Below are 576716 nucleotides of genomic sequence, written 5' to 3' on the forward strand. Positions count from 1 at the left end.
CCACAGGCAGGAAGAGTTTGGTAGTTAGGAACTAAAAAGGACCAGTGTGACTGGAGGTATAGGCAAAGGAGAAGAGTCATGAGTAATAAAGTTGAAGAGACAACAAGGAAAAATCCCCTGGGGCTTGTGCGCCACAGTGAGAAGCATGGACTGACTTGAGGTGTGACGGGAAGCTGCTGAAAGGCTATGAGCAAGGAGCCCCATGAGCTGATCATGTACAAGTACACACAGTGCACATTGTGACTGAAGCCTAGCTGACAAGGAGCTCTGAAGGCCTCCCTGCACCCACAACCAGACCAAAACATGAGGACACATCAGAGATCTCACAGAAGAAAGAGAAGGTCTCCACAAATGATGCCTCCCCCCAGATATATACATATGAGTGTGAGCTTAGTCTGGAATGTCTGAAAATTCAGGTCACAGAGGTGGGAGGCCAGGGCTTAAGAGGTAAGGATTCAGAGTGGGAGGGCTTCGGTGGGTGGTAAGGAGCTAGCCTAGACTGTTAGGAATTCAGAATATGAAAGTTTAACTGATTTCTGTTAAGATTATTGAGGGGATTTTGATATTTAGGAAATAAATTTAGGTGGGAAAGCTGAGATCAAGATTCTTGCTCTGAGCCAAACCTTCTAGGTATGCTTAAATGGTCCTGTTTCCAGGCAGCCCCTGTCCACTGTCTAAGAAAAGCAAAAGCAAACCATCTCTGCAGTAAGTTTCCCACGTTGGGCCTAGAGAACTTCTACAAACTAAGATCAAGCAATGAGCTACATTTTTAAAAAGCCTTAAGTACAGGAAAAGCCACTCTGAGTGAGAATCAGTATTGAAACAAGAATTATTAGATTTAGATACCCAGAACCCTAAAGATATGAGAATGTATTTTTTAAGTTACATTTTTATGTTATGTTAAAGAAATAAAAGATACAACTACAAAGATGAGCATTCAATAAGAAACTATTAGGAAAGAAGAAACAACTTTAGGGGGAAAAAACAAATAGAACCATTTAAAAATTTTTTAATTACATAAAGGGGCACCTGGGTGGCTCATTCAGTTAAGCATCTGACTCTTGATTTCAGCTCAGGTCATGATCTCAAAGTCGTGGGATCAAGCCCTGCATCAGGTTCCATGCTCAGTGCAGCATCTGCTTGTACCTATCCCTCTACTCCTCCCTGAGCTCTCTCTCTCTAAAATAAATAAATAAATAAAACCTTAAAAAAAAAGAAAAGAAAAGAAACTATTAGGAAAGGAGAACCAACTTTAGGGGGAAAAACAAATGGAACCATTTAAAATTTTTAAAAAATACATAAAGGGGTGCCTGGGTGGCTCAGTTGGTTGGGCGTCTGCCTTCAGCTTGGGTCATGGTCCCAGGGTCCTGGGATTGAGCCCCGCATTGGGCTTCCTGCTCAGCAGGGAGCCTGCTTCTCCCTCTCCCTCTGCTGCTCCCCCTGCTTGTGCTTGCTCTCTCTCTCTCTCTCTCCCTTCCTGTCAAATAAATAAATAAAATCTTTTTTAAAAATACAAAAATCAAAATCTCAAAAGACTGGCAAAAACAGCAATTTAGATGCAATTTGGGAGAGAATTAGTGAAGTGGAAGGTATCTAGAGAAATGTCAGAATATAGTGAAGATAAATGAAGAGGAAGGAAATATAAAAGAGGGCCCCAGAGGAATTGAAAATAGAATGAGAAAGGCTAACGTGTGTACAACTGGAATCCCAGAAGGAGAGAATGGAGGAGAGGCAATATTTAACATGATGATGGCTCCACAAACTTGATAGAGCTAATGACAAGTACTGATCCAAAAATTCAGGAAGTAAAACATCCCAGATATGATCAAGAAAAGGAAATCCACACCGAGCATAGTAGTAAAACTGCGTAACACAAAAGACAAAGACAACATCTTGAAAGCAGCCTGACAATGACAGATTACTTACAAGGAAGTGGTCATTAGAAAGCTGACCTCTCCATGGCAACAACAGAAATGAGAAACAGTGCAGTTACAACTTAAAGAGGTTGAGAGGAAACAGCTGACAATTAAAAGTATATACCCAGGGGCACCTGGGTGGCTCAGTCAATTATGTGTCTGACTCTTGATTTTGGCTCAGGTCATGATCTCAGGATTGTGAGATCTAGCCCTGTGTAAGGCTCCATGCTCTCTCTCCCTCTCCCTCTTCCCCTCACCGCCTTCCCACCCATGCTCTTTCTCTCTTAAAAAAAAAAAAAAAGTATACACCCAGCAAAATTATCTTTAAAGAAAGAGAGTAAAAGAATAACATTTAGAGGGGCACCTGGGTGGCTCAGTCAGTTAAGCATCTGCCTTTGGCTCAGGTCATGATCCCAGGGTCCTGGGATTGAGCCCCGCATGGGGCTCCCTGCTCAGTGGGGAGTCTGCTTCTCCCTCTCCCTCTGCCTGCTTCTCCCTCTGCTTGTGTGCTCTCTCTGTGTCAAATAAATAAATAAAATCTTTAAAAAAAAAAGAATAACATTTAACAGAGAAACAAAAACTGGGAGAGTTTACTACTAAGAAACTAAAGGACATTCTTCAGAAAAAGAAAAAAGAAAGGAAGGAAGACTTAAGATGCAAAAAAGAATGGACAGCAAAGAAAACAATAAACATAGACAAATTAAAACAAATACTAAGTAAAAGAATAATCATGTCTAATTTGTGGGGTTAAAAAGGTTATAACTAAAAGCATGAACAATAATAATATATAAGTTGATGGGCAAAGGTTAGAAATAAAGGGTTATGAAATCCTTAGAATATTTGGAAACTGGGGTCAAGATGCTGTTTAATTTGTTTTAATGATGCAAGACTGGCAAAACTGGCAGAGGGGAGACATAGGAAGAGGTGGTTGCAGAGGCCCGGGAGGGAAATAAGGGTTTCCTGGACTAAGATGTGACAGTGAAGATGAAAAGAAACAGTTTCAAGATTTATTTTTAAGAGAAAAGGAATGGGAGGACCCAAGGATAACTTGTAGGTTTTGCAATGAGTCACTGGGTAGATGGTGGTGCTGAGCAAGATGGAGAACCTGGGGTCAGTAGGGTGGGTGAGGGAGAGGAAGTCAAGTGTCCCCCTCAGACATGGTTAAAGAAGTCTGTGAGGGGCGCCTGGGTGGCTCAGTTCGTTGGGCGGCTGCCTTCGGCTCAGGTCATGATCCTGGAGGCCCTGGATCGAGTCCCGCATCGGCCTCCCTGCTCGGCAGGGAGTCTGCTTCTCCCTCTGACCCTAACCCCTCTCATGTGCTCTCTCTCATTCTCTCAAATAAATAAATAAAATCTTTAAAAAAAAAAAAAAAAAAAAAAAAAGAAGTCTGTGAGATGATCAAGAAAGTAGGTAATGGGCAATTTTGTAGTTTTAAGTAGAATTCTGAGCTGGGGAGGTCAATTTGGTCATCATTAGCATAGAGATATCTTTTTATTTTTTTATTTTTTTGAGAAAGAGAGTGAAAGAGCATGTGAGCAGGGGAGAGGGAGAGAGAGAGAATCTTTTTTTTTTTTTTAAGATTTTATTTATTTATTTGACAGACAGAGACACAGCGAGAGAGGGAACACAAGCAGGGGGAGTGGGAGAGGGAGAAGCAGGCTTCCTGTGGAGCAGGGAGCCCGATGCGGGGCTCGATCCCAGGACCCTGGGATCATGACCTGAGCCGAAGGTAGCCGCTTAACGACTGAGCCACCCAGGTGTCCCGAGAGAGAGAATCTTAAGCATGTTCCACGCTCAGCGTGGAGCCCGACATGGGGCTCAATCTCACAACCATGAGATCACTACCTGAGCCAAAATCAAGAGTCGGACACAACCAACTGAGCCTCCCAGGTGCCCCAAGATGTCTTTTTAAATTTATGGAACCAGATAAAATTATTTAGGGAAAGAATTTAAAGAAAGTTGGAAAACGACCTAAGGCAAGTCCTAAGGTTCACTGGCCTCTAGAGGTCAAGTAGAGCAGAAAGAGCCAGCAAATAGGCAGGTGAGGAACAAGTAAGGGAAGAGGAAAAGGGGAGAGAGTGGTATCAGCAGATCCAAAAGGGGAGAGTGTTTCAAGAATGATTTCACTGTGTTGGGAGGTCAAGTACGATGGGGACAGAATCAAGTACAACCCTGACAAGAGTTAATTTAGAGAAATGGTGAGTGGTAGAATTGAAGGGGAGGGGAGGAAGCAGGGAAATATCTGAGACCTGTTCATAAAGGCTGGGTATGAAATGAAGCAGAGAATTGTAATAGTACCTAGATAGCAAAGTGAGGTCCATAGAAGATTTGTTAGATTGGGAGCTGTCAGAGTGTCCCCGTATAGTCTAGGGACGATTCAACAGAGAGACAGTGGTTGATGGTGCAATGCTGGAGAGAAACCAATCAGACAGGTGTGATCCTTGAGCGAACTGAGAGGAGATCCAGAGAACAGTGGAAAGATTGGCTCTAAATGGGAAATAGATGCATGTTCTATTGCTAACTCAGGGGGAGAAAATGTGTTTATATTTTGAGATTTAACGGCGGGAAGATGAAGGAGTTTAAATCTGATGGCGCCTATTTTCTCAGTATGGCATGAGGCTCCATGATCACCTGGGGGTGAGGAGAAAGAAGCTACAAGTAGTTGGGGGGGAAAGGTTCCTTTTCCTCTATATCACAGCCCTCCACTTATCTTCTTTGTGGTAGTTATAACAATCTCCAAGAATTTTGTTTATTTTGCCATTTACTCCCTTATTATCTGCCTCCTCTACTAAAATGGAAGCTCCCAGAAGGGCAGGAACCAGAACTGCCTTGTCCAGTCAGACCCAATGCCTAGTAGAGTGCCCGGCACACAGTACATCCTGGAAAAATACTAGCTGAGAGCTGAGTGAATAAACATATTTGTGTATCCATGCTCAGTGACTGTTGGAGAATAAAACACTGCTACATGGGGGTTGTTGTTCTGCTGAGTCCTTAACCAGAGCTGCTCTGTGACCAGGCAGAACAGCTGGGATCCTGCCCGGGCTGCCAAGAAGCAGACAGTGACAATGGATAGTGACATGGACAGTGACAAGGACAGTGACACGAGCAACCCAAGCAGGACAACTGCTTTGACTGAAACCAAATTACCTTCCCTGGGAGGCAGAAAGGGGATTTATACCCCTGTCTCCACCTGGCCCTGCACGGCAGCCTCTGCCTGCCCTGGGTGGGGAAGGAAGAGAAGCCACTAATTACATCAGGGCCCTTTAATCCAGTCACAATCTAATCAGGCTTGGGGCTGTCAGCAACAATGCAGCTTTCAAAGGACACTTTGATCTCCTGAGCTGTCCCTGCCAGAGCTGCCCGAATCAATCTCTCTGGAGCCAGAAGCTACCAGACTCATGTACCCATTAGACCAGGGACTGGTAAGAAAGAAGGCCAGCATTCCAGACACACCAGACCAGATGGGAACAGTCCCCAGATGATGAAATTGGGCATAGGCCCCTTAGGGAAGCACCTGATGAGAGGAGCAAGCAGCTCTCTTCTGCCTCCAGGAAATTACTATTTTGCTTGATTTCTAATTATTAACACTGATGGCCATGTACACTAGAAATGACAAAATATTTCCCAATAAAAAGGCAGAATCAACTCTAAGGAGAGTGTCTTCCTTTCTTTAAAGTTAAGCGGGACAAGTACAGTAACTCACCTCCCCAGGGTTCAATCTACCTTCTCTCTAATCTATCCTTCAAAAAATAAACTTGTCTACCTAACAAATCTCGTTTAAGCATCCAATCTGTGGACCATTGAGGGACAAGATGAATAAGACCTGGAAACCAACATGGAGCAGACCATTCAGTGTAATATGGGCAACAATGGGCATGTGAACTTTGGGCACCCAGGCAGTTCAGAGGGTCATGCCACTCTCCTGTCCAAAAGCTTACCAGCATATCCCATGTCCTCCCTAACTGTAGCAATCAAGATTCTCTTCACCAATATCCCTGTTCTCCTCTTTCCACGTCCACAGTGGCACTGTCCTTCCCTGCCCTCCCCATGACCATATGACTTCCTTGGATCAATAAAATGTGAGTGGAAGTGACATGTTACTTTTGAGTGGAAGCCTTTAAACACTGATGTGTAAATTTCCATGTCCCTTCCCTCTTACAAATGACAAGATTGTAAATGGTGGGAGCTCCATCATTATCATGAGCCAGAGTGAGAAGGACAGGGAGCAGATTCCCTGCTGACTTGAGATGGATTTGTAGCATGAGTTAAAATGAAGCTCTGTTGATTCAAAGTCTTGATGATTTTAATCTTTTTGTCCCTACAGCAGAGTGCAGTCCATCCAAATTCCTTAGGTTGGCATCGAAGGCCTCCCCGTGTATCAGCACTTACCGGTACAGGCTTTTCTTTCACAATACTTACATGAATCCTACACTCCAGCCAAACTGGTCTATTTACCATGCTCCAAACATATCCAGCAGCATCTGACAAGCAGGCCATTTCTCATGCTCATCCCCTTGCCTGAAATGCCATCTTCCCATCTCAATCCTACCAGCTTATAAAATCCACATAGCAACTCTCTCTTCAAGAGGCCCTCCTGGATGACCGGAGTTAGAAATGAGTCCTCCTGTGGATTCCAATAACCCCTTCAGTGTCCCACTCATGGGTATTTATCTTATGGAGTTTTCTAAAATGTTTGGTTATTTGTTGACTGTGTTCCTGCTAGACTATGAACTCCTTGAGAACAGGGCTTTGGGTCTCATTGATCTTTGGGACCCACACTCCATGTAACCCGCACTTTGAGTGCCTTCCACATCATTTGTACAGGCTGAAACACTCCCTAAACCAGTGTTCGTGTGTCTATATAGAAAACATGGTGAGCTCTCTCAGTCACATTATAAATCTAAGCAGCTACTAAATTCAACCCTACAGTCTTTATCTCAAATTTCTACCTTTTGGCCCACTGTCTTAACCTTCACTTTTGCCTCCATCCTCAATACTAGTTGTTGCTTTCTTTCAAAGAGACCATTTTTCATCAAGACAGTAAGCTGTTATCATTTAATGAGTTATGACTTCTTGATGGGTTGAGGTGCGGGCACAGAGCAGTGAGAAAGCCTCCCTCACTGGCTGAGTAACTCCGTCTGCACCCAGCCTCACAGACTCCGCCTTGGCAACACCACAGATTGCCGCATACCGTGGACCTCCAGGTTTCTCCAGAATTGCTGAAACTGTAAGTGATAAATATTGTAATTCTCACCTTGCAGGGTTCTTGTGAGGATCAGAGACGAGTCTGGGCAATGCCTAGTACACAACAGGTACTCAAGTGACAAGTGACAACCATTGTTGTTACAAGGTAGCCTCCATCAGGCCACATGTGGACACATGGTGCCCTAACCTAGTGGCCATGGTGGGATCTAAGGGATGATCAGTAAGACCTCTGCCTTCTCACCAAGCCCCTCCAGCCCTGGTGCTCACTCGCACTCTCTCTCACTCTCTCTCTCTCTCTCTCTCTCTCTCACACACACACACACACATGCTAGTCACCCCCACTCCCTGTATAGTGTCTGAAATTCCAACACTAGAAATTCTATCTTTTATGTTTGGAAATATTTTATCTGTCCAAGAAAGGCCCAAAGGAAATGAAAATAAGTTTATGTGACAAGGTAAGCCTTCATCGCCTAATATCTAATAGAAGATTTGTAGCCAGAAGCAAACCTAGGAAATGGGGCATAGGATTAGGCCCACTATCCCATTGTTGGGATAATGGGGAGAGAGACCCAAAAATATGGAAAGAGAATCATTAGCCTTTAGACCTCAAAGAGGACAGTTGACCTTAGAAGTCCTTTAGGTCAACCTCTCATCATGTATATGAGGATGCTGAGTACCATGGATGTGAAGGAACTTGTCCACAGTCCCAGATCCATTAACAAGAATGTGAATTCCCCGTTCAAGATCTCCTGACCTCATTTACTGCTCTTCCTATACCATGCATCTCCTGGAGACTGAGATTGAAGGCCCCAAAGGCCATTTTGCTGGGGCCCACCTTGCACCACCAACCCTATCTCTTTCTCCCCCTGCCCTGGGTGTCCTCATCCTACAAAAGTTCACACGCCCACAGCAATCTCCTTTCCTATATTATCATCGTTGACAGAAAATTCCAGTAACGCAAAAAGGAAAGAAAGTTGGTAGGGAGTGGGGAAGAATGAAAAAGGGGCATCCTGCATGTACAAAGCCCTGGCAGACCCCAAGGAAATATACAGCAGCTCTCACTTTCTGATTTGAGCTATTAGCAAGAATTCCAGAAATTCAGCTGCTAACAGCAGCAGCGGAAGTCTTGTCTGCTCAGCCTCCCACATCTGCTCCCAGGCTCCAGAAGGGGGAGAGGAGCCCAGCCCGGGAGGCCTCCAAGCAGATGGTAGCTCTGCACCCTGCGGATGACTTCACTGGGGTAATTACGACTGATGAGGGTGTTGGGAAGCCTCCTTGCTGAGGATAATTAGTCAGGATAAATAAACTGAGCCCTGCTCAGAAGTCTGGGAGAGCATAAAATATTAATAGTAGTAGCTGCTGGTCATGGAGCACCTACTAAGCACAGGCATTTTACAAATCTTTTTTTGGTTAATCCTCCCTACAACCCCACGAGGTGTAGGCTTTGTGACTCCCATTTTACATGGGAAAAAAAATGAAAGCCCAGAAAACACTAAAGCAACATGCCCAAGATCACACGAGCAGTAGGTAGCAGCTTAAAGATTCAAACCTTAGTCTGACCAAAGGGGGAACATAAGGGTTTTCTGGGGTGCCACACACATATCATGTTGTCATGGTGGTCTAACAATGTGGGTCTCCTTAACCAACACAAATCTAGTCTCTGTTCTGTGACAGACACTAAAATGGCCCTGAGCATCCAAAGACAAATAAGACACCATCCCTCTCCCAGGAGCTCACAGTCTAGAGGAAAAAATAAAAACAAAGACATCAAGAGTAATAGAGTAATTGTACCACCAGGTGGGAGATTCCTTCACACAGGTGGGTAGTCACCTGGATGACTTTTTTTTAGTTTGCTTCTTTTCCAATGTCCTCAAGATCCTAAAGCACCATAAGGGTGATGGATAAATAATAAAATGTTTCTGAGATAAAGGAAGAAAGTCATAATAAATGCAGGAAAGAAAAAAGAGAAAAGGGAATTCTATATCTATGTGTGAGCACAGGAATCCCCAAACTAAGCTTAGAGGATATAAGAGGGCACTAGTCACAGCCACTCAGGCCCTGGGAGAATTGACTACAATAACCAGGGGGTCCTGCCACAGCTCAAAAACATTTATGGCATATAAAACATAACTCAGGTCAGACATCTACCTCCCTTATTTGACAAGAGACCCTACGGCTTAACTCATGTCTTCCTACCATTAGTCTCAAAAAGTCCTCAGGTCTCCTCATTGCAATAATCTTTCCCCCTGAAAAGCAAGAATGGAAGTAGAGCAATTTCATACTCTTGTCAGCTCCTAGAAAGATCTGCAAAGGTTGGATGGTCATCTTCCAGGATGGGACAGGAGGCTTCCTGCACTGAACAAGTCCAAGGATTAAATAATCTATAAGGTCCTGTTACACTCTGAGAGTCCTGTACTATGTAAGGTGATCCCAGTCAAAGAAAAAGATGACAAGAAAACAAATCAAGATTTTGCAGTTATTGGAAGATGACAAAGGACCAAAAAAGAAAAGGTCAAGAATGTAAAAAGCCAATTGCACCTGTGAATCTATTTACTGAGCACTCATCATTTACCAGTCAGCAGTTCTTAGGAGCAGTGACCAGTACAGACCAGAAATATTCACCGTCAAGTCACATGCATTTTAGTGGGAGGAGATAGACAATCAGCACATAAACAAACAAAAAAATGCAATAAAGTAATTTCAGGCACCACTAAATCCTAAGAAGAAAATAAAACAGAATGATATAGAGGCATTGAGAAGCAGCCTAACCAGAAAGCTCAGGAATCCATTCTCTAAGAAGGTGACATTTGAGTTGGGATATGACCGATGAGAAAGAGGTAGCTCAAAAAAGACTTGGGGAGAGAATATGGTCCAGGACAGAGGAAAAGTTTAAAACCAATGCTGCTTGGGCGCCTGGGTGGCTCAATCGGTTAAGCATCTGCCTTCGGCTCAGGTCATGATCTCAGGGTTCCTGGATTGAGCCCCACATCAGGCTCCCTGCTCAGTGGGGAGTCTGCTTCTCCCTCTCACTCTGCCTCTCCCCATGCTTGTGCTCTCTCTCTCTCTCTCTCTCTCCCTCCCTCTTAAAAAAAAAACAAAAACAAAACAAAACAAAAAAAAACGCTGCTGAACTAGGGAACAAGGGGGAACACGGAGAGTTAGGGGGGAGTTAAACAATAAATAGTCTTACAGGTCAAGACAAAGAGTTTTATTTTATTCCCATTACAATGGAATGCTAGAAGTGTTTAAGCAGGAGAGTGACATGATGTGACTTATGCTATAGAAAGATAATTCTGGCTGTTTTGTGCAGTTTGGATCTCAAGAGTAGAGGCAGGAGGACAAATTAAAATATTACAAAGGGGATTTAGTACATTAAAAATAATCCTCAATAATAAAGCAAAGTTTATCCCATAAACATAAGGATAGTCAAACATTAAGACACCTATGAATATATCATATCACCAGTTATATATGACAAAAGGTATGAAAAGGGCATTTGATAAAACTTGAATGCATTCAAAATAAACATTTTAAGATGTGAGACTAGATGTGTTGTTTCTCAATAGGATAAAAAGATCCTATTTCCAACTAACATAACTGTTGTGTATAAAATACCAGAAGCCCTAAACAAAGATGCCCACCATTTTCATTACAGTTTATTATTTTGTTCATAAAGTTCTAGACAATTCAATAAGACATCAAAGAAAAATAAAAAGCATCCATTTGAAAAGAAGAAATTCATCATTATTGATAGAGAGTGTATTTATTCTCCTGCTGAGAATCTAACCCTTGACAGAAGCCCGTGTTCCAGGTGCTTCTGATATGCGACCTCTCTGACTCCCACAACATGTTAGGGGTGACATCTTTCTTCATGTAGGTAAAGATAAGTAGTCTTCCTCACTATTAAGCAGGGAAACTGAGATCTGAACATAAGTCTGTGATTAAGAGGTCTGTGATCACAAGGTCTGTGATTACGAGGTCTGTGTTCCTACACCATGTTGCCAAGACATAAAAAGATAAAACCAGAAGCTGTCAGCACTCTCTCTGTCCTGTGGCCCCAGAGCTATGGAAATTTCAGTTCACCCGCAGGATCAAGGTAGGAGCTAGAGACCCCCAGCATATCAGAAACTCTCGTGCCAGAAGAAGACGATATAGCTGGCAGTTGCTTCCTTCCCTGCCTCCCATGGGCCATTCCAACTGGGAAGAGGCCCCAGAACTTCAGCTGTTCAGTATAAATAATGCTGAGGAACTTCATTTAAGTGTGAGTCTTGGCCCTTCCAGGAAATATTTAAATTTTAAAGGAAGAACATTTTTTTACCCCGATGAATCTATAATCGGTTGAGTTGTGTGAACAATATTGTAATGGGGGGGCGGGAGGGGAGGAGGTAGGTCTCTGGGGTCTTTGTAGTTTCTATTGCCTCCTCCATGTGGCTGCCAAAGTCACTTCCCTTCTACACTAGAAGAGGGTATAACCTTGGCCCCCATCTTTGGAAGTGTGCCAACCCTGCCCAGAAGTCACACGTTGCTGCATAAGGTGACTTGAAGAAAGAGCCCAGGCCCTTGAGCTATGACTGCACAACCTGATTGGTCTCTTCAGACCCTGCGGAGGCTCGACCCAACACCCAGGGATGCTAAGAGTTGTCCTAAACCAAGGAACTCTGCTGCCCAAAGCTCCAAGTTCCTGCCAGGACCACAGAACTTTCTCTTTCCATTTCTGATGGCATCAGAGTAAAGTATATCTCTTGCCATTTTCAAATGAAAACCTCAATTTAAGGAAGTGAGGCCTATTGAATGGACTGACAGCTCTACATTTTCCTCATTTCTCATGAAATGCCAGTGTCAGGGGCAACAGGCATTCCACCAGCTGCCTCCTATCTGCCTGAATCCAAAGTTGGCAGCCCAAACAGGCCTCTTCCCAGTGCCAGTCACTTTGAAGCTTTTCAATTTCTTTTGGATGTTTTCTTTCCTCCCACCCTGAACAACACAATACCCACCTGCAGGCAGCTGCTTGGCCCTTCTTCCATTTCAGCCCTCCAGCATGTAGCAGGTGTGAAACTTGGATATGGTAAAAAGGAGATGGGAGGGACAGATAGGACATGGGGAGGGAGAGGAGGAGTATCTGGAGAAGGGCCAAGAGGGCACCAACAGAAGGCTCTGAATCCACAGGGTGGTGGCACGTAGCACCAGCTGTGTCTTAGAAGCACAGGTTGTAGAAGTTTCTCTGTCATAGCCTAAAGCACCTGCTGCTGTACCATGAGGGCCAAGCTGTTGCCACTTGCCTCGATTCATATTCCAACCAAGCCGCTGAGCACTGAGGAATGTGGTAGTTTACCCTCCTGGAACCTAAGGAAATCTGCCCTCAAGGAGGGCTCCCATTTCCTCCTAAACAAATCTTGCTGGGCACCCTGGAAGGAAGGCCCACAGCGCCTGAGCAGCTCCTTCCCACCCCATCCAGTACCTCGGACAGCTCCCTGCCGCCATGCAGCCCATCCCTTTCAGATTTCCATCAAAGCTAGGCAGTTTCCTTCTCTTGGAGTCCAGTCACATAAACAATAAAGACAGACAGACTTTAAAAAATAAATTTGGGGCCACCTAATCCACAGGCAGGGTTGGTTATTCTGCAGAAAAAGTCTCTTTAAACATGGCTCCCACATCCCCCTCAAGTTGCCCCGTTTATCATTTATGACAAGATATTTATTAGCAGCAGAGCAGTAAACGGTGAGTGAACATCTGAAAACAGGGCTATAAAATCCTGTAAATCATAACTCTGTGCAGGCAGCCAGCAGCACTGGGACAACCCCTCTCTCCCTGGCTCTGGGAACCATGGCAGACCTCCATTGTACTGGAGTCATTTACCCTGCTCAGGTGCTGCGTGATATGATGTGGATGGCTTTTTCCTAGGTGGATTCACTTTGTCTCCTCCTCACTTTGTTTGCAGAGACCCTACTCTGAGTCAGATGCTGCACTCAGGGTCAGGACCTGAAAATGGCCCCAGCTTTCCAGGAGCTAATAAACCATAAGCAAGAGGCAGAGAGCCAATACCATAGTTGTATCCTTTGCTCTCAGAGGGACCCAGTCCCTGCTTCTTTCTGTCTCCCATCAACCAGCATGCCCCCTTCATCAGCACGGGCAATTGGGCCCACCACTGCAGCTGCTTCTGGTCTCCCATGTTGCTCCAGGCTTGGTACGGCAGTGTCGCTCATGTCTCACATGCCATGTCCCATGCCTCATGCACCCCAACCCGCACGCTGCTGCACCCACTCAGTCTCACTGAGCTGCTATGCATACACACTGGCTGGCCCACAGGCTTCTGCTATAGGCAGGCAGGGAGGGAAGGTGGGCCGCTGGCTCACACCATAACCACCTATGTCATGGGCTCTGGCTTCCCCAGCAGCTGCCCACAGGGGCAGGTAACACAGCCTGAGAATACAAAGGAATTAAGGCCTCATGGGGGAACTTTGGCTGATCAGAGCAGGAAGATAAGAAGGAGACAGTGGATCAATTCTTCTCCTTTCCTCCTCCCAACAGACTACTCTCAGACTCAGTATTTCTTTATGATTATTATTATTATTATTATTACTACAAGATTTTATTTATTTATTTATTATTTATTTAAGAGAGGCAAGGGGAGGGGTAGGGGGAGGGAGGAGGACAAGCAGACTCCTCGCTGAGCACAGAGCCTGACGTGGGGCTCAATCCCAGGACCCTGAGATCATGACCTGAGCCAAAATCAGAGTCAGATGCTCAACTGACTGAGCCACTCAGGCACCTCAGAGTTGCCTCCAGGGGCCTCCCATTTGATGGATCAATAGTAATCCTTCTTGGTTAAACTGCAGCCAGTTTGTGATGTAATGTATGGGGATTAACATAACAATAAAAAATTAAAAAAAAAAACTGCAGCCAGTTTGTTAACACTCCTCCCCATATTTGCTTTCCCTTCCTACTTGCATTATTTCACTTTCCCCTCACTCTAACTTCCCTGGGGTTGCATTCCTGCGCCCCTGTGAGCATTAGCTCATAAGTTTTGCCTCAGGCTCTGTTTCCTAGGGAACTCAGGCCAAGATCCTTTTCAATCATAAATGACCAAAAATAACTTCCTGACAACCTCCTAGCTGCCCTGTTCAGCCTGTCTCCACAAAGCCTGCTTCAGACTTTGCCTCAGAGCCAGCTCCCTGCTACAGGGCGGAGAGGAAACCAGGAACTTTTTAAATGGAGTCACAATGGAAGGTGAAGAAAGTTTACTCTCTAATAAATAGAGTAAAAGCCTTTATCAGCCTGGTAGGCCAGGCTCCTCTGTCCCAACCCAGGAAAGCTAGCTTATGACTTATACACTCTCTTAAGTTCTCAGAGAGGATGATTGTGTGTGGCGGGGGAGAAGGCAGAGAAGCTATAAGGTTCCATTCAATTTAGAGCACCATGAGAAGCCACTTCCCAGCTGGCCTCTGATGGAGCAGTGCTTGCATTAGTGGGTGCTTATGACATGCTTGGCCCTTTACTGAAGATACAACAGTAAGATTGTTCCGGATTTTTAGGAGCTTCTATTTCAGTAGAGTGCATCAGACTTCAAAATTAGCTATCCTTTGCATATACCCCCTAAACCTTATCAAAACTGATTCAGGGGGCGCCTGGATGGCTCAGTCGTTAAGCATCTGCCTTCGGCTCAGGTCCTGATCCCAGGGTCCTGGGATCGAGCCCCGCATCGGGCTTCCTGCTCTGTGGGAAGCCTGCTTCTCCCTCTTCCACTCCCCCTGCTTGTGTTCCCTCTCTCGCTGTCTCTCTCTGTCAAATAAATAAATAAAATCTTAAAAAAAAAAAAAAAAACTGATTCAGACCCATAGTCTCATCAAGCTCCTCTTGTGATAAATGGCATGCTCTTGCAATACAACGGTCCAAGATACAAGGTGAAGAGTTAGTCCACAAAATGGCCCATTGACTGAGGTAAGGTGAAGGCCAATTTGCAATATGAACCTATTTTTAAAACCTGTATTCTGTGCTTACTAGATACCAGCCCTCTAGAGGCTAAAAAAATACCATGATAAATAAGACCGAGATCCTGACTTCAAAAAGTTTAAGTCTGGGTGGCTCAGTTGGTTAAGCATCTGCCTTCAGCTCAGGTCATGATTCCAGGGTCCTGGGATCGAGCCCTACAACGGGCTCCCTGCTCTTTAAAAAAAAAAAAAAAAAAAAAAAGTTTAAGTCTGTTCCAGGACACCAACACATTCAGTTTTAGTATGATATGTTATCATAATGGAAATGCAGGTTAGGAGTAAAAAGGAGGCTATCTGGTCTAGTCAGGAATGCTGAACTAAGTCTTGAGGGATATATAAGAGGCAGTCTGATAAGAGGTGATACAGGACAAAGGAATGGTATATGAAAAGGCTTGGAAGAATTAAACCATTCCAGAATCTCCTACCAAACATTGCTCCCAATGTTCCCCGTTCAGGAGCCCCTTGCTGCCGCTGCCAGTGCTCTTACTACCCTACCACCAGTCACACCCTACAATGACATCATCTGCCAAATCTCTTAGGGACACCACTTACCTCTGGCCATTTCTCCCAAAGCTCTCATGAGTATTTACTCTACTTGTACATGGAACAGTGGAAGGACGGGTCAGGCAGGTACATAGGCGGCCTCCCACATTCCCATCTGAAACACTGGCTCTTCTGGGCAGTGACTGCCCGGCTTGGGGGGGGGCAGGGAAAAGGCAAGATATTGGAGCATGTGAAGTATAGAAAGAAAAATCTGAGGGGGCTTACTAGGAAGGCCATGAGGGACTTTCTGGGAAGACAGAAAGTTCCATATTGTGATAAGGATGGGGGCTACAGGGGCATATAGATCTGTCACAATTGAACTGATAAAATTTATGCATTTTAATGTATAAAAATGTTATAACTGTAAAAGGATAATAAAATGGAGTGTAAGTTGATGAGTAGGTAGAAGGATGGATGAAACAAGGGTGGCAAAATGTTGATGATTTTGGACACTGGATGCTGGGCACATATACCATTTTGTTTACTGCGTATATGTCAAGACTGTATCTTCTGTCATGTGTGGCCACTGACGTCTGTTCTGTTGGCTTAGTGCTTACTCAGCGAGTGATTTGACAGAGATGTCCTTAAACACGTGGAGGCAAAAAAGTAAAGTAAAGTAAAAAAAAAAAAATTGTCTGCAGGGCATCTGAGTGGCTCAGTCAGTTAAATGTCCAGCTCTTGATTTCACCTCAGGTCATGATCTCAGAGTCGTTGAGACTGAGCCCCACATTGGGATCCGTGCTCAGTGCGGAGTCGGCTTGAGATTCTCTCCCGCTCCCTCTGCTCCTACCACCCCCCACTCATGTGTGTGTATGCACGCTCACCTTCTCTCTCAAATAAATAAATAAATAAATAAATAAATAAATAAATAAATATTTTTTTAAAAAATTACCCTGATTTTTGCATTTTGGCTGTGTGCTACTCCTTCTGTACTTAGCCAGGCGTTTACAACTCTACCTTAGCCTTCTCTTCCTAGAGGATGGAATCTAAAGTTTACCCAGAGGTGGAAGCTTAGGTCTTCTCAGGTCTTTTCTGAGCATGTGTCCATCCCTGGGCACGTGTGTGGCCTTCTAGGTGCCCTGGTAGATGGGAGCTTTTCAAAACCCTTATTCTGTATCTCCTTCCCAGCCTTTTCCTTTCTGGGATTTCCTGTCTGTCCCTGCCTGTCCTCACTGTCCTCTCTTGCAGCAGGTGGCTGTAGCTAGTATATTTGCCTTTCAGTGCCTTAAAAAAACCCCATCCAGGGAAGCTGCTTCAGCCCTGAGAAAGCTTGAAAGAAGGAGAAGCAAAAGCAAGCCATTCAGCCTGTCTTCAGGAAGCTATCTGTCAAAACACACACCACACCCCTTTGAAAATAAGGTCCACAGGGGCGCCCGGATGGCACAGTCGGTTGAGTGTCCAACTCTTACTTTCAGCTCAGGTCATGATCTCAGAATCGTGAGATTGAGCCCTGTGTTGGGCTCTGCACTCAGCAGGGATCCTGCTTGAGATTCTCTCTCCCTCTCCCTCTGCCCCTCCTGCTCATGCACTCTCTCTCTCTCTAAAATAAATAAATCTTTAAAGAAAGAAAAGAAGGTCTGCATTGCTCCCTCTAGTACAGCAGCCCAGTTGAGGAGTGGGGGTTGAGAAGTGGTTAACTTAACACAACGCAGTGCTCTCTTCCTGAAATTCAGCAGCTTCTTTCTTCATTAAGCACTCCCCTAGTCATTGTAAGTTTTTTATTAGGGTTCCATAGTTCTTCAAAAATTGATCCTGACAGTTTTTGCCTGCTTAACTATTGCTTTAGTCAAGAAACAATGTTTGAGTTCCCCATTCTGTCATTTTTTATGATGTCACTCCTGTTTATTCTGTAGGTGTTTCCATTTTTCTATAATAAAAAGTTTTTTGTAAAACCTTCAGGTAACTGATGAATTACAACCACTTCCCCTCATCCAAGCTATCAAAACTCACTAGTTTAAATGAATTCTGGCTTTCTCTTTTTTGGTTTGAGCAACTTTAACTCACTGTCCCACTGTGATTGTTTGGGGTTAATGAACCCTAGAACCACCAGTCATCAGTGCCCCCCACCAAGTCTCCAGGCACCTCATGTTATTCCCTGGGCGGCCCAGGACACCCTAGCTCTGCCGGCTCACCTACAGCTCCAGAGGATGGGAAGTGACCAGGCATTACACAGAGCACACAGACCAGGGCTGACATCTGGGGCCAGTTTTCTTCCCTCCCAATGCTGAGCACCCCAGATTCAGACTTTCTTCTCTTGTGAGAAGCAGCACACAAGAGGAAAATGAGAGAATTGTCCTATGGTAGCACATCTGCAATCCCAAGGACTATTCCTTGCTAAACAGGGTTTAGTTTTGTTGTCATTTTGTTTTGGTTTTCATCGGTGTGAATGTTACTCACTCCCACTTCCCAGAATCCCCACCAGACCCTTGGCAGATAGGCACTGAAGGGATCGGGCATTTCTCCTCTCGAACACCCTCAGAAGAAATCTTTTCTAACAGCCACAAACACTGCTAAGCAGCTGAGTACTTTTGAATGCTTTCTCTGATTTTCTTTCTTTCTTTTTCATTTAACCATTATAGGGGCTGTTTCCGGCCACCTAGAGGGAACTCAGGAACAAACAGCTCTCCATGTGCTTGTTTTTCCTAAGCCAGATGCACACAGCACCTGGCAGCTGAGTGAATTGGGGGAAACAGCTTCTCGTCACACCTCTCTGCACTCCGCAGCCCAGGGAATCATGAGGGATTTCAGAAATGGTGGCAAGGAGCTTGGCTTGGCCACCTCTTCCTTTTCACGGAACTATGAGGAATGTGAAACGCTGCCATCCTTCTCCTTTTGTACAGCTTCTTGGTTTCGTCTCAGAACAAGATGGGAGCATATTCCTTCTCACTTGTTAATTAACGTGTAACTCTATATATCATGCGACTCCATGCCCAAAAGAAACTTCAATGCCGCCCCATTGCCAGCAAATTCAACCCAGCATCTCTTCAGGTCTCAAACAAGCTGAACCTGACCTATTTTTCTAATTGCATTTCACGTTGTGTAGGGCGTTGTGATCCAGACAAAATCAAACATCGTTCATTTTCTGAACTTGCCCTTCATTATTCCTCCTGAGCAGTTTTGCTCGTGTCAGCCCTCTGCCTCAGGTACCCTCAGGGGCTCACTGTGCCTACTGCGCATCTGGCCATCCTTCTGGAGGCGGCGCTAACACCGACCAAGCCAGAGCTCACCTCTGCCCGACCTCCAGAGCACTCTGGGGTGGGCGTGGGGGCTGCTCGCTTACTCACTTCCACATCCCGTTTCACAGAGCAGTTACTGAGCCGTCTGTCTGATCTCCCACTGTGTTAGAAGTTTCTCCCAGTTAGGGAAGGCGGTAGAGCCCCTTTCGTTAGTGACATCACCTCGTATGGACTAGGCCCTCAAAACTGTTCTCGCAAATGAATAAATGTTCAGTGAAAGGAAAACGAACGAGCAAGTCCCCCGTCTCTCTTGGGCATCCAGCAGCCCCCCGAAGTAAAGCGACACCAACATCTGCCTCCTTGCAGTATTCTATTTAGTGCCTGCGAAGCTGCTGACTTTACTTCCCCATCAAAGCCCTGACCAGCCAGTGTAGTGCTCATGGAGTTGACTGATCAATGCCTAAGGGACTAGAAAAACTCCTTTCCGGATGCACTGCCTCCTCTCTTGCTAATTATCTTCAGTGTCTCCTGAACAAATTGCTCCCTAATCAGTAACTTCATCCTCTGCAGGGAGGGAGCCTGGGTCTAACTTAAGATGTCTGAAAACCAGCTCTGTCCTCTCCCACCTCCACCAGGGACGGGGTGAGGGGGGCAGGCAACAGCCCCGAGCATGGGGCCTCAGCACGATGTGGGCTGGGCACACAGAAAGGAAACCTTCAAGAGCCCACAGGGGGCCTTGAGACTATCTGGCCCAATGCTCTCCTTGTAGGCACCAGGAAAATGAAGGTGGAGGCTAGGGGTGGAAGGGCCCTTGTCCAAGGTCATGTGGCTCCCTAAGGGTGGAAATGGGACCAACCAGCACCCTGGAGTCCTGACTCCTGGGACTGCTCTTGCCAGTCACTATGCCAGCATTCTCCCAAATCCACGTGGCACACAAATCACCCAGCATTTTTGTTAAGAAGGAGGAATCATCAAAACTTTGTTACCACGGAGTTATGGATGATAGAGATTGCAGGCTGAAAAGTGACTGAGGTTTCATGCTTAGGGGACTGGAAAAGAAGAGGGCTTTAAACACAGAACAGGAAACCACAGGCTGACGCCGAATTGCGGAGGGGAGCAGATTGGAGCTCAGGGTTGGGCACATTGAGTTGCCAACCAAGCCCCAAGCTGGACACTGCAGGCAACCCAGAAGGGCAGCAAAATGTTTTATGATCTAACTGTTAAAAACTAGACGAGGGTTTGCCATGCCAGCGGCTTGATGTGGGGCATTCCTGACGTTAGGAGGAGAAGAGACGCGTGTGCTTACTGAATGATTAGCAAAGGCTGCTTGGAGGAGGAAGCAATGCTTGAGCGAGACCTTGAAGGAAGACCACGTTTCAGGAGGTTTCAGGGGTGTGGCAAGAGTGAGGGGCTGCAGCATCGGGCATCTGAGATAAGCCATCACCAACCAGCAGTCAGGGAGACTTGAGAAAAATGTTAGAGTGCTTCTCTTCCAGTTGTCCCATGCCTCCCCTCCTCATGGTACTGCTGACACACCCCTGCACACCGGCTCTCCCCACCACATCACCCAGTGCCTGGTCTCAATAGTGCCCCACTTCCACCCGTCTGGCCCTACACAACGCCCGTATTTCCAACCTTCTTAGTCCTTCTCCCACATAAACCAGACCCACTCCACTTCTGATCACCGCCTGGCCTTTCCAAATGGCTGGCTGATAAAACTAATACCAATGTGTCAATGGTAGAGAGGAACTCAATATTCCAATAATAACTAGTTAACAGTTACTGAGGGCTTCCTATGTGCCAGGACCTGTGCCAAACAAAGGACATACAGGATCTAATTTAGAACTCACAACTTAGAACTGACTGAATGGCGGGCGCCTGGGTGGCTCAGTTGGTTAAGCGACTGCCTTCGGCTCAGGTCATGATCCTGGAGTCCCGGGATCGAGTCGCGCATCGGGCTCCCTGCTCAGCAGGGAGTCTGCTTCTCCCTCTGACCCTCCTCCCTCTCATGCTCTCTGTCTCTCATTCTCTCTCTCGCAAATAAATAAAATCTTAAGAAAAGAAAAAAATTTAAAAAAAAGAACTGACTGAATGGCTCAGTCAGTTAAGTGTCCAACTCTTGATTTCAGCTCAGGCCATGACCTCAGGGTCATGAGATCAAGCCCTGTGTCAGGCTCCACGCTGGGTGTGGAGCCTGCTTGGGATTCTCTCTCTCTCCCTCTGCCCCACCACCTCTCTCTCTAAAAAAAAAAAAAAAAAGGAAGAAGAAAAGAAAGAACTCACAATTTAGTACTTATAATAGATATTATTATTATTGCTGTTAAACAGAAGAATAAATCAGGAGTTATAGCCCAAAGAATGCCCCAATCAAAGATGCCCACATCCACATCCCAATCCCCAGCACATATGAATCTGCCACCTTGCCTGGCAGAAAGGACTTTGCATATGTGATTAGGTATCTTGGGATGGGGGGATTATCCTGGATTTGTTGAGGGGGCCCAGGGTAATCACAAGTGTCCTTACAAGAATGAGGTAGAAACATCCAAGTCAGGGAGGAGATGTGATGGTAGAAACAGGGGCTGGAATAGTGTACCTTGAAGGTGGAGGAAGGGGCCATGAGCCAAAGAATGCAGGCAGCCCTAGACACTGAAAAGGCAAGGGATTTGCTTCTCTTCGAACCACCAGAAGGATCGAAGCCCCACTGACACCCTGATTTGGCCCCATCAGCCCCATTTCAGACTTCTGCCCTCCAGACTCTAATGATAATAAATTTGCATAATTTTAAGCTACTAGGTGTGTACAAATTTGTTACAGCAGCAACAGAAAACCAATACACTGAGTTTAAACAACATTCGCAACTTGAACAGAAATCTTTACTATCTTAACTCAGTGGCATTTCTTCCAACAGAGGAAATTTTTGTCAAATCTGTCAGGCCAGTAGGGGAGATGTGTGTGTCTGGTGCCTGTCTTGTGGGTGTGAGCAGGAGAGTGTTGTAAGGAGGGGCTGTCGGAGTACGTGGATATTCATCGGAATGGCAACAGTCTGTTCTGCTGGAGAGAATTTCCCAGGGCGGTTAACACGGCACCCAGGATGCGCCTAAGGAGACCAGGCCAGAATGTGCCACGCAGAGACCTCGCCCTTCACGGGGCTTTCCGGTCCTCTCACTGCCTTTCTATGGGAATCCGCCGCGGCCGCCTTTGTTCTCCAGGAGCCTGCTGTCAACCTGCCTAATTAGGATGGTGCAGTGATCGGAACGGGAACCGTAGAAGGAAAATCGCAAGCGGCTGGCTGCTCATTACAGAAGGGCTGTGCCTATCACTCCCCATTAATGAATGAAAGGTGGGACTTTGTGTCAAGTCGCAGCTCCACCGGTGCCTGGCTGCCTTCACTGGCCACGGGAGGCTCTGGGCAGAAGGTGCTGGAACACTGCAAAAGCACTTTATTATACGAGATTCGCTTTGCATCCAACAAGGCAAAGTAAAGTTGCTCTGCTGGTGGGTAGCTGGGGCGGGGGGTGGGCAGAGCATTTTGCTTTTTGGAAAATATAAACAGTTATTGGGAAAAAGAAGTAAAATCTACCCTCTGACATGATTAGAGGTAAGTGACTCCTTACCTCTATGGTTTCCCCCAAACCCATATCCCAGTCTAATCATGAGAAAAACATCAGACAAATCCCAACTGAGGGACAGTCTACAAAAGATCAAATCAGATCTCAAAATCACTGTACGTACCGGCCGCTATGGACCCTGCCATGAAGAAGCCTGGCTCACAGCTAGAGGTCCCTCTGTGCCCAGGGCCTCCAAAAACTGTGGCCTCAGGATCCAGGTGGGCAGTTCTCCTAACTTCAGAAATAACCAAAGAAAATGAGCACCTAGACATGACCTTGGAGACATGACCTTGAGGAAGTCATTCCCTTTAGAGTGCCGTCTCCCCATCTGTAAAATAAGGCAGTCAGTTTAGGTCATTGTGTCAATCTCTAACTGCAGATGAGTCACCTGAGGACCTTGTTCAGGGCAGATTCTGATTCAGGATATTTGGGGTGGGGCCGGCATCTTTGTTTCTACCAAGTTCCTAGACGAGGCCAATGCTACTGGGCCACTGGCCACGTTTTGAGAAGGATGGGTCTAGGTCCATAGTTCTCAAAGGGACAATTTTGCCTCAGAGGAGACATTGGGCAATGTGTGAAGACACTTTTGGTGTCTTCACCATAAAAGGGTGGAAGGGGTCAACTCCATCTTGAAGAATATTCCTGATCTATCTGGCCTCATGCTTAGGTAGATCCACTTTTGAAAGAAACTAAGGACAGTCCTTTACCTCAGGTTACAAACCAAGTATTGGAAGGCCAGTCTACCCCCAATTTTACTGCTCCCTCCAGTTTTGTTCCCCACAAGTGGACCATTAAATGTCAGAAACATGTGCAGGGATTCAGCTAATCGACAGAGTTGGCGGTCCACTTAGGATAACATCTGGGTGGGTCACACTGTGACCTTGGTGTACAATCTGTGACTGAGAATGATACGAATACTTCGTAGGGCCACGGTGGGGACTTGCATCTGAGGTGACACGTTATGGACCCCCTATGGTGTTTCAGCACCATTGTCCACCTTGATGCCACAGCCATGAACAAATCAGACAAAAATTCCTGCCCAGTGTAGGCCCTCAAGATTTTTTGTTGAATTTACCCAAGGAAAATGAATGGGGGCACGAGGAGATCCATCAAACATGGCCTCCAATCCACTCACAAAGTAAAGTTCCAATAGGCAAGGCAGCTAAAGCAGAGAAAATGGAGCCCAGCGAGGCCTTCTCTGGGATGATTTAGCTTTAGCTCCATATGGTACAGGGCTGTGGCTCTCTGAGCTTTAAATATTCAGGGTTCCGTTAGGACTATTTCATTACCCCAAGCAGTACATTGTAAGAGACAAGTGTGACCAAGGCAGGAGGTGAGGCTGGCTGGGGTGGGAAGGCTGGTCCTGCTGGGACCTGTCGAGAGCTCCTAGAGGGCAGGGCCAAGTCTGGTTCATCTGTGCAATCACATGGAGTGGGCCCCGCTTTGTGCCAGGCACTGCTGGGTTCTGGGGACACAGGGCACTCTGGGAATGGGTGCTGAGTGGCTGGCTCTGCAGCAGACTCCCAGAGCTGCCCCAGGGCCTCTGAGAGCCAGAGTCCTTTCTGGATGAAGTCTTCTAGAAGATGGCTGTGAGCTTCTGGCCGGTCAACATAGCAGATTGCTCCCCAGCCTCTGCAGGCCCAACACCATGGGTTCAGTTCATGGGGCCAACAGCCCTAAGCCAACCCCGGCCCTTGTCTGCCTCTGGTCATCCATCACCACTCCTCTTCCAGAGCTTCACCTGGCCCCACCACACTGCTTCTCTGTAACTCTTTCTCCCAAGGTAAGACTTCTCCCATGGTCTAGGCCTTTCTAGCCACATCTTTCAATGCTTACTCAGCCTGTGTCTTTCTCTCTGTCCCCTCCCTGCTGTCAATAGCTAACTAGGTGGGATCAGCTATCCCCGGGGCTGGGGTCAGTGGATGCAGGTTACCAGTGCGGCCCCTCCTTGCAATATTGACTCAGTAAACATAGAGAACTCATCTATAGATCTTCTGGAGACCATTTCTGAACCCAAGGAAACAACAAATGTGAAAATTTGCTGCACCATGTAAGAAATGTAGGGGGAATAAAGGCAGGATATTGGGGGAGGGGCCTGGAGATGCAGGATATGGGAGGGCTGGAGATGCAGGATATAGGGGGAGGCCTGAAGATGTAGGATATGGGGGAGGGGAGGCCTGGAGATGCAGGATATGGGGGGCTGGAGATGCAGGATATAGGGGGAGGCCTGAAGATGTAGGATATGGGGGAGGGGAGGCCTGGAGATGCAAGGCTGCCCCAACTCCACCACCGAACTCACTTCCGCTCTGAGACCCTGAAGCTGTATTCTGTGGGGTGGAGCTGAAGCACCCAGAGGAAGAGAAGCAGGGAGGCAGGTGTTCTCTGCCAGGAACCGCAGCCCGCATCCAGGGAGAGCTCACAGGGTCCAAACGAGCCCCGCCTAGGACAGCTGGCCCTCTGGAGCGGCCCCCACCCCAGCCCCCGCCCAGCCCCGGCAGCCTGCCGGAGCCCCACTGACCAGCTGAAGCCGGTTTTGGCCTCACAGCTGGCCGTGGCTGGAAATGCCAGCCCTCCTGGGTCACCGGGCATCCTAATGGCCATCCTCACATTGCCACACTGGGGAAAGGGGGACATATTTGCGAGAGAAGCAGGGCCTCCCCTACACCCAGCAAAGTGTTTGACTCCCCAAGTGCTCTTTTTCTGTTTCTTCCGCAAGACTTCCCACTAAGGCCGCCTCTCATTTCTTTCCCGGTGGCGGTGGGAAGGGCTGGCTGGCTTCAGGGCCCCCTGCCTGTCCCTTTTCAGCCAGGCAGCTTAGCCTCAGCTGGGGCTCCGGCTAATGGGCTCCCCTGGCTCCTTCCCCAGCCCAGGCTGAAAGGCTGGGAGCCGTCCCTAGTGCCCCTTTCTGTTGCCTCCCTCCCCCTAACTCTGGCCACCTCCTCCCCAAACTGGATTTCTGTGTCTCAGACCCAGTGCCTTTGACTACTGGGCCCCAGCCAGCAGCAGAGCAGACCTGCTGCGCCTGTCCTCCGCCGTGCCCTCCCCCGACGCATGGGATGACCACATGTCACCCACACGTGCCCGTGGCAAAATGGAAAGGGCCTAGGGCTCAGAGCTAGCTGGCTCAGGTGTGACTCCCAGCTCTGCCACTTGTTAAGTGTGTGGCCTGACTCAGGCCACGCCATCCCTAAGCCTCCGTGTCCTCACCTGAGAAAGGGGGAGGAAAGTAATACCTCCCTATCCCACGGAGTTGCTGGGAAGGCCAAGCAAGATCACGCACTGGGGGGCAAGTAAATAATGCCCCTCCTGAGCTCAGAACTAATGAGAAAAAAAGACAAAGATGAAATAGTTTTGTTTTTAAGTCCGATTTATTGCAAGAGCTGAGTTGGAGAATATGGACTGAATTTATGGCCAAGAGTGGGGGCCCTACTATATCCCTCCTCTGTCCCTCCTGAATGAGGCATGAAGGTGGAAGGAATCTGTGAGTGGCAGGGGGACGTGCGGCTTCTGTCTCCGAGCATCCCCGACCAGCCCTGGGACAGGCGTGACTGGCATGAGTTACTGACGGGGGGGACGAAGGCCCAAAGATCTGGTAGCTTACCGAAGCTCACACAGCGAGCAAGTTGCAGAGCCGGGGTCCACAGCCCATGCTTCCTGCGCTGGCCTCGGAGAAACCAGGGCCCAACCCACAGGAGACTTTACTGGCCCTGGAAGCAGAGGCGCAGACAGCAACCCCCACCGAGGGGTAATGCTTCACTTTTCGGGACGATTTCACACACGGTCTCCCTGCCTTCATTCACCCGCTCAGGAAACATGTACTGAGCATGGCTGTGTGCCAGACAATCGTCCCGCCTCAGAGGATGCAGCAGGAAACCCTACAAGTCCTTGAGCGCCAAACTTACATGCGAGTAAAGAGACAGACCCAACGAAATTATCCACACAGAAGGAAAGGTAGGCAGATGGAGCGAGACCTGCGCATAGAGACAATCTCAGTTTAAAGATGAGACCAGGGCTGGAGACAGGCTGAGCGGTCAAGGATGGCTACTCTGAGCATCACCTCCAGCAGAGACCCAAATGAAGTCAGACAATGTGACTCTCAGGGAAGAACATTCCAGGCAGAGGGAACAGCCAATGCAAAGTTCCCAAGAAAGGAGCAACGCAGGGATCCAGTACGAGCAAGTAAGACCTGGCCGGAAACCGGCAAGAAGGTGGGCGGCAGGAGGTGAGGTCTTAGAGCTGGGGCCTGGTGCGAGGGGCACGGGGGTGAGCCGAGGGATATTCAGCCTTGTTGATCACAGGATGCATTTGAGGTTTTATTCTTAAGTGTGTCAAGAGCTGAAGGATTATGGAACAAGTGAGTGGCTTGATTGGACTTATACTCTTTTTTTAAAAATATTTTTTTTATTTATTTACTTGAGAGAGAGCAGGAGCAGGGGCAGGGCAGAGGGAGAGGGAGAAGCAGACTCCCCGCTGAGCAGGGAGCCCAATGTGGGGCTCACATGGGGCTCACGTCAGGCTGATCCCAGGACCCGGAGATCATGACCTGAGCCGAAGGCAGACGCTTAACCCACTGAGCCACCCCAGGCGCCCCTTGACTTACATTCTTAAAATATGGTGACAGCTGTTATGGAGGGACAGGCTGTAAAGGGCAAGAATGGGAGCAGGGAGCCCAGTCCAGGGACGAAGCCACGGGAGTGTTGCATCTGCCAGACCAGGGCGGCCTGTGCCAAGAGGGTAAGCAAGCGGGCATGTTGAGTAGTGAAGGGTTTGGGATAGTTAACAGGATTGTAATCCTAACAACCTGCCTGTGAAGACAGGGGGGTGGGTTTCATCCCCCTAAACAAAAGAGGAAACCCAGAGCTGCAGAGCAGGAAGCGGAAGATGAGTGTGCAGTGTGTGGGGTGACCGGTCCTGAGAGCTGAGCCTGCTCTGGAAGCGGCTCCCTCAGCCCTGGCCGGGGACCTCTGCTTTGGAGACCCTGGAATCACACTGACTGTCCCGCTGGAGGCCCAGCACCAGCCACAGAACCGCCCTGGGCTTCCCTTTCAAGATGGCAGGCCAGATGCACCATCTAACACTTGCTGTGTATTTTTCAGATGACATTTCCCCAGTAGTGAAAACACAGCATGCCACTTTAATGCAAGATGGTGGAACAAAGGCACAACTCTGGGGAGGCGCTTCTGGGGAGGCGCTTCCGGGGAGCCAGGCCTTATGTCCCACTGAGGAGCTGATGACGCTTCATTTCAATACATGTTCTTGAGAGCACCTGCTTGCCAGGTGCTTGCTGAGGGGCCAAGTAGTACATTACAGGGTGCTGGGTTCTCAGTCTGGTGGTGGGAGAGGGGTTGCAGGGCCCCAGGGGAACGAGCAAGGATGAATCTAGGGTAGAGGGAAAGGGACCAGGAAAAGGTCCTCGGTATGTGCCCTGAACAAGATTTGGTGCCAGTGGGTAGGAAGGGGACAATCGGGCAGGACCACATGTGAACAGAGGCACGAGATGTGAACATGCACATGCAGAGCAGCCCTGAGAAGCCTGAGCAACTGCGGCCACGACAGAAACAACTCGTATTTGCTGAGCGATGCGCCAGGCAGGCCCTAAGAACTTGAAGGCATTTGCTCTCGGAGTCCTCACAACACCCGGATGCAGGATGAGCAAACTGAGGCTCAGAGAGTTTAAGTGACTTGACCCAGACCCTACAGCTAGTAAGAGGAGAAATGGAGATTTTTTTTTTAATAAATGTTTTTACTTACATACAACACACACAGAAGAGATGACAGACCTCTTCTCACAAAGAGGACACATGTAGTAACCACAACCCAGGTGTCTGGATCTCCCTCCTATCCCCCCAACCCTCTCCTCCTCCCCTCCCCAAAGCTGAGCCCTTTAATCTATCCTGACTTCTGACCCCATAGATTTGTTTCTGGAGTTGAGATTTGCACCCAGGTCTGTGGGAACCCAGAGAACAGGATTTTTCGTGGGCATGATAATAGTGCACAGACTTCCCAGTCTGGTCAGGTCTCACACCGTTGCCAGCATTGTTTTCCCAACCACATCTCCATCTGGGCGGTGCTCCTTGCAGGCTCCCTGGTGGCTAGTGGCAGACCGGTGACCCCTCTAAAGAGAGTTCTGGAAACCGATGTGTGAGCCACCTGCGTCCTCTCCAGAAAAGCCCCTTCCTGTGCTCATGGACATGGCTATGCGCAGACTGCAGGTCAGTGAGGTTTCCCCCACTTTCCATCTTCAGGAACACATGATCTAATGACAAGTATGTCCTTTTGGAGAGAGTAAATCAATAGCCCTGAGCGGTGTCCTTGAATAGATCTAACCATCTTCTCAAAGCTAAGGGTTTTAACCTGTGAGATGTAAAGAAAACTCTACAGTCATGGCAAAATAAAATACAAAGATTCCAGTTTCTCAACTGGATGATAAGACTCATCCCCTACTCCCTCACCTCACACACCCCCCAACCCCAGGTCTGTGTTCTGGTACAAAGTCAAAAAAAAAGGCACGAACTTTGCTGAGAACATGATCAGCCTGGGTTCTTCTGAAGTCCTGAGCAACGCAAGCCCTAAGCCATCTGCTGCTTCCTTCACCCCCAGGCACATCTCAGCCAAACCCTCAACACACAGTGCCCTGGGCCTGGCCTTTGCTGACCCCTCTCCTCTCGGCAAACCTTATTTTTCCTGTGTCCTTCCACTCAGGACAAGATCAACCCCTCACTTTCTCAGGCAGCATCCATCGAGGTCCTGCTCCCCTCACCTGACTGAGTACTGTGTGTTGGAAACGGTCTGAGGAGTAACACCCCCTCCCCTACAGACTGCTGGGAGTCCAAGGAGCGGCACCCAAAGGGGCCCGGCGCTCAGCCACGACGGAGCTGGAGAAGTCTGCGACGAGGGCCCGTACATCGCAGATACGAATGCTCCGGTCCCAGATGGGGATGCTACATGGGGACTCGAGGGAATGATCACCTGCTGGGAAGGTGAACAGGGGCCTCCAGGGGGGACTAGCGTAGTGCGGGCAGGGCCCCTGGAAGGACATCCAGGTGGGCGAGGGTGGGCTTTGAGACAGCATGACACAGAGGCGGCGGTAGGGAGTGAGGTGTAGAGTTTAAGCTTTGCAATCAGAAAAGCACAGGTCAAATCCCAGCTTCTCCATGCATTGCTGACTTGATATAATTTACTTAACCTTTCCTAAACCTCAGTCCCTTTCACAGGAAATGAGGTAATATAATCCACTTCGCAGAAGTCAAGTGAGATTTGAAACTAACGAATTTCAGTGACATACATACAGTAGGAGCCGGCTGGATAAACGGCTGATGAATGAAAGGACGGGGAGAATGCTCAGTCACGCCCCCTGGTGGAGTCTTGAAGCCTAACACACTGGAGAATGAAAGGAGCATTCAGGAGATGGCGTAACTTACAGGGTGGGTTGTGGGCAACACACACTCACACATGCACACTCACACACACGCACATACACGCTCATACACACATATGCACACACAATACACATTCACACCTACACACTCACACTCTCACACACGCTCTCACACTCTCGCTCTCACACACACACCCACACACACAAAAGCTACCCCTCTGCCAGATCCTCCCTGATGCTACAGAGACAACCGTGTGTAACCGCTTCTCCCGGTGCTCACACACACAAAATGCAGCCAAGAGGGAAGTCTCCGCATCTGAGTGTGTCCAGAAGCCACGTTACAGAATGTCTGTTAGCAAACTGGAGGATGCTGTTGCTGACTGAGTGATCCTTGCAAGAACAAATAAATCTCTCACATAAAGCTGATCAGAACCGTCTCAGAGGAAATGCTCTTCTAATGCAGGTGCCCACTCCCGCCCCAGCAGCCCCCGACACACACTCACACCAAATGTCTGCATGGAAACCTCATTCTAAGTGAAGTTTTAAAAACACTGGTTGTGAGGGGCGCCTGGGTGGCTCAGTTGGTTAAGCGACTGCCTTCGGCTCAGGTCATGATCCCGGAGTCCTGGGATCGAGTCCCACATCGGGCTCCCAGCTCGGCAGGGAGCCTGCTTCTCCCTCTGACCCTATCCCCTCTCATGCTGTTTCTCTCTCTCTCTCTCAAATAAATAAATAAATAAAATCTTTAAAAAAATAAAATAAAATAAAAATAAAAACACTGGTTGTGATCAAATCGACAGGTTGTTTTTAAAAGACACTCTGGTGGCAGAAGGACTAGCGGTCTCACTGGAATGTTCTCCACTGTGGCAGGTAAGCATGGTGACCTCCGCAGGCTGCCCTCTTCTCCCTTCCGCCCAGGGACCCAAAACCTCCATCGGCTGGAGAAGGAGTCTCCCTCCCTCACGAGCGAGCAGGGACGGGAAAGTCCCCACTAGCCAGCTGGCCCTTGTCACATTGGTCCTGAAAGGCGACTGTGACTTTCCTTGTTGGGGGCTTGTTTCAGGGACCCTTACAGCCCGACTGCCCCCATCTCCTCTTCCTCAGGGGAGGGAAAGGCAGGCCCCTCCCCGGGGGGCCTGACACAGGAGCTCCTGCTGGGGGAGACACACGGCCCCCTGAATGCCAGGCCAGATCCCTCCTGGGGAGCATCAGTGCCTGATGCCAATCCCAGCATGTCAGGGACACAGCTCTTCTCTCCGCTCGGAGGTTGGTCGGAACCAGCCTGGCATGCGTCAGCTGGTTATGGGTCTCCTCTTTTGGAAGACTTTACGTTCTAATCAGCTCAGTAAATGCCCACAATGGTCCCAACCGGCCCTGAAGAAATTTTAGGGAAATGTATATGGACAATTATCTTAATGCCTCATAAATGTATGACACTAATGAATGTTCAAAGCATGAACCTTTATTACTTAAAGATGACACAACCCTGTGAAGCAGCAAGGACCAATCCTGTCATCCAAAAATAAGGAAATTGGGGCTTAGGAAGTAGTTAATCCAGGGTCACACAACTAGTCACTTGCAAAACCAGGCCTAGGAGGCCTCTAGCCGGAAAAGTAATGGGAATGCTAAGACTTGCTTGCACGGAACAACCACATAGGGGTTGGATGAGACAGAGGTGGTGAACAGGTCCTGGAGGTTTCCTTCTTACTGACCAGCGTGGGTTCCGCTGGGAAGGTGTCAATGGTTTCTCCTATCTCCAGGAACCAGAATCATCCCTCTTTGTGGATGCTCCATTCTGCTCCATACAAGTGCTGTGTCTACACGTGAGTGGCTGCTGGCCATGTGTGAGGTCCCTGAGGGCAGGGAGGGCTTGGCGCACTGCCTGGCACACAGTAAATGGTCAGTATTTGTGAACTGACTGTCCTCCATCCGATCTGAAGGTGAAAGCAGGATTTGACTTACTGTGGCTCACTGCTGCCATCTCGTGGCCAGTTCTAAGAAACAGCGCACAGATGGAGCCGTTTCCCCCACCCCACCCCCACCCCCAATCTGCCAGCAGGGCCACCCCCAGGCTACAGTCCACCCTTCTGATCAGGAACGACTCACGCACAGATTTCCACGACCCACTTTAAAAATATATGTGTAACTCGGGGGCCTGGGTGGCTCAGTTGGTTAGGCGTCTGCTTTCTGCTCAGGTCGTGATCCTGGGGTCCTGGGATCGAGTCCCAGTGTCCAGCTCCCTGCTCAGTGGGGAGTCTGCTGCTCCTTCTGCCCCCCCCCCCGATCGTGCTCGCTCTCTCTCGCAAAAATAAATAAATAAAATCTTTTAAAAAAATAAAAATAAAAATATATGTGTATCTCATGCTAGCACAGTATCTGGCTCCAAAAGAAAAGTCAAATAAGGAAATCAGCCAACTGGTAGGCATTGATTATGTGGACAAGTACATGTTAGAGCTCATTAAAATACAGGAAAAGCACACTTCCAGTTCCTGATTTTAAAGAGCCTACAGTTTAATCTGGAGTCATAACACTCCACAGCGCCGACATCCCAGCACACTTCACGTACTTAGAGCAGCGGAAGTTTGAAAATTCCAGGTGACATTTGACCCAGTAGACAAAGCAAAGATTTTCTGGAGCAAAAAATTTGAGAAAACGAATGGCATACTTTTATATATATATATTTTTTCACTATGATGATTCAGATAAGCAGAAAACCCTCTTGCTACAAAATAGTTAGAAATTCTAGATAAAATATTAAAAAGCCCTGCTTAATGCAGTGGGGAGCAAACAAGAAAATGAAGACATTTTACAGGAGCCAAGAATAGGAATTGAAACATAAGGATAAGACACTGTAGAAAATCAATGAGCAGACTTGTAACATGATGAAGTAGTTTTTCTGAAAGCTAAAAATAAAGTCAATGAAATTAAAAACTCGACGGTTACATTTTAGATGGCAGACTAAACATGGCTGAAGAAATAATAAGGAAACTGGAAATAGATCTGAGAAACTTTGCAAAAATGTAGCCTTGAGAAGCTAAAAACGTGAAAAATAAAAAGAGTAACGAGACTCAGAGGCGAGAATAAAGGGTCCTACATCTATGTAACCACATAGCTAGAGGGAGAGAACAGAGAAAGGTGAGTAGACAACAGGAGAAAAGGAAACAGCTATGATTTTCTAGACTAGAGGAAACACAGAGATCTTGCTACTAGAAAGCACAAGTAGGATAATTAAAAATAAATCCATACCTGAACACTTCATGACAAATTGCAGAACATCAAAGACAAAGAGAAGTCTTAAAAAAAAAAAAAAAAAAAAAAGACAGGAGGAAGTAGAAAATATGTTCAAAATGTTGAGAGAAAATACACAGCTAAATTTTCACTCAAAAGTGAAGGTAAGGGCCACCTGGCTGGCTCGGCCAGTAGAATATGCAATTCTTGATATTGGGGTTGTAAGTTCGAGCCCCGCACTGGGTGTAGAGATTATCTAAAAATAAAATCTTTAAAAATTTTTTTTTTTAAGTGAAGGTGAAATAAAGACATTTTCCAACAAAGCATAGACCACTAACACCCTCTGTGGGGGGATCACTTACAGGATGTACTTTAGGAAGAAAATCTAATCCAGAACAAAGAATAATGCAAAATGACATTGGAAGTAAAGGCATTTTAGCAAAATTCTGGGTAAATATAAACAAGCACTGACAGCAATAACGATTTTTGAAAAACAGTAATGATAACTAACTTACGGGATACAAAAGAACAAGGTGGAACTAAAACACTTAGCAACACGAACGTGTAGGACTGACAGTGTGATCAGAGTTAAGGTTTTCTAAAGCTCCTATGTTGTTTGGGAGGAGGTTAGGGATTCTGTCAAGTATGCTAATGCTTGCACATTAATTTTAAAAGATAATCACAAAAGAAAAATATAATGTGTAATTTCCAAACCTGTAGAGATGATACAAGTGAATATAGAAATCTCAAGAACTTCTGGTTAAACACAATAGATTTAACCACTGTTCTCTCTCTGCTTCTTCCTGAAAACACTCTAAAGATAATACTGACACAAGTAAGTGAGTTCCGCAAGATGAAAGACCAGTATGCAAAAATCTTGTGTATTTCTATATGCTAGCAACAACATTGGAATTTGGAATTTTAAAAAAATACTATTTACAATAGCATCAAAAAATACAAAATACGTAAAAACAAATTTGATAAAAGATGTACAATACCTGTAAACTGAAAACTACAAAACATTGCTGAGACAAATCAAAGAAGATGGAAAAAAATGGAGAGACAGACTTTGTTCAGGGGTCAAAAGACACAACATTGTTAAGATAGCAATTGTCCCCAAATTAACCTATGGATTCAACACCATCCCAATTAGAGCCTCAGCAGGACATTTTGTAGAAACTGACAAACTGATTCTAAAATGTATACAGAAATGCAAAGGACCTATAATAGCCAAAACTATTTTGAAAAAGAAGAACAAAGTTAGAGGGCAAACACTACCTGCTTTCAAGACTTATTATGAAGCTGCAGTAATCAAGACAGTGTGGACACCAAAATAGACAAAAAGATCAGTGGAACAGAGTCCAGAAACAGACCCACAAATATAAACAGCTGATTTTTTAGAAAGGTGCAAAAGCAATTCAAAGATGAGAGTCTTCACAACGATGGTGCTGGAATAAATGGATACTGCACACAAAATAATGAACTTCCATCCACAGCTCACACCATCAACCAAAATTAACAGAAAATGGATCATAGACCTCTTTGACCAGAGGTAAAGAAATGAACTGTCTTCGTGCCTGTGGCCGGGTCACAGATGCTGCCCCAAAGCCACAGTCTCTGAGTGGCTGCTGCAGGCTTGGACTCCACGAACTCACTTCACCGTTTTCTTCCGTTCTACTCTCCTTTCTGGCTGTGTGTGTACAGACATCTTATTTTCCTCGCCAGCACTTGGCCTGAGTCAAAGCTGATCATTTCTAAATACCGCTTTGGCCTCGTTACACTTCACACTGAAGATAAATAACACACTTTATGTTTACATTATAGTTTTTACTGTTTCTAATTCAGGTTCTATATATACTCTTCCATCATGTACTAAACCATTAAGTGGAGCAGGGCAGAGATGACACTCTCATTTCCCAGATGGAGAGCCTGGCAGGACGAGTGATAGGACCTGCCAACATCACAGGCAAGTTCAGACCAGAGCGAGGCTGCCCGACTCCGTGCCCATCCTGCACCGCCTGCCCCGTGCCAGGGCTGGGGCCTGGCCTGCTTAAGACATGTACTGAAAGGGGACACTTTTGTCCACTTTAGTCACCAGCTGACTCAGAAGATTTGGATCTCACCCAGGGGTTCTTAGTCTGAGGATTAAGGACAGAATGACAGAAGGGCAAAATTCAGGCGGTCTATGAATTTAAAACTTACCTCTTTATTTTCACCAGCCTCTGAAATGTTTGCATTTCCTTACGTTATGAATGTAGGCAACAAACCACAGGAATATTAGCTGTACTTATACGTGTTTATCAGCAGTAGAAATCAGTCATTTTCATAACATATTATATAGTTGTTACAGAATTTCAAAATATCATTTAGGTTCATTAATTCTACATAATCACGGTAGTTCTTAGACCTGACACAGGATCTTGTTATTTGATGGGTTAATAAAGAAGCACATGTATTACCATTATCATAGCATTTGTTTCTATATTTCAGTAACTGTGTTTCAATATAATTCATTTCCTGGGGCTCCTGGGTGGCTCAGTCGGGTGAGCGTCTGCCTTCGGCTCAGGTCATGATCCCAGGGTCCTGGAATGGAGCCCGCATCAGGCTCCTTGCTCAGTGGGTAGTCTGCTTCTCCCTCTCCCTCTGCCTGCCCCCTTGCTTGTGCTCTCTCTCTCTCAAATAAATACAATCTTAAAAATTAAATAAAGAAAAAAATTTTATATATATATGTTTTGGGGTGTTATTTCATGTATCCTGAGAGGGGGTCCTTAGAAGGCACACTGCTAGAGGGGCCTAGGGACAAAAAGAAATTAAAAACCCTAATTGAGGGCGCCTGGGTGGCTCAGTTGGTTAAGCGACTGCCTTCGGCTCAGGTCATGATCCTGGAGTCCCTGGATCGAGTCCCACATCGGGCTCCCTGCTCAGCAGGGAGTCTGCTTCTCCCTCTGACCCTCCCCCCTCTCATGTACTCGCTCTCTCTCATTCTCTCTCTCTCAAATAAATAAATAAAATCTTAAAAAAAAAAAAAACCCTAATTGAGAAAAGAGAGGTGCTTTCATCAGCCCGGGTACATCCTGAGGGAGGGGGACACCGTCCTGAAGGGCGTGCCAGGCACAACACAGGCTGTCCCACTGAAGATGCCTGGTGCCCCCTCAGCTTGTCCACCCAACAGACTCTTCAGCTACAGGACCAGAGGACACGATATCCGACCCCTTCATTTTGATGCCAGGACTGTCCAAGATACTCACTATTTTGAGGTCTTAAAGAGCACACCATTAAGTTTTCGGATCCATCTTAAATTACTAGGTAATACCTACACAGATACCTTTCCTTACTCCATCCCTCCCACATCACAGAGGCATCAGAGTTGAGGAGACGCCCAGAAAGGGGCGAGTCTCAGCCTGGGAGGCTCAGAGCCCTGGGGCATGTCTCCACAGCAAAAGAGCCTATTTTAGTTTTGTTAAACCCTCCTCTGTCAATAGATGAGGCTACCCTCGGGGCAGGGCTTTAGCAACAGCTGCGAGAATTCTAGTTTAGGGATTTTCCCCATGCCAGCCAGCTTCTCCCAGATTCCCTGAGCTCCAGAGAAGAAATGGCCTTCCCAGAACTCAGTCTCATCCATGCAGCCCAATTGCCAAGAGCACAAAAACAGCCACCGCTCACTGGGCACTTACACCACGCAAGGTCCTGCCTCTCTGCCTACACACTCTCATTCCATACTCTGGGCCAAGCAGGGGGCTTTGCCCCTCGGTTACAGCCTGCCCAACACCACCCAGCTATTATGCAAAAGAGCACACACCTTAAGCTAGGTCAGCTGACTCCAGAGTTATTTACCCCAACTGGCTGTCTCTCCTTGTAGCAGAAGATGGACGACACCGAACTCATTAAACACAGGTGGAACCCCTTTCACAAAATTCAGTTGACACCAACTCACTAAACTTAATCTTTTTAAGTAGAAGGCGTTCAATTCTCTCTCCTCATTCTACGGCCTTCTGTTGACCAAGTGAGTATGACTTAGGTCCTTCTTCCTGCCAAAAAGAATCAGTCCAAGAGCGGAGATCCATCCCAACTTTTACCAACAATGCCTGCCCCTGAGAAGCCCAGGAGGAGGGAATTCTTTTTTTTCTAAAGCCCTAATCAAGTCCACTGCAGACCTAGTGCCCAGGTGGTAGGATCTTGACCCAGTCACTTTGCCTCTGGGCCCTGGTTTCCTCATCTGTAAAAGGAAGGCCTTGGATTCCTGGATCCCAAGAAAACTCAGAATTCCCAAGGGAGCGGCTGCGTGATTCTCGAGACGCCCTCTTGCCAACTTTAACCACATTTCTGTTTTCTCTATTGAGACTTCCGATAAAATGTCGCGAAGGGCACTATGACTATAACCTGCTTGAAGATGACTCCTTGCCCACCCCCGAGGACATCCTGAGGAACTCTCCTCGGGAAGCCATAGTTTAGCATCTCCTGGGGTAGGGGTCGGGGTGGGGGTCTTGCAACCTGAGAGGGCAGTGCTGACCTTGAATGGGCTTAAGAGCAGACTCAAACCTTTCCGGTCCCCACACAGGCAGAGAGGGGCCTTACATCACAGATATTTCTGGGAGAAAGGGGCCCCCCAGTGCAATGAACACCATGGATCCGAACAGTCTGTATGATGAGATACACAAGGCCCCTCCTTTCCAGCCCTGCCTATGCATCTGATTCACCTGCACAATTTGTTATAAAAGATCTTCTCCCCAGATCTACAGAATCAGAATTCCCAGGAATGGATCACAGTGATCTTTTCAACAACCCCCCACTGACTGTGATGACCAGCTCGCAGAACCACTTCCCATAGTTTACAGCAATAGAGATACCAAGAGGGTCATTTCCGATCGGCCCTAATGAAGGCTCTCATAAAGACCCTCCAAGGAAGAACAAAAGAGAAATCACATCGGCAGTCAGAAGTCTGGGGACACTGACAACTCTCTTAAAACCACAGAAGCCAAGCAAAGGACGTTAGCCCAGCCACGCCAGGCCACCCTCCTGTTGCGATCCAAATCCCACCACTAGATGGCAGACACGCACCAGACAGCCTTACCTGCCAGGGTGCTTCCTTCCCAGCAGCTCGGGGTTAAATCCGTCCCCTCCGCGGCGAAACCGGAGCAGGACCGCATTCCTTACATACCTTGCAGAAGGGCTGAAGCACAGTGAAGGTGGACAGAAGACTGGAAAAGTCCGAAGGGAGTATTGCCATGAAAGTCGGGAATTTCACGAACTGAAAAGAAAGTACACGGCACTGATAAAGAGGCATCTTGAAACATCCACAGGTGTTACTACCTTACGTGAGAGAATCCTGGACTTTTCAGCATAAAACCCACGGAGACACGTGAGATTTGAAGGCAGAGGCCACGCTGGTTTTCCCTGGCCGCGGGCGGTCTGCATTCAACAAAGACTGCACTGAACCCCAGGCCATTGTCATTCTGCAACACATCAGAGGACGCGCTGATCTAGCCCAAACACCCTCAGTATCAGGCGAATGAATGCTGAGCAGGAACTGGACGGTAGGACAGTGAGTTTGTGTCAGGCAGTTTCATGTTCTCCGGCCCCTCACCTCCACTCATTTCACTGCGAATGGATCGATGTCTGGGTTTAGTCCTAACTCAAGGGGACTCATTTGGCTGTTTTTTTAGGTTCGCAGTGGATTGAAAAAATATCTTGAGTATATATAGAGGCATAGCCCAAGATTTAGCAAGTGAATTAACTTCATTCTAGGTTAACTTCATTCTAAGCAAGTGATCTGTTGAAACTCAGCTTCAAAAACAGAAATCTTAAAAAACAAAACAGCAACAACAAAATGGGGGCGCCTGGGTGGCTCAGTCGGTTAAGCATCCGACTCTTGATTTCAGCAAAGGTCATGATCTCAGGGTTGTGAGATCGAGCCCCACGTAGGGCTCCACACTCAGTGGGGACTCTGCTTGAGATTCTCTCTCCCTCCCCCTCTGCGCTTTCCCACCACGCCTGCGCACTATTTAAAAAAAAAAAAAAGCAAAAAATTCTAAACATCTTCCACCACCAGATGATGATAGAAATGTGAACTTTCCCACCTGCCAGGTCCCCTTCTCCACCCCTCCCCCTTCCGTAGAACCTTCGAACAGGCTTATTTTCATATTTTCATCTGAACCGAGGGAGGGTTAGACTAAATCAGCACTAGTCAAGCGGGCGTCTCCAAGCTGTGGAGCGGAAGATTGGATGGGAGGATGTTGTGACAGAGGGTGGGGAGACAAAGCAAAGCAAAGCAAATTTTGCTGAGGGCCTCACTGGCCTGCCCCACTGTCCCTCCACTTACAAGGGAGCAGAACTGAAATCTGAGGACCGAGCTGAGTCCCAAGCAAAGCACCCAGCTCCAGAGGTGGTCCGCCAAGAACTGAGGAGGTGGAGAGCAAGGCAAAGGGGAAACACAGCGAAACCGGCTTGCACAACCACTACCTGTGACACCAGGCAAGGCACTTGCTCCGTGACTGATCACGTCTTCACTGGCCTGGAGAGGACAGTCCTGCCTGACGATAATACCAGCTCTTGTGGAGGCACCTAGGTGTTATTTAAAAACATAGCAGCCTTCTGAGGGTGGATCCCCTTAAATGAAAGTTCCCTTGGATCTGCTACATTCCTTGATGGGTTTGCATGTATCCGTGAAACAAGTGCCTGGAAACAGCAGAGTGGCTCTGCACTGTTAACCTTAAAAATAAAACCGCCAGTTATTTTACCAGCAAAAGATGGATTTATTCGGGAACAGCAAAGACTTACAAGCTGGTATAAGCCAACTATGGGAACAAAGGAGAGGTGTCAGCTTTTATAGAGGAAAGCGGAAGTCGGGAACGCTGTTACAAACAAGTCCATTGGAAGAAACTGGGGGGGGTGGGAAGTATCATGGCCTCTCATTGGCTGAGCTATGCGGGTCTCTCATTGGCTGAGCTGTGCGGGTCTCCCATTGGCTGAGCTATGCGGGTCTCTCATTGGCTGAGCTGTGCGGGTCTCCCATTGGCTGGGCTGTTGCTGGCGGGAGAGGAGGTAACCCTTTTTTCCTCCATTCGGGATAATCCAGTAGTGTCCCTGTGCGAGGTCCTCTCTTCCTGCTGGATTTGCAGTTGACAAGGAGTGGTTCGTGGGTAGGGTGCCAGAACACCCGGCCGGACCTCCTGACTCCATTTGAGCAAGGTTTCCCTTTATTAATTTTCACTGCACGGTAATGAGGGTGATTGGAAGGCAGTGGTGAAGGGATGGAAGCCAAGAAGGCGCAGGGTTGGTGGGGGACTGGCGGCTAAGAAGAGCACAAAAGCCAATTATTTTACAGTCTTTGGTGGTGGGTGACCTAGGTCTTTTATTTTTTTTTTTTTAAGATTTTTTTTTTTTATTTGAGAGAGACAATGAGAGAGAGAGAGAGCACAAGAGGGGGGAGCGGGAGAGGGAGAAGCAGACTCCCCGCTGAGCAGGGAGCCCGATGCGGGACTCGATCCCGGGACTCCAGGATCATGACCTGAGCCGAAGGCAGTCGCTTAACCAACTGAGCCACCCAGGCGCCTAGGTCTTTTTAAAACAGGGAGATGTATGGGGTGCCTGGATGGCTCAGTCAGTAGAGCGTCTGACTCTCGGTTTTGGCTCAAGTCATGATCTTGGGTCCTGGGATCGAGCCCAGAGTCAGGCTCTGTGCTCAGTGGGGAGTCTGCTGGAGATTCTCTCTCCCTATGCCCCTCCTCTGGCTCACAGACGCGCTCGCTCTCTCAAATAAAATCTTAAAAAAAAAAACAAAAAACAGGGAGATGTATGAATATCTACATTGATTGATATGTACCAATAGATATATTCAGAGTAATCACACACACACACACGAGTTCTCTTGAAGTTGTTCACCTTGTTATAAACTTCCTCCACCCACCCCCATAAAGTTTTCTTCCTTTAGACGGTTGCTTGGGGTTTCAATGTGCGAGATGGGGAAGGGGAGGTGAATGGCCCAGGGCTAGCAGTGAGGGAGGAGCTAGGCGACTTGGAGCCAGAACATCCCAGGGATCAGAAGCCTCCCAGAAACCTTGGCCCTGGCTTTGGGGGACAGAGGAGAAATGCGCAAGTGCACGTCTCACCAGCATTCCAGGACAGCTGAGGTCTGGGGGTCCAGCCCCACACCGCGAGGCTTAGCGACAGCAAGCTGTGTGCACTCAGCCTCCTGGTCACATCCACTGAGTCGCTGAGCCCTCACGCCTGCTGGCCTCAGTCACGCTCCTCCTGCCCAAACACCACAAAGGAGACAAATTGGCTCTTTTTTTGTCCAGTCTTTATTTACAGCAAAGTACATAGTATGTGGTCATTTTTGTAACTACTAACAATAAAGGCAGGGTGGTAGAAAGGAGGAAGAGCAAGCATCTGAAACAAAGAAAAAAGCCTACATCTTTATTTAGCTACTCACCCTGTTCCTGAGGCAGTCACCACCTCTAAGAGCAGCAAGGAAGCTGATCTGAACACCAGCCACCTGGCCTAAGGAGGGCAGCACAGGGCCCAGAGACAAAAGATCAAAGGGAACTCTGAGCTCCAGACTGACCCCAGGGCTTTTCCCAACCTGTCTTTGCCTCGTTGTACCTGACACCCAAGGCTGTTTCCCCCCCTCCACCCTGAGACAGGGTAAAAGGCAGTTAGGGAAGCCCAGTGGGTCCTCCCCAGAAGCAGAGCCCTGCAATCCAGGACCTGCCCTAGCCTAACCAACCAACCGCGGGTCCTTGGTGCTGGAATCATTGACAGGCAGGTGCGAGACTCCAGAGCAGAAGAAAATACCGCCCTGCCAGAGACTACTACTTCCCTCCGCTGGCCTTAGGTGCTAGCCCAGGTCAAGGCTGCCAGATCAAGGGCGCTGAACAAGGACAGTGAAGGAGGTGATACACAAACCGACGGCTCCAGGCCCTCCTGCTTCCCAACCGCTTTGAAGAGCACGCGAGCCTTCAGCCTGACCTAGTGGTCTCATGAGAGACTGGCAGTCTGCCCTGGGCACGGAGACAAGTGTCCAGTGCCAAGCCAAGGACAGGCAGGACGCCGGCATCCACATGACCACTGGGCAGCCAAGACCAGAACAGGTTCTTGGAGGAATGATGGGCTCTGAAGGATGAACTGGAGTCCTTCCCCTACCACCCTCCCCTGGCCTGTTCTTCAGGGATCCCCTTGTCTAACCACTGCCTCTTCGAGGCCCTACCCTATCTACTCCGAAGTTCCAAACACTTGTGAGCTCCTCCTACAGAATCCAATCTCTCTGCCCCTACTGGCCTCAGGTGCCCAAGAAAAAAACCTGGGTCAGCACAAGTTCCATTAGCATGTAGGAGTGTGAGGTCTTCCCATGACACAAAGCTTGGATGCTTGTTCCTTAAACACTTGGTCTATGGGTAATACCTGGTGGGGGGGCAGGGGGAAGCAAGCACCATTGGGCAGCTCTGAAGACCCAGACTCCCGTGCACACATGATCCACATTACCCCACCCTGCTTGTTGGTACCTACCCCCTGGACCGCAGAGAGGACCCAGAAGACTCGGGTCATGGTTTCTGGCCTAATGATCCTACTGCTGACTCTCCAGTGGAATCAGAGATCTAATGACTCTCAAAATACCAAGTCCAGATTTGTCATATAGAAAGCTCAAGTTCAGATAGTTGGCTAAATGCTGAGGGGGCCACGCAGGGGCGGAGCTTCTCATCCCTTCCTTGCCCCACAGTGTGTCACAGAACCAAGGGAGTTGTCAGCGTTGCCCAGTGAGCTCAGTCCAGTGCCCCAAGCCAAGCCACCAAGAATTGGTGACGGTGTTTACCAGGAGGCAAGGCAGCCCTAGAGCCGTTTCCCAGCTAGGACTGGGCTACTCAGACACTGGAGGCTTGGTTCCAACACCACAGGTAGATAAGGAAGCAGCTAAGGACGTCAAGGCTCAGAGACGAGAAGACTCCATTTTCCAAGGCAGTGGGACAGACAGCCAAGGCACTAAATGGTTTGGCACCTGGGAGCTTCAAGTAAAGTTGAATGTGCTACCCACCGAAAGGCCAAGGCTCCCCGAGACAGGGGTGGGCTGCCCCTGAGCACAGAGAGGCCCCATCAAGGCCAGAGGCCTTGAGTCCTCAGGATCCTAACCCAGGCCTGCCACCCACCCTTCATCTCAGAACCGTGCAAGGCGTGACAGAAAGAGAATATTGATTCTGAAGCACTCCAGAACGTATTCATCCCGGTGAGTACCGGCCTCAGACGTAGGCACCTCAGGAGCCTTCCCTAACCCTAGCGAGCCCCCTCCAGGGCCTGCAGCTGTCTCTGCAATGTCTCAGGGGTGGCAAAGCTCTGCCGGGGAGGAGGTCTGACTTCTTGAAACGGCCAGAGTGAGAGTCACATTGAGTCGAGAGAGGGGGAATCAAAACTGGATGGCGGTGAGTCTGAGGGACAATTCGGTGTGACTAGAGAGACAGGGTGTGTGTCAGATGTACCCGAATGGCTCCAGCAGGCTAGGAAAGCCGGGGTGGGGGGTGGGGGACAGAAGTTCCCCCAAAACGTGTCAGGCGGTGGAAGGGCTGCGGGCATGGCCTGCCAAGCACTGAGACCATCAACAGAGAAATGGAAGGCTCTGGCTCGTCTGCCAGAGTGGAGGCTTTAGGACCCGAGCATCATCCCTCCTGGGTCTCACTTGGTCCCCCCACTTCCTCCACCCCTCCACCAAGAATCTTCAGGGATCTGTACTTCTCTCAAAGAGGGAGCCCTCAGGAGAGGTGGGAGTCTCTCCCCCGTAACCATGGCCATCCGCTTGGCTGGCATGCTGCTAGCGAGCATTCCTGCTGAAAGGTGTGTGCTGTCCTCACCCCGTCGCCAGGCCCTGCGTCTCAGTGAGCAGAAACTACCACTCACTCCCCATGCCACGCTGCAAAGGGCTGTCAGCTGTCCTTCTGCCAGCAGAAGTCTTCAACCAAAGCCCAGACTCCAGAGGCCACCGTGCACGCTACCCTCTGGGAAAAGGCCCAAGGAGTCTGATCGCAGACTTCCCTGGGAGGCACGGGGAGCCAGCGTTTCCTCAGACCCCACACCAGGTACCGTTCTACTCTCTCCTTCCCCATCTTACCAGAAGAGAGCCTGTCAAATCCCTGTCAGGGAAGGAGAGAGGGGCAGCTTTGGCTTTTGGAGAGACTGAGACTGAGAAACAGGTGGGTCAGGAAGGAGTGGCTGAGCTACCCGGGCAGCCAGAGGTGGGGCATTGGGCAAGAAGAAAACACAGAAGACTTGTTCTCCTCAGTGGGCGTCTTCCCTGAGTTTGATTTTTGAGCTGAGGTCTTGCCTAATTTCAACTCAAAAAAAAAAAAGAAAGAAAAAGAAAAGAAAGAAAGAAAAGAGTATCTCTTGTCGACACATTGTTAAGCTCCAGCTCCAAGAATGTGGCATCTGGCAGGGCAGGGGCAATCCAAGGCTCCCAACTCCATCGTCCTCGAGCCACACAGGCCCGAGAATCATGAGCCGGGAGCCTCCCTTCTCCTGCCCCCCCAACCCCCCACCGCCCCGGAACACAGCGGCCGTGGCCCCTCGGTGAGACTCCAGCTCTCGAGTCCCGAACACTCAAGTACAGGCCCTCCTGCACAATACTTAACAGCAAACAGCTTTACAGTATTTGTACATTTACACAAAAATAGATCCTTTTATATATATATATATGTATTTATAACTGGTTACACGTTGGATTCATAATTAGGCATCACCAGTAGTAGTTGGCACAGTTTGTCATTTAAGCTCAGGGTCAAATTCGGTTTCATTTCGCCGCTCCAAAGCACAAAAAACAAAAAAAAAACAAAAAAAGGAAAAACAAAGGCATGTCATCTCCATGGTGTGTTCTTAAATACAGCAATGTCCTAGGAAAGCACATGTACGGATGAACAGTGCCTCCTGATCCCTCCTCCTGTCTCCTGAAGATAGGGGCCAGGCCTGAAGGAGACAGGGGTCAATGGGGCCGGCTGCTGGACTCGGACGACTGCCTCTTGCGTGAAGGGATGTAGCCGTTGAGATAGCCATTGGTCTGCCGTTTGGAGAGCCCTCCGTTCAGGATGTCCTGAATGTGCTGCACAATGAGGTTGATGGCCACTGTGGGGCAAAGAGTGGCCGCGTCAGGGACAGTGCGGGGAGGAGACAAGCCTTCTACCAGGGAACCCACCAGCTCCCCGTCCCAGGTAGCCTGATCCCCGCAGAAGGCTCTTTCCTCTAAAGGAAATGTAATATGGGACTCTGTTCCTAGCATTAGAAATAAATGATACATCTCAAGCAAGTGATTGATGTTAACATCACCAGACATGGAATAAACATCAAGTGCTCCCTGAGATGCTGCGAAGAACATGCAACACATCTCTCCTATGGTATTCTCCCCAGCTTGTATAAACTGAATCCAATCATGAGGAAACAAAGATGAATCCAAATTGAGGGCCATTTTACAAAACAACGGGCCTATACTCAAATCTGTCAAAGGAGACTATCAATCTTCACCTCCCTGAATGGCATGGCTGTTCCATGGCTATGAATGAAAATGCCCTTCTCTTTAAGAAATACACAGTGAGGGGTGCCTGGGGGGCTCAGTCGGTTAAGCATCCGACTCTTGGTTTCGGCTCAGGTCATGATCCCGGGCTCATGAGGTCGAGCCCCTCGTCGGCCTCCACACTCAGTGGGGAGTCTGTCTGAAATTTTCTCTCTTCTTCTCCCTCTGCCCTTCCCCCTTTCTCTCTCTCTCTAAAATAAATTAATTAAATCTTAAAAAAAAAAAGAAAGAAAAGAAAGAAATACACAGTGAAATATTCATCGCTATGATGGGCTCTCAAATGGCTCAGCAAAAAAAAAAAAAAATTAACTGTTTAAATGCAGGAAAGTTAAAATTAATTAAAAAAGAGAATGGGTGGCTCAGTCATTAAGCGTCTGCCTTTGGCTCAGGTCACGGTCCCAGGGTCCTGGGATCAAGCCCCGCATCAGGCTCCCTGCTCAGCGGGAAGCCTGCTTCTCCCTCTCCCACTCCCCCTGCTTGTGTTCCCTCTCTCGCTGTGTCTCTCTGTCAAATACATAAATAAAATCTTTAAAAAAAAAAAAAATAAATAAAAAAGAGAATGAGAAGATAGGGACTTCTCACAGATCATGCCCCAGCCTGCCTCAGTCCAGAGGTACCCCTACTTCTCAGACAAGCCAAAACCAATAAATAAATAAATGCAAACAACTCCCTTTTGGAAAGGCTACCTTGATGGCAGGTCATTCTAAATTAAGAAGAAAATGTGCTTTTGCTAAAAGGTGGTCTTGGATGCAAGGCCCCAAAGTGTCATTGCTGGGAGGGACAGCAGAGGAGAGTCTCCAGCCCTCTGCTTTCTGCTAGAGAAGCACGAATTCCTGTTTTGTCACCAGGCCCATACACACGTATGCACAGGGGCCTATTCCCAAGGCCAAACGTGTAGGCAAAAATTCCTTTCTGGATCCCAATAGAAGACCAGTGGTTCAGCCACATCCATGGAGCCTTGCTTGGTCACCACATCCTGTCCCAAAGTACGACTGACATAGGGTAGAAGTTATGCCCCAGGGGATAACCCCCCACCCCCCGACCCGACCAGGACTCACCTAGATTATCTGCACCTCTAGGAATGATCACATCAGCGTATTTCTTTGTCTGTGGAGAAAGATATTCACAATGCATTAAAGAGGAGTTCCAGAGAAACTGGCCCAAGCCCCTCTTGAGGGGCCATGAGGGAAGGGTCAGCCTCTCTACCACTGACCCCAGAGGGTGGCAGCTTGAGGCTACGAACATAGTATTTTTTATCCCCTTTATCTCAATTACAATATATCCGCTCTCTTGATTTCTCATTATTAATGGTTTAATACTGTTTAAGCTTATGACCTGTACAGAGAACGTGGTCTTTGAAACCAAACTTGTAACTGCCTCCTCCCTATCAAGAAAGATACGAATTAGAAAAACCCAAATCAAAAAGGGAAGTCGTTCCCCTTGGACTTCTACACAGTCTGAAAGGTGACACCATTGATCCTAACGCAAGGGTAATAAACCCAAGAAAAATAATCCCCCCCATGACCATTTTCATTGGCTCTGTTATCACACTTAAACAAAAACAAAGTAAAGCCACAACTAGATACATTCCCTTTTTTGTTTTCTTATTTTACTGGGATTTTGTGGACCACTTTACAAACAACTGTGTTCTGGTGTATGACCCAAGTTTAGGATAAGACCACAAAAATGCCTTCAGCGCGTGGGCATCTTCTGTTATAGAACCGTTCAAATGCAAAACCGTGTCAGGCCCAAACCCAACCTGAACTAGGCAGACAATTTATCAGATCCAAGCACCTGGCTTTCCCTGAGCAAAGAGTGGCTGGACAGTGGGAACAAGCAGAAACCACCCAGAAAACGTGCAGAATTTTAAGCTCCGTTACAACTAAGTGAAACAGCAGAAAATTGGCAGTTAACTCTAATTTATGTCCAATAAGTTTACCTTGCTCTATTATTAAGGTAAAAAGAGCAGGAGAAGTCCTCAGATAGATAGATGGACAGAATTTCCTGGCTTCTCCACTCCCTCTGCCCTCTGCCCAGAAACCTAATCCTGTGACCCAATCCTCTCCAGGGGAATGACTAGGGCATCAGCGTCACTCAGGCTGACTCAGAAAGTCCACCTGTCCCCAATCTGAAACAAAAGTATAGTCTGGTTTGACGCAAAACCTTCTAACAGACTTGAAGGAACAGATAGTTTGAGATCATACTTTTCCAGGAGAAAGACAAGTTCATTACTACGAGAAACAGAGAAATTCCCACACTCAGCCTCACTCTACTCTCGATGCCCTCAGATTCCAGTCTCCCAAAAGAGATTACCCAAGATCAGGCTAAGCCCCAGTGTCTCCCCACTCTCACAGCTTAATTATAAATCATTAGGGAGTTAGACCATTGGTGAGGCCAACCTGGTGCAGACACACGACACAGGGGCAGGCGTCTCAAACAACATCGTCTCCTACGTCTTCCTCTACCACCCCCCCCCACCCCCACCACCACTCTGCATCTCTTATCCCTGGTGGCCCTGCCTCAACACTCACCTGTCTGTCCCCAAGAAACCGAGTGTGTTTCCTGTGCCAAGGGCTGATTCACTAAACGCTGAAAATTCCCTATATCCCCAACCTTCCTTCTCTGAAAGCCACCTCCCCAGAGAGTTCCCAGCTGCCATAGGAGGACTGATGAGCCTGAGCCAGGGCAGAAGTATGGAAGCTTATTCCAGCATGGCAGGATACTTCCCATAGGGGAACGTATCCAGGGGCCAAAGACAAGCTCAAAGGGGCGGGGAGGCTCAATGCAGTGGCAGAAGAGATTCCGAAGGAAATACCCTATTGCTGAGCCCTCCCTGCACCAGTACTGCAACCATCACAGACCTTCTGAAGATCCAAATGGCCAAGTCTATGGCACACCCTCACACCCTGAGCCCACCAAGCAAGGAGTGCAGAACTTGCTAGAGTCAGACAGCAGGACCCTGAAGGACCATTCTGATGAAGATGGTGGCCTACAGCTCCCAGAGAACACAAAGCCTCAAAGGTTGCCCTTTCTTGGGACTGGAGGGAAGATAGAGGATCATTCAGAGAGGAATGAAATTCAGGCTGGGGGCTCCATCAACTTACATACCTTTATGTGTACGATTCAGTTTTAAATTCTAAATTCAACAAAAAACAAACCAAGAACACAACTCACTGGCAAGCAGAATTCCTCAAAGGCAGGCTTGACGAACGTAATGTACTGAGATAAAATCTGCTCAAGGTCCCTCCCTCTTTCGCTGATGTCCCTTAATACTATAAGAAAAGGAAAAACAAGAATCAAGAAAATGGTGCATGAGCCAACACATGTCCACCCTTCGTGAGGCAGACCAGGCTCACATGGACTCCACAATTACTCTGGATGATTCACAAGCCGGATTCCTGAGAGACTTGACCAAGAGCAGGTCAGCAGCAGCTTCAAGAAAAACAAGTTACATTTTTATTGCTATAGTCAAATTTGGCTATGACATAAGGATCTCTGAAGCAAAAGGCTGTCCAGCCTCAGCCAACAGTCTTCTGGTTTCAAGCAGCATTTGACCCAAATAAATCTGCAGTGTGAACAACATAAAAAGCAGGACAGTCCTGCGGAGCTCGTAACAGGGAGTAGACGGGGCCCAGAGAGGTGGTGGGGCTCCCTGGCAAAGGAGCCCCTTGCTCACCTGGATGCTGTCCCCTTGCACTTACTTACCTGTGTGCAGTCCACTGACCTATTGCTGATGTGCCACCTTATCATGCCTGGCTCCCCCCACATTCCAGCCCCTACAGGGGTGGAGGGCAGGCAGAGGGTCCAGCTGTGGTCAGCCATTCCTGCTAACCTCAAGCACGGAGGCTTGCCAAACAGAAAACCACTTAGTGAAAGACGGCCATACCATGGTTTTGGAAATGGTGGGCTGGAGGTGTAAAGCCACTCAGATTGATCCACACTCACCATCTTCTACCTTCTTGTCTGGGACAGTGTCATTTAGGGACTTTCATCCAACACCTTTATTATTTTAACAGAGTCTTTTGTCAAAAAAACAAACAAACAAACAAACAGAAAAAGGGTCCTACCATCTAAGGGATTGGAATCCTGGCTCTGCCACTCGGCACTAACGTCCCTGAGCCTCAGTTTCCCCCCGAACTCGGTAGTGAGAGTTTGGAAGGAGATTCGCTCCGTCCAAACAGCGCCTCCCAACAGGTGTTGTAAATCTTAGTACCACGGCTGCTCAGTCTTCCAGCCCCACCTTGAAAGGGTACCCTGTCCATCAACGATCATTCGTGAAGGCCCCTTGGCTCCTCTCGACCACTGCTCAGGTTACAGACTGAGCGAGGGATGCACCTCACCGCAAACGAACTAGGGGACACTTGTGAGTGAATTTCTGGACAGCCACGTCTCTAGATAATTCTGTGCATCCGCACGCACGCACGCAGGGGCCACGGGTAGGATTCGGGCTGGTGTGCACTCTGTGAGGATCAGATGACTAGAAGACCACATTCCAGAGCGTGAGGTGCCGCTGCTAGACCTCCTGACTCCTCCGCCAGCCCCTCCATTTACAAGGAGCCTTCTCCGCATGAACCCTGGCCTTTAATGCGCTGTCAGGACTTGCCTCACAGCCCCTCCCGGCCCCAGGGCTGGCGGACGTGCCTTCCCCAGCTGGGAAACGGTGTTCTCGGGCATTCGGGCGCCGGGGGCCAGGGAGACGGGGCCAAGGAGGCCGCCGACGAGCCGCCACGTGGCTCACCCCCACAGGCCTCGGGAGCCCTGGCACGCCGGCTAGTGGGCTCCCCTGGGCCAAAACACACAGCCAGTGTGGCCTCCAATTTCTTCACGTCCCCAGATAAAGTACAAAGAAAAAAGGAAGCCAGGGCAAAGGGTATCAGAGCTGGGGGAAAAAACAAACACACGCCCGCACTCAGGCAGCTTTACTTAAAAGCCCTGCAAAAGCCTGATGTGCTTGTTTCACAAGACATGCTTTTCACGCTCTACCGCTGCCCTGGGGCCCAGCCTGCGGCCCCCTTGTCGCCTGTAGCCCCGACAGCTCCCCCCGCCAGGCCACGGCATGAGGAAGGTGCCGGGGGAAGAGTGTGGGGAGCAGGAGAGTCACACTGAGGCTGCTCCAGGGCCCAGAGCTACCCCTTGGCCCGCCATCAGGAGCAATGCAGGCAAAAGTGACCCGGGTTGGAATCCCGACCCCACTCTTACCTCTGTGACCTTAGGTTACTCGACCTCTGTGACTCTCATTTTCCTTAACTGTAAAATAGAGACATGATACACAGAGACTTTCTCATCAAGCCGTTACTCCTCGGAATACAAGAGGATGGACATGAAACTCTTCAACACTGTGGCTGGCGCATAGTATGCGTTCAATAAACCTGAGTCTCTGCCACGGATTATGATGGTAACAGAATCTGGGAAGCTTCAGGAGAGGGATGGCTCCCTGACAGAGCAGACCCCTGGAAGGGCAGCATCTGTGAGCTCAGGCGAGCACAGGGGAGCAGAGCACACCCAGCCGAGAGCGGGGTCCCGCAGAACAACAGGGAGTGGGGGGTGCAGTACGGGAGGGACAGCAGGGCACAGACACGTGGGAAGACACAGTGGGGAGGGCGAAACAGGGAAGACAGGGAGGAGCCATCCTACAGTTTCTACCCTGGAAAAGGAAACAGGAAACGGGTGAGAATGTTGCCCAGACACTGGGAACGTGCAAAATCAAAAGGCATCGCCCACCTCTGCTCCCCGAGAGCCTTCCACTGAGTTATCACCTCAAACAGCCCGAGACCCCTCCTCAAGCCAAGGACAACACAAGGCCAGCCCATTCACTGCACCGAAGTGCCCTGCTCCTCAGGCGAAGTTAGGAACCAGGGCCAAGCCAAGGACTGAGTCACAACAAGGTCTTGGCACAAACCGGAAACTCCAGGGACTCAAAACCGGCTCCCCGATCATCACTCTGACCCAGCACATTTGCTTGGAAAGGAAAGGCCCTTTCAGAAGAGGGGGGAAAGGGCAGGAAACTACCCGTCTGCCTACCTTCCCTGCTTGGCTCTCATGGCCGCCCTTCCAAAGCCACCAGGGCTCCTCTAGTCATCCAAAGCCAAGAACGAAATTTAGAAGGACCCAGAATAAATACAATTCCTCAATGGTTCAGCTGATTCACTTTAAAAATTAGTCGAGGAAATGTGTTACTCTAGTAACAGAACAGACTATCTCAAGGTCCACTGCAGCCCTGAAGCTATGGGAACTGGACACAGAGAATTACAGCAGGATAGAGAGTAGGTGTCAGCCCTCCTTGGTCCCCTGTCTCAGTTCTTCCCCGTCCCTGAATTCAATGGTGGGTTAAGAGTAAATAACACACACAGAGGGAAGTGAAAGCTGGGAGAAACCAAAACCCCCAAAGTATGAGGGGTTCCCGTGATGGAGGTAAGTGTTTCCAAGGCCGCATGGCTCAAAGGCAAATCCCCCGTCCCACAGGATGGCAACTCTGACCGCGAGGGTCACAAGCCCAGGAAGTGTGACAGTGGAACGGTAAAACCATGGCACTAACTCAAGTCTCCAGGACTGTTCTGAGGCCCAGCAGCTGCTCCTGACTAACCCACCCTCCCATCCCACAAAGCACATGCCAGGCATGTTTTCTGTCCTACGTGGACAGAGAAATGAACTTGTAGAAGCTGCATGTGGAAACGTCCCACAAGTCCACCAGAGAGTGACTCGCCAGCAGGTGACAGGAGAAGACAGAGGTCTGAGAGGGAAAGCGGCCGGAGAAACCCCACAGAAAGCCACCATCACCTCCTATCTCCCCCCGCCCCCGTTTCGCACAATGATCCAAGTATAAGAGAGCAAGGGAGAATTTTCCATGTCATCGGTGCCATGATGATCTGTTTGAATCAGAGGCCAAGATCGTCTGATTTCCAAGGACTCTGAATTCTGTACTTCTCAAACTTGGTTCTATTTTCCTGGGCCACGGCTCGCATGCGCTCCTCCCTCAAGCATAACTGCACCCCCCGGGGCTTCAGTACCATGTGCTGACCGAACAATGGGATCAGGCCAGTGTCCCAGCTCCTGAGGATGCGATGACGACTCAGGGGCTCTGACCAGTCCTGATGAAAACTCAGGCAGAACATCTACCATCTCAGGCAAAGCAGACTCCTGATCTAACACACCAGCTAATGCACCGCCAGGCATTTAACCTGCGTTACAGCTCACCCTCACAACCCAGGGGTTCTGATCAATATGTAATCAACCAACTCGAGTATTCCTATTTATGAGGTACAAAGAGGTAACAACATAACCTGCCCAAGGTCACACATCTACTAAATGGTGAAATCAGGATTTAAGTCCAGTTCATCTGACTCCAATTTCTCCCCAGGTGCATCATGCTGCCTCCCTGATTTAACAGACTAATGGGGACATCGAGTAGATCAACCACGGCAGGACCTGGGTCTGGGGACTAAGGTGATAAGCCAGGCCCTGGGGCAGATGCATGAGGGACTATCAGCCTCCGGCCTTGATTATCTATTAAAAAAGACCATGCAACTCTTTCCTGGCCAAAGTCATGACCCTAAGAATAGTCCTGTTTCTTTCATCTTACCCATAAAGAAACCCAAGCCTGGGAGGTCATACGAGTCCCAAGAGCCACCAAAGTCACAAAGCTAGCTGGAGGCTGTGGGACTAGAATATGGGCCTCCCACCCTCCTTTCTTCCATCGAGGAGTTCTACCCCCCCACACCCCACCTGGGAGTAGAGTGTAACAACAATTCACTTAATAGCATGCAGACACTACTCCTTGGGAGGACAAAACCCAGGGACTCATTTCTCTATATTCCGCTGGTTCCATTTATAGTTCTTGCAAAGAGAGGACGTTTAAGTGGATAAACCACAAATCTGTTTCATGAACCGAGAAGAGAAAACGTCCAGAATTTGAGGTCAGAAGGCTCTGGACTGGAACTTATAAAATTCCAATCTGCCCACGATTTGCTCTGTGACTAGGAGTCACTCCCGGGGTCTCGTTCCTCTTCCACGCAACGGGGACTTGAAGCCTTGCTCACTTTCCTCACCTTCTGTTGCTCTTTTCCTCACCCCCATCCCCACGGCCTCCACAGGGGCGGGCGGGGGGGGGGGCTGTCATTTTCTGACTCTGCTGGTACCTTTCTCATCCCTGCCACCTCCTACAGCAGCCCTACCTGCAGTCTTCACTTCTACTCCCTCCATCAGAGTCATCTCCCAACAGAGAGCCGAGGCCCTTTTGCTTGCCCTGCTCAAAACCCCTTGGTAGCTCACCTTCGTGGACCAGGGACCAAATGGGAAGCCACGTCCCCGTAATCTGCCTCAAGCAATTTCCAGCATCTCTTCGGACAGCCCTCTAGGAACTCCAGCCACCTGCTTCCCGGAACAAGTCCCGTGTGTCTATATCTGCACCGTGTAATTTCATGGGTTGTCTATGTCGTCACCCTACCCCATCCCCCGTGAAGCCTCCCGATCCCCGCGGCGGGGAGCAAGGTTCCGCTCCATCCCTGCAGGGCTGAATTCATGGGCTCTGCTCCCCACGAAGGGCAGCTGTCCCTCAGGACACCGGGCACGGGGACCCGCACAGGCACACCGTCAGGAAGGCTACAGAGGGAATGACCGAGCGACTCTGCTCCGCAGCTGGCTGAACAGAGTCACCAAACCTCCATAGAGCTTTCTGGAAAATAAAGGCTAGAGAAGTGGGCTGGTGGGATTAGCTGCCCAGAGCTGCGGTCACTAGGATTCCTGCCCCCAGACATCCTAGTTAGTTCCTGTCTTGATTACGATGCCTGTGGGAAAACCATAAAGAACTGGGCATTTAATCAAACTTTTCTCCAGCTAAATCACAATGTAAACTTCTGATTTCATCTCGTGACCTCACAGGCCTTTCATTACCCAACACAGTGACTAACCCCTTCTCAGATGTCACCAAGTGTTTGAGAAGCAGGACATCCTGGGGCTGAACTGACTCAGCTGGACTGGGCCACCAACAGGGCCACTGGAGGCTTTTAGAACGCACCTCTGCGGGAGAGCCGGGTGTCCGCATCTGTGTCCACGAAAAGCTTCATCTGGAAAAGGTCTCGCACCTCCTGGGAGTAGAAGGCCAGGATCCCTTCAAAGAGCACCACATCCGCGGGGTAGACAGTAACCGTCTCCTCCTTCCTGCAAAGCACAGAGCAGATGATGGGCCGAACCAGGCAGGGTGAGCAAAGGGAGGAGGACAGCAGTGTCTGTCTGGGAGTCTGGGGTCCCCTCCCTGTAGACCTACAGCAGGACTGGAAGGGGGAGCTAACGCAGCCTTGCAGGGCCCTCAGACCACCACTGAAGACCGACCAAAGGGCCATCACGACCGGGGCAAAGGTCTCTGACCAGCTCTTCTGAGCTCTCACCATAAAAAGAGAAGGCAGTCATCCCTCTCCTTGGGATAAGAAAAAAACAAACATGCTGTTGAACACACAATGGAGACAGACAGAAGCAGATGTGATTTCTTCTTCTCTCTGGGGGCGTCTCCAGGAATGCTCTCAGGCCCGGCATTTATGGAAGCTAACACTGAACTTTCACAAACAGAAACTCACAGTCTTCTCCCAACAGCCCCACGCCCTCCCCTTGTCCGGAGGCAACTGAAGGAGGCAGGAAGGGATGGGAGAGGAGGAGGCAGAAAAAGGAAGTTGCGGAGAAGGAGAGAGAGGAGAGGAAGCATCTACAGGGAAGGAAAGCGTCCCGAGCTCTGTCTGGTCTGGCTCGGGCATGAGCAGCACTGTGGCTGTGGGTCCGGGCCTGGAGGCCCTCCTCCTCCTCCTCAGTGAGGCAGGGGTGCGCGCTACCTCCCCATCTGCCCCACAGGGTCGCCATCTGCTTCTGTCCTAACCATCCTCTACTGCCTCTTGCTCAAGTCACTGAAAGCAAGGTAACAGTTTCCACTGCAAGGTTTACTACTCAGGCAGACACTGAGGAATAAAACCAAATAAAACATTTAAGACAATGGGTTTATCTGTGCAAACACAGGGAAGTCAGCAGCTGCCCATGCAAGAGGATGCACTGAACTTCCCTCCCATAAACACTCTTTGATTCCTTATTAGCTCAGACCCTCGGGTTCCTGTCTAAGTTCTAAGGTGGCAGCAACTACCAAAGTGGCAGAACCTGAGGCATAAAAGACAACAGAAGAGGACCGGGTGAGTACGAGGAGGAGACTCTCTAGGCCAATGATGGAACTCTGGATGCACACAGAACCATCTGGGGAGCTTCAGAACAAATATGTATGCCTGGGGGCATCTGGGTGGCTCAGTTGGTTCGGACTTGGTTTTGGCTCAGGTCATATCTCAGGGTCGTGAGACTGAGCCTCTGTGCTGAGCATGGAGCCTGCTTAAGATTCTCCCTCTCCCTCTGCACCTCCTCCCCACCGCACATGGGCGCGCATGCTCTCTCTCTCAAATAAATAAAATCTTAAAAAAAAAAAAATGTATGCCTGGGGCGCCTCGGTCAGTTAAGCATCTGCCTTTGGCCCAGGTCATGATCTCAGGGTCCTGGGATTGAGTCCCGCATCGGGCTCCCTGCTCAGCGGGGAGCCTGCTTCTCCCTCTCCCTCTGCTGCTCCCCCTGCTTGTGTGCTGTCAAATAAATAAATAAAATCTTTAAAAGAAAAAAAAATGTATAGTTGGGCCCTACCCCTCAGGGCTCTGATTTCATTTGCCTGGGGTAGAGTCAGAGCCCTGGTATTTTATAAAACTGCCCCAGGTGTTTCTAACATGCGGCCAGGGGTGAGGAGCACCAGTCTGGAGGAATGTCAGCTACCAGAAAACAGGGTGTTCACTGTGGTTTAGGATAAAGAACCCAACTGGACAGAGCTGAGAAGGGAAATGGGCTAGAAAAAAGGAGCAGTGAGTAAAACTATGAGCCGCTGTAGGCAACTGCCCTACAGGAAGGAGGGTGGAAAAGTCTCTGCTGGGAAACAGAGAATGTTTCCATTTGTGTGGGGTAAGGGAAACTCCCAGGGCTCCGTCTGGGAAACACTCTACCGGAGAGCACCGTGTCTGTGCTAGGTGTACGTGTGCTCACACCACGATCAGGACGCCTAGCTGGTAAGCATGAACAAGGAACAGGTGGTTTTCCAACTCAACAAACATGCTCTTCAATCCTGGGAAAGCAAGGAGAACGCTGTCCGTGCTGTTGTAGGTGCCCCAAGAAGCTGGGATCGACCCCTTCCCAAGTGCGCATGTACATCTAGCGAGGAGAACCCTTCAAAACAGCCCAGAGCTAAAAACAACATCAACTGAGCAACTACCAGCCCAGAACACGAGAGGAGCCACACTTGGTGCAATATTCCGCGGAGAAGTTCAGAGTCTGGCTGGGAAGTCCACATAAGATACCGAGATGATTAGAGCATTTGAGATAACCTGAATCCAAGCTTCTCGTTTGGCTTATCAGGAGGGGCAAGGCCAGAGAAGGGTATTTAACAGCAAACAAGAGTCTTCTCTGTCTTAGTCCAACATCTGTTTGTACGTCACCGTGAAAGGCCCGTGGATGGGTTGGCAGCAGTAAACTCTAACAGCTGGGTCCCTAACGAGTGGCCCTTGAGAGTTGAGGGACTGCTGTGGCCAAAAGTGGTCAGGCAGAGTTTCACAAGAGATGGGCTGTGGGCCACTAAAGAATAAGGCTATAAAATATATGGTTTGGGAAGGAATTTGGGGGGGGGGGGTGAATCACATCTGGATGGGGAATTCTGCTGGGGTCTCGTGGTCAATCCACGAACCTGACGGAGCTCATGCCGCACACGCTACCCCTTCCCCACCTCCTCCCTCTGGTCAGGTCCTGCCTCCTGCCAGCCACCCCGATTTCCGCCGCCTGACCTCAGGCCCTCAGGAGTCTCTCGCCTGGGCTACGACTCCAAGGGCTTCATAAATAGCATCGTGGATCCTCTCTTCCTGCCACCAGAATGATCTGCTCCCACGTAACAGCCGTCTGTGACTCCCTGCTGCCAGCATGTTCGCGCTCTGGCCCTGGCGTCCCCAGCCTCTCCTCTCTGGGGCCTGCCTGCCTCCTAGCCACTCTTCCCGCACACTCACCCCCATCCCGCCACTCCTAACCAGCTGCGATTCCCCACCAAGCTTGTCCCTGAAATGCTTCCCTACCCGTTACCTTGAAAATCCCCTCCCCCAACGACTTCTTAGGCTTTCCAACATACAGCTTAAAGATCACCTCCTCTATACAACCTGCTCTAAATACTCCAGCCCTTCCTCCCTCCTTCACACTCCTCCATAGGCCCTTACATTAGTTGTCGGCTGCATTTTAATTCTGAGGTAGTGCCCGGCCCTGGACCTGAGAGCTGGTGGGCTCCCTTGTGTCTCTTGTGGACAAGACATCATCACCACTCCCTGCTAAGGCTAGAAACTACAATTCCCAGAATCCTTTTCCCTCTGGGGTCCCAGGGTGCTTTGCCAATGGGAAATGAAGATGAAACAAAACGCATCTAATTTTTAGGAGACCTTAATAGCCACACAAGGCAACTTTGCAGCCACTCCGCAAGTCCCCCCCTCCCTTGGAGGCTAGGGCTCAGATGTGGCAGCTTCTTGGACTCGCCATGGACCCTGGACCCTTAGACTACAGCCTCCCGGATCTTAGCTCTCCCAGCACCCCCAGGCCCCAACACGCTTTTTTTTTTTTTTAAAGATTTTATTTATTTATTCATGAGAGACAGACAGAGAGAGAGAGAGGCAGAGGGAGAAGCAGGCTCCCAAGGAGCAGGGAGCCCGATGCGGGACTCGATCCCAGGACCCTGGGATCATGACCTGAGCCGAAGGCAGACACTTAACCATCTGAGCCACCCAGGCGCCCCACCCCCAACACTCTTAAAAGCTCCAATTCCTGTACGAAACCCCTTTATTCCCGCACGGTCTGTGGTGTTCTGAGGCTGGAGGTGCATCTTATTCTTTGAGTTTTTGGCACAGTAGGACACGCTTCAGAAGATACTGGTGAGGGAGGAAGGCGAGGCGCTCAGCAGCCTGGCTTTCCAGCACAATGTGTTCACTCTCTTCCTCCTCCAACCAATCTCTGCCACACCCTCAAGTTCTGGGAAAGGCACAGAACATGTGAGGAATCCCGCATCAAAGGCTGGCTGAGATGTGTACTCAAGGAACACACATGGAGATTAAGATGGGCTTTTAATTATAGAGGCATTTGGTAGTAAAAGATGCATGAAATCTAATTTCCCATTTAAAAAAAAAAAAATTCCACTCGAGAGAATGAAAGAAAGGGAGGGAAGAATGAAAGCAGCTGGGAGAAACTTTTGAAACAGCGCAGGGCTGAAAACAACACTTACTGAGCAATTACTAGCCTAGAATAAGCAGCAGCTATGCGTGCTTTAAATGCCATTCAGAAGTTTAGAGTCTGCCTGGGAAGTCCCCAAGGAGACAGAGCAAGCAGAGTCCTGGGAGGCTCGAGGGAGCTTTGGGAGCCTGGCCAGCAGGCGTGAAGTCCTCTAGGAGCCTCGGGCAACCACTCAGAGGGAACGAAGATGAGCCCCTCCTCTAGACCTAATCAGGAGCACGAACACAGATCAGCAGAAAGGACACGACCGAGAATCTCTCCTGGGAATTGAGCGGCTGCTCTCTGTGACCTCAGCGCCCTCACAGCTCTCTGCCCGGTCCAACCAGGAGAGAAGAAAGAACAGTTTTCTTTGTTGTTCTTCCTGTATCCTCTGCCCAGCCCCTTTACATCTTATTCCAGGAACAACTGCTCAGGGCTGTGAATCAGGACAAGTGTAGAGTCCCTCACCCGAGCCCCAATTCATGAACTTGTCCTTTCAGAGTTAGCAAAACGTGATGAGCAGACTGTTCCAGGAAGCGCCAGGTAAACTCCCCAACCCGTGCACACCCGCAGCGCACGCTGCTGCCGCTCACACAGACGGCCGTGGGCACGGGGGAGGGGAGGACACAGCCTGCAGCCTGGGAAACCGGACTGCTCTGGGAGCTGCGAGGAGCAACGCCCAGCCCCCAAGAGCTCACTTACCGGGAATGGGAGACAAAGTCATACACGGGAATCTGCACCGTCTTCCCTTCGGTGATTTCTTTGAGTGTTTTGAAGATGAGTTCATTGTCAAAGGCATCTGAAGGAAATCAGACTGTTAAAATGCTGCTGAATTTTAAAATGATTTCTCCTATAATCATCCACATCTATTTCCTGGACATATACCCCACCCTAGAGGAGCCCCCACCGAAAAAACCCAGATCTCTACCCAAAGCAGAAGGTAAACTCCCTGAATCTCAAAATAGAACGTATGAATGCGTTCCAAGAAACTCACTTCTTTTTTCTACCTTTGTATCCACGCTTGGCCTCAGCCACCTCTCTCCCCCCAAGTTCAGCTGCTGTCTTGGGAGCTGGAATACGTTAACCCGGAAAGCATACACGCGACTCGGGGAGCCGTAAGGGGCACCAAGTTTTGATTCCAACAGTTGTTAAGAACCAAAACCAAGGGCGCCTGGGTGGCTCAGTCGGTTAAGCGTCTGCCTTCAGCTCAGGTCATGAGATCCCGGAGTCCTGGGATTGAGCCCCACATGGGGCTCCCTGCTCAGCGGGGAGCCTGCTTCTCCCTCTGCCTGCCGCTCCCCTGGCTTGTGCTCTCTCTCTCTCTCTGACAAATAAATAAAATCTTTAAAAAAAAGAACCAAAACCAGCTAAAGAGCAATGTGCTGATCTGGGACTGTTAAGGTAAACGTCACGCAGGCAGACATCCTGGACCCTCCACGGTCCTTTCCGCCAGCCAGTGAGTTTCACACCCTGCCTTGTGCACACATGTGTGGGATGGGGGGCAGGGGGCACGGGCTGCTTCAGATCAGAAGAGGCAGAAGAACCAGCTCTGTGCTGTCCTGTGTCTGGCCAATCTCAAGCAACAGGCTTACAAGGAGTCGCCCTCGTTCAGATGCAGATTCCATCCATATTTACTGAGCCATGCAACTGTGCAATGTGTTTCAAAATTCTTTCTTGAGGCCCCACCATAACCCCGCAAGGTATTTATTCATCCCCCATTTTATCGATAGAAACAGATTCCGAGAGGTCAAACAATTTTCTCAGTGAACACACACACACACCCTCAACTCCTGACTCACCCGGGTGATCAAAATTGAACTGGCCCTTCAGGGCTTTGGCCTTCTGCTCCGACGTAAGGACACGGTAGAAGCTGTCCTGGCTCAGGATGACCACCTGCTTCTGGCGACAGTCCACCTCATTCTGTCCCAGGAGCTGCACAATCTTAGCACAGACAGAAGACTGTAGGAGAGAGGAGAACACCGAGGATTAAAGGGGTGTGCAGAGTCGCTCCCGGATGCACACGCCCTGTGCCAGGGGCTTCTGGAAGGAAGAATCCGGAGGCTACCATCTCGCATGACGGATTAGAAGGCTGAAGGAAAAAGTCCGCTGAGCGGGGAGTGTCCCAGAGTCTCTTTCTCCCTTCCTGAACACAGCTTACTACTCGCAGGTATCTGCGGGGGCCACGGGGGGGGCGGGGGGGAGGACAGTAACTTCTACCTCCTCTTCCGTAAAGTCTCTCCTAAAGCTACTCATACAAAGGAACACGAATTTATTTATCCCTGCTTCTGCCCCGGTATAGATACAAAACAGCAGAAAGTGGAAAAGAAGACACACTGATGATGTTGCTGATGGCTCAAAGGGCCAGGGCCTCTGGGTCACGAAGTGACAGAGCACACATGTGGAATCAAAAACCCAGGCCAGAGAACTCGGCCAGTTAGCAAGAAGGCCAAGGTCATGGCTTTTGTCCTACTTCCATGGCTTACTTTTGCTCTAGTGCCTCGCCATGGACTTGTTCACACTCACACTCACGGTAAGCCTCGTGGCCACTTCATGAATATGCACCACCACTTATGAGCTGGAGTGACATGGGACACAAAACACGACCAACCCCTAAACCAACATGGGGTATCCCTGCTGCGAAGGGGACAGCTGGTTCCAGATGAACTCAAACCTACACGCTTTGTGTCGTGTTGTCAGCAATACACATATCTACCTGTGATGCTGTGAAAATCGGAAATACCGTATTTAGTCCTCCTTGCATTTCTGGCACAGAGTTCTTAAAGCCCTTGAATTTCCTAAGTGAGGGGAGCAGTGCACCGGTCTTTGCTATGTTGAGGAGGAGGCTTCTGAAAAGCACTTAAGGATAGGGGCTGGTTGCCAGGGGGACCAGCCTGGTGAGGAGTAGGTTAGAACTTTCCATCCTACCATCCTGACCTCCAGGGAGGGGAGGCAGAGGGGAGGAGGGGGGAGGCTGAGTCAGGGGCCAACAACAACGATATGACCAGAAATGCGTATGTCATGAAGCGTCCACACAAACCCAAGCGGATGAGGTTTGGTGAGCCTTCTGGTTGGTGGACGCGTGGAAATGTGGGGACAGTGGCCCGCTCGGAGAGCATGGTAACTCCATTCTTCACACCTGGCCCTACAGGGCATCTCTTCCACCTGGCCAGTCCTGCCTTATATCCTTTTATAATCGACCATTAACCTTGTAAGTAAAACGTCTTGAGTTCTGTGAGCTGCTCTAGCAAATCAATCAAACCCAAGGAAGGGGCAGCTGGAACCTTCAATCTCTGGCCAGTCAGCCAGGAGCACAGGTGACAACAGGTGCTTTTGAGGACACCTGACGGCAGGGCAGAGGGGGTGGGGGGCGCTCTCGCGGGACTGAGCCCTACCTGTGCAGCCTGAGCCTATCTCCAGGTAGTGTCAGAATTATTGGGGTGAATTCTCAGACACCCTGCTCGTGTCCGAGAAATGCTTGTTGATGTGTGGCAGCCCCCCCCCCCACACACACACACACACTGGAACTGCAATTGGGTACAGAACCTAAAATCTACCTCAGTGCACTCAAAAGAGTGAGAAAGTGAAGGACAGTAGTTACCAAATTAACTCGTTCCTTTTTTTCACTGTATACAGATTAATTTAAAAATAAGAATGCCTACATTATGAAAACCCTACAAGCCATAGCCAAGCCTCCTTATGGAGCTGGCTGACCTAATTACAAGAGATGAAAAGAGTGGCATAGTTAGAGATTTCTTGGGCTCAGTCTTGGGAGCTTGCTTCACTATCGAACTTAACTTTACCAACTGGTTTTAATAAGGAAAAACCAGGACGCTTTATAAAGTTCCATTTCTCATAAGCTCCGTATTTGATTTGTCCAAGCGTAAGGAAAACTGGACATTCCTGTTGCCCTAGTCAATCCACATCAAACTATTTTGCACAGTATTTCCTGTTGCACAAATTGTGACACACAACCAAATAAGGATCTTTGGAGGAACAATATTTTGACTCAATTGCTAATTATTTTGAAAATTATTGGGACACCTGGGTGGCTCAGTTGGTTAAGCGTCTGCCTCCAGCTCAGGTCATGATCACAGGGTCCTAGGATCGAGCCCCACGTCGGGCTCCCTGCTCAGCGGGGAGCCTACTTCTCCCTCTGCTTGTGCTTGTGTTCTCTCTGTCAAATAAATAAATAAAATCTTAAAAAAAAAAGAAAACTATTTTACTTTTCTGACATTTTCACATATTAACAGAGAAGAATTTAAAACAGGATTTTTGGAACAGCACCTATTCCGGGAAAAGATCACAGAAAATCATAGAAAATCATAGAAAGGTAAAACTTGCACATGACTTAAGCTAGTTTCAAAAATGAAAATACCACAACAGAATCAAATCCTCTAAACAATTATAAATAATACATTTTTAAACAGGTGCAAACTCATCATTTCCTTTTCCTAACTTACATCTGTTCCTTACATCCTAAGGCTATGCAGGGTAAAGTCTACACCTGTAGCTTTTATTAGAAGACAGAACAAAAATGAAGAGGGCTTCATGGAGCCAAATGTATTTAATCTACTTGATTATTCAAATCGTGGTATTTTTTACTTCTAGTTGAAACCCATTAAATGTTCTTTAGAAAAAATATGAGTAGCAATCTCGCTACTACCAAAAAACGTGTATATAAAGAAGTTACATTACCTAACTTTGCAGGTAAACAATCATTTCCCTTCACTCAGGTACAACCTAGGACAAATGGATATAATGGCCAATAAAACCGGGTTAATGAGCGCATTTAGAAAGCCAGTGCTCATCACCATTTCTTATCACAGATAAAGTCTTTGGGCTGTTTTGCTGGCCCACAGCTGTATGTCTCGGTTCCATGTTTTCACGGGCCTGTTCGGTGATCCTACTTTCTACAAACACACCACCATCACCTAGAACAAATTTTATTAAAGTCAGGCCCTAGGCTAAGTGCTCCACGACAACCACCCTTATAAGTCACAAGTGCTGTCCTTCCCAGATGTGGAAACCGGGTGAAATGACTTGCCTACAATCCTGCTTCCTTTCGTCCTCAACCTATAGGGTAGTCAGAAGTCCCAAGGCAGAAGTCCTTTATCATAAAGCTAAACACCACTGCGTGAACAAGCAAAGAAACGCCTGTCTCCAGGTTAGTCTAGACTTTTCTTCCTCCTGGAACTTGTCAAAAATGGCCTCTAAAAAATCTAGACAGCTGTGGTATTGGGGGCAACGGGTACACAGGAGTTCGTTATACTATTCCTCTACTTGAGGAGAGGTTTGAATTTTCACAAGATCGGGAGGAAGGAGCCCTACAGAGACTCCCCAGTGCCATGACCGAATGGTCTTTGCCTTATTTAATGTCCTCTTCTTAGGTCTCTTTCATTTTAATTTCCCTTTACCCTAATCCCGCCCTCTTCAAAAGGATGAACTGGAACTCCAAGGTGTCTCCTTCACTCAAGAAAAGAAATAAGGCAGGGCGCCTGGGTGGCTCAGTTGGTTAAGCGACTGCCTTCGACTCAGGTCATGATCCTGGAGTCCCTGGATCGAGTCCCGCATCCGGCTCCCTGCTCGGCAGGGAGTCTGCTTCTCCCTCTGACCCTCGCCCCCCTCATGTGCTTTCTCTCTCATTCTCTCTCTGCCAAATAAATAAATAAAATCTTAAAAAAAAAAGAAAAGAAATAAGGCATTAATGACTAGGGTTGGAGAAGACAGACAGTCGTGAGCTTACAGAAAACGCCAAGAGTGGGCAAGGGTGGTGCAATCGGTGTGGTGGGCTAAGATTTAAAATAATTATGTCACAGGAAGACAAAAGCTGTAGGATTCCTGTTAAAGAAGGTATCTAGAATAGTCAAATTCTCAGAAACATAGTAGAATAGAGGTTGCCGGGGGCTGGGGGAGGGGAGGAAGCGGGGAGGTGTTCAATGGATATAGTTTCACTTTTACATGATGAAAAAATTTAGGAGATTGGTTGCCCAACGATGTGACTGTACTTAATACTACAGAACTGTACTCCTAACTATGGCTAAGGTGGTGAATGTTACCAAACGTGTGGATTACCACAATTAAAAGCAAGCATTATTATGATAACAAGAGCAAAATGGGCAGTTTCTTCCTAGATGGTACTCGGCTCGGTATTTTAAAATGATCTCACTTATTTATGACAACCCTCTGTGATAGAAAGGATTATCATACCCACTCCACTGACGGCAAGACTGAGATGAAGACAGGTTAAATGACTTGCACAGGGCACGGGTGGTAGGGCCAGGACTTAACACAAGTGGTCCAAACCCCAGAGCTCACCCCCTCACTGGCTGCACCCCACAGGCAAACAGCTATTGCCCACTGGAGCTAGGGCTGAGCTTAGTTTTACGTGGCATCTCCACTTTCAGTGCAACGTATCCAGAGTATATTCTGCTCCTGACACTTCTAGCACATCTTTCTAGAGGTGGGGAGGTGGAAAATAAGCCAGCTAGGACTGTGGGTTGCTGTCTGAATATGAAGTCCAGGTCAACATGAGGTTAACTTTAGAAAAGGGGGAGTATATATATGTATGTGTATGTATATACACACGCATGCACAGACACACATATATGTATGCAATAATCAGTGAAGGGGATTTACAATTTCTTCACTTGTATGGCATTTGAAGACACCATCTCCTTTAATTCCATTACAACAAGATGTTACTATTTTATCTCTTTTTTTATCTAATGAGGAGCCTGAAGCTTAGAGTCCATCAGTTAAATGCCTAGTTCAAGGTCCCAGAGCTGAATCTCAAAACCATAGCTCTTCTAACTTCAAATGTCCAATTCTTTTCACTATTCCAGAACCAAAGCCCCGATATTCTCCATAAACAGACTCTACTTCCAGAGATCAACGACGGGGGAAAGGAGACACGGAGGCAAGTGGTTAGGAATATAACAGCTCTGTCCCACGGCATCATGAGACTCAACATAATGGTAAATGTCAGAGAATTTCAGAGAACTAAAGGCAGGCCAAGGGATTTGTGTTATCAAAAAGAAGCTGAAAGTACACACACACACACACACACACACAAACACACACACACACACACTGTTCAAGATATCTGGAACCTAAATTTGGAGTCTGTTCAAAAGAATCTAGCTGTTAGAAGTTGGTAACCGGGAGCCCAAAGGCTCTGTAGTTCTGAGAACATTCCAGCACTCGACTCGATGATCGGGCCAGTCCCTCAGATGTGCTGAACAATGTGCTAGCCTCGTTTCTCAGAGACACACTTCCTATTCGGGAAGCCCCAGGAGCAAGCAGTCAACAGACACTTCAGCTGGCCCTTCCAAGAGGGCAGCTGAGGGGCTGCAGGTTCCTGTCCTGCCATAGGAAGTATGATTTCTCTAAAGTGATTCTCATGTAGGAGGTGGCTCGGATGGCCCGGACACCATCTAACTGTGCTAGTGCTGGTGTGTGTCCGTTCCACACACACATATCTAATCCTTCAGGTCCTCTGTCCAGTTCCAATATTGCTGACAGAGTAAAACAAACAGGGCAACAGAGCTCTGGGTGGCTTCTTTGTTAAGAGCCCTCCACCCTCAACACTTAGCTGCTGAGAAGCTCGAGGGAGGCCAGCAGAGAGCCCAGGAGGCCTTCAGGCTGGGTGTGTCCCTAGAGCAATGGGCTAGTATTTCTTAAGAGCTGCCTTATAGAAGAACACAGACGAAGGGCCATGCTGACCAACATTTAGGAATCCCATCCAGGTGCCTATCCCACTCTCGGTAAGCTGCTTCAGGATCTGGCAGAGGGCTGCTGAGACAGAGAAAAGCCTAGCAACCACCCAACCCAGGGCCGAAAAGAGCCAGCCAGCTCCAGGTCAAGTGCGTTGACTCACCATGTCCTCCCCAGCCTTAGGAATGGGTTGTGGACGTCCCTCAACACCTGCCCTGAACTTGCCACCACCATTAGCTAACAGGGCAAGAAGGCCAGATGCTCAGCCTCTTCAAGCAGGGGGCACCCCATCTAGCTCCTTCCCTCTGGGACTGTTTGCAAGTTACCCCAATTACTCTAGACAGCAGCTTTCGCTGTCACTAAGATTAAGCAAGAAACACACCACTAACTGATATGGCATCCAGCACGGCCCCCAGACATTACATCACTCCTTTGGGGGCAGAGGTTGCCTGACCCCCGAGCTCTGAAGCTCTAATTTACAGGCACGAGAAAACTAAAGCAGCAGTAATCTGCCCTGGATAAAGCAAAATAAAGCTCAAACATGCTGACGGGATTCCCAATCAAACTGACCGCATGGTAGCAACCGGGAGGTGGTATTCAATGCGCTCCGGTAATATCTGTAAGGCATCAGTCTTGGGGGCCCGGATGCCCCGGAACCCATGCATTGCAAATGGGTTCTCCTGGCCACGATACAATTACCACCACGCCTCCCCCGCCCCACATATATAAACACCTAAGTCAGAAACTCACTAAATTGTTATGTAATGAAGTGTCTTAGGTACCAAAAAGCAGCCACAGGTCAATCCAATAACCTACAACCCCTGGAGCAGAGAGACCAACCGTGACTCAGCACTCGCTCCCGGAGCTTGGCAGGACTGGGCACCTGGAGGGCTCGTTCAAATGTATGTCACAATTACCACAGAAAATGTCTGATTTCATCCAGCAGACCTCTTTTTCAATCAGAGCTGGTATTTTTTTAAGATTTTAGTTATTCATCTGAGAGAGAGAGAGAGAGAGCACAGAGGGAGAGGGAGAGGGAGAAGCAGACTCCCTGCTGAGCGGAGAGCCTGACATGGGGCTCATTCCAGGACCCCAGGATCATGACCTGAGCCGAAGGCAGACGCTTAACCGACGGAGCCACCCAGGAGCCCCCAGACCTGGTTATTTGTAAAAGCGTACCTTGCCCTCATTCTTAGCACGAGCCTCCATGTCATCCTAAAGCACTCAGGCAGGGACAGCTAGCTGTGCACCCCAATCTCACTCCCCAGAGTTTTAGCTGGGCACCTGGCCCTGCTTCCCAGCCTCCCTTGCTGCTTCCAATTTGATAAGCAGGAGCGTGGAGTGGCAGCTTCCTGGAATCTCCTTAAAGCATCAGGGTCCCTTGTCGACTTTCCTTCCAGTTGGCTGGAATGCAGACTGGACAGCTGGAGCACAAGTAGCCACTTTGCAGCCTTGGTCTGTGACTAAAGGAGCAGCTAAATGAAGGAAGTCCCAGACTCCAATGATCATAGGAGCTGAGAGAGGAAGGACAGTGAGGTGACTCATCTTGTTTAAACTCTGTCACTTGTGGTTTTCTGTCCTCTCCAACCAAAATGACCCTAATACTGAGGTCAACCCTCACATACCCAGTATGCCTCAGTGTAAATATTCTCTTGAAAGCTAGGGTAATTCTCATGTCCCGGGCCATGAGGCTGCCTCACTCATCATAGAAGCCACGAATATCTCATCGGCCAAGTCATTTCCATGTCACGAGTTTTAAAAGGTGGGGTGAGGAGGACCACTGGGCACCTCTCTGCCACCTGCGAGCATCTCTGTATCTACCCTGAGGTGTCAGAGCAGAATTCAGCATCCTCCCCACCTTTCTGTACTTGCTTGTCCCACAGCCTAAGCTCCACCGAGGAAGCAGTACCCAGGAGGGGGGAACCCAGAATATACACAATACCAGATAAGAAACTCCCCACAACAGACGCTCTCAGTTTTAATTCCCGATCCATATGCAAAGGTGGTTTAGCCTAGAAAAACCCAGGTATTCAACTGCATGAGAAAAATCCTGGTTGATCAAGTCACCAACATAAACATGCTCCCAGGACTTTTCGGTGAATTGTCCATCTCATTAAGCTCCATTCCTAGGAAAGACATTTCGAGAACGCACTTCTGGGTTCATAAAATTACATGTTTGGCCCTGCTCTCTTTAAGTCATGAGTGCCTACTGAAAAACCCTATCAAGGAGCACTTACTCATCAACTTAAACTGCTTTAGAATCAACTGGGGGATAATGAACAACAGTTAACACTTAAGAGCTACACAGAAGGGGCGTCTGGGTGGCTCAGTCGGTTAAGCGTCTGCCTGTGGCTCAGGTCATGATCTCAGGGTCCTGGGATCCAGCCCCGCATCAGGCTCCCTGCTCAGCGGAGAGTCTGCTTCTCCCTCTCCCTCTGCTGCTCCCTCCTGCTCGTATGCTCCCTCTCTCTCTTTCTCAAGTAAATACATCTTTTTTAAAAATTAAATTAAAAAAACAAAAAAGAGCAACACAGAACGTGCCAAATGCCAGCAACTATTCGCAGGACTTTGCAGATACTCCCTTATTTAATCCTCAAACCAGTCCTTAGAAGGTGGGTGTTCTCATCATCCCCACTTACACAGCAGGAAATGGGCAGAGGGAGGCAGATCACACAACTAGCCCAAGATCATACAGCTCGGAAGCAGCTGAGCTGCTCTTCCAACGAACTCGGGCAGGCTGGCCTCAGAACGCACACTCTTAAGCACTACACATACTGCCTTGCCTTGCCACACGAGAGGTGGAGACCTCTTCTCTTCCCGAGGGCCAGAACGACCCTACACACACACACACACACACACACACACACACACACACACACACACACACACACACGTACTGTGCCAGTCTGTGCAATGTATTCCCTGGGGGCTTCACAAAGCACAGGTTTCCTTCAAAGTTAATTTTTCTTTTTTTTTTTAAGTTTTTTAAAAAGATTTTATTTATTTGACAGAGAGAGACACCACCAGAGAGGGAACACAAGCGCAGGGGGAGTGGGGGAGGGAGAAGCAGGCTTCCTGCGGAGCAAGGAGCCCGATGCGGAACTCGATCGATCCCAGGACCCTGGGATCATGACGTGAGCCGAAGGCAGACGCTTAACAACTGAACCACTCAGGCGCCCAAAGTTAATTTTTCTGGTAAGTAATTTACTAGGAAGAGGGCAAGACAAATCACTTCTGATCCCCTACAATTCGTTCTTTGGGGAGAAAATGGTATTTAAGTACAACTTAAAAGGAGGCTGGACTGATGCTCTGAGAGACAGGTGAGCCCCCGCAGGTGTGTTCGAGCAGAAACGAGCAAATGCTTTAAAACCTCGCCGCGTGGGTGCCTGGGTGGCTCAGTTGGTTAAGCGACTGCCTTCAGCTCAGGTCATGATCCCGGATCCCAGGACCAAGTCCCGCATCAGGCTCCTGGCTCAGCGGGGAGTCTGCTTCTCCCTCTGACCCTCTCCCCTCTCATGCTTTCTCTCTAAATAAAATCTTAAAAATAAAATAAAATAAAACCTCGCCGCGTTAAAACAGATGCACACGCGCTGGCATGTTACAAACTGGTGAAACCCTTCCAGAAAGCAGTACGGAGAAAGGATCATTAACATTCCTACCCTCTGACCAGGTATCAAACTTACAGTGGGATCAGTGAGGATTACAGGAAGATGATGTGTCAATGTGTAAGCGGGAAACAGAATACAGACTGGTGTGCACACCAGGACCGTAACCATGTAACATATACGTGAACATCATGGGGGAAATCTGGAAGGCAAACCGGTCAAAACTGAAAACTGCTGTAGTTCTTCGACATCATCTTCAAGAAAAAAAAGGCCGGGGAGGGGGAGGCGGGTGTGGACGAAGGGGTGGTGCCCATGCTCCTCCTTGTAAAGCCAAATGCTTGTTTCATCCACAGCCTGGTAAACAGGTGCCACCAAACAAAGGCCAAACATCGGGCAAGACAGGACTGTGCTTGTCCCCAAGCAGCCAGGAGGCCTCACAACTGGATTAAAATGATTCAGTACAAAACAGTGATTGATTCCAGTCTCCTCTGGCTGATTCTGAGCCTGAATACTCAATCTGTGGCTATGTCTTTGTATCCCCCACAGGATAAGCACAAAAGGCACCCCACCCCGTACACACACACTCTTTAAAGCATCTAGGATCGGGCGCCTGGGTGGCTCAGTTGGTTAAGCGACTGCCTTCGGCTCAGGTCATGATCCTGGAGTCCCGGGATCGAGTCCCACATCGGGCTCCCTGCTCGGCAGGGAGTCTGCTTCTCCCTCTGACCCTCCCCCCTCTCATGTGCTCTCTCATTCTCTCTCTCTCAAATAAATAAATCTTAAAAAAAAAAAAAAAAGCATCTAGGATCATGGCAAGCTACGATGACTTCGCTGCTTAGGAAGCCCTCTTGGAAAGGTGGGAACGAAGAGGAAGTCGGCTGGAGGGTCAGTTCGTATTGCCTCGTGGCTGCCAAGTGAGGCTGGATCTATTTCCTTCCCCTTTTTTTTACTTGAGGGTTAGGAGGCTGGTTGAGAGGGTAAGACCCAGCAAACCAAGCCCCTTGTCCTAGGAAAAGACAAGGATGTCTTTGAACGAGGCATACCCAAACCCGCCCACCTGCTGCAGCCTGGCTTACTGGACAAGAATAATAGGTCTAGCACAGAAATTGTGGCCCAGGATTCAAAGTCCTTCTGAGGGAGAGACACAAAAAGAAAGTTGACTTTCTCCCCCGCTTTAAAATAATAATAATAAAATAAAATAAATGGGATAAAGGAGAGCACAGTGTGCCAGTTGGATCCTCTGCTGAATCTTTCCAAATTGAAGGCCACACATGGGTAAACGTTTAATGAAGACTTAGCAGCACAACGGTGCTTTGTTGTACCAGCTTTGTGTGCGTTAACTCTTCCTTCCCAGCAATCCTCATCCACACTGTGGAAAACCGGAAGTCAAATTAGCAGGTTCTCAAAAGATTTTTTTTTTTAATTTCCTCTTTAGGTCTCCTCCAGCACCCAGGCCTAAATACAGAGCAGCAGGGAAAGGAAACTGAAAACATTGTGCCAAGCACCCACTTCCCTTCCTTTTTGAAAGTCTCTTTTAGTGTCTTTGAAAACTCAACTTAGTATTTATTCTTCATAGCCTTGAAGAAAGGGATTCAAAAAATCCCCCTTTCCCCCTCCCCCACTCACACTCTCTCAAATAAATATATCAATCTTTAAAAAAAAAAAAAATGGACCGGGGGCGCCCGGGTGGCTCAGGAAGTTAAGCAGCTGCCTTCAGCTCGGGTCATGGTCCCAGGGTCCCGGGATCGAGTCCGCATTGGGCTCCTTGCTCCGCGGGGAGCCTGCTTCTCCCTCTGCCTGCCACTCCCCCTGCTTGTGCTCTCTCTGACAAATAAATAAAATCCTAAAAAACATAAAATAAATAAAATAAAATAAAATAAAATAAAATAAAAAATAAAATAAAATAAAATAATAAAATAATAAAATAAAATAAAATAAAATAAAATAAATAAAATAAAATAATAAATAAAATAAAATAAAATAAAATAAATAAAATAAAATAAAATAAAATAAAATAAAATAAAAAATGGACCACAGACAAAAATCTATCAAATTTGGGGCACCTGGATGGCTCAGTCACTTAAGTGTCTGACTTCAGCTCAAGTCATGATCTCAGGGTCCTGGGATCGAGCCCCCCATTGGGCTCCCCACTCAGTGGAGAGTCTGCTTCTCCCCCTGCCCCTCCTCCCTTTCACGTGCTCCCTCTCTCTCTCTAAATAAAATCTTTAAAGAAAATCTATCAGATTTATTAAGGAAAAAACATGGGAGAAAGTCTTCAGGATCTAGTGCTTGGCAAAGTTTTTTTTTGTTTTTTTTAAGATTTTATTTATTTATTTGACAGAGAGAGACACAGCGAGAGAGGGAACACAAGCAGGGCGAGTGGGAGAGGGAGAAGCAGGCTTCCCGCAGAGCAGGGAGCCCGATGCAGCTCAATCCCAGGACCCTGGGATCATGACCTGAGCTGAAGGCAGACGCTTAACGACTGAGCCACCCAGGCGCCCCATTGGCAAAGTTTTCTTAAGCTTGATACCAAAAGCATTATCCATAAAAGGGGAAATTGATAAAAAATGAATTTCATCAAAAATAAAATGTGCTTGCACGTACTGAATGGAGCACTGGGTTTTATACACAAACAATGAATCGTGGAACACTATATCAAAAACTAATGATGTAATGTATGGTAATTAACATAATATAATAAAATTATAATAAAATAAAATGTGCTCAGTGGAACATTCTCTCTTAGAATGAACAAACAAGCTACAGATGGGGAAAAATACTTGTAACACACATGTCCAACAAAGGTTTAGTATCTAGAATACATAAAGAATTCTCAAAACTCAACAGCAGAAAAACAAATAATCAATCCCAATTAGAATACGGGCAAAAGACATGAAGAGCCATTTCACCCAAGAGGATACACAGCTGGCAAATAAGCACATGGAGGTATATTCAACATCGTTAGTCATTAGGGAAATGTAAATTAAAATCAAGACGACATGTCACTACACACCCATCAGAAGAGCCAAAAGAAAAGATAGTGACAGCACCAAACGCTGGTGACAATAGGGAGAAAAGATCAGTCATACACTGCTGGTAGAAATGCAAACAGTTCATCTATTCAGGAGAACAATTTGGCTCTTTCTTATTTATTCATTCTTTTAAGTAATCTCTACACCCAACGTGGGGCTTGAACCCATGACCCTGAGATCAAGAGTCATATACTCTACCGACAGAGCCAGGTGCCCCCAACAATTTGGCACTTTCTTAAAAAACTAAATATGCAACTACCATATGACCCTGCAAATTGTACTCCTGGGCATTTATACCAAAGAAATGAACACATGCTCACCCTAGAACATGTACACAAATGTTCATAGAAGCTTTATTCATAACAGCCAAAATTGGAGACCACTCAGATGTTCTTCAAGGGGTAAATGGTTAAAAGAATTGTGGTGTGTCCATGCCATGGAACACTACTTAGCAATGAAAAGGAACAAACTACCACCTGTATAAATTTCCAGATAATTCTGCTAAGGAAAATAAAGGCAATCCCAAAAGGGTACATATTGTAGGATTCCATTTACATCACATTTTAGAAATGACAGCTATGGAAATAGTGAGCAGGTTAGTGGTTGGCAGGAATTAGGGACAAGGGGGAATGGTAGTGCAGAGAAGGCAGGGGTGATGAGAATGTTCTGTATCTTCACTATATATCAGTATCAATACCCTGGTTGTGTTTTGTCAGCCATTACCATTGGGGAAACTATGGAAAAGGTACATGGGATCCCTCTGTATTACTTCTTACAACTGTATGTGAATTGACAATGATCTCAAAAAAAAAAAAAAAAAAAGTTAAATGATCCTCCATCTTCTGCAATGTCTTTTTTTAATACCAGAAATTCAGGCTCTCCCCTCTCAAAATTCTTTTTTCTCACAAACCCCAAATAACTAATTGGTATGGAGTGAATGTATTCTGTATGTGGGACAGACATGGAATTGGGAGGGGGGAGCACAAAAGAATAGACTATTGTGGGTTGAATTGTGGCCCCCCAAAACACAGGACTATGTTCCAACCTTCAGAACCTCAGAATGTGACCTTATTTGGAATAAAGGTCTTTGCAGATGTAACTAAGGTTAAGAATCTCAAGATCATCCCAGATTCGGATGGATACTAAACCCAATGACAAGGGTCTTTTTTTTTTTTTTTTAAAGATTTTATTTATTTATTTGACAGAGAGAGAGACACAGCGAGAGAGGGCACACAAGCAGGGGGAGTGGGAGAGGGAGAAGCAGGCTTCCCGCGGAGCAGGGAGCCCGATGCAGGGCTCGATCCCAGGACCTGGAATCATGACCTGAGCTGAAGGCAGATGCTTAACGACTGAGCCACCCAGGCGCCCCTGACAAGGGTCTTTATAAGAAACAGAAAAGGACAACACAGAGACATACAGGGAATGCCATGTCAAGACAGGGGTAGGGACCAGAATCTGTAAGCCAAGGAGCTCGACCAGCCCCCAGGAGAGAAGCATAGACCAGATTTGCCTTCAGAGCCTCCAGAAGAAACCAACACCGCCAAACCCCTAGATTTTGGGCTTCCGGCCTCCGGGACTATAAGGGAATAAAAATATTTTGTTTTGTTTTAAGCCACCACATTCGTGGCAATTTGTTACTGCAGCCCTAGGAAGTGAATGCACCTGCATTTTTTAGTGGGCTCGATTTCGCTCTTTTTTTAATCAGAGGATGTGAGCACTTTCTTCAACTTCTATTTTTATATACTCCTGGACGCAATTTTTTTTTCTTCTTCCAGAGGATATATGCCATAATGACGTACCGTTTCACTTTACAATCTTTTCCTGCAGAATTTTTCCTGGTGTTTCTGTTTGCTCTAAGGGTAAACTATCGCTAACTGGCATTATCGAGTGTCGACTTGCTCAAATATCCTGGTTAATCATTATCATGCATCCTCAACAAGATTCAACCCATTTTTGAACACTTCAACTATACTTAAAAGCAAAATTGCACAGCACTGAACTTAATCTACGGTGTGCCTGGTGACCAAAAAGTTGCTTCTAGGTCTGGCAATATGCTTCAGGGCCTTTAAAATGAGAATCGGGGATGCCTGGGTGGCTCAGTGGGTTAAGGTCTGCCTTCAGCTCAGTCATGATCTCAGGGTCCTGGGATCGAATCCCACATCAGGCTCCTTGCTGAGCGGTGAGTCTGCTTCTCCCTCTCCCTTTGTCCCTCCCCCGCTCGTGCCAGCTCTCTCTCTCTCTCTCTCTCAAATAAAGAAAATATTTAAAAAATAAAAATAAAAAATAAAACAAGCTTTATATAAACAGGATAAGTTTCTAGTACTGGATTTGCTAAAGCAAAGAATCTGCATTTTTAAAAATTTCCATACATAAGCCCAGATAGCCCCCTTCAATGATTCACATTTAGCTACTTCCTCCTACTCTTGAGGAATATCTAACTTCATGCTATCGACCTAATTTACCACTGTTTTAAGTGAGAATAAACATCTTTTATATGCCTAAAATCCTTCTGTTTTTCTGAAACCACGCTGTTGATACCTTATCCTCACTTTTCTGCTCACTTATGGCTCTCTTCTTCCTGATTCACAAAAGCTCTTTATACACTAAGAAAACGGGCTGTTTCTCATTTTATCACCAATATTTTTTCCAGTTTACTGTCTTTTTACTTTGAAGGGGTGTTTCCCGAAGAAAAATTTTATTTATGTAAATTGATACATTTTCTAATGCTTCTTTATCCTGTTATAGTTAGAGAGGACCTCCTTACACAAAAACTTATAATAAATTGCCCTATGATGTCTTCTCCTCCGTGACCCTCACACCCTTGCTTTGCCTTCGGCTCCTGAGATCCTGCCTGGGTCAAGGGAGTACCATGAGATGGCACGAGGAGCTTCCAGCCAGACGGCCAGGGACTCGGATGGCAAGCAACTGAACGGAAATGAGATGTAGCGCTGTGGGTTGTAAGAACTTCCTGTGCACATACAAACAGTTATAGAAAAACCTGCAGCTGTGTCCCTCTGGAATTCCTCCGGAAAGAGACACAGGCTCTACGTTCAACCCTCAGGCCCACAGCTGCACACAGGCTAAGGGATCAGGCCTGTGGCCCCACGATAAGAGTGGGAATCCACAGCAAGTATGGAGTACATCACAGACGAAGGCCATGTGTAAAGTTACCTTTCTTTACAAGGTGCATTTTTCCCAACCCGTGCAGGATATTCTGTTAAGAGTATGAAATCCTGTTTCTCCCTACCAAGGCAAATAGCTAAAATAAACACATAACCCCACCAAAAAAACACCACAAACTACAGACCCATGGGGAGTTTCAGTCCAGACAAGCCTTCCATAAATGATATATCCATAACTGAAGACAGGAAAGTAAGAAGCACATTGCATACCAAGTGTTTGTAATCTTACCTTAATGGTATCCTCACCCCCCTCCTCATCTCACTTGAAATCACTCCTGCACATTTCCAGGAAACAGTACTCAGACAGTTCCCTTGGGAAAGCGTCCTATAGTGTGCTCACTCTCCAGAACGGAGTGAGAGGCTTGCATCTCTTCTTCCTACATCATTCAAACAGAATCCTCCTGCCAGAGACTGGCTCAATAACCCCTGTGAGCAGCAGCTAAGCATCGTCTTTCACATATTAAAATTATCTTTAAAATCGTATTAGGAAAACTGGATACACACACACACACACACACACACACACACTCAAAATGAGGCTGGAACCCCACCTGTCACAATATACAAAAATTAACTCAAAATGGATCAAGGGCCTAAATATAAGAGCTGAAACTATAAAAGTCCTAGAAGAAAACACAGGAGAAAAGCGTCATGGCACTGGATTTGGCAATGATTTTTTGGATATGATGCCAAAAACACAGGCAACAAAAGAAAAAATAATTAAGATGGACTTCATCAAAAATTAAAAGCTTTTATGCATCAAAGGATGCTATCAACAGAGTAAAAAAGCTAACTAAGGAATGAGAGAAAATATTTGCAATTCTCATATCCCTTTAGGAATTAGTATCCACAATATATAAAGAACTCCTATGAGTCAACAACAACAAACCAATTAAAAAATTGACAAAAGACTTGAACAGACACTTCGCCCAGTATATACAGACAGCCAGTAAGTACATGAAAAGATGTTCAACATCACTAATCATTAGGGAAATGCAAATCAAAACTACAATGAGGTATCTCTTCACACCCATTTAGGATGAGATACCTCTTCGCACCCATTTAGGATGGCTACTATCAGAAAAAACAAAAAACAAAAAACAACCATGGAAAATAATAAAGGTTAGTGAGGATATGGAGAAACCGGAACCCTGTGCACTACTGGTGGAAAACAATATGGCGACTCCTCAAAACATTAAACATAGAATTACCATAGAGCCAGCAATTCCATTTGTAGGTATATACCCAAAAGAACTGAAAGCAGGAGTGGATATTTGTATACTTGTGTTCACAGCAGCATTATTCACAATAGCAAACAGATGGAAGCAACCCAACTGTCTATTGACGGATGAATAAATAAACAAAATGTGGTATACACAAAGAAATACCTATTCACCCTAAAGAAAGAAAATTCTGACCCATGCTATACCATGGATGAACCTTGAGAGAATTTCCCAAAGAATTAAGCCAAATGAAACAAGCCAATCGCGGAAGGACAAATACTATTCAATTCCACTTATATGAGGTACTGAAAGTAGTCAAATCCATAGAGACAGGGGCGCCTGGGTGGCTCAGTCATTAAGCATCTGCCTTCGGCTCAGGTCATGATCCCAGGGTCCTGGGATTGAGTCCCGCATTGGGCTCCCTGCTCAGCGGGGAACCTGCTTCTCCCTCTCCTTCTGCCTGCCTCTCTGCCTACTTGTGCTCTCTCTCTGTCAAATAAATAAATAAAATCTTTAAAACAAACAAACACTTAATTAAAACAAATCAACAGCCTGTATTACTAGTTACCAACTTCAGGCCACGCTCTTAAGGGGTACTTACTTCCTGGTATGGGAAAAACACAAGCATAGACTTCAATCTCCCAGAGATAACTTCCTCTTCCCGGAAGATTTAAAGGATTGCCCCCACAAGTACTTTTGCTCCTAGTCCTTTTCTTCCTCTCCCTGATTCCCATACCGGACAACCACTCCCTTTCCAGCCACACACCAAGTATCTGTGGAAGAAAGAGTTAGTGAAGGAGAACTAGAGCTTTCTGCTAAGCAGGCAGAAGCATTAATGTTGGTCTCTCACCTTCCTAGAACCAAGAATCCTGGCAGGACTTCTGTCACTACTGATGGGAGCCAGAGTCTGATTATGGGTATTCTGTAATTAGTTGTTATGGCTGGGGTTATCCTTGTTAACCATGCCTCTTCCTCCTCCAAGTGTTCGCACGGGGTCCCTGGTGACAATCACGAGTGTGCTCATTTCAGATCACCTTTATGATGCTCTCACGGTACACACTTTGTTTGAAGAGCTTCCTACTGAAATGGAATGCATAGCCAGTGGCTCACTTTTTTATGTGGGAGAGGTTTAGAGAGACAATATGATACAAGCCTATCTTTTTACATGAAAAAAAGTAAGGAATATATAAATGGAGCTGAGTGAGAAAGAACGCCAAGCCCCCTTCTCCGCAAAAAAAAAAAAAGAAAAAAAAAGCAAGAGCAGGGACACCTGGGTGGCTCAGTAGGTTAAGCGTCTGCCTTCGGCTCAGGTCATGGTCCTGGGGTCCAAGGATCGAGTCCCATATCCGGCTCCTTGCTCAGCAGGGAGCCTGCTTCTCCCTCTGCCTGCGGCTCCCCCTGCTTCTGCTCTCTCTCTCTCTCTCTGGCACATAAATAAAATCTTAAAAAGGGGGGGGCAAGAACAGAAAATGTGAGGAATGACAGTTCTCTGAGTGTTTTCTCCAGTGGCTCTCACCACGCCTGCTGGGGGAGGCTCACCGCCTTGCCCCCTCCCCCGGCAACACCCTGCATCTGGGACCCAGCTGTCCTGAGAAACCACTCACAGCCCTGCCAACAGCAAGCACCAAGAATTCTGCCCGCCAGGCAACAGTATGAAAAACGTTCATCCCTCTAACCAATAATTCAATTTTTAGGAATTGATATTAAGGAAATAATTAAAGAGGAACCAAATGACTGGCACAAAAACAGGCACATAGATCGATGGAACAGAATAGAGAGCCCAGAAATGGACCCTCAACTCTATGGTCAACTAATCTTTGACAAAGCAGGAAAGAATGTCCAATGGAAAAAAGACGATCTCTTCAACAAATGGTGTTGGGAAAATTGGATAGCCACATGCAGAAGAATGAAACTGGACCATTTCCTTACACCACACACAAAAATAGACTCCAAATGGTTGAAAGACCTGAATGTGAGACAGGAGTCCATCAAAATCCTAAAGGAGAACACAGGCAGCAACCTCTTCGACCTCAGCCGCAGCAACTTCTTCCTAGAAACATCGCCAAAGGCAAGGGGAGCAAGGGCAAAAATGAACTATTGGGACTTCATCAAGATAAAAAGCTTTTGCAAAGCAAAGGAAACAGTCAACAAAACCAAAAGACAACCAACAGAATGGGAGAAGATATTTGCAAATGACATATCAGATAAAGGGCTAGTATCCAAAATCTATAAAGAACTCATCAAACTCAACACCAAAAGAACAAAGAATCCAATCAAGAAATGGGCAGAAGACATGAACAGACATTTTTCCAAGGAAGACATCCAAACGGCCAACAGACACATGAAAAAGTGTTCAATATCGCTCGGCATCAGGGAAATCCAAATCAAAACCTCAATGAGATACCACCTCACACCAGTCAGAATGGCTAAAATTAACAAGTCAGGAAATGACAGATGTTGGCGGGGATGCGGAGAAAGGGGAACCCTCCTACACTGTTGGTGGGAATGCAAGCTGATGCAGCCACTCTGGAAAACAGTATGGAGGTTCCTCAAAAAGTTGAAAATAGAGCTACCATATGATCCAGCAATTGCACTCCTGGGTATTTACCCCAAAGATACAAAAGTAGGGACGCGAAAGGGTACGTGCACCCCGATGTTTATAGCAGCAATGTCCACAATAGCCAAACTGTGGAAAGAGCCAAGATGTCCATCAACAGATGAATGGATAAAGAAGATGTGGTATATATATACAATGAAATATTATGCAGCCATCAAAAGGAATGAGATCTTGCCATTTGCAACGACGTGGATGGAACTGGAGGGTATTATGCTGAGCGAAATAAGTCAAACAGAGAAAGACATGTATCATATGACCTCACTGATACGAGGAATTCTTAATCTCAGGAAACAAACTGAGGGTTGCTGGAGTTGCGGGGGGGTGGGAGGGATGGGGTGACTGGGTAATGGACACTGGGGAGGGTATGTGTTCTGGTAAGCGCTGTGAATTGTGCAAGACTGTTGAATCTTAGATCTGTACCTCTGAAACAAATAATGCAATATATGTTAAGAAAGAAAAAAAGAAGAAGAAGAATGTAGCAGGAGGGGAGGAATGAAGGGGGGGAAATCGGAGGGGGAGAAGAACCATGAGAGACGATGGACTCTGAAAAACAAACTGAGGGTTCTAGAGGGGAGGGGGGTGGGAGGATGGGTTAGCCTGGTGATGGGTATTGAGGAGGGCACGTTCTGCATGGAGCACTGGGTGTTATGCACAAACAATGAATCATGGAACACTATATCTAAAACTAATGATGTAATGTATGGGGATTAACATAACAATAAAAAAATTAAAAAAAAAAAAAAAAGAACTCATCAAACTCAACACCCAAAGAATAAAGAATCCAATCAAGAAATGGGCAGAAGACATGAACAGACATTTTTCCAAAGAAGACATCCAAATGGCCAACAGACACATGAAAAAGTGCTCAATATCACTCGGCACCAGGGAAATCCAAATCAAAACCTCAATGAGATACCACCTCACACCAGTCAGAATGGCTAAAATTAACAAGTCAGGAAATGACAGATGTTGGCGGGGATGCGGAGAAAGGGGAACCCTCCTACACTGTTGGTGGGAATGCAAGCTGGTGCAGCCACTCTGGAAAACAGTATGGAGGTTCCTCAAAAAGTTGAAAACAGAGCTACCATATGATCCAGCAATTGCACTCCTGGGTATTTACCCCAAAGATACAAAAGTAGGGATCTGAAAGGGTACGTGCACCCCGACGTTTATAGCAGCAATGTCCACAATAGCCAAACTGTGGAAAGAGCCAAGATGTCCATCAACAGATGAATGGATAAAGATGATGTGGTATATATATACAATGGAATATTATGCAGCCATCAAAAGGAATGAGATCTTGCCATTTGCAACGACGTGGCTGGAACTAGAGGGTATTATGCTGAGCGAAATAAGTCAAACAGAGAAAGACATGTATCATATGACCTCACTGATATGAGGAATTCTTAATCTCAGGAAACAAACTGAGGGTTGCTGGAGTGGGGGGGGTGGGAGGGATGGGGTGACTGGGTGATAGACACTGGGGAGGGTATGTGCTCTGGTAAGTGCTGTGAATTGTGCAAGACTGTTGAATCTCAGATCTGTACCTCTGAAACAAATAATGCAATATATGTTAAGCAAAAAAAAAAAGAAGAAGGTAGCAGGAGGGGAAGAATGAAGGGGGGGATATCGGAGGGGTAGACGAACCATGAGAGACGATGGACTCTGAAAAACAAACTGAGGGTTCTAGAGGGGAGGGGGGTGGGAGGATGGGTTAGCCTGGTGATGGGTATTGAGGAGAGCACGTTCTGCATGGAGCACTGGGTGTTATGCACAAACAATGAATCATGGAACACTACATCTAAAACCAATGATGTATGGGGATTAACATAACAATAAAAAAATTAAAGAAAAAAAGAGGAACCAAATGTCCATCACTGCAAAACACTTGATGACAACCTACCCAGTCAAACAATGAGGGGGTGGGATTTGTTCAGTAAGTCTTGGCTACTGAGTCACGTTTGCATAGAATATTTGGTAATATGGGGGGCGCCTGGGTGGCTCAGTCAGTTAAGCGTCTGACTTCGGCTCAGGTCATGATATCAGGGTCCTGGGATCAAGCCCCAGGATGGGCTCTGTGCTCTCAGGGCTCGGCTTGGGATTCTCTCTCTCCCTCTGCCCGTTCCCCCCCCCACCCAGCTGGCGCACGCACTCTCTTTCTCTCAAATAAATAAATCTTTTTTTAAAAAAGAGTATTTGGTAATAGTAATATGGAAAAATACTCAAGAGACATGAAGTTTAAAAAATTATGATACAAAACTATTTTTTTCTCAGTCTCATCCAAAAACAAAATAAGTTTCATGGATGTATATATATTAAAGTTCAGAAAGAAATAGTAACAGTTTCAACAAAGATTAGGTCTGGGTGAAGGAAGCAGAAGTCACTTTTTTCTTCTTTATACTATTCTAATTAATTTTTTATACACCAAATGACATGGCTCAGGCAGCAAGAGGTCCAACCCAAAATCCCACATGTGAGATGCCGATACTCATGCAAATCATAAAATGACATTTGTGTCTGAAATGTTATTTTAAAAATCAGGCTGTTTACAATGCTTAAAAATGACCGCTAAGAGGAAAAGCCATGCTCTCTGGGGAGGTTTACCATCCATTATCATTAGGATACATGGTGCTTGGGTAGATGTCTGTGGTTTCCTACTCTCATTTGGCACCCCGAGTCTGACCACTACAAAAGCCAAAGAATGCACAAAAACAGGTGGCAGATCCAGAACCGTGATACGTGGGGCCACTTACCCGGTAACTGGAAAAATCAAGGCAGGAACTATTAAAAAATAAATGACGTGACTTTTTATAACACATGCAAGGTGACTGCCATGTTTAACAAATACCTAATGTAACTGACATACATCATAAATGCTATCCTTTTTTTTTTTTTTGAGATTTATTTATTTGAGAGAGAGAGAGAGAGAGAGAACGTGCATGAGCACTAGCAGGGGGAGGGGCAGAGGGACAAGCGGACTCCCCACTGAGCAGGGAGCCCTATGTGGGGGCTCGATCCCAGGACCCTGACATCATGACCTGAGCCGAAGTCAGATGCTTAGCTGACTGAGCCACCCAGGCGCCCCTCATAATGTGCTTTCTATAGACATTTTGGAGAACCTAATCTTTATTAATGACAAAACCAGTCTGCAATCCAGCAGTTAGGAAGACCAGATGATTTCTATGCCCCCAACATTCTTCATTTCTAGAACATCCTGTTTAAGGTTATTCAGGCTCTGCCCTATCAAGGTCAATTCTAAAACTAATTTAGGGGCAGCTGGGTGGCTCAGTCGGTTAAGTGTTCAATTCTTGATTTCAGCTCAGGTCTTGATCCCAGGGTCATGAGTTCAAGCCCCGAGTGGGGGGCTCCACCTTGGGTGCAGTGCCTACTTAAAAACAAAACAAAACCAAAATAATTTCAAGTATGCTTTTTTAGCATCGGGTTCCAATGACAACTCCCCTATAACCCATGGAAGGCCTTGGCTTGAAAAGGTTTCCTTCTTTACAAAATACCCTACAAATAGCCCCCAACTTACAAACACACTGCCATCCGAAAGTTCACGGGCTGTGCAAAGGCAGGAACACATTTTCTGTACAAATGAGTAAGGATTAGGTTCCCAGCATAGCTTCTGATGTCAACTTGACCCATACTGCTGACAAAATACTGACAATCTGTCTACAAAATAGAGAAAACAATGCTGCTGCGATTGTCAAATTTAAGGAAAAAAGAGAATCTGTACGAGTAAATGCTGGTGCTTGAGGATATAGAAAGACCTCTGTTTCTGAAGCGTTTTTCTGACGTGGCTTGTTCAACACACAACCAGCCCACCTCCCTCTAGATTGCTCTCCTCCGTGCTTCTCTGCCCTGCCACTTTTCTGTGCATCCCCCCAGAAGGACACCCTCAAGTGCACCACACCTCTTAGGGTCAACGTGCAAAGCAGACCTCTAGCATAGCTGGCTCCAGGCACAGGAAAAGGCAGTGCCCTCTGAATGGACATCCCTGAACCTGTGCATCTCTTTTCTTGGCGCCCAGAGGCTTGCACGGAATTACATGTTTCCTAGGTTCCAGATCTGGCTGGGGCAGCTGAGAACCAGAGAGTAAAAAAAAAAAAAAAAAAATCATCGCTAAACAGCCAAATGCCTACCAAGGTCCCTAATCTAAATAAAGCTTTGTTGTATTTTTTTTTTCCTACCCCGGGAGATCCTCAATTAGAGGTTATTTATGCATTATTTTTACACACAACTCTAACAAGCTGCTCTTCCAGATTTCAAGTGAAAGGGAAGGAAACAATTGTTGAGTGTCTCTGTAGGACACTATTTTATTCTCATTGAAGGTTTAAGGTTTAAGCGTCTTGTCAAGGCCACTCAGCAATGACATTCAGACCTGGGCGCTGAAACTAGGCCCCACCTGGCCGGTGCTGAAGTCAGCAGAGGCTGAGTCGTGGCCAGCAGCCAGCAACCACCTGACTGGACGATTAAGGAAGTAAAAAAAAAAAAGCTGACTTAAGTCTCAGACTGTAGCCGGTCCATTCACTAACTGCTCCTTACGGAAACAAAGGTGCTTGGCATCCTTTTCAATCATTTCTCTTTACAACTAAGTCTTCCAAGGTGTCAGGACTTGAAAGAAGCGTATCTGAAACACAATGGCCTTGAGGTTCAGGGCTGATGGGGGTTTTCCTCCCAAGGACCTCGCAGCAGTGGAGGTGTGGCCAGAAGACAGCGTGGGGACATTTTCAGTCCTGGCCCAGGGCTGCCTTACCAAGGGTAAAAGTGTTTGGGATGCAGCAGGAAGACACACTATAGAGCACAGGGGCAGGGCTTAGCTTCCGGCACTTTTCTCTCTGAGACCACTCGGAAGGAAGCGAAGATGGAGAGTAAGAGATTGAACATGAGCAGAGACTGCTGGGAGCACAGAGCAGGGGACTCTCATGTTTCATTCAAGTATTTAGTGAGGATCTCTGCCAAGGCTGATGGGAGGACTTAGGACTTTCCTTCCAATGAGCAACGACCTTCAAGTGGGAGCCATTACAGAATAAAAATGATGGGGATCTCCAGCCCAGCTCTTTCTATTCCCACGGGCCACCCGATAATTATCAGTTTACCAAAAATGTAACATAATTTACTGAAATGATAAAAGTGGTATCATGAAATTGGTATTATTTCCCTGGAGACTGGATAGCATGATGAAGAGAAATTAGGCTGGAGTTCCACAGATCTGTGTTTGCATCCAGATGCGGCTGGGTGACCTTGAGCCAAGCAGTTAACCTCCTTCGGCCTAAGTTTCTCCTAAGATGGCCAGGTCGGGGACACCTCCCTTACAGGCACGTCCTAAGTGGTCAATAAACCATAGCTAATCCCATTATTGCTTGTTGTTGATACAAATCGTTTTGGGGATGGGTCTTTCGCTTTCGATCCAGTTGACCCTTTTAACTGAGGTCTGAAATGCAGGGGAAGGTTCAGAGATGGGACCCAGAGGACAGATGACACTTGCCTGAACACGTTAACACGTAACCAGGAGAGCACGTAACAGGCGGCAGCAGAGGGCAGTGGAGGTCGACCAATTCCGACAGCAGCTAAGGATGGAGGCCAAGAGTCTCCAACAAACGGAGGAAGGTGACAGCTATGAGCCTCTCCCTAGACATCCCACAAATTCAGGGGCAGCCACTGGTGTCACGCTCCACTCTCCAATCACCAGTAGCCTCCACCGGCAGCCTCCTTAAGCAGGGGAGGATGGCACCCACTCGAACACCTCTCCCAGGATGTGCACGTGAAGAACAAGGCCTTAGGGCTACTGGGTGGCTCAGTCGGTTTAGTGTCCGACTCTTCATCTCAGCTCAGGTCTTGATCTCAGGGTCGTGAGTTCCAGCCCCACACTGGGCTCCATGCTGGGCTAGACCTCATTCATTATAGTCCTTCGTTCCCTGTGTCAGAACCCAGCAAACGATCTTACCTCGCTCATCCCTCAAAACGTATGGTTAGTAAACACATCGTAGCAACCAAAAGCAACCCCAGCAGAAGTTATCCAGCAGAGGCCAATCCGGATTCACAGTTTACTCGGCCCCTTTCGACACGCTCACTTTGCTAACCGAACAGGCCTTGCTCACCCTGAAGGCCTCAGACAGGTGAGTCCAGAACCCAGCACTGGCTCCCACGGTCAACTTTTGTTGCTTTGAACAGAGCTGGAATGCCTAGGCCACCCTCGGCCCATCAGCCACTCATCTGCTCTTGCCTGTCTTGGCCTCTGTGAACACCTTCTCGGAGGTAAGGAGGGAACGTTCTTCTGGCACAGGTGCAAAGTCTGAAACCCTCCCTCCCGCCGGTGGTCCTCTCCTGGGCCGAGGGAGGCGCACCAGGCAGGGAGTCAGCACGGGAAGCACCCGCACACCTGCAGAACGGCTGATGAAACAGGTACTGCCGAGCCGGCAGATCCGGCGGCATGCCCAGACGCTTCCGCGGCGAAGCCTCACATAACCTTCTTGGACTTGGCCGGTCTCCCCGGGGACAAGTTCCCAGGCCTGTCAGAGCAGCCGGCGGCCTGCTTGTTCGTCTGTCTACAGCACTGAGCCTCATGGGCCAGACTGCCAAGGGGGTGGACAGGGAACCACAGTCAGCCACTGCGTGACACACAGGGCAGGGCCAACAGAGCAACGACACATGCACGAGGTGCGGGAGGCACGCAGGAGGAACTGGACAGACCGCACGTCGATGCCTGGTTCCACCCCTCACTGGCTGAGCCACCTTGAGCAGGTTACTTAAAACTTCTCTGAGCCTCCACTCCCTCCCCTGAAAGAGAAGACCCATGCCTACACCTCAGACAGAAGTAAATGGGCACCTTTTCTTTTTCAGATTTATTTATTTATGTATTTGACCCGGAGGGGGGGGAGCACAAGCAGGCTGAGCAGCAGGCAGAGGGAGAGGGAGAAGCAGGCTCCCCGCTGAGCAGGGAGCCCAACACGGGGCTCGATCCCAGGACCCCGAGATCATGACCTGAGCTCAAGGCAGACACTCAACCAACAGAGCCACCCAGGCGCCCCAAATGGGCACCTTTTAATCTGTATGTGCATCTGGCAGAAGCGGCTCCAACACTCAGTAATGCTGGTGGTACCTTATGCGCCTACCTCCCGCACAAACCTAGATATTGCCTACCTCGAGATTTTTTTGTAATGGTCTGGAAGAACCCACCACTTTTCTCCAGTCCTCTGACCACGCTCACCTCCCTCACTTCCTCAGAATGCTAATTCTAGAGGCCAGGATCCTCGGAACTCCTCCGGACCACTCTCTCAGTCCCTCCAGCAGAAACAGACGTAAGGGAAGCTGCTCCCAGAGGACAGGGCTGGCCTGGTGACAGCATCTAACCCTTTAAGGTTTTTTTTTAAGATTTATTTATTTTAGAGAGAGAGAGCACGAGCCGGGGGAGCGGCAGAAGGAGAGGGAGAAGCAGGCTCCCCGCGGAGCAGGGAGCCCGATGGGGGGCTCGATCCCAGGACCCCGAGATCATGACCTGAGCTGAAATCAAGAGTCAGATGCTCAACCAACTGAGCCACCCGGGCGTCCCCAATACTAACCCTTTAATACGCGAGGCCACCACTGACAGCCTAAGGCAAGAGCTGAGAGGTAAAAGGGACAAAGAGAGCTGGGGGGGTAGGAGGGTGGGTACGGGGAACGACCGTCAGAGGGCAGCCAGAGCAGCAGGTGAAGGACATGTCAAGGACACCATTCAAACACCGTGGCTTGGCACACAGGCCTGTCCAGCGGGGCTGGCACTGCTGTTCCCGCCTCTCACCCCTGCTGTGGACCAGGTGGGAGCACACACTGCTCATCCCTCCTGCTCCCGCTCGGACATCACCTCAGTCGCCTGTCTCCCTCTGGGCGCTCCCAGCATACACCGCGCTGCGTGTCACACCAAGTCACCAGATGGATGCATGGCCACCGCCTCTATCCGATCCCTGTCCTCATCGCTGGATGAGGGATACAACAGGCACTCTGGCTCTGCCGAATACACTAGGGACTCGGGGTGATACTCAGGGCTGCAGCTTGCCTACCGAAGGCACCTCGTCGGCTTCTAGCCCCGGGGACTCAGAGAGAACAGGGGTCAAGTAGCAAGTGCCAGCTATGTGTGCGTAAAGAAGACACTTTCACTTGCACACCTCAGTTTTACCACACATTAAAGGAAGGAAGAGGAATAAGGCCATCTACTTCACATGACTGTTTCTGACCTCAGGATCACTAAAGAAAGCAGGTGTGAGAAGGCTAGTAGCTGCTAGCGCTCTCTGAGTCCAAATGTTTTCTCAAGCCCCCAAAAGGTTCTTTTTTTTTTTTAAAGACTTTATTTATTTGACAGAGACACAGCGAGAGAGGGAACACAAGCAGGGGGAGCGGGAGAGGGAGAAGCAGGCTTCCCGCCAAGCAGAGAGCCCGATGCGGGGCTTGATCCCAGGATGTTGGGATCATGACCTGAGCCAAAGGCAAACGCTTAACGACTGAGCCACCCAGGCGCCCCAAGACCCCAAAGGTTCTGTCTGCAGAGAATGAAGCCACGGCACAGGTCAGACTGCTTCTGAGTCTCATCCACGTCAACATGTGACCAAACGTGAAAAAGAAAGCCCCCGAGCCTCAGATCTCCCAGAGGGCTGTATTTAATGTATACATCCTTAATTCTCAGGCTCTAATACGGGTCCCTGTCGATAGTTGCAGCTGCTGAAGGAGTGACATTTGACAGTATTTTCCAATTAATGCATCTATTAAAGCCTTCCCACTCCCACTGGATGAGCCCAAAGCTGGAGCCAGGAAGGCCAACAGTTAAATCACCACCTGGCTGACCGGAACACAAGCAAGCTGACACATGTCACAACTCCTCGTCTGCTCACTGAAGTCATTCCAAGTCTCTTTTCCTAAGAGACACCCCCCCTGGCCAGCTGCAAGATAAATAAATATACACAAGAATGTCAACTAAGAAATTAAGACTAAGAAACACGGGTGGAGTGGTTACAAAGAGGAAGATTTTTTTTTTTTTTTTTAGAGCCTTTAAAGCTCATTACAAGTTACTTTAGGGAAAAAAATATAAAAAAAAACTCAACCTCAAATGTCAGGTATTAGGGATACAAGAGGCACTTAATGTTTGCTGAAAAAAATTAATGCGTTAACCGTAAGTTGCCTACTACTTCAAGGGACCCTGATTAGCTTAGTAGAAACCAGGCTTCGAAGATGCAGGACTGGCTATGCCAAAGACTAGCTGTGTGGGCACGGTAAGACACTTCTGAAGTCTTCATTTTATCACCTATTATAGGTGGGGATGGTTATACAATTTATATAATATGTAACATATTGTTTAGAACATATAATACGCAATATCTTCTGCACGGGAAGACACACACCACTTTGCCAAGGGAGAGTTCTTTATGAGTCACACATTTTCATACCTCTTTTCACATTTTATTCTCTCAACACCACGGTGCCAGGGACACCTTGCATTTACAGAGAGGATCGAAAATTGTGGAGGTTAGCTGGCTTGCACCAGGGCACACCCAGGGGCTGAGCAGGGGCAGAGTCACAGTATTCTGACTGCTCTACTCGGCGACTCTCACCCCTGCCCCATGCCGGCCGGGGCCAGGAAACGGAGTTCCAGGTCTTCCCCGCCCAGGGCAGCTCGGGGATGCTGCACAGACTCACCATCCTCACCCTTGCACCCACCAGCTGTCCTGGAACCTCCATGCTGTACCTCACACGTGGCCCCTGCTTTCTGCACACCACAGTGTCACACGCGGTGACTCCCAGCACGCCACCTGGAGCAAGGTTCGAAAAGTACATATTCGGGGCGCCTGGGTGGCTCAGTCGTTAAGCATCTGCCTTCAGCTCAGGTCATGGTCCCAGGGTCCTGGGATCGAGCCCCAGATCAGGCTCCCTGCTCCACGGGAAACCTGCTTCTCCCTCTCCCACTCGCCCTGCTTGTGTTCTCTCTCTCGCTGTGTCTCTCTGTCAAATAAATAAAAATAAAATCTTAAAAAAAAAAAAAAGTACATATTCTAGGACGCCTGGGTGGCTCAGTCAGTGAAGAGTCTGCCTCCAGCTCAGGTCGGCTCAGGTCATCTCTCGGGCTCCCTGCTCAGCGGGAGCCTGTTTCTCCTTCTCCCTCTGCCATTCCCCCCACCCCCCTTGTGCTCTCTGGGTCTCTCTATCTCTCTGTCAAATAAATAAATAAGATCTTAAAAAAAAAGTACATATTCTACTGCCCTGCATACGTGTAACAGCAACAGAAAGTTCAGCAGACAGAGGCTATGTGGGTCCCTGTTAGACAGGACAGAAGAAGCTGGAGATGGAAGATGCAGGAACTGGAAAAGGTCCGAATTATGCAAAGACGGTTTCACTTCCTACCATGGTGAATTCTGTGCCTGCTAAAATGTGTGAACGGTAAGCTCTTCTGAAATAAGATGGCAAGGCTGTAGGATCTGTTGCTATATATAAGCGCCTTATTTTGGGACATCTTTGCTGCAAAATAAATGGAGATTTAGACAGGGACTGGAAATAGGCATTAAATGAGGATGAACTCAGGAAGCCTGACTCGTTGCTACTAACCTTCACATACTCAGGTCTGCTACTTCTGGAAAGAAGTCCTAAAGAGAGCTAGCTGGACCCTGCCAATTACAATCTGTGTCATTCCAGAGATAAAGAGTGTCCTTTTCATATATTTATTTTACAAGTGTCCATCCAACCAATGGAGAACAGTTCAAAACAAGGAAAACAACAGAGGCTGCCAAACATTCTGCACTACTTACTGTTGAAGGCTGAAAAAAATGGCAATCCTCATTTCCCCCAGTGAGATACTTTACAGATTCTGTCCCTTCTCTCTTCAGTGTCCATGTGTTCAAGGTATTTAGCAAATTATTAGAAACACCTGTTAAAAAAGAAAACCACAGGCCCAAAATGGCATCACTTGGGACAGGCCGGGTCATCAAACCAGGGCTTAAGGCCTAACCGAACTGCGGTTTCCACCTTCCCCAGAAATGTAGTCTTAACCTGTCAGTAATTTTTTGCTGAGCACCCATGAGGGAATGGGTCTCATGGGCCCTGGTGGGAAGCTGCGGTCATCCACCTAATAAGACCCCCAGTCCTTCCCCTAAGGGAAGGTCACATTGCCTGGAACAATCTTTTCTCTTGCTAATAACTTCCTCGCCCTCACTCCTTCCTATAAAAACCTTCCATTTTGTACAACTCCTCCAAACTCCCCTCGACTCGCTACATGGGATGCTGCCCGATTTATGAATCATGTAATAAAGCCAATGAGATCTTCAGATTCACTTGGTTGAATTCTTATTCTTTAACACATCTTTAGAAGATAACTTAACTTTTCAAACCCAGTTAAAATCTTCTCAATTAGGTGCTCTGAAAGTAGGGTGTAATAAATTTTGGGGATCTCTAAGAAAAACAGAAGCCCAAAGGAAAAAATTTGAGAACTGGAGTAAAGAAAGGTATCTATGGACTAGAAAAGATGTGGTGTAGGGGCGCCGGGGTGGCTCAGTCGTTAAGTGTCTGCCTTCAGCTCAGGTCATGATCCTGGGGTCCTGGGATCGAGCCCTGAATCGGGCTCCCTGCTCCGCAGGAAGCTTGCTTCTCCCTCTCCCACTCCCCCTCCTTGTGTTCCCTCTCTCACTGTGTCTCTCGCTCTGTCAAATAAATAAAATATTAAAAAAAAAAAAAAGATGGGGTGCCTGGGTGGCTCAGTTGGTTAAGCGACTGCCTTCGGCTCAGGTCATGATCCTGGAGTCCTGGGATCGAGTCCCACATCGGGCTCCCTGCTCAGCAGGGAGTCTGCTTCTCCCTCTGACCCTCCTCCCTCTCATGCTCTCTGTCTCTCATTCTCTCTCTCGCAAATAAAAAAAATCTTAAAAAAAAAAAAAAAAAAAAAAAGATGTGGTGTAGTAAAGGCTAGCAGGGAGCTGCTTCAGAGTGAAAGACCAAAAATCGACATAAATATAGGAAAAGACAGATTTTTTTAATCTAAAGAGATTCAAAATTACGTTTAAGAAAAAAAAAAGACTGGGGTGCCTGGCTGGCTCAGTCAGTGAAGCATGCGACTCTTGATCTCGGGGTTATAGGGTTGAGCCCCACATTGGGTGTAGAGATCACTTAAAAATAAAATCTTTTTTTTTTTAGAGAGAGCAAGGGAGGGTGGGTCAGAGGGAGAGGGAGAGAATCTTAAGCAGGCTTCACTCCCAAGTACCTTAAAAGTAAAATCTTTTAAAAAGCAAAAGATCAAGGGGCGCCTGGGTGGCTCAGTCAGTTGAGTATCTGACTCTTGATCAGGTCATAATGTCAGAGTCCTGAGATCCAGCCCCTCGACGAGCTCCACGCTGGGCATGGAGCCTGCTTGGGATTCTCTTTCTCCATCTCCCTCTGTCCCTCCCCACTGCACTCTCTCCCTTTCTCAAAATAATAAAACAAAACAAAACAAAACAAAACACAACAAAACAAAACAAAAAATAAAATACCAATTAACCCTGAACTCTCAGAGAGGGAGTTAGGGCCTGGGGGCGGGGATACACTTCACTGAGAAGGCCACAGACTCAGCGCTGCACTGGTCAGGTTAGTAATAGGGACTTACATGCCTGTCAGTTCTCTGCATTATTAGAGTGATCAGGTCCTAGAAAGAAACCACAGTTCACCTTCCCACGGCGTGCACGGAATCACCTGAATGAAGTTAATGACTATCCCAGGACCCGACATCCCTTACTGCAGGGGCTGGTTCAGAGGCCAAGCCCAGGCTTTCTGTGGGAGAGAGCAGAGGGATTCTCAAGCCTCCAAGGCGCTCCAAGGTCCCTGGGCAAAACCATTCCAGAAACCACTGCTTCACTGCTTCCGGCCTCTCCCTCAGGGACAAAGGGAAGGCAACCGGGAAAGGGGCCTTAACGTTCACACCGCCCAGAGAGCACGGAATTCTGACTGCACACACAGCTCCAGCTGAGCAGGCTGGAGGCAGCTCAGGACCCCACACGCTGGAACTGTTAAGGAAGACACTTGACAAGATGAAATCTTCACATTCACGTTAACTCAGTTCCAACTGCTCTCAAAACAGACATTCCAAAAGCCCTGTGTAGCCAGAGCCTTGAGCTCGTGTGTCAGTGAAGGGCTCCCAAGAAGATAACTCATTTGTCCCGAGTTGTGAAATACTCAAGAAGGGAGACACAGTTAGGTTGTGGAGAGGAAAATGAAGAGGTTCCGTGACATCACTAGTACCTAAACCTTGTAAACACTGGGCGACTGTTCTGGGACATGGCGAGATCTCAGGTTCTCGGCCATTCCTGCCATTTCTGGGTCCCCCTCATAGAATCTCTTACCTGTTAAGCCAATCTCCCTGAGTCACACGGTGCTGTGAATCACACTTACTTTATACAGAAGATGACAAAGTTGCAGAAGCTTATGACTTGCTCGTAGCTATTCAGCAAAACCCAGCAGAGGCTGGGTGAAAAGTATGGAGTTGAGGCACCACACCAAGAACAGGAAGAGAAGAAAAACTACCTCGAACAAGAAAACTCCCTATGACTCACTCCAAGGGACAGGTTTTGCTGTTGAAAACTAGCTTTTCCAGTTTTTAGAGATACTCCAGATTCCCTCACTACCATCACCCTATAAAACTGGCCTCTAACTCCCGACACAAAAACTTCAGAGCCAAAGATGGGGAAGGAACTGTTTGACGCAGAAGTTCATCTCATTTTCCTGCCAATGTTGGATCTCGTAATTTTGTTTCAAACTATACCTAGTACCCAAGCACTGGCTTTCCCCTCTTGCTTCTGCGCCACCTCCTCGACCACCCTGCCCTGCCCCCTTCCCTCGGAATCTCAGACGCCTGGAAGTCCCAGAACCAAGTTCACTCGAGGACCACCACCCACATTAGTGCCGTTAGTGTGGCTTCAGAGAGAAACTCTGCCTTGTTCTGGGCTTCCCCCCGACGCCTTCCCGGATCCAGAACACAAGGCTTTGCCTCCTGTTGTGATTCTCAGAGCAGGACACCTGACGTCCTCCATCGGGTTCACTGGTAAACACGAGAGAACCACAGAACTACAACTCCACCTTTTTCCTTATCCCCTGCCCCTCCCCCCACCCTGGTAACCTGTACCAAGTAAATCGATATTGACATTCCAACGATGAGAATCTGCCTAGTCCTTCCGTCGAGGGCACTTCTAAGACTCTGCTCTTCCCTGTTATCATCCTTACTTACTTTTCCATCACCACATTCATCTGCCTTTTCCCACATTGGGCTTATTTTGTTCCATGTCCACTGAGGCAGTCCCATCTCTGTGCCTTCCTGTGACACTCCCCCACCCCCCGTGGAGCTAAGGCTTTCTATCCACAGATGAAATCAGCCTAAGGGTAAGAACGTGAAGGGCAGCCAGTCCCGAAAGTTGACGCAGACCTAAGGATCGTCCATTGCTACTCCAAACTCCCAGTCTATCTTAACTGTCGCATTTCTTCTAGAAGCCTAACTTCTACCAGTTCTTCCTAAGATTCTAGAATGGTTATACAAATGAATGAGTTGAGACTGAACACTGGAGGAGAAAAACGAGCACGTCACAAAATAAACCTAGAGACAGCAACCACATGGCCAACTTTAACTTCACTCGTCATTAAGGGCAAATCAACAATTCCCCATTCTGGTTTTCTTCAACTCTGAGCTGCAGTTCAAATGTTCGATAACATCCAGGGACCCCCACACGTGATTCCATGACTCAGCTGTGAACAATGTTTATGTGATCGTAATGTAAAACACTACGTGTCGCTCTAACCAGACTTGATATAACCACAGTAGAAGAGACGTGCGGGGGAGGGGAAAGTTGTCACTTAAAACCTAATCGTCTGGGGCACCTGGGTGGCTCAGATGGTTAAGCGTCTGCCTTCAGCTCGGGTCATGATCCCAGGGTCCTGGGATCGAGCCCCGCATCAGGCTCCTGGCTCAGCAAGGAGCCTGTTTGTCCCTCCCCCTCTGCCTCTCTCCCTGCTCATGCTTTCTCTCACTCTCTCTGTATCTCTGTGTCTCAAATGAATAAATAAAAAAAAAAAAAATCTAAAAAAAGAAAAAAAAAAAAACCTAATTGTCTACCACAGGAAGTCAATAATGCATGCCTGGTATCAAGAGGGGGAAATCAGAATAACACCATGTGAATGTGATATGGAGACAAATAAAAGGAGGAAAGAACAAAAGAGCTGAAAGTGGTGGTCTCTGGAAAGTGGGAAAATGGGATGGGGTGGAGGAGGAGGGCCGACTGGTTTCTGGCCTCACAGCAGGGTGGGGGGAGTAGCGGTCCTGACTGTCGTCAATATCTTCCTAAGAACTAACACTAACAGGCTGCTTCCCATTTACCAAACATTTCTATTATTTCATATAATCCTTCCAACCTTTGAGAGGCAGGCACTATTCTGTACCCATCTTACAGATGAGGAAAATGAGGCACACAGCAAGTCACGTGCCCAAGATCACAGCACTAGGAAGTAGCAGAGCTGAGTCAATACTATCTTTTTATACTATATACTTTATTTTTTTATTTTTGAAGATTTTATTTATTTATTTGAGAGAGAGAGATGGAGCATGAGCAGGGGGAGGAGCAGTGGGGAGGGAGAAGCAGACTCTGTGCTGAGCAGGGAAGTAGCCCAACGTGGGGCTCGATCCCAGGACCCAGAGATCATGACCTGAGCAGAAGGCAGACACTTAACCTACTGAGCCACCCAGGCGCCCACCATAGACTTTAAATGCCTACCAAAGTAGTAATATACAGGTTTTATCTTTTTTTTTTCTTTAAGAGGTAGGGAGGGACAGAGGGAGAGAGAATCTCAAGCAGGCTCTGACGCAGGGCTCGATCTCACAACCCTGAGATCATGACCTGAGCCAAATTCAAGAGTCGGATGCCTAACCCACTGAGTCACCCAGGTGCCCCCCCAGGTTAATTTTTAATCGTGTACTTGCACACAAACAGTAGCATGTGGACATAAGAACAGCAGTTACACATGAGGGTGTGAGCTATTTCCAGTCTCCATGAGAGAAGGCTGAGATGCGGACAAAGCAAGCGTAATGGTGCTGTCACACCAAAATGTGATTATTAATTTGAACAGGTGCCCCCCTATAACAGGCCGAGCCCACGTATCCACCCAATTAGTGAGAAAAGTCCAAAATATCCTCTCCTGAGTTTTAGTCACACCACCACCTTATTTTCGGGGACTAGAAAAGATTTCTTATCTTTAAATCAAGTCAGTTTCCAGAATTCTTGCAGCCAGAGACTGAGAGTATGTTAATGCTCATATCAAAGATGGCTCTTGGCGGTCCTCACAGTTCTGGGATGGAATGCTGCCCCAGCAAAATGTGCACACTTGACAAAATTCTGCACGCAAGTTTCAAGAGATTGACGGCCCTTCTGAAGCCCATCCACGGACCCCAGGCTAATCTAAGAACCCCTCCCCTACAGGACAACCCTGTGCTCCCGCTGGAGGGGAAGAAAAGGAAAGACAAGACTTAACCACCTTCCAAATATTACTATAAAATAATACAAAAAAAATTTTTAAGCAGTCTTTTTTCTCATCAGCCCAATTATACGAACCTAGAAAAGATCACCGTCAGTACCCAGGATGCTCAAAACTCCAAATAATACGCTTAAGAGTTCAGTGACACTGACTTTCTTTACAGGGATGACATCTACCAGCAAAAATCAATAGCAAGATATGGCAGCAACCATCTGCAAGAGCATCCCTCTCCCCAGGATACTGCTGATGAGGCTAAAATGTTTCCCAAATCTCAAGGAGACTGACAAATTTAGGTAACATAAATTGACCTCAGATCCTGTTAATTGTTGCAGAGTTAAGGTGATGTCACACCTCTAGGGATGGGGTCCCCAGGGAGTCATGGAGGAAAAAATATGTTTCCCAAGAGGGTCAACATTTATGTAAAAAAGACTGTACCTGTGTATAAGCGTATGTTTGTAACTGAGAAGAAAGCGCTCTTGTGTTGGAGAAAACAACCAGACTGGAGGATCTGTGATGCGAGGGTACGCGCAGACTCAGTACAGCAGAGTGGACTCCAGCGAGGCGGCTACCCTCTAAATCCCAGTCCCACCACTTAGTGCTGCCTGCACAAGGTAGTCACTTCACTTCTCTGGGCTGCCATCTGCTCATCTGGAAATCGGGGACAATCATAGTCATTTAGCCCCTGGGGCTCTCGAGGAATTAAAGGAGCTAGAACGTGTTGAACACTTAGACTGGCACCTAGCACACAGTTGGTGCTCAGAAGTGAGCTTTTAGCAGCAGACGGATTTTGAAAGGAAACAGATAATAAACACACATATAAATAATTTCAGATGGCATTAAATTAGGAAAATAAAATAAGGCAGTGGAATGCAGAGATGCCCCGCTAGTAATATGTCAATGTTTTGCAAAAGCATGTATCACTTTTGATTGAGAAAGAAAACTGGCAAGACATGATCAAAGTTATTTCCAATAAATTAAAAATCTGCACCACCCCTCAAAATACCTCAATTCAAACCTGAAACTCAAACATCTGCCTAAGAGCCCAATAGCTATGGTTTTTGCTGCAAGTGCAGGGCTCACTTAAAGCTGAGTTGTCCACACTGAAATACAAGAACTCTTCACATGAACTAATAGTTTTTAATCTCACAAGGTCAAAGTCTTCTGCACCAGTCCTGTGTTCCAACGCCAACAGTGACAGTCCGTCTGCCATCCCTCCGCCCATGCCTACCCCCCTCACCCTCCACACACCTACACACTCATGGGGCCCAACTCACAAGACAGGCAAGGCAGAGGGCAGACCGTTCCCAACAGAAACAAGGGGGCCTCCTGCAAGAACACTTCTCACCCATGCTAGCCTAATGTTCAGCTCTCTGGAGAGCAACCACCGTGACGATGAGGAGCTTTATCGACCAAAAACTACAGATGTAAGATTAACTTTTCAGATCTCAAAATCAGATGAAAAGCCTGAGAAAAACGAAATAAAAGCAAAAACAAGAAACAAAAACCACCACCAACAAAAAAAAAACAAAATAAGCCAGATGAACTCCGTATGTGACCCCATCCCACGCACGTGGCAAAAATAAAACAAAAACAACACCTCCTTACACTCCCTCAAGTATTTCTGAGCACCTATGATATTCTAAGCACGGTGGGTGGAGACAAAAACACTGCTCTTGGGGCGCCTGGGCGGCTCAGTCGGTTCAGTGACTGCCTCCGGCTCAGGTCATGATCCCAGGGTCCTGGGAATCGAGCCCCACGTCGGGCTCCCTGCTCAACAAGGGAGTCTGCTTCTCCCCCTCCCCTGCTCATGCTCTCTTTCAAATAAAATAAATAAAATCTTTAAAAAATAAAAAAAGACGCTGCTCGTAAAAGTCACAGTCTTCTGGAAAGACAAACAGTGGACAGCAACAGTCGTGGCTGCCAGCGGGGGGGAACACAGGATAGGAACCTCACCTCAGATTGCAGGGGACTGACAGACACTTCCTCGGGCTTTGAAGTGACCAGACAGAAGAGGAGGGGACCAGCATGTAAGGCCGAGGCAGCAACATGTCCAGAGGTGCGGAGGTGAGCGCTCTGAGATCTGGGAACAGGAAGGAGCTGACAATGAGTTTTGCAAAAGGACAGGATGGCATAGGGAGGGTGGCAGGAAGGCTGGAGAGATTAAGCTAGAAGCCTGGGGAGAGCGGGGCGGGGGGAGTCCTGATGGCAAGACCGAAGGCGAAGGAGAACCCCCCCCCCAAAGAATTTTAGGGGAGTGACAGGCTTGATCACAGCTGCATTTTTTCAAAAAGGCTGCTCTGCTCCAACAGCAATGTGGAGAATGTTTTGAAAAAGGTCCAGGTTGGCAGCTGGGAATCGGCCACTGCAGAGTGATCTGGGCAAGAAATGATGGATGCAGGGAAGAGAGGTGAATTTCAGGAGAAAGCAGAACTGACCAGACTCCGCAGCGGAGGGGGGGGGGGGCTACCAGTGCGTGGTACCAGGTGGGGTGACACATGACCGCTGGATGAATGGGAAAGGACACGGGACAGGCAGTAATGTGGGAGTCATCGACAGATGGAGGATCCAGAGATGGAGCAGGAGAAAACCACTGACCCGAGCAGGGGGTCCTGAAACATGACGCAGTCACAGGCAGACAAGAACCCAGAGAGATGGCTGAGAAAGGAACAGGGAGAGAGGCAGAAAACCAGCCAAGAGCAGGGACATAAAAACAAAGTTCCCTGGAGGAAATGGTCATTGTCAAATGTTACAGAAAGTGAGCTCCTTATCAACAGCTTTAACAGGACTTGGGGACTAGGGGACTACTGGGGAAGCTTTACCACAGCCATTAACACGTTCCCACTCCTCTAGATCTCTGACAGCGCTGACTGACTGACTACACGACTTACGGGGCCCTTGTCACGCCTTCCATAATCAGAACAAAGTCCTTTCTGTGCACAAGGCTAAGGATACAAAGATGGATAGCCTGCCATCCAGACCCTAGCATCCAGCAGTCCCAGATCTGCCAGCCGACCACAACATAAGAGGATGAATGCTACCGGAGAGTGAGGCGAGGCTGTTCAGTTGGGTTTGGCAGACATTTATTAAATACCCGCCATGTGGTCAGGTACTATGCTGGGCCCTGGGTGAGCAGAGATGAGTCAGACCCAGACATGTAAGCTCCATGAGGTCACGGGCTTTATCTACCGCACTGTCGTATTCCCAGCACCTAACAGTGCCTGGTGCTTCCTAAGCAATCAGTGAGCATTTACTGGATGAATAAATGAATGGAAGACGTGACCTATTCTTTCAGGGGTGGACAAGGGTAAAAGCTTTTACTTTTTTTTTTAAGATTTATTTATTTTATAAAGTAAAAAGATACTACTATTTTATGACAAAATTAAGTGCTGCATAAATAAAAGTGTTACTACACTAATATATAGTGTATTTTTCCAGGAATTGATAAAAATGGGAAATATTAAAAATTTGAATGTTTTGATAAATCTAGCTCCATAGTAAATGTATTAAGTCAGTATCTTCCAAACTGTATTTCACTTAGAGATGTTAATGTGCTTATTTGCAGAAAGGTTAGCTGTCAAATACATTTTGTAAAATGCTGCACGTAATTTTCTCTGAAGATTATAAAGCATATTTCCAATAAACCTGTTTGACTAAAAAAAATTTATTTATTTTAGAGAGAGAGAGAGCGCGCAAGCAGGGGCAAGGGCAGAGAGAATCCTCAAGCGGACTCCATACTGAGCACAGAGCCCGACGCAGGGCTCGATCCCAGGACCCTGAGATCATGACCTGAGCCAAAACCAAGAGCCAGATGCTCAACCCACTGAGCCACCCAGGCACGCCCAAGGGTAAAAACTTCAGTAGGAGACATTCGTGACCTGGATTTGAGGAGCAGCAGGATTTTGCTAGGCACATGATGACTGAATGTTTTCTAATGTATGTTCTATACAAGACCAAGTTCCTAGAGTCACACAAGTAAGTCCTGGTGACCCCACAGCCATAAAAGAGGCCTTGTCTCTACCATCTCATCAATTCGCTGACGGAAGGGCCAGTGAGGGCAGTGATGACAACGGGCTACCTGTGGTGCTGGGCACACTCTACTCCTTGACTTGGCGAGTACCTCCCCAGGTGTGTTCACGCTGGGATAATTCTCTGAACCATACACTTAAATCTGTACACTTTGCACAGGTTCTATTTTTAAGCAGAAGGGTTTTTAAAAAGAAGTGTGAGCATGCTGCTCCTTTCTTCCCCTAACCACCATCGGAAAACAAGTCCGCTTGTTTTTCAAGAAAAGGTCCAACTTGACAAGTGCAGAAAAGGACTGCTAAGGCCTCCAGCAAGCTGGTAATGAGAGAAGAGACGAGACGCCTTGGCCCACGGAAGGCAGTGACCAGTATCTGACTCGCTGGGCACTTTATCAGCAAAGGGCCACCGCCTCAAGCAAGTTCCATCACGTTCGTAAGTGGAAATCAAACTGTCCTAACAGGTCCTCACCACTGTCAGTGACACCACACCTGGACACATCTGGCTCACGTGTCCAGGAAGCTGGGCTGGTCAGAAGCAGACAGAGAGCAAGACAGCCACTCACCTGCCTGGAGCACAAACCACGGTCCCCCGCAGAAAGGGCACAATGGAGAAACTTCTGCATGCCTTTTCTCATTGCGTCCTCCCAGCGACTCTCCAAACCAGACAGTTATCTGCTTTTCACAGATGTAGGAACGGGTTCAGGAGAAAGAGATTAGAAGTGGTGGAGCTGGGATGTTGACACAAGCGTGGCTGACTCCAAAGCCCATGTTTGTTCGACCACAACAAGCTGTCTGGACTCAGGGCAAGAAAGCATTTTCCAGAAGAGACCTCATAAAGCCTCGATTCTATCACACCATACAGACCTTAAACCCGCTTCCGCACGTCAAGCGTGACCTCTGCTGATCACGGCCTCCAGAAACCAAACGGCCCGTGCAGCACGCACTCAGGCTTGTGTCCTTCATCGTGAGCCAAGCAGAGCACTGAGGCTTGCATTTCCTTCCAGAGGAATATTCACTGCCTCTCTTGTTCAAACACTCTGTGTTCAATACTATGTGTCAAATACTATTCTGTCCTGTCTGGTTTCAAATATTTACTCTCTCTACCATGAAGTGGAGAAAAATAAAGCCACTAACTTGTCAAAACAGCATGTTTTGCCTCAGGAGAAAAATCAATAGGTCCTCAGGAGATAGGCCTCACCCTAAAGGGCCAGGCTCTTGGCCCATCTCCTCAGCAAACTCAATGCATGGAGAAAGTTCTCTTAGACAACCAATATGCCACGCAAGAGAAACACACCCTCAGAAGCCCCCACAGAGACAAAGGGCAGTCATGCCACAGCTGCTCTGATAAATGTCCAATGATTCCAAGGCACCTGTTGGTGGAGATGCCAACCATGAGCCACACAGATGGGGCAGGCCACCCCTGGCCCCTGGGTATATTCCCTGGGTTCTGAGTTCTATTCCTGCTCAGTCAGAAGTACTTCTTATTACCAACCCTCTCATAAATTGACTTGAACAGTAAACCGTAATGACTCCAGTTTACTGTGTTTGCATTTCTTTTGTCAAAAAAAAAAAAAAAGAAAAGAAAAGAAAATGTTTTAAATGGCAGCATCTCAGATCTTAAAACTGCTGTTTTACAGCAGAAACTGAAAGTTTAGAATACATGTAATTACTTATCTGTGTTGCTGAACGGAAGAACACTAATAATCCCAATGGGATGATAGCTTTGGAAAGTGTCTTTGTCATGTCAAATCTCTACAACTCGGGGCGCCTGGGTGGCTCAGTCGTTAAGCGTCTGCCTTCGGCTCAGGTCATGATCCCAGGGTCCTGGGATCGAGCCCCGCATCGGGCTCCCCGCTCCACGGGAAGCCTGCTTCTCCCTCTCCCACTCCCCCCGCTTGTGTTCCCTCTCTGGCTGTCTTTCTCTCTGTCAAATAAATAAAACCTTTAAAAAAAAAAAAATCTCTACAACTCAACAAGGATATATATGCTATTCCCTATGAGCCACACTAAACTCAGAAGCTAAAAAGCAACCATGCCCCCCCCGTAGCTCTGCTCAGCCCTTTCCCGGCTCCAATCCTAGCTACAGAAGGCCTAGTACTCAGACTAAGGCGAGCTGCCCCAAAGTAGAGATAGCTTTTCTCCAGAGATAATGGATCTGTCTTCCCCTAAGACAGGGAAGATGATCGTGTTGGCTTAAAAGATCTATCCTGCTAGGGGCGCGTGGGTGGCTTGGTCAGTTAAGCATCTGCCTTCGGCTCAGGTCATGATCGATCCCAGGGTCCTGGGATCGAGCCCCGTGTCAGGCTTCCTGCTCAGCGGGGTCCTGGGATCGAGCCTCGTGTCAGGCTTCCTGCTCAGCAGGGAGCCTGCTTCTCCCTCTCCTCCCCGCTCGTGTTCTATCTCTGTTTCTCTCTCTCAAATAAATATTTGAAATATTTCAAATAAAATATTAAAAAAAAAAAAATTTACTCTTCTAGCATTTCTTGAGTTAAAGATCCAGTTCATATTAACAAGCACCTAATCAAACAAAATAGGTAGCATCCGTAATAAGAATTTGATAAGATGTGAAGGTTACCCTCCAGTTGATTTCTATTTTTACAAATGCACCATTAAACAGGCACCTTAGCCATCTAGCATGTACACCTACACTGAGCTCTGTGATTGACAATGTGCCAGTAATCCTATCCATGTAAAGGGACCCCAAGAAGAAGTACAAATATGAACAGCCAAGGGACAACTATCCACATCTCCCGGCAACAGGCAAAGCAACCAAGTTTAAATGCTGTAAACTAATATTAGAAGAGATAACTGAGCAAAGAAGGAATACATTCTTCAACCATTTATTCAACAAGTAATTGAGTGCCTACCGTGTGCAATTTTTTTTAAAGATTTTATTTATTTACTTATTTGAGAGAGCGCACGCATACGCACAAGTGGGAGGGAGAGGGAGAGAGAATCTGAAGCGGACTCCACACTGAACGCAGAGCCCGATGCAGGGCTCAATCCCAGGACCACGACATCAGGACCTGAGCCCAAACCATGAGTCGGACACTCCACCGCCTGAGCGACCCAGGCACCCCTGCAATTTTAAACACTGTGACCATGAGGAGGTGAGAGAGCCAACCATACTGCTATCTGAGGGAGGTGCTATCCTGGCAGAAGGAACAGCCAGTGCGAAGCCATCTTGAGGACCCTGTGGGTCTTTGCAAGGACTTTGGCTTCTCTGTTGGGAGTAAAATGGGAAGCTATGGCAGGGTTTTAAGCAGAGCAGGGAAATTATTATCCAACCTTCACTTGAGCATGATCACTCTGGCTGCTGTGAGGAGAGCAGAATGTACAAGGACAGAGGCAGGAGGGGGAGAAGAGCCAGGATCTACTGCAATGACCCAACTCTGAGATGTTGGTGGCTTGGACCGAGGGGGGTAAGCAGTGGAGGCGAACAGGGACAGACTGAGGACGTGCTGTGATGGTAGAACCAACACTCTTAATGCACTAGAAACCAGTGGAAGAGAGTAGTCAATGACTCCAAGGTTGAGGTCTGAGCAACCAGAAGGCTGAAGCTGTCAGCAGCTGAGATGGGGAAGGGGGCAGGGTGAACACATGTGAGGGTAAGATCAGGAGTTAAATATTGGCCATACAGAGATTCCCATGGGGATCCCAAGAGAAAATGGCAAGGAGTTTCAGAAAGAGGTCCTTAATATCTGGCCACTCAACAAATATTTATTGAGGACCTACCTAGACTTTTTAGCCCACGTGTTAGCCTCAGGGAACAATGAGGAGAAACAAAGTCTCTGATGCAGAGACTCGGTCTCGAGAGAGGAAGACAGACTCAACAAGCAAGGGCAACACCGGCTGGGGGAAATCCTATGACTGAGGTCTGTTGGGATGCTTCAGCCACGCAGAAGAGGGACACCCAAGCATGCCCGGGAAGACTTCCCAAGAGAGGCCAAGAGAGAACACATATAGAAAGACGAGCAGGGGTTACCCGGGTAAGGAAAAGGAAGGTAGGTAGAGGGAGGGACGCTAGCAGCAACATCTAGGACAACGAGATACAGGGTCCCCAGATCTACGAGAAACCCAGTTAATATCCAGCGGAAGTGAATGTTGGCACGTGGCAGGGGGTAAGAGCCTTTTAGGACCCCACCACAAGATCACAAACGCCAACTGCACTGTGCAGGTGCGGACGGGAGAAGTACTTGGCATGTGTGACCAATGGTGAGAAAACAAAGAACACTTGAGGCTAGCTACAGAATTGAGAAAGGGATGACAGCAGCCTCTCCTGGAGATGAATACACAGATAGCTAGTAAGTACCTGGCAAAGCTAGGCTGGAACCCATGTTCCCTATATGAGTGGCCATACGAAGGGGCAATGTGAAATATTAGCACTGATACTAAAAAGTGAATGGCTAATGACGTAACAAAACCCTTTTACAAATCTCAAGGTCTCCAGCTTTCTGCTTTTGACAAAATTACAGGATGTGGGTGGCAAGCTAGTTGATTCATCAAAATATACTGGGTTCTGACACATACTTTGAAAGGTAAAAACTGAGTGACCGTGATATAACGAAAGCCCTCCCATTCCCACCTACTTATGTCAACAGGGCTTCTCGAAGTTTCCACCTATACAAGAGACAAATCTTTTCTAGCATTAAGTGGTAATAACCCACCTCTACATGACATACTTGGGTGGGGGAGCTCCATCGATCTCATCAAGTTGCTTTCCAACCAAAGTCTACCTTTTATGTTTTAAGAATTTATCAAAATGTTTATCTACATGTTCTGATTAACTTACGACAAAAACCATAATAATATAATCTGAAAGAACTTAACACTGAAAAGACTTGTAATAGGAAATAAAATCATTCCAATGTACACATATATTTTTGTAGCATAAGGATGATAGAATGATCAATAAAAGATTTTCAAGCATAAAAATAGATGAGATTAAGTTAGTATTTTGCAGGGAAAATGGAAGTGTGATTTCATGGAGGGGAAAAAAATGAAGCTTTCTGGCTCAAATAAGAGCTTATTCATGTATTTTTTTAATGGATAACAATAGGCCAAATTATTACAGTATTCAGAGCCCACTAGATACACTTAAAAGAACGAAACAATTATTATTTCAGAGTGTCAGTATTTACAATATATCAGAAATATATCCTTTGCAAGTCTTTAATCAGGGTGAAAAACACTTATGGCAAAAGTATGCAATGGAATAAAGAATTCTCCAAAACTTCTTTTAGCTGTTAGAGGATGCAAACATGTTTGAAGACCAGAGTGCAAATCACAAGTCAGGACTCTTAGCCTGCCATTCTTCTACAGGCTCTCTCTCCATAGCCTGAGACTTACCAACCTGGACAGGGCAGAGACAGCACTCACCATCCATTATGGGAAGGAGGCCATGCTAGAGACATCTGCAAAACTTGGGGCTTCCTAGAGGACAGGCCAACGGCAGATGTGTGTTGGGATATGACAGAATGGCCCTTCAGCTAAGGGGAAAAGAAAGGCCAAAATTTCAGAAAAGACAGCACACTTATGGACTGATTAAAGCAATGAAGAAGCACAACCCCACTTCACCTGCACACACAAAACTCTTACGGATCTACCGTGTCCTACAGAAGTCCTCCCATGTTTCCACAAGTCACACAAAGGGCATGTGGCAGAACCTTCCATCACTACTCCTGTGAAAAGGAATACCCTACCACAAATGAGGTGGGGGACCACACAGGGCAGGAATGAACTGCTGACCACCTGCTCCATAAGGTACTCAAGGTTACCATGTAGGGGAGTCAAGGTTACTACAGGAAGTATGGGAGGTTCAGAGACACTCCTGATTACTTGTCCTGCAGTTTCAGAGCTTGTAACCGTATGGAAATAACTGCTTTTTCCCTATACTATGGAAAGACCATTTTTAGTAGCCAGATAACAGAGCAACCCTGATTTTTTTAAAATTATCACTTTCTCCCATCATCATTCAAAATTCTCAAAGCACACGTGATCCACTTTAGAACCAATGCCCCCATATGTCATCAAATTACTGCTCAGGAGAGGCCTGAAGGTTCAGTGCTTTCTAGGATTCTTTAGACTTTTCCGTTATTATGTTAAGTAGTCTACTGATGGCAATTTTATGATTGTAAGTACTTTGGCTTTCTCTGTGTGAACTTTCATGTTCACTGAACTTCTGTAAGCATGCGACCTAAACACAGATTAGTATTTTTTGTCAACACCTGACAACTGGGGCACGTGGGTGGCTCAGTCGGCTGGGCTTCTGCCTTCGGTCGTGATCCGAGGGTCCTGGGATCGAGTCCCACATCCTGCTCCCTGCTCAGCGGGGGGCCTACTTCTCCCACTCCCTCCGCCTGCCGCTCTGCCTACTTGTGCTCTCTCTCTCTGTGTGTCCAATAAATAAATAAATAATCTTTGAAAAAAAAAAAAAACCTGACAACTGTTACACCTTTTATTTTGTCTTTTAGAAACTCCTGTCTTTGGGGCACCTCGGTGGCTCAGAGGGTTAAGCATCTGCCTTCGGCTCAAGTCATGATCCCAGGGTCCTGAGATCAAGCTCCACATCAGGCTCCCCGCCCAGCAGAGAGCCCGCTTCTCCCTCTCCCGCTCCCCCTGCTTGTGCTCTCTCTCTCTCTGTCAAAAAAAAAAAAAGCTAGACACTCCTGTCTTTCCCTTTTTATTTTCATGTAAACTTTGCAGTTATTTGTTCATTTAGAAATACTTCTCTTTTAAAAATAAAGGTTTGAGGGGCGCCTGGGTGGCTCAGTCGGTTAGGCATCTGCCTTCGGCTCAGGTCATGATCCCAGGGTCCTGGGATCGAGCCCCCAACGGGCTCCCTGGCTCAGCGGAGAGTCTGCTTCTTCCTCTCCCTCTGCCGTTCCCCCCGGCTTGTGCTCTCTCTCTCTTAAATAAATAAAATCTTTAAAGAAAATAAGTAAAGTTTTGACTTTCTGGTTTTACACAGGAGTGAAAGAAAACAAATACATTTATTAAAGTTAGATGACCAAATTATCTGTTAGAGATTTGAAAACGTTTCCATTGTTAAGCAACTCTGTTGCCAAAAACTATGTGTGCACCTATAAAACTTGTAAACAGAAACTTGTTAAAACCTGTAAAATATTCCAAATAAGGACTCGGTCCACTAGTTAAAAACCTTTAAATGGAGCACCTTGATTTGCAAAAACAACTGATGGATGAAAATCCTGGGTTTGGGGGATGGAACTATTGTGATTTGGTAAACACTGCAAACGGGGAGTTTCTTGTTCCTGGATTTTTTAAGGAGAGAACTTTTTCAAAGATGATGATCTTTAAATCAGGATTCACAGGACTAGGGGCACCTGGGTGGCTCAGTCATTAAGCGTCTGCCTTCGGCTCGGGTCATGATCCCAGGGTCCTGGGATCGAGCCCCGCATCGGGCTTCCTGCTCCTCGGGAAGCCTTCTTCCCCCTCTCCGTCTCCCTCTGCTTGTGTTCCTTCTCTCGCTGTCAAATAAATAAAAATTTAAAAATCTTTAAAAAAAAAAAAAAAGGATTCAAAGGACTAAACTTAGAACCAAACCTTCAGCCTTGTAGTCACCAAGACTAGTATCACCAAGATCATCCAAGATCCATGAATCACCATGTATGAAACAAGATTTTTAAAAATAAAACACTCTTTAGTCACAAATAAAAAATATTTTAGTAACAATCAAAAGGTTTTATACCGGGGTGCCTGGGTGGCTCAGTCGTTAAGCGTCTGCCTTTGGCTCAGGTCATGATCCCAGAGTCCTGGGATCGAGCCCCGCATCAGGCTCCCTGCTCAGAGGGAAGCCTGCTTCTCCCGCTCCCACTCCCCCTGCTTGTGTCCCCTCTCTCACTCTCTCTCTCTCTGTCAAATAAACAAATAAAATCTTTTAAAAAAAAAAGGTTTTATACCATTAAAGAAACCACCATTTAAGCGTTTCTTTTTCCTCAGTTTTATAATTCCTATTGTGTTTTACAGTTATAGAGATTATACTTATGCAATTCATATATACTTACTTATACATGATATATGATAAAGAGATGATCAAATCCTTTAATAAGTTGGCTTAATGATAAAAATGGCTTGATGGACAAGAAAGCGTGCAAACGCGCACAGACACAGGAGTATACCCTCCAAGCTTTCTCACTGGTTTCAAACACTAAGACACACATCTGAAAGACCTCACAGATTGAATAGTCCAACAGCACCATCTCAGAGCCCACTAGCAAGAAACCTCAGGCCCTCAACAGTGAAACTCCCCAATACAATCTGTCCCCAGCCCAGAACTTCATAAAAGCAAGACTCAACAAAGAAGTGAGGACATGAGGCAGAAGATCTCAGCAAATGCTATAGAGCGAGCTGGAGTTAGGTGACCACAGAGAGCAAGCATCAGAAGCCACACTTCAAAGACACACAAGCAAGGAACGAAAGAGAAGGCAGCTGACCACAGCCACAGCTGGGGGAAGACAAGCAGCAGAAGAGGAACCAACCGGACACCTCAAGACAGGCTGCTGCTGCTTCCCTCTCCCAGGCACGGTGCTAAGCACTGGCACAAGGAATGGGAGAACTTCCCGCAGAGCCAGCAGCATTCCTGGGGCAGAGGGAAAGCCAGGCATGCTGGGCAGCCAATATGGCTGCAACAGAGAGAGCAAGGGGGAGAGGGGCAAGAGGTCAGCAGGGCCAGATCACACAAGGCCTTGATGGCCATGGCGGAAGTTCGGGGTGGTCTCTGAGAAAAACAGCAGCACCAAACCAGTCCCGCGGTTCTGGAAGCACCTACAGAAGGAGGGTGTGGAGTCAACAAGCTGGCCAGATGGGGATGGCTGCTGAGGTCTCAGGAACAGGGTGATGGAGCCAAGGAGACGCGGGCCCACAGCATACTCCAGAGTGCTCCAAAGCGGATGCTGAGTCACGGCCAAGCAGAGCTGAGGTGACAGCCCACACCTCTGAGGGGACTGCAGTTTTCCTCTCTTGGTCTGTCTTACTGATACACAGTCAGACCGACCTCCCCCAAAATACCTCAGAGGACTGGTTGCTGCCTGTGAAGACAGCTCAGAACAGACACAGATTTAGGAAAGGAAAAATCTGGATTCGAATCCAAGTCGTATCACTTACCAGCCACGTGAGGTCAGGCAAGTCAAAAACTCTAACCTCATCTTCTACTGCTATCCATCAATGGGGAACACACCTGCCTGACTTCAAAGGGAAGAGATAATCCAACGATTTAGGTAAACTGGCTTAGGGGGACCTGGCTGGCTCAGTCAGTGGAGCATGCTGATCTCAGGGTTGTAGGTTCGAGCCCAACGTTGGGAGTAAAGATTACTTCAAAAAAAAAAAAAAAAAGGAGAAAGAGAAAATCTTAAAAAAAAAAAAAAAGATAAACTGGCTTGGTGGTGAAAGTGGTTTAAGCAAGTTTTAACTATAATACTAACAGAGACTTTCTCTCAGGTATCCTCGTATCCCGACTTCTCCTCAAAAGCACTTAATACAGGGCGCCTGGATCACTCAGTCGGTGAAGCATCTGCCCTCGGCTCAGGTCATGGTCCCAGGGTCCTGGGATCGAGCCCCGCATTGGGCTCCCTGCTCAGTGGGGAGTCTGCTTCTCCCTCTGCCACTCCGCCCCGCCCCCCCAATGCACGTGGGCTCTCTCTCTCTCAAATAAATAAAATCTTTTTTTTAAACACTTAATACAGTATTTCGCACAATGACATTCATTCAACAAGTACCTACTTAGTACATATTAAATAAATACCAGGCTCTGAATAAGCAATACCAATGTATTAGCGTTTGGGGAGCTTTTTATATTTGGGTCATTGCAACATGAGTAACAGAGTTAAACAGGGTTTCCACTGTGGCCTCAAATCCTAATTCAAATAGTCTTATGAATTAAATAATAAAAGAGTAATTACAAATTTTGACCTGCCTAACTCAGTTCAACGCACACCAAACACCAGTGCGGTATCAAACACCCAAATAAGGCTCAAATAAATACGTGAGATGCTCTTATAGAACTTCCATTAGGCTGCAGGAAGTAGTCAAGGGGTAGCCACACTGCACGGCAAACTGCGGTAAAACTAGGGAAGCATTAGACACACAAAACAATTCTGACTAAGGAAATGAATAACAGAGTTCCCTGGAGGAAGTATTTGCAGAACTGAAAGCTTAAAAGGATTATAGGTCATTCTGGAGAAGACCCAGAGCAAAAGTAAGTGAAAGCAGTTCCAAAGATGTGTCTGTGTGCATTCGGGTTGGGGGGCGGGGAATAAACAGTCTGGGACCACATTTGGGGGTCAAGGGGATGTGCACTGTGTGCTGAAACATTTGACCAGCAGTGTGGGTGCTGGAGAGTGGCCCAAGGTTTCCAGAAAGGAGAGTGACACAGTCAGAACTACAGCTAAGGAAGCCCACTCTGATGGCAGTGCGAAGAAGCAGAATGAGAAGCTATTTTCTTCGTCCGGGGAAGAAGTCACAGCAAGAAGGAGAGGGAACGACCCCCACTGTCATGGACATAGACGCTGGCAGAAAAGTTTACTTTTTCCCCTCTTCCAGTGACTTCCTGCTCTCTCCAGACCCGTCCTTTCCGAGGAAACACGAGAACCTGGTTTTTAACACAGATCAGAACAACTTTGTCAACCTACTACAGTTTTGAGATGAGTTTTTAACCATGACTTGCCATGTCAGCCTGGCAAAGCTTACTCTCAAGTTCTAATTCATCTTCACTTATAAAACAAACTTAAAAAATGTCATCTACAGAGCTGCAATCACTATTTTTGCCTTGCACAACCAAAATAATTTAGTCTGAGACAATACTTGTACTTAGGGCAGCCACAACATTGAGACAAATTAGAGCCCTCAAGAGAAGCTGAACAGGGAGTTGTTTTTTCTTATAAAGGAGGGATGCGGGAGGGGGAGAACAATCAAGATCTACAGGGCTGGGCCCAGGGTACAAAGCAATCTGCATTTCCATTTCCCTTTGGATCAAGTACTTCTGAAATCATTCCACAGCCATTTCCAAGCAGCCCCTTTCCAAGGTGAAGGTTGTAAACATATGTCCCTCCCTGCTCCTCGGCACCTTAGTCTTATTTTTCCTTATTAATCAATTCTTCCTCAACAAGGCAACAGCAGGGAATGAACAGCACCAGTCTAGAAAACTAGAAACTGGCTCCGCCACTAAATATATGACCTGGATACATTATTTTTCTCATCTATAAGTGATGAGCCTAAGTGTTGGACTCCAGAGACTCTGAGGTGCCTTCTAGGTTTAAAATTGTCATTTTTGATGATGTTCTTAGATCCTCTGGCTTCTTCCAAATTCTCTTTTAACAGGCGCATAATAAAAACCCAGGGAGCAGAGGATCAATCTTGCTTCCAGATCCTCTTGCCCTACTATGCTCAGACTTCCAAAGGAGGTCCAGCCTGTTGATGCTGATCATCCTCTAAAAGAAAAAAAAAAAAACTTTGAATGTTTGAATTCCTTGCAGTTAAGGCACTAAGGACTGGAATAAGAGAACCAAGATAGAATTGCAGCAAATGGACTACCATATGGAATTACAGAAGTCCAATGCTCCTTTGGACCTTTTTTAATAACAACAACAAAAAAAAGATTAAAATAATCTTAACCAATGCCTAGTATTTATCAGTGCCCAAAGTGTACAACATGCTTTATGCTGTTGCTTTTCTTCTCTTCCAGCTGACTTCTTGCTCTCGCTAGAAGTCCTTTTGGAGGAAATACAAGAACCTGGTTTTGAAGACAGACCCTGTCTTGAGAGTTTCTATAATCTTCCTCCTTGATGAGAACCCCAGGGACAGCGCTTACCACTCCCATCATGGCTCACCAGTAGCTCCCATTTGACACATTACAGAAGTTAACACTTAGGACTTACAATGAGTATCAATTGAGACCAGGTGATGACTCAAGGCCACAAAAATAAAGAGAATGGCCTTATTTCCCCTCCCCTCCACTGCGGAGGAGTTTCCCCCTCCGCAGTGACTTTATCATTTGTGATTGCCGAGGACATTCTAAATGCCACACTCATCTGCCAGTTTAAGTCTCCCTCCCCCCAGGAGGACCGAACCTCAGGTAAATATTTGGGACCAACTGTGTGTCACACATCATGCCAGGAGTGTTGGGAATACAGCCATGAACAACAAAAACGTCCCATGCAACATTCTTATGCTATGGAAAGAGGGGGGCAAGGATAATCCTAAAAACAGGGAAAACTTCCTAAGAGCTGACATCGTGGTTTTGTTTTTAATTACGAGTAACAGCACGAGCAGAGAACACAGAACAAGGCGGGGGGGGGGGGGAATTGCATTCAGCAAATGCCACATCAGCTTCTGGGACCTGAAGCTGCCAGATTCCTAGCCCCGGGAGCTAGAGAAACGAGATTAACTTGATCTAGAAAGAAGTTTCAGAGCGCCAGCCGCCGGGTCTGAGCACCACGCGCCCAGGTAGTCGGGACCTGGAGGGGAAACTGCGAGGCCAAGATGGAGGAGGGGCTCGGGAGGAGTCGGCTCGGGCGCGAGAACCTCGTGGCTCCCTCCTCATGGCGCCAAGCAGCCTTCCTGCTCGGCGCTCCCGGGCCCTGGGAGGCAGCATCCCACGTCGCCAGACGCGGCGCGCACCGCCCCAGCTCGCAGGCTCCCCCGCAGGAAGGAGCCCGTGCTCCCACCGCGAGCCGAGGCTGCTAAACGCCCAAGGAACAAGTACCCACACCTTAAAGGCAGCAAGGGGGGACGGAGACAGAAACATCTGGGAGGACTCCACCCTTCCCCACCTGCAGAAAAAGCCCGGGATAAAGCTAAAAGAGCATTTCCCTAGTTTCTCCTTGCCTTGCTGATAAAACAAAGAGAGGCACGTAGGAGGGTCGGACACCCAGACGATGACCCCTTTCGGTGGACCCAAGACGCGTAAGCCCCGGACACCGAGGAGCATGGAGCCAGTACAACTTTCTCCTTGAAGCCGGCCACGTTTCCTCTTATAACCATAAAAATCAGAAGCCCCTGCTATTAACATTTCGTTGATGTCACCGCACCTAGTTGGCGCTCAGGATTTTCCCCAGAAAGCCCTGCAATCCCCAGCCCAAGACGGACTCCCGTCCCCGGGACGCCGCCTCGCGCGTTCTCGCAGCCCTCCAGGTCCGGCTCCCCGGCTTGCCCCGCCCTGGGTACCGGGGACCTCCAAGCGGGGCTGGGGCGCATCGGGGGCTCGCCGGCGACCCTGCCTAAAGCCCTCTCCCCCACCGTCGGACCCGCAAAACAATAAGCATCCGCTTTCCCAGCTGGTCGCCCATAGGAGCCGGGCCACGAGTTACCGCAGCGGAGAAAAAGAGCGAGCGGGAGCGCGCCAGCCCCGCGACCGGGGGTCGGCGGCCCCCTGGGACCCCGATGACCGGAATCCCCGCCCGGCCGGCCGGCCCGCAGTCGGCGCGGGGAAGACTGGGCGCTGGAGCGCGGCCAGGAGCGGAGGCGCGCGGGCCACGCGGTGGCTGCAGCAACTGACACGGCCCGCGGCCGCGCCACATGCGCCGCCGCCCGGCCCCGGGCCCGGGAGCGCGGCGCCGCGACCCCCGCCGTACCTTGCCGCTGGCCGTGCCCCCGCTGACGCCGATCAGGAAGGGCTCGCCGCCGTTGGGCTGCTGGTGGTTCTGCAGGGTCTGCTCGCTGTCCCCGGCCATGGCTGGCGCCGCCCCTCCTCCCGCTGCTGCCGACGGACGCACGTTCCCCGCCCGCGCCCGCGTCGGGCTCCCCCGCTGCCCGGCAGCCGCCGCAGGGCGCTGCCCGGGTCCCTGCGAGCCGCCCGGAGCTCGGCCGTGGGGCTGCCTTTCCCGGAGGCGCCGAGAGCCTGCCTCTTGCCCGCAGCGGCCGGCTCGGTTTACAGCCCAGGCGGAGGTCAGCGTGATGCTAATGCTCCAATCCGGGCGGGCAGCGCGCTGCTATTCGCCGAGGCGGAGGCGGCGAGGCGGCCGGCCCCAGCCTCCGCCCCTCCCGGGCCCCGCAGCCGCCACCCGAGGTCTCCCGGAGAGGTGTGAGCCCGGCCCTCCTCCCCCCTCACCCGCCCGGTTAACCCTTTCCCCGGCGACCTCCGGCGGACCGACGGAAGGCAAACACGCGCTCGGCGCTTTAATTGGGTGTGCTACCCCCTCTTTCAAAGGGGATACGAAGCTACCAGGGCAGAATGCCAGCGCCCCAGGTTTGGGAAGCAAAATTCGAACAAGCAGGGAAGATTAAGACGAAGCAAAGAGTTAATGTCATTTGCCCATTATTCAGGCTAAAAACTTGCGTTTTCCCCAAATGAAAAAATTTCCCCCTCCCGTTTGCCAAAATATGTCAGACGCTGGCTTTCAATATTTCCTCTCTTGGAAACACCATCCTCCTTAGCAGGCGACTGCCTAGAGTCCTTGTCCCTAGAGAAGGGTAATGGGGGGGGCGGTATCTGAAGGGCACACTCTCTCCAAAAAGCAAGGCCGTTTCAAACCATAGTTTGAAATCACAAATACTGAGGTTCCTGTTGAATTAGGATTTGTGGAAACATTAAAATAATAATTAATGCCATTTTGACCCATTAATACCTTTAAGTGAACTGGTTTTTCATTCAGAGATGGGCAATTAGTCACTTGATTAGAAAGGCAGGATCCGCTGGTGACTCAGCAGCCCCCACCTCTGAAGGCAGATTTCTCTATTCACACGCAGTTCCACGAGCAAGTTACATAATCTCCCTGTGCCTCGGTGTTCTCATCTGTTACATGGGAATAATAATGGCCACTCCATCCTCGGATTGTTGCATTAAATGAATTGTTATATTAAAGTTCTTAGAATAGCTGCTGGCATAGTCTAGGCCCTATGTAAGAGTTGGAAGGGAAGAGGCCCCTACAAGGCTGGGACCCCAAAGGGAAATTTTGTTGGGGTACAGGGGGGAGAGGTAGGATTAGATCAGTAGCTTCCAGTCTCTGCCCCTGTGAATCTGGAACTGATGAGCTGACTGGCTCCTACAGGCTAAAAGAGAGTTGAAGTCAATAGCATTCTTTTCAAACTTAGTTATCTTAAATTCAGAATTATTTTGAAAAAAAAAAATTGCTAAAGAAAATTAAGAATATTAGAAAGCACAATATTCTTTTCACTTCTGACATATTTCGTGTCCCCATCCAAAATCAAACTCCACAGAAGCTCAGACAGGAGGCTAAGATAGAGAGAGTGGCTACCTGGTTGGGAGATGTCAGCTAGAAGGAGGGTGCCTTACCACAGGGCTGTTGGGTGGGTGGGTTGTAGCTGATTCAGGAGGCTGCCTCTTCTCCCCAACGTCTTTTCTCCACTAAAGAGATCTAAGTCTTCAAAGACTTTTGCAGAGCTCTTTAGGGCCCAAGATAAAGCCTGTTGGAACGTGGACAATTCGATGGACCCAGAGCTAAGGGGATATCAGGTAGCTAGAGAAAGAAGAGGAGGATATGAGAATGCCACATCCTCTATGAACTTTTCCCAAATCCCCACCTTCCTCCTTTCTATAGCTTTTTTTCCATGATATTTCATCATAAAAATTTTCAAACATTGAAATATTTTACAGTAAACACTGATATAACCATCTGGATTCTACCATGAACATTGTACCATACTTATCACACTAGTCATCGACCCATCCCTCTATCCGGCACAACATTTTTATTGGAGTATTTATTTGCCTTTACCTGGTTAGTCTGAAGTGGCTTACTCCAAACTGGTTTATACATTTCTTGGTGTTTTGTTGTTGTTGTTTTTTAATTACTATATTCCCAGCATCTAGAACAGTTTCTGGCACTCGTAGGGCCTTCACAAATATTTGTTGAACAAATGAAGACACGCCATGTCTCACTTCTACATTCCCAGGGCCGACTGAGCAGAATGACAGGCAGGTAGGAAACATTCAATACATGCACACTGTATTGAATGAACAAATGAAGAATATGGAAAAGGTCAAAAAGTACCAACAAGTAAACTTCACTGCCACCATTTTGGAATGAAAGGTGGTATTCCCTACATGGTATTTACATGGTTACTACTCTTATTTCCAAATGTTTTGTTTTCCTGGCGTTCCAAGTGACTGTGTACAGCTAGTCTTGTATGTACATCTATTAAGTAGTTGGACCAACTCATTAACTGAGCTAACCCGTTAAACTTATCTGTACCTTGCTTAAAGATTTTATCTTTTTTTTTTTTGTAATCTCTACCCCCAATGTGGGGCTTGAACTCACAACCCCAACCAAGATAAAGAGTCACATTCTGTACTGAGTCAGCCAGGCACCCTTTCTGTACCTTGTTTAATAATTTTGACCTCTGTGCGTAAGTTAACATACATAAAAGTGTCCTGAAAAAAAAAAACAAAAGCTGTCTATACAAAGGTAAGGCCTAGTTAGCAAGGACATCCCGCTGCACTCTGCACTCCCTGTTTTCACTCTCTTCTGTCCCTAGGGCTGCCTTACCTACAGGTAAGGAAGTTACCCAAGTCCGTTTAAATTAAGAGTATTCTGAGCACTGGTGACCTCGACAAGGACTTTTGTATCTCTGTTCTCTATAAAGCCAGCCAGGCTGTCTGTGCTATTCCCTGTGCTGTGTCATCCTCACTCAGGAGCCTGGTCACCAAATCCCATAGCTGGGGATGTTCAAATCACGTTTGAGTCTCCTATAGCAATTACACTGCAGATTCTGAATTAAAGGATCTCTACCTGTCCTCCTTCCCCTGCCACCAGGAAAAAAAAAAAATCAAACATGTTCAATAAAATCCAGAGTTAGAACAGATTCAAGCAAATACTATTTTCTCGGTATCTGTGATCATTTTCGTTTATATACAGATTTCCGTCTGATCAAGTTCTGGCCTAGTTAACATACAGGGATGAAGTCAGCATGAGTGTGCAGCTATAGCCAAAGAACAAGAGACATTTCTGCTCACGGTCCTCGTCTGCCTGCCCTCCCTCTAAGTGGCTGTAGGTCCGAACTAGGCAAGGAACACTACATTTTGTCTCCATCGGAAAAGTTCTACCTCTGGGTGCTTCACAAACCATGGTTAATTCTCTAATTGCTTATCCCATTTCCAAACCGGAAAAAAGAAAGGTTATCAAACTTTAGTTTCTCTCCGAAACATTGTAGTTGCCTGTATTGCCTTTTATCAATCAGTAATTGCTTGGACAGATCATAAATACTGTTCTGAAGAGATGACCAGATGATATTGAAGAGCTGCTTACATCTGGCTCTGTGATCTTAGGTACATTCTCAGATACTGTGGGCAGCATGATAGAGTTGTCTCAAACCCCAGCAGCGGGAGCAGCTGGGAATACAAAAGCTGGGACCCCATCCCCACACAGCTAAAGAATCCAAAACTCTGTGTGTGGAGCCCAGCAACCTGTGTTTGATAAGCCCTCCAGGTACCTCTTAGCACCCAGCCAAGTTTGAGAATCACTGATCTAGTGGAAAGAAGACAATGAGCTCTAGTTGGGAAAGCAAGTTTTACACCCTTGCTTTGTTACTACTTTGTAACCTTTGGCAAGTTACTTAATTTCTATGGAATTCAGTTTCTTCAACTGTTAAATGATAAGGTGCCTTGTAAGGTGGTTGTGAAAATAAAGACTATATATTGGTATATAGCAGTTGTCAAATTCCATTTCTCTCCCCTTCTATTGGATCACAGATCACAGCTCTTCCCATAGAAGCCCCACCATTTCGGGATTAGGAGCTTCAAAGATAAGAATTCCTAATCCCCAAGGTCACTTTAAGGTAAAAAAGGTTATATCCAGAACACGCAAATCTATAGAGATAGAAACTAGATTGGTGGTTGCCTACAGCTAGGGAGGTTAGGAAGGAAATGGGGCATGGCTGCTAAATGAGTCCAGGATTTCTTTTTATTTATTTTTTTTAAATAGCCTCCATGCCCAAAGTGGGGCTTGAACTCATGACCTTGAGATCAACAGTGTTCTACTGACTGAGTCAGCCAGGTGCCCCCAGGATTTCTTTTAATTTTTTAATTTATTTTTTTAAGATTTATTTACTTATTATTTTAGAGAGTGTGAGAAAGAGCAGATGAAGGGGGGGGCAGAATCTCAAGCAAGCTCCCTGCTGAGTGCAGAGCCCAACATGGTGCTCGATCTCGCAACCCTGAGATCATGACCCAAGCCGAAATCAAGAGTCTGCATACAACCCCACTGAGCTACCCAGACACCCCTCTTTTATTTTTATTTTTTTTTAATTTCTTTTAGAGAGACAGAGCACAAGCAGGGGGGTGGGGCAGAGGGAGAGGGGGAGAGAGAGAAGCTTAAGCAGATTCCATGCTCAGCACGGATCCCAATGTGGGGTTTGATCCCACGACCCTGAGATCATGACCTGAGCTAAAATCAAGAGTCAGATGCTTAACCGAAGGAGCCACCCAAGTGCCCCCCTCTTTTTAGGTAAATGTTCTAAAATTGACTATCTTGATGGTTGCACGACTTTGATTATCGTAAGAACCACTGAATTGTACAATTTATATTGATGAATTATGTGGTATGTGAATTATATCTCAATAAAGCTGTTTAAAGAATAGGTTGCAACCAGCAGGCTAGAAGAGGAAAGAGATTTTTAGGAATTGGGGCAGAAACAAGCAAAGGCACAGAGAGACTGAAAATTAAAAAGGCAGCATCAGAAGACTTTATAACCTATAGAATGTTACATAAACGCAAGTTTTGTTAATTTCATTAAATTCAACACATTGATTTTTGTGCATACAGCTTTCCTCTGCAAAGATAATAGTCATATGAGGGCCTTTATTTTTTTTAGGGGGGGAGGGGCAAAGGGAGAGGGAGAAAGAATGTTAAGCAGGCTCCACGCCCAGGGTGGAGTCCGATGTGGGGCTCAGTATCATGACCCTGAGATCATGACCTGAGCCGAAATCAAGAGTCAGACCCTTAACCAACTGAGCCACCCAGGCACCCCATGGGCCTTTACATTTTAGTTGGCCCAACTTCAGAAATCCCATATGCCCTAAGAAGGCTTCCCAGACTTAGAAAATGTTAACGTACAGATTTTCGTTCCATGGAGATTTTCCGATTTTGTCTCCCATCCCCATACCAAGATGTATTTTCTAACAAGATGCTATGAAAGTAAGACCAGGACATCATCAGGAGTTCAGTAGTCTCGCCCAGACACTACCGGCACCCAGTAAGAGCAAGCTCCTGGCAACCGCATTTCGTTCACTCTGCACGTTCTAAGCCATTTAGCTTCATCCTGTTCATGGGGCTTCTCCCAGACAGGGATCTGACCCTTCGTTTCTTTTCCTGTCTCCAGACTAAACCCTTGCTCTCCCACTCTTCTGCAGTGACTTCCTTCACCTCCCCCAGTGAGCTCCCAGGTCACCTTCTCTGTATATGACCTACTCCCCCCCCCCCCCCCCCGCCCCACGACCGTGGCACTAATGCTCTTTCCATCGTACCGTAAGTGATGCACTAGAATTGGTGATGGACAGGGTCATGGGACGAGGGTCTGACAAGGGAGACCCCCAAGGGTGCAAAACGCAAGGAAGCTCTTTCAGATGGAGCAAGGGGCCAGCGTAGGGGGAGTCTTGAAAACGAGCCCCTCCTAATGGGTTGGCTCTAAGCACCCTCCTTGCTTCACCCCAGTCCCAGCCGTGGTGATTGTCCACAAGTGAAGCGGAGAATGGCGCAGCTGAAGGCAACTGCCTCAGAGGAGTAGTTAAATCTTATCTGGTGGCTTGGATTTAGACTGGTGGCCCAGGATGGCAGGTTTGACTGTCCTGAAGATGATGTGCTGAAGCGCCAACTAGTGTTGGAGGCCAAAGGAAATGAGCAGATCCAGCAGATTAGTCTGTGCTTAGGGTTCAACTGGTATTTTTCTTTCTTTTTTTTTTTTCTTTCTTTCTTTAAGTGGTATTTTTCTGTAAAGTTATTTGGGTGTGCCAAAGTGAACTCTCCCCCAGGTCATTAGGAGGGAAAATTAGTTCAATTCTGCTTTGTAATGAAATTACAGCTGTTCCTGGTGGGAAGGAGGCCTAAGGGAGGAAAGCTAGTGGTTCAGAAATATTTTTAGTCGCAGACTAAAAAAAACTAACAAAAGCAACAGATTCCCCAGAAAAACACGTGCCCATGCATGCACACAAGTAGAATTTTGAGTATAACTTACTCAGACCCTACATCACCCCAGTTATCAGTCTGGTAGTCAGGAGAGGAAGTAGGGGTGAGGGCAGCTTCAGAGGAGAGCATCTCAGGAGTGTTAGCTCTTCTTAGGGAATATGGGCCACCTCTGTAAGCCCAGAGGGTCCAGGGCCATGGTTGTTGCACAGGCTATATGCTCAAAGGCATCCATCCGGATGTCCCATATTTCAGGATCCTCGATTTTTGTCATGAAGGCTCTAACATTCTCCTAACCTTCCTTGCCTTGGCTGACCAATGCAAACAACTATGGAGCTCTAAGGCTCTAACAATTAGTTTTTCAGCCTCAAATGTGCCTACCCCTCTACTGCAAGAGATCAGGGCCTCTTTGGAAGCTACCAGAAGTGTTCTCTCACTTAACCATGAACTGCTTGCTAACAGTAGAGTATCACTACAACTTGGTAACTACAAGCCAACTCCACTGTCTTTGTAGGCTTTGGTCCTCCATATATACATATATTTTAAGATTTTATTTATTTATTTGACAGAGAGAGAGCACAAGCAGGGGGAGCAGTAGGGAGAGGGAGAAGCAGGCTTCCCGCAGAGCAGGGAGCCCGATGCGGGGCTCAATCCCAGGACCCTGGGATCATGACCTGAGCCGAAGGCAGATGCTTCACTGACTGAGACGCCCAGGCGCCTCAGGTCCCCCATATTTTTCAAAGGCCTGAACCATTGCACCTGCCACAAGCTTTCTCCTCTACCAGGACATCTTCCCAGCTCACCACTAGGGAAATCTACCAGCTGAGTCACCACCTTGTGCCATGTCCCAACCAGGACAGCACTGTCCTTACCTGCTGGGTAGCAGATGAGCCAGTCCCAAATCCCCATCTGACCACCCATTTTCTTGGACCACTCTTCATACCACTTGTGCTAATATGGGCCCCCTAAAAAGCCCATGGCAATAGGATTAAAGACAGGCGAGAAGTGGCTGGGAGAGGAAATAGGAAGGTGCCGGAAAAGCCTGGGAGAGAGGTCCTTCAGACCACAGGACGGGCTTGACCCTGAGAATGGGAGAGGCACAGCGACAAGGGTGGGGGCAGAAGAATTCTAGACTAGTTGAAGACTAAGAAGGTTCAGCCAAGCTGTTGTGAGTCCTTAAGTCAAAGTTGTTAGCAATCAGAAGAACCTATCTCCTAGGAATGGACCTGCCTTAGTAGTCCAACGACACATTAGCAATCAGAAGAACCTCCTATCTCCTAGGAATGGACCCGCCTTAGTAGTCCAACGACACAGCATCCTTGGCTGTGTGTAGCCTAGGGGAAGCATGGCCAGGGAGCAAATGCAGCTATGTATTTCAGAGCACATCAGCTGGGGCTTGGTCGATGTTCTTTATAGGTAGAGGTCTTTGAGGTACTTCTGGCCATCACATAACTGATAGTGAAGTACTGAAATATCCAACTAAAATTGTTTATCTCTTGGAGAATGCATTCACAGATCCAGCCAGCTCTCAAGTCTCCTCCCCTCCTTTTTTTTTTTTTTTTTAAAGTAGGCTCCATGCCTAGGGTGGAGGCCAGCTCGGGGCTTGAACTCACAACCCTGAGATCAAGACCTGAGCTAAGATCAAGAGTCGGATGCTTAACCCACTAAGCCACCCAGGCACTCGTTTGTTTGTTTTTACATTTATCATGCCATGAATTCATAGGGACTGGGTTCCAGCAGCTCAGGCTCCTTCCCATTGGCTCTCACAAGTACTCTGGGTGGGGCAGGCTGGTGTTTCAGTTGAACCCAAGTACCTTTGTCTTGGGCTTCCTTCTTTTTCTGATTTTTTTTTTTTTTTTTTTTTTTTTTGACACAGAGAGACACAGCGAGAGAGGGAACACAAGCAGGGGGAGTGGGAGAGGGAGAAGCAGGCTTCCCTCAGAGCAGGGAGCCTGATGTGGGGCTCGATCCCAGGACCCTGGGATCATGACCTGAGCCGATGGCAAGACGCTTAACGACTGAGCCACCCAAGAGCCCCTCTGATCATTTTCCTTCACCCGCTTCAGGAAGCTAGCTCGGCTCTTCGAGTGCTTAATATGCTCCATACGTACCTTAATTCTCGTGGCAAGAATCTTGCCCTTCACTTGTTTGTTTACAGCAATGCCAACAGCATGCTGGGTAACACTGTGGACCCTTCCAGTTTTGCCTCGGTAACGTTTGTGGAGCGTTCCTTTTTGAACAGTGCCCATTCCCTTGACGTCCACAATATCACCTTTCTTGTAGATTCCCACGTATGTGGCCAAAGGAACAACTCCATGTTTTCTAAAAGGCCAAGAGAACACGTAGCAGGTACCTCTCCTCTTTCCCTTTGTATTGGCCTTTTGGGCAAATTGCTGGAAGGTGGCAGTTCTGGTTGAAAGGCTGTCTTTTGCTTTTCCCTGGGCTCTCCTGGGTCTCCTCACTCATGTGTAATATCCTAGTCAGCCAAGAACGTGTGAGGAGTTTATCTCAGCCATTCTGTGTCTCTCTCACTTCCAGGATTCCCCCTACTATCGGCTTCATCTCTTGTTCTGAAGCAGACCCTCATCTTCAGTCTGGCAGAACTGCTTGAAGGATTGCCCCTAATTTGTGCCTAAGTAAGTCCGCTGCTCATTGCTGGCAAGGCTCTGGGACTTTGCCCCCTACACCGAACAGACTCTGACACCTCTCGCAAAACTGAAAACTTCCCAGTGAAATAAAACACAACAAAATGAGACTCCAGGCTCTGATACCTTCACCAGTGGACTCTACCAGTAAACATTCAGAGGAGAGTCAATACCAAGATTACACAGAGAGAAGAAAACAATGGAACACTTCACAACTCATTTTATGAGACCAGCATAGCTTTAACACCAACATCTGACAACATATTACAAAAATGGAAAATTAAAGGCCAGAGTCTCTTATGAGAACATGTAAAAATCCTGAACACAATTTTAACAAACCAAATCTAATAATACATCATAACCCAGTTTTATTTATTTAAAAAACTGTAAGGTCAGTTTAATATTTGAAAAATCTATACTTTAAATAATCTGGGTCTGGCTCAAAAACAATGTGCAATGATCATTCTTTTTTTTTTTTTTTAATTTTTATTTATTTATTTATTTGAGAGAGAGAATGAGAGAGAGATCATGAGAGAGGGGAGGGTCAGAGGGAGAAGCAGACTCCCCACTGAGCAGGGAGCCTGATGCGGGACTCGATCCCGGGACTCCAGGATCATGACCTGAGCTGAAGGCAGCCACTTAACCAACTGAGCCACCCAGGCGCCCCATTCTTTTTTTTTTTTTTAAGATTTTAGTTGAGAGAGAGAGGGAGGGAGGGAGAGAGCATGAGTGGGGGAAGAGGAGGAGCAGGGGCAGAGGGAGAGGGAGAAGCAGACTCCCCACTGAGCAGGGAGCCCCATGCGGAGCTGGATCCCAGGACCCTGAGATCATGACCTGAGCCCAAGGCAGAAGCTTCACCAACTGAGCCACCCAGGCGCCCTGACTATTGTATCTTTAAATATGGATAAATCCTAGGATAAGTAAGAAGGGGTAGGGCCCTTCATTATCCCTCACTATGAAAATAACTCTTTCTTGAACACCCTAAAGCAGTGTTTAGCAAAATATATGCCTTGAAACAGTGGTCCTGGGAGGAAAAAAGATACCAGGAACACGTAAGTTTAGCAAGTAGCTGTGGTGCACTACTGTGTTCCCATTTAACTTCTTGGAGAGTCCCAATGTCCATCAGCACACTTACCACCCTGGGAAATACTGCAGTTAAGAAACTTACCTATACGGTGGCGCCTGGGTGGCTCAGTCGTTAAGCATCTGCCTTCGGCTCAGGTCATGATCCCAGGGTCCTGGGATCGAGCCCCGCATTGGGCTCCCTGATCCACGGGAAGCCTGCTTCTCCCTCTCCCACTCCCCCCGCTTGTGTTCCCTCTCTCACTGCGTCTCTCTCTGTCAAATAAATAAACAAAATCTTTAAAAAAAAAAAAAAAAGAAACTTACCTATGTTTGTTTAAACCAGTATTTTAACCAAAGTTACCAAACCAGAGAATCCTTTTTTTCTGGTTTGCCTATTACTAAGGAGCAGAACCAGTGTATGGTGGAAGTCATCCTAGGAAATGCTTCTCTATAGTAACCAAGTGTCAAACCAACAAATTATCTTTTACAAGGAAATAAACAGTATTTTGCTACCTTGGAGGAGGTCCTAAGAGACCTATTTACACGGAGAAGGATATTTATTGACTTTAGCTTTATATTAGATAGATGTCTCATGTTTAATATACAGTTGTTAATAATTTATTATAATTGTTTTCTAGCTTAAAAAGTTGTATTTAATATAAAAATATAAAACAATGCAGAAATTTTTTATAGAATGTGAACATCCTCTTTAATTCCCTCCCTAAGAGCTAATCATTAACAGCAGTTTAGTATTATTATTCAGGTTTGAATATTCACATATGCGAAGTTTTTAGAATACTGCTCACCTACAGAAGAGTTGCTCAGTTTTCGCTATCTACTGAAAAATGCATATATTAATATTATAAAATCACTTAAACTTTCAAATAAATATGAAATAAACATTAGAACTTTGAAAAATATGTGGGACAGGAGAATATTAAAAGTTAAATACAAAAGAGAAGATTAAAGAAGAAACAAACCCTCAAGAAGGCTGAAGACTGACATCTGATAACTTCCAACAAGGAACAGGACACAACACAGATGTGAAACACACGGATAATTTGTTTATTTTAGGATACTCAAAATATTTATCTTTTGAGTGCTCTGACAGTATCACAAAAAAACAGTTTCCACTATGGGTATTAGAAATCAAGATGTGCTTACACAGGAAGATATTCACAGGCCCCAAAAGAGGAAATGAATAGAAGAGATGGGTAGTTGATAGTTATAACTGCAGGGGAGGGATCTCTCATCCATAACAACACAGGACTTGGAATGAAATGAAGATCAACAGAGGAGGGGCCTCCAAGTGTGTCATTCTATTACCTGAAGCCCCACGGTTTGTCACCAGAGAAGAAAACAATTAGGCATTCATGTTCCCCTCTCCACTGGTGGTGTTTTTAGGGATTAAGTGGGGTTTAAAATGACAAGAAAAAGAGTTTTGTAAGTAAAACCGTATGAATGAACACACCGGATCAGTCTCATGGATCATTTAATTCACGACAGACCGTCTTGACAATAGCAACCACGGCTATTTTGTGGAAGGATCTCACGTCCCTCTATGCTGACAACTTAAAAGTTTCAGGTGCAGTGCCAACAGTTGTATTTTCTTGTAACAGCTCAGTCTGAAACATCACAAGGTCTTGAGCCTGTTCTCAATCCTTCTGTCAGGTCAATTTCACTACCTCCTGGGGTTCTTCTCTGGCCTTAGTGTATTTTTCCTGTGGTACGGACACAGTGTTACAGATAGTATTCCAGATGTGAAATCTTGTTTTGTACACTGGTACATTGGTTTGTTGCGGTATGTATGACCCTCCCCCCCTTTTTGCTGATCTTTGTGGCTGAAGAAGAAATCTGGACCAGCATGTTTTTTTTCTGTTGTTTTTTTTGGGGGGGGGGGCGGTTAAAGACTTTATTTGACAGAGACAGAGAGAGAGCACAAGCAGGCAGAAGGGCAGGCAGAAGAAGAGGGAGAAGCAGACTCCCTACTGAGCAAGGAGCCAGATTCAGGACTCCATCCCAGGACCCTGAGATCATGACCTGAGCCGGAGGCAGACAGACAGTTAACAGAATGAGCCACCCAGGCGCCCCTGGACCAGCATGTTTGAAGAACAAGATTATCTCTGTTCTTCCTTTCCTGAACTTAGGTGATAGTCAATCCTTTAAGTTTGGTGGAGAGAGAACTAGACCAGCAAATCAGGAGACCTGGCTCACAGTCTGAAATGATCAATAATGAACTATGAAACCTTATAAGTTATTTAAATTGTATGGATTTCAATTTATTCATCTATTAAATGATGAATTTATATAATTGTGACACTGTAGCCTATCTGTCACTTTCTCTATATTCTTACTCCTCACAGGGACTCCTGGTAGAATATTCCTATCTTGGCATTGTACTTACTACAATTGGTGAGTGTCAACTACTGACATAAATATTTCACCTTAAATGCAAATGTACCTTAAATGTAACATGCACTTCAAACCTTAAATGTAACATACACTTCTCTATCAAGGTGTAAGGAATGTCTCCATTGTGCATTTTAAAGCCTATGCTCTTTATGTCCTAGCTCTAAGTTGGAACTGTATCCATCCCTTCTTTATACATTCTTTCATTAAATGCTGAGTTCCTATTATGTGCCCGTAAGACAGATATCATTCCTACTCTTACTGAGCTTACAATCCAGAAAGAAAAGAAAAACATCCTCGAATAAGCCATGACAAAAAATGTGATGCTAAGGAAAGTACTAAGGAAATGTACAGCAGAGACATCTAACCAGGTCCCAGAGCAACTTTAATTTGTGAAAATAATCTTTGGCTTCACTATTTGAAACTGGGAAAATTTAAATAAGTTATATCTGTAGTTCTACTTTAAGATAAAGTAATTTAACTAAGTAATAACATTTAAAAATTCTCCTTTCCCTAGAAAAGTAGCTGTGGTTCAGCATCTCTATATCAGTAATACCTTACAACCCAGGAGATTTCCCAAATGGCTTTATATTTCCTAATAGCTGGGAACTGCTTCCTTCCTTTCATATGGTAGGTAGTAAACAATAAAGCATTTTCTCCAAGTGTTGTGCAAAAGTGGCCTGACACAGGTAAAATGAATCAAATCCAATATAACTTATCCATTGTTCACAGAAATGTTTCAGCTGTATTCTACATGGAATACCCCACAAACCAGTGTACTGCATTTGCTACAAAGGAACCTAATTGGCCAATACAGACAATAGTGTTTTGTGTATTTAAGAGAGTAAGGCTTCACTGTTGCTGTTATTGTTGAATACTTTTATTATTTTAAAGATTTTATTTATTTGAGATAGAGCGAGAGAGAGGAAGAGACTGCTGCAGGAGCAGGGGGAGGGGCAGAGGGAAAGGGAGAAGCAGGCTCCCCACTGAGCAGGAAGCCCGACACAAGCTCGATCCCAGGACCCTAGAATTGTGACCTGAACCAAAGGCTGACGCTTAACCGACTGAGCCATGTATGTATGTAAATCAATTTAATTTAAATAACTTTCATATGGTACTTAGTGAAGGTGCCCCTTAGCTAAGATCTTATTAGCCAAGTCCCCATAGTTAGAGGAGATTGCACTAAAAAGCTAAGTTTCCCCTAATACATATTTACCAATGAACCGATATAGTCACATAATATATTGTGAACGTGCAGTGAAATCAATATACATTTATATAATTTTAAATACTGAGCAGTATTCCATTGCATACATTTGTTATACTGTATTAAACAATCCTCTTTTTTAGCATTTAGATATTCTGCTTTTTAAAAATTTTTAAATTGAAGGCTATGAGAACATCCTTAAAAATGCTTATTGGCCCATCCTCTGATTTTTTTCCTATTGTTGGATCAAAAAGCATGCACACCTTTAAGGCCTTTGATACACTGATAAATTACTATTAAAGTTTAAACCCATTTAGCTCCAATGGCAGAGGCTCCTGATGCCAGAAAACATCAGGCAGCTGGAAGTTGGTGGAGTGAATACAATAGGTTAGACCCAAGGGTGGGCAGAACACTGGCAGAATCTATTATGCTTTAGGAAAAAACTGTATATAGATCATTTAATTTGGGATATTTTGGCATATTTTAGGTTGTATGTGCAAGAGTAACCATAAAACCCACGATGAATGAAGGGCGCCTGGCTGGTTTAGTCAGTGGAGTGTGGGACTCTTTATCTCAGGGTTTGAGTTCGAGCCCCATGTTGGATGTAGAGATTACTTAAAAATAAAACCTTCAAACACACACACACAAAACCCCCATACTGAATGAAAGTCACAGAAACAAAACTTAGTATGGCTAAAGGTGAAAGGTTCTCACAGAAAAACCAAATTATATGACAAAGAGTGTGGAAATCACTTAGAAAAACAACTTAAGTATAACTGTTAAATTCCGGGTGCCTGGGTGGCTCAGTTGGTTAAGCGACTGCGTTCAGCTCAGGTCATGATCCTAGAGTCCCTGGATCGAGTCCCGCGTCGGGCTCCCTGTTCAGCGGGGAGTCTGCTTCTCCCTCTGACCCTACCCCCTCTCATGTGCTCTCTCTCATTCTCTCTCAAATAAATAAATAAAATCTTAAAAAAAAAAAAATAATAACTGTTAAATTCCATCCAATTTTTATGTATCTGTGACCTTTAGGCCAACTTGAAATATGCAATATGTAAGCCTTCAGGTAGATGAAGACAAAGAAAAAATATTTTTAAAATCTTACATCCTTGTATATATGCATTTTTACATACTTTTCTAACCTGAATTAGTAATATCCCAACATCATCTCAGTCTTTCTTTTTACCAGTTATTTTAGGTTTCACAAATGGTAAAAACTTTGTAAAATAAAATTTATATATATATATCTATACCTATATAGAATAGGTAATATAGGCACAAGGTAAAAAAAATTAAGCAATTTGAAAGAGTATACAGTAATAAGGTAAATCTTTACCATAGGTATTCCCAGTGTTACTACCCAAAAGCAGTCACTCTTACTGGTTTCTCACATATGCTTAAGATAGGCTATGCATAGGCGTGCCTGGGTGGCTCAGTTGGTTAAGCGTCTGCCTTCGGCTCAGGTCATGATCTCAGGGTTCTGGGATGGAGCCCCACATCGGGCTCCCTGCTCAGTGGGGAGCCTGCTTCTCCCTCCCCCTCTGCTGCTGCTTCCCCTGATTGTGCGCGCGCTCTCTCTCTGTCAAATAAATAAAATCTTTATTAAAAAAAAGTAGCATATGCTACAAATCGTTCTGCATTTTGTTTTTATCATTGTATCTTGGAGAACATTCCGTATCAGTACAAAGGTATTTGCCTTGTTAAAAATTTTTTTAATTAAAGGCAAAAAACAAAATAGCTTCATGGCCTAAAGGAATTACTTTTGTGGAAGACTAATAGATAATCTGAGATAGGTTATCATAACAAGAAAAGACAAGGAAGATATCCATTCATTCATTCCTTTATTTACTCATTCAACATGTTTTGAATGTTCACCATGTATGAGGCACTTATTGAGTATCAAGAGCATAAAGATGAATTAGAAACCATTTCTACCTTCTAGGAGTCACAGACTATCAAGAAACATAAACAATTAGGCAACCATAATACTGTGTGATGTGATATATTTTTTTTTTTCTCAAAGATGTTTTATTTATTTATCTGAGAGAGAGAATGGGAGACAGAGAGCATGAGAGGGGGAGGATCAGAGGGAGAAGCAGACTCCCCGCTGGGCAGGGAGTCCGATGCGGGACTCGATCCCGGGACTCCAGGATCATGACCTGAGCCGAAGGCAGTTGCTTAACCAACTGAGCCACCCAGGCGCCCCCCGTGTGATGTGATATTATAGTATACCTTGGCAACACAAAGAATTAAGTAATCAACTGTACTTGTGCCAGGAACAAATGCTAAGCACTTCACATCCATTGTCTCTTAGGAGACTCACTGGAACCCCACTAAATGCCTGCAAGGGATCCTTAATAGTCAGGGTTTCCTTACCTAGGTCCTCACAGTTAATAGATGGCACTAGGAAGCAAAAGTTTCCCTATCATATATTTACCAATGAACCAATCATTTATAAAAATGAATCATCAAATATCCCTCCTCGTTTAACATATCCTTCTGCTCCATTAGTTTATTTGCAAATTCAGTCCAAAGTGTTTGCAAAGTGAAATTGCAAATCTCTTTTAAAAGATGTAGGACTTTCATAAAGTCATGGAAAATAATAGTGGAGAACCTCTATAATTATAAGCAAAGCTACTGACAAATATAAGGATGTTGTGGAAGTACAGGAGTTAATAATAGGAAAAGAAAAAACCAACAGGGGCAGTGGTATAAACGGACATTTCACAAGAAAATTATTTGGATGGAAAAGGATTCAAAAGCAAAATATCTTTCTCTTTTATATAAGCCTCATGGTAATCAAAAATCTATAATAAGCACATATACAAAAGTTAATGACAAAGGACTCTAAGCATACCACTACAGAAAATCATCAAATCACAAAAAGAACAAGAGAAGAAGGAATAAAGGACTCATGAAATAGCCAGAAAATAATGAACAAAATGACAATAATAAGTTCATACCTATCAATAATTACTTTAAATGTAAATGGACTAAATTCTCCAAGGAAAAGACATAAAGTATCTAAATGGATTAAAAACAACAACAACAACTATATGCTACCTACAAGAGACTCAGCTGAGCTTTAAGAATACATGTGGACTGGGGCACCTGAGTAGCTCAATCGATTAAGCATCGTCTTCAGCTCAGGTCATGATCCTGGAGTCCAGGGATCCAGCCCCGTGTCGGGCTCCCTGCTCAGCAGGGAGTCTGCTTCTCCTTCTCCCTCTGCCCCTCACCCCACTCATGCTCTCTCGCCCTAGTTCTCTCTCTCTCAAATAAATAAATAAAATCTTAAAAAAATACATGTGGACTGAAAGGATAGAAAAAGGTATTCCTTGCAAATGGAAATCAAAAGAAAGTAGGAGTAGCTATACTTAAAATCAGATAAAATAGACTTTAAGACAGACTGTAATAAGAAACAAAAAAAGGTCATTATATAATGTACCCAAAAGAGGGTCAACATTTGTAAATATTTCTGCACCCAGTATAGAAGCATCTAAATATATACAGCAAATATTAACAGACCTGAAGGGGGAAACAGCAATATAGTAATAGTAGGGGACTTCAATAACCTACTTTCAACAATGGGTAGATAATAGGGACAGAAAATCCATAAGGAAGTGTTGCACTTAAACGATATGTTACACCAAGTAGAATTAAGACATTTAGAACACATTATATCCAAAAGCAGCAGAATGCACATTCTTCTTAAGTGCACATGGAATATTGTCTAGGAGAGATCATATGTTAGGCCATGAAATAAGCCTTAATAAATTTAAGGAGATTAATATCATGTCTAGCATCTTTTTTTTTTTTTTTTTTTTAAAGATTTTATTTATTTATTTGAGAGAGAGAGAATGAGAGACAGAGAGCATGAGAGGGAGGAGGGTCAGAGGGAGAAGCAGACTCCCCGCCGAGCAGGGAGCCCGACGTGGGACTCGATCCCGGGACTCCAGGACCATGACCTGAGCCGAAGGCAGTCGCTTAACCAACTGAGCCACCCAGGTGCCCTAGCATCTTTTCTGACCACAGTGTATGAAACTAGCAATCAATTACAAGAAGAAAACTGGAAAATTCACAAATACGCGGAGATTAAACAACATACTACTAAAGAACCAATGGTCAAAGAAAAGAATTAAAGAAAATTTTTAAAATAACTTTAATACAGGACGCCTGGGTGGCTCAGTCGGTTAAATGGCTGCCTTCGGCTTGGGTCATGATCCCAGGGTCCTGGGATTGAGTCCCGCATCAGGCTCCTTGCTCAGTGGGGAGACTGCTTTTCCCTCTGCCTGCCTCTTCCCCTCCTTGTGCTCCCTCTCTCTCCGACAAATAAATTCTTTAAAAAAAGGTATCCACGGGGCGCCTGGGTGGCTCAGTCGTTGAGTGTCTGCCTTTGGCTCAGGTCATGATCCCAGGGTCCTGGGATAGAGCCCTGAATCGGGCTCCCTGCTCAGCGGGAAGCCTGCTTCTCCCTCTCCCACTCCCTCTGCTTGTGTTCCCTCTTGTTCTGTCTGTAATAAATAAATAAAATCTTAAAAAAAAAAAAAAGTATCCACTAAACAGGCCCTGTGCCAGATATATAGGTCAATTGGAGACTGAGCTCCTAAAAAGGACTGAAGCTGGGGAAATGAAGCTATGGGCAGTCAACAGAATTACTTATGCTATTTATGTTTCTCTGTGAATGAAATCAACGTCTTTTTGGCAGCAAAGTGAACCACTAAGGTGAAGGGTAAGAGTCTAAATAGTGAGTAAAAGTGAATTATTGGCCAATGATAGACGAATACTGAGTAAGCACGACAGTTGTGTATTTGTAATGGGGAAAGTCACCTCAGATTTTTTTTTTTTTTTTAAGATTTTATTTATTTATTTGACAGAGACACAGCGAGAGAGGGAACACAAGCAGGGGGGAGTGGGAAAGGGAGAAGCAGGCTTCCCGCCGAGCAGGGAACCTGATGCGGGGCTCGATCCCAGGACCCTGAAATCATGACCTGAGCTGAAGGCAGTTGCTTAACCAACTGAGCCACACAGGCGCCCCAAGTCACCTCAGATTTTAGGCTTCTATTAAGATGGGCCAGATTTGCACATGGGAAAAGGAATGTGGATCTGTTTTGGTATTTTTTTTCAAATGCCCCTTCTAACTAATATTACAGAAGTTTATTGCCAGGACTGAAGTTTTTATATTTTCCTCTCTTAAAAGGCTGCCCTTCCAGCCACTCTATGTCAGGTTTGTCCCCATACAGGTTAAAATCCAGAGACAGATTTGCCAAGACGTTAATGAAAATAAGTTTCTGGAATCCTCACTTGCACTAGGCCCTTTCAAAGAAGTATTCACTTTTGTATCTAATTTTGATCCTATTTTGATTTTGCCATACCATTTTTCTTAAAGGGAGTCCCTAGAATTGTGTAAGCTTTGGGTCACATAAAACTTAGAAATACTTCTGGTAGAAACCTTAGAATTATTTAAGTATTCTTATTTACTTCATCTTTTTTTTTTTTTTTTTTGGAGATTTAAGAGAGCGAGCAAGCGAGTGAGCACACACAGAGGGAGAGGGTGAGGGAGAAGTAGACTCCCCGCCAAGCAGGGAGCCCAACACAGGGCTCAATCCCAGGACCCAAGACCATGACCTGAGCCAAAGGTAGATGCTTAACTGACTGAGCCACCCAGGTGCCCCTACTTCATCTTATTTAATTCTAAGAATTACTATTTCATCCTACAAAAAGTTCTTAGTTTAGCTCTTTCCCAGTTTCTGCTGATACTTATTTAGTTCAAGTCTCCCTTTACTTGAAAACTGCATCATGGTGATGCCCTGATAGTTGGTTTCTCTGACTGCAATCTCTCTCAAAAATGTATCTATCCTGGGGCGCCTGGGTGGCTCAGTCATTAAGCGTCTGCCTCCAGCTCAGGTCATGATCCCAGGGTTCTGGGATAGAGCCTCGCATCGGGCTCCTGCTCAGCGGGAAGCCTGCTTCTCCCTCTCCCACTCCCTCTGCTTGTGTTCCCGCTCTCACTGTGTCTCTCTCTGTCAAATAAATAAATAAAATCTTAAAAAAAAAAATGTATCTATCCTATGTAAAGCTGCCAGACTAAATTTTTTTTTTCACAGAAACACTGCTTATTTTGCAAAATTCCCATCCAAGCTCAAGATATTTGGGTGACTTTCCACTGTCACTTATCTTCTAAAATTGAGATGCTTAAATGCCCAGGCATAAGTGGCAATCAATCAGAGGGTATCTGAGTCTGCAAAAGAAATGTGACATAAAAAAAAAAAAAAAAGAAATGTGACATATTTTCCTAGAGTATCATTTTTGACAGTAAGTTATTAAAAAAAAAATTTTTTTTTTTGAGAGAGAGCGAGAGAATGGGGGGGAAGGGCAGAGGGAGAGGGAGAGAAAGAATCTTAAGCCCCAAGGTGGGGGGTCTCAATTTCATGACTCTGAGATCACGACCTGAGCCAAAATCAAGAGTTGGATGCTTAAGTGACTGGGCCGCTCAGGTGCCCCCATGGTAAGTAATTTAAAAGATTACTCCCCACCTTCTCTACTTTCTTCTTCTTACTTAGAACAAACAGATACAGAGTTGAACACAGGAAGAATTTTTTTATATTAGCTCAGATGCAGAGAATTAGATTCATCATTATTCTTGGTTCATGACACATTCGCATCATTGGTGTGTTCAAGGCCCTCAAGCATTCAGTCTTTATTTAAAATAACAAATATCCATGAAATCACCACCAACTTGAAAACTAAGACAGGAATTTACATTTACATCCATCTCTTTGATCCTCCGTTGCATCACTTATTATGATGACCGTTATAGAAAGTCTACCACATCCTGTAATTCTTAAGCACTTACTCTTTCCACTCAATATTATATTGTTAGGATTAATGCACATTGTGGCATATAACTGTAATACATTCATTTGTAGTGCTGTTTAAATATGCTCCAATTTATTTATTATATAATTTATTCCTCTACGTGTAGATAGGCATTGAGTTGTTTTCAGATCTTGGTATTAAAAAGAGTGCTCATATGGGGCTCCTGGGTGGCGCAGTTGGCTAAGCGGCAGATTCTTGGTTTCGGTTCAGGTCATGATCTCAGGGTGGTGAGATCAAGCCCCTTGCTGGGCTCCACCTTCTGTGCAGAGTCTGCTTGGATCTCTCTTTCCCTCTCCCTCTGCCCCTCCCCTCCATTCTCTCTCTCTCATAAAATAAATCTTTAAAAAAAAAAATAAGATTATGGGGGCGCCTGGGTGGCTCAGCTGGTTAAGCGGCTGCCTTCGGCTCAGGTCATGATCCCAGGGTCCTGGGATCAAGCCCCGCATCGGGCTCCCTGCTCAGCGGGGAGCCTGCTTCTCCCTCTCCCTCTGCCTCTGCCTGTCTCTCCGCCTACTTGTTCTCTCTCTCTGTCAGATAAATAAATAAAATCTTTAAAAAAAAAAAATAAGATTATGGTAACATACATATAACATCAAGTTTACCATTTAACCAGGTCTGGAGATGCAATTCAGTGGTATTAAGTACATTCACTTTCTTGTGCAACAATCACCTTCCTCCATCCATCTCCAGAACTTTTTCATCTTCCCGAACTGAAACTCCATGCCTATTAAACAATAACTCTCCATTCTTCCCTCTTCCCAGTCCCTAGCTCCATGACCCATGAGATCATGACCTTAGCCAAAACCAGGAGTCAGACACTCTACCACCAGAGCCACCCAGGTGCCCCTATCATTTGGTAATTGTTTAATATTTTGAGTAAACACCATACTTTTTCCTAGTGGTTGCACCATTTTACATTCCCCCCAGCAATGCTCAAGTGTTCTAATTTCTCCATATCTTTGTCAACACATTATTTTGTTGTTTTGAACAACTGCCTTTCTACTGGGTGTGACGTGGTATCTCACAGTTTTGATTTGAATTTCCCTAATTAGTGATGTTGAGCATCCCTTCATGTGCTTATTGGCCATCTGTAGATCTTCCTTGAAGAAACATCTATTAAGTCCTTTGCCCATTTTTGAGTTGTTTTGCTGTTGTTGAGTTGTAGTTTTTCATATATTCTGGATTTTAATCTCTTACCAATATGATTTGTGAACATTTTATCCAATCTCATAAATTGCCTTTTCACTCTGTTGATTGTATCCTTTTGTGCACAAGTTTTAGATTTTGATAAAGTCCAATTTATTATTTTTTGCTGTTGCCTATGCTTTCGGTGTCATACACAATAAATCACTGCCAAATCCAATCTCATTAAGCTTTTCCCCCGTGATTTCTTCTGAGTTTTATAGTTTTCTTTCTTAAAGTTTCTGATCCATTTTGAGTTCATTTTTGTATATGGTATAAGGGTCTAACTTCATTCTTTTGCATGTGGATATCCAGTTTTCTGAATACCATTTACTGAAAAAACTGTCCTTTAGCCATTGAATGGTCTTGGCACCCTTGTTGAAAAACATTTGACCATATTGCAAGTGTTTATTTGGGGGGTTCTCTATTCTATTTCACTGGTTTATGTATCTGTCTTTATGCCAGTACCATACTTTTTTGATTACTGAGGCTTGAAAGTAAGTTTTGAAATGAGGAAGTATGAGACTTCCAACTTTATTCTTCCTTTTCAAGATTGCTTTGGCTACTCAGGATCCTTGGAGGTTCCATAGGAATTTTAGGATGGATCTTTCTATTTCTGCAAAAAATGCTGGAATTTTGACAGGGATTGCACTGAATATGCAGACTGCTTAGGGTAGTATTGACACCTTAAAAATACAGCATTTCAATCCATAAACACAAAATGTCTTTATTTGTGTCTTCTCTAATTTCTTTCATCAGTATTTTATAATTCTGAGTTACAAATCTTTTGCCTCCTTGGTTAAACTTATTTATAGGTATTTTGTTTTTGATGCTACTGTAAATGGAATTGTTTTCTTAATTTCCTTTTTGGATTGTTCACGGTTATGGAAACACAACTGATTTTTGTCAGTGGATTTTTGTATTCTGCTACTCTGCTCAATTTGTTTACTAGTTCTTTTTTTTTTTTTTTTTTAAGATTTATTTTAGAGAGAGAGAGCGTGCACAAGCAGAGATAGGGGCAGAGGGAGAGAGAATCCCAAGTAGACTCTGCAGAGCCCAATGCAGGGCTTGATCCCATGACCCTGAGATCAGGATCTGAGCCTAAACCAAGAGTCGAATGCTCAATCAATTGAGCCACACAGAAGCCCCTGTTTACTAGTTGTAACAGCTGGTTTTTTATGTGGAATCTTTAGGGTTTTCTACATATAAGATGTCATCTGCAAACAAAGATTAATTTTAATTTTTCCTTTCCAATTCGATGGCTCATCTTTTTGCCAACTGAAAGGAGTAGTCCCGAATTAGAGTTCCCTGGTCATTAGAAACTTTAATACCAATCCCTTCATGCAAAATTCACATATACTGTTAAAAGTCCCAATCTTCAGGCTCTATCTCCAGATCTTAGGCTCTCATTCTCTCCCTTCTGCTCCTAAGGAGTACTGCAGCAAAAAATTTTTGAACACTAACTGGTTACAGCATCAAGCTTAAGACCCATCAGTCTCTCAAATATACAACATAAATCTTAACATTTATTGGTTTATAAACTCCCTTGAGAATTTGATAAAAACTATGAATCTTTGATTCAGGAAAAAAATGCACAAAGTTCTGTCTACAGTTTCAGATTTATGGCTCTCCTGAAGTTCAACCATGTACCTCTTACAGATAAAATACAGTCACTTTACCTAGTCAATTCTATTTCTACTAAACACACAGCCTCTTCACACATATTGGTTGTTTCAACTACACACAAACTATGATGTCCTCTCTCTCATTCCCAATTCAATGCTTTTGATCACTTCTCCCACATCCTAATTTCACTTTTTCCTCAAAGTCCAACTAAAATTCCCCATTCTTCCAAGATATTTGTCCAACCTATTGTCCTCTCTCCATGAATGAACTGTATCATTCATTCATTATATATTGGGAAGCTTCTCTGTGCCAGGCCATGTTCCAAAAGCTGGGGATGCAGAAATAAACAAGACCCAGTCTCTGCCCTCAAACACAGTGCTAGCTTACCCAAAAGACAAATTAAACACATACTTGGGACCCACACTCACAGAGTGAAAATTATTTGAATAAATAAAATATTCCAAAAGATAATAAACTCACATTTACTTTAGCATTTGTTTTATTTTAAAGTGTATTTTGGGGAGGGTCCTCATAATCTTTTCAGTGTTCGTTTCTCAAAGTTTTTATCTAGTCCTGCCAGCCTAGTGGGGAAAAAAAAATCTTTGTATTTGAGAAAGATCACTATTGGCTACATAAAAGAATGGCTTAGAGGGGACAGTTGGGTGTGTAACTGGAGACCAACCAGGTAGAAGGCTGTAATGCAAAGGAAGACAATGGTAACCTGAGTTAAACTGTAGGAGTTGAAAGATGTGGGAAAAAAAAGAGAAATGAGGCAGGGAGAATTTATCACATTTGGTGATTAGATGTGTAGGATAAAGAAGAGGGAGTTAATGAGCATAGTTCCTGTTTTCTGGGTTTAAAGACTAGTACATGATGGTGCTACTCTTTAGGAGAATAAGGGAAGAAGGGAAGATTGGGAATGAGAGAGAGGACAAAAACAAAATACCTACCCCCTCTCGTGCGCTCTCTCTCTCTCTCAAATAAATAAATGAAATCTTAAATTAATACAACTGAAATGACCCCTAGATCATGACCCGAGCCGAAATCATGAGTCGGATGCCCAACTACTGAGCTATCCAGGCGCCCCCAAAGGGTTTTATTTTTTTTTAAAGATTATGTGAGTAAAGTGTTTAGAACAGTACCAGGCTCATAGAGAGGGCACATTAAGTGTTAACTGTTATTATTATTGGTTCTATTAAGCCACCTAGCTCATAATCATTGAACAATTTTTTTCATTCTATCCATTTTCCCTGGATTCTTACTCTCTTTAAAAGCTTCAGTTACCATCTGTCTGCTTCTGATCTGTAAAATAGTATCTGTAGCCTAAGTTTCTTCCCTGATTTTCAGACCTGATACCTGAAAGCCAAGTGGGCATTTACATTTGGAGATCTGAAACTGAACCTTTCCAGTTCTTCTACCCAAACTCCAATCTTCCCTTCTTCCCCGGGATCATGACCTGAGCCGAAGGCAGACACTTGAAGACTGAGCCACCCAGGTACCCCATGGGATTTAATTTCTCTCATAATCTGTTATGATGCCTAGCCTAGTACTAAGTATTTGTTTATAAACAGTATTGTTACTAATACTTCTAATAAGCACACTGAAGGGTTAGCTCCCATTTACCTTCCACAAGTTCCTTGAGAGTGTACCACAACATAAAGTATAAACTAAGGCAGGGGGGAGATATGGGTACATGAAATAGTGAACCCTACCCCAGAGAACAGCAAAAGGAAGTCCCAGGACAAAACCCTTATCATAGGCATAGAGATTGGAGCAGGACGGTAAAGTCTGAAATGGTGGTCCTCATGGGGAAAACTTTTGAAATCTAAAAATTAATACAACTGGGGCACCTGGGTGGCTCAGTTGGTTAAGCAACTGCCTTTGGCTCAGGTCATGATCTTGGAGTCCTGGGATCGAGTCCCACATCCGGCTCCCTGCTCCGTGGGGAGTCTGCTTCTCCCTCTGACCCTACCCCCTCTCGTGCGCTCTCTCTCTCTCTCAAATAAATAAATGAAATCTTAAATTAATACAACTGAAAGCTTAGAAAACTTGGAAATATGATAAAGGAATCTGGTAGAATGTAGAAAATACGTTATTTTAACTTGCCTCTAGCACTGTTCTTCAATGAGGGTATTAGGGTCACTATATTGTTGCCCAAGGGAAGGAAATGTTATCCTAGCAGCCCACGGTTCTGTAGTAGACTTTTACATAGGAATAATTGAAATTCCTCTTATTACTGTATTTTGTTGATTGTGAGACTTTTCCCCCCACATTTTAACACTTCTGAATGGGATGCATCTTACAATCAATGGTGTGTCATGGGTTAACTAGTTGTTTATTTTCTTTTAGTCATATATAAAATAATGTTTCATCTTACAATCAATAGCATGTTGGATTTGATCAACTGTGTCAGGCACAGCTTTCAATACTGTATAATATACTCTTTCTCATTTAATCTTCGTAAGTTTTATGCAGCTGTGTTATTATTACCATATTTGCAAATAAGGAAACTCAGGCTCAAGGACTAAAGATGCTTAAAGACAGGTGTCAATTAAGTGACAAAGCTAGAATTAAAAATCAGGTCTGATTTCAAAGGTCATGCTCTTCTTGACAGATGGCAGCTACAATTGTGGTGAGTACAGTATAACAGATTTGTGGAATCACTACTTTGTGCACCTGAAACTAATGTAACATTGTGTTGTCAACTGTATTTCAATTTAAAAAAAAAAAAGTCATGCCCCTTTTGTGCTTCAGTATTTACCATGAGTGATACAGAGTTGAATAAAAACCTATCCTAACTTTTAGTCATACTATGATCTAGCTCAAATGTGAAGCCTTCCCCAACTCCTCCAAGAAGAACCAATTTTGCCCTCATCTCTGCTCCCATAACATTTAACGAATACCTTGATTATACCTTATTATAATGTTTAACATCCAAGGAGAACCTTGGAAGTCAGGTACAATATTTTAGTCACCCTCTCTGACCCTACAGTGCCTATCACTGTTCTCGACACAAAGTAGAAATTCATTGTTAAAAGGAGACAGGCTCTCTGCTGCTAAGTCTTAAAGAGAGAAGAAATGCACATAAAGCTAAAAAAGAACTCTAAGTACAGTGGAGTTTAAGAAAAAAGAACCAATGATAGAAAGTACAAGTCAAGGGGAGACAGTTCCGCCAGCTTCCAGATTTTCATAAACACAAATACACTCGTACAAACAGAATCAGCTTGAAAAAGTTGAAAACTTCTACACAGGCTGAAACCAAGCTTCTAAGACATTTTCTTTAACCTATACAGCATTTAAAAACTTGAGTTACCAGCATTTATAAATTGAACTTTCACATAAAATCAGGACTTCTGGGTTTTCCTGGAAAACGGGAAGATAACGAAAACTGGGTGCTCCTTCTCCCAGGGAAACTGGCTGGATCTGAGTACCAATTGCTCCTTTCGGATAAAATTATCACTCCCTTATTTATGCTAGTACCTCCCACCGTTTCCTTCTGCCCAGCCCGCATAAGATCATTTATATGCAACCAGCCGAGGCATTTGGGTTTATGACCCCTTCTCCAGACACATCACTCACTGCTCTATTACACACCACGTATTCTTCAGCACCGGCGTCTTCGCCTACAAAGGCCCCCCGCAAAGCACTCCTACTCTTCTAAGCATTACTTCGATTCCTTTCACAGCTTTCTCTCACCACCCCCTCAACTGGGTCACCGCAGCACTCTGGCCATACCTCTATTAAAACCCTAATCACACCGGATGTACAAGTTTCTCTCCTTCGCTAGGACAGGAGTTCCTTGAAGCCAGCAGCCACGACTAACTGATTTTCGCGTCCCCAGTTCCAAACCCGTGGCCTTGCATCTAACGCAGGCGTTCAGTAAACTACCTAAAGTCTCAGAGGTGGGGCTGAGGCAAAAGCGCAGACAAGTGCAAGTAGATTCCGGCCGAGAGGAGGGCGCCCATCACCCCAGCGAGCAAGAGCCACCGCGCGAAGTCCCGTAGTCGCAGTTCCGTCGCGAAAGCTCAAGTCCCAGCTCTCGCGAGATTCGGTTTGAGTGCCAGCCCCCGAGCCGGCGTGGTTCCCGCTAGATTCGCGCGGCCACGCAACTCTCCGGAAGTAGCCCTTCCGGCGCTGTGCCCCGGAAGCGGAAGTGTGACTGTAGTCTGTCAGAGAGTGTTACTCGGTGGTCCAGAAATCCAGGGAAGTCGTTGTCGTTTAATTTTTGCAGGCTCTCGAGCGCTTCCCCCCTGGCGGGTGGGAGTGCAGAGAGGAAAGTGCGAGATGAGCACCATGTTCGCGGACACACTGCTCATCGTTTTTATCTCCGTCTGCACGGCTCTTCTTGCCGAGGGTGAGAGCGGCTGCTTCTCTGACGTTTGATCTGCTCCCATGGGAAGGATCCTAGGCCTGGGGACCCTCGCGCCACCAAGGGAGTGGTCGCGAGCCTTGCTTGCTTGGGGTTGGGATGGTGGGGATGCTCATCTACTCCAGGGAATCGGGGCCAATCGGGAACAGGAGCGGGAGGGGTAGCGTGGAGTCCGGTTTAGGGTCGATTTCACTTGCGTGTTTGTGGAGACACCTTCATATCATGTGTCCGTTATTTTGAAGAGTCAGATGTCTTAACATTTGAAAAAAGTTAACTGGTGGTAAATATAAAGCAAAAAGTTGAAATCCCTCCTCACCCAACAGTGACCACCAGTAAGTTTGCTGTGACCATTACAAACATTTTTTCTGTTAGCATGTTGCTTTTAATGTTTCAGGTATAACCTGGGTCCTGGTTTACAGGACAGACAAGTACAAGAGACTGAAAGCGGAGGTGGAGAAACAGAGTAAAAAACGTGAGTATGGCAACGTCCTTTAGATACAGTTTCCACAGGTCAAGTTCATTGAATGCATGTTCACAGTAAATATTTTACGAGCACCAACTGATAAAAAAACTTTATAGGAATACAAAGGTGAGTCCGATTTGAATTGAAGGCTATGTAGAGGTATATGCAGTATTAGGTATTTTTATGCAAAATGTATAATACAAATGGCAATAGAGCAAGGGACATGAGAAGTACGAGTTATGTGCTGTGGTGGTTCTAAAGAAGAGATCCTATTCAGTTGTGAGGAGCCATGGAAGCCTTTGTGATGGAGATGGCTGGTCGTCCTTCTTGGATAGTTAGAATTTGGATAGAGAATGAGCTGGAGGTAGGAATTCCAGGCGAAGAAAATCAGATATGTGCAAAAATACGGAAATTGTGGTGAGAAGATGTGTTTGGAGAACAACAGGTCATTATGATTAGTATCCAGGTGAGCGGTGTCTTCAGGGATAAGGCAAATTTCGGTTGTGTGAGGCGGTTGAAGGACAGTTTGAGTAAAAGGTTAAGAACAAGTACAGTTTGTGGTCTTTGAATAAAAGCAGGAACCCCACAGGACACAGCTGAGGGGACCGCTAGAGGTATAATGTGAATGGTTCTTTATAGGCTTGATGTGGCTTTCAGTGTTCTTTTCTGCCTTATAAAGATTAAATACAACTTTTGTATCTTAAAATTCCTCTGACTTTCTCTATTCTGTGACATCTTTATGTCTTCATAAGGGTTTAAAGTTTTCTTCCTTACAGTATCTCACTTGATCCACATAGCAACCATTTGTGATCAGTTGTATAGATATTATTCTTTCTTTATAGAAAAGGAAAGTGAGGTTCAGAGAGGTTAAATAACATACTAATATCATAGAGCAAACAAAGAATTAGAAAACAAACTCAGGCTTTTGAAATTATAGTTTACTGGTCCTTGACGTATTCAGTGTGGATAATGCACCTCAACATATTAAAAACCAAGCTCATTATCTTTACCTTCACAAACGTGATCCTCCTCTGGTATTTCTCTGCGTGACGAAGGGTACCTCCATGCTTCTGATAGTGCAAGCCAGAAACCTTGATACACTTTCTTCACTTGGTTTTCAGGACATCACACATCACACTCTCTTGGTTTTGCTCTTACCTTGCAGGTCTTTTTTTTTTTTTTTTTTTTAAGAGAGGTAGGGGAATTGGGAAAGGCAGAGGGAACGTGAGAGAGAATCTTAAGCAGGCTCCATGCCCAGCACAGGGCCTGAAGTGGGGCTTGATCCCAAGACTCTGACCTGAGCTGAAATCAAGAGTCAAACTCTTAACCAGCTGAGCCATCCAGACGCCCCTTGCTGGTCATTTTTTTGCAGTTTCCTTGTTGGTTCCTCTTTTCAACCTCTTGCTTTTGGGCACCCCAATTTGTTTTTAGTCCCTTACACTCACTCCCTTGGTGAATTTAGTCATGTGCTCTATTTGCCAGTGGCTCCCAAATTTATATCCCTAGCCCTCTCTCCTTAATGCAAGATCCATATATCCTTGTAATAACATTTGTATGGTGAGCGATGGCATCTACACTTGTGGTGAGCATAGCATAATGTGAAGAGAAGTTGGATCACTATGTTGTACACCTGAAATTAACATTGTGTGTCAACTATGCTCAAATAAAGATTTACATATCAATTTGTCAATTATACTGTAATGTCGAATATACATTTCAAACCCAACACGTCCAAATTGAATACTTTTTCCTCACTTAAGGCTGTTGCATTTGTAGCTTTCAGGATCTTGGTCAGTGGCAGGTCTATCCTTCTACTTGCTCAGGCCATAATCCTTGTGCAGTTATCTTTAACTCTTCTCTCACACCCCACATATAATACTTTTGGGCTGCCTTCAGACATATCCAGAGTCTGACCACTTTCCATCACCTCCATTGATAACTACCTTCATCCTTTGCATGAATTATTGCAGCAGCCTCCAACAAGTGTTCCTGTTTCCCTATAGTCTCCTCCCAAGATAACAGCTAGAATAATCCTTTTTTTTAGAAAGTAGGCTCCACATCCAGTGTGGAGCCCAATGCAGGTCTTGAACTCAGGACCCTGAGATCAAGACCTGAGCTGAGATCCAGAGTCAGATGCTGAACTGACTGAGCCACCCACGTACCCCCAGAATAATCCTTTTTAAAGCTATTAGAGCATGTCCCATCCCTGCTTATAACCCTGTGATGGTGTCCCATTTTCACTCAGGAACAGCCAGAGTCCTTACAGTGGCCTGTGGAGCTTCCCCTGTTACTGCTCTGATATTCTTCTCTCACACACTGTGCTTCAACCTTGCTGTTCCTCTCTGTACATCAGCCACACTCCTGTCTCAAGAGCTTTCTACTGGCTGTTCCCTCTGCCTAGCATGTTCTTCTCTATGATATCGGCTTAGTTAGCCCTCATATCGTCTTCAAATCTTTGTTCAAGGTTTACTTCTGTGAGTCTTGACCACCCTCTTTAAGACTGCAGCCTGCTCATCTCTTCTACCTCTGCTGCTCCTCATCTCCCATACCCTGCTCCATCTTTTTTTTTTTTTTTAAAGATTTTATTTATTTATTTGACAGAGAGAGACACAGTGAGAGAGGGAGCACAAGCAGGGGGGGTGGGAGAGGGAGAAGCAGGCTTCCCGCTGAGCAGGGAGCCCGATGTGGGGCTCAATCCCAGGACCCCGGGATCATGACCTGAGCTGAAGGCAGGCGCTTAACGACTGAGCCACCCAGGTGCCCCTACCCTGCTCCATCTTTCCCCCCATGGCTCTTGTCACTTTCTAATGTATTATATGATCTATTTATGTATTGTGTTACTGTTTATTGTTTATCTCCACCTGCTAAAATGAAAGCTTCACTAGGAAAGCATTTTTGTTGTTGTTCTGATATATCCTGTGCACCTAGAACAGTGGCACATAGTAAATGTTCAATAAATATTTGCTGATTTGAATACTTTCTTCTCTCACCCTGTATGTGCAGTCCACCATCAAGCCCTGTTACTGTTCTCCTCCAGGAAAGTTTGCGATCTCTCCACATCTCTCCAGTTCTGCCGCCACCACATAGTCTAAACGTCTGTCATGTTTCCTGTGATCTACTGCAGTAGCCTCCTCATTGGTCTCCCTGCAGCCACTCAGATTTATTCTCTACAGTACATCCAAAGTAATTTTTTTTTTTTTAAGACACAAATCTTATGTTACTTGCCCTTCTCAAAATACTTTGTTTTTCCCCATTGCTTTTCGGATAAAGATGGGGCTTGCAAGGTCCAGCATGGTCTGGTGCCTCTTCCCTTCCCCTGCAACTACATCCTGTATCAGGTTATCCCTTGCTTCTATTCTCTAGCCACTCGGGCCCTTTTACCATCCTCTGGACTAGTCTTTTTCCTACTATGGGGCCAGGCCTTATCTGCTCTTCCCTCTAACTGGAATAACTTTCCTTTCTCTTTTTGTCTAGTAAACTCCTACTCATTCTGTCTAGTAAACTCCTACTCATTCTTTAGCTCTCAAAACCTTATTTAGTCTTTCAGAAGGGTCAGATCTTCCTATTATGGGTTCTACTTTATCCATAGACGTCTCCTTAGAACAGATTTATCTAGCCTCAGTCCAGTCCCCTAGAAGACCAGGTTAATGTTCACAGTACCATCTTGTTTCTGTTCTCTAGCCTTCTTGTTTTTTATGCAGTTATGGTTAAGTGCTAAGTAGTTATGTTATGGTCCTTCTGGGAAGGGAAAGAAAAATTTTTGTTTCTTTGGTTAATAGTAATGATAAAGAGTAAAACATTCAATGTTTTCTGTCGGTTTTGTCTTTTAAAATGTTATTCGGTAACATCTTGTAGAATTTGATTTAATTTCCTTTTATGATCTCATACTAGTAGGTTCACTCTAAATGTCTTTCTCCCCCATAGGTATATGTCATGTTTTATCTTTTTATTTACATAAAAGAGTACCGGTACTTAGACACCAGTGCATATATTGAAACTACAAACACACACACACATTTTATTTTAGTCAGCACTTTACTGTTTCACTTGCAATATTGGAGTCAAATTGAATTTTACATCTCTTTGGTAAAGTTGTAATACCAATTTTAGAATTCAGATAGCATAATTAATGTACTAAGAGAAAAAGTCTTACCTGCCAATTCTCTTTGATGCAACTTTTAGAAATAATACATGTACTGTACTGTTTGCTAGTAAAGGAAGTATGCTAAGATATTATACAGAACAAAGAATGTAAATAAACTAAGTAAAGGTAATTTTTGACATACCTATTCTTAGTCCATTAATAGGTGGACTATGATAGGTATATAGATGAAAGATAGTAAATATAAAATATAAATATATTACATTATTTCTCTTTACAAGGTTATTTTTACTCTATCATCATAGTAATTGAAATGCATTCAAAGAAGTTGGTCTTAGCTTCTTCTGTCTGTTTGTTTTTAAGTAATCTCTATGCCCAATGTGGGGCTCAAACTCACAACCCCGAGATCAAGAGTTGCATGCTCCGCTGACTGAGCCAGCCAGGTGCCCTGGGTTTAGCTTTTTTGATTTTCTTGATCTCCCTACCCTACGCATATGTCTGTCTTGCCAGTTTTCTGTGTTATAATTGTTACTCAATTATCTGCCCTCACTAGATTACTCTTTAGAGGGCAAGGATCATGTTTATCTTTTTATCTACCTAGAACAATGCCAATTACTTAGGCACCAATAGCTGAATAAATGAATTCCTACCTTCTATAGTGAATATGAGAGTGGAACTATAATTAACCTTAGTTATCTGAGAGAGCAGAATTTGAAAATTGTGCTTAGACTCAACCTACGGCAATCACCCTCAGCTGATGGTCTGAAAGCCATCTTAGTTTTTATTATGTTTTAGTAGTTACTATTATTGTGTCCTTATGCAATCCTTTACGGGTGTTTGAGTGACGATGCTTCCAGTGTTGTCTTAGTCTTAGATTGTTGTGTCTGCCTTCTGTCAGCAGCTGTGGGAGCAGATCGGTTGACTTGCTCAGGACCATAATGAAAGGCAGTGTGTAACTTTCTTGTGAGCTTCTTTCATTGGTTCAGCTGTGATAAAGCATCCTTCATTTCTTTAGTATAATGCATAATTAATTTTTACTGTTACTATGTTGTTTACAGTGGAAAAGAAGAAGGAAACAATAACAGAGTCAGCTGGTCGACAACAAAAAAAGAAAATAGGTAAGATGAATTATTTGGTATACACAAAATTTAGAAAAATAAGTTTTGGGAATTTGGAAAATTTAGAATTGGAAAAAATTCTTAGGTGATGAAAATTAATAAAGTTGTTAACAGTGGTAACTCATGTTTGTATAATTTTGTGGTTTACAGAGCACTTGCATACATTATCTTACTTGATTCTCTCTTGTCCATTTTGTAGGGTAAATTCAAGCAGTTGCTGCTGTTTGCTCTTAGCTTTTGAAATTTTAGTTTTAATAAAATAATGCTGACAGTTGTGGCTTTTGAATTTGGCTGAGGATTCTTGGCACAGTTTGTAAAAGTGTATTTTTTTTTCATATCTGAGATGATTATTTCCAGTTAAGGCTGAGTTACTTGTATTGTTGCCATGACTTCCTTATGGAGAATTGACTGGTGATGGAAATCCACCAGGGGGTAGGAAATTTACTGCTGAGTAATTTTTATCTGGTCTGAAAAGGAATGACATGTTTTTGGTTTTTCAGTGTAATTTAGAGCTTAATTACAGAATGTAATTCTGTTCCAAAAAGACAATTTATAAATGATTAGGTATGATTTATATTTATATTTTATGATGCTTCCTGATTCTGAGATTAGGAAAAAAAACTGTGAAACTGTGTGTTTTGTTCAGAAACTATGTCTCTACGTACGTCACTGCCATTATATCCTAGAAGGGAATTCTTCCGGGCTGGACTATGCCACTATCCTGTTCTGGTTAAAGCTTTTGAATTTAGTGTTTCCGATGTTTTCTAAATGGCCTACTCATTTAGTTCTGTGGCAGGATGCTATTGTATGTCTACTCTGTGTCAGTTGCTCTGGTGGGTCATAGAGAAACAAAGTAGAAAAAATTCTATTAGGAAGTCTGTCTAGAGAGGGAAAACAGACCAGTGCAGTATGGTAAGTGTGTTCGTAGAGATGTATTCTGAGTGTTAAAAAAGTAAAGAGAAAGGATATCTAAACCAAACTAGGGGATTAGGTTTTCTTGAAGAGATAATATTGAACCTTGAAGCTTTAGTGTGAATTACTTAAATAAAAATATAAATAAATAAAATAGTGGTCAAAATTTATTGAGCACTTACCATATGCAACACACTGAGGTAAACACTTTACGTGTTTTAGAATTCTCTTAACAATTAATTGTATGTAGTAGTGAAGAGTGTTACTTCATTTTTATAGATGAGAAAAATGAAGCTTGAATTAAGTAATTTGCCCTCAGTCAGTCATTCAGTGATAGATGGGATTAAGTTAGTGGTAGAGAAGGGGTTTGTTCCTGGTCATTTGTAACTTTAGCATCCAATTTTAAGCCCTATACATTCTAGGCAGGACAGGCATACACAAAACTATGGGGGGATCAAATAGCAAGGTGTATACCTGGAACTATAAATAGTTTAGTATAACAAACAAAAGAAGGTATGTATAAAGTATAGACAGATGAGGCTAGAGAAATAAGTAGAGCCTGTTCATAAAGATCTTTATAAATTAAACTAAGGTAATGAGTTTAACTTGTATCCAGAAGGCTTTCCATCTTTCCATAACCATTAAAGGACGTAAGCAGAGGATTGACATCAGATTTTTTTTTTTTAAGATTTTATTTATTTATTTGACAGAGAGAGACACAGTGAGAGAGGGAACACAAACAGGGGGAGTGGGAAAGGGAGAAGCAGGCTTCCCACGGAGCAGGGAGCCCGATGCAGGGCTCAATCCCAGGACCCTGGGATTATGACCTGAGCCGAAGGCAGACGCTTAGCGACTGAACCACCCAGGCGCCCCTGACATCAGATTTTAAGGAAGATAACTCTGGCAGTAGTTTGGAGATAAATGGGAGAGGGGATAATTCTGGAGGCAGGAAGTCGTGAGGCTTTTTTTTTTTTTTTTTAAGATTTTATTTATTTGACAGAGAGAGACACAGCGAGAGAGGGAACACAAGCAGGGGGAGTGGGAGAGGGAGAAGCAGGCTTCCCACCGAGCAGGGAGCCCGATGCGGGGCTCGATCCCAGGACCCTGGGATCATGACCTGAGCCGAAGGCAGACGCTTAACGACTGAGCCACCCAGGCGCCCCAGTCATGAGGCTTTTTAAGTAACTCAGGTGCAAAAATGGCAAGAACCTGAGCTTAGTTAGGTACAGGCAGTGGTAATGGAATAGAAGGTAGAAATTCAGCCGATCTAGAGAAGTAGGAATAACAGGATTTGATGACTGTTTAGATGTAGCATGTGGAGAGAGGGATGAGTCTACAAAGAAGTCCAGATTTCTGATTTGGAGAGGAAATATTGGAGGAGTAGCAAATTGGGATGGGGAAGAAAAGAGAGGATGATTTCAGGTTTGAACCTGTTGGATTTGAAATGTTCGGGTGACAGTAGGGCGGAAATACTTGGTACACAGTTGGGTGTGTGGTTTTGGAGCTAGCATAGAGGGATAAAGGCTATAAACAGACTTTAGAATCCTATACTTCTAAGTAGTAATTGAGTTCCCACACGGGAGTTCATATATGGGGAGACCATGTAAAGTAAGACAAGGAAATGGCTGAGGATGGAGAGAGTCTTGAGGAAACAGAGGGAGCAGAAGTGGAGCTCTGCAAAAGTATTGCCAGAGAAGTCAGAAAGGGTTTGTCGTCGTAGCTGCGGGGAGGGTTTCAGGGGACAGAGAGGGTCCAAGGTGTTAATTGCCTAAGAGGCAAAACAGGAGTTATTGTTAGTGATGTAGCAAGAATGATTTCAGTGGCGTGATGGGGGACAGAAGCCAGATTGTCTAGATGAGGAGGTAATGCGTGGTGAGGAAGTGAAGACATTGAACATGGATCATTCTTTCAAGTAGCTTTACTGTAAAGGATAGGAAAGATATAAAAATGGAAGGCAGATTGCTCTCTGCCCTTAAACTGACAACACAAACTGTCTAAAATGTAAATTACCTGAACATGGAATGCAACCTTGAATTTTTTGCTCACCAGAAAGTATCAGAAGTTAAGAGAAATAATGCCTGTGAAGTGTTGGTTATCGACATCTTACCAAGAGTTAAAGATGTAATGTTTATGAGGAGTTGTTTAAAGGACAACCTATCCATGCTCTAGATTCGTAAATTTTACTCTGAGATTAAGCCAGACTATCAGGAATCTGTAAACCTACACTGCATTATTTTGGACTTCCTAAAATTGCTTCTATTCTATTTCACCTTGTCATTTGTACTGTTAGGCATGTTGTGAAAAACCCAGCCAGATAGAATTTCTTGTAGTACTACTGTGGAATACTTTTGAGAACATTATTTACAATGTCACGATGCTCTCTTGATGAGCAGTTATAGAAGCTTTCTATTAGTTTTCAATGTCAAGAAAAGCAGTGTTAGTTGGTAGAGTGTGCAACCCCTTGATCTTAGGGTTGTGAGTTTGAGCCCCATGTTGGGTATAGAGATTACTTAAAAATAGTAAAATCTTAAAAAAAAAAAAAAAAAAAGGAAAGAAAAGCAGTGATTCTCATAAATAATTGATTTACTTTTATTTTGTGGACTTTGCTTGAACCGATGAGTTTTTTCCCCCTTTGAGCTAGTTGCTAATAAGTATAGAGTCAGATTTGCTGTTCATCTCTATCAACTTTCCACGACCAATTCAATGTATTTCTGTGAAATGACTCTATCTACAGTTTTGTTATTACGCAACCCTTACTTTCCCTTTCTTCAGGTCCCCACTTGAGCTTCTTTATAAAAATATATTATATTATATATATTATATATATATAATATTATATATAATACATATTTACAGTAGTTGCGGGGAGGAGCTATGGAAAGTGACCCTGCTGCACTGAAAAAAGGAAGTTTTCAGTACAAGGGGAGTGCGCAGTGCAATGATAGGGTTTCAGAGAAGCAGAATGCCACTGATTTTACTAGGTGAAGCTCTTTGATGATGATCTTGGGTAGAACCATGAATTTGAAGCTGAACTGTCTTATATTTGAACTAAAAAAATTTTTTTTAAAGATTTATTTATTATTTGAGAGAGAGAAAGAGCATGCGTGCACGGGGGGAGGGGCAGAGGGAGAGAGAGAGAGAATCTCAAGCAGACTCCCCACTGAGCACAGAACCTGTCATCGTGGGGCTCGATCTCAGGACCCTGACATCATGATCCGAGCTGAAATCGAGTCAGACGCTTAACCAACTGAGCCACCAGGGTGCCCCTTAGGTTCCCCATTCTTTTTTTTTTTTTAAGATTTTATCTATTTTTATCTGAGCGAGCGAGCGTGGCGGGGAGGGGCAGAGATAGAGGGAGAAGCAGGTTCCCCGCTGAGCAGGGAGGCCGATGCAGCACTTAACTGACTGAACCACCCAGGCACCCCTGGGTTCCCCATTCTTAATTTCAGGTGCAGATGTTTTGGCTGTTTTACATTTCCCTCTCACAGAAGGGAAACAAATTTACTTTGATATATGAATTTTATGTAGCTCTTTGGCTACATACAAGTTACCTCAAGTAATGAGGGATTTATTTTCAGAATATATGGAATCCAAAACTCAGGAAACACTGAAGTAACTGGTTACAGGAAGGCAGGAACTGTGTTAAAGCCAGTCTGGTAGGCAGAGCAAGCCCTGAGATGAAGTGAGACAGTGGACTCCAATATCTTTAAGGCTGCACTATTAATTAATTATTTTTTAGAGAGGGGGAGAGGTGGTGGAGAGACAGAGGGAGAGGGAGAGAGAATCTTAAAGCAGTCTTCACGCCTAGCATGGAGCCTGATGTGGAGTTCAGTCTCACGACCCTGAGATCATGACCTGAGCTGAAATCAGGAGTCAGATGCTTAACCAACTGAGCCAGCCAGGCGCCCCTGAGGCTGCACTATTAATATATACTTCTCTCTCTTTTTGTTGTTCAACTTCCCCCACTTTCTCTATAGTGTTTTTCTAGCATTTAGGTTTTGCCTACACCTAACTTTGGCTTGTGTCCTAGGGTTCTTCCTGTATCAGTATTACTCATAATGTGCTCTGTAGACCCCCGACATCAGTGTTGCTTGAGATATTAAGAGTGAAAGGTTCTGAGTCTTCCGCCCAGACTACTGAATCAGAATCTCTGGATGTGGGACCCAGGAGTCTGCTATTTTAACAAGCTTCCCAGATATTCTTAGACAAACTAAAGTTTGAGAGCCAGTGCTATATTGTAATTTTTCTGTTTCTGCTCCCACAGTTGATTTACTATTCCAAGATTTTCTGGTTTAAATTTCTGAGAGAAGGAATCTGGTTGGCTCAGCTCATCTCTTTACACCATAGGTCATGAGAAGGCATATGGATTGGCTGCCTTTTAGGTCAGTAGTGGCAGGGCAGGGGTGATAGGAATCTTTGAAAGGCTGACCCTCGACAAAGACTATGGTAGGAGGCAGATATCCTCAGAAGATGGCTGGGGAAGGGAGGGCAGGCATTCCGAAGCTTGAGTGAGTTGGGGTGGATAGCTCTTTTCTTAGTGACTTGGAGATATGGGAGGAAATTTTTGAAATTTAATTTATTTTGGGTCCTGAATATTCAGGATGAATATATATTCATTCTAGGCCTTTATCTATACTATTTGGATTTTCCATAAAAGAAGACTGCCTCAGGCATTTAGTTTAAATTTTGTTTCCTCTCCATTACCAAATCTACATGAAATTTCAAGATTATATTAATTGGTTTTCCATTCAAGACAACTCAGAATGTAGGACTGCCATGGGATACCTAATTCTTTTAATCTATAGACTGGCACCTGCTATTTTGATCATCTCTTCCTTATTTGAAAATGTTCTCCATCTCCCAAACTGTTGGTTGGATCTGACCACCCAGATGCCTCCTATATTGATTTCCATTCCTTGACAGAAAAGACACTGGTTATTGACTAAGGTAAATGATGAAGTGTTCCTTTCTTAAATAAATTATGTTACCTTGTTGTACACAACCTAATCCTGTCAAGTAAAAATGTATAATAGATTGGCTTAATGTCTGTTCATTCTGTGGTCAGAATAGATGTCATCATTGGTACTAGTTGATTCCCATAGCTACAAGAAATATAGCTTCCTTTTAATTAGAGTATTTCCTTTTAGAATTTAAATTTTTCCTTTTGCCTGTCATCTGGGATAACAAGTCATTCTAAAACATAAATGTAGCTTCTTCATATTTCTCGTTTCTTCCCTCCATGAAGTTTCCTCAGCTTTCTTAGAGGTTGTATTCCCAAAATTCAGTAGTAGGAGGGTGTATAGAATTCCTATCAAATGGAGGGATTGAGGCATGATTTTCCCCTGTACTAAATCCTAAGGTTCCTGCTAAACAATTTACATTATCATTTCAAAATAAATTGTTTGCATTTATTTTACCTGCTAATGTGATGTTTTTAGGAATTATTCCCCTGGGGAAACACAATTTCTTTTTAAGGGGAAAGCAGCTTCTTTTTTACATAATAGCAGTTGTATGTTTATTAGCTATTGATAATGTCACGAATTCTGTAATACTTTTTTTTAAATTTTATTTTATTATGTTATGGTAGTCACCATACATTACATCATTAGTTTTTGATGTAGTGTTCCATGATTCATTCTTTGCGTATAACATCCAGTGCTCCATGCAATACGCTCCCTCCTTAATACCCACCACCGGGCTAACCCATCCCCCCACCCCCCTCCCCTCTAAAACCCTCAGTTTGTTTCTCAGAGTCCATAGTCTCTCATGGTTCGTCTCCCCCCTCTGATTTCCTCCCCCTTCATTTTTCCCTTCCTACTATCTTCTTCTTTTTTTTTTTTTTTTAACATATAATGTGTTATTTGTTTCAGAGGTACAGGTCTGTGATTCATCAGTCTTACACAATTCACAGCGCTCACCATAGCACATACCCTCCCCAATGTCCATCACCCAGCCACCCCATCCCTCCCGCCCCCCACCGCTCTAGCAAACCTCAGTTTGTTTCCTGAGATTAAGAGTCTCTTATGGTTTGTCTCCCTCTCTGGTTTCATCTTTTTTCATTTTTTCCTCTCTTCCCCTATGATCCTGTGTCTTGTTTCTCAGATTCCTCATCAGTGAGATCATATGATCGTTGTCTTTCTCTGATTGACTTATTTCGCTTAGCATAATACCCTCCAGTTCCATCCATGTCGTTGCAAATGGCAAGATTTCGGGGTTTTTTGATGGCTGCATAATATTCCATTGTATATATATATACCACATCTTCTTTATCCATTCATCTGTTGATGGACATTGTAGCTCTTTTCATAGTTTGGCTATCATGGACATTGCTGCTATAAACATCAGGGTGCACGTACCCCTTCGGATCACTACATTTGTGTCTTTGGGGTAAATACCCAGTAGGAAGGCAGCTTCTTTTAAAAAAAATTCTTTTTTTGGTTTTATTCTTTCTCTTGCCATACCACGCTTTGTTGGAGTTTGGGTTTTTCTCACTCTTTCTGGGCTATAAAGTTCTTTCCAGGCTACTTCGTAGCAAGTTGAGTCTTGAACATCACCTCCCACTGGAACCCAAAGATCTTGGAGGAGCTTTGGTCTGTGACTAGGCTTTCAGTGGATTTGCCAAAGCAGCTTTACCCAGCCTGGGCCCTGGGATCATCTCAGATGCCCAGTGAAGAGAATTCCCAGGAAGGCTCAGCTGCCTCTCAAATTACCTCTGAAGTATTAATAAAGAACCTTAGTAAATTGATTCTTGACCCTAGTATCAAACTCCCTTCCCCTCTACCAGAATATACATCCTAACAGCAGGACAAAGAGAAGAAAGCACAGGGGCTCGTTGACCGCATCCTCAGCAGCAGGAGGGGTGGAGTAAGGACTTTGTTAACTGCTCGGAAAGAAAGGATGGAAAGGACGCTATGATTGATTCAATACCGGCGCTACTTCAGCCAGCTGTCCAAGCTTCAAAAAGATCTACAGCAGAAGGAAATTGAGGGTGAATCAAGAGTGGAAAGATTTAGATGTAGCTGTCATTATTGCCTGTATCATAAAGATCTTCCTGAGGATACCAGCATGGAGAATAATTATGACGTGGAGCCAATATAAACATAAACTTTATTTTTGTACTGTTTCTTCTTGGTAGTAATTTTAGGATCATTTTGCGGCATCTTGGGAAAGCTGCTCTATGTTAGGGCAAACTGTATAATATTTTGATAATCTATGATATAAGGTCTGGCTTTTGTGTATCTTTTCTACCTTGATACCAGTAATTTGTGAGGAATCCTATAGTTGCATTTAAATGACTTCAGTATACTTCTACTTTTTGATTTGACCTAAGGAAGTACTAATAGGTTTTGAGTGTTGCTTGTGTGTTTGAGAGGCCTAAAGCCATTAAGATAAAACCTAACATCAAAAATTGGAAGCCAAGTAACTTGTGTAGAAGGAATACGCAGAAAGCATTGGGTGGTTTGGTTAGAGCATAATAAGGGCAGGGTGCTTACACTAGATTTTCTGGTTTTCAGCAATTGAATTGTAATAAAAATTTTTTGATGTGCTATTTCAGTTTTCAGTAGCAAATGTGTGTAGAGGGTCTTATTAAAATTGAGACTTATTTGAATACCTCTTAAAAAAAGGTATTTTTTTCAAAATGGTTTATTAGAACTTGGGTTATTTTTATATAAACCATGTATTACATGGTTGTATTGACAGGCCAGTCTTCATAAACTTATCTAACCCAGAATGGAACATAAAAACTTTATTTATTCTTAGGAATAACTGCTTTTGTTTTTGTTTTTGTTTTTTTTCTGGTAATATTGGCAACTAAAAGCAAAATTGAATGTGAAATAACATTTTAAAATTCATTTAAACCATTGAGGCTTAAAGAAAAGTAGATTCATTCATTCATTTATTCATTCAACAGAGAGAGAGCACAAGCAGGGGAAGTGGAAGTGGAGGGAAAGGGAGAAGCAGGCTCCTATGTGGGGCTAGATCCCAGAACCCTGGGATCATGACCTGAGCTTAACTGACTGAGCCACCTAGGCACCCCAGAAAAGTAGATTTTAATCAGGATATAAGAGCTACAAACTTTAAAAATAAAAGGTTGTTTTAAGTACTTTAAAAGGACTTAAACTCTTCACTTCTCATTGTGTCTAATAGAATATCCTTGCAAAACTTGAATCTTATATATATATATATATTTTTAAAGATTTTATTTATTTATTTGACAGAGAGAGACAGCTAGAGAGGGAACACAAGCAGGGGGAGTGGGAGAGGGAGAAGCAGGCTTCCCGCGGAGCAAGGAGCCCAATGTGGGGCTCGATCTCAGGACCCTGGGATCATGACCTGAGCCGAAGGCAGACGCTTAACGACTGAGCCACCCAGGCGCCCTTGAATCTTATATTTTAAAATAATGAGAATGAATAACAAACAAATCTTTGCCCAGCAGTTATTAGAGTCAAGGTTTGGTAGTCATAATAGAAAAGAGAGAGAGAAGGAGTTTAATGATTTTCTAAGAGTTGAAAGAAAAAAAAAAGCCATTAAAAGAACATGTGTGGGGAGAGAGAGAATATGAATATGAGCATCTGAGATGCAATTAACAGAGTTGGGAGTGGAGAAAAATGAAAATGGACTTTAGATTAGGTATTTCCCTAGCAACCATTTAAAGGTATCATCAGTTTTGGGGGGTTAGTGGAAGAACGGGAGGTATATAAAGCTAAATATGGCTTAATGGGGATATTTAGAAGTTTATTGTTCATAACTTGGGGAGTACCTGAAATTGTTTACCTACTGGTAACATTTCTATTAGATCAGATTTGCTCTTTCCCAAATGGGCATTTTTGGATTTCTGAAGACTGTTACATTGTCCTGGACATTTGAATATTAACTTCTTTGTTTTTATAATGTTTGTGCTTCTTGAGGCATCTTAGCATTTCCTACCCACAAACAGATAGGTTCATTTCGGATGAAATTTTGCATGTATAATGTTTTCCTGTTAAATATATTTGTTTAGTTTGTTGTTTTTTTATTCCGTTTCTTCTTTTTGTCCCTTTTCTCTACAGAGGCATCCTTTTTAAAATCAACTTTATCTTTTTATATACTATCTTTTTTGTTCTAGTCTGTCGGGAATGGTCCCTAGTGAAGAGTGGAGTCACGAGAGTATATAAGGCAGCCTCAGACATAATCAGCTCTTAGTTGTCCATGAATAAAATCCCTGTGCTGAGAATTAGTCTTAGCTGCTGCTGCTATCCCATCCAGCTAAATCTTGTGCAGTTGATAGTGCTGTGCCCTGAATTTATCAGAGATAGGTAGGAGGGAAAGCAAACATTGAACATATTTGTATCTTTCACCTCCTCCAAAACCAAGTGAATATTAACTTCTTTTTGAATTATTTGAAACCAACTAAAACAACTTTCTGTATGATAGGTATTTAGTAACAATAGCATAATCCTGTGCTGCTGTATTATTATTTTTTTTTTTTAAAGATTTTATTTATTTATTTGACAGAGACAGAGGGAGCAGGAACACAAGCAGGGGCAGTGGGAGAGGGAGAAGCAGGCTTCCCACCGAGGAGGGAACCTGATGTGGGACTCGATCCCAGGACCCTGGGATCATGACCTGAGCCGAAGGCAGACGCTTAATGACTGAGCCCCCCAGGCGCCCTGTGCTGCTGTATTATTAAGCCGTGTACACACACTGTCTATTTACAGTTATTGTTTCTGTGTGGACTTAGCTTCAGAAAAACTATGTCACCTCAGTTTGCTGTCAACTTTTAGGCTCTTTGTGCTTTTTCTGTCTATTCAGGCTATTAGCTTCATCATAAAGGACTTACCCTCCCCCCCAAAAAGGACTACTTTCCCTAGAAAAGGATTTTTGGTATGCTGTGTCTTCAGATCAGGTTTTATTATATTGCTGAATCATTCATGAAACAATATTGAGCACATACTACAATGTTGAGCAGCTAACTACATGACAGTTACTGAGAATACAGAGATGAAGAAGGCATAGAGATTCCTTGTTCTCCAGGAACCTGCCATCTAGTTGGGTTGATGGGTATATAAATAGATCATTATAAGAGAATGTACAAACTCAGTCAGCATAATGATAAAGATGTGCATGAAATATTCTGGAAGCATAAAGAAAGGACTTCTAATCCAGTGTCTAGTACAGCAGTCATTAGCTACATTTGGCTTTTTAAATTAATCAAAGTTAGGGTGCTTGGGTGGCTCAGTTGGTTAAGTGACTGCATTCGGCTCAGGTCATGATCCTGGAGTCCCAGGATCAAGTCCCGCATTGGGCTCTCTGCTCGGTGGGGAGTCTGCTTCTCCCTCTCACCCTACCCCCTCTCATGCTCTTTCTCTTCATTCTCTCTCTCTCAAATAAATAAAAATCTTTAAAAATAAATAAATTAATTAATTAATTAAAGTTAAATGAAGTTAAAATTTTAGTTCCTCAATCACACTGGCCACATTTTATTTGCTCAGGAGCCACATGTAATTAGTGATTACTTTATTGACAGCACAGATACAGAATATCTTCGTAATTATAGAAAGCTGTATAGAACATTATTGAAAAGGAGGTGACAGAGAGCTGAGGCTTAAAAGTTGAGTACTAGCTAGCCAGGAAGGGGTTGGATAGGGACAGAATAAAACATTCTAGGTAGAAATCCCAGTTGGTCGAGACTGAGGAGTTTCTTGGGATGTGTGGTTTTTAGAGCTAAAACTGGAACAATCCTGAGAAAACTGGGACAGTTGGTCACCCAAGTAGAAAGGACTTCATGAACAAAGACACTGGATCTAGAGAAAAGCTTCACATAGAGAGCAGCTTACATTTGTTTAGTGTTGCAGGAACATAACAGTTCATATAAGGGATTGGAAATGAGGCTGCAAGGACAGACATCAGACTTGCAGGTGATACTGGAACATGACCTCGTAGGGATGAAAGGCCATGCCAGAATTTTAAGCCGGGGAGTATCATAATTTTGGTCAGTTTTACATTTTAGGTAGATCTGACAGGCAGCTATGTGGGAGATGAATTTGAGGGAGCAAGTTTGGAGGCAGTGAGATGCTAGGAGACTTGAAGTAATACAGGGTTAGAAATCCTAAGGACATGGTAGTGAGGAGGGGAGGGTTTCATAAATATTTATGAGGTATGTGGGGTGCCTGAGGGGCTCAGTCGGTTAAGTGACTCTTGGTTTTGGCTCAGGTCATGATCTCTGAGTCCCAGGATTGAGCCCCACCTCAGGCTCCCTGCTCAGCAGGGAGTCTGCTTGAGATTCCCTCTCCCTCTCCTCCTCCCCCTGTCCCCCTGCAGAGCGTGCATGCTCTCTCTCTCTCTCAAATAAATACATCTTTAAAAAATATTTATGAGGCATAATTAATAGGATGTGGTGTTTGATTGGATGTGGGAGTCAGGGATATGCCATGGCTTCTAGCATAGGTGATCTCCTATACCTTTCTTTTTATTTTGTAGTGGTAGTCCCTTCCCTCTCTAGTTATTTTATCCCTGTTTACCTTATCATCTCATACCCCAATCCTCAACCCCCCAATTTAAAAACGACTTGTTACATTGTAAGAGGACTGCCCAGATAGCAAAGCAGCTCCCGCCCCCAAGATAGACCTTAGCTCCATTCCTTTTTGTTCATTTTGTTCCACAAATCTCCAGCATCCCGCTCTCTCCTGCCCTCATCTTTCCCTTCCAGGGAGAACAAACTGGATAGGAGCAGTTCAGGGCAGGGGATCATGTCTTCATCCTGCTATGTACTATTTAGAAACTACAGTTCAGTCTGCAAGCCAGCCTTCCTGTAGGCCTCTTTCTGTTCCTCCTTTCCTTCACCTGCTCAAATTTACTTGCCCTCACACCAGTTCATTCTAGTGGTGTATTTTTTTATTTTAGAGGATATTATATTTTTATTTTGTAATCTTCCTATGAGGGTGGGGATTTTTGTGTGTTTTGTTCATTCATGTATCCCCAGTACTCAGAAAAGTGCCTGGCATGTAGTAGATAATCAGTAAGTATTTGTTGAATAAATTAATCCTGGTGATAATACATGATCAAAGAGAGCAGAAGCATAGTGTACATAGAGATTATTGGCTTGGGAGTTGGGAAACTTGGATTCTAGTCCTGGCTTTGCCACAGAATGCTCACAGGGTCTCTACCAAGTCACTTCCCCTTCACTGGGCCTCAGTTTCTTCCTGGAAACAATGAAATCCCTTATATTGATGGAATACAGCAAATAAGGGCATTGATATACAGTTGAGACTTCGTTAAGTGGTTTGGGTTGTGTGTATATAACAACGTTCTTAAAATATATGTGAAATTTTCTAGCTTTCTAAGTGACTCACCTAGAAAACTGTGCTTATTTTTAGAGTAATTAGTCTGTAATATGAAAGAACCTGAATTTTATTTTTATTTATTTTTTAAAAGATTTTATTTATGTATTTGACAGAGAGAGACACAGCGAGAGAGGGAACACAAGCAGGGGGGGTGGGAGAGGGAGAAGCAGGCCTCCCGTGGAGCAGGGAGCCCAATGCGGGGCTCGATTCCAGGACCCTGGGACCATGACCTGAGCTGAAGGCAGACGCTTAACGACTGAGCCACCCAGGCGCCCCAGAACCTGAATTTTAAATTTGTCTTGATTGGCTTTTACTTTTAGACTCTGCTCTCTTAAGAAACTGAAAGAGGGGGAAAACCATAAGAGATGAGTAACTCATATTTGAAACCTAAGTATAATCATTATGTTTACACTTTCCATCAGAGTAGTATAAAAGTATATCTTAATGTACAGAGTTAAGACAATACCAGAGGTAATTTTTAATTAATCTTTAAAGATTTTTATTTAAATTGAAATATTTTGGTGCTCTGCTGCATTCAGATTTTCTGCTAATATAAAGTATACAATATCACAGGTATTCAGCTCATCTTATTATTAAGTGATACTGAGACACAAATGCTTTTATAGTCACCAGTCAGTGACAGTTTAACATCTGCTTTGTGCTCAGCATTGTGTATATTAACCAGTTTGTTAATTCTTTTCAGAGAGGCAAGAAGAGAAACTGAAAAATAACAACAGAGACCTATCCATGGTACGAGTCTGAAGTATAATATTATGGTAAACCACAAAATGTTTTATAGCCTAAGACTCTGATTTGCATTAAAACATACTTACCTTTTCAGAAATTCACCCAATCATGTCATGGGTGTTCCTGAACCAGATGGAACTGAAAATATGCTTCTGGGCTTAAATGTCATTTCAGTAATAAGAGAAGCTCTTTTGGGCTGTCTCGGAGGTCATAATTTGTCCCTTTCACACAGTTCTTGATTAGCTGCGCCCTTCTGTTTCAAATGAAGTCGTCTGTTTTCTTTTTTTCTCATGTCATTGCTGAATCTTTGGTTTTCTGGTGACCTGTGTCATGCCGGCATCTGAGTTGAAGCATTATAGATGGCCTTTATTGTTGCCTTTGTTCTTTAAGAGGCTTTTTGTTCTGCATGTCAGGCATACCATGAAGTTTAAAGAAAAATGATTTTATTACCCATTTACTCATCATTTTTAAAGAGTAGAGCTTGTTCAAGAGTTTTTCTAAGGCATAGGTAGGCTAATTATGTAGCTTGACTAATTTTTCTATTTAATTTCTGTATGTTTAACACAGGACATCTGAACTGTGCAACAGTTCTCTTTGCTTTCGGAGAGACCTTTGCTATATCATCTTCTGTTTCTTGCAATTTTATTGAGTAAAGCTGTAATTTAGAAGGGCATCTTTTTGAAAATAGCTTTTCTGTTGACATTATTAAGTGTTTATAAGACCAAATTTGGAAACTGCAGAAAGAAGAGAGAAAAATTGCTGATAAACCTGTCATCTGGGGGCCCCAGGTTAGCTCAGTCAGAAGAGCATGCAACTCTTGATCTTAGGGTCGTGAGTTTGAGCCCCACGTTGGGTGTAGAAATTACTTAAAAATAAAATCTTAAAAAAAAAAAAAGAACTGTCATCCAGAGATAATGATTGTTAATCTTACATCTATATGATCTTTTGTTTATTTATACTTTTACCACTTAATGTAATTAAGTAAGAAGTTAGCTGCAAGTAACAGAATACCTAACCAGCAATGACTTAAACAGATAAAGATTTTTTTTACTTGTTCAAGAAGTCCAGAGGTTGGTAGTCCTGACCTGGTGTAGCAGCTCAGTAATGTTATTAAGGACTTAGGTTAGCCATTAGATTATGGTTGTTTGGTTATTTGATGGCACTTTATCCTTTATCTTCAGGCATTATGTTCTTCATTCCAGGCAAGAAGAATGGGCAAAAAGGCCTAAAGGGATACTGGCCAGCTTTGTCCCTTTTAAAAGTCCCGTTCAGTACTTGTAACTCACTGGCCAGAACTGGGTCACATGGCCACCCAATACTATTCATCAGAAGGGGGCAAGGAGAAGGGCTTGGAGGTGGAGGGTGGGTTAGTCAATAAACAGCTTATTGCTATGGGGAGTGTCTTTTAAACATGACATGAAACCGAAATTTTTGGGTGTGCCTTAGTAGTGGTTTTCTTTAGTGTGAAATGACAATTTGTTGGTCTCTTTATAGGTCCGAATGAAATCCATGTTTGCAATTGGCTTTTGTTTTACTGCCCTAATGGGAATGTTCAATTCCATGTGAGTATCCTTTAGTAATATGGTTTTACCTAACTATTGTTCTATATGTGTGTGTATTTATGATCAATTAACTTTTTTTTTGTTTTTAAAGATTTTTATTTATTTGACAGAGATAGCGAGAGCAGGAACACAAGCAGGGGGAGTGGGAGAGGGAGAAGCAGGCTTCCCGTGGAGCAGGGAGCCCGATGTGGGGGCTCGATCACAGGACCTCCCGATGCGGGGCTCAATCATGACCTGAGCCGAAGGCAGACGCTTAATGACTGTGCCACCCAGGTGCCCCAATTAACTTTTTTTTAAGATTTTATTTATTTGAGAGAGAGAGAGAGCACTAGAGAGAGAGAGCAAGCACAAGCGGGGGACAGAGGGAGAGGGGGAAACAGGCTCCCCACTGAGAAGGGAGCCCAATGTGGGACTCCATCCCAGGACCCTGGGATGATGACCTGAGCCGAAGGCAGACGCTTAACCGACTGAGCCACCCAGGCGCCCCAGCAATTAACTTTTTTGGTAATATTTTATTTTGATACTTCAAATTTACAGAAAGGTTACAAAAATAATATATCCATTATCCAGATTCACAATTGTTAACATTTTGCTCCGTTTTCTTTCTTTTTCTATCTCTCCATATCATCTGTGTATTCATTCATACATGTATTATTTATGTATTTTTCTTAATTATGCAAGAGTATGTTATGGGGTTCATGCCCCTTTATCCATAACTACTAAATTTTTTTTTTTAAGATTTCATTTATTAATTTGACAGAGAGCACAAGCAGAGGGAGAGGGGAAGCAGACTTCGTGCTGAGCAGGGAGCCCAATGTGGGGCTCGATCCCAGAACCCTGGGATCATGACCTGAACCAAAGGTAGATGCTTAACCAACTGAGCCACTCAGGAGCTCCCATAACTACTAAAATGTATATTTCCTAAGAACATGGACATTCTCTTATATAACTTCAATCCAGTTACCAAAATCAAGGAGTTTTGAGAGAATACAATTATATGATATCTTTCCCACCCTCTTTAATATCAAGGATCTTTTATGTACAAGGTAAAGACCCAGGTATTATGGGGCCTCTAAAAAGAATTTAATATGTCTTCTGTGTTTTTAAGTTACTTACTAGCATACTGGTTCAAAATGAAGGTAGTCATATAGAGATGTTTGACTCTTAAAATAGAGTCTTAACAATGATAAAGTAAGTTACTGTTGCCTAAACTGGCAGATAGCAGGCCTGAGTAATTGTGGAACTGCTTTTGACAGAAACTGGGAAAATATCCAAAGATGACAAACAGTCATTTACTACTTTTCAAGGCCCACATGAATCATCCCACAGGAATGAGAATTTCCCTCTCTCCCTCTTTTCCTTCCTTTCCTCCTACTCTTCCTCCCCTGCTTCATTTCTGTCTGTCTCTCCCTCTCCCTGCCCCTCCCCCCTTCCTCCAGTCCATTCTTCCCTCCCCACCAGTTCAGTGCCTACGTTGTGCCAGGCATTGTGCTAGTGTTAGAATATAACAAATAAGGTGTGGCCCCCGTCCTCAGTAATAATCAGTTTTATGGGAAGAAAAGCTAGATAAACAAATACCTTGATGGATGCTACAGTAGAAACCTGTGTGAAGTGCAGTTGGGGGAAAGGAAGTGAGTGGCTGTTTTTACTTAGGTGAGGGACTAGAGGTGGTGTCCACATGGTTTTAATGTAAAATTTCCTTTTAAGTAATGATTACTAAAATTATAGACCTTTCGGGCTGAAAGGGACCTTTGGAAGGTGAAATAACTTGCCTAAGGTATCTAGAAGTCTCATGATTTCTGGCTTATAATTTTAAACTCAATACTTTTTCCATCCTGCCATACTTTCATTTCTTGGGTACATATCCCCATGAGTTACCAGGCAAAGCAAACACCCTTGAAAGGTTTTATAATTAACTACTAAGATAGTCCGTGTAACAACTCAAATCCACAAATATTCTTCGTAAAGTATTGCTTTCTGGACAGTATAGAGCTGGCTAAGTACTCATCTGTACTTTTTAAATTTGATGCTTAACTTCCTATTTACTTTTCTCTTACTTCTGATGTTTTAAATAATATTTTAAGGTTAGTGTTGTGTCTTTGTGTCTGTTCTGGTTGGCCTTAGCTTGATTGTATGATTTTTGTGACAGATTTGAGTCCTGCTTTGCTAGAGGTTCAGCATTTTATTTTATTCCTTAGTCTAAATATATTACTAAATGAAGCTAATATATTTCTTTACCGAACTTATGTTTATGTCTCCCTCTACTAGACTGTAAGTTCCTTATAGTCTTCACATGTGACAGTTTTTATATCCTTAGGGTTTTAGGGCTTATATAGATATTTATTGAATAAATTTAAAAATATTTGTAAATATACACCAGTTTCTTCTGTCATGGTTTCTATACTATTCTGGGGTCAGAATTTGATGCCATTTGAAATGTGAATAAAAAAATTTTTTAAAAGATTTATTTATTTGAGAGAGAGAGATGGCATGCATGAGCAGGAGGAGGGGCAAAGGGAAAGGGAGAATCTCCAGCAGACTTCCTGCTGAGCATGGAGCCGACATGGGGCTCAATCCCAGGACCCTGAGATCACAACCTGAGCTGAAATCAAGAGCCCCAAGAGTCAGATGCTTAACCGACTGAGCCACTCAGGCACCCCGTGAATCAAAAATTTTTTAATTATAATTACTAATTTCCAAGATGTCAGTGGTTCATTTAGGAAAACACTAGTTAGTGAACCAATTACAATGGAACCAAATTCTCAAAAACCATGAGAATCTGAATGTAGTTGATGAAAATGTCTTCGTGTGTGTGTGTGTGCGTGTGTGTGGCTTAACAGAAGTTTATTTCTCATTCCCATAAAGCCTGTCATGGGACTGGGGGACTCTCCAGACCAGCTGCTCTCCATGTGGGGGGCTCAGCATTACAAACTACTTTGAGTTTCTGGCCCCTGTGTCTGTATGGGCTTCCATGACTGAGATGGGAAGAGCACTAGCATCTTGCACCAACAAATAAAGGCTTTAACCCAGATGAAAACGTCTTCTACTGACTCTTAGGTCATAGTTTATTTTAGCCTGGGATAGCTCAGAGTCTTGTAATAAGACAGGCTAATATCAGCAATAAATATTGAGAGTGTTTATTTCAGTATTAACCTATCAACAGTGTTTGGAAAAAATAATGCAAAATTGTGCACATCCTATTGACAGGTTAGTAATGAAAATCTAATTTTCAAAGACTATATCTCTTTAATGATGAGAGTGTTGACATTAGGCTTAAGTAGGGAGAAGTCTTGACTTGTAAACTAAGTTGTAAAACATGGAAATGAATCATTTTGGCTTATGGTCATTATTTATAGTAGGAGGTAACGTTAGATTATCTTTTTGGAAGAAATTGCCAGTTCTTTCATTCTTTTCTGTGGTTAAAACTAGAGCTTGGCATACAGTTTTGATTTGAATCCATAGTTGGTTTAGTTACTAAATGAAGCTAATATATTTGATTATAGTCATAGAATCACATAACTGCAAAGTATTATAACATATTTCTTATGTTTCTCCTTTGAGTCAATAATCATTTTCATTTGCCTTCCTTTGATTTTCTCCCTCCAGTTTTCAATTTTTTGTGAGTGTACTACATAAATATTTATAGGTTTCAACTATTTTTAATGTTTATTCAGGTCGAAAAGCTGCATGCCATTTTTTTTGTGCCTCATGCTGTGGGAGATAAAAGAAAAATTACCCAGCCTGAGCCCTCACGCTGCTTATTCCCTTCAAATAGAATAGACATCTATATAGGAAATATTGATTTATTAGTTAAAAATTCACTGTTCTTTTTTATGTAGGGGTCATTGTAATTTGTAGAAGATCCATTATAGAGAGAAATTTGAGAGAGAGAAATTTTGTAACAGTAACACCCTACCTCAGCTATATTTTGCCTTTTTCTTGGGCTGCAGAACAGCCTGTCCCTGGGCCTCAGAGAGGCTTATTTCTCTTTACGTTATTTTTGAGACTCACTTGGAACCCATCATGTTCTCTGCCAAAGCAGTGCGCTTCCTGATACTTGTGTGTCTTTCAGTGGTGCTCATTTCTAGTCACCTGGAATTGAAAGCTTTATCGCTTCCCTTCCCCTCTTCCTTTCAGCACACAGTTCTTGTGTATCTACCCTGTCCCACATTTAATGCTGGACACTGAGTTATCTCTAACATTGTCAGTCCTCTGTTCCATCAGTTAACAGTTCCTGTTTATTCTGCCTCTCTGTGTCTGTCTAGCCATCCATCCACCTGCCCATCCTTCCCTCCCTCCTTCTCCTCCTCTCTTCTTCCCTCCTCCTTCTCCTCTTCATCCATGCTGCACCAGCTCTTATCCTAGTTTCAGCTCATTGCCGTTCGTCTTGTTATTACCCCTTGATCTTGGGCTTGCCAGTAGCTTCCTAGCTGCTCTCCGTCTTCAGGTGCCTCCTGTCACTGCAGCATTAAGTTAACCATCCCCAAAAGCATGTTACTCATTGTCTAATAACCGCATCTGCTACTGATGGAATAGTAACTGTGTGTTGGCCACTGTTGGCCTTTATATAGGTTGCCCTTGTAATCTTAACAGCCTTCCAAGATGAGAATTACAGTCTTTATTTTACTGATGAGAATATGAGATTCCAAGTTACTTAACTTGCCCAAGGTCTCAAAGCTAGTAAACGTTGAGCTGGAATATAACTCGTGTCTCTGACACTAAAGTCCTTATGTGGCATCATGCCACTCAGACTGCTGCTTTAAGTCCAAACTTTTTAACCTGGCTTTCATGCCATTCCATGCTTTGGCCCCAGCCTGTTCTTCAAACTTTATTTCTTTTTACTGTCTACAAACTATTATGTTCTTTTTTTTTTTTTTTTAAAGATTTATTTATTTGACAGACAGAGACACAGCGAGAGAGGGAACACAAGCAGGGGGAGTGGGAGAGGGAGAAGCAGGCTTCCTGCTGAGCAGGGAGTCCGATGCAGGGCTCGATCCCAGGACCCTGGGATCATGACCTGAGCTGAAGGCAGATGCTTAACGACTGAGCCACCCAGGCACCCCAAACTATTGTGTTCTAACTGCACTGTTCACTGTTCCTGAGACACACATTCTTTCACATGAATTTTTAAGAATCACTCATGTATCAGCTTCCCCTAAGATAATCCCATTCAAGTTTTGACTCAGATTTTATTCAATTGATATATTAGTTTTGAAGTATTAGACACCTTTATAATTTTTAATATTCCCATCTAGAAACGTGGTGTTTCTGCTAAGTCTGTTTTATGTGCTTTTGTAGTTTCTTTCTAAATAAGTCTTGCATGTATTTTATATCTTCTAGCTCATTACTACAATAACATTGTTATTTTATTCTGTAACTGACCATCTTGCTGAACTCTGATAGGTTCTAGTAGGTTTTAATTTGGTTCTCTGATTTTCTAGATAGATAATCATATGATCGCACAAATAACTTGGTCTCATTCTTTCCAAATTTTCCCCTCCCTCCTTTCTTCCCTGCTGCCTTCTTCTCCTCTCTCATTCTAAGCTGAATTGAATTAGAACAACCAGAAGAGGGGCGCCTGAGTGGCTTGGTCGGTTAAGCATCTGCCTTTGGCTCAGGTCATGATCCCGGGGTCCTGGGATTGAGCCCAGCATCGGGCTCCCTGCTCAGCAGGGAGTCTTCTTCTCCCTCTCCCTCTGTCTCCCGGCTTGTGCTCTCACTCTCTCTGTCAAATAAATAAATAAAATCTTAAAAAAAAAAAAAAAAAAAGAACAACCAGAAGAGGGTAAAATACTTAATGAAATACTAAAGATAGTCTAATAATGATGGGAACCAAATGAATAGAATATAATGTTGTATTGCTGCTTTGATAATTATGAAATTTCTAGAGGACCGAGGTTTTCAAAGCTATATACAAGAACATGTGGGGGACAAAGCACTTCCCTCGTCAGCAGAGGCCCCATGGGTTTTCTCTGCAGAATTTTCATAGCATTGTCACTTGCGTGAACTGTCTAGCACCAAACAGCAGTCTCTCATGTGCTCCATGATGTCTTATGTATTTCCATTTTATTTTTCCACGCTTAAAGCTCTTGAGTCAAGGGCCACATCTGAAAAGCATATACTGTATAATTATTCAGCAACTACTTGTTGATGACATTTTCAGGCCTTAGACCAGTATTGAAATACCTATTTATGCAGTTCATCAGTACAAGATAAAATATTACATGCCTTTTCTTTAAGCCACAGAGGTCAAAGAAGTCAAATACAGTATCTTCAGGAGGAAAATGTTACAAAAAGCTTCATTATATTCAAGCTTCTTGTAGAAGGCTACTATTGGCAAGAAGGAAGACTGTTCTTTGTTCTTCAGTATACTATTTTCTTTAGTCGACTTTCTTATTCAAAACACTGGCAACAGTAGCTTTTTACTTGTTTTGTTTTGCAATACTGGTTTGGAGGTTCATGTAATGTAAGTGTTTTACTATTTATTCAGGTGCTGTATTGATTTTTTTTTTTAAAGATTTTATTTATTTATTTGACAGAGAGAGACACAGTAAGAGAGGGAACACAAGCAGGGGGAGTGGGAGAGGGAGAAGCAGGCTTCCCGCTGAGCAGGGAGCCCGATGCGGGGCTCGATCCCAGAACCCTGGGATCATGACCTGAGCCGAAGGCAGTCGCTTAACCGACTGAGCCACCCAGGCGCCCAATGTATTGATTTTTTTTTATAAGTTATTTTTTTAGAGCAGTTTTAGGTTTACAGGAAAATTGAGAGGAGGGTACAGAGATTTCCTGTACACCCTCCGCCCCATGCATGACCTCCCCCGCTAGCAACATCCCCCACTGGAGTGGGGCACTTGTTACAGTTGGTGAGTCTGTGCTGACACATCCTAACCACCCAGAGTCCACAGCTTACATTAGGGGTCCCTCTTGGTGTACATTCGGTGACTTTGGACAAATGTATAATGGCATGGATCCACCATTAGAGTATCGTACAGAGTAGGTTAACTGCCTTAAAAATCCTCTGCTCCACCTATTCATCCCTTTCTCTCCCACCACCCCAACTTGTGGCAGCCACTGATCTTTTTACTGTCTCCATAGTTTTGCCTTTTTCAGAAGGTCATATAATTTGACTCATACAGCATACAGCCTTTTCAGATTGGCTTCTTTCACTTAGTAATATCCATTTAAAGTTCCTCCATGTCTTTATGGCCAATAGCCCGTTTCTTTTTAGCACCAAATAATATTTCATTGTCTGGATATACCAGTTTATCCATTTACATCTGGATTACTTCCACGTTTTGGCAATTATGAGTAAAGCTGCTGTAAACACCTGTGTGCTGGTTTTTGTATGCATGTAAGTTTTCAGCTCCTTTGGATAGATACCAAGGAGCACAATTGCTGGGCTGTAATTCATGTTTTTGTTCTGGTCTTTGTGGCCTGTGCATTTAAAAATATATGTTATTATTGGGTCTAAGACTGTGAGCACCTAAAAGTTAAAGACTATATCTCTGTTTTTTATAAGCTGGCATATGAAATGAGAAGTCTAGCACATATTTTGATTCTATTATTCAATTTTTAACTTAATTTCTCAGAGTGTCAACGTGATCATCTGTTTACTGTAGTGTGGAGTCCACCATCTCTAATACACCTTTTAATCGTCGATTTAATCTTAGAACTCGTTGACAGCTGGCAGCTTTTAAGAAAAAAGCCTGAGGTTAGATGGGAGGGACTTGAATTTCCAGATTTCCAAAGAAGCAATAGGAGGCGCTGCTTATCGCTATTTATTTCTTTTTGGCTTTTCATCCTGGATCATTTCCATAAAGCTGAAACATTACCATCTTAGAATTAGAAGAGATCTGAAGTCATTTTACAAATAACTTCTGTCCCAATACAAAAATCTCTTCAGTAGTACCTCTGGCAGATAATTTTCCACCCTCTATTTAATTATTTCCAACAATGAGGAGCCTGAGGGTTTCTGAGATAATATACTTTTATTGAGTAGTTTTTAGCATCTGAAAGTAATTCCTTTTACTGGACCAAAATATGCCTACCTGTACTTCTGCTCATGAGCAGTGGTCCTGCCCTCTGGAACCAGAGAGTAAGTACACTGAGAGAAATAATCTTCCTAGGTTTAATAATATCTATAAGCTATCTCTCTTTTTGCACCTTTCCCCTTCGTTCCCCAACTCTTCTTTATTAGGCTAGACACCACTTCACTTAGCTATTCCTATGACAAGCTTCAAGTCTCCTGGAAAAATTGATTCATTAAAAGTAAGAGTTCTTCGAAGTTTTTTTTTTTCCTCATATCTGTGGCTGGCTTAAGGTCTCATGCATAGGGGCGCCTGAGTGGCTCAGTTGTTGGGTGTCTACCTTCAGCTCGGGTCATGATCCCGGAGTCCTGGGATCGAGCCCCGCATCGGGCCCCCTGCTCTGCGGGGAGTCTCCTTCTCCCTCTCCAGCTCCCCCTGCTTGTGTTCCCTCTCTCGCTGTGTCTCTCTCTGTCAAATAAATAAAATATTTTTTTTAAAAAAAATGTCTCATGCATAGTAGATACTTTCACATAAATGAGTAACTTACAGGACATCAATGGTTTTCCTTTTTTTTTCCTAAATCTTTTTTTTCCAGCTTTATTGCAATATAATTGACATATAACATAAACATTGTGTATGTTTGTGTACACACACAATGTATATGTAGTGATTTGATACACATATATATAGTAAAATGATTACTACAGTAAGGTTGGTTAACACATCCTCTATCTCACATGATTATCATTTTGTGTGGTGTGGTGGTGAGAACATTTAAGATTTACTATCTTAGCAACTTTAAGTATATAATACAATATTGTTGACTATAATCACCAGGCTGTACATTAGATGCCCAGAACTTATTCATCTTGTAACTGGAGGTTTGTATCCTTTGACCAGCATCTTCCTATTTCTCCCATCCCCCAGCCCCTGCCAACCACGAATCTAACTTTGTTTCCATGAGTTCAGTTTTTTTAGATTTCACATATAAGTGGTATCATACAGTATTGGTCTCTCTCTGTCTGACTTGTTTCATTTGGCATAATGCTCTCAAGGTTCATTCCTGTTGTTGCAAATGGCAGGATTTCCTTCCTTTTTATGGCTAAATAACATTCCATTGGGTCTGTGTGTATATATCTACCTCACATTTGCTTTATCCATTCATTCGTCAGTGGACTCTTAGGTTGTTTTCTTGTCTTGGTTATTGTGAATAATGCTGCAATGAACATGAAGTACAGATATTTCTTTGAGATAGGAATTTATTTCATTTCTTTTGGATTTATACCCAGAAGTGGGATTGCTGAACTATATGGTAGTTATATTTTTCTTTTTTTTTTTTTTAAGATTTTATTTATTTATTTGACAGAGAGAGACACAGCGAGAGAGGGAACGCAAGCAGGAGTGGGAGAGGGAGAAGCAGGCTTTCCGCTGAGCAGAGAGCCCGATGCGGGGCTCGATCCCAGGACTCTGGGACCATGACCCGAGCCGAAGGCAGACGCTTAACGACTGAGCCACCCAGGCGCCCCATATATTTTTCATTTTTTGAGGAACCTCTATTCTGTTCCATAGTGGCTGCACCAGTTTACATTCCCACCAGCAGTGCACATGGGTTCCCTTTTCTCTACATCCTTGCCAGCATTTGTTATCTCTTGTCTTTTTGATGATAGCTATTCTTACAGAAGTGACTTGATATCTCATTGTGGTTCTGATTTATATTTCCCTGATGATTAGTGACATTAAGTACCTTTTCATGTACTTGCCCATTTGTATGTCTTATTTAGGAAAATGTCTTTGGAAATCCTCTGCCCTTTTAAAAATCAGATTTTTTTGAGTTCCTTATATTTTGGATATTAACCCCTAAATCAGATATATGATTTGCATATTTTTTCTCCCATTCCATAGGTTGCCTTTTCATTTTGTTGCTTGTGTCTTTTGCTATGCAGTAGCTTTTTCATTTAATGTAGTTGATTTTTGTTGCTTGTGCTTTTGGTGTCATATCCAAAAAAAATCATAGCTAATGTCAAGGAGCTTTTTTCTATGTTCTCTTCTAGGAATTTTACAGTTTTAGGTCTTCTGTTTATGTCCTTAATTCATTTTGAGTTAATTTTTATGAGTGTTGTAAGATAGAGATCCAATATCATTCTTTTGCATGTAGCTGTCTAGTTTTCCCAGCACCATTTATTGAAAAGACTGTCCTTTCCCCATTGAGTATTCTTGGCTCCCTTGTCAAATGTTAGTTGACCTTATATGAGTGGATTGATTTCTGGGCTCTCACTTCTGTTCCATTGGTCTGTGCATCTGTTTTTATGCTAATACCATACTGTTTTGATTATTACAGCTTTGTAATATAGTGTGAAATCAGGAAGTGTGTTACCTCCAGCTTTGTTCTTTCTCAAGATTGTTTTTTCTACTCAGGGTCTTTTGTGGTTCCATATGAATTTTAGGATTGTATTTTCTATTTCTGTGAAAATTGCCATTGGAATTTTGATAGAGATTATATTAAATCTATAAATGGCTTTGGGTAAAATAGACATTTTAACAATATTAACTCTTCGTATTTATGAACACAGATATCTTTCCATTTATTTGTGTCTTTTTCAACTTATTTCCTCACTGTCTTAGAGGTTTCATTGTACAGATCTTTCTCCTCCTTGGTTAAATTTATTCCTGGGTATTTTATTGTTTTTGATGCTATTGTAAATGGATAATTTTCTTTATTTCTTTTTCAGATAGCTCGTTGTTAGTGTATAGAAATGCATAGAATGATTTTTGTATGTTGATTTTGTATCCTGAAACTTCACTGAATTTGTTCATTGGTTCTAAAAGGTTGTTGTTTTTTGCTTTGTTTTTTGGTTAGAATTTCAAGTTGAAAATAACAGAGAATAAAAGATTATATCAGATGACTATGCTGGGTTTGTATGTTAGCAACACGAGGGAGTAGCTTACAGGCTGACTGTATAGTAGGCGAGTCAGAGTGGCAGGCCTAGAGCCGCATGCTGTGTGGAGCATACAACCAGAAAGTACCGGGGCAGCTGCACTTAATACTTCTTGTGAGACAGTGGGAATATCTTCTCCTGAAAAAATTACTACTTTTGCTTTTGTGAAGTTAGTAGAAGAGAATGAAAGTGATTACTTTGAGCAGATCTTTAAATACTTTTGTCATATAGAAGTAAAATCAATTTATGATTGAGCCTTTCCCTGTGTAAATATATACTAGGAAGGCAGTTGGAAGTAGTAAGTGGACAGTCAGACATACAGAAGATGTCAAGAGAAGATTCATTCTCTTCTATATTCTTTGTAGCACAGTTGCCTAATAAGCTCTTTAGAACCACAGTAGTTGATCTGGATATTTAGGGATTTTTTTTTTCCCAGAGACAAAGATGGTATTGCTACTTTTCTTTTCTCTCTCCCTCTGTAGAAACATTCTAAATACCAAGTGGGTTTTTTTTCTTTTTTTTAAAAAAAATATATATGTTTAAATTTTTATCTAAGTTGGTTCCATACCCAAGGTGGGGTTCAGACTTCACAACCCTGAGATCAAGTCACACGCTCCACCGACTGAGCCAGCCAGGCACCCAAGTATTTTTCTAAGAGGGAATTTTCTAACTGTTTTAACTGGAATTAAAGACTTTATTTGGGGGATGCCTGGGTGGCTCAGTCGTTAAGCGTCTGCCTTCTGCTCAGGTCATGATCCCAGGGTCCTGGGATCGAGCCCCGCATCGGGCTCCCTGCTCCGCGGGAAGCCTGCTTCTCCCTCTCCCATTCCCCCTGCTTGTGTTCCCTCTCTCGCTGTCTCTCTCTCTGTCAAATAAATAAATAAAATCTTAAAAAAAAAAAAAGACTTTATTTGGATAATTTAGCTGATGTAGTCATACATTTCTCTAATATTATGAAGTATCACTCTCCTTAATCACATTTTTATAATTTTCATTATTGACTGATTATACTACTTATTCATAGAAAAGTATAAAAGAAGCTAATATCCCCAGGACCTCAACATAAATGCTGATAAGCATTTTCTTACAGCTTTTTTCTGTGTTTCTCTTTTTTTTTTAAAGTTTTTTTTTTTTTTATTTGAGAGAGAGGGAGAGAGAGCATGAGAGGAGAGAGGGTCAGAGAGAGAAGCAGACTCCCCGCTGAGCAGGGAGCCCAATGTGGGACTCGATCCAGGGACTCCGGGATCATGACCTGAGCCGAAGGCAGTCGCTTAACCAACTGAGCCACCCAGGCGCCCTCTGTGTTTCTCTTTTAGAAATATCTCTCTTTTCTATTTTAGAAAAAGTAAAAAGAATACTTTCCAACACTAATAGTATGTTAAAAGTTATCTGAGAATATTGTGTATGAATTTTAAGACTCTGCTTTTTTCATTCACCACTATATACTCCATGAATTTCTATTCAGAAATGTTTAGCCTGTTTAAGAGGTGTATTGGGAGCCTCTGGGTCTTGGAACAGAGGGTTCTTAAAATCTTACTGGTGCCATGGTTCCGAACAGTGATTCTCTGTGATTCTCGGGCGCCTGGGTGGCTCAGTCATTAAGTGTCTGCCTTCGGCTCAGGTAATGGTCCAGGGGTCCTGGGATCGAGCCCCACATTGGGCTCCCTGCTCGGCGGGAAGCCTGCTTCTCCCTCTCCCACTCCCCCTGCTTGTGTTCCCTCTCTCACTGTCTCTCTCTCTGTCAAAAAATAAATAAAATCTTAAAAAAAAAAAAAAAGGAATAGTGATTCTCAAAGTATGGTCTGGGGGTTCCTAGAGCTCTTTGAGACTCTTGGGAAGTCCTTGAGATGAACATTACTGCCAGAATAATTCTAAGATGTTATTTTTCTTTTTTATTCTTATTCTCTTTTTAGCGTACAGTGGAATTTTCCAGAGGCTTCAGGGCTCTATGATGTGTATTATTGCAACAGCCTGAATACTGAAGCAGCTATGAGAATCCAGCAGTATTCTATTAAACAAAACATGAAAGACATTTGCCAAAAGAAAAGAAAAAGCCTTTCTTTTCACTTTGTTTTGGAAAAGATGGTTATTTTTCATAAAAATATTTGTGTTAACATATGAATTTGTTGCCACCTTTTGAATGATTTAGTAAATATTTTTTAACATTCCTCAGTTTTAATTTATAGAGAAGTAAATAGTGATAGCTATAACCTTGAAACAATGTAGGGAATCTCAATTTTTCAGTGTTCAGGGCTTCTGATACTGAAAAAATTAAGAATCACTAGTTTAGAAAAAGATTGATGGAAAAATCTAGGCCTTTCCTTACATCCTTGTTCTTTAGGTCTCTTTTTAGAATATCATTCTTTGTGCTCGCTTCAGCAGCACATATACTAGAATATCATTCTTTGTTTTTTAGAGATCAAGGGACTTAGAGTTCTATTTCTGTCTCAGATTCTTCCCTGGAACTAAGAAGCTTGTCAGTCTTCCAAAAATAACAATTCTTTGTTTTTTCCTTTTTAGATTTGATGGTAGAGTGGTGGCAAAGCTCCCTTTCACCCCCCTTTCCTATATCCAAGGACTATCTCATCGAAACCTGCTAGGGGATGACACCACAGACTGTTCCTTCATTTTTCTGTATATTCTCTGTACCATGTCAATTCGACAGGTGAGTGACCATATCCAGTATTAAATACATACATTCTTCCTTGCTCTCACACCTTAAATTAGCCTTTACTACTTTAATACTAGAAATGTTTTAGAATCCCAGTGGATCCTCTAAAACTGTTTTGTTTATTTATTTGTTTGTTTGTTTGTTTAAAAGATTATATTCATTTATTTGACACAGAGAGAGAGAGAGAGAGCACAAGTAGGCAGAGCGGTAGGCCGAGGGAGAGGGGGAAGCACTCTCCCCGCTGAGCAGAGAGCCTTGCACGGGGCTGATCCCAGGAACCTGGGATCACAACCTAAGCTGAAGGCAGACACTTAACCAACCTAACCTCTAAAGCTGTTTTAAATGTGTATAGGTCTAGATTACTGATCCATTGGGGTGAGAAGTAGCCATAAAACCAAACATGGTTTCCATATCCCATTTTTAGAGCTCTTAGGTTCCTTCTTCATTACAACCATCTAAAGATACAAAAGTGAAGAACGGGTTTGGTCTTCTCAGTATCATTTCTTTTTTTCTTTTTTTTTTAAGATTTTATTTATTTATTTGAGAGAGAGAGATGGAGGGAGGGAGAGCACAGAGGAGAATTAGAGGGAGAAGCAGCTCCCCGCTGAGCAGAGAGCCCAACATGGGGCTCGATCCCAGGACCCTGAGATCATGACCTGAGCCGAAGGCAGATGCTTTACCAACTGAGCCACCCAGGCGCCCCAGTATCATTTCTTCTCTATTATACTCCAGTGCCTTTGGCACTTCAGGAACACAAATAAATGTAATAATTTGATGATTTTAGGTTATTCACAGTTGAGATACTCAAGTCTGTGTTACAGAATTTACATTTGGCCACCATGATTATCACACATTCATAATGAAAAACAGTGAGAGCCAAGACAGAAGTATAGATGGTTGAAAGAGCCCAGAGAGAAACCTAACATTTGATTCGTGGGGGAAAATTCAGGCAGAAAGATATAGAGAATGAAGTAGTTTTTGAAATAGGACTTTAAAAAGTGAGAGGGGTTCATTAAAGTCTCTGGCTTAAGAACTTTTTACATTTCAGCTTTGAACACACTGCCATTGAGCAGGCATTGCCATGGGGAAGTTGGCACATGAGACTTGTATTTCTTCTTCTGAATACTGTCAACGGCAGCAGATTTTTTGGTTGGCCTGGCATGTGAGAATAAGTAGGAAATGGAATTATAGTTTGAAACTTGCAAAGATCTTCATGATCTTACTGCTTAATGTTTTCCCCACCTCATCTCTCATCCAACACTCCAGTCATTCTGACTTGCCTGACAGTTTCCATGTCCCACTCACCCAGATTGACTTTTTGTGAATGCTCTTCCTTCTGTCTGGCTGCCTCCTACCTCCTCCTTTTGTAGATTAAGTGCAGCCAGGTCTCAAGACTTCCTGGCATCATTTTCTGACACTTAACTGCTTTCTGAAGGATAGATGTGAGAGAGGAGCCTGACAAGGTGGAGAAATACCAGAAGACTATCTGAATTGTCTAGCAAAAAATCATTATGTTCTGAACTATTGCCGTGATGAGAGGGATGAAAAAGAGGGGGCAAAGTTGAGACATACATGGAGGTAAAGCAGGAGAAAGGAGAAAGTAACTCAAGTCCCACGTGTGGCTTTGGTGACCAAATGGAGACTAGTGTCAGTAAGAGGGGAGGAATAGAGGAATGAAGAGTAGCTTGGTTAGAAGATGAGCCGTTGGAGATGTTTATAGAGCAGCTAAGTGGGTATGTCCACCAGAAGTTGTGTTCTTGTGTAGCTGAGGTGTATACTACATCTTTCGAAAATGTCTCTGTAGTGAAGCATTTTATTTAGTCTATCTAAACATGAAAACCAAGACAATGACAACATAGATCTCTTTTGTTGGTTTAGCAGTGGTCCGTTGATTTCCAGAATATTGCTCTTAAATTTGATTATTTAAATCTGAAATTTTTAATTGTAGCTTATGTCCAAATATTAATAAAACACAATGATGTATACATTCTACTCTAAGCAGCTAAGAACAATTCTACTTTAAATTACATTCAGATATTACTATTTTATGTGTGATGGCTCACAGTAGTCATTTTAGATGCGCCATTTGCATTGCTACCTAGAAATCACTGTCTGAAACTGTAGAGTTTTTAAAATGAAAGAAATGTTAAGAATGATCATTGAGAAAGTTCAGCTCAAGCTGGTCTTTAAACTCCTTTCTGTTATTTCAGAGAGTCTGGTGAGGTGTTTCTTTAGCAGTTAATTTTATCAGGAATGCAATGCTCATTTACCATGGCGGTCAGCAAATTTTTTGTTAAGGTCTGGATCGTAAATATTTTTGTATTTCCTTTTCAGACCAGACCATACACTCTGTTGTAACTACTCAACTCTGCCGTTATAGTATGAAAACAGCCCTAGACAGTATGTAAATGAATGAGTGTGGCTGTGTTCCAGCAAAACTTTATTTACAAAACTGGGCAAGGGGCCAGCCATAGTCTGCTAATCCCTGAAGGTTCAGGCAGAGACGTTGTAACTACTCAGCTCTGCCATTATAGTATGAAAGCAGCCACAGACAATGTGCAAATGAGTATGACTGTATTCCAATAAACCTTTATTTATAAAAACAGGCAGGGGACCAGCATGATATGCTAACCCATGAGAACCATAGTATATAATATGTGCTATAAAGTTAAAATAGGAACAGTAGATCCTAGACTGGCACAGCTTAATAAAATAATTGCTTACTGAGTACAGAGAAAGGGAGGAAAGGGGCAGCAAACCCCCCCCTCCACACACACGCATATAGTCAATGTGTTTTGAGCCAGGAAGAATGCATACTCATAATTTTTTTTTAAAGATTTTATTTATTTATTTGACAGAGAGAGAGACAGCAAGAGAGGGAACACAAGCAGGGGGAGTGGGAGAGGGAGAAGCAGGCTTCCTGCTGAGCGGGGAACCTGATGCAGGGCTCGATCCCAGGACCCTGGGATCATGACCTGAGCTGAAGGCAGACGCTCAACGACTTAGCCACCTGGGCGCCCCCATACTCATAATTTTTATTTCTACTTGTCCCATTCCATGCACTGATATTAATAAGAGAAAAGTATAGAAGAGCAATAGTACTGCATAGCTAATATAACAGTGTTGTATTTGAAAGATTTCTTTCTTTTGCTATATAGTTTTCTTCCCCAAGATCAATGGTGAGTTCTAACTTGTTGCTGCATCCTGAGTGGTGCTCGTCTTGGGTGGTTAATTTTATTACTCCAATTTTAAACAAGGTATTCTAATATATTTAAAGTCTTAGAAAAATTACCAAAGCGACCTACTTTTATAATTTTTTATTTTACTAGCTGCATATGGTTTCTGTACCTGTTCCTCACTAATTGTTGTTAGCATATGTACTGGAGGATTATGAACTTCTATCCAGTCTGACATACCTTAGCATTTGAAGTGTTACTATGAAAAATATGCTTGTCTTTGAATTAAAATGCTTGTTTTATTTCCATGTTTTGTTTTGTTGTTTATTTACTTTTTAGGATCTTAGGTTACATGGTAATTGTGAAGATGCCTGTGAAGTGAGCAGCCATAAAATAGGAGGCTTTCAGAAATTCAAATTATAGACGTACTATGATTTCCCCAGTGAGGCCATTCTTAGGCAAAGAAGTAGGCCACTTGGTTTCAGATACACACTGTGGCATAAAGTAGTTTTAAGAGAGCATAATGAATTGGGGTTTTTTGTTTGCTTGTTTGGGGATATAAAGTGGAGTGAGTGATGGGGAAACTAATATAGAATGATTCAAGTTTCCATAATGATTGGTCATATTCTTCATTATAGGAGCTTTATCTGTTTTTGTCTACTTGTTATTTTTATATTTTCTCCTTTCCTCTCCAACTCTTTCAAGGTAGTGATTTCTTAATTGTTTGTATATACCTTAAAGTATCTATGTACCTATGTCTAGTACATAGTATGCACCTGAGAAGTGTATGTTAAACGAATAGTAGGTGCTACACCAAAATAGGAATTTATAAACTTGGCAAACTGGGGTTATACCACTTTTTATTCCCAAGAGCAAGGTATGAAAATGCATGTTTCTGCCATCCTCACCCACAGAAATTGCTTTTGAGTTTTTACGCATCTGATAGATAAGAATTGCTACCTCATTGTAGCTTTAATTTGCATTTTGGATTGAGCGTCCCTGTTTGTCTAAGAGCTGTTCATATACTCTTTTCTTTCTTTGGTGGCAAGAGACTTTGTATGCCTTTTGCCTATTTCTCTATTGGGTTGTTGGTCTTTTTCTGAATTTTTAGCTCCTATGTAGGAGATTAGCCCTCTCTGGGTGCTGTAAGTCGCACATAATTTTTCCAGTTTGTCATTTGTGTTTCAGTTTTACTTACAGTGGTATTTGCCACACAAAATTTTGTCTGCTGGATTTTTTTTTTCTTTTTCGATCAAATTTGTCTTTTATGGCTTTTGGATTTTGAATTATGGTTAGAAAGTTCTTCTGCACTCCAAAGTTACAAGGAAATTCATCCTTGTTTTCTATTAGTACTTTTTTGGTTTCATTCTTGCATTTAAATGATGAGCCAATCCATTTGGAGTTCATACTGGTGTACCTTATTCTTTTTTTGCTCTCTTCTACTTTGCCAACTGTTATGTGATTTTTAGGAAGGAAAACATAAAAACATGGAGTCATTTGAGATCACAGTTTGCCTACCTTTTTTTTTTTTTTCAAAAACTAAGAAGCTAGAAGGTCAAAAGAATACAGTGAGGTGAATGATTGGTCTTGAATCTGGTATGCATGTGAATATGACAAATCCCTGCCAACAGCCTAGTAGTATTTTGTCTGGAGTGCCTATCTAAATTCACCTTTGAGGGGCACCTGGGTGGCTCAGTTGGTTAAGCGACTGCCTTCGGCTCAGGTCATGATCCCGGAGTGCCGGGATCGAGTCCCGCATCGGGCTCCCTGCTGGGCGGGGAGTCTGCTTCTCCCCCTGACCCTCCCCCCTCTCATGTGCTTTCTCTCTCTCTCTCTCTCAAATAAATAAATAAAATCTTTAAAAATAAATAAATAAATAAATAAATAAATAAATAAATTCACCTTTGAAATGTGAAGGTCTGTTCAGTCCCGGTGACAAGTGTTTGAGTGGAGGCACTCCTCCTTTCTTCACACCTTGTTTAGATAAGAGGTCTTTTGAATTTTTTTTTTTTTTTAAGATTTTATTTATTTATTTGTCAGAGAGAGACAGAGCACAAGGAGGGAGAGCGGCAGGCAGAGGGAGAAGCAGGCTCCCTGCTGAGCAGGGAGCCCGATGCGGGACTCGATCCCAGGACCCCAGGATCATGACCTGAGCTGAAGGCAGATGCTTAACCGACTGAGCCACCCAGGCGCCCCTAGATAAGAGGTCTTTTGAAATGTGCTAGTGTCGTAGGGTGGGCTAGGCAGTGTGATCTGAACCCTTAGAGTAAAAAATGTGGAGGAGTAGGCCAAACTATAAATGTCATGCCTCGAGAGTCTCAGGGGGTTAAACTTAACCAGTGTGACTGCCTGTGGTAGCCGTATTCCTGCAGAATCCTCCAGCTAATCCTCTCGTATGTCCAGACGCTACTTTCTGGTTTCCTATATTCAGTAATTCCAGTGCTGTTAATCTTTCTCGTTTATTGTGTTAAAATAGACATAAAACTTGCTATTTAACCATTTTCAACTGGACAGTTCTATGGCATTAAGTAGATTTACATTGTTGTACAACCATCACCACCATCCATCTTAAAACTTTTTCATCTGGGGCACCTGGGTGGCTCAGCCGTTAAGCGTCTGCCTTCGGCTCAGGTCATGATCCCAGGGGCCTGGGATCGAGCCACTCCCCTGCTTGTGTTTCTGCTCTCGCTATCTCTCTCTCTCTCTGTCAAATAAATAAATAAATTTTTTTTTTTTTTTTTTTTTTTTAAGATTTTATTTATTTGACAGAGAGGCACAGCGAGAGAGGGAACACAAGCAGGGGGAATGGAAGAGGGAGAAGCAGGCTTCCCGCGGAGCAGGGAGCCCGATGCGGGGCTCGATCCCAGGATCCTGGGATCATGACCTGAGCCGAAGGCAGACGATTAACGACTGAGCCACCCAGGCGCCCCTAAATAAAATATTTTTTAAAAAATGTTTTCATCATCCTACATTGAAAATCCTACACTGACTCTCCATTACCCCTACCCCTCAATCCCTGGCAACCATCATTCTACTTTCTGTCTCTGCAAATTTGACCACTCATTTGTGGATTTGATTTCATGTAAGTAGAATCATATAATATTTGTCCTTTTGTGACTAGCATGTTTTCAGGGTTCATCCATGTTGTGCCATGTGTCAGAATTTCCTTCCTTTTCTAAGGCCAAATAATATCTCATTGTGTGTATAGACCCCATCTTGTTTATCCATTCATCTGTCAGTGGACACTGGGTTGCTTCCACCTTTTGCCCGTTGTGAGTAATGCTGCTGTGAGCATGGTATATCAATGTCTGTTTGAGTTCCTGCTTTCACTTCTTTGGGGTATATACCCAGAAGTAGAATTGTTGGGTCATGCTGCAATTTTATGTTTAATTTTTTGAGGATTCCCCAGCTGGTTTCACAGCTACTGCATCATTTTACCCACGACTGTTCATCTTAAGCCTTCAGTTCACCACCAACCTGAGACCATGTATTAAAGGATAATTTTTCATGTTTTCGTTTCAGTGAATAAAACTATAATTTCATTAGCTCGGGGTTAATTTTTATGCTAAACATGTAAAAACCATGTATATTTTATGCAGGTTACCTCTAGCTTTGGGGGTGGCCTTGCTTGTTTTAACAGAGAAGTCTTCTGATAGTAAATTAGAGTATAGCATCTAGGAGAATGAGAAACATTTCTGTTATTAGTGCCTTGAAACTGTCAGTAGTTTAATTGCTAAAGTGATTAGATACTTTGACCACGGGGTTTCCTGAATTTATGTTTTTAAAGTCTTTTATTTGTGAAAGATTACGACTGTATTTACATATATCAGTAACATCTCTATAGTGTTAACCAGAATCCACTTCCTTTACTAAATGTGAGTGATGGTGTTATTAAACCAACTAGCTCTATTCCCTTCATGACAATAATGCTCCCCTTATTATGATGGGGGTATAATATTAGGATGAATTAAGGGCATCTCTCTGCTTCAGTCATCTTCCCCCATCCTTAAGAGATCATTATCACATTAGTAATAATTCCTTGATAGAGTATTCATTTATTTACTCAACAAAATTGAGCACAGACAGGGATCAGGCTCCGGGCTGGGTGCTTATTATACAGTTTTAAACAAAACTGACACATAATTATGGTCCTTGACTTCATGGAACCTTTGTTTCTTTTGAAATTAAAAGGTTAATTTTTCTCCCGATAGCTTCACTTAAAAAATCATTATCAAATATGAGGGTATAGAAATACATTTGGGGCGCCTAGGTGGCTTAGTCGTTAAGCGTCTGCCTTGGGCTCAGGTCATGATCCCGGGGTCCTGGGATCGAGCCCCACATCGGGCTCCCTGCTTGGCGGGAAGCCTGCTTCTCCCTCTCCCACTCCCCCTGCTTGTGTTCCCTCTCTGGCTGTGTCTCTCTCTGTCAAATAAGTAAATGAAATCTTTAAAAAAAAAAAAAAAATTAAAATTTTTTTTTTTTTTTTAATTTTTAATTTACTTATTTGAGAGAGTGAGTGAGAGAGAGACACAGAGAGAAGGAGTAGGGAGAGGGGCAGAGGACGAGGGAGAAGCAGACTCCCCACTGAGAAGGGAGCCAGACGTGGGGCTCGATCCTGGGACTCCAGGATCATGACCCGAGCCGAAGGCAGACGCTTAACCGACTGAACCACCCAGGCACCCCTAATATTATTTCTATTATATTAGTCATTCAGAGTAGAAGCAGATGAAACCAAGGTTGAACTTTGAACCTAAACTAACATAATTTTATGATGTATTACTAGTTCACGTAAGTATTTGTGAATCTGGTTTTCATCTTGCACATATTTTTTCCCATGCTAGGATGTTATTAATTAAATGATTGACCATTGCCTTAAGAGGTTTCAAGGGAAAGCAAAAATAATGCTATACTGATCATATAATAGATTTTAAGACACATTCCTATTTGAGAAACTTTTTTTTTTAAAAGATTTTATTTATTTATTTGACAGAGACAGCGAGAGGGAACACAGGCAGGGGGAGTGGGAGAGGGAGAAGCAGACTTCCTGCTGAGCAGAGATCCCAGGACCCTGGGATCAAGACCTGAGCCAAAGGCAGAAGCTTAATGACTGAGCCACCCAGGTGCCCCCCTACTTCAGAAACTTTAAAGTGATGGGGAGAGAGGAGGAATGCATTGGAAGGTTGAGGAGGTACAGTGTTTGGGGTAAAACACCAGTGTTTGAATCTTGTTGCTACTTTATTGGCTAAGTATCCTTGGGAATGTCAACCTCTTGGAGTCTCTCTGAGTCTCAGTTTTCACAAAGGTGAAAGGGGGTTGGTGGACAACCTCACCATGTTATGATAATCAGAAGACAGTGACACAGAATGTTAGCAGTTCTTAGGGTCACATTTTTTTAAAAGATCAATTAGTGCCCCCTCCTCTGGGGTATCAAAAACTAATGATGTACTGTATGGTGACTAACATAATAAAATAAAATAAAAAATAAATAAAATTAATATTTGTTCCCCAGCCCAAGATAGGATAAAGTTGCTTTTTATAGATTGAAACAGGGTGATACGTCGTTAACTGAAAATAAATCTAATTACCTTTTCTCATTTTATCTTTCTCCTTTTTTAAAATTCCGTAGTGCTTAGTGATTAAATGATTAAGCTGCCTTGACCTTCACACCACCAATTATTTCTTTTGTATGAATTTGCAGCAGCGGAAATGGTAGGTTTGCCAGCTTCCCGCAGGGGTGTTAAGTTAGTCCAGGGTAGTGACGGAATTCAAGAATAGAAGGAAATTTCCTTAATTCCCAAAATTAAAGTACTTGCTTTTTTTTTATTTTCTTCTTCTTATGAGTCAGTAATAGATTGTGTAAATGGTCATCTCCTCTATAAAAAGTGCTCTAAATCTCAGTAAAAACCCAAGTAAACTTACCTGGTAAACAGCTAAGGGGAAACTGGCTTATTCTTATGAATTTATAGAACTATAAAACCTATGAATGGAATTCTCTTTCTTTGAAAGCAAAAAGGATTAGTGGTTCTGAGGAAGAATGGAAGAGTTTTATTTTTTTTTCTTTTTTCACCCGTATCTTAACATATAACTTTATGTATGTATGACTGTATCTGAAAAAGTATCCGTGAGAATTTGTCATTGTCTCTTTGAACAGGTATATGTGCTCAGGAGAGTGATAAAAATAAATATTTTTTTTCACTCTTGGCTTGCTTAGGGCAAAGAATTTTGATGTGCCCTGTGTATGTATAAAAGCAGGTTCTAATTATGTCATGTCAGTATATTTAAAGCCATCAAAATGAGAAGATCAAATGCCTGCCATCTCCTGTTCCTCATCATTAACATATGTCACTTTATTTAAGACTTAGAGCTTAGTTCATTAATGTATAGCTCATCTACAAGCAGAGTGTTTTCATTTTTAGTATTTAAGTTCAAATCAGTTAGAGAATGCAGGTGGTTCAGAAAATGATAGCTTAACTAGTAAGTGAGAAGAACAGATTATTCGGCATTACCTTAACCTGATCTCTCTGTGAGTTGTTTCAGTGCATGAGTTCAAGGCTTTATTTAGAATATTGCCTGTCGTTGCTGAAGAGTGATTCGGGTCTTTGTACAATGCCAGGAATTCTTCTTTGATGCTGAGAGTCCAGGGTAATAAAGCAATGGTTTCTACCTTTGTGAAATTCATAATCTGTGTGGAAAGACAGACCCGTAAGTAATAGTAGAGTATGACTGATGCCCTTGGTATGTGTGTGCATGTACAAAATGGTATCAGAAAAAAAAAAAAACATGCTATGGAAGCAAAATGGCTAAGGGATGAAACTAAAATTTTATACAAAGGGGCCATTTTAGTTTTATCTTGTAGGATGAGTAGGGCTTTTCCAATCTTATCAGAGCATTTTTTTTTTTCAAGATTTTATTTATTTATTTGACACAGAGGGAGATAGTGAGAGAGAGAGAGCACAAGCGAGGGAGCGGCAGGCAGGCAGAGGGAGAGGGAGAAGCAGTCTCTCTGCTGAGCAAGGAGCCTGATGCGGAACTCGATCCCAGGACCCTGGGATCATGACCTGAGCCGAAGGCAGACAGACGCTTAACGACTGAGCCACCCAGGCGCCCCAGAGCATTTTTTTTTTTAAGATTTTTATTTATTTATTTGATAGAGCACAAGTAGGCAGAGCAGCAGACAGAGGGGCAGGCAGAGGGAGAGGAGAAGCAGGCTCCCCGCCGAGCAGAGAGCCTGATGCAGGGCTCGATCCCAGGACCCTGGGATCGTGACCTGAGCTGAAGGCAGACGCTTAACCGACTGAGCCACCCAGGCGCCCCTTATCAGAGCATTCTTGGCATCAGAAGTAGTATGAGTAAAAGCATGGAGGCTTGAAAGTGTGTAGTGAGTAGAAGACTTCTGAGTGCGGAATTGTTGGTGGAATGTAACAGGAGCTGAGCATGCCGCTGCTTAATGTTCGTCCCCCATAGTACAGCATCACATTATTCCTTTGTCTTTCACTCTCTCTTTCTAAGTGTTTCTTTCTTTCTTTTTTTTTTTTTTTTAAAGATTTTATTTATTTATTTGACAGAGAGACACAGCGAGAGAGGGAACACAAGCAGGGGGAGTGGGAGAGGGAGAAGCAGGCTTCCCGTGGAGCAGAGAGCCCGATGTGGGGCTCGATCCCAGGACCCTGGGATCATGACCTGAGCCGAAGGCAGACGCTTAACGACTGAGCCACCCAGGCGCCCCTCTAAGTGTTTCTTATAGTATAAGTCTGCTGGTGACGAATACTCTTGATCTTCATTTATCTGAAAGTATTTTTATTTTCTCTTTATTCTTAAAGGATATTTTCACTGGATATGGAATTCTGGGTTGATTGGGTTTTTCTCATTTGTTTGTTTTAATCCTTTCAACATTTTATTTTATTTATTTATTTATTTTTATTTATTTATTTGACAGAGAGAGACACAGAAAGAGAGGGAACACAAGCAGGGGGAGTGGGAGAGGGAGAAGCAGGCTTCCCACTGAGCAGGGACCCCGATGGAGGGCTCAATCCCAGGACCCCAGGATCATGACCTGAGCCAAAGGCAGACGCTTAACGACTGAGCCACCCAGGCGCCCCTCCTTTCAGGATTTTATTTTATTTATTTCTTTTTTTAAGATTTTACTTATTTATTTGACAAAGACAGAGAGAGCGAGAGCAGGAACACAAGCAGGGGGAGTGGGAGAAGGAGAAGCAGGCTTCCCACCAAGCAGGGAGCCCGATATGGGACTCGATCCCAGGACCCTGGGATCATAACCCGAGCCGAAGGCAGACGCTTAATGACTGATCCACCCAGGAGCCCTCCTTTCAGCATTTTAAAATGCCTTTCCACTATCTTCTGGCCTCCATTGTTTCTGATGAGAAGTCTTTCATATCTTTGTATCCCTATAGATAATGTGTCACTTTTCTCTGGCTGCTTTTAGATTTTTTTTTTTTTCTTTAAGTTTGGTTTTCAGCAGTTTGGCTGGATATGCCTAGGGTATTAAATTTTTTTTTAAATGCTGCTAGAGTTTTTTTCCTGCTGAGAGTTTTCCTTCTCTCTTCTTTTCTGATTCCAGTTTCTTACATGTCTGTCTTTTCAGTATGGTCTAAGAGGACCCTGAAGCTCTGTTCAATTTTTAAAAATCTTTTCCTCTCTGTTCTTTAGATAGGATAATTTCTGTTAATCTGTGTTTAGTTTACTGACTTCTCTGTCATCCCTCATCTGAGTTAACCTTAAGTGCACACAATGATTTTTAAATTTTGATATAATATTTTTTAGTTCCAGAATTTCCATTCTGTTCTTTTTTTGCTATCATTTTTCCTTGCTGAGATTTCCTATTTCTTAATTTATTATGAACATACTTTATGCCCTTTGGCATAGTTATTTAGCTGCTTTATTTTTTTTTAAGATTTTATTTATTTATTTGAGAGAGAGAGAGAGAGACAGCACTTGAGAGCAGAGGTGGGGAGGGGCAGAGGGTGAGGAAGAGAGAGGATCTCAAGCAGACTCTGCGCTGAGCATGGAGCCTGATGCGGGACTCGATCACATGACCCTGAGATGATGACCTGAGCGAAACCAAGAGTTGGACACTTAACCAACTGAGCCACCCAGGTGCCCCTATTTAGCTGCCTTAAAATACAAACCTTATCTACTGATTGCAACATTTGGATAATCTGAAGATTGGACTCTGTTGCCTGCTTTCTTAAGTATGGGTCAAGTTTCTTGTTTGTTGGTATATCTAATTATTTTGGATTGTATCTTGGACATTGTTATGATAGGTGTCTGTTATTCTTTGGAAGAGTGCTCAGTTTTTTAGTTAAGCAGGAAGTTAACTGGGCACTCAAACTCTATACTCTGTCTCCTTTCTTGTAGGCAGTACCTGAAATCTCAGTTATTTTAGTCTCAGCTGGGCTACTTGAAAGCTGTCTCACACTTGCATAGTTTAAGAGATTTGGGCAGAGTTTAAATGTAGTTGTGAACTTCTCCTCTGTTAACTGTTTTCCAAGAGTTTCTCACTCAGTTTTAAGCTGCTGTGGTCACCCAAATCCCTGTCTTTGGTTTTTCAAACCAGTGAGACTTAAGTTTCATTCTGAGTTTTAGATACCCCACTCTGTACCAGCCGCATCCTACCATTCGTTATAGGATTAAAAATACATTACATACGTGAGTACATATATAATATACAAACATACATCTTGTCTTCCTGCGCTAAACTACAATTCAGAACATTCTCCTTGACTGATCCTCAGATAAAGGGCTAAACGGGATCTAAGGGAAGTTTTACTGGAAAGATGGTTAGGAGAGAGACAGAGATTTGGATTGTCACTTGATCACCTGACATACCCCCACCCCTCAAAAAAAAGACCTTTATTATAAGCAAGGCCTTTAGACAACCTAGGACAGAAAAGTTCATCAGCATTACAAAGGAAGTGGCATTACTCTAGTGCAGATTTGATGTGCTCATGTTCCTTTCAGAATTTTGATTTCCACTTTGCAAGATGTGTGTTGAAATCTGCAATATAATTTGTTAGAACATAGTCACATTCTAGAATGCTAGAGCCACAGGGACTTTGGCTTCTTTTTTTTTTTTTTTTTTTTTTTTTAAAGATTTTATTTATTTATTTGACAGAGAGACACAGCGAGAGCAGGAACACAAGCAGGGAGAGTGGGAGAGGGAGAAGCAGGCTTCCCGCAGAGCAGGGAGCCCGATGTGGGGCTCGATCCCAGGACCCTGGGATCATGACCTGAGCCGAAGGCAGACGCTTAACGACTGAGCCACCCAGGCGCCCATGGGACTTTGGCTTCTTGAAGGTGCTTGATGGGAAGCTTGAAGGGCCCAGCAGGAGGCCTCAGGTCCCTAACAGTATTTTATCTGTTTTCTGTAGAGGGTTTTTTCATGAGATTTTGTTTAAAGAAAGGATTCTGTGGCCTAAAGGGTTGAAAGTGATTGATCTAGTGATCCCTCTTCTTTCCAGGGGGTTGGGAAACTGAGATTCGGTAAGGTGAGAAGACTTTGCCTTATTGCTGCTTTGCCTGGTTTGCCTGTACTGGGACTCAAGTCTACTGATTGCTGACCCAGTAGTGTTTTGGGTACCCCAGTGTACTGCCATTGTTCTCAGTAAATATTTCATCTCTACATCATTCTCTAAAACATCTAATTTAGATAGAATGTGAAAACTCTAGGGTTGTTGGGTGGGGCCATCTGAGGTGATCGGATTTCCATACAGCTTTATGGATCTAGTAAAGATTATGTTATGGGAACTTGATGAGAAATTGTAATCAATAGGAAGTGAAGGCTGGTTATTTGATGCCAGAGAAACTAACAAAGAATAAACTAAGGCTTGCCATGGCTGAGTTATTTTAGTTAAATGACTAAGGAATAACATTTAGCAGAATGTGTTTATGGCTAGTGACCTGGGTCTTCCCAAAATATCCAGTTAGCAACCAACAACTTCCTTTTCTTGATCACCGGTTCTTATCCTTTGCAAAGAGGAAGGAACGCAAATCCTGTAATGGTATTTTTCTGGGTTTCCTGCCAATTGAAGGCATGATTATGGGAAAATGTTTTTCCTTTGTTTTTCCCTTCTAACATACACTCCTTAGTTGTTACCCTATTACACAAGACAGAACAGAAATTCAAAATAATTGTTTTATATTTTTCTATAACCTTACCAAATCTTACTGTATTTTGCATGTATATTAAGTATTCTTCCATATCATCTTTATAATATATTAAAGCTTTTGTCTTGGGGTGCCTGGGTGGCTTAGTCATTAGGCGTCTGCCTTCAGCTCAGGTTGTGATCCCAGGAGCCTGGGATCCAGCCCCACATCGGGCTCCCTGCTCCATGGGAAGCCTGCTTCTCCCTCTCCCTCTATGCCCTTGTGTTCCCTCTCTCGCTGTCTCTCTGTCAAATAAATCAATAAAATCTTAAAAAAAAAAAAAAGCTTTTGTCTTTTAGCGAAATGCATATCTCTAAGCTAAATCTTACTAAGAAGCCCTGAAAAATTGGAGGAGAATTAAGAGATTATAGGAAAGCAGTCAGGTCAAGTTTAATGGATAAGGTTGTTGAAAGACATAATGGAGATAATGTATACAAAAGTATCTGCTACAGTGTCATGCTCAGTAAGAATTTATTGAATCACTCTGACAGTTGACTCTTTTCCTCATCTGCATGTAAGGGTAACAAGCCTGCCTCACTGAGCTGTTGTGAGGATTGAATGAGAACATTCATGTGAAGTACTTAGAACAATGCCTAGCCCTTTGAGATAGCACCCATAGAAATATTCACCTTTATTTTAAATTATCCTGTTTAGGGGTATCTGGGTGGCTCAGTTGGTTAAGCATCTGCCTTTAGCTCAGGTCATGATCCCAGGGTCCTGGGATCGAGCTCTGTGGCAGACTCCATGCTCAGTGGAGAGTCTCCTCCCTCTCCCTCTGCTACCTGCCCTGCTCGTGCTTGCTCGCTCGCTCTCAAATAAATAAAATCTTTAAAAAAATTTTTAAAAATAGGGATGCCTGGGTGGCTCAGTCAGTTGAACATCTGCTTTCGGCTTGGGTCATGATCCCAAGGTCCTGGATTGAGCCCCGCATCGGGCTCCTTGCTCAGCGGGGAGTCTGCTTCTCCCTCTGTCTGCCACTCCCCCTGCTTGTACTCTCTCTCTCTCTGACAAATAAATAAAATCTTAAAAAAAAATTTTTTTTAATAAATTATCTTGTTTAGCAATATTTCAAAAAGTTGGTGACAAGGAATGAGAAAAGGATATATAAACTGTTATTTTTTATATATCTTTACAGTTTTTATTTTTTATTTTTATTTTTTTATTTTTAAGATTTTATTTATTTATTTGACAGAGAGACTCAGCGAGAGAGGGAACACAAGCAGGGGGAGTGGGAGAGGGAGAAGCAGGCTTCCCTCGGAGCAGGAAGCCCGATGCGGGGCTCAATCCCAGGACCCTGGGACCATGACCTGAGCCGAAGGCAGACGCTTAATGACTGAGCTACCCAGGCGCCCTCTTTAGTTTTTATATGCATTTTGTATAGACTATTTTTTAGAGCAATTTTAGGTTCCCTACAAAATTGAGCAGAAGGTACAGAGATTTCCCATCTTGTCCCTGCCACCTCATGTGTGCAGTCTCCCCAACCACAACCCCCAGCACCAGAGCGCTGCATTTGTTCTAGTCAGTGAACTTACAGTGACGCTTCTTTGTCACCCAGAGCCCATAATTTATTTTAGGGTTCACTCTGGGTGTTGTACATTTTGTGGGTTTGAATTTATATGCATTTATTTATTTTTTTAAAAGATTTTATTTAAGAGAGAGAGAGAGCATGAGCAGGGGGAGGCGGGGCAGAGGAAGAAGCAAGCTCTCCACTGAGCAGAGAGTCCGATGCGGGGCTCGATCCCAGGACCCCAAGGTCATGACCTGAACCAAAGGCAGACGCTTCATTGACTGAGCCACTCAGGCACCCCTGCATTTATTTACTTAATGATGTAACATACTCATGTGCTCATACGTAATCTTCATAACAGAATGTTTTTATAGGCCAGGACTGCTACAAGATCTTTTTTATTACTAAGATAATGATCTCTTAGAGAGTGGTTTAAGAGAGGAAAGCTGTACTTTGAGTTGTATGTCAGTTCACGTCCTGACTTGTAACCTCTCTGTCTCAACTTTCTCATCTCCAAAGCAAGGATAACTGAGGACTGGCATCTAGTCCTTAGAACTATTTGTAAACTTTAAGGTGCATAGAAATGTTGGATGGTATTACTACTGTGGAGAGAGAATGGTGACCTCTTCTTTTTTACCCATCTTTTTTGCATCTTGAGAGCATCAGTTAGCTCCTACACCAAAAAGACTTCATGGACAGGGAAGCAGAGAAAATCTTATCTAAGAAAACCATCAAAAGCCCTGGGTTCATTTGTGAAACTATAGGAATTTAAACAGATTGTTTAGAATTTCACTAAAGGATAAGATTGCATGTAGTACATAGAAAGCATTTATAGTAAAATACAAATACTTGAGTAATGTAACATTGATAAACTTAGTGTTCCCAAAGGAAGCCTGTGACAAGAGCCACAGGAGAACAAAGTATAGAGTGCCTGGATTTCCATGAACTTCAGCCTTGCCAATAAAGTGTGTCCATTTTAACATTTTTGTTGCTGTTTGAGCTCTTCCCCATCTAGAGCAGTGGACTTGTGTCCAGTAGTCATTTAGATGCTTTTATTTCATAAATAGGATGTCGGGGCACCTGGGTGGCTCAGTCGTTAAGCGTCTGCCTTCGGCTCAGGTCATGATCCCAGGGTCCTGGGATCAAGCCCTACATTGGGCTCCCTGCTCTGCGGGAAGCCTGCTTCTCCCTCTCCCACTCCCCCTGCTTGTGTTCCCTCTCTCGCTGTGTCTCTCTCTGTCAAATAAATAAATAAAATCTTTAAAAAAAAAAAAAAGACGTCAGCAGTCTACCCTTCAAAATACTTCCTATTTTCCTTTGAGTTGTTTCTTTAAATTACAGTAAACCTGTAATTTAAAGGGCATCAGAGGTTTTACACTAGTCTTTATTTCTAAAATGGTAAGGACTCACTTAATTGGCCCCTGTCTCTACAGAATAACTGGTCAAGGATGTCTAGTATATTTTGTCTAGACTGTATTATTGTGTTTGTTAACTAGACAAATGTGTTTATCCATAGCTAATTCTGTAATGTCTTATTCTTTCAAATTTTATCTTAAAGTCATTTCCCACAGTGCTTTGCTTAATGCTGGATATATTGTAGGTGGTCAGTAAAGACTTACTGATTAAATAAAAGAAATGGGAAATTAGTGACATTATATCATTTGGTCTTATTGTTTTGTACACCTTTTTAGAAGTAGGCATGAAGGAGTTATTTTTATTATAAAAGTAATACATTCTCCAGCTTTACTAAGGAGAAGCAGCCTGATCTAATGATTGATTTCTTTTTTTTTCTTAGCTTCCTCCCAGATTTCTTTTTAAAGTAAAGCACAAGGGGGTTGGGGGGATGGGGTAACTGGGTGATGGACATTGGGGAGGGTATGTGTTGTAATGAGCACTGGGTATTATATAAGACTGAGGAATCACAGACCTGTATCCCTGAAACAAATAATACATTATATGTTAATTAAAAAAAAAAAAGAAAGCACAAGCTGCAGTGTTGTGTGTGAGTGGATGGATAAATGAATGAATGAAGTTTTTGTGATAAATATAATTTGAATGAGTTCTTAAAGTTGTGTCTTCATTTTTATATATTCTGTTATATTCTGACAGTGTGCTATGTCAGAAATATAAACACTCAAATCTGTAGCAGTCCTCATTCCCAATGATGAAGGACTGAGGGATTGTATACACTTCAGAGAAGGCTGGATATGGGTATTGTCATGGTGCATTATGTACCGTGGGTGCTCAGTAACTGCTGAGTGAATGTGCGCTTGCTCACCTGCCTGCCAACGGGGTAGAGTGTGTTCTGAAGACCAGAACTTTAACATAGGAAGTACTGTGTAAGAGCATCCATCCGATTATGAATCAAAACACATGGGTTTTAATTCTAACTTTGCTCTTCATTTAACTTTATAATTTTGGACAAACCATCACACTTTTCCGGGTTTTCATTGGAATTCCTCAAATACAAAATGAATTGAGCAAGAGAAAGTAGATAATCTTTAAAGTTTTCCGCTCTTATCAATGCTGTACAAAATCTTAACACCTGACCTTTAACTGAAGCTCTCCACATTCACAAACCCTCTCACTTCCCTCTTTAAAAAGGCATAGCATTTAATCCCCGCATCACACTCTCCATTCATGGTTTGCTCTGTGCTATGCCCACACCTGTCTGTTCCTACCAGGTGAGTCATTGCTTTTCAAGAGCCTGTATCTATCCTAAAACTGTTTATGCTGGTTTTACTTGTTGTTGTATTTATGTAATTTAATGTTACAGTAAGTAAGAAAATATGAATATAAAAAGTGATTTTTATGAGAACTACTTTAATGAAGGTGAATTTTTGAAAAAACTGCTGAATTGGATATAATGAGACAAGTGAAAAGGTGAGGGGAGGTGCTAGAAATCTAGGAGGATTCTGGACTCAGATTGCTTTGCAGGAACCTAAGATCCCTTACCACTCTGAAAAAACTGAAACTGAGTATTTCAGTTTCGGCTTTAGATGGTGCAGTAATGACTAAATTCAGCTGATGATCCATATTGAGAGAAAAGGCCTTGCTCTAAGAAACAGCTAATGAATATACTTTATATGCTTCGAGTTGAAATAAAAGATTACCTCTTTTAATGATTCTCCACTTGAAAAAATCAGCTTCTTTTGGTTGTGGACCAAGGTCGCATTAGGTGAGAGGGCTTTTACTGTCTTATGACCTCCATTGTGTTGTAGCCTTTTAAAAAATAACATGGTAGTAATTGTCCTATTTTAGGTCATAATGGTACTTTTAATTTATATGCCCTCTCTTCATATGGGATCTATATAAATACTCTTCTGTCTATCTCATATTAAAACCCAGTTTTAATTCTGTTTTCTTCACAGAACATCCAGAAGATTCTTGGTCTTGCCCCTTCACGAGCTGCCACCAAGCAGGCAGGTGGATTTCTTGGTCCTCCACCTCCTTCTGGGAAGTTCTCTTGAAATCAAGAAGAACCCTGTAATTCCTGTCATTCTTTTTAAACATTCAAATTAGACTGGCAACTATTTTGTAGCAAGAGCCATAGACAACCTTAGCACTTGGGCCACTTTCTAGTGCTGAGTTATTTCTAGCCTTTTTGGGTATGATTCAAATGAGAATGGCACCCAGCAAACATGATAGTACTTTCAGTCACAGATTAATTTTTAGAAAAATAAGTTTGTTGGTTAGATAAGTTCAGGCATTGTTTATGTAATGAGAAGCAAATAGCATCTTTCTTGTTTGGCCTACATGGATATTTTCTGTGGGCCTGACTCTCAAGTCTGTGCTGTGTGCCGTGTACCATGGAAGTTGGCTCTCCATGAGCATTTAGAGATCTGGAAGAAAAATTTAGTTTGTGATATCCTAATTGGAACTATTTGTTGTACATTGTTTCCAAGCCAAATATATGACCCAGGATCAATAAAGACGCCAAAATTTTAGCTATTTCATCTACAAGGTGAGATCTGTTTTGTACCATATTCCTAGATACATGTTTTTTTTTTTTTAAAGATTTTATTTATTTATTTGAGAGAGAGAATGAGAGACAGAGAGCACGAGAGGGAGGAGGGTCAGAGGGAGAAGCAGACTCCCTGCCGAACAGGGAGCCCGATGCGGGACTCGATCCCGGGACTCCAGGATCATGACCCGAGCCGAAGGCAGCCGCTTAACCAACTGAGCCACCCAGGCGCCCCCTAGATACATGTTTTTAGTAATCTGAACATAAACATTGGCCAGGAAGGGCTAAACTCAAAGTTTTAAATGTACTATTTTATCATACTTGCCGTATAAGCTCAAAATATAGAGTTGTCCTATTATAAGAAGTGGAAAGCATGAGAGGAAAGGAGAGAAGTAACTCATGGGAGTATAAAAATGAGGGCTTGGCATCCCTTTAAACCCTTGGGTGACTTACGGGATTCTGGGCAAGGCACTCTTAGTCCTCCCCTGGAGGCAAGGTTATAGTTAGAAGTAGGAAGTCTTGCAGAGCTTCCTTTTGGTCACAGTGGCCTTTAGTTCCTGCCGTGTTCCTTTGTAAAGGATGAGAGGATGCTTTTATCATGAACTTCCCCTGCCTAATCCCTGAAATTGGAAATCTTGTATGAAGTGGTTACTCTGGTAACAAATACATACATTGATCAGTAGTCTCCTTAGATGCATGTGTTCTTCCAATGAGAGAAGACATGTTATTTGCAAAGTAACAACTGTGAAACTGATAGCAAACTTCTCAATGGCATAAAGTCCAGAACACAGTGGGATAATATCTTCAAAGCTGAGGAAAATAATTATCAGCCTAGAATTTTATGTATGGCTAAACCATAAGATTGGGGGCAAAACTGGGAGGCAGTATTTTCAGAGCTACAAAATCCAAGATAATTATGAACTTTTAAGGTTATATTTCCGGGGCACCTAGCTCGCTCAGTCGGTAGAGCATGCAACTCTTGATCTCGAGGACATGAGTTCAAGCCCCATGTTGGGCATAGAGCTTTCATATTAAAAAAAGAAAATAAAAAAGAAATATATATATATATATTTCCAGGACAGAAAAGAATACCAGGAGGAAGGTGTAGGATATAAGAAACAATGGTCAACACAGATATTTATAAAATATATGGATAAATTTAAGTGTTTTATGGATTATCTAGTTAAGAATTGTTTCAAGAAAACCCCGTAAGGTAACTACTGTTCTTACCCTCATTTAACAGATGAAGAAACTGAGGCAGGAGAGGTTAAGTAACTTGCTCACCATCACTTAGCTAGTGAGTGGCAGAGTTAGGATTTGGAGCGAAGCCACCTAAAGTTATATAGTCCGGGCTCTCCTGTCCCTCCCCATAGGCGTGCAGTGATTCTCTTCCCTCGGCTCTTATTTCTTCAGCTAGAGTACATGAGACATGAATTGGGGGCAGGGGGTGCTTGGTGGTTCTTGTTTCCTTAAAGCTATCACATGAGTGGGAGCACAGCAGAAGCTCAACAAAAGTAGATGAAATGGAACAGAAATCTTTATTTCTAGGTCACTTTGATCAGAAAGGATGCCTGATAATGGATGGCAATGATTTCTAACGGTCTTTTCCCCACGTCATTGACTGTTCCAGGCAAAATAATAGTGAAAAGAATGATCATGACAAAAATGATGATCATGATAACAGTGATGACAAAAATGACAGAATCTCTAAAATAAAGCAGAAAAGAGAAGGAACCACACTGAAAATTCTGCCAATGCCTTTGTAAAGTGAGAATATATAATCCATCCTACCACCTACCTCCTTAGGTTTTGGTGAGAGTGCTTTCTAATTAAATTTCTTATGGACCAGGTTTTCATAAAGTGTATTTCAATAGAAGAGGGTGAATAAGAGGGAGAGTAAAAAGGAAGGAGAGTAACATCTATTCACCCTATTTCTAAAACAGCACAATAGGTGTATTACAGAAGAGTAAAGCTACCCCATCACGAGAATGTAAATTAAAGGATGTATTAAGGCCTATGCAACCTCACAATTAGTTTTTTTTAATTACTTGCCCTGAACAGTTTTCAAGACTAGTCATTTGGATGATGACCTTTCAAGCCAGACGAGCCTCTGAACATCTCTTAAAATGTATGACTTGGCTACTGGACCTATGTAAAGGATAGTTGTCCCTTTTCTAGTTTAAGGGAAAAAAATCAAGCATTTTTAATGCCATGTATTAGCCTACTCAGGTTGCAGTCATAATATGCTAAAGCAGTAAACTTTCAAAAAAAATGCAGGTAAACCTGAATTTATTAACAGATAGCGTTCCAAAATCTAGGTCAGTTTGGAAATTGGAAAGCAAATGGGTGTAGGTACTCATATGCCCTTGAGCAGACTGTGGTCCCTCTTCTCCCATGTAAATCATCCTCCAGTGGGGTCAGGGACATACAATGACATCAGTGGATTGATGAGCATACAGAATTCCCTTACATCCAAATCAAAATCATTTTGCCGCACACTAGTATGTAGTAGGGTTTTTTTCAGTATACTTTCTTTTTTTGCATTAATTCTGCTTAAGTTATAGTCTTTTAATTTACTTTTACCCTTGAGTTTTTAAACTTTTTAGAATGGAAAAAAGTCTCAAAAACAAAAGTCTTAAAAAGTATAAAGAACACTGAGATACCCATTATTCAACAATTACTAACTCATGGCCAATCTCATGTCTACCCCTGCCTGCCTCCTGTAGTATTTTGAAGCAAATCCTAGGCATCCCATCTTTTATGCATAAATATTTCAATGCTTTTAAATATGTGTGTATGTGTACATATAATCTTAACATCATTTATGTACCTAAAAAATTGATAATTCCTTGATACCATAAATTATCTAAAGATGTCAAAATTTGTTGCAATCTTTTTTGAATGAAGAGCCAGATAAGATAACTGTATTGCAGTTGGCTGATAAGCATTGTAAATTTCTTCCAGTCTGTTGTAGCAGTTTTCAAACAAGAGTGCATCAGAATCCCCTACAAGGCTTTTTAAAACAGTTTCTGATTCTAAGTCTGGGGTGGAGCTTGAGAATTTGCACTTCTAACAAGTGCACGGTGTTGCTAATGCTGTAGGGTTTGGAGCCCACTCACATTTTAGCTCCCCACTGTCTCTGTCATTTTCCCCCTTGCAATTTATTTATTGAAGAAACTGAGCTGTTTACCCTGTAGAGTTTCCCTCAGTTTGGGTTTTACTGATCGCATGCCTGTTTATTCTTGCCGGCACTTGTCGACGGGAAGAGAATACCATGTGTGGACGCCGCTGGGTTCAGGTCCTCACCACTGTCCCGAGTTCCCCTGCGGCAGCCTCCCAGGCTGTCTCCCTTAGTCTGGCCCGTTGTCCATCCTGTCATGGCAATGTCTTTCTATAATATAAGTCTAATTGTGTTGCTTCTCCAAGGAAATTTGTCCAGTGGCTCCCGGGAGCCTCTAAGTAAACTATTTGGCACGGGAAACCATCCCAGTCTGGATCTCTAGCCCCCACTCACACCCTGATAAACCTAGGCTCCAGTCAAGCAGAATTTATTTTAAGAATACTTCATTTTTCACAGTCTTTTTGGACTTTATTACCCTTGTTTTCTCTGCCTAGAATGTTCTCCCGCTTACTTGTCTGATTCCTCCTATTCCCTTCTAGACTCTGCTCAAGCATCATCTCCTCCTAAGTTTTCTTTGACCTTTAGACAGCCGGTTCTTTCTCCTCTCTGTATCTCTGTTTGTGTTTTTCATATATGAATCACTTATTAAAAATGGCCAAGTGTCGTAACTTTCTAAGTCTCAACTGCCTCATCTGGAAAATGGGGTTAATATACTCCAGTCAGAGCTCCCTGATCCAACCTTCTCTTATCCAAGTCTTCCCCTGCATCCTCTCCATTCTCTCTGCAAAGCACACTGACTGATGCGCACAGCACATCGAATGCTCTTAGCCATGCTTATGCACTTCAGCTCCCACCTGTGAATTGTGGAACGTTATTTGTTTTGTTAATTTTAATTACATAAATTGACAAAATATTAGGCGAATTAATATGAATGCAAAAAGAATTGTATCTATGAAAACTGAATGGTTTGGAATGACTCAATAAAAGCAAGTTGCTGAACATAATTGTTTTGACTTATTTGTGGGTGAAAGAAGAGAGACTGAAAAAAGTAATAATTTAGAAAGATTCAGCCCTTCTATCCTTTCTCAGTGTTTCAGTTCACAGTTCCACCTTAAGGAAGCAAAAACTGGAAATCAGAGGTGATACATTTTGGTTTTAAAACATTTTATCTTTGGAAAGCATCCACCATAAAACATGGGATTTTTATCATTACAAGTTCTGTTTAAATTCTTCCAATTTTTAAAAATTTTGAGTTGCATATGTTTGGTTCTTTCATATTACTGCTAAAAAGTATGCATGGAAAACAAAATAAATATAATAATTCTTTGGAATAAATGAGCCAGTCATGCATGATCAAAACAAAACCAAAAACCGAAAACAAAAACAAAAAAACAAAACGAAAACCCCACAAAAACCCCCAAACCAGTGGGACTCCAAACAATAGGCCCACACTCAAGGGAAATGCCTTGGCCCTACATCAAAAGTGAATGGGTATGTATTTGTTTTAAGTTAAAAGTGTCTGAAGTACATAAAATATTTTTGTGTGTGTGATTCTATTCTGTAATTGACTTTTTAGGTCAGAACAGCTCAGCCGCACCAGGCTAGGTGCAGGGATTAATACTACATAGAATCCTCTAGGAGAAAAATGAGCAACATTAATGACTGTAATGTTTATTGCAATAGAAGTAGCTACACAGAGAGAAAGGAACCATTGATTCTCTTTGGCAAGAATTTTGGGTACTGGTCAGCAAAAATTAGTAAAAACCCTTGCCTTCAAGGAGCATCGAGTGTAGATGGGGCAGCCCTGGAATAAATCCATGAAGTATGCTAGGTAGAGAGAACACTACCTGCTTCAGGAGCAGAGAGGAGGACGTCTAACAGTTTGGCAAGAGCCAAATTCTGAAGGGTTTATTGGAGGTGGCAGAGAAAAAGGTGGAAAAGCATTGGAGACAACAAATAATGTAGACTAATGTACAAAAAAGTAAGCAGGCAAGAAACAGTCGGTAGCTGAGGATGACTGGATCATTAGGGAGAAATGGAGAACTGACAAGCCGCGTGGTCTCTCCATGATTAGCTAAGGGGTTTAGTTTGAGATCGCCAAGAAGCCAGTGAGTACAAGCAGAGAAGTGGCATAATCAGATGCACAGTTCAAGATCACCCTGGTGGCAGGGTGGACATAGATTAGAAAAGGCAAGACTTTGGACAGATTCGGAGGCCAACCACTCATCAAATACTAAGCACCTACTGTGTGCCAGGGGGCACTGTGGTCACCGAAAATACACAGTTACACTTTGATGAGTTCCAATCTAGTGAGGGAGGTAGATGTCAAATTGTCAGACAAGTGAACATCTAGTTACAAAAATTGTTACAAGTAATTCCTGTGAATCACTGAATAGAACAGTGTGACTGGAGTATAAGACTGACTGCCTAGCATTCCTTCTTCTGATAACGGTTTCCTCTAGGGAACCATACCTCCCCTACTCCATGTGGTATGTCCTGTCGGTCACACCTTCCCTTGAAGATGGCGTAGAACCAAGGCTAGCCAGTTAGAGTATTCTGTCCTCCTGGCACCAGTGACTGGGCTCCAGATTGGGCATATGGGCCAAACAAAACCAATCAGGAACTACTCTAATACTTGATAGGTGGATCAAAGGAAAGAGAAGGCCTCTGATCCTTTTGGATCACAAGCTGTAAGTACATAGGCTTGAACCATTCACCATTCTTTCTGATGAATGTAGAGAATGAATGAATGAATCCAATACACATAAAGAATGAATCCAATAAACATAAAGAAGTAGAGAAGAGGTGTGTGTGTGGGCAGGGCGACTTTGACAACATTATTTGAACCCCTAGATCTAACTGCCTAAAGCTGAAGCCACATTTGAACTTCCCAGGTACACTGAAGGGAATAGAGGAGGAGGAACACACTTTGGGGTAAATAATGAGTCCATTTATTTTTAAGATTTTTTAATAATTTGAGAGAGAAGGAGCATGAACAGGGATGGGGGAAGGCGCAGAGGAAGAGGGAGAAGCAGACTCCCGACCGAACAGGGAGCTCGACACGGGGCTTGATCCCAGGACCCTGGGATCATGACCTGAGCTGAAGGCAGACGCCCAACCGACTGAGCCACCCAGGCACCCCATATGAGTCTATTTAGACAAAATGAATGAAAGAAGCTTGTGGGATAGCGAGGCGGGAATGCCTAATGGAGTCTGGATATATGTTTCTGGCAATCAGAAGGGAAATCAAAGAGTTATGTATTTGGGAGTCATCAAAATGCCAGTGAAAGTTGAAGTCATAGGTTTGGCTGTGATCTATGAGGAGGATCTATAGATTGTGAAGGCAGAAGACCAAATCCTGGGGGACATTATCATTTAAAGGAAAAATAGAGACAGAGATGTCAACACAAAATAACAAGAATACCCAGGAGAAACGGAGGCTTCTCGAGCTGAAGACGAATAACGTTAAGATGTGGGCACCCTTGGTTCTTCTCACACACATTCCCCACACCCAACCAAGTAGCATATTCTCTTGGCTTTGCTTTTCTCATTCCCTCCACTGTGGCCTACAATCACCTCCCACCTAGCTTATTGCATTAGCAGCCTGACTGGTCCATTTGCTTCCACTCTTTTTGTAAGGTAGCAACAATGTGTGATTCCTTTAAAAAGTAAGCCAGAGTGTGTAACTCTTCTGCTCAAAACTCTCCATTGGCTCCCTGGATTAGTTTGCTACAGCTGCTATAACAAAGTACCACAAACTGAGTGGCTTAAACAACAGAAATTAATTTTTTTTAAGAGTAGGAAGTCTTGGGGTGCCTGGTTGGCTCAGGTCACCATCTGAGGGTCATGGGATCAAGCCCCGCATCGGGTTCTGCGCTCAGCATGGAGTGTGCTTATCCAACTCTCCCTCTGCTCCTCCCCTAGAAGATGCCCGGCCTCTCCAGTGCTCACTGGCTGGATCTGGGTCACATGCCCATCCCCAAACCCATCAATGTCAAGGGGAATAAGAACCCTGGTTGGTTCAGTCTACTCATTATTTGTCCTAGTTATGTGAGGGGAGTTTGCTAGCCTGGGAAAAGGGAGAAATGGCTTTTGCGTAGGTTACTAATATTAAGCGGTATGGGTGATGATTTAGAGAGGCCATTCAAGGGAGAGATGGGCTGCTGTGGGGGCCATCGGGTCCTTGCGGAGCCGGCAGCCCCTCAGACTCTGTACCTTGCTCTCTGGTGCAGGGAGATTTCCATCACGACCGATATCCACCCAGCCCCAAGTTTTGGGGGCACAGGATAAAGCAGCTTGGTGGTCAGAATTTCAAAAATGCCATAGCTGTTTGAATCTGTGAACCGCATTCTTGCATTCCTTCTTTGTTGCATGGGTTTGCTTTCTCTAGTTTTCTAACTTTTATGGGGGGGGGGGGCGCTCAACCTACTGCTTATGTGCGTGCGCCACCTAGTGATGGTAACTGGCTCTGCCAGCTGGCTAGGGGCATGATGGGCTTTGTTCTTGGAGCTACCTCGCCACTGTGCGTGGCAAGGGAGGCAGGGAGAATGGGCCACACACACCGAGAGGATTCTAGAATGGGTGTAATGGGGCCAATGGGAGGCTCCCTATGGTTGAGCTTAAGACACAGACCTCGTAGATGCATGGCAGGTGTGTTAACATTTTCCATTCCTAGACCCTCCTTTTGTCACTCCTCAAGCCTTTCAACATCTTTCCATGAAAAAAAAAAACCACACAACGAAAACAATAAAAAAGGTTTGTTCCTCCCTTGACATGGCAACCACCCTTAAAAATAAGAGAGAAAGGGGCACCTGGGTGGCTCAGTCAGTTAAACATCCAACTTTCAATTTCGGCTCAGGTTGTGATCTCAGGGTCAAGGCCAGGGTGGAGCCCCCCCATTGGCCTCTGCACTCAGCGGGGAGTCTGCTTGAGATGCTCTCTCTCCTTTTCCCTCTCTCTCTGCCCCTCCCCTACTCGTGCATGCATGCATGTGCTCGCTCTTTCTCGCTCTCTCTCTCTCTCTCTCAAATAAATAAATCTTTTTAAAAATAAAGAAAAATAAGAGAAAAAGAGAGCAGTGGACCCGGGAGGGTCCCCCTTACCTTGCTGGTCACCTCAGCGTCTTTCCTCCTGTTGCATGTCTCCATCCAGCCCAGCCCATCCTCCTCCCTGTGACCTTCCCTCTGCTGTGTAATTCTCTCTGCCGGGTCCTCTGCAGCCCCTCTTCTTCCTTGAGACTTTGCCACAGCCTCAGTTTAACTAAATACCGGACTTCTTCATGACAGAAAGAGAAATATAATTATATAATTACATAATATCATCACATAATTATATCTGATAATACATGTTTCAAAACAACCACTGCTCATACTTGGGTATCTGTGTACCTTTTAGATATGATAAACATCTACGATCTACGTAGACTTTGAGTAAAGCAGATGATCTTCCATAATATGAATGGAGCCTCATCCAAGCAGGTGAAGGCCTTACAAGTGGACTGGGTTTTCCCAAATAAGAAATAATTTTCCTCCTTGGGGCGCCTGGGTGGCTCAGTCGTTAAGCGTCTGCCTTCGGCTCAGGTCATGATCCCGGGGTCCTGGAATTGAGCCCCCCATCGGGCTCCCTGCTCCTCAGGGAGTCTGCTTCTCCCTCTCCCACTCCCCCTTCTTGTGTTCCCTCTCTGGCTGTGTCTCTCTCGGTCAAATAAATAAAATCTTAAAAAAAAAAGAATTTTAAGAAGTAATTTTCCTCATGAGCGCAACATCAGAACGCTGTCCGAGTTTCCAGCTTGCTCCCCTGCAGAGTTTGGATTCAGGACTGCACATCAATTCTTACTTGAAAGTCCAGGCTGACAGCCTGACCTGGGGACTTCAGACTTGCCAGCCCCCAGCGCTGTGTAAGCCAATTCCTTAAAACCTCTCTCCGTCTCTCTCACTCCGTCTATATAATACATCCTATTGATTGTTTCTCCGGGAAACCCTGACCAACAGAACATCTGTGGTGGAGCTGGCTAGCTGTGTTCCCAAATGCATACTTGGCTAACTAACTAGTTAACTAACTATGAGTGACAGTTCAGTACAGCCATGCAACGAATTTCTCCCCACCGGGAGGGGAAGCGAAGCGATATGAGCCACTTCCATGCCTGACCCATTACACCTTCTTGCTCTTTTTCTTTTCTGGATGACCGGCAGGGTGACATTGAGAACATCCTTGGAAACCACATGTTGATGCTCGCATCCTGGTTCCTTCAGTAACTCTGTGCAGCTGAGCTCCCTCCTCCCCAGTCTGGCTCCACAGATCTTGAACATTCTCACCTAGATGTCCCTGGACTGTTAGGTAAGTTGTAAATAAATTTCTGTTTTCAAGTTATTGCATTTTAGATTTGTTTAATAAACTAGTTTAACATACCCTGACTCATACAGAAGTTGGTACCCTGAAGCGGAATGCTATTTAAAATAAACACCTAGGGCTCCTGGGGGGGCTCAGTCGGTTAAGCATCTGCCTTCAGCTCAGGTCATGATCCCAGGGTCCTGGGATCGAGCCCCGCATTGCATCGGGCTCTCTGCTTGGTGGGAAGTCTACTTCTCCCTCTACCCCTCCCCCTGCTTGTGATCTCTCTCTCATGCTCTCTCTCTCTCAAATAAATAAAATCTCTAAATAAAAATAAAATAAAAAACACCTAAGGGGTGCCTGGGTGGCTCAGTCAGTTAAGCAGCCAACTCTTGGTTTCAGCTCAGGTCATGATCTCAGGGTCCTAGTGATGTAGGAAAGAAGGTTAGGGTTTGAAGCCGACAGCCCAGAAAGAATTCTTGAGATGTCTTTGGTGCAAAAAGGTGATTCTATTAAAGCACAGGGACAGGACCCGTGGCCTGAAAGAGCAGCAATGGGGTCATGAGAAGTGGCACGTTATATACTTCCAAGTTGGGAAGGGGTTAGGGAGAGCGTAAATCTCTAAGGAATTTTGGAAGCAAGGTTTCCAGGACCTTGAGAGGGCTAGCTATTGTTGGGAAAAGGGCGTTTATTACCATCTAATAAAACCTTCGTCACAAACCTTCAGATGTATATCGGTGGACCATATGCTTGGGGGATGATTGCCAACACTTATCTTGGGGGGTAGAGATAAAGGAAATTTCCAAAGGAATTTTTATATGTTAAAGTAGACTTACAGGATCCTGGGGCAGGGAAGGGGGCTGTTCAGGCTAAGATTGCCTTTTGCCCTTAGCCAAGTGTCAACATCAAGGCAGCTGAGTCCCTAGAGGAATGCACTCTGCCTGTTCCAAGGACTTGTCAATGGGTTGTAGGTAGTAAGGAAATTTAGTTATTTTTTATTTTTTTTAAAGATTTTATTTATTTATTTGACAGAGAGAGACACAGCGAGAGAGGGAACACAAACAGGGGGAGTGGGAGAGGGAGAAGCAGGCTCCCCGCCGAGCAAGGAGCCCGATGCAGGCCTTGATCCCAGGATCCTGGGATCATGACCTGAGCCGAAGGCAGACGCTTAACGACTGAGCCACCCAGGTGCCCCGGTAGTAAGGAAATTTAATAATTTTTCTTCTGCCTCTGTTTCCCACATCACTGGGATCAAGCCCTGCTTCGGGACGCTCAGCAGAGAGTCTGCTCGAAGATTCTCCCTCTCCCTCTTCCCCCCCACCTGCCCATGCTCTCATGCTCTCTCTCTCTAAAATAAATAAATCTTTTTTAAGAAAGTTTTTCTTTATTTATTTGTCAGAGAGAGAGAGGGCACAAGTAGGGGGAGCAGCAGAGGGAGAGGGAGAAGCAGGCTTCCCGCTGAGCAGGGAGCCTGATGCGGGGCTCGATCCCAGGACCCTGGGACCATGACCTGAGCTGAAGGCAGACGCTTAACCGACGGAGCCACCCAGGCGCCCCTAAAATAAATAAATCTTAAATAAAATAAAATAACACCTAAAACACGGGCATTGGCTTAGTAGATGCCCAGCAAGGTTAGGAACTGATGTCACCGGCTGAAAAGCTGGTGCTTTGGCAAAACGTTGGTGGAACGGTTTCCGTGGTAACTTGAAAGGCAGATACAGTTCCTATTGTGCCAGTATTCCTAGAGTAGGTGGTTGGAATGAGCCAGAAGGTATGAGGTGGCTGCTTCTTGCTGTTTTTAGCTAGGTATTACTAGGAAGAAAGGAGCTCAGATTAGACTCTACGGGTTTTGAAGCAGAAGAAGGGAACGAAGAGTCCAGAATTTGGGACCCTGTAGGTATTGAAAAGCCAACTGCTTCAATAGCATAAATACCAAGGGACAAGACTTGTTGGCCTTGTCTCAGCAGCCTCTCATTAAGACCTCTCAGGCCAACAAAGATCTCATTCCAATCTGGCCCAGTTGTTTCAGGCGGTTTCAAGGCAGGTGCCACTAAATTGAGAAAGAGGAGCTTAGGGGCAAGGAAGCCTGTCATGAAACAGGTTAAGGACTCCGTCTAGAAAAGACCTCTGTGTATGGCTCCTGACGCATGGACTGGATAGAAGCAAACAGAGTAAATAAATGCCTTGTATGTTTTTGAAGTGAGAGTATTCCTGAAGAAACCACAAGGAGCCTGGCTGAAAAAAAGTGTTTGTTAAAACAAACCTTGTGCTCCCAAACTTGCAGACATCAGGGTGCGAAAGTCAAATAGTCCTCCAGAAGGCACTCTCCTTAGCACCTGCTTGAGGATTTCTATTCCTCACAGGTTTCTAGTATCTCAAATAGGACGTGTTTTGCTGTAGTTAATGTTTCTTCTGCTTGAAGTTCATCGAACTTCTTGGATTGCTAAATTTATAGTTTTCATGAAATTTGGAAAAATGTTAACCATTATTTCTTCGAATGTTTTTCTTTCCACATCCCAATGCCCCCACTTCTGAGATTCCAGTTACATATATGTTAGGTCACTAGATAGTGCCCCACAGCCCAGAAATGCTCTGTTTATTGTGTTTTCCAGTTTTCTCTTTGTGTTTCATTTTGGAGAATGTCTACTGCCATGTCTTCAAATCCATTAATCTTTTCCTCTGCAGCATCTGTTAATCCCATTTGGTATGTTTTTAAATTTCAGATATTATGTTTTTCGTCTCCAGAAGTTTGATATAGATCTTTTATATATCTTTTCCTCCTTATCATGTTTATTTTTTCTTCTACCTTCATAAGCATATTGAGTACTTTTTTTTTTTTAAAGATTTTATTTATTTATTTGACAGAGAGACAGAGACAGAGGGAACACAAGCAGGGGGAGCGGCAGGCAGAGGGAGTGTGAGAGGGAGAAGCAGGCTCCCCGCCAAGCAGGGAGCTCGGTGCGGGGCTCGATCCCAGGACCCTAGGATCATGACCTGAGCCGAAGGCAGCTGCCTAACCAACTGAGCCACCCAGGCGCCCCTTTATTGAGTACTTTTATAATAACTTTTAACATCCTTGTCTATTAATTCTGTCATCTGTGGGGTTTCTGGGTCTTTCTTTTGATTGATTTCTCTCCTGGTTGTTTGCATGCATGATAATTTTTGGATGGCTCTAGACATTCTGGATTATACTTTTTTAGGTGCTAGACTTTGTTGTATTCCTTTAAATATTTGGGGGTTTTTGTTCTGGGGCACAGATGAGTTACTTGGAATTGATTTGGTCATTCTGAGACTTGCTGATAAGCATTGTTACAGCAGACCCAGAGTAGCCACTGGGGCTAATGTGACCCCACTATTGAGTCAATATCCTTCTGAGGACCCTACACAATGCCCTCTCTTATAAGGTCTTTCTATTCTGGCTGGTGGGAACACAACAACTCCCAGTCCCATATGAGCTCAAGGGATTTTCCTGCTTATTCCTTTCTGGTGGGTGTTTCCTCAGCCCTGAATTGTCTCCTCCCTACTGAGTACCATAGAACGTACTCTATGGTACTATAGATCAGTACTCAGCCTTCAAATCAAGGGCACTCTCTGCCGATCTCCAAAACTCTCTTTGTGTAGCCCTTCCTCTTTAGCCCCCTTCACATTCTTGAACTGGAAATTCTGTCTCCTTGTTCAGGAAGATGGCTGGCCTCTATCTGGGTTCCCTCTCCCTGCCCTGTGGCCTGGAAACTCTTTTTAGGCAGACAGCTGGGAAGCTTGAAGGGCTCACTTCAGACCACTGTCCTATGTTACCTGTTGTCCTATATCTGTAAATTATTGTTTCCTATATTTAGCCCAGTTTTCTAGTTGTTTAAGACAAGAAGATATATGTGGTCCCTGTTATTCCATCATCACTGGAAACAGAAGTGTCAACACCCACTTCAGATGAGGACATGGAGGAGAGCAGATAAAACAGTACTACAGTCAAGGACTTAACATTCTCTGGGTTCTCTCAGATCTTTTTTTTCCTTCTTATCTTTATTGAGGTATAATTGACAAATATTGTATATATTTAAGGTGTACGACCTGATGTTTTGATATAGGTATACACTGTGAAATAATCACCACGATCAAGCTAATTCACCTGTGCATCTTCTCACATCCTTCTCATTTTCCGTGTGTGTGTGTATTTGTGTGTGTGTGTATGTGTGTGTCCCCATCCTTCTGACAAAGCGAGGGACTGACCTGGACCGCCTAGGAGCCTACGCCACCGAGTCTCCCAGACCCTGCCCCTCACCTGGAGGCCCTTAAGCTGGGATACGCCCCGGGGTGACGGGCATCCGTTCTCCCTGCCTCCCTGCAGCCCGGCCCCGCCCCTCCCCGCCGGCCCCGCCCCCGCCGGCCCGCCCCGCCCCCGCCGGCCCCGCCCCTCCCCGCCGGCCCCGCCCCGCCCCTCCCCGCCGGCCCCGCCCCGCCCCCGCCGGCCCCGCCCCGGCCCTAAGGGCCCCGCCACTCGCCCTGCCTCTCCACGGCCCCGCCCCTCCCCGCCAGCCCCCGCGGCCTCGCCTCTCTCCGTCAGCCCCGCGTCTCTCCCAGCTCCTCCCCGCCAGTCCCGCGGCCCCGCCTCTCCCCGTCAGCCCCGCCTCTCCCCCGGTTCTTCCCCGCCAGCCCCCGCGGCCCCGCCTCTCCCCGTCAGCCCCGCCTCTCCCCCAGCTCCTCCCTGCCAGTCCCGCGGCCCCGCTCGTCTCCGCGGCCCGGAGGGCTCTGCGGCTGGCCCCTTCTCTCCGCGGCCCCGCCCCTCCGCGCCAGCTCCGCCCCTGCCCGCGGCCCCGCCCTGCCCGCCCGGCCTCTCCCGGCCAGCCTCTCCTATCCCTTCGGTCCCGCCCCTCCCCGCCGCCCGAAACCTCTGCTCCCCGCGCTGCGTCCGGCTCCCATGTTTCTCCGAGCCCGCTGGGCAGCGCTCGCTCCGCTTCTCCGCACCCTTCGGCCTGCTCCTGCTGCGGCCATGAGCACTGGCACTTTCGTTGTGTCGCAGCCGCTCAATTACCGCGGCGGGGCCCGCGTGGAGCCGGCGGACGCCTCCGGCACCGAGAAGGCGTTCGAGCCGGCAACCGGTAACGGGACGGAGACCGGGCTGCGGGGCCTGGGCGGCGGGGGCCGCGGCGGTGCAGGGGGGCGGCGGCGGGGCCCGGGCGCGGGTTGGCGCTTCCCCGCCCCACTCGTGGAGGTGTCCTACTGCCCTGAACCTTCATTTAGTGCGTTCGGCAGACGTTTGCTGGGCATAAGTGAGTGACGGTGTGGAGAATAGAGTTGTATGTGCAGGCAGCTAAGGACTCCTGCAAACGCGAATGCATCTGGACAGGAACAGGAAGAGAGTCTAGAAAACTGGTAAAGCTGGTGAGTTGCGTCGCGGGGGGGATCGCGGGTCGTGCTACAACGGCCTGAAGAGAGTCTACAAAGCCACGGTGCGTGAGGTTGTGCCCCTGTTAGTTATTAATTTTTAAAGTTAGAACGGCAGTAATGTATTCAACTTTGTGCATAGGAAAGGATTAAAGGATTTCCAGAAGGACGCAGGTGAAAACATTAGTGCCGAGAATGAAGAAGCATGCACAGATGACTTTAAGCATGAATGAGGGCTTTGTTGCCATCTCCTAGCGTTAAAATATTTCTGTGCATGAATTAGAATTGGGAAAGGGAAAAAAGCCCAGCTTTTATCCAGTGCTTGAGGTTGCCAAATACCGTGCTGGGCCCTGGATTTGCGCTGAGAATTCTGAAGATCGCACAGCTAATGAGGAAGAGGTTTTGGTTTTGGTTTATGTTTGTTTTGCTGAGATTTATGGAATATTTGTGGGGAGAAAAATGTAAATGTTTTGTGCAAACCAGAATGGCAGGTGACCAGAGGGACAAAACTGGATTGCGAAGGACTGCAGAATTTAGGATTGATCCATTCCGCTAAACCACAGAGCAGTAGTAACCTTGTCAGAGCAGGAAGGGGCCCCAGGGATCAGCGGACTCTTCTGGAGGGAACATCCTCTCCACCCCCATCCCTGTAGTCCTACAGGAGAAAGAAAAATTGCTCTTTATTTTAATTACCTACAATGTGTGCAATCCTTAGCCACTGCCCTTACCAACTAGCTATTCAAATTTGTAACAAATTGCAGGCTTGTGAAGTCTTTCTGGAAAAAGCAGAGTCCCTGGAGTTCTTGGGGGATGGAAAAGGAACTGCCGATTTGGTGTACTTAAAGAATTCTTGTTGGTAGAGTCAGTCACAACCCTTGGGATGTGGGGTTCATATTTTGCACCAGGATAGGGAATAAGGTTGGAGTAAGAAAAGGAGAGACCGGACTTTTTTATTTTTGAGAAAAAAATTTTTTTTTTTAAGATTTTATTTATTCATTTGAGACACAGAGATACAGACAGAAAGAGAGAGCATGAGCAGGGGGAGAGGCAGACAGAGAGGGAGAAGCAGGCTCCCCGCTGAGCCAGGAGCCTGATGTGGGGCTTGATCCCAGGATCCTGGGATCATGACCTGAGCTGAAGGCAGACACTTAACCATCTGAGCCACCCAGGAGCCCCATGAGAAAAATTTTTTCTTGTGTTTAAGGATAGGTTTTCCTGATATTGCTGTTTATTAACCACACGCATGAAGCGTCTCAGTAGTATGATATGACTTATGTAGAACATAGACCAGTGATATCAAATCAGAGTTTATAACCCAGGGGACTGAGGACTTTCAACTTTGATTTCGCAAGACCCCTGAGATTCTCAAACATTGTTTTTTTTTTTTTTTTTTAAAGATTTTATTTATTTGACAGAGAGACACAGCGAGAGAGGGAACACAAGCAGGGGGAGTGGGAGAGGGAGAAGCAGGCTTCCCGCTGAGCAGGGAGCCCGATGCGGGGCTCAATCCCAGGACACTGGGATCACGACCCGAGCTGAAGGCAGACACTTAACGACTGAGCCACCCCAGGCGCCCCGAGGCGCCCCCTTTTGTTCGAATCCTAAAGGGTTCAGTCACCTCAGAACAGAGTTAAGAACTGTTGGTGTAGGGGTGGTCATGAAATCAAACCATAGCTGAAAACAAGAAGGGGGTCACTAAAAGGGAATTTGGATACACAGTACTTTCTTTAAATGGGGAGGCGACAGTTGGAGATAACACTGTGTTTCCGGTTATAGGCCGAGTGATAGCCACCTTCACTTGCTCAGGAGAGAAGGAAGTAAATTTGGCTGTGCAAGATGCCAAGGCCGCCTTTAAAATATGGAGTCAGAAATCTGGCATGGAGCGCTGTCGAATTCTTTTGGAGGCGGCCAGAATAATAAGGGTATGTTTCACTTTTTTTCTCTTTCAGAAATGTCCCCCTTGAGTTGCTCTGAGGGTTCCCTGTGATGGTTTGCAGTTAGACTTTGATGCTCTGTTAGGCGGTGCCTTTTTTATGAAATTGAAAATCATTTTCGCATGATTTCCTGGGTATCTAGGCCATGCTTTCTTTGAGTAATTGCCTTCTGGATCTTGGCTCTCTGTGACCTCTCCCTTGGCAGTTTGTCTTCTCCATCTTTGTTGTCATGTGTCCTTTGCAGCTTGTCTCCTTTTTTAACTCTGTGTACTTGTCCTGAACAGTTTATTTTTTCCTCTGATGACTCTTAAGTCTACTCTTCTTTTTTCAGGTACATTTTCTACCTTAATTACCTGGGAAGATGTCATAGATTTATAGATGTTCCCTTCTTAAAAAACAAAGTTAGGGGCACCTGGGTGGCTCAGTCAGTTAAGCGTCAGACTCTTTTTTTTTTTTTTTTTTTTTAAAGATTTATTTATTTCTTTGACAGAGACACAGCGAGAGAGGGAACACAAGCAGGGGGAGTGGGAGAGGGAGAAGCAGGCTTCCCGTGGAGCAGGGAGCCCGATGCGGGGCTCGATCCCAGGACCCTGGGATCATGACCTGAGCCGAAGGCAGACGCTTAACGACTGAGCCACCCAGGCGCCCCAGCGTCAGACTCTTGATTTTGGCTCAGGTTGTGGTCTTGGGGTTGTGGATTGAGCCCCGTGTCAGGCTCTGCACTCAGCGGGGAGTCTGCTTGAGATGCTCTCTCTCCCTCTCCATCTGCCCCTCTCCCCATCCTCCCTCTTGCTCGCATGCTCTCTCTCTCCCTCTCAAATAAATAAATAATCTTAAAAAAAAAACAAAGTTAAAACTTCTTGCAGTCTTTTTTTTAAATTTTATTTATTTTGAGTAATCTCTACACCCAACATGGGGCTCGAACTCATGACCCTGAGATCAAGAATCTGCATGCTTCACCGATTGAACCCCTAAACTTTTTACAGTCTTAAAAAGCAAAAGGACTAGAGATGCTTATTACAGAAAATTAGAAGGTTCAGAAGCATGTGCACCAAAATATGAATTGTGGTTATCTCTGAGTGGTAGAACTCTGGTGATTTTTGTTCTCACAAGTGTGTTAAGTCAGAAACTGTGACGTGTCTGAGAATTACCATACATACATATATATGTACACATATATAGTGACAGGAGACACGAGGCTTGCTGGATTAGAGGAAGATATGTTGTTTTTTTAAAGATTTTATTTATTTATTTGAGAGAGAGAGAGCACAAGCAGAGGGGAGGGGCAGAGGGAGAAGGAGGCTCCCCACTGAGCCGGGAGCCCAACGTGGGACTCGATCCCAGGACCCTGAGATCATGACCAGAGCCAAAGGCAGACGCCTCACCGACTGAGCCACCCAGGTGCCCCGAGAAAGATACAGCAAAATGCAGCAGTCAGGGCAGTACCTTAATACTAGTTTTCTGAGCTCCAGTCCCCACAGGGAGATGCAGTGAGAGCCACCGGTTACCCTGTCGCTTGCAGAGGTTGCACCCCAGGAGGGGAACCCTATGAGACTCAGTTTAGACAGGAGCTGCTCTCACGCCTGTGTCTGCTCTACCGTGGAGCAAGAGAGATGACTCACTAAGCAGATCGCCTCCAGGGTTCAGGGGGGAAGGTGTTACCAGCTTTATTACCCTGGAAAGTAAGCAGGTGTCTCCAGAAATGGGAAGCAGCGAGCTTTCCATCTGCACATCTCTCCAGGCACCTCTGTCTTTAGGCAGACACCGAGTCTGCCTTCCAGGGCCTCTGCCTCTCAGCCTGCCGGTGTCCTCTGCTCGGAAAGCCTGGGCCACACAGAGATGAAGCAGTGTTCATGGAGGATTTCCTCCCAACTATTTTCCTCTGTCGTTAAAAAATTATTTTGAATTAGGTAGCCCAAAAGTGGTAACTCAAGCAGATAATTTATTATTTTAGTTTGTGTTTCACTTTTTCCTAGTGGATAAGCATTTAGGGTTTTGTGTCCTCTTAAGAATTGGCCCCTTTGGTGCCTGGGTGGCTCAGTCAGTTAAGCATCTGCCTTCAGCTCAGGTCATGATCCCAGGGTCCTGGGATTGAGCCCCACGTCGGGCTCCCTGTTCAGCGGGGAGCCTGCTTCTCCCTCTCCCTCTGGTGCTCCTCATTCCTTTGTGTAGGCCCTGATTTCCATGTGGTGTCATATTTTTTCTGCTTGAAGAAATTTCTTTAGCATTTATAGTGCAGGTTCGCTGGTGATGTTCTTTCAGCTCTGGTGTGTCTGAAAGTCTTCATTTTGCTTTGTCTTTTGAAAGAATTGTAGGTATATAATTCTAGGTTGATGGTTTTTTTTCAGTGCTTTAACTTAAAATTAGGAAGTTCTAACTGAATTTCTGCCCCCTGTTCTGTCTCTCCTCAGGGCCTCCAGTTACACAGAGACTGGGCGGCTTGAAGCTCTCCTCTAGCAACTGATGCTCTGTTCATTTTTTTCCCATTTTTTTTTTCTCTGTGTGTCTTAGTTTGGGTAATTTCCAGGGTTATCTAATAATTGAAAGAAAACTTACCTCTTGGTTCACAGTGCCTGACCTACCCAGATTATCTTCTGATCTTATCTAAGATGTTTGTACGGGCCGGGAGGCCATTGATATTGTGGGCAAAGGTCTGAAGTGTGCCCTAAATGTGTGAGGGGGCAGGGAGTGGTTAGTCCAGTGCACTGGGGGTGGTTAGAACGGCTGACCGGCGTTGGGCCCGTGGCGACAGAAGTCCTTATCTCCTGCCTGGGTCTGAGAGCACAGGGTCTGGGCCAACTTATTTAGAATTTACTAACTTCCTGTTTTAAAAATCGGTTTCGTGAAGGCAGAGACTGGATCCATATGTTTTTTATCGTAGCGATGAAGGTGGAATGACTCACTCAAAACTCTTGATGGCTCTGGCCTTTATGGAAGCATAGCGTGTTCAGATCTCACGGTCCGACTTTCCCAGTGATTTTTATATTCCTCCCCTCTTCTCTCCCGAGGTGTGTACTGTGGGTACGGGCTCGTGATATTTGTGGTTGCCATTTCCTTTTGCTTCTGGTCTGCCTCCCCGCTTATCAGGTTTCATAAGACAGCGCTGCATCTTGTCAGTTTTCAATGCACCTTTTATGTATGTCCAGATGTTCACCCTCTTGTTTATTTTTACACTGGATCCATAATAGCCAACGTCCACTTTTACACGCTCTGTTCATTCAGCTCTTTCATCTTTGGGACAAAGAAAGGCATTATTTAGCTTTTCTCTTTAGGCCAGTTTCCCAAACCTTTCCATTCCATCCCTGGACCATCTCCAGCATCTCTGAGTCATGGAGGCTACAACTGGGACAGTATTTAAAAAGAGAATTGATGAGTACTGACCATTAGAAGGTAATTATCTTGTGATTTTCACATGCTGCTTGTCTTTGGGTGATTTAAAGCCATGCGTGTATATAACCTCTTACCTGACAAATATGTGTTTGGCGATTGCTTACCCTTTCCGTAATGATGCCTGTCTCTTACTCTATACATGCAAACACATTATGTGCACGTGTGTACGTGTTTATACACGTACACATATATAACATTCACTTCGCAAACCATTCCTTTTCTTATAAGTTTTTTTTTTTTAAAGATTTTATTTATTTATTTGAGAAAGAGAGCGTGCGCATGAATGGGGTGAAGAGCAGAGGGAGAAGCAGGCTCCCCGCTGAGCAGGGAGCCCGACGTGGGGCTCGATCCCAGGACCCCGGGATCATGACCTGAGCCGAAGGCAGACACTTCACCGACTGACTCACCCAGGGGCCCCATCAAACCATTCCTTTTCTAATCGACCTTGAAACGGGGTATGGGTCTTAAATCTGTGACGATTAACTTGAGGGGAGACCAGGGCTCTGTTCCGCAGTAAGCTTTTTCTCTCTTCCAAATATAACAGCACCACTCCTTTCATTTAAAGTGCAAGCTGTTTCACTAACATAACATAATAAAATAAAATTTAAAAAAAAGTACATTTCCCTGAACACCAATTAGGTTGAGCACCTTCTAAAAAAAAAAAAAAAATGCAAGCTGTTTCTATTTTTAAAAATTGTGTGATGTAGTCTGAGTGTTGAATATGTTGAGGTGTCTGGTAATATGTCTTAAATCTAGTCTTCTGTTTTACCCGAAGGAACGGAAGGATGAACTTGCCACTGTGGAGACCATCAACAATGGCAAGTCCATCTTCGAGGCCCGCTGGGACATGGACACTTCATGGCAGTGTCTCGAGTACTATGCGGGCTTGGCTGCATCCATGGCTGGTGAGCCCTGGCCTGGCCTGGGAGCAGGTGGCCGGGAGGCAGAAGAGCAGATCCTAGTGGTGAAGGAGAGAGATTTGGGGATTAAGACAGACCTGGGTTAAAAATCCTGGTTTTATCACTCTCCGCGTGGGTGACCCTGAGAATTACTTTATCTTTCCTTATTGAAACTGTCTTCGTGCGTTATCATAACGATTAAATGAGAAAATATACGTAAAGCACTCAGCATGGTACCTGAGCTTCAGGCCAAGTTGTTAAAAAACCAGTTCTTGCAAGAGTCAGTAAGCGTTATATTTACTAGTTCCACCCAGTTAAGTTAGCAGAAAAGGTTTTGTTTTGTTTGACTCTGTGAGGTTTACAGTAGTTGGTGTTGGATGGTCACCAGCACCCAGCAGGGCAGTGGGGAGCCAGAGTCTGAGGTTTGGGTCCTACACTTCCATCTTGTTTCCTTTAAGTTATTATCTGCTAGACGCTCTAAGGTTTTAGAGGATTATATTAAGTCAAGTGAACACAGGTTTGAGGGACGGGTAGGATTCTTTATCGGAGAGGATGTGCAGAGGCGTGCACGCAAGGCTAGAATGAACATTAGAGCGGAGACGGAGCGCTGGCGTATTGGGGACAGTGAGGAGGCCAGGGTCAGCGGGGAGGCCGGGGTCAGCGGGGAGGCCGGGGTCAGCGGGGAGGCCGGGGTCAGCCGGGAGGCCGGGGACAGCGGGGAGGCCAGGGTCAGCGGGGAGGCCGGGGTCAGTGGGGAGGCCACCAAGTGTGGTACAAGCTGAGTAGGGCTGTTGGCGGAGTCTCTGGAAAGGCAGTCCTGCATTCTCTGCGACTCTTCTGTTTCCCCCTTAGGCGAGCATATCCAGCTCCCAGGCGGATCGTTTGGCTATACCAGAAGAGAACCGCTTGGCGTCTGTGTGGGAATAGGCGCGTGGAACTACCCCTTCCAGATCGCCTGCTGGAAGTCGGCGCCAGCCTTAGCATGTGGTGAGAAAGAATGGCTCTTCCATGTGGGAGCCGTCTGCTCTCGCCCCATTCTCTGCCTCTCACCTGTCCGTGCCCGTGCACACACACACATACGCACTCATTCACACACTCATACTCTACAGCAGAAGGGGCCTGCCTTGGGACACCTGAAGCCTCAGAGGACGGGCGTCCCCCACTACCCTGCCGCCTCGGAACCTGACAGCTTAGCGCACGCACACGGATTGCTTCTATGTTATTCCCACTGTTATTTTTATTTTTTTTAAAGATTTTATTTATTTATTTGAGAGGGAAAGAGAGCACAAGCAGGGGGAGCTGCAAGCAGAGGGAGAAGCAGGCTTCCCGCCGAGCAGGGAGCCCAATGTGGGACTCGATCCCAGGACCCCGGGATCATGACCTGAGCCGAAGGCAGCCGCTTAACCGACTGAGCCACCCAGGCGCCCCATTCCCACTTTTATTTATCTAATTTATTTTTGTTATGGAAAGGAAGACCATTAATTTTGGCCTTGGAAGCCTGATTTCTTACGGTCACATTGATATAGATTTGTGCTCCTTATAAGTTCTCCTTTCTGCACAAAAATTGTGGGATGATTTCTGTGGAGGGAGTCGCACTCAAGTTTGGCTTCACTTAAGAAGCAGAAGATAAACTTTGTCCTTCTTAAGACAAATGATAAACAAGGCTCCCATTAGAGAAACTTGGGCTGGCTGACTGAAGAAGTTTTCTCATACTATTTAAAGAGGAGTCGGTGGGAAAAGATGATTTATTGTATCTTAGGAGAAAAAATCCTGAGGTTAAAGAAAGCACCACGGTTGGGCCACTGTGTTGAAATGCAGCTTTCCTCGTGTTGCCGCTTCGTGTCCTCCTGCTTTTTGCAAGTTCCCGTGTGAGGCAGAGACAGCTGCGACAGAAGGACTAGAACTAAGTCACTAGCTTTGGAGACTCATCAAAATGAACCGTTCTGGTCTTCCTTTCAACTTCTCTAAAGTGGGAGTGAGCGCACCGCTTCCTCCTTCTGTGGCACGTGTTAAATGAGATCATAGCTGTGGAAAGGTCTGGAAATGCGGGTGTAAGGTGTTCCTGGTTGAGACTGGGCGGGTGCGTGGCTTGGGATCTGCTCATTGCGAGAAGCCAAGGTGGGGAGAACAAGCTGGGTTTACTTACTTGTACCAGTGCGGGTCTAGGAGGTGATGGGGGGGTGGACAGGAAACACTTGGAGCTGCTCTTGGCTTGTCCTCCTGTCCCGCCCTGTGCTCAGAGGATCGCCGGTCTTAAGCGGTCTTCTGTGCTCGCGTCTCGGGTTTGCGCAGGTAACGCCATGGTCTTCAAGCCGTCTCCCTTCACGCCGGTGTCGGTGCTGCGGCTGGCCGAGATCTACACGGAGGCCGGCGTGCCCCCCGGGCTCTTCAACGTGGTTCAAGGAGGGGCGGCCACGGGCCAGTTTCTGTGTCAGCATCCTGACGTGGCCAAAGTCTCCTTCACCGGGAGTGTGCCCACCGGCTCGAAGGTAACGAAACCAGTATGGGTCCCCACAGATGGCGGTGTCGGGCCTGCCCAGAGTACATGTCGGAGGCTTACCTTCCGATCTTACCCAGCTTGTGCTGGGAGGGAGGCCGTGGGAATCGGGACAAGGATCTGAAGCGCGCTTTGGACGTGTGAGCGGGGAAGGAAGTGGAGTGGAATGATCAGAACATTAGGCTGGCAGTCGGTCCCCGAGGGGATGGAAGTCATCTTCTCCCCGTGTCTCCGAGCGCGGGGTCTGGGCTGCCACTTGGGTCCTTGGTGTCTGAGCTCCTCTGTGGCAGCCACCTCAGAAGGAAGGGTGCTCGCTCAATTTATTTCCGAGGTACTGTTTTGACCTTAACTAACTGTCAGCCTTGAACACAGTAATAGTAAGAGAAGAGTTTCCGCCTGTGACACGTGAATGAACGGTAGTTTCAAAATGCATTCCCTCCTCAGTAAGAGTATCTTTCCCAGAAAGTCAAGTGCAGTCCTGTGGATTCTCTTAAGGGTTCTGGAAAAGGATAGGTAGACGAAAGGGCAAAGTCCCTGACAAGACAAGGCTGCAGGTCCTTCGTAGTTCAAGATGCCTGGAGGCTCAGGTTCTAGCTGATGTAGCATGAGGTTTTACCTGCGTGACGCTTCTCAATGTGTTTGTTCTTGTTCTGTAAGATCATGGAGATGTCAGCCAAAGGAATCAAACCTGTCACATTGGAACTGGGAGGCAAATCTCCCCTGATCATCTTCTCCGATTGTGACATGGAGAACGCTGTGAAGGGGGCGCTGATGGCCAATTTCCTCACGCAAGGCGAGGTATGCACCCGTCCCTGGCAGGTCTCAAAGGAATCTCGCCCCTTCATCGAACAGCATGTTTTAAAGCTTTCTGTTTCGAAGTAATTTCAGACTTACAGAAGCGTTGCCCAGATAGTGCAAAGAGTTCGTTTGTATCTTTGAGCCACGTTTCTCAAATGTTAACATTTTATCACATTTCCTTTGTCATTCTGTTTCTCTTTCTATACATACATATGCGTGTTATCTTTTTCTGAACGGTTTGAAAGTTGCAGACATAAGATCTGTAACTTTTACATTTCTGTGTGTATTTTCTAGAAACAAGTGCATTCTCTTTTTTTTTTTTTTTTTTTATAAAAGACTTTATTTATTTGACAGAGAGAGACACAGTGAGAGAGGGAACACAAGCAGGGGGAGCGGGAGAGAGAGAAGCAGGCTTCCCTCTGAACAGGGAGCCTGATGTGGGGCTCGATCCCAGGACCCTGGGATCGTGACCTGAGCCGAAGGCAGACGCTTAACAACTGAGCCACCCAGGCGCCCCACAGTGCATTCTCTTATGTAAGCACGGTGCACTTAGTAAAATCAATAACCTCGTATGGAGTATACGCACTCTGCAGCCCCTATCCACATATTGTCATTTTTTAAAAAAGATTTTATTTATTTGAGAGAGAAAAAGAGAGCACAAGCAGGGGGAGCAGCAGGCTCCCCGCTGAGCAAGGAGCCCGATGCAGGACTCGATCCGAGGACCCCAGGATCATGACCTGAGCTGAAGGCAGACGTTTAACCGACTGAGCCACCCAGGCGCCCCACATGTTGTCACTTGTTTGACATTAGTCCTTTTAGCAAACTAAACAAAAACACAGTTTCTTTCTTCTGGTCCAAGACCGAATCCGGGAAGGTGTGTCGCCTTTAGTTGTTGTGTCCGCATAGCCTCCTTTAGTCTGGAACAGTCAGCTCTTCAGTTAGTCTTATCTTTCAGGACCTTGACATTTTTGAAGAATACAAGCTATTTATTTTGTAGAATGTCCCTCATTTGGGGTCTGTCTGGTGTTTCCTTTGGTAAGATTTGGGTTATGTGTTTGGGGCAAAAAAACACCACAGAAGCGATGTTGTGTCCTTCTCAGAGGTGCTGTTGACCCTGCCGAGGGTGGGTGTTCGTCGGGGGAGACGCGTCACGTAGCAGACAGTGCGACAGGATTCTCTACCTCCTCAGCTCTCCCCCACTAGTCTTAACACCCTTGGATGATTTTTGCTGGAAACAGTTTTATGATGGGGGTTCCCAAATGGTGATTTCCCAATTCCGTTCTTCTACATTTATCAGTTCACTCTCCACTGTGAGAAGGAACTTTTCCTTCTCTCGTGTTTTTTTCACTCATTTATTTTTATTATCACGGACCATGGATTCTTACTTTATTCTATGGATTACAATCCATTTACTATCATTATTTATTCTGATGCTCAGATAATTGCCAATTTGGCTCATGGCAGCTCCCGTGACCTTTTGATATGTGTTCATTATTCTGTGAGCATCAGTACTTGGCTCTGTTTTTGGACTTTGTATCTATAGTTCTGATAGCATTTGAACAGTATCTGTGCTCACGTTCTACGGGAGGATCTAAATGGTCATGACTGGTGATTTTAGAGACAGATGTTCACTGTGAAATGCTTCAGGCTTTTATTAGGCTCAAGCCCTTAGTGCTTAAGTCTATTTTTGCTTTCCTGTCCCCTCCTACTCTCTAAATACACGGCCCCATTGAGCCTCTTGACAGGAGGCAATAGGAGAGCTCGTGTGACTCATGTGGATCTATGAATGGCCTTAAGGAAATGTAAACAAAAAGCCAGAACTTTCTTCTCGAAGGGCAGGCAATTTCTTTGCTGATAGGGTGGTATGTCCACAATTCCATGTGTGATTCTGTTCAGGATGGGGATAATTTTTAGAGCTGGAACTAACCTTTTAAAAAGGTATACTGTCTCTTTTCAGATTAAAGTTGGATTCTTCCCTCTTTTCCTTTTTCCTTCCTACATACACATTTGTGTCTGTCCTTCAGGTTTGTTGTAATGGCACAAGAGTATTTGTGCAAAAGGAAATTCTTGATGAATTTACAAGAGAAGTAGTGAAACGGACCCAAAAGATAAAAATCGGAGATCCCCTTCTGGAAGATACGAGGATGGGTCCCCTCATTAATCGCCCACACCTGGAGCGAGTCCTTGGGTTTGTTAAGCTGGCAAAGGAGCAGGTGAGAAACAAATAGAAATAGGATGGGGCGAGGGGGAGGGGAATTATTCCACGTTCCTTGCTGGGTGCACTTTTCCTGTGCTAATACCTGCTTGGCTCACGATGTCCTCAGCTGTGTTCTGCTGCGTACCTGCAGTGGGCTGACTAGGTGTCTGCTCAGGACACACTGAACGTTTCAGGGGTGCATATCAGGGTTGTGTGTTTAATAGAAACTATGCATTCTTCTTCTCTTTGGGCAGGGTGCGAAAGTGCTGTGCGGTGGAGACATACATGTACCCGAAGATCCCAAATTGAAGGATGGATATTACATGAGACCTTGTGTACTGAGTACGTCCTCTTCTTGTTTGCTTTTAAACAGTTTGAAATAAATGTTAGATAGAAAAGTGTATTTATAAAATACGTATATGGTATGAAGCAAGTGTCAGTAAACAGTGTCCCCACTGCTCAGACTTAAGGAGTAGAAGTTCTTCCTTACCTCCCATGTGCCCTTCCTCTTGGACAGCAGTGTGCTTTAGTTTACCTGAGACTTAACTGGGTCGACACCTGTTGTTCTGGAAGCAAGGAGCTCAAAAAAAAAAAAAAAAGAAAAGAAATGGTAGTGCATGTTTGATAAAACAATTAATGAATTTCTTTTCTCAGGAAAGTTGCTGAAGAATATGTTTTTCTTTGAACGATATGTCATCAATATAATAAAACCAATTTGTCAGACAATCTGGCGATATTTAAAAAATTTTGTAGTTTAATAGTTTTTAGCACCTCTTTTCAATCTTAAACATCTCCTGGTTTGGACAGGCAAGTGTATGGTCATCCCGCTGTCTTCGACCCTTTTACTTCCCCCCTCCCTCAGAGGTGCCCACTGCTCTAGGTAATGTTATTTTCGTGCTTCCCTCTGTTATTTTACAATGTATCTTAGTATCCCTATAAAAATATTGGTAGTTGCACTGCTGTTCAACATAGTACTAGAAGTCCAATCAGACAACAAAAATAAAAGGCATCCAAATCGGCAAAGAAGAAGTCAAACTCTCACTCTTTGTGGATGACATGATACTCTATGTGGAAAACCCAAAAGACTCCATCCCAAAATTGCTTAAACTCATACAGGAATTCAGCAAAATGGCAGGATATAAAATCAGTGCACAGAAATCTTTGCATGTCTATACACTAACAATGAGATAGAAGAAAGAGAAATTATGGAGTCGATTGCATTTACAATTGCACCAAAAACCATAAGATACCTAGGAATAAGCCTAACCAAAGACACAAAGGATCTGTACTCCGAAAACTATAGAACACTCATGAAAGAAATTGAGGAAGATACAAAGAAATGGAAAAACGTTCCCTGCTCATGGACTGGAAGAACAAATATTGTGAAGATGTCAATGCTACCTAGAGCAATCTACACATTCAGTGCAATCCCTATCAAAATACCATCCACTTTTTTCACAGAGCTGGAACAAATAATCCTAACATTTGTATGGAACCAGGAAAGACCCCGAATAGCCAAAGGAATGTTGAAAAAGAAAACCCAAGCTGGTGGCATCACAATTCCAGACTTCAAGCTCTACTACAAAGCTGTCATCATCAAGACAGTATGTTACTGGCACAAAAACAGACACATAGATCAGTGGAACAGAATGGAGAGCCCAGAAATGGACCCTCAACTCTGTGGTCACCTAATCTTCAACAAAGCAGGAAAGAATGTCCAATGGAAAAAAGACAGTCTCTTCAACAAATGGTGTTGGGAAAATTGGACAGCCACATGCAGAATAATGAAACTGGACCATTTCCTTACACCACACACAAAAATAGACTCAAAATGGATGAAAGATCTAAATGGGACACAGGAATCCATCAAAATCCTAGAGGAGAACACAGGCAGCAACCTCTTTGATCTCAGCCGTAGCAACTTCTTGCCAGACATGTCTCCAAAGGCAAGGGAAAAAAAGGCAAAAATGAACTACTGGGACTTCATCAAGATAAAAATCTTTTGCACAGCAAAGGAAATAGTCGACAAAATCAAAAGACAACTGACAGAATGGGAGAAGATATTTGTAATGTCTTACCAGATAAAGGGCTAATACCCAAAGTCTATAAAGAACTTAATCAAACTCAACACCCAAAGAACAAATAATCCAATCAAGAAATGAGCAGAAGACATGAACAGACATTTCTCCAAAGAAGACATCCAAATGGCCAATAGACGCATGAAAAAGTGCTCAATGTCACTCGGCATCAGGGAAATACAAATCAAAACCACAGTGAGATACCACCTCACACCAGTCAGAATGGCTAAAAATCACAAGTCAGGAAACGACATGTTGGCGAGGATGTGGAAGAAGGGGAACCCTCCTACACTGTTGGTGGGAATGCAAGCTGGTGCAGCCACTCTGGAAAACAGTATGGAGGTTCCTCAAGACATTAAAAATAGAGCTACCCTACGACCCAGCAATTGCACTACTGGGTATTTACCCCAAAGATATAAATGTAGTGATCCAAAGGGGCACATGCACCCCAATGTTTATAGCAGCAATGTCCACAATAGCCAAACTATGGACAGATGAATGGATAAAGAAGAAGTGGTCAATATATGTAATGGACTATTACTCAGCCATCAGAAAAATGCAGTCTTGCCATTTGAAATGACAGGGATAGAACTAGAGGGTATTATGCTGAGCAAAGTAAGTCAATCAGAGTAAGACAATTATCATATGATCTCACTCATATGTGGAATTTAAGAAACAAAACAGGAGCATAGGGGTAGGGAGGGAAAAATGAAATAAGACAAAACCACAGAGGGAGACAAACCATAAGAGACTCTTAATCATAGGAAACAAACAGGGTTGCTAGAGGGGAGCAGGGTGGGGGAATGGGGTTAACTGGGTGATGGACATTAAGGAGGGATGTAATGAACACTGGGTGTTATATAAAACTGATGAATCACTGAACTCTACCTCTGAAACTAATAATACACTATATGTTAATTAATTGAATTTAAGTTAAAAAATAGTAAAAAAAAAATCAGTTTCACAGGCTTTAAAAAACTATATACAGATTGAATTATGTTTTGTAATTCCTTACATCTTGTCTAGAAGATAGATCCAGCTGATCTTTGTCCCTAAGGTTGACAGCTGTGTCCATTTTCAGCACTTGATTATCTGATGCATTTTAACCTTTAGCCCTCGCTAAAAAAAGATCCACTGAGGTTTGAAAGCTATGAACCTAGCATCCATACCATGGATTAGCTTGTACTTATTAACTGAATAGGAAAAGCTTACAATATATTTTTAGATACAAATAAAAAATATAGATTAAACAATAGTGTGTATGGTATAAACCCAGATGTATTAAAAAACAAGTGTATGCATAAGAAAAAGAAGGAATGGAGTATTCATCGTAATGTTAATAGGGTTGCTGGGTTTAAAGGTGATTTTTATTATACTTGGTACATTTCTTTGGTTGCTGGGATTAAAGGTGATTTTTATTATACTTGGTACATTTCTGAATATTCCAGATTTTTCACAGGGAATATATATTTTACAATTAGGAAAAAAAAGTTAAACAAGCTGTGAACCTAGGCAAAGAACAGGGAGCTAACTGAATCACTTTATTCTAGTGATTCTGAAAGCCTGGTTTGTGATCCATGACGTCAGTGCCACTTGGAAAACCTGTTAAATTAGGGGCCGATTCCTGGCTCCTGCCCTAGACCCCTCAATGTAACTCTCAGAGTGGGGCCCAGCGATCTGCTTTTCAATAAACCCCCAATTAATTTTTATTCATATTAAAGTTTGAGAGTCTGGGTTAACTTTAGATTCCTTAAGATTTGGGGGCTAAACTACAGTGAGTGTTCCATTTCAGACAGGAACCTTTCCTTCCCTCGCCTGCCACCTGTTACTTCATGCCCGCATCACCTTTGAGTCTCCGACATAGAATTCATTGCATACAGGGCCATGCAGTGTTACCAACCTGCAGGAGATAATAAAATATTTCCTGGGACTCTTGGGTAGTGATTGTCCTGAATAATTTAATATTCTGGCTAATCGTTTCCCTAAATGTCGTATGTGGATTACTAGTTTTCAGAGAATTAGAACATAATGAACTATCCTTAAGCACAACCTAAGAGTTATTTATTACATCTTTAAGATAGTTCAGGTGTCCCCAAAGTACAGTGTGACATACAGGTGACCAGAGTGCTTTTTGTACTTTGTATATACACAAGCTCTGAACAACTTTTTAAGAGAACGTAGACTTGCCATCTTTGTAGATACGTGAGGATTGGTTTTCAGACTCTGGCTGATATGCAGCCGATGTTTCGAGTAGGGTTCTCAAGGCGTTCTTATGGCTGTGTATTTCAGCGCTTACTGTGGAAAAGACATTTTCAAGCACCAAGCACGATCATTCCTTCACTGATGTTTGACTCTATTACGATGTTTGCAGCTAATTGCAGAGACGACATGACGTGTGTGAAAGAAGAGATCTTTGGACCAGTTATGTCCATTTTACCATTTGACACTGAAGCTGAGGTTCTGGAAAGAGCCAATGATACCACTTTTGGCTTAGCAGCTGGTGTCTTTACCAGGTATGTGGGGAAGGACACTCAGGCAGCTTTGCAGGAAAAGGGGACGGATGCCGGGTCTGCCCAGAGAGGCCACTGCTCTCATTTCCTCTCTGGAGTTGACATGTTCATCAGCATTTTCTGCCTGCTCCAGGTGAGGTCCAAAGGTGCCCGAGTAGCATCTCGTAGTTTGCCCTGAATGGCCAGAGCCCCTGCTGTTGAGTTTATTTATTTTTCTTTTTTTTTTATTCTTTAATTTTTTAAATATTTTATTTATTTATTTATTTGGCAGAGAGAGAGAGAGCACAAGCAGGGGGAGCGGCAGAGGCAGAGGGAGAAACAGGCCCCCCACTAAGCAGGGAGCCTGATGTGGGACTTGATCATAGGACCCCGGGATCACGACCTGAGCCAAAGGCAGGCACTTAACACACTGAGCCACCCAGGTGCCCTATTTGTTTTCTTAAAAGATTTTTTATTTACTTATTTGAGAGAGAGAGAAAGAACGAGTTGGGGGGGCAGAGGGCAAGGGAGAAGCAGGCTCTCCACTGAGCAGGGAGCCTGATCAGGGCTCAATCCCGGACTCCAGGACCATGACCTGAGTCGGCAGACGCTCAATCAACTAAGCCACCCAGTGCCCCTGCTGTTGAGTTTAAGATTTTTTTTTTTGAGAGAGAGTCAGCGAGAGAGAGATCACAAGCTGGAGGAGGGGCAGAGGGAGAGGGAGAAGCAGGCTTCCCGCTGAGCAGAGAGAGAGCCCGATGCGGGGCTTGATGCCAGGACCCTGGGATCATGACCCAAAGCCGAAGGCACTCGCTTAACCGACTGAGACACCTAGGCGCCCCCTGCTATTGAGTTTAAATTGAGGTTTATTTTATTTTATTTTTTTTTAAGATTTTATTTATTTATTTGACAGAGAGAGACACAGTGAGAGAGGGAACATAAGCAGGGGGAGTGGGAGAGGGAGAAGCAGGCTTCCCGCGGAGCAGGGAGCCTGATGCGGGGCTCGATCCCAGGACCCTGGGATCATGACCTGAGCCTAAGGCAGACGCTTAAGGACTGAGCCACCCAGGCGCCCCTAAATTGAGCTTTAAACAGTGTTGATGAACATTCTATCCTATTTCATTCATTCATTGGACAAATATTTAAGGTCCTGATCTATGTGAAGCATCAGGTTGGTGCCTATTGAAAACCTACATGTCAAGGAATTTAGAAACCTATAAGCATATAAACACTGGGCAGTATTCTTCAAAAAGGTGATTTTCCGTGGCTTTAGAGTAATTCCTAATTGGAATGTGTTGTAAAATATGTAGGCCTTTTTTCAGTTGTTGCATATTTAGACTGTTGTTTCCAGTTGTAACTCTTGTAAGTAAAATTGTGATTAAGATCTTTGTACATAGGGGCTGCAAAACCGAGTGGAAGGCAAGGCACAGAGATTTCCCATTTACCCACCCCCCCACCTGCCATCATCAGTGTCTCCCACCCGAGGGTACATTGGTTGTAATTGATGAACCTACATACTGTAATTGCCCAAAGACCACAGTGACGTCAGGGCTTACTGTCGGTGTTGTACACCCCGTGGACTTGCACAGCGGTATCCACCGTTAGGGTAACACGCTGAGTAGTTTCACGGCCTGTCAGTCCTCTCTGAGGAGCTGCTTTCTCGCTGTGAGGACTGAATGCGTTGTCTCTGCTCTTGCTTTGCCGCCGCAGGACGGACGGAGGCACTCACAAAGGGTGACTCGATATGTTGCTACTGTTTTAACAGCTTTACAGGATAATTCATGTACCGTACAATTTACCCACTGTTTTGCAGTGTATTTACAGAGTTGTGCAACCATCACCATAATCTAATTTTAGAACATTTTCATCGTCCCACGAACATGAGCAGCCATTCCTCATTCTCCCCTCCCCCCAGGCCCTGGCCACCCCTAATCTACTTGCTCGCTCTACAGATTTGCTTATTCTGAATATTTTATGTAAATGGAATCCTACAGTATGTGGCTTTTTGTGACTGGCTTCTTTGACTTAGCGGCATGTTCTCACGGGTCTTTATGTTGTAGCAGGTGTCCGTACTTTATCCTATTCCCGAATAATATTCCATTGCATGGATACATCTTGTTCATTCACCTGGTGGACGTTTGGATTGCTTCTACTTTTTTGCTATTATGAATAATGTCTCTGTGGACACTTGTATCTGAGTCTCTGTGTGGCTGTTTCATTTCTGCCCGTGGCCCATCCCTAGAAGTGGAACTGCTGGGTCATGTGGTGACTGTGCTTAGCTCTCTGAGGCACTGCTCAGCTGTTCCCCCAAGAGGCAGCACCGCCTCGCGTGCCCACCAGCAGCGTGGGGAGGGCCGGTTTCTCCGCATCCGCATCCCAGGCAGCCCACGCTACTGCGTGGCCTTTTGGTTTCCGCCATCCTGCTGGGTGTGAAGTGGTGTCTCAGTGTGGTTTTTTTTTTTTTTTAAGATTTATTTATTTAGGGGCGCATGGGTGGCTCAGTCGTTAAGCGTCTGCCTTCGGCTCAGGTCATGGTCCCAGGGTCCTGGGATCGAGCCCCGCATCGGGCTCCCTGCTCTGTGGGAAGCCTGCTTCTCCCTCTCCCACTCCCCCTACTTGTGTTCCCTCTCTCGCTATGTCTCTCTCTGTCAAATAAATAAATAAAAATCTTAAAAAAAAAAAAAAGATTTATTTAAGAGAGAGCATGAGCAGGAGGAGAGGGAGATGCAGACTCCCACTGAGCAGGGAGCCCGATGTTGGACTCGATCCCAGGACCCTGGGATCATGACCTGAGCCGAAGGCAGATGCTTAACCCGACTGAGCCACCCAGGTGCCCCTCAGTGTAGTTTTGATTTGCATTCCTCGAAGCTGTCTTTTTCATTTTCTCGATAGTCTCATTTGCAGTACAAAAATTGTAAATTTTGACCAAGTCTCATTCTGGTTTTTTCTTTTTGTCTGTTACTTTTGGTATCATGTCTAAGAAGGATTTATCTAACCCAGGGTCTTGAAGATTTATTCCTGTTTTCTTTGAAGAATTTTATGGTTTTTGCTCTGACATTTTAGGTCTATGAGCCATCTGAGTTCATACTTATATGTGGTGTAGAAAGGGATCGACCTTCCTACTTGCTGGACGTGTGGATGGTCGGCTCTTCCAGCACTGTTTGTTAAAAAGACTTTTTCTCCCCATCGAAGTGTTTGGCCTCCTTGTTGCTGCTGCTTATTTTATAGATGCTTTCGGATGAGACTCTAAAACTCAAGTCCTTCTCTCTTTTGCGGGGATGCCACAAGATTTTAAAACACATTGTGAGGAAATGAGTTGGCAATACTTTGAGACCTTTAGAACTGGTAGCCTAACTTTTCCTGTTAGAGCAGGAGCAAAAGGAACTATGAATAACCAGCACGTTTTGTTTCGGTTTTTTCCCTTCATAGGGACATCCAGCGCGCTCACAGAGTGGTGGCCAGGCTGCAGGCCGGAATGTGCTTCATTAACAACTACAATGTCAGCCCGGTGGAGCTGCCCTTCGGCGGATATAAGAAGTCAGGTGAGGGGCTGGCTGGCAAGTGCGAGAGCAAACTGGGTCTCTGGGGACATGGGGTGTCATTCAGATCCTATAGACCAGCTTCCCAAACATGGCCATGCATCAGAATCACCTGGGAAAGTGTCCTGATTCCTGGTCCTCCCCAGACCCACCACAACAGTCTCTGGGAATGGAAGCCAAGCAACTTTTTCCCCCCAAAAAAGCTCTCCAGAAGGTTCTGACGTGTATATAGCTTGTAAATGGCTGGTAGACATCTCGAAAAAGTTTATCTCGTGGGTAGAATTAGTTTTTCTTCACAGTCCGTGATTGCTGGAGGCATAAATCCACTCCCAGAGGTTCCATACTAGGGATGGTTATTGTCATCCCCTGTGGAGCATTTTTTTTTTTAATTAAAGATTTTATTTATTTATTTGAGAGAGAGGATGAGAGAGAGCATGAGAGAGGGGAGGGTCAGAGGGAGAATCAAACACTCTGCTGAGCGGGGAGCCCGATGCGGGAACTTGATCCTGGGACTCCAGGATCATGACCTTAGCCAAAGGTAGTCGCCTAACCAACTGAGCCACCCAGGCACCCTCACTGTGGATTTTTAAATTTTATTTTATTATTTTACGATTTTATTTTATTTTTTTATTTTAAGATTTTATTTTATTATTTTACGATTTTATTTTATTTTTAAGATTTTACTTATTACTTATTTGAGAGAGAAAGTGAGCATGAGCAGGGGAAAAGGGGCAGAGGGAGAAGCCGACTCCCCGCTGAGCAGGGAGCCCAATGTGGGGCTGGATCCCAGGACCCAGGATCATGACCTGAGCTGAAGGCAGACACTTAACGGACTGAGCCACCCAGGCGCCCCCACTGTGGAGTTTTTAGATGTAAAGTGGCTCTTACATCTCAGAAAGCATATATTAACTTGTTTTTAACAACAGTGACAGCCCCTAGGGTTACAACCAGAAATGTCCCTAAGCTGCTGCCCGTCGCTTACGTGGACTCGGTCCATCAGGCGTGCGTTACTGTAACGTAGCGCATGTGGAAGTCCAGTGTGAGGAGGAGCCTCGAGGCGTCCAGGATAGAGCCCTTGCTTCGAGGTTCTCTCTTTGGAGCTTATTGCCTGTAAATATTCCCTGTAATCTCCCATATCTTTCCCTGAAAATGGGTTTCGACTTTGTAGCAGCACCATGCTAAGAGCCTGACCCCTGGCCTCTTGGCCCGTATCTGTGGCCATCACAGTGTTGGCAAACATACAGACCCCGAGGAGACTGATGACATGATGGGTGTTAATCTGAGAGTTCGATTTACTATGTTTTGTTATTACCCTGGCATTCCCTGCTCATGCTCCACTGATCACCCTCGTCCCTGCACGGGGCCCAGAGGAGCTGGGCTCACAGGCACAGGATGCAGAGTGGGATCCAGGGCGCTGCTTTATTAAGACAGAACACTCGGTGCAGGGAAAAGTTTGGAATCTACAGCGTAGGCCTCAGAGGGCCCTCCTAGGCCAGCTTTCCCTTCCACAAATCGAAATGTTTGGATCCGTGCGCTCAGGCTTGTCTCATCTTGGATGAGAGAGAGACCGAAATGTGGCCAGATCTGAGGAGCAACAACCTGGACTAACCCACCCAACTAGCTCTGTGCTCAGAGGGTGTGGAAGGGGACAAAGGACCGAGCGAGGCCTTGCCAGAGCCATTGTAGGAAGTCACCTTTTGAATAGTGTCCCTGGAGACGTGGATGTGTGGGGACCGGGCCTTGCCCTTTGGAGGCAGAGCCTACCTAAGCCTGAGGCAGGGTGACAGGAAAGGCCAGGATGCTGTCCTTGTGATGTGTGACCTAGTGACCGGGCAGTGCTTGGACTTTGAGTAATCTGAGCTACCCGGAGAGTCCCCTGCTTTTGTGAGTTGGTGGGGTGTAAACAGCAAGCTGCTCTTAACAGATTTGGTGTAAGAAAAGGTTAAAAATTCTATTATGTAGAGTTAAGTTTTAGTGAGCACCAACTTGGGTTTTTTTTTTAGATTTATTTATTTATTTTAGGGGCGCCTGGGTGGCTCAGTCGTTAAGCGTCTGCCTTCGGCTCAGGTCATGATCCCGGGGTCCTGGGATCGAGCCTCGCATCGGGCTCCCTGCTCAGCAGGGGGTCTGCTTCCCCCTCTCTCTCTGCCCCCTGTTCCTCTTGCTTGTGCTCGCTCTCTCAAATATAAAAAAGATCTTTAGATATTTATTTATTTATTTTAGAGAGTGTGCATATGCGTGTGCACAAGTGGGAGGAGAGGTAGAGGGAGAGAGAATCTCAAGCTGACTGTGTTTTCCACATTTTGTTGCTAAGATGCCCTTCCCCATTTGGACCTATGCAATCAGATCTTTGTATCTCTATTAAGTTTCATAATCTCAAAGTTAGTCTAGAAGTTTAGCTTTTAAGCAGTAGAAGTAATCTTTTTTTTTTTTTTTTTTTTGAGAGAGCAGGACAGGGGCAGAGGGTGAGGGAGAGAGAGAGAATCTTACGCAGATTCCACGCCTAGCATGGAGCCCGATGTGGGGCTCAGTCTCATGACCCTGAGGTGAAATCAAGAATCGGGTGCTCAGCCGACGGAGCCACCCAGGCGCCCCAAGTTAGCACCAACTTTCGAAGGCGTCCTTCGATTGTTGTAGAGACTGCTTTCTCACTGGATAGGAAAGCCTGAACGTTTTCGGATCTCAGCCCAGAGCGGTAGATACCTAAGTTAAGATTCCTGCCGTAGAAATGAGACGTGGCTATTTCCTGGGCCCCCTCCCCGAAGGCCAGTGGGTCACCTCTCCCCATGCCTGGGTCCACAGCTGGTATGTGCAGTTGAGGACTTCGTCCCAAACCTTGTCCGCTGTGTGTTCCTCCCCCGGCTGGGGTCAGCGGGCCTGTCCTTGCCGGTCACCGTGACTTTTCAGTCACGTGGCTCATCCTCACCCCGCTCTTCCTTTCAGGGTTCGGCAGAGAGAATGGCCGCGTGACAATCGAATATTATTCACAGCTGAAGACTGTGTGCGTGGAGATGGGTGATGTGGAATCTGCCTTTTGAGAACGTGTGGCATGGCCAGGTGTGCAGCGAGGCCTGATCTCGATAGAGGCCCAACGGCTGCCTTCCGTTCCAAACCCGGAATTGTGTCTCTCGGGATAAGAGGATGGCTCGGTGTCCTTCTTCATGTCTCAGTCCCTTTCTTAATTGAAAATGTGCCTAAGTGCCTTTTAGAAACTAATCAAGGAAGTTGTGATTGTGCTCAAAGCCAATGTTTGTGAAATCTTTAACACCCTTCTGGAGAACAGGGAGAGGGACCAGGATTATGCTTCTCCCACAGATCTGACTCCCTGACAATGCTCAAAGAACTGGCTCCTGGTTAAGTTCCTGGTGGAGTCCGTAGAGAACATTTTCTGCTCGTTGACATTTTAAAGCTCTGGGCCCTTGTCATTCCATTGAGAAAGGCGATGGTCGGGATCGCAATGAGACAGGGTCACGTTCTGCGTGATGGTCACCTTGCCAGAGGAAGCACTTTGTTTCCACTCGGTGCTGGTGGAGGAAATCGACCTCCGACCCTTGCACGACAGACAGCCTGCTCTCTTTTTAAATGCACAGACTAGCCGTATGCTAGTGCAGCACACCGAAATGAAATAAATCGCACTGCTAATCCTTTCAGCTTCATGTTTTAAAATGAAGCCCATCTCCAGGGAATGCTAGTCCACAGAATAGGGCTGAAGTTCAGTGTGTAAGGCCGGGGATTTGTCCTTTGCACTCGGGACACAAGGATGGGCGTTCATTGCTTCATGAATGCTTATGGCCCGTGGGAACTTGCAGGCTTTGTGTCCTTCCCCATCCTGGCACGCAGTGCCTGTCTGCAGAGCTGTCAGACCACGGCGACTTCTCAGCCTTCACCCGGCCCCTTTCTCTGCCTTTTAGGGAAATAGTTATGTCCGTTAGCTGCATTAGTCAGGGTTGTCCAGAGACACAGTGCCATAGAATAGAATAAGGGAACAGGTAGGTAGATCTAAGGGAAGATTTATTCTAAGAATCAGCTCACATGATCATGGAGGCTGAGAAGGCTCCCCCTTCTGCCATCTGCAGGCTGGAGACCCAGGAAAGCAGGTGATGTGATCCAGTCTGAGTCTGAAGGCCTGAAAACCAAGGGGGCAGAGGGTCTAAGTCCCGAGTGCCAAGGCCTGAGAACCAGGAGTGCTGGCGTCCGAGGGCAGGAGGAGATGGAGGTCCCCGCTCAAGCAGAGATTGAACTCCCCCTTTCTCCATCTTTTAGTTCTGTCTGGGCCCTGAACAGGAGAGCCATCTGCTTTACACAGTTCACCAAGTGCTGATAACTTCTGGAAACCTCCTCACAGGCACACCCGGAAACCATGTTTTACCAGCCGTTTGGGCATCCCTTAGCCCAGTCAGTTTGGCACATGAAAGGAACCAACAGGGTAGCTAATTTAGTGGTCAAGGGTAAGGGGTAGTTCTCCCTACGGGGCCCTCATCTAATGGTGTATTATGATGCTAAACACCATAGTTTCAGGGATAACAGCTGCATCAGCCTCTCGGGTGTTTATTTGCACAGAGGGCGCGTAGGAGAAGACAGGCTTCGGCAGTTCCTCTAAAGGGAAAAGAGCAGGGGAGGGGAGCCGGTGTTTGAATCCTCGCTGTGTGCCGACTGCCACATCCTTCTCATTTCGTGCTCCCGCTAAATTACAAAGGCGTGATAGTAGCCCCGATGTTCAGAAGAAGAAACAGAATCAGAGAAGCCATGTGGCTGGGACTTCAATTTTGGTGCTTCCTGCTATCTTCCCCCCAGTCCTGGAACTTCAGTGCTATGTGCCGGTCTCCTAGGACTGCTCGGACACATGACCACGAGCCTAGAGACTTGAAGGCCAAGGGGGTTTCACTGGGCAGAACCTCAGGGGTTGACAGGGCCCCACTCCCTCCGGAGGCTGCAGGACAAAAGCCTTTCCCTCGCCTCGTCCTGCGTGCTGAGCGACCCTTGCATTCCCTGGCTCAGGGTCCCTTCCTCTGTCTCTAAGGCCAACAGCTTAGCAGCTTCAGCTCCCTCTGCTGCCCCCTGACAAGGACTCGTGTGACGGCACTTAGAGCCCACCAGAGCGCCTGTAATTATCCCGCAGCTCTAGCTCCTTCATCTCCTCTGCACGTCTCTTCCTGCCTTAGAAGGGAACTTTCCGGATTCGGATTGGGGGCAGCTTTCTGCAGTTGCCCCAGCCCGCGCCATCCACAGTGCGTCCCAGGAGGCCACCAGCTGTGGTCCTTCACACGTTTACCAGAAGAGGAATAGGTACAAAACACACTTCAGGAAACACCGACTTAACCGGGAGGTCAGGCCTTCCTCTGATTTGGAAGAAGTTAGGTCCTCTAGCGAAATTCTCTTGGACTCGTCGTCTTTGTTTTTTTTCTCCGGTTATTTTGATTCACTTTTTGAAAGTTAGGCAGAAGGGCCCCCTTCTTTCTCCCTCCCCGTCTAATCTTCTCTCCCAGGGGTAACTATGGTTAACTTTTGGGTGTGTACCTCTCCTAGGACTTTCTCAAAGGGGGTAACTGCTAACTAAGCCCATCTCCTGACGGCTTTACGAGCTGTTGCTTGTAAGACAGTGGCCACTTCCCACCCAGTCCAAGGGTCCTTTTGCCCAGTTCAGGAGTTCATTAGCCATTTGCTTTAGAATGGAAAATGGAGCTTTTCTCAAAACGGAGGCTCTCACGTCCAGAAGTTTTATACAGTTCCCAGAAATGCAAACTCCCGGAGCCAGAACCGTCAGGCCGCTGGGCCCGTGGGAAGGACTGTCTGCGTAAGTGAATGGATCAGAGGGGCTGGGTTAGCCTGGCTACTCACGGTGGCCCAGGGACCAGCAGTGTCTGCTTGTGAGAGCCCCAGAATCTCCGTCCCCCCTCAGACCTAAGGATCAGGATCTGCATTTTAGCAGGACCCCCCAGGGGATTCTTACGCACAATAGTTGGCCAAACGCTGCTCTTAGAGCAATGGTTCTCAACTTTGGCCGTACACAAGTGCCCAGAGAAAGCTTCAAATTTAAGATTAATTTAACCGATCTGGGGTGTGGCCTGGTCATCTAGATTCTCTTTTTTTTTTTTTTAAGATTTTATTTATTTGACAGAGAGCGAGAGAGGGAACACAAGCAGGGGGAGTGGGAGAGGGAGAAGCAGGCTTCCCGCTGTGCGGGGAGCCTGATGTGGGACTCGATCCCAGGACCCCGGGATCATGGCCTGAGCCGAAGGCAGACGCTTAACGACTGAGCCACCCAGGCACCCCGGTCATCTAGATTCGTCAGGTCCCTGCCAAGCTGAACTCAGCAGACCGGTTGAGAACCGCGTGTGGCTTTACCGGGGTGCTGTGTGAGTACGGTAGCCGCTAGCCACGTGGCTACTTACATTTAAAATGAAATGAAAATTCAGGTTTTTACTTGCTTTAGCCACATGTCAGGTGCTTAATGCTGCACATGGGTAGCGGGTACTTTATTGGACAATGCAGATGTCCAGTCTTTGCACGGTGTCAGAAAGTTCTGTCGGACAGGGCGGCTTTCGAGGGAGGGACCTGAGACACTGTTCAGTTTCGAGTGAGTTAGGAGCCCACCTTTGGAGGCAAGTGCTGGGAGGGATGAAGAGGGGAGTGGGGCGAACCCTGGGGTGGGGGCTGCTTAGACCCTAAGAGGGTAGTAGGTCACCTGGATGCTGCCTCCTGATGCATGCAGCCTCACCAGCAGGTGGCGCCCTTGGTCTGGGGTGCACAGTCCGTGTGCTGTCGACTGAGCTCAAGAACTTTCTATGGTAAGTGTTATCATTATCCCCAACTTACAGCTGGGTGAACTGAGGCTTAGGGAGGCTAATAAACCTGCCCAAGGGCACACAGCTCCCCACGGTGGGGGGGCCCCCTGCGGTGCAGCGTGGAGTAATTAGACCCGCGTGGTTCTCTAGTTTCCATCTACAGCAAAGCCCAGAATGTTTCTCTACAGAAATAAACTGACTCTTTGGGACATACACGGCCTGAGTGGCAGTGAGCACCGGTACTTACACCAAAAATTTTTTTTCTCCATGAGACAAAGGAACAGAAAGCTCATAAGACACAGGTTATTCTCTATGGCAGAGATCTACACACTGGATTCAGCCGAGCCCTGGGTGGGGGGGCCTCACAGCACCGTTTCACGTGGTGGGGTTCCTTATACAACCTCATTTGAGCCCGTTCTGTAATAGCAGAATGACAAAGATGGATCCCGTGACTTTGAAAAGCATCCTGTCAAGACTTCCAACAAACGTGAAAATGTCACATCGTCCCGAGGCCACCCCCTGCTGCTTCCCTGATGTCCATACTCTGTGTGACGAGAAGGGAAACCACAGCAAGTTCTCTAATCTGAGGTGCACTTCTTAGGAAAAAATAAACACGAGAAACCAAAACCAAAAAAACAAAACCATAACCCTAGCCTGTTGTAACGTCTTAATTTTTTTCAAGTCTGGACCCAAAATACCATTCATCACCACCATCATTTTGTAAAGGACATTTTAATATAAAAAAGAATACAAGTTAAAGGTTTATGAAAACAGTCCTCATTTTCCTTCTTTTGCTCCATGCTGGGGAAAACTTCTCATGAACTACGGTAGAGTGCATACTGCTGGGCTCCAGGTGGTCATGTGGCCACGGCTGACCGTGTCCAGTCGCTGAGCAGAGCATTGCAGCCTTAAGTGATGGCGTACAGTGGGAAAAGCATGGATTTTAGAGTCGGGCCCGGGTGCACACGCCATCTCTAACCCTCACGGGCTAGTGAGTGCTTGAAATGTGATGAGAGCAACTACAGGACTGATTTTTACTTACATTTTATTCATTTGATTGTAGACAGACATACGTGAGCTCGTGGCTACTTTACTGAGCAGCACAGGTGTGACAGGGAGAGAATCTCAAGCAGGCTCCATTCCCAGCACGGAGCCCTGTGTGGGGCTCAGTCTCACGACTCTGAGATCAGAATCAAGACTCGGACACTTAACCGACTGAGTCACCCAGGTGCCCCAAAAGAAGCAATCTTTAATAGAAATTAAAAAAAAAATCCTTGTTGTTACCGTACGTGTTAACAGCAAGTGATAAGATAATCTTATATCCCAACTCAGGCTAAAAGACTTTCCTTCCTTGGGCCCCAATTTTTCACAGCTGTGGCATGATTAGGAACATATTACCACAATCAGACATTTCCCCAGTTTCACCTAAGTAAATATCCTCTGGCAGGGTGAGGAGGGGGCTCAGTATCTGTCACCTCTCTCATCTAGTAGGAACAGGCTATTTGCTTTAGGTAAAGACTCAAAAAACAGATCAGCAACAGAGTCAGGTTTAGGTATGAGGCTAATGCCAGGTAAGTTTTTATTATATTTAGAAAAAAAAAATAACTGAAAATAAAAGTAAGTCACTCAAAATGAATGAGTTTTTAAACACCCTATAATTCTTCAATGGCAGCATTTGGACCCACCGTCCAAGCCAGTTTTAACCCAACCAAGATGCTGGAAGGCAGAGCACACCGTTGTGCCCATCAGGCCAATGAGGGCTATGGAACCCAGGGCTCCCCGACTCCGCTTGCTGGGCTCTGAAACAGGAGAAAGAGCAGAGGTGACTAGAGGTGCCAGAAGGACGGTGCTGTCAACATCCACAAGCCGTTCTAGCAAGGCCTCCGGGGTCGCCCGTCACAGACTGGTCTGAAGAGGTCGACCAATGTTTGGCCTAAAGCTGTCAGTAATTTAGATACCGCATGCCAAGAAATGCGCCACAACGCTGCTATTTGGACCTTAAGAGGATTAGGGGTTAATAATTAGAGCAATTTTGCTCCAGGGCCTTTGGGAGTGTTCTCCCGCTTTCAAGAGGTAAGTACAGCCACAAGAGTCTTTCTCCCCCTTCTCTCTCGGGCACACCATCTATAGTGGTGAATTAAGAGCAGGGGCTCCAGAGTCAGGCTGCCTGGGTTTAAATCCCAGCAGAGCCTGACTTTCCCATCGATAAAGTAGGACATACTATCTACATCACAGAATCGCTATGGGGTTAAACAGCATACCCCAGGACCTTAGAGCAGCGACTGACACATAGAAAATGCTCAAAGTTTAGTTTTGTTACTTTTCAAAGGTTAGTAAAAAGAAGGAAGATAGCCGACCTTTCACCTAACTATCAAGTTACTTCCCCTTTTCTTAAAGCCCTGCTAAGAAGAAAGATAGAGCGGCATGGGATTTTAAATTTGTTTCCTGGGCAGACGTCACGATGTACTCACCTCCTGTGTAGTAACCATAAGCATAAAGAACCCGTCCAACAATCCAGGCCAAGCCCAGGCCAGAAGCTACACGCTAAAATAAAAGGGCGAGGTTAGTACTGGCGTCCAAGAAACAGGCAGATCCTCAGGAACATCTAGGGCTGATGACACAATGTTTTACCAAAACTTTCGTGGATATGGTAAAATGCTCCCCCACCAAAGTTAGGGTAGATGTATGTTATTTGTCTCAGGAAGATCAAAGGTGTGTGATTCTCCTATGAACTGCTCGTGGATGGTGGAGGTGAGGGCTGACCTTCCAGGTGGATGGGGTTGGAAGAAACCTCCTGGCTTGCCCCAGGGAACTCAGGTGCGGGTGCACAAGAGACGGAGAGGGAGACGCAGGCCAGGGGGTCGAAGGATAGGCCCCAAGAGAAACTGACCCCAAGGCAGGACTGGCGGAGAAGCCTGGCTGTCTCAATGGGCCTGTCACTGCATCTCTCAGTGAGGCTCCCCCCCAGCCCCCCGCCCCCCAGAAGGGGCTCAAAGCAGGTGGCACGTCGGCCCGCACTTGGATTGAGGGGCTCCGCCAGAGAAAGTGGGCAGAGTGTGTCATGCTGGCACCCCAGAATATGTGGTCTTGGAGGGGGGGATGTCTTCCCTTTCCCATGACCCTTGAGAAGAGAGAGTAAAAGTTAGGCAAGATGACGAGTCCTACGTGAGCACCATCCCGGGTGACCCGTTTGGTCAAGAGGAGTCCGGAGAGAATGGGAGGGGGTGTGGGCTCGAGAAACATCGGCACCACTGTCTCCAGGTGCCTTTGCCATTCATCAGTGGCGCCACGGGGGGTAAGGTTAGTACTTTAGGATTTGTTTGTGTGCTTAGTTGATTTGGGGCAAGGTTAACGATCAGGTGTGTGAAACCACTGAAAACAAAAACCCCAGGCCCGTGGGCGCCTGGGTGGCTCAGTTGGTTAAGCGACTGCCTTCGGCTCAGGTCATGATCCCGGAGTCCTGGGATCGAGTCCCACATCGGGCTCCCGGCTCGGCGGGGAGCCTGCTTCTCCCTCTGACCCTATCCCCTCTCATGCTGTTTCTCTCTCTCTCTCTCTCTCAAATAAATAAATAAATAAAATCTTTAAAAAAACAAAAAAACAAAAACCCCAGGCCCGTAAGTCACTATCTGCAACCTGGTTTCTGCCAGGCCGTGCTTGGCCATCATGTTGCACGGTTACCGCCAAACCTCGGCTGTCCCCAGAGTAGTTCATGGAGTATTTTAGAGAACTCAGCACAAGGAATGGTCCTCTAGGGAAGACGGACAGGAGAGGGGATGCCTAACTAGAGGGACCAGCTAGTCGTGCTTTATTTAGGTCAGGTAGAGTGCAGACCACCTCTCCGGCCCACGAGGTCATGGCCCACACGGCCCTGTGGTCTGCCCCCGGCCTCCTGCCCCCCACGGAAGCCACGCTGCCCTTCTCACTGTTCGCTGGACAGACAGACGGGCTCCTGCCGCAGGGCCTTGCCCTCGCTCTTCGTCCGAAGACGTCTGGCCATCTGCGGCACCTGCTCCCCACCTTCTTTAACTTTTGCCTCACTGTCACCTCAGCAACTGGCACAAGCCTCACCTGACCTCCCCACTCACAACGGTCCACCTGCCCTGCTGTGTCTTCCTCCGTGGCGCGCGTCACCTGCTAGCGTAGCGCACATACTACATGTACTTAAGTGCTCACAGTCTGTGGCCCCAAGGGACAGTAACCCAGGTGTCTGGGCCTGTTTTGTTCACCGTTGTAACCTCAGGTAACCCGTCAACGTCTGACGATGGCAAATGAGAAAATTATGGACATGAACCTTCTATCAGACAGACCTGGGTTCAAATTCTGATTCTTCTACTTTGTTATGTCGCTGTCTGCTCCTGGGATGGTTACACAGTATCCAAGAGACTTCTCCTGAGCTATAACAAATGGGGAAAGTTCTACCTACTTTAAAGAACTTTGTAACAGGTAACGGAATGACATTCTTTTAAATGGACATTGAAGATGTTCGGTAAATGTCCATTTCCCGCTTTCCTCCCTAATAGCTCAGTGAACTAAATCCAAACAGATGGGCGCCTGGGTGGCTCAGTCAGTTAAGCGTCTGCCTTCGGCTCAGGTCATGATCTCAGGATGCTGGGATTGAGTCCCATGTCGGGCTCCCTGCTCAGCAGGGAGCCCACTTCTCCCTCTCCCTTTGCCCCTCCCCACTGCTTGTGCACACACACTAATAAAATCTTAAAAAAAAAAAAAATCCAAACAGATGAAAACCCCCTGGAAAAACTTACCGGATGGTAAACACCTCCAACAGCTAGGAAAAATAAGAAGGGAGGATACACTTCCAACCTGGAATAGACAGAGACCTTTTTTAAAAAAGTGCCCCACTGATGTGTGTCTACGCCCCTTACGCTCTCACTTGCTGAGTTAGACACTTGAGAGTAAAACTAAACATCGAGAGCAGGGAGAAGCCCCACCACTAGGATCCACCCTCTTTTCTCTGCATGGGATCAAAGGTAACTCAGAGCACACTGAGCACAAGTCCGCAGCTCTAACGTGCCCACGAGGAAGGTGGTGGAGAATTCGAGTAGATTTCCTTCCAGAGCTCACAGCCGCTCCCTCCCCAGGGCTGGGACATTCAATCTCAGCTTAGATAGGATGCACCTTGCAAATGCTGTCAAAGGCCAATGCAACTTGAAAGACATTTTTGAACAGATTATCCAGAACCCCACTATTCTAACAACTCTGAATATTCAACCTGTCCACAGACATATTTTTTACGACCCTTTTAGGGAGGTGCCCGTGATCATCATCCCAGCTGCTCTTCAGCAAACGGAGTACTAAAGACCGAGGTGCTGGGCAGAAAACACACACTCTGCAGACGTCCCCAGCGCCCTCGGGGCCAACACTCACGTGTTCTGGTGGGCGCGCTGAATGCAGTTGAAAAGGTGCCCATTTTCAGGGTCCGTGCTGTACATGGTAGGATACTGTGAAAACAATAGGATGCTGTGGATCAAGTTGTCAAGAGCAGCATTCAGTTACAGTCAACCTTAAAGATAATCTATCCTCAAGCATCTTCTACTTTACCCTTCACAGATGATCACTTTCTGCTTAAATACTCGCAGTGAGGTCTCAACTCTCAGAGGCAGATTCAATGTATTTCTGTTAATATCCAGTCCTAAGAATGTACGTCCGTGCCACGGTTGCACAAGGGAGGGAGGCAGCTTGAGCCAGACTCCGTGCCCTTGACATTGTGCCATGACTGCTGGGTTCCCGATGCATCACAAAGACACCACAGGGAAACAGCTCCTTCCCAAGAGCTATCAGATACCACAACCTTCTAAGATTTTCCTTAATGGGAGAATAGAAATTGAGTGTGTGAGAATTTTAATGGATGTGTCCATTTAAAAAAAAAAAAAGGAAAACCAATATGAAAATTTAAAAAGAAAAGAAGCTCTAGTCAGAGAGTCTATTTATAAGTTGCTAAACAGAAATAGACATTTAAATTTGCTCACCAGGGACAACCTCAGTAATTATCCCTTTTAGATTAGCTGGAATGAAAGGAAGCATTTAATAGACCTCCTCCTTATGTCTAACGTCTAAGCCCAGGCTAACCTCAGCACCACACGTTTCTTCTTTACTTGGGAAACAGAAAATCACCTTACGACATCATTTTTAAAGTGGCACACCAGGGAAGACTTGCCATCTCACTCTCTTTATTTAGTTGATTTTATTACTTATTTTTAAAAATCCAAGTATAATCGACACACATTAGTTTCAAGTGTGTAACATAATGATTTGATATATGTATATGTTGTGAAATGATCACCACAATAAGTCTCGTTACCATAGTTGCAGTTTTTTTCTTTTGATGAGAACATTTAAGATTTGCTCTCTTAGCAACTTTCAAACATACAATATAGAATTATTACAGCTGCCATGCTGTACCTGGTAGCTTTTATGTTTTTTTAGATTCCACATATAAGTGAGGTCGCAGGACATTTATCTTTCTCTGTCTGACCTGTATCACTTAGCATAATGCCCTCAAGGTCCATTGATGCCACAAATGACAAGCTTTCGTTCTTTTTTATGGCTGAGTAGCATTCCATCCTATTTATACACCACATCTCCTTTATCCACTCATCCACTGATGGACACCTGGGTTACTTCAGGTCTTGGCTATTGAAATAGTGCTGCAATGAACATTGGGGGTGCACATACTTTTTGAGTTAGTGTTTTCATTTTTTTTTTTGGATAAATACCCAGAAGTGGAATTGCGGCATCATATAGTAGTTCTATTTTTAATTTTTTGAGAACCCTCCATTGTTTTCCAGAGTGGCCACACCAATTTACATTCCCACCAACAGTATGTTCCCTTTTCTCCCCATCCTCACCAGCTTTGGTTATTTCTTGTCTTTTTGATCATGGCCCTTCCCCACCAGGTGTGAGGTGGTATCTCACTGTGGTTTTGATCTGCATTTCCCTGATGATGAGTGATGGTGAACACCTTTTCATGTCCCTGTTGGCCATTTGTATGTAGTCTTTCGAAAAATGGCTGGTCAGCTCCTCTGCCCAGTTTTTAATTGTTGTTTTTTTTTTTTGCTATTGAGTTGTATGAATTATGTATTTTGGAAATTAACCCCTTATCAGATGTATGGTTTGCAAATACTTCCTCCCATGCAGTAGGCGGCGCTTTTCATTTTGCTGGCAGTTTCCTTTGCTGCACAGAAGCTTTTTGGTTTGATGTGGTCCCGCTTGTTTACCCCTCGTTAGAAAATAACACTCTTCCTGGCACATAGCTCCAGCCAAAGGCTGTGCTGTTCTCGTCCCAGCACAGCTGGTCTTTCTACAGAAGAGACCCAGTGAAATCAAGATGGAGACTGCTTCCCAGTAGGGCCCCCCATTTCCTGCCTTCTTCCTGCCCGAAAGGGGCAGCATTTCGAGTAGGTGTGGTTCTCAGACTGCCAGTGCTGGCCTCTAGCTTCTCACCTCTCCTTCCGCTTGCCTCAACAAACCTAGGTTCCCACTCACCTCCACTTTGTACTTCTTTCGGGCCTTGGAAACGTTGATGGCTAGATGAGCTACCATGATGAAGCTGGCAGCGCCGGTGAGAACCACAAAACCATATTCCTTAGAGAGGACAGCCATGCTGCTCTGCGGGAAGAAGGCGAAGACGTCAGGGTACCACCCAGCGCCACAGGCACCCATGGTAGGAGGCCTGCAGCTCGGCAGCTCGGCGCTGCGCCCCCTGCAAAGGTCACAAAGGTGGGAGGAAACACGATGTTCCGAAGAGGCAGATGCAGATGTTACTGTGCATCACACAACAGAACCGAACCGTTATTCAAGTATGCAATGTACACGCAGAAAAGCGCGGGATCATATCGTGTGTTCTTTCCCGATGAACATTACGTTTACAAGATGTAGCTACACCATGGCAGCAGGCATTGCTGGAGAGGGACACAGCTGCTTAAAAACCATAGTTTCGAAAAAAAGGTTAACATGGCAAAATTCTAAAGGATATATTAAATTAGAGAGTGAGAGAGAGAGACCGAGGAGAGAGGTAGGGAGGGAGGGAGAGGGAAGCAGGATATGAAACAGTAAGTATACAACGATTCCAAGGTCTTTGTGTGTGTGTGTCTGTTGGCATGGAGGGGGCGACACTGAGGACAGGCACCTCGGGACTCCCTTTGATCCTGGGGCACATACTGGTATAGAAGGTAGGAGACCCGGTTCTAGTGCTTTGAAAGCAGAGCCCAGCTCTGGAGCCTATCACATTGCTAAGAGACCCGGCTCTGGGCAGCTTGGGGGAGCCAGGATGCTCATCGAATTCTCACTTCAAAACCAGCCCTGTGACATGTTCTGAGGCCTGCAACGTATTTTGAAATGCATCAGGAAATGACAATACAAACCAATACAGCCAAATGTTAATTATGGAAACCAGGTGGTGGCTATAGGGATGGTCAGTATATGATTCTTCCAGACTTTCTGTATATTTGAAAAATTTCATCATAAAATAGAGAACAAGCGAATCTCAGCATTTTTCAGTGTTCTGCAATTTCAGCTATTTTAGCTACTATTCTGCCCCAGAAGGAAAGAAAAGAGAAGAAACAGACTGGCCAGCAAGGAGAAGAGAACTTGGCAGGTGGGAGGAAGCCCTCATCATCTCAAGGCAGATCAGTGCTGCCCCTCCAACCGCTCTGAGCTTTGGTCACCGGACAGGTGAGGCAGGCGGGACATGGAGAAATAGCCACGGTGCTTCTCGAGATCCTTACTGTCTGCCCGCCGTGTGCGAGGCTTCCACGGGCCAGCAGCTCCTGCGTCTCTTGTCCTTGGTTTAAAATGTCCACTCCTGCTAACTGGCTCACTGCAATCTGTCCTATAAGCCCAGGAGGCCCCTCTGCCCCAAAGTGTTTCTCGTCCCCTGCACGAACAACCCAGCAAGACGGAAGATCCCTATTTCCAAGAGTACCCAGAGGGTAAGGCATGTTCCCAGGGTCCAAAATGGAAGGCACTAGAGCTGGGATTCACATTTAGATTCCAAATGGAGAGCTGATGTTGGGGTCACAGCGCCTTTCTTAGTGTGGAATTTGGCACCAGAAAGCAGCTCAGTTCTTTAAAAGTACGCTTCCCTTAGGTCTCAAAAATGACATTTAGGGCTGAAGTCCTAAAGTCTGGCCCTACCCCCTCACGATCCACAATAATTCTCCCCAGTTTCTCCTTCATTCTTCACCCTGAGCTGCATCCCAGGGGTGCCCAGCCCACCTCGCCCGGGGCGGGGGGCGGGACACACTGCAAAGGGCTGTGGCTGTGACTCAGCACAGCAATGGCCTCCTGGCCACCCTCTCCCCACCGTCAGGAACGGCTGCAGAAAGCAAGCAGTCTCTGGCTGCCTCCCTCCCCCCCCATCTCCCTGTGCTCGTTCCCTTCTAGAATTAGTTGCTTCCTGAAATGTAGAAAATCAGCTCGGGGAGGTAGTAGTTATTGAGACAAAGATATAGGGTGAATTCCGAACACCTCTTTGAAAATAGCAACGGTTGAGCCTTCCAACCTATGTGATGTCCTTGGAGCTCAACAACGTTTGGCCAGACAGGTCACTCAAAATGAACCTGTCACTCACTCTGTCAGAAGCCACCTGTTTAAGGACAATCAATTAAGCGCACTTGGCTTAGGTCAATGTTTGCGAGTCGGGAGAGTCCTAGAGCGAGAGCCCATTTCCAGACCCCAGCCTCCGGACCGGACGCCAGGCTCCCTGGCAGCACGGGGTCACCATGTGTTTATGTAGCACTTTTCAGCTCACTTTTCACCCTCACAAAACTCCCATTAGCTTCCCCTCACAGCAAAGGAAATGGAGGTTCACGTAGAGGAAAGAACTAAGGAAGAGCAGGTTTTAGAATTCTTCGCCAAATACTCAGGCACAGGCAAAATTTCATGGCTTAGTCACTGCCCTTGGTTTTTCTGGTTTGTACGGACTTGGGGTAGGAGAAGCTAAGTGGCTAGACAGAGAAGTACCTCTTGAGTAGATGTTTCTGTTGCAGGCAATGAACACTCAGGTGACTGCTCAAAAATGTACAATCTGAAATTAGCATTTACTACTGAGCTCCTCTTCCAAAGTATATATGTAATCTGGGAGGTTAAACCTGTCAGACATTCACACTCTAGTGCAAGTTACCCTCGCTCCCACTTTGCAACAGTAACGGGTATTAGGGAAAAGGAATCTGGGTACGGGCAAGCAGAGCCAGGAACAACAAGTACCTTTGAAGGGCAGAGAATATACAGTAATGGGGACCCAGAGTCCAGTGCTAGAGTGGGTGGTTTGCAAAAGACCGAACAGCTATCCGTGGGACAGCGAGTGTGCTCAGATGGGAGTGGGGAGTGCCTACCTCCCTGAGCCTCTCCCTGCAGGAGCCCTGGACACACCTGCAAAGGCGCTAGAACACAGGCCAGGAAGCCGCCTGCAGGATGGGGAGACAGCCCTCCTTGACCCCGTCACACTCCCATGTGAGGAGTCCTGCTTCCAACACCGTAGCAGTCGGCGCTGCCCAGCTGGTGTGATCCATGCTAAACCAGAGACGGCAGCCAGCGACAGCAGCTGCTAAGTTCCCAAGGGGGTGACCGCGTTCGGCACCCGCCATGCCAAGCACAGAGTATGCCTACAGACGCCTGTGGAATCAACGAAGCAAGCCATCACTCCAGGCGGCTTTCCCGAATGACACCTCCAACCGACATAATGCTTGTCACCTGGCACCGTGCCTGGCATGAAGTAGGTGCCTAAGGATCCCTTTTGTTCCCCTCAAAAGTGTCTACTGAAACCTTTGAAACAGAGAAAGAGGAGGTCAGAACACAGAAAAAAAGCTCTGTCACCACAGCTGTTGAAAACATAAATCCAACAGGGACTGGAATATGGTTTAAGGTTTGTCATTTCAGGAGAGAGTCAGCTTAATTCAGTCAGTGATCCAAAAAAAAAAACTGTTATCATTTGCTGAGTCCTTCTGAGGAATCCAGGGCAAAGAGAGGGATGGACGCTCCCACCCCTTAAAGATCGGCCTTGGTGGGTTTGGGTGCAGGTGTGTGCACTGGTTAAGGGGAGGCAGTGCAGTTTATAGATGCCAAACCCTGGAGCCGGCAGATGGCTTCCCGGGTGCAGGCTTCCTCACCTCTGGCACGAGCCCTCATTGGGCTGCACACATTTTGTTGCTTATATACCTGCTCTGTGTTACCAGCAGCCCTTCTATCGACCCAAGAAGATAAGGTGTCTTGGGGGTGGGAGCTCTGCCCTAGACCTTGGTCTCTGACATGGTGCCAGACACACGGCATGTGGTCTAACAGCTCCTTTGGAGCTCAACTTCCAAGGCACCTCTAGAGTCCTCTGCAACCCGCCTCGCTGTATATTGGTGTTTGTTAATCGTCACACTGTTTTCGAGGCTGGTCACACTCCAGCTTGTCCATGAGCAGTTATAATTTGTTTAAATAGAAATGTTTTTAGGTACCTATTTAAAAGTACCTAGTCTGCGCTATTACACAGCGGTGGGAAAGTGTAAAACAGAACCATCTGGAGAAGAGCCCAACAACGGTAATATTCTTTACATCGTTCATACCTTTTGATTCATTAATTCCACTGGGCAGCTAGCTGGAGGTAATAATCAGAAACTCAGATTTGGTTCAAAAGACATTCACTTGAGCACCATTTTTTTTTTTTTTTTAATATTTTACTTATTTATTTGACAGAGAGAGACACAGCAAGAGAGGGAACACAAGCAGGGGGAATGGGAGAGGGAGAAGCAGGCTTCCCACTGAGCAGGGAGCCCGATGCGGGGCTCGATCCCAGGACCCTGGGATCATGACCTGAGCCGAAGGCAGACGCTTAACGACTGAGCCACCCAGGCGCCCCATTGAGCACCATTTATAACAGCAACAACAGAAACAGCACAGTGGCCAAGCAAAGAGGACTAATTAAATAAATAGTGCACCCATAAAATAGAATATTGTATAACCATTAAAAGTGGTGTGCACACAATTAAAGATGTTGAAAAGGGCTTCACATACAGCATGTTAGGTTAAAAAAATTTCAAAAAGTGGGGCACCTGGGTGGCTCAGTTGTTAAGCATCTGCCTTCGGCTCAGGTCATGATCCCAGGGTCCTGGCTGGGATCGAGCCCCACATCGGGCTCCCTGCTCCGCGGGAAGTCTGCTTCTCCCTCTCCCACTCCCCCTGCTGTGTTCCCTCTCTCGCTGTGTCTCTGTCAAATAAATAAATAAAATCTTTAAAAAAAAAATTTCAAAAAGTGTATATACAGTATAATCTTAGTTTTATCCATAACAGGAAAAATTTAAAAAGAAAATATCAAAATCATAAACATAATCATTTCTAGACAGGTGAATTGTACACTTTCCTTTGTACTTTTCTATAATTTCCAGAAGGAGCAGATACATACCAAAAAATCATACGGAAAGTGGCCTGACAATAGTTAGGAATTGAGAAATCAGAGGAATAGCAATATATTGTGATGGAACCAAATAGTCATATGTGACTTCCTGTCACTCACCTGCTCTGTGCTCTTTGCAGCTAAGGATGCAGTTCTGGAATGACACTGAGCTCCGAACCCGGTTCTCACACTTCCTAGCTGCGTGTCCTTGGGAAAATTCCTCCACGTGTTTCAGTGGTCTCGGCCTCCTTATTTGTTACATGATGACCTTGGTGGTACCCACCCGCCCCTGTGGTTGTCGCGAGGAAGACACGGGGACAGGGATGGGGACACTGTCTATTAGCGCCCAGCATGATGCCTGACACGTGGTGAGCACTCAGCAAATGTTACGGATCGGGTTATATTACGTGTGTTAATGTGAACGGTCTCTGCCCTGATTCAATTATAAAAGGGGATGTTTGAATGAATGATAATATACATTTAAGAATTTATCATTTAGAACTGCTATTTTAACACCGCAAATGAAAACTTGGAACCATATATATTCACTTCTTTTTCTGAACTCCTAGCCAGCCGTGCTAAAGTATCCGCAAAGCAGGAGTATTCAGGAGGACGCGGGTTTCCAGTGCTGACCATGGAAATCAGCGAACTGCAGTCACCGAAACCCACGCTGTGGCCAGAGATGCTCATTCACCTGCTTATTCAAGTTTACTGAGCACCTGCGGTGTACCACTCGCTGGGCCCCTGGCTGGAGATGAAGAGCCCAGACTCTGGTCCCTGCCCTCATGAGGCTCATGTTCTACTGGGGGAAACAGGCAAACAAGTAAACACACACCCAATTCCAGATTTTCCCCTTCATAGCCATGATCAGAAACTGGATACAAACATACCCTACAAAATGAAAGTGAATGTATTGGGGAAAGGCAGAAATAGGACAGAAGGGCTGCTGCCTCCCCTCCCTTCTTAGTAGTTGCAGGGGTGTATGCTTTCAGTTAACCGTTTCCTGGCCGTCTTTCAACTGAAAGGATATTAAGTTGAAGGTTTAAAAGAAACTAGATTTTATATTTAATTTAATTTCCTGTCACTTATTTAAGAGTAGAGATCCTTTTGGAAATGTTTTTACTCCTAGCAGACTTGAATATTGTTTTTTTTTTTTTTTAATTTTATTTATTTATTTGACAGAGAGAGAGATAGCGAGAGCAGGAACACAAGCAGGGGGAATGGGAGAGGGAGAAGCAGGCTTCCTGCCGAGCAGGGAGCCCGACGTGGGACTCGATCCCAGGACCCTGGGATCATGACCTGAGCCGAAGGCAGACGCTTAATGAGTGAGCCACCCAGGCGCCCTTGAATATTGTTTTACGATTTGTCTTCTCCTATGGAAAGATCCACAGGGGTAGAGACAGCAGGAATCTGGAGTCAGATGGATGTATGTTTAGACACTGCCTCTGCAAGCTTGGGAATGTTACCCAATTTCTCTATAAAACAGGAGAATACTAACTACTTACTTCACAGGATGATTGGAGGAATTAAAGGAAATAAACTAGGGGCACCTGGGTGGTGGACAGTTAAGCATCCAACTCTTGGTTTTGGCTCAGGTCGTGATCTCAGGGTCGTGGGACTGAGCCCCGGGTCAGGATCCGCGCTCAACGCAGAACCTGCTTGGGACACCCTCTCCCTCTGCTCCTCCTTCCACACGCTCTTTCTCTCTCTAAAATAAATAAATAAATCTTTAAAAAAAATAAAGGAAAGAAACTAGATAAGCATCTGGTATGAACACTTAATAAATGTTGGCCCAAATACGAAGGCATATTGTAAATACTGGTGAGTGTGCGTGTCTGCCTACTTAAGTCATACTTCCTAAACAAGGAGATATTGATTTTTCCTACAAATCAATAAGGTGCTCTGACTCAGAAATTAGTTCCGATTCTGTTTGAAATAGATTCAAATTCAGCAAAAGGCTGGTCGAACTTAGATTCCCAGTGTGGTCAGCATACTGTGTCTGGGAGGGAGTCAGTTTTCTAGTGTGGACAGTATAATGTGTCTAAGAACACCTAATTCACTGATTCGACCACAACATCAAAGCACTTACTGTACGCCAGGCACTTGCTGAGGGGTGGGGGACACGACAGTGGACAGGACGGGATCCCCGTCCTTAAGGCACCGACATTCTAATGAGGACAGAAGACTGATAACACACATGCCAAGGTGTTCACTAACACTCCAATAGCAATCATACGGCCCGGAATAAATGTATCAAAGAAATATATGATACATTTAGGGGCGCCTGGGTGGCTCATTCGTTAAGCATCTGCCTTCGGCTCAGGTCATGATCCCAGGGTCCTGGGATCGAGCCCCGCATCGGGCTCCCTGCTCAGCAGGAAGGCTGCTTCCCTCTCTCCCACTCCCCCTGCTTGTGTTCCCTCTCTCACTGTCAAATAAATAAATAAAATCTTAAAAAAAAAAATATGATACATCTAAACTCACACAGTGTCATATGTCAATTATATCTCAAGACCAGGAAGACCTTGCTGCGGCGACATTTACACTGACACAAGAATGAGGAAGAAACAGCCACACAAACATTCTGGGGCAGAGACTATTCAGGTCAGAGTACTTGCACGGCAAAGTGAGTACTTGCACAAAAAGAGTACTTGCATGGCAAGTGCAAAGGCCCCAGGTGAGGACAAGCCTGGCACACTCACGCGACAGAAAGGCGGCCGGTGTGGCCGGGCCCCGCGGACTGTGGGAGCACTGGGAGACAGGGTTAGGGAGGACAGATCCAGATCACGAGAGGGGCTTTACCAGCCAGGTAACAGTCAATACTGGCTGCTTCTCCCCGCAAGGGACTAAGAAGAGGGGCAGAGAGGAGGAAAAGGTGCGAGACTGTTAAGTCTTAGGAGAGGAAGCGTCACTTCCCAAAGGGAAAGGTGTTCGGCCAAGCAAGCAAGCACCACCATTAACCAAGATGGCCCTCTGGGCGGACTCAACTCTTACACATGGAAAGAGCTTTCAAGGTGCAAAGGGAGCAGGATCAGTACAGACCCCAAACGTAAGGAAGAAAGAGCTCCAAATAGGAACCGGTGGACACCTCTGCCAAGATGCACGAACAGACCAAGAATACACTCTTGATTTTGGTGAGGGGGACCCTTTGACAGCCAGGTTTTAGGGGAGTGGGAGAAGGTGGAAGCCCCCATGCTGAGGGTTAAGAAACAAGTGGGCTGTGAGGCAGGACATCTCAGAATCGTTCCCACAGTCCGATCCTGCCAGGATGGGCCAGTGCAAGTCCTACCCCCTCCCCCATGATGCCTGCACTCCTCACTGACCCCCGTGGGCTGCATGCTTGCCTTTGAATGTGTGCACGTTTGTTCCCGCTGATGGGTTAGCTATTCTAACACGCACTTGAACCCTGGTTGATGAAAATAGTACACATCTCCAAATGTGTTGGGGACACAGGATATGTCTCCTGCTTACATTTTCTATAGTAACTTTCATGAAGACAGAAACACAATACAGTGCTGTCCCATGTTCCAGGTCAGTGGTTCTCAAACTTTAGCATCAACGTCACCTGACATGTTTGTTAAAACACACCCCATCCCTCAGAGTTTCTGATCCTGTAGGGCTTAATGGGGCCTGGGAATCACCCTTCTTCCTCCCTCCCTCCCTCTTTCCTCCCTTTTCTTTCCTTCCTTCGAGAGAGAGAGGGCGACTCTTAAAGCAGGCTCCACACCAAACTAACTCCTCATGGAGTTTTTCAGCCCACATGGCAGAAATAGCAAAATGGGAAATAATATCACCACTACATCCTGAACACCTCCTATAAGACCTACTGCTTCTCCCCTGTCAGGCCCATGGTAGAGTTTACATCAACAATCCCCACAGTGATCCTATGTGGTAGTTAGTATTATCATCCCCATTTGACAGATGAGAAAACTGAGGCAAAAGGAGTTCAGCAACTTGTCTAAGGCCCCACAGCTAGTGAGTGCAGAGCTGGGGTCTGAACACAAGCCGACTGATCCCTAGGTCTAGCTCTTCGCTACTACACCACCCTGCAGGGTTTGCCCCGTCACCCAGGAGTTAGAGTACTTCTGCCAGCACAGGGAGCGATGAGGAGAAATGCTTTTGCAAAACTCCAGCTCCGACCTGAGCTGCACCCTGGGCTTCTACCGCAGGAGCAAAGCGGGGGGACACAGCCCGGGCACCATAGCCCAGGAGAAGGGAGGGCTGGATCCATAATCTTTGGAATGCTTTACATACAGGATTCTGTCATCTGTGGAAGACTGTTTTATTATTTTCCACCATGAATGCCTTTTGCTTCTCGCCACCACTTGCCCTATCTCGCTGGCGCAGGGGTTCCTTCAGTTCCAAGAATTACCCAGTACACTTCCTGAGCCACACACACCAGAATACTCCTGGGGTGAAGCTCTCCTTCACTCTTTACTCAAGTCTCTCTCGGCTGCCAACAGTAACTCCCCAGAGCACAATCAACATTGCACAAATGGAGTAAAAGGCAGGCTTTATAGATCTGAGCACTTGCCTCCAATTATTACTTCTGAGTCATGAAGTTACATCAACTTTTCTTTAACTAAATGAAAACAACTGGATTTTTTAAGGGAGAAAGGATTTTCACCTTTCATCTCTCTCTGCCCTCACACAAGTAGATAAAAGCCAAGCTGGACAGTGGTCACCCCCTACTTCCTTCTGCAAGATTGTTCTCCTCAAAATGTCCTGCAATTTCTTAGCGGTGTCCTTTTTTACACACCCAGGAATGGAACAATGATAAAGCACTCAGAGACTGACTTGGAGCCATTCCCTGAGGTTTCGTTAAAATTCTTATCTGGCTCCCTGTGCTATTCATCTGACCTTCTTTATACATGGTTCCTTATTTTACGTGGCAAAACCCACCATTTTCATGAGCCTGACACAAGGACGGTCACTTAAAGGACTGGTCTGATCGTCCCAAATGGACTTCTGAGTCCCCAACATGGAAGGTGGTTCAGAAAACTCTGGAGTTGTGTCGGGTGTCTACTTAGATCTGCTTATGGCACCCCAGGGCAGCTGCCCAGCCTCACTTCTGCCTCTAGCTGTTTCTACAAATGAACGGTCCTCACAATCATCTCAGGGAGGGCAGTGACCCTCATGAACCCATCTAGAGCTCAAAGGAGAAATTTAAGAACTCGGAGGGAAGCCGCACAAAAGTAATTCCCTGTTTCTATGACGGGAGAGAAAAAAGAATCACAGGACTTCTTTGTGTCCATCCTACATTTTCAAAATGCCAGTTCTGGCCACTTCTTTTTTTTTTTTTAATGTTTTATTTATTTATTCATGAGTCAGAGAGAGAGAGAGAGAGAGAGGCAGAGGCAGAGGGAGAAGCAGGCTCCCTGCCTAGCAGGGAGCCTGATGCGGGACTCGATCCCAGGACCCTGGGGTCATGACCTGAGCCGAAGGCAGACGCTTAACCATCTGAGCCACCCAGGCGCCCTCTTCTTCTTTTTTTTAAAAGATTTTATTTATTTGAGAGACAGAGAGAGAGAGAGTGCGAGCACGCACAAGTTGGGGAGAGGCAAGGGAGAGGGAGAAGCAGATTCCCTGCTGAGCAGGGAGCCCAACGTGGGGTTCCATCCCGGGACCCCGGGATCATGACCTGAGCCGAAAGCAGATGCTTAACTGACTGAGCCACCCAGCCGCCCCCATTCTGGCCACTTCTACATGAAACAGATTACGAGATCCGTCTGAGTGTCAAAGTTTCACATGACAGCTAGATTTTTTTAAAAGTGCGTGGACATTTAAGAGAAGGAATAATAACCCAGGTGAGGAAAAATGACTACTCCCCACCAATGCGTTGCACATTTGGTAGATACTTCTCCAAGGGCTAAAAGTGAAAAGTTAGCTGAATGGGCATACCATTATTTATCTAGCACTTGATCATTAACTCAGGGAGGCGAACAGCAGAGGTAGGTCAGCGACTGGTACATCCCAGGACCTCACATTCTTTGATTCCTCATCAATGTTCCTGGCAGAACACTTGGAAAGCAGAAGCTAACGGTTAGAAGGGTAGGGGATCTGTCCCTTTAAGAGATAAATGTGATATAATCCAAACGTATTCAGCTTTATAGATTCTTTCTCCCTCTCCCTCTGCCCTTCCTGCTTGTGCTCTCTCTCTCGCTCAAAAAAAAAAAAATTCAAGTTTCCCATGTTTTTTTTTTTTTAAAGATATTTATGTATTTGACAGAGAGAGACACAGCGAGAGCAGGAACACAAGCAGGGGGAGTGGGAGAGGGAGAAGCAGGCTTCCCGCGGAGCAGGGAGCCCGATGCGGGGCTCGATCCCAGGACCCTGAGATCATGACCTGAGCCGAAGGCAGACGCTTAACGACTGAACCACCCAGGCGCCCCTCCCATGTTGTTTTAATTCCAACACTCTGGTGACCTGTCAGTGCTGAAAACAATTAATACCTAACTGCATGCCCCGGCTGGGAGCGGGAGAGGACAGGACGAGCATGATGCCCAAGTTCATGGGAATAGTTCTGCCTGAATGGAACTGAGTCTCCCCTGGAAAATACTGGTAATTCAGCTACTCAGGAATCTAGGAAGGGTGGACTGTAACATGACGGTGTGATGACAAACTTTCCCAGATTCTTGACACACAAGGCTCTATGGGGTAAGAGGTGTGTTGGCACCTCACCTAGGAGGCCGGGGCCATGCCGGGCCCGAGGTCCCAAGGGATGTGATCCCAGCGACAGGCCGCAGGACATTGCCCATGGTCTGAAGGCACCCACCTCAGAGGGCAGGAGAAAGAATGGGGAGAAGCCGTGGGACGCAGAAGAAAATAAAAATCACATAACAATTCATTAAATGGAGCGGATTTGATAAAACCGCTGCAGGACAAACGTTTTACCTAAATGGAGTGCTTGCCCGAAGTCCACACCTACTATCTTCCTCAGTGTTGCCTTGGAGAACGGTTCCTTCCCTGATGTATCCCCCGCTCCACGCGAGGCACCACGCCAGGCGGCGAGGTGCGCAGGGCGCCGATGGCAATCCAGACTGAGAGCCAAGGTCCTGGCCCTCCAGAAGACACAGGGACGTAGAGGGACACGACACAGGAGGACCATGAGACAGGACAGTAGCAGACTGAGAGAAGGGCTCTGAAGGACATCAAGTGATGTGGGAGAGACACACAGGGAGAGAAAACAGTGAGGACACGGGAGCCGGGAAAGGGCTTTGCTTGTGTAAGGAAGAGAAAGGACACCAGTGTGTCTGAAGGGTAGAGACTAGAAGGGTTTGTGCAGTGATACAGACCAGAGTGGTAGGAGAAATCAATTATTAGCACTGTTCTAAGTAGCTCACTAGTATTAACTGCTCACAGCATCCCTATGGTATCTTATTATTTCTCTTTTGTAGATGAGGAAACGGAGCATCCGAGAGGTTTAGTAATCTGCCCAAGGTCACGCAGCCATCACAGAGGAAGCCTGGACTCACACACAGCCAGACAGCCTGGCTCCAGAGTCTATGCTTTCCACCCTTGCTTCTACTGCCTCTGAATGAGATTGGAGAGCAAGTCTGACCACACCTGACCTCTTCTGGAATTTTGCTATCTCCTCAAACTCTCTCCTGAGCATAAAATATATTAATAGGAATAGAGAGCTAATAATTAACTCCAAGTCTGTGACTGATTAAAGCCTGAGAACTTTCTAATTGGAAGAAAAAAAAAAACTTGGAAAAGGTCCAGAAAGTAACTTATTTTTAAATTTCTTTTAATGAGTGTCAGCACTGCAGTATGACAAGAGGAGAGATTCCAGGAAGGAAAAACTTCCTCCAATCTTTCAGGTGTACGGGCTTGCAAGGAGCAAAGCAACACAGAAATTGGCATTTCTTTTCATGTCATGATTTCCACATAACTGTGCCTTAATTGGCATATTACATAGGAACTGAAGGTCATGGGGAAACTAAGCCCTGACTTCCACAAGAGGAAAACAAAACTCTCAAATGAGTCACAGTGGCACTACTTGGATTTTCCATCACAAGAAATGTGGGCAGAGTGTATTTAATTCTTAGCAGCTGCTGAATCCTCACCAGGGTACCAGGGTATCAGACATTCTGGATGAAAGAACCAGCAGGGCTGCCTGAAACGGGGGGTTTAACTCTTTGTGCTTAGGATGACGCTGAGCCAAAATCATTTAAGTTGCTTTGGCTGGAGAAATAAAATACCACTTATTTAAAAAAAAAAAAAAAAAAAAGAGTGAACTAAGACACCGAAGTATTAGAACCCGAGTTCCAGTTAATGAACAGGTCAACTCTGGCAAGAACTCAGAGGGTCAATAAGGGGGACTTACAATCCCAAACGATGAAATCCTTAAAGGATTTCCAAATGTTATTTGGAAGGTAGTGCAATTTTCTTATCTCCTCATTGATGTTTTTCTCCTCACAAAGATAGGTAGGTAGGTAGACACTGTAAGAGAGAGTGAGGGAAACAGGAATTCTCATGTACATAGTAGTATCCTAGTTGATAACTGCTGAATTCTTTTTTAGGAGGATGGTATACTCACAAGTAGTATTAATTCAACTGCATGAACTGTAGCATTATGTAGAATCTTTTAAACAAACATTGCTTAAAAATACGAAATGGTTCATGGTCAACTGCGGTTGGCAACTGTATTCTGAATATAGATTCAGAATATTTAAATATTAAACAGGGAACAATAGGTTTAAATACAGCTAACTGTGCAGTAGGCACTAAATTGCATTTTGACAGCCGGATTTGTCATCCACTTCATTCCAGATTGCTCCAGGGGCTTTTCAGCATGTCTCTGGATAGTGGGGTAAAGCCCTTCTTTCTTGTTCACTCCCTCTGCTGTCCTCCAGGTTAGGAAATTTCCTTCCATGACTGTCTCTTCAGGACTCTCGGCCAACAGGAGGAAGTCTAAATTAGGGAAAGACTGCCCTTCTCCAGTTTTGTTCCTTAATCTAAGAAAGCCCCTGGTGTACACTTTCTATAGCTGGCTACAGTGATCTTTCTAGTGTATCTGTTTTATACATAGTAACATCAGTTCAGGAAAAAAAAAAATTGCTTGAGAAAGTTTTCTATTTCTGTAACATTGTGTCAGGATGGAAGCTTAACAGAATGTCTTCCCAGGGGTAAAAGGATTTCTTTGGATTTTAGAGGTTAGTTTTATTTAACTTGGTTAAATTTAACTCCTGTGAGAATAAACATTCTTGATCCCCTGACCAGGATACTATGCTCTTATTACTGAATTCATTGAACTAAAACATAGCCTTATAACTCTGACCGATAACCTTGGGTGCTTCCCACAAACTGCAGGCTCTCGGTGATCTACAGATTTCCCAAGAGAAGCCCTGGCTGCAGCTCCCACGCACAGAGGAAACTCAAATCTGCAGCAATTCCACAGGACCACGCCTAGGTCCACAGCTACCGCAGAGAGTCATTGGTCTGCACAGCAGTAGTGTCCTTCCCTCTAGGACTCCCTTTCTCCAGCTGAGAGATTACAGCCCCAACTGTCACTCCTTTCCTGCATACACCCTCTTGTCTCAGCTTTTCCTTTACCTCCTATTCCACACTCACTTGTCCCTTAAGCTACAAAGTAGCTCGTAAACTCCTGGTCGGAAAGGAAAGTAACAGCAGAAGCCACAACTTAGGAGAATGACTCACCAGTGAGTCTCCTGCCCCTTCCACCGCCCTGCAGCTGCCCCACCGCAGTGGCCCTGGGGCTCGCTGCAGTGACACAGATAAGGAGGAAAATTCTCTGAAATCCAAAGTAGAACCGTACATGGAGAGTCTTCCTCCCCTGCGGAGTCTCCTGCTCTCGGGCAGAGGTAGGAAATGACCCACGTTAAGGGTTCCAGTACAAACCGACAAACGTTTTTATGAGGCAGCAGGAAAACAAACACAATTCCCTGGGAGGTTCTCCCGGACGGTTCCTAGCAACACATCCACATCCGCAGCCGGCGCAGGGCTCCCAGGGCACTTGTCACCGATCGGGCCTGCACTGCCCACTGCCCCTGCAGCGTCCCGCCCGCCCATCTTCTGCACCGGAGCTGCACTTGGCAAGGTCGGGTGGGCTCCGGGAGGCAGAAACAAGGAGCGCCCGGGTCTGCACAGCCCGGGGAGAGGAGGAGAGAAAAGGAAGGCACTGAAGGGTTGACCTTGAGAATCTCCCTGAGTTACAGATAGCGAGGTGGGCCCCATTTCAACGCGCCAAACCCACTCCATCGGGGGAGGATGCAGGGCACGTGGAGGGCAAAGGGGATGGAAAGGTAGAAGTATACAGACCAGAAAGGGGAAACGGAGCGCCTCCCTATTCATCCTGGGACAGCAGAGGTAGGGGCGGTGCCTAGCGCCGGAGCAGAAGTGCCCCGAGAGCCGGAGCTCCGCACTGCCCGTAGGTGCGGGGACTCACCTGGATCACCTCCGCTCGGCTGGTGCAGACCACAGCTTTGCAGCGAAGTGAGGGTGCCGCGCCCTTGGCCACTGGCAGGGCGGGGCGTGGCCCGGATCAGGGCCCGCCCCCGCCCGAGGCCGCGCGAGACCACGCCCCCACGGCCGGGCACCCGGCAGCCGGGGCGCGCCTCCAGAGTGTCCGCTCCCAGTCCTTGGTGGTTAGGCGGCGGAGACTGAATTCTCTTCCTCCGCACGGCTGTCCACCCCTTACCCCCTCCTACTCCCAAGTCCATGTATAAGTCCCCTTCCGTAAATGCCTCCGTGGCCGCCTTCCTAAATTATCCCAGTCAGTTCACACTTTTCGGATTGGATTTGCAGACCAGTAGCACGTCAATAATTTGCCCTTAGCAGGGCCACCGTAGCTTGCTTCTAGGCGCGTGCGCGGCTTGCCCGGCGAGTACGCGGAAGCGGTAGCGCCGCCGCGCCGGGGAACGGGGTGGGTTCGGTCCGCTCTCTCTGCGTGTTTGGGGCGGCGGAGGCCCGTGGTGTCGTCGATTGCTGCACTCGCCAAGTGCGAGGATTTAGGGATGTTGGGGCCTGTACGTTTCCCTAGCTAATAAGTACTATTGTAGTCAACTTGCCCGAGAGCCGGAAGGGAGCCCAGCCCGCAAGGCGGCCGCGCCCACCCTCGCCCACCCTCGCCCACCCTCGCCCGCGGCTCCCGCCAGCCGACTAGCTGAGGCCCGCCTCGCGGTTCTTTCTGTGGGAGCAACACTGCACCGCCCCGGGGACCCACAGACCCTTGAGAGGGTACACAAGCCCCAGGTACGCCCTGGTGTCCAGCCCTGCGGCGGGCTGGAGGCGGTGAGGTCGTGACAGGCCTGCAGGCGCGGTCGGCCTGAGGGGTAGAACTTGTTTCTACCTACTGGAGACTCAGCCAGAAGAGCCAACCGCACAAGGCCCCGAGGTCTCCAGTTTTCGCGTTTTAAGTGCGTCTCTCTCCCCTTTCCTCTAGATGCCCCACATACTACCAACGGTCTCCACCTCTGGATCTCCCCTAGGATCTCTTCGGTGGGGGTACTTCACCCCTCTTTGAGAGAGGGTGCTTGGGAACAGTCAAGTCACGGTGTGGACAGGTTAGAATCTCGATGTCAGAAGGCTTTAGGCCGGGTATGTTTTCCTTTTCATTGTGTTGACTTATCCATACAGCTAGAAGTACTTTGATGGCTCATAAAATCTCTATTGCTGTTTCAGCAGTTTTCATTCCCATGCCTTCAACTTCTCCTTAGGTACAAGAAGGGCTTATGTTTCGGAAGTTTCTGGCATGTTGAGCGTAAAGGGCTTGTTTTGTTGGACGTTGAAAGGAAGAAAGCAGGAAAGCAGTTCTGCATTCGGGAGGGGAAAATTCCCCCCTTGCTGCTCATAGACTGTGTCCTCCCAGTTCCTGTGTTGAAACCTAGTCCCTAATATGAGGATATTTGGAAATGGGGCCTTTGGGAGGTGATTAGGCCATGAGGGTGGGCTCCTCATGAATGGGATTAGTGCCTTTATAAAAGACCCTAGAGAGCTCCCTTAGCCTTTCTATATGTGAGGACGCAGCAAAAAGACTGCAGTCTATGAACCAGGAAGCAGGCTCTCATCAGACACTGAATCTGTTGGCACCTTGATCTTGACCTTCTCCGCTTCCAGAACTTAGAAAAATAAAAGTTTCCGGTTTAAGCCACCTAACTTATGGTATTTTCGTTGTAGCAGCTGGAACCCAGTAAGACACTGTTTATGTTTTATAGGAAGAGGCAGCCTGGGGAGCGCCTGGGTGGCTCAGTTGGTTGGGCGTCTGCCTTCGGCTCAGGTCATGATCCCAGGGTCCTGGGATCGAGTCCCGCATTGGGCTCCCTGCTCAACGGGGAGCCTGCTTCTCCCTCTGCCTACCACTCCCCGCTGCTTATACTCTCTCTCTGTCAAATAAATAAATAAAATCTTTAAAAAAAAAAAAAAGGCAGCCTGAGGTGGTAAAGGAATGATTGAAGAACAGAAGCATTAATTCGGTCCCCTCCCCCAGTCATCTCTGACCACGGACAAGCACTTTACCACTCGGGCAGGACTTTTTAAAAAAATCTCATTACAGGGGAGGCCCTGGTGGGAGAAGAAGGAGGTGGAGCTGGCTTGACCAGACTTTACTGAAAACAAGACCAGTGGGACGAAGATTACAAACAGAGTGTGCACTGTAGCCAAACAAACAGAAAGGGAGGGAAGAATGTGTGAACGACTAGTTCCCGTTGCCTAGCCCTCCGGAACTCCCTGGCTTCCTGACCTTTTTGTGAAGCCTGTTATCTCCAGCCTATCACTGACTCTGTGAGCCACCCACCCCCCCAGTCTTCCAAGAAATACCCTTTTCAGCAAGTCAGCCAGAATCAGGTTCTGTTTCATGAAGAACCATTTACCATATTACAGGCTTCTCACCAGGTGTCCAAAGCCACATTCACGATCTTTCCCATCAGAACTTTATGCATTTCGGCAAAGGACATCATCTAAGTAATTACCTTAGCTAGAAACCTGGCTTCATTCCTTGGGCTTGGGAATCAGATAGAATCCCAGAATAGCCATTTATTTAGCCGTGTGATTCTGGGGGAGATTATATACGTTCTCCGAAACTTGTTTTGCCCTTGTATATGCAAATTTGGTGCACTGACACCTGCTTTGCTCGCCTGTTATGAAGATGGCACGGAGTCTGGGCCTACTGTAGGCACTTAATACATGGTATTATTACTGATTCTTGATGATGGCACCTCAAAGCAGTCTCCTTACTAGTCCCTATGCCTTCGTTTAGGCCTTAACTATCCTCTGATCTGGACTATTACAGTAACCTTTGAACTGGTTTCTCTTAAAATTCATCACCCAACTACCATCATAGTTACCTTTCTAAAGCAGACCTCTTTGATGGCTGATTAATGCCTTCAAGATGAAGTCCAGACTCTCAAACATGGCATGGCAAGATCCTGAGCAGTCTAGCCTCAAACCACTTCCAGAATGCTCTTACTTAACATTAATTTAATAAACAGAAGTGCCTATTAGAGGCCAGGCACTAATAGGACTTAGATTTTAATGGGGGAAACTATCAATAAAAACAAGATAATCACAGATTGTGACTGAGATTTCAATGAGGCCTGGGAAATTTCTGCTATCTCTTTTGTGCCTCTGCCCCTCCCACCATGAAAAAAGAGCATGTGTCAGGAAACCATTGCTTCTCTACTCTGAGTCCCAGAATGAGACTCATGGCTTGGCAGACCCAAACCTGCCTTGCAATCTGGAGTCAAACTGGGCTGAACTCAACCAAGGTTAGCAAAGCCTCCTAGCTTCGTCACAGCCAGCTGGCAGACTTGTGTGTGAGGCATAAATATTTATTGTAACTCACTGTGAGTTTGGGTTCGTTTGTTATTTTAGGAAGACTGGAATAATAGAACAAAGCAAGGACTGAATGTGTGGGTAAGGAAAAGAAAGAAATCAAAGCTTCTGTTCTCAGCAACAGAATGGAAAAAGGCATGAATTATCAAGGTAGAGGAGGTCGGTGGGGGAAGGAATTTGGGTAGGAGAGTCAAGTTCAGTTTTGGACATCTGTAGTCTGGGTAGGCTAACTGCTGCTGGACAAATAACTTTAAAACAGGAATGGCTGAACACAGTAGATTTTTCTTGTTCACAAAAGAGTTCACTGCGTGTATTCAGTGGATAATGTTTTATACATTTATTCATGAATCTAAGCCCTTTCTACTTTTGATCTGCCAGGCTCTCCAGCTTCATCTAGCTGCGTGGGAAGCTGGGAAATGCTTATCTGGGTGCTCAAGGTGAAGAGGATTTGGGGAACAACTAGCCAGTCTCTCCAATTGCACCTTATTTTGGGATGCCCTTTAGATATTCGGAAGATAGAGTTGGTATAAGAGCCTGGCTCTCAGGTCTGAGCTTGAGATACACTTTTGGAAATCAAAGACACATGGATGGTATCTAAAATCACATGTAGAGAGAATCGTATGAAGTTTAGGACAGAGGTCTCTACTATTGGGCTTTTCGACATTTGGAGGTTTCAACAAAGGAGGAAGAGCTAGTAATAGATCTAACAGCTTTCTCTTCCACCTCTGTTCATATTTCTCATGTGCCACAACTACTCTCATTTCACTCTCTTCCAGATTTTCCCTAATATCATCCCCTGCCCTTAGCAGATGACCACTGGTCCTCTCCTTTCCATATCCCTAAAAATCCCAAACAACAATCTAGCCAGACTCATTCCTGGCTGGAATGAACATGGTCAGAAATGTTTGGCTGTTCATCAATGGTAGCTCACAGGGACTGTCCAGCTACACTACGTTTCTTAAATTCTCATATAGTTAGGTGTGGCTGTGTGAGTGAGTTCTCCCTAACGGAATGTAAACAAAAGTGAGGGGTGCTCTTTCCAGACCTGACCTGTACAACTGCTTGCATTTGCCTTCCCCGCTGCTCTCAAGCTAGAGTGGTGATGACCCGGGTAACCTTGTGGGGCAGAGCTACTGTCTGCCTGGGTCCCCGCAGGGACTATGTGGAAGAGAGCTTCTTGCCAACCTGGAATAGCTTCTGCAGAATGTCACATGAGCAAGAAGGAAGGGTTTACTTTGAGCCATTTCATTTGGTGTTCTATTTATTATAGCAGTTTAGGCTATTCTAAATATATAGAAACTAGAACCAAGAGGGGCGCCTGTTGGCTCAGTCGGTTAAGCGTCTGACTCTTGGTTTCTGCTCAAGTCATGATTTCAGGGTTGTGAGTTTGAGCCCCACATCAGCTCCATGCTGAGTGTGGGGCCTGCTTAAGATGCACTCTCTCCCACTCCCTCTCCCTTTGCCTCCCCACCCATGCTCACGTGCTCTCCCTCTTAAAAAAAACAACAATTTAGCACCAGGAATGGAGGGCCACCATAATAAAAATCCAAAATATGTAGCAATTGATTTAGCAGTTGGGCAACATGCAGTGAGGCAGATCCCTGCCATGTGGGGGAAATACAGTTGGTAAAACACTGCCTGAGAAAACCAGGAAGGCAAATATAGATTCCTCATGAACCTATAATTATGGGAGAAGTTGGAAAGAACCAGAATTTTAGGGTGAGTTGGCGGCTGCTTGCTGCTTTTAGCAAGGTACAGGTCCAAACACTTTGGAGCTAGATGCTTATGAGGATTCAGGATTTTTCTAAATTTAGGAAGTTAAGAGGGCATGTACTGTATAGTACAAAACGCCCCAGCAGCACCCCAAAATCAAACACATTCCTGTTTCTGCAGTGAGATGTATGATTATTCATACTAAGAAAGATAAATAGCTCACATCAATTTAGGTCAAGTTTCACCACCACAGAGTTACAGGAATGAGCTACAGAAAAATTTTTCTTTCTCAGAGCTTTTTCGGTTTCAGATTTATGGATAAGGGATTGCAGACCTGAATTATAAGAGATGCATTCAGCCAAGAGCTAACTCATTTTCAAGCAGAAAAGGACCAGATAGAATAGATAAAATTCAGAATTGGAGGCATCTCTGGATTGTACCTCAAATTGCAAGAGATAAAAACTATCCTTGCTGGGATGCCTGGGTGGTTCAGTCATTTGAGCGTCTGCTTTGGGCTCAGGTCATGATCTCAGGGTCCTGGGATCAGGTCTCACATAGGGCTCCCTGCTCAGCGGGGAGCCTACTTCTCCCTCTCCCGCTGCCGATCCTTCTGCTTGTGCATGCATGCTCTCTCTCTCTCAAATAAATAAATAAAATCTAAAAAAAAAGAAAAAACCGTCCTTGCTCATCCTCTCCCCCTCCCCCCATTAAACTTCTCAGTCTGAGAACCAGGCTCTAAGGCAAAGATCAGAGTAAGGGTATTTATTGCCTTCCCGCTATGTTTGTTGTTTCAGATGGCCTTGAAGTAGCCTCTGTAAATTAGGAAAAAAAAAAAAAATCTACGAGTAGCTGCAAATCTGTATTCATCTCTTTATGTAAAATTTTGTTAACACAGAAAGGTTTCTGCTATACTCACAGTTCTTTGCTTTTTTTATTTATTTTTTAAAAAGATTTTATTTATTTATTTGTCAGAGAGAGAGAGCACAAGCAGGGGGAGAAGCAGGTAGACAGAGAAGCAGGCTTCCCGCTGAGCAGGGAGCCCGATGTGGGGCTCAATCCCAGGACCCTGGGATCATGACCTGAGCCGAAGGCAGACGCTTAACCGACTGAGCCACCCAGGTGCCCCTGTTTTGTTTTTTTTTAAAAAAAACATAGTATCAAACTGTTAGAAACCTTTTCATATCAGCACTTAGAGCACTCATTCTCTTTAAAGGTGACATTCTACTACAGTAGTTGGATGTACCTATACTTTGTTTAACCAGCTCCTTATGGTAGACAATTTAGTTTCATTTTATTCCCTGTCATTATTATGAAAAAGGCTGCAGTGAACATCCTTGAGTTGAAGAGATACCTGGTGTGTTTTGCCAGTATATTCTCAGGGTAAATTCCTAGTGACGGGATGGCTGGGTGAACAGGACTGTACATTTTAGTAATTTTTAAAAATTTTTATAAAGATTGTATTTATTTGAGAGAGAGATTGTGAGAGAGACAGAGAGCATAAGCAGGGGAGAGGGGCAGAGGGAGAGGGAGAAGCAGGCTCTCCGCTGAGCAGGGAGCCTGATGCGGGACTTGATCCCAGGACCCTGGGATCATGACCTGAGCCGAAGGCAGACGCTTAACTGACTGAGCCACGCAGGTGCCCCAGGTCTGTACATTTTAAATACTGAAATAAATTACCAACTTCCAGGAAGAGTTCATGAATTTACACTTCTAGGCCTTGACAGTGTACAAGAACGAGCATGTCTTAACGCTCAACCAGACAGATGTGGGGCTGTGGTGCCACACAAGTCCCCAGGGAACCCAGCGTGGTCACAGCCTCCGTGGCTCCAAGCTGCCACCCTGCCTTCCAGTCTCATGGGAGCAGCACTGCTTTCCCTCGTCTTGGCTCTCATTTCTTTACCTTTGTGTAAGCCTGAGAATTATTATCCATCTACCTTTTTTATTTGAATTTATTTTGTCTACTTCTAAAAGCTTTATGTAAATTAAGGATATCAGCAGTTTGCTTTCCTGTACGACAAATATCTTTTCCCCAGTTTGTCAATGATTTTTAGGCTGTGTTGATTGATCAAAGAGAAATTTATACTTTTGTGTGGTTAAATTTATCAAACTTCTGCTTTTATAGTTTCTTCGCTTGGTGTCCTTCTTGGAAAAGCCTTTTCTACTCCAGGATCTAATATAAATTATTCATGCTTTATTCACAAATTATATGGATGTATTTTTTAATTTTAATTTTAATTAATTTTTTTTTTTAGAGAGTGAGTGTGTCTGTGAGTGGGGTGGGTGACGGGGGCAGAGGGAGGGAGAGAGAATCTTAAGCAGACTCTGCACTGAGGGAGGGGCCTCACATGGGGCTCGATCTCATGACCCTGAGCTGAAATCAAGAGACCCTTAACCAACTGAGCCACCCAGGGGCCCCTATATGAATAAAATAAAATATATTTTATTCAAAATCTTTGATACATCTATAATTAACATTGGTATAAACTATAAACCTTATTTTTTCTAACAATTTTTCGATTTCCCCTACACTATTTTATTTACGCCACTGACTAGATTACCTATAAATCCACTAATCAAAAATGACACCTTTATCGGGCACCTGGGTGGCTCAGTCGTTAAGCATCTGCCTTCGGCTCAGGTCATGATCCCAGGGTCCTGGGATCGAGCCCCTCATCGGGCTCCCTGCTCTGCAGGAAGCCCGCTTCTCCCTCTCCCTCTCCCCTTGCTTGTGTTCCCTCTCTCTCTGTGTCTCTCTCTGTCAAATAAATAAATAAAATCTTTAAAAAAAAGTGACACCTTTATCATGAGCTAAAATGCATGGATATTTAGGTATATTTCTGGATTCTCTACTTCGTTCCACAGAGGTCTTTTTCTTATCCAGTAGTAAACAATTTTAATCATGGCAGCACTACCTGGGTTTTTTTGGAAAAGTTATCTTTTTGATTGGTCTGTAGAATTGGGGATGAGGAATAAGCTGGCAAGATTGGTGGTGCCAGGGCCAAAGAATTAGCTAGTGTGGCCAGGACAGCTAGGGCTGAGGGCTTGACCTTTGTGGTTGGTGTGTTTGATGGGGCTGGGGCCAGTGGCTCAGCCAGTATGGCTGGGGCTGCCAGGGCCACGGCCAAGAGGAGACTGTGTGAGTGGTCAGGGGATGGGTTACCACTGGGGAATTGGCTGAAAAAGTAAACATATTGAGAATAATGGAATCCAGGTTTCTCACAATCTGAAAAGGGACTTACAAACATGGAAAAACAAAGGCTGGAGGAAACGCTGTGGTTTTGGTTTGGAGTTGGAAATGTTTGTGAACTCATGGTTTTCAATATGTGTAGATAGACTGATGTGGACACAGATTTATAGGCAGTGTGTGTGTGTGTATTCACATATTTTCAGCTCTGTCTCTTGTGAGGCTCTAGAAGCAACAATATCCCAGTGGCAATGAGCATCACCAGTGCCCAGCTCTTGGCTTCTAAAGACTGTTTCCCACTAAAGGGAACTGGGATCTTTGGATAAATGGCTGATTCCAGATATGGAAAAAAACAAGTGCAGTGTGAGCTTTGATATTTTTGTGCCAGAAAGTAAAAATTGTTCAAAGAATAACAAGGGATATGTCATAAGGGCATAATAATCAGCTTAAGAGAGCTTGCCCTGGCTAAATCTGGGGAAATTCGAGCATCAAACAAATAATAATAGTAACAAATACAATCCACTCAATAAAGTAGAAACCCATGAGTCCATACTGCTATAAATAAATCCATGAATAAATAAATAAATGGGGGAGAAGAGAAGACTCTACTGCACAGTGTGATGCTAACTAATATGCGTAAAGGGAATGATAGAATTAGAAGCATCTTGTAATCATTATAGTAATAATGGATTCAGATGAGATTCATTAATGGATGCCACAACTAGAGGGTAAATGTTTGATGAGGAACAGAAGATTTACATCATTTCAAAGTGGTCTCCACACAGACTACATGTTAATTGTTTATGAATTCATGCCAAATACTTCTCAGTTGATTTTACCATAGAGAATGCTGACAGACACTATCTTATAAATGTGAGAACACCACCAGTATTGGGACAAATGGACATCGTGGACTTCCTGATTCACTGCCTTTAGAAGAACATAGCATCACTTTTGGGGTATTTCTGCCAAGAATATATAATTTGCATGTAGTTACGAGGAAATATCAGATAAATCCACACTGAGGGCCTATCTCAGTCAGCTTGGGCTGCCGTAACAAAATACCATTGACTCAGTGGCTTAAGCGACAGACATTTATTTCTCACAGTTCTGGAAGTTGAGATCAGAGTGCTGGCATGGTCAGGTTCTGGTGAAGACTCTCTTCCTGGCTTGCAGATGGCCACCTTCTCACTGTAGAGAGACCAAGAGACAGAGGCAGAGAGACAGAGACAGTCAGGGGGGGAGAGAGGAATTTCTTCCTCTTCTTAGAAGGACAGTAATCCCATCCTGAGGTCCCAATACTCATGGTGTCATCTAAACCTCATAGAAAGGGCCTCCCAAAGCCCCATTTCCCCGTGGTGGATGGCTGATGGAGGTGTCACGTGGCTGAACCCTGAGGGTGGGCTGTAGGAACCCAGAGCGACACCCAGTTGGCAGCCAACAAGAAAACAGGGACATCAGCCCTACAACAGAAAGGAACTGAAAATTCTGCCACAACCTGGATGAGCTCGAAGAGGACCCCAAGCTGCAGCCTCGTCAACACCTTGGTTCAGCCTCACGAGAAAATACATTTCTGTTGTGTTAAGCTCCCCCAGGCTGTGATATTCTGTTATGGAAGGCCAAGCAGATGAATACTGTGCTGTACCCAGTGGCTGGCTGACTAGTCTTTTTTTTTTTTTTAATTATGTTATGTTAATCACCATACATTACATCATTAGTTTTTGATGTAGTGTTCCATGATTCATTGTTTGCGTATAATACCCAGTGCTCCATGTAGTACGTGCCCTCTTTAATACCCATCACCAGGCTAACCCATCCCCCCACCCCCCTCCCCTCTAGAACCCTCAGTGTGTTTCTCAGAGTCCATAGTCTCTCATGGTTCATCTCCCCCTCTGATTTCCCCCCCTTCATTCTTCCCTTCCTGCTATCTTCTTCCTTTTTTTTTTTTTTTTAACATATAATGTATTATTTGTTTCAGAGGTACAGGTCTATGATTCAACAGTCTTACATAATTCACAGTGCTCACCATAGCACATACCCTCCCCAATGTCTATCACCCAGCCACCCCATCCCTCCCACCCCCCACCACTCCAGCAACCCTCAGTTTGTTTCCTGAGATTAAGAATTCGTCATATCAGTGAGGTCATATTATACATGTCTTTCTCTGATTGACTTATTTCGCTCAGCATAATACCCTCCAGTTCCATCCACATCGTTGCAAATGGCAAGATCTCATTCCTTTTGATGGCTGCGTAATATTCTGTTGTATATATATACCACCTCTTCTTTATCCATTCATCTGTTGATGGGCATCTTGGGTCTTTCCATAGTTTGGCTATTGTGGACATTGCTGCTATAAACATCAGGGTGCACGTACCCCTTTGGATCCCTACATTTGTATCTTTGGGGTAAATGCCCATTAGTGCAATTGCTGGATCATATGGTAGCTCTATTTTCAACTTTTTGAGGAACCTCCATACTGTTTTACAGAGTGGCTGCACCAGCTTGCATTCCCACCAACAGTGTAGGAAGGTTCCCTTTTCTCCGCATCCCTGCCAACATCTGTCGTTTCCTGACTTGTTAATTTTTGGCTGACTAGTCTTATCTAAATAGTTAAAGTGCAGTCACAGTATGAGAATCTAGTTTTCAGTGGCTGTATAGATAATAGCCCAGTTTCAGAACGCAGGAGGGACTGGGTGGAGTAAAATTTTGTTGTTGTTTTTCTTTTTTACATATCCAAAGAATGAGTCAGTCACTCCGAAGAGTTCAGTTTTATGAAAAGCTGAAGCACTGGAAGCCCTTAATATCCTTTAAAAAATTATTTTGAATGGGCAACGATTTTTAGATTCTTTGTTTCCTTTTTCTTTTTAAACGTTCATAAACAATTAATGCACATTGTTAAAATCAAATGGGGGGAGGGGAGAGAGAGATCCAGAAAAGATTATCATGAAAATGCTGATTCATGTTTTTTCTGTACAAGGGCTGTCTCCTGCCTCAACTCGTCCTGTTCCCAGATATGACTTTAATAATTTCTTTTTTCCCCCTTGTGGTAGTATCTCCATATTTCTCAACAACACCCTTACACCATTTTTATTTTTTTAAAAGATTTTATTTATTTATTTGACAGAGAGAGAGACAGCGAGAGAGGGAACAGAAGCAGGGAGAGTGGGAGAGGGAGAAGCAGGCTTCCCTCGGAGCAGGGCCCTGGGATCATAACCTGAGCTGAAGGCAGACGCTGAACGACTGAGCCACCCAGGCGCCCCACTTAACACCATTTTTAAAAATGTATCCACTTTGTGCCTCGCTGGTCCATGATGAGAGGGGAATTAGTTCAACTTCGTCAACTCCAACTTCCCCACCCTCCAAAATGGTTCTAGCCCCAGTCTCAGTTCCTTTACTGTAATCGGGCATCTTTAAGCAAAACATTTAAATCTCAACTTTTTTTTTAAAGATTTTATTTATTCATTTCAGAGATAGAGAGCTAGGGGAGGAACAGACAGAGAGGGACAAGCAGACTCCATGCTGAGTGTGGAACCCTATGCGGGGCTCGATCTCACCACCCTGAGATCATGACCTGAGCTGAATGCTCCACCGACTGAGCCACCCAGGCGCCCTAAATCTCCACTTCTTATAATGCTAGTCCTGTATTACTCACTGACTTAATAATAACAAGCAAACAAAACTCCCACAAAAAATAGTATATAAAAACAAATTAATGATTTATAGACCCTGAGAAAAAGAATTTTCAGCAAAGTACAAAAATTTAAAGCATTCCTTTTTTTTCATTTTGTAATTCTTTACTATGGAATTGCTCAGAATTGTCACTTCTGTTTTAAGTAACAAATTGATAGCTGAGTAAGAAAACATAATTTGGATTATAAAATTCTTGCTTTAATAAAAATTCCTTGAACAGTGAAAAAAAAGCCTCGGTTTCTTATTCCACAAGTAAGAGATAGTGTTTAATTTCCCACTGTGAACTGTGAATCATGATACTTCTATGGCCTTCTGCCCCTCTTTACCCCATTTCCATTCCCCTACTTTTGACAACTATAGATGTACTTTGACCAAATACAGATTAATAACATTTAATTAAAGCACATTTATACTGGGGCGCCTGGGTGGCTCAGATGGTTAAGCGTCTGCCTTCGGCTCAGGTCGTGATCTCCAGGCCCTGGGATCAAGTCCCACATTGGGTTCCCAGCTCAGCAGGGAGCCTGCTTCTCCCTCTGCCTGCCCTCCCCCTGCTTGTGCTCTCTCTGTCTCTCTCTCTCAAATGAATAAATAAAATGTCTTAAAAAAATTTTAAAAAAATAACATTTATACTTTGTTTTGAAATTATGTTTAATTTCCCCGTAATTTATCTACAGTTCAGTTCTACAAGTTGGAAGTCAGTAACCGTGTTAATATTATTATGATGGTGTAGGGACACCTGGGTGGCTCAGTCCGTTAAGCGGCTGCCTTCGGCCCAGGTCATGATCCCAGAGTCCTGGGATCGAGTCCCACATCGGGCTCCTTGCTCAGCAGGGAGCCTGCTTCTCCCTCTGTCTCCCTCTGCTTGTGCTCTCTCTGTCAAATAAATAAAATCTTAAAAAAAAAAATTATTATGATGGTGTAAATACTGTTTATGACAGAACCAAATATTGTATTGGGCTTCCTCTCCTTATTTCATGTCATGACCTGATACCTCTTATTTTTTTTTTAAAGATTTTATTTATTTATTTAATTGACAGAGAGAGAGACAGCGAGAGAGGGAACACAAGCAGGGGGAGTGGGAGAGGGAGAAGCAGGCGGGGCTCGATCCCAGGACCCTGGGATCATGACCTGAACTGAAGGCAGTCGCTTAACTGACTGAGCCACCCAGGCGCCCCATGACCTGATACCTCTTAATGATTAATGGTACTAAACAGAATATAATGAACGTACGTTAGTGTTCCTTTGTAACTCAGGATCATAATTGTGAACCCTAAATATTTTGCTTGCTATAATCTAGTGTTGTTTTTCTTCCAATATTAATGATAGCTATTATTAATTGAGTACCTACTAACTGTCAGGCATTCTGATATGCAATATTCTTGTTTTGTCTTTTTTTTTTTTTTAAAGATTTTATTTATATTTGACAGAGAGAGATAGCCAGAGCAGGAACACAAGCAGGGGGAATGGGAGAGGGAGAAGCAGGCTTCCCGCCGAGCAGGGAGCCAGATGTGGGACTCGATCCCAGGACCCTGGGATCATGACCCGAGCCGAAGACAGACGCTTAACGACTGAGCCACCCAGGCGCCCCTATTCTTGCTTTATCTTAATAACAATCCTGCATTACGCCTATTTTTACAGGTGAGAAAACACAAGGTAATTAGCTGGGAGGACTGGATTTGAATAAAAGTTGGACACCAGGTTGGGTTGACCAACTCATCCCAGTTTGCCTGGGGCTTTCCAGTGTTAGTGCTCAAAATCCTGTGCCCTGAGAATCGCCTCAGGTTCAGGGGAGATTCTTGGTCATCCTACAAGTCCAGACTCTCTTTTTTTTAAATTATTAACAAAAACAACAACAATAATAGTAATCAGCCATTTCCATGGCTTGGGGTTCATTGCTCTTCTGCAGGTCAGTTATATCATCTGCCAGTGGGTTGTCTGAACTGAGAGCTCTTACCAAAGCCTGGACTGATATCAAAATTGTAAACATCTGTGGGGCTGTATACCACTTATTTTTCAACATATTAAAAGATAGTCTTCTCAGTCAGTCTCTATTAGGATGATAATTTTTCTGTATGAAGCATACTTTAGTAACTCCCTTTGCTGGTTCCGCCTCATGTTCATACCTTACCACGGAGCACCTAAGAACTCACACCTTGACCTGCTTTTCTGTCTACACACTTACATGGGGACTCATCTACTCCCATGACTTTAAATCTCATCCGTGTGAGCTAATGATTCCTACATATACATTGTCAGTGTGGATTCTCCCCCGAACTCCTGACACAGATGACCTCCTGGACATCTCTTCTTAGAGGTAGAATAGTCATCTGAAACTTAAAATATCTCTAAGTGAATTCCTCATGTTCTCTGGAAAATTTGCTTCTCTCAGAGCCTTCTGCATTCCCAAAATGGCGACTCCATCCTTCCAGTTGTTCTGGCCAACTTTAGAGTCATTACTGACTCTTCTTTCAATGTCTTAACAATGTATAAAATATGGCAAATCCTCCAAAATGCATCCAGAATCTGACTATCTCTCACTACCTTTGCCCTAAGAATACTCTGGTCCAAGCCAAGTCCCACTTTTTTAGTGCCATAGCCTCTTAACTGGTCTCCTTAGTTCCATTCTTGCCCATCTATAGTCTATTCTCAGTAAAAATCCAGAGTAATCCTCTTAGAACATGTGTTGCATCACTCCTCTGCTCAAAGCCCACAGATTGCTTTCTATCTCATCCAGAGGGAGAGCCCAGCACTCAGGATGTGTTCGGTGATGCATGACCCTGTCCCTGTCCTGACTCCATCTCTAGTCCCCTGGCTTCCTTGCTCCTTGAAAATTCCAGGTATGGTCTTTGCTTTCTCTTTGCCTGGAAAGTTAATCCCCTAATTATCTGGAATCAGGCCCAGCTCCATAATAATGTGGGACCCAGTACAAAATGAAAATGTGGGGCTTCTTATTAAAAATTCACTAAGGTTTTCAAGACTGGACAGCAGAGCATAAACCCAAATACAGGGTCCTTCTGAGCATATGGCCCGCGTGAACGTCTGAAAGTCTCCCTCGCTCAACAGCTTCAGGACTTTGTTCAAAAGTCATCTCCTCATTGAAGCCTCCCTTCCTGACCACCCTATTTAAAACCTCAATGCCTACCTCCCAACCTGAAGCTCCTTACATACCCTCCATGATTTCTTCTTCCTCTTGAGTTTTTCTTACCCGCAAACACATGTGTAGTTTACTTATATTGCATTTTCTGACCTATCCCTGCATTAGAATAGATGAGGTCTGGGTTTTGTTTTGGAAAAAGCTCTGTGCCCCGCGCTTAGAATTGTGCCTGAAAGAAAGATGAACGAATACATTGATTTTGTGGTCCTTCTGGTAGAAATAGCCAAGCTTTTAAATCCATCCATTAGAGGGAAAATGCTGTGGACTTGCAGTATTTGTATAAAAATAACACAAGTCACTTGCATTTCCTTCATTTTTTACCCAAGGACATGCTTGGACCATAGAACAGCTGGGCCGTCTCGCCTTCCAGAATTCAGGCTCTCCGTGTGCGTGTTGGCCTGGGCACTTCTGCCTCTCCTTATAAGGTTCTAAAGTTGCTGTTGTTTTGACTTCTTGGCTCTCTTTTCCTTTGAAAAGTAACATTATAGATATTATTATGGTTTGGAATTCAAGAGTTACAGAGTGAAAGACCTTCTGTCTCTGCTTGCCCCGTCACCTTGTTCCCTTTCTTGGGAAAAACAAACATTATCTTTCAAGCCCTCCTGTGAATCCTCCCAAGAGATACTCCATGCGGAGATTGTGCTAGTAAATACGAGTGTGATGCCTAGGTACGCCCCCTTTGCTTTTCACCAAATGATTTGATGAGGGTGGGGCCATTTCTGTCTCCATTTTGATTGAGGTTCCAAGACTCTGGTTCCAAATACTCCCTGTTTCTCAGGGAGATGGCAGAGGACCTTTGCAGTATTTGGAAAAGAGTACTGAGAACTGGTTCCCCAAGTCTCGAGCCTTCACCGCTTAGGCTATAAAGAATCTGGAAAGGCCAAGGTGGAGTCAAGATTGACTAAGAGCTTTTGCCTTGGACTTTGAAGTCACCCCCGTTCCTACAGGAAGCACGCCCTTCCCTCACCTTTAGCCTAGGGCTGAAGGTAGTTCTCCAAATGGAGGGGGATTCCCCACAGGTGACATTGGCGATGTCTGCAGCCATTTGGAGTTGTCGTGGCCGGGGAGACGCTACGGGCATCTTTGGGAGAGAGGCTGCCAAACATCCTGCTGTGCACAGGACCGTCCCCACAAGGAGCACCAAATCCATAGCCTCAAATGTCGCTAGTGTCGAGGCTGAGGAACACTGGCCCAAGGAGAGGGGCTTCTTAGGGACCACCTGAGGAGTGGCGAGTTGTGCCTTGCAGTTGGTGGACACACGGAACCGTTCTTTGGCCCACGTGTGGAGGCTGAGGCTGGCTCGCTGTGCTTGTGGTGGAGACGGGGAGGTGAGGTTGCTGAACAGGGGGCAGCCTGGGCTCCCAGTGTGTTTGATAAAAGGGTGTGTCAGGGATTCTTGTGGAACCAGATAAGGACTGTGATAGCAGAGCGGGACTGCTACATGCAGAGAAGAGTGAGCTCAGCATTAAGAGGCTGGAGGGCACTTCCAGAAGCTGTGGAGTTGGGAAGCGATCAGAAGTACTTACTTGCGCCAAGGGAGCCACAGGGGAGATATCTCCTGTCCTGGGGGAATCTGTGGTGTGTGGTTGTCTTCGAAAAACCTCCCAAAGTACTTCAGGAGAAAGCCCGGCAAGCTTAGACAGCTCTCAACGTTATTAGTCACGTAAGAGTTTGGCTGTCACTGCAATGGCACATAGAGAATAAAACCCAAAGCTCACAAGAAAGACCCTACTTGATTTGGCCCCTGCTGACCGCTCTAATTTCGTCTTCCATTGTTTTACTCAAGCCACGTAGACCTCAGGCCTTTGCACTTGCTTTCCCCACCACCTGGCATGCTCCCCCCTGGCCGCCATCTTTGCATCATTGTTTCCTCTCCTCATTTGAGTCTCTGTGCAAAAGTCACCATCTCAGGGAGGCCTTTCTTGAACAGCCCATCTAGAACAGGCAAATCTCTGTTTATTATCTCCTGTGCTTGCTTTATTTCTCTTCAGGGCACTTAACACCTAACCTTTTGTTATATGTATTCACTTACCGTCTCTCTCATCCATGATAACAGAATAGCCCTAGAGGAAGACATTTCATCTTTATGTTCCCAGGATCTAGGGCCATTTCAGCATTTGGTAGGTGTCCAATAAATATTTGTCTAGTAAGTCAATGAATGAATATCTGGGCAATGCTGTTGTGGTTTGCCGAGCTGTTTGATTTGGCTTCAGGTCTGTTATGTGAGTGGAGTCTTAGCTCTGCTTGAAGGCAGGGTCTGTGTTCCCCAGCTCTGAGCCTGACATTCTCTGACACATTCTCCCCTATCACATTCCCTGGCCCTGAAGCAAAAGACACCTGTGCAGGGAAGAGAAAGACTAGGCCACCCACTGCACATAGCTTTTCAGGGAAAAAGCTAGCTAGGACCTTGACCAAAGTCACCCCTCCTTGTTTACAGACTCAAGTGAAAAGTTTGTGAATGAAAAGAGGGTAATGACTGGCTGCGTCCTTTTATTTTTTTAAGTCAAGAATTTCTGTCTTATTTATATTCTAGTTTGAGACAGATGTATTTTTAAGTCAAAAATAGATATTTAGGGCGCCTGGGTGGCTCAGTCATTAAGCATCTGCCTTCAGCTCAGGTCATGGTCCCAGGGTCCTGGGATCGAGCCCCGCATCGGGCTCCCTGCTTCGCGGGAAGCCTACTTCTCCCTCTCCCTCTCCCCCTGCTTGTGTTCCTTCTCTCGCTATCTCTCTGTCAAATAAATAAATAAAATCTTTTAAAAAAAATAGATATTTAAAATGTTGTTGCTGTTTTGGGAAATCTAAATGAGGGGCACAATGGAATAAGATTGTCCACAAAGCTGTTATTCAGACATTATTGTTATTATTATTTTAAAGATTTATTTTATTTATTTTAGAGAGAGAGACAGAGCACAGCCGGGAGGCACAGAGGGAGAGGGAGTCTGAAGCCGACTCCACCTGAGCCCAACACAGGCCTCCATCTCACATCTCTGAGATCATGACCCTGAGATCACAGTCTGAGCCGAAACCAAGAGTAGAATGCTTAACCAACTGCGTCATGCAGGTGCTCCTAGACAATTATTTTAATGTTCGGTTTATACTATTACTATCTTTTTTTTTTAATGCATGTAGAAGAAAATATATGTGAAAATGAAATCATATTAAATGATACATCAAAATGGCATATACTCACAAGTACTGCCACCTCATATTTTATGGATGTATATTGTAACATTGTATGGAGGCAACCACTGTTAATTTTCTTCTAATACCCTCCCAAAACAAAAACAAAACCTATACACATGAATCCTAACTGTCATCTATAGATTTATCCTCTTATCTATCATTGCACCTATGTATCTATGAGTTAATTTATCTATTATTTATTACCTTTCTTTTTTTTGTATCTTTCTATCTTTCTATGTAATCTGTGTATCTGTGTATTCATTCATCTGTCTTACCATCTATCTATGTATGGATCTTTCTCTCTCTATGCACTTATCTATTATTTATTACCTTTCTTTTTTTTGTATCTTTCTATCTTTCTATGTAATCTGTGTATCTGTGCATTCATTCATCTGTCTTACCATCTATCTATGTATGGATCTTTCTCTCTCTATGCACTTATCTCCCTAGGTATCTATGTAGGTCTCTGGGTATAAGTATTTATCTATCTTTCTATTTATGCATCTATCATGTATCAGTATGTTTATGTATCTATTGGTTATCCATGTATTTATTGATCTGTCATCTATTTTTGTATCTCTATATCTACCTATTATCTATTTATATATAAATGTATATACATATGTGTATACATACCCATTATCAATTATCTCTGTTCCTATCTTTCATTTTTATTTACACACAAGACTTTCTGCTATGCACACTTTGGCACCTTGTTTCCTTCACTTAGCCCATCTTAGAGACCTTCTGCATGAGCACTTCAAGAGCTATCTTGGTCTCTTCTTTGATGATGGCACTGTATTCATCATAGGGATGTTCAATAATACCTTTAGAATTTCTCTTGTCCTTATTTCATTGTGCTCTATAATGTACACAATGTGTGCGTGCGTGTGCGCACACACACACACGCGTACACACACCATTTAGATACTGCCCATGTCAAGAAATGGAACTTTGCTACCACCCAACGGCCCCCAGTAGACTCCTACTCAATTACAGCCTTATCCCTACCAACTAGAACTCACTCCATCTTGATTGTTGTGATAACAATTTTCTCGCATTTAAAAAATTTTACCATCTATGGATGCATTTCCAAATGAGATAGTTTATTTTTCTGTTTATGAACTTTACTTAGATGGAACCATACTTTATGAATTTTGTTGTTTCTTGCTTCTTTTGCTCAATGTTATATTTGTGAGATTTACTCATATTGTGGCATGTAGCTCTATAGTAGTTTCCATTGTATAACTAAATCCCCCTTGAAAAAAAATCAATTCTAATGATGGTAGACATATGGATTGTTTCCAGTTTGGACCTATTGTAGAAAAAGCTTTTATGAACATGCTTATAGATGTATTTTGATGGTCATGTGCACCAGTTTTTAAAGATATATTTCTAGGACTTGAATTTCTAGGTCATGGGTGCATCAACTTCACTAGGTCGTGCCGGACTGTTTCTAAATATTAGCACACATTCCTCCCCACACCCCCAAGTAGAGGAGATTTCCATTTTTGCTCAGCGACCTTGACAACAATCGGTGTTGCCAGGCGTTTAATTATTTTTACAAGTTTCCTGCTGATGGTCAATCTCGTTTCTCTCTCTCTCTCTCTCTCTCCTTCTCTCCCCACCTTAAATTTTTTTTTCTATTACAAACACTGTAAGGAACCCAACTTCATAAGACTATCCTGGCAAGCTTTTGTAAATATGCCTATTGTATATCTCCTTCTTAGTGGAAATGCTAAGTCAAGGTACTGTAAATATTGATAGCTATGGTCAGATATTCCTCCCCAAGAGCTCCTCAGTTAATGTTCCCACAGTAGAACACAGGAACCTATTTCCCCACATCTTCAACAACATTGGCTGTCATCAAACATTAAGTGTTTGTCAATGTCATAGGTATTTCACTTGTTTTTGATTTGCACTTAATCTAGTTATTAGTAAGTTTTAATATGTATTCATTTGGATTTAATGGCTGAAACATTTTTCTGTAAAAACTGCCAGCTTTTGGGGCGCCTGGGTGGCTCAGGCATTAAGCGTCTGGTCTGCCTTCGGCTCAGGTCATGATCCCAGGGTCCTGGGATCGAGCCCCACATTCGGCTCCATGCTCTGCGGGAAGCCTGCTTCTCCCTCTCCCACTTCCCCTGCTTGTGTTTCCTCTCTCGCTGTGTCTCTGTCAAATAAATAAATAAAACCTTTAAAAAAAAAAAACTGCCAGCTTTTATCTTTTGCTCATTTTCATACTGGATTGTCATTTTTTTCTTATTAACTAATACAGGCTTTTTATCACTTAAGGAAATTAACCCTTTGCTGCCATATGTTGTTGTAAATATCTTTTTTCATTTAACACTGGTCTTTGGACTTTGTTCATCTACTTTTATTCCATAAAAAAATTGTGTATTTAAAATTACCAATTGTTTGCTTTACGGCTGCTAGGATTTTTTTTAAAGTCTTAATATTCTTTTTTTTAAGATTTATTTATTTATTTATTTAACAGAGAAAGACACAGCGAGAGAGGGAACACAAGCAGGGGGAGTGGGAGAGGGAGAAGCAGACTTCCCACTGAGCAGGGACCCTGTGCGGCTCGATCCCAGGACCTGGGATCATGACCTGAGCTGAAGGCAGACACTTAACGACTGAGCCACCCAGGCGCCCCCGGCCTCTAGGTTTTTATAGCCTTCTTAGAAAGGCCTTTTCCAACCTGCACTCATGCTTTCTTTTTGAAATTTTATAGTTTATTTTATGTCCAACTCCTCGATACATGGTAAATCTTTGATAATTTGGGGTTAAATCTTTGAGGCACCAAGAAGGAAGGAATGCAGCAAGAATCTAGCTTTTCCTTGCTAACAATTTGTCAGTGGATCCATGTTTTTCCTCCTTGTTTAAAATGTCACCTTTACCAGAAAATAAAATGCCATATGTATTTGGGTCTATTTCGGGATTCTCTATTTTGTTTCACTGATGTCTATTTCTCCCCCCCAGCATTAAAACAGTTTTAAATTTTGCTCACTGCCTGGGTTTTACTGAGCAAAGGCATTTTTTTCCCTTAACCAAAACGTCAAAGCCAAACATAGGCACAAAACACAAAGGTACTAGGAGTGCGTCTGAGCAAGGTTGTGTGGGAGAAAGGTTATTGTGGGGCCATTAGCACAGATAGTGGGCTGTAGGTCCCAGGGGTACAAAGGTATGACGTTCTTGTAGATTCTTGATTGGGAAGAAATGCTCTGTATACACACAAAACTGCAAGTTAGGCAAATAATATATATATTAGGCCAGGTATCTTGGGGCAAAGTCTGATTTCATTTGAAATAGTAGCGTACCTAGTGACTAGTTGATTAGTTATTCTTTATTTAAACGGTTAACAGTACAACCACTTTGCAGGCATCTGGTTTCCCGTGGCTGTGGGAAGGAGGTGAACAGTGACCTACTTCACAGGAATGGGAACTGATGTGGTGAAACTCTGGCTATCTTACACCCTCAAGAAAGAACAAGGCCTTTAAATTACACAAATAGGCTTTATTTTTACTCTTTTGAATGGCTAGCTCTCTCAAATGCGTGACAGCTGTGCCCCCCTTATTTCTAAGATGTTCGTTACCGGAGTTTAGGCACAATTGTTAAATCAATCAGCTAGTAGAGGCAGGCAGGAGTTCCCCGTGCCACCTGATCCTTCTGTCCTTTCCTGGAGCAACCACTTTTGGACTCTTTCTATATTTGATTTTTCTGGTGGTTGCTTCCTTACCTCTGTATATTATGTGTGTGCTGCTTCTTGATATATCACTTTTAAACGTTGCTTCTTGACGGTATGCTCTGACAGTTGATTTTCATCACCCTATACCCACCCCCTCTCCACCCTGTACAATTAAATATCCTTCCTCCTCCTTCTGTGATCGCCTGTGTGCTGTGTGCTCCCGCCCCCTCTGCTGGGACTCCTTGGGCCCTCAGTTGTCATGCCACTGTTTGGAATCCTGGCTTTCCATGACATCCCTCCCCAGGGCTTCTCCTTGTTGGTCCCAGGACATTCCTGAAAATTCCGCCACGGCCAGTTTGCAAGTCCTGTATGCCACCCCCACCCTGCTGAATGCTCCAGGGCCTGGGGCCCAACTCCTCCTGCTTCTCTCTCCTCCTCTTTGCTGGTGCCCTCACTTCATCAGTGACCCTCTTTCCACAGCAGCCACTTGCTCAGGCTCTGGGCCATCGATATTTTCCTAACCTTTGTCCCCAAGGCTCTGTGCGGGGCCTTAAGATCCATTTTGAACATGCGCAGGCCCTTCCCGTGCTCAGTGCCCTGGGGAGTGATCTCATCTCAGAAGGAATCTGCTCGGCTCACTTAGCGTCATGCTCAGATGTGTGAGGTGCAACAAACAGCACCCCAGGCATCCGTGGTGACCCTGGACTGTCCATCAATCATGTGGAAACACCTGTGGGAGGGAGGGAGGTGGGTGGCTGTGAGAATACAGCCTTGTGGGCAGATTCTTGATGGATTATACTAATTGCAGCCCCTCAGAGGGGGCAGATGGGGTCTGGGATCCTAGGTTGGAAGTGGGAGGCCCACCAGGTGGGGTTTCCAAGGGGAGCTCCCAGGGTACACCTCCTTTCTAGGGGCCGGCAGGCCTGCTCGAAAGGCCATCGTGAGCCGTTCCCAGAGGTTATGGAAGGATCAGAAGAAGGTGATGCTGTCATAGGGCCAAGGTGGGCCCACACGGCCTCCAAGGGACTCACAGTCCAGGAGGCGAGAGAGACTCGTAAATAAGTAATGGCAACACAGGCATTAAATGCTCTGGGATGATGCTTTGAGAGTGCAGATTCAAAGCACCCTAACAGCTCTCTCTCCCCTGACTTGACTTTCTCATCCCTCAGGTGGTAAGAGCCCAAGGCTTGCAAAACCAGTTTTCAGGAACCTCCTATCCAGGCTGGCTTCAATATGTGGGAATGGTTGGTGCTCAGCAAAAAGACAGTGACATTTATGGCCTCTGGGAGGAACTGGCTGCTAGAAAGCAGGAGTGGAAGGAGAGGCCCTCCACCTGTGAACGTTTTGAATGTGAAACCTTTATCACTTACCCACGAGTGTAAGTGTACTTAAAACTACAGCCAAGAATTACCAAAAACACTTTTCAAACTGTCAGGTAGGAGACCTCAAAAGGGGAGGCAGTGTTGCAAAAAGGAGGAGCTGAACGAACAGACTCAGGGTCCGGGCACCTTGCAAGATTATCAGGGGACACCAGTTATCTGCAGGCACCTTTTCCGCACCAGTGTAGACAGGGTGGGAAGGGTATGATTGGCTATTTTCCAAGACAGGAGGTCTGCTATGCTGCAGGTCTACACTGCTCTGTGTGCATGTATGTTTGCACATGTAGGTGTGTATGTGTGTGCGTGATTGCACATGCAGGTGTGTGCATGCACGTGTGTGCATGTGTGTAGTTGTGTAGGCATGTGTGTGTGTGTGTGTGTGAGCTTAGCAACCACTGATAGCTCAATGCCCATGTCTATTAATGCATCAGGAGTCACAAAATGATGATATTCTTTCTAATCCAATCACTCCTTCTTCACTTATTAGTTTGAATATGTCTGTTAAAAGAAACTTCCTTCTACTATTTGGTTCCCTAATGGATCAGTTCATACAGGAAAGGCAGAACAAATGTCTGATTCTTTCCCTTTATTTACCATTTCTCAATAATACGTTCTTTTCTTATCTACCAAAGGCGATCAAATAGGGTTTTATTTTTTTGATCAAATAGGGTTTTTAAAGAGTAATTTAAACCCATGGATCTATACATATTTGATGCATCAATTGATTGCAATTACTGTTCTTATTGATGCTTTGGTTATTACTTCTTCGCCAGTGAATGTCCCCTGAATCCTGTTTACACAACCCTAATGGTCAGTTTCTTTGAGGTGTCACACGTTCATTATTATCTTTCCTGCCTCAGACCTGGAATCAGCCATTTCTTCAAGAAGCCATGGTTTTCTTTCTTTCTTTCTTTCTTTCTCTCTCTTCTTTCTTTCTTTCTTCTTCTTCTTCTTCTTTTTTTTCTTTTTAAAGTAGGCTCTACACCCAGTGTGGAGCCCAATGTGGGGCTTGAACTCACGACCCCTGAGATCAGGACCTAAGCTGAGATCAAAAGTTGGACGCTTGATGGACTGAGCCACCCAGGTGCCCCAGCCATGGTTTCTTTTAATGGTAAATATATTTCAGGACCACAATATTGGCACTAGACCTGTTCACTGATACTGAGTTGACCATTTTTTCTTGGCCTTTTTAGTGGACAGAGCAAGGGAATATTTTAGATAAAATAACTCACAAGTTAATACTGATACTTCCCCATTTCAAACTCAGCATTACAGGATTTTAACTTAGCCTATTATATTTGTGTCACCTTTCTTTGTCACCAAGAACCCTGGTTCTCAAGAATGGGGGGATCATAGAATCATATGACATAATCACTCATTTGCCGTTCATATACTTCATATATAAGAGTCTCGCTGTCAGTCATGTTCTGTTAAATATTTCAGCCTGATCTCAAAGATGCTGTATGGAATTAAGGGAGGGGTCTTTATTCATGCCTCTAACACAGTAGAAAAAGGTTAGAAACAGATTTTCCTGCTTCCCTGAGGCCAGTATGTTGGCAGCATTCTGGGATCTGGGGAAGTGGTTTGGACCAATAGAAGTGGCCGGGGTCGAGGCTCTGACAGCTCATGAAGGAATAGAGATTGCTGGTCTGGAATTGGGTGATGCAGGAAATGAGACAAAACTTCTCCCCACATATACTGTATGGAATGTATGGAAACTCTTTATTATATAGGTGAGGACCCTTGAGCCAGGCGACCCTTGGGTTTCAGTTACAGTAAGCATTATGCTGTAGGTATTTGCCAAACAGCGACAGACCTGACATCTCGCTTAGTCCTGACAACCGTGTGGGTTCAGATACTTTATACCTGTCTGCCACCTGATTCTTACAAAGCCCTCTTATATTCTCTCACTCAAGGGTCACATCCCATCACAGGAGTAATACAAGGTTTTATTCCCTTACAGTTAAGTCAATTTAACATATTTACGTCTCTGAATATGAACTCTTCTTTCATATTTCCATACCTCTGCTTGTCTGGTTTTCTTGGACAAAGTCTCTTTTCCTGTCTTGTTTCCAGTCTGGACTCCCATTCAGTCCCCAAAGCTCTGCACAGAGGGGCCTCTACCCCCTTCCTCTGGGCCAGGGTGTGCATTCAGCAGCACTAGTCTGGAGAGAGGGGTTTCTCAGATGGTATGCGGGGCACAGCTCACTCTTCTCTCTTCTGGGGGGTGACTGGAAGCCCCACATCAATGTGTGGGGCCTTGGGAACACCCCAAAACATGGAGGCATCTGCATTCTATTCCTAGGGCTTGCTCCTGTCTCTCAAGGAGAAAACAAAACATGCCTTTCCTCTTCCCCACTTCTCCTCAAAGTTTTAGTCTTACTTAGCCAATCTTATTTCCCCTCTTGGAAGGAGACAGGACACTTTTTGTCTGATGCAGGACAAAGAGTGGGAGATCTCCTTAGATTTTGATTTAGGGCATATTTATGGATTTTTAGTTACACGCCAGTGAGCTGCATTTTCTAAATAAATCTACATTTAGGATCAGCCCTAAAACAAACTGATTTTTTTTTTTTTTTAGATTTTTTTAAAATTTATTTGATAGAGTACAAGCAGGGGGAGTGTCAGGGAGAAGGAGAAGCAGGCTCCTGCCAAGCAGAGACCCGACATGGGGCTCGATCCCAGGACTCTGGGATCATGACCTGAGCCAAAGGCAGCCGCTTAACCAACTGAGCCACCTGGGCGCCCAAACAAACTGATTTTTGAAGAGGGGCAGACAGCAAAGATGTGGCGGCTAACATGCTCCTGGAACTACTAAGGACTTTTTACAATAGGCTTCATTTTGAGGAAGACAGGGGAAGAAGGAAACTCTCCATTTGAGATGTCTGATCCTCCTGTGGGGCTCCTCATCCTCCCAGATACAGGGAGGACAGCCAAGGTGGAGTCCGAGGTGCCATGTTGGGACACAGGGGAGACCGTCCAGGTTGCCTCTTCTCATAGGAGGGACAGTACCGAGGGCTTTGGAGAGAAGGACCCTTGTGGTTGGGTAGTGCTCTCCCAATTTCAATGCCTCCATCTGTGTCCTCTGTAGAAGATCCTATCATCTGGAAAACTCAGAGTGATGCCGCTTAGGACATTTGTGAAGGTGAGATAAAGCAAGCCAGCAGCCTTTCATCATGCAGCGCTGCGGGCCCCAGCCTGACTGGTGAAATGCTGAAGCTAGTGGAACCCCGCCACCTGCCTTGCTCAGCTTCCATGGAACATGGGACTTAACAGATTCGTGGGAGGAGCCACTTTTGCTTTTCAAAGCAGGGGGTTGCCAAGTAGAGGCCCGCAATCAGGGGCAACTGGGAGAAAAGGAACCCACACCATCGTAACAGTGAAAACTGAAACTTTCTGAAAAGAAAGAGGGACTAGGGAAAGAGAAAAGACCACAGATTGTGGAATGTGGAAAAAGATGGGAGTGTTTGCAAAGAGAGCTTTCAAGGGCATTAAAGATGGCAGTCAGGGCCCTCCTGCAAAACAGAGTCGCTTGTCCTTCTGTGCCACCTTGTGGCCACTTTGTCACTTCCCATCAAGTGCTCCACCTTCTCACTCCCTAGATATTCTAGATATTGCCTTATACCCGGCACCTTTGCAAGTCACTTGGGTTGTGCCCAGAAGCAGCGCCTAATTTCAGTGGTGGATCTCAGGATCTCAGGGCACTGGTTTCTTTGCCCCTATCGCGTCCTTGGCGACGCTGAAGGATCTGATCGCGGAATACTGGCAGCTATGGGGGAGAGGGGTGGGGGACGGATGGCGAAGTCCTGCATCTCTTCCTCCGCTGCTGCTGCAGATGCTGAGAGGGTCACAGAGGAACTTGTGGGGGGGGGTAGATTTCCAGCATCGTGATGACAGTTCGTATCCATCCTTGTCCTGTAGTAGAGATGAAAACGGATTCTGATGCTTTCCCTGAAGTTTAAGCAAAAGCTTGCTGGACACCAAGGACATCCTATGGCAAGAAAGTGATGAGAGAAAAACTCTCTAAAGGCCTGGTATATACATGGGAAGACGTTTTAGATTTCTTTCTCAGTCAACACGACTGTATATAAACTTTGTTCAAACCCAAAGCCTGATTTATGGCCCACTATGCACGCATTGTACATCTGCTTTGTGAATAGTAGCCTAGAGGAAAACCATCTTGGCCTTGAGATATCGATCAATGCCCCTACTCCCTGCATTCCTTTATGATAAAACTCACAGTTCCTGCCTTTATGCTAATCTATAATCTTTTGAGCTTTTACAAGATGTAAAAAGTATACATAACCCTTTAAAAACTTCATTCTCCAGAGCACTTTCTTCCTGTGAAGAGTGTGTTTCCTGGGCAGCTGTCCTAACTTGGGGTTAAATAAAACTCTCTTTCTTGCTTTTAGAGATTCTAAAAGGTTTGATAATTTGGTGTCGACAAAAGAAAGAAGTATGAGAAGTAGCCATGCCTCACTGTCCATACCCAAATTCTGTCAGAGATGCTCACAGTGCTGTGGTTTGGGATCATGGCTTGATAATTGTGTTACTTCATACACATATAGCACTTTCTTTCTTTCTTTCTTTTTTCTTTTAAAGATTTTATTTATTTGACAGAGAGAGCACAAGCAGAGGGAGAGAGAGGGAGAAGCAGGCTCTCTGCTGAGCAAGGAGCCCGATGTGGGACTTGATCCTAGGACCCTGGGATCATGACCCGGGCCGAAGGCAGCCGCTTAACCGACTGAGCCACCCAGGCGTCCCACACATACAGCACTTTCAAAGCCAGGTCCTCTTTTAAGCACCTTATATTATTGACCCATTTAATCTTCACAACAACCGATGAAGTTGATTCCATTCTAGCTCCTTTTACTGAGGCTGAGTAACTTGCTTGGGGTTGCCCAGATAGTAGGTGCCAGAGGTGGGATCGAAATCCAGGAGCTTGTGCTCATGACCCCCAGCATGCACTGTCTCCCTTGTACCTGCATTCTGTTTAAGACACGGAGTGCAGATCTGCCTGTGACCTCCGGTGCTTCCTCGGGGTACCCTATTGTTTCTAGAGTAGTCTGCCCTACACAGCTGTGTCCCTTGATCAGGTGCTTTTGAGAGAAGGCCTTCACTTCAGCTTTCTCCATTCATCTTTTTGTTCTCTTCCGATACCTCTTTTCCAAACACTCAGACTATACTGATTCAGGAATAAATGGGGAAGTCCAGAATATTTGACATTTTAAAAAAGAATGGAAGAGCAGGAGTTAGGGAAGGTAATTCCTATTCAATTCTTTCCTCCCAAGACTTAGCAGGCAGAGAGCCATTTAGAAGGATACAAGGTGACATCAAAGAACAGCACACACCAACCTGTCTATGTGACACAATGAGACTGAGATCTTAAGGTCAATAGATCTGAGGTCTAGACGTTAAGTCTTGCTTGTACCCTCAAGTGGCTTGAATGCTTACAACAGAATTCATCTAAATATTAACAGATAGAATGACTTAAAACATCAGTAAGGTGGGTCAGCTGTACGAAAAGAGGAAGTAGTAGAAGCTAGACAGCTGCCATGTTAGTTAGACAATTAAAGAGAGCCAGCCTGCTATTTCCAGCACTCCTCGATCTGCTATCCAATTTCAGAGCTCTACGAGGAACAGGATGCTAGACTCCTAATGAAGACAGGTCTGAGCCTCTAAACATTAAAAAATGAAACAAGAGAAATTCCTAAGGAGCAAATGGAGAAGTAACTGGGCAGAGCTGCTCAAGGACGTGAAAATAGTTACAGTAACACTGGTTTCATAAGACAGACAGAGAAGGTAAGTCTATAATGGAAAAGAGAGACCTTTCCTTTCACTAATAACGTTCCTGGAAAAGTAATTCTAAATATAGCAAGCTCAGAATTACAACAGCCTCTGTGGAAACCAGAAACAAACTTGGAAAAGAAGTAAGAACAGTATAATGTGAGCCGTGGGATGTGACTTTGGTGGAACAGATGCAAAGCGTCTGGGAGAACAGGACATCCAGCCAGACACACTGTCAGAAGAGAAGGGAGTGGGGGAGCACAGTGATTTGCAAAGTACAATGATGTCACACATGCAGGGCTTTAAAAAAATCATCACTGTATTCCTCTCAGCACAGTATACTTTCAGAAAAAGGACAAGGTCTGGCTCAGAAGCACAATGCCATGTGTCAGGTGCATTTGACAAAAGAAACTGAAGCGAATCTAGAATAATTCTGATAAAGAATTGACCATATTCTGAGATTGTTCTGCTGAAGCTTCCTGAGGATCTTACAAACTCTGAGTGCTGATGGATGAGAATTCCCTCCTAAGCATTCAGGCATCCATGCGTCCTTCCTCTACGGAGTTGGGCCTCTGCCTGAGTCCAATCAACCCCTAAGCCTGACAAGCATACCTCCTGGATTTTCAGGGGCAGGACTAATTGCAATCAGCCTCAACTTTCTCCACAAGTAAGCAGCTTTTCATTTTCATTATTATCATTTTTTAAAAATTTTCCATGTATCCTGAGGGTGGGCCAGAAACGTCATTCTACCCACAGAGCAGAAGCTGAGAGAATTTTCATTTTTTTCTATTTTTTTTTTCACTGACTTAGCTGTTCCTTTCTTCTTCCAGACTTCAAATATTTCCCTCTTCTTTCCTCTTTGTTCTCCCCCATGATCTTTGTCCAACCTTTCTTCCTGAAACCCTAGTTCCTTCTAGGAGGTCTCACTGCTCTGCAGAATACGAATCACTTCGCTGCATTCACTTTTTTAATGACAGTATTTTCTTCCTCTGAAAAACCAACAAGCATTTTCTCCTTCAACTCAGAACCTTACTTCACCTGCATGCCCAAATCTTCTGAGCCCACACAATTACAGACTTTCATTTGACCTGCTGTAATTGTCCCCTCTCAAGGACGATTGTTATTATTATAATAATTAATTAATTATTGGGTTGTTCTGTTTTCCTGTCTCAGGGAACAAGCCCTAGACTTGGTGAACCGGGCACCGCCATCAGCCGGCTCCTGGAACGCTGGCAGTATACGATCTCAGCCAGGAGTGGGCTCCGCGGGCCCTTCCCATATCCCAGCACCCATCCGGGGGCTCTCAGGTGCTTGGCTTCCCCAGAAGCCGCTCTCCGCGCCCCACACGATCCCCTGGCTGAGGGGCCCTCCCCTAACTGGAAGTCCGGCATTCCTCACTACGCCGCGGCCCACCAGCGTCCCGCGTCTGTTTCTCCCCAACCCCGCCCCCCGGGAGTCTGACCATTCAGCTTCGGGCTCTACATAGCAGCGCCTGATTGGTGGGGCACGGAGAGCGCGTCAGAGAGCGCTGAGCTCATTGGACGGCCTCTCGGCGCGTCTATAAAAGGGACGCGGAGGCCGCGCAGGTAAGCGCTCAGGCGGGCATCGCGGTGGCTGCGGAGCGGGTTCCGGGGCGTCCTGTTGCTTCTGCGGCCGCGGCGGCTCCGCTCGGGGCGGACTGGCTAGCGGGGAGCGCGCTGAGCGCCGCGCCTTGGAGCCCGGTCCCAAGACCCCAAGTCCTTCACGCTTTCCAGACGAGGGGAGGCGATGGCCTCCGTCGCCTCTCTGGGTCCGCGAGGGGAGCTCTACCTCTTAGCCTTTATCCTTGAAGTACTTCCTATTTGTCAGCCTTAAAGCGAACGTCCACTTGCCTTGACGTGGGCCTGAGAAATACTTGTAACTTACGGGTCCTTGTAATTGTTTAAGGAAACCCTGGAAACGTTGGCGGTCAGCTCTCTCCTCACTTCCCTGCGTTTTCCGCGAGCCAAACGCGTTCCCTGCTTGTTGCGCTGATGCTACACGTCTGCCTTGTGATTGGCGCGCGCTCGGCGCGTTTCTCGTCTCGTGGAGCGCTCACCTCACGAGTCCGGCCACACTGCAGCCTTCAGATGCATCAGCAGACGCGGAAAGAGTAAAGGGATATCCCGAAGCCACTCGGTGGGACTGGGGCTGGCCACCCCCAGGGACCTTCCCCAGCCGCTCGTTCCTAACCGCCTTGGTTTATAGATAACACACCTGGTTTTTCTTCTCAGAGGGTGGAGGGTACTGATGATGGAGAAGAGGGGGGAGAAGGGGACAAAAGGAAAGGGGAAGCATGCGCCGGGCATTCTTGGATATCCTCAGTGTAGACAAATGTCCCTTCCCAAGAGTGGTTTTTAATTTTATTTTTATGTAATTTTTTTAAAAGTAAGAATTTTTTTTAGAGCAGCTTTGGGTTCACAGCAAAATTCAGGTGCAGAGATTTCCCATGTGCCCCCCGCCTTCAGCCATGCATAGCCTCCCCCATTAGCAACATTCTTCACCAGGGTGGTACGTTTGTTACTGTTGACTGACATTACATCATCATCCAAAGTCCGTAATTTACATTAGGGTTCACTCTTGGTGTTGTGCGCTTTATGGGTTTGAATAAATTATGTATGTATTTAGCAAATAACCCAAAGCATTTGGATCTAAGTTTGTGAAATAAGCAGGTTCATAGCGGTTGGCCCAAGTTTGGAATTTAAAAGGGAGGAGAAATAGGACTGTTAAGTAATATACTGGTTTTCTTACGTAGTTTTGAAGGCAGTTCCAAGACGAATTCCACAAACATTCTGAGCAATGTGGTAGTGCCACCTAGAAGTAGATAGATAGCTCCCCATGGCGATGTCTTTGAAAGCAACCCTCATTCAGTGTGTAAATTCTGTTAATCAATATTAGTCCATCTTTTTTTTTCTCTCTTCCATCTTTGTGTCATTTTCACAAAGGATTTAGGGACGTGGCTTAATAGACTAATCTCAAAGATAGTTTGAAATATGGAAATATATAAATGTGAAAATATATAAGTGTGGAGTTTATTACTCTTATTTTAGGCATTGCCAAATTCGTTACCAAGGTTCTTAGTGATCACCAACTACATCCTGTAATACTCAGATTAAAACAGGCTATAGGTATGTTACTGAAAAATTATGTAGACCAAAATTGAAAATGTTGAACAAAATATTTTCCTGTTGACTTTGGATTGTTATTTAGGAACTACTTTAAAAAAATCTCCATTTCTGTTACTTTGAAATTAGTAGGGATTCCTAGTTCTCTCTTTAAATTTTTCTAGTACCTGTGTTGTTAATGAAATGTATACATTGAACCACATGAGATTGCCAGGATTTCGGCTTTATTTGGTCAAAACAGTCAAAACTTGGCAATTTTGTGTGATTCAACCTAATAATCTGAGTAGGAAAAATTTTACTTAAAAATAGTTTGAAATTTATCTCTTTTTGATATGTGATTACCTCCCAATATATTGATTTTATAAGTTAAGATTTTATATATTGGGTTTACTTACAGAAGGATCCATTTAAAACTTACCAGACTTTTCTGTTTTGCACATGTGTGGTATGATATCCTGAGTAGAAATTCAGGAATTTAAGGGCAACTAGAAACCTTTCAGCACATGTCTTTTGCAGCATTAACCACAATCCTCCCTGACAAGTTGGAGGTTACTGACTTTGAAGCATAGCCAGTTGCTGAGAACCCAGTGTATATTCTTTCCATGACCCTTAAAAACTGGCCTGTTTCCTATTAATGATTTTTTGTTTTGTTTGAGGCATGCTATGGTCCAGTTTCCTGGTTAATTTCCAGATCTTCTGCCATTCTTCTTGTACAACTCATTTTCTTTGTGGTGGGTCTCACCAAGAGATACTGTGTTTGGAAAAGGGGCTTCTGGAAATTATCATGTTTCAGCAACAAAATTGTTTAAACATCTGACAGTCATTTATAACCAGCATCTCTGGTCTCATCCATGGAAAATATCACACATAGCAGAGAAAATTGAGGAGAGCTGGCAGAAGATATCTGTTGAGTTTGCATTGTGTACTGTTCAAATGGGCTCCTAGGAGACCTCAGGCCAAGGTTATTATTTTTTTTATTTCAATTTAACTTTTTGGGTGTGTTCCTTTCTGTGGAGAGTGGAGGATCAGAGTCTGGTTTTGAAGGTGAACTTGAGAAATCAATTAGTCCAGCCTCCTCTTGTCTGGAAACTCAGCATCACCATGGACATAGAGCCTGGCTCCAAGGCGAGAGGAGCCTTGTCAAAAATCTTGAGCTGGCAGGGAGCATTCCTGTTCGCCCTTTCCCTTGCTGATGTGTCCTAGTCCCAAGTGACTGTTGTTCTGAGGGCCCTGCAGAGGAGGTAACTTCTGCTGGTTTGGACCAGTGGTTTGTCACCCTGGGGAGCCATTGACTAAACCGGTCCTATAAATTCTTGGTTAGGAACTTTGAATATGTCTTATTTTTAGGAGTTCATTGGCTTGTAGATTTCTCTAAGGCCATTTTTTCCCGGGTTGTTTTTGATGAGGTAAGAAAAACCTGCCAAGAAACTCTACTTAGCCTGGAAGGAGCCTCAGAAACTGAATTGCTTTAATCTTAAGGTATGACCAGTCTTGCTCATGGTGAGATTTCCCTCTACTTTAAAGGTTTTGAACTCAATAGGGATGGGAAGATTCCACAGCCTTAGGAACACAGCTCTGAGGGGAGCAGTAATAGACCCTACTTTCCTTAATGTAAGAAATGTGAAGTTCTCTGTTGAGCGTGATAGGCTTCTTCTAATATCTAAATTACACTGTTATTAATGTAATCTGAAGGATGAAAACTTTGGGATAATTAGTGAACAAGTCAGTCACCCATAAGACACACAAACAAAAAAATCAGGCTTCATTAGTTTCTGCACAACGTGATACTCCTGGTTAATAATTATAGCTGTCTTAATTGAACATCAGGTGGCAGCTTTCTGTCTATCAGCTGAGGAAGAAATAGATTTTGGTTTCATGCCCTTATCTTGTACTAATTAATGTATGAAATGTCTTTATTTACAAAAGCGTGTTTGCATGTCTTTAAACGAGTACAGCCAATAGAAATGTCAGAGATTCCACATAGGTAATTTAAAATTTTCTAGTAGCCCCATCAAAAAGTAAAAAGAAACAGATGAAATTAAGTTTAACAATAACTATTTAACCTGATAGATCAAAAATATTATCATGTTACCATGTAATCAATATAAAAATCTTCAGTGAGATATTTTATATTTTTATTTTTGTATGAAGTCTTAGGAATCTGGTGTATTTTACCCCTCCAGTATGTATCAGTTTGGACCAGCCTCATTTCAAATGCTCAGTCGCCACTTGTGGCTAGTGGCCACTGAATTGGATAGCACAGCTTTAAACTGTTATTGTATCTGTAGTGAGGCAGAGGATTTTATAGGGGAGAGAGAAATGGGGCAGGAAAGGGGTGCGGGGAAGAGCCCCTCTGGATACAGAGAATCCATGGCACCAGATATCCCAGAGTGTGCATTCCTCTGTTGGACATTTAACCTTTAAACCGAAAACATTGACTTTACTTAACACCCCAGCAGGAGACTGTGATTAAAACAAGAAAACAATCCTATAGACTCAGTGTCTGCCCTGAACAATTTGAGCAGTGAGAACAGGTGGTTTTGGTCTGATGTAATCAGAAGGGACTTTGGGAATGGGACAGACAGAACTGAGTTCAAACCAGCCCTGCTCTGTCTGACCTGTGAGGTTTTGCAAATCTGTAGCTTTGTTGGCCTTTACCCACTCTAATTATGGGCACAAAAATGCTAGTCTTGCAGTTTTAGTGGGGATTAAATTAGATTCCTTATGTGAATGTACTTCATTCAGTCATTGTGTGGTGTGTGGAAGTCTACTGGGGTTACCTGCCTCTTTTTCCGTCTATTTTTCTCATCAGGGCACTTTGTCCGACCTTTCTCCCCCTTTACTCCCTTTTTTAAAGTCTGAACTGATTTCCTGCTCAGCATTCCCAGAACCTCAATTTCTGCTGCAGCTCTGACTCGTAGGCCTGCTGTAATTGTGCTTATGTTATAGATATAAAAAACTTATTGTTGGAGCACCAGCGATAATGGTAATAACAATGCAGCCACTGCCCATTCCAAAACCACATGAGATGTCCCATTAGATCACTCCAGACTCCGTGAAAAGACCAGGAGTACTTTTATTTTTGGCCGATGGGTGGCAGCATTGTCTAAGTCACAGATATTTGAGCCATCAGTTCTTCAGGGTTTTCCTTCTCTGATTCATTCTCTCAACCTGGAAGAGAACTTTTCATCAAAAAGTCTAGGACTCTGGAGTACAATGCTAGAGGAAGCCCAGCATACAGACGGGCTGTCCATTCAGACACTGGGGGAGACTGCTCAAGCCCAGAGTCAAGATGTCTGTTGGGCGTAGGTCGGGGGCAGGAACCTGGGAAGATGATGGCAGGATAAAATGCTTTCCAGCAGGCGATTCCTGAAGGTCAAGGCAAGGGCAACAAGAGGGTAGAGAGGTTGACCCCATGAAGCTGCAGAAAAACCACAAGAGCCTCTATAAACGGAGGCTGCCAACGGGCATCCAAGATTGGTCTTGGAGGTTCACTGATAACTGGGAAATGGCTTTCTTATTTTCATCCCCTTATTAGTAGGACCTGTCATCTTTGAATTAGGAGGATGTGCATTAAAAATATATATATCTTTTCCTTTCAGTATCTTGTCACCTGGAATTAACTGTATGCCCCTCCTCCCCCCAACACCCAATACAATGGCAATTTGGCATTCTGAATGCTAATCTTTAGGCACCACATTACTCAACTATTTGAATTAAAGGGAGTCTAATCATATTTGCGGACTTAAACTTCTTTCAGGCTTTCCTTTAAATTTCCTAATTTTTATCAGGTAACTGATTTGGTACAGATCGAAGAGATCAACAACATCTGGAAAATGCAGAAAATCACCAAGAAGAAAATAAAAACCACCCATTAGCTTTAAAAATATATATATCTTGAATAACAGGATAGAAAACTATTGGTTATTGTTATAGAGGCATGGACTAAACCAGAAAAACTTGAATTGAAGGCAAGCTACATGAATTTTATGATTAACCATCTAGACAAAAAGGGGGGGGGGACATGAAGCACCTAGGATTATCTCGTTTTATCAGATTATTCAGTTACTCATTTATATATGAAATCGTTTAAGGACCTTCTATGTGCTATGTACTGTGCTAAATCAGGGAGGAGGGAGTTAAGCAATGAATAAGATAACAGTTTTTGCCTGTAAGCTCCTTACAATTTTCTAGAGAAGAGAGACAAGTCAAAATCCCAATGTGGTAAGTAGCACAACGGGGTGCACACTTTGTTATAGAAGCAGAGAGAAAGGCATCGTTCATAGAGCCAGGGAAGGCTTCACAGGGAGGTGACAAGCTGAGTATTTAAAGGCAAATATGAATTATCCAAATTGGGCATGGGAGTTTGGAAGAAGGACGTTCCAGGCAGAGGAAAGAAATGGGTAAAGACGTTTTCATTAGATTACTTGGTGGTTAAGTACCTTTGTGTGAACCTGGGGCAGAACGTGTAAGTATATGAGGCAGGAGAGGGAGTAGTGGGAACTGAGCTTGGGCAGGGGAGTGGGGGTGAGATAACAATGGGTGTTTTATGCCTTTTTGAATCATTTGGAATTCAATCTTACAGGATTTGATAAGAAATGGATGTCGGGGGCAGGGGGATGGGAGAGATATGGGACGTGTCCCATTAGGCTTCTAATCTGGATGATTGGATGAATGTTTGTAACAAAGGGTTGTGGGAAGTGAGAAAATGGTGAGTTTGCTTTGGGACTTCCGGGAATCCTGCCCATCTGACAGCTGACTATATGGACCTGGCCATCAGGAGAGAGACTAGATTTCCAGTTACAAATTTGGTTAATAATAATTACCATTTACTGAGAACTTGTCTGAATAATAAGTCCCCGGTAAATGGTAATTATCTGTGCCAGATTGTGTATGATCTGTATTCTGTATTTTCTGAATACAGATAATATAGAATCTGGCACAATAATACAGAATGTGCCAGATTCTGTATTAATCCTCACCTTAGATCCTCTTCACAAGCCTCTCACCACATTTTACGCATGAGGAAGATCAAAATACGTGACTTGTCCAACATGACTTGTCCAGCAAGGGGTGAGGCTGGGATTTGAGCCCAGGCTAACTTCAGAGCCTGTGCCCCCCAACTACTGTCTTCTACAGGAGCCATCTGCATGGAGGTGAACTTAAGCAACAGGCGGACAAACCTTTCAGGGACAGGATGTAGAATGAGAAAAGGACCAAGGTTGGAGCTCTGTGGAAAGTGCTCGTGGGACAAGTAGCAGAAGAGCTCTTGGAGCCTAGGTTGGAGTTGCTGCAGAGGAAGGAGGAAAACAAGGAAAAAGTATTGTCCAGAAACCCAAGAGGAGAATTTCAAGGGGAGAGGGGTCAAGAATGGCAAATATCACAGGGAGATGAAGTAACAGAACAGCACAAGACCTTTAGGTTTTCCCCTTTCTGTCTTCCTGGCACCAGCCCCACATTGCCAGCTGACAGCCAAACATAAGCATTTAGGGGTTCCACTGGCTTTGTCATCCCTAAGTTCTGTGTCTGTTGATAATATGACTTCTCAGATACCCAGAATACACACTTCAGGATGATCTTTGATGTCCTTGTCCCAAATGACCACCAATGACCAAATCCTGTTGACCCTAACATTTGTCTACCCCTTCCTCTTCATTCCCTCTCTGAAACTCCAGATCTTTGTTTTTTCACCTACACCATCATATTTCTATCCTGACTTGTCTTCTTGCCTCTGGTTGAATTTTCTTCTAATCTACACCTCCTGAAGTCTCACCATGCCACTCCTGAGCTCAGAAACCTTCAGTGGCTTTTCATTATTTACAATATAAATTCCAAATTCTTATTGAAGGCCATCTATGAAATAGTTATAGCTTATTTTTCCAGCTTTTCTCCCCTCTGTGTTATATGCCTTGCAGCCTGTTTTTCAGCCAGACTGAAAAATATCTTGTTTTCTGTGTTTGCCTCCTCAGATCCATTGGTTAGGCCAGTCTTTCCAGCTGGATGCACTTTTCTTCCATCCTTCAGGTTAAATCTTACCCATCCTTCAAAGGTCATCCGAAATATTCTTTTCTCTGTAAAGCTTTTCTTGACCCCTTCTACTCGGAATAATTTGAGCCTTCTCTGAACTCACAAGAGTATGGCACTTCATATGTACCCCTCTCAGGGCAGTTCATGTTTTCTACTTTATTTATGTATTAAGATTTTATTTGTTTATTGGGGGGTGCACAAGCAGGGGGGAGTGGCAGAGGGAGAGGGAGAAGCAGACTCCCCACTGAGTAAGGAGTCTGAAGTGGGGCTTGATCCCAGGACCCTGGGATCATGACCTGAGCCAAAGGCAGATGCTCAACTGACTGAGCCACCCAGGCACCCCTGTTTTCTACTTTATATTATGGTTTTTTGATTTTGATCTTGTTTTTGTTTTTATGTATGTGTCTTGACTTAGGTTTTTTTTTTTTTTAAGATTTTTTTTAAGAGATAGGACACCTAATTTTTATTATTAGATTCAACAGACGTAGGTGACTCTGTGAAATTGCTATGGAAGTTTCTAAACGCATTCTCTCAATTTCTGCACTCTTCCCTCTGTTCACCAGAACAGTGTGTGCATCAGCAGCCGTTCCTGGCCTGCAGTCTGAGTGGGACCGCAGTCCGCACTTTTGTTTTTTTTTTTTTCAGATTTTTATTTTATTTTGAGAGAGACAGTGTGTGGGGGCGGGGAGAGGCAGAAGGAGTAGGAGATAGAGAATCTCAAGCAGACTCCCCACTGCGCATGGAGCATGACATAGGGCTCCATCTCATCGCCCTGAGATCATGACCTGAGCCAAAATCAAGAGTCGGATGCTTAACCAACCGAGCCACCCAGGAGCCCCTGCAGTCCACATTTTTGATGCAAGCTGGCTGGGTCCAAGGACCCGGAGTGGGATCCCACAGGACCAGCCAAAGAGGGTCCTTGGCTTCAAACACAAGGGGCACCTGGGTGGTTCAGTTGGTTAAGCGTCTGCCTTTGGCTTAGGTCATGATTCCAGAGTCTTGGGATCAAGCCCCGCATCGGGCTCCCTGCTCAGTGGGGAGCCTGCCTCTCCCTCTGCCGCTCCCCCTGCTTGTGCTCTGTCTCTTTGTCAAATAAATAAATAAAATCTTAAAAAAAAAAATCAAACAAAAGCTAAGAGGAAGTGAGAATAGAGTTTATTGAAGACGTAGAGAGTATAGATATGGACAGAGTGTCCAGGAGACTCAGAAAGGAAAGAAGAGTGAATCTCCTTTTTAAGATTTTATTTATTTATTTTTTGCGAGAGTAAGAGAGAGCATGAGCAGCGGGGAGGGGCAGAGGGAGAGGGGCAAGCAGACTCTCCGCTGAGCAGAGAGCCTGATGCGGGGCTGGATCCCAGCTCTGGGATCACGACCTGAGCCCAAGGCAGACACTTAACCGACTGAGCCACCCAGGCACCCCTTGACTTAGTTGTTTTATTTTTTATTTTTTATTGTTATGTTAATCGCCATACATTACATCATTAGTTTTTGATGTAGTGTTCCATGATTCATTGTTTGTGCATAACACCCAGTGCTCCATGCAGAACGTGGCCTCTTTAATACCCATCACCAGGCTAACCCATCCTCCCACCCCCCTCCCCTCTAGAACCCTCAGTTTGTTTTTCAGAGTCCATCCCCTTGACTTAGTTTTTGAGGGCAAAGTCTATTAACTTTTTCTGTTCCTCTTTTTGCTTGTCTCATGGGTATTTTATATATAGATGTTTGGTGTAGTTGAATATTTACTGAATGGATGGATGGAAAGCTGACATTCCTGTCAAGATTGGTGCAGTCTCTGTACATTTTATTTCCTAATGTCAATGTCTGCGATAAAAGGCTTAAGTAGATTTATGATTGTTGAGATATGCTCTAAAGAACTAAGTTTCCCTCTTTGGGGGAAAATCCACTGGACTTTTCTCTGGAGCATCTCAACATCCTGTCAGGTTCTTCTTGAGAGATTTAATGTGATCACTCTTTGAAGGTGGGTAGATATTAAGAGAAAAGGGAAAGGTACTTGTTTGGGGATGGCATCCTGGGTCTCTTGAAAATGCCTTCATGTTTGGTGACTGTATAACATTTCCAGGTTTTCCCTTGACTCATAGATGGAGCCAGATTAGAGAAGTAGAAGCCATCACCATGACACTGGACCCAGTTTGGTGGTGCCTATCTGTCCTGCTTGTGAAATTCAATCTGGAGTGTGGAGTTTCCATGGCTGAGCCTATTGTCCCATGGACAGGTCTCTTTAGCTTTCTCTGCCTTTGAAGGTGTTTTCTTTGCCAGCCACATGTGGATGAGCTTCATGTTAAGCAAAATGCAGTGGAACTCCAAGAGGGATCAATGGAAAATGTCTTATGGTGTTGTTTATTTGGGTTTTGATGTCAAGTTTAAGTCTTCCAATTTGAGCACGTGATCAGTTGGAGCTCATAGTTTCTTACCAGTTTGGGCAGAGCTGAATGCCTCTTTGGGAATGGAATCCAGGTTTTGTTATTTCATTTTTAGCTATGGTTGTTGATGATGGTGTGGATAATCTAAGGGAAAACTCTCATATAAGGAAATCCTGGGGTTATCCAGAATTTGTGAGCTCTCTAGGCAACCCACCTATTTAAACCTGTATGTTCTATAAAAGATGGCATATCTTCATTAGAGAAGACCAAGGGAAATTAAATTTGTTGCTGATTATCTGCTTGGTATGGAATCTGGCAAAGAGAGCAGTTCAATAGTCTTATTAAAAATCTCTTCCCAGCTGCTTCTGCTCATCTTTCTCATCCACCTTCTTCCCTCAGTCCAGTGATGAGCTAGCCAATAGGCAGGTGGGAACCATCTCCATTAAAAGGCAATGCTCCTCCAATCCAGGGGTTGGGGGTGGGAAAAGATACTCACTGCCAGCTGTCTTTCTTGAGTAGGTGCTGCAGGAGCTGTCCGGTTCTTCTTCCACCTGTGGGTACCGACATCCCAAACGGGAAGCTCAAAAATAAAGGAGATCCTAGGTGCCACCATCCGTTAGCTTGCATATCACTTTGTGACTTTTATTTAGGTCCCCTTTTACCCAACCTCTGACTTATTCACACTGACACCTTCCCACATGGAATCTTGAAGGGATTACTTTGGCATCTTTTTCACTGGAGAGCATTGGATTCACATATACTCACAATTTTTTTCATCTATTTTAGAAGGAATAGATTTGGTATTTTTGTGTAAGTACTCTAGTGACTTGTTCCTTTGGTCCTTGATTCTTACACTCTCGTTCCTTCTAACTGAGCCCTCTTATAACCTGGGTCTGATGCCTTTGCATGTTGTTCATTAGAAACTCGGGGATGCAGGAATCTTGATTTCTACAATGCAAAGTGAATCGGAGTCTCTTTTTAAAAGGGGATCAGATCAGAAATACCTTTTGTGCTATGGATAGCTAAGGTTTGGAAATTTTATGTGGAGCTTGAGTCTGAGAATTAGAAATTCAGATTGAGAATTAATGGTCGAAAGATTCCGGATTCCACTTTATGGAGGTCACCAAAACAGGTTGGTAGAATCAGGTGACTCATTACACAGGCAAAGGTGACTAATCTTTAATATTCTAGCCAAGATTGTCAAGAGTGACCAACTTGGCAGATGGTGACTACATTTATTGTGGTGAGCACTGGGAAATGTACAGAATTGTCAAATCACTACATTATATACCTGAGACTAATGTAACATTGTAAGTCAACTGATTTTCCATAAAAAAGCAAATAACCAAAAAAAAAATCTATTTCAAACAAAGTGGACAATTTGGAAAACAGACCATTTTATATCTCTAAGTATCTTCTTAAACCTTCTATTATGATTGAGAATGATGCATATATAATATCCAAACCAATGTAAAGAATTAAAGCCAGCAGGACTGAGAATCATTTTCATGGAACAGTTCATAGTTTTCTTATTATTTCTTATGACAAAGCATATTTTCTCATTTAATCATCACCACATCCTTGTGATGAAGGTGTTACTGTTACCTTATTTTATAGATAAAGAGGCCGAGGCCGGAGAGTTTAGGTAAATTGTCCCAAAGTCACATCAGCCTCCTTCCGTACATTTCAGTCTATATTTTAGTGAGCAAATGAGATAAAGACCAACCCCCCCCCAAAAAACCCCAAAAAACAACATATTCACATTCAGAAGCTTTCCTTTCCCCCGGCCTTCTAGAAGGAAGTAGGCTTCTTGGGTGGGTGGCTGCTTTTGTTCATGATGTGCGGGATCCTATCATGAGGAGAGAGTGGAACTGAGTGATGAGCTCCCTGGCAAGGACAGAGAAGTCCTGGAGGGAAAGGAGGGCATTTGAGAAAGGGAAGCAGGAAGGGGGATGAGAGCCAATGCAGGCTGAGGTCTGAGAGAACGTGTTTGGGCAGATGGGGAGTGTGGGACACAACCCTATGGAGCGTGTCTGCGCTCTGTGAGAGAGTAGGAAGAGGATGGGGAAAGGCAGTCCGGAGGAGTTTTCTTATTATCATGAATGGAATGCTCCCTTGGTGCCCTTTAAAGAAATTACAGCAAAGGTTTTAATTGCTTTTCAGATTTCTTCAAAGGCCAGTTTGTTCTTTCTTTGGATTCAGTGTCTCTCTACAGCTTTATGTGTGTTATATGAGCTAAAAGCCCAAGGTGTTGATCCGGATATTCACTCTCGTATGCAGGGGAAAAGGGGTCAACAGTGTGTTTAGTCCAAGCTCAACAGGGTCAACCAGAACTTTCCTCTCATCTCCTCAGCTCCGTTGGTGGAGGTCACAGGTCAGCTTGAGGCGAAGACCCTCAGATTTGAATTCTGAGGGTCTTTACTTTTTTCTTCTTCTTCTTCTTCTTCTTCTTCTTCTTCTTCTCCTTCTCCTCTTCCTCCTCCTCCTCCTCTTCCTCCTCCTTCTCTTCCTTCTACTGTTTTTTAAAAAGGTTTTATTTATTTGTTTAGAGAGAGAGCACGCGGGGGCAGGGGCAGAGGGAGAGGGAGAGAGAATCTCTAGCAGACTCTGTGCTGAGTGCAGAGCCTGATGCAGGGCTCAAGTCCACGATCCTGAGATCATGACTTGAGCCAAAATCAAGAGTCAGACGCTTAACTGACTGAGCTGCCCAGGCACCCCACCCTATTTTCTTCTTAAACCCAGGTAAATCTTCTTGGTGCTAATGTGATCCTTCCATGGTTACATAATAATCACAAATATCAATTTGTTCACAGGAGGAGAAATAGCAAAGCTCTAAAGGGAGAATTTTTTTGCAATTTCCCCCCATTTCATGGCTTGTGGTGAGTAAGCGTGGTCTTATGACTCACTTCCACTATGTCATAATCTGGGCGGCAGTGCTGGGCATGGGTCGGGAACTGGGTATGGAAATGTGCTGCCTTAGCTGAACTGTTGACCTGGTCCCAGGAGAGGGTCTAGTACGTCTCAGCCCAGTCGTGGCGGGGAATGGGAAAATCTGAGGCCAAAGGTAGACTCTGGCATATGACTTGCCTGGGGATTTGGGTCCTCATTTTGCTGAGAATTGGGATTTTATCTGCTGGTTTCAAGGCTGTTAGTTCCCGGGTAGGAAGCCGATTACTCACTAATGTCCAGAATGAGCTGCCCGTGTGCTGAGAGAACAACAGCTTGCAGTGTGGATGGGACTAGGAGTAAATACTTTTCCTACCTGTCCCTTGAGCTACGTCCTGTCCCTTGGAGCAACTGCGCTTGCAGAATGATGTACTTTGCTCATTCCAAAATACTGTTCAGCGCTTGGTTAATACTGTAATTACACATATTTGCAATTTGTAAGTACGTCAATCTCCTCCCCTTTGGTTGCCTATTTACTGGCAACTTCCTTTCCCCTGAGATGACTCTTTTGAAAGGAATTGTTCTCATTTGGATGAATAAACTTTGGCATGTGAGTTTTTAAAAAGCCAACCACGTTACTTCATGGTCTCACCTGTGCTGTTCATTCTTGTACGAGATAGGACTGCTCGGGTTGTTTGCGAGTAGAGTTAAACGTAGAGAAGTTACACTAACTAAAGTAAAAAATCACGGTTTCATGCCTCCTGGGACTGAAAAGACCACGGATCCATTAGCGAGGCTTGATTGTATGTCCAGCCACCTCTCATCTCAGCTCTGCCCTCCCGCTAGCTGGCCACAGTCTTGTCTGTGTTGGCCAGACGGCTGCCAGCAGAGAGCTGAGGTGGCTAAGTCGCTGGAGTGGCTTCTATAATTTGGAATTCATCCATTTGAGCCTTGGTTTCCTCATCTGTAAAATGGACTAATACCTCATCCACAGGGTAATATGTGAAGATTTAACGAGCTCCTGAAGGTATGTGTGCCTCTGTGGTTCAGAGCTTGGGGTTTGGAGTCACGTCTGTCTCCATCACTTATTTTATTTTTAAAGATTTTATTTATTTGAGAGAGAGAACACAAGCGAGAGAGCACAAGCAGGGGAAGAAGCAGAGGGAGAGGGAGAAGCAGACTCCATGCTGAGCAGGGAGCCCAATGCAGGGCTCAATCCCAGGACCCTGGGATCATGACCTGAGCTGAAAGCAGACGCTTAACCAACTGAGCCACCCAGGTGCCCCTGGCTCCATCACTTACCAAGTGACTTGTGTACTTATAGTACCTGTATCATAGTGTTGTTGGGATTTAAAGTGAGAGCTTGTACATAAAACCTCTAATGGGGTGCTTGGCCCATAGATCCACTCAGGAAATGGTAGCTATTATTTGAGTAGAATTTTGAAAGTGGCCACTAATGGTTTGAATGGAAAAGGTAAACTCAGGCAGAAGAAATGGCAGGAAAAGGTCATGGACAGTGATTCATAAAGGGGGCAATTTGGATTTGGACAGCAAGGAAAGCTTGGGTCATGCCCAGGTACAGGAATGTGGCTTTTGCTGCTTATTATCAGAACTCCAGTAAAAAGGCCGCCACCAGGAGATGGTCCGGGGCAAAGCCCATCAGCCACCCAGGAGGTCAGCACCTTCGGAGGTTCCATCTGTGATTTTGGAAGGATTCTTTTTGTAGAATTACAAATCACAGGGCCTAGCTTAGTGTTTTATACTTGATCAGTGCTTGCTGCATTGACGGGAATTGCCTTCAGAGTCAGAGACAGTCTTGTTAATATTTTCAATGGTGGAAAATCTTCCTTTGATCAAGCTGAGCAATTGTGATTCAGATATTTTAAAATCCCAACATACTAAACTGGTGTGATTATTTTTTTCCCTGACTTAAACTGGCTTTTGAAAACTATGGTATGAGTAGTAAGTTGTAACACTTTAAAAAATCAGTTTCATAATTTCGTATTTTACATATGGAATATATGAACCCAACAAATTACAGAGTGCTTCTATGTAGTAGGCATGATATTAAGTGCTGGGGTTACAGAGATCAGTAAGTATTTCTCCTTGGGGAATCCATCATCCCGTGGGGAGAGACAGCAGACCTGTGGAGCTCGTTCAGGTTCAGGTTCTGTGAGCAGTCATAGGCAGTGGGTATGGTTGAGGTGGGGCAGGGGTGTGGGGTCCGGGAAGATTTTAAAGTAGAGGTGATGCTTGAGCAGGACGTTGAAGGATGCATTTGAGCCCACAGGAATAAAGAGGGTGTAGAGGGATGTGTGTGTGTATTTCTGATAGAAGTGATGTGGGAAGGCTTGGAGGCCATGGTGTCAGCAGAATGTTCTAAGCAATGAGTGAGATCAAACAGATGAAATCCTTAAGGGCATTACATTTTTGATGTCTAACTAGGGTTAGCCCTTGAAGAATTCTTCTAAGATGGCCAGGCTTCAAAGCCAGCAAATGAAAGGCAGCTGTGAGGCAGAAGCGGGTCCTGCCTGATGATCACGGTCAACAGTCTCTTGAGGATTTTACAGATGAGACACCTGACGCTTACCGGGTTTAAGTAATGTGCCTAAAATCTCGTGGCTGAAGAAGTGGAAGTGGGATTTGAGTTAGAATCTGCCTCACTCCGAAGACCATGCTTTCCTGTGAATGTAATTTCACCCTTATCTGATGGCTCAAGACTTCGCCTAGCTTCAGGCTCACCATTCCGAACACGAGATTGTCCTGTTCAGTTGGTAGCTGGAGATGGAGCGGCCGGTGCAGGGGCCGAGCGTGTGGACTGACCCCCGGCAGTGCACACACCAGTAGTCAGCAGACTTCGGGCTGCCCAAGAGTCCTCCGGGGAATTCCTCCGATGGCTCCAGCTCTGAAGTCCCACTTCAAAGCGTTTGTCCTGTGACAAGGCCCCTTGGGGGACTCTGATGCGGATGGTGCGCGTTCACACTTTGATGACCACCACCCTGGATGAATGTCTTTTGTGAAGGTGGGTTTCTCTCTCCTTCTCTTCTTTCTTTTCTTCCCTTCTTGCCCTCTCCCTCCTTCTCTCTTCCTCCCTCCCTCCCTTCTTCTCCCCCTCTCTCCCTCCCTTTCTCTCTCCCTCCCTCCTTCTCCTTCTCCCTCCCTCCCCTTCCCTCCTTCCCCCCCCCTTTCTCTCTCTCCCTCATTTCCTTGCTTGCTTGCTTCCTTTTTTTTTCTTTCTTCCTAGTCTTCTGTTAATTGGGATCTGATGATGTGTGGTGATCATTCTCTCTACGTGTGTGTTCCTTCTCTCTCCAACCAGCATTTGTTCCTTGCAGGCGGGGATCCCGCATTCTGTGTACCTTTCACAGACACTACACGGGGGGCGCTCCCAGGGTTAAAACATACACCAGGCACCCAATAACAGTGGGTTACTTTACAACTAGGTATTTTGAATCACGTAGTTCCGCCAAGGAAGGCGCGCTCAGCACTCAGCTGTTTGCTTTCACTGTCCTGAGCTCTCTGGGAACTGCACACAGCCCTGTTGGGGTCCTGATGGGCAGAACACAGACTCGCGTTTAGTGAGTCCTCTCCCAGCCCAGCTCTCAGCTTTTCCCACGGCCTCTGGCCAAACCTCACTCCTTGAGAATCTCCAGACCTGTGCTTCCCTAGTCATGCTCACCTCCTCCAGGGCTTCTCTTATCTTGCATTTTGAAAAAAGGAAATCTCATTTGAGTTGGTTTTGGATTCAGCTCTCTGTTGCAGCTGGCTTAGTATCTGGGGTACCCCCCTTTCTGGTCCTGGCATGTCAGAGCCACGCGGATGGTCTGACCTTGTCCCATGTGGGCAGTTTTCTTCTCTGGGCCCCAGTGACAAGTGGATTCCGGGCATAGCAGATTCCTTGCCTGGTATCACACAAGTGACGGATTCCTGTCCGTCTCTCTGCTTTGGCCTGGGTGCCCGGATCCTGGAGTCACGTTACCTGGGTCAAATCTTGCTTACGGACTGGGAGTGTGGATACATTTTAAAACCTCTTCAAGCCCGCATATCCTCATCTGTAAAATGAGGACTATAAGGTGGTTTTGAGGTTTAAATCAAATGACGCTTGGAAGTGCTCGCTTTACGGGAAGCACTATGCAATGATTGTTATTGGTGATGATTTTTTATTGTCCCTTCATTTCCCCAATTAAAATTCTGTCAATCTTGCAAGGCCCAGCTGGAACTCTGCCTCATCCACAAAGCTTTTTTGTCCACTCAAGTTCGCAGGAAACTCTGTCCTAAATTCTCGTGATCACTCACGGTCAAAGATTAATGCTCGATTGCCTTAAATATTTAATATTGTGTTACTATTGTACTAGGTCCTGATTGGTTTCATTCTTGGTCCCTGGTCTAGAGGGAAGTTCTTGAACACTGATAATAAAGACTATCTTTTTCTTTTAGCCTCTCTGCTACCAGTTGTTATTAGCCTGAGCCCTTCTTCCGGGTGTCGTGATTAAGGACGTCCAGATCAATACACTTAACATGAACTCATTTGGGATAAACTGAGATAAATTGGCAGCATCTACACGGCAAATGACAACTTCCTGGGGTCCATCATCAGCTGGCTTTATGTAGCTGCTGCTCTTACTAGATAAGGAGAAGGCCCTTGTTCAGGGAGAAGTGCATTCTAAGGCTGGAGTGTTACTGGTGAAAGACCTTGTTTTGACACCATCTCCTTCTAAAACTGGTGGTTAGAATCACTGCAGAACTTAAAATATTGATGCCCAGGCCGCATTCCGGGCCAGTTAAATCCATGTGTGTGTGTGTGTGTGTGTGTGTGTGTGTGTGTGTGTGTGTGTGTGTGGCCAGGGCAGGAGTGGAGGGGCTGGGTGGTGGTGGTGCCCAGGTATAGTATTTTTTTTTTTTTAAACATTTTATTTATTTATTTGCCAGAGAGAGAGACAGCAAGAGAGGGAACACAAGCAGGGGGAGTGGGAGAGGGAGAAGCAGGCTTCCTGCCGAGCAGGAAGCCCGATGTGGGGCTCGATCCCAGGACCCTGGGATCATGACCTGAGCCGAAGGCAGATGCTTAACAACTGAGCCACCCAGGCGCCCCCAGGTATAGTATTTTTAAAAAGTTTACCAGGTGGCTTCATGATGCTGCCCAGGTTGAGAAGGATGGAATTGCTCTAAAATCAAGTCCCCCAGGTCCTCCACATGGTGAATGGGCTTCAGTTTTAATTATGGGCCTTCACCTGTTTTTCAGGGATATTGGCTACAATTAGCTTATAGGAATTAGCTTTTAGGAGAGCGTGGATGTCTTCAGAGTCCAAACCATGCCATGAAAGAGAGCGTGTATTAACAGAGCATGCTCACGGACACGCAGTGTGCCTAGGAATAGAATTTTCCTTGCCCTAGGTCACTGGTGCCACAGCAGAGAACTGACAGGGCTCCCCAAGGACCTAAAGTATTTATAACTCTTACAGTATTTCTGCAAGGTGAGCTTTGCTGCCAGAGGCCTGAATCGGGGCTGTTAAGAGTCACTAAGGTGGAGGAGTTGGACACAGCTGCTGCAGGCTCCTGGTGAAATAGCTCTTGGCACTGCGAGACAGGGGCTCACGTGTCCTTGCTGGAGACCGGGAAGTGGGGAAGGCTGGGCTGGCAGACCACCCAGGCTTCCTCCTCCACCTTGTCTGAGATGTTTTGCACAAGAAGTAAGACCTCTTAAAAATAGATTGTTTGAAGTATAATTTATTTGCCATAAACTTTATCTATTCTAAGTGTACAATCCAGTGAGTTTTAGTAAATTTCCAAGGCTGTGCAAGCATTACCACGATCCAGTTTTAGAATATTTCCATCACCCCACAAAGATCCTGTGTGCCTGTCTGCAGCCCATCCCTGTTCCAGCTCGGATCCAGGCAACCGCAAAGCTGGATTCTGCCTCTATAGTTGTGTCTTTTCTGGACATTTCGAACGAATGGAGCCATACAAAGTGTGCTCTTTTGTGTCTGGCTTTTTTTCACTTAAAACATAACGTTTCTGAGGTTCATCCAACTTATAGCCCGTGTGGGTATTTTGTTACTTTTTATTGCTAAATGGTGTTACATTGTATGGATATGCTACATTTTATTTATCTATACATCAGTGGACTGATCTTTGGCTCTGTTCTACTTCTGGGCTATTACAAATAATGCTGCTATGAGTATTCATGAACAAGCTTTTGTGTGGACCTATGTTGTCATGGCTCTTGAGGAAAGAGCTTGGAATGGACTTCTTGGGTTGTATGGTAAATTCATGGTTAGCTTTTTAAGAAACTGCCAAATTGTCTTCCAAAGTGGCTGCACCATTGTACATTTCCATCAGAAATGTATGAAGGTTCTAGTTTCCCCACATCCTCACCAATGTTTGTTATTATCTGTCTTTTTGATTCTAGAGTGTGTGATGTAGTTTTAGTTGAGGTCCACTTTGTCAATTTTTTCTTTTTTGAATCATGCTTTTGGTGTCTTATCTAAGAAATCTTTGCCTATTCAAGGTCACAAAGATTCTCCTCTAGATTTTAGGATATTTTAGATTTTCTCCTAATTCTTTTATAGTTTGAGCTCTTTCATCTAGGCTTTAATTAATTTGGAGTTAATTTTTAGCTATGGTGTGAGTAGGGATATAAATTAATTTTTTTTTTTTTTTTTTGCATGCAGATATCCAGTTGTTCCAGCACCATAATTTAAAAAGATTATCCTTTCCCCTTTGAATTGCCTTGGTGCATTTGTTGAAAATCAATTGACCATAAATATGAGGGATTATTTCTGGACTCTCAATTTTATTGCATTGATGTATATGTTTATCTTTATGGTCAGTACCACACTGTCTTGATTACTGTAGCTTTATGATAAGTTTTGCAATTAGGAAGTATAAGTCCTCCAACTATGTTCCAAATTGTTTTGGCTGCTCTAGGTTCTTTGCATGTCTATGCAAATATTAAGATCAGCTTGTCAATGTCTGTAAAAAGCCTGCTGGGATTTTTTTGTGTTGTTGAACTTATTGATCTGTTTGGATGTCAGTGACCACCTCAACAATATTGAGCTTTCTAATTCATGAATACAGAATGTTTCTCCATTTAATTAGATCTCCTTTAATTTCTCTCAGCAATGATTTGTAGGTTTTGGTGTACAAGCCTTTCAATCAATACTTTTTTTGAGTTTGTGTGGTCCTGATAGGAAAATGTGGTATTTTTTCCCCCAGAGGTCTCATTGAAAACCATAGAGAGAGACATGTGTCTTAGCAGCCAGGAGCAGGAGGTGGTGCTGTGAGTGGGAAAGGTACTAGCCTGGGCATCAGGAGGACCAACTCTGATTTTCAGCAAGCCACTTCACCTTCCAGTTTGTTGATCTCTAAAATGAGTATAATGTAATTTATTTTGCTTCAAGGTTATAGAGTTAGAGGTAATGTGTGGAAGGAGCTTAGAAAAATGTTGTAGTGGGTGTTCACTGTTTGGTGTCAGATACTGTTGGTGCCTGTGATGATGATGATGATGGTGGTGGTGGTGGTTGCGATGATGCTGATGATGATGATGGTGGTGATGATGATGATGGTGATGATATGATGATGATGATGATGGTGATGATGATGATGGTGGTGGTGGTGATGATGGTGATGATGATGGTGGTGATGATGGTGGTGATGATGATGATGGTGATGATGGTGTTGGTGATGATGATGATGATCATGGTTGTGGTGGTGATGATGGTGATGATGATGATGGTGGTGGTGATGATGATGATGATGATGGTGATGATGATGGTGGTGATGATGATGGTGGTGGTGGTGATGGTGATGATGATGATGGTGATGATGGTGGTGATGGTGATGATGATGATAATGGTGATGATGATGGTGATGATGATGATGGTGGTGATGATGGTGATGATGATGATGATGGTGGTGGTAATGGTGGTGGTGATGATGGTGATGGTGATGATAATGATGATGAGGGTGATGGTGATGATGCAGTGTTGTGTGTGCCATTACAGGGGAGAAGAAGCACTGACGGAAGATGCTGCTCTTAGGGCTCTCACCCTGGCCACTGAGTCTCTTTGCAGCTCAAGGCAGAGGCCAGTGGTCCACAGCGGAGAAGTGAACATTCCATCTCATTTGCTCTCCAGACAACTCACTGAATTCACTTTTCTCATCTACATTTTTCACCAAGGAAACTGATGTTTGGAGAGATAAAGTCAAGGTTCCAATGTCGCAGAGCTAGTAAGAAGCAGAGCAGGATTGAAAGCCAGGCTTGTCTAATTTCAAAGCCTCTGCTTTTCCACTACCTGTCACCACCTCCACCAGCTCCCATCAGGGGATCTACAAGGCAATGATAAATTCCAGGCAGAGCACGAAACTCCTCAATGGACAAATGGACACTGATAAATAATTAATAGATCTTGCCTATCTTTTGTGTTTGACATGTTAAAGGTTTAATTTTGTCTCAAGAATCAGGAAGGCAGATGTGGTTTCCATCACCAAGGATTAGATGGGAAAACCAAGCTGAATTCATGGGGGTTGATTATAGCTTTTAAAAAAAAGTCACCTGGGTTACATGGCTATAGAGATGGAGATGAAAGGCAACCTTTGTTCCCAATTTTTAGTGTGATCTGACTTGAGCACTGAGTTGCACCTTACAACCTCCATGTTCTGAGCTGCAGTAGCATTGATGAGAGAGAGAGGCAGAGCTTGTGGCAACGTGAGATTTCAGATCCCGGGCTGCAGAGGTCCTCCATCTGCTTCCTTCCCCTGGGCCTGCTCAACAGCATCACAACGACCCACGGATGTGAGTAGAGCTGAGCCCGCACTGATGGCTCACCTGCTTTTCCCTTGCGTCCCATGCAGGAGATTGGGGTCTGATTTCTAGCAAACTCTTTCATATGGCGATGTAGAGAATGCATTGGCTTTTGGAATCAGATGAATTTTTTGTGCCATTTCCATTCTTGGCTAGTTTTGTGATTGTGGGGAATGTACTTAGCTTATCTGAGCCTCATTTTGTTCATGTAAAATCATGCACATAATTGTCATGAGGATTAAAATGACACAATGTCTATAAACTGCTTACTAGCTCCAGGTGTGCACTATGTCCTAGACAGAGTACCTTTGCTTCTTTCTATTGGAGTTAAAAATAATTAGATTCAGTTTTAAAGAATTCTCACTGTGGACAAGTGGCTTAGTCATGGTTTGCTGCACTCACAAATAGCCCCCAAAGCTCGGTGGTTAAAAATCACAAATGTTTATTTCTAGCTCATGGTGTCGGAGGGCTGAATTACCGTGCCTCTGCTGGGCACCACTGGGTTGGGTTCTGCTCTTTGTACCCTCTTATGTCAGGATCCCAGTGGAAGAGACATGCTGTTCTCACAGTGGAGGACAGAAACTCAAGAGAGCAGGAGCCAATCTGTAAAGCATATTTCAAGATTCCACTTGGACACGGCATATATCACATCTGCCCACATCCGTTGTCAAACGGCCAAGCCCAAAGTCAGGGGAAGTATAGTCTACCTAAAGGGAAATGTGGTGTGAGCTTTATGAAGGAATAAACAATCTACCTTAACAAGTAAGAATTTTGATAGAGGCAGTTCTTGGTAAGTCAAGGAATAATCATTATACACATGGAGTATTTGAGTTTCTTCATTTTTAATTGTTCTCTTTGGCTGTGGCAATTTGTTTGCTTTTTCAGGTTTTCTTTTTAAAAGCAGAGCTGATGAAAGACAATTTGTCAGCGTCTGAGAAAAGATTTTCCTGTTTTTCTTCCTTATTCTTCTCAGCCACTTGCTGATTCATCCTTTTTTTTTTTTACCCATTTGAATGTTGGCTTGCTTAGGCTTCTCTTCTCCTTGTACACTCTCCAGGTGATCTCATACATAAGTGTGGCTTCAGCTGACTACTTGCTGAGGAATCCTATCTCCGCATTTACAACTCTCATGCCTTGGAGCAGCACACCCATACCGCCCGCTGCCACCTGGCATCTCTACTCTGACGCCATCTACATCTCCATATAGTCAAACCCAGCCCTGGCCCTCTAAGCATACCCTCTAGGACCGTCCCGCCGGTTGTGTACATCAAGACCTAGAATTCATCCTTGCTACCTCCTTCCCTCCCTCCCTCCCTCTCTTATCCAGTCCTTTGCAAGTTCCCCTGCCTCTACCTCATAAGGGCCTCTCTGATCAGCCACTTCTCTCCATTCCCACTTCCCACAGCACTACTACCAAACCAGGATCCTCCTTCAATACCCCCCCAGCTATCTCCCTATATCCTTGTGTTCTCCTTCTAATTTGTTTTTTGCACAGCCATAGTCAGTGTGGTTTGGTTTTGTTTTGTTTTTGAGAGAGAGAGAGAGTGTGCGAGGCTGGGGGTAGGGGCAGAGGGAAAGGGAGAGAGAGAATCTTTTTTTTTAAAGATTTTATTTATTTATTTGACAAAGAGAGACACAGTGAGAGAGGGAACACAAGCAGGGGGAGTGGGAGAGGGAAAAGCAGGCTTCCCACGGAGCAGGGAGCCCAATGTGGGGCTCAATCCCAGGACCCTGGGATCATGACCTGAGCCGAAGGCAGATGCTTAATGACTGAGCCACCTAGGTGCCCCGGAAAGAGAGAATCTTAAACAGGCTCCACACCCAGCATGGAGGCCTGTGCAGGGCTCTATCTCACGACCCTGAGATCCTGACCTGAGCTGAAATCAAGAGTCAGACACTTAACCGACTGAGCCACCCAGGTGCCCCTATCAGAGTCGTTTTTTTTAAAAAGATTCACACTTGGTCATATCTCCCTTTGGCTTAAAGCTCTTCAACAACTTTCTATAATTTTTAGGATAAATACAAGAACTCTTTCCATAGCCCTCAGGATCCTGCATGATCTGGCTTTTTTTCTGTCCCCATCATTTTATTTTGCAACATACTTCTCCTGTCTATTCTGTACTACAGTGTTCTCCCCTTGCAGATCCTTCCGTGTGTCATGCCCTCACCTCTCTTGGGGACTTTGCACATGTTTTCCTGTGTTTGAAATGTTCTTACTGTGACCTCCATCCTTGAAATCCCAGCTCAGGTGTTTCTTCCTTGCTGAAGCACCCCCTGGCATCTCCAGGCTGAGAGGTTTGTTTTCTCTTCTACAAGCTACAGTATATGTATCTTTATGTGCTTAGAATGTATCTCGTAATGTTATTGTTTGCTTAGGTGGCTCTCCACCTGGGTTTCAAGGTCTGAGGGCAGAGTTCTGTCCCATTCTCCAATTTTTTAAATTCCTTTTGAGCTTAAATAATATGGTGCAAAAGCCCTTCGTAAGGTCTGGAGAAATCAACATTCACTGCTCGTAGAGCTCTTTTGTACTCAAACTCATAATCACAAACATCAGAATTTAGAGATGGAAGGGATAGCTCTTGTCCATGGCCTTTATTTATTATTTTTAAAAAAGATTTTATTTATTTATTTGCGAGAGACAGAAAGACAGAGAGAGCATGAGCGGGGGGTTGGGGGGGAGGAGTAGAGGGAGAGGGAGAAGCAGGCTCCCCACTAAGCAGGGAGCAGACACGGGCCTTGATCCCAGGACCCCGGTGTCATGACCTGAGCCAAAGGCAGACGCTTAACCGGCTGAGTCACCCAGGCGCCCCCATGGGTTTTATTATTTTTATTAATGACAAAATTGAAGCCTCGAGGGATGAAGTGACTTGTGTAAGGTCGTGTGGCTGGAGGGTTTCAGGTAACGTTAGTCGTCCGAGTCCCATCTGAAGGGGAAGGTTTCCGTACCCGGGCTGCTAAGAAGGCTCATCCTTTCCCCAAAGTTACCATTTTTTCAAAGGCCTCCTTTGTGCCAGGAATTGTATTAGGTTCTAATAAAGAACTACACACTGAGTTCAATCCCGATTTTAACTGGAGGGGAAATGAGAAGGTCAAAGGTTACAATGTGCAGCTCCTGTGTGGATAACACTAATCATTATGGTGACTTCTTTTTACTTGTTTGTTGGGTTGGGGGTGAGGGGTTGAGACGAGAGCAGCCTGAGTGGGTTTTCACTGGAACCTGGTAATCCTGAAGAGGCTTCCTAGTAGGAGACTTTGCACGGTGTCAGGGTTTCCCTGCAAAGTGGTTCCCGTCCAAGCCTCAGGGAGGCTGCAGATCAGAGAGGTTTACGGAGCTCCCACGGTGCGGAGCCCGCACTGGGCCAAGTTCAGCGAGGTGAAGAAGAACTAGCAGGCATGGACTACTTCTGAGGGAGACCAGATCAAAGGATCAGACCTGTTCTGATCCACTGTGCTGATTGGGAATGAGCCCATAGTCAGTGAGTATAGGGACTGGCAGCCTAGTTGACCCCAAGTCATATACCAGACTGTACTGTTCTTAAGTGTTAATCTCTTGGCCTAAACAATTGGTCTGCTTAAGAAACCATTAGCCTGCACCCTTGGCAAACACCCAGCATTGCCCTCCGATCGCCCTGCATTTGCCCTGGGGCCCCCCCTCACCCCTCAGCAAGATCAGAACTGTAATTGCCCGAGCAGACTGCCAGCATGCTGTCTCCACCGTCTGGCTGCTTGCAAAGAACAGATAATCCTTTTAAAGTCTTAATAGTAATAGATGATTTGTTTGGCCTTATTTTCTAACATGAGCTTTTAGACAGCCTGTATCCAGTGCACAGGTTTTGAATCTGAATCCTAAAGACGAAGAGTGGTTAGCAACAGGAAAGAGCTGGTGGCAGAATCACGCAAAATCAAGTCTGGGAGAATCAATTTGGTCGATTTCCCTAACATGGATGTCTTCTTTTGCAGAGAGGCAGACTGCATTGGTAGGGAAAACACAAAACATGGCATCAGAAAGACCTGCTGCCAGGTACTAGCCAGATGAAATAGGGCAACTACTAACCTTTTTAAATGTCCGTTTTTGTATCCATACAATGGGCCAGTAAGTAACATCTTTCAAAGCTGAGGAAAGGCTTTGGGAGCTGTAAGTCCTGCCATAGTATAAGGTACTGTTCTGGGTGGAGCCCAGTTCCCTCCTCCTCGGGGTGGGGCCTGCTTTTGAGGAAACTGACCCGCTGGGCGAGTTGTATGCATTGTTACCCATGAGGTATCCTCAGCTCTGTTGCCACCTTGAAATCTGAGAAGGCGGCTGTGTGGACGGAGCAGAGGGTCCTTCCCAGGGCTGGGGCTTTGCTTGCTTCTTCAGGCAAAGACCTGGCAAGAAGGGGGCTCCCAACAGATGCGCTGATGGGTGGGTGGGTGGGGGGGAACAGACACTGCCTTCCTGTCACCTCCCTGTGTTCATCTCAGGTACACAAGCTTAAATGATGCACGCTCCCCAATAATTGGAGTTTTCCTCATCGTTTTCCCAAGGTATGCCCCTCCCTTATTTATTTATTTATTTATTTATTTTTATTATTTAGATTCAATCAGCCAATGTAAGTACATCATTAGTTTTTGATATAATGTTCAATGACTCTTTAGTTGCGTATAACACCCAGTGCTCATCACATCACGTGCCCTCCTTAACGCCCATCCCTTTTTATTTATTTTTTTATTTATTTATTTTTTTAAAGATTTTATTTATTTATTTGACAGAGAGAGACACAGCAGAAGAGGGAACACAAGCACGGGGAGTGAGAGAGGGAGAAGCAGGCTTCCTGCGGAGCAGGGAGCCCGATGCGGGGCTCGATCCCAGGACCCTGGGATCATGACCTGAGCCGAAGGCAGATGCTTAACGACTGAGCCACCCAGGTGCCCCACGCCCATCCCTTTTTAAACGTAATACCCTTTACAACCTCACGCTCACTCACCGTTCAGGGGACGACATCCAGGGCCCATGTTTAAAAGTGCATTTGCCATGTGTGTAAGTGGTATGGTGTTGTAGTCATTCAATTTGTCAACCAAAATTTCTTTCTTTCTTTTTTTTTTTTTAAAGATTTTATTTATTTATTTCACAGAGAGAGATAGCAAGAGTGGGAACACAAGCAGGGGGAGTGGGAGAGGGAGAAGCAGGCTTCCTGCGGAGCAGGGAGCCTGACACGGGGCTCGATCCCAGGACCCTGGGACCATGACCTGAGCCGAAGGCAGACGCTTAACGACTGAACCACCCAGGCGCCCCAACCAAAATTTCTTAAGTGCCTCTTTTATGGTAGGCTCTGTCCTAGGCCTTGGGAGGCATCCGTGAATAAAACGCAAAAATTCATGCTCATGTTCTCATGGTGAAGGTGGAAGTGGGGAGACAGTACTTACTACTTTTCACGTATTACACTTGATCATTATCTAAGGTAGAAATAGAGCAGAGTCAGGGGGACCCAGTGTGTGTGTGTATGGGGGGAGGGGAGGGGGATTTTGAGGGCTTGTCATTCCAGGGTCCTGTTGCAGCATCACTGTCCTGCGTGTGTTAACACAGTGGGGCGGCTGGCGAGGCTGGGCCAGAGTGAGCACTGGGGACAGGGCTGGAAGAGGATGTCAGGGAGGTAAAGGGAGTGTTGAGGGAGGCGAGGGAGATCATCTAGGGCCTCGTGAGACACTGTAAGGCCTTGTGTGCTCTCAAGGTTTGGGGTATTATCGAGGGCTTGCCCGTCTTTTTTTCCCACTCAGCATCATTTTTAAGATCCATCCGTATTGCCATATGTACATCTAGTCAGTTGCTTGTAACTATTCTGTAGCACTCTATAAATTTTACCTACTCACTCATCTAGCCTGCTGCACTGGATATCCTCATGTGGGTTCCATTATGGACCCATGTGATCGTTTCTGTGGGAGATACACATGGGCCTGAGCAGACTTGCTAGGTCATAGGGAGGCACACACTTAATTTGACGTAAGTGGTTCCAGATTGCTCTCCAGGCTGGCTGTACCCACGTGGGCTCCCTCAGCAGCACACCAGGGTCCCACAGCCCCACATCCCTGCCAAATGAGACGTGATCCAGCTTTCCTTTTCTTGCCAATCTAACAATAAGTATAAAGTGACATCTATTGTTTTAATTTGCATTTCTCTGATTACAGTGAGCATGAGCACCTCTTTATATGCTTATTAGTTTTTGGGGGGTTTCTTCTTTTATAAGTTGCCTGTTCATATTCTTGGCCAATTTTTCTGTTGGGGTTCTTTCTTGTTTCATTTTGCTTTGTTTTTTGTTTTTTGATTTGCAGGAGTTCTCTTACATTCTGGATGTCATATACTGTTGCTTTCAGGAGGTTAGATTTGAGGTAGCCTTTGGTAATCTAGTCTAACCACCCCATGTTATGGCTGGGGAAACAGACCCAACCAATGAAATGGCTTCTTAAAATCACACACATAGTGGGAAAGCTGAGACTAGAAGTCTCAGTTCTTTTCACCCCATGTTGCATGAAATATTATGAGGCAGCAGCAATGGGAGGGGTGGGCAGGAAGTGCTGGGTGTTGCTGCCCCCCCCCCCCCATCTTCTGTACTTCTTTGCAGGCAATAGGGCCACTTACCCTGACTGTTGGCAGGGTCAGCTCTGGATCCAAGAGGCCCTTGCCGTCTACATGGCCCCCGGTCTGGTGACCATTTCCTCCTTCCCATTCATACCGTCACTACCTTATTTGAGGACGTATCTCCTTGTGCTTGACCAGTGTTTCTCAAATTTTCATGTGTGCAAGATTCACCAAGAGAACATACTATAATGCAGATGGATTCCCCCTCCTGACGATCGAGAAGCATTGAGTGATCATTAGGACCCTGATGCAGGTGGCCCATGGGCCTCATGTTGTGAATACCCTGCACCAAATTGTTCCCTTAGCTACCCGATCGAGCTTCTGTCTCCATCCCAGGGTCACTGCATTTGTCTTCTGGGCCACCAAACAGAGGGACGATCATTCCAGGGCACATCTCTCTCTGTCACACCTCCAGGCTTTCACCCTCACCACCCATCTGAAGTGCTCCTTCCTTTGGGAAATTCTATGACTCTTCAAGACCTAGGCCGAACATGGTCTTCCTTAGAAAGCCCCCTCTGATTTTTCTGGGAATCAAGGTCAGCGGCACAGCATGAATGAAGATGAGGCACAGCCCCCTCCCCGGCACGGTGTCCTCTGAAATCCTGGAGGACAGCCCCCTGCATCAGGGGCTCAAAGACACCTCTTGAAGGTAGAAACACCCTGCACCAGCCAGTCTTTTCTTTTGAAAGAACAGTCATTTTTGTCAAATATACAGGCTCATTGTTTATTTAAAGAGTTGTGGTTCTACAAAATTTGTTATGGAAAATGTCAGTCTTCCATCCATTTTCCCTGGGTTTTTTTTCCTCCCTGGAGGCAGACACCTGAAACTCTCTTGGCTGATTTTTTTTCTTTTGATATCACTAAAGAATATGGTTATGTTTTTTGTTTGTTTGTTTATTTATTTTTTATTTTTATTGTTATGTTAATCACCATACATTACATCATTAGTTTTTGATGTAGTGTTCCATGATTCATTGTTTGTGCATAACACCCAGTGCTCCATGCAGAACGTGCCCTCTTTAATACCCATCACCAGGCTAACCCATCCTCCCACCCCCCTCCCCTCTAGAACCCTCAGTTTGTTTCTCAGAGTCCATCATCTTTCATGGTTCGTCTCCCCCTCTGATTTCCCCCCCTTCAAGAATATGGTTATGTTAATCCTATTTGATTTTTTCAGTTTTCGGCATTGTCTATTGACTTCCCATTGCAGAGAATAAGGATTTAATTTTACGTCCTTTCCCTGTGCCTTCACGCAGGCCCCTGCCCACCCCCCATGTTCTATTGCTTGCCCAGTTACAAAATCCAGAATGCCACGCGGTTCTCCCTGCCTCTGTGCCTAGGGCCACCGGCCACCTGGCTGTCACGTCTGAAATTTGGGCTCCTTCCTGAATTCCTTCCTCTTTCTTATAATCTTCTACTCATTCTTCCCCTCATCTCCCATGTGCAGTCGCTCAGGGAATTCTGTCAGCTCTCTCTCTGACAAAACTCTTAAATTCATCCACTCCTTTCTGTTCCCACCTGCCACGGTCCCTGCTCCGTCACCCTCATGTCTCGCTCCGAATACTGCAATTATGCTAGCCTCCTCACTTCCTGTCATCCCTCGCTCTGCTTGCTTCTTCACTTTGCAGCCAGACTGAGCTCCCTAACATACAAATTAGCCCACAGGATTCTCGTGCTTAAAACTTTGAGTGCACCTCAGGGCCCGCGGGGGTAATTTCAAATTCCTGAGCATGGTGCGGTCGACGCAGAACATAGTTCACCATGGCATTGTGTCTTCCTGGCACACAGGCTACAATTACTTGCCATGAAGGTTGGAGCCATGTGACATGTGAGGGGGAGTGACGTGTCACTTCCAGGCCCCGGAAGTTAGGAGCTGCGGGCCCAGGATACCTCTTCTCTCTTCTGCAGGGGGCCTCCCAGGCCCACGTTCTAGAAGCTGTAGTTACAGGATGGAGGAGGGCTGCCCTACCCCTAGCAGACTTTACCTGAGTGAGAGATAGGTGTTTGTTGTGCTAAGCCAACGAAGCTTTGGGGTTGTCTGTCACTGTCGCATAGCCTGTCATGACCTGGAGTAGCGCAAGGGATGTATAAGGCCCTCCAGGGTCTGGCCTTACCTCTCCCACTGGTATGAGTTCTCCTCTCCTTTCCTTGGACTCTATTCCAGCCATGCCCTGCCAGGCTCTTTCCTGCCTCCAGGCTTTGCACACGCTGTTCTTGGTGCTTAGAACATCTCGTTACTCAGCCCTGTTTGCCACGTTGCCTGGCTGACCCCAACTCAACCTTCAAGCTGTAGTTTACATGTCTCTTCCTCTGGGAGCTTTCAAGAGTCCCCACTCCCTCCTGGGTGAGGTGCCCCTCCTTTGTGTCCCTTAGCACCCCGTGCCTGCCCTTCACTTCCCCCTCCGTCCTGAAGTCTCCTGTTGACTTGTGTTTCTGCCGAACCCGACTCTTCGCTCCCTGAGCCCTTTCTCTGTGGTGTGCTTGGGGCCAGTCATGGGAGGTGCTCAGTCCGTTTATTTTGGTGGGAGGATCCAGGGCATCTTAGAGGACAAATTATTGTGAAAAACTGCAATTGTGATTTCTTTTGCCAGGACTTTCTTGGTATTTTAAATTCCTGAGGGACCGCATTGGTTGGTCGTTGGGGGAAATAGTCTCTAGTCAGATGCAGCTGGCCTGACTTTTGGTCTTACTAGCTGTGTAATGTTGAGCAAGTTACTTAACCTCTGAAGCCTCAATTTCATTATCTGAGGGGAAGAAGAATAATAGTACCCGCTGCACAGGCGGCAATGAAGTGAGTTGATATATATAAGCACTTAGGACAATGCTTGCCCAATAAATGTTAGATATATTGTTAAGAATATCCTAAATGCAAATGTGGCTTTAGATCCTGGAACAGAAAAAGGGGAAAAAACCGGTGACATCCAAATGAAGTCTGAAGTTAAATCATAGTACTCCAGCTTTGGAATTTCTTAGTTTTGGCAGATGAACCACTGGAGTGGGACATAACTTTAGGGGACACTGGGTCAGGGGTACGTGGAACTTCTCTGTGCCATCTTTGTAACTTTTCTATAAGCCTAAAATTCTCCCAGGATGTAGTATCATTATGATACTCATTTTATTCTCATAATATCCCTGTATGATGTAGGCACTATAATGATTGCCGTTTACAGCTGAAGGAACCGAGGCACAGAGAAGTGAAATAGCTTGCCCGTGGTCACCGCTCACAGTCTACGTAATGGAGTAGGAATGATTGGTGGGTTGGGGTTTCAATAGAAGGCGATAATATGCCCCTGCTTTGTGTATGGCACCCCCCCTACGTGCTGTGTCAACAGAGAATACCAGGCGGTCTCTGTCCTCAAGCTCATTACAAGCAGGAAGGCCAAGTTCACACAGAGGTAAGGACAGAATCGGAGATAGGAACCTAGCCCCGGATTCAGGAGCTCATACTCTTAACCATCACACTGAACACATCCCGGGGAATCACGTGGGATCCATGAGGGGGTTTCGGGACAGCTGGCTTTGTGGGTAGGGCCATGGATGGGAGTCTTGAAGGGTCTTCAGGTTGAGCTGCCCCGTCTTCTGCTCCCTTTCCCCTCCTCCGACCAGTCCGGGGAGGCGGATCACACTGGTACACACTTGACTCTTCTGTTTAGCACTTCATGAAAGACAGCAGCTCGGAGAGCACGGGGCATGGGCTTTGGGGTCAGGCAGCCCGGGCTTCAGCAACCGTTCGGCTTCTTATCAACTGTTTGATCCTGAGCTGGTTACTTAGCCTCTCTGAGCTTCAGGAAAATGAGGGTAACAGCGACCACCTGACCCGTTGTCGTGAGGGCCGACCCAGTGAGAAAACACGTACAAAGCTGGGTACGATGCCGGGCGCTTGGTAAGGCCTCAGGAAGCGGGGGCCGCCTCTGTGTGCCTCACTTCTTTGTTTTGTCCAGGGCGTACACGATGAGCCCTTGGCTGTGTTGCTAAAATTTCCTGGGGAGGCAGCTTCATGGAAAGAAAAGAATGTGGACTTTGGGGGGCCTGTGCTACTGACCAGTCTCTTGTTTAACCTTTCCGGGCCTCAATTTTCCACCATAAGCTAATATCAGTATTATAGGTTCTAGTGACAGTCTTGAGATGGGGTGTGAAGTTGGCCTGTGGACATGTTTGGACGTGTTCTCTTGATGTCAATTCTTGCCATTGTGTCTTGTAGTTTTCTCCATTTCATTTACATTAATCGTGACTCATCCCAGACTGTTTGCTCTCTGAGGACAGGTCCTCTCAATCTTAGGTTTCTCTCATCCCTCCCGCCAGCACTTAAGTTAGAAGCATAGTAAGTGTTCATTAAATGGGAGTTGGCCTGCTTTTGTGGTGGGCTTCCTCAGCATTTAGCTGCACTTTTGCACCAGCTTCCTAGACTTTTCTAGACTTTGATCTGCGCCATCCCACTGAGCTCAAGGAAGTGCCTGGGAGCTGGTTGAGCAGGAAAGGACTAACTTGTGAAATGGCCACCAAACATTTTATTTGTTTTGCTAAATAGTCAGTATCTAAGACAGCCATGAGGGAAGGGGAGAGGGAGGGTGAGTGAGAAGGCGGGGAGCCTGGGGGGAAAGGCATCATCAGATGGCAGTCTCTGGCAACTAAATCAGCTGAGGGAACCCGTCCTGGCCCGAGTCCACCCTGCTTTGGAAGACGCGCCCGCTGCCGTCCACCCTCTGCCCGTGCTCCTCCTCGACGTCGTCCTCGCTCGCCTTGCGCCGGGCGTTCTCGTAGAGCACTGCGCACATGCCCGTGAGCCAGGCGGCCACGGTGCCCGCGGAGAAGATGCAGAAGCCGATGAGCAGCAGGAAGATGTAGTCCTGGCGGTCCAGGTGCGTGATGCACATGTACCGGAGCGGGTTCCCCACCTGCGTGATGGGCCACCCCGCCAGCTCTGCGGGCTCCACGCACGTGGCATTTTGATCATCTGCGAGGAAAAACACAGCGGGCAGAGTGCTGAGAGAGCAGAACGGCCAGGGTCCCAGGTCCAAAGGGGACCCGGAGAAGCCATGTGGACCCTTGCTACTGAGAGTGTGGTCTGCGGGCCAGTGGCACGGGTGGCAGCTGGACCTCGTTAGAGATGCAGGCTCTCAGGCACCCCCCAGACCTCCCGAATCAGAATCTGTGTGTCAACAAGGGGATGGGCGGGCACAGTCAGGTTTGAGACATACTGCACCCGCGCTGCTTCTTGCCCCCGCCCCCCTTCTGATTTTGCTGCAGTCAGCTTGCCTCCTGAAAAGGGGCTTGGCTTCTTTTTTTTTGAAGATTTATTTATTTATCTGAGAGAGAGGGTGGGGAGGGGCCAAGGGAGAGGGAGAGAGAGAATCTCCAGCAGACTTCCCGCTCAACGCGGAGCCCAATGCCAGGCTGGATCTCTCGACCCATGAGATCATGACGTGAGCCGAGATCAAGAGTCAGAGGCTTAAATGACTGAGCCACCCAGGCGCCCCTGCACTTGGCTCCTTAAGGATCCTCCAGGAACAAGACACCACAGCAGGGGCTGGGAGGTTGGAAACAAGCAAGATCTCCACGGAGTGTTGACCCTCCACAGAACCCCCCCATCAATATCCATTGCCTCCCCCCCTCTCCCTCTTCTTGGCTCCCACCTCTCCCCTCCACCTGTCCCTTTCCCTTCACCCTGGCCTGAGTCCAGCCAGGGACCATGAAGGCGTCACACCCGGCTCAACTCTCGGGAGGGACAAGATTCCCTGGAAATGCCTCCTATGTGTTCTCCACTCAGGGAATCGGGGTGTGGGGAGCTCAGGGAAAAGGATCACCAGTAGGAGAGGCAGTTCTGCTTCTCAGCAGTGAGGTTGGCATCACTGGCTCATCACACCATCTACATGAGTCTTCAGTCCTTTTTAGCAGCTGACTCAGCTGCCTGGCTACTTCTCCGAGCCCCTCCCCATGTCAAGTGCCGTAGACTTGAGTGTATAACAGAAAGCAAAGTGGGCTCTGGGGGAGCCAGACAGACCAGGGTTCAAATCCAGACTGTTACTTACTAGTTTTGTAAACTTTGGCAGGATATCCATTTCCCTCTCTGAATCCATTTCCTCACCGTTACACGTGCAAAGAATGCTACCTGCTCCCAGGGTAACTGAGAGGATTTAATTGCCACAGGCGAGGATGCAAGCCACTGTGCCTGGTGCTCAGTAGTTGCACACAGAACTCAGAGCTTTGCCCTCAGCCCTGCCTTTTCCTAGCTCCATATGCTCCGCCACGTTGGTGCAGAGGTGTGTGTGTGTGTGTGTGTGTGTGGTGCCAGGGGAATGTATCCAGCAGGCATTACATAAATGAGCTCCAATGCAGGGTGGAGACCGGGGCTTGAGATAATCATGCTCAAAATTATAATAGCAGCTAATATTTTCCAAGCTCTGACTACATTCTAAGCGGTATACAAACGTCTCGTTTCATTCTTATAACAACTTTGACACACACAGTTCTATCGTTCTTGTTGTACACATAAGGAAACAGACTCACAGAGGTTTCTAGATAACCTGAAGGATCTAGGCAGGAGACAAGACACAGAAAACGCAGACCGAGCTATCTAAGCTCGTCTGCAGAAGTGGGAGACACAGACAAGCTCGTGCGGAGCTGCAGGTTATGTGAATGCATTCCTATCCTTGGTGACCAAGGAAGTTAGGGAAATCGGGTTTGCACAGGGGAATTAGAGAAAGGAGTACAGAAGTGAGCTGAGTGGGGAGGAGGTTGTTGGGCCTGGGGGGCCGTCGAAGTCCCCTGCAAGCTGGATAGCATTCCCCACGCCTCACCCCTGTGCCAGTGCACCTGCGGTGAATGGTTTGTTACTTTCAGGAAGATGGTCCGAAGGCCGTGACGCCTTTGAGGACTGGCTCTTGGTGGAGGCTGTAGACACAGGACTGGGAGGCAGTGTGGGGTGGTCACCTCCACGGTGTGCAAAGATTACAGAGGGAAGGAGAGGAAGAGGTCCTCTTGGGGGACCCTGCCCCAAGGGGAGAGCTCTCAGGAGAGGAAAAGGGGTGGGGGCCGGGGGCTCCATTACACTTGCTGTCAAGAGGCAGGAGCCCAATCACACCTGGAGTCCTCTCTCCACTCAGCCTGGCTGGAGGGCCTTTGGGGCTTGCCTCACCTCCCCTAACTGCCAGAGACCTGATATGGGACAATACAAAGAAAGATGTATTGGGGAAAGGAAAATGTGGGATTCTGTGGGTTGGGGGTTTATCTCCTTCTATTTTAAGAAGATTCAGCTTTCAAACTGGGGCTTTAGCGGCAGACTAAACATGAAACACCGAGTCCCGTTTGGGAGCATTACCTTGAAAGGGGCAATTAGCAGTGATTTGAAGGCTTTATTAGGTTGCTCTTAAGTGCGGGATGTGGATGTGGGTGGCTCTGCGGGGAGGGAGACCTGGGTTTTTCTACCGCTGCATTCTCTCCCCCTCCCCATTCCCTAGTCATTGCCAAGGTGGGAGCCCTCCTACCTCCCTGCAGGTCTCCCTAACTCTACTTTCCCCATTGCCCAGCTCTGGACCGTTTCACACACCCCCGCCAGATTTCCCTTCCTCAAGCACAGCTCTTCCCAGGCAAAGTCTGGCTCAGAACCCTCCTCTGACTCCCCAGTAGGCCTGCGAATAACATCCAGACCCCCTGGCCCGGTGCTCAGAGCCCTCCGCACCTGCCCCCTACTACCTCGCCATCGCCCTCCCCACTTCCTAGCACTCCAGTGACTCACCCTTTGCTCCAGTCAAATTAAACTATTAATTCCTTGATTGCATCGTGCCCTTACCAGTAGCTAGCTTTGGGACGCTGCTCTTTCTGTCTCAAATGCCTCTTCCTCCAATTTTTGCCTCATCAAGTCCTTCCTAGCCTTCAACATCTGGTGTGAGTAAATGCACTCCCAGGAACATTTCCACAGCCCCCTCATCCTCGTAGCTCAGACTGCATGGGATCATTCCCACTCCTGGACCCACCATTGCATTCTTACTGTGCCCGTGACACTCTCCCTCACTTGGGGGCTGTTGGCCAGAGAAGGAGTGTATCTTTTCTCCCCAACCAGACAGACGAAACTCTTGAAGGCAGAATCCGTGTCTGATCATTCTTGTTCTTGTTAATAAGAGGTATCATTTATTGAAAGAAATACTTAATTTGGGGGGATTTTCTAGTAACATATATATATATTTAAAGATTTTATTTATTTTGACAGAGAGAGAGAACACAAGCAGGGGGACCGGCAGACAGAGGGAGAAGCAGCTCCCCGCCGAGCAGGGAGCCCGATGTGGGACTCGATCCCAGGACCCTGGGATCATGACCTGAGCTGAAGGCAGACGCTTAACCGACTGAGCCACCCAGGTGCCCCTCTAGTAATATTTTTATTGTTGAATTCTACTTTAATTCTACTGTGGTCAGAGACATACTCTCTATGATTTCAGTCCTTTGAAATTTATTGAGAATTTGCTTTATGGCTGAACATAAAGTCAATTTTAGTAAGTTTTGCATGTGCCCCCAAAAGGTGTGTATTTGGTCTTTGCTGAGTGTGTTGTTCTATGGATACCAATTAAGTTGTGATTTTATACAGGTCTTCTGTATATTTGTTGACTTTGTTATTTATATCTCTACTGACTTTTTGTCTATAAAAACTATTGTCTCTTGGTTACTATTAGTCTATTAATGGTCTATTAGCTACTGTGAGAAGGATGTTCAGGTCACCAGTTTTGATTGTGCATTTACCTACTTCTTCATATAGCTCTGTCATGTTTTGCTTTACATATATTGAAGATATGTTACTAGATGTGTAGAAAGTTCTGTTTCCTCTTCCTGGTAGATTTACCCTCTTCTCACTGAGCGAACCTCTCTCGTTATTTCTAGTAATGCTTCTTGCCTTAAAGTCTACTATCTTTGACATTAGTGTGGCTCCATCGAATTCCTTTTGGTTAGTGTTTGCCTTGTTTATCTTTTGCCATCCTTTTACTTCTAATCTTTCTATGTTCCTATATTTAAGACATATTTTTGTAAGCAGAATGTAACTGGGTTTTGTTTTCCATCCAGTCTAGCAAACTTTGTATTGTAATTATTCCATTAACATTTAATGTTAGACTGACACATTTGTTTTCAATTTGTCCCACTTATTTTTATGTCTCTTTCTCTCTACTTCGTTGGCTTTTATTTTATTATTTCATTTCCTTTTCATCAGTTTGATAGTCGTACATTATTTTCCTATTCTGGTCTGATGTCACTAGAGATTATAGACCCATCTACCGATCCTGGAGTGCCCGATGTGTGCTGGGCATCACAGAAGGTGCTTTACAAAATTAAGCTCTACTCTTGACCACCTCACCAAGCAGTTTTAATTATTCCCATGCTATAGAATGAATGAATTGTTTATCAGTTATTCCCTTTCTGGCTCTTGATTTCCTTTCCTCTGACAAAAGGCTACCAAGTACTGTTGTACATGCTGTGCACTGCACAACTCCAGGGCCTTCATGCATATTAGAAACAGGTGAGTGGCCCCCATGTCCTCCCTCTCTCAGCCCCATTCCATGGGCCCAGGGCATTTGTCCCAGTTAAAGCTCCCAGGTACAATTACAGGTGTCATTAATGTTTAAATTCTTCCTGCAAATAGTTCCTAAGGAAACATCACCCACTATCTTGTTTGTGTCCACACATAGCATGTTACTCCCAGGCAGAAAACCTGTTTGCCAGAATCATGTGTCTGCAGGAGCAAGAGTTTCTGTGGGTCAGAATCACATCTGTTAGTGCAGGAGCCCAGAAAGCCTCCCTTTCAGAAAACTGGTATGAACACAGTCATTCTAAGGCAAACTGCTCCTTTCTTCGCCTGCAGGGACCACAGTTCTGCCCTGTGGTCTGCTGCAGGTTCCCAAGGAGCCGTGTGCAGGCTCTGAGCCCCTCATGCTGGTGCGCTTGCTCAGGAACCATCTGGGCTGAGTGGAGGGTTCAGCCTCCACATGGTGACAATGTACACTGAAGGGTAGAATTTGGAGACTCCCTTCTCTACTAAACTGTACCTGCTACTGAGAATGCAGCACTGGTTTCTATCAGCATCACCACTTTGTCATAAGACTTCCACCTTGAACCCCAAGAAAGACCTGACCTGATTCTCCCATTTCTCCTTATTAGGCCCTAGCTTGCCCGAACGTCACTAGATGTATAGTTCTTGGTCTTATTTTTTTTCTCCAGCTGATTATGTATTTGTCAAGGAAGTGGATTTATGTCCTACTCATTTGTCTGCCTCTTCCCACTAGATTATAAACTCCATGAAGACATGGATTTTTGTCTGTGTGGTTCACTATTATACCCTTAACACCTAGAACAGTGCTTCAACCATACTAGACCTCAAAGCATGGCTGTTGAATGAATGAAATGTTATCTTATTAATACCTGTTGGGGTCAATGTCATCGACAAAATGCTCAGAGGATAGTGAACCTGGGGAGATAGAAGACCATAGATGGGTCAGCTAACCCCTTGCCACCTTGGATTACTCTACGATAGACAAATACTAATCCCACTTCCCTTGTAAGAGTTTGGGGAAGATTCACTGAACCAAGGGGTGTGCAGTCCCAGAGGAGTCAGAAACAGGTCCCCAGGACCAAATGGAGGGGTAAGTCTTGAGCTGGAAAGGGGCACTCTTCTGTCCTCTGAGACTGCAGAGAAGGAAACGAGGGTAAATGCAGATGGGGACAAGTGAGGATGCAGGTTCTGTGGGCATGGCATCCAAAGGTACTTACTCATTACTACTCCCAGTTAGTGTTAGAGAACTGTTTGAGAGCAGAGGCCCTCTTTGTTCGCTTTTGTCTCCCTAACACTTGGCACATAGTAGATGCTCAATAAATGTCATTGAATGCATACAGGAGAGAATGGGTGGGCTATTAGTCTGGCCTCATACAACAGTTCTTAAACTCTTGTGTCTTTGGCCTTGCTCTTTAGGACCAGTTCCCAACTGGAATTTGAAGGGACCATGGTTATATTTTGCTACACTCTGGGTGGCCTAGAGGAAATGACTCTCTAGAGGGGAACCTAGATTGGACCACATAGCAGCCCCAAAACACCAAAGTCAACCAACCAGCAAGGCCCCTTTCTCAGACCCTCATGCATGGTCCTCTGAGCATTGGCTTCTACCTTTCCTACCTAGAGCTTCTTTTTTCTCATTGCCTGTCTATCTCTCCTTGATGGCATAAGCCCAGGTTCAGCAAACTCCATAGGCCAAATCCAACCTGCTGCCTATTTTTGTAAATAACTTTTTCTTGGAACACACCATGCCCATTTATTTACATACTTTCTATGACTGCTCTCAGGTTACAGATGGCCAAATAGAGGAGTTACAGCACAGGTCCACAAAGCCTAAAATATTTGCTATCTGGCTTTTTATAGAAGGCAGTGCTGACCCCTGGTCTAAACCATCCCTGGCATCTTGAAAATGTAAAGATTTGGATGATTTGGGCTTAGGCACTACAGTTCTTCTCTAGTACATTTTTTTTCCTTGGATAAAGAGTCCATATTTTGGTAAAGGTTAAAAGTGATTCCTAGACTCTTGGAACATTACAGGAAAGATCTTCAAATCCAGCAAGTTCAACCCGATTATTCCTGTACTTTAGAGGGGCTTTAGGCTATAGGACTGGTCTTTTGTATAAGGGGTCGTATATGGGCATGACCTACAGGTACAAAGACCCCTTTTCCTCCTAATCCCTTCTTGTGCACTTGTCAGTACCCGTAATAAGGCCAACAGGAGATAGAGCCTTTCATTCCACCAACAAAATAAGGCTTAAAGTGTATAGTCTTCTGCAAAAGGAGCTAACAACTTAAGTCCTACCCAGGGGGAAACCCTTGCTACCACCTTTCTTGAGTAAGGTTTTGATGGGGGCGGGGAGTCAGGCGGCATGGCCGGGCTGGGGTATGGTACCAGTTGGTTCATGGAAGCTAAGGGCAAATTCTTGTTTCTTCTCAGTTTGGTCTAGAGCTGGGCCTGCTTAATAACTACCCATCTGCTCAGAAAAACCCAGGTAGTGGACAGTTGTCCTCATGGATAAGAGGCATTTTAGAAAAGCTCAGTAGCAGAAGCACCAATCACCAGTCACCCAGGCGGAAATTTTGGAGCTCTCCTTGCTTCCTCTCTCACATCACGGGCCGTATCTCCCACACGGCTCTCCCCCTTTTCTGCGCCCCATGTGGGTCCACGGTCACCACCAAGAATTGTCCCAGCGACGGCGGTAGCTAACAGTAGTTGAACACTGACTATGTGCACTTCTAAAATCCTCGTGTGGGTTATTTCATTAGCACAACAACCCAAGACATAGGTACTAACTTAACGCCATTTTACAGGTGAGGAGCGTGGTTCTCGTGCAGACTGTGGCCCAGCTGGTAAGAGACCGAGGCAGGATTAAAAACCAGGCAGTTTGAATCCAGAGCCCATCTTAGTTTTGCCTGTTCAACCAGGAGTATGATCATCTCGAGACCAAAGGGATATTTTAGGATCACCTAATTGGGTTGGCGTTACAGAAGCATCAGAGAAAACAGCATGAGAAGCACTGGGTATTATATAAGACCTATGAATCACTGACCTCTGCCTCTGAAACCAATAATACATTATATGTTAATTAATTGAATTTAAATTTAAAAATAAATTAAAAAAAAAAGAATGAATTGACACACAAAAAAGAAAAAGAAAAAAGAAAATAGCATAAGAAACTGTGTACTTTTCTCGATATAAAGTTATTCTTTGTCTTTTATCTCACTGAAAGGAAAAGAGGAACTCTCAGGTGGGCCCCTCGATTCCATTTGCCCCACATCCTCACACTCAGGCCCATGCGTGCTCACCCTCGCTTCCTTCCCAGAGGAGGGGCCCTTCCCTGTTTAAGGCTGGCCTTCCATTTGGTTCTGGAGTCCATCCATTCCTGGCTTCACATCAGTTATTGCCCCTGTCCTGAGTCTTTGCCCTGCATGACTCCTTCTCAGCAGCAGATAAACACATGCATGGACCTCTTTGCTCCGAAGAAAATAAATACCCTCTTTATACAGTTCTCCTCCATCTATCACCCTATCTCCTCAGTCCACAGCCAAGTTCCTAGAAGAGTTTACATGTTTTTTTTTTTTCAAGTAAGCTCTACACCCAACGTGGGGCTTGAACCCACGACCCTGAGATCAAAAGTTGCATGCTCCATCGACTGAGGCAGCCAGGCACCCCAAGTTTACATTTTTTTTCTACACCCCTTTTCTTCCTTGCTGTTCATTCTGTAACCCACTGTCCACTCCCATCATGCCATTGGAACTGTCCAAGACCTCAGGGACCTCTTGGTAGCTAAATGTGTTGGACACTTTTCAATCCTTACTTGACCTACTTCTATTCTTTGAAACTCTTCTTCTCTTGGCTTCTGTGAGTCCACCCTTCTCTGATATCCTTTCTTTTATCCTGGCTGCTCCTGCCCAGGGCACTTCATGGGTGGCTCTTTTTGGCCCTTCCATATGTTGGCATTCCCCAAAGCTTCTGTCGTGGACCTGTTACTCCCCCCCACCCCCATTCTAAACTCTTTTGCTGGCTTATCTCATTCTTTGTTTGGTTTCAGTGATCACCAGTGAGCTGATGATTCTCAAATATATCTTCTATTCTTTATTCTGGATTTCAGCTCAGAACATCCGAAGGCCTCCTGGTTCACAGGGGCCCTCCCACTCAACACGCTCAAGATGGGACATGGTTCTCCCTTAAGCTCCTTGCTGCCCCTCCTCCGAGAGTGTCCATCCCAGGGAAGCCTCCAGAGCTGTTCAAACCAATTCTTTCCTGTTATTTTCCATATCTCATTTATTCATTGATTTTCTCAATAAATATTTATTGAGCCTTTTTTCTGTGTCAGGCCTTGAGCTAGTTTCTGAAGATTCAGACGTGTTCTTTGCTCTCATAGACCTTACTGTCTATCAGAGAAGATAAATTTTAAATATTCAAATCTATTAATTACTTAGAATTGTGCCAGAAGTCATGAAGGGAGGACTGGGAACTTGGGAGGGTCTAGGTTAGTCCAGAGTCCTATTGCTTCTACCTTCTATTTTATTTTATTTTATTTTATTTATTTATTTTATTTATTTATTTATTTTTAATTTATTTGACAGACAGAGAGACAGCGAGAGAGGGAACACGAGCAGGGGCAGAGGGAGAGGGAGAAGCGGGCTTCCCGCAGAGGGGGAGCCCGATGCGGGGCTCGATCCCAGGACCCTGGGATCATGGCCTGAGCCGAAGGCAGACGCTTACCGACTGAGCCACCCAGGCTCCCCCCTTCTATTTTATTTTTTAAAGATTTTATTTATTTATTTGTCAGAGAGAGAGAGCACAAGCAGGGGGAGCGGCAGGCAGAGGGAGAAGCAGGCTCCCCACTGAGCAAGGAGCCCTACGTGGGACTCGATCCCAGGACCCTGGGATCATGACCTGAGCCGAAGGCAGACATTTAACTGACTGAGCCACCCAGGCATCCCTGCTTCTACCTTTTAAATGGTTCCTTCTGACCTGTCTAGACTTCTTCATCTGCTGCTATGGACCTTTCCTCCCTTCCCTGGATGCCCACAGGAGCCTCCTAGCCCTGCATCCAGGCTTGCCTGCCTCCCAGAGCTTCTCAGGATGCCCTTCATGTTCCCCAGAGAATCCTCCAAAGGCCCTTCACGGCTGGATCCCTGTTTCTCTTTCTAGCCACATCCACACTCTGCTGGATTATCTCCAGGCTGGAGAGCTCTTCACTTCTGGAGATAAGGAGACTGAGGTTGGCTGCTTTGGCAGCCTTGCACTGCTGCCTTCCAGAGGCCTGAGTGGTGCTGGGTGACCAGAGAGGCCATGCACAGAGGTCTGGCATTTCTGAGCTCGAAGGGACTTTGGATCACCTACTTTCAGGGATCTCAAGTGGGCTGAGCTCAAGAGTGTGTGAGAATCACTCAGGATCCTTCCTAAACTGCATGTGCTTGCCACCCACTCCCTTCTTGGCTTTTCTGGGTGGTTTGGGACCACTGACCCAGTTGTGTCCCTCCCAGCCCCTCACTGCCCCCATGAGGCTGCTTCTCTGGCTCTCAGCAGGTGTTTGTGAGAAAGTCGGAGACATAGGCTGGCAGAGCAGCTGACGGCCGTGGAAACGTCTGCGGCCCAGCTGTCCCTTTCTGCGCGTCTGGTCTTTGTAGCAATTTCTCTGATGGAGAAGATGGGTTAGCATTAATCGTGGAAGAGTGCGAGGACCTGAATTCATTCTGGAAATCTAAGTCTTGGCACAGTAGTAGATGACTTTGTACTTGGTGGGTTGAAATGGGGCCATTATCCTATTACAGCAGCCTTGAATACAGGATGAAGTAGCCTTGGAATGAAACTAAGATGTTCTCCGCTCAAAATGCCCTCGAGATGACGTGGACCCGAAACAGCACATGACCCAACCCATCTGCTCCCTGCAGATGTCCCTGAGTGGCTTTGTCCCCTGCTTCTGCAACACTCCTGCCCAGACTCCTCTGATTTGTGGGCCCCACCATCAGGTCACCCAGGACTGCTTAAGGACGATAATTTCAGAGCTGACAGAGAGGGACACTCTGTCCCCAAACTACCCCCACTTCCACTCCTGGTAGTCTGTCACTTTCCGAACTCTCACTGTTTCTTGTTGTTTTCTGTCACATTGCAAATGCCCCTTGAGGGAGACATGTCAAAACATTATTAGCCACTAACGTCCTGGTGCAAATCAATTTATTCACTAGTGGGAGCAGCCGCCGTAGATCTAGAATGGAAGCCATTGTCATAGGGTCTCTCGAAATATGGCGTAAGGATTTGCACTGTCCAAAACCGGATTCTCTGGATATGGGGCCTGGGGTTCCTACGCTCACTGGAATTTGAGAACCACTGGTTGAGTGGGCAAGGCCTGGGAGGATAGTCTAGGGCACTGAGTCCCCTGGGGATGGAGGTATTATTCTAGTCAAGTAGATGATGCTTAAGATAGGAGGTAGGACAGTGCAGGAGTTCAAGGCTGTCTGCTTCCTAATTATGTGCATGTCCTAATTATGTGACTGTGGCCTGCTTCTCCAGGAATGCCTCCACGTCAGCATTGATCCATTGCATTGCCCATCTGGGACCCTGTCTGCAGATCACTGCTCTCCTCCTGCAGTTAAGTGCACCTTATCTTTCCATTTAGGTCTATAGACTACCAGCTACAAGGGGCTGTAGAGAGTATCTAATCCTACTCTCTTTTTATTTCAAAGACAAGTGAGTCTCAGAGGGCAAGGGACTTGCCCCACATCACCCAGTGGCATTGCTGGGACCAGGACAGGATCTCTTGGCTTTCAATTGCTTTTTCTCTCTCTTATATCCCACAATTGTCTTATAGACCTATTGTGATAGACCTATCTTTAGATGGAAATTATGACTTCTTTTCCCTATGATGGAAGCACTCCAGCCTTATAATACAATGTTGGGCATATAATGAACATACAACAAATATTTCAGAGTCAAATTGACTAGGATGTGTCTAAGAGTAAGGAGAGGTCATGTCATGGGGGGGTGGGAAACACTGAATCTGGATGTCAGGAGATCTCCGTGTTGGGCTTGGCTCTACAGCCACTTACCTGTAAGAAAGTGAGATTCTAAAGTTCCAGCTGAAGCATCTTATATTAAAAGGCTACCCTGACCCATATGGCGGCCAATGGCCATTCATGGGGCTACTTACATGATTTAAAACAACATAAAATTAAAAATTCAGTTCCTCATTTGCACTAGCCTGATTTCAAGAGCTCCATAGCCATATGTGGCTAGGGGCAACCATATCGGACAGAACAGATATAGGCTATTTCTACTGCAGCAGAGACTTTAGTTGGACAGTGCTAGACTAGACTTTGGGAGAAGATAGGATGGAGGCCAGGAGCCTTATGTCCAGAAGCCTAGAGTTGTGTGAGTTTTTAAGAGCATCTTCAGAGGCATTCAACCCTGTCCTACTAGGCAGCTCTCTCCTGGGAAGAGCTCAATTGCCACTCTCACCTTCAAAGAGCATTAATGCCTGGGAAATTACAGTTTCAGCCAGGAATTGTCCTCCTATCTGCTGACCAAGGCCAAAAAGAAAATGGAATCTGTGGGTCTGTTTTTAACTCTGCATTGATCAGAGCATCCGGGTGACCAGCACTTTATAACTCACCTCCATTTCTGCTGTGATTTTCATGTTTGCAAAATGAGTATGTAAGCTCTTTGAGGATGGAATGGTTTTCAGTGCATCTGGTGAGTATATCATAGGAGGGTTTCTTTTGATGAAGACCTTTAATAATAGCACCAAATCTCTTGCCAATGTGGGAAAATTTTGATATTCCTATTCAGTGTAGCTTTATGATGAAAAAAGGTGAATAAAACACTTAGCCTTCTCTACAGCCCCTTTATGGGGGTGAACTGAGCCAACATGGGACATAGGGGAAGAGCATATTACTGCCTTCACACCTTTTAAGATCTCCCCATTTCTTTCCTGGACCTCAGCTTCCTTCAAGGTTCCCCACTGTTGCAGAATTAATCTTAGCTAATTGTATTTCTCAAGAATTCACTTCTGCCTCTGATGTGAGAGCTGATAAAGGCTTGAGGGCACTGGTATTATTCAGCCGAGGAGTTCATATATTTTTGCAGGGTCCTCTTCAAGATTTGGGCACTCTTGGGGATCCAAAGGTGTAAATCTCTAATGGCTAATTTTAGCTCAGTGGTAGGCAGTGGATGGGGGCAAAGTCTTCTTCAGATAACAAAATCACACCATGTAGGTGACTTCTTGCTTTCAAGGCCATGTCTGCCCCACAGTTGGACCTCCTTGCCCTCATCCCTTGAAAGCTGTCTGCATGTCCACACCTGTTCCTGCAAGTGGGGCTTGTCTTTAGGTAGAACTCCAGTTCCAGATTCGGGTGACTCAGGAAGAACCACTTTGCTACTACTGGGCCCAGCCCTGAGTCTTATGGTCCAGGCTGAGACGAAGCCTTGATCTGGGCTTCTGGTTTTGTTCCCCAGTCTGAACTCTTGTGTTCATAACTTGCCTAATATCCAACTCCCTCGAAGATTCTCTCTGTCTCATTTTCCCAGGGATTAGAGCCCTGGGACCTGCTGCTCACCTTTCAACGTCCTATCTATATCCCCCTCCCCCCATACATCCTTATAGCCATGTTTCCTGGATGGGGTACACTGTCCTCTCGTTCCATGTGTGCCGAGGCTTCCTGAAGTCTACTGCTTATCCCGGGGTCACCTGACTGATGTCTGCTACTCTCTTAAGTACCCTGTATCTTTGCCACATCTGCCAACCATTCGTTTATTGAATGCTTTTTGGTATGCAAGACTTAATGCTAATGGCGGTTTGTAAGCGTTCTCATCTCAGCCGCCTAGATAGGTTGGTTCTATTATTATACCTGTCTGAAAGATGAGGACGTTGAAGTTCAGAGAGGTTAAGTAACTTCTCTGATTTCCTATAAATAGCAAGTGGCAGGGCTAGGGTTATAATTCAGGTCTGTTTCACTCCAACCTGACTCTTTAACACTGGGCTCCCCTGCCTGCACGCTGGCTGTCCTTTCCCACCTGCCACTGAGGCTGTCCCAAGTGCCTGCTCCACCCGGTGGGCACATGGTGGCCTCTTTTGTCCTGCTCTGTCCAGTAGGATAGTCCTGCTGTCCCTGACTGGACCATGGGACATATATGGTGCAGATGACCATAGTCATGTGAGTCTCCACACACAGCTCAAGGTTCTCTCCCTGAGCACTTGTTGGGCACATAATAGGACTCAATAGATGAATGGATGAACTGAGTGGTAGCATGGAAGCTTGCTTTTCAAGGGATCTCTATACTGCCATCCTACTGTCATGCTGACCTTAATACTCTCCCACAGGGAAAATCTCCCAATACTAACGTTCATATCCTCCTGGGTCTAAAATGAAACCCATCTTTAATTTGGATTCTTCTTTCTAAATAACCAGGTTACTCAGCTCATTTCATAGAGATTCTTCTTAGATCCTGCAGTGTGGGTACATGGGGAGAGAGATGTATACGCTCTATTTTAGAACATGCTGAAGATCACCTTTTGATAGCCAAGGTGGTAAAAGAGGTGGGCCTAAGCTTGAGCGTTTGTCAATAGCAAAGAGATTTCCACTTAACAGAGGCATGAATCATGTGAGAGTCACACAAAAGAAATATCTTCCATTGTGTTGAGGGCTGGCTCAAGGGCAAGAGAAGCATCTAATGAATTCTACTGTGTGTGCCTCTTCACGTGCGGGTGTGTATCTATATATTGATGTGTGTATGTTTGTCATGTATGTGTAATATGTGCGTGATTGTGTATGTGAGTAGGTGTATCTATAGGTATGCGTGTATGGTATGTGTGTATGAGCACATCTTTGTGCTTATATGTATGTGGGTATATGTACGTGTCTTTGCACACGTGTTTATGTGTATGTGACGGTATGTGTGTGTGTGTATGTGTGGGAAGGGACAATCTGATTGACTGAGATGCAAAGGTGAGCAAATACTGAGGTTAGCCTCCTACTTTGGGAGTTTGGGTAGGTTGGGATGAACTTGGGCTTATAAGGAGCGTGCAGGCATGTAATGAGTTTATGATGGCTAGAGCTCATTATCCAATGGAAATGATCTTGGGTGAGTTCCATGTGTAGTCAGATAGGAAATAAAGTTGTAATTTAGATGCTGTGGCCATATGCTTATAACATGACATATTTATAACTAAACTGACTTACAGGATCATAGTTACCATGGAATTCAGGGATTTAAGATATTGTAGTCTCATCAAAAAAGACCTGAATCAGGAGGTTCAAATCTTTTTTTTTTTTTTTGCTACTTCCTAGCCATGTGATTTTGGGCCAGTCTGTTTTCTCAACCCTGCCATGACAGGGTTAAAATTACCAATCCTAGCCTCTTCCACAGGCCTAGGGCACAAAATTTAAGGGTTGGTATGACATTTAAAGTAAAGAAAATGAGACCGCATGTGTGAAAAAACTCTAGCAGCTGCAAAGCTCTCTACAAAGATAAATTGTTCTGTGTCTGGCTTTGGGCTCATTAGTGTTTTCAAGAGATAACAATTATTAGCTAGGGCAAGGAGACCATAGTTCTGCATGAAGTGGTCTGGCGGAGTTCCTCTAGGCCACCAAACAGCAGAGAGAGATGAGCAGATCAGCAGTTGTTGTGGGTGTGAGTTGGGGGCGGAGTAGGGGGCTCATACTGGCCAGTGGATAAAAGCTTTGTCTACCTCAAAAGACAGACTCTTTGTTCATGAGGAGCTTATGAGCTTGATAAGATAGATACCCGCTTCTGATGTTTTTGAAAACACACAGTGAAACAGATCCGGTTTATAATCCTAGTCAATTCTGGAATGAAATGAGTCAAGGAGTCCAAAGCAGTCATCCTGAGCACTCTGAGAAGACACAACTCTATAAGCAGAATCTTGATTGAGGGAGATTTGGTGGCAAGTGAAGCAGCAGGCTTTGGGACTGGGGAAGAAGCCAAGCTGTGTCACCCTTTTCAGCTAGGGTAGGAGGGCCTCCTGGCTACTTGGTGGGCTTTACTCAAGGAAAATATATACTTATGGTGGGCAGGGGGCAAGAGAAGAGGAAGCTTCTTCACAGGCTAGTTCCCAAGACAACTGCTCCTCTATTCTTTTATGATTCATCCTCTTAAGAAGATGGTCTGATGGGGGCGCCTGGGTGGCTCAGTTGGTTGGGCAACTGCCTTCGGCTCAGGTCATGATCCTGGAGTCCCGGGATCGAGTCCCACATTGGGCTCCCTGCTTAGCAGGGAGTCTGCTTCTCCCTCTGACCCTCCCCCCTCTTGTGCTCTCTCTCTCTCTCATTCTCTCTCTCAAATAAATAAATAAAATCTTAAAAAAAAAAAAAAAAGAATATGGTCTGATGAAGTTCTTTCCTTTTGATTTATTCTAACTCGGATTGTGTACCTGGGAGCTGGGCCAGGTGCCTAGGGCACGAAATGTAAGGAGCCACCCACTCTTACTGTCTCCCTGAATTTTGCATCCCAGGAGGCTCGCTTGCCTCACCATTGTCCAGGCCCTTCCTGGAAGACATGTTAAGACCCGTCCACTGGAAGGAGGGCCAGGAGAGCACATTTTCACTTGCCACCACCATTCAGCTCCCTCTCCCCCAGGCCCCCCTAAAGCCTATCATGTTGGCCAGGAATCTTTCTGGGATATGGCCACCTGGGCAAGAACTTCATGGTGGAGGCTTCAGCAGGTGCTGGTGCATGAAAATATTTTTCAAGAACAAACACACAGGGAAGGGAGCTGGTGCATGAAAATATTTTCAAAACAGCCACTCGGGGAAGGGAGAGAAAACATGGTTTTGACAGGGTTTGAATCCGAAGTCCAATTTTACCAGATTACATCCGTGGCTCCAGGCTTTCATTTCCCATTTCTTTGAAGTCCTGAGTGAAGGTGAAGTTGGTAGAGTGGGATAATTGGAGGCTGAGGATGGGACAGAAAAGTCACTGAAAAGAAGAGGGGGTTGAGGCACTGGAGTGCCCAGGGGACCATGGCAGAGGGGTGGCAGCAACTGGCTTGGAAATCTACCAGGTAAGACTTGAGAATCTGCCCGTGAGATTGGAATCTCCCTGTTGGACAGTGTGGGCACTGGTCACCTGTTCTTCATGGATGCACGCCATTCCCTCCTTCCTTACAGGGTTAGCATCTTGAAGACAAAGGAGCCATCAACAGCCTTCTCCTCTCCTTTCTCTCCACTCCCACTCTCACTGTCTACGGAGCTCCTGTGCCCCTCCCTCTACCTCTATTGAACTTTCTCCTCTGTACATCATATTGTCGGGTTTTGGATGGCCTATGCATGACTGAATTCACTTTCGGATCTTAGAAAAATTCAGTCACTGAATCAAACAGATTAAAATAGTCCACCAATGGAATACAGTGTCCCTGAATTTGTTACTTTGCAGTTAAAGAACTTGATCATTTCCACACATACCATTTTACGTTGACACAACAGCTCCATACGCTGAGCCATATTATTGTCCCCACCTGATGGATCAGGAAACTGAGGCTCAAAGACATTGTCTGTCCCTAGGGCAGCCAGCTAGTAAGTGCTGAGTTTGGGACCAGAACTCAGATCTTTGGATTCCTACTCCAGAACTTCTCTACGGACCCTATTGCCTCTCCAGTCAACCCAAGGTGGATCCTGCAGAGCAATAAGAACGCTTTCGATCAGCTTCCCCCAGAGTTTTCTCCCATCCTGACCATCTTTTGACTTTACCTTTTCTGGAACCCATTCCTCCTGCTCCATCACATCCTCCTCGTCCCCACACGCAATCAGACCCTCACCTGGATGGTTCAGATGGGACACTATTAAGTAGATGGTGAAGTCTAGGAAGGAGCAGTTGCATTTCCATGGGTTTCCACTCAGATACAGGGTCTGTAATGTTATGAGGTGTTGGAAGGCAGCGTTGTCCAAGGTCTGCAAGCCGGTGTTTCTGAGGTCCAGGTTCCTCAGAGAGCTGGTGTTGGCAAAGGTGTACTTGTTCAGAGAGAACAGGTGAGGGTTGTTGGAGATGTTCAGCTGCACCAGGTTGCTGAGCACGGAGAAACTGTATGGGGAGATCAAGGTTAGGTTGTTGGAGCTGAGATCAAGGTAGATGAGTTTGAAGACTCCGATGAAGGTATAATCCATCACCTCGCGAATCAGGTTATTCCGACAGTCCAAGTAAACAAGGTCACTGAGGAGTCCTAGATTCATCGCTGGCAAAAACGTGATGCGGTTATCATTCAAGTATAGCCTCCGGGTGCTCAGGGGTACATCAGGGGGGTACTCGGTTAACTGGATCCCTGTGCAGATCACTTCCTGGGCTTGACACTGACAATTATTTGGACACTTTGACCCCGAGACCAGTCCCATTCCAAAGGAAAAGAGTAACCACCCGGGGCCAGGGCCTGAAGCAAGGGACATAGTAAGAAGCTGCAACTGCCCTCCTTCCACCTTCCTGCGGGCGCTGTCCCTCTGATCAGAACCCTGCCAAGGGGCGGGGTGGGGGAGGAGGGGTGCTGGAAAGAACTGTAACACTCTAGCTTTGTGCAAAGCAATTTTCCATTACAGGAGAACTGAACAGAAGTTGAAACGCGAGGCCCAATGCCCCGCCGCCCGTCTTGGTGGCTCGGCCACCCGCTCACTCCCGGACTGCTGCTGGAAGCTTGCCCGCTTGGCGGCTTTGAAAGGTCTCACCCTTTCCCTGCGTTTGCAAGTGAAGGGGAGCCAGGGGAGAGCCACATGACAATGAGGTTGCCAGTTGACACCTTTGTGATGTCAGCAGCCTCAGGAGACTGCCTGGCTGAGGGAGGGAGAGTCCTGCCTCTCTCCCCTTCTGGGTGGTGTGGGGGTGTTTTGTGTATCTCGGTAAGCTGGCTGTCCCTGGGGGAATCGGGGCCTGCAGCGTGGGGCTGGGGGGCTGTGCTCAGGTTAGTGTGCGTGTGTGTGTGTACCAGGTCCCTACAGAGGTGTAGTGGAGGATTAGGTTAGCTTGGGTCCCCTAATCCACAGGCTATAGAGGGACCTTGGAAGTAGCTTCTTTACTGATGGCAAAGCGATTTGTTTAAGGTCAGTTCTCTGAGTGGGTCCTTTCCTTTGTAAATGAATTTGGACGGGTGTCAGTTTTTGGTGGTGTTGGGAGAGTATGGGAAAGGGGAGCCTCCTTTGAAATGAGGAAAAGGAATTCCTCTGATAAGGTGGTCCTCTTCAGATTGCTTTCCTAGCATGCCTACAACCCTGTCTGCATTTGGAATATATATGTGTGCTAGTATTTTAAAAAGCCTTTAGAGTAAGTATAAGGTACTCCCCTCAACCAAAACCCAAATGTATAAAAAAAATCTGAGTGCAATGATATGAACTATTTCTTACCATTACTATTCTCCTAGACTTTTAAAATAGTGAGTGCCTCTCTAGAGCTTCTAGTGGGAGTTTATATTCATTAACTATTTGAGGGATGATGGGAGGGGGGTCTTTTGGAGGGAGGGATAGAGAGTCTGGAAGCTTAAGAGTTAGGATGTATCATTTACTCCATGGAAGAAGGCACATTAGGTAGAAATGAAGAAAAGCACTTTAGGAATTAAGATTTATATTTGGGGGAAAATGGGATTTGATACAGAACTTAGCTGTGAATATTAATAAAATAATGCAACCTATATTTAGCTTAGCACAGTACCTGGCACCTGGTATGTAATAAATATTTATTGAATGAATGATGCGTGAATGTCTCTGATGGTTTGTTCCCTTTTCTTGCTTCTCTGCCAAGAGAGAAATTAATAAACTCAAGTGGATTTGTGGCTGGTTAGCTAATGCTTGATTATGTTTACTTACTCAGCATTCCTAGGGTGACTGGCCGTGAATTAAGATGATGACTTAGGAGTATTTACCAAATTGAAAGTGACCTTATTTAAGTAGAAATTTCAAACACTTAAAATAATGACCCAAAGGGTAGTTGTACTCATTGAAGCAGCATTTTATTGATAGGGGAGCCACCCTTTCCTTATAATTAAAAAAAAAAAAGTTCCTTGTTAGATCTTGCGTGATTGCCTGGGAGAGGAATGTGGCCCGTGAAGGCTATGGGGAGGAATTAATTTGCGGAGTGACGGCTTCCCCCGGGTGGGGGGGAGGGGCCGCGAGTAGGGGGTGTGGCTTGGCGGGGGCGGGGGTGGGGAGGCTGCCTTCCCAGTGGGCTGGGTTTGTCATCTGTTTCCTTCAGATGACAGCTGATCACTGGTCTGCCAAAGCTTATGGAGTGATTTTACCCACTTTCCACCTTTTCTTTTCTCCCTCTTTCTGAGTTCTTTCCAGGGGAGCCGGTGTCTCCAGGTTTCCCCGTTTAATTTTTGTCCTCCTCGCGGGGCCGAAATTTCTCCAGACAGCAGCCTCCCGCTCAGGCTTAGCTGTTTGGTCTTAGGAGGGCAAGTGCTCTCACTTCGAAAAGTCTCGGACAAATGAAGTACGCTAAAAGTTATTGGTGACGCTGGTCAGCTATGTCTCGTCCTGGAACACTGCCGTTTTAACAAAGCACCAGGAATGGCTAATGTCAAGGCACAGTCCTTTTGCCCGAGGTAGCTGTGTGTGTTGTGGTCGCGAGGTCTGCGTACCCACAGGCTGGTTTCAGCTTTGCCAGGTTAGACCAGATCTCTAAAGTGCGTTCCGCTTTTCAAGACTGAGTACTATTTGCTGAATAGAGAATGAGTGGACTAGACAAAAGAGAATAGAGAAAAAACTAATGATGTGATGTATGGTGATTAACATAACATAATAATAATAAAAAAAGAGAGAATAGAGAATGTAGCCTTTCCCAACTACCTGATCTCAGAACCTTTAAAACAATTTCTCTTCAAGGATCATCTGTGAGACTATTATTTCAGGGTTCCTGCTTTGTAAAGTTCTGAGCTAGGCTGTTTGCCCTTGGTGGAGTTGCTTAACGTCTCTGGGCTTTATTTTTCTCATCTCTCTATGGAGGGAGGTGAACTAGAGAATTTCCAGCTCTCCTTAGGACTTCCAAACTCCTATAGAAATGGAAGGTCTCAGGCACCGCAGGGAGGCACTGCGGGAGGGCGAGAGGAGAGCCTTCCTATTCCTTCTGCTTACACCGTGTGGCCCCACTTGGTCAGGTGGCTGCAGAAACAGAATTTGCTCTTCCCAGTGAGCCGCTCGTGCAGTTCCAGCAGCAGCTGGGTTGCCCTTAGCGTTTACAGCTGTTTGATGAGCCCACCTCTGCCCTACCTCCACCGGGCGGAGGGGGGGCCCATCCTTCCATAGTACAGGTGGGTATCAGGTGAGCACGCTGTGGAGCACCTGGTTATCAGGTTCAAATTCACTAGCTGGGGCTGGTCTGGACTGGCTCCTATTTTTAACTGTATCTGACAGAGTCACTGCCTTCCCCGATTAACGATCCATTTTGAGGGTCAGTGTGCTTCCCACAGCCTCTCATGACCCAGAAGTCCCTGATGTTAGAAGAGGAGGGGGCAAGGTCAGGTAGAGCAAAGTGCACACGACGGAGGCACTCTGTTTCTGTCGCTCCCAGGGCCTTGATTTCCTTTCTATAAAACAAGGCAGGATGCGCTCTGAGTCACGCCTCCCCGTCCCCCCCCACCCAATGTAAAGTTCCATCAAGACCCTGTCTGTGCAGGGGGGACAGATGCTTGGAGCCTTAGGCCCCAGCACTAGGGACAGAGATTCAGGCTGCCTGAGCCCTGCTCAGGAGATTGGACTCTTACAGAGCACAGGCCAGGAATGTGACCGTGTTCCCCAGGGATGCCTTTGTTTTCAGGCTTTCTCCACATGATACATTTCTGCAGCACTCATTCTCCAGAGGAATCCAAGGGAAGTCTTGAAATCACGTACCGTTTTGGGGGGATTGGATCACATTCTCAGATTCTTTTTTTTTTTTTTTAACACCAAGTCAAATTCGTTGCTTATTTTTTATTTTTTAATTTTATTATGTTATGTTAGTCACCATACAATACATCATTAGTTTTTGATGTGGTGATCCACGATCCATTGTTTTCGTATAACACCCAGTGCTCCATGCCCTACGTGCCCTCCTTAATACCCATCACCGGGCTAACCAATCCCCCCTCCCCCTCCCCTCTAAAACCCTGTTTGTTTCTCAGAGTCCATAGTCTCTCATGGTTCATCTCTCCCTCCAATTCCCCCTCCCCATTTTTCCCTTCCTTCTCCTAACGTCCTCCATGTTATTCCTTATGTTCCACAAATAAGTGAAACCATATGATAATTGACTTTCTCTGCTTGACTTATTTCACTTAGCATAATCTCCTCCAGTCCCATCCATGTTGATGTAAAAGTTGGGTATTCATCTTTTCTGATGACTGAGTAATATTCCATTGTATATATGGACCACATCTTCTTTATCCATTCATCTGTTGAAGGGCATCTCAGCTCTTTCCACAGTTTGGCTATTGCGGACATTGCTGCTATGAACATTGGGGTGCATATGGCCCTTCTTTTCATTACATCTGTGTCTTTGGGGTAAATACCCAGTAGTGCAATTGCTGGGTCATAGGGTAGCTCTATTTTTAAATTTTTGAGGAACCTTCACACTGTTTTCCCAAGTGGCTGTACCAACTTGCATTCCCACCAACAGTGTAAGAGGGTTCCCCTTTCTCCGCAACCTCTCCAACATTTGTTGTTTCTTTCCCTGTCCATTTTTGCCATTCTAACTGGTGTAAGGTGGTATCTCAGTGTGGTTTTGATTTGGATTTCCCTGATGGCTAATGATGATGAACATTTTTTCATGTGTCTGCTAGCCATTTGTATGTCTTCTTCAGAGAAGTGTCTTTTCATATCTTCTGCCCACTTTTTGACTTGATTATTTGTTTTTTGGGTGTTGAGTTTGAGAAGTTCTTTATAGATCTTGGATATCAGCCCTTTATCTGTAGTGTCATTTGCAAATATCTTCTCCCATTCTGTGGGTTGCCTCTTTGTTTTGTTGACTGTTTCCTTTGCTGTGCAGAAGCTTTTTATCTTGATGAAGTCCCAAAAGTTCATTTTGGCTTTTGTTTCACTAGCCTTTGGAGATGTATCTTGAAAGAAGTTGCTGTGGGCGATGTCAAAGAGGTTACTGCCTATGTTCTCCTCTAGGATTTGGATGGATTCCTGTCTCACATTGAGGTCTTCCATCCACTTTGAGTTTATCTTTGTGAATGGTGTTAGAGAATGGTTGAGTTTCATTCTTCTGCATGTGGCTGTCCAATTTTCTCAGCACGATTTATTGAAGAGACTGTCTTTTTTCCATTGCATGTTTTTTCCTGCTTTGTCAAAGATTATTTGACCAGAGAGTTGAGGGTCCATATCTGGGTTCTCTATTCTGTTCCATTGGTCTGTATGTCTGTTTTTGTGCCAGTACCATGCTGTCTTGGTGATCACAGCTTTGTAATATAGCTTGAAATCGGGCAACGTGATGCCCCCAGCTTTGTTTTTCTTTTTCAACATTTCCTTGGCGATTCGGGGTCTTTTCTGATTCCATACAAATTTTAGGATTGTTTGTTCCAGCACTTTGAAAAATGTCATTGGAATTTTGATTGGGACGGCATTGAAGGTATAGATTGCTCTGGCTAGCATAGACATTTTAACAATGTTTATTCTTCCGATCCATGAGCATGGAATATTTTTCCATCTTTTTGTGTCTTCTTCAATTTCTTTCATGAGTGTTCTGTAGTTCCTAGAGTATAGATCCTTTACCTCTTTGGTTAGGTTTATTCCAAGGTATCTTATGGGTTTTGGTGCTGTTGTAAATGGAATCGTTTCTCTAATTTCTCTTTCTACAGTTGCGTTGTTAGTGTATAAGAAAGCAACTGATTTCTGTGCATTGATTTTGTATCCTGCCACATTACTGAATTGCTGGATGAGTTCTAATAATTTGGGGGTGGAGTCTTTTGGGTTTTCCACATAAAGTATCATGTCGTCTGCGAAAAGAGAGAGTTTGACTTCTTCTTTGCCAATTTGGATACCTTTTATTTCTTTTTGTTGTCTGATTGCTGTTGCTAGGACTTCTAGTACTATGTTGAACAATAGTGGCGAGAATGGGCATCCTTGACGTACGTTCTCAGCTTCTAACAAACCTATATACTCTTGCCCATGGCTAGGCTTCTGTGGACTGGTCATGATGCCTGGAACTCGCATTGTGACTTTGCCTGAGCCCATTGATTTGGGAGGAGAACACAGACTCTCTTTCACCTTGGGAGAGACGACTATGGTGTTGTAAGAGCTTCAGAAGGAGAAGCCTCCTCACTGAGTGACTTTGGGCAAGCACTTCAGCTTCTATGGACATGTCTCCTTTTTGATAAAATAGGGATGCCGAATCTTGCCTCACCAGGGTTGTTCTAAAGGTTGAATGTGATTTAATACAACACAGTGTCTACCGTTTACTATACAACTCGTCAGGCATGTGATCCTCCCAGCAGCGCCATGAGTCATGTGGCTTGACCCCATCTTATAAATGAAGAAAAAGAAACTCTAAGAGGTGCCAGTTTGTCCAAGGTCACAGAGCTGATGGGTGATGAAGGTAGGATTTGGCGGAAGTTTTACTCCTGAGTGCACACTCTTAGTTACTAAGCGATACCCCACCACAGATGCAAATGCCTCAAAATGCTCATTATTGTTTTTATAGCCTCCATGAAATGAATTGTCCCCTCCTAGGTACTAAATGGTCCATTAACTTCAGGACAGATCAAACCACCGTTGCTATGTGACCTATTTACACTTTGGGGTTCCTCACCTTTCAGAAGGCTTACAACACTTCTCAGCTTTAAAGTCTTACATTCACCTTTGATATTGTTTTGTATAATTTTCTTCCTTTTGCAAGCAAGGAAGCTAAAAGGAAAAACAACTTTCCTAAGCTCACTCAAAGAATGAGTGGCAAAACCAGCAACCGTTGACTCGTCGATGTCTGAGGTGACTCAGATTCCCTATGTTAGCCACTTCTGTGAGGAGAATTCCTTCCAAGGTAATCTGGAACATGCTAGAGCCATTGGCCAGACCCCTGGGCATTTCATACTTATCAAAGCCCCAGACGGTGCAGAACCACTCTAGGGGAAATGCCTCTATAATCCAGCATGTCTGCCCTGCCCCCGGCCTGCCCTTGAGAGCAATCTTCGACACTGAAATTCTAAAGCAGTGGAAGCTTTGGTGGTCTCTCAGAATTCGTATCTCACAGAGGCTCTGGGAGGTTAGGAGGAGGACCGAAGGAAATTGAGTCCTGTCTCTCCTTCAGCATTCTTTGTGGACAGATTTTCAGGAAAATATGTTCGGTGGGAAGTAGAAACTTGGAGCACAAGTGCCTCGGGCATTGGGAGAGGTTTCCCCACTGGGTGCCATGGTGAGGGGCCATCTTGGCATTTGGCGTAGAAATTGAAAAGGAGACCATTCATCCTGAGAGAGGTTGGTGAGAAGGTCTCTAAGTCTTAAAGTGTTCCTAGCGTCTTTGAAAGGTTCTTAGTGTTTTGGAAGGGCTGGCTGTCAGAGGGACATGGTGCGCCATCGTGATATTCCCAGGATGAATGGGGGAGACACAGGGAGCTCCTGGGAAGAAAGCTGACTCGACCATGGGCCTTGCAAGGAGCATCCATACTTCTCCTCAGAGCCCACGAACCCACTCCCACAGCAGGGTCTTCTCAGCATTTCACTTCCTGGGCAGACTGAGGAAGTTACCTCTATGGTGTGGCCATGGTCTCAGTAATACCCAGTTGGGGGAAAGCAGATAGTGGAATGACGGGTTAACTTTGTGATAAATGCTTTTGCTCCTGTCGCCAGGCAGACTCTCAGTCTGAGCTCTTCTGCACGAGACCCCCAGTGTCCCAAGTGTCAGGGGCAGGATCACTAACCTGTCACGGGGTGCAAGTAGCCCCCATTTCATGGAGCATGCTATCTACCTTCCTGGAGAGCTTGCTTCAGACAAAGTTCTCTCCACTCCCCAAGCCAGAGAGGATGAAAGGTCAGGAAAATGCCTCTGAGAAAACCCTGGTGCGTGCATCCTGCTGTGTCGTCTGGCCACTCGCCTTCACCCCTGCTCTCCCAGCCTACAGCTGCCATGCTTCTGTGCAGAAACAGGCCACGCTGGGTTCCCTCCGAGAGAGATTCTTTTGCTGTTGCCCTAGTAACAGAATTATTAAACCAAGTTCCAGCCTCGGGAGTATTTGTGCCTGGTGAGGTAATGTCTGTCGCATGCAGCCTTTTCATTCCCACCCCCACCCCCTCGCTTCAGGCCCTCTGTGCCTCACACCTAGACTGATGGGCTCGGCTCCTCCTTGGCCCCAGTACCACCTGCTTCCCCCACCCCCCCTTCCTGGGGTGGCTCCCAGCTGAGCAACACCCTTTCTCAGGCTCAGAGACTCCTTGTTGGCCAAACCCCCCATTGGCCTGCTATTCAGAGCCCCCCATTGTGGTCCATAGCACCTTCCAAAGCCCAAAGTGCTCCCTTCCCCAAGCCCACAGTGCTCCCTTCGCCTTAGCAGAGCAGGCTGCACCTGCAGGCCGGTGACGGGGAGTAGATCCCAGAAGAACAAACATGGAGAAGCCACAGGACTTAGGTGGCGACTGGTCGGTGAAGAGGCGATACGTACAGGGGAGCGTTTAAGCATCTGGGCTTCGGAATGAGACTGTGTGTAAAATTTGAGCTCTCTCACTCAATAGAGGTGTGACTTTGGGCAAGTTTCCTTTCCTTTTCTTTTCTTTTTTTTTTTTTTTAAGAATTTTAGAGAGAGAGAGTGTGCATGAGCCGGGGGAGGGGAAGAGAGAGGAAGCAGACTCCCAGCTGAGCCGGGCTCGATCCCACAGCCCTGAGACCATGGCCTGAGCCAGAGTCCGAGGCTTAACCGACTGCACCACCTAGGCGTCCCTCAGGCAGGTTTCTTCCCTCAAGTCTCAGTTTCCTCAAGGGCAACATGGAGACAATGATGGTACCTGCCTCATAAGGGTTTCTCTGCCCAGTTAAAGATCTTCTAGCGTGCTCTGCTTAGTCCCTGTGCACACAGAATCATAGCAGCCGTGTTAGCTGGGATGATGAAGGTGGCTGACAGGCGAGGGGTGACCCTGTGGGAAACGGGGCCCAGAGCGGCTCCTGATTTGGGCGAGTGGGGGGAAATCGTGCGGATAGAGAATCCAGGTGCAGAAGGAACCCGCTGGTTTGCATTTGGGGGTTATTGAGTTTGAAGTGTCACAGCTCACTTGTATGATTGTCACTGAGTGCCGGGCACTATGCTGGTGCATCCCATACATTGTCCCTTATGTAATTCCCACAGCAGCCCCCTGAGATGAGGATTATTAACACATGGCAGGGTTTAGCAGCTTGCCCAGTTGTTAAGCAGCAGAGCTGGGATTTGAACCCAGGCCTTTGTGTCTCCGGAGGCTGCACACTTTTTACCACTATATGCACGGCTTCCTAAGTATCTTGACTCTGGTTAGGAAGTCAGTCCTTTTGTGTGTGTGTGTGCGTGTGCATGTGTGTATTGCACACACATGTGCGTTTAGTGCTAAGATGGTCTTTGGGGGAACATAATGGTTTGCATTGCTTCCTGCTGAGGCAGTGGTCTGCCCCCTCACCTGGGGTCCCTGTGTGGAAATTTGGCCCCTAGACTTGGGGACTTTTATGACACATGCTCTCCTGAGCTTGTGCTCCGAGTCAGTGGCTCAGTGCCTACCTGTCCCCTGGTCTTATTCCCAATCTCCCCCCACATGGTGTTCTTGGTCTTGAAAGTGTATTAGCATCTCTGAACCTCAATTTCCTCTTTTGAACAACTCAAGCAGTTATGGAATTGCAGGAAGCATCAAAAAAAGATAGATGTTTCTTGAGGAGAGGGGCTGTTTCTGATTTCTCAACATTCCCAGGGCCTGGCCAGAGCTGGGCATAGACCAGCTGATCTCTGAACGAATACATGACCAACTGACTGCATAGGCTGTTATATATGGTCCTGGGTCCACCCCTTTTGTTTGATCCTACTGAGATTGCTTCCTTTTCCACTTACTGCTGTCCAGGGTGGTTACCCCAGTTTTTGTGCTTTGGGGATGACTCTGTTTAAACTTTTGGTGTCAGCTAAACCACAATGGCAGAATTGGGTTACCAAATTCTGGGTATTGGGTGTGTGCCCATATATGTGGTGGGGATTGGGGAGGTGGCGGGAGGTGGCAGGTGTGGAGGGACAAGGGAGTAGACTGGATCATATTTCCTCCAGAGACTTTCTTTGTAATGGGGAAGGTGTTCTGAGAACCTGAGGGACATGAATTTACATGCAGTAAATGGAACCCATGCTATGGTTGAATCTTTTTTTTTTTTTTTTTAAAGATTTTATTTATTTATTTGACAGAGAGAGAGATAGCGAGAGCAGGAACACAAGCAGGGGGAGTGGGAGAGGGAGAAGCAGGCTTCCCGCCGAACAGGGAGCCCGATGTGGGACTCGATCCCAGGACCCTGGGATCATGACCTGAGCCGAAGGCAGACGCTTAACGACTGAGCCACCCAGGCGCCCGCTATGGTTGAATCTTAAAGACCAATATGATGGTATCAGGAGGTGAGGACTTTGGGAGGTGATTAGGTCATGAGGGTAAAGCCTCACGAATGGGATGCCTCATCACAGAGGCCTCAGAAAGCTCCCAACCCCTTCTGCCCTGCGAGGATACAAGAAGTTCCAGAGTTGGAAAAGGGCCCTCACTCAACTATCCAGCAGCTTGATCTTGGACTTCCACCTCCCAGAACTGGGAGAAATAAATTTCTATTGTTTATAAGACACCTGGGCTGTGGCATTTGTACAGCAGGGTACAATGAGTTGGCTTGTAACAGGAATATTCTGTTCTTTTAATAACAATGCTACAACATGGTGACTTCAAAAATATTTTTCCCCCTATCATTCCACGTAGTGACACTTTCAGTAACCTGCATCTGGATTTTGCTGCTATTTAATTAAGACTTAACCCTCTAAAAATGCACATTTAATACTCAGAGTAAACCCTTGACTTGTTCCCTTTGAAGATAAACAGGTGAGATAGCTTCTTGAACTCCGAATTCTGAGATAATTAAGATTAGTTGCCATAGAGAGAGAGAGAGACAGAAATGCATTAAAATGTATCATACTTTCCATGTTTAGGAAATTCATTTAGTTCAATATTCAGGGCCATAAAATCTACCCAGACCTAGATACCTATTAATCTGCTGGCCATACAGCGTCCAGAGTGATCTTTCCTTGTCAGGAGAGGCTTCTAATTGCTCCGCTCCTCTGCTCAGAAACTTTTAATGGCTCACCATTGTCCTATGTACTGATGGTGCTCCAGACCCTCAGGACCTGACCCAACCTCCCTTCCCCAGCTCGTGTGCTACCACCTAGCCACCTAGGTGCTGGCCGGCGCCTGCTGGCACCTGCAGTGGGCCAAGCCTCTCTACGTTATTTACCCTTTGGATTCTCTTTCTTGTCCTCTCGTGGCTTTGCGAGCTTCTGCTCACTCTTCTGGACCCAGGTCCAATTCCACATCCCATTTAAATGCTGGGTCTCTGGATTCTTCCAGACAGAATAATCCTAGGCTTTCTTGGACTTTGCACTTTTATGACAATTCTCATTATAATGCACCACAATTTTACATTTTCCCCAGTAGACTGAGAGCACCTTGGGACCCAGGGACCCACTCATTGTATGAATACGTACAATGCCTTATATGAATACGCGTGTTCATATAATATCTAGCTCATAGTAGGTCCTGAATCACTCTTGTTGGAGCGAATTAAATGAATGGCATTACATTGCCAGTTAATAGTATGTATTATAAAGTATGATATTATAAAGATTTCTTCAGGGAACGAATGATCTGACCCAGTGTTGTCTGTGGTGCGCCATATAAAAGCCCCACAGTGTTTTGTTGATGGGGGGCTGTCTTTGTACACCTGGCTGCAGGAGTGTGAAGCTAATCTAGAGCTCACTGCTACCCCTTTGGTTAAGTAGTAGAAAGGTCAAAGTTAGAGGCCACAAAAGAATCCCTTCTTTCATGATGCCTATAACATCCTGTGGACGCTCTAGACACTCAGTGATGGGAGGCTTATCATTTGATGGTTAAAGTGTGAACTGTGGAGTGAGGTGGATGTGACTCTGAGCTGCATGAATGGCAACTTCCCAACCTTGTCTTCATTTTTGTGATGTGAAAAATAGAGATAATCATATTATATTCCTAAAGTGGCTTTGAGCGTAAATGAAATGTTCAGGCCACACAAACGGGTCCCCAGCACCCAGGAAAGTATTTAACAAAAGGTAGTAGCTATTATTTTTGTGTGGTTTTGTAATCGTTCTGGGTTATGAATAGAATTATAACAGCAATGCAAAATGATGCACTAAGTTTCCGCCAAGAAATAGCAAATGCAGTAATCATTACTGATTTTTTTTTTTAAAGATTCCACTTATTTGTCAGAAAGAGAGAGCGCGTGCACAAGCAGGGGGAGCAGCAGGCAGAGGGAGAAGCAGACTCCCCACTGAGCAGGGAGCCCGACGTGGGGCTTGGTCCCAGGACCCCAGGATCATGCCCTGAGCTGAAGGCAGATGCTTAACCGACTGAGCCACCCAGGCGCCCCATCATTACTGATTTGCTGGCGAGTTACAATATGGTTTGTTATTAGTAGCTGTTCGAGTACTGTCAGGGGCTAGCACCAGTCCCAGAAGATTCCAGAAGAGCTGCTTAACTAAGGTCATCCGAGGGAAGCCGCTCAGACACCTGTGGTTCTGAGTCCAGCAAAACCAGCAGAGGAGGTTCCCAGACCGAACAGTGCGAGGATGTGTTTGATGAGGCTGGGACACAGCTGCGTGGAGACAGACCTTCGGCACAACCACACAAAGGGCACGCAGGGCAGGTAATCTCTCTGCTCGTAATGCCAGATTGTAGGAGCCCATCGCCTCCTGTCCTGCACAGGAAACCCCCGAAGAGGAACTTTCTTGAGACATTACATGGAGGCGACATCGGCAGCCACCTCTCGATTCTGTCCCTATCAGACCTGTGACTCCCAAAGCTTAGCATTCATTTTGACTATAAGAGTGTGAGTATGTAATCTCTGATGCATACATTTATTAAAAATGGAATCTCCTGTCCTTGGTGTTTTCTTAAGGATTCCTCCCTCTGATAATGCATTACCAAAGCAAAGAGTTGCTTTATTTAATGTACTCTGCTTTTATGATACTTCGTTTTCTTTTTCTTCTTTAAAGGAAAGAGGTTTCTGCAATCAATTTACAGTACATGGGATTGGGAGCATGGGAAGGAAATAATGGGTGTGGAAGTCCGTGAAAGAGGCTGAGGTCTGAGATGACTAGGGTGTTCCTAAAGGTTCCAAGAATGCCCAGGGGCTGGCCCCCAACCCTCATAAAATCCACGAGAGACCAGTGCCCCATCTGACCCTCCAGGAGCTGCTCCGTTGTGAACTCATTCTCCTCCTCCCTCCTCTTCAGCGCCTCTGAAAACCATGAGTGGAGCTGAGGGACAGGCTGAGGGGCCCTTGGTTGGAGATCTAGCCAGAAAGAGTCTGGAACCAGGAATGTAGGGACCTGAAGTTTAGTCCTGGTGCTTTCCTAAACTCCCTGTGCAACCTTGGACAAACCCTTCACTCTCTAGGCTTCTGTTTCACCATCTGTGAATCAAGGGAGCTAGGTCTTTGGGTCTCGGGTGCTGTGGAGCCAGGCCAGGGACAAGCAGTGGGGTGGGAAACAGCCCCTTCATCTCCTACCGAAAGGCACATTTTAGCTGTCCTTTATGAACACCTCATCCAAGGCAATGATGCATGATTCTGAGACCGGTGTAATCTGGAACTGGCAGCCTGGAGGTCTGGGGTAGCCAGGAGTCACTGGGAGTGCAGGGAAGCTATAACTTGGAAGCTCTGCACTTCCTTGGGAGGGGCGTGGAGGGGGGGGTGTCCTTCCTCGGGAAGCCACCATCCCGGGAGCACGTCAGAATAGTATATTTGTATGAAGTCAAACTCTGGTCTTTGGTCTTGATGGTAAGGAATCTCCACCCCTCCACCCCCCCCCTAAAACAAAACAAAACAAAAACAATACTCAGAGGATGTGGTGGTCTTTATTCAGAGAAATCAAGGTGAACTGAACAAATCTCAGGACCCTGGTAGAGCAAGAGGGGAAGTTGGGGAATTTTATCAATAAGCAGAACGGGTCCAATTAGAATGACACAAGTGACAAGACAAAGGGATTTTTTTTTTTTAATTGAAAAGTAAGTTCATGCCCCTGGGGAATAACTCAAAACAGTTCAAAAAATTATCACTGAAGAATACATTTCTCTCCTACTCTCACTCTTTGGTCTCCATTCATAGAGGCAATCACCTTCTACAATTTGTGGATCCTTACAGAAGTATTCTAGATGCCATCTGCTCATTGCTTCTTTGTGTAACAATATACTTGAAGATTGTCCTATAACAGCTTGTATATTCATTAATCATTTCAACAAATATTTGAGTGCCGAGCGAGGGCCAGTTACTGTTTAGGCTTTGAGAATACAACAGTAGAAAAGCAAGATCTTGGCCCTCAACATTCTAGGGACAATACCAGAAAATGAACAAGTAAATGATGATTATGTAATATAATGTCAGGTAGTGATAAATGTTGTGAAGAAAAATTGAAAAAGTCTGGGAAAAGAAGTGATGGGGCTCTTTTATCTATCTACTTATTTAATTTAATTTTTTATTTTAATTCCAGTATATTTATTTTTTATTTTATTTTTATTTTATTATTTTTTAAAATTTTTATTTATTTTTTGACAGAGAAAGAGACAGCGAGAGAGGGAACACAAGCAGGGGGAGTGGGAGAGGGAGAAGCAGGCTTCCCGCGGAGCAGGGAGCCGGATGCGGGGCTTGATCCCAGGACCCTGGGATCATGACCTGAGCCAAAGGCAGATGCTTAAGCGACTGAGCCACCCAGGCGTCCCCCTATTTTTTATTTTTTGAAGGTTTTAGACAGATAATGTTTATTTTTTATTAAGTTTTTAATTTTAATGCCAGTATAGTTAATATACAGTATTATATTAGTTTCAGGTGTACAATACTTCAGCACTTCCATACGTTACTCCATGCTCATGGTAAGTGTACTCTTTAATCCCCATCACCCATATCACCCATCCCCCCACCCACCTTCCTTCTGGTAACCAGCAGCTTGTTCTCTATAGTTAAGAGTCTGTTCTCGGTTTTCTTGGTGTGTCTCTTTTTTTCTCCCTTTGTTCATTTGTTTTGTTTCTTAAATTCCACATGTGAGTGAAATCATATGGTATTTGTCTTTCTCTGACTTATTTCACTTAGCATTATACTCTCTAGCTTCATCCAGGTCGTTGCAAATGGCAAAGTTTCATTCTTTTTATGGCTGAATAATATTCTATTGTATACATATGCCACATCTTCTTTATCCATTCATCAATCGATGGACACTTAGGCTGCTCCTATAATTTGGCTATTATAGATAATGTTGCTATAAACATAGGGGTGCATGTATCCCTTTGAATCTGTGTTTCTGTATTCTTTGGCTAAAAGAATCACACCCACTAGTGTGATCACTGGATTGTAGGGTAGTTCTATTTTTAATTTTTTGAGGAACCTCCACACCATTTTCCACAGTGGCTGCACCAGTTTGCATTCCCACCAACAGTGCACGAGTGTTCTTTTTTCTCCACATCCTCACCAACACTTGTTGTTTCTTGTGTTTTTGATTTTAGCCATTCTGACAGGTGTGAGGTGATAGCTCATTGTAGTTTTGATTTGCTTTTCCCTAATGATGAGTGATGTTGAGCATCTTTTCATATGTCTGTTGGCCATCTGTCTGTTTTCTTTGGAAAAATGTCTGTTCATGTCTTCTGCCCATTTTTTAAATTGGATTATTTGTTTTTTGGTTTGATATATAAATTCTTTATATATTTTGGATACTAACCCTTTATCAGGTATGTCATTTGCAAGTATCTTCTTCCATTCCGTAGGTTGTCTTTGCTGTGCAGAAGCTTTTTATTTTGATGTAGTCCCAATAGTTTATTTTTGTTTTTATTTCCCCTGATTCAGGAGACATATCTAGAAAAAAGTTGCTATGGCCGATGTCAGAGAGATTACTACCTGTGCTCTCTTCTAGGATTTTCATGGTTTCAGGTCTTGCATTTAGGTCTTTCATCCATTTTGAATTTCTTTTTGTGTATGGTGTAAGAAAGTGGTTCAGTTTCATTCTTTTGCATGTAATTTTCCAGTTTCCCCAACATCATTTGTTGAAGAGACCATCCTTTTCCCTTTGCATATTTTTGCCTCTTTTGTTGAAGATTAATTAAGCATGTAATCATGAATTTATTTCTGGGTTCTCTATTCTGTTCCATTGATCTATGTGTCTATTTTTGTGCCAGTACCATACTGTCTTGATGATGACAGCTTTGTAATAGAGCTTGAAGTCTGGAATTGTGATGCCTCCAGTTTTGTTCTTCTTTTTCAAGATCGCTTTGGCTATTTCAGTTTTTTTTGCGGTTCCATACAAATTTTAGGATCATTTGTTCCAGTTTTGTGAAAAATATGGTTGGTGTTTTGATAGGGATTGCATTAAATCTATAGATTGCTTCAGATAGTTTCGGACATTTTAACAGTATTTGTTCTTCCAATCCATGAGCATGGAAGATCTTTCCATTTTGTTGTGTCATCTCCAGTTTCTTTCATCAGTGTTTTATAGTTTTTTATAGTGTTTTATAGTCTTTCACCTCCTTGGTTAAGTTTATTCCTAAGTATTTTGTTATTTTTGGTGAAATTGTAAATGGGATTGCTTTCTTAATTTCTCTTTCTATTGCTTAGTGTATAGAAATGCAGTGGATTTCTGTACATTGATTTAGGATCCTGATGGGGGTTCTTTTAGGTAAGTTGGCCAAGGAAGGCCAGCCTGGGAAGGTGACATAAAGGAGAAGAAGAATGGGAGCATGGACAAAGATTCCAGGGTGGGAGGACGTGCCTGGCATGTTAGAAGGAATGGGAAGGTGTGGCTGGGGGAAAATGAGGTGTGGTTGGAGAGGAAGTCACAGAGGCAGGCAGGGGACATGGCCCACAGGTCCTGAGGCTGTGGTGAGGAATTTGGCTTTTATTCTAAGTGACACATGAAGCTATTAATGGTTTGGGCAGTGGGATAATAGCTGATGGATGTTTTACAAAGATCCTTCTGGCTGCTGTGAAATGAACAGACTGTCAAGGGGTAAGAGTGGAATTGAGGGTGACCAGGTGACCAGGTGGATGTGACCATAATCAGGAAACAGGTGACAGTGGCTTGGTCTAACTGATTTATATTTGGGGAATAGAACTTACCGAATGTGGGGTGTGAGATAAAGGAAAAAAGTGATTCCAAGATTTTTGTTCTGAATGAGTGAATGTTTTGCATTTACTAAAATGAGGAGCCATGGGGATGGAGGGGCTAGTGTGGTGATTGCTATTTTCTGGCTCAGCTGTGTTGAACTCAGGATACTTATTTCATGTCCCAACGCCAACATTTAGAAGGCAATAGGATGTATGAATCTGGAGGGCATGGCTTAGGTTAGCACTGGAGATAAGAAATTTGGGTGTCATCAGATGATATTTTAACCCCTGGGCCCTAAAGAGCATCAGAGATTGGATGCAGAGAGAGAATGTAGGGAGAAGGCCAGGACCAATTCCAGAGTCCCTCTAACATTTAGAGGTTGGGAAGAGGAGGAAGGGCCAGCAAAGGAGACTGAAATGGGACAGCCAGGGAGGAAGGAGAAAAATGTAAGAATGTGGGATCCTGGAAGCCGAGCGAGTGTTGAAAATGTGGGAGCCCCCCTCCCCACCTGCTGCTGCTTCTTTCCAATGCAGTTGTTATGAGAGGCAAATTGGAAAGTTCTCTTAAACCTGGAAGGAAGCAAAGACCTCAGAAAGCAAACCCAAAGCAGTATTCTGTGTGGATGTGTGTAATTTAAAGCTTTGTTTTGTTCTGAAAGTAATGTCCTACCTCAAACGTCTCTAAGTAAACCATGAGTATATTACAGCCATCACTCTGGGAAGATGTGGGGTGATAAGACTGAGAATGAGTAAGGAAAACAGAAATCCTTTGATAGGCCTCAATTTATCTTCTTTTTTAAAAGGTTTATTTAGTTGAGAGAGAGAGAGAGAGAGAGAGAGAGAGTGTGTGTGTGTGTGTGTGTGTGTGTGTAGGGGCAGAGGGAGAGAATCTCAGGCAGACTCCCAGCTGAGTGGGGCTCAATCCCACAACCCATGAGATCATGACCTGAGCCCAAACCAAGAGTTGGGACACTTAACCGACTGAGCCACCCAGATGCCCCAGTCCTCATTTTAAAATAAAAACCCTGTTTTTCTGTGTATAAAATATTTTTTTTCATGATTATGATGCTTTTGGCAAAAACATGGAAAATACAGAAAAGTATGAAGAAGAAAGTAAAAGTAATGCATAGTTCCATAACCACTATTAACTCTTGGGTGAGCTTCCAGTCTCTTTTCTATGAAGGTTTGGCCATGGGCTGCTTGAATGTCCCTTCACTAGAGAGCTGGTGAGCAACTTCGGAACTGGCCTTGGCATTTGAACCAAAGTCCCATTTTCTAGGCCCCAGCTGGTGCCTGAGCAAGGCTGTGCTGAAACAGCTGGGCTATTTTTCAGGCAGTCTCTCCTCAGATGGCTGTTGGCTTTTTATTTGGCTTTGGGACATATGAAATATCTACATTTTTATGTAGATGGATGGAATAATTTTTTCCTTTTTTGACTTCTTCCAGCATTTTTATGCCTGAAAAATCTTTCTTTGTCCAGACATCAGGCAAATCTTCAACTACATTTTCTCCTTTTGTTAACAGTTTTATTTTTTAAGTCTTTAATCTCTCCGAAATCCATTTTGTCTTATGGTGTCAGGTGAAGGATCTAGATAGAGCTCTTCTTAAGTGGATTTCCTAGCAACACTTATTGCTTGACCAAAGGCAAGTTACTTCACCGGCTTTAACGTCCATTTCCTTATTCAGAGAGGATCAAGGAAATCCTACTTCATAGGGTTAGGTTGAAGAAAAAGCAGGTCATGGATATGAAAGCATTTTTTAAAAAAAGATTTTATTCATTTATTTGACAGAGAGAGACACAGCGAGAGAGGGAACACAAGCAGGGGGAGTGGGAGAGGGAGAAGCAGGCTTCCTGCCCAGCAGGGAGCCTGATGTGGGGCTCGATCCCAGGACCCTGGGACCATGACATGAGCCGAAGGCAGATGCTTAACGACTGAGCCACCCAGGTGCCCTGGATATGATAGCATTTTATAAATGCTCTAGAAATGTTGGTTTTTGCAGTTGTAATTATGTGAGAAAATCAGGTGTGATTCCTTGTTTGGTGTAGTCTTGTCCTAGTCCACTAATGAGAACAACCCCAACAGGTCTGGCCCCTGAGATCCCAACAAACCCAAGGGTATTGGGCCCACAGAGGGGTTTTAGAGGTTTAGGATGCCACGGAGGAGTTCAAATGTAGGCTATTCATAGTAAGTACAGTTCAAGGGTGCATATGTTTACCGGTGAGGAGCAAAGGAGAATTCAGAGTCTGTATCGGGGTGGGGGTGGTGATCTATCAGGGCAAGTGGCCAAAGCCTTTCATGAGCAGACAGTATCTGATGAGGGGAAGCATTTAATTATTCGTTTCTGAAGTCCTAAAGGACCACAGAGTGGGTGGGATTTCAGGAATGATGGGAGACACATGGCCTGGCATGGGAAGAGGGAGGGTTTTCCAGGCATGCTGTGCCGTTTTGGAGCTGGCTCGGGGGCTGGTCGGAGTCAGGCTCAGAAGGGTGAGTTGGACCGTGCTGTCTTGGCGTGGCCACGATTTCAACTCTTCCTTTAGACAAGAAGAGAGATGTCTTATTTCTCATCAGAGAGAGATGCAAAAGAAGTTTGCTAGCAGATAGAGCCAACTCTTAGCCACTGAGGAGAGAATAGCTGAAGATCTAACATTATACGGAAGGCTCTCAAAATTTAACCCTTTCACCTCCAAATTATTTACTGACTTGTTTTCTTCTTTCCTCTCTTTTTAAATCTACAAGCATGTTTAAAATGTGTTTAGTGAGGGAAGGCTACAGGAGGTCTGGAGTCTGATGGAACCCTTAAAAGAATACTGTCCCTAGGAAATGGTAGGAGAGAGGGAAGTGTGAAAGAAGGAAAAGAAGACGAAAAATACGTTCTTCAAAGTTAGGAATTCTGTCTCCTTCATTTTTGATTTCGGGAGTTTAGTACAGAGAGCAGGACGCGGTGGGTGTGCTCTGCATACTGGCTGGTTGAGTTAGGGAGGGCACAGACTAGGGAAATATCCTTTGGTTAACCAAGAGTTAACATGGTGTTCTTGAAGAGTAATTGGTGGTGTCTGAGTTATGGTAACACTGCACATTCCCCACTAAGTGCACATTTCCTGTGCAGGACATGGATTTGATGGGGCCTTTTCAAAGTAGGTGACTTAGGCGGTTCTTTTTATTGGGGGGCAAATCAAGATAATTTGGTCTGGCTTTGGAACCTAATTTCCCATTATTCCTCATCACAGGGCCTTCATCCTAGCCGGGCATGTCTACTCATTTATTCCCCAAATTGGAATAGACTGCACAGATCCTGCCATACCTTTGTGTATGCTGTTCCTTGCAAAGGCTGCACCCTCCCCTCTCACCTCTCCTGAGATCCCGCTTTCCTCCAAGACCCAAATCTAGCTTCTTTTGTAAAGCTGTCTCAAAATCCTCCTTTCCCTGCACTCTCCCCCTCTCTGAATTTCTCCCCTCGCTGTTACGCTGTTACTGTGTATGTAATTTATTTGCACTCATAGACTCTGATGGAACGTTAGTGTTTTATATGCATATATTTAAATCTCCAACTAGATAGGGGCGCCTGGGTGGCTCAGTTGGTTAAGTGTCTGACTCTTTTTTTTTTTTTTTAAGATGTATTCATTTCTTTGAGAGAGAGAGAGAGAGAGAAAGAGAGCGCATGCTTGCACAAGTCCGGGGAGGGGCAGCAGGAGAGGGAGAGAGTCCTCACACAGACTCCCTGCTGAGCACAGAGCCCGACATGGGGCTCGACCCCAGGACCCCGAGATCATGACCTGAGCTGAAATCAAGATTCAGACACCTAACCAACTGAGCCACCCAGGAACCTCAATTGTTCAACTCTTGATTTCAGCTCAGGTCATGACCTGAGGGTGGTGAGATCTAGCCCCATGTCAGGCTCCGGGCTGGACATGGAGCCTGCTTAAGATTCTCTCTCTCCCTTTTCCTCTGCCCCACCCATCCCCCCCTCAAAAAAAAATTTTTTTTTCCAACTAGATGGTATATTTCTTACTGTCTGAGACCTAGTTTTATATTTCCTTATCAGCCCCCTTGCCCCCCACCATAGTGCTTTGTATAAATCTGGCCCCAGACCAGTACCCAAAAGCTATTTGATAATTTGATGATTTCAGAAGATTCCATGATGCTCCTCTCCAGGTAAATTCTCTTTGTGATGCTAACAAGGCAGGAACAAAAGCAATCTTTGATTGAGCTTCAGCACATTGAGCATACCATCAAGGGGAAGAAAATAGTTGCTGTGAGGGTACGTAAGCAACTGGTCAGTATTCCTCCTTCCGAATTCTACTGGCAAGTCTGGCTCCACGGATGAAAGGCAATCGAGGCATGACCCTGTCCTGTGTGTGCAGGCCGAGTGTGGGAGACAATAAGGACACCAATGAGTATAAGACCACGTGGTAAATATGATAGGGGTATATAAAGAGGGTTATAGGAGTCCAGAGAGAGGGCATCAAAATGAGGCTTGGGTAGGTGATCAGGGAGGATTTCCTGCAGGATGCAGTGCTTGACCTAAATTTAGGCATGGAAGAGAGTGGAATGAAGAGATTTTGTTCACCAGCAGAGTCCAAGTCAGGAAAGGGTGTGTGGGGAAATGTAGAAAGAGAACTTTTCTAAGATAAAGTTATTTTACAAAGCAGCAGCATTGGGAAATCAAGGGAATTTAATTACAACTGCCTCACGAGCAGGATTTGAAAAGGAGTGGGAGGCTCATGGAAACCTTAATTGCTGAGAAAAGTTAAGAGGAGAAATATGACAGAAGTAATAGGTCTGTATGTATGTCATGTCTGATTTGTCATTTTTCTAGACAGGCACTCTGCCTCCTGCCTTCTTCTAGGTTAGAGAAAAAAAGATCCTTCAGCTGCTAAGGTGAAGATACCATTTAGGATGCAGAAATGGGACTTGGAAGTACTCCTGATTCCTTTTAGGGAAGAAAAGGTCCATCTCAGGTTACCTCATTGCTAAGAAGAATAATAAGCATTTGTTCAACGATAATTATGTGTGAGGTGCCTGAAAGAACCCCGAATTGGGCTAAATAATTTCTTCCTTCCTTTAGAAAATAAAAAACAGCTTGCCTGATTTCTCTTCCAATTTATTCTTGTGGTTTTCCATTCCTTTGGAAATCCAGGACGATACTTATTTTATGAGCTTTTGAAGACCAGCCCTTCCATATTCAGAGAGGGTGTCCTTGTATGCATTAAGCTGGGTCTTTAAGATTAATGCAGTATGCGGGCAAATGTGATAAATGATACGGCATTAGCAACTTTTAGTTTGTAAAGTGGCTGCATGTTGAAGGCATCTGGAAAAATTATAAATCCCAGCATGACCAGAGCATAAGTGACAGATGTCCCTCTAGAGAGAGGGAAGGATGTAAGGATGTTCCAGCATAGAGGAGCTAAAGGAGACAAGTCTGTTGGTACACAAAAAAGAGAATCAATGTGGCTGGGAAAAGAAGAGGCTCATACATACGTAGAAGGGTAGGTTAGACCATCTCCAAGGTTCTGCCCAACTCAAACTTTGATGCCATGACTCTCTGAATAAGGACTTAAGGAGATTTTTTTCATAGACTCTAATATGTCATAGACCAACAGAGTCCTTGGATATATATGTATACACACACATAAATTATATACAACTTAATTATATATAATTAATATATATTAATATATTATTATATTTAATTTATATACAAAATCTCTATTATATATTATAACCATTAAAGCTCAGGAAAATTTTATATATATAATTATATATATATAATATATGTTATATAAATATATATTATATTTATATATAATATACAAATAAACATATAAGGTATGTAAATATATAATTCTATAAACATAATTATATAATATATATAATTTTCCTGAGCTTTAATACTTTACATTTGTGTAGTGCTTTAGCATTTGTGGGGATTTAATCTCACAGACTATTGGTTATTTGTGGCCACAATGTAACATGTAACAAAGACCCATGCAATCTCATTGCCATACAACAATAAGTGTTGCTCACGTGTCCAGAGTTTGTTAGGTGGCTCTGTGAATCTTGGCTAGGCTTCCTCACAGAGCTGGACATGGGCTGGCTGTCAGTTGATCTAGGATGGCCTCAAGCTGAGGTGACTTGGGTGACTCAGCCCTGATCCATGTCTCCTATCTTTGAACAAGCTACCCAGACATGTCCTCAAGTGGTAGAAGAGGCACAAGAGAACAAACAGGAACATGCGCGTCCTCATACACTCATAGACCCGCCAGAGGAAGCTACAGGGATGAACTCAGTGCCAAGGTGTGGGGAAATGTGCTCCATTCCTTTTGTTAGAGCAGTTGCAAAGCTACTTGGTAAAGGCTGTAGATATGGGTGAAATTATAGCGATCTACTACAGAGATATTGCCTCACTTAATCCTTACTGTGTAACCCTTTACCCTTGAAGACTGATATTATTCCTGCTTTTACAGATTAAAACATGGACACCAAAGAGGTCAACAATTTTTCTGAGGTCACGTGGACCAGAGGAATGGAGATATTGGTTCTCCTGTTATAAAATCAAGGCACTTTCTATTGTTCCACAGCATATTCATTAAGAACATGAATCCCAGGAGTTTTGTCAGAGACTTCCTAGAGGTAGATTGGTAAGGTATGTGGCCCTTAATGTTGTGTGAGTTGGAGAATACACAAACTTTTACTTATCTATTCTTATCATTCTATATAAAATATAATATTTTAACAAAATAATGTATCAATCTAAGGAATTTACTAGTCATCTAAAAATAGTTTATTTGTAATTAGTTGGTCGCTTTGTGTATTTGTCAGAGTAGGCTAAATGCTGTAACTAATTGTCCCTAAGTCTTAGTGGTTTAGTAAAAAGTTTATTCTTTTGCTCATAATGGCCAGCACTCAGGCCACATCTAATAATAAAGAAGACTGGTAAATACAATTTAACTGTATGGAGAAAAGAGGATATTGATATACACTTTGCAAGACTCAAAGGAATGGACCAAATTTTGCAGGAAGACTAGGAAGTACATAGCAGGTGATAGAAGGTATAGCAAAGGAAGATGGAAAAGAGGAGCCCATAGCTTGAGACTTTATCCAAGGAAATGTGTGGATCCTTGGCTCTAAGACATTATGTACAAATATACTCTCTACTCAGTAGGCAGGATGACCATTATGAATTAGGAATTTAAGAATTTATATCTGATTATGTCACTCCTCTGCTTAAAAGCCTTCAACGTCTACCCTAAGAATAAGTGGTTAATGTGTGTTACACAGTCTTCCAAAATGTATCCCCTGTCTGTCCAGCCTGATCTACTGCACCTTCCCATTCACCCTTCTTTACTTAACTATAATGGTCTTTTTTATTTGCTTTAAATGTGAGGATCTCTCATCTGTAGGCCATGAATCATGATATTTCTTCCATCTGTTCGAATCTTCTTTTCTGAAACTCACTTCTCAATCTTTTTCTGGCTAAGACCTACTCATTGTCAGGTCTCAGCTTAAAAATTACACCCTCCCAACAACCAGAGATAAGTCCAAAATTAAGATACCAAACCACAGATCCAAGAAGCTCAGAGAACACCAAGCAGGATAAATACCAAAACACACACATGCATCTACACATATCATTCAAACTATTAAAAGCCAAGAGATATTCTTGGAGGCAGCTAAGAAAAAAGACACAATGCATTTAGATAACAGCTACAGTGGACTTCTTGTCAGAAACTATATAAACCAGAAGACAATGGAGTAGCATTCTTTTTTTTTTTTTTTTTTTTTGAGTAGCATTCTTAAATTGCTGAAAGAAAAAAAAATGTCAACCCAGAATTCCATACCCAGCAAAAACATCTTTTGAAAATGAGAGAGAAATAAAAATCTTATCAGACTAATAAAAACTGAAAGAATTTGCTTCCAGCAGACCTAGGAGTACTAGAAATGTTAAAGGAAGTTCTTCAGGCAAATGAAAATGATATCAGACAGACTCTTGGATCTACACAAAGAAATGAAGAGCACTGAAAATGGAATAAATGAGGATAAGTTTAAATGTGTTATTTCTTGAAATATTCTTCTGCCTTGTTTTCTCTTTCTGGGATTCCAAATACATGCCTATTAGCCTGTTCAATATTGTTCCGCAGTTCTTGGGTGCCCTATTTTTTTTTAAACTATTTTCTTCTTTGGGTTTCAGTTTGGGTAATTTCTATTGATCTATCTTTAAATTTACTATTCTTTCCCTGGCGATTTCAAGTCTGCTGATGTGCCCATTCAAAGCATTCTTTATTTCTGTGACTAAGGTTTTCATTTCCAGCATTTCCATTTGATTCTTTTTTACAGTTTCCCTCTCTTGATGGAAGTTACCCATCTCATCATGTATGATTCCCATCTTTTCCACTAGAGCCTTTTTAACATAGTAATCATATTTATTTAAAATTCCCTGTTTGAGGGGCACCTGGGTAACTCAGTCAGTTGAGCGTCTGCCTTCGGCTCAGGTCATGATCTTAGGGTCCTGCAATCAAGTCCCAATGGGACTCTCTGCTCAGTGGGGAGTCTGCTTCACTCTCTCCCTCTCCATCTGTGTGCTCACTCTCTCTCAAATAAATAAATAAGATCTTTAAAAAAATAAAAATAAAATAAAATACCCTGTTTGATAGTGCTGACATCTGTGTCATCTCTGAGTCTGGTTCTGTTGATTGCTTTGCTTCTTGACAGTGTTTTTGTTGTTCTTATTTCCTCACATACTGTGTAATTTTTTGATGAAAGCCAGACATCTTGTATAGGGTATCAGAGACTGAGTTAAATAGTTGTTACACCTGGAAGTGGGCATGTCTTTCTGATTCTTAGCATTTAGTGTGGGGGACTGAGCCTGCCTACTTAGAAGTTGAACCAGTTTGGGTCTTGTTGCTATGGTTACTTTCAGTAGAACAGTTTTTAAATTCCTCTTGGGCTAGGGTGGTGGCTGGTTTGCTAGAAGGTATTTTCCCCCCAATGTCTGCTCTACCCTTGGGTGTAGATCTTCTCTTTGCACTGTGCTTCCATGGGGGTCTCTCACCATGGTTTAGCACCTCTTTCAGCAGTAGAGTACTATCAGTTGTTACTAGATGCTTGTTGGCCTGGTGGTGGGGAAGTATTCTCTGATGTTCTGATTAAGGCTCAGTTGTAGACAGGTCTTGTGTCTCTGGATCTTGGGAGTGGTGCTTTCATAGTGGTTTACCTTTAGCTATAGGGCTGGGTCCAGAACATATTCCTGCTCCTTCCCAAGGCTATAGAGTTTGCCCCCCCACTCCCAGCTCCTTTTCCCCAGCTGCATTACCTTTTTCACCAGAGCCCTAAGAGTGACAGGGTTGTTGCCATTCCGCCAACATTTCAAGGCTAAATTTGATAGGGGATAAGAATCCAGGTGGAATTTCATGCATTTCCCACAGGGGCTGCTACTCCTTTTTTCCCAGGCCTACAGCACATAGGATGGTACCTGAAGACTCATGTCCTCTTTCCCATCTTTTTTATGTATACTTAAAGGTCTGTGGAGAAAAACCCACAGGAGGGTGTTAATTTGCCTTTGTCTATGTCCCCAGGGGTTCTATAGCCTCTTGCGGGCCTAAGCTCAGCCTTTAGCAATTTGTTGAAATTTTTAGCTGAATTATTTTTATCTGGGTCCGGTGGCAATTGGCCCCAGATAATCAAGTGCTTATATTTATCTCTCTCTGGAGGTGCCTGTAGTTTCCTTGGATTTGGGGTTAGCTGGTTGTCCTTCAGTCCCAGCTCTCTGATAGGTTCAAAAAAAGTTGTGAATTTGCAGATTGTCCAACTTTTTTTGGCTGTAAGGGTAGGAGTGATGGTCTTTCCAGTTTTCTACATCCTAAGTGGGAAGCTAACACAAAATTCTTAAAACATTTGCTTATCAATTTTTCCATTTTACAAGCGTGTAGGACAGTATTTATTATAGTATCATTTCCAGACCATCTGTATCAGAATGGTAAGCTTATTAAAAATGCTGATTCTGAAGCCAACTCCAAGCTTATAAATCTGAAAGTCTAAGGGGTGTTCATTTTACCAAGGTCCCCAGGTGATTCTCACGCATTTTGAAATTTGAGAACTGTTGAATTCAAAGTTAGCCAATAACATTTATTGGCACTTATAATGTACCAGGCATAGTACAAAGATTATTTTATTTAAATCTCACGACAAACCTATGATATAAGTACTTTTATCATCCTCTTTATAGACTATGCAGCTGGGTCTCAAAGAGGTTAATTGGCTTGTCCAAGGTAACACAGCTGGGATGTGGCAGAGGCCAGATTTGAACCCAGCTGGTCTGATTCTAAAGCCCAAGATCTTTTTAAAAATTGAGATATAGGGGCGCCTGGGTGGCTCAGTTGGTTAAGTGTCTGTCTTCAGCTCAAGTCACTATCTGGGGTCCTGGGATCAAGCCCTGCATCCGGCTCCTTGCTTGTTGGGGAGCCTGCTTCTCTCTCTCCCTCTGCCTGCTACTCTCCCTGCTTGTGCACTTTCTCTGTCAAATAAATAAAATCTTTAAAAAAAAAATTGAGGTAGAATTCACATCTCCATCTTTTAAAGTGTACAGTCAGTGGTTTTTTATTATAATCACAAGATTATACAATCATCACCCTAATTCCACATTTTATTTTCCTCCCCCCACCCCCAAAAGAAATTTGGTACCTGCTAGCAGTCACTCCTCATTCCCCACTCCCCCCAGACCCTGGCAATCACGAATTTACCTTCTGTCTCTATAGGGATTTGTCTTTTCGGGACATTTCATGTCAATGCAATCATACAATATGTGGCCTTTTGTGTCTGGCTTCTTTCATTTAGTAAAGCCAGAGATCTTAACCAATGTGTCAGAAAATTAGAAACGGGATTGTATCTGCTTAGATAAAAAGAACTAACACCGGTCAGCTTGCTAGTGCCGGAGGAGACAGGATACCCAGGAAACACCAAGACAAGAATTCCATTCAGTTTAATGAAGACTAATAAAGACCACGTGTGTGCCCCGGGGGAGCGGTTTCGTGCGGGGGAGCGGGTTATCTGGGTTGTGGTCTGGAGTTCCAGGTCGAGTGTCCACTGCCGGTTCCGGCCACGGGTGGCCGTGTTCCCCCGCGGGCCCCAGATGTGGGGAGCAGCAGGAGAAGCTCGAGGGCACTGAGGAGGCGACAGGCATTTGAGTTCTGTCCCCACGGACGCGTTTGCAGAAGCCCCAAGTCCCTGATCCTGGGAAGCCCCGCAGCTGTGTGCAGCTCTGGGCTGGGATGGAGAAGCGGCCCCCCTCCCCACCCCCAAAGCAAAGTCAAGTTCTCGGAGCCTCAAGAAATGGTGGAGGAGCTGCAGAAATGCCTTCGTCAGGAGGTTTAGTCAAAAGTCCCCGTGCTTTGCAAAAGTGTGTGGGTTTGGTTTGTTAGTAAAAGTTGAAAAAGAATTGGCATTAACATAGAGAACGATTTGAGTACCTCTGGAGAGCAAAGTCTAGAGCAGGATGTTCAGTATTGGTGCAGGTCAGAATGACCCCTAGAGTATGATAAAAATAGATTCCTGGGTTTCTCTCCCCGGAAGTTCTGGTTCTGGGGTCTACACAGGGCCCCGTGTTCTGTGATGCTACCAGGCATCCTCAGGTGATGGTGGTGTAACTGGCCGGGGACAAGCTGGCAAGCACAGCTGGAGGGTAATCGTTCTCTACTTTTAATGTGTATGTGAATCATCTGAAGATCTTGTTCAAATTCAGAATCTAATTCATTCAGCAGGTCAGGGATGGGGCCAGAGTCTGCATTTCTAATCACCTCCCAGGTACTGATTCGCTATTCTGCGGACCCCCTTTTGAGTGGCAAGGCTGTAGGGGATACCCCATTAAGGATAGAAAGCCCTGGTTCTCACCTAAGGTGCTTACCGTCAAGGGCAGCGAGCCCTCATATAGCTGATTTTAAGCCAAGGCAAAGCGGGCTGTCCCAGTAAAGACCCAAATCCATTACAAATGGAGACACCCCTCTCCCCCTGGGCATCATTGCATGTTCACAATGAGACATCCAGAAAAAAAAAATGGTGTATGTGATATTTGACAAACTGTTTAGCAAGATAGGAAAGGGCCCTACATCTCTGACACCTATTTCCAACCCAAATGGTTAATATCTTCAGAAAAAATATGGAAGCAAGCTAAAGAGGTAAGCCCTAATTTTCCAGAAAATTCACTGATGTGGAAAACTTCATTTCCTGATAATGCGGGGTAAATCTGTGTTTTGTTGGGTGTTCCATATGTTGCTGGTGCTCATGAATTGTTCAGTTTTATTATCCTCATTAACAGGGATAATGCTTGCTTTTTAACAATCATGATCACCATCTGGAGCCTGGAAAACTATAGTTTGAGGCTCAGGTAGAAAGAGGAGACTGTCCTGATTGGAGTCCTCGCTCACTTATTTCCCCACTGCCGCAGGTCTGTTTGCATCCAAGGGCTTGGCCACCAGGCGCACAAGAACCACATGGACTGATGCGATGTTAGTTCTGGTTCAAGAGAAAACAGAAACAAAGCAAAACAGAACAAAACTCAGGGAGCGCAGGGAACGTTTGGCTTTGACTTCACTGTTGAATTTCATTCTAATCTTACAAGTATTCATAAGGTGGCTTTCCCCGTGTGTTCTCCTCATAGCCCTGGTGACCTCTAACTATGCTGTGACATTGTGACAAGTTGGCTGATAAGACCATCCCTGCTCTCCCCGTTCTTGGGCTGAATTGGATTTGAGCACCTGAGCATCTTCGTGCTTCACAGAGGATTGTCTCGTTAGGAGGAGGTGGCTAGACCGCCAGGGCCTGGTAACCATAGCAACCATGCACACCTGTCCTTGTGGGTTCTTGAGGATGCCTCTTCAGACCTTTCCCAGACCTAGCTTTTCAAGCTTTCCCAAACTCTTAGCAGCATTTTGAGAGCTGCTCAGCCCTAACGTGTGGGGGGCAGTTCAGGAGTACTGACCTGTCTGTTCCTGGTACCTTAAACAGTTAGTGCCCCACGGGGAAGGGGAGAAGCCAGAAGAACTGGGGAAGTGATGAGAACAACATGAGCAAAAGCTCGCCAAGGAAATAAAACACCTGCTTTTGATCACTAAAAACAGAAGGTAAAATGCTCATGATAGAGAAGGCACTCAACCCACTGTAAAGAATTACGCCTAAAAGTTTCCTGGAGGGGTGGCAGATAGGTAGGTGAGTCAGAGATGGTTTTCTAGAGAAGTTGAGGTTCCAGCAGGTTTGGGCGGGCAGAAAGGGACAAAACTCATGGTGGTGAAAAAGGGAGAGGATGTTAGAAGTTCTTCTATAGGGGCCGTGTATTGTTTTAGGGGCAGAGATAGGAGCAGGTACTGTGAGGCTGAACAAATGGAATGGGGTATCGGGGCCATATGGATGTGGTTTGCAGGCCTGATCCATCATCCTAAACAGCCAGCTCCAGAGTGGGCAGACAATAAAGAGAAATCAGGCTTCCCCAGGTTCTGTCCTCCCTGAACTTTCCAGCCTTTCTTGCCACTGTGAAGACTCCCCCCCTCCCCCTCCCCAGCAGCCTCTTCTTCACATGTGGCTTCGAAAGCATCAGTGCCATCCCATCAATTGGTACCAGATTGAAAAGAGCTTGAGACCAGATGTTGACACTGCACTGAAGCTTAGAACCTTATTGGGGGTCAGCCAAGTCAACTCTTTGTGGTTTCTTGACTGTTTCACTATGAATAGTGAATGTTTACACCAAAGAAGTGGGAGGATGTGCATTCTAGCTCACCTTCACTTCTCCTCCCCTGTCATCTCCTAGAAATGAGGGTTTATCACTGGAGATGGAGCCAATGGTTATGTCTTAAGTATGAGGAATATTTCACCACAGGGGGATAAATAGTGGTGTTTCCCATCAAAGTTATTATAGGATGGAAAGGGTAGAAATATGCAGTCTGATTTGCACTGTTTGTTCTTGGGGGGGATGCACACACCATATTAGACCTACCTCATGTTGCATTCGGTACTGATTGCGTGAGCTCACGATCCTGTTCTCTGTAGACAGAAGGTGACTTTGATACTTTCTCATGGATCCTGCATAACTGTCCTGTAACTTATTGGGTGACCTTGAACTGGGTTCAATTGGATGAACTTATCGGGTAACCTGGTTTCCTCAGCTCTCAAATAAGAAGAGTGGTAGGATAGTTAGACTCGGATGATAATTAGCATCCCTTCCAGGGATGTTTTATCCCTAACCTGTGACTTGCCTGGGTGCTAGGCACGGCTCAGATTCTAATCACAGAATAGCCTGTGAGCCCTTTCCATCACAGATGTTAGCTCCATCCTGTGTGGTGCTGGGTGAAAAGTGATATATTCTTGGTAGGGACCACGGGCATGTGACCAGTTGCATACCTGGAATGTGCAAGGCCATAAAGTGTCCAGAACTAAGTATGAGAGGTAGTAACCAAGTTCTCTGAGAGCAAGGATGATTTATATCAGGTAAGATTAAGTGCAGCTATGTCTAAAATAACTGTCTTAAAGCAATGGTTCTCAAAGTGTGGTTTCTAGACCAGTAACATCAGCATCACTTGAGAGCTTATTAGAAATGCAAATTCTCAGACCTCACTCATACCTGAAGAATCAGAAATTGGACCCAGCCATCTATGTCCTAACAAGCCCTCCATGTGATTCTGATGTATGTTAAAGTGTTGAGAACCACTGGCCTAAACACACAAAGATTATTCTATTATGGAAAAAGAGGTCTGGGGGAAGACCACCCTGGGCTGACAGAATGTCACCAGGAATCTAAGCTGATCATCCACCTGTTTCTACCAGACCTGGTTCTGGATGACTTTGGCTTGCCTCAAAAGAGAAATTCCATTCTCAAAGCAAAAAGACCCAGTGGCTATTATAGGCACCCAATGTAATTTGGTTCACCTATTGAAAAGAATTTCCCAAATATGAATTCTGAAAATATTTTGAGCAATGACACTATTGTTGGCCTATGTGCTTCCTAAGGTGAGGTACTGCTCACATGGATATTTATATATATATAGTCTTTGGTGTATTTGTTTAAAAATTAACCTCATTAATTCATGGCCCTATATCTTAATAATACAGTAACATAAGGCCATATCTTGTGGTCCTTCTGTATCCCCCTGATAACATATTGCTGATAACTGAGTAAGCTTTCAATAAATGATGATTGGATTAAACTGATGACTTCATAGAGACCAAGGCAAGGCAAGATAAAATCAAGAATCAAACTCTGATCTGGATAACTAAATCAGTGTAGATAGCAACCGTAAAATGTTTCCGAATCTCAAACATTTGGTTCTCAATGGTAGATTTTTTTCTTTTTCTATATTAGTTTGGGTTATATTGATTTGAGCAGTGAACCGAGAGCTGGGACCCAAATTAAAAGCTCTGCCTTCAGAATTAGGCAGGTCACTTCCTCATTTTGCATCTCCTTTCCCTTCCCCATAGGCAAGGGGTTTTTACAGATACAAGGATTGGACAAGAGCTAGTCCGTGAGTCTGTCTTCTCCTTAGGGGATATGTATGCAGGGCCTCCCCATGGAGAGAAGGAGCACATTCTCAGTAGCACTATTAGTACACACGAGCTACCTACCCTCAATCCCAAACTCCTTCAGATGTGACTACTTTCCATCGGTCTGTGTGGATCTGTGGGTGGGAGAATCATGGGGTGAGTTTGAGGACAGAATAACACAGTTTTCATCTCTAACCTAACAGAGAAGCCTGGGTGGTTTAGAAAATTGAAATAACTTCCTTTCATTTTCACATAGAGCTGTGGTTTCCAAGAGAAAATATCAATGTTTTTGACCAATTCCGAATTCACAAAGACTGGAAAAACCATGCCTTACTTGCTTAGCCCCTATACCGTGGGCCAGACTAGAGAATTGCCTATTTATGCAAGCAGAAAGCAAGGTCGCTTCTAGATCAGCCTGCCTGGCCACTGCAGATCAGATCAAATCAATAGCATTTAATGGGCTCCTCGCAGGGCCAGTGCAGGGTACCCCAGAAGACACAGGGCTGGCTTGGCTGACACTGCAGGTTGTCTACCCAGCATTCATTCCCTCTTATTCCCAACCAACAGAACTCCTTCATCATTGAAGGCAGCAAGGTGTCCAGTTAAAAGCGATATATATTTTTTTCCTCCTACCTGTAGCCTTGTGACCATGTTCTTCTGGTCCTTGAAATCCAAATGTAACCTTCCCGTGGATCTCCAGGAAGGCTCTTTAAAGACTGCTGATTCAACCAGGAAGCGTGCCTGTGTTTCTACTCCTCCTTCCTGCTGCCTGGGATTGAAATGTGATATCTGTAACTTCAGCCATCCTGGGCCATAAATGTGGAAGCCAAGCACTGAGGTTGGTGGAGCAGAAAGGGAACAGGAATCTTAGTCCCTGTTTGATTTCATGTCAATCATAGATCACCTCCCCAAAGACCTCTTTTATGTGGCAGAGTAACTTTTTTGTGTTTAAGCCTCCATTGTTTTGGGCTTTCCATTATATGTGGTTGCATCTAATCCCAGCTGATCCAGGTGGCCCCTATTCTCAAGGAGCTTCATGCCTGTGGATGCTGTGTAGCCTGGCACATTCAGGGCATGCACGTGGTCCCTACCATAGAGTGTGTCGCTCTCCGGTCAGGGTCTCCAAGGACTGGAGCTAACTGCAAGGGGACTGACTGCAAGGGCTCAGCAGGTGTCTCGGTGGTTAGGATACCAGGCTTTCCTAGTACCCATCAGAGGGTCACAGGATGTTAATGGTGACCTGGTTTCGTTCCTACTTCACCACTCGCCCTTCTCCATTTTGGGCCCAAGTTCATTACCTGGCACATGTGAAATGGCGAATTTGAACAATCACCAGCGGTTTCTGGGACCTGGAAGGAAACCTTGGACCACCGAATCCACAAGTCTGCTTGAAGCATGAAGTGTAGACAAGACTACATGGGTGATGATCTCTCTGACTTCGTATGGTCTGGATTTCAGCTGCGGAATGCAGCCTCACAAGCTAGGTTCAGGCTTGGCTCTTTGAATCTGAGTGTTCTCTTTGCATACACACAGGACTTTTTAATTAGATAAACCAGTCTCAACTGAAGTTGATCATGGATCCCAGCTCATAATTCCAACTAAGCGCATGGTGGGTTTAAATTTACAATGCATGGCAATTCGCTGTTTTGGAGTGTAAAGTTCTATAGATTTTAACACATGCACTGAATCTGACAACTACCACCAACAAACAGAACACAGAACAATTCCAACACCTCAATGAATTTCCTTATGCTACCTGGTATGTATGTATGTATGTATGTATGTATGTATTCAGAGAGAGAGAGAGAGAGAGCACAAGCAGGGGGAGCAGCAGGTAGAGGGAGAAGCAGGCTCCCTGCCAAGCAAGGAGCCTGACGCAGGACTCAATCCCAGGACCCTGGGATCGTGACCTGAGCCAAAGGCAGATGCTTAACAAACTGAGCCCCCCAGGCATCCCTCTGATATTTTTTTTTAAATAACTTTACTGAGTTATAATCACATACCATTCAATCCACCCATTTAAAGTGTGGAATTTAATGGTTTTTAATATATTCACAGATAATGTGCAACCACTAGCAGTCAATTTTAGAACATTTTCATCAACGCAAAGAGAAGCCTCTCACCCTTTAGCCACCCACCTAACCTTCCATCCTTACCCAGTCCGAAGCATCCAAAGCAACCACTAATCTATTTTCTTTGTTTTTTTTTTTCAAATATTTTATTTATTTATTTTAGCGGCGGGGGGTGGGCAGCAAGGAGCAGAGGAGAGGGACAAGCAGACTCTGTGCTGAATGTGGAACCCTACATGGGGCTCGATTTCAGGACCCCGAGATCATGACCTAAGCCAAAATCAAGAGTCAGATGCTCAAGTGACTGAGCCACCCAGGCACCCCTCCTCTAATCTACTTTCTGTCTCTATAGATTTGTTTGTTCTGGACATTTCATATAGATCGACTTATGTAATATGTGGCCTTTTTTGCTGGCTTCTGTATCTTAGCATACCATTTTCAAGGCTTCTCCATGCTGTGGCATGGATCACAACTTTATTCCTTTTTATGGCCAAACAACATTCCATTGCATGGAGATACCATGTGTTCTTTATCAATTCATTCATTAGTTAATGGACATTTGGATTGTTCCAACTTTTGGCTACTGTGAACAGTGCTACTATGAACACTTGTGTACAAGTTTTTGTTTGCACAACCTGTTTTTGGTGCTTTTGGGCATGTAAGTAGGAGTGGAATTGTTGGGTCATGTGGTACTTTCATGTTTAATTTTTTGAGGAGTCACCAAATTGATTTCCTGCACTGGCTGAGTCATTTTATATTCCCACCGGCAATATGTGAGGGTTCTAATTTCTCTGCAACTTTACTAACATTTGTTATTTTCTGTTTTTGCTTATAGCCATCATAGTGGGTGTAAAGTTACATGGTAGTTTTTTGGATTGTAATATTCTCACACTCTGGGTGAAAATGTGGAGACTTTTGTCCTATTTTTTGCCTTCCAGTGATTGAAACTTAGCAAAACATAGACTTTCAGAATGAGAGCTATAAAGGGGAGTTGGCAAAGAAAAAATGAATAAAAAGGAATTTTCTAATAAACACAATATGAGGAAGAGCAAAATATTATATGAAAATCATGGGTCCATGGGGTGCCTGGGTGGCTCAGTTGGTTGAGCCTCTGACTCTTGGTTCGGCTCAGGTCACGATCTCATGGGTTGTGGGATGGAGCCCCTGCAGTGGGGTCTGTGCTCAGCACAGAAAATTCTCTCCCTTTGCCCCTCCCCCACTCATGTGCACCCACGCTTTTGCTCTCTCTCTCTCTAAAATCTTTAAAAAAAATCATGGGTCCAATGTACACTTTAGTCAATACATATTATTTGTTCCTATTATGTGTCAGGCTCTGTGCTAAGCACTAGGGTCTGAAAACTAGTTAAACAGGAACAGAGCCTTTAAAATGTTTATTGTATGGAGGGGGCTCTCAGAGGAAGAGCCCTTCACACAGTCTAGGTATCAGGAAGTCTTCCCGGAGGTGGAGGGATGAAAAGTAAAGAAATTCTCATCAGAAAATAAGGGGTGCTAGAAGTATTTGAGGGGGAGAAACCCATGCTGGAATGTTTGGGAAGTACCCTCTGGATGGCCTTTTTTTTTTTTTTTTTTGGCCTTTAGGCCACAATCTTGATTAGAGTCTGATTTCTTTCATTTCCCAATTTGCAGTGGGTAGGTATAATTCTTTCTTGAGGAAAATAAATCATAACTAAGACTTTTGTAAATATTGCTAGCTTTTGATTATTTACACTAATTATAGGGGAACATATAATTCAGGATGGCAACAATGTAAACAGAACTTATATTGACTTTGGAAGATGTTTTTTCTGTTGATTCCCAGATTTTGCTGTGTCAGATGTTCTCGGAACACACAGATCCAACTACAGCATGACGCCCTAGGAAATGGAGTCTGTCCCTTCAGGACGATGCACTGGCCGAAGCAGAAAGATGTTCTCTTGACGATGCCCGTGGTTCGTACCTTTCCTGTGCTGAGAGTTAATTGTTGGGGTTTAGGTTTTTGGTCTCCTGATTTTTGCCAAAGAAGAAAAAGAATTCTGAAATCTTTTGTCCTATTTTAGAGTGACAAAAATCCTCAGAGATCACCCATTCTTTCTTGGTACCATAAAACCTTTCTGCCAAATTCAAGGGAGGGAAAGAAGTTCTTTTGTTATGATAAAATTCTTTTGATGAGACTCTATGGCTTTTTAAATAAGCCCAAATAACTTATTCATTCGTGTCCTAGCCAGTACACTAGACACTGTCATAGAATATACACAAACATACAATGGGCCAGATTTTAGATGACTTCTGAGGGGTCACCGATAGCGAACAGACTCTAATCCCAAATAAATAATATTACCAATTGGTCAAAGTAAGAAACAGATTCACATATGTACAATAAAACCGGAAACTCATTTGGGCTACGTGTAGAGAATTAGCAACACGTCTTTATTAGATTTTTAAAAAAGTTTTGGAAAATAAAAAATCCTTGAGTATCTGGTTTGAATGAATGATAAAAATTAATTTGTAATTAGCACATCAGTTATATGTTTGTTATCTATTGCTACATAACAAATTATCCCAAAACTTAATGGCTTAACATAACAATAAACATTTATTATCTTATATCGTTTCTGGAAATAGATTAGCTGAGTGGTTCTGGCTCAGGGACTATCACTAGACTGCAGTCAAGCTGTCAGCTGAGTCTACAGTCATCTGAAGGCCAGCCTGGGGCTGGAGGACCTGCTTCCAAGATGGCACACCCACATGGCTGGAAAACTGGTACCTCAGTCCCCTTTCTAGTGAAACTTGCTATAAGACTGTTTGAGTGTCCTCACAGCATGACAGCTAGCTTCATGGTCATGATCATGTTCCAGAACAAGACCTGAGGGGGCAAGGCAGAAACAGCAATGTATTTCATGACCTAGCATAGGTCCCACATCATCACTTATGCCATATTTTATTGACCACACCAAGAAACCCTGATACAGTGTGGGAAAGACTGCACAAGGGTGTGCATACCAGGAGATGGGGATCACTTGGTGCCATCTTGGAGGTTGACCACCGCAAGTTATTAGTACATAAATTGGAAATGAGTCATTCAAAAAGAGAATTGAATTAAATACTTTTCTATTCTGACAATCAGCATCTGACTACTACTGTTATAAAAAAAAAAAATTCCAAATGAGTGAAGCCAAATTATGAATTTGAGCTCTTTTAGGATGAGAGATTTATGATCAACATCAAGATGGATCATTAGCTCAGGGTTATGGAAGACCACGTATAATTAGCTGGATTCTGCTCTTTGCCATCATGAGCATAGAGCCCTTGGGTGTTGGTACCCTACCTAGATTCTCTGAAATACATAACAGGACCATCCACAGTGATTCCATGCCAATGCTTGCGTCATCTCCATGAGGCTACCCAGCTTGCTCGGATCTAGTGGTGGTTTCCAACCATTTCTCCCTATACTGAGGAGGTACCCTAATATCACATGGCACACTCTCATGAGCAACCCTCAGATTACGTGCACTTCCCAGACTGCTAGGTATTACCCCATTTTTTCCTTTTTAATTCAAGAAACACATTAGAATACCAGTGAATGAGAGAGGGGTTATCCTAGGGATAAACTCCATCCTGTTCTAATTTATGTAAGAGAAGCACGCATATAAATAAGTAAGGCATTTGCAAATGCTAGTGCATTAACTATTAGTAGTAACAAATCTCTTTCAAGACATTAGTGTCTTCACCCTGAGATTGAGGGCCTCAATAAGGACACTTGGTGTCCTCGGCTTGGTGAGTTCAAATCTGAAACGTGGGCTGACCTGTTAGTACTTCCGTATTTCCTGGTAGCTTGCAAGCATCTGTCGCTGATTGTAAGGTGAGCTGAGTGAGAGGATCTGTGTGACAGTCTCTTGTCCATTTAAACAGACTTGGCTGCCCCCAGCAAATGGACTGAGAAGTAGGGAAAGCAGAGCTGTGGACATTGGCTTGTCACCGCTGGAGTGTTTTCAGACTGTCTCCTGTCTTCCTACATCAACTCATTGTTTTTGTCTTTATGTCCCTTTTTCTCCAACCCTGTTTTCTTTGTACCTTGGCTCTGGTATCCACCAGGTCCCCGGGCTCCAATGACCAGTATAGATGTGTTCGTTGAATTCACTCTCTGGATCTGAGCAACCTTGGCTGAACTTTGCTGAGGCGCTCCTCCCCTCTCACTAGCCCTTGGCGTGAGTCTGTCCCTTTTCCCGTATAGCCCCAGTGGCCACAGGTGGGGAGCACACACCTGTTCTTCCAGGGAAATGCATCACTACCTCTGGGGGAAAACAAGTCAGGGACCATTAATTAGGATCATTATCATAATTATAATCCATCAAATGAATTTTCACTTATTATAATTCAATTCAAATTCAGATATGTGTTCCTTAAGGCTTTTTTATTCCTGTCTTAATTCATGAGAATATTTCTGGGGTGAGGTTTCTTTTCTTCCATTTAGCACATGAGAAAACCAAAGTCAAGGGAAGGTAAGCCACACAGCCACTAAGTTACGGGGACAGGATTAGACTTCTGACATGTGGTCTAAGCGATTTTCATAATGCTATAAATGTTACTGAAAAATCTCAGAATGGAAAGTGTCATAGACTAAGATTAATCAGTGGATTATTTGATGGGAGTGCTTAATGATGAATCTTTTAAGAAAACTGGACTTTATTTTTTTTAAAGAAAATGTGCAATAACTTTCACCATTATGATGTAATAATTGTCTTCAAGCATTAGAAAATTAAATTAGACTTAGTTAAGTTGGATAGAAGGGCAGTGGCAAGGAGCACCTGGCTGGCTCAGTTGGTAGAGCATGAGACTCTTGATCTGAGGGTCATGAGTTCAAGCCCCACGCTGGGTGTAGAGCCTACTTCAAAACATACACACACACACACACACACACACACACACACACACATAACTAAAAATTAGAAGGGCAGTGGCAAATGTATCCGAATTATGGGGTATTTGGAAAGAAGTACAGTTGTAGTTCTTCATATATATACTTCAGTAAAGATAGCGAAGAACGAAACTACTCAAAGTGTTTTTAATTTTCAAGTATTGACTGCCAGCCTACTGTGCATAAGGCATTTACCTTGACATGGGAGACCCGTGGGGTCCATATTTTGTGGAGTATTATAACCGCGAGTATCCTTTGAGGGCTATTCTAATAAATTCTCTGTGAAACATTTTTGTATTTTGCGTGGAGATGTTGTGGAGAACATGGTGGGCTACCTGATGCTGTGTTCCTTCCTAATGATGGAGAGATCTTTTGGATCTCAGTGTGTGAAAGAGCTTCTCAAAAACGGCAAGTCTCAGAACCTACTGGGTTTCCTTCTTCGCGTTTGTCTTGTAGGCCGTGTTTCTGTATACTAGCTTGGTCCCAGCTTTACCTTAGAAAATCGCTCAGTGTTTATCTTTGCTCTGCTTGCCTCCCCTATGTGTGTATATTCTGTTGTCCTATATACCCTGAAGTGATTCCAAAGTGACCTCTTGAAGAAAGATAACTTTCCAAACATCTATGGAGGAAGTTTTAACAAACGGGTGAGATTCGTTTCAGTTTAGTAATACTCATGGCTTCGAAACAATGTGTTATCAACAAAGGAGTGAGTAGAGAGAGAAGAGAGAAGAGGGTACAGGCTGTCCAGTCATCTTCTCGGGCTGAAGGCCCCTCAGTGGTCCAGAGAAGCTCTACTGAGAAGGCTGGGATTTTGCTTCTGGAAGCCCCCCAAGTTTGACTTAGCATGGTTGCAGTCTGAGAAATTGTCAAGGCCACCCAAAACACTGGCTGGTTGATTGATTTCATGAGATTACTTAGTATAGCTAATGCTTTCATTGAACTTTTTTTTTTTTTTTTTTTTCTGGATTGGAGGAATATGTGGGGATGAAGAAAGGGTTCTAGCAAAAGTTTTCTCTAGGGGCCAAAAGCATAACCAGTGATTCTCAATGTGTGGTCCAGCATCATCACCATTACTGGGGAATGTGCTAGAAATGTAAGTCTTCCGGCCTCACCCAGAGCTACTGAATCAGAAACTCTGGGTGTGTGGCCTAGAAATCTGTATTTTAATAAGCCCTCCAATTGCTTGTTCATGCTCAGGTTTGAGAGGTGCTGGGAGATAGAAGTTAAGAGAATGAACTCTGGACGCTGACTTCCTTTGCTAGAACCCTGGCACAACCACTTTTTCACTGTGTGACTCTGGGAAAATTGCTTGATCTCTCTGTGCTTTAGTTTTTCCATCTGTAAGTATCTGGAGAGAATTATGGTACCACCTTCAGAAAGTTGTTACAAGGATTACATTTGTGAATATACCTAGAGTAGGACCTGGCACATAAGAAAAGCTCAATAAATGTTATCCAGTATCCTCAGAAGACATTTTGTCATGGAAGGATGGGAGAATTTCTCTCTCTAGCCCCTCTTTCTGTAAGAACCCATGAAGCTCTCTCGTGCAGCTTTCTCTGCGGAGGAACCTAGAGGCTAGAGTTGCGGGGATAGCAAAGAACACCGGATACGTTCAAAGCCCTGTCTACACATATCATGACTGTAGCCCTAGCGATAACCCTGAATTATGAAAAACTCCATTTCCTTCTCAGCATCGGCAAGATCAGTTTCTGACCTGTGGGACAGAGAATTGATTCCTTGATTGTTTTTGGGGGGCGAAATCCTAAGTATCTGAGGGAACACAAAGGTATTGCAAAATTCACCCCAAAAACCTGGAAGTAAAATCACCTAAAATTAACTTTATTTTTTTAAAGATTTGTATTTATTTGAGAGAGAGAGAGGGAGAGAGAGAGAGAGAGAGAGAGAGAGAGAGAGAGAGCACAAGTGGGGGGAGGGGCAGAGGGAGAGGGAGAAGCAGACTCCCCGCTGAGCAGGGAGCCTGATGCGGAGGCTGGATCCCAGGACCATGAGATCATGACCTGAGCCGATCGAAAGACACTTAACTGACTGGGCCACCCAGGCGCCCCCAAAATTAATTTTAAATATTTTAAAAGGAATTCTAGCTTCACCAGATTTTCTAAAATTGTGTATTGGGTGGCGGTGGGCTGGACAGTGGGGAATCCAGAAAGAACCAAATGGCTATTTGATGTTATAACCTCTCCAAAGACTGAGCATCACTGTTGCAATGTTTAAACGGGTTATTTTCAAAAGTTACTACAGACACGCTCATCATGGCCCCAAGACCCACTTTGCAGCTGCGATAGGTGGCACTGTGATCCCCCTTCTCCTGAGGTTTGAAGCTTTGCCAAGATGAAGTACAGCTGGACTGAATTAAGTTCTTGTCAATAAGATGAAAAACACCAGATCAATTGGGGTTTTTCCTTTGGCAGCCCCCACAGCCAAGCTGGCTCATCTGTATGGCGGATTCACTTAAATCATGCGAAAGTAGTTGCTGACATGACCAGAAAAAGTGGTTTGTTGGGGAAAAATGGTTGGAATTGTAAAGAGCTAGGATTAAATGCAGGTGCTCAGAGGTTCCACGCTCTGCTGAAGCAGCCGAAGGGCTCAGGCAGCCTCTCTGTCTCTTCCCAGTGGGGTCACAAAATAGGAGGAGAGGACACAGACCAAGCTCGGTCAAGGTCTTTGGATGAAGGTGCACAGGTAGTCCACAACGTGCAAACGAGTGTCCTGGAGATTCTCGCACCTCTCTCTCTTTCTCCTGTTCCAGACCTGAGAACCTGTTGAAGCCAAAGGGAATGAATTCTAAAGTTCAGTCCCAGGTCCAAGAGCCAGAGTGAAGGCATAACCCGGTATTCTGGTCATGCATTCTACGAGGACCAATTGCTTTTCTTATCTCAGTACATTTTTCTCCTAGCCCATCCCTCCCACCTCACCATCTCTCCTCCTCGAACTTCCCAGTGAATGAGGCTGTTGCTTTGACAACAGCTGGGAAGGGGGGTGGGGGGTGGTGAAGTGGAAGTCTGGAAGGTACCACATCACTCTGTGGCAGAACCACGGATGAGACCCAGGAAGGAGCCAGAATGAGATGTTAGCCTGAGGACTGCAAACAGCAATGCAGGATGATTTACCCTGGGCTGGCGAGGCTCCTCTTACTCCTTGTCCTGCCCCTCTAGGACTCTGAAAATAATGGATTTATCTCATGGGACAGAGCTGGTGTGTTGCCAAGAGAAAAGCATACTGATAGCAGGTCGGAGCCTCGCGTTGTGGCAGAATTTATGATGGGGGTTTATCAGCCCGGGAGAGAGGCAGTGTGGGCAGGCCTCGCGGTGTCTCTCCCCACAGGAATGTTCTGCTTGATCCTTTTGCTACATGAAAAATGAAGTGTGGTGGGCTAGTGGGGAGACCTCAGAAAGCTTGGATGATCACACGGACTTAGATGCAGAGGCTGGCTTCAGAGCCGAAGAAATACCCAGGCAACACCAGTTAAAGGGTGTGGACATAAATAATGGGCAACTCCCATAAAAAAGGTCAAACATCTGACTTCAAATAACATGTTTTTTCTTCCTGAGCCGAGTCGCCTAGAGTTGAATGAGGGTCAGAATTGCATCTACGTCTCTCCTCAGCTCAGCTCTTAACTTCCAGATTTTTCTGCCCAGGGTGTATTAAAAACAGAGCTGCTTCACGTGAAGGTGATGGTTTCCATTTGGAACCCTGTCCCGGCTTTGCCTTTTCTCTGTCATCCCGAAGGGAGAAATATCTTCCATAGCTTCAAGGTCAGTGGTGAGCTCTTTGGGTTTGGCAGCGGAATGAGACCCTTGGAAAGCTTGTCTCTTCACGCATACTTTGCTGATGTTAATAAGGTTCCTGCATTCTCAGCCTGGGGTCAAGGGTCACGGGTCAGGCAGCCATAAGCCTGGCCCAGGGAATTTTGTTCCGGTAGACCTACTTTCTCTTTCTCTCTTCCTCTTCTGCTATGGAAGGAAAAGATTTTTGAAAAAAAAAAAAAAACTGTTTGCTTTTGTGTTGTGTTTTGTGTTTGTGGCTCTTTAGGGCTAATCTTCTGGCCTGCAAAAGCAGCTGAGAATAAATGTGTCAACCGCAATAGCCTATCTGTCTGGCCCCCCACCCTGCTCCTTTACTTTTCAGACTCAGCAGCTGGAGTCCCCAACCCCCCAGGGACAGACCTAGCCTTAACCCCAAGCTTTGAGGTGATTTTATTCCTGGCTGAGGGATGTTAAGGAGACCAAGTTCAGGAGCAGGCTAAGTCGGAACCCAGTTTCCCTTGCTGCTGTGTGATCACGTTCTGGCCCGCATCCTCAGTCCCAAGCTGGGCCCTGGTCCTGATGAGCTGTCCTAGCCTTCCTCCTGCTTGTCTTCTGTAGCACTGGTCCTTCTGGCCATCACCGTCCCTCCCTTGGTTTCCAGGCAAACAGTGTCTCCTGGTTCTCTCCCCACCTCTCTTACCTTCACGACCTCTTGGCAGGCTCTCCTCTGCTCCCCCCTGAAATGTTGACATTTCTTAGGGCTCTGTCATTTGTCATGTTCTCTTCTCTGGGTAATCTTATTTACACCTGTGACCTTAATCACTAAGTCTGGGCTACAGGCTCCCAATCATCGAGACTAAGCTCCAGACATGTTTCCAGGACTTTCTGGCCACATCTGCTTGCAATGCCCCGCAGTAGCCGAAACTTAACACGTCCCAATCTGAACTCATCATCTTCCCCCTCAAGCAGAACTTGTTCTGGTCTTGTTTTTGGTGGATGGATTACCAACCACCCAGTCCCTCGAGTAAAAAAAATCTCGGAGTCATCCTTGACTTTTCTCCCACATTCCCCATGTTCGAACAATCCCATGTTTTATGTTTTCACTTCAGACATTTTTCTCGAGTCCTGCCTCTCATTTCCATCTTCCACGTTCACTGCTATTCCTTTGGCCCAAACCCTCATCCTCCTTCCCCTGTAAAAATATAACATCACAATTCTTGAACAAGCATCAGCTCAGCAGATATTAGTTGAAAGAGTGGGTAACCTCTCTAGACCCAGACAGACTATTGTGAGGGTTATAGGAGATGCTTTATGGAGAGCATCCTCAGCACCACGATTGGCTCATAGTGGGAGCTCAGTAAGCACGAGTTGTTATATATTATATATAGGAACTGTTTGAAAGCATGGAATTTGGGCCCCAGGCTGCCTGGTTCCAAACTCCAGTTCCATCATATACATTTCTTGTGTATGTGATGTCTGTGTTTCCATTTTTTTCATCTGTAAAAATGCAAATGATTATCATACAGCTGTTGAGGATTAAATGATTTAATTTATGTAAAGCTTTTTGAACCATGCCTAGCATATGGTGAGTGCCCAATATGTGCATTCTTACTGTTATTATTTTTATGAGTTTCCTGCTTCCTGGCTTTCATGGTCAACATGTTAGGCTTTATTCGAGGAAATGTGCATTATCTGAGTCCTCGTGTATGGCACCCTAAACTTACATTGAGGAAAAATCATCACCTCATTTTTACCACGTATTATTTCTCTCTGCTGTGAACTTGATAAATCCCGAATCACAGTCTTTTTGCAGTATTTTATAATAGTTCTTTAGGGTGACCAGCTGTCCTGATTTGCCTGGGGCTGAGGGGCTTTCCAAGATGGGGGACTTTTCGTGCTAAAATTAAGATAGTCCTGGGCAAACCAGGACCATTGGTCATCCTATCCTTTATCGTGAGTATCTTGAGCTCTTCTTCTGAAGCTCAGCTTCTACCCATAATTCCCCAGGTACATTTCAGAGGCAAACAACAACAACAACAACAACAACAACAACAACAACAAAAGGCCTAAGTCAAGGTGATGGGCTTTCATAGCACATTGGTAACATAATCTGGGAGCTCTCACATGCCATCTCCTGTTCTTTTCCATCAAAATGCCCATGTCCTTGGAATTTCTGGGACAGATGAAGGCCTGTTTCTTACTGGGAGAAGAACGGCTTCTGATTTCTGGCTCTGTCTTTAAACAGGACAGCTCCCTCCAGCCGAGTCTGCACTGAAGAGCAAACTGAAGTCTCCTTCCCCATCCCCCAGGGCTTCTCTCCAGATGGACTACAGGGCCCAAAGGGTCCTGGTGGCACCCGACCAGCTCTGAGCATAGCCATTGCATGGAAGGCTATTTGCAGTGAAGTGGGTGGGGGTTCTACTCCCCACCAAATAATGAGCAGCTTTTCCCTGCTGCACTCCTGAGGCGTCTCCTCCCAGGTTTCTAAATTGCAGTCTATCTTCCCCTATTGGCACCAGACTTATCTTCATAGAGAAGAAGTCAACTCACATCATTTCCCAGCCCAGATTTATTGGTTCTGGAGGCCCACAGCATCCGTGCCAAATCCTTGGCTTGCTCTTTGGTTCCTTCACAGTCTGGCCTCCAGAGATCTCTCCAAACCCTTCTCCTGATACTCCTTGGCTGACTTCTCCTTTCCTAATCCAGAGGTCACCACCATTGCTCAAAGACCACCGTGCCTTGTGGATTAGTCTGCTTAGGCTGCTGGAACAAAATACCGTAGATGGGGTGGCTTAAGCTACACTTATTTCTCATACTTCTGGAGGCCGGAAGTCCAAGGTCAAGGTGCTAGCCAGTTTGGTTTCTGGTGAGGGCTCTCTTCCTGACCCATGATGGCCACTTTCTCAAGCTATGTCCCCTCACATGGCAGAAAAAGCAAGCACTGGGGTCTCTTCCTTTCTTAAAGGGGCACTAATGCCATCATGAGGGTTCCAAATGCATCCAGACCTCATCTGGCCCTCATCGTCTCTCCAAATACTATCACATGGAAGATGGGGCTCCTACACATGAATGTGGGTGGGGGGAGGGGAACCCAATTCAGTCCTTAACACCTTTTGATTAACTCAGGCTTCTGTGCCTACTGTTTGCTCTGTCTTGCATACCCTTTCCCTTTGCCGGACCAATTCCCCTTCATTTCTTAAAACCCATATAAAAGCTTATGTCCTCTGTGAAGCCTTCCTTGGCTCTGCTCTGGGTCCTGTAGCATTTTGTCCAGATCTCAGTTAGAGAAGTTGCCACTTTGTATGAGAAAGTGTTTACATGTCCATCTCTCCTTGGAGTCTTTGAGTGTTTTGAGGGACTGGACTTGTGGAGTATCCTTCTCGGAAGACCCCATGTCTAGCACAGGTGTGGTCCAGTCATTGAATGAGAGGATAAGAGCAGCAAAAAGAGGCAGCCATGACAGCAGCTGTTAACCTTGACCGGGAGCACTTGCTGCGTCCCGAGGTGCTCTGCTAAATGCGTTAGGGGCCCCATCTCAGTCCTTGAAGGAAGGCGGAGGCCCTCTCCCCACTTCACGTGAAGGTGATTGTTCATTGGGCCAGTAGCTGGAGTTCATCTTTATTCCACTGAGGTAGAAAGAACTTCAGAGGTGCAGACGTATCATCAACAGAGTGTTTTTTAAAAGCTTTAAAATACTGTATACCTTTCTCAAGCCTATCTAACATATTGGAAACCCTCATGTATTTTTTTAAAAGATTTTATTAATTTGAGAGAGAGAGCGAGAGAGCAAGAACAGGTTGGGGGGGTGGGGCAAAGGAAGAGGGAGAGACAGGGAGAAGCAGATCCCCCGTTGAGCACAGACTCCAACGCGGAGCCTGGTCCCAGGACCCTGGGATCATGACCTGAGCCGAAGGCAGACGCTTCCCTGACTGAGCCCCCCAGGCGCCCCAGCCCTCATGTATTAAGAATTGATGTGCTAATCACAAGTTCAATGTAACTCCTAAGGCAACCTCCGAAAAACGATCATATGACATTTCCTTAACCCGTTGTCACTTTTGGTTTGTATCTGGAAGTTATAAGACTGGTTTTCTTTTAAAATATCCTTAGTGAGGATGTTTTCTAGAGCCACATTGGCCTTGCCCTTGCTGGTGGGAATCAGCCTTCTGTGCCATTTGAGGCTGTGTCTCTCACTTGTTTTCCGGGCAATTTGCATGTTAGCTTTAGTTGGTGCCCCAGCTTTTTTGCCACACACCCGCTTTGGTGTATAATTTGAGATGCAAAAGTGCTCAGTGAAAAAAAAAAAGAAGCCAATCCACAAACTAAGGCTCTGAGAACATTTCTGTTAGGGGGACGGGTTTGATGACAGCTGCGTTGTTCTAGGCCCCTGTATGGGATAATAAAAATAAGTCTAATATCTTGACTGCCTTTTGTGTTTCAACATTCATGCTGCCTTAATCCTCACAATTGTCATCTCAAGTAAGTGGACTTTCTTCATTTTACAGAGGGAGAAACCAAGGATCAGAAAGTTGCCTAACTTGCTCAAAGTCTCCCCTGAGAGAACGAGGCCCTGGGAACCGGACCAAGGTTAGTCTGACATCAAACCTCACTCTCTTCACCAGCGAGCTGTACAGTCGGATGGTGCCAAGAGCAGGGTGTCTGCAGGTACCCAACATTCCAATCTGGGGTGTGACCTCACCAGCCTGTGTTCCCCAAATGGGACCCCGTGCCCATTGCTGGTCTCAAAAGCTCTAGGTTCCACATCCTGCGTTACCTGGGTGGCCTGTGCTGGAAGTAATACTTGCTCACTGTTCTGTAGGGTTGGGGATTCCTCTGGACATCTTCCCTGGACAGAGGATGGGTGGGGCCATGGTAAGGATATAGTGGGTGACAGCTGGCCCCGTAGCTTGATAGCAGGGACACGGGCTGACTTGCTCAGTGAGACATGTTTAAATCTGTCCCTGACCTTTCCCCAGGCATTCTGCCTCCATCTTGTCTCTGCCTCTGGTGTGAAGGATCTGGACGAATTTAATGATGAATAATGACAAAACCCAAGACATGTCCTTATTAAGTAGGATTTTTATCTTGAAAATGGGGAGTTCTGTGGGCAAGTAGACACTCCAGGCGACTTCCAAATAGAGACCTGGGTGGCCCTCCTCATTCTTTCCCACACTGAGACAATTTTGATAGAAACTGCAATTTTATAAGGCTGGAGCAACTTGAAAAATAGTTCTCCTGGCTATAAAATTCACCCCACTGAAACCAGTCTTGTCTCTCGAGCCAAAGATCAAACTTTGCCAGATGTGGTTTCCCATTGTCATTTCCGCTTCCAGGTGGGAAAGCAATTGTTTATAAGTTTTAATATACCAGAGCTATGTCTCCATAGCCAAAAGGAGGTGTTGGTCAAAGCAATGAGCTGGACAATTCAGTCTACAAACCTGGAGATTTACTGACCCGTGTCTGGACATAACTTCATTTATCCTGGTTTTAATTTTGTAGTTTACCGGTGTCCAGAAGTTTGGTTTGGTTCAGAACTTCTACTTAACTACTTGCTTTTTGAATCTGGCCTTGAATGAGTGCTTCCTTGGATTCTTTTTTCTTTTTTCTTTTTTTGGGTTTGTCCTCCACAGCTGGAATCAGGGAGTAGATAGTGTGACATGAAGTGCTGGAGCCACCCACCGTGGGCTTCCAGGATGGCGCCCTGGCTGTGGGAGCACCGTGACCCTGGGAGGCTGACATGGACTCCGTTCTCTTGACATGACACTGGCTGGAGAAGCTCCAGCTCTGAAATGTTCTATTTTTCCATGCTGGTGGTTCAGCCAGCACATGGGAAAATGGACTTGGGTGGGGCCGCCTGGCAGCAGATCCAAACTGAAGTGGGAATCGGTCCTTGAAGGCCAACTGTGAAAATGTACGTGGGCCCACAGCCCAGATGCCCAAAGGACACTGGGAAGCATGGAAATGGGATCTACGACACTCTTAGTGACACACGGAAAACACCCCTTATCCAACTTGGTGGTTCATTTTTTTTGTGCGCTGAGGTTGGGCCATGGGCAGGGCCACCGGACATCTGCTCAGACCAATGAGAAATGGCTGAGACAGAGCATGTGGATGAACCTATTTCAAAGATGCTGTAGATTTTTGTGCTTGATTGATAGATACATTTCTTAAAAAGAAAAGATAAGAAATTGTAGGCTTCTTATGAGGCAAAGTAGCTAGCTTTGAGTGGGCTTCTGGGATGTACCAATCACTGATTACTTACGTCTTCTAATCGCTCCGGTACTTCCGGAAGCTAGGCGTCCTCCGCCTGGGGGGTTGCGGGGGAAGGCTGGGGCTGAGAAGAGAGGGCCAGGAACCTCCACTGAAACATTCACTGCCCTGCTTCTCAACTTGGTCCCACACTGGAATCCCTTGGGGATATTATAGAAAGACTGATGCCTGGGCCACATTCCAGGCAAATCAAATCAGAATGTCTGTACCCCCCCATCCCTATGTTTTAACACCCTCCCCAGGCATCCTGCCGTGCAGCCAAGGTTGAGAAACACCACACTAGTCGAATCTGACATATGAAGAAATTAAGTGTCCAGACCAGACTCTCACTTAGCCCTTCTTCTGCCACATTAAATAGCTTCTCTCTCTCGCTCGCTCGCTCTTTTTTTTGGTAATTTTGCCATAAATTAAAAGCACACTTCAAAATGTAGGTTTACCAAGTACCTTTAAGAAATGGATTTCCTTTTAAGGCAAACAGGGATTTAATCACAACTGCGCTGATGTTTTCCACGTGAGCCTAGGGCCCATGTGAGTTCATTGTGTCTGGGACCAGCTGTGTCGAATGTGGGCTCCTTCGGTGACTTCTCCATGGCTGGCCCGGCAGGCGGGCCCTCTGTTTCTCCTCCAGAAACCTCGCACACTCCTATGATTCACCTTGTTGATGGAAAACACTCTCCGTGAACCTCTAGCTGGTGGTACATAGATCTACCAGAGACACATTTGTCACAGAACTCACTTCATCTGGGGACCACGTGTCTAGGAGAGCTACGTTTTTTTGGCAGAGGGCACATCCAGACGCCTGTGCCAGTATTACCCTATGGACATCTGGTTACCAACCAAATGACAGCCAGCCGTGTAAACTTACTGTTTTTTTGTGCAGCCCACCGTATTGGCCACCTTGCAACTGAAATTCTTAGCTGGACTTACCAACAATACCACCTAAGCACCTTTAAACAAGATTTCAAGGTGTTCTGGTCTCTGAAAAAATTTGAATTTCTTCTTGTGTTAAAAGAATGGACAAATTGGGGCACCTGGGTGGCTCAGTCAGTTGAGCGTCTGACTCTTGATTTCGGCTCAGGTCATGATCTCAGGGTTGTGAGGTTGGGTCGTGTGTTGGGCTCTGCGCTCAGCATGGGGTCGGCTTGAGAGTCTCCCTCTCCCCCTCCCCATGCTTGTGTGCTCTCTCTCTTTAAATAAATAAATAAATAAAATCTTAAAAAAAAAAGAATGGACAAATCTATGATGTAATTTTTAAGGCATTTAAAGCAATAGCCTTATTTAAACTAATGGTCTTTAACTCAGGCCACATTAGACTCACCTGGGGGATTTAAAAAAAAATCTTGTCACCTGGGCCCTACCTCAGAGATTCTGACACGATTGGTCTGGAGTTGAACGATAAGATGCCCCTATTGGTGTACCTGTCTCCCTTGGCAGACACTAACATGAACACTTCCGAATCTCCTCACTGACTTTTGTGGGCAGCCGGGGTTGACCCTAAAACAGGGCTCCAAGCTCTGGGTTTTTCACTGTGATCTTAGTGTTATAGTAATTTCATTCATTTTATTTATTCAACAAATTTATGTTGAAGAGGGAAAATATTTTTGAAATCCTTTCCTTGGTATCTTTTCCTCCAGTCGTCCATGCAGTTTTTTCTTCACCTTTGCAACCTCATTATGGCTGAAGCCGGAGATTTCTCACCCCTGGGAAGGAGAAGCTGGATGCTGACAAGAAAGGTGGTTTGCAACCCTAGACGCCCTTTAGAGCCACTTGGGAAGCTTTAAAAAAAATTGCCTGTGTCTGGGATCTACTCCAGACTAATTAATTCAGAATTGGGGGGATGGGCCCAGGGATTACTATAAAAGTACTCCAGGCATAATACTCTTCTGTTATGCAGCCAAGGTGGAGGACGATGGTTCTAGCAAGAAATGGATAGCTTACCAGCTTACAATGAGATTCTTATTTATTAAAATCTTGCATATCCTCATCCTAACTTTTGAGGTTGGGGGAAATTATCTAGGTGCTTGTCATTGGAAAAGATGGAGGTTAGTTATATTATTCATATGATTTTATGATTTCATATATATTTATTGATTTTATATATGCAAGGAAACCATGGTTAGAAACACCTTCCAGGGACTTTTTGCTTGTTTACTTTGGGTCAGAAAGGAGACCAGGGTGGATATGTGGGTCCGGGTCCCAGCAGGAACGAGATGGCATGCCCACACTAGATGAGTGCATAGGATAATAAAGGGGCTCTTTATCATGGTCCAGGCAGGATTTAGGGAAACCAACCAGGAAAGGTGCAGTTTGTAGAACTGGCTAGTAACACGGGGAGGCATGAGCATCCCTGAGCTGGGGGCCAGGCAGACTAGCTGTGTGGGGAGGGTGCCTGTCGAAACCGTGAACTTGTTGAGAAGGATACAGCATCACACAAGGACCCTTTCTGTAGAAGAAAATTCCAGTTGAGTTCCGGTCACACGCAGCCAAGAGTATTAAGTCTTTCACAACTGCTCCTAGGAGGTGAGGAGGTGAAGTGACAGAGTCTACATTCTGAAACTGGGTAAACGAAAGGGAAGCGGTGGGTAGCCCCTGATTCTGGCTTGGAAGGCCGGTATTCCAACAGTTTATAACCACTGCCTCGTCTCGTGGGACTCTGCCTCCGAGGCTCACCTGGGCTGGAGCTTCGAGCAACAGCGCACAAAATGCCAGCGCGTCGTTCATTCATTTATACATTTACTCGTTCTGTTGGAGTTGAGAGATACTTAACTGAATGGCTCCCAAGCGCTAGGTACTCTTCTAGGATATTGCACGTGGCTTCTTGCAACAGGAGCTAGAGCAACAACGGAGAAGCCGCCAAGGAGCCCGCGTTTGGTTCAGTTGGCCCCACACAGTGGACATTCACACCTGTCAGAGGATCCCGTAGAAAAGCATGGGTGCGGTGCTGATCAGATCACAGCTTGCCTGAAAATAAAATCCATTTCTTTCTTTCTTTTTTTTTATTATTATGTTATGTTAATCACCATACATTACATCGTTAGTTAAAATCCATTTCTTAAAGGTGCCTTGTAAACTTCTATTTTGCACTGTGCTTTTAATTCACGGTAAAACCACCGTAAAGAAAAGCAAGTTGGTGTGGAATAGCAGTGCTGGATAAGAAGTTGGCTTTGACGCTAACTAGCCACATGGCATTCCACTGTTGTTTTGGAATTTGCCCTTTTCATTTTCCTGGATGTAGGCATGTGACTTGGGCCCTGGGGGCGGGGTGGGGGCTGGGAAATGCCACTAGAGAAATTTAGGAGATGAAGGAGGCCTTTCCTTGTAGCTAGAGATGGTCTCCAGAAGAAGGGAGCGATTTTAATTCATTCACAAACACATTTTTTTTGGAGGACTATCGTGTGTGGACACAGGGCCAGGTGGCAGGGATCCCCAAATCATGACAGAACCCTTGCCCTCAAGGAGCCCGTGGTTTCGTGGCGATTCAAGTGAGCACGACATTGTTTACCTGGAGTGTTGTGGAGTTGTCTTTGAGGAATCTCTTGCAAATGGCTCAGTCATTTTAAAAAGAAGCATTTGGCCACCTGCCAAATCCTAACCGAGTATCTGTGACTTGCATGCTGTGTGTGTGTGCACACGCGTGTGCACATGTACCTGCCTGCGCACACAGTCTTCATCTAGAAGGAATTCTCTACTGGGATGAGGTGGGGGAGGAAGGGGGGAGAACCGATCGTTTTTTTCTTAATGTTTTTCTGGTGCAAAATTATGCGGGAACCCAAGCCAGCACAGACTGCGAATGTAGGAAAATTCAGGTCTACACGATCTGCTCTCTTTTGACTCAAAACAAAGTGACATCAGCAGGATGTTGGGATTTCAGGACAAGTCCGGGGCACCAGTAAAATGGCTCCACTTCACGATTCCTCAGAACAGGGACCTGCTTGCCTGTGAGTCCCCCAACATCCTTGGTGAGGCAGTTTGTGCCTTCCAACAAATGGACTTAGCATCTAGGGTTTCTTGTTAGGTAGGGACTTTTGCCAAAATCTTTGAACACCAAAAGTGGAACCAAAGCCCAGGAGGAGGCAAGTCTCTGAGAACATGTGGAAGGCCATGAGGTTGTTGTCCTTCTCTGTGTCCCTGTCATAACATGCCTGCTTTCGGTCCTGACTCTGAGCAAGTGTCCTTTAGCTGAGATGCGAGGATCTGTCCCTCTCATGTTTGCTGGCTGTGGAGATTCGTTCGGAACGGAGCAACCGTTAGGGTTTCAAGGAGCAGGCTGGCTGGCCAAGGCTAGTGTTGGCCAAGGGAGAAGGCTACACCAACAGGGGCATCTTACCATCTTTCAACCTCAGTGAGAACCCGAGACTGAACTGGGTCCCGAGAGGAGCACGGGAGAGGACTGACGTGTTGTTGTGATTTATTTAGGGACATCACAAATTTATTTAGGGCCTTTTGAAGAGATAGGAAAGAAGCAAGGATGGATGCCTTTATAACCTGGGGGTTTGGCGTTTTCTCTGTTCCCGAAGACACCAGGGTATCTCATTGTTATGGGTGGATGCTACTTGAATGCCACAAACTTTCTTTCTGGATGTACCCAGGGTGTTAATGTGGTCCCACAGGCAAAGGGAGAGGAACAGTGCCCCTCCCCCTTGCAAGGTCATCCTAGCATCTCCTACCCTGCTGTTGTCAAGCCTCTGACCTCATTTGCTTCTGATGTGTATGCTGAACTTCAGGTGACCTATATTTAGATTATGTAAAAAGGATAGAAAGCAAGTGGCCTTTTTGCGCTAAGGTCAGAGTTCAGCTGTGCTTGATAATGCTGCTTTGATCTCCAGGACCCTGCCTGTCGAGATCTATGGTGTCTGTCAACCAGCTTCGCCCTGCACTTGACCTTTTGCTTGCCTGGACCTGTAGTTACTGCCAAGACTCTAATCCCTCAGCATGTCACTTCTGGCAAAAGAAAAAAAAAATCCCAAAGCCCGAGATTCAGACATTCCAGATTCTGCTCTGGCCCCTCACAAAGGCATTTAATATAGAAGCTTTTTGAAATTAAAAAAAACAAGAGGGGGAAGAAGTGGTCTTAAGAGGAAATTTCAAACAAATTATAGGATCAGTGATGCAGAACTCAGCAAGAGCAGTTTGCTTGGCCAGAGTCTTCCAGAAGGCGCTTGGAATCCTGAGTGGATTCTAATAGAGCTGGTGGGGATCGGGAGAAGCTTTGCTGCAGCTCTCCGTTTGGGGGCAGGTGACCCTTCAGGGATCAAAGACCGATGCTTATCTCCTGTCCATTTGAGAATTTCTCAGCATGCTTTCCTTTGATTGGCTCATTCTGATATTTTATCACCCTGGCAGCTAAAAAGCTCTTCCTTATGTCCAGCTGGAATCTCTGCTACTTAATTTAAACATCGATTTTCCGTCCCTTGTCAATGTGGGTTATTTTTTTGTGGATCCTTTCCAGATGTGCATGTGGTTTTCACAGTGCGGTGAACCAACTTGGATGTGATACACAGGACATCAGGGACCACTGGCCCAGGACTCAGGAAGAGCCTAGTCCTCTGCCTGCCCATTGCTTGACCTAGGACAAGTCGCTTTCCCTGTCCAGGCATCACATCCCTCCTCTCGAGGGGAAGGAATCCATCACACCATCTCTAAGATTTCTTCCAGTTTTGATGATTGTGTGATTTTGCTAAGAACGCTGTATCTGAACAGCGAATCTGTGCTTGGCATGTAATAGAGACACAGTGAGGATTTGTCGAGCAGGATTCCATCATAGGGATGGCCATCGAAGGGTTCTTTCAGCATTGACTAAACCTTTCAGCCGATGCCCTCTGTCCCACCCAGGAGTGATCTCTTGTAGAAGTAGGCATGGGCGTGCAGTGGTGAGGTGCCTTTCTTCACAGAGTGTGGCAAGCACCTGGCCCAGGAGCAGGCGGGACCTGCTTCTAGTCCCTTCTTTGCTGTCAAAGCCAGTCTATTAAAATGCCTCTGTGATTCCAGAAGGAAAACAAGTACCCATGAAGAAGAGATTATAAATACATCCAATTATAAATATATCCCATTAAAAATATATATTGACAAGCAGCTCCAGACAGTGTTGGGCTTGGCAGACTTGGCCGAGGAGAAAAAAGTAGCCGAGAGTCCAGAAAGCCATATAGTGGACCGTCGAACAACACGAGTTTGAACTGTGTGCATCCACTAAATACGTGGATTTGTTTTGATAAATACAACACAGGACTGTAAATGTATTTTCTCTTATGACTTTCTTAATTACATTTTCTTTTTTCTAACTTTATTGTAAGAGTACAGCATAGAATACATAAAACATATAAAATATGTATTAGTTGACTGTTTATGTGATTGGTAAAGCTTCCAGTCAACAGTAGGCTGTTAGTGGTTAAGTTTGTGAGGGATCAAAACTTCTATGTGGATTTTCAAACTGTGTGGGGGGGTGGGGGTGAGCCCCCCAACCCCTACACCGCACAAGGGTCCGTTATAATATTTTCTTGAATGATTCCTTGGTAATATCTTTGGGGTTGTAGATGGCTCTTAATTAGCTACTAAATCCTGTAGGGTGGTCAGAGAAGGGTTTGGTTTAGAAAGTTCAGTAAAGGGGCACCTGGGTAGCTCAGTTGGTTAAGCGTCTGCCTTCGGCTCAGGTCATGATCTCGGGGTCCTGGGATCGAGTCCCACATCGGGCTCTCAGCTCAGCGGGGAGTCTGCTTCTCCCTCTGACCCTCTGCCCTCTCTTTCTCTCTCTCTCTCAAATAAATAAATAAAACCTTAAAAAAAAAAAAAAGAAAGTTTAGTAAAAATAGAATTAGGACTTAATAAATATTTCTCTTCTCTATGTCACAGGACTTACACAGAAACCCTGGTGAAGGGTTAGGGGCGACCATGTTCTGGGACTTTGGAAAGAGAGAGTGGTAGGCAGTTCCTGACATCCCTGGTCTTTAAAAGCTCCAGGGAGCCCCTTGCAGGTGTGGCTGAGGGAACGATGCCCCCAGGATCAGAGGGCCTGGGCTTCCACCCTGGGTCCAGCAGGTCCTAGTTGGGTGACCTTAGGGAAAGGTCACTCCTTTAAGCCCCAGGTATATAGTAACAGTTATGTGAGGTAATAGATAAGAAGGCAACTTCGCATAGTATCTGGCATGTGGGAAAAACTCAAACATTAGTTTCTCGCAGTGACCGTCTGGGGTCCAGGCTGGTGGAGGAACCACAACGCAATGGCAGATGGACATGTCCCACAGCTGAGAAGCTCCTAGGACCACCCTCAGGCCACGTGATGAGCTCCTCTCCCCACTGTATGAGTCTGCTAGGGCCACCATGACAGAATACCATAGACTGGGTGGTTCAAACAGCAGGAACTGATTTTCTCTCCATTCTGGAGTCTGGAGTCCGAGATCCAGGTGCTGACAGGGTTGGTTTCCTCTGAGGATTCTCTGCTGGGCTCAAAGATGGCTGCCCCCTTGCTGCCTCTTAGTGTGGCCTTCCCTCTGTGCACACGCACCCGGGGTCTCTCCGCGTGTCCTACTCTCCTCTTCTTGTAAGGACACACGTCAGATTGGATCATGGCCCCCCCTACCCCTCTCATGTTAACGTCATCATCTCTTTAAAGGCCGCATCTCCATGGTCACATTCTGAGGTACTAGGGTTAGGACTTCAATACAGGAATTTGCAGGGAAGCAGATGGAGTTCAGGCCACAAGGCACTCACTGAGCCTGCGTCTGGAGAGAAGATTGAAGACCGCAGAGCCGTGGAGGGCTTTGCAATCCAGCTCCCGTCTGAGAGTCGATGCTCAAGGTCAATCCTCCTTGCCCCTCCCCCTTCCTTCCTCTTCTGGGAGGATGACTCAAGCTCACACCTCCATTTTGACACGTGAATACCACTCCTTTTTAAGAGATTCTTGACGCGTGGCTGTTCAGGATTATGAACAAGGACACCGAAGTCCCTGGGTTCTGGGGTAAAGCCCTGGTCGCCTGGGGGGGGGGACTCTTAAAACCACCTCATAAAATGGCTTCTGAGCACTGAAGGCTCTGCTGTTGGCTGGCCTGGGTGAGGCCATGAGACAGAAGGCAGAGCCCCACCCGAGGGGACTGAAGGGGGTTCCCATCTCCTGTGCCTTCTTCTTTTCTTTCCCCAGCACCCCTCCTACATGGTGAGTCATCCAAAACTCCATACACCCAGCCAGCTGTTTGGAACATAAGAAATAACCCCAGCCAGAGGCATCTTGGGCCCAAACTCACACTCTCTCGCCTCCTCCCTCCTCCCTCCTCCCTCTCTCTCTCCCTCTCCCCTGTCTCCATTTTATTGCTCCTTTTCCAAGTCCCTCTTTCCCCCCACCTTCCCATTCTTATCCCTTTCAAGGCTTAATTTGGTTATCTGGAGACATTGGGTCTTGGCCAGTCAATGTCTAATCTATGAAAAAATTAGTATTTCCCAAACTAACAGTTATATCAAAGCCATTAAGCCCTGTTTCTTCCTTAAGCACAATCACTTTTCTCATAATTCTTACCTAAAGTACTAGCTTCTCATGAACAGGGATGGTATTGTACCTTCCACGACCCTCAGTGCAATGCTTTCAGCATAGAAATACTCAAACGCTATTTGAAGAAAGCAATGAGACTTTCAAGAAAAATCATATGCTCTGAGAAGCTCAGGCCTGCAGTTAGCTCTAAGGACACTTTGTAAGCCCCTCAGTGACCCTGACCTAGAGTTGCAGGGAGCTACCAGCATGGGGTTTCCTCATCCTGGTGATGCAGCTTGAACCACTGAGCTTGGCCATAGATAAAGCTGGATTGCTTATTTAAAGAACAAGCAACAAATATGACTTTTGGCAGTAAAATAGAAAGCAGAGAATCCTTTACTTTTCATAGACATAAATGCCTGGGTAAAATGCATCCCCTTATTAACTAAAAACGATTTTGTCATGATTATCTGTTTAAAAAAATTATCTTCTCCTCCTTTGGCTTCCGAGTTAGAAATTCCCTTATAGGTGCTTATTCTAATAAGATGGGGGCAGTGGGCTCTGAACCTGGTCCAATCTCATTTTTGTCCCTCGCTCTGCCAGGGGAGGAAGGGGGGGTACTGATGGAGACTGAATGAGTGGCTTCTGGTCTCCCAACTCTGACCTCACCTCCACTTAGTAGAAATAAGAAAAAAGGACTGGGCACAAGTGTGAAACCTCTACTTGTTCATTCATCTATTCATTCAACAATTACTTGTTCAGCACCTACTATGTGCCAGATGTTTTGCCAGGTCCAGGCGCCACAGAGATGAGAAAGTCACAGTTCCCGCCAGCAAGAAGCTCATAGTCTACCGGGGAGTAGAAGTGCCACCAAATTGTTCCTGAATACCGAGCTACTAGAAATAGGTATGAAACACTATGGGAGTACCAAAGAGGGGTCTCTCTCTTTGCATGAACAGAAGGAAGGTTAGAGACCTTGGAACGAGGCCTTGAAGGACGAGCACAGTTTTGCCAGATGGTATGGAGTGGTAAGGACCACCTAGTACTATGGTATCCAATATGGTAGCCACTAGCAAACATGTGACTGTTTGGATTTAAATTACTTAAAATCAAACAAAATCAAAAACTTAGTTTCTCAGTTATTCTGGCCACATTTCAAGTGCTCAAAAGCCACAGCAGGCTAGTGGCTATTGCATCGGACTGGGAAGATGCAGAACATTTCCATCACTGTAGAAAGTTCTATTGGACAGAGCTGTTCTGGACAGAGGACAGCGTGCCGATTTCCCGGACACCATTAGCTTCGGTCTGAAAATGCTTCCCTGAGGCTGCTTTCTGTGCCACGAGCCCGGAGCCTTCAGAGCTGCCTCGTGGATAGGGAGCGGTCTGTGGGGGCAAGGCCTGGAGAGCTGGGGACCGAGTGCTTACAGCATGAGGCTGGTGGGTAGGCCCTCCTCATGGGCCATTGGCTCTGGGGGCTGGGCTGTGGACATCGACACTGCTTCTGTGCCCCGGCGGCCGTCAGCGAGGATGCAGCAGCTGCCCTTAATGGCCTGCTACCTCAACATCTCCAGTGCTCACCCAGCGGGCATCCGAACCTGAACCCCTCTTCTCCCATGCCCTGCTCCCCTGCAGTCCTGCCCCTCTCACTTGATGGGCATTTCCATTCTTCCAGCTGCTCAGGCCCAGACCCTGCGAGTTGCCTTACCTCCTTTTCCTCTCACTGCCCTATCCCTCCACCTAACCTCTCTGCCAGTCCTGTTGGCTCTACCTTTCCAATATGGCTGCTGCTGACCACTTCTCACCATCTCCACTGCTGCCCCGGGTTGGAAAGTGCATTATCTCTCACCTGGAATTCTGCAGCAGCCTCCTAACTGGTCTCCCAGCTGTCCCCCCTGGCCCCCTCCCAGCAGCCGGAGTAATGATGCTAACAGTTAGGCCATTTCAGTCCTCTGCTTAAAAGTCTCCAAATGCCCCCATTTTACTCAGAGTAAAAGTTAGAATCCTTACAATATCCTACAAAACCCTTTGTGACCACAGGACCTGGCCCTGTTCCCTCTGTGACTTCATCTCCTACTGTTCTCCCCCTTGCGTCCTCTACTCCAGCTATGCTGGCCTCCTCCCTGTTCCCAAGGGCCTTAGCTCTGGCTGTCCCCTCTGCATGGAAAGCCTTTTCTCCAGATATCCATATGCCAACTCCTCTATTGCTTTGGATCTTTGCTTAAATGTCAACTTCTCAACAAAGCTTATGACAATCTTATTTAAAATAGTAACCCGCACGCCACCCTGTCTATCCCCAGAGTGCTCCATCCGCATTACCCTCTAATACTCTTTTCTCAAATGGTACATAGCACCAAGACTGCCTCTTCATTTTTGATTGATGATGCTCATTTTTGCTTTTCTGTCTCCCCTCACTAGAATATAGGCCAAGTGAAGGCAGGGGACTTCGTCAGTTATGTTCACTGAGGTATCCTATGTGCCTGGAATGCACAGTGGTTGGTGGGAAGTATTCCTTTGTTGTTCTCATCCTAAGCTGCTCTCTGCCGCTTGGGGGGTAGCGGGGGGGAAGGTCTCCTGTACATAGGAGCCAATCAGCAGCCTGGGTTGGCAGCCCCTAGCTTCTCCTTAGGATTGCTAAGTTAGGCTCCAGGAGTGGACTGACTGACGGAAATTCTCCAGCTGAAGTTGGAGGCTCAACCCTCAGGTGAGCTGACTCCAAAGGAGTCTTCTGCTTTTTTGAGGGTTCCAGGTTGAGAGAGGGTTGGAGGGGGTAGTTGGAGCTGTAAGGAAGGGCTCCTGGGCAGGGTGGTGGGTTAGGGACACCCGATTGTATGGTAGAGAGTTTAGCCCACTTGCAGGATGTGTCCAAGGCAGCTGTCTCTTTTCAAAACTGCTCCATCATGCCCTCCAGTTGTAAGAGCCTCACGTGAGCGTCTCTGATGATTCAGAAGCTGAATGGGATGGGGGAGGATTTCAGGCATCAGAGCGGAGCTTGTCAATGGGTGGATGTGGACTGGAGTTGAGCACAGAGCGAGGGGAGGGTGCTGTGGGCAGGGAGTTAGGAGCTCTGGCCCCCAACCCCCACCTCTAAGCCATGGATTTTTCATCTGTTCCAAGGGAACAGTAAAGCCTGCCTGTCTCCCTTTCGGCGTTCTGAGGATCAAGTGAAATAATGTATATGAAAATGTTCCAAAAAGAATAAAGAGCTTTGCCAGGATAAAAAATTGCTTTTATTCCAAATGATAAGTCAAGGGTGAGATTTCTAAGAAGTCATTTGTGTGGGCCGTTGTTTCAAATCCTGTTTGTTTTTAAAAAAATAGAAAACAAATCCAAGCCTGCCCTGTTCAAGGAAGAGTGGCAGTGTGCTAGATGGTCTCTCAAGTCTGGGGTCCAGCCCTTGCCCCCACAGTGGCTCATTCTCAGATGCACATGCGCTGCTTGTCTGGGGACCCTCCAGCTGAGGGGACCCCCTGCCTGGCTTGGGATGGGGCCGCAACCTTGCGGAAAGTGGGACCCATGCTGCTTGGTCATGAGGGTGGAACGATCTGCCTCGAGCTTCACGGGCATCACTCCGGGATGGAGGGCAGTTGGGTTAATGACTCGGTTGGTTCAGGATCTGAGTAGGGAGCGGTAGAGAAAGGGAGGAAGCTTGTATTTGTAGGACATCTGTGCTGTGCGGGCCCATCGGTACATTACACCTCACCACACACCCGCGTCTCTCTAAGGTGTGATTGTGCTTATTTTAAAAATGAGACAACTGAGGCTCAGAGACGTTAATAATCTGTCCCAGGGCCACACAGCTTACTGGTAGCTGGCAGAACTGGCATTGAGCTCAGGTCTGTCTGGTTTCAAAAGCCATGCCCTTGGCACGGTACTGTGCTCCCCACCTGCCATGGGCCAAGGGATGGGGCTCCAGTTTTGGCTCCTTCCTTTAGATGTGTGACCACAGGCAAGTCATTTAAACGTCTCTCATCCATTCCCTCAGCTCCAAAAGGCAGTGATCACTCTGTCCCTCGCTGGGTGTTTGTGAGCATCAAATGAAATAATGTATGTGGAGTGATCTGAATATTGCAAAATGTTGCATGCAAGTGAGGAATGACTATTATAATTTTGCAAGTGTTGCTTTTATCCTGTGACTGCCTTGCTCAGGAACCTTCCGTGAGTCACTCTTCCCTGACCTGATGGATTCTGGCCTCCCAATTTCCATGCCTGTGCTCTCACTGACTGTCCTCCACCTAGCCTTCCTCTGGGTTCTAGTAAATGGCACGTCCGTTACCACCTCTCTGCCAGCATGGTGCTCTCCCCACCTGTCAAACCTGACACACATATGGTCTCCCTCCTCCCGGAAGTCCTCCCTCACAGCCTTACCGGTCTGAGCCACGTGGCTTTCAATGTGCTGCCTGGTGGCTGGGTGCAAGTGCTCTCTAGTTGTTTCATAAGCTTGAGTACTTCTCTGCAAGGAGGTTTACGAGTCCTGCAGGGTTGAGATCATGGTTTTGTGCTCTTTCAGTGCCCTCACGGTGCCTCATCCGGTACTTAGGACCCATAAGTTAAACACTCAGAAAATGTCAACCGATGGACTGATTCAGAGTCTTGGACCCATGTTTCCACTTTCTCAGGCTGTGGCGGGTCATGGAGAGTTCTGGCAGCCTTTCCAGGCAGCCTCTTGCAGCCCCTAGGTCTCTTCCGGAAGAGGCAGCTTCCTGCCTGAGCTCACACGGCGCCCAGCTCGAACCCCCCCCCACCCCGTCTGCCTGGCCAGACTGTCCTGGGGGTTCCAGCTCACAGCAGAGTTCCCTGTGTAAGAACCCTGACCTCAGCCATCTCCCCTACTCTGCGCTCCTTTCACACGCCATGCCTGGGCTGGGGGCTATGTACTGGCTCGTCTTCTAAGAACCTCGAGAGAAGAGAGCACGTAGTAGGTGCTCAGCACTTATGCTTTACTAGGACTGGACCTAGATCTCAAAGAAGGTTCAGGGAAAATCTGCAGACCCAGATTTCAAGGCTTGCCAGGTGCTTTGTATGATTGGGAATGAAGGTACAAGTACCCCAAGGGAGGGGACGGAACAGAGACAGCGTGGCTTTGGTGTCCGTCACTCTGGCTTGTGCCCTGCTCCTGGGCATGTGACTCCGTCTCTCAGGGCCTCAGTGTCCTGGTGTGGAAATCATGGATGACAGCGACACGCCATCACAATGTTGTCTTGAGCATGGCTTTAAACTGCATCTCGAATTCTGTGCAAGCCCCATGTTCAGGGCTCAGCTTAGATGTCACCTTCTAAGAGAGATATCCCCCTACCCTAAGGAAGTCCCTGGCGTTGTCATGAATGTAGCACCCTGTTAATCCTTCCCGACACTTCTTACAATCTGTAGTTATTATATTTGTGTCCATGTGTGTTGTTTCCCTACTAGAATGTAAGCCCCCCATCCCCCCGCCAGGGCAGGGAATACTCTAGTCTTACTCACTGTTGTATTTCTAACTTCTAGAACAATGCCTGGCAGTTAGTAGGTGCTCAGTATATTTTGGTTCCCTTTCTTTCCTTTCGGCAGTAAATAGCATGTGGTCAGTCTCAGTGTCAGGAAGATCAGGTTTACCAGCAGCTTCTAAGCTAGCTTCTGCAAGGACGCGAAAGTCCGAGCATGCACACATCAAAGAGGCTCCAGGAGGAGACTGACCAGTGAGGGGGCAGGGAGACCCTGGTGCTGGGGATCTTTTAATCTGAAGCAGCAGAACAGATGCCCTATGTCTATCTAATGAACTGGTTTGGGGGTGTCCTCTGCCTCAGCATCCGGACACCTAGAATCCTCGAGGCCATGGGATAGGTCGAGGCTGCTCCCACCTGACCACTCACAGAGCTGTAGAGCCATGGGCCTTTCTGGGGACAGCAGCTGGGTTTTGCTGTCCTTCCCGCGCCCACCCCTCCCTCCCAGTGCTGAGTGAGCCCCAGACTTTTCTCGCATGTGGCCAGCACACTGCCCCGGGGCCGCTGAGGACAGACACTGTGGGAGCTGTGACCTTGGGAAGATGGCCATGAGTGTGTGCAGGGGGTGGGGGAGTGTTGGCTTAAACTTCTTTTGAGAGAAGAGAAATGAAGGATAGAACACAAGGGAGAGGGAAAAGCAGAGGGGGGGAGGCAGGGGTAGGTGGGGAGGGTGGAGAGAGAAATGTTGGAGCAAAGGACTTTTTTTTTTTTATCTTAGAAATGTTTGAATCGGTGGGAAGGAGCCAGTTGACAGGGAGAGTTTGAAAATGCAGGAACGCAGGGTAAGGAAGGGCTAATCACTGGACAGAGTCTAGGGTGCAGATCTCCCCGGCTGGCCCAGGACTAAGGGGCTTCCCAGGAAGTGGGAGGAGGCACGCAGGGGACTTCTCCATGGACATCCAGTGGGGCACCCTGGCCCAGCCGAGCTGGCCAGGTGTGGGCACAGGTGTGACTTTGTGGAGAGGGAGGACAGGTGACTAAGTGTACACGTTTATATGCCTCCTGAGGCCTTCCAGGGATCAAACCTCACCTCACCTCCACCCTCACAAAAGCACATTCACTGGGCAGCCATGTGATGCTGGAAAGCCACCCAGTCTTACCAGGCCTCCTATTCCTCATACGTAAAACAAGGAGAGAGGGTTGGATGATGTCCAAGGTACTTTCCAGCCCCTGTTGAGCTGTTGCAAGTCAACGGTTGAAGTTGCTTATGATGGGTTTCATGGCCCTGGCTGTTCACAAGGGTCTCCAGGGGGATCATCTTCACTGGAAGCCTCTTGCCAATCCTGCTTTGGAGGACATGGCTTTGGGACGGTGGGGAGGCATGCGAGTGGGTGCACCCAGGCTTGTCCACCCTCAGGAAGCTCTGCAGCCCGAGTAGGGCACCGTGCGGTGACATCAGTCTGTGAGGGGAGACATGATTTCAGCAGCAGCACCATGTGGCTCGGGTAGAAGTGACAACAGCAGGAAATTGGCCGGGTGGGGAGGGGGCTGCTGGTGAGCTGATCGGATTTCTCAATTATTTCTTTACACTCACCGGTTTGGGCTGAGCCAGCACCTGGGGCTCTTTAGTTTTGCGGGGAGGGGGGGTCCCAGGAGAGATGCTACTGGCCATCCTTCAATTTGGGCTGGGGGGGAGGGGTGCTGAGTGATGAATGCACGTATAAAAAACAGGTATGGCTTTATTTTCCAAGCTGGTGGAGCAGGTCATGCCAATTACATTAGTTTTTGAAAAGAAGCAAAGCAAACAAACAAACAAGAAATACCACATATGGGTCTGTAATAGTGTTCATGTGTGTTGTCTGTTGCGGGGAGGGGGCTGAAATCCCAAATCAATAAGGTCATTAAGTTATCTCTGTTGAGTGTTTAAGGCTATTACTTTAAGTGAACACAGGGCAGTTGGCTGTGTTTTCTGTAATCAGCTTTGGACTCATTGGGCATATTGATCTCTTCCAGCGCTATCTGGTGTTCTGGAAACATCAGCGCAGTCTTACCCCCACCCCTCCTCCTCCTTCCTCCTCTTCTTCCCGAGGCTTCTAAAAAGCAAAAACACAATTCTCTCTGCTGGCTGGGCTGCAAGTTTTCCACTTCACATCATCATCATTTGTTCTAAAAGCAAAATGCAATTTTCTGCGACTCTTTACACTTCTGTATATGTGTGTGTGTGCATGCACACAGACACACACATACACACACAGCCTCTGTGCTCAACAATGTGCTTTTTAATATAGCGAAGGAGCAAAGACAACAGGTCCACTATAGTCCTGGGCATATCCCAGGGCAGGGAAGCCATTCCCCGTCCAGCAAGAAACATTGTGCCCATTGAGACTGCTCTCTAGCTCTGGGCAGCTCACAATCCCAATCTTTGTGACCACCAAAGAATCATGGCCTGTACCCATCCCCTCGGACCCCACCCTGCTGGCCCCCAAAGGTCACTGACAGTGATGTCACGGAAAAGCATGTGGTCACAGAGCCTGTCCTCAGAAGAAGCACGGAAACCCTCGGTGGATCCCTGAAGCTGGTGGAGTTACCCACTCCCTGCCATCTCAGCCCAGCCCCGAGCCCTGGAGAATCTCTTAGATTCCCCCAGCTTCGAGGTAGCACAGCAGGGGAAGGACTTCACCCTGGCCTGAGTGGCCTGAGTGGGACTGTGAGCCAAGAAGGTGTGGCAGTCTGCCATGTCCACCCTCCATGGCACCCAACCCATCTCTGTCAAGGACTGAGCAAGGGGGACCCTGACCCCTCCCCTTAGACCTCCTGCTGCTCATCTGCTTTAACCCCATTCTTGCTGGACTCAGGTCCATGTCTTACATTCATTTGCCTTTTTGATCCCTCTCTCTCCCCCCTTTACTCTCCGCAGAACTGACAGACACAGATGTACCTGTACACACACACACACACACACACACACACACACACACACACACACACACACACACACACCCCTGTCCTCGTTAATCCACTCTGAGAGGGTCAGCCTCATCCGACTCAGCCCAGAGAACCCAGGGAAGCCCTGCTGGAAAGGGAGAAGCGCCATTAGCTGGAGCCTACACACACCTGCCTCAAATTTGGGGACACAGAGATCCTGGGTGCTCTGGGGCAATAGAGAGAGAATCACATAGAAAACAGCAACATTTATAGTAAAACTGCATTGACTGAGCACTGTCCGTGTGTCCGAAGTATTCCACATACATCATTTCCCATCCACTCCTGGAGGGAGGTGTTTCTGTGGCATTTTAGCACTAAAGAGGGTGAGTCTCCATGGCGAGGGCAAACCCTTAGGTGGTAGACTTGAAACCAGGCTTTGACTCCAAATCTGAGACCCTCTGTTCTATCCTGAGGCTTAGACATGACAACAGGTGACTAGGATTATTTGCACTCCGGAAGGGGAGACGTGGGCTGCTACATGTGTATGTGGTAGGGGCTGGGGTGGCCGGTTTAAGGAATTTGGAGCCCCAGTAATGAGGTAGGATGAGGCCATGATGCACTTTCCTAATGTCATCCTCCCCAATATTGTCTCCTCCTCTCTTCTTGGGATCAGGGCCTTTCAACTTAACTCTGCCCAAGACCTCCTCCGTGACTGCCACCACCCAGCAACCCACTGCCGTCTGGAAAGAGTCCCGGCTCCCATTCTGGGAGCTCCTCTCTGCTTCTCTCCCCACTCAGGCCACTCTGCCTCACTTGCTGGGCCTCACAGCTCCGTGTACTTCTGACTACCAGGCTCTGCGTTGGCTGTGCCCTCTGCCTGACACATCTCCGTCCCCTCATCTTTTTGGTGACCTCCTCTGATCTTCTGAGTCCCAACCTGTGACACTGTCCCTAATCCTCATCCCCACTGTCTTCCCCTAACACTGCACATCTAACCTTGCACTCCAAGTATGATCAGAGCTGTATTTTAGACAAATCACTGTATCAGTGGTGCAGATGTTGGCCGGATGAGATGCTAAGAGCTGGGAGAACATTTGGAGTCCGTTGCAACCATTCTGGGGAAAGGGAACCAGGGCAGGGGATGGAAAGAAGGGTTCTTGGCTGGGGGTGGGGGCAGGTTCTGAGGTCGAGACTCCCAGACATGGAACTGAGTTGACCCCCACGGTCAGACTAAAGGAGGCTAGCACCTGTCCAAGGTGGGGTTCAGGAAAGTTTTGCCTCTCTGCAGGGGACTTCTCGAGAAGACCTTTGGAAGACCCTTTCAACCCTTTAACTGATTCTGTTATAACTGTGGCATCCTCCGGGTTGCTCAGAAGGCAGGAGCTCTAAAAATAGAAAGCCTTATTATTACCGATTAAATTTCTTTCCACCTACAGAATTTTCTGAAAGTAATAATAAGAGGAAGCCTGAGTCTGCTGAAGTGTTCAGGGAGCAGAGATGTATTGAGAGGTGATGAGAGAGAGAGGGCATAGAGAATGTGAGGCCAGGCAGGTAAGAAGGGGTTAGGGGAAAAGCCACTTATCAAACACACCGATGGGTAAAGGGACCTTCCAGAGGGCGTGGAGCTTCCAAGGGAGGTGCACGTGAATATTAAAACCATAGAGTTCCCACTGAGGCCATTGTCTGAGCCATGGGAGGACATCGGCCTCCGAGTGCACCCCTCCCCCGTCTCTGCTTCAGGGTAATGCATGAATGCTCCCCATCACTGTGATAGATGCGCAGTTCACTCCCCCACTCCCCTGCCTCCCAATGCATTTCATGCTCATGAAGATCCACCTGCAAAGCCCACTACAGCCTTGCCACTTCTGAGGATGGCATCCACGGTGACTAAAGATCTATAAAGTCATATGAAGAGATGAAGCCGAAGAAGAGAAGACATGGAAAATACTCTATTTGTACATTTTATATATTAAAAAATGATCCTCCAAAGTGAATCAGTGTCAGGTATTGCAAACCTGGATTCACCCTATAGTTCGGCCTTAGAATAATTTAGAATGATTTGAATGCCTGTTTCTAATGTCATAAAAATATCCATGTCACTTTCCATGTGTCTCTTGTAGGTTCTCTTCTCCCACATGGCTTAGTTCCGTGGCCTGGGTGCCGTCCCCACGCTTTCCTGCAGGAGTGGTCTTATCGCCGTGGACTATATTGGGAAATCTGGCTCTTCTAATAACTGGCTTGGGCTCTTAAATGGAATTATTCCAAATTGCCATTTGTTCATAGGTTAAAAATGATTGGATAACCGCATTTTCACATGGCTTCACATAGTAACTCCTCTGAGTTTCCTTTTCTGCAAAATGGAGATCATAAAGGAGTTGTAGTTTAATGGGTAGAGAGTTTCAGTTTTGCAAGATGAAAAGAGTTCTGGAGATTGGTTGCACAGCAATGTGAATGTACAATGTGAAAATTTAACTGAGTAGATTTTAAAGGTCTTCTTGGTTTTTTGGTGATTGATGAATCAGGCGGCACCCAATCCAGCAGCTAGGAAGGGGCTATGAAATGAAAGACTTTTATAGTTGGAAGGGAGCAGAAACAAGGAGGTTATACTAGGTGATTAGAAGGTTATACTGGGTGATTAGAAGTTTACTTTCCCTTTAGAGGATGGCAGGGGTTTTATAAGGCAGATCACCTACCCATTGCTGGTCAGGAGATTCCTGATTGGCTGGTTTACAATTCCATCTCTAGTAGAGCAGAAACTGTAATTGAGTTGACTGGATTTGGTGACGTGGGGTTTAGCATAAGCAACTCCATTTTGAGCCTGTCATCTTGTTTTTAACAGGACTCAACACTACTGGACTCTGCGCTTAAAAATAGTTAACGTGCTAAGTTTTGTTATGTTTTACCACTATTAAAAAAAAAAATCAGAGATAATAGGGATGCCTGGGTGACTCAGTTGGTTAAGCGTCTGCCTTCAGCTCAGGTCATGATCCCAGGGTCCTGGGAATGAGTCCCGCATCGGGCTCCCTGCTCAGCGGGGAGCCTGCTTCTCCCTCTGCCTGCCGCTCCCCCTGCTTTTGTGCTTTCTCTCTCCCTCTGACAAACAAATCTTAAAAAAAAAAAAAAAAGAACAGAGATAATAAAGTCTGTCTCACCTCATGGTGAAGATGGGCTAAGAAGAAGTGTGTAACTTTGCACAGTTCCTGGTGCATGGCAAACATGCAGCTTGATAAATGTTAACTTATATCTTTTTTGTTAAGTAGGCACCTAGCATGGAGCCCAACGCAGTGCTTGAACTCACAACTCTGAGATCAAGACCTGAGCTGAAACCAAGAGTTTGACGTTTAACCCACTGAGCCACCCAGGCAGATAGATGTTAACTTTTATTAGTAGCATTAGTCTTGATAGTTTCTTGTTCCCCAAATTGGCATTCTCTTTCCCAAGGCTAAAATCAAGTTGTGTCTCTAGGGAAGGGAAAAGCTATAGGGGATCATCACCTAGCAGAATCTCTAAAACAGTCATCATTGACATTAGGTTCTCCCTGAGGCTAGAATCTGCATGTCTTTATAATAATAACAGCTAAAGCTCATCTTAACGCAAATGAGCTCACTTAAGCTACGCAAGCCCCAGGGAACGGGTCTAATTATTTTCATCAGTTGTCTGAAGTCACATAGCTTGTAAGTGTCAGTCCAGATAAGGCCGTTGGTTCCAGGGCCTACCATGCTGACCACTATGTCATGGCTTCCACCCAGCCCACCATTGCTTTAGAATCTCTAGCTTATGGCCACTTTCAGCAGTGGGTCTCTCTTTCGCTGTGGCCGATGAAACTCCATAGGCCCTATTCTCCTGTAATGCCAGCCATCAATCAGCTCAGATTTGTAGGACATGTGTATTTCAGATGTAAGAAGAACACTCCTGGGTGGTGCGCATGTCGGGAGAACTCTGGAATGGCTCCAGAGGTCACTGGTTACTTGTAAGACTGCTCAGTTCCAACAAGTCTCACCTCAGAGCTCTGTGGAGGACACCCTTCACCCAGAAGTTCTGTTTAGTAGCTTGGCGTGTTCTTCACTCACTAATTAATTAAAGTAGTATAGGCACAGAATAAGAAATCCTCAAGCAATAAAGGACAACAGAAAATGAAAAGTAGAGATGTTCCTTCCCTTCCCTCCCTGTGTCTAGTCTCTAGTTCTTCTGGAGGTGATTTCCAGACTTGAACCATCTAAATGCTTTTATGCCTTTCTCTTGGTTTTTCAATTTTAAATAGCATTTATTGATTTCTCACTGTAAGAGAGGAAGGATATACCTATTTTGCAGTAACGGTAACTCTCCTTCTAATTTTGTTTTTTTTTTTGTTCTTCACTGTGTCATTTTAAATAATATATTTAAATTTGTATTTTCAAAAGATTATCTTTCTTGATATCTCAACTTCAGACAGGACTTTTTGATTTTGCATTGCAAAATGAGAAATTCACCTCCCTCCATGTTTGGATGTCTATCAGCTGTTCTCTTACTTTTCCATTGCTCGTTTGAAATATTTACACTCTATTTCGTAACTATCATTAGGTCCTCTGTGTTTGGTGTAGATGCTGATTTTATAGATTAAAAATCAATGAGTATTTGTGTTATGATTATTTAATTATTATTTTCCTCAGAACCACGCAGTGTGATTAGACCCATAGAAAGATGTAATTCTCTCTTTTTTAAAAAAGATTTTATTTTTATTTATTTATTTGAGAGAGAGAGAGCACGAACGAGGTGAGGGGCAGAAGGAGAAGCAAACTCCCCACTGAGCAGGGAGCCCGATGCGGGGCTCGATTCCAGGACTCTGGGATCATGACCTGAACTAAAGGCAGATGCCTATTCGACTAAGGCAGCCAGGTGCCCCTAAAGATGTAATTCTCTTATTGAAGGAATTAAACATGGAGGCCATTTGACTGAGGTGGCTGTAATGGCTTGGTAGCCTACCTAAGCAAACCAAAACCTAAGCCAGAGTCAATTCCTATCAATGTACTTGTATCCAAGAAAGCAAAATTTAAGAGCAGCCAATCACAACGGCCAACGAGGCTTTCCTAAATAAGACATGGCTTCAGCTTTAGATGAAATAATTTCCTTGCTTTGCTTATATATCTGCTCTATAAAAGTCTCTCCTCTAGTTCCTGTCCACTAGGTGCCCCTAACCACTTTTGGCTTGGCACTGGGGGATTCCAACTGATGTTTGCTCAAATAAACTCTTCAAAAATTTAATGGGGTCCCTGGATGGGTCAGTTGGTTGGGCATCCGACTCTTGATTTCAGCTCAGGTCATGATCTTAGGGTTGTGAGATTGAGCCCTGTGTTGGGCTCCATGTTAGGCATGGAACCTGCTTAAGATTCTCTCTCTCCCTTTCCCTCTGCCCTCTCCCCACTCTTGGGTGCTCTCTCTCTCTAAAAAAAAATGTAATGTACCTCAGTTTATCTTTTTAACACTGTCTTATTAAGACTTTTCCATTCAAAGGAGAATGCTCCCAGAATCAATGTTCCAGGTTTCCCAAATCATAGAAGAACCATGAAATTCCCGTGGCCTCCTGGGGAAGGAACTGGATCTGGGCTTCATGTTCTTGTTTGTATACACCACTTAGTTTCTCTCCACCTCAGGATCAGCCTCCATAAAACAACGATGGCTATCATTTTATGGAGCATGTATGAAGTGCTAAGCACAGCATTCTAAGCACTGTATATACGTTACCTTGGTCCATCTCCAAAATAACCCCATGAGCTAGGGCCAATCATCATTGCAATTTCAGACACAAGGGGCTGAGATTTAGCAAGACTAAGCAATTTCTCAAGGTGGTGAGTCACAGAGGCAAGGCTTGAACCCAGGTGACCTGACTCCAAAATCCACACTCTCCTTAGCTGTGTTCTGTTGTTTCTGTGAAAGAATTTCTCAGCTCCCTTTCCACAGTCAATATATGCCAATGATCCTGTGAGCATTTATTCAATTAAGTATTGATAGTAACTACCTTCAGAGCCATGAATTTTGAGAGGGCCCTTGACTCTTGAAGATATTCTTCTCAAAGGGCTCTGTCCTCCTTTCCTAATGTGCTTGCTTATTTTCTAGGTCCCCTAGAGAACTGTCACAATAGGATTTCAATTCCTTTCACTTCAGGGTTACTTTAACTCTTTCTGAGCCCCATGCTCTCCTCTCTCTCAGATTTCTCTTTGTTTGGCTGGAGTATGCTTCCAAATGATCATTATAAAAAGGTTGCAGTGGATGTCAAATTTCTGACCTTTAGCATACAGTCTGATACACATTGCTTTATAGATAACCAGCTTTATTTTTTCTAAATGTTTAGGTTTTTATGTATCTTTGGTGTTTCTAAGCTCTTACTGGGATATATATATGAGTGGTGGGCCTAATCTGTGTTTTTTGTAAGCTCTAGGCATTTGTCATTCTTTCTTTGTTTTGTCATTTTCTCTATTCTCACTTTCTGGAATGCTCATTAAATGGATGGTCCACCTACTGGGTTGATCCTTTAAGTCTCTTAACTTTTTGTCTGAAATTTTCCATCTCTTTGTCTTTATGATCTATATGGTCTGGAGGTCTTTTTGAATTTGTCTTCCGGTTGCTTTATCAACCTTTTCTCTTTAGCCACTGTGTTTGTCATTTCCAATCTCTTGCTCTCTGGATGTTTTATTTTTATAGTAACTCTTTTTGTTTTATGCACGTACTATCTCCCTGAATCTTTCTGAGCACAGGAATTAGAATCATTTAAAAGGTCTCTTCTGTTTTGTTTTCTCTGGGGTGTTTTATTTCTTCATCTAGATTCTTCTGTGATGCTGATTTTTCTCAAATACCTAGTAGTCTTTGGAATTCCACTCCTATCTTTTTGAATGAAGGAGAAAGTTTATTAATCTCTAAAGCCAGCATGAATTTCCTTTGTGGTTGTGGAGGACTGTTTGTTTACCCGGTCTCTTTCGTCAGTGGAAGACAATTAAGGTCATAGACAAAATGCCTGCACTCATGCTAGTTGAAGTCTAGCAATACAAATATCATATATATAATGGGATAAGTAAATGTAAAATTTTGATAAGATTTGGTGAGAAAAAGGCTTATGAAGGAGTATAGTGGGGAGATCTAATTTAGATTGGAGTTTTAGGAAAGGATTTGCTGAGGAGGTGACAATTATACTGGGTCCTGGAAAATGGGTTGGAGTTGCCTGATAGAGTTGGCATAAGAGCCTTCCAAGCAGCGAGGATAGCATGTTTAAAGGCCCTGGGGCAGGAAAGGGTGTGGCATGTTGTAGGCACTGAAAGGACAGCTGGGCATCTATGACACACAGATGGAGCTCAAGAGTGTATGCGTTTAGGGTAAAGAAGTAGCCAGGGTCCAGGTCATGGGGACCTTAAAGATCAAGTTATGGTAAAGGATGTTACTTCTCAGTTCAATTATAAATCATTAAAGGATTTTAATCATAGGAGTAATATGATCAAATCCACGTTAAAAAAAAATCTGGCTATTGTGTGGCTAATGGAATGGAGACAGTAACAGTGGAAGTGGGGGGAAAAGGAGGTTTTTGTAGTAGTCTAGGCCAAAGAAGATGGAGATCAAACTTGGTACATTAAAGATGAAGAGAAGAACTGACAGAAATGGGTGGGGGATGAAGTAAAAGGAGCAAGGGGGAAAGTAGTTTCATGGATGACTTATATTTCTGGCTTGAGCAACATGGTGGCTAGAGATGCCATTTGGGGATGGAAGACCCTGGATGAAAAGCAGATTTGGAGGCAAGATCCTGAGTTTAGTTAAGTTATGGCAGGTGTGAGATGGTTGTGAGATATCCAGGCATAGATGTCTGGAGGACCTGTGAATATTTGGATCTGGAAAGGATTGTGCCAAGGAGGCCAAAGGATCATGCTTAAGAAGGGAAGAGAACAGTCAGTAGTGTTGAATGCTGTCCCATTGTCAAATAAACAGTATCTAAAACATATTAATTCAAATCTGAAACAAAGAGGTTTTTGAAGACCTTGGAAAGAGCAGTCTTATTAGAGTGGTGGCCCTGGAGGCCAGACTACGTGGACTGAGAAGCAAGTGGAAGGTGAGCAAACTGACGGCGGTGGGGGGTGGGGAGGGTGCTCAGACAGCACATTCGGGAAGGGGAAGAGAGAGTGGTGGCTAAAGGGAAGTATAGCATAATACAGATTTCCACATCAAAATTATTCACTAGATTATGAGCTTGAGAAGGGCAGGAGCCATTTCCTATACTTCTTTCTGTCCCCTAGGCCAGCACAGTGGCTGGAATATGGGAGATGATCAAACCATGTTTATTGAATCTCCTGGAATATACAAATCCTTGGAAAGAGAACTGCTCTAATGTTCCATGGCAGGTAGAGCTGGCTCAACACCTGGCCTGCAGTGCTGTTGCTGAGTTCCATCACAAGTCCAGATAATCACAGAATGTCTGTCAACAGTTGTGACTTGTGGAAATTGCCACTGTCAGCCTGACCTCTTGGGGTTAAACTGCTGAAGGTTCTACTTGAGAAAGACCAAAAGGCTCCAGTGGGCCTGCTGATAAACCCCAGGCGCTGGTTGGAGAATTGAGCAGTCCTCTCGAGATAAGAACAGATGTTTTCTAATGTTTAGTGAGTAGCTACTATGCCCTGTGTTTTCACATGCTTTCTCATCTTTTCACAAATCTCTCATATTCCCAACTGTCATTCACATTTCACAGATGAGAACATGAAAGCACAGAGAAGGTAAGTGTATTTCCTAATGTGCTATAAATAGCAGAGCCAGGATTTGAACCCAGGTCTTCTGATTTCACAGGACACACACATTACTCTATGAAGGCATATGGAAAATCAGCAGGATAGAAGAAGAGCAAGATGGGCTTTCATGGTCCAAGAATCTTGATAGCTCATCTTTTCAGTGACTTTCGAGGGACATGAAAAGCAGATGGTAATTAAATGATCACGGGTGGGAGGAAGTGGAGGCGAGGGGAGGGGAAGGATAGCTGAAGAGACTGATTCATTAATGGGATGAGATTCAGGTGGGTGGGCCCCTGAGCGGCTGCGCCAAGGGGATGCTCGTAAAACCTTCGTTTTTGGCTCCAACCTTATGGCTTTTTCAGGGAGGTAAGGATTCCAGGCTTTTTTGTTTGTTTGATTTGCTCTTCCTCAACTATGTGCCTTATGAAATAAAATGTATGAAGGGAAGGGGCTGTGACTGCTGATGCACCAATGGCAGAAAACAAACAAGTTCAGAGGAAAAAAGAATATTTTGTTTAAAATTTTAAAAATATTTTAATTATTTTTCTCATTGTAAATGTAATTGGTAATAGGAAAATGTAATAGGGAACTCATAAAATATTGAGAGTTTTGCAGAAGAAAATAAAAATCACCTCAAAGTTCCATGACCTAGAGTCAATCGTTGTTTGAATTTTGCCGTATTCTGGTCTAAAGAATATTTTTGAAAAAATCCAAAGCTCCTTTGAATTCACATAAAATATTTAAAGGAATCATAGACAGTCCCTCCTTTTTCCTGCAGGCAATCACGTTGATCTTACATGAACAGAGGAAGAGAAGAGTCTGGTTTTCCTTAAAAATCCCCATAAAAGTCATATTCTTAGCCACCCGTGCTATGACATTCCAGTGGACCCCACATCCTGGTAGTAGGGAACTCTCTCAGTTCCAAATATAAATCCTCCTCTTCGTTAGACCCACCTCCACTAGTCCTGGCAATGGTAAAAACATCTATGTAGTCAATAAATACAAAAATAGCCACTCCATTTGCCCTTGAGGCAACTACTATTTTACAGAAGGAACCCAAGCCAAAAGAGCTAAAGCCCAGAAGGAAACAGGCTCTCTTCACCATGATGATTGTCTCAGGACCTCACTTTTAACTGATGAACTAGCAGGAGGGAAGAAAAAGGAAATGAAGGTTATGGAGGAGACACTTAGGGACCACTGGAAGCGGAAGCTCTTTTAATAACAGAATCATAAAAATGTCTGTGAACAGAAGTTCTTGTCTTAAAAAAAAGCCAAAGATCTCACAGCTGGCTGGGGGTCAGTCTTACTATCCCCAAGATAGTAAGACTCCCTGGCAGAAGGTAATGTGGATAAAGCACCCAATCCAGCATCTGGAGCACGCAAGGACTCATCAGGCATGAGTCCCTGTCCTTGCTCCATCTAATGAGCTTTTCCTTGCCCTGGCAGCCTCCTGGGCTGTGTGGCGTGTCCTCAGATGGACAGACAATATTTTAATAGAGTAATGAAGTTTGATGGTGTGGAAATCAGCATTGGCATTGACCTTCCAGTCACGGTGTACAGACCCTGGTTCTCCACATCGATCGGACTCATGGAGAACATCGTCAAGCAAGAGGCCACGCCAACCCGAGTTACAAGAATACCCCCTGAAGTCGTTCATCGGTGAGTACCAATAAAACCCGTGTTTCTAGTTTTTTGGTAAATTCACAACCTGCTTTTGCCCAAATTTTTGCACGTGCTTTTATCTTTAAAAAACACTGGGGGCTACCAGGTTAAGTATCCTGGGGGATCCTCAACTGCAGTAGCAGCAGAAAATCTGGAGATACGCAAGATACATGGCTGCTGGCAGGGTGCAGACAGGAGAGGCTCCCCAGAGAGGCAGGCGTCACCAATACTGTTTGTTCGTTCCCTTTGGTGCTTACTCTGCGTCTGTCCATGTTTGCATTTCCTCCACCCCCATCCTGTGTGCATCCCCACCCCCCTTTTCCCATCTGCAGGCTCCCTATTCTTATCAAAAGCTGCTCCTCTTCTCCAGATCATGTAATGCCCGTTACCATGGCACCCGGTACTTCACGTTATTAAGACAATCTCTTTATTAGTAAGCCTGCTCCTCCCAGGATGCCAGGCGCCTCGGAGCCCATTTGAGAAGGTGATGAACCTGTGTCTTGGGAGGCTTAGGGACTGTCAGGGGGTCAGGACAGACAGGCTCAGAGAGCTTGGACCTCACGCCCCACTCGTGGATCACACCTCACTGCTTACACGGTGACTGGGACTCACAGCCCTGTCTCCTTTCATTGCCTTTTCTTTGCATCATGCACTCGTAATAATTATATACGTTATCACACTTCACATTTTACAAAAGGATTTCAAATACATCCCTGCCTTCAATCCTCACGGTGTTCCTGTGAACTAAGAATTTTGTGCTCATTTTAAAGGCTGAAGAAACTGGAAGCTGACATTCAGGGAATCTGACTGTTCAAGGTCATACAGACACTCAGTACCAATGGCCAAGCTGGGACTCAAACCAGACCCTCTACAGACACCCCTCTTATCATTGTCAGACAGATAGGCACACAGAGAGACAGACAAAACATTCTATGCCTTTTGGGTGCTCAATAATCATTTGTTGATTTATTGGACTAAATGTGTCTGCTTTTGAATCAAATGTGATGTTACTGACTCACCATCACTGCTTTGGATTACTTTCCCAGTAGAGGATTAGATTCAACAACTTCTCTTTCTTTCTTTCTTTCTTTCTTTTTTTCTTTTGAGCACCTGCTAGGAACAAGGCACGATGGAAGTGTTGGGGAGTACAAAGAGTGTCCTATATCACCTGTATTCTTCGACAGTGAAGGATGGGTAAAACACACACTATGCACACAAAGCTGTCATCCAGCACAGAGTGTGATAAAAGCCAGTCATCCATTCACCAACGATTCATTGCCTATCAGCCATGTCCCAGGATTCAATGATGAATAAAAGAGATGTGGGCCTTGCTCTCACGGAGCTTTCTGTCTGTGGAAGGAGACAGGTGTTAAGCAAAGAGTTGTACAATTGTTTAATTATACCTGGGATGTGTGCTTGGCAAGGGAGAGTGGATGTACCACCAGAGCATAGAAGCAAAGGTCCCGACTTTTGCTGGGGGGCAGGGATGGGGGGCGTGTGACACAGAAAGCTTCCGAAGCAAAAGACTTTGATCCACAGAGGTGGGATGATGAGTCTCACTGCCCCCCACCCCCAAAAGAAACCGAGGTCCCTGCCTCATCACAATTAGGCCAGGCCTTCAGTAGACATTGAGAAAAGAGCAGGAATTTCAAAGGGCATGAAGGATGGGTTTTTAGTAGCAGCAAGTTCAATGATATTCATCTGTGGATATGCTTCATGTTGAGAAAACCCAAGGGTCACAAGCCTAAGCTAGTTGTGGACCACAACAGGGAGGTACTCAGCGCTGGGAGGTGGGGGTGGGAGTTTCAAGAGCAGGGAGAGAGAAGGAGATATGGACAGCCACACAGAGAAGAGGGAGAGGGGGAGATGAGAAAGAGAGAGAGACCTCCCTGGGAGGATCAGGAAGAGGTGACATGTAGGTGCCCAGAGAAGGACCAGCTAGGACTCAGCTAATGGGGATGAATAGTGGGGCGGATGGTGTTCCAGAAGGATAAAGCAGCTTGAGCGAAAGCAGAGAACAAAGGAGAAGGAGTGTGCCAGGTGTGTTTGGGGAAGAGTGTGCTGTGCACTTTTCTGGAGACTAGCATGGGCTCAGTCAAGGGGAGGACTGAAGGTTTGGAGAAGTGGAAGGGGACCCAGTGTAGATACCTCCATGGGCAGAGGGGGGGGCCATGAAGAGTATCTGGTCTGAGGAGTCCCATCAGAGCTATACATTAGGAGGATTAGTCTATCGGGAGGGCACAGGATGGATGGGGAGGGAGGGTGGGAGGTGCCCTTTCACCTCACTCCCACTGTCCTCCTGGCCTACCAGGGGGATCAATAAATGGAAGTTTTAACAGTCCTCTGCCTAATTGCCAATGGAAAAGGGGTGATGAATTTTTAGCCCTAATCATGATTGCTTTTTTAAATTACCTGGTATGACTGATCCTTCCCTGAAGTGTAGAAAGGGTGTATCCTTGCCCCTCAAACAGTTGGGGAAATAATGGATGTTCAGGAACTGCTGATAGGATTAACTGAATTTCCCCCCTTTCTGCTTTAGCTTTTGGTGGCCTGAAGTCCTTGGGAGCTGTTTCCATCTGCCAGGATGTCAAGGGGAAGTCCTCTCTGCTGCCCCTGCCTTCTCCACCTTGGATTTCAGAGCCCTTCCAGTCTTGGCTGAAGACCGTGAAGGATCAGGACCAACCGCATCCGTGCAGGGCCAAGGCGGGAGGGGGCGGCATCAGCCTCAGACAGAGGCTTTGATGAGGCGGCACAAAGGCTCCAGTCCTTAAATATCTGTGCCCAGCCTGCTGCTGTGTCTGAAATTCCCCCTTAAGAGTCACTGATGTTTGGGCAATTCCAGAAATAACGCTTCACGCTAACAGCTGCCCAGGGTGACGTCACCGGCAGCCAGAAAACCCTTCCTCTCCCTGTGGGCCATTGCACTGGGGAACTGCTTCTAGATCTGCCCCTCCCCCGCCGTCCTTCATTTCCTGTATCCCCAGCTCTAACTGGGCATCCTCTGGGGCTCCTTCTGCCAGGGTGTTCCTCTTCAGCCAGCCCTCTGTATCCTGAATGCTTTGAACTATTTCTCCTCTCTCGGGCCTACTTTCTCCCAGCTAAGTCTTTCTCAAACCTATAGCTGCAGGCAAACACCGCCTCACTCCTCCCTCACTCCTCCTTCACCCCTGACCTCAACCCATTTTCCAGAACCTTCATCTGACCAGAGCCTCGGCCTCCTGCCTGCTGGGGACAGGGTTTGGACAGTTCAAGGATTGCATCTTCAAGGTGAAGGGTGGTAGAGAGAACACAATATTTAGAGTCAAAAGAATTTCCTAAGCTTGACTCCACTACTTATACCAACCGTGACTTTAGGAGCTCGGCCTATGAAAAGACATTAATGTTGGCTTTGCAGAGTAACCAGGAGGCGCCAATGAGTAATCTCTAACACTGCAACATGGCGCGCATACCCGGTTAAGGTTTGGCCTTCTCTAGATACCATTCCGTAAAGCTGTGATTCTTAAATTTCAATGCCTATGGGTATCACCTGGGGAGCTTGTTAAAGACCCTCATGCCCAGGCCGTCTCTAGCTCCAAAGATTCTGAATCAGAGAGTCCAGGCAGGGCCCAGAAGTCTCTGGGTTTAACAAGCCTCCTGGATGAGTCTCGTGCAGATGGTGTATGGACCCTCTGAGCAACCCTACTGCAGGGGTAAATGTCTCAGATCCCGACTTCCTCCACTCATTCTCTTCCGTGTCCCGTGGTTGGTACCAGCTCAGTGGGGCCTAGTTTCCCTTCTGAGGCTACTCTAATACACTAAGTACAGAGATTTCTCAAACTCTCTCTGATGTTGCTAAATATCGACTTTGAAGACCTTCCTTGTGCCACACCCCTGCCCCTGATCAACTCTCCCTCTGCCTTTAGCTATTTCTATTCATTTTTGCTATTCGGCAGAGTTACCTGAATGCTGGTGGTTAATGCAGCTCTCGCTCAATGCCTTCTGGAACTAAGTGTTTTCTGGCCTTTTGGGATTAGCTGCCTGGAAATAGAGTTAGTTATACAGTGTTTGGCTTTTGGCAGTAAGAGAACTATGTCTTGGCTGAACACTAACTCAAAAGGCCTTCCCCATTACAGAGAAAATCATTACAGCAAGATAAATTCTCATGTCCTAATATCCAACATCCTTTCTGACTGCAGCCCCCTTGGATTTGCTTTTAATAATATTTCATACCTGCTTATAAATAAGCTATAAAAGCATGCTGTAGACGATCAGGTGTTATGCACGGGGGAAATTTTAATACCATTGCTTATATAATTGCAAGACATTCCTCTGATGTGAATACCTGAGAACAGAACAAGGTCAGTTTTGCCTACGTCCTCCTCTGTGGCATCTATATGCTCAGTGGCTCTTCCGAGGGGACAAAAAAGTGGTTTCGTTGCCATACAGAGCCCACGGCCAGGCGCTCATACAAGAAAACCCCGTCAAATATAACAGACACTTGCCCTTATGTAAATTTAGCTCTACAAGTGGTGGGGCCTTTGCGCTGTGCTGAGGGTAATGGTGAGGTTCTTGACGTCCCTGTCTGCCCCCCCTGCTCAGCTGCCAGCAATGATAATCTGCCTCCTGCAGTCACTGGAGGGTATATTTAGAGCCTCTTCCCCAAGAGCGAGCTGGATCTGAAAATAGATCGCTTGGCCTGTGTGCGATTGGGTTGCAGCCTCTGAATCTACACCTGAATATATGCAGCCAGTAGCCAGCCCGAAACACGTCTGTTCAACAGAATGTAAGTGCCAGTGGCCTCGTCTTGGGGGCTGGGCTCTACGCCAGGATTGCTTCTTCCCTCACGGGACTTGAGCAGGCCTTCCTGAGGTCTGGTGCTGACATCCACCTCTTTGGCTGTGACTCCTTGGATCTGGACCCAGTCTGGATTAGAGTGTCCCATATTTGAACTGCTGGCCTCTCTCTAGAAGGGACCAGATGTTTCCCTCTGGTCTCAGCTCTGTGTGATCAGGGTTGTTCTGTATCCTGAGAGCCCCCATGTGCTTGGCAGCTGTGGTCGAGTTGTTTATGACAGGGAGTGTTTTTATGACCATCATTTGACTGGGAACAAAGAGATGGAGGCATCTATGTAACTGTTCTTTCCACCTTGAAAATGTTATGACAACGTTATTAGTTCGGAGTTAAGGGCGGTTGAAAGTTACCCTTAAACTTGTAGCTTATAGCCTCGTGAGAGCAGGGATAGAGCCTCTCTGGTTCATAGCTGTCATCTTAGCATCCATTCAATAAGCATTTATTAAGCACTCACTGTGTACAAAGCAAAATGCTAGATTCTTTGATATTATAAAGATGAATAAGTTGTCCCTATATTCAAGAAGAAGGTCCTAGTTCAACAAGTAATTATGATACAAAGGGAAATTAAACTAAATAAATATTTAAGCAAGTTTTTTGGAGAACAGTGGAAGTACTAACCGTATGTAAGGGAAGATTTGACAGACGAGACAGCCTTTAGGTAGTACCTTTAATGAATAAGATTTTGATGGCAGAGGGGCTGGGGTGTGAATATGTCACACATGGTCCCAGCAAACCTCAAGTCAGTATATGCTAAGTCCACACAGCAGATGGCCTCAGCCACCACATCTCCTGCTAAGCAAGAGCTTCTTGTGCTCGTAAGTTCCAATTGCGTGTTCTAGCAAATGGGCAAAGTGGATTTTACCGGTTCCTTGGAATCATCCCAGGAAGTGGTTTCTCATTTTTTGCTGATGGCTCCTTCTTAGCTTCCTGTTAAAGAAAGGTTCTCTTTCTTTAAGTCAGTAGTCCCCAAACTCATCTAACTGCGCATTAGGATCACCCAGGCTTCTTTTAGCAGGTCCCAAACCCAGACCACAACCCCAAGCCAATACATAATCTCTAGAGGTGGATAAAGGCTTCTGTAATTTTTTTAAGCTTCCCGGGTATTTGTGATGCCAAGTTTGGGAACAACTCCCTTAGGGCAAGTTTAACTCGGCTTGTTTCACTAGTGACTGGAGCAATTGGCTACGATACTAACAGGACTGGTGGCTAAGCCATGGGGGACACCTTGTAGATAAAGCATGTGTCTTTGAACACCTTTTAGACCTTATGGAAATGGCCCAGGTTTTGGTGATAGCTGAGACAGTCCTCATTGAAAGCTGATCAGCTCTCTTTCTGAATCAGGCACCTCATTTCCGTCCTCAGAGGCTCTCAGTCACCAAGATGGATGTACTGTATTAATGCCAGGATCAAGTCTGTCCACACAGGAGTGTATGATTCCATGAGAAGGAGCCCATGAAAATGAAAATTGGGTTGTAAAAACTGTTGGGAGTCTAGGAACAGTCCCCTCCTCATGTCTAGGGCCCTGGGGTTGACATCAGGAGAGGTTAGCATAATCAACAAATTTTCGTTCATTCGTTCATCCTTCGTGCAGTTATTGGATTTCTATTATGTGTTAGACGCTGTCGTAAAGGCTGTTGGGGTTGCAAAAGTGACTCAGACCCAGTTGCCAGTTATTTAGGGTTTCCTGCCTAGTAAGAGGGCTTTTCAGATGCGTTCAAGATAATCATCCAAGGAGGGACGTGATGAGGGACACACGAATGGTCCCAACTACGGGCTGTGGGAATCTAGGAGAGAGTGGTTCCAACGGAGGGCCATCGAAAAGTGCCCATGAGAACAGTCTTGGGGAAGGGCGGTATTTGGACAGAGAACAGAAAGAGGGGAAGACTCTTCTGAGCAGAAGAGCAGAAGGGACACACACGCAGAGATGGATTCGTGGGGTGGCAGCCCTGGAAAACAGTGGGTTATCTGAATCTGACCAGCATGTGAAGGGGAGACAAAGCCAGGAAGGGAGGTTTCCAGCAGTGCGCAGCTGACGTGGCGCGTTGAACACAGAATCAGGGGCGAGACAATGCACCCATGGAACTCTTGGAAGCCAGGTCATCTAAAGGGGAGACCTGAACATTGCACTCCCCAGCTTCTGGAATACACTGAGCTCATTCCCTCCTCGGGGCAATGAGACCTACTGTTCCCTCCTCCTGGTCCACGCTCCCCCCACCTCTTCCTTTTCGCCCAACTGAATCTTATTCTTTCTTTAGATCTGAGTATAACTGTCATTTCCTCAAAGAAGTCTCCCTGACCTTTCAATTTAAATTAGATTTCCCTGCTATAGTCTCTCATCTCATCCAATTATTTTCCTTCATAGCACTTATCATGGCTTCTAATGATATATTTATGTCTCTGACTATTTGTTTGCTCTCCAGCTATTCCATCAGACTGCATAAGCTCCATGAGGTCAGGGACTTGATCTTATTGTCTCTTAGTGCAACCCCGGTGATTGACAGGCAAAAAGCTCTCAATAAGTTTTGGCTGAATGATAAGTGAATGAATGAGTGACAGCAAAGAGGAAAAAAAAACCAATATGTAAGAACCTCCCACCCCATAACACATATAATAGAAACACATCACTATTAAGGGAAAGGTCAAGGTCTGGTAAAAGACACGTTGGCTGGGAGTCGGAGTCAGGGGCCTGGTCTTATACCCATTTCTCTCACGTTCTAGTTGTGAGACCACATCTGAAATCTGACTGGTTAGAGTGGCTCTCTTTCCTTCCCTGACTTCACAGCCTTGGACTCAAATTCCTCATTTATAAAAATAGGGTAATACGGTATGCCCTGCTTAACTCTAATATTTGGGAAAACACATTGAAACTTTATATACTATTAGGCAGGTGAAGTACACACAAATATAAAAATGTTAATTGGTGTCATCAGTGTAGAGATATTTGCCTCTACATTTTATATCTAATAAATGACTTTGGTTTTTATTCATGTTGACTGCAAAATAGTATTTTCTATTGCCATTGTTCAAAAGCGCGTGCACACACACACACACACACACACACACACACACAAAGAGACCAGCGGTTAAGCTATATCCTTTTATTACCAGGGTGAACATAACATATGCCGGGTCTGTGTCAAACATACTAGTGAAAACAGATGCCCTTTTCATTTACTCAAAGGCACTAATGGCTTTAATAAAAGCAGAACATACCACTTAAGAGAAATAGATAATTAGCCTTGACAAGAAGTGAGCTCAGAATTCTTATGAATGAATTAGCTAATTCCCACTATGGACATCGAGCATTTGGTTTTTCATTTGCTATCCTAATGAGAACCCAGTAACAGCTGGGGGCAGTGGGGTGACTGAAGTCAGTGGGGTTGTCTGGGAAGGGCTTAGGTCAGGCTAATGTTGTTATATCAATAATGGTCTTAGACAAGACACTGTGGTACCAGCCAAAAATGTGGATTAGAAAGAAAAACCATATTTATATGTCTTGTACTTTAGACAAAGTTTATGGCTTGTTATGGGATGTTAAATCATATGGAAGGTATCACAAGGAAAGCATGTGGGGATATTTTGGTATAAGCATAGCAAGCATTTTTTTAATGCGAACATATTTATTGAGCACCTACCGTGTTCTAGCATATTTAGGCAGGAAAGCAATTTATTTGGGGAAGCAGGTCGGAGAAGGTGAATGGACATAACATTGAACCACAAGTTGGGATGAACGTACTGTGCTCCCACAGTGAGCAAAATAGACCAGAAGGGATCATTGGAGAAAGGGAAGGAAAAAAAAAAAAAACAGACAAACAAGAAGATATTACTTCCTTATATTTGTATAGAACTCTGGCGTGTAAAACAAACAAAACCCCAAAACCAAACCAAAACACATGCTCTCCTCTCATCCCATTTGATCATGAAACAAAAACAAAACCCAGAAGCCTTAGTGAGGTGAGTGGTGTGGGTGTCCCCCCGCCCCACCCCCAAGACTAAATGAGCTTGCCCAAGGTCACACAGCTAGAGAGCAGTGGGGCTGAGGTCCTGGGCCTTATGATCTCTATCCCAGAGCACTTTCCTCCCGATGGAGCTTCAAGGGTAGGTTGAGACAAGACGGTGGGGCCTTTCCATGCCAGGCTAAGGCTTTTGGTCTTTATTCTGGGAGCCGAAGTGGTCAGGTACACCTAACTTAGCAAAAGGGGAAGAAAGTAGGGTCTACCCCACACTGCTGACAGATCATCTTGACATTGACCTTGAATGAGGCTCTAAGGAGAGCTTTTCAAAGGATGGTTTCTGAGAACTTGGAAGAACCCTTGCCAGCACTGGTTCACCAAAAAGCCAGTTGTGCTGGAATAACTCATTTCTTTCTCGGACACGCGTACCAAATGGTAGTTTGTGTTTTAGTAAGACACTCGCTGCAGACACTTCTGTGGAGAAAATGGACAGTTACGGAATTGGGGGGTGGATCCATTTGCATTTAATTTTCAAGTTGGAGGGGATTTTGGAAGTCCTCTAGCCCTGTTCCATCATTTTACCAATGAGTAAAAAGAAACAAGGGGTAAAGTGACTTGCTTAAGTTACATCATCATCATCATCAAAATAGCTTATACCTACTGAGCATTAATTGTGTCTCTGCCATCTCCTAAGTGATTAACACGTGTGGACTCAATCCTCATCACAAACCTATGCGGTCACCGAGGCCCAGGGAGAGTCAGTCCCTTGCCAATATCGTGAGGCTGTAAGCAATGGAACTGGGATTGGTACCCAGCAAGGCTGGCTTCTGACTCGCTTTCTCTGCAGACACAGCCTCTTCAGGCCACACAACGAGTGTTGTATGAGCCAAGTGTCCATGGTCCTCATAAATGGATGGTACGCTGGTCTGCTGTAGGACGTCCTTGCTATGTCCTTTTCAGTATTTCTGTCCCTAAGTTAGATAAAATATGGGAGCAGTGCGTCAGATCTTCAGAAGTCACGAAATGGGGGGAGGAATAACATACACTGGATGAAAGAAGCAGGAACCCCAGAAGATCCGGGGTGATGAGTGAACCCAAATGTTGCACTTCAGAGGAGAGGATGGTATTGCATGTTGGCCCCAAAGCCGATCGCCCAAGAAGAGGATGAAGACTGCGTATAAAGGAGAATACAGCTGGGTGGGTGGGTGGGTCATTTGTCAAGTTAGTTCTATGCGAATTCACACATGGGGCTGTCCAGGAGCTCATGCAGGGAGGCGAACAGTACCCCCCTATTCTGCACGGTCCGCATCTATCCAGTTCTCAGCTGAGCCTCTGAGGTCAGCCCTCAGCCAAGGAAGCCCCGGGCACACCACACCTTCCCAGTGACAGCCTGCATCTTTCTTCCTCCTTCCTGACCGACTTTGGCTCTGATTCCCATCTGGGCCCCCTCCTCCCTCGTCATCCGGACTCTGTTCCTGTCTCTGGGCCTTTATTCTTAGTTTTTGCTCTGGGTTCTCTTAGCACTTAAATCTTGATTTTTTTTTTTTCCTGTGGGCCTTGAGTTGCCTCGCCTCCCTCCATGTGCCATGCCGCATCAAGGGCAAACCTCTCATCCTGTCCCAGCCTCTCTGAGCTCAGCCCACGACGCTGGTGGGTGTGCTGACAGCACCCGCCTTGCCCTGCCAATCCAAACACCAGGGGGAGGAGACCCGGATCAGAGCTGAAGTGTTGTATTCAAGCCTGGCCGACCCCCTTCCCCTCCCTGAGGGTCTCCCGGAATTGAAGTGTATTCCTAGAAAAAGAATAGGTTGTCAATAGACTCGAATACTTGGTGATACATGGGATGGTTGAACGAGGCAAGGGTGCCTACAGAAGTAGATTATGGGCACGGGAGATTTATCTGTGAATTTGCAGAAGATCCCCACAGGCCCCTCTTGTGTGGTGGCAGCGAGTACCCTAGAGCCTGTTGGCAGAAGCTACAGAGAGGAGGTAGATGTCAGTTCAACTAAAAAACTTTCTTATGGTAAGAGCTGTCCGGAAATGGAATGGGATAGTAGTGAGCCTCCCATGATTGGAGGTATCCAAGTATAGGCCCAGCAGTGGCTTGTCAGGAAAGCTGTATAACAGATCCGAATATCAAAGGGAGACTTGGACTCTTTGATTTGTGGCTGGTTTCCACCGGAGAGTCTCTGGCTCAGTGAGGACTCAGTGGTGCCTTTCAAACAAGGGCGGGTGTGTAAGGTGAACGCATCCCTCCAGTGCGCGGCCACCACCGCCTCGAGCCAACGCGTCCTCCCTGCTCGCACGTGTTCCCTGTGAACCAGCTCAGGCTCCCAACTGCACCCGTCAGCTTCTACTGGGAGAGCGCAGACAAATGCTTCTGGCCCGGAGGGCAGGACAGGCCCACCCCACATCCAAGGGAGGCTGTAGCTTCGTTTTCCATAGCTGGGGATGGAGTCTCACACTTCTCCGATCTTGCGCTAACGAAGGGGCTCTGTTCTCTCTTGGCCCTCACCCCTACCCCCCTCCCCACCCCCCGGCACAGATCAAACACCCTGGGCACCGGACAGACAGGAGCCCGAGTGGGAAAATGCCTCTTACTAAAGCCCCCATCGCTGTCTGTGGGTGCAAGTCAAGGAGGAGGCCCCTCCAGAGTCTCCCGGCCCCTGCCACCCGCCCCCTCCCTCCCTGGCTCCTGCCCTACGGGGGGGCGGTCACGCCGCGATCTGGGCTTCCGGGACGCTGGGCCCCGCCGCCCGCAGCGCCCCGGGGAGGCGCGGAGCCGGCGGAGCGCCCGCGGCGGCCCAGCCCCGAGGGAAGCACAGCAGCAGCAGGCGCCCGCGCGCGGCGGGGCGGCGGGGCGGCGGGGCGGCGGCGGCGGCGGGACGCGGCGGCGGCGGCGGCGGCGCTGTGCGTGGTTACTGACAGGCACCAGCTGCTGCGCCGCCCGCCGCCCGGACGCGCTATGTGGCCGCTCCGAGCGAGGGGCAGATTCCAGACTAATCCCGGAGGGCTGGCCCAGCCCGAGCTGCCCGGGCTGCGAGGAAGCGATGACCACTCCTGTTAGCCCAAGTTGAAGGCAGCCCGGCTGCGCGCGGGAGCCCGGGAGGCCGCGCTCTTCGGAAGACGCTCGGGAGAGGAACATGAGCTGAAGAGTCAACATGTATGGGAATTATTCTCACTTCATGAAGTTTCCCACAGGCTTTGGCGGTGAGTCCTGCGCTCGGGCTGCCCCGGGGGGACCTGTGTGGACGGGCCGGAGGGGAATCGGGAAACGTGGACAGCCGGATGCTAGTGAACTGGGAGGAGGGCATGTATGTTTGTACGCGTTCGTAGTGTGTTTCCGCGCGAGTGTGTCTGTGCGTGCAGGGGCGGGGAGGGGAGAGGGCATGGTCGGAGGTGAGGCTCTGTGCGTAGCAGCATGAGTGAGCAGAAGAGAGGGCGTGCAAATATTCCAAGAGCCTTCAAACCCACCTGCCTGAGAAGATATCTGAGACCCAGACAGAACAAGAGCCTTGTTAGAACCCAGTGTTTTTGTGTGCGTGTGCAAAGTGGAAGGGTCAAAGGCAATCACTAGGATGTACCTATTATCCAACTTGTAATGAGAAAAATGCGTTGAAAAAGGTTTTCCCTGTCTATTAAGAGTCCCTGCGATACTCGGGAACAAGGGCATGATTGTTTTATTTAAAAGCAGATCTCCCTACAATTGGATTTTTAAAAAAGAAAACGGAGCACTTGAATTTGCCACCGTGTTTTCCTTCCTCTGTTGTCTTCCCTTTTGATTTGCTAATAGCCCCGCGCCCCCTCCCTGCTGCTTTCCATTGCTGGGGTCTCCGCCTGCAGTTCCACTCCGAGGTGGAGGGTCGGGTCTGGGGGCGGGAGTCTGCGCTCCCAGGACCGGCAGGCTGAAGGTCCAAGTCGCCACTTCGCAGGGGCTGCCTTCCGGGCGTCCTGAGGCTCCCTCGATTCAGTGGCAGAAGCTGTCCAGCTTTGAATAAATGGAACCAACAGCTGACCAACTGGCCTCTCACTTGTCAGCTGGTGGCCTGTAGCTTGCGTTCTTGGGAGCCAAAGAGGATCTTTTGCCCTGCGGATGCTGGCAGACAGGACAAAGCAGAAATTCTTGTTAGGTCTTGAGAACTGAAAAGTCCCTGCTCTCCCGACCTCCTGTGTGGACAGATAGGCAATTCATCCGAGGGCTTGGCGGGTAGAGCTTGCCTCCTTTGCAGGGCAGGACCCTCTGTGAGGCGTGGAGGGACATTGCAAGGTGGATGTGGTCCCTGCCGGGGAGGCATTGGGCCAGGGGGCTTGCTCATTCATTCAGAGTGCCTTGGGGAGTTTCTGGGAGCCAAGCGTGGTGTTAGGTTCTGGGAAGACAGATGTGAATGAGACACGGTCTCTGCCACTTGGACAGAGTAGGCTTATCACACAGACACATTGTAATATTTCATGCTCTGTGCTCTTTGGGATGCAGGAGGAGGCTGTTGCTGGGACACAAGAGGTGGGGGGCCATGGATGCCGTTCTGGAAGAGGGGATGTTGAAGTCATTGGGGCCAGTCTCATGATATGACCCAGTAAGAGTGGTGGCCAAGGCTCTGACCGGGACATCTGATCTCATTTATAGTTGGGTCCTGGGTGTGAAAAGCCTTCTCGGCTCCCATCTTGGTTCCATTCACAGCTGAGACACTTTTTCCTTTTCCCTCTGAATTCAGCTGTCTGAGGTCTGAGGGATGTGCTTGTCCTCGAGATCCTCGGGAACCCCAAGGTCTGGGAGGTCATGGCTTCATGAATGCCATGGAGACCCTCTGAGCCAGTGGGAGTGAATAACTGGGTAAAGATGGAAAGATCCAGGGAGAGAGCTAAGAGAAAGTTTGGATAAAGAAGGTCTAGCCCCAAATTCAACGGGGATTGCCTGCTGGAATCTTGGAATGTTAGTCTCCTCAGGGACCTCAAAGAGCATCTTAGACCTCTCATTTTATGAGTGGAAACAAAGGACTCAACAAGGCAGGGACCAGTCTAAGGCTATGTGGGGTCTGAATGGGAGAGACCTTCCAGAAAAGCCCCTGACTCAAACTTATAATAGTACTCCTTCAATCTGATCTAGTGAAACGAGCATGAAAGAGAGAGAGAAAGAGCGAGGGAACTGAGTTGGATTCACATACTAGCTGTGTGACTTTAGGCAAGGTATTGAACCTCTCTGAGCCTCAGTGCCTTCATCTCTAAAATGGAGCTGATAATCCCATTCTCAGGGTATTGTTTTGAGAATTAAATTTGAAAAGGCAGCTACTTTAGTGTTGTCCATGTATCTGGTACTTAATAAAAGTTAATCCCCTCCATTTTGCTCAAGCATTAACATGCAGATTAATTTAAAAACCAAACATTACTGGAGAATAATGAATTAGGAATCTGGGGAAATAAAATGAAATCCTCGAAGACGCATATACTTTGCTGGCTTCGAGTCTCACAATTGTGGGGGCTCTGGTAGTTGGTGTAATTCGGTTTCGGATACAAGGAAACACACCAGAGCAGCCATAGAAGAAAATACACTGATGCAACATGGGGAGCGGGAGGGAAAAGGGCCATCAGCTTGTTTAAATGTCTTCCTCTGATGCGACTTTTCCTTGTTCCCGAGGGAGGAGAACAATTATTTTGTTTAGTTCTGTTGATGTTTTCCATTTTGTTGGCGTGTGCCAGTTAGGAGGCTGCTAAAACACCGAGCCAGAGGACACGGCCCGCACCCCCCCCCCCCCCCCAGTGCAGGGAGGTCTGTCTGAGAACTTGGCAGTGAGGGAGGAGCCCCCCCCCCCCCCACAGGCACAGGGAAAACCTGAGGACTGGAGTGGCTGTCACCTGCAGCCTTGGCACAGAGAGTGGAACCACGTGCATGCAGTGATTCGGTGCATGCCCCCCTGCCTTTTTATATAGCAGCAAATGGAACTGCAGGGAGCTCCTGTGATTCCCTATGAGGGTCTCTAGGGACACCAAGTCACCCTTGGGAAATGACCCCTGGGGATTGTGTCTGGGGCTGTGCTTCCCAGATGTGAGATCATCGTCCCATCGGTGAACGAGGGACGGGTTAGACTGGCCAAGGGGTGGTGACTACCTGGGTCGCCGTGGTCTCGCAGAGGTGCCCCGTCTCCCAGCACCTGGCCCTGCCTTGTGATGAGCAGAGAACCCTTCTCTCCTTCTCTCCCAAGTTCTGGCTTGGCCGGCTGCTCAGTAAGAGATTTGTTGGCCTGGAGGAGACAGTTGCTGCTTCTAAGAAGGTGGCAAAACAAAGCCTGTAATTCCCCCATGCAATTGTGCGGTAATCCTCAGGGTGCGAGCCGAGAGCAGGAGATCAGTTCACGAGCGCGCGGCCACACGTCCGCAGGGCCCGCTCCCCTTGTGAGCACTTGACACTATGGGCTTGGGACAGCCCTCCCAGGAGGCACCATGATGATCCTGCTCCTTTTGGAGAGGAGGAAGCCGAGGCACCGCACAGCGAAGTGGCGTGCTGAAGGTCTCGTGGCTCGAAAGTGGCACTGGCCAGGATTTGGACGCAGGCAGTCGGGCTCCAGAACCCCCGCTCGGCTGAGCTGCCGCTCGGGACACCGAGGGCCACACACTTGCTTCGGGATGGGGACGGGAAGCCATGGGAAGCAGCACACCCCTTGCTGGGGTGAGGAGCCCTACTCCCGCCTCGGCACTGCCTGGCCTCTGAGGAATAAAACACAGGAGAGCCTTGCAGTCACTCAGGAGCAAGGGACTCTGGGCATTAATTGCTGCTGCTCCTGGAGGCCTGCTGATCTGCAAGAGTCCTGCCCAGCTGACCCTGACATTTGTGTGGAACACTCTGCTTTTCGCCTAAGGGTAGCCACAGAGGAGCCAGAGAGGGGGGTTGGGTTGGAGGCACGTGTGCCCACGCACATGTGTGTATGTACGGGGGGCAATAGGAGGATGTGTGTGTGTGTGTGTGTGTGTGTGTGTTTGTACACAGATGCGTGCGCTAGAACATATTTTTCCGCTTGCAAATGTGTGGGTGGTTAATTGGGACCTACCATGGATGTAAGTGGTTAGGGTTTATGTAGGAAGGAGGAACTGTTTATGAGATTTAGGAAGGAACATATTTAGTGTAAACTGTTTTCTGAAACATTTACAATCTTACCAGGAGACAGAGAGCTGAATAGGACTGGGGGAAGAAATTGTGTAAAGACGAATCTAAATTCTCCACCTCTTCCTTCCCCTCATGATGTTGCTTCTGTGTCTGCAGAGAACTTTCCACCAGAGTTGGGTGGCTGGGATGCCAGGGGATCCCAGAGGAAGCTGCGATTTTCTCTTATTCGAAAGGGGAAGACTCAGAGGGCCAGGGAATGTAAAAGTTTATTTTCTAGGATGCCTGGGTTTGGGTGGCTCTCATGGGATCGATCCAGGTCCTGGCTCAGCGATCGTCACAAAGGAGTGAAAATAGTAGCTAATGTGTATTGGGCACCTACCGTGTGCCAGACCCTCTTCCATGGGCATTGCAAGCACCGTCTTATTTAATATTCTCAAGGGCCCCTGGAGGGAAGGCACTACTATTATCAGCATCCCCATTTTATGGATGGAAAATGAGCCATGGGGAGGTTTAGTAACCTGCTCAAGGTCACCCAGCTGACCCAGGATCCAAATGCAGGCAGGTGCCAGGGTGCTGTGTTGAAGACCTATGCTGCACCTGCTGTTTGCCGGGTGGGGGGGGGGCGCGTAGGGTGGAGAGGGGGTGGGTGCAGGGGGATGGAGTCCCAGATCTGCCACAAGTGGGTGAATTATGTGTAAGAACAACAACTAACATAATCTCTGTGCTCGTCACAACTTTCTTAGGGATCATAATGCATTTTTTGGATGTGTGTAATTGCAGCAAATGAATAAAATGACTGGGGGTCGGGGGCAGGGCACTCAAAGGTACTGAGAAAACAAAAATCAAAAATTTCTCCAGATGGACCCCACTTTATTCTAATACACGGAGCCCGATTTTACGTTCTAGGGTGGGAATCGGTAAACTTTCTCTCTGAAGAACCAGAGAGTAAACCTTTGAGTCTTGGCTGGCTCTAGGGCCTCCCGTTGCAACTGCTCCAATCTGAATCCTGTCGTGGGGTGAGAATAGCCGTAACTAAAATAGCAGAAACTAAGGCATAGGGATGCTCAGTGTCCCCGTATGTTTGCGGACCCCTAGGGGGTCGTTCCGGAGAAGTTTCTGAGTGTTCTCCAGGTTGCAGTGGTGCCCATCCCTGGCTCTGAACAGCCTCTTCCCTGGCTTCCCTGCCACAGAGCTGAGTCTTCAGAGCTAGACTGAGGGGACTGCGGGTCATGGGGGTGACCCCTTAGTTACAGGTGAGGACACTTGGGGAAGCAGGTGTGGCTTGCCCAGGACCTGCAGCTGCTTGTGGTCTTCAGACCTGGTTCCCCAGACCACCCCCCCTTTGGTAAAATAACTCAATACTACTCACCACACAGGGTCAGTGTTAACCTTCTACAGTGTCGGGATTTCATAAAATAAAGCCTGGACAATTGTAAACACACGGTAAAAGATCTCCCTTCCCATTTCAGAACATTTGGAGACTATAGTTCTAAATTCAGCTAGAATTTTGTGCATAGATTTTTCTTAGGGGAGGTGTGCCTGTTCTTAAAGCATCAGACGGCGGCTCACCAGGAGATGCTGACAAAGCAAAGTGAGACATGGATTCTGCGCCTGTTCCAGGAAGTTCTGTTTTAACAAATCATTCTAGGGCAGGCACTCCTGAGATCTGGCAGAACGAGAGCTGGGACCTGGGACCTCCAACCCCTCCAATTTTCAGGAGACTCTGGCCCAGGGCCAGTGACTTTGATGAGTCACTGAACAACCTGGAGCCCCCTGCTGCCTTTATTAAACACTGTGATTGAGAGAGGGGGAGGGAGACAGGAAATGTCTAGGTTCGAAATCAAGCTCAAATTCCTGATGGGATTTCAGAATCCAACATCTGAACTTAAAAAATGAAAAAGCTTGTGATCTTTAATTCAGAAAGCGTTTACAAGAAGTCAGAGGAGCGGCCAAGAAAGTGCTTAACACATATGTTGGGATGTTTCTTCTAGGCTGGTTGGCCTGGTTTTCATGTCTGTGCCTCGGCGTCTCCTTCCTCTCCTTTGCTGGTCACTAGTGTCATGGGGGAGCAGTCTCTTGGACAGCTGGGGGCTCATGGTACCTGTGATTTCTCAGCCCCAGCGATGAGGGGAGCAGAGCAAAGGGTAGAGATCATCAGCAGGGAGAGAATATTCTAGACTCTTCTGGGAATGCCAGGTTGGTTGTTCAGCACACATTGGCTAAGTATCTGGCTTGTGCAAGTGTTGTGCAGGACCCCGAGAACTAGGACCCATCCCCTGTCCTGAAGGAATGATAAACTTGTTACAAGCTCTGCAGTCTGCATCTGCCTAACATTTGGAGATGAATTATTTCTAGAAATGTTTCTTGGGCCTGAGGCTAAGTAAATGGGTCCCAGGAATTTAGGTATTTAGAAGCTGAGAACAAATGATCCTGTGTGCATTACCTAATGATAACATTGCATGAGGGATGTTGTTCACTGTATTTTAGGATGATTGCAGTCTTTAGAAGACTGTCCATATTTAGAGGTCAGGGCGAGCATATCTGAACAAGAAGTCCAGAGAGACAGAAAACGGGATTGAGGTCATGGGTTCAAGAGCTGGATGTGGACAAGATGGATGTTCAAGGACTTGGGGAACAAGGGGTGAGGTGGGGGCACCCTCAGCCAATGCCTGAAACACTCATCGGCATTGTCTTGGCGGACCAACGGGTACATGGTCTGCCAGTATACGGAGCTGGTTTAAAGGGACAGACAGTGTTCCTTGTTAGTGAGCCCCTGCTCCAGGATCCTGGCGTACCTCTTATGAGTTAGACACAGCATAATATCCACCTGTACCATCAAGGTTGATAATTTGGTCCTGGGTAGGAAAGGTGGTATGCAAGCAAGATGTCATTAATTACATGCAGAAAGGTTACCAGAAATTGTGCTAGACTCAACTCAGATTCTAGGTCTATAATCGTTCACAGCAAGTTCTGAAAAAGCTCACTTTATCATTCTGAACCTGTTTTTCTAAATCGATCTAATGGGGATAATTTCTGCCCTACTGACCGCTCTGAGTCAGTTTGAAGCTTCTATGAACTAGGCGCTGGCCCCCAGGAGGGACTGCTCTCTCCCGAGTGCCTAGACTGGGGTCTGGCACATAGTAGGCACTCAACAAATATTTTTTGACTGGCTGAACCAATAAACACATGGAAATAAATAGCGTATATATGATATACGAAATAAATATATGAAATATATATAATATATGAAATAAAAACATAGAAATAAATAGCGTATCGTTATGAAGAGTTTTGTGAGTGTGAGACGGTATGTAGAGGGTGGAATGACCTTGAATCTGGGAGCCAGAAGACCCAGTGTTTTTGTCCTGACCCTGTAGCCTTCAGCAAGTCGTGCAAACTCTCTGGGATTATTTTCTTTTCTCTAAAATGAGGTAATTCCTCAAGTCCTGAAAGTATGGTTTCTAACCCCAAGCAATATGGCCTTATTAATTTATGACCTAACTGATATGGAAAGGTGATTAAATTGGTCATGGTATGAACTAGTTTGTATTTGCTCCTTCCCCAAAAAGAAAAAAATGACCAAAAAAAAAAAAAACATTTGTCGAGCAAATAAGATTGTAGAAGTGTTGCCCTGTTTAAGTTACATCTGTTTTGAAGCAATTTAAAAAGCCTGGTAGGAGCATCATTAGCATATTAACGGAGTGTTAATTACAAAAGACTCTTTTAAAGCAGATTTTATAAAATCTCCGCTTAATAACCATTAGCTTGTGGTACTCGAAACACAAACTCTTCACGTGTGTTACTTAGAAGTAATAAAATTGTAATTTAAAAGTAATCTGCCAACTTGTCATGAATTTAGACTGATTTTTTCTCTCAATTGATCGAAATGAGTAAGGTTTTGCTATAATTATATATAATGCTGGTAATAATGAGGCTGATTATCAATCTTTGCCTGCTTTTCACTACCTCCATCATTGCAGATTTTAGGGGAGGTGGGATGGAAGGGGCTGGGGGGATGGGAGCATGGAGGGGCGGGGAGGGGGAAGGAAGAAGGGATGCCACTGTGCTCTCCCCCTCCCCCAAGCACCGGGAGAAGCAACCCCATCCCCCACCCGGAACAGCCCTAAGCCCTCCTTCGGGGGCCTGCAGGAAGCCGGAGCGGCCCTGTGAGGCTCTGAAAGGCTGGCCAGCTGCGTGCAACCGGTCAGCTGCTGATCTTTGCATCCTCCCTTGGTGCTGAGGGGCCGTGGCCGCTGAGCCCCTTCTCCCACACACTGTCCACTTCTGTCCCGTTCCTTTATTTTCCCCATTGAGAAAGCCAGAAAACGCTTTGAGAGCAGAGAATATGTGGCTTCTGCTTCTGCTCCTCACTGCCCGGGAGTTTGGCACCTCTCACCTTGGGGTTGGCACCTGCTAAACTGTGGAGCTCTGTGCTTGTGCAATACCCTCCTGTCCACGTCAGGGTGGCCGTGAAGCTCTGAGGCTTCTGTGCGGGTGCTTTTGAACATGCCGATCGTGACTCAAATATCAGAAACGTGGACTAGCAAACCGCTGGCATCCGAGTGCCCCTTCTACTGGAGAAGGGAGAGGGAAAGGTCAGGCGGAGCTGGGACTCCCGGGAATGGGGCCCCAGCCAGCTGGGAACTGGGAGGGGCCAGAGTCAGCATGGGGAGTGTCCTAGTCAGAAAGTGCCAGGGTCAGGGGCATCTGGCTGGCTCAGTCCCTAGAGCATGTGACTCCTGATCTCCGGGTTGTGAGTTCGAGCCCTATGCTGGGTGTAGAGATTACTTAAAAAAAAAATAAAATCTTTAGAAAAACACCAAAAACTAAGAAAGTGCCAGGGTCAAAGTCTAGAGGGAGGCATCTAGTTGGATTGGGGAAGGCAGGGAGAGCCGTCCTGTGCGGCTGCTGGGAGGAGCCCCAGAGCAGTGAAGCTCGTGGTGGGGCTGGGGCTAAAACCCGGATCTGCTGCTTTCCTCCCTCCATTCAGATGCCACTTGTGTAATTTTCTGGTCATGTTCCCTTGGGCAGTGTATTTAATTTCTCCGTCCCCCAGCTTTTACACTTGTATAGCAGAGGTAAGCGTACCAAACTTAACGGGGCTTGTAGGTATGAAGTGTGTCAATATATGTAAAGTGTTGAGAGCCATGTCTGGCCCATGGCAGTTGCTCAATGAGTGTTATCTTTTGTTGTTGTTGTTAGTCATCAAGGGAGGTGACGATTAAAGTGTCAGTTCAAGTGCCTTCCTGTGGCAGGCCTCTGCCTACCTGGCTCTGCAGCCTGCCTGTGTGTTCTGAGCCAGGGGAGAGGGGAAAGGATGTGTAAGTTTCCCTTAGACTAGGAAGAACAAGCCAGGGGGCGCCTGGGTGGCTCAGTCGGTTAAGTGACCGACTCTTGATTTCGGCTCAGGTCATGATCTCAGGGTCCTGAGATAGGGCTCCGTGCTCAGTGGGGAGTCTGCTGGAGATTCTCTCCCTCTGCCTCTGCCCCTCCCCCATGTTCTCTGTCTCTCTCTCAAATAATAAATAATAAATCTTTTTTTTTTTTTTTTAAAGGAAGAACAAGCCAGGTGTCTGACTACTCTATGATTCTGGGGCTCATGCACCACGTCCCCCAACTGGAGACAAGGAGACAGGCTTGGGCGTGTGATTGTGCCCCAGTGGGAGAGAGTTGAATGGGACTGGGCCGTGCGATGCTCCCTTGCCTTCAGATGGAGAGTCCTGACTCTCAGAAAGAGCACATCTTTACCTCTGTCCCCTTCCCTGGGGATGGGTATTAGCCAGGATCAAGATTCCTTACAAGTTTCCACTCCGTGCAGGAGAGGCATGTTAGTGGGCCAGCGAACGCCCTGGCGCAGCCTCAAAGGGGTGGAAACACTGAGCCGTTGGCTCCCTTGTCTGGCCAGTCAGGAAGACTCATGCTTGACATTTTCCTTTCATTGGCTGAGGAGGAGGTTGCTAGGCAACTTCCTCACTTTGGTAAGAATTCTGTAGTTCTGAGTACCCGGGCTTCTCTTTCTCAACAAGCCCCCCTCCACACACACACACACACACACACGCACACGCACGCACGCGCGCGTAATTCGTTAGTCAGAGATTTTCGTTTTGGTAAACACCAGGGACAGAGAGTTCTGATGCAAGTAATTTGTACCGATGAACTCTCTATAGTTATACACATTAATTAACAAAAAATGATCCCACCACTGCTCCCATCCTGTTGTCAAGTATCTTTTGAGCATCTGCTACGTTCCAGGCTCAGTGCTGGGTACCATAATGGGAATGGTTAATAGCAAGGGATAGAAATGAAAAGTATGTGACAACCAGTAGGACAGCAGACGGTCAGACTGGAAGTCACGTGGAGGACCTCTTTGTGCCAGCCTGGATTATGGGGAGATCTGGGCGATCCTAGGGGAAGGGTGGAGTGGCTGGGATGACGGAGGGGTGCTCCGGGCTCAGAGCAGTGGCTATTTACTAGCCGATTCAGAAAACTCAATATTATCACCAACTGGGATGCCCGTACCAGTGTATGGCAATGACTATCCTTAATAGAGCATTTACTAATGGCCTGGCTTGGGCTCAGCCCTTGATGTCCATGATCTTCTACAATGGCATTCAAGCCAGACACAGTCCCTCCCTCACAACGTTTACAGGATAGTCATTTAGTGCAGTTGCTACCCCGGGGCCTCTGCTCTCAGGTGCTCTCATCAGCAGTCCACTGTAAGTGTGTGTGTCTCCACTTTGGGTGTGGAACTGCAGTTCAGAGGGGTCAAGTTCCTTGCTCAACTTTATGTGATTGGAAGGAGGCGGAGCCTCGAATCCAACCTAAGACTTTGTGGCTTCAGCGTCTTGTATTCTGCTAGGACGCCCCATCACCAGGAGGCACACGCAGACTTTAGGAATCATGATAGTGTATGCGCCCTGCAGATTCCCAAATAGCTTTGATTGCTGGTGACACTCAGCATCGCAAACTGCAGTTTGGAATCCCAAAGAGCCCGAAGGTCTACCACGCTCCAGTTGCCGATGACGGGGGGCCCCTCGGAAAGTGGTCCAGACTCAGACCGTGCCAGATGGCTGTGACCTGCACTGCTTCTTTGAGATGCCCCTGGGCTGTATCCTACTCTGTGTTCATGAAGCAGCAGTGGGAGGGGTCTTGGAGACCCCTGGGCAGAATGAGGCCCAGAAATATGACTTTCCTTAAGTATGTTGCCAGAAGAGAATTGAAGAAGCTCCTGAGAAAGCCCACTAGCCCTTTCCCATCAGATGAGTTAGTTTTTATTTAAACAAATCATTGCCTGAGCAAAGAGCATCAACTCCGCGGAGTAGAGGGTTTGTGCGTTTCCCAGGTGTCTGGCAGTGGGCACAGGCTGGCTCCAGGTGGCTAAAGAGGATTAAGAGGGGGTAGGGTCAGGGAGAGAGCAAGGCTGCTGGGGTGGGGGGGCCAGGGAGGATGGGGCCGAAGGGACAAGAGGGAAGGAAGCATTAGAGGAAACCTTGACTTTGGATCTGGGCTAGAAGCCGGGTTTCTGGAAAACGTGTGGTGGCTTTTGGTCCTGGCTGTGGTTCCCATGTGGCTTGAGAAAAAGAGGAGAGAGGGAGGGAGGCCGATGAAAGCGCCATGGACAGCTTGGCTCAGGTGTCCAGGACGGGTTAATTTCCCATGGAGAAACACGTCTGTCCTTAAGGCACGGCTTCTCACCTTTTCTAAAAGCAAAGCATTCATGTCTAAGAACCACTGGGTCATGGGAGAGGCACAGGACCAAACTGCAATCCTGTAAGATATATCTGTCTTTTTGAATTTTATTATTATTTTTGTAAATATGGTTATAAAGTAGCCCACCTCTTCTGGATCACTGACTCAGCAGAAGCAAACCATATTTTAAGGCCATTGCAAACCAAGCTTTAACTCTGTTTCAGTCTGTCTCAGCCATATCCTGCTCCTCACTGAGCAGCCAAGGCATATTCTGATTGTCCTCATTATTATTATTATTATTATTATTAATAAAAACAGCGTACTTTTCATTTCAGTCACCCTCACATTATCTTATTTTATTCTTGGAACAACTTGTGAGTTCCCCAAAGCCCACGTTCCTATGTTTTTGTGCAGGTCAGTGTTTCTCCTACACATCATCCCTTTACACGTTATTCCCATGTGTTCTGCATATGGAGTATCCTTGTACTTAGACTTTGTCCTAGGTCACTTTACTCTTTTTTTTTTTTTTTTTTTTAAGATTTATCTATTTAGAGAGAGAGTGAGAGTGTGAGCAGAGGGAGGAGCAGAAGGAGAGGGAGAGAGAGAATCTCAAGCAGAGTTCCCTGAGCATGGAGCTCAATGCAGGGCTCCATCTCATGACCTGGAGATCATGACCTGAGCCGAAACCAAGAGTCAGACGCTCAACCAACTGAGCCACCTAGGCTCCCCTACTCTCTTTTTGAAAACTTAAATAGCTATTTTTAGAAAGATAATCTTATGCAAAAATAGAAGCTGTCACTTGCTATAAATAGAAGGAAACAGTAAAAATAATTATAGAACTATTAATATATATATTTAAAGTTTGCCACTTAAAATACCACCTAAAATGTCCCTTAGCACTGTGTTACAGGTCCACACCTTGGGAACTCTGGGGTTGATGAATGTGTGAAGTGACATCTCGTCCCTGTCTGTCCCACGCTCTGGGCCTGCTGTCAGGGTACAGAAGGGAAAGACAGGGGCTCTCTGAGATCCACGTAAAGCAGAATAAAAAGGAGTGTAGCGGGGTCCTTTGGTTTGTCTCTGGAGAGCTGAAACCGGAAGGGCACAGAGATTTCCTTCAGGTGGCTGGGCTGTGGGGCCGTCCCAGCGGGGAGAGCACAGCTCCTCACCCATCAGGGCGGGCTGGCTCCCAGCTCACCTGTCACATGTTATCTTAGGAACAGGCTCAAGATATACATTGGCCTCTTTAAATGTCACAGCCTTCCAGGGCCTCAGAAGAGTCTAAAATTGTTCTTTCCAATCAGTGGCCATCTGGGAAGATTTTTGGTTTTTCTGGCTCGTGTTCTTGGAAGCTGCCCTTTTCTCTCTCCTTCAGATAAACTTTCAGCTTGAGATCCCTTCATAATTGAGTCATCTTGTACTTTGTGAGGTGATGGCTCTCCAAATCATCCTCGCTGTCCTTGACAGCACACACAGGGGAGAGTGTGGGCTTCACATTGACAGTTGGAATCTAAGCTCTGTCACTGAACACCTGGGCAGCACCAGGGACCCTGCTGGGGGCGGGGAAGCAAAAACGGACGCTTGTCTCCCTCTCCCAGTTTAATGGAAAAGACAGGGAAATAAATAAATATGGCGACACAGTATAATAAGTGCTAAGATATGAGCAAAGCACAGGCTGTTGTTAGAAAATGGAAAAGGGCATCAAACCAGACCAGGAACACCAGGGAAGGCTTCCTGGAGGAGGTGACACTTGAGTTAGACCTTGAAGGATGAATACGAACTTGCTAGAAATGGAGGGGAGAGCAAATCATCCCAGAACAGGGAGCAGCATGGGGGTGAAGCTGAGCATAAGTTTTCTCATCTGTAAAAAGCTAAAGTGATCCTCACAGGCTTACTGTCAGGATGAAATGAGTTGATGTATGGAATTTGCCTAATGCTGATCAGGACACCGGATAAGAGTCCAAGCTGCCCATGTGACCCCTTGGGCACTCCTGTGCGGACCCACAGAATGTGGTGCATCTTCAGTTGTGCTACTTAGAACAGGTGACTGGGATTTATCTGTTTGTAAGACCATTGTTCCTGATGGATGGAAACTCCCTGGGTAGAATGATGGAGGGTCAGACTTTCCTTGACCGTGGCAGTGACTTTTCTGTCCATGGGGAGACCTTAACCATGTTAGCAGAAGCTCAAGAGAAACTCTAGGTTGACATTTTTCTAGTGGAATATTTATGTTTAAGAGTAGTTGCATAGAGAGGGCACCTGGGTGGCTCAGTCGGTTAAGTGTCTGACTCCTGATTTTGGCTCAGGTTATGAGCCATGCTCAGCAGGAGTCTGCTTAGATTCTCTCTCTCCCTTTGCCCCTCCTCTTGCCACATTCTCTCTCTCTCAAATTTATTTGAGAGAGAGAGAATGAGGCAAGAGAGAGAGTGCGCGAGCGAGAGAGAGCATGAGTGGGGGGAGCGGCAGCGGGAGAGAGAGAGAAGCAGACTCCCCACTGAGCAGGGAGCCTGACGTGGGACTTAATCCCAGGACCCCGGGATCATGACCTGAGCTGAAGGCAGACCGTTAACCGACTGAGCCACCCAGCACCCCATAAATAAATCTTTTAAAAAAAGAGTAGTTGCACAGGGAAATATTAGTTATAAAACACTAACTCAAAAAAATATATGCACCCTCATGTTCACTGCAGCATTATTTACAATAGCCAAGCTGTGCAAGCAACTAAGTGTCCATTAATGGATGGCTAACAGATATGTATGAGATGCAATGTTATTCTGCCATAAGAAAGAATGAAATCTTGTCATTTGTGACAACACGATGGACCTTGGGGGATTGTGCTAAGTGAACTAAGTCAGACAGGGAAAGAAAAATAGTGTGTGATCTCACTTATGTGGAATATAATAATAATAATAATAATAATAATAATAATAATAATACCACCACCTTGAGCTCATAGATTCAGAGAACAGATTGGTGGTTGCCAGAGGCAGGGATCGGGGTGGGAGAAATGTGTGAAGGGAGTCAAAAGGTACAAACTTGTAGTCATAAAATAAGTAAGTCCTGGGAATGTAATTATAGCATGGTGACCATAGTTAAAAACACTGTCTTGTATTTGCTGGGAGTGGATCTTAAAAGTTCTCATTACAAGAAAAGAAATTTCTAATTGTGCATGGTGACGGATGTTAACTAGTCTTATTTGTGGTGATCATTTTGCGATATATACAAATAACGAATCATTATGTTGCACACCGAAACTAATATAATGTTGCGTGTCCATTATTATCTCAGTAATAAAAAAAGAATAGCTCCACAGTTACACTTCTGATGTGCTGTTGCCCCTCCCCAGCATTCGAAGGGAGCACATCCCTCCTTGTATCCTGCTCCTAACACTACACTTAGTGACCCCTGAGGTCTCCCAAGGGTTTGGACAGCACCCCGCATGTAGCAGGTACTCAAGAGCTGCTCCTTGAATGAACAGGGAACCACGCGGGGAAGCAGCGCTGTGATTCAGGGTAGGCTGCCCTGTTGCTTTTCTAGTTTCTGCTTTGCTGCTACGGATCCTGAGGTTTATAGCTTCTCTCTTCTGGAGAGAATGTTCCATGATGGGCTCTTGAGAGGACAGTGGGACACCCTCCTTCCCTGTCATCTTTTTTTTTTTTTTTTTAAAGATTTTATTTATTTATCTGAGAGAGAGAATGGGAGGCAGCATGAGAGGGGAAGGGTCAGAGGGAGAAGCAGACCCCCCGCTGAGCAGGGAGCCCGATGTGGGACTCGATCCCGGAACTCCAGAATCATGACCTGAGCCGAAGGCAATTGCTTAACCAACTGAGCCACCCAGGCGCCCCTCTCTGTCATCTTGAGCTGCAGCTCACCATAAGGGAACTTGGAGTTAACTTACCCGGGAGAAATGGTACCAGACGATCATGTGCCCAGGGCCTGTTCTGTGGACACTTGTGACCACAGCTCCCTGTGCCTGCAGGTAGGAACGGCCTGGGCAGGCCTGTCTGCACTTGCTTTCCTGGGCCTTTGTGGCCAGTAAGCCATGCCCAGCCACCCTGAGTCTTCTTCCTGAGTTCTGATAAAACCCCATGCTGTGGAGATAGGCAGGGCAAAGACCTTAATGGGCACGAAGCTGCAAAAGATACGGGCGGCCAAGGGTATGACTAGAGCCTCTGCCCGCCCCCTGCCCCCCTTGCCATGGTGAAATGTGACCCCTGACAGCCAGAACTGTGTTCTCTTGGGTTCCGAATCCCCAGCACCTGGAACTGTACCTGCATCTTAGTAAATGTTCACTGCATGTGAGTGAATGAATTTCTCCTGACTTGCAGGCTCAGCCCTGCCCCAGCTCTCAGAGCAATAGGAGTGTGAGACAGGACGTTCCGGAGCAGCTCAGGCACCTGCTCAGTTCACCTCCTCATGTGGGTTTGGACTTGACTCCCCTTCCCTGTCTGGCTGGCCCAGGCCAGTCCCCTAGGCCCGGGCGGGGGTGGGGGTGGAAGGCTCGTGGGCTATGCCCTTTGTGGCCCTAGCTGTTGATGTGACCCAGTCCAAGGTAGGTTCCAGGCGGGCAGCAGACAACTAAAACACTGATGCGTGTTCTGTCCGAGAGCAGGCCCTCGCCCTGCCTGTTCTTCCCTTGCCTTTATTCTAGCAGCTCAGTGTGGGGTTTGAGCACGAGCGGCAGGGTACAGGACACAGGCGGGGGAGCGGGGGCGGCTCTGTTCTCACAGGGGCCATCCCTGTGCCCCCCCCAGTCTCCCCTCATCTATGTTCTTCTCCTTACAGGCTCCCCTGGCCACTCCGGCTCCACGTCCATGAGCCCATCGGCAGCCCTGTCCACAGGGAAGCCAATGGACAGCCACCCCAGCTACACGGACACCCCCGTGAGTGCCCCACGGACTCTGAGTGCAGTGGGGCCCCCCCTCAACGCCCTGGGCTCTCCATATCGAGTCATCACATCTGCCATGGGCCCGCCGTCGGGAGCGTTAGCAGCGCCCCCAGGAATCAATCTGGTCGCCCCGCCCAGCTCCCAGGTAGGTGCCCTTCCTCTCGCGAGACTTCCATCTGGTCGTCCCGCCCAGCTCCCAGGTAGGTGCCCTTCCTCTAGCGAGACTTCCATCTGGTCGTCCCGCCCAGCTCCCCAGGTAGGTGCCCTTCTCTCGCGGGACTTCCCGGCCATCTTGCACAGGTTTTCCCAGGCTGCTCCTGGAGCCGAGCGTGCACTTGGCAGGTGCTTCACGTGTGCCTGCTGACGGGACGTGCCCCCTGCAGGGCCTTCGTTAAGCGTGTGCGCAGGCCCGGCAGCCCCAGAGAACCGACCAGGCCTCATGGGCCGGGAGACTGTGGCCCAGAGGCCACCCCTGTGGTTTAGTGTGGTTCAGCCCTGGCAGAGATTTCACTGTTTCTGAGGGCTGTTTGTCATCCTGGGGACAGACCCCGCTCTGTTCTCGATTCTATAATGAGTGTTTATCAAGTCAATGAAGTACATGCTGAGGGCGATGCGGAAATGATCAGAACGCGGTCTCTGCTCTCCAGGAGCTTATCGCAGAGGGGGGAAATGGGCAGGTGTGGCACATGGATCGATCTAGAACATGGCCCGTTGTCTCTGAGATAGAGGGAAAGAATGGAAACTCAGGAAGGGATCCTCCCCTAATTCCTAGTGCGCCTGCTGCACACAGAGGGGAGGGAGGAGGTGTGTGCATGGGGGACACTGCACTGCTGCTCTGAGGAGCCCTCGGGTGGCCGGTTGCCTTTTGCTTCCCCTGGCAATGTCGCAGTGAGGCCGCCCACCTTCCTTTCCTGTGGTGGTCAGCTCTTGATGTAATGATGCTGTGTAACAATCCCCAAGTTGTCGTGGTCTACAAAAACACACATTTTTTCCCCCTTACTCGCAAATTTGTGTTGGCAGGGATGGCTCTGCTTCAGATGGTGGGGGAGCTGGGCGAGGCTGCAGGCTGGGTGCAGGGCTGCCCCTCGAGTCCCACACGAAAGGAGCAACAGCTACTCCGGGCGCGCTTTCCTCGTGGTGTCACGCAGGAGGGCAAAATCAAAACCAAATCAGCTGGCGTCATGCCCACCAGTATCCCATCAGCCTAAGCAAGCAGTGTGGCTCACCCCAACATGGGCAGGGCAGAGAAATAGGCAGTGCCTGTTTTAGTGGGAAGTATTATGGAGACACAAGGCAAAGGTTGTGAAAAATTAGGAACAGTAATACCATCTACCACATTCTCCTCTCTCACTTATGGGCATCTCATTTTTGGGCCAACACCATCCTGCCCCAACTGTCAGCACATCTGGAGGCAGAATTAGTAGATTCTGAAGTTTCCTTGGAATTTATAGTTTTGGAGAAGAGCCAGGACTCCCGTTGTGTCAATATTTCTTCCTACTACAGGGAGGATTTCTGAGACCATCCCTAGACCATCCCTTTCAAGAGGCTTCCTGTGCACAGGGTCTGAAAGCAAAGCCATGTGGAGTCACAGAACTTTAGAGCCAGTAAGGGATTCAGAAATCTATCGATCGAGGGATCCGAGAATCTGGAGAAGACCTTGGGGGCGGTCATCGAGTGTGGGACTGTGGAAGCCGGGGCCAGGCAGGCAGCAGAGGTGGATGAGTGAGGTGGACATATATCAGCAGGGCTGGTGGTGTCTGCAGGGAGCTGCCCCCTTCCCTTGAAGCCAAATATAAAAATTTGAAGCATGTGCAGGTCAAGCAGATGGGTCACATTGGGCCGGCCCTTTTAACCCCAGTTTGTAATCTGATGATTTCACTCGTAGGATCTTCAGAGTATACATTTCTCCCCTATCCCATATTTTGGCCCTTGTGAAGCTGGTAAAAGCCCACTGGAGAACCGCTACTGTCTACATCATTCTCATCCCACGGAGTGAAGTAGCAGGGCTCGGTGAGCTCAAGTGACATGTCCCACCGCACACAGCCAATTGGCAGTAGAGCCAGGGTTCGAGCCCAGGCGTCCTGACCCCTACTCTGTGTTCATGACGCTGCATTCACCTGCTGCCGTGGTGTGTGCTGACTCAGTCCATGACCCCAAGATCTTCGGCTGGCTGCCAAGGATTAAAGATGACTAATCGGGGCTCCTAAGGAGTCTCTCAGGGGGCGTGGCACATCATGCAGGTAAATTGCAAGGAAGCGTGTGGGGGCTGTGGTAGGCACGAGGGCAGAACTGAAGGGAGCAGAAGAACGGGACCTCTGAACATCCCACATGTGTGTTCCATGAGAGTGTGTGACCACTCAAAGGAGTGGGACCAGATGGCCACATATTTATACCACTCTCACCTACTGTAATCAGCAGGGCTGGTGACATGTACTCTTCAAAATGTGAGACCCTGAAGAGGTTTGTTTATCCTTGTTCTTTCGTGTGAATGGACTCCAGGAAGGCAGGTCATAGCCCGTGGGCTAGGGACAGAAGGAAACGTTGAAGTTCTGGGCTGAAAGTAAACTCTTGCAAGGGCGCTCATGTTCACTCATATTAACTATTTAGGAGGGCCTGCTATGTATCTAGCGGAACTTGCCGCTGTCCTAGGTTCTGGGGGTAAGCACTGAATAAGGTGGCTGAAGTCTTTATTTCCATGGCAGTGACCCTGTCGCAGGCAAGATGGACGAACAGCAAAGGAAGGAACGAGATGGTTCAAACAGCAATCGTTCTATCTATGAAGCAATAAGACAGGGTGAGGTGATAGACAGTGACAGGGCTTGTGGGTGGGGAGTGGGCAAGGCACCATCCTTCAAGGCTGCTTTTAGCAGCCATGCTCCGGTCTGATTGAGCCAAACCTAGCCAATAAATTCAGCTTCCTAGCTGTGCGAGTGGCAGGGCCGCTATTCCTGGACCATATGTCTGTACAGAGGGATTGGGGTTGAAAGGTCAGCTGAAAGCTTTGGTCCTGGCCAACTGGGCTGTGTGCAGAGGCCGAGGCCAAGTTTCACTCTGGGAGCTATATTAAGCTTGCCAAGCTCTGGGGAAGCTCAGCAGCCCCGGACACTGAGCAGTGTTGTGGGCTCGGGCTCTGGAACCACCCGGCAGAAACATTTTGCCCAATTAACCAGATGACACAGGGCATCTAGGACCCTAGGTGTTAGCTGCGGTGAGCTGGGCTCTGAACCATCTGGATAGAAGGTCTCTATGCATCCTGTCTTCCTCGCCCAGGATGGGTCAGAGGGGGACTCGTGCTGGAAACATGCTCCTCCTGTGACCCGGGTCTAGGGTAAGTACAGTTTCGGGGTGAGGGGAAGGGGGAGCTGTGGTGTGGGAGCAGCGGGCTCTGTCTCCCCTTCCCTGCTCTTGTCATTCTGGTGTTTGAGCTTCTCTCTTTTTTGCTCTTGTTGGATTTTCATTCTTGAGGAGTAAAGAGAACTGAACCCAATACTATGGAGGCGGGGCGGACTCCATAACCTTTTGCAAACCACTGAGGCTTACATGTATCTCAGTTCCCTTTTCTCTATTTTGGGGTAACACACTTTTCCCTGGCTACCCTACAGTGATATTTATGAATATGAAAGGAGCTCTGGATTTGAAAAATCACTTCTTAAGTACTCTATGGCAGTAAGGTAGTGATATTATTATTATTATTATACCTAGGTGATAATACGCACCTCGGTGATTTATACTCTACCCCCATGTGCTTGTTGATTCTGGTGCACTCTTGCTGAGAGGCTCGAGAGAAGTTCATTTCAATAAGCATTCATTGAACCAGGCACTGGAGATAAAAAAAAAAATTGTAAGAATCAGTCTCTGCTCTGGGGAGTATCTAAGTGGAGGGAGCAATTTCCAGAAATACCAAATATATAACTGGGAAGATATATATGGGGCTTTCAGACAAAAGTGTCTAGACCCCATTTTCATGACTGTGTGTGTGTGTTGTGTGTGTGATGCCTGTTGTCTGGACTCGGAAGCAAGCCCTGCGTGTCCTTGGAATGCCCCCACCTCTTTCTCCCCTCCTGAACCCAGCTGCCTGACGTGGGTTCTGTCCCTGATAATTCCTGCCCAGGTAGTGATTGATAACCAAATTACTATCCTTGCAGATTTTTATAGAGAATACTTAATAAAAGTTACAAGTGTTAGAGCTGGAACAGACCTTAAAGATCATCTTGTTTAATAATTTTAAAAAGTTAAGCCGTAAAGTCTTTTCTCCAAGAGAAAGCATGTTTGGAAGGCTGATGAGCGTGGCCGATACAAACAGGTCTGGGTGAACTCGGGGCAGGAGATCCGAAGGCTTCTCGTTCGCCCTCCCCGCCGCCCAGCCACACGCACACCCTGAGTTGGAAAAATCACTGATCGAGCCTGTAGACGAGGAAACCGAGTCTCTGATGCAGTAACCTGGTCAAGATCACACGGCAGGTCCACCAGAACCTGGGGCTTCTCTCTCCCCGGTTGGGAGGTCTAGGCTCCTTACTGCTCACGACAAGGACCCTCACTGGATTAAAGGAGCCCCACTCTACAGAGTCCACTCCCTGGAAAAGGAGTGCCTGCCTGAGGCCTGGCAGGCGGGCCACGTATCTGCATTTAGTGGAATAATTTTGGCTGAAAGCAGCTCAGAAATGCGGGACTTGATGTTCCATGATGGCTCCAGGGCATCCAGGAAGCGTTTGGTCCCTGGCTGAGAGGCTGCAAATGGAAGCCAGGCCAGTCAAGTGTGTTTTCGCCCTGTTCTCAGAGAGTGGCCAGCCGCCTGGTGAATCCCCACTCTGAAAGTGCTCACTTCTGCAGAGCTGCTTCTAATGGAACAAGACAGCCGGCCAAGGGGACTCCAGGCCACGCAGCTAATGGGTTTGCACCCTGGCAGCTTCCTTCTATCCCATCTGTCTTTGCACGGAGCCCACGCAAACCCCAAGCCAGCAAAGAGGCCAATGGAGAAGGGAGTATCAACCCTTCTGTCCCAGCCCTTCCATCCTGCTGCTGCCCCTGACCCATGAGGAGAAGGGGTGGAGGGGGGCTCCTGGCTCCCACCTGGGAGAGAGTGGGCTCCTCACCACAGGGGTGGGCCAGGAAGCTACTAGGGCAGGGGGTCTTGAGCGTCTCCTGCCACGCAAGACAGGTCTTGTGGTAAAGGAGGAATGAGCTGGGAGCCCAGTGGCCTACCTCCAGCCTGTTAGCCTGGGAAGGCACCTAACCTGCGACCGGGCAGATCGACAGCCTCAGTGTCTCCCTCCGGGTTTTCCTCGAGCGGCTGCCTCATTTCCTTCCCTGAGGCAGAGCAGTATTCCTCAGCCGAAAACCTCCAGTGGCTGCTCTTAATTGCTTCTCAAGATTCAATCCACTCTCCTTATGAGGCGCCTCCCACCCATCCACACCCTACACGAGCCCCCAGGCTTCCCTCAGGGACCTTTGCTCTCTGAGCCCTTAGCCCATCACCAGCCCATCCGAGTCTTACCCACTTTTGAAGGCTATGAAGCCCTAGCTCAGATGCCACCTTCTTCAAGTAGTCTTCCTTCTAGTCTAATCTCAGTTGTTTGGGACCTTTCCTTCCTAAACAATCCCCACTGACTTCTAACCTCATCAATGGCCAGTCGCATTGAGGCAGTAGCTGCTGTCTTCCTCCTTTCTGCATCGCCGTAGTATTTCTGAAGGAACACACGAATAAACCGCTCTAAGGCCCAGTTCCCTCATCTGGAAACTAGAATGACCTCATGGGGTTGTTGTAGCGCCACGGAAGCCTTCTCCAGAGGGTGCTGCTACCAGCATTAACAGTACTCGCCTCCTGTGACCTCCCCAGGCGGCAGGTGGCGAACTGGCCCCACGGGACCTGGCAGTGGGAGGGGAAGGGGAGTGGGGGCCTCCTCCTTATTCCCATATCCTTTTTTGTCGGTCTGAGGATTTGGGAGACAGAGCCTTGGTCAGCCAGAGGGTTCTTTCTCCAGGGTCATCTGACCTAAAATGTTTCCGTTTTGGGAGGATCTAAGTGGTGACATCTGTTTCACCAAGGCGCTCGAGAAAAGTTGTCACCTAAAATTTACACCAACAGAAACTCCCTCAACCTATTTCTTAAAAATCAGTACACATCTAAATATGTCCCACACCTGAAGTAATGATAACCTAATATCATGACAACATTCGTTTTCTGACCCCCCCACCCCCCGCCAAGAAATGGAATCATTTAACCCCTTTGGTGAATGTGGGCTCATTTACTGCAGAATTCCTAGAACAGAGTAGAGTGTTGGCTGATAAGAAACACTCAAAAGTCTTGTCTTGATTAACCAGATTTTATTGGAATGATAAGAGCCAGAATTTACGGAACCGCTACTGTGTGCCGGGCACTATGGTGGGGATTTTCCAGCGTTCTGTCATCTAATCCTCCCAGTGACTCTGTATACTAGGTCTTACTAGGCTCATTTTACAAGAAACTGAGGGTGGATGAAGATAAGTAACTTCTTTGAAGTCATGCCGTTGGTAAGGGCAGACTGGGAGACGGTCCTAGCTCCATGGGACTCCAAAGCAATGTTTTTCCTGCCAAACTGGTGATTCTTAGCCCTGGCTGCATATTAGCATTCCCTGGTAAACCTAGAGAAATAGCAGTACCAATGGCCCTCAGACCTCTTGACTCAATTTCTGGATGTGGAGCCCTGGCATCCGTTTGTTTTTTGTTTTTTTCCCCCTAAAGCTCCCAGGTGTACAACCAGGGCTGAGGACCACGGTGCGACACTGAAACAAAGCAAAATACTGGGCACAAGTTCTAGGTGTCTTGTCTTAGCCTTGTGTAAAAAGTGGGCGAGGAAGAGAGAGAGCTTCTCCCATCGCATGTGTGTTTTCTTCCTTCGTACAAATTAATTTTTAAAAATTCCTGGTGACTTGGACTTCAAAGCAAGGAGCTGCCGGCTGTCTTGTCTTTTCTGCATCCCTTACTGCCCTTGACCCGAGCCTCTGCCCACCTCCTGTGCTCAATAAATATTTGCTTAGTGAATTGAAAAGCTGGTAAATTTAGAAGGAACCTAACTCAGGCTATGTTGTGTTTTATGCTTTATTGATCATTCCTTCTGTCCCAAAGGCCTTGAATAGAGAAAGAAATCCTACCTTTGGTTTAGTTTGAGAATTGCTGTCACTCTGGGGAGACAGTATGATTCGAAATTCACATAGACCCTATAGAAGTCAGTGGAAACTCTCTTAAATTCCCAGAGAGTTCCCAGGTGCCTCTGCTGGACACCTAAACACATGCATACTCAGCACTGGCTGTGAGTTTACTTGTAAGTGTTCTTAATTTTTGTGCACGTCCCCACTCTTCAATGAGAGTGTGCATTTTTGAGGAAAGAGAGATCTTCTAGGTTTTCTGTCTCCCTTCACAGCGCCTAGAAGGTTGAGCTGTGCCCATGGGCACTCACAATTTCTGCTAATTGGACGACGTAGTCATATGTATTGACGATTTCTTTGATGAATACAGAGCACTAAGCAGCGGCTTCTCGGTAATCTGCCCGAGCCCTGGGAGACATGGAGGTGGTGGTGGTGAGAAGCCAATGTGACCTTGGGACAAGACTGAGGACAGGGATGCACACGTTCGTTTCTTCAGCCATTCGGGCACACCAACTCCCTACCTCGTGCCAGGACCACGTCGGACACGGGGAAGACAAAGCAGACAGTCCCCGGCTGTACGGATTTTCCAGTTTCACAGGAAGATGGCCCGTTCCTTACTTACGGTCAAGTTCAAAACCATGATCTGGGACTTTCTACCCAACTTTGGTGCTACTGCAATGATTTGGGCATTTGGTTTAGCATCCTCTGTGGGCTTGCTGAGATGACCTTCTCTTCCATTTTACTGTGAACTCCTTAAGAGTGCATTTTTAGACCTCACCTTTGTACCCCAGAGCCTGGCACAGTGCCTGCAGGGTGAGCACTCAGTGAGTGTCTGTTGATTGACTCAGTGAATGGATTTGCATTTTTTTGCTTGGCTCTCTTGGAGTCTAAGTCTTTTGCCTGAGAGCCGTAGCTCCTCTTGGAGCACTGCTGAATAGACAGTCAGTCGTTATTACAAAATCTAAAAACATACAACTGACTTGTCCTAAGTGGGTCTTAAGTGTGTCCAGGGTGGATTTCCAGCTCTAATGAAACACATGAGTAAAACAGTAATTCTGATAATGTGTTGTGATGTTTGACTTAGGTGTTGGTGTCTAGAAATGATTTAGTTCCTCTGTGTCACTTTTTTCCTTCCCTTAAATTCATATCCCCCAACAGGCAGTTTTGGATACTCCGTACTTAGAAAGTCTTTCTTTTTTTTTTTTTTTAAAGATTTTATTTATTTATTTGACAGAGTGAGAGATAGCGAGAGCAGGAACACAAACAGGGGGAGTGGGAGAGGGAGAAGCAGGCTTCCTGCCTAGCAGGGAGCCCGATGTGGGACTCGATCCCAGGACCCTGGGATCATGACCTGAGCCGAAGGCAGACGCTTAACGACTGAGCCACCCAGGTGCCCAGAAACTATTTCTTGAAATAGATTTTTTTTTTTTCCGCGAGGATACTCCTATTGCTTTCCATCTCAGGCGTTGGGTCTACCCTGGTTCCATGTTTACTTGTATTGTTTTCCCTTGCAGCTAAATGAGGTCAACAGTGTCAGCATTTCAGAGGACATCAAGCCCTTACCAGGGCTTCCTGGGATTGGAAGCATGAACTACCCATCAACCAGCCCCGGATCTCTGGTGAAGCATATCTGTGCCATCTGTGGGGACAGATCCTCAGGTACATGTGGAAGCAGACGCCACTCTCGGGGGTCCCGTCCAGTGAGGGTCCCAGAGATGGTGCCTGTTCCCTGCTCACCTGGCTACTTTGTACCCAATGGAAGAAAAAGAGCCTTTTAGGGCCCAGTGTGGGGCCCAGGCTGTAAATTTCTGTCACTGGATTCATAGCCTGAAATCTGGATGAATTTTAAATATGAGTTCACTTTTAAGGATTGGATTTATAGGAAGCATTTCAGAAACACGTCTTTGGAGTTACTGTGCTGCATACCGTGTATGTGGGATAGTGAAGCTGTTGTAATTAGCAAGTATCTCTTTAATTTTTTTTTTAAAAATATTTTTTTATAATTCTAAAAATATTGTCCCAGTGTAGGAAATGTCCCAGTGTAGGAAAGAACTAGAAAAGCACAAAAGAAAACTAAAAATATTATCTGTAATGTTCCCGACAAAGATAAAGACTTTACTATTTTAGCATATTTCTTTCTACAACATTCTAGGTTTTTAACATGTTTTCATGGGTAGAAATCAGTGTGTTTTCACAGATTTCATCTTTTCTGATCCTCTTCTATTTTTGCCCAAATGATTTCTTTCCTGACTTCTCCTTCCTCTCCCTCACCCCCAATCCCACCACTTTTGAGGACATGAGAATCTCTGTTTTGATGAATGAGAAGATGGGGAAGGTTCTTTTCTATGGCTGTCATGGTAGTCGACTGAGGATTCCTCATCTTCCTGTTGTCACCAAAGCCACTGCAAAATTCACTCCATCGAAAGTTCCTGGTGCCTGGAACTGACTTCGCTATGTGGCTGTTGTTTGCTTGCTCTCACAAAGTGGTTGCCAAATTGTGCGGACTTGGCCATTGCCATAGTAACAGAAGGCCGGCCACACCCAAGCAGAGTTTCCTCTTCTATGGCTTGTTTGAAAGTCTGGAAGGTTCACTCAAAAATGGGAGAGTCATGGGAATGACATGGAGGTACCATGTTTCTCAAAGACAAATACTTCAGAGTTGAGAGCATTAGGATTTTGAGGTCCAAGATAAAATCCTGTACTTATTATTGCTATGCATTCAGTGGATTGGTGTGGTCAACTGATTAAGCTCAGACTGGCTTCATCAGGCAGGCTATCTGGAGCCATCATTTTTTCTTAGGGTGGCTTCCTCTGACATGTCAGCTCTTGGGATGCAAATTTGTATGTTGACTAGTTCTCAAGGACTTCTTCACATTCACTTTTATATCAGCCTAAATATAACTGAAGTAGAAAGTAATGTCAGGTCTACAGCTCAACAGCATCACATATTACACTGAAGAATTAGAGGTAAATATATTTCAAATGATCTGCTTCCTTCTATTTTCCAAGTCCCACCTTCAGTTCAGTTGAGCACTGCTGCCTGGTGTGTAGATTTGAGAAGGGCTGCTTAGAAGCAGGGCTGTGACTGATTCTTGGTGCCCGTGTCCAGTGAGTGTGGAGGCTCTCTTGACACAAATTAGCCATCCGTGGCTGGGCTCATTGAAAACTGTGTGGAACATGTAATAAAGACAATGAAACATGTAACAGAATATTCTAGACCAAGCAAAACCACCTTCTCTCAGATCTTTATGTTACAAGACTGCACGTCCTTTTATGCTCTAAAGATCATATACCAATTTATTTCTCCAACAGGCAAGAGCATCTAGAAAATCCATAACTCAGGTTGCCGTTCCTAGTCTGTGGTGAAAGAGAATACTTCTCAATGGGGCTCCCATGTCTTTGGGCCTCAATTATGGGGAAATAGTAGTGAAGCTGAGGTTTTTATTTTTTTTTTCCTGCTAGATACTACATAGCAAGCATAAATATTTTTATTTATTATGTATACTAATGTCTTGAATGGAGACAGAACATTTTGCTTAACTAAACACAAGAGTTGCCTTAATAAAATAAATGTAAACAAAATCTTGGGTCAGGACTTTTCTAATCGTGCTCTCTGGAACTGGCGATTCCGGGGGCGGCGGGGCGGGGGGGGGGGGGAGAGACACGAGGAAGGGCATATTTACTCTGCCTTCGTTTGGTCCCTGTGATCAAGCCTGCCTTCTCCGCTGGCTGCTCTTTGCGGCACATCCTGGTGCCCAGGTGATGTGCCAGGGCCCCCCGGGGGAAAGCCAAGGGGGCGCTTGTGAGTGAAAGAGCCAAATAAACCCGAGGACGGTCTCTGCAGTGTTAACTTTTGTTCTTGTGAGCAGGAAAGCACTACGGCGTGTACAGTTGTGAAGGCTGCAAAGGCTTCTTCAAGAGAACCATAAGGAAAGACCTTGTGTACACCTGCCGCGATAACAAAGACTGCCTCATTGACAAGCGCCAAAGGAATCGGTGTCAGTACTGCCGCTACCAGAAGTGCCTGGTGATGGGCATGAAGAGGGAAGGTGAGGCCCCGCCCCGCCCTCGGGACCTCCCGAGGATCGCGGTTGTGTGACCCTGCCCTCGGCAGTGGGTGCCCCAGAGCAAAGAGAGCAGGCGCGCCTTCCTCCCCCGTGCTCAGTCTTCTCTCCCGGAGCTTAGGGGATGGTCCGCACACTGGACCCTCTCCCTGGCTCTTCCGTGAGCCAGGCAGCAAGTCTCAGGAGCTGGTGTCCCGGTCCCGGGGCACCACCCCACAAATGGATCATTCGGATCATTCGACTGCCTTTCTGCGCGGAGCAGACTCCTCGCCTCTAATTCTCGTGGGGGGAAACCTGCTGGTTTGAGTCGTCTCTCTGGGCTTTTATAACCTTGGGCTGCTACAGATCTGAGATTGGTGTATTCCGTGGTCTTGGGCGGGGGAGGAGTATTGGCTTTATCAGTAATCAGAGGTAGCCTTCTCATTCAGAGAGACCATTGTGGTACATTTTTAGAACATTATGTCTTTCAGTTTACAGCGTGGCTTCGCTGGGTTGTTATAGAGAGAAAAAAAAAATCTATAAGTGCTTTCTGTTCATTTAGAAAATCGAAAAATCTTTCTGTTAAATAACAAATAAATCGAATTGGGCAGTTGATTAACTCGTGAACTCAAGAAAGGACATAACGTAAAAGGTCCGTCTTACTAGATTTCAGAGTGAGGAAGTCCTGCCTCTCTCCAGGAAATAGGAGCGAGGCATTTAGTCAGCCCCAGGTGAAACTCCTCATTCTCCATGAACTTCTTTTCTCTGGGGAGAGGGGAGGCCGACTGAAAGGATCAATGAAGAAAAGGTTCTTGGAGCCCCTCCTAGGAGAGAATGCTACCAAGAAGGAAAAAATGGACATTCTTAGCAATTCTGAGATGGATGGAGGTGGCCCTTCAGAATAATTTAATAGCACTCATTGTTCTACAGTGGAGGAAACCGTGTGGATTGGTGAAGTGAGTTTTCCAAGGTCCCACAGGTAGGTGATGAGCCGAGAGTGGGTCTTCTTCCTCCCAGATCAGAGCCCATCTGGAGCCTCCCCTCCTGCCAGGGTGTGGAGGTGCTTTGGAACGAGGATGGCCCTCACTCTGTTATCTGACAGAAATCTCAAGTTGGCAGACCCAAACCTGGGCTCCTGATGATCTGCCCTCCCAGCCTGTTCATCACGCAGTCTTCCCGTCTTCCCCATTTTAGGAAATAGCCTTTTTTTTCTTTTTTTTTTTACAGTTGCTCAGATGAAAAACCACTGGGCTCCTCTTTCTTTCATATACCACATTCAGTGGGTGAGGAAATCCTGTCTCTCCCTCAGAATATGTCCAGAATCTTTCCATGTCTCATGACTTTCATGCTACCAGCATAAGCCACTGCTACCTTCTGTAATAATCCACACAGGCTCCTAAGAACTCCCCCTGCTTCCATCTTTGTCTTCCTACACTCTCCAAGAGCAACCAGTGAGGCTTTGAACAAGTGGCTCCGGTCAAACCCTTCCTGCTCCAGAATGCTCCAGCCCCTTCCCTTCTTACTCAGAGAAAAGGCAAAACCCTGGTTATGAATTCAAGGTTGTGCATGGTCTGACTGTCCTGTGTCTGTCTGGTCCAGCCTTGCTGGTCTCTGTTGGGCCACCAGGAGTTTTGCACTTACTGTCTCTCTTGGAGTGAAGAGGGCTTGGAATGCCCACTTCCCAGGTGCCCGCATGGCTCCCTTCTCTTCCTTCAGACCTTTACTCAACTGTCAACTTCTAGGTAAAGCCTCGCTTGTCTACGGCATCTAGAATTGCATCAGGCACCCCGGGTGCTTCGTGGTCTCTTTTCCGCAGGGTTTATCACCATGTCTAACATACTTATTTTGTTTACTGTCTGTCTCCACCAAGGCAAGGATTTTTTCTGCTTCCCCCCCACCCTGCTATATCACCAGTGACTAGCACATAGTAGGCATTTAATATAAAATTGCTGAATGAATGGGTGAGTGGTTTAAACTGAATATTGGAATCAAAAGTTTTAGTCATGCAGGAGCTCCTAAAAGGACTCATTCACTCGTGCACCAAGTATTAACTGAGTGCCTGCTTCATGCTCATGTCATTCTTGCTGTCAAGGAGTCAATGATCTTATCCATCGGAACATGTGATGTGGTGGAGACTGTCTTCTCTTCACCAAGATAGAACTGATGCTCTGTAGGGCTTCTGCCACCATGATGGTCAAACGTAAAATTAATGACCCCAAAGAATGTCTCCCATCAGCAAGAGCATGATGGCTGTGGGGGTCATTTTTGTCTCTCAGGACAGATGAGATAAGTTTCAGGATGACTTGGAAAAATAATCATTTTCCTTCTGCAGGTGAGATTGAACTAAAGGCAGGTGAAATGCTTCCGTCAGCCAAGCAGCCATGTTTGCTGCTCACCATCTGTCTCTCAAACCTCAGCCCCAACAGCCCTCGGCTCCGTTACCGTCAGAGGGTTGGCGCACAAAGGGCAGGAAGCGTGGCTCTTTCATGAAAGAAAAAGTCAGTCAGATGGGAGCATGTGAATTCTAAGGGCCTGGGCAGTCCTTCCTTTAAACCTGGCATTGTTCTGACACTTTGATGGAGAAGTGTCTAGTTTTGGCTTCTGCTTTTTTGAAAAGAATGTGGAGAAATGGGAGTGATGAAAAGTGGAGTAGTAAAAATTCAGAGGGGAAAGGGGCTCTTAGAGAAATTTCGAAAGGAATTGGTACTATTTACCCTGATGAAGAGTAGGCAAAAGAGCGAATGGGTCCCTGGTATCACTATAGGAAGGGCCACTTCCAGAAAGCTGCTCGGCAGCCTTTCCTTCATCACTCTCATTTCTGACCTCAATTTACAGAATCGGGGGCTCAGGTTGGACACTGCCTTGAGGACAAGAATAACAAAAATCTGGAACAGTTAACTGAGAGAAACTATTGAATCGATACTTCTGGAAGAGTTGAACAGATAGAAAAGGAGGGACGTGAGGATGGACTCAGAATGTATCTGTCGGGAGCTAGGGGCCAAGACCCATTGCCTTTTCAGGATACGTAGTGGTGAAGCTGGAATGGACATTTGCTATTCTCGGATGTAACACATTCGTTTCCTGAAAGAAGACACAAAGGTCCTGAGAGCCTAGGGACTTGACTAAGCTTACTGAGCAAGCTAATGACAGAGCTGATATAGGACCGGGACCCTCTGACTTCAAGCTACCAAATAACCCTCAGGGGTCTTGGGGAAGTCTATTTCCATGATTTCTGGTCATTTACTAGAGTTTGGATAGTTAGATAATGGATATTTTTGAGGGAATTCAGGGGGCTGCATTTGACATCCCTCTTGAGCCCCGTGTGGTCTTTATTAGTACAACCAGCCCAGAACCTCGAGGCGCTACAGAGGGCTGAGGGGTGGGCTTAGAAATCTGTCAGCCCAGGTCTGCATGTTGGCTCCATCTTTTCTTAGTGCTGGGACCTCTGGCAGGTTACATAACTACTCTGTGGCTCATAGTACTTGAGAGGGTTATTGTGGGGATTCAACGAAGTGCAATCTATGTAAAGTGTTGAGCATAATTCCTGACACAGAGAAAAAAACACTCCATAAATTTTGGCTATTATAGTGCATGTACAATAAATGTATGTTGGGCTAATGGATAAAATTCTGTTAGAAGGCAGGAGTTTGTACGATTTTATTTATTTATTTATTTATTTATTTATTTATTTATTTGAAGGCTTTATTTACTTATTAGAGAATGAGTAGGGGAGAGGGAGAAGCAGACTCCCTGCTGAGCAGGGAGCCCGACACAAGGCTCGATCCCAGGACCCCAAGATCATGACCTGAGCCGAAGGCAGACGCTTAACCGACTGAGCCACCCACGGGCCCCAAGTTTGGTACTGTTTTAGGTCACCCAGTGTCCCCTGGCTATATCCCAAATGTGTGTAGTATGGTAGCTCAGAATGTCTGCCACATAGAAGATTTCCCCCAGCAACAGATACATGATTCGTCTAATATGACAGTAAGATTTATGGCACAAAGAGAAGAGAGGAATAGCAAAGGATCACTCGATTAAATGGCAAGATTGGAATTAGAATCTACTTTCCGGAAGCCAAGGTTATTTTCTTTGAAGCTTGAAGGTTATTCTCCTTCCATGTTACAAATCTGTAGAAGAAATCAATTGAGGACCATAAAGGAAACTTAACTTAGTTTGCTTCTCCCCATCTTTTAAAATCAAGACAAATGGAAGCCTATTAACCTACATTAAGACAATTAATACAAGAAGCACTCAACTTTAACCAGTCAATCCAGCTGATAATAAAAATACATATGGTCATGTTTGTATGCCATCAGTGGGTGAAGACTAACAGAGTGGTCCAGAAGGAAGGATGAGGGAGGAAGAAAAACAAGGAGAGGGAGGAAGAGGTCCAAAGTGGAGATGGAGAGAGGACCAGACAGAAGTTCAGGAGCACAAACAGAGACAAAGGGAAGGGAAAACTACCTTTTTGGGATCTTTTTATAATTATTTCATTTAATCTTCCCCAAACAACCTCACTCAAGTATGGTAATCCCCACTTTACATTAGGGAAACTGAGGCTGAGTGGGCTGAGTCATATGTTCAATGTCCTTTAGCTAGGAAGTGGTAGAGCCCATTTTGAAAAAGACTTCTTGGACTCCAAAGTACATGACTTTTGCTCTCCTCTTTCCTAATTTGTCTTTATTCTCTCTCCCTTCTGTTTCTTCTTTTTGTCACTGCCCTGCTTTATTCTCTTTATTCCATGTTTCCCTCTACTCCTTCCTTCTGACCCTCTCGCCCTCCGTCCCAACCACTGAATATCATTCTCATCTTGAGGTGTCTTCGGGTGTCTCTCCTGGAGACTTTGGATGTGAGTTGTGTTTTTCCAGTCATACCCTTCTCTGACCTACCTTGACAGGTCACTGACATCACTTGTGTGACAAACTGGATGCCCAGCATGTGGTTCCAGTTCATCCTGCAGCCTTTGTGCCTCATTATCCCTTCAAGATCCAGATTAGTCACCTGCTTAGAGGATAATTTTTTTGATTCTTGGGATTTAAAAAAAAAAGTATACCAATATTGAATTTTGCCCCATAATGCTGGGAATAGGAAGATGGAAACCACAGCTTTCTGGATTATGGAAACTAACCCAACAGAGAATGTTTGTCAACAGAGAGGACAGAATTGGGAAGGGGGTCTGCCTGACCTCCTCACGTATAGACCCTTAGGGCTCTGAGGGTTAGAATGAACTTCGGTGAAAACCCTAAGGGTGGAGGGGCAGAGATCATTCCAGCCCACACCTCTGCCTGTGTACCCTTCCCCACCCCCAAAATCAGCTGCTGACTCTGAGATGTCATCTAGGTGACATTCCTCCACCTCTTCACTTACTAAATACCTTCATGGCTCCCTGAAGATCTTCCCTGACAAGTTGGATCAGGTGATGTTGTGTTCAGGCTGGAGCATTAGGGGCAGACCTAATGGGACGTGAATGCCAAGCATGATGCATAGGATCTGACAGAGGGAATTTTCGAAGTAATGCGATTGCCACTTAACCATTGCATGCCCACAGTTCATTAGAGGGAGCAGCTAGAGGTAAAACACAGGAGACTCTCCTTGAAAGACCAAGGAAGAAGTGGCTCCTTAAAAGAGAGGGCAGGATCAGAGGTTCTTAAAATTTGAAATGCAAACTCCTTAGACTCCTCCATAATGAACCAGGAAGGATACGGACTAAAGAGCCCACAGGTGTACACGTGCATAAGCAAATCACTTTGCTTGCTGTGTTTCATCTGTCAACATTACGACATCTCTGATCGGGGACCATGAGGATGCCCATTTTACAGATGAGGCAGTGGAAGCTCCGGTAGGTAACCCGCTTTGCCACAGTTGTCCTGGGCATGTGGTGACATCTGCATGTCTTCCTGTGTACCAGCTGTGCAAGAAGAAAGGCAGAGGAGCCGGGAGCGGGCCGAGAGTGAGGCAGAATGTGCTGGTAGTGGCCATGACGATATGCCTGTGGAGAGGATTCTAGAAGCTGAACTTGCTGTCGAACCAAAGACAGAATCCTACGGTGATATGAACCTGGAGAACTCGGTATGTGGTCTGAGACCTCCATCCACCTCCCACTCCTTGGCGGGGCTGGAGATGGGAAAGGGGTGTGCTAGAGTCCTGGAGCCTGCCCCTCACAGCGCTTTGTTTTTTGTTTTTTTGTTTTTTTTAAGACAAATGACCCTGTCACCAACATATGCCATGCTGCTGATAAGCAGCTTTTCACTCTTGTTGAATGGGCGAAGCGCATCCCCCACTTCTCTGACCTCACCTTGGAGGACCAGGTCATTCTGCTCCGGGCAGGTAAAGGACATCGGGGTTTGTTTTTTTCTTGGGACAATCACTTGGGCTGCCATTTTGAAATTACCCTTGGGATCCTAAGTCAAGTCAGCTGATGAAGCTGTGACCCGTCTGAGCTGTGTGCCATGGTGATGACAGGATAACCCTAGTCAGAGTTGTTCTTTTTCTGTTAATTATAGGCTCTTACATTTGGGTGGCTTCTCCTCCACAACTTTTATTCCCAAGTGAAACATTGTTAGTGGAGGGTGAGGCTCTTCTTCCATGCAAATTTTACCGTGGTTTTATAATTTGCGTTTAATTTTCAAAGACAGTTAAGTCAATTTTATCGAGGGCAGTCTAAAGCAGTGCCTCCTTGTTATCATACTCTCGGGAAATAGAGGAATTCCCATTTCACAGATGAGGTAAGAGAAGCCAGAGGTTGTCTGCTCAAGGTCATTTATCCAGGGTCCCTTCCTACGCTAAGGTTCTGTGTGCTGTATGCTGTCTTGGCTTCCATTTCCGGGACATTGTGCAGGGGACACATGCCACCCCTCCTCTTGGTGACCAGGCCAGCAGGGAGATTTCGTGAAGACTGGCTGAGTGTTGGGAGCCAGACGCTCATTTCATCCCTGTGAGACAATGAGCAGGCTCTGAGTGTTGACCGGAAGCTCCGTGCTGTGCTGAGCGCTGCCAGGCAACACCAAAGAAGTAAAACTGGGTTGTCAGGTCCTGGGGGCAGAGGCTGCGAGGTGTACTCCCTCGCTTTATCCACCAGGGCAGCTAACACGTTGACTGTTACCTGTTCAATGTTCAGTTCATAGGTGTTGACTGGAGGAAAAAGTCCTTATCCACAAGCTGCCATTCTGAGCTGTACTGGGGAGACGGTGGGGGATGTGCAGGGCCATGAGTCAGGGGCCCCCAGTCTTACCCTGTTTCTTCACTAATTAGCTGTGTTGTCTGGAGCTGGTTTTTAACCTCCCTGCATTTCTGATTCTGCTTTTGTTCCATGCGGGTCACAATACATGCCCTGGATGATCATCAGTGAAGCAAGAATGTGGTCAGTTTTCCCTCAAGGCCTCCTTCTTCTCCCTGCAGGGTGGAATGAGCTGCTGATTGCCTCCTTCTCCCACCGCTCCGTCTCTGTGCAGGATGGCATTCTCCTGGCCACGGGCTTACACGTCCACCGGAGCAGTGCCCACAGTGCTGGGGTGGGCTCCATCTTTGACAGGTGGCTCTCTTCTGCTTCCAGTGTGTGTGTGTGTGTGTGTGTGTGTGTGTGTGAGTGTGTGGGCCTGGGGGTAGTGCTGGGATGCAGGACAGACCACCCTAACAGCTGCATGGGGCAAGAAGCAGAGACCATGAAATACACGCGAACAGACCCCTGGGGAATGACAGGTGGATTACAAGAACATTTGGAACGACTTGATGGAGCCTGTCAGGGACCAGCAGAGTTGCTGGGCAGAAGGGAGAACCTGTTATCTCCAGAGGTCTCCAAAGGAGGGACTGGATCATGGACATTACCTCGAAGGTTTGGTGGGGGAGGTTGAACTGCTTATCATAGGGGGCCGGGCTAGGGACAAGCAGCCAGGATCTGACTTGAGGCAGGAGGGATGAGCTGAGGTTTTTGCTGGACTCTGTAGCAGGATCTCTGGGGAAGGTCTGCAGCAGGAGCAGACCTACCTCAGTCAGGCGGCCGCAGCCTCGCTCTGGGATTCTCTGTCTTAAGTGGCATGAAAGGAAAATGAAGGCATGTGATTTAAAGAGATGAATGAAACGAGGAGGGGTGAGTGACTTGGGACAAAGGATGGAGAGCTGGTAAAGAGGAGGCTAGGGTTGAAAATAGCCTCTCTGTCTGGAGCCAGGGCCCCATGGCCCCTTTCCATTTCCACGAAAAATGATCTTCCAGGCCATGTGCATGTCCACGCAAGGTGTCTCTGCTCCCTCCCTGCCCTTTCCTGCTGCACGGTCCACGCAGAGACCAATGTGGTTTTTGGCTGACTCAGCCCTCTTTGTGACCCCTGGAGATTTCTACCCTGTCTCTGGATGCTGCCCTCTGCCCTCTTCCTCCAGACATGCCACACCCTCGCCCTGCTTTGCCTGTTGCATTTCTAAATCCTCTAGGCTGCCTTCCCAGCCCTCCCAGCAGAGTGTCCAGCCCCCCCCCCCGCCCCCCTGCTGCTTCCCCCTGGGTGTTCCCTTGGACTTGGCTCCTGGCATTTGTTGGCTTTATGTTGCTACCTATTGTTTCCATGTCTGTTTCTTCAATTAAACGGTGAGCTCCTTGAGATCAGGGACGGCATCCTATTCATCTCTGTGCCCCTAGTACCTGACGCATCATCTGGAAAATGGGGTGGGTGCATAAGAAGTCTTGGTTGCATTCATTGTATCAGCCCTTGGCCTGGGACTCATGGTTTTCTCATTGCCTCTCATTGTTTTCCTGTGAACAGAGTCCTGACTGAGCTGGTCTCCAAAATGAAAGACATGCAGATGGACAAGTCAGAGCTGGGGTGCCTGCGAGCCATCGTGCTGTTTAACCCAGGTGATGTGCAGTGGTTAGCCCTCCTCTGTGCTTGGCCTCCAAGCTCTGACATCCTCTGGTCCTCTAGCTCAGCCGAGACGAGGCAGGGCCGAGGAACCTGTCCTTGGCGAAGGCGGGAAGCTGATTCTTCATGGTTTCTACTCCTAGTGCCATCTTGAAAGCATCTCGAATGGGCGTGGAGTGTGCATATTTGGGGGCAGGTGGGGGAGACGAGAGAGGATAGCGGCCTCTAGGGTCATGGTGAAGGAGGTGGTAAAAAGTGGTCAGATTCTACATATAGTTTTAGGCAAAGCCAATGGGATTTGCTGATAGATTAGAGATAGTGTGTGAAAAGCAGTGTTAAATGCAATTCTCAGCACGTTCTGTTTCATTTTCTTGAGTAATTGGAAAGACGGAGTTTTATTTGCTGAGATGGGGGTCCTAAGGGTGAGTGGGTAGGACTTAGGACTTTGTCTTGTGCATTCAAATCTCAGGTGGATAGTAGACATCCAAGAGTAGCCGGCCAGGAAAGTCTTGTTTATGAGTCTGGGGTTCAGAGGAGAAGTCAGGACCGGAGATGTGCGTTTGAGGGCTGTCAGCCTCTGCCGGCACGTGGGGCTCTGAGACAGGTGTCAGTGCACGTGGGGGTCAGTAAAGGCTGGGCAGAGAAGGGGGCTGGGGGCTGGGCACTGGGGTGAGCCCTCGTGTCGGGGCTGGGGAGAAAAGGAAGAGCCAACAGGGGAGCCTGAGACAGGACAGAGAGAGGCAGGGAGAGAAGCAGAAGAGGGTGTCCTGGAGGCCCAGGGAAGAAATGTTTTTCGAGAAGGAGGAAGTGATCAGCTTTGTCCAAAGCTGCTGTGGGTCAAGAAAGATGACCGTTCAGAATTCCATGGTAATTCAGGCCCATGCTTCATCTCATGAGTTAGGTTGTTAGTGAGTTGAGGCAGCATGTGAGTGGAGTTGGTTTTTGTACCCCATCTCATCATCCTGTCCGTGCTTAGCACATAGTAGGCACTCAGTAAATGTGTGACTGTAATATTTCTAGAATGATCGGATAAAATGAAACTCTCCTCCTGGGTCAGCAGTGGGTGCCTTTGGCTATTTACAGGGTTTTATACCTTTGTTCCAAGAATCTGTTGGGTAGACTGGGCACAGAGAGGGGAGCTGGGGGCACAAAGGACCCCCAGCTTTGTTTTTTCACTGTTGTTCCCTGTCTGTAGTAACTCTTGGGGCAGAGGCCTGAGTGGATGGGGACAGTCCCCTGTGCAAGGGGGTCCACCTGACCTGTGTCACCCGGGGCTAAATCAGTCATCTTTTCCAGATGCCAAGGGGCTGTCCAACCCCTCGGAGGTGGAGACTCTGCGAGAGAAGGTTTATGCTACCCTCGAGGCCTACACAAAGCAGAAGTATCCGGAACAACCTGGCAGGTGAGGGGGGGCTGGAAGAATCTTATGGCAGCAGTGGTGCGTCCTACTCGCCCTGAATACGTGGCGACATGCAGCAGGCATGGTCTAGGTCTTTCACGTGTTATTTAATCTTTATAACAAGCTGAAAGCTGCTAAAACATTGGCTTCATGAAACCAGAGGTCTTATCTTGTGCGCCGTTCCCCACTCCAGAATCAGAGCCTAAGACGTGCCTGACACGTAGTGTACAGCTTTATTTATTTATTTTAAAGATTTTATTTATCTATTTGAGAGAGAGAGAGATAGCAAGAGAGAGCACGAGCAGGGAGGAGAGGGAGAAGCAGCTCCCCGCCGAGCAGGGAGCCAGACGCGGGACTCGATCCCAGGACCCTGCGATCACGACCTGAGCCGAAGGCAGACGCTTAACCGACTGAGCCACCCAGGCGCCCCTGTAAACAGCTTTCAGTGTAGAATGAACAAGCAAATGAACAAGTGAATGTGGGCCTCATTATCTCCAGTTTCTAACAAGGCACCGAGGCTCCAAAGGGATAAGGCAGTTGCCCGAGATCACGGAGCTGGTGTGCAGTGGGGCTGGGATGTGAACTCAGGTCTGTCTGATTTCAAAGAGCTTGTGCTTTCCAGGCCTTGCTTTCTGCTCTGCCCCATGGAAGCCCTGTGCTAGAAGCTAAAAGCTCCAGGGCAGCCGGGACACGTGACCCCTGTCCCCCAGGGCCATCTGTGTGGCATCTGGCAAGGTGCTAGCTCTGGCTCTGGGCTCCTTGTATAAAGAGGAGGACATTGGTCAGAAGATCTCCAAGGCCATCTACCCGTTTAGGTGTTCTGAGTCGTTAAAAAAAAAAATACTTTTCTCAAATGTTTCCCCCAAAGCACAGCGAAACAAAAGTGTTCCTCCTCGGCTAACTCCAGTTAAATAGAGAGAATGCGCTCCTCAGATCTCACAGAAATCCGAAAATGAAACTGACAAAACTGCCTTAAAGACATTAGTTTTGCTTTTAGGATTCATATTACATGCTCTGAATTCTCACTCATCGTTTTCATTTCTCTGTGAAGTCTAATTTCCGTTTAAGCTGTTTTTTTCTGGATCCTAAGCCAGTATGTATCAATTGTCCAGAAGAAGTCAAGCTCCGGTTTTTACTGGAGTTTTTTATTTAACTCCAAGAGGGTGGGTTTCAGGCCTTCAGTACGACACATATGCAGGTCTTGAGGGGTCGGGAGCCTAAGCTGGGGTAACAGACCTCCCAATTGTCAGTAGTTGAACACGAGAGAAATGTATTTTTGGCTCACCTGTCAGTCCTGGGTGGGCAGTCCGTTCGGAGAGCTGGCTCTCTTCTGCACCAAGACTCAGGGGTCCACTCCTTCCTTCTTGGGGCTCCACCGTGTCCCAGAGCCACATCCTGTTCTGCATCCGGATGATGGAAGGGGAAAGTGTGGGGGAGGAACACAGAGGTGAGGCTATCTGGGCAGACCTGGCCTTGGAAAGGTCCCCCATCCCTTCACTCACTGCCATTGGCTGAAACTCAGTCACATGGCCCAGCGAGTCATGAAGGATTCTGGAGAACGGATGCAGCTGTATGCCAAGGAAGGAGGGTGGACACCTGGAGGTCTCCCCTATACCTGCAATAGGTGATGTTACAGAGCTCTACCCAACAGACAGGGCTGGCTCCTCAGCGCTGGCCGGTGCGAGCTACCTGAGGGCCTGGCAGTGGATGATTTCTACTGAATCTTCTAGCTCGAAGGCCGCATTAAGCATGTTTTTTTGAGCACCTGTTGTATGTAGGGCATTAGGAGTAAGAAGGCTCATACTCATCCTTTTCTTCGAATTGTCTCTAGGTTCTATTATTTATCTCTTAAAAAAAACAAAAAAAACCCTAGGGACACCTGAGGGACGCCTGGGTGGCTCAGTCGGTTTAGTGTTAGCCTTCGACTCAGGTTATGATTTCAGGGTCCTGGGATCGAGTCCTGCCTTGTGCTCCTTGCTCGGTGGGGAGCCTGCTTCTCCCTCTGCCTGCCGCTTCCCCTGCTTGTGCGCGTGCTCTCTCTCGCTCCCTCTCTCTCTCTCAGACAAATAAATAAATAAATAAAATCTTAAAAAAAAACAACAAAAAACCCTAAACCAATCTTCTTCCTTATTATAAAAGCAGAGCATGCTTTTGTGGGGAATAAGGGAAGTATTTAAGAAATAAAGTAGGTAATAAAATGAATCATAAATTTTGGGGGGTATATTTTTTCCCAGTATCCTTGTGTATCAATGCATCTGTACATAGAAGTGTGTATTTACAGAGAGAAAAATCATACAGTTTGGTGTATTGTTTTCCTCTCTTAGCCATCTTAGGCACTTTATCAGATACTGAAAAGTACAACATGATCCTTTTCCGTGATTTTGTAATATTTCACAGGGTGGATGTATCCTTGTGTATTTAGCCCTTGTCCTGTGGAACATTTAGGTTGTCTCTACTGAATATTACTTTCAAAACTTTGGAACTTGCCTGTTCTCCTAGGAACGGGACTACCAGGGGCCTGGGCTGCCTGCTTGTAGGCTGGACGAGGGCAGAACCTGAGGGTGCAGGGGCGGGGTGTAGAGGCTGGGCCCTCTGCGTGTCCCTCGGGCGCATCCCGTGCAGCCTGGACAGAGGGTGACCAGGTGCATCAGGGATGTCACTTGGCTCAATCAGGCAGGTGAGTGTGCGGACGGCTGGTCACCTCCACTTTGCAGAAAGTGGTGGACGGGGATCCTGGCGCCGGGTCGAGGAGAGCTCTCAGCGGTGGAGTGCTGCCACCCCATGGACACTCTTCAGAAGTACACTTCGCAGAGGCCGAGTTCTGCTTTCGGTAGCCTGAACGCAAAGAGAAAATCCGGGAGGACGCAGCGCCTGCTCGCTGTGCGCACATTGTCTCGCGCTGGGGCAGCCAGCGGGTGAGGGAGGAACACGGCGCCCTCCCCGAGGCTGTGGCTCTTCATGGTCGTGCTTATTTCCACGGTCCTGGTCTCAGTTCCCAAATCAGGGGCAGTCAGCAAAGACATGCTGAAGAAACGCTAAGAGCATGCTAAATCCTCGTGTATTTAGCATTTTACATATGGTAAAACTTTGGCATTTTTAGAATGTATAATACATTCTAAATATAAATACATTTTCAGAGTTACAGCTCAGCCTAACTTTGTACTTTGCAGAGAAGCCATTCCCTTCCCCTAATCTCCTGAAACTCTTTCGTGGCGGAGTTAGGACCAGGAGCTCGGCGTTTCAATCTAACCGCGTCTTCCTGCTTGGTGACATCGTGCAGATGCGCTCCGAAGCTTTATCATCAACACTTTCTGAAGGGTTGTGTGGGCCTTGGTGTAGACCTTTAATTTTTCCATGTAAAGAAGTAATGCCTACCTTTTTAGATGGTGCCATTTCATCTTTCTTATATTGCCCCAGTTCCTTAACCCTTCATGGGGTGTGAATATAGAAATATACACATTTTCAAGGAGTATTAAAATTCCAACTTGAAACTCACTCATGAAATAATGTGATGCTCATTGAAGATCCAGCCTAACCAGAGTCTCTGATTTAAGGCCAGAGTGGCTGATATGGTTTTGGTCCTTGTCCTTTTATTGGAAGTTAAGACTTACTGATTTCCAGTTGTTGTTAATAACATTAAAAAATAAGCTTCATTGGCAAAAAGGATTTTGAGAGACGAAGAATGACCACTGAGGCAGGATGAAAAACATGGCAGGTTGAGGGGCGTCAGAGGATGTGCACATGTGAGACGAATTCTGTGCACACTGGCCTCCCTCCCTGTGGTGAACCTCACAGCCAAGGAGTGTGGGCAAGCCCGGGTGTGAGTGTGTGCATGTGTACGAGGACGCTGAGAGCGTAGGAGAATGTGTGAGTGTGTGTAGGTGTGTACGTGTGTGCACAAGCTCATGCATGTGAGGGAGTGTAGGAGTGTGTGTGTGTATGCACCCCCGTGTGGCAGTGGTGAGGGCACATGTGAGCATGTATGAGAATGTGTGAGTTGTATGACTGTGCACGTGTGTGTATGTGTGACACGCGTCAGGCAGGTGTGTATGGTTGTGTATAAGGGTGTGCATGTGGGACTGTGTGTGCACATGTGTATGTGTGACGTGTGAGGCTGGTGTGTACGTGCAAGTGTGCGTGTGTGCCCGTGGTGGGGTTCTGTCGCATGCACACCCACGTGAGAGTGTGCGAGTGTGTGCATGCACGTGTGAGTGTGCGCCCGTGTGTGTATGTGTGACGTGTGTGAGGCCGGTGTGCATGTGTGTGTGCATGTGTGACGGTGGGGCTACGTGTGCGCATGTTCACACCCGTGTGGGAATGTGTGTGGGTGTGTACATGTGTGCACACGTGCGTATGCGTGACAAGTGTCAGGCACGTGGGGGTGTGCATCTGGGTGTGCGTGTGTGCCCGTGGTGGGGTTCTGTCACATGCACACCCATGTGAGAGTGTGCGAGTGTGTGTGCGCACGTGTGTGTGTTGTCTCCCAGCCAGACCACGGCCCCTCAGGGGCAGAGAGGAGCGCACTGGATCGCCCTCTGCTCCGACTGAGAGGGAAGCCGAGTCCACGTGTTGGTAACAGCTGCTTGCACGTCGGTAACAAGCGGTGGCAACGGGGCCGGCCCGCGGTCCTGGGGCGGGTAGTGAGGCGTGAGGACAGCGCAGTCCGCCGGGGAGGTAGGAGGGAAGCTGCCTAGGATTGGAGCTTGCCCCGCTGCCTCCGTGGCCCTTCCCGGCTCCCTCTCCCACCCCGCGTTGGAGAGCAGACCCCCGAGCGGCCGCTCCGGCTCCTGATGCCCCTTCGGCCTCCCTGCAGGTTCGCCAAGCTGCTGCTGCGCCTCCCAGCCCTGCGCTCCATCGGCTTGAAATGCCTGGAGCACCTGTTCTTCTTCAAGCTCATCGGGGACACGCCCATCGACACCTTCCTCATGGAGATGCTAGAGACCCCGCTGCAGATCACCTGAACGCCCCCAGCCGCAGCCCCCCCCCACCAGGACCACCCCTGGGCCGGTGTGTGTGGACCCCCACCCTGCACACGTTCCCCCACCTCCCACCCTGACCCCTTCCTGTTCCACAAATGTGATGCTTACAATAAAGAAACCTTTCTACATGTGCGACTTTTATAGGTGGAGTTTTGTACAGATGTTAAAGGAAGCCCTTCCTTGCCATCTGAGGGGCTGGGGTTCTTTCTGGAAGCTCTTGGAAAAACGAACCAAGCCTCTGTACATATAACTGGTTTAAATTATTTTTTCACTTGCCATGGAAAGCAAACGAGCGAATAATAAAATAATATATATGATGTTGGCACTGCTTGGAGCACGGGGTGTGTTATTGTGCTATGGGGAAGTGTTCTCAGTGGGGGGAGGAGAGCTGTTGGGTGGGGAATGGGGCTGGGGTCCTGAAATAGTAAATCCCATGGTCGGGCACCCTGAGACTAAACCGGGCACAGCACGCTTTCCCTCAGAGCAGCCCCCCCCCCCCCCCCCCCGCCCCGGCGAGATTGGGAAGAAACATGGTCTTTCAGAGTCAGCTTGGTTTTTTGTGTTTGTTTTCTTCCCCCTAAGGATAATGAGTACAAACAGCCTTGTCCTGTTTGGGAGCAACTGAGCCTAAGGCCAAGGGAAGATGCTCCCTTGATGGAAGAAGGTTCTTGGATCCTGGGAGTTGATAGGAGGTAGTAACAAAAGAGAAGAATTTTCTGTTGTTAACCAGCAAAAAGACCAGAGTACACCTGATTTGTTTTCCACCATTATCTGACCTTACATAGCCTGTTCTTAAAATGGAAAGAGAAAACCTCTCCCAGCCTATGATTTCCTGGTGGTCCTGGAGCCTTACTGTTTGCCGGACAGTAAGCTCCTCAAGGGCAGAAACTATGTCTGATGCCACAGTGAGACTATATATATAGCCCGTCACCATCCTGCCATCTGCAGGAATAGGACTTAATGGATACACAAATCTATACTATGATTTACATGACGCCCCCTAGGGTTGTCAGTGTACAACATGAACAACTGCCCATGGCAGTCCTACTTACCTTCTCTGTACCACAGGAACCTGATCTAGGGCCTGGCACACAGCAGATGCATAGTAAACGTGTGTTGTTGAATTGGGGTCCACGTAACTGGAATGAATTTCCTAAAGGGCATCGTGGATGGCAGTTGCCTCGTTCCCCATCGATCACTTGTCCTCTCAGAAGACCCTAGAGCTAACTCTCCAGTCCAAATACATCCATCCATGGTCATACAATTTTGGAGAAATTAAAATTGTTTTATTCCTGGGGAAAGTTTAGGGATCCCTTAGCCTTGGACATTAAGCAATGGAATGATAATCTTAATTAAGCTGTTTTTTTCCCCTTCTCTTTTTTATCTATGTTTACCGTGAACCATGATGAAAATAACTGGAGTGGGGGGAGACTAAGACTTAATCGTAGGCTCTCTGGCCCCCCCTTTCTGCCAGTGTAGCTCACCGGCCACATTCGGCTGCCTTACGGTAACATGTGGCTTCCGGGGGAACTCACCGTGGCCAACCATTCACGGGAGCCCGAGTGCCATTCTGATCCTTGATCCCTGGAGCGGAGTACAGCCTGATGAAGGTGCAGCAGGGTGTCTGCCCATCCATCAGGCCATGTCCCCCAGAACTGTTGTCCTAGAACCCCACTGAGCTTAGCCGGAGAGGAGTAGGCATCTCTCCCCAGGCTGGGTCCATGACATTTGGGGCCCCAGAGGCCATCTCCTTCCTGACCCCATTCCCCTCCCACCCCAAGATGAGCCACTGAATGGATGTTCAATCTTCCCTAAGGCTCGACTCCACAGCAACCACAAGAAGCTTCCCCAGAGAGAAACCCTCCTCGTTCTGCTCACCTCCCCAAGAGGAGTCAGCCGTGGAGAGAACACATTGTCCTATCAATGCTGACTAGTGTTTGCTGAGAGCCACCACCCAGGCTGATGACACAGGTAAACAAAACCAAGGGACTCAGCCTTGTGTTCCCCAGGCTTTTCGTAGAGCCAGGACCAAGGCTCTGGGTGAACGGAGGCTGGATTCTGGACACAGCCCGCCAGAGCCTGCTCCTGGGTCTAGCGGCTGGTGGTCCTGTGTTTGCGGGGAGGCCGCTCAACCTCGGTGACTCCTATTTCTTTCCCTTATTTGTAAACGTCAGTAATAATGCACACCTTAAAGGGGCACCTGGGGGGCTCAGTCGGTGAAGCGTCTGCCTTCGGCTCAGGTCACGATCTCAGGGTCCCGGGATCGAGTCCCACTTTGGGCTCAGGTTTTTGAGGAGATTACTAGAACATCCCATTCCACAGCCTGGTCAGGATCGCCCAACCTACTTCTACATAAGGAATCACCAAGTTGTGGTTTCTAGTTCTGCTTTACACTTTTCTTCTCGTTCGTATCTTCCTCGGTACAGTGGGAATCAGCCCCCCAGCCCCCCAGCAGCACTGACAGCGCAGAGTGTCGGGGGAAGCTTGTGGGAGCCGTGGGGCCTGCATCCCGAGGAAGCTGCCACGCTCCCCCACTAGGGCGCCCGTGTGCCCCGACCACTGTTAGAACTCCACCTCTGATCTCTCAGCGGCTTCACCTCCTAGACCTTCGTGTTTGACTTTGTAAACAGGGACTAATAATGACACCTGTTCACAGGGTTGTCGAGGGAACAAAACGGGGTGATCTATAATGGATACATGGCACGTGGTGAGCTCTCAATTAACTGTAGTTATACTATTATTGATCCAAATATTTCTACAAGATTCCTGTTCTGAAAAGAAAGTCCTAGACTCCAGGGATAAGCCCCGCACCCCATGCCTCACTCCTCTTCACACCTTCATTCCTCAGCCCTCCTGCCCCCCCCATAGGGCCCCCACCCTCCAGGCTTACACTGCATCAGTGTCACGGTCCCCTACCTTCCTCGGATGGTCTGAGTGGAAGTCAGTGAGACATCTCATGACAGCCCTTCATACCCTAGCAGGGATGACTGAAAAGGTGTCATCTGTATGGTAGACATTTCTTGGCCTTGACCACTCCTGTTTGTCCCATTCAGTGAAACCAACCAAATGGCATTTGATTATAATTCTTTTTTTTTTTTTAAGATTTTATTTATTTATTTGACAGAGAGAGATAGTGAGAGAAGGAACACAAGCAGGGGGAGAGGGAGAGGGAGAAGCAGGCTTCCTGCCGAGAAGGGAGCCCGATGCGGGGCTCGATCCCAGGACCCTGAGATCATGACCTGAGCCGAAGGCAGACGCTTAACGACTGAGCCACCCAGGCGCCCCTGATTATAATTCTATGTCACTTCCTTGCTCCAAAATTTTCAAGGACCTCCTCCTGTCTATTAAGCAATGGTGGTCACCAGGGGGCCATTTTCCTCTGCCCCCCCTGCCTGCCCCCAGGGAAGGTTTAGTGATGTCCGAAGAGGTTGTCACAACTGGGGAGCTCTAGTGGGTCGAGGCCAGAGACGCTACCGAACATCGACAGGGCATGGCCCAGTCCCCTACAACAAAGAAGCGTCTGGCCCAAATGGCAACAGTGCTGAGACCGGGAAACTTGGCTGTAAAGCATCGTTACTGGAACAGAAAATCAAATGGGCTTTCCTGTTGTTTTAGAATTTTGGCTAAAGCCCCAAGGTGAGGCCAGGAGGCCCCCAAATGTTCAAGAGGAACTAATGGATGTACCCACACGAACTTACTAAGGTAGAAGAATTCTTTCTATAACTTTTACCTTATATTTCTTCTCGAGCTTGTATTCACAGAAGATTGGAATTTAAGAAGGAAGTTCCTAAGAATAAGGGGTACTTGGGGGCCGTGCTGTGGCTTTATCCCACTCCTCCAGGAGGAGGGAAGGACCCCCACCCCCAGGCCAAATGAGGACCACAGAAGAACCATTTGCTGAGACTGGACCTCTCGGGAGAGGGTACCTGTAGGAAGGGAGGCTGGTGCCTCCTTCCTGGCTGGATGCCTTGCTCAGCAGCAGAAACACCAAGTCACCCTAAAGGGAGTGAGGGAGTGCTTGGAAGGGCTCGGGGATACTTGTGAACATAGAGACTGATGCCTTCCTCTTGACTAGAGAGCTCGGAGGACAGGAATCCATCTTGAGGGTGACAGTGGGACAAGGGGGGGGGCAGCAGTGTGTGCTCACCCCCTCCCCTGCACTTGGTCTGGTCAGGGTGTGGCATTTTCTGTGAGCCAAATTAATACTCTGGAAGGTGGTTGTGCTTAGAATTTCCCAAAGGTACTGAGCATGCGGGTGGCTCAGTCGGTTGAGCATCCAGCTCTTGGTTTTGGCTCAGGTCATGATCTCGGGGTCGTGGGATCGAGCCCTTCATTGGGCCTTTGTCAAAGCCAAGGCAAGGGGGCCCCAGCAATAACAGGCCGTGGGTTGAGCTATCGTGGGCAGTGATGAAGGGCTCAAACAGGGAAGGTGTCGTATCAGACACGGGTCAGCAGAACAAGCTGAGCCATCGGGTGGGTCCTTGCCCCACGGAATGCATCGACAGCACTACCTCCTTAAGAACGTTTCCCCTCTTCCCATCCTTCCCCCAAGGCCCCAATTCCCTGGTGGAGAGAGGGCAGGAAGACCCAAAAGAGGGGGAGGAAGGTGGAGGAAGAGGGAGAGCGTCGTCCCTGGGCCGGGAGTCAGGCCCGACAGGACGAGGCTTGGGGGTCCACGTGAGGTTGATGTTTGCATGGGCCTGGGTCTCTTACCTGCCAGAATGGGATGTTCTGAGCTTTGCGGGAGGTAGTCGGCCAAGAGGCAAACAGCGGAGATCCCGAAGAGTAGGCCTGCAGGCTGGGGCTGGAGGAACAGAAAGCCTTGTCCTGTGTGTGTCCCGCTGCCTTCCAGCGCTTCCCAGTACCAGCTGCACGCGTCCAGACTGGGGCCACGGGCAGGCACCCCTGGGCTTTGCTGTCTTTGCCCCTCAGCTGGGCGCCCCCCCCCCCCCCCCGCCCGGGAGTGAGTGCAGGTGGCTTTGTGCATCAGCTACAGTGATTTCATTTCACCGCGGACACAAGCCCGGGCTTTTTAGCAGGGCAATCGAGGCTCTCCGTGGCTGGGCCCACAGAAGAAGTCGCCAGCTTCCTCTCTCTCCCACGTCCCACAGCACCCCCGCCCCTGGCCGGCTCAGCTCCTCCTGCCGCCCCTGCTGTCTGTCCGCGCTCAGGCCTGGCCCCCGGCTGCGCCGGCCGTACCCGCTCAAGTCCGACTCCGCCTGCAGGGCCAGCTCAGGCGCCACATCCCTCGGGCGCTTTTCCCGATCGCTCCATCCTTGTGGTGTCACATTATCTTGTGTCTGCATTTCGCACACATCCACACTGCGCTTGCCATTATGGGGTGGCGGTACATACAGCCGACGTCCCTTGCAAACGCCTCGGGAACAGACATCACGTCTGATTCGTCTGTCTCCACGACAGCTCTGGACATGGTGCCCAGCCCGAAGCTGGCATTCCATAAATGTTAGGTGGGATTGGTGCCTTTGTCTTCACCCCCAAGATGGCAGCCTGTCGCCAGTAGTCCAGTCCTGCAGGGAGCCCGGGAGCCTCCCCACTGGAGCCACGAGCCGGAAAACCAGCCTCGGGCAGATGTTAACAGAAGGTGTAAGGTCTCCACTGTCTGTCAAGTCACTTTTCACGGGCACAGTGGGCCGTGACCGAAGACGTGGAGGCGTGTTCTTTGCCTTCAGAGAACTTCTAGCTGAAAACAGTACAAGGCACAAGGATCGAGGAATACAAAGCAATGATATGTCCTGTAGCACTTTCGAGTTTAAAAAGACACGTAAAGATCTGTGATTGTCATGTGGCCCGGGAGAAGTGGGCAAGAGAACTTTTGTTAACTTCCTTTTATTTATTTATTTAATTTTTTAAAGATTTTATTTATTAATTTGAGAGAGGGAGGGAGAGTCCAGAGGGAGAGGGAGAGGGAGAAGCAGGCTCCCCTGCTGAGCAGGGAGCCCGACGCGGGGCTCGATCCCAGGACCCTTAGATCATGACCTGAGCTGAAGGCAGATGCTTAACCGACCGAGCCACCCACGCATCCATCGTTATCTTCACTTTAAAGATGAAGAAAGTAGGATGCTGGGAACTCAGAGAGTTGTGCCAGGACACACATGGTGGGCAGTGGATGGGACTCAGCCACTGTCCCTGCCCATACACAGCAAGTGTCCCCCCAGCCTCAAGAACTTCGCACCTATATCCTCACCGAACTGTATATTCTGTGCCCGAGAAATAAGTATCTGTCCACTGAGGGATCGGCATAAACAATGAGCAAATATAAAATAAGGAGGGTGTTTTTTTAAATAAACGAACTTGGACAAACACATCACATTTAGCCTTGAAATCTTCTTTAAGACTTTCGCTGCGATGATATTTTCTTTGGAAAGTTCTCTCTTCCATTTGTCTTCAGAGCTGCTTTAGAGGCCACCTAAGAAACATGATCTCATGGTTCTATATTAAAAACTCATCGAATAACAACAGGGACAATAAATACCCATGTGACCCCGATTCACACTCGACTCCCATCTACCCAGAACCTACTCTACACCAGACCCTGGGCTCAGTTACTTTCATAGCAGCTTTATTTCCTCTGTTTAATAGATTCAGCTCTGGATGATTTTTGGCTGTTTCCAAAAATCAAATCTACTCTCTCTGCTAGTGATAATTTGCCATCACTGATGTCATTCAAAAGACTGGGGCTCAGGCTCTGAAGGTTCCTTCCCCCAAATAAGGTCATAAACCAATAATGTCTTTCCCCCCCTGGGAGGAAGATTGGGGCCCCTGATGTGGAATGAATTTAGGGCATTCCTGGGAGGCACTGGAGGGGGGAGTGGAGTGAAAAGCACGCCCCCCCTTCCCCCTAAGGCAGGCAGGGATGGCGGATCTGGGAGAGGGAAGCAGAGGACTGGGGAGCCAAACGCTTTCCCAGCCAGCCTTCACCCCGTTCCATGGAAAACTCCATGGAAATGTCTCCCATGACAGTGTTGGAGCACACAGCCATCTCCGACCACACTGGACTGGCTGGGGTCCAGGCCCCCGGGGGGAGCTCCGCGCGGCCGGTGCAGCTGCGGGGATTCCTGCGACCCGCCCAGCCCCCCGGGACACCCGGTGCCAAGCTCGTTAGGCGCGGGCGCCCTCTGCTGCCGGCTCGGGGTATCACCCCCCACCTTCCTGGGAAAGAGGCTTCCAGGAGGTCTGGGAGGGACAGAGTTTTCAAGATGGAAAACAAAAAGAAGAGTTTGAAAAACGAGCCTCAGGGAGACTCGGAAGGTCAGATATGCCCCTGGCCAGATGCTCACTCAGTGGAGTTTTAGTTTCTGCGCAAATGGGCTCCAAAGAGGAACCTCAAAGAGGGAAGAATGCAGAATCTCATGGGGAATGCCTAGAAGCAGGAGCGGATCTCAGCCGGGAAGGACCACCTCCTTCTCAGCTGCCAGCCCCTCACCAGCTAAACACCAGCTAGATGCAGACCTGCGACATCTGCCACGTCACCAACATCACACGTGAAGTCGAAGGGTCATGCCACAGCAGGGCTGGCTCAGCGGGTCACCCCTAGGCGGCGCCGCGGACGCTCCTAGGACAACACCGTCCGCCCATTAGACTTCTTCCTCAGAGGCGGAGCGGGGCCCTGGGAGCGTGCTTGTGTGTGCGCTTCCAACGGGACTGTGTTTCAGGGAAACGTTGTGTTCTTTGCTTGTGAAGGCTGTGAGCCGCTTATCCTGCCAAGTGTGAACGTGCTGCCCTGGCCCTTCCCGAGTTTGCAGAGCCAGATGCACGTTCCCAGCAAGTGAGGTCACCTGCGTCTCAGCTTACCTGGTGGAAAGAGAAGAGGACCAGGAGGCTGAGGTTTTGCGGCAGCCCCTCGTCTGACCCTGGTAAGGTCGCTGGACCCCTCAGGGCTTCGAATCCCTCGTCAACGAAGTCAGAGGTTCTGACAAGATGATCTCTGAGTTCCTTCCACCTCACTGAGCCAGTCACGTCTTTTAGAACTTGATGGCTTCTCTATTCCACAACCTTCCATGGAAGCATGGGAACACCCTGAGCTCTTCAGTACTGAGCCCAGAGAAAACCCTGGAAGATCCTATTCCTCAGAGAGCTCCGAATCTGAAGGATGAAACAGGTTAAAAACTGTTAAATTATTTACTCGAGCACTTGCTATGGGTTTAGTGCTCCATTAAATGACAGAGGTAGGAAGGTGGTTCCTAGCGCCAGGGAGACAGAATTAGTTTATCCTTCTCAGCTGATGGCGAAGCCGACCATCCAAAGCACCTCTTTTGCTTAATTTTTTTCACCTTTTATCTTCTCTCTCAGATCGAAATCCTCCCAAAGGTAACTATTTCTCATGTATTTCTAGTAGGTCCTTGAAAATCCACCTTCCATTTGTTACTTCTCCAGATGACATCGATGGGAATTACATAGTACTGTTCTATGTGTTTTTAAAATGTACATAATTGTTTTGCTATCAGCAAACTCTGTGCTATGCACTGAGATCGATCAGTGATGCTCTAGGTAACTCCGGCTAATTCCTCCTGCCTGCGGCCCAGTATTCCAGTAAAATCCTCAGTGGCCTGTAGTTCTCTGCCAGGATAGGCATGCTTGCTTGAGTCTCCTTGCTAACTTGTGTAGGAGTTTGTCTGGGGCATACCCCAGGAATAGGACTTGCCTACATTGTAGTCACATACCCACGTCCCGAACACATCCACACTGCTCTCCGAGAGGTTGCAATATACATCCCATGTCTACACGTCTACACGATATATCCCATGTCTACATGTACTTCCTAGCATTTGGTAGAGGTCAAGTGATTAATTTTGTGGGCTGCACATCAAGGGAGACCTTTCTCTGAATTGCCTTTCTCTGATTAGTAGGAAAATTGGCCTTCTCTCAGGGTCTTTATTAGCCTTTCAGATTTCCTATTCTGTGAGTTACCTATTTGTAGTGTTCTAAGGGACTCGACCAAATTCTTAGTGACCTGAAGCCCCAACATTCCCCATACTGATTTATTTTTTTATAGGAAACCAATGGGCTCAGAACATTGTTCCTGTTCTCTCTTCACTCAAATAAATCACAGCAAGATTTATATGCAACTTCCTCAGAAAGGTACATTTCACATCTTGGCAACAACTAGAGTACATAATGCGTGTATACATCCTATGAGAAATTTGGGGTCAGAACTTGGACCGGCTTGCTATTCCGCACAGCTGCTGGAAAACAGAGAGGAGCCTGCCTGTTTGATGAGCCTCAAATGGCCAGTGGGATTTTGACGGATCGTTATCACCGTCAGTCAGGTCTACCCTAACGGGCGTGCGGGAATCACCATCTCTCACATTCAGAGGCAGACACATAAGCACAGGCAAAGCCCCCTAAAAACTGGGGAAGGATCCAGTTTTGCTTGGATATAGGGAAACAGAAATCTCAAGAAGAATACTGACACATGTATGGCAAATCTGAATGCTGTATGATAGCGTGTTGGGTAGAGAATAAACGGGGGGCTGAATGACAATTTGGAAGTATCCTGAAGTTTCTGTTTTGCTGCTTATCTTAATTGGAAGTTAGGCTTGGCCTCGAGGGAGTTATTGCCTTTTTTTAGCCAAATGCCTAATATTTGGTTCCTTCTTTGTCCTTATTTCTATTGTATTTCTTGACTTCTTGTTACCAATTGGCAGTTTATTTTTATTTATTTATTTTTTTGAGAGAGAGAGAGAGAGAGAGCATGCACATGAGAGAGAGCATGAGCAGGGGGAGGAGCAGAGGGAGAAGCAGACTGTCCCACTGAGCAGGGAGCCCGTCGTGGGGCTCGATCCCAGGACCTTGGGATCATGACCTGAGCCAAAGGCAGACGCTTAGCTGACTGAGCCACCCAGGCGCCCCAAGCAGCAGTTTTAAAAATATTCTCTATATTACACCTTTGAAAGCTATGGATGTTACAAGTAGCTTCTCCCAAACTAATACTACTTATTAACTTGAACAGAATTTTACTTTTGAGGTAGTAGTCAAATCCATTCCCCTACTTTAAGGCTTGCAATGCTGGAGTCTTGTAGGAGAAGTTCACCCCAGAGTTTCAGAAACACTTTCTCGTTCTGAAGTAAGTACAGAGTTAACCTAATGAGAGACTCAAGGAGCAAAGTACCTGCTCTGTAAGTGGTAGATTTGGCCTGGAGAACAAACAGGCCTCTCTTCCCACATTCCCGGACCCACAGCACGGGTGGGGAAGCTGGAGGAGGGACACGGCCGGTGGCGAGAGCAGCCCTGCTCGGGTCCGTCCTGTGGACCCCGGGAGCGCATGGCTCACTGCACTTGAACACGCCCAGGTCCAGTTAGCCGCTCAGGCCTTCACTCATCCACCTTTTGGATCCACCCCCCTCGAGGGGGGAAATGTGGCTGAATGTCTGCTCTCCCCATTCTCACCAATCAGACTCGTCATCTTCCTTTCCACGAGGAGAAGCAAGTGACAGGGTGGAAAGGGAGGCCGAATGGTCTCTCCCAGTATTTCTACTTCCAGTAAAGTAGCAGAAGTCTTGTGTCTTTAGGTTGAGAGGGAAATGTGAGATTAGGCACAGAGTAAAACAAGGCCTTTCCCTAGGCAATCTGAGTAGCTTCCTATTACAGTTGAAGAGAATGTGGCTCAGAGAGGTTGAGTAACTTGCCCATGGTCACACCGAATGTGTGACCACGTGGGACCAGCAAGTAGTGCAGCCAGAATTAAACACCAGTGCCTAGAGTCTGCCTGACCGTAGAGACAAGCTCGTAATTTCTCCTCGGTTACCCCAGACAGAAGGGCGGACTCTGACCCCCTCCGTGCTCTAGCGCTCTCGAATCACAGATGCCCATGATATTGGATCGTCAGTGTCCGTCTCTCACAGTGGCCTGGTTGTATTGAGAACTTTACTGCTGAGAGCCCAGCGGGCAAAAGGGCTTGCCCAGAGCCACCAGCGAATTGGGGCAGAGAGTGGGCATCCACCAAGCGCCTCGCGAAGAGTTCTGCCTCACTGCTGGATGCTTTCAGCCTCGAGCTAGTGCTCCAAAGAGGACCACTGTCAACAGCAGAAGACCCAACACAAACCAACTTGAGCAAAAAGGGGAATGTATTGTCCCACAAAACAGAGAGGTCTGAAGGCAGGGCCCCGAGCACCCGGACGGTGCCTCCTGGACTCCTCACACCGTCTCCAGGGCCTGCCTTTCTCCTTGTTAGAGCCATTCTTGGCAAGGGCGACCGAAGATGACTCCTGGGAGCTCTGCATGGGAATCCCTGCCGGCCGGTGCTCACAGCGGAAAGAGAAGGGTTTCTCTCCCCACTGGATTCCCGGGGAAAGCCTGGCGCTCACAACCTCTAATCTGTTGGAACTGAGTTCCGGCTGGATACACCTGTGGGGCTGATGCCAGGAGCGGCGACCCCTGAATCACACGGGCTGAGACGGTGAGGCAGTGGTTTCCCAAAACGAAAAGGAAACTGAGGCATGGTCCCCCGGAGAGGTGCGGGGAGGCGAAAAAGCAAGGTGTCAACACAGCCGGCAAATTCAATATGCGGTCGTTCGCGCATATTTCTCTATTGCTAGCCCCCTCCACTCCCAGGCCACCCGTATGGGGTGCCAGACATGGGGCCGAGGGCCCTGTGTACATCACCTCATTTCGTCCCCGGTGCGCTTCTGTGATGTGGGGACCACCATGATCCCCGTTTTCGTGATGAGGCTCTCAAAGCTCAGGGAGGTTCTATAACTAATTGAAGGTCACATGGATAGTAAGGCACAGAACTCAGGAACGCCTTGACTTAACTCACATGCCACTCACCACTGCGTCTAGGGCACAGAAGGCAGCTAATCCCAGGGAAAGAGGACCCCCTGCATTCTGCAGATAATGTAACCTACATCTCCCCCCACCCCTCCCTCCCCCCACTGTAGCACAGAGAGCACAAATCCAGACTTGCACTGCCTGTGCTTTCTTTTTAGAAATTCTGGATTTCCGCTCCACTCACAGACACTTCCTCCCTTGGAAAAGGCTGACCACCCACATGAGAGGGCTGACGTTTTAAGGGGACAGCTGTTTTGGGGTTGTCCACAGCCAGAGAGACATTTTATTTGTTTTTCAGCTGAAAAGAAGGATATTCTTCCCCCAAGTTGCCCGGTTCCAAACTGGCTAAATCACTTTTGTTCAGATTTCCCGAGCAATTTCATCCTCAGGGTGGAAACAGAGCATGGAATGATGTGGAGCAAAAGGACCGTTTTTGGACAATTATGAGTGAGTGAAAATAGGAGGTTATAATGGATGTTGTCTCTCAAGCCTTAACTCTGGTGTTTGTAACCAAGAATTCTGTCCCTCAGGTTTTGGTGGTAGGAACGTAATGCTGAGCAGTTGTCTGGAACTACTTCTAGATGTTCAATAATTAGAAACAGTGACACTGACTCAGGGGCCCATCAGTTGGGTTACAGAGCACCAATTCACGTAAGAAAAAGAGGGGAAAATGTTGGAAACGTAAAGATAAACATCGAACAAAAATTAACGAATATTTCATATATATTTTAAGAGTGACTTGCATTTCTCCTTTCAAAATTGCAATGTCAAACATCTAGTATACATAAGTCCTAGAAGAGGAATGAGCTGGAACCAAGGATGAAAATTTTCCGGTAATGACGAGAAGGCAGAATCTCTTACTGGGGGGCATGCAGTCAATGGAAGGAGACAGTGTGGTTTAGGAGTGAGTCAGGTGACACAGCTAGGAAGTTAATTTGTCTGCAAAAATGTATTTTGAAATTTGGTCCAGGATGGGATCAGACATGTTCCAATTTCCTCAAATAGCTTTAAAAGCTGGAAAACACCCAGCTATTGTCCATGACTTAGACATAGGGCTTCCTGGAGGCAGAGAAATTCTTTTTTGGAGTGTTCCTTCCAACTCAGTGATTTCTCAGGGCCTTTGCGTCTTATGATGGGTGCGGTAACAAGGATCTGAACAGTAAGGGGCCTTCTGCTTCTCCAGGGAGTATTGTTGGATGGAGTGCCGGGGCTGGGGCCACAAAGACTGTCTATGCATTGAACTCCAGGGGTCCTGGGGAGGAGTCCCCCAAACCTTCCCCAGGTGGCTGACAAACAGCGCCTTGTTCTACCTCTTCTTTGTCCCCAGGTGGTGGGGGGCTCGCCAAAGCACGTGCCCATTACCAGGGGGCCGGAAGGACCAGGTGCCAAACTTGGACCTGGCTCTGAGGTTCAGCGTTAGGTGGGCCTTCCGAGAAGTTTGCTCATCCAACGTGCACTGAATTTAGAGCAGACATTTACTCTATACAACATACATGCAATATACATAAAGTACTTTTCCATTTATACAAAAATAACCATATACGGGTTTATATGGTGTATATAAATTCATAGAAGAAAGACAGGAAGGACTTGCTGAGGTGCGGTGGGTGGCTACTTCTGGGAGCAGAGTGGGGTTGGAGGCTAAGTGTGCTTTTACTTCTTACTCTACTTCTCTATTTCCTTTCACAACGAGCATTCAAAGGCATTCATACATCACTTCTGAGATTCCTCATGACATTCGTCATTTCTTTTATTAAATAAAAAATGCATATGAATTTGTTTATTTTCTGCCTCTCATGAGGACAGGGACTCTTGGGGGGATGTCATGGACGAGGGGCATCTATTTTTTTACTATTGTATCCCCAAAACAGTGTCTGGCACCGAGGAAGTGTTCAGTATGTATTTATTGACCCAATGAAAGAACTATCGACAAAATAAAAAAAAAGTTTGCAAAAATATGTATGTTCCAAATGCAGGGCTTAAGCCTCTGGAACAGAGCCTGGCTTATGCTGAGTACTTAATATGTGAATTAATTAAATACTTTGGTATGTAAAGCTTGCTGCTTGCACTTAGAGATTTTAAAATCCAGATGCCCACACTTATAACCATGTTACAAAACAGATGATGCAAGGTCTCCCAAAGAGGGATAAGCAAAGAGCAAAGGGGGTCAGTAAAGGGAACTATAGTTTCTGTCAGAGGTAATCAGAGCAGGCTTCACGGAGAAGGTGAGGTCTGGGAAGGATTTTGAAACGGATATAACAGTTTCCTGGGGCTGCCGTAACACATCACTAACAACCTTGGGGCTAGAAGTCCCTAATCAAGATGCTGGCAGGCTGTGCTTCCTCAAGATTCTCAATTACGTCCTTTTGCCATCGAAGGTAATATTCACAGGTTTTGGGGATTAGGAAATGAAGGTCTCTTTAGGAGGCGTGTTTTCTGCCCAGCAGAGATGGAGAGAACTCTAAGAAGTGGAGGAGAGAAGAAAGGTGCTCCTCGCTTCCTTACAGGTCTGTTTCTCGAAAGCACTCCCCAGTTGACCTTCTGCATGCGGTTCTCCCATTTAAATCTGTTCCCAGAGGACCCGACCTAAAATAAGAACAATTGGGAACTTTGTTTTGTTTTTAAAGATTTTATTTATTTATTTGAGAGAGAGAGAGAGAGAGTGCGAGCAGGGGGTGGAGCAGAGGGAGAGGGACAAGCAGACTCCCCACTGGACTCAGAGCCTGGCATGGGGCTTGATCCCACGACTCCGAGATCACAACCTGAGCCGAAATCAAGAGTCGGCCGCTTAACTGACGGTGCCACCCAGGTGCCCCTGTTTTGTTTTTAAATGTAGCAGTGGCATGTGCAAGCGGTGAGATGGGGAGATCTTCTTGGCAGAACCGCGTCTGATTCATTGGAGGACAGAACAGACACAGGAAAACCACGTGGGGTCCCATCAGAGGAAGCAAGGACCTGAAGTAGGACGCAAGTGCAAAGAAGGAGAGAACAGGCAAGAGAATCAGAGGCAGATCGGCCAGCGAGGCACTTAACTGGGGAGCGGCTGTGAGGTGGTGTGGAGGTTCTCAGCCACTGGCAATGGTGGTCTTGACAGACAGGGCATACAGGGCAGGGCGAGGATGGAGATGAGGGGACAGTGAGTTGGGGATGCTGGTGGGGCCTCCTGGTACATGGGCAGCGAGAAGAGAGGCCCCCACAGTGGGAGGGCTCCAGGGATGAGAGGGGAGGCTCAGGAAAGCACTTTGGGCAGAAGTAACCAGTGAAGGAGGTGAAGAAAGAGCAGGTGCAGCTGAGAAGCCCAAGGGAGAAGAGCATCAGATGCTGCAGTGTGGCCCCGGGAGACCATGGGTGTGGGTCTGTATTGCTGGTCTGGTAGAACACGGATGGCTTGTCCCTGGCTGGAGTAGAACCTGGCTCTTCAACTCTGACCCCTCAACCACACTCTCCTATCCTCCGCCAGCCCACACCCCCTGTTCCTTCCCCGGTGGGGGATGGGGTATGCAATTGGAAACGCAGATTACCATCCTTGGTCAGACCCCATAGAAGCCATAAATATATATTCATAGTGATAAAAGTCCAGCCCAGTCACTACAAACTACAAGCCTGGAATGTATTACTCTATTTTTTAAAAAAGATTTATTTATTTGAGAGAGAGAACACACAGAGGGAGAGAGAGAAGCAGGCTCCCCACTGAGCAGGGAGCCCAATGTGGGACTCAGTCCCAGGACCCTGGGATCATGACCTGGGCCGAAGGCAGACGCTTGACCCACTGAGCCACCCAGGCGCCCCCAGAATGTATCACTTTAGTTTCCCATAGAAATATCACCACAAAATGATAATTTATTGTTCTTTTTAGACTGGGTCATTTTGGTGAAATGACTCTTGGAGATACTACTTTCTTGTTCACTGATATTTATACAAAGATCTTAAAAATAAAATGTTCTTATTCTTTCCGAGCTGAAAACGTTGGCCTTTCTGCACCATCCGATGTGTTTTCTCTTGCAGACAAATAAGGGCTTTGTGCTATAACCTAGTTCCTACTTTTATGTCATCTCTTGGGATGCTCAGGGCCAAGTGTTGCAGCAGATTGCAGGGATACCTTATGTTCGGTTTTCTGGTACAATTGTTCTTCCTATGCTCATTCACCCTGGCCTTCCTCCATACCAGCCCCTTGGTCTCCTTCCTTTCTCTTATTAGTTTGATGGCTAACACTACCATTCATGACATGGCTTTTCAGATCCTTTCCAGAAATTGGCAAGATGTAGAAACCAGACAGTGGGATGATCAAGGTAGACTTTGGTGCCATGATAGGCAGATGGTTGAGTTATTTGGGGCCATGGGCCTACTCCAGCCTCCTCATATCACACCACAGAGGCAAGGTCAAGATATAGATGTGGCCCGTGGCACCAGGATTGTGCACCAAATCTGAGCCTCCCTGGCATTGTGCAGCACAGAGCAGGTGAAGGTGGCATGAGTCTCTCTGTCTCTCATGCTCTCTCTCTCTCTCAAATAAATACATAAATAAATCTTTAAAAAAAAATGGGCGCCTGGGTGGCTCAGTCAGTTGAGCGTCTGCCTTTGGCTCAGGTCATGATCCCAGGGTCCTGGGATTGAGAAAGTGGCAGGAGGCCACTCTGCCAGCAAGAGGAGCAGGGTAAGCCCGTGGCTGCCATAAGTCCTTCAGGCAAGACGCACTGGCTTTGTAGAGAAAGACCACGCCACGGCCACCTCCCTGGATGTTCCTTATGTGGCTCAGGATCCACAGAGAGGGATGTGGGAGCCAGGTGAGGCTTTATTTCCATTCTGTTAAGCAGCCTCCCCTGCGCTGATGATGAAGTGGGAGTGAGCCTTTGGTTGGCTTCATTGGATGGCTGATTTGCAGCGCGATTCCACTGGACTCCTGGGAGCCGGAATGTGCTCAGGCCCCCAAGGGGCCACTCGCCTTGCGCCCTGCTGTGTAGCCCGGTGCTAGGGCTGGGCAAGTCCCCAGCAGCCTGGCCCCAGCGCACCAGCCACGAGGCCACCCCGAGTCCTGCCAAGAGCTGTGGAGAAGCCGGAGGTCTTCTCTCCTGGCTCCCTGGCATTGCTGTGGTCAGTCCTCCAACCAGCCACGCTAAGGCCACTGGTGTCAGAAGGACAAAGGCAAAGGGGAATGGAGGACCTGGAGCAGGGCTCTCCCAAGAGCCCGACCCGAGGAAGCTTTGAAGGTTAGCTACCTCGCCCTGTGCGGCCGGGAGGGCACCGCCTGGTGTAGGGGATTCCGAGTGAGAGCGGTGTCCAAGGCCGAGCACAGGGACCCTCTTCAGGATGAGGCCTCTCGGGCCTGGGAGCTCCACCTTTCGGGCAAGGTCAGGCGCCGCCTCCAGGAAGCCTTCTGCTTACTAACCTTCCCAGCCCCACCAGCTCTTAGCACCCAGAAGGGGAGCCACCCCTTGAGAAGTGGGTTTGGAGCCCCCAGGAATTGCTGGGGGTTGAGTGGCTGCTAGAATTGTGGCAGAGGCCTCAGACACGTTCCTCCCAGAGGTCTGAGGTCAACCGTGGGCATGGCTCGAACACCCATGACAAAGAGGACACCGCAGTGCTCACTGGGTGGCTACTGAGAGAGCAGAAAGGTGTCCTGGAATGATCTAGACCAGTGACACCCAAATCTGCCTGTGCATCAAAGTCCTTATAAAATTAAAAAAGCCTCTGAAAACCACGGAGGCCCGAGCGCTGGCCCTGATCTGTGGAATCAGTCTCTGAGGGTAGCTGGATAGTTGTCTTTTTAAAGCTCCCCAGGTGACACTCATGTGCAGGCAAGGTCAAATCCAAGATGCTGACTCCACATCTGGGCGGGGGGCCCAGAAGAGTGACTCACCGGGGCTGGCCGAGCCGGGCCCAGGACCCACGTCTTCTAGCCCTTGGACCAGGCTTGCATCATTCCGTGACTGTCATGCTGTCCCAGCTGAGGCCTGCCCACCCCACCCCATGGCGCCCTCGGGGCCTTCCTGACCCCACTCGGCCACACCACCCCACTCGGCCACATGGTCGTGCTGTGCCTGTACTTTAATCTGCTTTTTAGGAAAGAAAAAAATTTTACTTGTCTCAACAAATCAAACTCTAAGTTATGGTCCAGAACAAGGACTGTGGGTGGGCCCCAAAAGGCTTGGAGAGCCATAAAAGTGGGATCTCTTCCAGAGTGGGGTGCATCAGAGTATAGTGGAGAGGGGATCAGGCCAATCAGCTTTGGAATCAGTTTTTGAATCTGAGCTTTGAATCCCAGCCTTGCTGAGCTTCAGTTTCGTGAAGTGTAAAACGAGGCTCGAAGGAGGACGTGTGATCGCACGAGGCAATGTGCGTATGGGGGAGCACCTGCCTTACTGGGTGGATGACATCAGGATAGGCTGGGTTTGCTGCCCTAACAGACCTCAAGATCTCAGCGCGGAAAGCAGGGCTGTATTTCTCCCACACACCACAGGCTCAGGCGAGGGGTGGTGGAAGGTGGGACTCCATGGATGGTGGAGCGACCCAAGCTGACAGTCTCCACATCAGGCTTCGGGGTTCACATGGAGGATCACATGCCAGCTCTCAAATGTTCTCCAGAAGTAAGTGCATCATTCCATCGACATTCCATTGGCCAAAGCAAGGTGCAAGAATGCATCTAAGTTTGAGGGAGCTGCGCTCAGGAAGGGAAGAGAATCGGAAGCCTTGGAGAGCACTAGTCACGCCCACCGCCGCGTGTAAGGTCTGGTTAATGTCCAGGTGGCACAAGAACGATCACCCAAGATGAGGGCCCAGCTTCCTGGGCTCCCCTCCCAGGCTGAATCTCATGCCCCGAAGCGCGCGGCTGCCAATGGCCTGCTTTCTGCTGCATGAACTCTCCCGTCTGACTCATGCGCACCTCCTCTAGTTGAAGACTGAAAAGAAACATTTCCAATGGTCACAAAAATGTCAGAGCAAACAGAACGAGAGTCCACGGCCCAGCCTTCCGGCTCAGGGCTGGCTCCTTCTGCCAGGGCTCATAATGCCCGTCGTATTTCTAAGTGGCTCGTGCTTGTCAGCAGTCCTACTTCCTCAGTAAACAATGGAATTTGAGGTATGACTTAACAAAAGATACATCATTCTTCAATACATGCTTTTGACGTGAGGGCGTCTGTTTACGTTATGGGTCCCCGAGCAGGTGTGCGCAAGGCCGTCCGCGGTCAGCCAACCTCCTCTAGAAGAATCCTTACCATTCTCACTGGCGGAGCCCTGGATTCGGGGGCTCTCCCGGCTCTGCAGAGAGCAGGAGGTCCACCGAAACCCCCATCCATTCACAGAAAATCAGAACACTCGGGGTGCCTGGGTGGTTCAGTTGGTTAAGCGTCTGGCTTCAGCCTGGGTCATGATCCTAGGGTCCTGGGATGGAGTCCTGCATCAGGCTTTTTAGTGACCGGTTATATATGCGTCTTACATTCAGCTTTCCTTCTGGATTTCAGAACTCAGCGGTGAGTCAGACCACTCCTTGCTCTCCTGGAGCTGATGTTCGGGGGAAGGAACAGAAAGACAAACAAGGAAGCCCAGACATAAGGAATTCTATCTCAGGCAGAGCACATGAGAAAGAAAAGTGTACGGAGGAGGGGGTTGCCTGGGTTGGGGAGGAGAAGGCTATTCTAGAGGGGCTCAGGAAGACTTTTCTAAAGAGGAGCAACTAATCAGAGGAGTGAATGAGGAGAAAGTGCCAGTGATGCGATACAGCTGAGTGGCCCGTTGAGAGGGTGTGTGTGTGTGTGTGTGTGTACGCTCCCGTGTCCATGAGTAACAATGTCCAGGGCAGGGCAGGTTATAGGCCATCCTGTTTTGTGCAGATTGGTACATACATGGGGCGTGAAGTTCAGTGTGCGGTACAGAGGGAGGTAAGAGCAAGTGTCAAGGCCCTGAGCCAGGTATAGTTTGGCCTGTTTGAAGAGCAGCAAGAAGGTAAGTGTGACCTGGTGACCTGCTGAGCTAGGGGAGGAGAGGGAAGGGATGATGGGCCCCATCGAGACAGGCCTTGTTGTCCACAGGAAGAGTCAAATTCTGATGCCCCCAAAATGTAGCCCCTTTCAAGGCTCACACTGCCTTTCACCGTGCACGGCACGGCTCTGCTGCAAAAGGGGCGCGGTGCCGTAATCACTGTACCGGGCAGGGAGGGATGCTGGCCATCCCAGGCTCTGGGGTCCAGGCTCTGTGATGACCCTCGCTGTGTCCTGAGGGAGTTTGGCATCACTCAGCAGCAGGCCTGGGGAGCAGGTAGAGCCTCCTTTCCACCCCACTCGCTTCTATCCACCCCACTCCACCACCCATCCTTACAATGCTCGGGGTTGCGACTCTATTTTACTCCTGGGAAGTTTCCAGGGCTCTTATGGAGCCCCAATAAGAGCCAGAGTGGTCTGAGAGAAAGACAGGAGCCCCTCCGTCTTTGGAATGGATTGTGCTACCCCAGAACTCTGTGAGTGGGGTGCCCTGGGAGCTTCCAGCAGAAGGTCCTGCTGGCCAGCCCTGAGGTGGAACAGGGGTTCAGAAAGCACACCCATTCTCACCCAGCTCATCTACAACTGCCATCTCCTCACCACACTCCATTACCGTGGTAATTGTTTTGCTTGGCACTCCAGGGTAGCAGGTCACGTTAGATGCTTCTCTTTCAAATATTCTCCTGACATCAAAGTGGAAGGGATGTAAGGTAAGAAGAAATAAATCGGGGAGGATTCTGCATGTTTCCCAACTGCTTTCATGTCTGGGATGTGCAGGAATGCTGGGGTGGGCACAGAATCTGTTATCTCCCCCAGTTCAAGGAAGGCTGGTGGGTGGGAGTGTGGTGTCCAAATGCAGAAATGATCTGGACAGATAGCAGGGCAGCGGGCTGCATGAAAGCAAGAGTCAAGGGCAAGATTTTTCAAATTGAGATATCGCGGTGGATAACTCAGGGCTGAGCCTGAGCCATAAAACAGGCCGACTGGTGGGGGTGTGGCCCAGCGGTGGGAGAGATGCAGAGTGACCAGGGGTGTCCGCGGAGAGGGTCATTGCTTCTGTGTGACCTTGGGGGGGGGGACACAGCCCCTGCTGGAGCCCCCATTTTCCCACCCAGACATGACATCTTTAAGCATGTGATTCCTTGTCTCAGGTCTTGCTGAACACTTCTGACCTGGGGACAATTTATTCTCTTCTGAAAAGGTAAAAGGTGAACTGAAGAACTAAGAGTGATTTCAGGATTAAACAGGGGTTCCCTGGAGGATGCCCTAGAAGGTGGAAAGGGTCAGGTGGCAGCAAGAACCATCACTGCACTCAGAGGAGGAAATTTTTAGGGGACGGGGAGATTAGCACTGGTGGAAAGAAGGCTGGTGAACAGCCGGATCATAACATTTGGAGGGTTGGGAGGGTTTCGTTCGTGTCTGTTCCTGAAGAAGCCCATTAGAGCATGGGCACATAGAGCTCAATCACAGTACAACTGTGATTTTTAAAAATTTCTCCCTGCCTCCACCTCCTTTTAAGTGAAATTTACATCCTTCTTCCCTGTGGTGCAACTTCGTGGTACGCCTCAAAAACCTTCAAAACGGGGGCGCCTGGGTGGCTCGGGGCGTTAAGCATTGGAGTCTTGGTTTTAGCTCAGGTCATGATGTGTGGCCATCATGGGATCAAGCTCGGGTCTGGCTCTGAGCTCCGTGTGGAGTCTGCTTCAGATTCTCACTCCCTCTCCCTCCCGTTCACTCTCTCCCTCTCTCTCAAATAAATACGCAAAATCTTAAAAAAACAAAACCCCAAAAAACTTCCAAATGGTTAAACCCCTTCACCCAGAAGTTGTATTCCAAAGAAATAATCAGGGCTAACAGCTACCATTAACTGAGTTCTCTGTGCCAGGCGTGGCCCAAATGATTTCAAGATATTATTTTAATTTTGTTCTCCCCAATAACCTATACAGAAGATATTATTATCACCATGCAATGTGTGAGGAAAATGAGACGTAGGAAAATTTAGTGGATTTATAAATTTAGTAAAGTTATCATGAACAAGAAGTAAAGTTAGGATTTTAATCCACATCTGAGTGATTCCAAAGCCTATTTCCAGCCTTGACAATCTTCGTCTTTAGGAACCAATACAGTGATTTATGTATAGGGATTGATTAAACTAATTATGGCTCATACATCACGTACGTACGAGAAAGACATGAAAAGTGACGTACAACATTTTGCCATGGAAAACTATAATAAGTAAAAAAATAGGTCATGAATCATTGTGTACGACGTGAGCCTGATTTTATGAAAAAATATGACAGCAGTTAGCTGCTAATGAAATAAAATGTTCATATTTGTTATGTGTTAATATCGAATTGTGGGTGATTTTTATTTTCTTATTAATGCTTTCTGTAGTCTCAACGTTTTCTTAAAAGAAAGGGTGTGGCTTCTTTTAACCAGAAAAAGGTAAGATATACCACAAAACAGTTTATTTATTTTTATTTTTTTTAAAGATTTTATTTATTTATTTGACAGAGAGAGAGACAGTGAGAGAGGGAACACAAGCAGGGGGAGTGGGAGAGGGAGAAGCAGGCTTCCTGCCGAGCAGGGAGCCAGATGCGGGGCTCGATCCCAGGACCCTGAGATCATGACCTGAGCGGAAGGCAGTAGCTTAACCAACTGAGCCACCCAGGCACCCTACAAAACAGTTTTTTAAAAGATTTTATTTATTTATTTGAGACAGAGAGAACACATGTGAGCCAGAGAGCAGAAGCAGGGAAGCAGAGGGAGAGGGAGAAGCAGGCTCCCCACTGAGCAGGGAGCCAGATGTGGGGCTTGATTCCGGGACCCCGGGATCATGCCCTGAGCCGAAGGCAGATGCTTAACCGACTGAGCCACCCAGGCACCCCAAAACAGTTTGCTTTTTATTATAAAATTAATACCTGATCGGTATTGAAATTTTGGAAACTATCTAAAAGTAGAAGGAAGGAAATAGTTATTCTAATCTTCCTACTTAGCTGTCCAGGGACAACTAGTTGGGTGTCTTTTCTTCTTGCGCATGGTCTGTTTATTGGTGTATTTTACACAGTCTGGCGCAGGTTTAAATAGGAGCTCTGCGGTTTCAGGGGCAACTGGGGGCAAGAAAATTTTATTTCTTGTTTAACTGTCTTCCTCACTTGACTGTATCGACTGCGAGGGCAGAGATGTTTATTTTTGTGTTCTTTGTTGTATTTGCAGTCCGTGGCTCAGTGCCTGGCGCTTTATAGATGCTCGGTAAATACTTGCTGAATGACTAAGTGGTGGGGGGAGGGGAGGGCGTGGCTCGTGAGTGTTGCATACATCCCGGCAGAACTTGTGCTTTGCAAGAGTTAGGAGAGAAAGTCCCTGAGGTGGGGCAGGCAAGATGGGGGGCCATGGGGGCGGATCTTAATGCTCATGGTTAGAAATTGAGATTTGACATATAAGACCACTGGGACTCGCTCTGGCCTTCCAAGTGGGGATGTTACATGATCAAAACCAGGGAACGGAAACGTGACTCTGGCAGCTTCGAGGGAGGATGGGAGCCGCAGAGGGAAGGGGTTGGAGGCAGGGAGGCCGGAGGCTGCCCTCAAAACTTCCTAGTTCTCGAGCGCCGATCTCTGCCTGGGGCTTCGGGGGTTTAGGCTGGGCTGTGAGCGCGCACAAGGACAGGAAAGGGTCACTGGGGGCTCTGCTTCCAGGGCCCCGGGAAAGGAATGAGCAGCGGCAGAGACAATGCAGGAGGGCGGGGCCCAGGGTTTGGGAGGCCCGGGTGCCAGCCGCCTAGTGAAACTAACATTATAGCAGCACCCCGATCCCCCCACCTCTTTTGGCTTTTTGGTTGCCTGGGTGTACAGAGGAACAAATTTGTGGTGTGGACGAATTCCAGGCCAGTCATCCATCATCCGCAATGAATACTCACTAAGCACTCATCACACACTCGGCAGCCTCACCCTTTCCAAGAGAGAGTTCTGGAAGCAGTCCAGGGGTCTGCCCAAGGTGACTTGCCAGATTCTCCCTTGAACTTTGCTCCCTCCCTTGCTCCGTTCCCCTGTTTTCTTTTAATTCAGAAAAAGCAACAACAAACAGTTCCCAGCCCCCTCCCTCCGCGCGGCCTCGTCCCTCCCTGCGGTTTGGCAGGGAAAGCGCCTTGGCTGTCCCGGAGATTATCTAACGCCGCGAGCTAAGGGCCGAGCGGTCGGGGCGGGGCGCGGGGCGCCGTGGGGGGTGGGGGTGCAGAGCGCAGGCGGCCGGCTCGGCCTCGCCACCCGCACAGCCCCCGCTTCTCCAAGCCTCAGTTTCCTGCTCTGTAAAACGGGAGTGGGGGAACCCGCCCTCCTCACGGGTTTGCTGTCAAACTCAAATGCGGGAAGCGTGAGGAGTACTTGCCGTGTGTATTACACAAGGACTAGCATTAAATAGTATTGATTATTAGTAGGAGTGTGCAATTTCCTGCGCAACCATTCTTGTAACCCTGTGCCGCCTTGTCCTCACAATGGGCTTGCACGTTCCCACGCCTTTGAACGTTTTGGGATACTGTTTTCCCCTGATTATTTGCGCGGGATTCGGGACCAACAAAAATAAAAATATTTCGTGTTTTCAAAAGCAGCAACATACAAAACACAGTAAAACCCACAAAAGTAGAAATCCTCGCCTAAGAGGCTTATAACATCTCACTGGACAGACAGGGCAGTGGAAAAATGGAGATCTAATACCAAGGAAGGGGATTGAGTGCAAAGTGCTGGAAAGCAAAGCCACATTTCAAGAGTCCATGACCATTTTCTTGGAGGGCGGCATTCCATGCCACACAGGTGTGACTCAACGGCACAGCTGCCTGGGTCTTCTACGGCCCTGGCCCCGGGCTCCCACGGCACCTGTGCCTGTCTCGGCGCACCCAGGGCACCGTCCTGAAATCTCTGCTTTCTGTAGCCGGCTCCCCCAGCAGTCTGTGGGCTGCCCGAGGGCAAGGTGTGCAGCAACCTTGGGCCACCCCCCCCCCACCCCCGGCAGCCTCGCTGGGAGCCCCACACGGGGCCTGTAGTTGCAGAATGGGTGGGTGGGCGTGGCCGGCTGCTACGGTGGGGGTGGGGCGCACCGTGGAAGTGGGTGGGAGGAGAGGCTCTTTGACCTAAAACCATCCCCTCTCCTCTCTTTTCTCCTCTCCTTTCCACACGCAGGAGGGCTGATAGGTCCCAGGAGCTTCAGGTAAGTACAGCGAAGGTGAGATTTTTGCTACTGTGATCCACTTAAAAGGAAACAAGATCTAATTGTTGGCAGGCTTATCTTGTGATCCATTTGGGTGACTTCATTTTGGAAGTAACTTGCGAGAATTTACGAAATATGTTTCCAATCCCTCTCCTGCCCGGCTGATGGTCACCCCTGAGGACTCTAAAGGGAGTCTGAGAAATCTATCGGATGATCACTCCCAAAGGATCAGTCTTAACAGACGGAACAGGGAACCCCTCCCCCCCTTCAGTAGCTGGAAAATCCAAGGGAGGTCACTCCCAGCAGCTGAGTTTACTCACCTGAAAGACCCAAACTACTGTGTCTGGCCTTTGGGCATCTCTCGGGGTGAGGGAAAAGATGAACTTCTGCAATTTCCCACTGGGAGAGCTTTCCTGGGGGGACATGCCAAGTCTGAGGCCTGGTGCTCTGCTTTGCTGGTGACTGACAGCTGGTCAGGTAGGGGAGACTGAGCAGCCCTCCCTCGCCTGGGGCTGGAGGGGAGCAAATCTGATGACAGACGTGCACGGAGCTGGATCATGGATCTTTCCAGTACATGTGTTCCAGGTCAATTTGTTAAATATAAGTATCACTCTGAAATAACACAAACTTGGAATAAACCATTACACATTTTTTTAAAAACTTTACAATATAGGGAATCAGTTCCTATCAAATCTACATTCTATTTCTTTTTATTAAGGAAAGATGTTGTTCTTTCTGAAGGTAATACATCCGTCCTAGATCTCGGTACTCAAACATTAAGCCTTGTTAACCTCAGGTGACCCAGGTCACCTGCAAAGTTGTGCAATGACGCAAAAGCTCACCGACAGGAAGCCTGAACACAGGACTTCATTTGGCTTTGTCTTTTGGAGGCTGCAGTAGTTTGGGGGGGGCGGTCCACGGTGGAGTGAGCAGTACTCTGGGGGGTGCCCTAGGCTCTCGGGCCTCTGCCAGGCCACCTGAAGAGAAGCAGATCACAGGGCAAGGGCCATCTGCCCCTGGAAGGGGCGGTGAGACCCCAAGTTCCTTAAGAGGAATAGGGTTTGAAAAAGAAACACAAACATTGGGAAAACATCAGTGCCCGTGGGTACCTCGAGGCACCAAGTCTTGGAGTATCCATGAGTAGACTTAGCTGTACCAGTGGCCGTGGTGGGAGGGCAGATCCAGTGTCCTAGCTGGCGTCTGGAGAGGGACCCCATCCAGTGCCCCACGAAGCAGATGAGGCCCCTCTGGGCTCCTGCAGCTACCCGGGACCAGTCTTCCTACAGTCCTCCCAGAGCAAGTGGAAACATTTGGGTTGGAGTCGGCTCTGAGGTTGAAGTATCGTGGCCTGTGGGAGTGAGAGGCTTGGCTTATGTGGGGTACTTTGGGGCCACACTCTAAATTAGAGGAACAACTGAGACCAGCTTGTGAATGGAAATAATTACTGGGAGCTGCCTCAGAAGTTACTCAATGAAACCTGGAGGAAAAAAAATCAGTCCTGGGCAAGAATGTTCAGCATATCATGGACCAGACTTAAGGGTTTTGGGTTTTTTTGTGGGTTTTTTTTTTTTATAAGCGAGATTTATTTGAAAAAATATTACAGCATTTAAAAACTACATAAAGTCTCAATTTCCACTCCTGCAGTGGTAGATTTGCTAGAACACATAAGACAAGAGGGCTTCTTTTAGGGGTTGTTGAAGACATTCCCCAGGAACTGTAGCCTGTTTGGCTCTGAACGCACAACTTGGAAAGAACCATGGCAACCTAGAAAGTTTCACTCGTCCCGCTTCTGATTCCAGGCTGGGCGCTGACAGATTTTATGTGTGAGTGGAGAAGGTCGTAAACCCCGAGTGACTACCCCACCCCTGCCCCCGCGCTCTCCGGAGCAGTGGGGAGACTGACTTGTGCGTGTGGTTCCCGCTTGCAGACCAGATGTCAGTGTCAGTTCCGGGAGGGGGAGGACTGGGGACGGCCCAGGTTTGAAGGAGAAACACACACATACCCATGCACAGGATCTCCTGATTCGGAACCCATGATCGATCGTGCAGAAGTGTTTGACGTGAAACCCATTCCCGCTGAAAAAAAGAAAAGGAAATACAGGGTGGATGGCGAGAACAAAATTGTTGTAGGAATTCCTAGAACTACTTGAGAACAAGTAAGGTTCGAGGCCTTTTAAAGGTATTCGCATAAAATAAGTGTGTTGGTTACACTGATTCAAAAAAATTTTTTTTCAAGATTTATTTATTTATTTATTTATTTATTTATTTATTTATTTATAAGAGAGAGAGAGAGAGAGAGTGCGGGGATAGGGGCAGAGAGAGAATCTGAAGCAGACTCAGCTTGAGTGTGGAGCCCCACGCAGGGCTCGATCTCACAACCTCAAGATCATGACCTGAACTGAAACCAAGAGTGGGTTGCTCAGCCAACTGAGCCCCCCATGAGCCCCCCAAACCCATTCAAAAATTTAAAGTAGCTCCTGCAATGACTTGAGTTGTCAACACATCTAGATGAGGAATTCTAGACAAGTGATTTTCTGGATAATCAGTTTATGAAAATTCAAACAAGTTGAGTCCCCTCCCTCCTGGGTCATCACTCTGGAGGTTTTATGGGAGCGGGCTGACCTATGACCTACAGACTCAGTGACCTGTCTCATAGGACAGCGGTGCCTGGAGTCACTGAGCCTTCCCTCTCAGCCTCCCCTGTTCTCCGCTGTCCTAACTGCCTAAATTCTCTGCTTTTTTCCTTCATGATTGTATGGTCTGTGCCTCAGTGCCCTCGTCTGCAAAATGAGGAAATGACAGTCCTTCCCTGGTTTGGTTGTTAGATGGATTAGCTAAGTAATATATGGGAAGCAATTGGAGTAGGGCCGGTCATGTAGTAAGTGCCCAGTAAATACTAGCCATTGATGTTATTTGATACTATTACTATTCTTCCTGTTTCCTCCTGTTCTTCCTGACTTGCATGTTGCCAGAGTTTCACTTTCATAGGCACTGATAATCAATGGGTGTCCCACTTTCTTTTGGTTAGCAAAATAACTGAATCTCAGCAAATTTCCTGCTTTGGGCTATTTTTGGATATTTTCATTGCTGTGGATGCCTGAAGGACTCTTTGATTACTTCTGGGTTTGTGGCTTTTTGGGGGGCAGTGGAATTGAATTAAATGGAATGGAGATATTAAGTGTCCAAATGCTGAATAAGGAAAGTGCCCCTGGATTTGAAAATAATAAAAGTGTATTTCATTAACAATTTTAATAGCCTGAACTTTCCAGTAGTTCACTTTTGCCTTATTTCTAATTAGTCTGAGATAGTGAGGCATTTTATATGTGCTGAGGGCGTATTCTCTATATGTTTGCATATGCTGTCCAGCTTGGGGCTTATATCAGTAAAGGGGAATAGGAAGGTTTATATTTACAGTCAAATTACTCCTATGAATTTTGTGTGGGGAAGACCTACTTGGAGGTTGTCTACTTTCTGTATCTTGTCTTTATTGCCAGCCTCTCTGTACAGAGAGCAGGTGGTTCCCTTTTGGAAGGTTTCTGTCACAAAATTCTTTATTTGTTTATTAATGGACTCGTTTATTCATTCATGAAGCATGCATTCATTGATGGCTCACTCTGGGCATTGTGGAAACAGCAACAAGCAAAACAGCCCCTAATCTATGGACCTTACTTCCTGGTAGTGGAAACAAAAAAATCAAGCCATAAATAACTGAGTAATAAATCTGATGGTGATAAATGCTATGCAGACCAGGTGAGCATGCGCAGAGTGAAGATGAGAGCAGAGGGTGCTTGTTTATCTAGAGAGGTCCAGGGACACCTCTGATAAAGCAGTAATTGAACACAAACCTAAAGAAGTGAAGGCATGAGGCATGTAGGTATCCAGGAAATGAGCAGGGCAGGCAGAAGGGAAGGAAGCGCAAAGGCCCTGAGGTGAGAGAGCATACTGAAGAAACTAAGATACTCCGATATTAAAGAGGTGGAGAGGAATTTGAGATATGTACAAGGTCGTAGTTAAGCTGGTTTGAAACTCAGATTTGGAATAATGAATGTTCCAGATGACAATAAATCACATATTTGTATTTATGTTTTAAGATATACCAGGATGAGAAGGTTTTATCTCATTCGTCACCTCCACTGAATTTGAAGTGGCTGTTTGGAGCTTGCTGTGGAGCAGGAATTGGAATGGCTGTGGTCAGTTGTGTCGTCCATGGGAGTGAGTGTGTGCATGTGGGGTCAGGTCGGATGGCACGGAGGCCTTATATTTGCCATCCTGGAAGTAGGGTGGCTTGAGGAAAATGTACATCCAGGTTTCTAAAAGATCTCCTTGTGAGCGGACACTAGAACAAGACCTGGGAGAGATGAGCACCCATAGTCACGCCTGCCTTTTCAGCCCTGACCATCTCCCCCCACCTCGATCTGACCTCCTCACATACCTTCACCCTGCTTGTTGACAGAGTGAAGAGGGCAGAGGAAGGTCAGAGAGGTTCTCAAAAACTATTTGCATCTCCCCAAAGTTTCTTGGGAAGGAGACTCAAGCAAGGAAGTTAAATTCTTATTGTCCATTAGGAAAGGAAGTGAATTCTAGAAACAGGAATCCATACCTGCTAGGGATGGATTGTGTCTGCTCAGACGCACAACTCTTCAGAGCCATGGTCCCCAGTCCCCAGAAGAAGTGAGAGGGGTTGACCAGTTAGCTTCTCTCATCCTGGGCTCTGGTAGCCTGCCATCAGCTGGAGGAGTGACCTGCAAGGATCCACTCAGTGTTGTCCTTGTGCCCTAGTCCCTACATTTGGTTCTCTTCCTCCAGGCCTCTACACCCAGGTAGTCTGAGAGTTGGAAGAGACTCCCCTTCCCCATCCCCACCCTCCCCTGCAATAAATACAGTGACTTCCACCAAGAGCCACGCTTGACTGGGGTAAGCAGGCAGCCTTCAAACTAAAAGGGGACTGCGGTGGGTCAAGCGGGGGGGCAGGCAAATGGAGAAAGCTGGTAATAAAAATCAGAGCGAAGAGGGAGACGAGGATGCTGAAGCTTGTTTAACCCCATCGAAATGCCGAAAGAGAACAGAAAGATTTAGGTAAAGTAACTTTCAGGGTCACCACTGCTGTGCACGCAAGTGGGCCTGGAGGCGGGGAACGCGACCCTCGCGCCTTTCGGGCACTGGCCACCAGGGGGCGCCCGAGTTCATGGCAAAGTCCTGGTCCTGCCGGATCTGGGTCCGGGGCATTCTGGGAAAGGAGGGCAAAGACTTTCTTGAAAGGACTCCTAGCAAAGTAATGTGTTTGAGTCTGTACTTCCCAGTGATGACAGGGAGGAGGTTCTGCTTCCTAAACACCACGGCCAGCACTCTGGGTCATTTCAGGGGCCCCTGACGAGGTGGCACTGGTCCGCCCAGAGCCCAGCTCTGTGTTAAGCAGAGACCCGTGGGCCATCGCCCTTCCTTTCTCCCTCCTCGGTGCCCGCTGGCTTCTCTTCCTGCTCTTCCCCCGCCTCGGAGCCAGAGCTGGCTGCCAGACAGTTTTAATTTTTAATTTTAATTTTTTCCAACACTGGAAAATAATCTTTGCCAAGATCCCATCAGCTGCGCAATGAGCTCCTGACATGAAGGTGTCTTCTTTCCTTGCCATTTGGTCCTTTTTGAACCAGCAGGCATTCTGTGTCCCCTTCTCTCGTGCCCACTGTGGCTTCTTTCTCCTTCCCCAGGTGTGGTGCCGCCTGGAAAGAAGTTGTATCTGAGAACTGTTCTCTGCCAGACCAGAAACAATTGCGAAGACCCGCGAGAGTCTGACCCTTTCTCACCAGGCCATCGTGGGGCAGTGGGTACTTTTATTTTTCCGGGGTTCCTTTGTCTGGATGAGGGGGTTGAGGGGCTGGGTGAGAGTCCTCCCCTCTCCCCCAGCACGCACAGGTGTGGAGCTACCTGGCTGGAGAAGGACAAGAGGGCGCTAGGGTCTGAGGCTGAGCGGAGGCCCCAGGAGGATGAGACCCGAGCGGGTGGTTTGTGCCTGTTTCTCAGCTTCCAACCAGCGTCTTTTCCGTCTAAATGCACATGAGGCGTTTATAGACTTAATTTTCCAGGCAGGCTGTAGGAGCCTCTGTGATCCAAGAATCTCTTGTTAGTTTTAGACTTGAGCAAAGTTGTGTATCAGTTAGAGTCCAGTTGGGGAACAGAAGCCACCCCAGTTACTTAAACAGTGAGAATTTAATATAAACAATAGTTAACTAGGCATCACATTGTCAATTAGGTCACTGAAAAGGCAGGAAGAGAACACTAGGTCATCATAAACGTAGCAATCACAGGAGATCCTACCACTTGTAGGACTTGGGGGTCAAAGGGAAGAAGGAGGAATTATAAAAATTAGGACCTTGGGGGGGGTGCCTGGGGGAGCTCAGTCAGTTAAGTGTCCAACTCTCACTAGGGTCCTGATCTCAGGGTCCTGGGGTCGAGCCCCACGTTGGGCCCTGAGCTCAGCATGGAGTCTGCTTGAGATTCTCTCTCCCTCTCTGCACCGCCCTCCCCTAAAATAAATAAAAAATATAAAATTAGGACCCTGGAGGATTGGCCTGGTGGACCTGGGACCCAGACCTCTGAGGGTGGGGCATGGCCAGCTGGTTTGTCTCTGACGTAGACACCGGGGAGCTAGCTGTGTGGTGTTGGGGGGATGCAGATGGCCTTCAGCATTGCTATTACTGGGGTGAGAAAATATTGCTGGGGCATCTCTCAGAGCCACAGATAGCAGCAAGGAAGCCCAAAGAGGCAAACTCCCAGGAGGAGGTAAATCCCTTCTTCCACCATCTTCACTTGGCAAAGCCTAACATGGAGTCATCTGGAAAAACAGAAAAACAGAAATGTACAGAATCCTAGCCCCAGCATTGCAAGGGTGATTTTAGACTGGCACAGTGTGCTTGACTAGAATAGCAGAGGGGGTCAGGTGTGGGCAAGGGCAAGGGAGAGACACTCAACCAGTATTTTTTTTTCCTTTCCTTTCTTTTTTTTATTGCTGATACTTCAAGACTAATAGGTTTGATGATCGACCCCTAAGATGTCAGACTGGCTGCCTGGGACAGGAGGCTTATGTGGTTCCTGCACAGTAAGATGGCCCCATTCTCGGATACTCTGGTTTCTCTTCAGATCGGCTATCAGTCCAGAGAAAGTTCTGTGCGGGCTTGCAAGGCACGAGGTCTTTGGGGCTGCTCTGCCAAGCTGGGACTGCAAACAGGAGTGCTGCCTCCCTCTTGTGGACACCTGCGGTTCTGCACGAGGGCAATGTGACCTGCCCTTGGTAGGACTTCACCTGCCCACCTTGAACTCCAGGAGTAAGGAGGGAATTGGCTTGGAAAGGTCAGTTTGATTCTCTGATGTCAATGAGCAGTCACTGGTTCATGATGACGGTGACTTTCTTCAAAAGGGATGAAAGTCTCATCACTGAGATCCAGATCCACTGCGCAAAGAACCCAATGGCCTGTTTGGCCAGCTGCAGAGACCCAAAGCTAAAAGACAAGCCTATCTCATCTAGACATAGGCTTTGGGCCTTGGAGTATCTTTTAAAGTGGGGCAGGGTGCAGACCTTCTCTGTAAATGGCCCAGATAGTAAATACTTGAGGCTTGCGACCATACTGTGTCTGTCTCAATGATTCACTCTGCTGTCTTAGGGGGACTGTGGCCATGGACGGTAACCAAACAAAAGGGTAGATTGTGTTCAGATACAGCTTTATTAGTGACACGGAAGTTTAAATTTCATATAATTTTTACCTGTCATGAAATATTATTCTCCTTTTGATTTTATGAAATTATTTAAAAATATAAAAATCATTCTGGGCTTGCAAGCCTTATAAAAACAGGCGGTGAGTTGGACTGGGCCCATGGCTAGAGTTGATGGACCCTTGATTTACAGTCTTCAACAGTTCGGATCCTTAGGTGGTGCCACTATGAGCTAAAATCATCCAAGTGGCTTCTGTACTACCTTGCAAGTTCTAGAAAGTTAGCTGTGTACCTACAGGATCCCACAGGCCGTGAGGTCAGCCTGAGCTTTCTGTGCCCTTTGCAGGTTTGAGGGGGTTTCTGTGGGAGAAACTCTGGCTTTAAATTTTCCACCTTTTTTTTTTAACGAGACAGAGAAACTTATTCTCACTTAAATGTGTGGTGCTGGGTTCTAACAAATTGTGCTGTCCATCTGAACCTAATACATAGTTTGAAGAGTAGCGTAGTCTACCATTTCATCACTGATGAGAAGAATCACTCCAGATATCTTTAAATAACACGCGCTCTCAATGCACTGAGAATATGATGGGTTTAATGACAGTGTGATTTTTTACATGGTTTCCCAGAAACGCCATCCTTTTCAAAAGCAAGCAGCACTGTATTACAACTTATGTTCAACGTGTATGGTTTCTTTTGTCTCATGGATATTTAAACTGGAGATTCAGATGGAGACAGGGTACATATGAAGAACTCTGCAGGATTTTAAAGGGCTTTGGTGGAAAACAAGTTGAGGGCAGTGTTACCTTTTGGGTTACAAAGTAGGGCGTGGATCTGTTTGTGTTGTCTTTGGTGTGTGTACAGAAGCTTGGAAAAAATGCCCAAGAACTGAATACCTGGTAGATGTGGGGGACACACTTCACTGCATCCATTTTTATTCCCTGATTGTGAGCCCTATCTCTCCATCTGCCTCTTCCCTTTTGCCTCCCCACCTGTCAGCAGGACCTGACTGCCGGGCTGTGAGGACACAAGGCTCCAGAAGACACAGATGTGTGTGTTTCCAGTGAAGGAGGCGGGCATCTAAAGGAAAGCTGGTAATACCATGTGGTAAATGCTAAAGAGCCCGTGAAGGGACCCAGAGGAAGTGCTAATTACCTGTCCAGGAGCAGAAGAGGTAGGTATTCGGCTGGCCAGAGGAGGAAGGGAGGGGGACTGCTGGCTGAGGACGGGGCCTGTGCCCCAGCACGGGGGTATAGGGGTGTGCTGGCAAGCATCTGGGCAATGTCTGCATCGCTGCTAGGGGTAGGGGGTGGTGTCTGGGGTTGAGTGATCGAGGGCAGAGAAGAGAAGGGGAGTGGGGGGGATGAGGCCTGGAAAGTCCGTGGGGGGCAGTGTGTGAGAAGAAATTTGTACTTTTCTGGGGCTGGGGGGATCCCTCAGAGGACGCACAGCAAATAGGGCGTGGGCCAGCAGTGGCTACAGACTGGGGGTCCCCGGTCTGTGAAATGGGGGGGTTGGACTAGCTGAGCCCCCGGTCCCTCACAGGGCTGACTTTTTGTGACCAGGTCAGTGTTTCTTCTCTTTATGAAATCGGTAGACCCATCCCGCTGAGGCTCAGCCAGGTACCCCGGGGAGGCCTCTCATCCAGGCCCTGCCTCCAGGAGGGGAGCAGTCCTCTGCCCCGTTGCTCAGGGGAGAAGATACAGCCTGGGCAGAAGTCACCGCCTGGCCTGGGACTGAGTCAGTGGTGGAGCCAAAGCCTGCTACCCAGTGGGAAGAAAGATGAGTCGCTGAAGAAACTGATGGCTGTGCTCCTCCCTCCCCACCCTGCCCAGATGTTCTGGGAGACTCTGGCTGAACTCTGGGGCACACCCATCCATGTTCCTGGCAAGCATGGCAGGCCGGAGTGTTTCACTACCTGGCTTTTAGCTGCTGCTGGCACAGAACCAGGACGGGATGGCTTAGTCCTTGCAAGGACTCCGTGATGCCCGGAATGGGCAAGGCACCTCAGGTGAGTGCCCTGCTGTGGTTGGAAGGATCCGAGGCAAAGGTTTAGTCACTGGGACTTGGCAGCTCCAGACAGGGGCAGAGTACTTTTCAGGCTGACGTTCAGGGTGGATCTCTCTCTACTTGCATATGAAATCAATGAGATAATGAATGTGAAAACATTTTGAAAAGTCACCAAACGTCTTGCATCCCCATGCTGCTGCTCTTCTTGTGCATTTCCCACTTCTGGTCTGTGCCCCCATCCCCCAAAGCTTCTTTGATTCCTTTTCTCCTTCTGCCGTTCTCACCTCCCGACTAAGCAGACACTGAGCTTTGTTGACTTGATTTCTGACATGTCTTTTACATGCATGCCCCTTGACTTCATTTCTGCGGTCCCTGCCCTGGCCCAGGCCCTGCATTTCTTACTTATACTAGAGTGATAAAGTCTATCTGTTCTACTTCCCCTTTCTTCTTTTGAATTATCAGCCACACTGCTACCAGATGTCGTCATCTTAGACCATACTCCTGATTATTTTACTCCTCCAGTCCAAAGCGTTCGAAGGCTATCTGTTGTCTCCAGAGTGATAAACTCTGAGGTCCAGTATTCAGGCCTCCCGGCTGGCCCACTTCCCTGTGTTCACAGAGATCCTCTGGCTCACCTTGGCTTTTTGCCCTTTGTGCTTTCACTCAAGCCCGGCAGTCTGCCTGGAATGTCTTCACTTTCAAAAACCTCCTGACAAGTCTTTTCTCCATCCTTCAAGGTTCAAAAAGGGTGGTACATAAATTATGTACAGGATACGAAAGGTGGGAATTGTTATATTTTAGGTGCATCAAAGAATCTTTTTTTAAAAAACCGATCTCATTAATGTATTCACGCAGCATAGATTCATTTTGTGCAGGGCACTATGCTGCGGGGTGGGGTGGAAAGGCTCACTGGGTATGCACGTGGGCACAGGGATCCAGAGCTCTGAGGATGAAGCATACGCCTTCTTTTTTTACTTACTCAAATCCACAACTGCAACTCCAATGCTAGCGCAAAAATATCTGTGGAGTGGCTGTGTCTCTTTTTGCTTCAGCTACTAGGAAGCTCAAAGGCAAATCTGACTCTCAGGCACAGTATTCATTAGCTTGTTCAAATAATCACACACAACAGGTGCCAAGAATGTACTCAGAGCTACGTTACATCAAACTGATGAGCAAGACATATACATAGTTTCTGCCCTGAAGAGGCATCTATTAATTCTTATATAGTTAGCACATCTTCATTTCTGTTTTCTCTATTCCTGATCTTGCAGTGTGTTGAATCTATCTTTAGCAGGTTTTTTTTTGTTTGTTTCAAGTTTTTATTTAAATTCCAGTTAGTTAACATGTAGTGTTACATTAGTTTTAGGACTAGAATTTAGTGATTTTATCCCTTACATACAACACCCAGTGCTCAAATATACCTTTAGTCTCATGTTAACTAAAATTACTTTCAGACGAGGAGAAGTACAGTCCATATATAAAAGTAAAAATGTTCCAGCACTGATAATGAGGTCCCAGATTTGATCTCTGTTGTCATGAATTATATATTTTTGCTCTTCTATCATGGGATCTCTCCTAAAGCCAGCTAGACATGTAAATATAACTGATAAAAAGTTTGATGTGATCACATCAATCTTGCAGGGCTTTATTTTTCTCTGTTCCACCTTGTAAACTCAGAGTGACCTTTCTCATTCTGTTGCGATGAAAATATTAGCCCCAAGTTATTATTTTGGGGGATGACTTGCTTTTCTGTTCCCAGTATATAATTTTAATTTTAAAAATCTAATACAGTATTGATAATAGTTGTATGGCACCTCAGATCCTTTCTAGAAACTAGGCGGGGTATGTGATGTAAATAAATTAGCATTTGAGTAAACATGGCATATCCATCAGAAGAAACGAGAGCATGGAGGTTCAGGGGTTAGGGGTCTCCTCAGCGTTCTCTCAGAGGCCATTCTGGTTTAATGGACTCGGTGGGTGGAGAGGCAGGTGGGGTCCCCTCCTTCCTGAAAATACCTGTAAGGAGCCAGGGCCTTGCTACTGGGTTGGTGGAGGTGGGCTCTGCACCTGCTTAGCACAGAGCTACCTCTTTGCTGGGCAGTGCCTGCCCGTGGGCACGTTTGGAGGTGCTGCACCCCAGCACTGAATGCCCCAGTCCTGCAGAAGGCTTTAGTCGGGCCCTGTGTTCAGGGATTTCTGCCCGATCCACGGACACATTCACCACGTAGCGACTGAGGTGTGGCAGGCACGTGAATCAGTGAACCGGGCCCAGGATTTTAACAGACCTCATGTCTTTAGAGATCTCTCTCTATTTGGGTGCCTGGGGGGTTCACTCCTTGTACCCTCCCCCCCCACCCATTATTTCCAGGTTCTTGGTATTGAGTGTGAAGTATCACATGTAGATGTCAAAGATGGGGCTTGTTAGAGCCCACAAGTGAGAAGCTTGGGCAGGAAGCCTGCAATCTGGGGACTTGGTATGGAGCATGTGGGATTTTTCCAGAAGAAATCCCTTCTCAGGTTGGGGGCGGCCAGATTCTACCCGAACCTCACTGGGTGCCAAAGTCTGTCTTTGCTCTGTTTAATTTAAGGCACGTTCTCCGGACACCCATGCCCACATGCGCAGTACTAGGGCCACACATATAAGTAAAATATGGTCCCAGAGGTGCTTATTGTCTCATGATGATGACGATGATGATGATGGTGGTGACAGCAGCTAAAATTCACTGAACCCTTACTACGTGCCATTCCTGTGTGAGGTATTTTGTATTATTTCGTTTAACACACACAAATTCACCCCAAGTTATTCCCTCGAGTTATTAAAAGGGGAAACTGAGGCTTGGAGAGATTAAGGAACTTGCCCAAGGCCATCATAAGGGGCAGAGTCAATGATCAGTCCCAGGTCTCTGTGACCTCTAACTGCCCTCCAATGCCACCCTCCCAGTCAGAGGGCACAGCCTCTCCAGGGCACAGAGACACCTCAACTACCCAGCGACAAGTGTCATGGCTACACACAGGGACTCTGTCTGAATGCTGGTGTCACTCGTATGTGCTCCTGAGAACATGGCAAAGCCCGGATGATTTTCCATCAGAAGCTCTATCTGCTTGACCCCCGGGAGGCTAGACAGGGCCGTAAAGGATATTCGAGCATTAAGTGAACCAGATGGATTATTAGAGGTTTCACAGCCATCTCTTCATTAACTCTTGAAGACTATTTTATTCTTTTCCTTGTACGGATAAGTACGCTGGAGCCTGGAGGAGTTGGCCGATTTAAGTTTGAACAGTTCATAAATGTCACAGCTGGGATTTGAACTCAGGCCTCCGTGTTTCCAAAGCCAGGCATGCTCTTTCCAGTGCACCCGGTTATGCCATGGAATCGACTAAAACTTAAGGACACTCTCTTGAGTTAACAGTACTCGCTGGGGCTCTGGAGGGAAAGCATTGTGCTGGGTGCAGGAGAGACAGAGGAGTCTGCCATGGAGCCCTCTCCGAAGGAGCGTACAATCCAACGGCAAGGTGGAGTGGGCCATGCAGATGATTCTAGACAAGATCCAAAGAATGCGGTGCTGTAAATGGTGCTTTTGTTAGCTGACCGTCCCCCCCCCCCCGCAGTCCGGCAGCTGGTTTGGGATGCCCCTTTCACCCCCAGAAAGTGCCGAAGCACCTGGTGCTCCAGCTCCTTCGAGAGATCTGAATGTGAGCGCAGGACTAGGGGATTCCTGGGGGAAGATTTCTGAGGTCAGGAGGGTTTGCGGCTCCAGCGCCCCCCACCACACTGGTCTCTGCCCGCCCCACCAGAGTATGGCCTTCTCTGTGTCTAGGCAGTAACGTGTCTGCTTTTTTTCCTCTCGCTGGAAACACACTTTGACATTTTTTAACAAATAACACAATTTTCCCTTTGTGTTTCCCTTAATAAAACACAGAAATGAGAGCAAGAAAAGGAAAGTAAAAAAACATGTTCCTGTCATCTCCACTCTGTAGCAGGATGTCCCCCCTCCCTTGCTGTCTCCCTCCCACCACGCAAGGGCCTCTGCCTACCCCGTCCTCACTCCTCACCCCAAATCTCAGTCACAAGCGTTCGTGAGTCTGGTGGTGGTACTTCGGTGTCTCTGCCATAGAAAGGGGGCTCCACGGCCAGTCTGCTGGTCTTCATGAATCTTCCACAGATGGCTACTTGACAGGGGACAGGTGATGGCGGAGAGCCCAAAGAGGACCAGGGCCCCCTCCCAGGTGAAGAGGTACTGGCAGGTTACGAGGTCCCTGCGCACCCTCTTGAGGCTCCTTATTCATCGTTGCTCCTTATTTGTTATCCTGGCCTGTCTTCCTCCAATGATGGCAGCTTCCAGACCAGCCTGGCACGGGCCCTCCACTTCCTCCTCAAAGCAAAGTACTAGGCTTCAGACACAGTCCCTGGATCTCTTGGAATCTGCTTGAAGTTGCAGGATTCCTGATATTTGGAAGAGCTGCCTATCTCTTAACAGGGATAAATGTTAAGTTTCCACACTTGGGGCCAAACACCAATTATACAATTGCAATTGGTGGGGGGGGATGTGGCCTACCAGCAGCCCATGTGGAAAAGGACAGAGGGGGGTTTTGTTACTCACACACACAGGATGAGTCCGTGGCAGCCACGGAAAATGCTAACCCCCAAATCAGGCCATGTTAATGGGTGTTTTATGGCCAGAGAGAGGAGACGAGGTCCCGAACGCACGATCACTGCAAAGCAGGTCTGGGTGGCATGATTTAGGAGGGATAGAGAAAAAACCGGAGCAGGTTCAGAAACAAACGGAACAGAACAGAGAGGGCAGCTCTGCCCACAGCTGGCAGATCTTGGAAGTAGGATTTGACATTTCCGATGGCCAAACCTGAGCAATCAATGGGCCAGATGTGGCTGCGCTAGGGAAATGAATTTTGACCCAATATAAACTTAACACTTGGACCAGATGAGCTTTAAGGTCACCTCCCTCTCTAAAAGCCAGTCATATGGGGTGTCTCTTCTAAAGCCTGTTTACCTCACTTCCACAAACTCTCAGAAAACAGTATTTCTGATAAAAGGGAGAATATGGCTTCTTCTTCATAAAGAGCTTCTGGACATTGGGCTTTGTGGCCTCTTTGGTCATTAAAAAGGTGAAATCATAGCATTTGAGTCTAAAATGAAAAACCACGCGGCATGATCAGGAGAATCTTTCACAGATGGCAGGATGTCTGTCTACCTACCCACGATGTCACCAGGGTGGCTCAGGCCAAAGTGAGATGATATTGAGGGAGGAGTGGGGTTCATGATCCCCAATTCACTGAGAGGGAAAATAAAGCATAAAAGAGAAAACCCTGAATATACAAGGTGTATCTTTAATGGTTTGGACACATCCCTTAGCCACATCAGCATCTACCCCTGGACCAATTCTGCAAAGTACAACAAGGAGCTGTTGGTTCTACTGCCAACTCTACCCCATTGTTTCACAGATTTCAGACCGGGAAGGCCTTCCAGACCATCACAGACAGGAAGGACAACTGCACAGAAAGGTGAACTTGGCCCGCCGGACTCAGTGGCAGAGCTGGCCATGAAAGTGAGGTCCTTGGATTCCTGAAACCATGAGCTTTCACCTTTCCTAGAGTGCCCCCCCCACCCTAGTGAGCACAGCGCTCACCCATCAGTTAAGTAAGTGGCATTTGTTAATCACATATATGTGCCTGGCTCCGCACGAAGGACCCCAGGGCTTATAATGGGATTATGAGACAGTCCCCATGGTGAAGGTGCCCAAGAGCCAGCTGGGGGAAAGACAGTCCTACCCAACACTTGTGAGTGATCTATACTCATCAGGCTGCTTTCCAGATGCAAAGACCATTTCAGGGATTTGGGTCCCAGATCAGATGTTCTCATCTATCCCTATCTACTTTCAAGCTATTTATTCTCTAAATTCTTACCACTAGTTAAACATAGCTCGTAAATTCAAGACCTTTAGTGAAACCAAAACTCTGTTGGGCATTTAAAAATATTCCTTATGCTTGTGTTTGCCCGACTCCATTTTCTTTTTCTTGCCTGACTTCTCCTTTATATGTTATCCTAAGAATACTTCTGTAATTCATATTTTTTCCCCCACACGCTACTGGGGTGGCAAGAAAGGACAAAGGACAGGTGTCCGGGGACATGCCACTAGCCATCTGGGCAACATCAGAGAAATCGCCCAGCCCTGTTAAGCCCCAAAATTCATCTAAAACAATGGATAAAACTATTTGTTCTGCCTACCTCACAGGTTTGTTGTAAAGATCAAGCAAACTCATGTGTGTGAAAGTACCTTGGAAAGTATAACACAGCATTCAAATGTAAAGTATTAAAGTCTTTGCCCTTTTCCCTTGTTCCCTCAAAGTCATGTTCTGGGTTTGGCTTGTGGTGGCTGGCAGACAGCACTTACCAGGGCCAGCCGGGTCAAGGCCCCCCAAGCCCATTGGAGCAGGAGCGCCCAGCACTTTTTCTTTAAAAAGAAGGAAGTGGTCCTGTCCTTGGAGAAGGGAATAGAAAGGGCTGGCTGTGTGGCATCTTGCCTGCTCAGGTTCACTCTGCCTAAGCGCCTGGCAATTCCAATTCAGTTCCCTTCAGGGCAGGAATTGAGGGGCCCCCAGAGAATCTGGTTGAACCGACTCTCCCCGTGGTATTCACTCTGCTCCCGTTTTCCTCACCTGTAATATGGGGATAATAATTGTCTCCACCTCATAGGGTTGCTGTAAAGATTAAATGAGTTAACTGTGTAACCAAGCCTGGCACATAATAAAATGTTCGATAAATGTGAGCCTGCGTTATGATTTATTTATTGAGTATCCACTTGGGGCCGGGCACCGTGCTAACCTCCTGGAGTACACAGATGATTAAGACCCTGTTCCTGCTCCTGGAGGGCTAAAGGTCTACCACTGTAAGCTAAGGTCAGGAGGTGTAGGGAGTTGACATTTCCCCCCAGTACTTTGCTCCCCTAAGTATGCCCCCTTAGCTGACTCAGTGTCATTGAGGGCTCGGTGTCTGGGGGTCAGATCCCACCTAGTCTCTGCCAGGAGCCCCATTCGAGCTTTGGCCATGGCTCCTACAGCCTCTGCACACCCCATCCCTGCACGGGTTTCGATCTGAACCGGTCAACCGGTTTCGAGCCCGGCGGAAGTGGGGAGCTTTGCGGGAGCCCCGGCTGACCGAGAAGGGGATTGAGGAGCTCAGAGCTGTGAGCCTCCCCCCCCAGCCCCCCGCAAGCAACCGCACGCCGCCAACAGCTTCCCGGCGCTTCCGACGGCGCGGGGAGGGCCGCGGTGCTGCTGTCGCCTGCGGCGGCGGAGAGCGGCCGGGGACGCGGCGTGCGAGCGCCGGGGCCGGGGGAGCGGGGGGCCCGGGCGGCGACCCCGCCGGCGCGCCCCGAGGGAGCCCTTGCACGTGGAGGGGAGGAAACTTTGCGTGCCTGCGAGGCGGCCGCGGCGAGCTGGGCCGCGCAGCCGGGCCGGGAAAGGGAGCTCGGCGGCCGCTCCAGGGGCGCGTTCCCAGCCCGCCTCCCCGCGCACCCCACCCCTTCCCTCCGCCGCGCGCCGCGCCGCGGCCCCTGTCAGCAGCGGCCGGATCCGCCCCGGCGCAGCAGGGCCCGACTCGCACCCACGACCCCGGGCCTCGGCGCTCCCTCCCGGCCTCGGAGAAGCCCCGGCCCTCCCCGCCCCCTCCCCGCCCGCCCCCGAGGAAGCGACGCGGCCGGCCAGGACGTCCCGAGAAGGCCGGCCGCCCGCGGCCACGTCCCGGCCCGGCCCGGGCGCGCCGAGGAGCGGAGCCAGGGGCCGGCGCTCGCTCGGGCTCCCTCCCGGCCGCGCCGGCTGCAGCCTCGAGGGCCTACGCCTCTCCCGGCCGCAGCTCCCCGCGGCGCCCGGCCCCTTCCTCCCGCCCCTGCCGCGGGGAGCGAGCTCGCCCACCAGGTAAGGAGGGCTGCGCGTTCCTGGGCTCCGGCTCGGGCGGGCGTGTTTCGGAAAGTTGATTTGAAATGCATCCAAGAGTGAGCAGGGCCAGCCGCGGCTCCTCCCCGAGGCGACTTCTTCGCTCGTGCAGACGTTCCCGGCACCAGCCGACCGGCGGGAGGACCGCCCCGCGCGCCCCCAGCAGCTCTCAGCGCCCGGGGTCCGCGAGCAGGCGGGCGCGCTCCGGCTCGCTCTCTCGGCCCCGCCTGGGCCGGGGCAGGTGAGGGACGCCCCGGGCCGGTCGGGGCGCGGGCCGGAGACCTCGCAGGCCCTTGTGCCTGTGCCTGGGCCCGGCCCCGCGAGGGGAACACCCACTCCTTTTATCCCGGTCTCCCCACGTCGCTGGGTTCCCGCAGAGCTGTCCCTAGGGCCCGCGTTAGTATAGGTTAGGGCGGAGTCGGACTCGGGATGGGAAACCTGGGCCTGGGGACGGGGTGAGGGTGTGTGTGTGGGGAGGGGGGTGGGGGCAAGCGAAGGAGAAGCGCAGTTGGGGGGCGGAGGTCTAAGTACAAAACGCGTTGACTTCAAGTGAAATCAGATCAGTCAGAGCAGTTCGCGGTGACTCGTCTCTGTCCTCCCACCCCACCTTTCTCTTGGCTGGACTCTGCCCTCCCGGCTCATTCTGGTGACCCTGGACACTCCCTCCGTCCTTTCCCAGGAGCGTGGCGGCTGCGGGCTCCCGGTCCCAGAGGGCACGGACCCCAGAAGCATCGTTTCCTCCCCTCTACAGGTCCTCCCGGCCCGGCCCGAACATGCTGGACGGCCTGAAGATGGAGGAGAACTTCCAAAGCGCCATCGAGACTTCGGCGTCCTTTTCCTCGCTGCTGGGTGAGTGTTCAGGCCGTGCGCCCCGGGCGCACCCTCTTTCCAGCAGACAGACCCCAGCTCTGCAGCCCAGCCCGCCGGGACCCGTTCGGCAATAAGGGAGACCGCGCCCCGCGTCCGGCACTCAGTGGAGCCCACGCTCCGTCTGTCCGTCAGTCCCTGTGGGTCCTTCCTACCCCAAACCGACAAGCCGCCCCAGGCCTCACTCGCCGGGCACCGAATTCCCCAAAGCTGCGAGGGGCGGGCGAGATTGCTCGCGGGCGTCTGAGTGGCAAGTGATTAAAAATACTCCGGGCTGGATTTTTAATCACGGAGCTGATCGACATCTCATAAATGCCTCCCGCTTCTCGGGGGCCTAGGGGCGAGCATAGGGAACCCGAGGCTTGAAGGCGCCCAAGTTCGAGGCGGCTTCTGGTCCCCACCAACTCCAGCCCCAATCTCAGTCTCGGGCACAGCCGAAGGGCTTTTCCGGGCCGGTGGGCAGCGCAGCGCGGGGATTAGCCCGCACCGCAGGGCCCTCGCTTCGGTTTTAATTAACTGGAGCCGGACCTCGAGGCCGGCGGGTTTCCGCGATGCCTCCCCAATCCATTTGCAGCGACCGCTAGGAGCCGCGAGCCAAGGGCCTCGGAAGGGTGTCCACACGCGCGGGTCTCGCTGATCTGAGGCCAAGGATTCTCAACCCCACCTCCCACCCCGACCTTGGTGGTTTTCAGGTGTGGGCAGCGGGTGTTTTGGTATTTTAGCGGGAGGGATTTTCGTTTTGTCATTTAAACCTCTTGCCTCTTTCCGTCCTTCGGAACCGCTAGAGCGGGGTGAAGGCGATGAGACAGTTTGCCTGGAGAAACCACATCCGGAGAGGAATTCCCCCCTACTCCCCAGATGAAACGAAATCACGCGCACTGCGTTCCCCTCTTTCAACCGCGATTTGGGAAACTTCTCGACTCCGTGCAGCGTCGGAAGAGCGCGGGGTGGGGGTGGGGGGGCAGAGCTGGCATTGCCCTGGCACGGAGCGCGCGCGACCTTGTGCCTACCGCGGGCGGCGGGGCACGCAGTGTGCGCTCCGCCGGCTCACGGCGGCTCCCAACGCCCGGGGCCTGACCCTGAACGCCGACACAGGGCAGAACGAATAGAGAATTTTACAACTGAGGACTATCTCGCTACTTTTCTTAGCCCTCCCTGGGTGCCCCAAGGCGACTGGCCCCACTCAGGAGCTGGTGGCAGGATCCCCCAAGGGAAAAAGCGACAGGAGTGTAGCAAGGAAACGGGAAGGGTCAGGCCCTTTGGGACACCACGCGCAAGAGTATTGTTATCAGGGGACAAGGCCTTCTTTAAATAGCTGTGAAATGTGCCGACAAAGGCGGCCAAGCGTTCCCACATCCTAAAAAAGGGCACCCCCCCCCAGCAAAATAAAGGAACAAAACAGACAAAAATCCAAGGGGGTAGGGTAGAGAGCATTCCCCATTTGCGTGGAGTGGGTTTGGGGTGGGTGTCGTTCGCACAGGCGGTAGCTGAGCGTGGGGATTCCCGGAATGCCCGCGGCATCTCGGCGCCCTGCTTCTTTCCTTTTTTCCCCCTTCTATTTTGATGCTTTTTAATTATGTATATGTCTACATACATATATACACTTGAAAGTATACGTGTAAACCCACCTGCAACTTGTACTCCAGCCAAGGTGCAGCACTTTGGGGTTCATTACTTTCAACAATACTGAGTTTGCCTGGAGCGAGATGGTATTTTTCTGTACGTCTGAGACTTTTTAGGAAGGAAATAAAAATTTTAAAGTTTTCCCTCAAAAAATACAACAGAATTGCGTTTTAGCAAAAGAAAAAACCAATCCCCCCAAATTTTTTTATAGACTCACAGTTTTCATAATAGTCAAAAGAGACAAGTATAGTGAGTGACTTAATGCTTAGGTGATAAACCTGGGAGCGCAAATTTATCTGTAGCCTAATTTTACTGGTTGTGCGCACATTTGCGAGAATACCTGGGTAGGTTTGATAATTAAGGTCCCTTATTATTGATTTCCGCCCCCTCCCCGGTAGAATGTGAACCTTCCCATAGAGTTGCTGTTTGTTAGAAACAACACCCGGTTTGATTTTTCTCTGTTCTGTAAAACGCGGTTTGGTTGATTAGCGGGGGGCTTCCCAGGGTGGGGGCCGCGGGAGAAATCCGCGGGCATGGAGTGAACGGAGCGGGTCCCGGCCGGCTTTGGCCGGGATGCTGGGCTGGCGCGGTTGACCAGAGAACGTCTATTGCTGCTGTAGGCAGAGCGGTGAGCCCCAAGTCTGTCTGCGAGGGCTGTCAACGGGTCATCTCGGACAGGTTTCTGCTGAGGCTCAACGACAGCTTCTGGCATGAGCAGTGCGTGCAGTGCGCCTCCTGCAAAGAGCCCCTGGAGACCACCTGCTTCTACCGGGACAAGAAGCTCTACTGCAAGTATGACTACGAGAAGTAAGTGATCGCGTCGCCGGAGCGCGTCCCCCACGCGGGCACCAGCTAGCGCTGGAGACTCGGTCCTCCTTTACCCCCATCGGCTTCCGAAAGGCGCGAGAGGCACCCGCGCACCCAGGGACGCGGAGGGCCGGTTCACCCCCAGCTTGTCGCGGGTTGCCCTCCCCCAGGCCGCGGAGACGTGCGCGGTGCGCCCTGCCACGGCCTGGCCCGCAGGGGCGCGAGCGACGGCTCCGTCCACGGTGTGCTCGCCTGGTGTGCAGTCCTCCCAGGCTCCTACTCCGACCTGGCCCTTCCCAGGGGGACACACCTCTGTGGGGGCTCCGACCCCATCCGTCTCATTCCCGGCTCTCCCCTTCCCTGGGTGCCCCGCGGGCTGCCAGTGGCCCACGTCTGCTCGCGGGGTTCCCACTCCGTCTGAGCCACGTGTCTGCGTCGCCCGGGCGCTTAGGGCGAGCAGCGAGGTTTCTGCTCCCACGGCTTCCGTCCCCTGTGCGCGGTTCCCGCTCGGCTTTGTCCCCCGGCGTCGCGACAGACTGGGCTCAGAAATGGCGCGGCGGCCCCTCCGAGCTCCGCGCACATCCTGTTTGCCTTTTCTCTCACTGTCCCCGACCCCCGCCCCGTTTCTCAAAAACCCTGGGGCGCAGGGGCCGTTAGGCCAGAAGTGGGGCCTGATCTGAGGCTCCCTCCTCCACCGCACAGCTTCCCCCCTACCCCGAATTCCCGCGTGGGTGTGCCCTGCAGCCTTGCACCGGATTTAGTTCTCTCCTGCCGACGTGACCGTTCTGGTGTGTTTGGAGGAGAATTAGGCGGCAGGTATTTAAGAAAGTAGATTATTTGGAATCTAGATTTCTGTAATGCCTAAAGCCTGGATGCGGCCTGGATGGGAGTTAGAAGGATTTCCTGGTTCTCGCCAGGCAGGCCCGGAGTTGCTTAGTGGGTCCATGGAGAGAGAACTGCTTTTCCTTGTCAAAAGGGCTAGTCAATGGGGACACGGACTTCGCAAAGCTGTGCGCGGTACTGAAGGAAAGAAAAGCGGCGGCAACGCAGGCCTCTCTTTTTGCACACTAGATTGGTGTGTGTGGCCGAGGGGACGCGCGTGCGCGCGCAGGAGAATTCCGCATTTGTTGCTGGTGAATAAAAGAGACAGCAGTCGGTGAGGATAATCAAGGGATGGGCAGTGTGCAGGAAAAGCAGTTCCTACCACGTTATTAAAAACACAGCGAAGGGGGGTGTGCAGAAGTCTCCATATAACAAAAAAGAAAAAAAAAACACTGAGAAAGAACAGAAATATCTTCCTTTCAGGGTTGCCTGGGCTGTGAGGTTTCCTGAAAACAGGAAAGCGGTTACACCTAGTGACCACACGTGCACACACTATTTTTGCTGCGGGACAGTGCTCCTTTGCTATTCTCTTCTTGAATTTTACTAACCCTAACCCTCCTGTGGAAGGGGTACTGGGCATTTTGAAAAGATAACTTTACATTTTTAGCACTAAAAAGAATACACGTTCTGCTTTGGACCGGTTGGACAATACAGAAATGAATAAAGAAATGAAAACACATGACCACTTTACAAAGTGGTAATTATGGTTAACATTTTTTAAAGAAGACATGCCCGTATCTGTTCTTGGTTGTCTGTTTGTTGCCACAGTGTCTGAGTGAAAAGTGCAATTTTTAGGGAATTAAGCAGATTTTGCCCACGGAACTTCAAGTATCACCTTTGGATAAAGCTTCTGGTTGATTGCTCGCTTCCCCCCTCCCCCCATCTTGCTTTTCATCTGAAGGTTTTGGGATTGTGTAGACCCAATCTTTATCTTTCTGCTTATAGATTACCGAAATGTCCACATCCTTCAGGCACAACACTAGCGAATTCAAAAGTATTGGAGCTTAGGAAAGGATTTGGGTTGTGAATTCCTATTCTGTTTGTTAAAAAAAAAAAAAAATCACGAATCAAAGAAGGCTTAAGGGTCAACACAGCTGTCTGGCCAGTCAGATCTTCTTTAAGGAAGTCAGGCTGTGTCAAGAGGGGAAGAAACAGTTGTTGTAAAGTACTTAACACAACAATGTCCCCTCCATTTCAGCCCCCCAGGTTTGGCATGGTTTGGGCTTATTAGGAGCCCACTAAGGTCAGTTCTCCTCTCTCACAGCTATTTCTGCAAAGGGAAAATTGCAGGGATCGACTTGCAAGCTGTTGGCCGGAACCAGGAAGATTTTGTAGAGGAACGTAAGCTGCATTGTTCAGAGAGGTGTTGACGTTACAATGAGGGGGTTTGATTTTAATTTTTTTTTTTAAATTTTTTTATTGTTATGTTAATCCCCATACATTACATCATTAGTTTTAGATATAGTGTTGATTTTAATTTTAACATCTATTTCGGAAACACATGTCCAAAATGGAGTTGCTTGCACTCGTTTAGCTCATGGCACCCTATCAGCACGGGTCTGTGCCCAACCCCTCAATATTTTTTTTTAAAAAGATGAGTTTTATTCTTAGTTTCTCCTCTGTTCCCTGTCCCAGTCCCATTCCCTTTTCCCAACAAAATGGGGTTTTAATATATCTGATCATCTTCATGGCATCAGCATGCATGGTGGTTGCTGTGGTTGTTTGTTTCAAAACTAGGCTGCAGACAAATTCCTTTACTCAGCCACCTGTTATCATCAAGCTTCTCTATGCAAGGCAGGGGGCTGTGTGCTGAGAGGCTATGAGACAGGGCTGCCTTCAGGGGGCTTTCAGCCTAGCCCGTTTGCCTTCTATATTCTCCCAACTATCAAGGATTTCTTAGAAGCCTCCTCTAAGTGCAGGAATAGGTATTGCCTAGGAGCCCTCTGGAATGACCAGATCTTTGTCGTCCAGAAGGACGTTTTCAGTTGCAGGTATCATGAAACAGTCACAGAGAGCACTTTTTTCCTCTTGAATGAATTGATTATTTAAAAATAATTTTGCCCTTTTGGGTGGATCTTTTTAAAATCTGAGGCCCAGACAAGGCAAACGGAGGGAGAGGAAAAAGAGCTGGAGGTGAGGTGGTGGGGCCGCGTGGGGGTAAATGAGGAAGCACATCATGAAGATGCAGGTCAGGCATGCCCTGCTCGCCAGATTCGCCGAGTTGAAATGCTGTTCCTACACGTTAAAATGAAAGAACGTAGAGCTAGTGTGCAGTCTTCGGTGAAGGGCAGAAACATAATATTAACAGAGCAAGTTTATTGTATTTGTTTTAGCCATTTATAAGTGCTTTCCTGGCTGTGGGCAGTTTTACATTTGAATTACTAGCTGCCTATTCGTGGTGCCAGGTGGTCAGCTAAAAAGTGCAAATTCTGCTCTCTCAGCTAGTGGTTACACCTTCTTGGTGTCAAACACCAAACTTGTCTAATGAAAAAAATGGAATGGACAGGGGCATCTGAGGCACAGCCGTTCATTTCAGACTTCAGGATGTTTTGTTAAATATTTGTCTCTTACACTCTGACACCCTTAGGAGTCATTTATCTTCTGATCATCCAAAACAAATAAGCATTTAAGGCCGGAGTGCAGAACACTGATTTATGCATGTCCGCAGAAATTAAGAACTGGAGGTGATCTTTTTTGAGCATGACAGGTCATCAAAGAAAAATAACTAGTTAGGTGGGATGAGACGTTTACAGAATTGCTGAAGCTGTACCAAGTGATTTAAAACAGGAGGGTGCTATAGGTAGGGACGTTTAAAAACTGGATTCCACTCTTTTCAGTGTGCCTGAAAGTTAGCAGATAACCAAAATATTTTCCAGCCTAGGGGACTTCTATTTATATAACTGTTGTTCCCTATTTAACTGAGTCCTCTGTGATCTGGGTAGTTTGGAGTTTTCCCTGAATTTGTTCCAAACAAATACTGTAGTTGGACTTCAGCTGGAGACAGAAGAGGCTGCTGAATAATGGGAATGTGGTAATACAATAGATAATTAAGCCTTCTGGAAGGGATCCCACATTTAAATCAAGTTTATATTGTTTCTTTCATGTGCCTGGCAGCTTGGTGCGTCAGCCCGGGGCCCTCTCCCCTCACATGTGAAGTTTATCATTATCCCTTAGATTGTTCTGGACACCCTAGGAGCAGAGTGGGATAGTGCTGCTATCATCAGGCTGTTCTCATAACATCACGACTCCCCACATGTCAGCAAATCCCAGGCCTTGGGAGACCTTTCCTCAGAGGGCCGGTCCATGTTTTCTCCCCTTTCTTTTGGAGCAGACCAATTTTCTGAAGACAGGGACTAAAATGGGGGCAGAGCGGATATCACATTTAGAGCTTTCTCTGTCTTGCCTTCGCCCTGCTGATTGGCAGCCCCTCGGAGAAAATGACTGGGGTAATGATCTCTATTAGGACCAGTAATGAACTAATTCTGCGTTTTATCAAGGTAGTGTAGGATGTGTGTGTGTGTGTGTGTGTGTGTGTGTGTGTGTGTGTGTGTGTGTGTGTGTAGGGAGAAGAATTAGTTAATTAGTTTGGTTTTATTACTGTGACATTACTTGCAGATTAAAATTGGGCATGCAGTTACTCCTAGAAGGGAGCCCACAGATGAAATTACAGAGGCAGTTGTAGATTTTTGCTGTACTTGATCTTTTGTTGGCCCCACTCCTGGCATAATAAAATGTAAGGAATACAAAAATCAAACACAGCTAGGTAATAAATTGATGTCTGCATTAAATTGCAGGGGGTTTAGCTCGGGATAAGCGCCGTCCACGGGCTGTGGCTGTGTGTTGGTGTGGGCCGAGTAATCTCTTCTTTTATTTGCAGGGTGATTGGAAACAGTCCTTGCTCAGAGGTGTTTTCTCTTTTTATATGGATTGGTCCCTGGGTAGGACTTCCTTGGAATCTAAGACTTAAAATTTTGAAATAAAATTAGACAGCACAAGTAGATATTAATAGTATTCTGGGAATTGTATACGAACATTGCTTTTCAGTGGAGGGCTGTGGGATTCTTTTGATCCTTACATAAATGAAGCACATTATAAAAAGTTATTTATCCAGTCCAGTTGTACATACTCTAGAGTCCTGGGACTTCTGTCATCCACCCAGCTAAGGAGCTGTTTTTGCTTTTAGATTTCAGTGACAGGAGCTGTTCTGAAAGTTCACTGTTTGTCTTGCCTTTCAGTTTCATTTTTCTCATTTATAAGTTTTGCATTCGCCAAAATACTGTTATTGATTTTAGAGAGGCCTTGTCATCGTTGCTTTCTAATTCCGGAAGAAATTTTTTTGGAGGTCATGAACAGGTACTCTTTCTCTAATGAGAACAATTCCATTTCTTAAATTATCAGCTAATTATTCTTTGCGGTCAGAGAAATTGTTTGGGTCACGGCATTTCGAAGTGTAACAAGAGGCGAGGATTTAAAATATTCCTTATATTGGGGCGCCTGGGTGGCTCAGTCGTTAAGCGTCTGCCTTCGGCTCAGGTCATGATCCCAGGGTCCTGGGATCGAGCCCCGCATCGGGCTCCCTGCTCCGCGGGAAGCCTGTTTCTCCCTCTCCCTCTCCCCCTGCTTGTGATCCTGCTCTCACTGTGTCTCTCTGTCAAATAAATAAAATCTTTAAAAAAAAAAAAAAAATAAAATAAAATAAAATATTCCTTATATTATCAGAAATTTAGTAAAGCCTCTTAGAGTCGACGCCCATACCACAGGTCATTGTTGAATCCCATCACGTTCAAAATGACCCATATTGAATCCCGATCACTTGAGTGTTAAGTACGGTTGTGCAACATTAGGGAATGAACGATGGGGGGGACATGTGCAATCACATGGAAAGATTTAAAAATAATTTCTGCCATAACTGTGAACCCTTAGCCCTATTTGAGTGTTTTTCAATTTTTTTTTTTTTTAAATATCTTTCTAATGTGGATTTTTTAGTGTCCTTTCACATCTTCAGAGGGGAGCTCTTAGCAAGCCACTTGCAGGCTGAGATCAGGAGGATTGCCCCCCACCCCAGGGTGGTGTGCCTCTCCCAGCCTCTGCAGCGAGCAGCAGGGTCCCTATCCCAGGAGGGCCCTGTCCTCTTACCAGCAGGCCTAAGGCTGCCCCCTAGGAACACCTGTTTTTTTCTGAAAGTCTCTTAGTGACATGCAGAACAGTGTTGCCAGTGGCCTTTGCAGCTTTGGTGTGGGAAAGTTGGTGATTTTAGGAGCAAAATGAAGAAAGGGTTCTGAAGGAAATGGTATTAGGGGACAAGAGACCAGAGGCCCTTCTTTCCTGTGTGCCCTGTTTTACTGGAACCTACAGGAAAACCGGCTTGGGATTTACATCGTCTCCGTAGTCTTTTTGACTAGCACGCCGTGGGACATTTTAGTCAATTTATCACAATTAGAATTAGTTATGTTATCGCTGACCAGTGTCGGCTGCCGCTTTGTGTCTCTTTGTCATATATTAAATGAAACCCGGCCAACCGCCTTGCTGAAATGAAGGAAACACCTTCCAAATGTCAAATTGTTATTTTAGTCAAGCACAATTATCTGTCTCTATATTTTTAACCAAGACGAAATTAATAAAATTGCTACGGGCCCTGGCATTAATTAGCGGGAGGATTAGAGCTGTATCGGCGAAAAAGGAGGTGTAAACACTGTCATCTTGCTACATGTTTGTTTTCACACTACTGAAAATAAATAAAATGAGACTTAGGATAGGGATTAAGTTTCTTCGGGCATTACATAGCAGATTCAATTGGAATGCAGCAGAAACACTGACGTATTAGCGAAGACATCAAGGAAGGAATAAAAACCATGGCCCTCCATCCGTTTCCCACCTTGTGTGTAGACTTGGGCTCATCACAGACAACCCCAGCTGAGTAATTAAAAAAAAAAAAAGATTTTTAAAACCTACCTCTGGGCTGTTCTTCTCAGTTGGCGAACCGAGGAGCTTGTCACCTGGCCGCCATGCTTGGATTAGCCAGAATCGAAGGAAACCATTGCCGGATTCCCCATTAGTGCACCGCAATGTCACAACAACTGAAAATACAAAATGGACTGTGCTTTTCCCAGCCCTCTAGCTGAAGCTCCATGAAAGAGTTTGGTCTCTCCCAGCCTTTCCGGCTTCCAGTATGGGGATCCTGTTTTTGGATAACAGCAAAGATGTCTGGCTTTTCTGACTCCAGTGTCTCCCCATCCTATTAGATCGGTGTTTGATCATTATTATCCTATAATGGACCAGCCCTGATAGATGTCTGGCCACTATGGGCCGGCCTACCTTGCCTGACAGGCCCAATTAAACTCTGTGCATATAACAAATATCTTTAGCGTCCAGCATTGCTGGGAATGGACCACATGCTCTATCTGGTGCTCACATCTGGCCCCGTCCCATTCTGCCTCCCCCTCACTCCCCTATGCCCTGTGGAATTCTAGTAACTTGACTCTTGCCAGCATCAGATCTTACTTAAATACCATCTCATCAACTGCCTCATTTTTTCCCCCCAGGCCATCCATATGGACCATGAGTCCTCTTTTGATTTGCTCACGTGGGGGAAACTAATTAGTCTTCTGGATGCAAAAGTCAGAGTCCTGTCCCATGGCCACCGAGTTATGGAGCAGGGCTCAGCTCAGTCGTTGGCAAGGGGCATACCCCTCAGGTTTGCGTGATCCCATGACCCTGGCTCTTTGGGTGACCGGCTAGGGGCCCCTGCACATCTTCTGAGTGTGCCTGGTACTCCGTGGATGCCATCTTATGTGCTGCCACTCTAGATGGATGTTTCTTGGGGGGGGGGGGATCAGAGAAGCACCTGCGTCTGAGGCTGTCACCAGTAAACCAGAAGGAGTTCTTTGGTGAGAAACACGACTGGCATCCTGATAGGATGTAAACACACCACTCATTCTCAGCTTCTTGCTGCTTCTGTGGACATGGCACTTCTCCAGCCTGGGAAGAACCCTCCTTTATCTCTAGAGCACCAGGTTCTGCGGCTGCAGTGGGGGGGGGGGATCTTTCCAACAGCCTCCTCTCCTGTTCCATCTGGGCCCCTCAGCTACTCAGCCCCACGCCTTGACTCACAGTTCTGGTGCCCCCTCCCTATGGAGCCTCAGGAACCTTTAAAAGGATTTTTGAAAACAAAACAAAACAAAACAAAACACCCCCTCCTGAACTCCAGATTAGCCTCTTAAGCTCATTAAAGTTCCTTTAAATACCAAAATGTTGGGCTCCTGGGGATGATCCCCCCAAACCATATTTTCATTCTTAACATTGTTGTCATTCACTGTGCAGCAGATTAAGGGCAGCTCCCTCTGGGCCCAGAACCGGTCCCCTCTCTCTCCGCAGGAGGGTCCAAATATGTCTTTGTTTGAGTACTCCAATAGCCTGAACCTAACTAAGTAGGAGCCGATGCCACAGCTTGGCCTGGGGCCCCCAGCTCCATGCTGGAGAAGAGGTTGATGTCTTTGGGGGATAAGGTGGGGCCCCCAACGGGGAATGGGCAGTTGAGTGGAGTACAGTTTTCAGGAGCTTGGTGGCCACTGGGCCCTCTCCTAGTCCCTGGGGAGAACCAGGATGGATGAGTGCTCCAGGGGCCTGGACTTAATGGACTGTCCTTGCCCTAGAGAGTGAGGTTGGCTTGGGGAGCCCTCTTTCTGGGACCCAGCAGAAATGCCAGAGCCCAGTTTCTGTTCTTTCCCCAGGCGTTGGTGGACCATCCCAGTTCAGAGGTGGATTTTTCCGGCCATACCTGCCTTTGGCCCAGTGCCGCTCTCCCCCTCACTTCAGCCTCTTTTCCAAGGAGCCTCCTTAATACACCCACCCCCTCTCTGTCATTTCAGGCTTCCTTTCCTAAAGCTGGCTCTTGGGGAGAGCTTTCTGGTTTTGACAGTGGAACAAATCCTTTTTAACATAAGCATCGAGAGCTTCCTCCCCTGCTGCTGGCTCCCCTCACCCCTTCTCCTCTTGCCCCTCCTACATTGTAGCAGGGATTCCTTTGTGCATGTCTTCCGGCTACACAGACAGTCATGGCCGCCCCCTTCACAGGGATCCAGGCACAGCTCCTCAGAGACGAAATCCAGTTGGCAGAGCCGCGAGGTATACTTTGGAAACCCAAAGTGGAAGAACATTCCAGAAGACCCTCCCTTGCATTTCTTTGGCAGGAGTGTTGCTTGGTCCCTGTGCCTCTCTTTCCCTCGGGGCTCTATGCACCTGGCATCCCTAGATTTATCCAGAGCACTAGTTATACCACCCCATTTTCAGGATCTCAGCTCAGTCTTGCCTTCTTGCTTATCTTGCGCTCTGAACCCATCTTGTGACCTTTTAAATTTCATATTATCTTGTGTACAGGCTAGCCCTTGGTCTTAGCTATCTGTCGAATTGGACAGCTATTATGAAATAATTCAGTTGGGATGTACATGAGAATGTGGTGTTCTTTCAAAGATACTTTTTAACTCGAAGGGCATTCAGTTGAAAAGGAATGACTACCTTACAGTAGGATTTGAGGTCCTAGAATGGGACCAGTATAGGAGGTAATTTTGGACAGAATGCAAATACCACTTTGTAGGTGTTTTTCTGTTTGTCTGTGTGTAAGGCTGGTTGTGATTATACACCTGCTCCTTTTCTTCTGGGTTCTGCTCTTGGTTGGGATCTTCCATTTCAAAAGTCCATGTCCATAGATGGAAGGGGTTGGACAGGTGGGTATGGTTGGTTTGGGCACTGCGTAGCTCCCTCCATTACTGGAAAATAACTGGAAACACATGTCCTACTGTCAAGAGACGTCCAAACCACAAAGTCCTTATTTGTATAAGGGAATATGCCAACAACCTTGTAGCATTATTGTGAGACTTGAGTAAGAAAATGAACACGGAAAGCTTTTTGGTAAAATACAGAGAACCATACAGGGTTGGGTATTATTGTTGACTTTTTTTATACAAGTAAACGAATGTAGATTCTCAGGAGCTGTGCATGATAACTCTGCATGGGGTAGTGGCTGAGAGCATAGACTGTGGACACAGGGTGTCTGGGATCACATCCTTGCTCTGTTGCTCGCTAGCCATTTCCATGGGCAAGGGTCTTACTTTCTCAGTGCTGGTTTCCTCTCTCTAAAATGGGGTAATGAGGGGCGCCTGGGTGGCTCAGTTGGTTAAGCGTCTGCCTCCGGCTCAGGTCATGATTCCAGAGTCCTGGGATTGAGCCCCGCATCAGGCTGCCTGCACAGCGGGGAGCCTGCTTCTCCCTCTGCTCCTGCTCCCCCTGCTTGTGCTCTCTTGCTCTCTCTGTCAAAAAAAATAAATAAAATCTTAAAAAAAAAATAAAATGGAGAGTAATGAAAGTACCAACCTCATAGGGTCATTTTGGGTTAATATTTATAAAGTGTACAGGTCAATGCTTGGCTTGTAGGAATTACCATAAAAGGACGTGTTGAAAAAAATGTATCCTTTTCCATTTTCTTTTTTTTTTTTTAAGATTTTATTTATTTATTTTTGAGAGAGAGAGAGAACAAGCAGAAGGGAGGGGCAGAGGGAGAAGCAGGCTCCCTGCTGAACAGGGAGCCCGATGCGGGACCCGATCCCAGGACCTTGGGATCATGACCTGAGCCGAAGGCAGTTGCTTAAACGACTGAGCCACCCAGGTGCCCCACTTTCCCATTTTCAAAGAGCCTTTGCATGCATTATCTTTTTTGGACCTCACAACAATTTTTAAAGTTAGATAAGGAGAGGTTTTTTTTTCCTCCCTCTGCATTTTATAGCTAGGAAACTGAGGCTCAGAGAGGTTAAGAACTTGCCCAAGGTCACGCTGTTGGTAAAGAGGGAAGCTGGGATGCTGTCCCCAACCACGGACTCCTGGTCCAATGGCCTTTCCTCTAAATCACGCCATCTGCTGCTTGATTTCTGGTGTTCATACCTCAGTGAGATCACAATTCTCAGTTTGTCCTGTTGAACCAGCTCTTGGAAAACAAGTCCCCACCTGCTAGATACTTGAGCTTTTAGGCAGCCTTCTGACGGTCAGCTGTTTATATATTGCGTGATTTTAAAGGAAGTTTTTTGGATTAGGGGATTGCCTGTGTGTGTGTGTGTGTGTGTGTGTGTGTGTGTGTGTGTGAAAGTTGCTAGCATACACCCATCACTCCTGTTTATCAAACTCTATACCCACAAAGCCATCCTGCCCCCATCCTTTCCTGTCCCATCCCATCTGTATTGGGCTCCATTGTCCCTCTAGCTTAGCTGTTCTTCCCCACCGGAAGAATGACAAAAAGGCAGACAAGCATCCATTTTTCTTTCTCTGCAGCTCCCAGAGTTTGCTATTGGTGGCTTGTTCTGGGGAGCCTGTCTGCACATTTGGCAGCAGAACTGTTAAATATCAAATCTGGAGCCTTCCAAACATAACTTCCATTGGGACTAGCCAGCAGCTGTCCATCCATTCCTTGCATAACCCTTTTCCAAGGTTTCTTCTGAACCGTGTTGTATGCTCAAGCAAGCCCCAGCCTCAGCTAGAAAAGATCCCGCTCTGCCCTGGTATGAGGCTGATTTCCAGAACTGTTGACTCCCTCTTGTTTATTACGTGACCTGGCTGGATCGAAAAAGGGATAATGGAATCTTGGTCTTTAAGGAAATTAAGTATTCCTGTATTGTATTATTTCACTCACCAGTGCTGACGCTTGGTTCACTTAAAACTAGTTCCAGTCAATTTTAGAGAGGTGGAATGTGGGTCTGAATTTAATCTCTGTAAACTGGCGTGTAATGAAACTAGAGATTTCAGGTAATACAGCAGTAACTGGAATGCATTTTACCTGGTTGTATGCGGATTTCTCAAATTGAGAATTAAATGGAATCTTATAAACAGTTGGTTTATTAATTAAATCACTCATTCATTCATCTAATCATCAGACAGACTTATTAAATTCCTCTATGTGCCAGGTATGTAAAAAATGAGTAAAATGAAGCACGGATGTATTAACAATCTAGCAGAGACTGTTTAGAGACATAAATTAAAAAGATGCCTAAGAGAAGAATAAGATTGTTTCAAGAGAGCCCTGGCCTGTAGGACAGAGAGCCCACTCATTTAAGTCCCTTGGTTTGCACTACTCTGTGCTCTTCATGATCTCCATAGTGCTTGTCACCATATGAAGTCTACATTTATTTGTTGCTTTGTGGCCTGAGTCAGTAGGTCATAAACTCTGTGAGGGCAGGGCCCTTCCTGTTTTTGTGTGGTGTTTTGTTTCTTGAGACCTCTCTCTCCAGCATCTTGCATGGTACCTGACACACAGTAAGCGTTAGACAGATGTCTCTGGGTTGAATGGATAAGTTAATCAATGGGGGACTTGCTTGGGGTTGTTATAAAAGCTTCATGGAAGAGGTGACAGAAAATAAACCAATAAATAAAGGCATATTTCAAATTGTGGTAAGCGCCAAGAAGCTACTGAATAGTACGTAGTAATACATAACCAAGGGACCCCGAGCTTTAGGATATATTATCACATAAGTCACGGGAAGAGGGGAATGGCCAAGGGGACGCTACATAGGGTAAGAAGAGCACCGGCATTCAAGAAGCCCATCCGTGGGGGGATGGCACAGAGGCAGGAGAGTACGCCGGGGTGAGTGAGGTTCTGGAAGACAGGGCAGTGGTGGGGACTTTCCAAAAGTAGGGCTGCCTATTTGCTCTTGAAATTGGCAGCTAGTCATTGGTAACCTTATCAAGAGTAGTTTTTTCTTTTCTTTTTTTTTTTTAAGATTTTATTTATTTATTTGTCAGAGAGAGAGAGAGCACAAGCAGGGGGAACAGCAGAGGGACAAGCAGGCTCCCCGCTGAGCAGGGAGCCTGATGTGGGGCTCGATCCCAGGACCCTGAGATCATGGCCTGAGCTGAAGGCAGATGCTTAACCGACTGAGCCATGCAGGTGTCCCTCAAGAGTAGTTTCATCAGAGGCATAGAGGGGACGGGACAGCATTTTAATGGGTTGTAGAGTAAAACGTAGTTGAAGTAGCAGAGGGAGTGATATGACTAGCTCTTCTGAGAAGGTGGATAGCAGAAGAAAGATCAGAAGGAAAAAAACACAGCCATACCTGGGGTGGAGCTAGAATGAAGGGAAGACATCATATGATGGGCTAGTCTTGAGCCTCCTTCATGGCTCAGATGAGTTTCACCAGGAAGGGAAGGAGGTTGAGGATCCAGGAGAGTGAGGGGCATCCAACTGACAGAGGAGAAGCCTGGGGAAGGCTCAGGGACCCATGTAGGGCACAGGGTCTGGCCCTGCTCTCCTCTGTCCTGACCATTTATTCCCTTTATTCTGTGGATTAGCCGGAACTGAACCAAAGAACGGAGGCCAGGAGAGGTGGGTCTGTTTTCTGTCACTCCTCAGGTAGCCACTGCAGCTTCCCACATTGCTTCTTTCCCAAGGCCACCCTGGGTCAGGGGCCGGTGGGGCCCAGCAGAGTGAGGCTCCAGCCTGTGTCCTTCTTCTTCAGACACTAGTTGTCTTACTGCAAACCCAAGCTGTCTGTCACCTTCCTGTCTCTGCTGTTCATCTGTCTGAACTCCATTTGGTTACGGCGTGGTCCAGGGTGTACGTGGTGTGGCCGATTCCCCAAGCCTGGAGCTCATCAGCTGGGCTTGGCAGCTAGACCGTGCACATGTCTGGCAGTGGAAGGGCCTTTGCTTCCTGGGAGACTCAGCAGAAACCTGAAGAGAAGGGCGTCCAGGATGGGGACGTGGTCCTCCTTGTCGGCTGTGGTGGCCCGGTCTCTCTCCACCTGGCTATCACTGCTTATGGTCTCATTCACACGACTGGTTTGTATGTGAACTTTCTCAGACTGGAGACTGGAGTGACCCGGAAGATAGCAGTGGGTTTTTCCAGAAGCCTTGAGCCTTAATCCTGCCTTTGCCTCTGCTTTGGCTGGGTGGGCCTGGGCAAATCACATAATCTCTTTGAGTTTATATGGTTTGCCTCCATGCCTTTCCTTTGAGTTCTCAGAGGTGTGGAGCATGATCGCAAACTGTCTGATGCGTGCAGTGAGGGTGTGGGAATGTTTTTGACAGAGAGCGGGAGAACAGTGTTTGGGTGGGTATGAATCTTTCCCTGGGTCTCGGGCCGTCATAGCCATATGACCCTAGGAAAGAAAAAAGTAAGTAAGTGTCATAAGGGGCCAGACCTCTTCACTTAGAAGAGGATGAAGCTGAAATTGGTGCTACCAAGGGAGTTGAGTATTTTTCAATGGCTCTGCCTCTGTGGCCAGTAAATTCAGTGGAAAAAATCAGTGACAGGTTATTTGATATCATAGACACCCAGCTGATTCACAGAATGAATTTTTCTATTTGGTTTCGACTGAGTTCCACAGTGCTAGAAGGGAAAGCTGTGTGGAGCGCTGTGATGCACGTTTCGGTACTTCATGATGTATTATTTTTCCATTTCCCTGTTGACAGTTAAAGGGCAAGGGCCAAACGGACTGCACTCTTCTAAGTGGCAACATGGACACAGTGGGATCGTTAGAAAGGCATTAGCAGCCAAACCTAGTTCATATCAGCTCAGGTAAATGCTCTTCCTCGCTGGCCCCGTTCCCTCAACTCAATTATTAAAGGATTAAAGGACTTCCCCAATGAGCTCCCTTAAAAATTTAATGATGTACAGTATTGCAGGGGTCGAACTGTTACGACCAAGTGATTCAGCTTTGCCCTGATATCACTAGTTAATCGGAGAGAAAGGAAGGTTCTGAGGCTCACGTTACCTGTAATAGGGCAAGACGCACCATCAGTAAGGTCACGTGCTCTGGCATCCCCCGCAGCTCACACTCCTGACTTTTTACCAGGTTGAGCCATCTTCTGGGGGCAAGATGGAGGGACAGTATGTCCTGCCCGTGGCCCTCCGTCCAAACAGTACTTATTCTTTCTTAGAGTTGGATAGCATTTTCAGGAGAAGCTGATGGAAGAGATGTATTTAGGGCCGTGGTTTGATACTGTAATTGTGCATAAGGGGGTCGTTCGGTTCTCAGTGGTCACCTTTAGCCTTCTTGAACGTGAAGCATGTGCCCTTTTGTGTGTTGGGGGGAGTAACACGTGTGTGCCCAGGCACACGCACGGATGCACTCTGTCCCCTTGTATAACTGGGGATACGCACATGTGGGATAACTGGACAGAGTCAGAGGTGTAACCTGTGGCCAGAGAACTGAGTCAGCACTTGTTCGTTTCCTTGGGGACCCAGCCCGTATCCTCAGACTCATCAGCATCAAGGGGTAAATACTGAGCTAATAGGCACAACCAAGCTTAAAATCCACGGTCGTCAGTGCACGGTGGGTGTTGTGGATGTGTGGGTCTGCAGTGGGGGTACAGCGAGGGGGGAGTGGCTGGCACTTCCCAGGTTGGGGGCATCTGTCTTAATTGCCACATATCCATGCACCTCGCTGACAGCCTAATTGATGAATCACTCAGCATTTATTTATCTTTAAAGATTTTATTTATTTCTTTTTGTCAGAGAGAGAGCGAGAGAGCACAAGCAGGGGGAGCTGCAGAGAGCGGGAGAAGCAGGCTCCCCGCTGAGCCGGGAGCCCGATGTGGGGCTCGATCTCAGGCCCTTGGGATCATGGCCTGAGCCAAAGGCAGACGCTTCACCAACTGAGCCACCCAGGCGTCCTGAATCACTCAGCACTAAGAAGCCCTATATTTCAAGGGTCATTTCTAATTTTAAAACCCTATTTGTATAGAATCTCCTTGTTTTTTGTTGTCGTTTTGTTTTTTTTTAAAATCCCATTCCTTATTTGGTTGTTCTAAAGTTGGAGTTCAGATTAGCATCATTTTTCCTGTATAGTTTTCAGTTTTCCCTTTTAAGAGGTGCATCTGTCTTGACTCAGTTTCTTTTCTCTCTGCTCTGAATTTATCATTTAATTGAGAATATTGTTGTAGTTAGGGTAGGATTTAGACCAGTGGTCCTAACCCTTCATTTCGGCCAGCCCGAAAGGTAAATTTTACTTTGTTCACTTATTTACCTATTGAGCTGTATTTGTTGAGGACCTATGACATGCTAGACATCGTTACAGGCGCTTGGGAGAGAACTGTGAACAATAGCAAAGAGGGAATCCCTAACTTCACGGAGCTGACATTCCAGAGGGGAAGGAAGACAGTAAAGAAACAAAATACACCTTCCCTCCCCCGCCACTGATATCCACAAGTTTGCCTGGTCTTCCTACTTCAATATCCATCTATTTAATGCACAAGCCACCCCTGCAGTCGCCACTACCCCATTATATGTCTATTATTTTCCTTTTTTCCAGCCACTGACCACCTTCTAGCATATGCTGTAATTTACTTTTTTATCATGCCAATATATTGTTTCCCCCATTAGCAGGCAAGTCTCACGAGAACAGAGCCTGGAACAGTTTTGTTTACTAGTCCAGTGCCTGGAACATAATAGGTACCCTGTGCTTGTGGTGGGAGGCCTGAGGTGACGGATTCATTGATAAAGCTGTCTCACACCGGTGGGAAACAGAAGAGCAGACGGGAGGTGATTCCAGGGTATTCCCCTGAGCTGGGTGTTTCACTGCTCCTGAGTTGGAGAAGACACGAGGGGAGAGGGGGCCGTGGGGGCCGTGGGGGCAGCAAGAGTTTTCTTGAATGTGGACAAGATAATATATCTGCTTCTGAGCCTTATTTTTTTTTTCAGAATTTTTTTTTAAAATTTTTTATTGTTATGTTAATCACCATACATTACATCATTAGTTTTTGATGTAGTGTTCCATGATTCATTGTTTGCGTATAACACCCAGTACTCCATGCAGAACGTGTCCTCTTTAATACCCATCACCGGGCTAACCCATTCCCCCACCACCCTCCCCTCTAGAACCCTCAGTTTGTTTTTCAGAGTCCATCGTCTCTCATGGTTCGTCTCCCGCTCCGATTTCCCCCCCTTCATTCTTCCCCTCCTGCTATCTTCTTCTTTTTTTTTTTTAACATATATTGCATTATTTGTTTCAGAGGTACAGATCTGAGATTCAACAGTCTTGCACAATTCACAGCTCTCACCATAGCACATACCCTCCCCAATGTCTATCACCCAGCCACCCCAACCCTCCCACCCCCCACCACTCCAGCAACCCTCAGTTTGTTTCCTGAGATTAAGAATTTCTCATATCAGTGAGGTCATATGATACATGTCTTTCTCTGATTGACTTACTTCTGAGCCTTATTTTATTCTTTAAACACTCCCATAGAAGCCAGAAAGGAGGGGGAAGCGCAAAGGAGACAAGTGAGTGAAAAATCCAGTTGGGCGCCTGGGTGGCTCAGTCAGTGAAGCACCTGCCTTCGGCTCAGGTCGTGATCCCAGGGTCCTGGGATTGAGCCCCACATCGGGCTCCCTGCTCAGCGGGGAGTCTACTTCTCCCTCTACCCCTCCCCCCTGCTCATGAGCGCTCACTCTCTCTTTCTCAAATAAATAAATAAAATCTTTAAAAAAAATACCCAGCAATGTTGATACTTAGAGACTTTGTTTGGAGTAAAGGTTTCACGCCTGGGTTTTGCTTCAGGGTGTCCGTGAGTCCCTTGAATTATTTTCTCGGAAGTAAGTGTGTGTGTGCGTGCGCGAGCATGCATGGGTACACACGTGCACTTTTCTGGGTCCATAGATTTTGTCAGATCCTAGAAGCTGCCTGTCATCCCCAAATGGGTAAGAGTTAGTGATGTGGAGGAAAGGAGACGATGAGAATGGACGGCAGAAAGTCAGACGTACCCTCTTAGCCCCACTCCGCATGTGGACAAGGGTTCAAATCTCAGCTCTGTTACTTGGCAGATTAACCTCTGAGGAATCTGCCTCCTTATTTCTTAAAAGGCAGAAACTATCTCTTTACATATGTTGTAGGGATTAAAGATTATGTGTGTTTATACAGCATCTAGTAAAGATCCTTGGTAGATGGCAGCTAATTATACTAATAATTTACTCACTAATGTTCAGCACTGCCAGCCAATTGTAGGATATTATGCCCATATGGGCAATTTTATTCTCATACCAGTGGTTTGTTTCTTTCATTACTTTTAAACGTCAGCATTACTTTTCTAAGAATTCTCCGTGGATGTACCTAATATTTTAAAAGGACATAAAGACAGACAGATTGCCTTGTAAAGTAAAAACACACATCAGATGCAAGAAAGAAAAATCAAGAGCAAGAAATACTTGGTTTGAGAACGGGGGCTTTCAAAGAGATAAAATCTACTTCCCATTGTTGGTTTATACGAACCGACTTGATAAACTTAAGCCACAGGCATCCGGTATTTATTTGTTACATTAATCCTAAACCAAAAGATAATTAGCAAATTTGTTAAGTAGGCTTATGTTTACTCTTCTTTGCCAACAATTGTGATCATTTGTTGGCGACTGAAGGTTGAACTGAGTCCTCCTGTCTTGATCTCAGTTGTCAGGAGGAAATAATGCACTTGAGTTTCACAAACGTGTGAACTTTCTAGGTCTCATGTTATATTTAACAGAAGCTTAGTCTCTCTCAGAAGGTACTAATAATGATGAGACTTATTAAGTTGTTGATCATCCTTTATAAGCAAGGCAGAATGGACTCTAATTAAACAATTCGCTAATAGTAACTTGGCGAGTGGGCGTGCACTCCAGGTTTCACGTTTACCTATAATAAGAATTTATTTATGCGTATATTGTATTTTAGCCTTTTTAAAAAAGATTTATTTATTTAATTTAGAGAGAGAGCAGGGGGAGGGGCAGAGGGGAGGGAGAAGGACTCTCAAGCCGACTCCACACTTGGCGTGGAGCCTGATGCAGGGTTCGATCTCATGACACTGAGATCACTACCTGAGCCGAAACCAAGAGTTGGATGCTTAACCGACTGAGACATCCAGGCGCCCCAATGAGTATTTTAGCTTTTATGAGGGAATTCAAAGTCCTCATTTGTATTTTCTTTTTAAAATCACAGTTTCTCTCAATTCTTCTAATACTTACTTTGAAGCTACCATGAAAACTACCGGCAATGGACAGTGAGAGCCTAAATGAGAGAGAAACCTGGAGAGTCTAAGATAATAGACACTACATCATGTAATCACTATCCCTCATTCAAGATGAGGGATTGAGGCTCACAGAGGCTGAGCTGCGGTCCCGATGTCACATGGTTTCTTTCTAAGTGGTGTAGATGGGAATCAGGCTCACGCTTTCCAGAGCTCCCCGCACAATGTCACAGCTGCTTTGTCTGTGGGGCAAAGCCCTGGAGATGTTGCCTGTTCTCATCACCAGGTTGTGTGGAAAGGTCATGCCAGTCCCTTCTGTGGAAACTTAAATTCAAGCAGTTCTGGGACATATCTGTTGCTGAGCCCATAGGTTTAAGTCACCCTCTAAGAATGAGTGAAGTGATTATCCTGGACACAATTGCCCAAAATTGACAGAACAGTGATGGAGAAATGAAATCTGCAATGATGGATGTGTTAACTTGGTAGATGATTCCTTCCACTATTTGGTCTGGGTTTGGACACATACATTTGACCATTGTGAACTATAACTGTATCTTGAGCATAAGAGATGTTTATATATTATATACGTGTATTTGATATGTATCAACACATACACATGTGGAATCATTGGATTTTAGTGACGGAAGGTACTTCGTAGATTTTGGATGGTATAAGTAGTGAAAAACAGGAGACAGACTGCCTGATTTCTATTTTTTTTTAAATATTTTATTTATTTATTTTAGAGAGAGAGAGAGAGAGTACATGAGGGGGTGGGGAGAGGCAGAGGGAGAGGGAGAAGCAGGCTCCCCACTGAGCAAGGAGCCTGATGCGGGGCTCGATCCCAGGACCCTGGGATCAAGACCTGAGCCGAAGGCAGATGCTAAACCAACTTGAGCCACCCAGGCATCTTGATAGCCTGATTTCTAATCTTTATTATTTTTTTATTTTATTTTATTTTTTTAAAGATTTTATTTATTTATTTGACAGAGAGAGAGAGCACAAGAGGGGGGAGCGGGAGAGGGAGAAGCAGACTCCCTGCTGAGCAGGGAGCCTGATGCGGGACTCGATCCCAGGACTCCAGGATCATGACCTGAGCTGAAGGCAGTCGCTTAACCAACTGAGCCACCCAGGCGCCCTCTAATCTTTATTTTTAAAGTATTCTTCTATAGATGAGTCTTTCTTCTTTATCCATTCTGACAATCTCTTTCTTTCCGTTGAAGTGTTTTGTCCATTAGTATTTGATGTGATTATTGATATAGTTGGATTTCAGTCTACCGTTTTGCTATTTTATGCTATTTTATTTTCTCTTTTGTTTTTGCTTTCTATTTATGCACTCTATTTTTTTGTTCTCCATTTCTCCTTTCATACCTTCTTTTATTTAATGGATTTTTAAAAGAATTTTATTTTAATTTACTTATTGGCTTCTTAACTATATTTCTTTAAATTATTAATTTTTAATGGTTGTTCCCAGGATTATAATATGCATCCCTAACCATTCACAATGTGTGTAGAGTTGATATTATACCATTGCACATAACACATAAGAACCTTGGAACTATATATACCCATTTACTTTCTCCCTCTATTCTGTTTGCTATAGTTGTTGGATTTTTTTCTCTGTTCTTTGGATTGTGTCATTTCTATTAATCTATATGTAAGTTCATCAACACTTTCTTTGTCATCTTTGATCTGCTGTTAAGCCAATCCAGTATATTTGTTTAATTTCAGATATGGTACTTCTCAGTTCTGGAGCTCCTTTGTCCATTAGCAACATATGGTTATTTAACTCTACATTAAATGCAATTGACTGCAGTGTAAAATGCAGTTCCTCAGTTGCACTAGCCACGTGGTAAGCACTCAGTGGTTACATGTGGCTGGTGGCACTGTATTGGGCAACAAAGACATAAAACACTTCTATCATTGCAGAAAATCCTTTCGAACAGTGCTGTTACAGAGTCTCTGTTTGATTCTTTTTCATAGTTTGAATTTTTTTATGATATTTCCTATCATTCCATTTTTTAAGCATATTTTTTTCAGGACATATTCAAGCATAGTTATATTAGATGCTTTAAAATCCTTGTCGGATAGGGGTGCCTGGCTGGCTCAGTCAGTAGAGCATGTGGCTCTTGATCTCAGGGTTGTGGGTTCGAGCCCCACGTTGCGTGTAGAGATCACTAAAATAAATAAATAAATTAATTAATTAATTTAAAAAAGCTTTAAAATCCCTGTCAGATAATTCTAACCTCTGGGTCATTTTAGGGTCAATCTCTGTGCATTCTCCTTTCTCTTAAGTACGGGTCATGTTGATGATTTTAAATTGTGCCCCGGAAATGATATAGTATATGTAACCTGAATTCTTATGTTCCTTCAAAGAGTATTCGTATCTTAAGAAATTTCTAGGAGGCAGCCAACTTGGTTGAACTCAGACTGCAAACTCTGACTTTCCTAAGGTGAGCTATAGCTAGAATCTTATTTCAGCATTTTGATCTTTAATTGGGCTGCTTGGAGTCTGCCCAGTGCACCTGGGATCCAGGGACCACCTAGAGATTTAGGCAGAGCTTATACATAGAATTAGGGCTTCCCCCTCTGTGGATCTCCCCAGGTTTCTTCTCTCACTCTTAGATGCTGTGATTGCTCCAACTTCTGTCTTCTGGTCCTTTCCGTCAGTGAGACTGGAACTTTTCCATTCAAGTCTCTTCATTACTCTGTGTGACTAAGCACTGTAAAAACAGGAAAATCACCCAGTTCTAGTCCTTTCTTCCATGTGCTGACTCCCCTTCAATGTCTGTCTGCTTTTGGTCATTATCTGGTGTCTTCACATAGTTATTTTCTATATTTTGCCTAGAGTTTCCAGTTACTTGTGGGAGAATTGGGCAGTAGGAGCTACTCAGTTTGTTTCAGATCTTGACTCAGCCATCTCCTGTGTGACCTTGTTATTACCTGCGATGCCTCGGTTCCCTCATCTGTAAAATGGGAATAATAATACCAACCTGACAAGATTGTCGTGAAGGTCAAGGAGGTGCGGCAAGTGGACTTAGTTATTTCTGGCTGCTGTGAATGTGATTCTGGTCTCAGTGTTGTCATTTGCGTATGTGGAAGTCACTAGCTGATGGGGGGTGCACCCAGCACTGAACCCCGATCTTCAGCTGGGCTACACATATACTCCATACACACAAATGAGAAATAATGTCAATCTTAGAGATGGCTATTTGCCTATCAGAAATGTTTGTGATTATTTGGTGTGCTGTAACTCTATACATTATTTTATGTTTCCATGGGATTTGATATTTGGAGAGGTAAGAGGGCAGTCTGACAGATTTTACTAACAGCCTTTTCTGTCAAATGCCACGAGAGTTTTTTCTTTCCTCCATTTGATTAGCTCTCAATCAGCTGCATCAGTGTGAGGCTTTTTGAGGGGAGTTATTTAGGCGTGTGGGCACTTACTGCCTTCAATGACACGGCTCTGTCCTCTTTTCCCACTTAGTGGGACTGTCCAGTTTCACTCCCTTTACTTCATTCATGAATCAGCCTCTCCAGACCCATGTCATGCTGGTTGCCCTTCACTGAATGGCCTTCTGGTTTCTGACACGTTTTGGGGACAGAGAGGCCCAGTGTTGCTGCAAAAGTGTGTGTGTGTGTGTGTGTGTGTGTGTGTGTGTGTGTGTGGGTTCCCCTACAGTTCTCAGCTCAGGACTCTCTCTCACCATGGGATGAGGTGTGCCCGATGCAAATTGATATCGTCATGAGCATCATTTTGTATTCTGAGATTTCTGCCCCAGAGAGACAAATTGCTTCTTCTCTCCTGACAACTGCCACATGAGCTGAGATGGTCTTGGGAAAGCTGTGTTCTCTCCATGGGGGGTTGAGATAAGACAGGAGGCCCAAGAGAGTGAGGTAATAGGGCACACATCTCTCTTTATGATTCAGCAGGAAACCTAGAACTCACTGGAAGACTAAAGTCTGCCTGGGTCGTCTCTGAACGTGACTTTCTGTTGGCCCACTTCCCTGAGGTTCACCCCCACAGCTGCGCCTCCCTCAGGCTGCCGGCCAGCACCGCACAGGTGCACAAACCCTGAAGGGGCCCCCACCCTGTGAATCACCTGTCTCAGTCTTTGCTGGGTTCCTGGCCAGGTGCTGGGACAGACTTGTAGCCGGCTGGGAACACTGCAGAGGTACAACGGGGAGCTTGGTTTTCAGAGCTGAGGGGCTCGCATCAGACTCACATGTTAACTGTTCGCTCTCGGGAGGTAGCTCCGTGGGACTGCCTTTGTGCCCAGCATCTCTGTGCCCTGCTCCTTTCACACGCTGACAGGTTGTTGCCGGGGCTGGGACTAACAGTCTCCACCAGCGAACCCTCTCCCCAACACTCCTCGCAGGAGCAGATACTTGGCCCAGTGGGCAGCTGATCAAAATCCAGAGGTTTCTGTGTGAAATCCTGAGAAAGTGCTAAACAAGGGCACAGCTTGGTGTTTTTGTTATGGGGTTTTTCTTCCCCCCAGTTTGTGTCCCTTGCTCGTCTTCTCTCCCTGGCCTCTCTCATTGCTCTTCCTTCCTCCAGTCCCGACCCGGGAGCTAGAGGGCATGAAGCCCTGCAGGTTCCAGGCCTCCATACTCGATGGAAATATTTTCCATTAAAGCTCCTGGTTGGACTCTCTACATAGAGGTGGGGGCTGCAGCAGCCTCGCCCCACCTCTGAGAAATCCCCAGTTAAGGCCTCTTAGTGAGAAGGATTTACAATTGAGACAATGCCGCTTTCACAGCTTTTAATTACACTTGACTCCTTCCAAAGCCTCCCGCTGGCTGGAGCTACCTTGTTGAAAAGGGCCAGGATCTGGGCTGAGAGCGACACGGGAGGCTCCAGGCTGGGCGGTGTGTGCAGACCCCTCGGGGCCCCCAGCCCAGCCGTCCCCTCCCTGGTGGAGGACCGCTGTCCCAGAGAAACCTGGGCCTGCTGGAGGGCGGTGACTGCCAAGTGTAGTGTTTGGAGCAACCCACGATGGCCGCCCCTGGGTCTGGTGTCGCCTCTAGTGGGTTCTGGGCTGGGATTCGGAGCGCAGTGCTCAGCTCCAGGACACGGCGGTGGCCACCCAGCTCCTGCCTCCCAGTTGTCCTGCACACCCAGGGCCCTGGCACCATGTTTTGGCATCTCTCTCTCTCTCTTAAGTCGGGTTGGACTCTGTTGAGGTCAGGATGACCTAGAGCTTTTTCTGGGTGGCCCTATCAGTCGCAGCAGCTCCCTGAAACAGGGCCGGCGCTGTAGTTTGTTCTGGATGATGTGCCAAGGTAGCGTTAGCCCGTGATTTGGGTTGGGTTGGGATGTCTTCTCTCCTTGGGTTCGTCGCTTCTTCCTCCTTTTGGTCCCTCTGTGGTCTTTCCCTGTCGCCCTTATCTCTCTTCTGCCTGCCTTGTCCCCACCAGTGAGTTTTTCCACTCCCCTCATTTCAGCTGGTGCCCCGAGGAGAGGGGCTTTTGGATCTGAAACCCACCAAGCCCCCGGTACCCTCGTCTCTAGACCTGTGTTTTCAACGGCCTCTCAAGGAGACTTGAAGCTAAGTGAGGTGTTGAGCCAGAGAGGTCAGGGTGGGGCTTGTCCACCTCAGCCTGTTCACATTTCGAGCTGGATCACTGTTTGCCGAGGGGGCTGCCCTGGGCACCGTAGGATGTTTAGCAGCTTCCTTGGCTTCAACCCCCTAGACAGATGCCAGTCTCAGTCGTGACAATCAGGACTATCTCTTAACATTGCGGTATCCTCCACGGGGGCAAAATCTCGCCCAGGTGAGAACCACTGGGGTATAGGGATACTAGGAACCACATGGAACTGATCAAGATTGGGGCAAGAGATGAGTTGGGTTTTCGAGATTTGACACTTGGGGTGTTGGAAGAAAACAGCCTGGGGAGGGCCTGGGAAGGGCTGGGAAGAAAAGGATGCCATCACTGCAGAAGGAGGTGCTGGTGACCAGAAGGCCGGGCTCTCCGGCCTCGAGGTTCTCCTCTGGTTCTCCCAGTCCCATGACTTAGTTGGGCCTAAAAGGAGAAGCTGGTCCAGAGGGACGGCAAGGCTCTGCTGTCCGTGACTGCACTGGATTTGCACCACTGACCAGTTCGCAAAGGCTGCCTTCATGGATGGCGCTGGCCCTTCCCAGGCACAGAAAGCAGGTGGAGGAGAACACCCTGGCGGGGAGCTAGGAAGCCCTTGTGTCTAATATGGCCCCCATGGGCAGATGTTCCTAGCTGACCCTAAGAGACCCATGCATCGCCTCGAGGGTGCAGGGAAGTACTGAGCCTCGGAGGCCATCGTATGGAAATGAGCCTCCCTGACAGCTCAGGCGCGTCCAAAACCCAAGTATCTTCCCTCCCGCCTCGTCTGCCCGCTTTCCCTCCCCCTGTCTCCAACCCCCCCTAATCACCATTCCCATCCAGCCTCCTCCAGCCTACTGGAAAGATCTGGGAGGCTGGTGATGGATTTGACTGAACAGTGTGTAATATAAAAGGGCAGAGCTGAGCCTGCAGGGACTGGGGGCTGCACGAGCTCCAATATTGGTTCCTCCAGCAGGGCAGTGCCGGGGAGCCCCTCTGGGATTACTCTCACAATATTACTGCCACCGGTGAGGTTGGGGGGGGCGGGCAGGCATGGGGAGGGTCTCGGGCTCGCTGCCTAAGACGCCTGGAATAACAACAACAATAATAATGGCGGTATTTTCATAATAGTAAAAATAGTAATAATTGTGTTTTCCAGGTTTATTAACTTTGGGAAGTCTGGTTTATTAACTCTCCTGGCTTATTAACTTTGCCAAGTCTTTGCTCGTCACAGCATCTGCCTGAGCCTTGCGGGTGTGTTTGAGTTCATCAGTCTCAGGCTCTCTAAGAGAAAGGGGCACAGGAGAGAGGGGAGGGGCAGGAACAGTGATATTTGAAGTAATTAGACTTTATTGAAATCAAATGCCCGGGCAAGAAATGGTAATTAACTGAGAGAGGAGGATGCTCTCTGTGCTCCCTCATCCAAGGACCGTGGGGCTGTCAGAGATTAGCCTCATCTTGGGGCCACTGCATAGCTTCTAAAAGGCTGTGTTGGAAGGAATATTTTTGTTTAAAAATAGAGATCTCAATCGAACAGGATAGGAAGGAAGCATACCTTCTTTCCCCTAGTTACCATTGGTACAAAATACAAAAAGGGAAAAAAATAAAATCAAAAAGCTGGAATGGTTTAATTGGAAATTCCCATTCTGTCCCTGAAGTAATTCACTAGTGCAGATAATCCAAGACCCACTAAATGAGGGAAGAAACTGATTATGCAGGTCTGGAGAGGTCAGATAGAAAACTTTTGATGAGGATTATGATGAGGAGGACGATTTGCTGGGGGTCAGGGACATTTCACTATTTTGAAACTGATGAGATGGTACCCGGGATTAGGGACCCGGTAGGTTGGTTTCCTCGGGTTCCTTCTGGGGGTTGTACGGGTGCCTTTGGAGGGTTTTAGAGGTGAAGGTGCGGGGGGCCCTCTGGGGCTCAGGGCTGGGACTGGCTCCTTGGAGAGCCATTCAGCTCAACTTAAGGAAGACTTTCCAGCACTGCTTTTGAACTTGAAGAGAGTGAGTCCCTTACTATAGTGGTGGTATAGAAGGCGTCCCAAATCCTTATGTTAAACATATATTTACTATCTGCGATCCTTCAGTACAAAGAAAAAAGCTGGCCTAACTCGATGACTTGGAGATCAAAAGAGCATTGGATTTGGAGGCAGGAAACCAGGTTTAAGACACCCTTTGAACCTGAGTTATTTTATGTGTGAAAATAGGGCCAATGATGTCTGACAGGGTTGGTAGAAGGATTGCACGAGACGACCAGATCGGAGTAATGCTTTGCAGACTGGAAAGCGCTCTATCCCTTCAAGGTTGAAAGCAATTATTGTTATTATTAATATTTATCATTGTTTTATGCATACGAGCCTCCACATTTGTGCAGTCGCAGACATTCTTTTTCTCCCAGCCTCTCTGGTGGTTTTGCTTTACGTTCACCCTCCTGGCGCTGGACGATAAAGAGCCGCTGTGTCAACATTGACACAAGGATTGCTCTGTGTCTGGATGTATTCAATCAGTAATTTTCACTTGCAGCTTCTTTTGTCAGTGCTCTGAGACTCATGGCCAAAATGCACTGTGGACACGCAAAGGCTCTCCTGTATTACGGGGATTTACTTCTAATTAGGAGAGTATCAAATTGAGAACAGGGCCCCTCATCAGGGCAGAGCCACTCTTGGGCTGATGGAAGGAGGCTTAGCATGGAGCCCTGGGTGGAGCCGTGTGGTCCCGGCCCTGAGAACACCCCGACTTTCAGCCCATCATCCCTCTCACCTTCTGCAGCTGGTCTGTCCAAGGAGGCAGGGCCTTCTGAGTACTGGTCCCACTTAATCAACACTCATTCCCCCAAATCTACTGCATGCCTATGTGCCAGGCACTCGTCTTGTTTTAACAAACCATCCTTCTCACCGATTGACATCTGCATCGGGCTGTTGATGTGGCCACACAGTAGATGAGGAAATGATGTGGGTGAATTTCTCTCTAATTTAGAACACAGATGATAAAAAGATAACTGTAAGCATTCGGTGGGCGCTTTTCGTTCACTTAAACCTGATCCATTCAGCAAATGTTTGCTGTAGTGTCGTTGGGCCTATGGGAGGGAATAAAAGGAACAAGACAAGATCGTTGCCTTTTGGTGTTTTATGAGCTAGTGCTGGACTTGAAAGCCTAGGTGGGAACGAATTGAGAACACCGACATCAACAAGTGCAAAGGTGTAAATTAAACATGCACAGGCTTATCACGAAGGAGTCTCTCAAACGGGGTAAAAAGCCAATCAGAGAAGGTTTCCTAGAGGAGGTAGGTTTTGATTCGGGTCTTCGAGAAGACCTCTGGCAGAGATCAGGGTTTCCTAGGCGTGCTGCCAGCCGCGTGGCCGACGGTGACTCTACATGGCGCGCAGGTACGCGGTTTCCACAGGGGCTGTCATGTCTTCTAACGTGTAAAGAATCATCGCATCAGACCAATGATGTCCTAAAAGTGATCTCAAGTTTCCGTTAAAATAAATCTGGTTTGGGGCGCCTGGGTGGCTCGGATGGTTGAGCATCTGCCTTCGGCTCGGGTCATGGTCCTGGGGTCCTGGGATCGAGCCCTGTGTCGGGCTCCTGGCTCGGCGGGGAGCCTGCTTCTCCCTCTCCCTCTCTCCCCAGCTCATGCTCTCTCTCTCTATCTCTGTCAAATGAATAAATAAAAAAAAAATCTTTAAAAAAATGTGATTAAAATAAATCTGGTTTACCTAAAGTAAGTGAATGGATTACAAGTGATAAGTTATAACCATGCAGGTGGTGGGATGCTTGGCCTAAACCACGTCTGTGGACGTGAAAATTCCTGAAGCTTAGGGGAGTACCGGCGCAGAAGAGATGATCACTTTACATAGGTTGAGGGTTTTATCGTTTACAGTTTGATATGGTTTCATCTATTTTCTGTGGCCCGTCGTCCTGAGTGCTCCAGATGGTGGGCCGGCACACCACGACCTTGGCGTAGATTGGAATTTTAATGTACTGATTTGTTCATGGAATTTTGACGATTTATTTTACACATGAGGGAATGAGGCTTGGAGAAGTCGCCTTACCCAAGGCGAGACAACGAGTGAGTAGTGGACTGGGGTTAGGTCCTGGGCCTTTTGATTCGGAGACAGTTATTCCATCGTAGAGGAGTAAGGGGGTATTCCAGGTCGAGGTAATGGGACTTTAAGACATAGAGTTACAGCTGGAAAATTGTGTTCTAATACAAGGGATGCTGCAAGAAACTGGTGCACTGAATTAGAACACGATTACACATGAATCAAAAAATTGGGAGGGACAAGCGTGGGGATAATTAGAGAGGGTTCTCAAAGTCTAGGTGTTAAGGAAACATAGTGTGCTCTTTATTATTATTATTATTAGTAGTAGTAGTAATGTAAAAGTCATATAACATGAAATTGACCATCTTAACCATTTTAAAGTATACAGTGTGGTGGCTTTCAGTCCATTCGCGATGTTGAGCCGTTGTCGCCACTGACTCTAGAACATTGCCATCATCCCCATTCCATCAGCCCTGGACCCATCAGGCAAGCACCCCGTTCTTTCCTTCCCTTACCCCTGGCAAACACTGCTCTGCTCTCTGTTTCTATGGATTCGCCCATTCTGGATATTTTCATGTAAATCGAATCATGCAATACAGGGCCTTTATATCTGGCTTCTTTCACTTAGCATCCTCTTTCAAGGCTTACCTGTGCTGTAGTAAATATCAGTATTTCATTCCTTTTTGTGGGTGAATAATATTCCGTTGCATGGACCACATTTGGTTTATCATTCTTCCACTGATAGATGTTTGGTTTGTTTCTATTTTTCAGCTATTATGAGTAACATTGCTGTGAATGTTCATATACAAATTTTGCTTGAACACCTGTTTTCAGTTCTCTTGGGTATATACCTAGGAGTGCAGTTGCTGGGTCACATGGTAACTTTACATTTAACTTCTTGAGGAATCATGAAGCTATTTTCCAACAGCAGCTACACTGTGTTTCATTCCCTCCTGCAATGCACGAGGGCTCCAATTTCTCCATATTCTCACCAACATTTGTTATTTTCCCATTCTCTTCTGATTCTAGCCATCCTAGTGGGTATGAAGTGGTATTTTATCGTGGTTTTGATCTCTATTTTCCTGATGACTAATCATGTTGAGCATCTTTTCATGTGCTTATTGGCCATTTGCATGTTTTCTTTGCAGAAATATCTCTGCAAATCCTATGTCCATTTTCAAATAGTGGTTTTTGTCTTTTTGTTGCTGAACTGAAAGAGTCTTTACCTATTCTGGAACTAGACCCTTATCAGTTATGTGATCTGCAAACATTTTCTCCCATTCTGTGGGTTGTCTTTTCATTTCCTTCTTCTGGTATATAGAAGCTTTAAATTGTAATGAAATCCAATGATCTATCCTTTCTTTTGTTTTAATTTTAAAACAAGGGGGTCGACGTTGTTGAGTGTTACAAGGTTGTAATTGTCAAAGACACTGAATTATGAGGTAATTAAATGCTTACTGGGGAACATTTGAAAAATATTAAAAATATAAGGAAAATGGAAATCATCTATAATATCACTATTTACAGAACACCCTCTTAGTATTTTATTGTATTTCTTTCTAGTCTTTTTTTTTTCCTCCCTTTTTTCATGGGTATTTATGTGTATCTGCCTGTCTGATTGCCCTTTGTTTATTCATACTGAATGTACATTCTTAGAACCTCCTATCTTCATTTGACTCTATGTGGTGAACGTTTCCCCATATCATTAGTCTTTGAAAGTATGGTTTTATTGGTTATGAAACTTAATTATAGCCTAATTTGTGTAGTCATTTATGTTATTATAATTAACATTTAGTTGATCTTCCTGGTAATACATATTTTATTGTATCTTAGATTATTTCCTTAGATTGCTGAGGGGAGGATTACAGCATAAAATATATTAACATTTTTAAGGGTTCTTGAGATCTTTTCCTTCCTTCCTTCTTTTCTTTTTTCTCTTTTTATTCTCTTTCTTTTCTTCTTCTCCCCTTCCCTCCCTCCTTCCCCCTCCCTCCTTCTCCCCCTCCCCATCCCTTCCCTCCTCTCCCTCCCCTCCCTTCCTCCCTTCTCCCCCCCTTCTTTCTTTCCTTCTTTCTTTCTTTCCTTCCTTCCTTCCTTCCTTCCTTTCTTCCTTCCTTCCTTCCTTCCTTCCCCTTGAAAGGGACCAGGTTGAGTGAAAATCAGTTTGGAAATGGTGTTAAGCTGTGGCAGGGCCTGGGTGTTTGTTGGTCAGGGGTCAAGTGCCTTAAAAGGGTCCATACCATCTTTACCATCTCTGAGGTGGCCTCAGAGTGTTTCAGTGACATTGCTTTCTTGTCTCTCTTTTCACCAGAATTTACCTGTTTTCGAATATGAGGTATTTTGGAGAATATACTCATGAAGCCCAATCATTTTTCTCTCTTCTGGTTCCAGGTCTGCATCATAGAATCAATGTGGTTTTTCTCACCTGCTTGTCCCTTTCCTCCCAACCATATAGTGAAGCGACAAGTGCGTATTGTACGTTCTGTTGCTGAAACGCCCCTTGGATTTGCTTTGATTTTTTTCTGTCCTATAGAAATAGCTATTTGTTTATTTGCTTTGTTGAAGTATAGCTGCTACACAGTGTGACGGGGTTTCAGGTGTACAATGTCGTGACTGGACAGGTCTGTGCGGTCTGTGTCCGCCGTCTGTCACCGTACGAGGCTACTACAACACTGTTGGTTGTACTCTCCATGCTGCGCCTTTTGTACTCATGATGTAATCATGCCGTAACTGGAAGCCTGTCCCTCCCACTCCCCTTCACTCATTTTGCCCATCCTCCACCCCTCCCCTCTGGCAACCACCAGTTTGTGCTCTGCATCTGAGTCTGTTTCTGCTGTTTGTTTATTCACTGGTTTTGTTTTTTAGATGCCACGTAGGAGTGAAATCATATGGTATTGGTCTTTCTCTGACTGACTTATTTCACTGAGCCTAATGCCCTCTAGGTCCATCCATGTTGTTGCAGATGGCAAGATCTCATCTTTTTTATGGCCAAGTAATATTCCATCCTATATGTATACCCACGTCGTCTTTACCCATTCATCCCTTGATGGACACTTGGGTTGCTTCCATATCTTGGCTCTTTGTAAACAATGCTGCAATAAACACAGCAGTGCAAATATCTTTTCAAATTAGTGTTTTTGTTTTCTTTGAGTAAATGCCCAGAAGTAGAATTGCTGATTCACAGGGTAGTTCTTTTTATAAATTTTTTTTGAGGAACCTCCATACTGTTTTTCACCAGTTGACATTCCCACCTACAGCACACGATTCCTTCTCCACGTCCTCGCCAACACTTGATAGTTCTTGTCTTTTTGGTGATAGCCATTCTGACAGGTGTGAGGTGATACCTCATTGTGGTTTTGATTTGTATTTCTCTAATGATTAGTGATGAACATCTTTTCATGTGTCTGTTGACCATCTGTATGCCCTCTTTGGAAAAATATCTATCGGTTCCTCTGCCCATTTTTATCGGATTATTTGTGTTTTTGCTGTTGAGTTGTATTAATTCTTTGTACATTTTGGATATTAACTCCTTATCAGGTATATCATTTGCAAATATCTCCTCCCATTCAGTAGGCTGCCTTTTCATTCTGTTGATGGTTTCCTTTGCTGTGCCCAGAGTTTTTTGTTTTGATGTAGTCCCAATAATTTATTTTGCTTTTGTTTCCCTTGCCCGAGAAGACCTAGCTCGAAAAATGTTGCAACAGCCAGACATAGCTATCTAATTGCTGACCTTGCCCCTTGCCTTCTGCTGCTCCCTCTAGTCCTTTCTCTCTATCAGTTTTGACTATTTACTGTGGTAAAACCAATCTAGTCTACTTGCTCACTTGTTTAAAATACCTGTACGGCCTCTCCATTACTTTCCAGATGGAGTTCCTCACTCATAAACAGGTCTTCACAATCTGGTTTTTGTTGGGACTTTAGGGAAAACTTCTGTACTGTGGTTTTCAGTGTTAGGATGTCATGAATATTAAGTTACTGTATTAACTTAATGCAACCTTTTTTTAAAAAAATTTTTATTGTTATGTTAACCACCATACATTACATCATTAGTTTTTGATGTAGTGTTCCATGATTCATTGTTTGCGTATAACACCCAGTGCTCCATGCAGAACGTGCCTTCTTTAATACCCATCACCAGGCTAACCCATCCTCCCACCCCCCTCCCCTCTAGAGCCCTCAGTTTGTTTTTCAGAGTCCATCGTCTCTCATGGTTCGTCTCCCCCTCCGATATCCCCCCCTTCATTCTTCCCCTCCTGCTATCTTCTTTTTTTTTTTCTTTTTTAACATATATTGTATTATTTGTTTCAGAGGTACAGATCTGTGTTAATGCAACCTTTTTAAGGAGAAATGATAAAGGAAAAGGCAGTCTTTTAAATCTTGTTTTTGAAACAGTTGTCTGCTTCTGAGTTACTTTCCAGAAAGTTTCTACCAGCTTGCACTCCCGTTAGCAGTATGGGAAGGTGTCAGGCTCTTTTCATCTTTCCCTCACTGACCATTTTTTTAAAAATAGATTTTACCTTTTATTTTTTTTTAAAGATGTTATTTATTTGACAGAGAGAGAGAGAGCACAAGCAGGGGGAATGGCAGGCAGAGGCAGAGGGAGAAGCAGACTCCCCACTGAGCAGAGAGCCTGACGTGGGGCTCGATCCCAGAACCCTGAGATCATGACCTGAGTTGTAGGCAGGCGCTTAACCAACTGAGCCACCTAGGCGCCCCTAGATTTTATCTTTTAGAACAGTTTCAAGCTCACAGAGAAATTGAGTGGAATGTACAGAGCTTGCTCTCCCATATGCTCCCTGCACCCCCATGTGCACAGCCCCTCCCATTATTAACATCCCTCACCAGAGTGGTGGTCCATTTGTTATTGTCGATGAACCTACGTGGGCAAGTCATTATTCCCCAGAGCCCATAGTTTATATTAGGGTTCCCTCTTGGTGTAAATTTTATGGGTTTGGGCCAATTTATAATGACACGTATTCACCATGATAGTATCGCACAGAAGAGCTTCGCTGTCCTAAACACATCTGTGTGCCACCTATTCATCCCTCCCTCTCCGCAAACCCCTGGTAACCGCTGATCTCTTTGCTGGCTCCATACCTTTGCCTTTTCCAGAATGTCATGTAGTTGGAACGACACAGTATGCGGTCTCTTCAGATTGGCTTCTTTCACTCAGGGATAGGGACTTCAGATTCCTCCATGCTTTTCATGACTCGATAGCCCGTTTCTGTTTAGCACTGAATAATATTCCATTGTCTGGATGCACTCCAGCTTTATTTATTCATTCACCTACCAAAGGAAATCTTGGTGCCTCAGAGTTTTGGCCATTACGGAGTAAGCTGCTGTAAACAGCCATGTGCCAGTTTTTGTGTGGACGTTAGTTTTCAGTTCCTTTGGGTAATACAAATTATTGGATCGCGTAGTAAGAGTATGTGTCATCTTGTAAGAAACCACCAAACTGTATTCCACGGTGCCGTGCCATTTTGCATTCCCACCAGCAGTGAGTGAGAGTTCCTGTTGCTCCACATCGTTGCCAGCATTTGGTGCTGTCAGTGATTGGATTTTGGTTTTCTAATAACGGTGAAGGGGGTCTCTCGCTGTTTCTCATTGACCATTTTTTTCAGAGGGGGTGGGGCAGAGGGCGAGGGAGAGAAAGAATCTGAAGCAGGCTCCACGCCCAGCAAAGAGCCCGACGTGGGGCTTGATCTCACGACCCTAAGACCATGACCTGAGCTGAAATCAAGAGTTGGAGGCTTAACTGACTGAGCCACCCAGGTGCCGCTTCACTGACCATTTCTTATGTATGAACATTTGCTGACTGATAGTGTTAAATTGGATTTTAGATTATGTAGGAATTTGAGTAATTTTTCAAAGGGTTAATGGCTATTTTTTTCTTTGTCTCTTCTCTTATAGCACTTTTTCTTCTCTTTCACGTGTATATACGAATGAACACTTTATCATATTTACTAGATATGTTTTTCCTAGTTTGTCATTTGCTTTATAATTTTTTTTTATCCCAGGGACGCCTGGGTGGCTCAGTCAGTGAAGTGTCTGCCTTCGGCTCGGGTCATGGTCCTGGGGTCCTGGGATCGAGCCCCGCATCAGGCTCCCTGCTCAGTGGGGAGTCTGCTTCTCCCTGTCCCTCTGCTGTTCTCTCTCTCTCAAATAAATAAGTAAAATCTTTAAACATAATTTTTTTATCCCATACATACATTTATTCTATAATGAAATGTTCCTTTCCTTTTGTGATTTCTTCCACGGCATTAATGCTTGTCAGTCAGTAAACAAAGAGGAATGAGAGCCCACGTCTGGGCCAGGAAGTGCACGGAGCACTGTGGAAATAACCATGAAGGGGCAGACATGGTTCCTGTCTTCATGGAGCCTGGAGTTCCTGAGACCATTGACCCTTTATTCTTGCCTTGATTCTTTCACAGTTAACTTTTCTGCCCATCTAGAATTCTACTACTGTATATTGTCATGTGAGGAGATCACTTTGTTTTTCTCCAATATCCAATTTTCCTGACGTCTGTTGTAGGAGAGCTTCTCTCTTCTCCGTGGTTTATAGTGCTTTTGTTACGTGCTGACTCCTTGTACGACAGAGGGTTTTCAGGGCAACTGAAATTGTGTCACTGACTTTCTATCAATTCTAAGGCTGCCAGTACCCTGCTATTTTAACTTTTGTACCTTATAATTTATTTTCATATCCTCAATAGAGCATGGCCTCTCTTATCACCATAGTTTTTTTTTTAAATAAAAACTTTTTTTGTTCCCCTCAATTCATTCTTCATGCTGTACTTTGTATTTATTTTGTCAAGTTAGAGAAAAAAATATGATTAGGATTTTGATGGGGATTGTCCTCAACGTTGGGAAAGGATGGCCTTGGTAAATCAGTCTCCTCCTTAAGGAACAGGCTGTGTCTCTACAAATCTTTTCCATCTCTCTGTGAGGTTGCATTTTCATTGTGATGGTCCCACATATTCTGTTTTAGGGTTATTTCTAGATATCGTGTGTTTTCTTGCTGCTGTGGATTTTTATCATAAATTTTGTTTGAAAAATTAAATGTTTACATATAAAAATGTTTACATATAGAAAAATTAATTCTTACGGATTGTCTTGTCTCTATATTTTACCCAATCTATTAATTTTGTTTTTCATGGCTTTCTTGGTTTGATTCATCTTCAAATAATGAAAATGTATCGTATCTTCTGGTTTCCAGTAGTTGTAAGTCTATTTGTCTGTTTTATCTGTTTCTTTACACAGAACTTTTTAAGTATTTAAATATTGGAGGTTTAATAGGGAACATTCTTATCTTTTCCCTGGATTTTAAGGGAGGAAATGAATGACTTTTTTTTTTTTTAAGATTTTATTTATTTATTTGGCAGAGAGAGAGAGAGCACAAGTAGGCAGAGCGGCAGGGAGAGGGAGATGTAGGCTCCCCGCAGATCAAGAAGCCCGATGCGAGGCTCAATCCCAGGACCCTGGGATCATGACCTGAGTCGAAGGCAGCCGCTTAACCAACTGAGCCACCAGGCGCCCCTGCCTTTTGGTTTCTTAAGTATGATGTTGGCTGTAAGTTTAAGGTTGACTTTTTTTTAAATTAACGTATAGTATAGTATTAGTTTCAGAGGTAGAGGTCAGTGATTCATCAGTTGTATACAAAATCCAGGGCTCATCACATCACGTGCCCTCCTTAATGTCCATCCCCCAGTTACCCCATCCCCCTCACCCTCTTCCCCTCCAGCAACCCTCAGTTTGTTTCCTAGAGTTAAGAGTCTCTTATGGTTTGTCTCCCTCTCTGTTTTCATCTTATTTTATTTTTCCTTCCCTTCCCCTATATTCATCTGTTTTGTTTCTTAAATTCCACATATGAGTGAAATCATATGATATTTATTTTTCTCTGACTTATTTCGCTTAGCATTATACCCTCTAGCTCCATCCACATCGTTGCAAATGTCAAGATTTCATTCTTTTTGATGGCTGAGTAATATTCCATTGTGTATCCATATATAAGGAATAGCTCTGTTCCCTGCGATGAAGTTGGTGGGCATTGATTGGTGTGTATGTAAGAGAGAGGGAGAGAGATCCCAGCTGAATGAAGTTCAGCTTCAGCTGACAGCAAACCCAGCTAACCCTGGTTTAAACAGAAGGGGAGTTTGTGTTTTTCCACACTGCAAGAAGTCTGGTGAACAGAGGTGATGTGGTGGCCATCAGTGCCATCAGCAACCAAGCTCTCCCTGTGTTTCTTCTTTCCATCCTTGACACAGGGGCCTTTATCCTCTTGGTCACAGAAAGACTGCAGCCCCAGCCTTGAAACCACATTCCAGGTGGGAAGAAGAGGGCGGGGCCTGAAGGTGAAGGGTAAAAAGGCCAGAGTCACACCAGCTGAGTCTTTTCTCCTTTAACGAGCTCTCCTAGGGGCCACCCAGGGTCTTCTGCTTGTGTCTCATTGAGCCAGATGGGGGATCCCTAAAAGCAGAAATCGTCCGAGCATGCTGGCAGATCAGCCAACCAACAGTAGCTGCCCCAACTTGGAAGCAAGTGGCTTGGAGCCCTCAGAGAAGAGAAATAAAGTAATACCTCAGGGAGCCAGCCGAACTTCTCTCTTGACCCTCTGTGCCAGCATGAGTAAGTCACTCAGCCTCTCTGTTCATGGGGTGCTGTCTGCCTAGGCTGCCTAGAAGGGTGGTTGTAAAGGACAGATATAGTCAAATCCTGAAAGCACTCCTATTTTCATGCCGTTTTTGGTGTTAGGATAATTTTTGTGTTTGTTTGTTTTTTGGTTAATGAGTAAACTGTTCTTTCTCCCTGATTTTTATGGCGTTATTATTAAATTACTTTTGCCTGAACAGAACCAAAAGGTGAACAGGATGTCAAAAAAGGGAGCCCGGACAGCTGTTAGCAACAGGAATGACTCCTTTTGTTTTTTGTTTTAAAGATTTTATTTATCTATTTGAGAGAGACAAAGAGAGTTCACATATGCTGGGGGGAGGGGCATAGGGAGAGGGAGAAGCTGACTCCCCGCTCAGCAGGGAGGCGGGGAGCCCAACGTGGGGCTCCATCCCAGGACCTTGGGATCATGACCTGAGCTGAAGAACAGATGCTTAACCGACTGAGCCACCCAGGTGCCCCAGGAGTGACTACTTTGAAAAGGAGTGGAAATAAGGTGCTAAGACAAAAAGGCAGAAAGTTGTCTCAGCTTCTCCCCCAACAAGGGGAAGGAGGAAGACAGAAGGCATAATGGCGCTGTTCAGTGCTTTTCCCCAGTCTTCATTGCTTCTCTCATCTGCCTTGGGGTATGAGAAATGCCTAGCTTCACAGTTTGATTGGGAAAAGCACCCTCAATCATGTTGCTTTTGTGGCAACTATTAATTGCTTCCTGAATTTATATAGCATAAATAAAGCAGGTTGCCAGGGAGTGAATTACCCAGTGGATAAATGGTGGGTCATTAATGTAGTGTTGACCTTGAACCCAGAGGATGACGTGAGATCCGCGAGAGAGCTCGAGAAATTTACCAGAACCCATTTCAGCTGGAGGTGATGTGTTTTAAATCCCCCTGTAATGCAGTGAGGGGAATCAAATTAGATAATAGTTTGCAGAAATCTTCTGGGCTTGGAGCCCCACTCAGAGGGGTTTTATCCTCTTGTGTTGTCATGCTTTCCTTTTTAGGGCTATGCCTATGTCCCAGCCATTCCCAGAATGGCTTTATCGTTCCCCCCCATGGCGTAAGCCCAAGTTGACCCGTTGGAAATGTCATGGTGTGTGGGCGTTCCCTGTTTATTATATTTTGTATTCACAAGTAAATTCCGATTTTGCCTTATACTGAAGCCTAAGATTCTAACGAATACAAACAGAAGGGTAAGTTCAATAGGTCATCTATCCATCCTGCTGCCTTATTTATGATTTGCTCCTTTAGGAATATCCAGGGTGTCCCTCTGTGGGTGTCACACCGTTGGGAGAGTTGGGGTGTGTGTGTTAATCGTATTTGTGGAGAGTGGCGTTTCTTGGGGCTTTAGAAACCAGAATCAGCTATTTGGGAGTCCCATCTCTTGACTCTTCTCGCTCGGACCCGCTTCCACCAATTCAGAGCACCTCTTGAAGAACAGAACGATTAACCTTCGTGAGGGCCGTGTGTAGTACGTATGCTAGGTACCGTGGAGGGAGGGGGTCACAAATGGATGACAGTTCAGTTGCTTCTTGAGCACTTAAAGTATCAAGTCCATAAATGACCCTGTCAGGGTGGGGTTTTGTTTTGTTTTTTTCCTCATTATTCCAAACTCACTGTCACCGAACCAGATCGCAATCAGAAATGGGAAGGGAAGCCTCAGGCCTGTGGTGGGTAGAAGCCTTGCCCAGGCCCGGGTGCGTCTGGGGACGCAGGCGGGAAGGTGCTGTTCCTGCCGGCTGTGGGCCTCCCCGGGCTCGCTTCGGTCCCATCCTTCCACCTGCTGTGAAAGGGCGGAGCTCCCGGCTGCGGGCCAGCCGCACGTGTGTAGCTCCGGTGCGTGTCCCGGGCCCCCACCTGCCAGTGTGGCCAAGTTAACAGTAAACTGAGACTCCCTGGTCTGCACCACCACCTCTGCAGGACCTTGAGGACTCTGCAAACACCACCCTCCTTCCGCCCCATCCCCCAAGTGTTTCTGTATGTGGTTCTGCAGCAGCCTGTCAGCCCTGGTCTTCAAGCAGAATTCCTCCCGGCTTTCTCTCCTGTTCCGGCTCCTCCCCGTGGTGCCGTCTACGCAGGCAGCAGCTTGAGCGTGAGCCCCAGGCTCCACAGCCCGGGGTGCCTGCCACGAGGCTGGTGGTGTGGCTACCATGGGGCGACGCCAGGGTTCCCAGGACTGCCAGGCCTCGGGTGACCCGGGGTCCCCGTGGAAGCTGGGTCCTGTGCTCCCAGGCCTCTCTACTCTGCCCTCCCCCATTTCCCTGTGAGCTCTTGGAGCGAGTTCGTGGGACTGGGGAGGGGACAGACACTGTGCGACCCCCTCCAGTGCCTAGTGATGACCTGCCTCGCCCTCACACACAAGGCAGAAAACCACCAGAGCTGACTAAGGCACTTGGCTAAGAGAGAAAAACCTTCCTCCTTCTGCCCCATGCCAACCTGTCACACACACAGACGGGGCGAGGGTCTGGACTCAGATTCGGGCACCTGCTGGTCCCCGCTTAAGTGGCTCTGGTCCGCCTCCCGTGACGGGATGTGAGACACGGCCACGGGGGTGAGCCCTTTGGGCCTATAAGACTTTCGAGTGTCAGGACCCCGATTTATGCCGTGTGCTCCCTAAGGGTTTTCTTAGGCAGCACCTTGGTGCCGATGAGCTCTCAGCCGCTGGAGACGGGTTTCCAGGACAGGGGTTCCCAGGTGCTGGGGGGGGCACACGTGTCTGCAGCCGTGTCAGGGTTGGAGGGGACTCTCCAGAGCCTCTTGTGCCTGTTGAATGCTTTTGAGCTTCTGCCTCTCCGGCTGGAGGGGCCACGTCTCAAGGTTGTCGGGCTGAGTGCAGGGTAGTGAAGTCCCTCACTGAGCTGCACACTCCCTCGGAGTCAGGGTGATAAGGATTTAGTTTTACAGTGTTGGATTAAGGACCAAATACAAGATGACTTGCATAATTTTCTCTTTGCTGGCTCCTTAGCTACGAGTAATTTATTCTAACCTTCTTCCATAATGCCAATTACAGCTGTTAGCACATACTTCAATGCCAGGATTCAAACTACAAAGCTATGGTTAGGATTTCCTGTGCTGGTGTCCCAGAAGACTTTCAACCAAGGTTGGAGCTGGAGGAGATGAAAGGCAATGGGGCTTTTCCCGAGTGTTCTTGGGGTAGCGTGGATGCTGGGGGAGCTTAGGAAGGGGGGTGGAGCCAGCCCCCAGAACGGCTTGGCCCTTGTCAGGAGCTGTGACAACATCGTAAACACAAGGGCTGTGGCTTTCTAGAAGCCTGATTTTCACTGAGCGGGGAGGCCTAGAGAATGGAATGATGGGGGAAAGATGGAGAGAACAGGCCTATTAAGAGACAGAAATAATTGATAGACACGTCTTGTTGGACATGTCAGGGACAAACGGTGGAACTCGAGACTGTCCTTTCTTGTGTGGGGATCTGATCTCACCTGCCGGTGGGTGACTGAAAAAGGAACTACGTAGCCAGTCCACCAGGAGCCTCCGGGGTGCGGCTCTCCAGTGCTTTGGCCTGGGAGGGAGTGGACTGCCTGTGGCCACCGTGCTCCTAACTCGTGTGAAAAGGACACCACCGAGTGTCAACCCTGGCTGTGTGTCACTCCAGTAATTCCCGTCAATGTTGGGTGCTTCTTACGGGGAAAGGCAACATGCCCGGCTGCTAGAGGAAAGGGAAACTGCCAGTTCTACATCAAGGGAGAAGGTGCTAGAAGTCTCGTGGGTCTGGAGACATGTTCAAGCACTGAGAGACTAAAGGGAACAGGGAGAGAATTTTTGGGATGAGAGCTGAAACCGATACCAGAATAAAACATTTTAAAAATGTAAAGGAGAGACTAGAAGAAATAAAAGGAAGAGAAGGAGAAGCCAAGGCTTGACGAAGGAAAACCAGTGCAGGACCAGCTAGAAAGGGGGCTGGTCTTAACGTTTGGGTTATAGCACCCTGTCTTTTGTCAGATCTTAAAGTCAGGACAGGAGACTTGTGAAAACGCTCCCAGAGACTCAGAGGCACCCGGCGCTTAGAATGCGGCAGAGATGCTGAGCTCTAGGAAAGAAACTGAGGGTGGCGGGAGGGGAGGCGGGTGGGGGGACGGGGCAACTGAGGGATGGCATTAAGGAGGGCACTTGATGGAATGAGCCCTGGGTGTTGTATGCAACCGAAGAATCACGAAATTCTATCTCTGAAACTTGAAAAAAAAAAAAAAGGAAAAAGAGAATGTCAGCAAAGAACCAGAGCTGCTGGAGTCCATTTGGAAGCATCCTGGGAAGTTTGATTCTTAGAGGCTGATTCGGTGAAGCCCTGTATCCCTTTGCCTCGCTCACTGCTTTGGCCTCCAAGGGACAAGCTGGCCGTGTGTTCTGCAGCTCAGAGACCTCCCACGTGGTGACTGTCCCCCTGACCCCCGGCCATCTCCACACAAATGGCTAAGTTGGCCATTATTTCTCAAGGAGGCACCTGCTTGTGGAGATGTTTGCTGCCTCACGTAGGTAGCTGGCTTTGGGGACTCCGTTTGCTGTTACTTACCCCTCCTTCTGTGCGGGCGGCTGTGGGGAGAGGGCTGGCCCCGGCCAGTTCACCCCCTCAGCTACGCAGTCCAGCCCTGGGTTCTGAGGGCAGCTGGGGAAATGGCTCCAGGGGATCCCTCCTGTGCCGCTGGGCTTGTGTCTTCAGATGAAAAAATGGGGAAATGGTGAGGTTTTATAAAGAGGGCTTTTCCAGTTTCCTTAAAAAGAAGCTGAACGTTCACGTGTGCTCCTCTGAGACTGACTTGCAGACTCTGCCTCAGTGGGCTCACTTGGCCTCTGGCTTCTCCTGGGTTTGACTGGTCGGAGCACTGAGGGGGGAAGGGGAATGAGGCCGTGTCTGCTCCCTGGCTCCTTCCTGGGCCACCCCGGCTTGTTGGCGTTGTCCTTTCGCCAAAAGCCTTAGTTGTTTCAGAGGACTCTTTCCGCTCAGCTCTGTCTGGGTCTGTAGCTGCTCCCGACCCTACCTTGCAGGCCCAGGGACGGTGCGGTTCCCTGAGAGGCTCCCAGCCCGGCGTGCTGTGGCATCCTCTGCCGCTTTCCCGAAGCCCTTTGAATTTTATTTATTTATTTATTTATTTTTTTTTTTATAGATTTTATTTATTGATTCATTTGAGAGAGAGAGAGAGAGAGAAACAGCATGAGAGGGGATAGGGTCAGAGGGAGAAGCAGGCTCCCCGCTGAGCCGGGAGCCTGATGCGGGACTCGATCCCAGGACTCCGGGATCATGACCTGAGCCGAAGGCAGTCGCTTAACCAACTGAGCCACCCAGGCGCCCAGCCCTTTGAATTTTAAAAGGTAAAAGTATCTCTTAAAAACTCCCATTACCTGGGGCGCCTGGGTGGCTCAGTCGTTGGGCGTCTGCCTTTGGCTCAGGTCGTGGTCCCAGGGTCCTGGGATCGAGTCCTGCATCGGGCTCCCTGCTCAGCGGGAAGCCTGCTTCTCCCTCTCCCACTCCCCCTGCTTGTGTTCCCTCTCTGGCTGTCTTTCTCTCTGTCAAATAAATAAAACCTTTAAAAAAAAAAAAAAACAACTCCCATTACCGGACCCCCCAGTGACAGCAACATTGACAAGGAGAGCATGTAGGTGTGTCACTGAGGGTGAAGTTGGTCGGTCCTTTCTGAAATGGTTCATGACATGAGGCAGCTTGTTCTGGCTTGCTCTAAGTGACGTGACCAGAATGGGTTGGGGTAAAGAGCAGAGGAGGTGGGTTTTTGGGGTTTAGGATCCATGTGCCTATGATGTGAATCAGCTAGGCCATTAAGCTGGGATGGAGGGTGGCTTCATGGGTGTGTGATCCGTGCAGCCCTCAGAAGGGTCCCAGGCTTGGATTCATTCTCTGCTGTCCCATCTTGGTAATTCTTAATAATGTAAAAATTAAAATCCTTAATTCTTAGTAATTAGACTGTGACATATCTTATATATCCGTAAGGTACTAATATATACATAAGAATATGTATAAATATATATATTATAAAATTGTTATCCTTAGTTTTCCAACAAAGGGCCCCATATTTTCACTTAGCCACTGGGCCCCATAAATTCCGCTGGTCCTACTGGGATTAACCTGCCGGTGGATTCTCTTTTGTTTCCAGCTGGTGTGAGTTGAGCATGACTATGATGAATCCTCTGCCCACGATAAGGCCATTGATTAGAATGCTACTTCTTCGGGGGACATTTTTTTGGGGGGTGCAGCCTCTTTGTTGGAGCTAGAGAGCAGTAGTTGGAAGATAATGCCTCGATATTTTGTTCGGTTCCATCTTCACCCAAAAGTCTGACCATCCATTCCCATCGTTGGCTGGCACCTAACCAACCCGAGTGAGTGGCTTGAAACAGAAGCAGCTGTATATTTTGGTACTGGGTCTGCAGTTCGGGTAGGGCTCGGCAGAGGCGGCTTGTTGCCGTGGGATGCAGCTGTCAGCTGGGGTGGCTCAGCTGGGGACAGAGGGTCTGTCTCCAAGATGGCACACCTTGGCTGGCAAGTTGGTCCTGGCAGCTCAGCCGGGGCTGTGGCCTGGGGGTCTTGGTTCCTCTCCACGGGGGTGTCTGCACAGGGTTGCTTGGGCTTCCTTACAGCATGGTGGCTGGTTTCCAAGAGCAGATGATCCAAGAGGCAGGAGATGAAACGTGTGGGTCTTTGTCCCTCCTACTGTTACAGCACCCACTCAGATCCAGGGTGAGGGGACCTAATACCTACACGGATGGGAAGAGAGTCAAAGAACTGATGATCAGATACCTAATCTGCCACATAGGCATACCTTTTTTGCATGCGAAAAAATTGAAGGCAAAAATGGAATGAAATCTCAGAGCAATAGCGAATATGGGGTAGAGCTGGACTCAGTGTCTATAAGCTCCTGATTTCCCAGACGACGCTCTGTCTAGCATACCATACTGCTATTTTGCATAATCTAATAAACAGCAGTAACTCTTCTCTGTCCTCGTGGCCCCGGTTTTCAACCTCAAAGCACATTGGAATAGTAATCAGGGAGCTATTCCAGTACTTTTTTTTTTTTTTTTTTTAACTGCCGAAACAGAGAATGTTCATTTAGAAAACAAAGGTAAGCATCCAAACCATGAAAACAGAAGCAATTCTCCTTTGTCTTGGTTGATGAGGGGGCGTGGGGCTAGGTGCAGGACGTGCTAGCTTTTGTTCTAGAGGCAGAGTGGGCCGTTTGGGACCACTGTAGGAATGGCCACAGGGTGTTAGGAGTCCTCCTCTGCGTCGCTTTGAGGTTAAGTTAATACAGAAGGTTTTTGGGTAACACTCAGCCCTCATGGATGGCCCCTGAGGAGCACCTAGGTGAATTGGGCCTTCCAGCTACAGCCGTCCCCATCCTCTTGCAAAGAGCTCGCATGCCCATGTGCAGAGGCAGCTGGAAGATGAAGAGTCCCTTTCCCCAGAGCCTCTGGGGGAAGCCTACCCCTCTCTTCCCTGGGGTGCAGCGTCTGCAGATTAGAACTCACTCAACCCAGGGTGATGGGCCTGAACCTTTGACAATTCTGGGAAAGAAGTCGATGGTCTCCAAAGTTTGGAGTGTGCGGGCCTCTGGTGTGGCACTTAGAACCCACTGCTATCTTCAGACGTGTCTCTGAAAGGGCATGAGGCTGCGAAGAGCCAGGCAGTGGCCCCCTACATCTGTCACTTGCTGTCCCGGGGTCGTGAGGGGCAGGGTACTCCTGGCATGGGTCTCTAGGTGGAAGCCGAATGGGCTTAGGGACTTCCGGTGGCTTCAGAACCCAGTTGAGTGGAGATTTCTTGCCACACAAACCCATATGAACCTGGGAATGTGGTCCAGGGACAGCCGGGCCCGAGACTCACTTTACACCCGGGAGATTGTTTTCCGTGTGATTATGAACCTCTGATGCACTATGTATCCCTTCAGGCCTGTCGTCTAGAAAACTCAGACGAGTAGATGCATTTTATTCCGACTACTCTGATTCCAGTCAGGCATTCCTGGGGAAGAGTGAGGGGCCCCAGGGGAAGAAAAAATGTGAATCCTGTTGACTGAAATGCTTAGTTCTTGGGATTCCATTACATCCACGGATGAGATTCCAGATAAGTCTAAAACTCCTTGAATTGGGGGAAGAAGTGGTCAAGTCAGACGAGAAATAGACGTTCAGATCTGGGGACGTTAAAGCACATCCTGGCATAATGGCAGCTTTTGTATAAAAAATTCTTTCATTGTCCTGTGGATGATCAGATTCACCCAAGAATATTCTAGAACCATCATCAGATACAGGCTCCTTCCCAAGTCCCGTCCATGGGGCGTCCCCTCTGAATTGCAGGGACCTGAGTGTGTGCAGGTGGTTGGTTCTGCCCCTCAGCTGTGATTACCTCCGTGGTGCCCAGCTCATACACCTTGAGGACTTCTGACCCGAGGACCTGCAGACCTCCGCAGATCATCCGCTAACCAAAGACCAGTCCAGAAACGGGAGCAGAGTGAAGGCAAGGGGGAGAGGCAAGGCGCATGGGCCGTGGCTACACTGCCCTGCTGGCTCGGGTCCAGGAGCCCGGTGTCACTCGCTTGTTCTGCCCAGAGACTGATCTGCTTTGTCTCCAGGCCCCTCAGCAGGTGTGGTGATGTCTGGCTGCCCCCACCAGCTCCCTTTTACTTCCGGCTCCACCTTGGGTGCCCTGTGGGTCTTGAGAGTGGCAGCTTTGAGTTCGCAAGGCTCCATCCGCTGACTTTCTATTGAGTCAGAAACAAAGGAGCAGGCAAAGGAGGCACTTCTCATCCCCTCACCCGACTCACTTGTGCTCTAATCTGCAGCACCGCCGAGTCTACTCCTCCAGCGAGCCAGCTTGGGTGGAGGGGGAGCAGAAAGTCAGGAAGGTGGCAGGAGACCAAGTCTGGGTCGGAGAGCAAGGATCGTATTCACCCATCACCGAGGAAGAATTCAGGCTTATGCTGCATGAGGCGAGGATGAATTGCTGGGGGGGTCCAGCATCCCTGCCTTCAGAGAACTATCCTGTAAGCCTGAAACTCTGGGACACAAAGCAGAGGGCAGGAGCCTTTAGTCACCGGACCTGGGTTCAAATGATGATGGCCACTGACCGCCGGCAGAGCGCTAGGCAACGTTTTCGCATTCCTGAGGCTTTTGTTGATCTGTAAACTGGGGAGACGATTTATTCCGTGAGATTTTGTTGTGACTGTCTAACGGCACAGCTTTGAAGAAAGGGCGGTTCAGGGTAGGTGGCAAGCATCGTTGCTCATTCCTCCAGACATGAGGAGGTGATGGTTTTCGTGGGTCCTGGGGAAGGTGGGTGGTTCGCTTCTTGAGCACCTGGTGATGCTCGGTGCCCAGGGGTGTGGATTCCTCCCTGGGGAGGCTGCTGATAGCCACGCGGGGACACACGTTACCCCCAGGAGTCTGCAGCACGAACGGAACCCACAGGAAGGACTGGAACCCAGCTGGAAGTGATGAGAGAGGTTCTTGGATAAGAGGGGAGGACGAAGCCACCACGCAGACGGTTGTGGCTGTTGTCAGAGCGAAGGCAGAGGGTCTGTGAGCGAGGTCACAGGGTCCCTTGCATCTTGGGGTGGGAGGTAACAAATGAACTGGCAGTCTGCCCTCCAGCCCCCCCCAGGACTTCCTCGGTTTGGCCACTGGGGGCTCTTGCTAGGCAGAGGTGCCTTCCCTGCCAGGTTTTTGTTATTAACGTTGATCCCATGTATCAGAGAGTGGAAAGCAAGCCTTGGAAATCTGCATCCAAGTGGGATTCGAGGCTCGCTGGAGCCGCGTGTGCCAAGGGCTGGGGGTGGGGACGCGCGGCGGGCTCTTCGCTCAGCATCAGGAGCAAGCCCTCAGCATCATTCACTCTGTCAGGGTATCGCGGTGGTAATCACTTCCAAATGGTGGCGGGGTGGGGAGGGGGTGGAGGGGGTTCCCCCCCAATCGCCCAAGGAATGTCTTGACTCAGGACGGAAAAGGAGGTTTTCCATAAGCAGCTCCTCTTTCCAGAGGGGACCAACTGTAGAACACGAGACGCCCCCGAGCCTCTCTTAGCATCATCCATAATAACAGCCATGTCAACCAAACGGAGGGGGAGGGAACGATAATCCAGGAGAGGGACACGTCCCATCGTCTGACCTGGGAGTTGCTTTCAGGATGAGCGGCTCATTCCTCTGAAAATGACACATGACCTCTCGAGCGTCTTCTGAGGAGCGATTGTAAGAGTGTGCGTGGGCACCTGTTATGTCTCTAAGTGGAGGGACAGGCACGGTTTCTTGGCCTGCCTTACCCACGCTGCCTGACTCCCTTGCATGGAGCCACAGGGAGTTCTCATTACCATATGCACAGACACAGCCTCTGTCTGCTGCCCAGGAGGACTCGGGGCTGAGCCCTGTCTCCTGCTGACCAAGTCCCTCTGTCTGCTGCCCGGACAGGGGGAGGAGAAGGAGGAGGGTGGTGTGGCACGCACCGTTTCCAATAAGGACTGGAGTGAAAATCCTGCCGATGCTGGGAAGTCAGGCAGAAGCAGCCCAACCACCAGCCATCCTACCTCCAGGAAGTACCGAGGACTGTATCCTGGATGTGTGATGGCGTGAGCGCCGCCAACAAGCTGATGGTGAGGTTTGGAGACCTTCTGCACTGACTGCATTTGAGGGTGCTCTCACCACATGGTACAGATAAATGGAGGAGAAACAAGCTGACCATCAAGGTTAACTTGTACTGAGTGTACCGGTTAGCTATTGCCCCAGGAATGCTGCTTCGCAAAGCATCTGGAGACTCAGGACTTATAAAACCAAACCTCTGTCTTACTGATGCACTCCGTGTTGGTAGGGGCAACTCTCTTTTAAGCTGTGGGTCGCCTGGACTTGGCATCCAGTTTCAGGTTGGGTTCAGGTCTTATTGATCTTATTGGATCAGCAGCCATTGGGTCATGTTCTTGTGGAGGATGATGGGAGCCAGACTACACATACCCATTGACCCACATCCCATTGGCCACACAAGTCCTATGGTGTAGCCCAAAGTCAATGGGGGAAGGGAATTCATTCCATCTCAAATGGAAGTGGTGGGAGGGGAGTGACTGTTTATTAAATTAGAAGCTAAAGTATCACACAAAGTTATGCATCTATAAATTCTGCCAACTCAAGTTCTGAAGATTGAGAGTGGGGGGGGAAGGGATGAGGAGGAGGGTGAAGGAGCGAAGGATGTCTGGTGGGTGGGTGTTTAGCTGGGAGTGGTTGTAGTATGGGTCCAGGCAGGAGTTGGACAGCGAGAAGGTTGGCTTCTCATTGGGTGAGAGGGGCTGCACCAGCTCCCGTGTGCCATGGCTCTTGCTCGTCAGTCCTTATCTCTGAGGCTCCACCTCTGGAGTCGGCCTATCCTGCTGTAGTTTTCAAGGAGCTCTGAACATGAGCGTTTAGGCCTGTTATTGAGACCAATAATAAAGAGAGAAGAACCAGATTTGAGTTGGATGTTGCCAATACTCAGGGTCGATTTCTGTATCCCTCTATTTCTTTGGAGCAACCAGTAAATATCCAGTTTGACTTTTCTGCTGTGGAAGGTGCACCTTCTGGAGCCATGGCCGGAAGAACAGCAGTTATAGGGACTTCTCTGCTTCCTGACCCTCGTGCAGCTCCCCATTCCTGCCTCAGCCCCGGATGGAGAGAATGAGTTTTTGGGTGCAATATTTGGCCTATTGAGTCCTTTCAAACTTAAGCTTTAAGGTCTCCCTCTTGATGTCTTTTTTCCCCATGTGCTAGTTTTTGAGAACACTCCGGTGCAGATAATGTCCTAGGTCAGAAGTGTTCTCCCTTCATCCTTCCTCCTCTCCCCCTTGTGTTTTTAGAGGCCCTCCCACACAGAGCCCTCCCACCGCTGGGTGGCAACATGTTGATGAGACCCTTTACTTGGGCAGAGTGTTATTTAGCTAAGTCACCCCTCCCTGTCGACCAGTCCACCTGCACATTTCTGTCTCCTCCCTTCCTTCCACAAACACCAGCTATGTGCTAGGCACTTGAGACACACACACACATAAAAGCAACAGAGACCTGTTCTTTGCTGTCAGGAGGCCCACATTCCCGAGTGCCTCAGAGACAAGGACTAGAGATCAATATAATGCAAAGTGCTAAGTTTCGTGGCAAAACAGTGTGCAAGTTATAACTAGAACATGAAGTAGAGGCGTCCCAGGCTGCTGGTGGGGTTGGAGGTGGTAGTGATGCATGGAGGGCGTCCAGGAGGAGGTGATGCCTGATGAGAATGGGCAGAAATGGAGAGGAGAAACATTGCAGGCTGGCGGGACGCTGTAAATTAAGGCACTAGGCAAGGTGCACAGGGGAGAAAGCGATAGTTCAACATTGCGGGATTGCAGAGACCAAGATGGGGACTGGAAGATGATGGGGCAGGGAGGGTCGACCAGGGTCAGATCAGGGACATCTTCAGGATGTCATGTAAGGAGCTTGAATTTAGGGACCCATTGAAAGTCCCCTTGGAAGCAGGCAAGTGACCTGATAAGATTTGCCTTGTGTTTAGGTAAGAGCATTAACTGTGTACAGTTAATTCTTAGTTATCGGGGTTGAAGGAGTAGAAAAAAAACACAGACTCACAGCAGATAATTTCCATTACTTTACTGCTTGTCCAAACCAGTCCCATGTGCCCCTGATGACCAGGTTTAGAGGAGGCCTATTCTGGGCGAGATGGTCCCAAACAGGAAATGTCATGTTTTTGCAAATAATTGAGAGAAGTCTGAACTACACTGATGGCCGATGGGTGGGTTCCTTTTTCATTCTGAGACCAGGCTGTAGTCTTGAAGGACGAGACTTATTTTGGGAGGGAGAAGCAAAATTTATAAGGCATACCATGATCCTCCCAATCCCATGAGATGGGCTCTATTATTATTATTATTATTATTATTATTATTAATTTTAGATGAGGATACCGAGGCCCAGAGTGATTAAGTAACTTTCCCAAAGTGACCTAGTTAGTAGAGTGGAGCCAGGCTTGCCCACCTCACTTCTGACCGCCTCCACAACTAAACTTTAAACCAGCATGTGGCACAGTGTCTACCTGACTCCCTCCTTCCTCCGGGCCCAGAATCTGAACCCCTTGGATCAAGGGGGTGATAAGGTGTACACTTTAAGAAAACAGCAGCATCTGGTCTGGGATAACTCACACACACACCAGATAGGACATCCCGTGTAGAAAACGTGGAAAGCTTTATGCTCTGTTGCTGTTGCCTTGAAATCTACCCGGAGCTCCGCAGCTGGCACGCAGGCTATTTAGAAAGACCACTGTTAGGGCAGAGGGGTCCGAGAATCCGGCGGGGCCCTGAGTATGGAGAAGTGGCTTCCTTCTCCGGTCCTTCCTTAGCCCCGCGGGTACCCACCTACGCCCCAGCATGCTTTGCCTCCCTGAGACCCGGAGGGCTGGTGGTCGGAGTGAAGAAGGCGTGGGCGTAGGCGGTGTCTGGAGGCGCAAGTCATCGGGCCGCTGAAGCCAAGTCCGTGACCAGCACGATCCCAGGAGGGCCAGCAGTTTGTGGTTACTTGGCCATTCTTCCAGCTGAGGAATGTGCTTCCCCCTTCTCATATGTCTTGTGCTTTTGTAAATTTTGACGAGGATCCACGAACAACCCAAAGCACCAGAGTGGGTACAAGGTCAGCCAGCCACAAAGTATTCCCAGCCCCCAGCACATTCGGCCTAAGTCAGATGCCACTTGTGAGTCATAAAGGAAATGATCACTTGGTGGATGACTGCAGCGGGGACCCTGTGGGCTTTGGAAGGGGGAGGCAAAGGCAGCCCATCCCAGGTTTACCTGCGCATTTGGGAGCCTCTTGGAGTTCTCTGCTTGGTGTTGTAATCTTGGCACAAAAACAGTGTTCTCACTAGCTCTACATTCCTGGTTTTGGCCCAAGATGTATAAAAAATTATACATTATCTTTTCAAAGCTTGAGAATTTCATTATTATTTATACTGCACCCTTGATTTAAGGCAATTTACAGTCAACGACAAAGGCTGTTGGCAGAACATCTGTGTCTCCCCCCCCCACCCCGCCCCCAAATCCACATGTTGAACTGTGATCTCCAGTGTGAAGGTGTTTGGAGACGGGGCCTTTGGGAGGTAATTAGGGTTAGATTAGGTCATGAAGGGAGGGGCCTCACGATGGGATTAGTGCCCTTCTAAGAAGAGGAAGAGAACAGAGCTCTCTCTGTCATGGGAGGACACAGCTAGAAGACACCATCTACGGATGGGGAAGCAGGCCCTTGCCAGGAACCAAATCTGCCGGCACATTGAAACCTTGATTTTGGACTTCCAGCCTCCAGAACTAAACGCTTGTTGTTTAAGCCCCACAGTCCAGGGTGTGTGTTGTAGCAGCCTGAGCTAAGACAACAAAGGTACGATGAAATGATTTAACAAGAATGCAAGAAAAGGAGCAAGGCAATGAAGGGGATAGTGTGGAGCAAGAGGTATTCCAAAGACACGGGCTTAGAGCATCCTTTAGGCGAACACATGAATCTTTGTTCTGAATTTCCGAGGAGCCAGGGTGAAAAGCAACGATTCTGAGTTGGGGGTGGGTGAGTTCCACTGCTAGCGGCTGGCAGCCTCCCCATGCACCTGGAGAGAAGCTTCGCCTGGTACTTTTCTCTAAAGAGGGGGAATCCTAGGAATGATTATCTTAGGGTCACTGGGCAACTTTGTGGGCAGTGATTTTGTAAAATGATTATCTTAGGGTCTCCAGGCAACTTTGTGGGCCGTGATTTTGTAAAAAATGATCGCCAAGCATTCAGTAATACTGGTCTTTCATCTTTTTTTTTAAAGATTTTATTTATTTGACCCAGAGAGAGAGATAGAGAGAGAGAGCACAAGCAGGGGGAGCGGCAGGCAGAGGGAGAGGGAGAAGCAGGCTCCCCGCTGAGCAAGGAGCCCGATGCGGTGCCCGATCCCAGGACTTTGGGATCATGACATGAGCCGAAGGCAGCTGCTTAACCGACTGAGCCACCCAGGTGTCCCTGCTCTTTCACCTTCATGGTACCCAGGTGAAGTAAAAAGTGATTGGGCACAGGTATTTTTGATGGACAGTTGGAGAAACTGAGGGCAGGCCTTGGACCCTCATTGTCAAGGGGTAGTTAGGGAGTGAGGAGGAGAGCTTTGACCAGCATCACCAACATCTGAGAACATCCTCTTCTTTCGGTAGAAAAGTGTGAGTGAGGGGGAGGCGGGAGGCGGGAGTCGGGGGTTTCCTGTTGGCTCTGCTGTGTGAGCATCTGTCTGCATGGCTTTGGGAAAGCCCCCTAACTGCAGGTGAGTGACACGTGGGCCTTGCAGTGTCCTCTGCTGCAGAAGAAGGCGAATGATGTTTTGAAGATGCTTTTGCCTGCATTTCTGTGATTCGGTATTCCTGGCCCCCGCCCCCTCTCCCTGGCCCAGTCCCCGAGAGCCAAATACATAAGTAAAACCAAGCGAAATAAGTCATCTCACAAAGAAATACTTCATCTTGAAGAAGTAAGCGGCTTTCTAGGGATAAATAACTTGGCAACAGTTGAAAACAAAGGAAAAAAAGAAAAGAACCCATTTAATCTGCGTTCATTGTGTGTGTCCTTTCTGTTTTCACGATCCCGTGGCTTTGCCCCGATTTTGTTTTCTCCTTAAAGTACATCTTGGAACCTGGCTGTCATTTTTGACAGTGGAGGAGCATATTTAGCAAAGCGTTCTCGACTTTTTTTTTTTTTGACACTGAATTCCACCAGGTTGGAAGCCGCTTGGCTGTGTCAACAGGGAGGCAGGCGCGCGCCCGAGTTAGTGGTGCGTGAACCGAGAATGGTTGGGGGGTGATGCGGCGCGGTTGCGAGCCCCTCCTCATCCTCTGTGTGTGCACGTTTCAAGTGAATTTCAGGACTTAGAGAAACCCTGGCAGGTTGTAGTATTGTACTGGCAGGAGAGCGTGTTTGGGAGGAGGGTGTCTTCGGCCCCTGCTAGTGGGGGGTGAGCCAGATGCCGTGTATGCATCGGGGGCGCGGGGCCCTGGGTTTGCAGGGTCCAACCGTTCCAGTGCCAGGTGGGATGACAGGCAGGTAGGGGTAACACCCCAGAGGACCGGAGCTGTAGACAGTTCACTTGTTAAGGGGGAAGGGATATGAAATGGACCATCAGGGTTTCCACAGATGGCACAAGGTGGCTGCCCCATGGCTTCTCACCAGGTTCAGGATTGTGTTAAAGCCGGTCCTGGGAGCTGGTGGTTTTGAGTCCCCATTGTGCATATTGGCACAGCGGACAGTGAGGAGAATTTTACAGTGATTGCATGCATAAGGAAAGCAGATATCTGGGCTCTGATTCACTCTACATTAGAATGTACTGCCATCAAATGCCTGCCCCTCAGAGTCCCTCGCCCTGAGATGCCACCCAGGAGCTTCTCTGGCTTAGTCCCCCATGGTCCCAAGTCTGTCTGTAATTTTCCTGGGTTCACCGGCATCCTGGGATTCCTGGATAAGGAGAAGCAGGCGGGGTGGGGAGGGGGCAGGGAGAGTTCTGGGCATTTCGACAATATTATATGCAAGTGCTGTGCAAATAAAATGCAAATGAAAACGGAGCGCTCAAGCGCTGAGCAAAGGTGATGCAAATTTGCTTTTAATTTCCGCACAGTTGCCCGCACTGCGGAGGCATCCAAGGAGCGGCCGTGGGGAGCGAGCAACCGTGGGGAGACAGAGCTGGGCACTCTGTGGTCAGTGGTGGACTTGACTGTGGGTCTTCCTGCTTGATGTGTGAATAAAATGCTGCTCTCGGGAGGAGAGCGAGGAGAACCACCTTCTTTGCACTTGGAAATGAGGGAGGCTTGGGGGGAGGGAGAAGGCTTAACTGGGGTCAGGTCAAGGTTCTGATGGGGAAGAAGGTTGTGTTGGGCACTTTCTGGGGTGTCTGGGGAACTCTGCGGAGGAAGATCCTAGAAACAGCCCCAGTCCCTTAGCGATGAGGAAGCCGTTTCCGGAAAGCCAAGGGGGAGAATTAAGTATACAGGTCTTAGGTTGGGAGCACATGGTAGTTGATGACAGATTCTGGTCAGCTTCGAGATCAACATGAATTGGTGAGAACTCAGGACGTCAGCTGGGGATGGTATGGGCTCTGAAGGGTGCATTGGTCAGGGGTGGGCCTGCTACCACCTGTTGGTGTCATGTTCAGCTGGGCTTCTGATGAATCCATCACCATGTAACTGACTCTTCCCAAAGGGTTCTGAGGGCAGGGTTTTCTGATCCAATGGCTATTGCCCCACAGAAGCTCTTGGGCAGCCAGTTTTAGGTATCTGAACCAGTGACCTGACAGTCATGCTGGGTCAAGGGGTCAAGGCCAGGCCTCAAAGCAGGGCTTAATTTTTCCTGCCTGAGAGAAGGTCTGGGGGGGGGATAGAAAGGATTTGGGAGATGAAGTCAGGCGTCCGGAGGAGCTAACTGCCACCTTTAATAGTATAGTTCCTGAAAGAATACTTGTCTCTTTTCTTTCTTCTTTTCCTTTTTTTTTTTTTTTTTTTTTGTAGTGTGTTTCTTGGTTGCCCTGTTATCAGTCATACATGCAGGAGCTCCAAGAGAAATATGTTTTAACATCCTGAAACTGAATTATTAAATGGGGATTAACTTGGTGTTGACTTTTCTTCATGGCTGATTTGCAGTATAAACTGGGTTTAAGGCATCTTTTGCTAAACCTTCTGGATTTCAGTGGATCGCATTGGATGAGCCATTCATTAAAGATTTCATGCTGATGTTATTTGTTTAGGCTTTGATGCCCTTTTTCTGTTTTCCCTCCCCTTTTATTCAATAATGATATCTTTCAGGCAGAGAATACCTTCCATCCTGTGGTATTAAGGGCTTTCCACGGTGGAGAGCATGGCCCCGTGGCCAGCAACGAGGCAGGAACTCCAGAGCGTGAGTTTGGTGGCCCCGCCTGATCCCCAGATGGCCATGTAGCCGGGACTGGCTGCCAGGAGACATAGGTCCTAGACTCCCTGGTTGGTAAATGCATCCTCTAGCTGCTCTTGGAAACCTTAGATCCATCCACAAGGGAACTTGCCTTTTTGTTTTAGTCTTCAAACACCCAGAGAGAGGTCCATCACCACATTCTTGTCAGAGAGCAGATCCTGAAGGGAAGACAAAGGGGCCAAGATCTGCCAGAAGCACACTGGCTTTGTTAAAACCGTGCATTCCGAACACTGCTACCCCCCTAGACAAGTCAGTCAGCCTCTGTGAGTCTCATTTTTTCATCTGCAAAGTGGGAAAAATAAACAATACTCTTGGTGTTGTGAGGATTAAGTAAAATTATTCTTGTAATGAGCTCAGCATCTAAGAGATGCTCAGAATTTTCCTTCCCACATGCAGACACACTTCACACAGCTGAAGTCCTAGCGTCGGCATCATTTTATCTGTTACCCTCACAAAGTAAGTACCTCCTTTGATCCTATGGCGTCTCTCTCTCTCCATCATTGTTCGTGGCTGCCCAGTATCATGTGTGGTCATGTGCTATGCTTATTGTGGATTCTTTTGGCTGTTTCCCAAAGCTACAGTCCCTTCTGTGGGCGTTAGAGACTCCTGTCTAAGGAACACGCTGCCTCTATTTCTTCTGGGACACTGAGATGAGAGATGATCTCAGATGGCGCGGTAGCATTTCACACGGACCAGCCACCTCGGCTCTGGCCAGAGGTCAGCCGCCCAAGTCCAGAATGGCACTTAGAATGTCATTCTCAGCCCCCTGGGCCCCGCGTTAATTGGTCTCTTCTTGCAGCTGAGCCTCCCGACTGTGTGTGTCCGAGCCCAGGCCTGCAGCGCCACGGACGGGCTGCTTGCTCTCTCTTTAGAACGAACCCTTTGGCCGATTGTACGGAATTCTTCCCGTTGACCCCTGCTGACAGGGGCCTCCGTCCTGGTCATGCTTCCCCACTGACTGGGCCACAAGCCTTTCAGCTGAAAGTTGCACTTGAGCCTCCAGAACCATTTAGTCTTTAAGTGACAGAGGTCCTTGCTGGCAATGAATTAGCTCTCGTCTCCCCAACTCCCTGGCCGTGCCAGAGAAAAGCACGCCTGCACTGAGAAAGGGAGAGGTCAGCCAAGGGCCTTTAGTACCTACACCGGAGAGGATGCCTCACTGG

The 576716-nt window shown here is 46.3% G+C and overlaps 7 protein-coding genes and 1 long non-coding RNA gene across 16 annotated transcripts in view; 5 read left to right on the top strand and 3 right to left on the bottom strand.

The window, feature by feature from the left end:
- Positions 1-41324: 41324 nt before the first annotated feature.
- On the bottom strand, positions 41325-114736 carry UCK2 (uridine-cytidine kinase 2). The gene is made up of 7 exons (XM_036097603.2): positions 114366-114736; positions 60682-60841; positions 59585-59681; positions 54600-54742; positions 48761-48858; positions 46645-46693; positions 41325-45141 (listed from the first exon to the last, which is right to left on the bottom strand). Exons 1-7 carry the CDS (start codon positions 114462-114464, stop codon positions 45002-45004), a joined length of 786 nt encoding a protein of 261 aa, XP_035953496.1. The 5' UTR covers positions 114465-114736; the 3' UTR covers positions 41325-45001.
- A 27257-nt stretch (positions 114737-141993) lies between these two features.
- Positions 141994-201044, top strand: TMCO1 (transmembrane and coiled-coil domains 1). 4 transcript variants are annotated; one of them, XM_078078410.1, is made up of 7 exons: positions 141998-142233; positions 142643-142720; positions 147872-147931; positions 161870-161916; positions 163408-163475; positions 176959-177103; positions 196327-201044. In XM_078078410.1, the coding sequence occupies exons 1-7, from the start codon at positions 142164-142166 to the stop codon at positions 196423-196425; spliced, it is 567 nt and encodes a 188-aa protein (XP_077934536.1). In that variant the 5' UTR covers positions 141998-142163; the 3' UTR covers positions 196426-201044. The 4 variants fall into 4 exon arrangements, with proteins under 4 accessions (XP_077934539.1, XP_077934536.1, XP_077934537.1 ...); XM_078078412.1 differs by lacking the exon at positions 141998-142233 and adding an exon at positions 145715-145894; XM_078078413.1 differs by lacking the exon at positions 176959-177103 and having other exon boundaries at positions 141994-142233.
- Positions 201045-211229: 10185 nt separating this feature from the next.
- Positions 211230-235217, top strand: ALDH9A1 (aldehyde dehydrogenase 9 family member A1). Its single transcript, XM_036113589.2, has 11 exons — positions 211230-211466; positions 213529-213674; positions 217852-217981; positions 218828-218962; positions 220268-220464; positions 221130-221270; positions 223295-223483; positions 223722-223809; positions 227917-228058; positions 231464-231576; positions 234517-235217. Exons 1-11 carry the CDS (start codon positions 211286-211288, stop codon positions 234609-234611), a joined length of 1557 nt encoding a protein of 518 aa, XP_035969482.1. The 5' UTR covers positions 211230-211285; the 3' UTR covers positions 234612-235217.
- Positions 235218-239906: 4689 nt separating this feature from the next.
- Positions 239907-443430, bottom strand: MGST3 (microsomal glutathione S-transferase 3). 4 transcript variants are annotated; one of them, XM_078078416.1, is made up of 6 exons: positions 443423-443430; positions 245862-245979; positions 243744-243817; positions 243122-243179; positions 240830-240902; positions 239907-240157 (listed from the first exon to the last, which is right to left on the bottom strand). In XM_078078416.1, exons 2-6 carry the CDS (start codon positions 245976-245978, stop codon positions 240021-240023), a joined length of 459 nt encoding a protein of 152 aa, XP_077934542.1. In that variant the 5' UTR covers position 245979; positions 443423-443430; the 3' UTR covers positions 239907-240020. The 4 variants fall into 4 exon arrangements, with proteins under 4 accessions (XP_077934542.1, XP_035969483.1, XP_035969484.1 ...); XM_036113590.2 differs by lacking the exon at positions 443423-443430 and adding an exon at positions 261164-261321 and having other exon boundaries at positions 245862-245984; XM_036113591.2 differs by lacking the exon at positions 443423-443430 and adding an exon at positions 261164-261283.
- LOC118549305 (uncharacterized) lies at positions 261626-427524 on the top strand. 2 transcript variants are annotated; one of them, XR_013449973.1, is made up of 13 exons: positions 261626-261969; positions 262160-262314; positions 307210-307786; positions 312768-313558; positions 328387-328532; positions 355078-355714; positions 379384-379513; positions 386136-386252; positions 390746-390827; positions 418104-418235; positions 419492-419704; positions 420825-420901; positions 422247-427524. It is a non-coding gene; the product is annotated as an uncharacterized LOC118549305 (long non-coding RNA). The 2 variants fall into 2 exon arrangements; XR_004924027.2 differs by lacking the exons at positions 312768-313558; positions 328387-328532; positions 355078-355714; ... (2 more) ...; positions 420825-420901; positions 422247-427524 and adding an exon at positions 391871-393838.
- On the bottom strand, positions 324809-343110 carry LRRC52 (leucine rich repeat containing 52). Its single transcript, XM_036113592.2, has 2 exons — positions 342489-343110; positions 324809-325134 (listed from the first exon to the last, which is right to left on the bottom strand). Exons 1-2 carry the CDS (start codon positions 343108-343110, stop codon positions 324809-324811), a joined length of 948 nt encoding a protein of 315 aa, XP_035969485.1.
- Positions 431409-474880, top strand: RXRG (retinoid X receptor gamma). Of its 2 annotated transcripts, XM_036113587.2 has the most exons (10): positions 431409-431700; positions 448061-448308; positions 456803-456947; positions 459158-459337; positions 465240-465400; positions 465529-465658; positions 466730-466862; positions 468082-468173; positions 469474-469579; positions 474390-474880. In XM_036113587.2, exons 1-10 carry the CDS (start codon positions 431652-431654, stop codon positions 474535-474537), a joined length of 1392 nt encoding a protein of 463 aa, XP_035969480.1. In that variant the 5' UTR covers positions 431409-431651; the 3' UTR covers positions 474538-474880. The 2 variants fall into 2 exon arrangements, with proteins under 2 accessions (XP_035969480.1, XP_035969481.1); XM_036113588.2 differs by lacking the exons at positions 431409-431700; positions 448061-448308 and adding an exon at positions 451232-451491.
- Positions 474881-517944: 43064 nt separating this feature from the next.
- The window catches only part of LMX1A (LIM homeobox transcription factor 1 alpha), a 156427-nt gene continuing 97655 nt past the window's right edge, over positions 517945-576716 (top strand). The window contains exons 1-2 of the mRNA XM_078078414.1: positions 517945-518020; positions 520282-520468. Coding sequence (XP_077934540.1) covers positions 517945-518020; positions 520282-520468 — 263 coding nt within the window. The remainder of the gene's footprint in view (positions 518021-520281; positions 520469-576716) is intronic.

The sequence above is a fragment of the Halichoerus grypus genome, chromosome 7 (genome assembly GCF_964656455.1).
Source record: "Halichoerus grypus chromosome 7, mHalGry1.hap1.1, whole genome shotgun sequence".
In the NCBI taxonomy this organism is placed as follows: Eukaryota; Metazoa; Chordata; class Mammalia; order Carnivora; family Phocidae; genus Halichoerus; species Halichoerus grypus.

Coding starts and splice junctions, on each gene's coding strand:
- UCK2 (XM_036097603.2), bottom strand. CDS start 114,464: ATGGCCGGGGACAGCGAGCAGACCCTGCAGAACCACCAGCAGCCCAAC. Junction 60,842..114,365: donor GGGGCACGGCCAGCGGCAAG/GTACGGCGGGGG, acceptor TCTCTCCTACAG/TCTTCTGTCTGTGCTAAGAT. Junction 46,694..48,760: donor TTGAGGAATTCTGCTTGCCA/GTGAGTTGTGTT, acceptor CTTTCTCCACAG/ACAAAGAAATACGCTGATGT.
- TMCO1 (XM_078078410.1), top strand. CDS start 142,164: ATGAGCACCATGTTCGCGGACACACTGCTCATCGTTTTTATCTCCGTC. Junction 147,932..161,869: donor ACAACAAAAAAAGAAAATAG/GTAAGATGAATT, acceptor AATTCTTTTCAG/AGAGGCAAGAAGAGAAACTG. Junction 161,917..163,407: donor ACAACAGAGACCTATCCATG/GTACGAGTCTGA, acceptor GTCTCTTTATAG/GTCCGAATGAAATCCATGTT.
- ALDH9A1 (XM_036113589.2), top strand. CDS start 211,286: ATGTTTCTCCGAGCCCGCTGGGCAGCGCTCGCTCCGCTTCTCCGCACC. Junction 218,963..220,267: donor GGCGCCAGCCTTAGCATGTG/GTGAGAAAGAAT, acceptor GGGTTTGCGCAG/GTAACGCCATGGTCTTCAAG. Junction 220,465..221,129: donor GTGTGCCCACCGGCTCGAAG/GTAACGAAACCA, acceptor TTGTTCTGTAAG/ATCATGGAGATGTCAGCCAA.
- MGST3 (XM_078078415.1), bottom strand. CDS start 246,038: ATGGGTGCCTGTGGCGCTGGGTGGTACCCTGACGTCTTCGCCTTCTTC. Junction 243,180..243,743: donor CAGCGCGCCCACCAGAACAC/GTGAGTGTTGGC, acceptor TGTCTATTCCAG/GTTGGAAGTGTATCCTCCCT. Junction 240,158..240,829: donor TTATGGTTACTACACAGGAG/GTGAGTACATCG, acceptor CTCCTGTTTCAG/AGCCCAGCAAGCGGAGTCGG.
- LRRC52 (XM_036113592.2), bottom strand. CDS start 343,110: ATGTCCCTTGCTTCAGGCCCTGGCCCCGGGTGGTTACTCTTTTCCTTT. Junction 325,135..342,488: donor GTCCCATCTGAACCATCCAG/GTGAGGGTCTGA, acceptor TTTTCCTCGCAG/ATGATCAAAATGCCACGTGC.
- RXRG (XM_036113587.2), top strand. CDS start 431,652: ATGTATGGGAATTATTCTCACTTCATGAAGTTTCCCACAGGCTTTGGC. Junction 448,309..456,802: donor TCGCCCCGCCCAGCTCCCAG/GTAGGTGCCCTT, acceptor TTTCCCTTGCAG/CTAAATGAGGTCAACAGTGT. Junction 466,863..468,081: donor GTGGGCTCCATCTTTGACAG/GTGGCTCTCTTC, acceptor TCCTGTGAACAG/AGTCCTGACTGAGCTGGTCT.